Source organism: Saccopteryx bilineata, chromosome 11 (assembly GCF_036850765.1).
Source record: "Saccopteryx bilineata isolate mSacBil1 chromosome 11, mSacBil1_pri_phased_curated, whole genome shotgun sequence".
Lineage (NCBI taxonomy): Eukaryota > Metazoa > Chordata > Mammalia > Chiroptera > Emballonuridae > Saccopteryx > Saccopteryx bilineata.
In genome coordinates, this window is record NC_089500.1 from 46876395 (window position 1) to 47453110 (window position 576716).

Genomic DNA, 576716 nt, shown 5'->3' on the forward strand with positions numbered 1-576716 from the left:
GCTGCTTTTTCTCTGCTTTTCCTCCTTCTTCCCCTTCTTCTTCCTTCTCTTTTCTTTTCTTCTTCTTCTTCTTCTTCTTCTTCTTCTTCTTCTTCTTCTTCTTCTTCTTCCTCTTCCTCTTCTTCTTCGAGACAGACAGGGACAGAGACATAGAAACAGAGAGAGATGAGAAGTAGCGATTCTTCATTGTGGGCCCCTTAGTTGTTCATTGATAGCTTTCTCATACATGCCTTGACTGGAGGGCTCCAGCTGAACCGGTGACGTCTTGTTCAAGCCAGTGATCCCACGCTCAAGCTGGCAACCTCAGGGTTTCTGCCTGGGCCATCAGCATCCCAGGCCAATGCTCTCTCCACTGCACCACCATCTGCTCAGGCTGTCCTGGCTTCTTTTCTTTCACTAATAAACTCCCTTGGCTCAACCTGCTTCCATTTTGTACAGTGTCCTTCTAGTTGCTGGATAGGATGCTGCCCAATTCATGAATAGCTTAATAAAGTGAATTAGATCTTCAAATTTACTTGACTGAATTTTTAAAATTTTATTTTAGAGAGAGGAGAAAGAGAGAGAATGGCAGGTAGTTGTTTCTCGTATGTGCCTTGAACAGGGAAGCCCAGGGTTTCCAACTGGCCACCTCAGTGTTCCAGGTGAACACTTTATCCACTGCACAACCACAGGTAATACAGTTAAATTTTTTTTCTAACACTCACAAGCCTTCAGTTGTTGAAAATGCCCCTAGTCCATGGGCCACAATTGATTAGCAAAACTATAATGAACATTTGTGTGCCTCCTTATCAACACCTATCCCCTTCTCTTCACACGTTTCCAATAATCTCCTGGTGATTCACATGGTCCTGAGGAAGCTGACTCTACCCTTATGCCAATATTCACACTCCATTACTTGTCCACAGTCGGCTTGGAATGTAAACTGATCAATCACACCTTTGCAGGGAATACTTTTCCATTTAAATGTGAATGGAGAGGTAGTTATTGGAAACTCCCTAAGAGAAGAACCAGTCTTAAGAGTTTTAAAAAAACAAAACCCATGATGATATTAATGAGCCCCTGGATTAAAAATAGTGCCTAGCCCTGACCAGATAGCTTGGTTGGTTAGAGTGTCATCCCAAAACACAGAGGTTGTGGGTTTGACCCCCGGTAACGGTATATACAGGAACAGATCCATATTCCTGTCTCTGTCTCTCCCTTTGTCTCTCTCTGAAATTAAAAAAAAAAAAAAAGTCCCTAAATGTGGCCATTTAAATTTAAATTAAGTAAAAATTCAGTTCCTCAGTTACAATAATCCCATTTTTAAGTGCTCAATAGCCATATGAGGTGATGGTTATCTTTTTGGACAGCACAGATATAGAACATTTCTATCCTCACAGAAAGTTTGGTTAGACAGTGCTGCTCTGTAAATCACTGTATTTAATTTTTTTATTTATGTATTGTCTGACACAAGAATGTAAACTGCTTGAAAGCAGAGATTTTCATCTGTTGTGTTCACTTGTGCATTCCCATCATTTAAAATAGTGCCTTGCACACAATATGCCCTCAAATATTTGTGAAAAAACTGAGTGTCTCCTCCATTAGAATGCATGCTGCATGAGGAAAAAGACCTTGTGTTGATTACAGTATCCCTAGCACTGAGGATAGGGCAATCCTACTCCAGGCTCTTCCTAATTTGAGCTCTGCCTATCTCTTAATTCCTATTCCCATCAATAAAATCGGAATATTTGAGTTCCAGGAACTCAGCAAGCTCACTTTCCTCTCCAGACTTTTGTACCTTGAGATTTTTTTTTTTTGTATTTTTCTGAAGTTGGAAACGAGAGGCAGTCAGACAGACTCCCGCATGCGCCCAACCTGGATCCACCCGGCATGCTCACCAGGGGGCGATGTTCTGCCCATCTTGGGCATTGATCTGTTGCAACCAGGGCCATTCTAGCATCTGCGGCAGAGGCCACAGAGCCATCCTCAGCACCTGGACCAACTTTGATCCAATGGAACCTCGGCTGCGGGAGGGGAAGAGAGAGACAGAGAGGAAGGAGAGGAGGAGGAGTGGAGAAGTAGATGGGCGCTTCTTTTGTGTGCCCTGGCTGGGAATCGAACCCGGGACTTCCGCATGCCAGGCCGATGCTCTACCACTGAGCCAACCAGCCAGGGCGTAAATATCTTTGATTGTGTTACCTTGAAAGTTTTTTTGTGGCAGAGACAGAGAGAGTCAGAGAGAGGGATAGATAGGGACAGACAGACAGGAAGGGAGAAAGATGAGAAACATCAATTCTTTTTTTTATTTTTTATAATTTTTATTTATTTATTCATTTTAGAGGGGGAGGGAGAGAGAGAAAGAGAGTGAGAGAGAGAGAGAGAGAAGGGGGAGAAGCAGGAAGCATCAACTCCCATATGTGCCTTGACCAGGCAAGCCAGGGTTTTGAACTGGCAACCTCAGTGTTTCCAGGTCTATGCTTTATCCACTGTGCCACCACAGGTCAAGCAAGAAACATCAATTCTTAATTATGGTTTCTTAGTTGTTCATTGATTGATCTCTCATATGTGCCTTGATGGGGGGGGGGGCTAAAGCAGAGCGAGTGACCCCTTGCTCGAGCCAGCAACCTTGGGCTCAAGCTGGTGACCTTGGGATCTCGAACCTGGGTCCTCCACATCTCAGTCTGATGCTCTAGCTACCGCTTGGTCAGGCGTGTTACCTTGAAAGTCTTAATGTTTTTGTGTGTCCCCTAAACAAATGTGGGCTTGTTAACAATTGAGTCATGATGTCATGCTTTCCCAGCCTGTGTGTAATTAAGGGTGTATATAATCAGCCCCTGAGGTGTATTTGGCGTGCACGATTTGGGTCTGCAAATGCCCTGTGTTAGCCAAGTGCAGCTGGCATATTTAATAAATCTCCTCCTTTAATAAAACCCTTCAAAATTCATCTGGACTTGATGTCTCTACGTAAACCTGTGGAAGAGAGGTACGGTGCTTTTCAGCATCTGGGGTATGGTACTTTACAACACAAGGAAGAAAAGGTCTTTATTTCTGTTAGCAGGAGGGGCAGTCTGAAAGTAAGACTGTCCTGTCTTCTGGGAGTTACCAGAGGTTTTGTATGCTGCAAGCATTTAGATTGGTCACTGTTGGGCAAACCAATGTGTTGCAAGTGTGAAACAAATGTTTTTCGGTTTGCAGGCTTGTATTGAGGCAGCTCCCTGTGTGTACGGTCTTTGGAAGGCTGTGGGTGCTTGCCCTCAGGGTGGCAGGTTGCAAATTGCGGATTGCCTGCCTCTAAAGTGGGGAGGGGCTATTGTTTGCTGGAGAAAGTGTTTTTTCCCCAGTCTGTTTTTGCTATAGAGTGTGGAGGCACTTGGGAGCCCTGCTCAGGCTTGTGGAGTGCCTATGACTCCAGTAAACCCGAACAACGAGCTGGGGCTTGGGGCAATGAGTCAGGCATTGGGAACCCTGAGTGATAGGGAAGTAGCCTTCCTTGCCCGTTTGCTTGTCCACCATTATAAGACTCTAATAAATATAAGGTGACCAACATTTTTACAATGAAAAGGACAGAAATAAATGGAAGAAAACAATATCGTAAATAAAAGAAACATTTTATTAATTGCAAGAATAATACACTATAATATGATATGATAAATGCATAATAAAAACATTTGTAATATTTTATATTGTAATTATGCTTACTGTAAAGCCAGTAGCCAGGGCTACCATCATAGCAGCCCGGCCCATGCAGGTTTGCATTGGATTCGGACAGTCGGTAAAAAAACAACGAAGCCAAAAACTGATGGGCCATCATCTTTAATCCTAGCTTGCACCCAGCGGGCAAGTAAAAACACACTCTGGGCTCCAAAACCCACTCATTCAGTGCTCACAAAGCTACTGACTTATCCGAGTTTCCTAGAATCAAAGGTTTCTAGCTCACCAGACTTATTCACCTCTGTTCCCTATCTCCTTCTTTCTCCCTGCACAAACTCTGCACAAACTGGTTTCTCACTCAACACTCTGCCATCTTGGCTGCTTTTTCTGGCCTCCTCCACGTGACCTTTCTCTGCTCTGTCCTCTAATATTAATCTCAGGAACCACGAGAGCAAGCTCCCGTTCTGCCCCCATTTTATAGTGTAGAAATAAAAACCTTTAATCCAATATATAAAATAGGGAAGTCTCTAATACAAAGTCACTTATCTGAGGCATAATGGGATTGCACCACCCCACATCAAAAAGAGTGGGAAAGAGTCCTAAAACCAAGCCCCAGGCTACAAGAATCCTGCCTGCCCACAGCTCGCCCCCAACACACATTAATATCACCTGGGCGATGGGTTTCCACGTGGGCAGTGCCATCTTTCACAAAGTGAGCATAATATATATATATATATATATTTTTTTTTTTTTTTTTTTTTTTTTTTTGCATTTTTTTTTCCTGAAGCTGGAAACAGGGAGAGACAGTCAGACAGACTCCTGCATGCGCCCGACCGGGATCCACCGGGCACGCCCACCATGGGGCGACGCTCTGCCCTCCAGGGGGCGATGTTCTGCCCATCCTGGGCGTCGCCATGTTGCGACCAGAGCCATTCTAGCGCCTGAGGCAGAGGCCACAGAGCCATCCCCAGCGCCCAGGCCATCTTTGCTCCAATGGAGCCTTGGCTGCAGGAGGGGAAGAGAGAGACAGAGAGGAAAGCGTGGCGGAGGGGTGGAGAAGCAAATGGGCGCTTCTCCTGTGTGCCCTGGCCGGGAATCGAACCCGGGTCCTCCGCACGCTAGGCCGACGCTCTACCGCTGAGCCAACCGGCCAGGGCCTATATATTTTTAATAAAAAAAATTTCTGGCCAAGGCTCCATTGGAGCAAAGATGGCCCAGGCGCTGGGGATGGCTCTGTGGCCTCTGCCCCAGGCGCTAGAGTGGCTCTGGTCGCAACATGGCGACACCCAGGAGGGTTGCAACATGGCGACGCCCAGGATGGGCAGAGCATCGCCCCCTGGTGGACAGAGCGTCGCCCCCTGGTGGGCGTGCCAGGTGGATCCCGGTCGGGCGCATGCGGGAGTCTGTCTGACTGTCTCTCCTTGTTTCCAGCTTCAGAAAAATGCAAAAAAAAAAAAAAATTTCTGTTGTGTTTATTGTGGGCAACCGTCTGTGACTAGTCCCTACTATCCAAGGAAAGAGGCCATGGGGTCATCTGGCCTCTGACGCTTCATCCTGTAAGCCTCCATTTCCTCCTCGGTGGGTTCCCGCGTTTCATAGATGCAGTTGTAAGGCCGCTTCCTCTCATCAACCTGCATGAGCTCCTGGACGTGAAGAAGGCGGGCCTCCCCTGCATTCAGCGCCTTTTTCAGTTTCTCGTATTTCTTCTCTTTGTCATCGCTATCTGAGCTGCTCTTTCGATGCTTCCTCTTTTTCTTCTTCTTCTTCTCCTCTTTTAGTTTTTCCTGATGCATCTCCATGAGGGTTTGAGGTTTCTTCATGGCTTCTTCTCCGGTTGTATCATTCACTATACATTCGTCTGAATTAGCACTATCCTTCCCAGCTTCTCCAGTACAATAGGAATACTTGAAGAAAGAGTGACAGCATTTGTATCCCCAATGGCCTTCCTTCCAGTAAGATCCCCAGATATGCGTGTGATTGTGGATCTTCACGTCCTCCTCATACTTAGAGCAGGCGACAGCCCGCTCCTGCCCTTTGATGACCGTCCCATATCTTGAATACACCACATAGTCTTCCGTCTGAGCTAGAAGCAATTCAGCTGGAGGGGCATCCAAATGTTCTTGGCCACCATACTTTTCCAGGATGCTTTCTTTCTGCTGTTCTTTGAAGTCTTCTTTTTTGACTTTGAAGGACTTATACAACAGCTCTAGTTTGGTAGGATCGGCCTGCAGATGCACTTCAGATCCCTTGTCATAGGCTTCCCACGCAAACAACTGTGTCTGAGCCATTGAAATGGTATCTCCCCGTGTATCTAACAAAGTTATCTCTTGCGTAGCTCACTTCATCGGGATTCTTTCCTGCATTGGTGTAGGGATTCTCTCTCATTGCTCTCGTTTTGGGATCATAGTAAGCAGAATTTGGATCTAAATTCCACAAATATTTTGCAATATCTTCTTGAATCCTGAGATTCCGAACAGTAATTCATCTCTTAGAGTCAAAGTTCTGTCCAGGCATGTCAATATCGTTGGCATATTTATCTTCATCCTCATCTTCACTATTATGATCTTTTTCCATCTGAGAATTTGTTTCCTCTTCTCCCCACTGGTGTTTTGGAGAATTAGCCTGTTACACTAATTTTCCTGAGGCTAATTCTTCTTGGGGTTTCTGGGCTTTCAGTGTTCGTTTTGCCAGATCGACTTTGGCATATTCTTCTACAATTTTCATGTGTTCTTCTGGATTGTAGCCATTCCACCGATCCCTCTTCCCGTCATAGTCAAACATCAGCTGAGGTTGGACGTGTTTGTCAGGAGCTATGTTAGTTCCGGTAAATTTTGCTCCAACTCGCCTAGGTCTCTCAAAGCAGTCTTTCTTTTTATGTGTCATGGCCCCACAATTTTCACACGCTCCTTTGCGGTACTTAGTAGTTACAGAATTCTCTTTTACACCCCTGTTGTACCATTCTTCAGACGAGCTGTACTGTTTTTGTTTTTCTGGTTGTGGTCTCTGGTGCTTTAAAGTAGGCCTTTTTGAAGGATCGATATACCATGGCACTGAAGAAATATACTGAGGAATATGAGGGTTGATGTCTTTTCCTTCTTCATCAACTTCGGCAGGAGCACTACCCAGTTTTCGCTGTTTTTCTAGCTCCTTCTTTCGCCAGTCCTCTCTGGTCATATTGTTTGATTCCTCCAAACTCATTTCTTTGGACCCCGACAGGGGGGCAGTATTAACGGTATGTACAGCTGCAGCCGACATTGTTATCCGGCCTCCTCTCAGTCTTGTCTCCAGGGACCACAAAACCACTGGAGAGAAACAAAACCAATCCGTCCAGTTTTGTTTTCTGTTTTAGCGTTCCCGGCAGCCACCGCGGGACACATGCGCACTAACAACTCTTTGGGTCTTGCGAGATCTTGCGAGTTTTGCCAGTCTTCTGACTCTCTGGAAAAGTCTAGCTCTGTTGGGATACTTTTATCAAAACCCTTTTTTTGTTCATGTCATGTCCCACTACCCAAGCTTAAAACCCTCCCATGAAACGCTGTGCAAAGGAAATATAACGCCACATTAAATATAACGCCACATTTCACAGTAAGAAAAAAAACCCTATTTTAAAAATATCATACGGATATTACACTTTTTCAGACTAGCCCCATTTAAAGTGCTTAAGAGCTGTAAGCGGGTAACAGCTATCAAACTGGGCAGTGCAGCTCCAGTGTCAGGTTTTTTACTTTCAAAACCACTGAAGACACAGTCCCGGTCTGATGGCCTCTTATATACCATGACTGAGGCTTACAAGGATGGCTTCCTTCAAGGTCCCGGTTCCCGTTCCCTCCTCAACCTGGCGTTTGTCTGCATATAGCGTTTGGGAGAGCCTGAGGGGATACTGAGGCAAAAGTCCTGGTATGTCCGGAATGCTCCTCCTTGCAGGGCTTCGAGCATGTGGGTGGTGAATCAGAAATCCTGGTATGTCCCAATGCTCCTCCTTGGGGCAGCTTGTCAGCTTTTTGGAATTCCTCTGTCTCAGGGGCGATAGTCCAGTAAGGGTGAGGTCTGACAGATAAGCAGAACATCAAGAGGGCAGTTTGGAATACACATATCTATCATATTCAAGGATTAATAGCTTTACCTCAGGTGGAGAGAATATGCAGATGAGGTAGCCTCTTATGGAGTGTGTCAGCATAATATATTTTATCTGCCCAACACTTACATGCCTATTAATTTTAAATAATAATTGTAAGAAAAAAGTACTCATTTAGTAAAACTAAATATCAAACAAAACCCACTAATTTGGAGTAATATTCAGGTGTATTTATCATTTTCTAATTTAAAAACATCTGTTTTATGCAACTATTTAATCAAAATGCATTATTAAAAGAAATGGTTTGAGGTTAGATTTCCACTTTAAAACTCGAATTTCAGGAAAATACTTGTAAATAAAATTATACGCATCTGGAAATTATTAAATAGATAATTGTATGGATTCGGACAGATGGTAATGAAACAATGGAGCCAAAACTGGTGGGCCATCATCTTTAATCCTAGCTTGCACCTGGCTGGCAAGTAAAAACACACACTGGGCTCCAAAACCCACTCATTCAGCGCTCACAAAGCTACTGACTTATCCAACTTTCCTAGAATCAAAGGTATCTACCTCACCAGCCTCATTCTCCTTTGTTCCCCATTTCCTTCTCTCTGCACAAACTCTGCAAAAACTGGCTTCTCACTCAACACTCCGCCATCTTGACTGCTTCTCCTGGCCTCCTCCACGTGGCCTTCCTCTGCTCTCCTCTCTAAAGCTAATCTCAGGAACCGAGAGAGCAAGCTTACCGTCTACCCCACTTTATAGCGCAGAAATCAAAACCTTTAATCCAATATACAAAATAGGGAAGTCTCTAATACAAAGTCTCTTATCTGAGGCATGATGGGATTGCACCACCCCACATCAAAAAGGGTGGGAAAGGTTTAGTCCTAAAATCAAGTCCCAGGCTACAAAGATCATGCCTGCCCACAGCCCACCCCCAACACACATTAATATCACCTGGGCGATGGGTTTCCACGTGGGCAGCACCATCTTTAACAAAGTGAGCATAATATATTTTATCTGCCCAACAATAATGAATTAATAGAATGTGAATGTGATTACCAGTCTATGATTGAATATTCACTGATAATCGTGAGTCTACAATGTTGTATGTGCCATGTCGTGTTTCAGTAAGAAGGACACAAAGCCATTTGTGCGTTCGGTATATCGCGCACTCTCTCCAGGTCTCCTGTGTGGAGCGCATGCATCTCGCCACACTATACTGATCCTTAACAAATTGTCATGTCAAAAACAAATATGTCACATCACATGCAATGGGTCAACTCTGGACATTTGGGTCATGTTGGGCAGATAAAATGTATTATGCTCACTTTGTTAAAGATGGAGGCCGTCGCCCAAGTGATATTAATGTGTGTTGAGAATCCTTGTAACCTGGGGCTTGGTTTTGGGATTAAGCCTTTCCCACCCTTTTTGATGTGGAGCGGTGCAATCCAATCATGCCTCAGAGAAGTGACTTTGTATTAGAGACTTCCCTATTTTGTATATTGGATTAAAGGTTGTGAAGCTACACTATAAAATGGGGGCAGAAGGGAGCTTGTGCTCTTGGTTCCTGGGATGATTAGAGGAGAGAGCAGAGCAGAGAGCAGAAGGAGGCCACGTGGAGTAGGCCAGGAGAAGCAGCCAAGAAGGCGGAGTGCTGAGTGAGATGCCAGTTTGTGTAGAGTTTGTATTTGGGATAAGGAAGGAGATGGGGAACTGAGGAGAATAAGGCTGGTGAGCTAGAAACCTTTGATTCTAGGAAACTCGGATAAGTCAGTGGCTTTGTGAGCACTGAATGTGAGTGGGTTTTGGAGCCCAGTGTGTATTTTTACTTGCCCGCCGGGTGCAAGCTAGAATTAAAGACTATGGCCCACTAGTTTGTGGCTCCGTTGTTTCTTTACCGACTGTCCGAATCCAATGCGAACCTGCATGGGCCGGGCTGCTCTGATGGTGGCCCTGGCTTCTAGCTTTACAGGTCATCAATGGATCAAATACAGACATTTACAGATTAGTCTTTCAATATCAAAAAGGAGGACACTTTTTTGTTTTGCATTTTTCCAAAGCTGGAAATGGGGAGGCAGTCAGAGAGACTCCCACATGCGCCCGACCGGGATCCACCCGGCATGCCCACCAGGGAGTGATGCTCTGTCCCTCTGGGGCATCGCTCTGTTGCATCCAGAGCCATCCTAGCGCCTGAGGCAGAGGCCACAGAGCCATCCTCAGCGCCGGGCCATCTTTGCTCCAGTGGAGCCTTGGCTGCGGGAGGGGAAGAGAAAGACAGAGAGGAAGGAGAGGGGAAGGGGTGGAGAAACAGATGGGCGCTTCTCCTGTGTGCCCTGGCTGGGAATTGAACCTGGGACTCCTGCATGCCAGGCCGACGCTCTACCACTGAGCCAACCGGCCAGGGCCGGAGGACACTTTTTGAGGGAGGACAAAACTTATGACAGGAGGACTGTCCTAAAGGAGAACAATTGGTCACATTAATAAATAGAATGGTCCACTGTTGGGCAGATAAAATGTATTATGCTCACTTTGTTAAAGAGGCCATTGCCCAGGTGATATTAATGTGTGTTGGGGTGGGCTAAAGGCAGGGAGAATCCTTGTAGCCTGGGGCTTGGTTTTGGGATTAAGCCTTTCCTACCCTTTTTGATGTAGGGCGGTACAATCCAATCATGCCTCAGAGAAGTGACTTTGTATTAGAGACTTCCCTGTTTTGTATATTGGATTAAGAGTTTGGATTGCTACACTATAAAATGGGGACGAAGTGGGAGCTTGGGCTCTTGGTTCCTGAGATAATCATTAGAAGAGAGAGCAGAGGAGAGCAGAGAAAGGCCACGTGGAGGAGGCCAGGAGAAGCAGCCAAGATGGTGGAATGCTGAGTGAGAAGCCAATTTGGGCAGAGTTTGTATCTGGGATAAGGAAAGGAGATGGGGAACAGAGGTGAATAAGTCTGGTGAGCTAGAAACCTTTGATTCTAGGAAACTCGGATAAGTCAGTAGCTTTGTGAGCACTGAATGTGACTGGGTTTTGGAGCCCAGTGTGTATTTTTACTTGCCCGCCGGGTGCAAAGCTAGAATTAAAGACTATGGCCCACCAGTTCTTGGCTCCGCTGTTTCTTTGCCGACTGTCCGAATCCAATGCGAACCTGCAAGGGCTGGGCTGCTCCGATAGTGGCCCTGGCTGTGGCTCCTGGCTTTACATCCACCGTTTTCTGGCTCCACAGTTCCTTTACCATCTTCCCGAATCCAATGAGAACCTGCATGGCCACCATGGCAATGGCCACTTGCCTTACAGAAGGCAAAACAAATTTTGTCAAATATGATATTACAGAGTAATTAATCAAACTACAAATTGAGACCTTTGGCATTATTGAATCAGAAGTAAAAAATATATTTTAAAATGCTAAAGAATAATACTTGAGAAAGTTTCTTTACTTCATAAAAGCAAAGTATTTTTAAAATGTATTTTTTGAGATATAATTGATATTCAAAATGTATAATTTTAAGGTGTACAACATGTTGACTTGGTACATTTACATACTGCAATATGTTTTTGACAGTAACCAACACATCTATTACACCACACAATTATTTCTTTTTTGTGATAGGTACAGTTAAGAGCTAGTGTTGGTCAAATAAGTTTGTAAATATAATATATATGTTTGCTTGCTTATAGTTTGCATTGGGTGTAGGGGACAGGCTGTAAGCAAGCAGGGTCGTTACAGCCTAAGGCTTAGTTTTAAGACTAAGCTTTTCCCCACACCCTTGACTGTTGCATGATAGGGGGTGGTGCACTCTCATGAGAAATCCCATTATGCCTCAGATAAGTGACTTTGTATCAGAGACTTCCTTGTTTGTATATTGGATTAAAGGTTTTGATTTCTACACTATAAAATGGGGCAGAGGAGTCCATGCTGGAGGAGAGCAGAGAAAGGCCACATGGAGGAGAGGAGAAGCAGTCAAGATGGCAGAGTGCTGAAGGAGAAGCCAGTTTGTGTAGAGTTTGTGCAGAGAGAAGGAGATGGGGAACAGAGGTGAATAAGGCTGGTGAGGTACAAACCTTTGATTCTAGAAAACTCGGATAAGTCAGAGTGGCTTTGGGAGCCCTGAATGGAAAGGGAAGGGTTTTCCCACTGTGTATATTTCTTGCCTGCCTGGTGCAAGCTAGGATTAAAGCTAATGGCCCACCAGTTCTTGGCTCCATTGTTTTATTACTGTCTGTCTGAATCAAATGCAAGCCAACATGGGCCAGGTGGCTGTGATGGTGGTCGTGGCTACTGGTTTTACAGCTAGTATCTTAGCAACTTTGAAGTTTATAATACAGTAATGTGAAAGTAAACTATTTTTATATTTTCACAGCATGTTTAGGAAACTGATTATATTGAGTTTTAGAAAAGAAAACCTAGAATAAATTGCCAACACGAATTATACAGTGTGTCCGTAAAGTCATGGTGCACTTTTGACCCGTCACAGGAAAGCAACAAAAGACGACAGAAATGTGAAATCGGCACCAAATAAAAGGAAAACTCTCCTGACCAGGTGGTGGCGCAGTGGATGGAGTGTCGAAATGGGATGCGGAAGACCCAGGTTCGAGACCCTGAGGTTGCCAGCTTGAGCCCAGCTCATCTGGTTTGAGCAGAAGCTTACCAGCTTGAGCCAAAGGTTGCTGGCTCGAGCAATGGGTTACTTGGTCTGCTGAAGGCCCGCGGTCAAGGCACATATGAGAAAGCAATCAATGAACAACTAAGGTGCCATAACAAAAAACTGATGATTGATGCTTCTCATCTCTCTCTGTTCCTGTCTGTCCCTATCTATCCCTTTCTCTGTCTCTAAATAAATAAATAAAATCTTTTTTTTTTTAAAAAAAGGAAAACTCTCCCAGTTTCCGTAGGATGATGTGTCAGCATGTGCACATGCACAGATGATGACGTAACACCATGTATACAGCGGAGCAGCCCATAGCCATGCCAGTCGAGATGTGGATGGTACAGAGGAAAGTTCAGTGTGTTCTGTGGTTCGCTAAATTCGAATCCGTGACCAAAGTGCAACGTGAATATCGGTGCGTTTATTGGCCGGGAATCGAACCCGGGCCTCCCACGTGGCAGGCGAGAATTCTACCACTGAACCGAATATCAGTGCATTTATAATGAAGCGCCACCACATAGGAATAATATTACCCGGTGGGATAAGCATTTGAAGGAAACCGGCAGTTTGGTGGAGAAACCCCATTCTGGTAGGCCATCAGTCAGTGATGAGTCTATAGAGGCTATACAGGATAGCTACCTAAGGAGCCCTAAAAAATCTGTGCATGAGCCCACATCAAATTGCACTAAATAGGTACGAAACTGGGAGAGTTTTCCTTTTATTTGGTGCAGATTTCACATTTCTATCGACTTTTGTTGCTTTCCTATGACTGGTCAAAAATGCACCATGACTTTTTTTTTTTACAGAGACAGAGAGAGAGTCAGAGAGAGGGACAGATAGGGATAGGCAGACAGAAACAGAGAGAGATGAGAAGCATCAATTATTAGTTTTTCATTGCGACACCTTAGCATTGATTGCTTTCTCATATGTGCCTTAACTGTGGGCCTTCAGCAAACTGAGTAACCTCTTGCTCGAGCCAGCGACCTTGGGTTCAAGCTGGTGAGCTTTGCTCAAACCAGATGAGCCTGCACTCAAGGTGGCGACCTCAGGGTCTTGAACCTGGGTCCTCCGCATCCCAGTCCGATGCTCTATCCACTGTGCTACCACCTGGTCAGGCAGTGCACCATGACTTTACGGACACACTGTACATCAACTATAATGTATAAAAAACACATACATGTGGCCCTGGCCGGTTGGCTCAGCGGTAGAGCGTCAGCCTGGCGTGCGGGGGACCTGGGTTTGATTCCCGGCCAGGGCACATAGGAGAAGCGCCCATTTGCTTCTCCACCCCCCCTACTTCCTCTCTGTCTCTCTCTTCCCCTCCTGCAGCCAAGGCTCCATTGGAGCAAAGATGGCCCAGGCGCTGGGGATGGCTCCTTGGCCTTTGCCCCAGGCGCTAGAGTGGCTCTGGTCGCGGCAGAGCGACGCCCCGGAGGGGCAGAGCATCGCTCCTGGTGGGCGTGCCGGGTGGATCCCGGTCGGGCGCATGTGGGAATCTGTCTGACTGTCTCTCCTCGTTTCCAGCTTCAGAAAAATACAAAAAAAAAATACATACATGTGATTTCATATGGTCTGACATTTGTAGGGATTCCACTGCTCATGATTGTGGCCAATACAACAAATAATGTGGAATACCTCACTCAGAAGTAGAGGCCTATTTTGCGGCAATGTTAACTTGTGAATACAGTTTATGTGTCTGTATCAGAGGACCTGAGTTACTAAAGATAAAATCGTTTACACACAAAAAGAAATCCCACTAGTTGTCTGAGAATCTAAAGGTAAATACAAAATAGGCCATATACTCTGGTAGATAACCAGCTTTAACCAGGTCGGCAGTATATTTGGTTTTCTTTTTCTTTAAGATTTTATTTAGCTTAACTGGTGTGGGCAGAATGGATAGAGCATCGACCTGGGATTCTGAGGTCCCAGTTTTTTTTTTTTTAATTTATTTATTCATTTTAGAGAGGAGAGAAGGGGGGGGGAGAGAGAGATAGAGAGAAGGGGGAGGAGCAGGAAGCATCAACTCCCATATGTGCCTTGACCAGGCAAGCCAGGGTTTTGAACCGGCAACCTCAGTGTTTCCAGGTTGACGCTTTATCCACTGCGCCACCACAGGTCAGGCTGAGGTCCCAGTTTTGAAACCCTGAGGTTGTCAGCTTGAGTTTAGGCTCATCAGATTGAGCATGGGGTCGGTGGCTTGAGTCTGGGATCATCGACATGATTCCATCGTGGCTGGCTTGAGCCCAAAGGTCACTGGCTTGAGCAAGGGGTCACTGACTCAGCTAGAGCCCCACAGTCAAGGCACATATGAGAAGCAATCAACGAACAACTAAAGTGATACAACTACAAGTTGATGCTTTTCATCTGTGTGTGTGTGTGTGTGTGTATCTTTCGCAGAAAAAAAAATTTTATATAATGATTTTTTAGAGAGAAGGGGGGAGGAGTGGGAATTATCAACTTGTCATAGTTGCCTTTTTTTTTTTTTTTCTTTTCCAAGTGAGAAGAGGGGAGATAGACAGACTCCTGCATGCACCCAGCCAGGATCCACCCACCAACCCCTATCTGGGCCATGCTCGCAAACTATCTACTTTTACAATAGTATCTGAGGCAGAGGCTTGATGGAGCCATCCTCAGCACCCCAGGCTGATGTGTTGGAACTAATTGAGCAGGAAGGGAAGAGACAGGGAAAGAAATGAATGGAGAAGCAGATGGTTACTTCTGCGTGCCCTGACTGGGAATTGAACCTAGGACATCCATACTCTGGGCCAACGGTTTACCAATGAGCCAAAAGGCCAGGGCAGTAGCTGCTTCTGTTATGTGCCTTGACCCGCAAAGCCTGGGGTTTGACCCAGATTACATGTTGATGCTCTGTCCACTGTGCCACCACAGATCAGGCTATTACTGCATGTTTTCTCCCAATTTAAGCCAATTAGCATATGCCACCATATATAGTATATTTATTAGGGGTATGGATGTGAGTGGGGCAGTAGGCAGGTTTTTCACAAGTAACACAATGTACGGTAATATGGGCAATGGCTTCACCCATCAAAACCAATTTTTGTTTTGGACCCTGGCTGGTTGGCTCAGCGGTAGAGCGTCGGTGTAGCGTGCGGAGGACCCGGGTTCGATTCCCGGCCAGGGCACACAGGAGAAGCGCCCATTTGCTTCTCCACCCCTCCGCCAGGCCTTCCTTTCTGTCTCTCTCTTCCCCTCCCGCAGCCAAGGCTCCATTGGAGCAAAGATGGCCCGAGCGCTGGGGATGGCTCCTTGGCCTCTGCCCCAGGCGCTAGAGTGGCTCTGGTCGCAACATGGCGATGCCCCGGATGGGCAGAGCATCGCCCCCTGGTGGGCAGAGCGTCGCCCCCGGGGCATCCTGGTCTGGCGCATGCAGGAGTCTGTCTGACTGTCTCTCCCTGTTTCCAGCTTCAGAAAAATGCAAAAAAACCCCACCAATTTTTGTTTTGGTTTTTAACCCTATCATCTCTCCAGACCAAATTGACAGGCAGCTTAATAAAGTTTTGTGGAAGATGTATTGTAAGAAAAACATCAGGTTTGACAAACTTAGAGCACTTTTATTGTACTGGGTTTCAAAAGAGGAGCGAAGGGGAGAACTCACATGTGACCCTGTGTTGTCCTCGATGTTCTGCTAATAAAGAGAATAGAAATGAGTGCTTTAAAGCAGTGTGGAAACTAGTTCTAAAACTTTGGATTCTATCTTTAGAGGTTTTGAAAAGCCAAAGCTTTGTTTGAACACCCGCCATGACTAAGCCTAGTGGAATATTTTATAATTTCTTGTGAATTCTTGTGCTCTCTTTCACAAGGAGGAAAGTGTGCAGGGAGGATGGTGAAACCCTTAATTTTCTGGAGGCGCTGGAGTGCAATGCAGGGGAATGAGAGAGAAGGGCCAATTATCTCCCCTTTTCTTCACATTGGCCCATTTAGGGATTAAAGGCATTTGAATTAGAGATCGCAGAGAACGGTACCTGCAACAAGCACAAGAACCTACGCGACGGATTACCAAGACAAACCACCACCACTGGGGGCGTGGGTGGTTTCTTTCCAAGAGACGACCCCGGGAAGGGCAAGTGGTCACCGCCAGGGGGCAGAGCCGCTTCCCCGCGAGGCGCCCACCCGCGGTGCGCGCACGCGAGGCTTCCCACCGCGCCTGCGCCGACGATGGATGCTGGCTCGCCTTTCCCCGACGCCCCGCCGTCCCGGCCGGGGTGAAAAACTGCGTGACACGCAGCGAGCGTGGCGGCCATCTTCGTCTTCAGGGCACGTCAGCTGAGCCCGTTAGGGCTGAAGAGGAGCGTTGCGCAAGCGCGCCCAAGACAGTCGCAGGTAACTCCCATCTGACGGGTGAGGCGTCGCCGTCGTCGCCGGAAGTTTGGCGTTTGTGCGCCGCGGGGGAGGCGGCGGTCGCGGCAGAAGCAGCTGAGTGTCTCCCCGGTACCCGGATGTGAGGTGGGCGGCCGGCTCGTTTTGGACCCTCGGCCAGGAGTGGGGAAGGTACGCGAGCCTCCCGACCGTCCCCGCTGCGTGTTGTCGCGCCGCCTGCCTCCTCGTTTCCCTTCAGCCTGCCCCTCCGCGAGCTGGACGGCTCCCTCCTTCCTGTCCCACGTCCGTGCCGTTTTGCCTCGCACGCCTCTTCCTACTGCTTCGGTCCCGGCACGCCGTCTCCGGAGGTAGGCGAACCACCCCGAGCGTGCAGCGCCCGGCCGTCGCGCCACCTGCTGCTGCTAGCGGGGCGGTCAGCGGCTGCGGGGGCCGGGGCTGCGGACAGGGTCCCTGGTCCCCACCGCCCCGAGGTGCCTGCCTGCAGCCTCTGCGACCGCGGGGGCGGTGTCCGCGCTGGCCAGCAGGTGGCCCCGGGCCCGGTTCCCGCCCCCCGCCCCGGCCGCTCGCCTGCGCTGCGGTCCCCGCGGCTGGCTCCGTGCCCCCGCCGCCGTCCGCTCGCCCGGCCTGAACCCGGAGGCCTCTGCAGGCTGCGGGCCGGGATGTGGGCGTCTGGGAATCAGTCTTCAGCCGGGAGGGGAGCGGTGGCCCGGGTCCAAGGTCATGGAGTAATTCGGGTTGGATGTGAGGGTCTGGGCAGGTAGAGCTCCTGTGGAGTACGTTGAGGTGCAGTGAGAGGTGCGAGGAAGTTTACAGAGATGCGAGCAGAAGGAAATTGGGTTTTGTCATTATTTATGACTTGATAACGGGGGTTTGTTTTCCTGGGGCAGAAAGTCCAAAAAATAGAGGACTCTCCCACGGCTTGCCCCCCCCCCCCCCCATCCCTCTAAACGTGGAGTTCTGAAAACTCAGCGCATACAGTATATTGGGGAGGGGGGAGAAGGAAGGAGTTAAATCACTGAGATTTGAGAAGTACATGTTTTTTGTAGCACTTAGCTGAAATAGGATACTTTCAGGAGGAAGTGATTGCAGTATACAGTATTTAAATATTATGAAATGATATTTCAATAAATAATTGGCTTTTGCAGGAACGAATAAAATAACGCTACCTAGTAAAATAGTAGGATGTGGGTTTTCCCCACCTAAATATGAATTTTTAAAAAACTGGGTAAAACACTGGTTTCAGTTTAAAATAGTCTGGTTGCAGTGAACTTTGCTGTATTTACTCTTTCTTCTGATTTGGTCCTTAGTTTGTTTTACACAGGGTCCCAACACTAGTGGAACTTTTTTAATTGGAAAAAGCTGAAAATTCTCACCATGGAATTAGATGTGAGAGTAGTAGGGTGAAAGGTGCTTATGCTTAATTTGGAAGCTGCAAATTCAGGCCTTGCAACATGTGAGGAAATAATAAAACAAAATAGGAAAACTAATGGAGGCACTTTATTCTTTTAGGCAGAATGCAGTGTATGGCCTTAGGTCAGATGTGGGACTTTTAAAATCGTACTCTTCTTAACAAAATTTGTCCTGACTCATGAGCTTTTGCCCACCTTAATCATTCCTGGCCAAGGAAATTGTGATGTCGTTCCTCATTCATCAGCATTATAGTTGTGTAGTGAACATCAATTTTTTTTTTTTTAAAAAACCAGCCACATACAAGGTTGTGCACTAGGCATTTAAATCAATAAATTACGTATCCAGAAGAACTGAAAAAGGACCTTAATTAATGAATGCCAATAACCCCCTTTACTAGATGGCCGTTTTTAGCTTGGTAATTTATTACAGGTCAGAGCATATTGTATTTATTCTAATGAGGTGACTAGCATTGCAAAATTCAAAGTAATGGATTCTTAAATAAATACTTTTTCATGACTTTTATAAGCAGGTTTGTTTTCACTGAATTCTTTGAATAACCTGAGATGATCAGAGGTTTAGATGGTTAAAAACCAATTGCAGTAACATTGTTATCAAAATTGTTAATATCCTTTGAAGCCCAGACTGTTTTCTGTGCATCGGGTTTTATTATTATTTTTTTTATTTTGGCACAGTGAAAGTTCTTTGGCTCTCTTTCTGCATTAAGTTCTGTGTTATAGCTACACTAAATTACTCTAAGTTACTTTTGGCAAATGCAACACTCTGTTAAGCCAACTATGCTGTCTTTTCTTTTGTGAGGGGGCTATATCTTATGCTTAACTGGATTACAGTACATCTGAAAAAAAGCAATATTCATGTTTTCTGCACTCTTCAGCTTACTCTAAACACTTAATGTCTGTATGTGAGAGTCACGAAGATACTTCAGGATATAAATAAAAACGGAGCATTAACTATTGCTTTAATGTAGTGGTTCTCAAACTCTTTCATCAGGATCCCTTTTACACTCTTAGAAATTATGTAGGACTCCAAAAAGCTTTGTTTATATGGGTTATATATATTGATAGTTACTGTATTTGAATTGCAATATACTTACTAATTCATTAAAGAATAGTAAACTAATTACAGGTTAATATAAATAACATTTTATTAGGAAAATAACTACTTTCCAAAACAAAAAAATTTAGTTGAAGAATGGCAACTGTTAGAGATTTACATTTTTGAGATTTACATTTTTGTAAATCTCTTAACATTTGGCCTAATAGAATTCAGCTGGATTCTCCTATCAGCTTCTGCATTCTCTATTGTTGTTACCTGTTGTGCTGGTTGAAATATATGAAGAAAATCCAGCATCACTGTTGGGAGGAGTACTTTAATAACTTTTTCAGATAGATTTTGCATCAAAATTCAACAAGTGGTAATCTCTTTCCTTTTTTGAGAGAGATGGGGAAACAGCGAGAGAGATGAGAAAAAGCAACTCATAGTTGCGGCACCCTAGTTATTCATTATTACTTTCTCATATGTGCCTTTACTGGGGGGCTCCAGTGGAGCCAGTGACCCCTTACTCAAAGGGTCAGCAACCTTGGGCTCATGCCAGTGACTTTGGGCTCATGTGTATGTTCCCACGCTCAAGCTGGTGACCCTGTGCTCCAATTGGTCAACCCACACTCAAGCTGGCGACCTTGGGGTTTTGAACCTGAGTCCTAAGCGTCCCAGGTTGATGCTCTATCCACTGTACCATTGCCTGGTCAGGCTAAATGGTAATTTCTTAAAGGTTAGTTGCAATGTGGAATCTGAAACCATATCTATTTCCTTTTCTTACAATATTGCATTAAAATTCATTGGTCTGTTTTGCACTTCTCATTGATCTTTTACCTGGAAGGGTCTCTGAAATCCTCAAGGTCCCTTATCACATTTAGAAAACCACCTTAATGTAAATAATAGAATAGTTTAGAATTAATACGGTATTGTAGCTGAAAGGGATTATGATAATATGGAAATGGAGTTGTCAACTAGTTTAAGTGAAACTAGGAGAACTTGTAAATTTAAAAAAATCTTTTTATCAAAAATGTTATTGTATCTATTAATTATTATATATATTATAGCTAATACTTAATAAGTGCATATGCTGTGGCAGGAGCTGTTTTAAGGACTTGATACTATATTTGGAAATGTTTCTGTTATGTCTGTCATCTTTAATGATGGTTAAGAGAAAGTCAAATATAATTAAACTTATTTATTTTATTTTCTATAGATAGTAAAGTATTTATTTATTTTTTACAGAGACATAGAGTCAAAGAGAGGGATAGATAGAGACAGACAGGAATGGAGAGAGATGAGAAGCATCAATTATCAGTTTTTCGTTGTGACACTTTAGTTGTTCATTGATTGCTTTCATATGTGCCTTGACCGTGGGCCTTCAGTAGACCGAGTAACCCCTTGCTCAAGCCAGCGGCCTTGAGTCCAAGCTGGTGAGCTTTGCACAAGCCAGATGAGCCTGTGCTCAAGCTGGTGACCTCAGGATCTCTAACCTGGATCTTCCACATCCCAGGCTGACGCTCTGTGCACTGCGTCACTGCCTGGTCAGGCTATAAAGTCTTTCTGTCATATTTGAAGATTCTAGCCAGGACAGTTAGGCAAGAAAAAGAAATAAAGGCATCCAGAAAGAAAAGGAATAAACTATTTCTATTTATGCTTTTATATAGAATGACATGCTTTTATATGTAGAAAATCCTAAGGAATCCACAAAATGTTATTAGAACTAATAAATGAATCTAGCAGGGTTATAGGATACAAGGTCAACTTACAAATATCAGTTGTATTTCTGTATATTACCCAGAACCATCCAAAAAGGAAATTAAGAAAACAATTCCTTTTATGCCTGACCTGTGTTGATGCAGTGTATAGAGCATCAACTTAGGACACTGAGATCCCAGGTTAGAAACCCCCAGGGTGGCCTGACCTGTGGTGGCGCAGTGGGATAAAGCGTCGACCTGGAACACTGAGGTCGCCGGTTCGAAACCTTGGGCTTGCCTGGTCAAGGCACATATGGGAGTTGATGCTTCCTGCTCCTTCCCCTTCTCTCTCTCTCTGTCTCTCTCTCTCTCTCCTCTTCTCTAAAAAAAAAAAAAAAAAAAATCAATAAATAAAATATTAAAAAAAAAAAAAAAAAAAAAAGAAACTCCCAGGGTTGCTGATGTGAGTGCAGGCTCACTGACCTGCTGGCTTGAGCTAGGGACCATTGGCTCAGGTGGACCACCCCAGTTAAGGCAAATATAAGGAGCAAACAACTAAAGTGATGCAACTACGATTTGATGCTTCTCATCTCTCACCCTTCCTGTTTGTTTCTCTCTGGCTAAAAAAGAAAAAGAAGAAAATAATTCCTTTTACAATAAAATAAAGAATAAAGTGCAGTAGGTCCTTGATAATATTTTGTTTAATGTAGCTTTGTTGTTATGTTGATGGGGTGCCGCAGTAACTTAACATTTTTTTTTTTTGTGACAGAGAGGAACAAATAGGGACAGACAGGAAAAGAGAGATGAGAAGCATCAATTCTTCGTTGTGGCACCTTAGTTGTTCATTGATTGCTTTCTCATATGTGCCTTGATGGAGGGGCTACAGCAAGACCGAGTGACCCCTTGCTCAAGCCAGTGACCTCGGGGTTTCAAACCTGGGTTTTCTGCATCCCAGTCTGACACTCTGTCCACTGCGCCACTGCCGGGTTAGGCTTAATTCTTGTTTTTTATAAGAGTAAGCCTATATCTGTGATAAAAGAGGTTTCATTTGCATTGTTTTGCTTAATGTCACAGACTCTATTGACGATGTTAAGCAAGGACTTACTGTATTTAGGAATAAATTTAACAAAAGTACAAGGCTTGGCCCTGGCTGGTTGGCCCAGTGTGTGTAAGTCCTGGGTTTGATTCCCGGCCAGGGCACACAAGGAGAAGTACACATCTGCTTCTCCACCCCTCCCCCTCTCCTTCCTCTCTGTCTCTCTCTTCCCCTCCCGCAGCCAAGGCTCCATTGGAGCCAAGTGGGCCAAGGCGCTGAGGATGGCTCCATGGCCTCTGCCTCAGGCTCCAGTTGCAATGGAGCAACACCCCAGATGGGCAGAGCATCGTCCCCTAGTGGGCATGCTGGGTGGATCCTGGTCAGGCATATGTGGGATTTGACTTTCTGTCTCCTCATTTCTCATTTCAGAAAGATAAAAAAAAATACAAAAAAAAAGTGTAAGGCTTGACGCTGAAAATTATAAAACATCACTTAAAATATTAAAGATACCCTAAGTAGATGAAAAGATATTCATTATGTAAGGATTGTAAGACTTACTGTTAATATGGCACTATTCTACACATTGATCTACTGATTCATTGCAATCTATGTCAAAATTCTAGCTGCCTTTTTTTGTAGAAGTTGACATGCTGGTCCTAAAATTCATACAGAATAGTCAAAATAACCTTGAAAAAGAATAACAAAGTTGAGGGACTCACAATTCCTAATTTAAAAGCTTACTACAGCCTGACCTGTGGTGGCACCGTAGACAAGGCATCAAGGCAGGGGTCCCCAAACTACGCCCTGCGGGCCACATGCAGCCCCCTGAGGCCATTTATCCGGCCTCCACCGCACTTCCGGAAAGGGCACCTCTTTCATTGGTGGTCAGTGAGAGGAGCACATTGACCATCTCATTAGCCAAAAGCAGGCCCATAGTTCCCATTGAAATACTTGTCAGTTTGATTTAAATTTACTTGTTCTTTATTTTATTTTTATTTTTATTTATTTTTTTATTTTTTTTATTTTTATTTTTTCATTTTTCTGAAGCTGGAAACAGGGAGAGACAGTCAGACAGACTCCCGCATGCGCCGACCGGGATCCACCCGGCACGCCCACCAGGGGCGGTGCTCTGCCCCCCAGGGGGCGATGCTCTGCCTATCCTGGGCGTCGCCATGTTGTGACCAGAGCCACTCTAGCGCCTGAGGCAGAGGCCACAGAGCCATGCCCAGCGCCCGGGCCATCTCTGCTCCAATGGAGCCTTGGCTGCGGGAGGGGAAGAGAGAGACAGAGAGGAAAGCGCGGCGGAGGGGTGGAGAAGCAAATGGGCGCTTCTCCTGTGTGCCCTGGCCGGGAATCGAACCCGGGTCCTCCGCACGCTAGGCCGACGCTCTACCGCTGAGCCAACCGGCCAGGGCTTGTTCTTTATTTTAAATATTGTATTTGTTCACGTTTTGTTTTTTTACTTTAAAATAAGATATGTGCAGTGTGCATAGAGATTTGTTCATAGTTTTTTTTTATAGTCCGGCCCTCCAACCAATGGTCTGAGGGACAGTGAACTGGCCCCCTGTGTAAAAGTTTGGGGACCTCTGCATCAAGGCATCGACCTAGAATGCTGAGGTCCCCAGTTAAAGACAGCAGGTTGCCTGGTCAAGGCACATACTGAGAAGCAACTGTGAGTTGATGCTTCCTGCTCCTTCCTCCTCTCTGCTTTTCTTTCTCCTTCTCTCACCTCTCTCTAAAAATCAGTAGATAAAATTAAAAAATAAAATGGCAGTTAAAAAAATTTATAAATAAAATAAATACTTACTACAAAAGGATCCAAGGATATGCCTGACCAGGCGGTGGCACAGTGGATAGAGCGTCGGACTGGGATGCAGAGGACCCGGGTTCGAGACCCCGAGGTCGCCAGCTTGAGTGCAGGCTCATCTGGTTTGAGGAAAAGCCCACCAGCTTGAACCCAGGGTTGCTGGCTCCAGCAAGGGGTTACTCAGTCTGCTGAAGGCCCACGGTCAAGGCATATATGAGAAAGCAATCAATGAACAACTAAGGTGTTGCAACGTGCAATGAAAAACTAATGATTGATGCTTCTCATCTCTCTCTGTTCCTGTCTGTCCCTGTCTATCCCTCTCTCTGACTCACTCTCTGTCTCTATAAAAAATAAATAAATAAATTTACTTGTTCTTTTAAAAAAAAAAAGGATCCAAGGATATACAATGGGGAAAGAACAGTTTCTTCAATGAATAATGTTGGGAAAACTGGAAAGCCACATGGAAAAGAATGAAACTGGACCCCATGTATGACAAAAAAATTAACTAAATTTTTTATGTATTACATAAAAGTTAACTAAAAATGGATTAAAGACCTGAAACCATAAAACTCCTAGAAGAAAATATCAGTAGTAAGCTCCTTGATAACACTGGGGAACAATTTTTTTTTTCATTTTCTGTTGCATGAGGTTTTAGAACTGTTTATATATATTTCTGCATCGCTGATTCCAAATCTGAAATCCGTTTTTTGGTGCATGCTCTAGTTTTTATGCAATTTTCTTTTTTCCTTTTTTTCTTTGTACCCCTCTGAAGCTGGAAATGGGGAGAGACAGCCAGACAGACTCCCGCATGTGCCCGACTGGGATCCACCCGGCACGCCCACCAGGGGCGATGCTCTGCCCACCAGGGGGTGATGCTCTGCCCCTCTGGGGCATTGCTCCGCCGCGACCAGAACCACTCCAGCGCCTGGGGCAGAGGCCAAGGAGCCATCCCCAGCGCCCGGGCCATCTTTGCTCCAGTGGAGCCTCGGCTGCGGGAGGGGAAGAGAGAGACAGAGAGGAAGGGGCGGAGTGGAGAAGCAAATGGGCGCCTCTCCCATGCGCCCCGGCCGGGAATCGAACCTGGGTCCCCCGCACGCCAGGCCAACGCTCCACCACTGAGCCAACTGGCCAGGGCCAGTTTTTATGCAATTTTAATTTCTTTTTGTTACAGTTAATGGCATGCATTGTTTTTTTTTGTTTTTTTTTTTCACGGACAGAGAGAGAGATAGATAGGGACAGACAGGAATGGAGAGAGATGAGAAGCATCAATCATCAGTTTTTCGTTGCGACACCTTAGTTCTTTGATTGCTTTCTCATATGTGCCTTGACTGTGGGGCTACAGCAGACCGAGTAACCCCTTGCTTGAGCCAACGACCTTGAGTCCAAGCTGGTGAACTTTTTGCCCAAGCCAGATGAGCCGGCGCTCAAGCTGGCGACATCAGGGTCTCGAACCTGGGTCCCGCATCCCAGTCCGACGCTGTAACCACTGCGCCACCGCCTGGTCAGGCGGCATGCATTGGTTTTTTATTTTTTTGTATTTTTCTGAAGCTGGATGGGGGGAGAGACAGTCAGACAGTCTCCCGCATGCACCCGACCGGGATCCTCCCGGCACGCCCACCAGGGGGCGATGCTCTGCCCCTCCGGGGCGTCGCTCTGCTGGGACCAGAGCCACTCTAGCACCTGGGGCAGAGGCCAAGGAGCCATCCCCAGCGCCCGGGCTATCTTTGCTCCAATGGAGCCTCGCTGTGGGAGGGGAAGAGTGACAGAGAGGAAGGAGAGGGGGAGGGGTGGAGAAGCTGATGGGCGCTTCTCCTGTATGCCCTGGCCGGGAATCGAACCCGGGACTTCTGCACGCCAGGCCGACGCTCTACCACTGAGCCAACCGGTCAGGGCCGCATTGGTTTTTAAATTGAAGTTAAAGGGCAACAACTCTTGGATTGAACATAACCACAAGGCAATTAATGTTTTACAAACATCACTTTTACATAATTGTAGTTGTTTTTAAATGTAAAAAATTATTATCTGATAAAAACACCCTCTTATTTTGTTTTAAGATTGAATCATGGCTTCTTCGAGTAAGTGTAAATGTAAGAATAGTCCTGACACCTTCTGTTATATACGTGGCTGTTACACACTTCAACGTCAAAGTTGACACGTGCATATATAGCCTATTTTCAAGTTCCCCTTGGCGATAAAGACAAGAATTGGGCTCCTCATATTGTGTGTCATAATTGTGAGGAAATGCTTCGTGACTGGACAGAAGGATAACGGAAAGGAATGCCTTTTGGTATTCCCATGGTTTGTCGTGAACCTAAGGACCACAGCAGTGACTGTTATTTCTCTCTGATCCATACAAAGGGCATCGGCAAGAAAAAATGGCATATGTTCGCATATCCTAATATTCCTTCAGCAATAAGGCCTATCATTCCATACTCCGAGACACTCCCGGTTCCAGTTTTCAATGGTTTTATTTCTTCTAAGGACAAAGAAAATGAACATGGTGATCAAGTGTATTTTGATAAGATGCATGAGGAAATGGTTGTAGAATCTTAAGGGTCTTCTTCTGATGCCAAGCAGTCATTAACCCTCAGCAGTTTAGCCAACCAGAATTGAATGACTTAGTAAGAATGACATAAAAAATTGTCCTCGACTTTCTGAAGTATGAGAAGCATAACTGGATCATTTGTGTGGATCTTAAAATGGTAAATTTCCTGCTAGGACAACAGAGGTTTCACGAAGTATCCTTGCTTTCTGTGTATGTGTGATAGCCGAGCTTGGGTGAAACACTGGACACAGAAGGAGTGGCCGAATCGTGAAGCTCTGGAAGTAGGGATGCAAAATATTGTGAATGGACCTGTAGTTAATCGAGACAGGATCATTTTTCCCCCACTTCACATCAAACTTGGCTTAATGAAGCAGTTTGTTCAGGCTTTGAATAGAGAAAGTGAATGCTTCAACATATATTTCTGCTTTTCCTGCCTTATCTTTCGAGAAGATAAAAGCAGGTATATTCTATGGACCTCAAATTAGAATCCTCATACATGACGAAGAATTTGCCAGGAAAATGAATAAGGATGAGAAAGCAGCATGGCAGTCTTTTGTGGCAGTTACAAAAAACTGCCTTGGCAATGAAAAAGCAGAAAACTATGAACTTATGGTTCAAAGGATGCTGTTGGCTTTCCGCGACATTGGATATAACATGAGCGTTAAGATTCACTTCCTGAACAGTCACCTTGATAAGTTTCCCAAAAATCTTGGAGCTGTTAGTGATGAGCAGACTACTGCTGGAGCATCAAACGAGATTGTCCTCAACAAGTATACAAACGCAAGAGCTACAAATGCAAAATTTTGCCTGAATAGAATTTAAATGTTTTGTGCAAATTTTATGATTCAAATATAAGTGTTTTAATATGTTCTATTTTGAAATTGTAGACCAATTCTGATGCAAGCATATCTTTTAGTGTATTTATTGCATTATATAAATTATTATATTTTCACAAAGATGATGCCCAAGAAGACATTCTACTTTATTATGTTAAACTAAATGTTGAAAATTTTACAATAAGATGAAAACCTAAAATCTTGAATTGCAAAAAAAGTGTAGCTTACAGAGAAAAACTAATGTCCGATTTGAGATCAGCACACTCAAATTAGGTAAGAAGAAGTGTTTTTGTGGATGCAACAAAAATTTTGTTCCCCAGTGTAATCAGTCTTATAGATTTTTTGAATCTGACACCAAAAGCAAAAGCAATGAAAAATATAAAAATAAACAAGTGGGACTATGTCAAACTAAACGGCTTTTGCTTAGCAAAAGATACCATCAAGATGAAAAGGCAACCTACTGAATGGGAGGAAATATTTGTAAGTGATGTATCTGATAAGGGGTTAATATCCAAAAAATATAAAGAACTCTTAGAACTCAGTAGCCCTCCCCCCAAAAAAAATTCAATTAAAAATGGGTAGAAGATCTGAGCACTTTTCCAAAGAAGACATACAGTTGGGCAATAAGTACATGAGATGTTCAATATCACTCATCACCAGGGAAATGCAACTCAAAACAACAATGAAATATTTCCCCAAACCTGTTAGAATGTCTAGTATCTTTTTTTTCCTTCAGATTTTATTTATTGATTTTGAGAGAGAGGAAGGGGAGAGAGAAAGAAAGAGGAGGGAGAAGCAGGAAGCATCAGCTTATAGTAGTTGCCTCCTGTATGTGTCTTGACCAGGCAAGCCCATGATTCAAGCTGGTGACCTCAGAGTTCAAGGTCGATGCTTTATGCACTGTACCACCACAGGTCAAGCAGAATGGCTGGTATCAAAAAGACAAATAACAAGTGTTGGTGAGGAAGTGGAGAAAAGGGAACCCTTGCAGACTGTTGGTGGGAATATAAATTGGTGCAGCTACTATGGAAAACAGTGTGGAGATTTCTCAGAAAATTAAAAGTAGAATTACCATATGATCCAGCAATTTCTTTCTGCATATTTATCTGGAGAAAATGAAAAGCACTACCTCACAGTGGTATGTTTACCCCCATGTTCATTACAGTTCATTGCAGCATTATTTACAGTAGCCAAACTGAAGAAACAACAAGTGTCCCTGGTTGGGTGAATAGATAAAGATGTGGTATATATGTAAAAAAAATATGTAAAATACACACTTCACACTTCAGATGCCAGTCAAAAACCCAGGTCACAAGCTTCTGACTGACTAGCTATATAAACTAGAGACTCCAATGACCTCTCTTGACTCAATGCCAGTCACAAAGCCCAGGTTATTAACCTGTACTTCTGTCCAACTGACTTTAGAGTCAGAAATTTTTGAGACCTCTTTCTTCAGTTAATTTGCTAGAGTAGCTTGCAGAACTCTGGGAAACATTTTCCTTAGTAGGTCACTGATGTATTATTACACAAGCATATAACACAGAAACGGCCAGATGGAGGAAAGGTACATAGTGCTTCGGGCCTTTTGTGCTTTCTTTGAGTACCTCACCAAATTGCCAGGTGTTGACCAACCCAGAAGCTCTCTAAACCCTTCCTTTTGGGTTTTTATGGAGGCTTCATTACATATTCACGTTTGACTAAATCATTGCCATTGGTGATTGATTCAACTTCTGCTGTGTTCCCTCCCTGGTGGTCCCTGGAGTGACTGGAAATTATAACCCTCTTACCATGTGATTGGTTCTAGTGGCATCCAGCCCCCATCCTTAGGTGCTTTCCAAATTAACATAACAAGTCTGGTATTACTCTCAATGCTTAGGAAATTCCAAGGGTTTTGAGAGCTATGAGCCCGATCTGTGAGCCCAGATGAAGACCAAATAAATGGGTGCCGCAAAAATGGGTTTACAGTTCATGTGGAAAATAACACAAAAATAAACTGTTTTGCATACTAACAACTGTAAAGCCTACTTTTGCCCCACTATGTATTTTTCTCCTAAATCACAATATCGTACCATATGATCTCATATATGTGGAGTCTTTTTTTTTTTTTTTAAATATTTTATTTATTGATTTTTTAGAGAGAGAGAAGTGAAAGAGAGAGAAGGGGGAGGAGCAGGAAGCATCAACTCCCATATGTGCCTTGACCAGGCAAGCCCAAGGTTTCGAACCGGCAACCTCAGTGTTCCAGGTTGACGCTTTATCCCACTGCACCACCACAGGTCAGGCTCATATATGTGGAGTCTTAATAAAAAAATAAAACAAGCCCTTAGATATAGAGAACAGATTGGTTGCCAGAGTCGAAGGGGGGTGGGTGGGTGAAATGGGTCAAAAACAGGCCCAAATGCATAAGGGAATTTAGTATATATAAAGGTGTAATTAAATTTTAAAAAATTTTTATTCATTTTAGAGAGGTGGTAGAGGGGGACACAGAGAGAGAGAAGGACAGTGGGAGTAGCAGGAAGCATCAACTCCCATATGTGCCTTGATCAGGCAAGCCTAGAGTTTCAAACCAGTGACCTGAGCGTTCCAGGTTGATGCTTTATCCACTGCCCCACTACAGGTCAGGCCAGGTGGTATTAATTTCATTAAGTTCAAATTAATGAAAAGATTATTCAACTAATTGCTGTTAATAGATAATACTGTTGTTTTTTTTTAAAGATTAATTAGCAAACAGGAAGATACTGAAAGCATCATTCATTAGAAGCATCATCAGTCAACTAAAAGAGAAAAGTGATGTGATTTCCATTTCAGTAAGGTAAGTGGCATATACTTTTTCTTTCCAGTGAGAGGAGAGGAGGCAGAGACAGACTCCTGCATGCATGCACCTGACTGGGATCCATTTGGGAAGCTCACTAGGGGGTGATGTTCTGCCCATCTGGGGTGTTTGTTGCTTAGCCACTGAGCTCTTCTTAGCACTAGAAGTGGAGGCCATGGAGCCATGATCAGCGCCCAGGCCAGCTTGCTCCAATCAAGCCATGGCTGCAGGAGGTGAAGAGGTGGGGGAGTGGAGAAGCAGATGGGCACTTCTCCTGTGTTCTCTGACTGGAATGGAACACAGGACATCCACACTCTAGGCCGACGCTCTACCACTGAGCCAACCGGCCAAGGCCTGTGTATACTTTTATAATTTGGTGCCTTCCAAGATTATTAGTTAGTGTGCCAAGTATATTTTATATTTTCAGGGAGAAATATTACTTTTTTGACAAAGTATATGTCTATAGAAGAAAACATTTAAGTGGACATACACTAGTGAAAAATAAGCTTTTTTTCAATTTTTTTTTAAAAATTATTTTTACAAGGACTGAGAGAGAGTCAGATAGAGGGATAGATAGGGACAGACAGACAGGAACGGAGAGAGATGAGAAGCATCAATCATCAGTTTTTCATTGCGACACCGTAGTTGTTCATTGATTGCTTTCTCATATGTGCCATGACTGCGGGCCTTCAGCAGACCGAGTAACCCCACTCGAGCCAGTGACCTTGGGTCCAAGCTGGTGAGCTTTTTTTGCTCAAGCCAGATGAGCCCGCGCTCAAGCTGGCAACCCCGGGGTCTCAAACCTGGGTCCTTCTGCATTCCAGTCTGACGCTTTACCCACTATGCCATTACCTGGTCAGGCAAAATAAGCTTTTTTTTACATGCCTGACACTTGGTCTCATAGTTCTTTATTAAAAGATTTTATTTTTATTTACTTTAGAGAAGGGAGAGAGAGAGAGTGGGAGAGAAAGAGAGAGTGGGAGAGAAAGAGAGAGAAGGAGGAGGAGCAGGGACCATCAACTTCCATATGTGCCTCAACCAGGCAAGCCCAGGGTTTTGAACTGGTGACCTCAGAGTTCCAGGTTGACATTTTATCCACTGTGCCACCACAGGTCAGGTGGTCCTGTAGTTATACATATTATTCTGTTGTTATCACACTAGCCACCTGTGGTTTCTTTCCTGTGAATATAATATGTATTAGTTTTTGCTGTTTTTTGCCAGTATTTTTTCCCTGTTTTTTTCTTTCAAACTTGGCTTCTGAATTTTATCACAAAGGCTTGTGAAAGCCTTTCCCTCTGAAAATAAATATTAAAATCCTCACATTGCCTGACCTGTGGTGGCAGAGTGGGATAAAGCTTCGACCTGGAACACTGAGGTCGCTGGTTCGAAACCTTGGGCTTGCATGGTCAAGGCACATATGGGAGTTGATGCTTCCTGCTCCTCCCCCCTTCTCTCTCTATTTCTCTCTCTCTCACTCCTCTCTCTCTAAAAATCAATAAATAAAATACTTAAAAAAAAAAAAATCCTCACACACTGTTTTTATGGTTTAATTTTTTTTTTTTTTACAGGGACAGAGAGAGTCAGAGCGATAGATAGGGATAGACAGATAGGAATGGAGAAAGATTAGAAGCATCAATCATCAGTTTTTTGTTGCTACACCTTAGTTGTTCATTGATTGCTTTCTCATATGTGCCTTGACCGTGGGCCTTCAGCAGACCGAGTAACCCCTTGCTCAAGCCAGCGACCTTGGGTCCAAGCTGGTGAGCTTTTTGCTCAAACCAGATGAGCCCGTGCTCCAGCTGGCAACCTTGGGGTCTTGAAACTGGGTCCTCCGCATCCCAGTTCGACGCTCTATCCACTGCGCACTGCCTGGTCAGGTGGTTTAAATTTTTTTTTTTTTTTTTTAGATAAGATTTCCTTCTTTTTTTATTAATTTTTTAGAGAGGAGAGAGAGTGAGAGAGAGAGAAGGGGGAGGGAGGAGCAGGAAGCATCAACTCCCATATGTGCCTTGACCAGGCAAGCCCAGGGTTTTGAACCAGCAACCTCAGCATTTCCAGGTCGACACTTTATCCACTGCACCACCGCAGGTCAGGCCAGGTGGTTTAATTTTTAATGAAAAATTTTCCTGGACATCACCTCACTCTTAAACCAGAATTACCCAGATGGTTACCCAGTTGTCCTAACACCAATTGTTGAATAATCTTAACCCTTATTAATTTGAACTTAATGAAATCAATGCCACCTGTATATATACTAAATTTCCTTTTTCATTTGGGCCTCTTTTTGTTCCATTAATGTCTTATCAATATGTTGGAACTAAATTGTTAATTATTACAACTATTAAAAGTATTTTAATATCAGCAAGCACAAATCTACCCCCCCATTTTTTTCTTGATTTATGTATGTGTATATTACTGGAACTGGTATGTGATGCTTTCTATTGTGTATTTCAGCTAATTATTTATTTAAAGCTTTTGAATTTTTAATGTTTATTTTTTACTTATTCATACTGAATTTGCATAGTAATAGTTTTTCTATTGATTGTCTAGGACTTTTTTTTCCTGTAAATAATAATTTTCTATCTTTCATTTTTTAATTATTTCTCTTTGTTTGATTGTATCACCTCTACAACACTGTTAAAAACTATTTGCTTAATTTAGTGGGAGACTTCTTGTGTTACCTTATATAGCATGAAACTAGATTTTTGTTTGTATGCTCCAGAAGTTGATGGTACTGATGTTACAAGGGGAGCAGTGAGACCTCAATTCTTGTCCTGCTTGAGAGAAAGAATTCAATCAAGAGACAAAATGTAGCAACTAAAGGAAGAATTTATTGGCCGAACAGGAAGAAAGAGGAAAGGGGATCTTGGAGATGCTGCCCGCTGCTCCCCTGGTTGGAAGTTTCCTGGGGTCTCTTGAGCTTAGGAGAAAGAGAGGAGCAAGGAAAATTCACCTGAGGAGAAGGAGGAGAGGGAAGGAAAAGGCAGAAGAAAAAGAGGAAAAGGCCCTGGCCCACTTCTGGAAGGGAGAGTATACTGGGACCTTTTCCTAAGGGATTTTAAGGGTGGTGATTTTAGGGGAGGTCCCAAGGGAAAATCTGAATAGAATATTCATTAGTTTTCCAGGTGTGCTCTTTTGGGGTCGTGTCCTTCATTGATTGGTTATCCCCAAGTCAGGGACTCATTAGTCATTGCAGCTGGTCCTGAGGTCAATTATACCTTTCTTTTGTCTGGTTTTGCTGCTTTTCTGGGCCTGGAGCTGAGACATAACTGAGGCCTAGATGCTCTCTCTAGGGGTTAATATTTAAGCACTGTTCTCCAGCTTTCTTGTTTGTTCCTCCTCTAAGGGGGTCTAAAACCACATGACTTGTGATACGCCAGGGAAGGAAAGGTCAGAAGAGGGTCCGAATTCTATGACCAGCGGCATGAAAGTGGGTCTAGACTGCATGACCAGCTAAGGGAGGAAAGGTCACCCTAGGGTGAGTCTCTCATTTTCCATTTGCTAGCCTTATTTTCTTATTTGCTAGCCTTCTGTGCCTGACCTGTAGACCTTGCTTTGCTCATGTCTGTCTAACTGCCTGCCACACTAAGAAATATTTGAAAATATTCTCAGTACTTGAGTTGCCAACATATTCCTTTTATTGGCATGAGGAGAGAATCAGGAGTGTTTATATAAATATGTTAACAATAATTTTTAATTATCTAATTTATTCATATGAACTTCGATAAAGGCACATATATTATCTTTTTGTTTTGCCACTTTTCTCCTTCTATTTCATTTTAATACATTCATTTTTGTGCTGCACTTTCTCTAGTGCTAATAGAATATGTATGGGAGGTAAATTTTTTGAAACTCTAAATGTTTGAAAGTATTCTTATTCTAGAATCTCAATTATGTGGGCATTGAATTCTACTTCGGACTTAAAAATTCCACATTTTGAAGGATTTCCCTATTATGTCTATTCTGTTGCTATTGAGAAGTCTGATATAATTCTGATTCATTTCTTTATTTTTTTAAATTTTTTTTTTATAAGTGAAAAGAGTGGAGATAGTCTCCTGCATGTGCCCCAAACCTGATCGACCCAAAAACCCTTGTCTGGGGCTGATGCTCAAATCAGCTGAGCTATCCTCAGTGCCTGAGTCTGATGTGCTTGAATTGACCGCACTGTTCTCTGCACCCAGGGCCAAGGGTCGGACCAATCTAGCCATTGGCTGAGAGAGGAGAAGAGTGAGAGAAGGGGGAGAGGGAGGAGAAGAGAATTAGATGGTTGCTTCTCATGTGTTCCCTGACTGGGGATTGAACCTGGAACGGCTGCATACTGGTCCGATACTATCCACTGAGCCAACTGGCCAGGGCTATAATTCTGATTCTTAATCTAATGTATGTGGTTGAGATTTTTTTTCCCTCCAGAAGCTTGAGGCTCATCTTTTTGTTTTGTTTTCATGATACGCTTTTTTTTTTTTTTTACAGCGACAGAGAGTGAGTCAGAGAGAGGGATAGACAGGGACAGAGAGGAACGGAGAGAGATGAGAAGCATCAATCATTAGTTTTTTGTTGTGCGTTGCAACACCTTAGTTTTTCATTGATTGCTTTCTCACATGTTTTTTGACCGCGAGCCTTCAGCAGACTGAGTAACCCCTTGCTCGAGCCAGCGACCTTTGGTTCAAGCTGGTGAGCTTTGCTCAAACCAGATGAGCCCACGCTCAAGCTGGCGACCTCGGGGTCTCGAACCTGGTTCCTCTGCATCCCAGTCCGAGGCTCTATCCACTGTGCAACCACCTGGTCAGGCAAGCCCAGGGTTTTGAACCAGCAACCTCAGCATTCCAAGTCAACGCTTTATCCACTGTGCCACCACAGGTCAGGCTCTCTCTCTTTTTATTTTTTTGATATTATTTAATGTTTATTTTATTGATTTTAGAGAGAGGCAAGGAGAGAGAGACACACAGGAACATCAGTCTGTTCCTATATATGCCCTGATTGGCAACCTCTGCGCTTTGGAACGATGCTCTACCCAACCGAGCTATCTGGCCAGAGCCTGCATAGTTTGTTTCTTACAAGCTATTTGTTTTCTGGTTTTTTCTTTTTTTAAAAAATTTATTGATTTTATTGAGAGAGGAAAAGGGGGAGACAGAAAGAGAAAGACAGAGTCAGGAACATCATTCTGTTCTTGTATGTGCCTTGGCCAAGCATCTAACTGGCAGTCTTTGTGCTTCTGGACGACCCTTGAACTAACCAAGCTATTTGATCAGGACTGATTATTTCATTTTAATGTTTCCTCATATATGTGGACATTCTTGTTTATCTGCTTCTGGTTACAGTTAAGACACTAAACAGTGTGTGTTCTCTGTTGGAATAGTGGGTGGGCTGGTAGTTTGATTATAGGATGTGAGTGTGTATATATCTTTTTTTCTTTTTTTGTTTTGTTTTTTTTTGTTGTTTTTTATAAATAAGTTTTTATTTTAATGAGGTGACATCAATAAATCAGGGTATATATATTCAAAGAAAACATTTCCAGGTTATCTTGTCATTTAGTTCTGTTGCATACCCATCACCCAAAGAGAGATCGTCCTCCGTCACCCTCTATCCAGTTTTCTTTGTACCCCTCCCCTCCCCCTCTCCCTCCTCCCCTCCCCCCACCCCTGTAACCACCCCACTCCTGTCCATGTCTCTTAGTCTCGTTTTTATGTCCCACCAATGTATGGAATCCTGCAGTTCTTGTTTTTTTCTGATTCACTTATTTCACTCCGCATAATGTTATCAAGATTCCACCATTCTGCTGTAAGTGATCCAATGTCATTTTTTCTTCTAGCTGAATAGTATACCATGGTTTATATGTGCCACATCTTCTTTATCCAGTCTTCTATTTTTTTTACAGTGATTAAAAGCCTTTAAGCAAACTCTTGGCCAATACAGCAAGAATCCATAAAAGAGTAGTGTCCTTAACATGTTCACCAAGTCCAAGTTGACCCCATCACCATGCCAAATTCCTGAGAAATGCAACCCAACCACAGTTCAGTCTGTTAGGAGCTGTCACAGGGAGCAGGAGTCCAGGTAAAGTCCACATCCAGGAAAAGTCCTCATGGCACTGGAATTGTTGTCACCATTCTATACTTTGCAGCTCACGTCCAAGTCCCAATGACCGCTGCTTCTAGCTGGTAATGATTCAGGTAGACTGGAAAAGCCATTTGCAGCATGCGTGGATATGGAGCTTCTGTTCTCCTCTGCCTGGAGAGATGAGACCAGGTTGCTTTTCCCTGGAGCTCTGTGACTGTGGCCTGGTAAAGAGAACCTTGGGATACACTAAGCAGTCTCGGTGTGGCTTCTTCAGTGTTCCTTGGTTGAAGAGTCCTCTTAGTTTAGTCCAAAGTTGGTTTTTCCAGATGATAGTTCATAAAATTAGTTTGTAATCCACTTTGGTTCTGGGAGGTAGATGTTGGTACGTCCGCCTACTCCAGTGCCATCTTGTCTCTCGTTTTGTTTTAAATCTTTATTTTTCAATTACAATTGACAATGATATAAGTTTCAGGTGTACAACACAGTGATTAGACATTATATAACTTACTAACTGATCATCCTGATATCTAATACCCATCTGACACCAAAGTTAGTTATTACAGTATTATTGACTATATTCCCTGTTCTATACTTAAATCCCCATGACTTTCTTAAATACCAATTTATATTTAATTCCTTCACCTTTTTTACCCATTCCTCCATACCCCCTCCCATCTGGCAACTGCCAAAACATTCTGTGTATCTATCTGTGAGTCTGTTTCTATTTTGCTTATTTCTTCTTATAAGTGAAATCATACGGCATATGTCTTTCTCTGTCTGACTTGTTTCATTCAGCACGGTACCCACTATGTCACTGTTTTTCAATGGCCAGTCCATGATTCAGACACATCTGCCAGAAATTTTGTGTCAGTCTGTGTAAGAGTTAAATACCCTGATTTTGTATGAAGATTATAGTTAAATTTGTTTATGCTTAGGGTGACTTCTGCCTTAGTGGTCCCTAAAATAATTCTCCTATTTTCACTAGTTCCCAAGTGTAACAAGGTTGAAAACACCGCTCTATGCCCATCCATGTCATTGCAGATGGCACTATTTCATCATTTTTGTTTTTAAAGATTTTATTTATTGCTTGACTAGGGGTTGATGCAGTGAATAGAGCATTAGCCTGAGATTCTGAGGACCCAGGTTTGAAGCCCCGAGGTTGCTGGCTTGACTGTAGGCTCATCCAGTTTGAGCATGGGTTTACCAGCTTGATTGTGGGGCTGCGGCTGAGCATGGAATCATAGACATGATGACCCCATGGTTGCTGACTTGAGCTCAGTGTCTGGCTTGAGCAAGGGGTCATTGGCTTGGCTGGAGCCTTGCCCCCTCCCTGGTAAGGCATGAATGAGAAAGAAATCAGTGAACAACTAAGGTGCCGCAACTATGAGTTGATGCTTCTCATCTTTCTCCCTTCCTCTCTATCTGCTCCTGTCTGTCCCTCTCCTCTTCTCTTTTTTTTTTTTTCCTGAAGCTGGAAACGGGGAGAGACAGACAGACTCCCACACGAGCCCGACCGGGATCCACCCGGCACGCCCACCAGGGGGCAATGCTCTGCCCCTCCCGAGAGTCGCTCTGTCGCTACCAGAGCCACTCTAGCGCCTGGGGCAGAGGCCAAGGAGCCATCCCCAGCGCCCGGGCCATCTTTGTTCCAATGGAGCCTCGCTGCGGGAGGGGAAGAGAGAGACAGAGAGGAAGGAGAGGGGGAGGGGTGGAGAAGCAGATGGGTGCTTCTCCTGTGTGCCCTGGCCGGGAATTGAACCTGGGACCCCTTGCATGCCAGGCCGACGCTCTACCACTGAGCCAACCGACCAGGGCCTCTCTCCTCCTTTCTTAAAAAAAAAAAGTTATTTATACAGAGAGGTTGGGGGGGTAAGAAGTATCAACACATAGTTTGCTTTATTTTAGTTGTTCATTGCTTGCTTGTTGTATGTGTCTTGACCAGCTAGCAAGCCCAGGATTTCAAGCTTGCTACCTCAGCATCCCAGGTCAACACTATCCATTGCACCACCACAGGCCAGGCAAGATTTCATCATTTAAAGAAATTGATAGATATCTATTTTTTTGCCATTATTCATATTTCTTATTTATTTTTCTTCTTAAATAAGATACTTTAACATTTCTTATAATACTGGTTTGGTGGTGATGAACTTCTTAAGCTTTTTCATATAGAGTAAAGATTTTATTTACTCTTTATATAGAGTAATCTTGGTTGTAGGTCCTGGCTTTTCCTCACTTTGAAGATTTCTTGACAGTCCTTTCTGGCCTGCAAAATTTCTGTTGAGAAATCAGCTGTTAGTCTTATGGGAGCTCCCTTGTAGAGCTTTTTTCTCTTGCTTCTTTTAAGAATCTTTGTCTTTACCTGTGGATATTTTAATTGTGATGTGTCTTAGCATGTGCCTCTTGGGTTCACCTTGTTTGAAACTCTGTGCTTCCTGAACTGTGTATTCCCTTCACCAAGTTAGGGAAGTTTTCCATCATTACATTGTCACACAGGTTTGCAGTTCCTTGTTCTCCTTCTTATTCTGGAACTTCCCCCTTTACCCCCATGATGTGAATGTTGGTACACTTTATGTTGTCCCTGAGGCTCCTTATACAATATCCTCATTTATTTGAATTTTTTCCTTTTTTCCTGTTACTGGGTCTTTTCTGCCTCCTTATCTTTCAACTTTCTGATCCTCTGCTTCATCTATTCTGTCAATTCCTAGTCATCATTCCAATTAATGTATTCTTTATTTCTGACTGGTTCTTTATGTTTTCTAGTTTCGTTTTTATGTTTCTTCTCTCTCTGTTGAAGTTCTCACTAAGTTTATCTACTCTTCCCCTGACTGTTTTGAGCGTCCTTATACCCAGTGTTTTGAACTCTGCATCTGTAAGATTGCTTGCTTGCTTGCTTCCAGTTTGTTTAGTCCTTTTTCTGGAGTTTTATTCTGTGTTTTCATTTGGGACATGTGTCTTAGACTTTCCATTTTGCAGCTTCCCTTTATTGGTTTCTGTGTATTAGGTGGAACTGCTGTTTCTCCCAGGCTTGGTAGAGTGGCTTTACGGACCAGGGGTTTTGTAGGGTCCAGTGGCACAGCCTCCCCATTACCATAGCTGGGCACTCCAGGGGCACCCCCTGTGGGGCTGTGACTCTCCTGTTATAGTTGAACCCTGATTGCTGTTGGCATCTCAGTGATTACCTCCAGGCCAATCAGCTGCGAAGACTGGCTACGACTACCATGGAGGATCAGTTGTACAGGGGCCCACCCCACAGAACAGGGGTTCAGTGGTGCTCTGATGCCCACTGTGCCTGCTCCATGAGGTGTGTTGCTTGTGGAGGTGGTTGAGTGTTGATTTTGATATCTGAAGCTGTCTCTGGGACCTTCTGGAAGATTCAGACTAATGTCAGCTGCCACCTGCTTGGGGCCACTTGGCATGAACTATAGTGTACAGATGTCTGCTACTTGTGCTGGGCTTGGAGTTGCCCAGGGGAGAACGAGCTGTGAAACAAGGCCGGCTGCTGCTAATGCTTCACCCTGGACCACTTAGTAAGAGGTACAGGGCATGCTGAGACATTTTAGGGAAGTCTGAAGCATAAGCTAAGACAGGCCATTTGTATTGAAAAGCCCCTGGGTTGGGCCTGCAAGTTGGGTCAGTAGGGTGGTGTCTTAGAGCATTACCAAGGTGAGGCTAACAGCTTTAGCAAGGTTGATGAAGACACAGATATGGCACATGGCTGCTGGGTCTATGTGGGGAGGCCCAGAAAAAGAACAAAAACTTCTGCCAGTACTTCTCTTTGGGATAAAGCAGCCCTTTCAGTCCTTGCCTTGATGCCAGACAATTTAGTGCCTCCCTATATGTCCCTGGTGCCTTTAGAGCTGCTGCCCCAGCTGTCTCAGCACTGGAGTTTAGAGTGAGTTGAGTTTAAGTCCCAGTGTGGGCCCTCGAAGAGGAAGGTCTGGGACTCCAGCCACCTTGCCTCTCACTCAGCCACAAACCCTACTGTTTTTGTTTTGTTTTGTTTTTTAAGTGAGAGGAGGGGAGGCAGAGAGAGACTCTGGCTTGCGCCCTGACTGGGATCCACTTGGCAAGCCCACTAGGGGGCGATGTTCTGCCCATCTGGGGCATTGCTCCATTGCAACTAGAGGCATTCTAGCACCTGAGATAAGGCCATGGACCCATCCTCAGAGCCCAGGGGCCACCTCACTCTAATCAAGCCATGGCTGCAGGAGAAGAGAGAGTGAGAGAGGAGCATGAGGGGGAGAGGGGAGAAACAGATGAGCACTTCTGTGTGCACTGACCAGGAATCAAATGCGGCACACCCACATGCCAGGCAGATGCTCTACCACTGAGCCAGTCAGCCAGGGCAAAACCCCTGGATTTTACAGCCAGAAGTTATGGGGACTTTTCTTCCTGGCCTGGAACCCTGGGCTGGGACCCCTCACTTCTCAGAGGGTACCTGGGCAGCTGAGATATCCCTCCTGATTATTATCTGGCACACCTGGATATGGACCTGCTTGTTTGAAGTCTAGTGTCTCCTGCTAGTTTTGATGTGGCTTCTTTATATCTGTAGTTGTAGGATTTCTGTTCAGCTAGATTTCAGGCAGCTCTGAATGGTGGCTGTTCTGTACTTTAGTACTAATTTTGATGTGGTTGTGCGGGATTCAAGTATTGCGTTTACCTTCACTGCCATTTTGACTGATGTGTGTGTGTGTGTTTACTGCCTGTGGGCCTTATCAGTATATGTTAGGTCTTTTCTCTAGATGTGTCCAATTCATCAGAAAATAATCTTTCAGTTTTTGTTTATAGAAGGCATAGGCTTGGCTGCTGTCTTCTAGGAATATCGAGTAGGCAGAGGGGTTTTGGTGTAGGGTGTGGGTTTTAGCAATCAGTATATGTACTCCTATTTTACTTCCTCTGTTGTCTCTTGGAAACTTCTTGTCTCAGCTGTGACTGTTGAGCCCCTAGATGAAAGTCCTTTTGCTTTATGCCTTCCAGAGATTTATACTTTTTATTTTTAAGATTTTTTTTATTGACTTTTAGAGAAGGGAGAGAGCTAGAGAGAGAGAAAGGGCAGGGTGGGGGAAGGAGGTGGAAGCTTTAGCTCATTAGTGGTTGCATCTTGTATGTTCCCTGCCCAGGCAAGCCTGGGGTTTCAAACCAGTGAACTCAGCATTCCACGTCCACACTTTATCCACTGCACCACCACACGTCAGGCCGAGATTTATACTTTCAGTCTTTAGGGAGTGATACAAGGTGGTCCTCTGGGTGCCGGTAATTGGAAAGGCAGTCTGGGAGGGAACTTCTCCGTTTTCTTTTTGAGTCCCATTTTTATCCCCATCTGTGGAGTTTGGTACTACCAGTTCCTGAGTCCTGGGGGTTTAAGTAGAGCTGCTTTTCAATTTTCCCCATTTCCAGCTTGAGATTCAGGTTTTCTTGAGTTTGAGTTTAGTTATTTGTCCTTCTTTGTAGCCTCCATACTTGTTTTTTCATAATTTTCTCTTTTGTTCTTTTCCTTCAGATTTGTGTTTTTATAAGATTTTATTTATTGATTTTAGAGAGAGAGGGAGGGGGGAGGAGTGGGAAGCATCAACTCATAGTAGTTGATTTTGGTATGTACCGTGACCGGGGAAGCTCGGAGTTTTGAACTGGCGACCTCAGCATTCCAGGTCAGTGCTTTATCTACTGCACAACCACAGATCAGGCCATCTGTTTTAATCTGTTGTATTTTTTAGTAGGTTTTAAATGAGAGTAGAGGTTAATATGTGTGTTTAAATTTTCCTTTTTAACTTTCAGTGTATTTCTGTGTATAGAGTTATTTATATAACACTGCTTTTCCTCAAAATAGAATTTTACTGTACCAGTTTAATACATATATGGGCACATACAGTGAATTTTTTTAAGACTTTTTTTCTACAACATAGATGCGTGCTATTCTGTTGGGTGCATGTAACTTCATGTTAGAAATACTGAAATTATGCTGTGTTTAAAGTGAGCTCTGAAGACTGAGGATAGGACAGGGTGAATTTATGGAATGTTGTATTTGATTTGAGGTGAATGAATGATTACATATTTCTTTTGTCCCCTTTAAACATTTAAAATTACTTTTTCTTTTAGGTGCTATGTAATGTGTTGAGATATTTTAAGGAATGATTTTGTCAAATTTTCATGAGTTATGGTGGCTGAAATATCAGTTCTGTCTTGTGGGAAAAGAACTGTAAGTAACCTCAAGTAACAAACTGATTTTCAACTTCTATTTATATAAGACACATTATTGATTATTCATAAGAATATACTTGGGATACTTTATTCTGTTAGCCTTAATTATACAGATTAAATAATTCAAATAGAGAAGTTAGATTTTGTATAAAGATTATTTCTATATAGTATTAGCATCGCCATATTTCTTGTATAAATTTTAATTTTAATTTTTTAATATTTCAGCTATGGCAGCACAAAAGGAAATCTATATTAATAAAATATTTTATTAAACGAAAGACGTTATATAAGAACTTTAAATCAACAGACTCAGCAAACAAGGGAAAAAACGTGTTAGTTGTAAGACATGTTTCAAATGAATCAAAGTCCAGCATCTGTGGATTCCAGAAGAAAAAAGTTTTCAAAAACTTGGTCAAAACAGACAGGTCAGTGATAAATAACTGCTTCAGTAATAGGACTAGGCCTGAAAACCAATATCAATTGAAAAATTAACAAAACAAATTGAATATGAATTAAATTTTATTCACAAAAAGTTCTGAAAATATCAAGTTAAAATATACTTTTTTCAAATTTCTGTTGCCTTGCTCAAAGTAAAGCAGGTATCTTTCAGCCTTCATGCCAACTTTTTTCATGTCCTAGGGATGACAGAAACCTTACTTGAAGCAAACTAGGAATTTTGTTGAAAATGTGTATCAGCATCAAAGTCAATTTTTAAGACCTGCTTCTCAGTAACAATACTGGACATTCAGCATTTGTACCTACCAGGACAAGACAATTCTCTCAGAAGCCAACCAGAAAGGAGGACCTGGCTCAGGAACAATGTCAATTCAGGAGAAATTGAAAGAAAATTCTTCCGATGTTATTAAAAAGAGTGATGATAAAAATTTAGAAGCACAAATTCAAAGTTCTCAAAAGAACCTATCAAAAAAATCAGGTCCAAAGGAAGCTATAAAATCAATGGTTAAATCTTCCAGTGAAAGTAAAATAAATCAGCCTGACTTAGGGACATGTCAGAGTACAAGGTCAGCAAAGGCAGCATCCAATAATGAAAAAGCAAGTAATTCCATGGATAAAAATCTGGTGACTGTGAAGGGACATTCACAAGAATCTACAAAAAAGAAGAAATCTCAAAAAAAATCAATACATGAAACGCTCAAATCAAATGAACAGCTTAACCGGCGATCACAAAGACTGCAACAGCTAACGGTGGTTTCAACAAGGTCTCTGCGTAGTAGAAAAATTCAGGGTCAAGTTCAAGCAGTTAAACAGAGTTTGCCACCAACACGAAAAGAGTACTGTAACAATACTCAAAGTAAATCGAATAAAGTTAAAACAAGTCAAAAACATGTGAAAAGAAAAGTACTGGAAATAAAGTCTGACTCTAAAGAGGATAAAAATTCAGTCATTAATGAAGTAATAAATTCTCCCAAAGCAAAAAAACTCAAAGTAGAGCAGCAGACAGCTTCTGCTTGTAGTTCTCAATGCATAAAAGGATCTGAAAACTGTCTTCAGAAGAATACTAGACAAGAGAAAACAGAATGTTTGCCTGTAACATCTGAGATAAAAAGATCAAAAATGGCTACTACTGTAATCTCTAACAAGAAGGAGATGAAGAAATCAGTTCATTCACAAGAGAGTACTAGTGCAAAACCCCCAACACAGCCATCAGTGCCTGAACAAAGTGGAGATAATGAACAAGCACGAAAGAGCAAACGAGGTAGTATTCTACAGCTCTGTGAAGAAATCGCTGGTGAAATTGAGTCGGATACTGTAGAGGTAAAAAAGGAACCTTCACAAATGGAAAGTGTAAAGGAGGAGAAGCCTACAGAAACAAAATTGGAAGAGGCTGATTCTAAAAGACAAATACTTCATCAGAAGGAAGCAAATCAGGATGTTCAGTGTCATCGTTTCTTCCCCAGTAGAAAAACAAAGCCTGTGAAATGTATACTAAACGGATTAAACAACTCGACTAAAAAGAACTCCAACTGGACTAAAATTAAACTCTCAAAATTTAACTCTGTGCAGCAAAATAAGTTGGACTCTAAAGTTTCCCCTAAATTGGGCTCATTGCAAACTAGTTTTTCACTACCAGCTTTAGAAATGCCTCATCCTGTGACTCAAAGTACATTTTTAGGGATAAAACTACATGATAAAAATATAGCTTGCCAGCAGGAGGAAATGAAAAAAATTAATTCTGAAGATGGTAAAATTAGTGATATTACAGTTGAAATTAATAAAACTGCAAAAAGGGCTCCTGAAAGTTGTCATTTGGATAATCAGATAAAACCACCTCCTGACCCACCATTGGATAACCAGATGAAGGATTCTTTTGAATCAGCACCAGATAAGGTAATCTGTTTTTATTATGCACAATAGAGGTTTCTGAGTACTTTCTAATAAGTGTTTATTAAATATATTTTATCTTAGGAATCATACTGAAGAGTCATTTGTTAAGGTATCCTATCAAGAGGGAGTTTTTTTTTTCTTTTTCCTTTTGGTGAGAGGGTCGGGGAGAGAGAGAGAGACAGTAAGGGGGGAGGGTGAAACACATGAACTTGCAGTTGCGTCACTTAAGTTATTCATTGATTACTTCTTATACATGCCTTGACCAGGGGTTGCAGCTGAGCCAGTGACCCCTGGCTCAAGCCATCACCATGGGATCGTATAGATCAGTGGTAGTCAACCTGGTCCCTACCGCCCACTAGTGGGGTTTCCAGCTTTCATGGTGGGCGGTAGCGAAGCAACCAAAGTATAAATAAAAAGAGATTTAACTATAGTAAGTTGTTTTATAAAGATTTATTCTGCCAAACTTAGCGAACATCCGACATAAAGTACTTGGTAAGTAATTAGTATTATATGCTTTAACTTGCTGTAACTCTGCTTTATAAATTTTATAAAGTAAAGTTACTTCTCTACTTTATAAATCACCATTACTGCCCTGGCCGGTTGGCTCAGCGGTAGAGCGTCGGCCTAGCGTGCGGAGGACCCGGGTTCGATTCCTGGCCAGGGCACACAGGAGAAGCGCCCATTTGCTTCTCCACCCCTCCGCCGTGCTTTCCTCTCTGTCTCTCTCTTCCCCTCCCGCAGCCAAGGCTCCATTGGAGCAAAGATGGCCCGGGCGCTGGGGATGGCTCTGTGGCCTCTGCCTCAGGCGCTAGAGTGGCTCTGGTCGCAATATGGCGACGCCCAGGATGGGCAGAGCATCGCCCCCTGGTGGGCAGAGCGTCGCCCCTGGTGGGCGTGCCGGGTGGATCCCGGTCGGGCGCATGTGGGAGTCTGTCTGTCTCTCCCTGTTTCCAGCTTCCGAAAAATGGAAAAAAAATAAAAAATAAAAAAAAATAAATCACCATTACTGTGGAACCGGTGGGCAATTATAAAATTTTACTACTAACAGAAATACAAAAGTGGGCAGTTGGTATAAAAAGGATGACTATCCCTGGTGTAGATGATCCCATACTTAAGCCAGATGAGCCTGTGCTAAAGCCAACGATCTCAGGGTTTTGAACGTGGGATCTTAGCATCACAGTGTTCTATGTACTGTACCACCATGGGCCAAGCATCAAGAGTTTTATTAATCAAATCTTGTAGTGAGTGATAGAACTTACTGAGTTCTTTGGATGTCTCACATTTACATGACTACTCATTGTTTCCTCATTTTTACCCTTCGTTTTTATTTAATTATTTTTTTTAATTTATTTTTTTATTTATTTTTTACAGGGACAGAGAGAGGGATAGATAGAGACAGACAGACAGGAACGGAGAGAGATGAGAAGCATCAGTCATCAGTTTTTCGTTGCGAGACCTTAGTTGTTCATTGATTGCTTTCTCATATTTGCCTTGTCCGTGGGCCTTCAGCAGAACGAGTAACTCCTTGCTTGAGCCAGCGACCTTGGGTCTAAGCTAGTGAGCTTTTGCTCAAACCAGATGAGCCTGCGCTCAAGCTGGCGACCTCGGGGTCTCGAACCTGGGTCCTCTGCATCCCAGTCCGATGCTCTATCCACTGCGCCACCGCCTGGTCAGGCTCATTTAAAAATTTTTGATTAGCTACTTTAAAAAAGAAAATGGTAAAGTTAATATGTTTTATTTATTCTTTCGTATTAACATGTAATCAATTTTTAAAATTGTGGTATTTTACCTTTTTTTTGTACTAAGTCTTAAAATTCCAGTGTGTGATTTACATTTATAACATCTCAAATCAATCTACTAACCACTTTAGGTGCTCAGTAGTGAGATGTGGCAGTAGCTACTGGGCACTGAAGGTTTAGGGAGATAAAGCTCTGAAAAAGTGTCGAGTCAAGCAAATACAGAATGTATTGTGGGAGAGGTAAAGGGAAGGTTTTTAGTTTATCATGAAGTGGGGTAATGGGAGCTGACGATAAAAGGATAACTTATGGGTAGATCATGACACTTTTAAGGCATAGCTAGGTGAATTACTTCAAATAAAAATATTTATCTTATATATTCTTAGTATGCTAAAATTCCACTGAAAGCTTATTGGGATAAGACCCAAAGATTGATATAAAAGCAAATATTAACATTTTAAATTATGTGTTCAGAATTTCAGCCTATGTTTGGAATCTAAGCTGGAAAACAGTCCAGTGGAAAGTAACACTACTGTTTCAACTCCGCTCAGTCAAGCAAAAATTGATACAGGGGAGAGTAAATTTCCAGGTAACACTTTGAAAATATTATATGGATCTTACAGTGATATTTTTGTCAGTATAATAGAAAACCATGTGGGCTACCAGATAGGTCTGTTAAATTCTTAACTATTGCTTATGTTTTTCAAATGTGAGATTACCACCATTATTTGAAGGAGAATAACTTCTGTTCATTGGCTTGTTGAAAGAATTTAGGTATGATTCTTTGACTCCCTACCAGAGAAGTTTATTTGAAATTTTTTGTTTTGTTTGTGACTTACTCTTCAGAGAAGTGTTACTTAATGAAATGCTTAAGTTGGTGGTAGCAGCTTACTTCTCAAAAATAAATGAGTGTGTTTTACCATTTCAGGTTTTTATCTTTAAACCTGTTAACTCAATTTTCCATTTAGTGATTCTGTCTTTGAATTAAAGATTTAAGAAATGCTGCACTTTTCCACTTCTACCACACAAAAATTTATTTTTTTACAACCTTGCAAAAAACTTCTGACAATATATTATTTGAAGTGTTTGATGTGGATTTGCTCACTTATATCAGATGAAGAACCAGGGGGGATATGACATAGGAATTCTTAATTCTTGTTGTTTCTCTCCGCTAAAGGAGAGAGAAACTGAAGTCATAATTTTTTCCATTGGATTTGGATGTCATTTAACCTTTTCTCTTAGTGGGAAAGGGGGAAGTGTAATATGAACATGAGAAATGCATTTATGTGTTACAAAATAAAATGGATTGATTATTGCATTATTTATTAATGTGATCAATGCTCCAGAGACTGTAATTTCTTTAAACAAAGAAATGTTTTTATTTATTCCCATTTAGAGGTTGTATAATTACACAGACATTTAAGCAATTTCCTTTATTGTTCGGTGCTAGTAATTAGTGGTGAAACTGGAGGCATACTGTTTATCTACCATTAGATCTCTTTGCAGCTCTACGGAGCCTTTCTGCATCTTCTCTCAAGAGTAATTTCTAGGAAGGGGTCTCTAATGCTATCAAATGGTTTTTATTAAAAGTAAAGCATTTAATGTATTGAGCTGTTTTTCTTTAGTAAAATGATTTTCAACTATTAGATGGCTAGTACAAAGCTTAATGCATAACCCATATTGATTAAATTACAGGTTCAGCTGTCAAACAGTATGGTATACTCAATAACCAAACATCTACGACCAGTGATAACAGGTAAGGTTATTAGTTTAAGTATAAACATGACAGCAGCTAAAAGATGAATTGAGGCATATTAAGATTTTTAAGTTTATTTGACCAAATTCAATTAGAATTGAGCAGCATTCAATCTAACAGACTGAAAGGAATTTTGAGGAGCTATACAGAATGAAAGACTTTTACAGGCAGAAGGGAGTGGGAACAAGGAAGTTACACTGCAAGAAGATGAGTTGGTAATTATGGAGTTACTTTCCTTAGGGGATGGCAGGGATCTATCAGGCAGACTAACTAGTGCTAATCAGATGTTACTGATTGACTGGTTTACGATTCTATTTCTGGGAAAGCCAACTGTGTTTAAGTTTCAGTTTTATGACTTGGGGCTTAGCATAAGTTACTCCATTTTGGGTCTGCCATCCTGTTTTTATAGACTTTAAGGATTTTAACCTGTAAGTTTTGAGTTTGGGAGATTTTTCCTTAAAAAGTTGTGCTTATAACCCTCAGTTTTTCACATAGATAGTAATATTTACATATTCATTTTTTTCCTATACCTATATATGCTGTTTTATAGCTTTTTTTTTTTTTTTTTTTTTACTTAATGTATTAGGGGCATTTTTTTTCTTTTTTAACCATCTTACCTCATTGTTTTAAAATCTGCATTGGATTTCATTCCTTATTTAACAGTTCACTTTATAGACATATTGCTTGTTCCTTGTTTATTTCTATCAAAGAAAGGTCCTGTAAGAATTACATATATCTTTGCCCACTGTGTGACTCATATTTAGGATAAATTTCATAGTTACAGGACTTAACCTGCATTGCCAATTTTCCCTCCAAAGCAGTTTTTATCTTTTTATTCTTGGAGCAAGTGTTTGAGAATGCTTCTTTCCTCAAACCTCTTGAAATACTGGATATTATTAACATGCTTTAAGTGTTTTTGTATGTGTAGGTTTTTTTTTAAAGATTTTATTTATTAATCTTTAGAGAGAGGGGAGGCTGGAATCATCCACTTGTAGTAGTTGCTTCTCCTGTGTGCCTTAACTGGGTAAGCCCTGGAATTTTTTTTTTTTTTTTTTTTTTTTTTACAGAGGCAGAGATAGACAGGGACAGACAGACAGGAACAGAGAGAGATGAGAAGCATCAATCATCAGTTTCTCGTTGTGCGTTGCGACTTCTTAGTTGTTCATTGATTGCTTTCTCACATGTGCCTTGACCGTGGGCCTTCAGCAGACCGAGTAACCCCTTGCTGGAGCCAGTGACCTTGGGTCCAAGCTGGCGAGCTCTTTGCTCAAGCCAGATGAGCCCGCGCGGGACCTCGGAGTCTCGAACCTGGGTACTTCCGCATCCCAGTCCGACGCTCTATCCACTGCGCCACTGCCTGGTCAGGCCAGCCCTGGAATTTGAACCAGCAATCTCAACATTCTAGGTCAGGGGTAGTCAACCTTTTTTTTTTTTTTTTACAGAGACAGAGAGAGAGTCAGAGAGAGGGATAGATAGGGACAGACAGGAACGGAGAGAGATAAGAAGCATCAATCATCAGTTTTTCGTTGTGGCACTTTAGTTGTTCATTGATTGCTTTCTCATATGTGCCTTGACCGGGGGCTGCAGCAGACTGAGTAACCCCTTGCTCGAGCCAGCAACCTTGGGTCCAAGCTGGTGAGCTTTGCTCAAACCATATGAGCCCGTGCTCAAGCTGGCGACCTCAGGGTCTTGAACCTGGGTCCTCTGCATCCCAGTCCGATGCTCTATCCACTGCGCCACCACCTGGTCAGGCGGTAGTCAACCTTTTTATACCAACCGCCCACTTTTGTATTTCTGTTAGTAGTAAAATTTTCTAACCACCCACCGTTTCCACAGTAATGGTGATTTATAAAGTAGGGAAGTAACTTTACTTTATAAAATTTATAAAGCAGAGTTACAGCAAGTTAAAGCATGTAATAATAATTACCAAGTACTTTATGTCGGATGTTCGCTAAGTTTGGCAGAATAAATCTTTATAAAACAACTTACTATAGTTAAATCTATCTTTTTATTTATACTTTGGTTGCTTCGCTACCGCCCACCATGAAAGCTGAAACGCCCACTAGTGGGCGGTAGGGACCAGGTTGACTACCATTGTTGTAGGTCAATGTTTAATCCGCTGATCTACCACAGGTTAGGCTTTTTTAAGTGTTTTAAGTAGATAAGAAGCTTTTTGTTTTGTCTTTAATGTCAGAAATGAATTACCTTACAGATTCCTGAAAAAACAGTGTTTAAGACATACTGTAATAACTAAGAAGGCTAAAACTGTAAAACTTATTCAAACTATAGTAGGCACCATAGGGGTAGTCAACCTTTTTATTTGTTGAAACTTAGTAGTTTTTTTTTCCCTGGAAGTTGAAATTTGTCAATGTTGTATAGAAAACAGTTTATTTTTTTCCCTTAAATATAATTTGAAGAGATATAGATCAATAACATTAATTAGATTTTTTATTTTGTTTTTTTTAAAGGGAGACACCACCAAATCATTCTTGGCCTAAATGTAATTCCCATTTGGAGATAACAATTCCAAAGGACTTGAAATTAAAAGAAGCAGAGAAAGCTGATGAAAAACAGTTGATCATAGTAAGTGTACAACTTGATCTTTTTGGTGAAGTTTTGTCATAAGAATTTTATTTATGCATACTGTTAAAGGAATGAATTTTATTCTTTTTATTCTTTTTCTTTTTTTGTGGCAGAGACAGAGTCAGAGAGAGGGACAGATAGGAACAGACAGACAGGAAGGAAGAGAGATGAGAAGCATCAATTCTTCCTTGCGGTTCCTTAGTTGTTCCTTGATTGATTTCTCATATGTGCCTTGATCAGGGGGGCTATAGCAGACCGAGTGACCCCTTGCTCGAGTCAGTGATGTTGGGCTCAAGCTGGTGAGCCTTGCTCAAACCAGGTGAGCCTGTGTTCAAGCTGGCGACCTCGGTGTCTCGAACCTGGGTCCTCCGCATCCTAGTCTGACACTCTGTCCACTGTGCCACCGCCTGGTCAGGCTCATTCTTTTTTTTTCTAAAGAGCCTTTTTTGTCACCATAAATCTTCATTACGGAAACATCCTGATATTATTATAAATTTCTCTCCCTAATGCCTAAGAAGTAAGTACATTGTAACAAATTATAAAAATTCAAATTTATATACATCTAGTTTTTTGTGTGTGTATGTCAGAGAGAGGGACAGATAGGGACAGACAGGAAGGGAGAGAGATGAGAAGCATCAATTCTTCGTTGCAGCACCTTAGTTATTCATTGACTGCTTTCTCATATGTGCCTTGATGGCAGGGGCAGGGTGGGTGCTGCAGCAGAGTGAATGAGCTTTGCTCTATCCAGAGACCTTTGGACTCAAGCCAACAACTTCGGGGTTTCAAATTTGGTTCCTCTGCATTCATCCTATGCTCTATTCAGTGCGCCACTGCCTGGTCAGGCTACAAAACTTATTTTCATCTAAATCCGTAACACTCTGAAAGTACCTGACTTTGCATGATCTCGGAAAACTTTATTTTTTCTAAACTTTAACAAGTATAAATATTGCAGATAAAAGATATATGTTCTCATTTGTAGAGTATATTGTTGTTTGGGGTTTTAGGTCTAAGATTGTAGTTTTAAAGATATTTTTCAGTTCCTTTCAATTGTCACAAAATGCTGTGGAATGAGTGATCTGATTACTAAAATGTAAAGCAGTTCTTGATAAAATTGCACACAGATTTCAAAGATTAATGTCTTCATTTTTTGTAATCAACATTTTATGTTATTTATTGTAGATTAAATACTTCTCACTTTATATTCACCCCATAGCATCAGAGGCTGGTGTTCTAAAATTATTCTTTTGGGAGGGAAAAATCCTTTTGTTTTTTTTTTTTGTAAATAGGATGCTGGACAGAAAAGGTTTGGAGCAGTTTCCTGTAATGTTTGTGGCATGCTTTACACAGCTTCAAATCCAGAAGATGAAACACAGCACCTGCTCTTCCACAACCAGTTTATAAGTGCTGTAAAATATGTGGTAAGTGGAATTCATGACTTCTAAAACGTAAGAATTGAAAGAGATGATCTGCCAAATTTAAGTCATTAAAAAATTTCTGTTTTTAGTAAACAATAATATATACAAGGCCCTTTGTATATATATGTACTGGTTTATTTTAAAACAAAGCCAAACGTAAAAACCAGTTAATTCATCTGTCTGGCTTATGTTGTGGGATTTTTTATTTATATTTTTAAGATTGTTAATGTATCTTTTCTAACAAGTAATGCTGTTCAGCTTGAGTGATTTTAATGCTTTCTTTGATATTAGTAATTGTTAGCTGTTGATTAGTATGTTTAATACTATATGGTTTAACACAACTTTTTATTTGGGGATTGATAGTGATATATATTATACCAAATAGTTGGATTTTAGATTTCCTTTATCTTTTTGTTATCATTAGAGTGTTTATTTATATGGTTATAAAATAAAGACCTCAGAATTTGTAGTATACTAAAAAAAACAAATCCCACAAAGTAAATATGTTTTAGTATATATATATTTTTTTCTTTTTAGTATATATTTTTTAATGTATGTACACTTGAGGCACAGTGGGCATTATTTAATATTTGTTTCTGTAAATAGCAAAGTTTTAATTTTGAACCACTATAGATACCTGATGAAAGTAGTAATTTAATATAATTGCTCTTTATCTGTATCTGAAATGTAATCTATTTTTATTCTATACATGTTACCTTCAGTACTGTACACTCACATTAATAAAGACCTCCAGGATATCTGAACTGAGATCACCAATTCATTTCATGTAGGCTCTATGTGTGTATGTATGTATGTGCACAGATGTTGGATTATTTAAAGATCTTTATTGACTTCAGTTAAATTTGTATCTTTACCTTTGATTGAAGGACTCATATTTATTGTTTCATTTATCCAGTTACTTCTACTCAAAATAGGTGGGATTTTCTTTTTATGGTTCCTTAGTGTGGCTATCTTTTATATTCCTGATTTCATTCGCCTTTTCCACACCCTTCTCCCATACTTAAGTAAATAAAATATAAGTTGTGTGGACATAGACTATTTATAGCTTAAATATTGATTTATCATTTGAAATTTATGTTTTTACAAATTGACTATTTCTTACAACTTGAAAAGAAAAATAGTTGTATCGGTAAATTATAGAATATTTTTCACAAGTGAATTTGATAGAAGTTATTTTAAATAAGTTATGCTCATATTTATATTATTTGTCATCAGTTTCCTAAAATTCTAATAGATTAGGTTTCAAAGACTTAATTCTTCATTTAAGAGAATTTCTTAATTTCTGAGAGAAACATTAAAGAAATCAATTAGGAAATGGGTACTCTGCTCTCCACAGTACCAAGGGAAGTTGGTTTAGGTGGAGTCATCACCTTCTAAACAGATTCTAACTATTATAAACTGTAAAGTAGTGTAGCAATTTAGGGAAATTTGATTTCTGCTCTAGCATCCCTTCTCCTTCCCTCTCCCTTGATGGGACAGAGCTATGGTTTATTTTATTTATTTTTGAAATAAGCTCAAGGGAAGGATTGAGTTTAGCAGTTGGCTATCCTATGCTAAAATCAAGGTCATTATTCTTATCTTTTGCTTTTTTCAGATGTAGGTATACGTAGAGTCTATAAGGTAGAAACTCCTCCAAAACATTGTAGCATTTTTAATGTATGGAGAGAGAATAAAAATATACCAATATTAAAGATGTTTCCTGTAATCACAGCTCTGGATTTTAGGTTGTGTCATTAAGCACTTAATTAGGTACCTAGTATTGTGCTTTAGCTTTTTTTTTTTTTTTTTTTTTTTTTTTTTTTTAATTTTGAAGGAGAGACGGGAAGGAAGAGAGGGTGAGAAGCATCAATTTGTAATTGCTTTCACTTTAGTTGTACATTGAGTTTCTCATACATGTCTTGGCTGGGGTTATGCAAGTGTTCCCTTGCTCAAACCAGTGATCATGGGCTTGTCATGCCAGCAACTTTTGGGCTCAAGCTGATGAGCTTTGGAATCAGGTGGATCAGGCATCCCCAAACTATGGCCCGTGGGCCGCATGTGGCCCCCTCAGGCCATTTATCCGGCCCCCCCGCCGCACTCCCGGAAGGGGCACCTCTTTCATTGGTGGTCAGTGAGAGGAGCACTGTATGTGGCGGCCCTCCAACGGTCTGAGGGACAGTGAACTGGCTCCCTGTGTAAAAAGTTTGGGGACCTCTGGCCCCGCCCCCAACCAGTGACCCTGTGCGGATGAGCCCATGCTCAGAGCCAGCGACCTTGGGGTTTCAAACTGGCAACCTCAGCATTCCAGGTTGATGCTTTATCCTCTGCGCCACCACATGTCAGGCTAAAATAGTAATTAAATTATATAGTAGAAATTGATGCCCATCGAATCCATTTGTAGTTCACTAAAATAATTTCCTTGTTCTCTTTGGTTTGGGGTGGGGAAGAGAGTGATAGTGCTCTCTTGATTTCTTCATTGTACTCCATCTGCCTCAGTGATACAATTTGAGGAAATGTATTTTATCTGACTTATTAGAAATGATTTAGGCATTAGCCTGGACTCAGGTTCAGTCCTGGGAACCTGGACTCGGTTTAGATCTGGGAGCACTTCAGTTTCCCTTCATGAACTAAGGTATTTTCTAAAGGTATGAAGAGAAAGCAGAAAAAACTCACCCTAGATTGAACATTGAGCCATATTGGCAGGCCAGGAAACTATACAGAACTCAGCTGTATTTTGAGCTTTTGGTAATGCAGAAGAGGAATAATGTTTGGGTTATTTTCAGAGGAACTCCTAACTTTTTTCCTCTATTCCTATCTTATTTAACATCTGACTGGTTTTCCGTGGTGGCCCTACTCCTACAGTATATGTTATTCTCTTGTACATGTTATGCTCTTGCCTTCAAATTTAAGAACAAAACCTGGAAGAAATGAAACAATAACAATAAAAGATTTAAGTAACTATTAAAGCAATAAATCAGTATTACCTATTTAGATTAAATGTACATTAGCTTTGCAGTTTAGAAGGGATACCTGTGCTAGAGCAGTGGTCAGAAGAGGGGGACTTATTTCCATGAGTGAAGAAGAATTAAGATTTGATTTTTTTTTTTTTTTGTGAGAAGAGGGAGGGACAGATAGGGATAGACAGACAGGAAGGGAGAGAGATGAGAAGCATCAATCATTAGTTTTTCGTTGCGACACCTTAGTTGTTCATTGATTGCTTTCTCATATGTGCCTTGACCATGGGCCTTCAGCAGACCAAGTAACCCCTTGCTCAAGCCAGCGACCTTGAGTCCAAGCTGGTGAGCTTTGCTCAAACCAGATGAGCCCGCGCTCAAGCCGGTGACCTCTGGGTCCTCTGCATCCCAGTCCGACACTCTATCCACTGTGCTATTGCCTGGTCAGGCTTGATTTTTCTTTTTTTTATTGGTTATAAAGAGGTCATCTATGATTTATAGCATAGTAAAACTAATGAGAAAGCTTAACATCGTTGTGGGGAATAATGCATAGATTTTTTTTTTTTTTTTTTTTTTTTTACCAAACCAGTGATTTTGTAAGTTAATAACACTAGAAAAATGCCTCAAATCAGATTGTGATATTTTGATTTTGAATGCCATGTGGACTTTGTTCTTTCTGTTCTTTTAGATGTTGAAGCAGTTTGAGCATTGTGAATCAGACAGTTAAGTTTAAATGATGTTGAGATAATATTTTGGTGGAGTATAGGGAGGGAAATATAATACTTAAGTGGCATATATAGAGAGAGTAATATGAGGTGTTTGTAGTTTTGCATTATGGTTGGTGGAAGTAGGGAAATATTTATGACAGGAAAACTTTGAATAAAGATTTGACAGGTCCTTGATTGGCCACAGAGCTGCACTATCTAGTGTAATAGCACTAAGCATAAAATTCAATATGCTGTCCCTGTCAGGCTGGTTTAGTGGATAGAGCCACTGGCCCAGCCTGTGGACATCCTGGGTTCAGTTACTGGCCAGGGAATACAGGAGAAGCAGCCGTCTGCTTCTCTCCCTTTCCATTCCCCCTTCTCTCCTTCTTCCCTTCTTCCCCTTCCCTCCCCCTTCTTTCCCTCTCCCTCTCTCCCCTTCTCTCCTTCTGTCCCTCTTCCCTTCTCCCTGTTGCAAGCCAGCACGACTCGTAATTGTGCAGATCTTGCTTAGGAATGGTGGAGGGTTAGAAAATAAACAGAGAAAAAGGATTGGATTGGGAGGTCTCATTGCCAAGACTGATGGTCTACAAGAGCAAGCCTGCATCTACCTCCAAAATACTTTATTTATAGTGCAGAGAGCAAAGCTATTTGCAAAACAGAGAGCTCAGATACAGTCACATTTCTGAGGCAAACCAAGAATTCTCCCAAGTACAGAAAACCCCCCACCATGCATAACATCTTAACTTCACAAAACAAAGGTTAAAAAGAAAACTGCCTCCAGTGTCTTCAAGGCACATGGGGGATGGGATGAGTAGAAACCATCAGCATTACAGCTAACATGGAGGTTTGGAGAAGGGCTTGTAAATTGCCTTTACCAACTTAATCAACCAGAGGCTGTAAGGAGGAGCTTAGCCTTTGGCTTAAGCCTTAAACTGCAAGGACTTTGTCAGCTTGCAGTGTCCCCCATCTCCCTCTTCCCGTCTCCTCCTTCTCTTCCTCTTCTCCTTTCCCTCTTTTCTCCCTTTTCCCCTCTCCCCCCTCTTGCACTCCCTTGGTGGCTTGCATAATGGACCCTGGTCACTGAGGATAGCTTATTGGTGTGAGCTTCAGCCTCAGACTCTAAAAATGGCTCAGTTGTATGCCCAGATGGGGTTTGGCTGCAGGTGAATCCTGGGACGCACGCAGGAGACTGTCTCACTATTTCCCCTCCTCTTACTTGGAAAAAGTGGTAGTAGCTTATTGTATGTGCCTTGGCTGGGCAAGCCCAGGCTTTCGAACAGGCAGCCTCAAAATTCCAGGTCAGGGCTTTATTCGCTGTGCCACCACAGGTCAGTCTGTTTCAGTTGTAATTTGCATTTCCTTGGTGGCATGCGATGTGGAGTATCTTTTAATATGCTTATTTGCCAAATGTCTGTCGTCTTTGGAGAGTTGTCTGTTCAGGTCTGGCCACTTTTATTTTTAATTGCCTGATTAATTTTTTTTATTGTTGAGTTTTCAAAATTCTTTGTATATTTTTGGATAACCATTTATCAGATACCGTATTTCCCCATGTATAAGACGCTCCCATTTATAAGACCGCCTTAATTTTGGGGCCTGAAATTTGAAAAAAAAAATTACATAAAGTTATTGAACTCAAGTTTTATTCATCATAAAATTCATGAAACTCCTCATCACTGTCAAAACTCCCATCCATTGGCTTGTCCTCATCTGTGTCTGATGAGGAATCACTGTCTTCAACAATGAACGCAAAAACAAGCGTGAAAAAGTGGGAAATGCAAGTAAAAAAAAAAACTACAACCACTGTATAAGACGGATTCAGTCTTTAGACCCAAAATTTTTCGAAAAATGGTGTGTCTTATACATGGGGATATAAGATAGTTGTCTCTTATATGTCCCTTGACCTGGCAAGCCTGGGTTTCAAACTGGGGACCTCAACATTCCAGGTTGATGCCGCAGCCACTGTGCCACCACAGGTCAGGCTCAAGTAAAATATTCTTTATCTATTAAATTATTACTACAAGTTGAAAAGTGCTTAACTTATTGATGAATTCTAATAAAGAGATGCTTAGGTTTTCCTTATTTGAGAATAAGAGGAAAAAATCTCATAATTCTTCTTGTTTGACTTTTTATTAGGTCTGACTCAAGTATCTAATGAGATATATTATTCCTGTAGTAATAGAATTTGGAGTAATTACAGAAGTTCTCTCAACTGACATAATTCGGAGAATTACGTCAGCTAATTTTTTTCCCCTTATTTTCCAAGTGAGAGGAGGTGAAGTAGATTCCAGCATGTTCCTCGACTGAAATCCACCCAGCAACCCCCATCTGGGGCTGATGCTCTGTCCATCTGGGTTCATGCTTGCAACCAAGCTATTTTTAGTGCCTGAGGCAGAGGCTCCACAGAGCCATCCTCAGTGCCCGGGGCCAATGCTCTTGAACTAGTTGAGCCATGGCTGCAAGAAAGAAAAAGAGAGAAAGGGAGGGAGAGAGAAAGGGAGGGGTGGAAAAGCAGATGGCTGCTTCTCCAGCGTACTCTGGGAATGAAATCCAGGACATCCACACGCCAGGCTGATGCTCTACCACTGAGCGTTTGGCTGTGGCCCATATAGGATATTTTTATAGTTTTTTAAATTCCCAGAGGAATTTTTGAGGGGGTTAATAAATGATATAAATTAATTCATTTTATAGATAGAATAAAGAATAATAATATAGGACATTAATTAAGGTCTTTCTCCTGTGTACCAGGGGCTGATCTAAGTATTTTACCTATGTTAATAAATACTTCTTAATTCTTTTAATGAATCATGAGGTTGTTACAGTTAACTTATATATGAGGAAATAGAAAGGATATGTATTTTGCCTAAGCTAGTAAGTAGTGAAGCTGGCTCTAGCGCTCTTGAGTAATAAACTAGGGTTTTACTATTTTATTTGAATTTCAGCACTCTTGTGTGTACAATATAATTTAGCTTGTGGAAATAAATTGATCATAGTCACTTTTATGGTTTTTGGTTTTTTTTTGTATTTTTCTGAAGTTGGAAACTGTGAGGCAGTCAGACAGACTCCCACATACGCCCTACTGGGATCCACCCGGCATGCCCACCAGGGGGCGATGCTCTGCTCATCCAGGGCGTTGCTCTGTTGCATCCAGAGCCATTCTAGCACCTGAGGCAGAGGCCATGGAGCCATCCTCAGTGCCCGGGCCAACTTTGCTCCAGTGGAGCCTTGGCTGCGGGAGGGGAAGAGAGAGACAGAGAGGAAGGAGAGGGGGAGGGGTGGAGAAGCAGATGGGCGCTTCTCCTGTGTGCCCTGGCCAGGAATTGAACCTGGAACTCCTGCACGCCAGGCCAACGCTCTACCACTGAGCCAACCGGCCAGGGCTGATCATAGTCACTTTTAAACTAAAGTCCTCTCAGATAAAATTTTTTTGAATTTTTAGTAGTAGTACAAAGGTTTTGATTGACAGCTGACACATTTTAGAATATTATTATATTTATAATTGGAAATTATAAGCCGAGTTCTTATGTATTTTAGCTATTGTACATCTGGCCTAAATACACCTGCCTAATTCATTCTTATTAGGTTCAACTATAGTCATGAAATTTACCTAAAACCTCACTTGATTTCTATTTCACTCAGGCATTCCTGGCCCTCTGCACTATGGTTTTTGTCTGTCCTTCTAAATGTATTTCTCATAATAATAAATTCTATTCTTTATAAGCAGAATCGATCCACTCACCATCTTGTGTGTGGCTCATAATTTTCTGCCTCTGTTTTTTAGCTCATAGCATTTCATCACCCGGAATGCCTTCCCATTCTCTTTTTTTTTTTTTTTTTGCCTTCCCATTCTCATCTGCACTCTTCAAGTTTAGGAGAAACACCGTGTGATCTGAGCAAGTGATTTGGGTTCTTCTTTAATCTCACTGAGGTTTTTATCTCTTCTCTTCTTTAAAAATTTATTTTTTAACTTACTGATTTTAGTGAGAGTGGAAGGAGGAGAGAGAGAGAGAAAAAGGAACATCGATCGATCTGATCCTGTATGTGCCTTGGCCGGGGGTTGAACTGGCAACCTCTGTGTTTTGGGACGATGCTCTAATCAACTATCTGGCCAGGGCTCTCTCTCCTCCTAAAACCGTTGTAACCCTTTGCTTATACTATTATATTTTTACCTTCTCGTGGAGGTTTCTGCTTCAATTTGATAACTGCTCTTTTGACAATTAAGAAGTACATTAAATATATATACAATTTATTATAAAACTAATTCTAGATTCAGAAACAATGAAGTATAAAAAAGCTTAGTTTGAATCAAAACTTCCTTTCTAGCATAGGAGTTTATGGATTGCACCTTGTATTACATTTGTATGCTATTTCTCTATTAGATTTATAGGATTCTTTAGCTCACTGTGGCAAAATATAAAATAATATGAATTTAATTAAACTAAAAATACATGGGTATTTTAGTGAGCTACTTGTTATATGACCATAGCAAGTTATCCAACTTTTATCACTTTAGTTTTTTAAAAAAGCTGTAAAAAAATACTATCTGATGGGCTAATTTTTTTCTAGACTTATGTCTTATTCAAATGTTTATTAGTTATTATGTTCCAGGCTACAGAGTTTTTTAAAAGTTTTATTAAAAGTTTTATTAAAAAAGATACAGTTCTTTCTTTTATGTAAGACCACAGGTCATTGGGAGGGACAAGAGAAGTAGAGGTATTTATTTATTTATTATTTATTATTATTATTTTTTTTGTATTTTTCCGAAGCTGGAAACGGGGAGGCAGTCAGACTCCCGCATGTGCCCGACCGGGATCCACCCGGCATGCCCACCAGTGGGTGATGTTCTGCCCATCTGGGGTGTTGCTCTGTTGCAACCAGAGCTATTCTAGCGCCTGAGGCAGAGGCCACAGAGCCATCCTCAGCGCCCGGGCCAACTTTGCTCCAATGGAGCCTTGGCTGCCGGAGGGTAAGAGAGAGACAGAGAGGAAGGAGAGGGGGAGTGGTGGAGAAGCAGATGGGCGCTTCTCCTGTGTGCCCTGGCCGGGAATTGAACCCGGGACTCCTGCACGCCAGGCCGACACTCTACCACTGAGCTAACCAGCCAGGGCCAAGTAAAGGTATTTAAATTGGATGGAAAATGCTAGTATAGTAATATATATACTGCTTACAAAATAGGGGATATTTTATTGCTTCATACTCATTTTGAAATATCCCCTAGTTTTTGACACACAAAACTGTCTGAACACAGAGCAAGGATATTTGACAAAGATTGGAAAAGTTAGGTTAATACCTGAATAGACCAGAAAGGGAAAGTAGTTTTCTTGTGCCCAGAAAGGTGTAGAGCCACAGGCATATCAGGCCATAGACATATGTACAAAGTTTGTTAATTTTAAGTATTTCATTATGACCTGTGACTGTGTCGTGTTGGGAGAGCTTCAAGAGAGGAAGCTTGAAGAGGTTGGTGGGGCCAGATCATCAATGACCTTGTAAGGCATGAAGATATTAAAAATTTTAAAACCTATAGGAAAATGCTTAGTTATCATAATGAGAATAGTAGCTGTTATTTAATATTTTATAGTGGTTTCTCAGCTCAATAATTTTGTGCTTGGCCTGACCTGTGGTGGCGCAGTGGATAAAGCGTCGACCTGGAAATGCTGAGGTCGCCGGTTCGAAACCCTGGGCTTGCCTGGTCAAGGCACATATGGGAGTTGATGCTTCCAGCTCCTCCCCCCCCTTCTCTCTCTCTGTCTCTTCCTCTCCTCTCTAAAATGAACAAATAAATAAACTCTTAAAAAATTTTTTTTTGTGCTGTAGTTCTTTTTATATATATATATATATATATATATATATATATATATATATTTTTTTTTTTTATAGGTGAGGAAACCAGTGGTTAGAGAAGTTAAGTAATTAGTACAAAGCAACACAGGTAGTAAGAGTCTGGATTTGAATCTAGGTCTTTCTGATTTTTAAAGATTGTTTTACCTTTATGTTATACTGCCTGAATCAGTAGTGTCACACGTGGTAGGTGGTCAGTACATATTTCTTGAATTGACTGAATTTTTCCATCTAATTATTTGACATTTTCAACAACTTTAAAGTTCAATAAAGGTCACACTAACTAGAAACACATCTTTTTTTTTTAGATTTTATTTAATTGATTTTTAAGAAGAGGCGAGAGAGAAACAGAGGTGGGAGAGGTGGGAAGCATCAACTCTTAGTAGTTACTTTCTGTATGTGTCTTGATCAGGCAAGCTCAGGGTTTTGAACTGGCAACCTCAGCATTCTAGGTTGATGCTTTATCTACTACACCACCAGAAGTTGACACACATCTTTATCATTGGTATTTTGTTTTTGTTTTTTTTTAAGAGTGACAGAGACAGATAGACAGTAAGGGAGAGAGATGAGAAGCATCATCTTGTAGCAACACTTTAGTTCATTGATTGCTTTCTCATATGTGCCTTTACCCGAGGCCTCCAGCGAAGCCAGTGACCATTGGGCCATATGTACAATCCCACGCTCAAGCCGGTGACCCTGCAAGCTGTGACATTGGGATTTTGGACCTGGGACCTCAGTGTCTCAGGTCGACACTCAATTCATTGAGCCACCACTTGGTCAGGCTATCATTGTTAATATGAGATTGTTTTGCAAAGAAGTGTCCAAATATATACTTAGTAATGTCTGCTTGGGATAGTTAAAGATAATACTTTCATTATACCATTTTATTGGAGTAGGAAAATAGGACATACAGTATGCTAAAAGGAAAAGAAATTAAATCACTCGGATAAATTAATTTTGATTTATATCCTTGCTGAATTTGTATTTTTTAAATATTTATATGTTTGTTTATTTTTGTGACAGAGACAGACAGACGGACAGATAGGGCCAGACAGACAGGAAGGGAGAGAGATGAGAAGCATCAATTTTTTGTTGCGTCTCCTTAGTTGTTCGTTTATTGCTTTTTCATATGTGCCTTAATGGGGGGCCTACAGCAGAGTGGGAGACCTTGGGCTCAAGCCAGCGACCCCTCCAAGCTGGTGAGCCCGTTCTCAAACCAGATGAGCCTTCACTCAAGCCAGTGACCTCAGGGTTTCGAACCTGGGTCCTCCATGTGCCAGTCCGATGTTCTGTCCACTGTGCCACTGCCTGGTCAGGCTCTTTTAAAAAAACTTATAAATAAAAGTTTATTTCAACAAAATTTCTGTATATTTCAAGAGCATAGTTTCTCTTATGCAGTTTTTCTGCCTTTTTTTAATGCTTTCTCCCTTGGGTGATGTCATATGGAGCTTGTAACTGAATTTTGTATGAGCTCATTTTAATTCACTTTCATTTCTGAATATTTAAGATTTTAAAAAGATGAAACTTTAAAAACATGGAACAGCTGTTAGACTTATTGTATTAAATTGTTTTTTCTTCAAATTTCTTTGTAATTATTTATAAGCAAAATTTTATTGAAATGCCCCATGCAGAGTAGAGCACACAAGTAATTAGCCAACAGCTTAATGGTATGCTTTGACAAAGTGAGCACTCCTGTAACTAGAAACATGATAAGCATCTCAGAAGCACGTTCGTGCCTCCATTGCAGTCACTGCTTTCACCCACCTCACATTTAACTGCTCTGCTGACTAGATTCATTTTGCATTTATTTTTCATTTCTAAATAAATGGTATTTGAGCAAATCTTGGGCCTTTGGTACAGTTTTTTTTTTTTTTTTTTACTACAGAGAGAAGGATAGATAGGGACAGACAGAAACGGAGAGAGATGAGAAGCATCAATCATCAGTTTTTTTCGTTGGGACACCTTAGTTGTTCATTGATTGCTTTCTCATATGTGCCTTGACTGTGGGCCTTCAGCAGACCGAGTAACTCCTTGCTCCAGCCAGCGACTTTGGGTCCAAGCTGGTGAGCTTTGCTCAAACCAGATGAGCCCACGCTCAAGCTGGTGACCTCAGGGTCTCGATCCTGGGTCCTCCACATCCCAGTCCGATGCTCTATCTACTGTGCTACCGCCTGGCCAGGCCCAATTATTTTAAAGTGAAGCTTAGGTATCACATTATCATTTTAGTAGATATTATGAAATAATGTGTTTCTAAAAGATGAAAAGATTACTTTTTCTAATAAAAATGATTTAAATAATATAACCACACCTTTAAAAAAATCAGCTATTTCCTTAATATCAAATATTCCTTTAGTGTTAAAAACACCTTAAAAATACAATTTTCTATACTTTTTGTTTGATTAGGGGTTATATGTTGCATTGGTTGATACGTCTCTTAAGTCTGTTTTAATTTAAAGATTATTACCCTATGTTTTTTTATTTCTTGCCGTATGTGTTGATCATTATTTTTAAAAACTGGTTGTTAGTTTTATTAGTTTATATTTTCATGTTCAACTTTTTATGAAAGTGATTAGTGTGACCTTTTAAAATTGGGATATAATTTACATACAGTTAAACTCACAGATTTTAAATGTTTGGCTAATGGATTGTATACATAAGTGTGCCACCCAGTGTATTTTGCTTTTAATTGTTATTTTTTTTAAATGGAAAAAGATAAATCCCTTCCAGTCTTTAGACTCTAAAACTTAGAGTAACTACAACAGCGTGGAACAAAAAATAATCATTGATTGCTATTAGAACTACAAAGATTTCTGCTTTTCAGCAGCTGGATGAGTGACTTAATAAAATTGGGGTTTGGAAAATACTACTTGCTAGCAGTGGGATGTAACATGTTAGAACTAAAGGTGAGACATGTAATTGCACTGCATTGAATTTATATCTTTACAAAAAAAATCTGTGGCTGTTTGTGGGTATTCCTCTGAATTAATTGCATGTCCCCTTCCCTGCAGCTTCTATCTCTGCTTCAATTTCACGTAGTCTACTTCATGTCTTCTGAATGATTTAATCAGGAGGACCATGTGGTATTGACTCCATGAAAGAGTCAACTGCAATTGAAGTATAAAAATGTCTTGAGTAATGTTATTTTATAGACAATGGCCATCTTGGTTCTTTCATCTTTTCTTTGTCCACGATTTTAATTTATTATTGCATTTAACCATAAGGACTTTATTAACTTGAATTTTCTTAGATTAGTGCATTGACCTTCATTTGATACCAATAGGAAGATATAGAATGGAAGTTAGTAAGATTTACTGAGTGCTACTATGTGAGGAATCATCTTAAATACAAAGTGATGGAGGGAGGTGATTTTTAACTGCTAAGTGTTAGTGTTGGTAGCTGATGACAGCCATTTTTTACACAGTCTAATTCAGAAAACAGAATGAGTTCCAGTTTCCAAGGCTTTGTATTGTAGCTAGTGACTACAAAGAACGGGCTTAAACCCTGAATTTTTACTCCAGAAATCTTAAGTTTTCACAAAAATACGATGTCTTCATGAATATTAGAAGCCTAATAAGCACTAGTAACTCTGCCCTTTGCAGTTCCTGCTTCTTACATATACATGAAAAAAATCATATTTAAAACAAATTATGTCAGATCCAATTGTATAAAATTTTATACTGAAAAGACAGTAAAGCAAAATAATTTGGTATCTGATGCAATGTAATAACATTAAACCAATATATTTGTTTTTAAAGATAATAGGGAAAAAACTTATCAAATTATCTTTAGATAATTCAGTTTAGGAAATACTACTTTTCTTATAAGTTGGGATTATTTAAATTTGTAGTTCTTCATTGAATATGTAGTTTTAATTTTTTAAATGAAAAGTCTCCATTTTCATTTTAGGGGAAATATTTTAAAAGCTTTTCCCAAAATAACCATACTATTAACAAAAAATTTTTTAAAGAGGTTATATTTTTTATGCCTTTTAAAAATTGTTTACTTATATTCGATTTAGGTATGATTTAGATTTAGTTTCTAATTGAAAAATAGGACTTTTAATGACTTCTCTTTTTTAAATTGTGAGAACACGTTTATTTTAAAGATTTTCTTTATTGAGAGAGAGAGGTGGGGGGGAAAGCAGGAAGCATTAACTCATAGTAGTTGCTTCTTGAATATGCCTTCACAGGGCAAGCCCTGGGTTTTGAACCAGTGACCTCAGCATTCCATGTTGATGCTTTATCCAAGGCGCTGCCACAGGACTGGCGAGAACACTTTTAATCCTCTGAATATTTCTTTATCTTTGGGTGTTCTGTTTTTTAAACGAATTCTGGCTTTAAACACTTTAATCCAAGTTGTTACATATATCAAGTTTATTAGGATACTTTTTGTCCTAGCTAAGATTCTGCCCCTCTCAAAAAAATCATTTTGGTTTAAGAAAATCAACCTCTTTCAGACTTGCCATGTATATTTTTTAATGTAGTTGCCTTTTCTTGGTTTCATTGAGCTTTTATATTCTTAAAAGAAACATTTCAGAAAGAAGATGATGGCTCTAATAGAATTACATACTGCTTCTTGAAAGGCTTTTTTATGTAAAGTTGGTTGGGTAAGACAACTGAAACAACCAGTTAAGCTCATTCCTTCTGTGCTTATTATTAACTTCAAAGCTCCTAGTTTTAACCTCTGGTTCAGTCCCATCTTACTAGATTTAAGTGGCTTTTGTTTTGTTTTTCATGCAGGTTCTGCTCATTAATCACCACGAGTGTGGATCTGAAGAAGAGTTTATTACCTCTCTTTTTTTGAGTATGTTTAACTTCAGATACACACAACGTAGCCTCTCCTTCCCTATTAGATTCTTAGAAGGTAGTTATATTTTTACAGTCTCCTTGTGACTTTGATAGTTGTGATCAATAAGAGTAAACACTTATTCCTTACATGTTGGACTACTGCATGCAAATCAGTTCATTTAAAACCTCCTGGAGGTCTTTGGCATGCTAGACATAAACCATGAGTGTTTGTTTGTGGAGGTAACAATGTTCCAGAGAGATTTAAGAGTATCTAGGAGAGTTGTCCTTGAGGTTCTGGGAACCACTGACTTTTAAGGGGCTTGCTTTTGGTGTGTGATTTTCAAAATTAATTTAAATGGGAAATGATAAATTAGAAATACTCTTGTGGTATCTCTGAGTAGTATAAAGATAGTAGTTTGCATTTTATCTATTGTATGCTTAACAAAATAGCTGACTTGTCATTAGTTAAACATTAATGAGCATATATTTTTCATGTTTGTAATTTTTAGACACATTGATATATTTTTCTTCTTGTACATGAGTATAATAAAGGAAATGTACATTAAATTTTTTTTTTCTTTTAATCTAGGGTTGGAAAAAAGAAAGAATTCTGGCTGAATATCCTGATGGCAGGATAATAATGGTTCTTCCTGAAGATCCAAAGTATGCCCTGAAAAAGGTAAATTTCTAGTGAAATTTCATGTAGAATGGATAAAATAATTTTGCAGCTAATTTTAAGAGAATACTGTACTACTAGCATAGCACATTTAAACACCAATTCTGAAAACAAAAAATAAGCATTTGAAGACTACACCTCAACTGAGAAATTGTGCTTAAACTTTGTATTGTGACTAACACATACATATAAAATAAATTTTTAGTGACTTGATTACTGTTCTGTATTATTAGAGTGATAGTATAGAACCGTGATGGCGAACTGTTTTATAAAAACTGCCCACTTTTGTAGTGCTGGTCAACCTGGTCCCTCTCGCCCACTAGTGGGCATTCCAGCTTTCATGGTGGGCCAATCGCGGCATCGTTTGGTTGTTCTGCTACCGCCCACCATGAAAGCTGGAACACCTATTAGTAGGTGGGAGGGACCAGGTTGACCAGCACTGCAAAAGTGGGCGGTTTCTATAAAACGGTTTGCCATCATGGGTATAGAAAGTATGCAGTTAATTAATAATGCCAGATAAATAATTCTGAGAACCAGGATTAAAATTAAAATTTGAGTCATAATTTAGAAAATTAAAATTAATAAATGTAAAGTTTTATTTTGAGACTAGATTTCTAAATAAAAACGTACTGCAGAAGGTGATATAGTAGTAGGTCTTAGTAATCCTGAAACTAAGCATGAGGTAGTCATATAATGTGAAGAGAAAAAAAAGATACATTCTGATTTATAAATACAGGATGGGGCGAATGTAGGTTTATAGTTGTGCATATGCAAAACAAGAGTTTATTCTTATATTATGTATTATTTGCCTATGAAAGATTGTAAACCTATTTTTGCCCCACCTTGTATAATGTAGAAAACTTAAAGAAAATCTTCATACCTAGTGTGAGCCAAGATTTAATCCATCTTAGAATTTTATAAGGATTCGGAGAAATGAACCAAAGAGATAGTGAAATCCGGACCATTTTATTATATAGAGTATCTTGTAAGTCAGGATACTACAGTATAAACTTATTTTTATAAATATTAATTGATTTCAAATAATATATTCAAAGTGGTTTTTATTTTTATTTTTTTATTCAGTGAGAGTGGTGAGGCAGAAAGAGAGACTCCTGCATGTGCCTTGACTAGGATCCTCTGGGCAAGCCTTACTAGAGGGTGATGCTCTGCCCATCTCAGGCATTGCTCCATTGCTCAGCAACTGTGCTCTTCTTAGGGCCTGAGGTGGAGGCCGTGGAGTTAATCCTTAGTGCCTGGGGCCAGCTCACTCCAATAGAGCCATGGTTGCTGGAGGGGAAGAGAGAGAGAGAGAGAGAGAAAGAAAGAAAAGTGATAAGGGGAGGGGTGGAGAAGCAGATGGGCACTACTTCTGTGTGCTCTGACTGGGAATTGAACCAGGGACATCCACAAATTGGGCCAATGCTATACCATTGAGCCAACCGGCCAGGGCCCAAAATGTTTTTTTTCACTCTCCAGATGGTTATACAGAATTGCTTCATAATGTAAAGCAACAAGTCTATTTGTTTAACCAAAACAGTTACACTAGAGTGTGTCCAAAAATGTCTAGAAATGTAAGGAAAATAATATACTTTATTTTAAGTTAACAATTGAATCTCTTTAGCCTGACTAGGCGGTGGCGCAGTAGATAGAGCGTTGGACTGGGATGCGGAGGACTTAGGTTTGAGACCCCGAGGTTGCCAGCGTGAGCGCGGGCTCATCTGGTTTGAGCAAAGCTCACCAGCTTGGACCCAAGGTCGCTGGCTTGAGCAAGGGGTTACTTGGTCTGCTGAAGGCCCACGGTCAAGGCACATATGAGAAAGCAATCAACAACTAAGGTGTTACAACGAAAAACTAATGATTGATGCTTCTCATCTCTCTCTGTTCCTGTCTGTCTGTCCCTTTCTGTCCCTCTCTCTGACTCTTTCTCTGTCTCTGTAAACAAACAAACAAAACAATTGAACCTCTTTAAATTGAAGAATACTTCACCTGAAAAGGAAGTTGAAGGAAAATATATACTTGAACCTATAATTTGAAAATTTAGATAATGTTCTGCATATAGTTTATCCTGTGGTTCCTGACTTTTCAGATAAGACTTTATATATGTCTGGATAGTCCTAGATACCCAAATAGCTTCCATACTACCACTTCCTAACAAATATAGACTAGCATTTAAAATGACATATAAACATGCCAGTCTTATATTTCAAACATTCATCTTTGCACAAAGATGTATACTTGTTGAAGCAATGTTGGATTAGTGATTATCTAAATGAAAATTAAATTAGGGCCTGACCAGGCGGTGGCACAGTGGATAGAGTGTCAGACTGGGATGTGGAGGACCTAGGTTCAAGATCCCAAGGTCGCCAGCTTGAGCGCGGGCTCATCTGGTTTGAGCAGGGCTCACCAACTTGAGCCCAAGGTTGCTGGCTCAAGCAAGAGGTCACTCGGTCTGCTGTAGCCCCCACCCCCCACCCCCCACCCCCCACCCCCGTCAGGGCACATATGAGAAATCAATCAATGAACAACTAAGGAACTGCAACGAAGAATTGATGTTTCTCATCTCTCTCCCTTCCTGTCTGTCTGTCCTTATCTGTCCCTTTCTCTGACTCTTCCTGTCTCTGCCACACACACACACAAAAAAAAAAAAATTAGGAAATTTGGAATTCCATCTATGATAATTTGGAAACACATGGTGGGAAGTTTGCTAAACCATCATATGTAGCATCCAGGCTTTTCTTTTTAGTACGGCTCCTCAGTAAATGCTAATTTCCTCATTTTAGTTTCTCAGGGTGAAATCTCAATAACCTTTAATTCAGTCCGTGACTAGTTAGTAACCCGTAAATAGGTTTAAAATTAAAATCTAGGGTATTGTGAGTCATTTGCTTTTAGGAAACATATCAGGAGTTGTATAATGGGCTACTGTTCCAGGATAGGATTTGAGTTTTTATTACTGAACAAGGGATGTATTACATTGTATTCTGCAGTCAGAGGTATGAATACTTAGCCCTCTTAGGGGGTATTTGTGTTTTAAAAATAGTAACACAAATCCATGTTTATTGGACTGAATATTGCAGATTATTTTGTAACTGGGCAAGGAACTAATGTATAAATGCCTACAAAAATCTTACTTTGAGTGCCTACAAAAGCTTGAGCTTATCATTGACTTTGATCACAGTTCTAAGAAGGTAAAACTAGAAGATGCACATTTTGATGCCACATTAATAACAGGGGTACAAGTTCATCTCCTTCGTTTTCTAGATGCCCAATATCTGACATAGGAAAGTTGCCTAATTTTGAATTTTACTGCTTCCATGTGTAAAATGAGGAACCATAGACCTTCATGAGATGTTGGATTTAAGTGAAATAATATATATTTATAAAGTGCTTTGCCTATGGTTGATAAGGAGTAAATGTGTTTGTTCTGTGCCCACTTTTCATTTTACCAATGAGAGTACCAGTTAAGGCTTGGGAAGAAAAGTGGCTTCCCTGGCTAAAATTCCAGTGAAGTTCTCTCTGTAATGCTTCATAATAGGAAGTTTTAATGTACTTACTGCCTGTTGCAGGACCCCTCTCTCCTCTTGTTCCCTAGACTGCTGGGCTTAGTTAGGGTCATTCTGCAGTTCTTCCCTCATTTTGCAAATTGGTCCGCAGGACTTGAAAAATGGTTACTGGCAATAGAGTCATTCAAAAGAACTCATTAGGGGATGTCCTACTTGGAATGATGTACTCAACTTACTGAGTTGAAACTGTGTATTTTTACATCTGTACAATGCTTTCATTATTATTTTTTAAAAAACTGTTCTTTATTTGGCAGGTTGACGAAATTAGAGAGATGGTTGATAATGATTTAGGTTTCCAGCAAGCTCCACTAATGTGCTATTCCAGAACTAAAACACTTCTCTTTATTTCTAATGACAAAAAAGTAGTTGGTTGCCTAATTGCAGAACATATCCAATGGGTAAGTGAGTTTTAGAGTATTCATGTGTAGTTTGGCATTTAAAGAGTTTACTGTAATCTTAAATAACTTAATCCTAGTAAATTTATCAACATTTTATGTAATAATTGAATGCAGGAATTCCTGTGTGTAATTCTTTACTACAATAGATAATGTGTTTTCAATGGGAATTAGTTTCTCACATCAGTATATAAAAAAAATTCTGTAAATCAAAAGTACTGTTAAATTTTATTTAGAAAGTTTCCATGTTGAACATTAATGTAATGTCTGAAATAAAAAGTTGGCACACTAGAGCTCTAGGTCAATATGCAGCCTGGTTTTGTAAATAAACTTTTATTGTAACACAACCGTGCTCACTTGTTTACATACTCTCTGTAGTATCTTTCACACTACAAAGGTTGAGTTAAGTACTGTAGTTGCAACACAGATGAGGTGGGCTGCAAAGTCTAAAATGCTTATCTGGCCTTGAATTAAAAAGTTGCCCACTTCCAGAGTAGATTACTACTTCTTTGGTTGAGCTCTAGATGAGCAGTTGGCTTGTACTTAGGATCCAAATTGTACAAAAAACAAACGATAGAATCATAGAAAAAGGGGTATGTTCACATGAGAATTAAGTAGTAACATATCAATTTAAGAGAACAGAGGATTCTGAACTTCCTAATCATGATCACTCTGAGGCATACCTCGTTTGAATTGTCTTTTTTCAGCTAAGTTCTTGCTGTTGAATTCAAAGCACATTTGGTTTGACTTCTATTCAGTTGGTATCTTTTAGTATTTTAATAGTTGCCTGCAAATGTGTGCTTCATCATGAAATTTTCTAATAAAGTAAAAAGCCAAAGTAAATCTGTTAATTTCTGTATGTGAAGCAACCTCTTTAAAAAGAAAGTTCAGCCTAAAATTGTGTGGTTTTATAAATCTTGCTTGTTATAATAAAACTTATTTAAATCGGTAGATAATAGAGTAGTTTGGGGATATAAATTTGATATAAAATAATTAACTCATGAAAGTTTGCCATATTGAAATGGAGTTAATTTACGTAAGTATAAAACCCTTGTTTTTTTTTGTTGTTGTTTTGTTTTTTTATCCCCTATCCTGTTTAGTTCCAAAAATGACTTATGGAAGTGTTTGTATTAGAAGATAGCTATGTAATACTTGCTTTTTTGTTTTTACTGTTAATTCTTAATTGTGCTGTCTGATTGTCCTAAGTATTAATACTGTGTACCATCAGAAGGCTGCCTTTGTCGTTTTTTCATCTAGACTGGTGGACAAGATGTATGTTTTCTAAAACTTTTTTTTTTAAGAGATGAGAGTAGAGAAAGGACCTTTCTAAATTCTTGATTACTCTGCCATTTGTATTCCTATTTCCCACATAACTGAACTGTGTCACCAATCACAGAAACAGTTGTTGTGACTGCGGAATTCTTAATATGTACGTTTTCTGGTCCTTAGAATGTGGGAGGTAAGGAAAACTAACTAACATTCAGTTCCTGTTATGGGTCAACCATGATGGCAAGGTGCTTTTGTTATATATTACCTTACTCAATTTCTCAACAGTTCTCTGAAAGAAATGGATATTTCCAATTTATAGGTAGGGAACCCAAAGCTGAATTAACTTCCTCTCGTGGTCATGTAACTAGTAAGTGAATTAGAGCAGAATGTAGATTCAGATCTGTTTTCTAAAATGAGAGTGAAAACAGAAATGGTCCCCAGAAGGTTAAGAAGCCAGACAAATGTACTAGACATTGCTAAGTAATATTCACACTTTAAAATTTTTTTCCAATTTTGGTACCTATAGGGCTACAGAGTTATAGAAGAGAAACTTCCAGTTATCAGATCAGAAGAAGAAAAAGTCAGATTTGAAAGGCAAAAAGCCTGGTGCTGCTCAACATTGCCAGAGCCTGCAATCTGTGGGATCAGTCGAATATGGGTGTTCAGCATGATGCGTCGGAAGAAAATCGCTTCTCGAATGATTGAATGCCTAAGGTAACTTGAATGTATTCCTTCAAATCCTTTTCAGGCCTGACCAGGCAGTGGCGCAGTGGATAGAGCATTAGACTGGGATGTGGAGGACCCAGGTTTGAAACCCCAAGGTCTCCAGCTTGAGCGTGGGCTTACCTGGTTTGAGCAAAGCCCACCAGCTTGAGCCCAAGGTCGCTGGCTTGAGCAAGGGGTCACTGGGTTTGCTGTAACCCCCTGTCAAGGCACATATGAGAAAGCAATCCATGAACATGAACAACTAAGGTGCTGCAACGAAGAATTGATGCTTCTCATCTCTCTCCATTCCTGTCTGTTTCTGTCTCCATCTCTCTCTGCCTGTCACCAAAAAAAAAAAAAAATCATTTTCAATAATTTAGGATTTAAACAGAGTTTTAGTATAAAGAGTGGCATCTAATCTTAAATATATAACCTTTATTTATATTAATTTAAATTTGCATAAAATTGTGTGAGTGTTGAATTTGTACTTTTTATGTGAAGTTTACCCGAGTGGTAAGAAAGCAGTGTTGGTTAAATATTATTAAACCATTTAAAATTACTTATTTGTAACAGTGATTAAGCCAAAATAACCCACTTACTTAAAATTGTGTTTAATATTGGAGAATTTTAAAGACACCCAAATAAATGTGGGAAATTTCTTGGGAATTTAGCTTTTAGAAATATTTATAATTACCTAAGCCTTTTATTAATTTTTCTTTTGCTTTTATTACTTGATTTTTCATTAGAGGTATTGAGGAAAAGACTAATTTCCCTATCTACTATCTGTAGGTATAGTTTTCAAAATAATTCATCATTGTTTTAAATGAGATCCTAAGGCTCTGAAATCTTAGAGCTTTCAAGTTTTTTTTGGTTTCTTCCCCTTATTTTATCACTGAGTAATGATTCAAAAGGGCTCTCATATCTATCTACCATTTTCATGACAAGAAGCAGGTCCAATTTTAGTGAAATGCAGCTGATTAAGTATTAGTCCTAAGTAAGGGCATTGCTCTTTTTTAAATTATTTTATTTTTAAAAAATATTTTATTTATTGATTTTTAGAGGGAGGGGAGAGAGAGAGAGAGAGAGAGAGAGAGAAGGGGGAGGAACAGGAAGCATCAACTCCCATATGTGCCTTGACTGGGCAAGCCGAAGGTTTCGAACTGGCAACCTCAGTGTTCCAGGTCGACGCTTTATCCACTGTGCCACCACAGGTCAGGCCTTGCTCTTTCTTTAAATGTTATAAACTTAGATTTTATGATAGTCGTAAGATTATTCTAGTTTATAAAAACATAAAGTAGTAAAGCTGTTGTATTTGTTCTCTGATAAGATTGACACCATAAGTTTCATGTTAAAGCACATAGAATTTTTATTTATCAATCCTTCTTATGTACCAGCTCACCTTGTTACATTACATTATGAAAATACTGCTAATAATCTATATTATTGAAATGTAATTGCATAGCATAAAATTTGTATTTTAAAAATATACAGTTCAGTGAGTTTTAGTATATTTAGAAGGTTGTAAACTATCACCACCATTTTTAGGAAATTTTTATCATTCCCCTGAAAAACTCATACCCATTAATAGTCACTTCCCATTTCCTTCTCCCCCAGCTTGTGATAACTGCTAGTCTCTTTTCTATGGATTTGCCTGTTTTCAACATTTTATCTGAATGGATATCTATAACGTGACTTTTTGTGACTTATTTTCTTTCACTTAGCATTGTAAAATATATCTGTGTGCATCATTTTTTATTGCCAAGTGATATTCTACTGTGTGGCTATACCACATTACCCATTAATCAATTGAATATTCGGTTTCCACCTTTTGGTGTTATGAATATTAATACTACGAACGTTCATGTACAAATTTTTGCATATTTTTATTTCTTTTGGTAAATAGAGATACACCTTTTCATATTATTATTTCTCTTGGTATACACCTAGGAGAATTGTTGGGCCATATGGTAGCTGTATAGTATTTTGAGAAATTGCTGAACTTTTCCAAAGTGACTGATCTATTCTACAGTCTCACAAGCAATGTATTAGAGTCTGATTTCTCTACATCCTCACCTGTACTTGTTATTGTCTGTCTTTAATTTTCACCATCCTAGACCCTAGCCTGTTGGTTCAGTGGTAGACCGTTGGCCCCGTATGCAGATGTCCAGGGTTCAATTCCCCGTCAGGACACACAGGAGAAGCACCCATCTGCTTCTCTACTCCTCCCCCTCTCGCTTCTCTCTCTTTCGCTCTCTCTCTTTCCCCTCCTGCAGCCATGGCTCAATTAGAGAAAGTTGGCCTTGGGCACTAAAAAAAGCTTGGTTGGAGCAATGGAGCAGTGGTCCCAGATGGGCAGAACATCGCCCCCTAGTGGGCTTGCCAGGTGGATCGCCGTTGGGGCACATGCCAGGAGTCTGCCTCCCCTCCTCTCACTGAATTGGAAAAAAAAATTTTTTTTAACTATCCTAGTGGATGTGAGGTGGCATTTCATTGTGGTTTTGCTTTACATTTCCCTAATGGCTTATGATATTCACCTTTTCATGTGCTTATTGGCCATTTATATATATTCTTTAGAGAAATGCCTATGCAGATCCTATGTCCATTTTTTAAGTTGGTTTCTTTATCTTTTTCTTGTTGAATTTTAATACTTCTTTATATATATATTGAGACAAGCCCCTTATCAGATATTTGATCTACAAATATTATCTACCATTTTTTGGTTATCTTTTCACCTTCTTGGTGTCTTTTAAAGCAGCACAGAAGTTTTAAATTTTGACCTCCAAATTATGTATCATCTGTTGTCACTTGTGTTTCTTTCTTTTTTTTTTTTTTTTTGTCACTTGTGTTTCTGATGTTATATCTAAGAAGTCATTTTCTAATTCAAGGTGACAAAGATTTATTGCCTGTATTTCCTTTCAAGAGTTTTAATTTTAGTTCTTACATTTAGGTCTTTGATTCATTTTAAGTTAATTTTTGTATATGATGTGAGATAGGATCCAATTTCATTCTTTTGCATGTGGATATTCAATTGTTCCAGCACTAGTTTGTTAAAAAGATTTCTTTCCTATTGATTGGCCTTGGTACCCTGTCAAACTCATTGACTATAAATGTGAAGGTTTGTATCTGGACTCTCTCCATCGTATTGGTCTTTTTTTTTTTTTTTTTTTTTTTTTTTTTTTGTATTTTTCTGAAGTTGGAAACTGGGAGGCAGTCAGACAGACTCCCGCATGCACCTGACCGGGATCAACCCATCACACGGATGCCCACCAGGGGGCGATGCTCTGTTGCAACCAGAGCCATTCTAGCGCCTGAGGCAGAGGCCACAGAGCCATCCTCAGCGCCCGGGCCAACTTTGCTCCAATGGAGCCTCAGCTGCGGGAGGGGAAGAGAGAGACAGAGAAGAAGGAGAGGGGGAGTGGTGGAGAAGCAGATGGGCGCTTCTCCTGTGTGCCCTGGCCGGGAATTGAACCCAGGACTCCTGCACGCCAGGCCGACGCTCTACCACTGAGCCAACCAGCCAGGGCTATTGGTCTGTTCTTATACTAGTAGCACACTATTTGGGATACTTGATTGTAGCTTTGTTAGTAGTATGTTTGAAATAAGTGTGAGTCCTCCAGCTTTGTTCTTTTTCAAGTTTCTTTGACTCTTGCATTCCCATATGAATTTTAGGATCAGCTTCTCAATTTCTGCAAAGAAGCTAGCTATAAATCAGTTTGGGGAGTAATGCTATTTAAATACTAAGTCTTCTGATTCATAAACATGAGATGTCTTATTTGAAGTCTCCTTTAATTTCTTTCAGCTGTGCTTTCTAATTTTCATTTTAATTTTTTTTTTATTTTTTAATTTTTTTAATTTTTTTATTTTTTTATTTTGTTTTTATTTATTCATTAGAGAGAGGAGAGGGAGAGACAGAGAGAGAGAGAGAGAGAGAGAGAGAGAGAGAGAGAGGAGAGACAGAGAGAAGTGGGGGAGGAGCTGGAAGCATCAACTCCCATATGTGCCTTGACCAGGCAAGCCCAGGGTTTCGAACCGGCGACTTCAGCATTTCCAGGTCGACGTTTTATTCACTGCGCCACCACAGGTCAGGCTCTAATTTTCATTTTACAGGTCTTGTACTTCTTTTATTAAATTTAATCCTAAATAGCCTGACCTGGGGTGGTGCAGTGGATAAAGTGTCGACCTGGAATGCTGAGGTTGCTGGTTCCAAACCCTGGGCTTGCCTGGTTAAGGCACAAATAGGAGTGATGCTTCCTGCTCCCCCCCTCCATTGTTCTCCCTCTCTCTCTAAAATGAATTAAGTCTTAAGATTTAATCCTAAGTATTCTTTTGATGTTATTGTAAATGGACATGTTTTCTAAATTTTATTTTTGGATTATTCCTTGCAAGTATATAGAAATACAATTTAATTAATTAAATTTTATTTACTTTTATTTTATTTTTAAGAGAGAGACAGGAATGGAGAGAGATGAGAAGCATCAATCATCAGTTTCTCATTGCGCATTACGACTTCTTAGTTGTTCATTGATTGCTTTCTCATATGTGCCTTGACCGCGGGCCTTCAGCAGACCGAGTAACCCCCTGCTGGAGCCAGCGACCTTGGGTCTAAGCTGGTGAGCTCTTTGCTCAAGCCAGATGAGCCTGCGCTCAAGCTGGCGACCTCGGGGTCTCGAACCTGGGTCCTTCTGCATCCCAGTCCGATGCTCTATCCACTGCGCCACCACCTGGTCAGGCTCAGAATTAATTAGATATTTGTGTGTGAATTCCTTAAGATTTTGGAAATGCAAGATTATGTCATCTCCAAAAAGATAGTTTTACTTCTTCCTTTCCAATCTGATTGGTTTTTTCTTTGACTTGTCTAATTGCCCTGGCTAGAATCTGCAGTACATTGTTTTGAATAGTAGAGGTGCATGCAGACATAGCCTTCCCTTGTTCTAATCTCTGGGAACAGCTTTAGCCTTTCACCATTAACTTTGCTGTTTCTTGCTCCTCTTTATCAGTTTGAGAAAGTTTCTTTTACTCAGAGTTGTTGAATATTTTTATCATGAAAAAGTGCTAAATATTTTTAAAACCATTGTTGCTTTCATTAATAATTTTTCTTACCTCAAGTTATACTATTTTATTTTATTTTTTATTTTTTTGAGAGAAGCAGGGAGAGACAGACAGGGACATTGGCTGCTCTTATATGTGCCCTGACTAGGGAATTGAACCTGGCTATCTCCGCGTTCTGGGACTACACTCCTATAAGCCGAGCTCTCCAGCCAGGGCTTAATTTTTAGAGAGACAAAGAAAGGGAGAGAGAAGAAGGGGAATAGAATCATTTGTTGTTCCACTCAGTCATGCAATTTTTGGTTGCTTCCCGTGTGTGCCCTGACTGGGGATCGAACCTGTAACCTTGTTTCAGGAAGACACTCCTAACTGACTAAGCTAACCAGCCAGAGCCTCAAGTTATACTATTTTAGATGAATAATTATTTTCAATAATTTTTAGCACATGCATTACCCAGAAAGTCTTTCTAGCCTTGACTGGAGGTGGCAGCAGTGTATATAGGGTGTCAGCCCAGGACGCTCAGTTTCCCTGGTTTAAAACCCCGAGGTCTTTGGCTTGAGCATGGGATCATTGACATGATCACAAAGTCACTGGTTTGAGCAAGGGGTCACTGGCTCGGCCTGACACCCCCCCCAATCAAGGCACATATGATTAGAAATCAGTGAACAATTAAAGTGAAGCAACTTTGAGTTTATGCTTCTCATCTCTCAAAAAATATTCTAGTCAAATTGTATTTGACAGGTTTTTCTAATTTTAATGATTAAAAATAGTAATTTTATTTTACCTTTCTACTCCCCCACCCTTCTTTTTTTTTTAATAGGAGTAACTTTATATATGGCTCATATTTGAGTAAGGAGGAAATTGCTTTCTCAGATCCCACCCCTGATGGAAAACTGTTTGCAACACAGTACTGTGGCACTGGTCAGTTTCTGGTATATAATTTTATTAATGGACAAAATAGCACCTAAAACAAAATCTTGCCTACAGTACTAGAAGACACCTACTGAAGAGTGGATTGGTTGCTGACTTTAACCAGGAACTAGGGCCATTTTTGTTATATTGAACTCAGGACTGGCAACAACCACAAGGTTGTTCTATTTTCATAAAATTGGAAGCAATGCAGTAATAGCTTATTGTTTTGTTTTTTTAAAGAAGATATTTTATTATCTTTTACAGAAATTTATGATTAATGTATTTTATCTATAGTTATTTAGACATGTTTACATGCAGCAGATAATTGTTCATAGTGGACTGAAAACTAATGCAAGGACTATGGTGTCAGTGATGAGTACATTTTGAAGTTCTTAATATGGAAATATACCAGTGTAGTTTGGTACTGTATTTTTTATATTGAACTGCTGATACCAGTTACAGTTTTAAAGATTGTATTTTCACAGAGTGGAAACCGGTGTTTTTGAGCTTTTATTCAAGGAGGGTGCAATATTACATGTTTGAGAATTCAAAGCTAATTCTTTAAGGGCCTGAAGTTTACTTTGAAGGAACCCCCACCAAAAAGCAAAGCTCCAAACAAGCAGGAGGAATCTGGAATATTGAGCTTTTCCTTCCATTTCTCGCTTTCCTGTTCTTGATGGCAGGAAGAAGTGGAAGGTTGTAGAGAACTGAGTCTTTCCTTCTTGAAGACCTGTAATTGACTAGAATTAGGAAGGTACCTTCTAAAGTTTATTATTTTTTCATTCTGGTGTCTTTTTTAAATGGGAACTGGGCATATTTTGGCTATTAAAATCCCAAGAGGTTTATAAAATGCTGTGAAATAGTTGCTGGCTGAATATTAATGACTGGGTATCTGCTTTGTTATTCCTCAGAAATACTGCACTGAATATATGCCCTCATTACTGAGCTTCATTGTACTTGTCCATCCTTCAGAGTGCCCTCTACTTTTAAAGGGTTTATATGTTGAAAAACTGCTGTGGCCTTTTATGACTTGTATATAATGTAGAATAAAATAATAAAATACTGATAGCCTTTTCTAAGTGATATGTGAATGATGTGTTGTCATGGTTTTTCAGGGAGTTTAAGTTTGAAACTTTGAAACATGATTAAAACACTGGCTTCTTAAGAGGTAGTTTTTACCAGTTTGCCAAAGGATCAGTATGTCAGCAACAATTCCTCTGAACTGTATCTCTAATAAAAGGCAAAATACTCTCATGAGCATATAAAGAGCCAAGCCCAAGCATGAAGTGCCACTATAATAATTTAACACAGATTTTTTTTTATGAGCTAAATTATATATCCATTAAAAAGCTAAAATTTTGGGCCTTACATTAAGATTAACAGACAGACAGACATTTTATCCTCTTATAAATGTATACTTTTTAAATTTGTAGAGTGGGGTGAGGCTCTTTACTTGTAAGGGGTATAACACTAAGGCAGTATAAATATTTCCCTCTAACTCATCATGTGGTTTGATTTTTTTTTTTACAGGGACAGAGCAGGGGGCGGGATAGGTAGGAACAGACAGACAGGAACAGAGAGAGATGAGAAGCATCAATCATCAGTTTTTCGTTGGGACACCTTTGTTGTTCATTGATTGCTTTCTCATATGTGCCTTGACCGTGGGCCTTCAGCAGACCGAGTAACCCCTTGCTCAAGCCAGTGACCTTGGGTCCAAGCTGGTGAACTTTGCTCAAACCAGATGAGCCCGTGCTCAAGCTAGAGACCTCGGGGTCTTGAACCTGGGTCCTCCACATCCCAATCCGATGCTCTATCCACTGTGCCATGGCCTGGTCAGGCGTGGTTTGACTTTTAACACTACCTTTCTCTTTGGGTTTGAGACTGTTGTAGTTATACTTAGTTTCATTTTTTGCCTGTCAGGGGCCATAATTGTTTTAAAACGGGATGAAATTTTTAGATATACTGTAGCTGCTCTAGTTAGTGACTGTTAATCTCATAACAGGTCCAGTTTCCATATAAGCCATAGTATGCTTCTTCAGGGAGCCAAACTTGGTAGTTTCAAGGAGACCAGGGATAAGAGGATATATTAATTGGTTGGTTTAAATGTTACTAGGAAAGCAGTTAATTTTCATGTTTGTATTGAAGATACATTCCCTCAAATAACTTTTACAATCCATGTATTTCTTAAGATAGAATTAATAGCTAACGTTGGAGTGGCAGGATATAAAATTAATACTCAGATATCGGTGGCATTTTTATACACCAACAATAAACAGAAAGAGAAATTAAGGAAACAATTCACTAGTGCAACAAAAAAAAATAAAGTGCCTAGGAATAAATTTAACCAAGGATGTAAAAGACTTGTACTCAGAAAATTAAAAGACATTGAAAAAAGAAATCAAGGAAGATACAAACAAGTGGAAGCCTATACTGTGTTCATGGGTAGGAAGAATAAATATCATTAAACTGCCTATATTACCCAAAACAATCTATAGATTCAATGCAATTCCTATTAAAATACCAATAGCATACTTCATAGATCTAGAACAAATATTCCAAAAATTTATATGGAACCAATAAAGAACCCAAGTAGCCTCAGCAGTCTTGAAAATGAAGAACAAAGTGGGAGGTTTCACACTTCCTGATATCAAGTTATAGTACAAAGTCATTGTAATCAAAATAGCCTGGTACTGGCATAAGAACAGGCATATAGATCAATGGAACAGAACAGAGAACCCAGAAATAAACCCACACCTTTATGGTCGATTGATATTTAAAAAAGGAAGCAAGAGCATACATTGGATTAAAGATAGTCTCTTTAATAAATGGTGTTGGGGAAATTAGGTACATGCAAAAAAATGAAATTAGACCACCACTTACACCATTCACAAAAATAAACTCAAAATGGATAAAAGACTTAAATATAAGTCATGAGACCATAAAAATCTTGAAAGAAAACATAGGCAATAAACTCTTGATAGCTCTCATAGCAATATTTTTGCCAACATATCTCCATGGGCAAGTGAAATAAAGGACAAAATAAACAAATGGGACTAGATCAAACTAAAAATCTTTTGCACAGCAAATGACACCATTAACAAAATAAAAAGACAACCCACACAATGGGAGAACATATTTGCTGATACATTTGATAAGGGGTTAGTAATCAAAATTTATAAAGAACTTCTAAAATTCAACACCAGGAAGATAAACAGTCCAGTTAAAAAATGGGCAAAGGAACTGGATAGATACTTCTCCGAAGAGGACTGCAGATGGCCAGTAGACATGAAAAATATTCAGTGCTACTTCAGAGAAATGCAAATTAAAGCCATAATGTGATACCACCTCACACCTGTTACAATGGCTATCATTAACAAATCAATACAGAACAAATGCTGATGAGGATGTGGAGAAAAGGGAACCCTCTTGCACTGCTGGTGAGAATGCAGACTTGTGCAGCCACTGTGGAAAATAGTATAGCATTTCCTCAAAAAATTAAAAATGGAACTACCTTTTGACCCAGCTATCCCACTTTTAGGAATATATCCTAAGAATCCCAAAACACTGATCCAAAAGAAGATATGTACTCCCCCCTCATGTTTATTGCAGCATTGTTTACAATAGCCAAGATCTGGAAACAGCCCAAGTGTCCATCAGTGGACAAGTGGATTAAAAAGCTATGGTACATATACACTATGGAATACTACACAGCCGTGAAAAAGAAGGAAGTTTTACCTTTTGCAACAGCATGGATGGACCTGGAGATGATTATCCTAAGTGAAATAAGCCAGGCAGAGAAAGAAATATACAGGATCTTACAAGTGGAATCTAATGAACACAGTGAACTGAGGAACAGAATAGAAGCAGAGGTGGAGTCACGTGGAGCAGAGCGACAGCTGTCAGAGGGAAGGGGTTTTGATGGGATCTGAAAAAGTGAAGAGATTAGTGGAATTAAACATACATAACACATACATACAGATTATAGGACAGCAAATCCCAGAGGGAAGAGGGGAAAGGAGTCGGGGGGAGGGGGAGCAAAGAGGTTGTAATAGGGGGCACGTTGTTGGGGGTGGTGAGAGCGTTATATTGAGTGGGACACTTGAATCCATGTTAAAACACTACATTTAAAAAATTTAATTAAAAAAATCCAAGGTCAACCTGATCTTTACCTCACTGTACACAAAAAAATTCCAGATAGACTTTTCATCTCAACATGAAAGATAAACCAATAAAATGCTAGAATATAAAAAAATACCTAATATTTTTTTGCTGTGTCCCGTTCTTTGTATGGTCCTGCATTATTTAATTATCTTGACAGCTCTATGAGGTAGAGTCTATAAGTAAGGGATCTGGAACTTTGAGGGTGATTAAGAGTCTACTTAGCAGTTTGTGAAAAATTTTGAAACACTGAACTAAAGCTGTGATTTATGGATAAAGAAGAGAGGAGATGGATAAATCTTGAGATGATACTATGGAAGAACTGGTGTGTGAGTTGATAACGAACCAGGGAAGAATCATGGCCAAGAATCTAGAGTAATTGGGAATTTTGATTTGGGTAATTGAGTACATGGACTGACTGAGAAGGGAATGCTGGAGGAGTATGTTGGGAGGGTTGGATGGGGAAGGGGGAGCTTAATTTCAGTAAAGATTTAAAGGTGGTTGGATTTTAACAAGTAGAAATAACCAGTTTGGTATTTAATTGGATATGTTGATCTATTCTAGAGTATAGGAGAAGATAGAATTAAGGAAATTTATGAATTTAGTTATTTGAACGTTTAGAAGCACCACCTTGGGGTTTATAAAATGAGAGCATAGGAGAAAGTTGTGAGGAATACCATCATTTCAGAGTCTCAAAGTACTTGAGAAGGCGCGTCCAAGGTAAGAGAACTAGGAGCGACTGAAACCAAGGGAAGTTTCAAGAATCAAAGAATGGTCAACATTGTCATACCACGATTGAAGGCCGAAGAGTGACATGAGAAAGAGTACTCTACAGCCGTGGTCACCAACCTTTTTTGGGCCACGGACCGGTTTAATGTCAGAAAATATATTTTCATGGATCGGCCCTTAGGGTGGGACGGATAAATGTATCACATGACCGAGACAAGCATCAAGAGTGAGTCTTAGACGGATGTAACAGATGGAATCTGGTCATTTTTAAAAAATAAAACATCGTTCAGACTTAAATATAAGTAAAACGGAAATAATGTAAGTTATTTCTCTGCGGACCGGTACCAAATGGTCCGCAGCCCGGGGGTTGGGGACCACTGCTCTACAGAGTGGTGGAAGTGGTTTTAGATATGGTGAATATGCACTAACGGCCACAGTCAAACTTCAAAAGAGTTGATTCTAGAATTGTTGGTTATATAAAGGTTCCTTTAAATTTTGTCAGCTACCTTTGAATAGTTGTTGGTTCATTATAAAAATGTCTAGTATAAAGACATAGGAACCACAAGTATAGAGAGGAACCATGAGATTTTATATGGGGTACGGTCTTGTCTGCATAGACATTCAATGATTTTGTGTGAATTGTGAAAATTACTGTTTTACCAGTTCATAATATAAAATAGTGAACTTGGTGTATCTGCATACCTATCATAAGGACAGTAGGTACAGTAGACATGCAGTGATATTTTAATTATTCTTGCAGACTTTGCATGGCTTCCCAGGTAGGGCATGTGAATAGGAACACAACCATATTCCTGCTTAGCCATAATTTACCCAGGGGTTAAGATTGCTGAGTTAATTTCTGTGGTAGTTACTACATGCAGTCTTCTACCTGTCTCATGACTCTTGAGCCTTCTGGCAGAAAATAGGGAGATTCTGTCTTATAACAACCCCTCGCCTGACCAGGTGGTGGCGCAGTGGATAGAGTGACGGACTGGGATGCGGAGGACCCAGGTTTGAGACCCCGAGGTCGCCAGCTTGAGCGCGGGCTCATCTGGCTTGAGCAAAAGCTCACCAGCTTGGACCCAAGGTCGCAGGCTCGAGCAAGGGGTTACTCGGTCTGCTGAAGGCCCATGGTCAAGGCACATATGAGAAAGCAATCAATGAACAACTAAGGTGTCGCAAGGAAAAACTAATGATTGATGCTTCTCATCTCACTCTGTTCTGTCTGTCTGTCCCTGTCTACCCTTCTCTCTGCCTCTCTCTGTCCCTGTAAAAAAAAACGAAAACCCCCGCCCCCTGTAGTAAAAAAGAAATTTGTTGGATTATTTACAGAGCAAAGATGTGGTCATAAAATTTTTTGTTGTTGCTTTTTTTCCCTTACATAACTTAGTCCTTAGTCCTAGTCACTGAAGTAGATGCTTTCCTTAGTTAAATATTTGACAGTTGAGAACGCAAGGAATATATTGTGAGTGGCTTGTTCTTTGGCCTCAGAGACCCTTCCTGGAATTACCTTTAGTGGTGGTTTTTTTTTTTTCAATGAAGTTAGGGTTTCAGTGTTAACAGCAGTATTCTCTTAGACCCAGAGGAAGTTTAAGGGCTGGTTTCTATGATTAACAAGAGTTCTGGGGAATATTTGTCTCCTGGATGTTGTTCAGGGTTTAGGGAGCTGAATACGAGGGCACGATAGTTTCACAGCTTTCGGTCTTTCCAAGGCAGTTGCTTTGGAATATGCAGTGGAACACTGGCAGTTTCTACCTGCTCCTGAATTCGTCAGCATACTTAGAAATATATATCGCCCCTCCTGAGGTAACAGGGGCCTTTGGCCTAGGAGAGTGTTTTCATGGTTCTATATCAAAGTCTATTATTTTAGCACTCTTCATGGAATAAAACTTGAAAGGCATTTTCCTGGAATAACAGTTATTCTCAAAAGTTGGTAAAATTACAGTTTAGAACTAAATTGGAGGTTAACACCTTATGTAACACTACACAGTTCTCACAACTCAAAGTTCTACTTCTAAGAAGCAATGTGAGTTCAGTTGCATCTGTAAAATAAAAGATTGGGGATATGTGTACAATAACTATTTCTAACATCTCTTTCATAATCATTTCTCGATCTGTCATGATTACATGGAACTCTGCAAACGGGCATGGTGTGTAGATACCACGCGTGTCTTTGTACAGGCTACAGATTTTCACTCATCCAAGACTTATTTAGCATTTTCATGGACTGTTATGCCAGGGTAGTTGAATCTTAGAGTCATCCAACCTGTGATTTGGGGTCTTCAGCCTTTCTCGGACAGTGTCAGAGTCAGTGAGCTCATTCCATTTGTGAATATACTAGAAAATTAGTTTAAAGAAGACAAACTTACTAATTTTGGGTGTGAGAGAATTTTAATACATTTCACCAAATTAAATGGAAGGACAATAGACACAACTTTAGACAATTTAGACTCATAAAAAAAATGTGAGGTAGACTGACTAGTGAAATTCACCAAGTTTTGGTTAAGAAAATTTTACAGTAACAAAATTAACACAGGTGCCTCCTTTTCTAAAAAAAAAAAATCACCAAAAGCAATTGCATAAATTACAGCCCCAAAAATTGAATACAACAATTATTCTAATTTTAGTTTGCATTCAGTATTAACCTGTGTGAACTGTCATACATGGCAAGGTTTAACAGGTCTATAGATTAATAATTACGGAGGCCTAGAGAACACATTCATACCACAATGTTCTACGGAATGGCAAGGCTCGACGCTGAACACACCAAGGTATGTATTAACAAATCATGGTGTCCTGTGCTTGTGCAATTTCATCCTTAAAGGAGAAGGACCTAACATTCTCTAAGGAATTATACTAATGAAGGTGATTTTAAAAGATCCAGACTTGAGTAAGATAGGCATTGTAAAGAATAGGCAGGCCGACTGGAATTGTCTATCATTGGGGTGATGGTCTTTTGGCTTTATTCTGGTATTTCTCTTCCACGGGGTTAAATAGCATTTAAGAGATTATAATCATTTAATTTTTCAGAGTGCAGCCCTAACTAATATGGAGTACCTGCATCTAAAGTAACTACTTTAAAAAGTATTCTTCAGACCATGTAGCCATAAAGCCAGAAGAAACCCTGAGAGGCCATCTGCCCCAGGTACAACTGTTTTAGAATTACTTCAAGTATTTTATTTGCCCTATATAGAATATATTATTGGAATATTGCATAAACTGTGGGTTTCTTGATATCCTTTACATTAGGCCCTTGCAACCAAGCAGGAACAAGTGAAATACATTCATATCTAAGTCAGCCTGCTTCAAAACGTACCTCTGCCGGAAATTCTGCTGTACTAAAATTGAGTAGTTTTAAAGCATATATAAGGCAGATCTTCTTTGAAAGACAATTAAAATGGGATTTAAAAGAATTTTTCATTCAAAATATATTTAAAGCATCATAAGTAGCTATATTAAAACCAAAAGATCTGCAAACCATTTTCAGATTAGTACATTACATCTTCACACTAGCTGTAAACTCCTTGTTATCACAAGCTAATAAAACTGGCTAACACTATTCTAAGTAAATGCAGGGTCAGTAGATCCCCTCAGTAGTTTGAGGCCACAAATAAGATATCAATTCAAGTACAAATGGCCATTTTAAGTGGGGGTAAAATGGTATGTATAGGTTAATGAGAAAAATGTCAAGAAATTGTGTGATGAGAACTGGAGTAATTTAAGATTAAACATCTAATAGCCTTAGTTTCTTCTAGGACATTTTCTAAAAATCTGTTTTTGATTTAAAAATGTAAGAGATTTATAGAAACTTGTGCCTTCTACTATTGATACTGAACAAACACCCCTTGCTGACTTGAATGAGTCAAAGACTTTTTAGTGGACTCTTCCTGATTCCTTACAAAAGAATCCTTGGTAGGATTAAGTAAAAACGTTCTGTCTCTGGCTCCTGGCCCATTTCAGCCATTTCTATGTTGCTGTCAGTATAAAGCCACTAAGATATTCATTGAGTGTATCTTTTAAAGGAAGCTTTGCTTGAGTCCCTGAAAGGAGACAAACCAGTTCCATTCCACACAGAACCTCAACCTGACATTTACCTTTGCTGGTGCCAGCTGCTTAATTCCAACCAAATAGGGTGGGTATGGGGTAACTGCCAAAAGCTTCTTATTTGCTCAACTACTGAATCAGGTTCTCCCTGTGCAAGATTGATCACTGCTGCACATTCTCATAGACTTGGTGTGCTTAGAGACTGGGAACATTGTTCAAGAGTGGAAAAAGCAAACAGGAATTTACGCAAGGAGAAGCTGTTATATACACACGATTCCTACTCTGCATTTACTGATTTGTTTGTTCAGTTTAAATAGTAAACTTTTAACTCCTGTGGAAATTTTGCCAAAAGTTTCAATACATATAAGATTATAAATCTTAAACTAACACTGCACAGAGAAAGACAAAGCTACTTTTTTTTTTTTTAAATACAAATATCTTCTACATTCTATCATTTCAGACCCCTGAGTAATACTGTACCGAAGTACAGATCTGAAGAGAAACTGAGGGTTCAGGCCTCAACGTTAATCTCCAATTAGTTCCTCACCGGTGGTGTCTCATGTAACACATTCCGGCTAGCTAATGCTGAGAGTCAGCTTCCCCCTAACAGTGTAGTAGAAAAACAATGCAAACTCCCTTCATTCTCCAAAGTGGATCTTCCTCAGGCTCCGGGGCAGACTGTGACCTACATTGCATAACTGCCTAGGGTGGAATTAACCTGAATGTAAGGTCCTGAAATGGAAGTGAAAGAGAGTGATGCCCGAAGACCTGGGTCAGATTTGGGATGTTCTTTGGAGAACAAATATGTTGCACTTTGCTCCACAGTGATTGTACTTTAAAGGAAAAAACAAACAAACAACCAAATAATTATTTTTGCCCCACCCCACCAAGGCACCCCTTTGCTATTTTTGGTCTCTTCGAAAGCTCATGCGTGACGTCCAGTAAGAAAGAAGAGGGGCTTGTCTTCACTGCTGTTAGCTGTTTGGAACTCATCCCGGAGGCGGAACTGCCACTCGTCCTCCAGTTCTAAGCGGACGATTGTTTGGCGTAAGGAGCTTCTATCTTGGCAGATGACACACAGGGTAGCACCTTCAAGAAGAAAGCAGAAGTGAGTTTTAGGCTCAGGCATTGAAGTGATAAAGAACTGTACCACCTCTATGACTATATCCCCTTAGCTAACACCTCTGAGAACCAACATACTATTAGGTAATAATACTATCAGAAATGTTCTTTTTAATTGCATTATTTTGAATTAGTATTAGAGTCAAAATTTAAAAGAGTGTAACTCCCAATCACACCCTCCCTGTGGTAACCAGTGTTAAAATCAGTGCTGCAGTGTTTCTCACGGGGCTTCTCTGAAGTTGGGGCTCTCAGCCTCGCACTAGAGGACTGTTCTCGCAGGCTGTTCACCAGCATTCTTGGCTTCTACCCACTAGATTGCCAGCAGCAGCAGTGTGACGACCTAAATGTCTCCAGATATTGCCAATGTCCCCTGCAAGGCATCCCCTCACTCCACGGCTCCAGATGTGTTTTTGGTTTTTTATTTGTGTGTGTGTGTATCAGTGTCACCCACACATAAAAAGAGTAGCATTCTGAACCATACATTTTTCACTGACCTCAGAGGTCATCTTGTTAGGATTATTCAGGATGTCTAATTGATAGCTTATTCTTAAACAAATCTCTTTGTGTAGTGCATATATGGCATCACTCAGTACCCTGATTTTTATTAAAACTAGATTATATGAGAAACATTTCTCTTTCATTGATTCCTTCCTAAAATTAATAGGGGTAAAAACGCTTAATGTCACAAATCTGGCTATTCATCCACATTCAGTCTTAGTATATTAATGACTTCATTCCTCACTTAAAGATACTCAATTTACTGGAAAAAATATGCCTGGCCTTGGGCAGTTGACTTAGTAGTAGAGCATTGGCCTGGCGTGTGCAAGTCCCAGTTTCAGTCCCACCCAGGGCACACAGGAGAAACGACCATCTGCTTCTCCACCCCTCCCCTTCTCCTTTGTCTCTCTCTCTTCCCCTCCTGCAGCCGGGGCTCCATTGGAACAAAATTGGCCCAGGCACTGAGGATGGCTCCATGGCCTCTGCCTCAGGTGCTAGAATGGCTCTGGTTGCAACAGAGCATCACCCCGTAGTGGGCTTGCCGGGTGGATTTCGGTCGGATACATGCGGGAGTCTGTCTCTCTGCCTCCCTGCTTCTCACTTAAAAAAAAAAAGCCTGAAAGTGCCTTTAAAAATATATCTTTTACCTCTGTATATTGTCCAGTGGGAACCAATAACCAATAGCATTCACAAGCAAAATATTAAATTTGATTTACCTTTTAGAAACTTAAATTTCTTAAGAAGATCAGCACCTACAAAAGAGTCACAGAGGTACAAGAGGAGTCCACTGAAAAACACCCCTTCACAGTTGACATTGCTGGAGTGGGGTCTGGAGCTGATGTAGCATATGGCCACCTGGAATAGTCAAGCGGAAGCAGCATGGGCATTTCAAAAGCAAGCAGTATGTCTGCACGTTAGCTGAACAAGTCAGTGTCTTCTTTTTTAGCTATTTCAGGGAAAGGTAAAGGAGGTAAATTTTTTACTGAAAAATAGGTTGGTTATTTAAGTTTTGCACCTCTATTCAGTATGCCAAGTTTTGACCTATTTAAAGCTGCTCTTGTTATTTCTCATAATAAAGGATGGCTATGAAAGAATTAGCAAACAAAATAAGTCCCTCTATTTAAGAGTGTTTATAAAATTAAGGAAACCCACCTTCACAAAAAGGCATACTGAAGAAAGATTCACTGTTTACATGACCTTATTAATGCAAATAAAAGATTTTGATCAGCTTTTCATATAGACTTAAATTTTCAATTAGAAGCTTCAAACTGTAGGAATTAAAATTTTTAACTCTAGAGGCTGACAGGGATTCAAGCTCTACAGGGCGGGGAGTTGGAGAGATTGAGCAAAAAAAAAGAAGAAACTCATGGCACAGAGGACAGTGCCATGGCTAGAGGGCGGGGCGGGGAGGTGGGGGGCAGTGTCATGGCTAGAGGGTGGGGCGGGGAGGTGGGGGGCAGGAAGGAAGTGGTGACGGATGGAGACTTGACTCGGGAGTGAACACACAGTACAGTGTACACAGATGATGAGTTGTGGAATTGTGCACCTGAAACCTGTATCATTTTGTTAACCATTGTCACCCCAATAAATTCAATAAAAACTTTTTAAAAAATGTGTAGGAAAAAAAAACTGCGTAAATTTAAAAATAAGTTTTTAGCTCTATATGGCTTTCCTGTACAGAAGATAACTTCACAGAAATTACAGGTAAGTGAATAAGGTAGTTGGGAGATCTTGAGAACAATGGAATGACTTCAAGTGTGGGCTGGCCGCTTGGTTCCAACACTGACTCCTGTGTTCAGTAGCTGTACGACTGAGCAGACTCCTCCATGGCGCCATACCCCAGCTTCCTTCTCTGTAGAGATGATGGCAGGACCTGGCTCACGGTATTTTGTGAATTAATATATATTAACACTGAGCAGGTGTTCAGTGGGGGTTGCTGCTCTGACTAGTACTGGTATGGAGATTCTCTTGTCCAGCACCTCGAGCTCCGGACCCTGGGCTGGAGGAATCGCAAGACCTGGACAAGTATTGTAACTGCCACAGATAACATGGAAGGCATTGCTACATCTGCTGAAATAATGTAAGGTTTCTTCTACTTCTTAAAAGCTGCTTTTTCTAGTCGACTTTGAGAATATAAAATGTTTTACAGTGTTAGATTTTAAAAATCAGTTTCCAAGATTAAATACGGTTGAGTTTTAGTCTTTAAGACGTTGTTTGGCAATATATGCAAAGAAAACAGCTGAGAAGGAACTAGTACCAAAATGTTGCTGCTCCCGTTGCACGTGACTTTGTTTTCTAACTTATACCTTTCCTTTCAATTCTTTAGAGGGAGGATATGTTACTGAAGAGAATAAAATAGGATATTTAAAAACAATGCTAATCTTAAGGGAAAGTTTAATGGCAGAAGCCCTTAAAGTCCTGAAGGCTATCAGTGGGTAGAACCTAATGGTACAAAAGTTGCAAATTTAAAAAAAAACTAAAATTAATAGGAGAACTTGAGACAGAGAGGAGAAAGAATGAAAAATAAGGAAATCATGAAAAAGAAATAAGTCCAGGAGTGGAAATGATGCTATAAAGGTCTTCCTTGATACCTAAATTGTTAAGGAATCATTGAACTCTTCTCATATGCCTAAAACAGTGGCTGAGGCGTAGCTCACGGTCTTGGGGAGAAACATCTCTTGGGGAGAAACATCACGTGGTTAGGCTAGCGCCTGGTACATGGAATGAAAAGAGGGAGCAAGCAGCTGCTCCGCCCAGCCCAGCGCGGCCTCTCAGCGAGGCTGACCGAGCTCGGCTTGGTGTGTTCACTGGGTGACTGGAGCAATGAAACAGGTATGGGGAAGGTCAGTTACTGCCTCTTGTGTGAGCCTCTGCATACAGTCTGTCGTAGGCTCTTTGGGTCTCCATGTGAGCTTTCAAATGGGAGCTAAAATGGGGAAAAAATGGGCGGAGCGGGGGAGGCACCATACTAGCCCACGCCCCCTTTACCTCGGGTCCGATGTTAAGGTAGCAGTCAACAGCTAACACAGGACTCCTGAAGTTACGGATGGCTTTGGGGAAGAGTTTGTAGGAGGCGTGCTGAAGGAACTTCTCCAGGAGAAACTGCGCAGGGGCTGCCAGTAACGTGTGTTCACTGTCAGGAGCACAGACGTACTGAAGGGGCGAGATGGGCGCTAAGCTCTCTGACACCTGAAATCAGAGCCGAGATGATCATGGGAAATGTGTCCATCACTGGGTGAAACAGGCAAGGAAACACTGCGTTTCCCCCAACAGACCCCAAATCATAGTACAACAGTGACTTGTAAGTCTGTCATTCAGCTAGATTACAGCTTTTCCACTTAGTACAGAGCGGTACTGTCGGATCTAACAATTTGCACACAGCAAGAGGAGGAGACAATGGAAAAGTAGGCTTCTCTGGAAGTTACTGCACTTGGCAAATACGTTGCGAGGACTGCTAAGAGGCCTTGTATAGTGCTCTAGATGTGGATAGGATAAATCCCATCCAACACGACCAGAAAAACGAAAAGCAAACGTTCCTAAGCTCCACTGTGGATCCCATATGTTATAAATGATTACGTACTACTAAATCTCAAGTAGAAAAGGATAGGCCCATGGAATTTATACCCTTAACAGGTCTCGATCTGTTACTTTTTTTTTAAATTCTATTTATTTATTTCTTACAGAGACAGAGAGTGAGCCAGAGAAAGGGATAGACAGGGACAGACAGGAACGGAGAGAGATGAGAAGCATCAATCATTAGTTTTTTTTTTCATTGTGCGTCGCACCAGCTTAGTCGTTCATTGATTGCTTTCTCATATGTGCCTTGACCGCGGGCCTTCAGCAGACCGAGTAACCCCTGCTGGAGCCAGCGACCTTAGGTTCAAGCTAGTGGGCTTTTGCTCAAACCAGATGAGCCCGCGCTCAAGCTGGCGACCTCGGGGTCTCGAACCTGGGTCCTCTGCATCCCAGTCCGACGCTCTATCCACTGCGCCACCGCCTGGTCAGGCTCGATCTGTTACTTTTTTAAAATAAATTTTAAATTTTCAATTACAGTTGACATACAATATTAGATTCAGGTGTAAACCTGCGATTAGACATTATGTAACTTACTAAGTGATCATCCCGATAAATCTCACACACACATGACACTATATACATGTTACTAGAATAGTATTGACTGTATTCCCTGTGCTGTACTTAACATCCTCATGACTATTCTGTAACTACCAATCTGCACTTAATCCTCTCACCTTTTTCACCGGTTCTCTATCTATGAGTCTGTTTCTGTTCTGCTTGTTCATTTATTTTGTTTTTTAGGTTCCATTGTTGATATGTATTTATTGCCATCTTATATTTTTTATCTTCTTTTTCTTCATCTTAAGATCCTTGAACATTACATGTAATACTGGTTTGGTGGTGATGAACTCCTTTAGCTTTTTCTTGTCTTGAAGCTCTTTATCTGTCCTTTGCTTTTTAATGGATAGCCTTGCTGGATAGAGTAATCTTGGTTGTAGGTCCTGTAGGTCCTGGCTTTTCATCACTTTGAGCATTTCTTGCCTGTCCCTTCTGGCCTGCAAAGTTTCTGTTGAGCGATCAATCAGCTGATGGTCTTATGGGTTTTCTCTTTGCTTTTAAGATTTCCTCTTTGGGCCCTGGCCAGGTAGCTCGGTTGGTTAGAGCATTGTCCTGAACCCATACACCAATTGTGGGTTCAGTTTCCATCAGGGCATATACAAGAGTCAATAAATACATAAGTGGAACAACAAATCAATAAAGATTTTTTTGTCTTTAACCTTTTGCATTTTGCTTATTGGTATGGGCCTCTTTGGGTTCACCTTGTTTTAGATTCTGTGCTTCCTAGATTTGTATGTCTTTTTCTTTCATCAGGTTAGGGAAGTATTCCCGTCATTATTTGTTCAAAAAGGTTTTCAGTTTTTTGCTTGTTCCTCTTTCTGACACCTTCATGATGTAAATGTTGGTATTCTTGAAGCTGTCCCAGAGGTTCCTTACACTATCCTCATTTTTTAAATTCTTTTTTCTTTTTGCTGTTCTACTTAGGTGTTTTATGCTTCCTTGTCATCCAAATCCCTGATATGACCCTCTGCTTCACCTACCACACTGTTGAGTTCCTTTAATGTATTTTTCACTTCAGTTAATGTATTCTTCATTTTTGAGTGGTTCCTTTCTCTGTTTTCTAGTTCTGTTTTTATGTTTCCTATATCTGTTGAAGTTCTTTTTTTTTTTTTCTTTTGAGAAAGAGAGAGGGACAGACAGGAAGGGAGAGAGATGAGAAGCATCAACTCATAGTTGTGGCACTTTAGTTGTTCATTGATTGCTTGCTTGTATGTGCCTTGACTGGGGAGCTCCAACTGCGCCAGTGACCCCTTGCTCAAGCCAGCGACCTTGGGCTTCAAGCCAGCGACCATGGGGTCATGTCTGTGATCCCATGCTGAAGCCAGCAAACCCATGCTCAAGGTAGCGACCTTGGGGTTTTGAACATGGGTCCTCACCATTCCAGGCTGTTGCTCTATACTCCGAGCCACTGCTTGGTCAGGCTGTGTTGGAATTCTTCTTCAGATCATTGAGCATCCTTATAATCAGTGTTTTGAACTCTTCATGTGGTCGATTGCTTGTCTCCATTCTGTTTAGTCCTTTTTCTGGAGTTCTGTTCTGTTCTTTCACCTGGGATGTTTCTTGTCCCCTCATTCTGGCAGCATCACTGTGTTGGCTTCGGGGTGTTAGAGCTGCTGTGTCTCCCAGGCTTGGTAGGGTTTCCTTAGGGGTTCTGTAGGGTCCAGGGGCACAGCCTCCCTGATAGCCTAAGCTGGGCACTCCAGGTGTGTACCCCCATGTGGGCTGTGCACTCCCTCTTGTAGTTGACCCTTCATTGCTGTTGGCACATCAATGGGAGGGATTTGCCCCCAGGCTGATTGGCTGCAAGGACTGGCTGCAACCACTGACCACTGTGGAGGATCGGCTGTGCAGGGGCCCACCCCACGGAGCAGGACTTACTTCAGGGGGGCACTGGTGCCCTCTGAGTCTGCCCCTTCAGTGTGTCACTTGTGAGGGCTGCTGGGTTGCTTCAGTGTGGTCTAAAGTAGTCCTATGTGTGTACTGGCTCTGGGACCTCTCAGGAGGTATAGGCCAAAGTCAGCTGCCACCTATGTTCTGCCCAGGGCCACCTGGCCTGAGCTACATAGCATATGGCTTCTAATTGTGCTGGGCTTGGAGGTGCCCAGGTGAAGCCAAGCTGTGAACCAAGGCTGGCGGCTGCCAAGGCGTGGGGTCACTTAGCGAGTGCTACAGGCACACTGACGCCAGATGCTGCTTGTTTGAGAGAATTTAGGAAAGTCTGAAGCATGAGTCAAGTCAAACTGTTCAATGGAAAAGCCACTGAAACAGCTCGGATGGGCCTGCAGGTTGGGTGGGGGTCTCAGGGAATCATGGGAGAGGCATTGAGATCAGACCTGGCTGCCTGCTGGCTTTGTGGGGAGGCAGTCCCAGAAAAGGAACACTGGCCGCTGTCCACACTTCTGTCTGGCAGAAAGCTGCCCCTGCTCTTGCCTTGATGCCAGACAATTCACTTCTCTCCATATGTCCCTGCTTCCTTTCAAGTTGCTGGCCTGGAACTCAGAGGGCATAAGTCTCAGTAAGTCTGTGCCCAGGCCCTTTAAGAGCAACTATCTAGGACTGCAGCCACCCTCCTCACTCAGCCACAGGCCTCACTGGTTTTTATAGTCAGAAGGTAAGGGACTTCTCTTCCTGGCACTGGAACCCTGGGCTGGGGCTTGTGGGGCTGGAGCCCCTTGTTCCTTTGTGGGGACCGCTGCAGCAGAAGCAGTCTGTTCTGCATCTCTGTCTCTCCTACCAGTCTCAGTGTGGCTTCTTTAATTCCCTAGTTGTAGGACTTCCATTCAGCCAGATGTCAGGTGGTTCGGAATGATAGTTGTTTTCTAGTTTAGTTGTAATTTCTATTTGCTTGTGGGAGGATTTGAGTACTGCATTTACCTACGCTGCCATCCTGACTGGAAGTCTCTGAGCTGCTAGTTTATTTTATTTTTTTAAGATTTTATTTATTCATTTTAGAGAGGGGAGAGAGAGAGAAAAATAGAGAGAGAAGGGGTGAGGAGCAGGAAGCATTGACTCCCATATGTGCCTTGACCAGCAAGCCCAGGGTTTCGAACTGGTGACCTCAGCTTTCCAGGTTGACACTTTATCCACTGTGCCACCACAGGTCAGGCTTTTTTTTTTTTAAGTGGGAGGAGAAAAGATAGACTCCCACATGCACCCTGACTGGGACCCACTGGGCAACACTGTCTGGGGTCAATGCTCGAGTACTGAGCTATCCTTAGCACCTAAGGCTGATGCGCTTGGACCAACCAAGGCATCCTCAGTGCCTGGGCCTGAAACTCGAGCTAATTTAGCCATTGGCTATGGGAGAAGAGAGAAGGGGGGGGGGAGAATCACACAGTCGCTTCCCCTGTGTGTCCTGACTGGGAATCAAACATGAGACATCCATATGCTGGCTGACACTCTGTCCTGAGCCAGTCGGCCAGGGCCTGCTACTTTCTTGACAAGCATCTTTTTTCTTTTTTTTTTAAGAAGACTGCAACCTTTTTTAAAAATTTTATTTATTCATTTTAGAGAGAGGAAACAGAGAAAGAGAGACAGAGAGAGAGAACAGGGGGAGGAGCAGAAAGCATCAACTCCCATATGTACCTTGACCAGGCAAGCCCGGGGTTTTGAACCGGTGACCTCAGCATTCCAGGTCAACACTTTACCCACTGCGCCACCACGGGTCAGGCTACAAGCATCTTGATTGACATTTCTTATTTTCTTTTTCAGTTTCTTTTCTTTTTTATTCTTCTTATTGATTTACATTTCCCATGTATTACATAAAGAATGTACAAATGTTAACTTTGCCGATTTAAGAATACAGGACGTTAAGTTTGAAACTGAATCTTTGATGGAGTTGTTAAGCCTTAAAACTAAGAAGAGGTAATTTTGTTAAATTTTTAAATTTTATGTCTGGCTGCAGATGATTCCTCAGGAAGGGAAATCAGACTACAAACCTGGCAGGAAGGACTGACTCCCTGGGTTACCTCATTTTCTAATCAAGCGGCAAGTGCTTGATGCCAGTACATAGTAACTCCGACATGAATAAGAAACCATCTTCATGGCAACAGTAGAATGAAGCTTACAAACTTACCACGATCTTTGGTTTAATGATAAAGTCCCTTTGCCCTCCAACCTGAACACGTTTCTTCATGAAACTGAAGTTATTAAAGCGGCAGATGAGCAGGCCACTGCTGTGTGTTCTTAGGTTAAAGTCAACATCTTCACAGAAATACCTAAATCATAATCATAACGACAGGTTTGTTTGGCTACCTTTCACACCTCAACCATGATAACGACACACAGAGAACTGCGTGTCAGATGTCAAGAGACGGCCTCAAACAGAACCAAGCTTGCCTGCTCGTGGAGCTGGCCCTCAGCACCGGCCCGCCATCCCCACCCCCACTTGGGTATTAGGGTCATTAAACGAAGGATGGGGGCGGTGACTTTGGTCCCGGACATTCCACAGGGCCTTAGGTGTCCCGAATGGAACTGTCGTGTACGTTCTGGACACTCGTGCAAGGCAGGAGTGCACGGTGCTCCGTTTTTAAATCCTGTCTTCAAATAGGATGAAGCATCTAACAAAGTTAAAAGAGGTGAAATAGCTACAGAATGTTCTAGTAGCTACAGGGTTAGGTGTTTACATGCGAGGGACTATATGGTCCCTGGCATGTCTCCTCTTGGCCATCTCAGGTTTCCAGGACATGGACATCATTAATGCAGGAATCACGACCAAGGTGAGCCTGCCCGCTCATCCCCTCTCCCGCTCTCTCCTACAGGGTCCAGGTCTCCGGATCTTACTAACGTTTGGGGAAAGTGATTACTTTCTGCTTTCCGAGAGTGAATGAAGAGTTAACCTTCGGTGGGTTCATGGGTCTACACACTGATTGGTGTTGGTTCAACAATTTTTGTTAAATAACTAAACATTACTTTCCAAAGCATTTTATGTCGTAACACCTGTTAAGGGTTGGGGTCAGCTTGAAGGCAGGTGAAGGGACACTCTGGAGCCTGTGATTCCCCTTTCTCCTTGTCCACTAAAAGAGGTTCTCAGTTTTCAGTTAAAGACGGAAACAGGAATAAAAACCATTGAAGAGGCCAGAGCTGGGCAGAAACAGTGTTTAGGATCGCTTACAGCCAGGAGGCCAGACCTACCTGTTGAAGTCATACTGCACGTTCTGCGTCAAGTCTATGTTGAGCAGAATGAAGTCGTGCACGTGGCATCTGGAGAACGGGGCCTGCAGCGCCTGGGAGGCCAGCCTGCTGCTCCATTTCTGCACTCCCAGGATGGCATAGTGGATAATTTTGGGTGTCGCTTCCATGTGCTGTAAGACACTCTTCAAGGACACGTTCTTACTGGAAACTCCGGCTTCCATGGATTGGCTATGAAATTTATATAAGATAGCAATAAATATTACTGAAGATAGGGTCACCTATGAAGGGTCAGCACTACTATATACGATACTAATATCTGTAAGAAAGAATTAGCTCATTTGCATTCTATCAGCCGGGAATGGATGGGGCATCTGGCCGTTTTCGTGCTGCCCGACACCTAACTTTCAGAGGCCGCCTTCTGGGGGTGGGGCGTGTCACTCTTCACCCGGAGAGAGAAACCCAGCCCGTTTCAAAGTGAATAGAGCAGGGAGTTACCAAAGACTGGGAGCCAGAGGAGAGGAGGATACAAGTACTCTTCCCAGTTCTGGTAATTACAGTAAAATAAAGAAATAGTTGAGAACTTTGCCAGCTTCAAACCCATAGTGGAAACTGGGTCACTAAGTCACAACGTTTGCACTGGAAGGGCCTAGAGATCTATGTGCACAATGTTTCAATGAGGGGTTGGACATTTTGGGGCCATTTTAGGTTGGAGTTTGCCAGTTTTAGTATTTGTAGACCCCTCACCACTATCCCAGGAGGAGAACCACTGATTTTGGCCCAGTTATAATTTTATAGGTGATAGAATCAGGACAGGTGAAGAAACTTTCCTTTTTCATCCATATAACGTAGCTGAGGCTAAAAAGCAGGTTTCCTGATTTAGAAGCCAGTAAACTTTCTAAATAAACCATACTCGCAACAAACTTTTATAGCTAGCGAGAGCCATGGTGCAGAGATGCCCAGGAATTGAATGCCATACTGAAAGTCTAAATTAAAAACGAACTGTCTAGTGACAGTGGTCCCCTGGCTGACTGCTCTGCTCTGCAAAGCTGGACTCTTATTTACTTCCCTGCACAACTGCAGCCAAGGAGACTATCTTCTCAGTCGCGTGGGTCACAGTCCCCGGGAACTGCGTGGAAGGTGCCGCTACCTGGTCTGCTCCTGAACACTGTGAATGTTCCACAGGACACACGAGTCATCCATCACCACGATGAACGGCCAGACGCACTGGCGTTTAATTCCCAGCTCTTCCAGGCGGTTCCTTTCCAGTTCCAGGTTGTGATAGGACAGCTCCTTGATTAGAAACCTGGCAGCACCTGGAAGGGAACATAACCTCGGCTGCACACCCTCCCCTCGGGTGTGGCCGAAGCCCCACAGACGGATCACGCCTGTTCACATGGTGACCACTTCAGGTGGGGGTCAAAGTTCAGAGCACACATTAGTGAAGGTAAGAATCACAGAGGCAGTCGGGTTGTTTTTAGTTTTTATTTATTGATTTGAGAGAGAGAGAGAGAGAGACAGGAGCGTTGAGCTGTTCCTGCCTGCGCCCTGACCGGGGGTGGAAACTAGCTGTGCTTTGGGATGACGCTCTAACCAGCCAGCTATCCCGGTCCAAACAGAGGAAGTCTTTTTAAAATGTAGATTCCTGGAGCCCATCACCAGAGAGTCACCTGAGCCCATGTGATGAGAGGACAGAAACCAGAAATGTATTTGATGATACAGAAGATTCATGAACTACACTGAATATTGAGGAATACCGGAAGAATCCAGTTTAGCTGATGTTACCTGTGGGCTTTTCATATGTGATCATTCTGTTGAGAGTGCAAACTACTACATTCATTAGAAGGTACATTTTCCTAAACCTATTACCCTGGATCTGTTCAAACTATGTTCCTGGTTCCTCCACAGACCTAAGAGCTTTATCAGCCTCGTCATTCCATCATCTACATTTTGTCTTCATGTCACGGTGGCCAACTCAAAAGCTTGGCTGAGGCCTGGCGATAAGCACCTTAATCGCTAAGGTCCCTTGAGTTCTTAGCACACTCTCCCCAGCAGGCACTCTCCTGAGCACCACGCGGCTCAGTGAAGTAGATGTGATCGCTGACTTCTCACAGGTGGAGCGGCCACGGCAGGGGGCAGGGGTGTTCAGTGTCACAGTTAGAAAGTGGGGGAATCAGGATTCAAACCTAGACAGCTTAGCTCCATTCTTTCCTACTACTTACTCTACCACATAACCTCTTGAAAAAAAAAAAAAAAAAAAAAAAAAAAGCCCTGGCCGGTTGGCTCAGCGGTAGAGCATCGGCCTGGCGTGCGGGGGGACCCGGGCTCGATTCCCGGCCAGGGCACATAGGAGAAGCGCCCATTTGCTTCTCCACCCCCCCTCCTTCCTCTCTATCTCTCTCTTCCCCTCCCTCAGCCAAGGCTCCATTGGAGCAAAGATGGCCTGGGCGCTGGGGATGGCTCCTTGGCCTCTGCCCCAGGCACTAGAGTGGCTCTGGTCGCGGCAGAGTGACGCCCCGGAGGGGCAGAGCATCGCCCCCTGGTGGGCAGAGCGTCGCCCCCTGGTGGGCGTGCCGGGTGGATCCCGCTCGGGCGCATGCGGGAGTCTGTCTGTCTCTCCCCGTTTCCAGCTTCAGAAAAATACAAAACAAACAAACAAACAAACAAAAGACTTAGGGAAAGGATGCCAGTTTCCAGAATCATCTTCAGAGAAGATGCTGCTACCAATTTCCTAAAGCCATCTGAGGGCACGCATTTGTGTAAGTGGCATAGCCACTGGCTGCAGCCTGGCTGCTCCTGGGCAGGACTCCGAAGAGGCTGCTCTGAGACCGAGAGCTTCTTGGCGTGGCTTTAAGGGACTAACCAGCGATTAAAAAAATATCCAGTATTCAAGGAACGTTAGCGATTAAGGTGATGAGTGCCAGGCATCAGCCAAGCTTTTGAGTAGGCCACCGTGAAATGAAGACAAAACGTGGAAGATGGAATGAAGAGGCTGATAAAGCTCTTAGGTCTGTGGAGGAATCAGGAACACAGTTTGAACAGATGCAGGGTAACAGGGTTTAGGAAAATGTACCTTCTAAGACCATGAATGTAGTAGTTTCCATTCTCAACATAGTAAGGATCATAAAAAGCTCTCATATTTAGTGGTGAAAGATTAATCCTCTAAGTTCGAGAATAAGACAAAAATGCCCACCACTACCACTTCCATTGAACACGGTCTGGAAATCACAGCCCGAGCAATTAATTAGGCAAGAAGAAATATACCGCACTCCCCATGTATAAGACGCACCTTTTTGGGGAAAAATTTGGGGTCTAAAAACTGGGTGTGTCTTATAAGGTGGTTATAGATTTTTTACATGTATTTCCCACTTTTTCACATGTTTTTGCACTCATTGTTGAACACAGTGATTCATCATCAGACACAGATGAGGACAAGCTAATGGATGGGAGTTTTGACAGTTATAAGGAGTTGTATGAATTTTATGATGAATAAAACTTGAGTTCAATAAATTTATGTAATACAATTTTTTCCAAATTTTGGGCCCCAAAATTAAGGTGCATCTTATACATGGGGATTGTCTTATACATGGGGAAATACAGTAAGGCATCCAAGTTGTAAAGGAAGAAGTAATAGTATCTGTTGGTAGGCAACACGATCTTGTATGTAGAAAATCTTGTATGTAAAGCTTCCACACACATAAAAAACTGTTAGAAGTTATAAAGTGCATCAGCAGATACAAATACTCAAAGTCAGTTAACCTAATGAGTAAGCTAATTTTTTTTTAGTCAGAGACAGAGAGGCAGGAAGGAGAAAGAGGAGAAGCATCACTCATAGTTGTGTCACTTCAGTTGTTCATTGGTTGCTTCTCATACGTGCCTTGATGGGGACTCCAGTTGAGCCAGTGACCCCTTCCTCAAGCCAGCGACCAGGGGATCATGTCAATGATCCCACACTCAAGCCAGCAACCTTGCGCTCAAGCTGGATGAGCCCGTGCTCAAGCCAGCTACTTTGGGGTTTTGAACCTGGGACCTCAGCATCCCAGGTCAAGGCTCTATCCACTGCGCCACCACCAGTCAGGCCTAATAAGGAAATTAAGAAAACAACTCCATTTATAATAGTATCAAAAAGAATAATACTATTAGGAATAAATGTTTAATCAAGGAGGCAAAAGATTTGTACACTGAAAAGCACAGAACACTGCAGGAAGAAATGAAGGAAGACACAAATGTTCATGAATTGGAAGACATAAAATTGTTAAGATGTCAATATTACCCAAAGCAGTCTACAGACAATGCAAGCACTATCAAAACCTCAATAATTTTTTTTTTTCAGAAATAGGAAAGTCCATCTTTAAATTCATGTGGAATCTCAAGGGAGATTTGAGATTGGCCAAAACATTCCTGAAAAAGAACCAAAGTTGGAGGTCTCATGGCTGATTTAAATTTATTACAAAGCTACGGTAATCAAAGCAATGTGGTAGTGGCGTAAGGACACACATATAGACAAATGGAGTGAAAATACTGAGCCCAGCACTAACTCTTGATTATATTAGGTAAAATGGTTTTTGACAAAGAACATTCAATGGGAAACAAGTTTCTTCAACAAACACAGCTGTGAAAACTGGATATCCACATGCAAAAGAATGAAGTTAGACCCTCACCTCACTCTATGTAAAAAAATAAAAATTAAAATTAAAGGTCTAAATGCAAAAACCAAAACTATAAAACTCTTTGAAGAAAACGGGGAAAAGCTTGATGACATTGGAGTTGACAATCATTTCTTGGATATAACACCAAAAGCACAGGTAATGGAAAAAAAAATCCGATTATATAAAAATTTGAAACTTGTGCAAAGGACACAACCGTGAAAAGGCAACCTATCGATCAGGAGAAGTATTTACAGACCATATGTCTGATGAGGGGCTAGTGTTCAGAACACAGAAAAAACAACAATAAAATCAACCTTCTTAAAAGTAGGCAAAACAGCCTGACCATGAGGTGGCACAGTGGATAGAGTGTTGGACTGGGATGCGGAGAACCCAGGTTCGAGACCCCGAGGTCGCCAGCTTGAGCATGGGCTCATCTGGTTTGAGCATGGCTCACTAGCTTCAGTCCAAGGTCGCTGGCTCCAGCAAGAGGTTGCTCGGTCTGCTGAAGGCCCGCGGTCAAGGCACATATGAGAAAGCAATCAATGAACAACTAAGGTGTCACAACGAAAAACTGATGATTGATGCTTCTCATCTCTCTCTTTTTCTGTCTGTCTGTCCCTATCTATCCCTCTCTCTGACTCTCTCTCTGTCTCTGTAAAAAAAAAAAAAAAAAAAGTAGGCAAAACACTTAAATAGACTTTCCCAAGAAAATAAACAAATGTCCGAAATGCACATGAAAAGATGTATCACTAATCATTAGGGAAATGCAAACACATCACAGGAAGACCCACCTCACATCTATTAGGATGGCTACTATCAAAGTCTTGGTGGAAAAACTGGAACCATTTTGCACTGTTGGTAGGAATATAAACTTGTACAGCGATTATGGAAAACAGTATATTAATTCCTCAAAAAATTAAAAATGGAATTAAAATATGATTCAGCAAATTCCTCTTCTGGGTATATCCAAAAGGCATGATATTTGTACACCCAAGTTCACAGTAGCCAAAAGGTGGAGAGCAATCCTAGTGTCCACGGATGGATGAAGAGGTAACGAAAATGGGTAGACATACAACGGAATATTTTTTGGCCTTAAAACGGAGTTAACGGTACTGAGATTCAGTCTTGCCAGATGGAGAGTTCTAGAGATCGGTTGCACAACAACGTGAATATACTGAACACTGCTGATTTGTACAATTACAAATGGCTAAGATTTATGTTATGTTTCTTAGCACAAGTAAAATAGAAAACAATGTAATTTGCATTTATTTTATTTGCATATATGTTGGCTTCTCTCTCTCCAAATTTGCAAAAATGGCAAAACTGGCACTAAACAAATTCAGGCAGATCTGGGATGAGAAAACGTTTTCATCTAAAGGTCAGTAGGCACCGGAGGGGGTAATTTGAGGGACCCAGTCACAGAAAAAAAGATTTTAGTTTGTTTGGGGATATGTGCTTTGGGGGAGGATAAAGGACCAGAAATATGTAAATATTTTAATTCACTTGGTATAAAGTTATTACACATGGAAAATTGCATCAAAATAATAAAGCAGTTTTAAAAAATATTTTAGTTCCATATGAAGGCTGAGGTTTAAAGACATGAAAAGGAGTGGGAAGAACAAGAAGTGACGAAAGGTGAGAGATGCACATACAGAGGGAGAGACCGGGGAGGGAGAGAGGAAGGGCAGAAGAGGGGGAACTCCTCAGGTCGCATCTGCTGGTTACTCCAGCTCTGGGCTTGATGTTATCGCTGCCCTCGAAAGTGTTAGACAGCAGCTCTCGGTCCTCAGCTCTTCGGAGACTCTGCACTAAGTCAAACACACACAGAAGCAGATGGGAAAATGACTAAGGGCTATGATGTGGCCCTGGCTGGTTGGTTCAGTGGTAGAGCGTTGGCCCAGGTTTGAATCCTGGTCAGGGCACACAGGAGAAGTAACCATCTGCTTCTCTCCCCCTCCCTCTTCCCCTTCTCTCCTTCTTCTTCTCCCATAGCCAGTGGCTCAACTAGTTTGAGCATGGCCCCAGGCGCCGAGGATGCTTAGTGGTCTGAGTGCTGTCAGCCTCAGGTGCTAAAAATAGCTTGGTTGATTCAAGCACTAGCCCTAGATGAGGTGCTAGGTGCATCCCAGTCAGGGCACATGCAGAAATCTGTCTATCTCCCTCCTCTCACTTAAAAGAAAAAATAATTCCCTGCAGGAGGGAACTACAATACAAGATGTGACCAGATGGCGCTGCTCCAAACCACTGGACCGAGCTGGAGGTTTCCTGCCTGTGGGAGGGAAATACAGGTGTCCTGGATCCCTTCAGGGCCTCCTGTGCTCTGTCATACATTCAACAACCATGTGCCTTCCCCTGGGAAGCCTCAGCCCACTGCTCTTAAACAGCATGGGGAACAGCAGGAAAGACTTCTTGCAGGCACCCCCCCTCCCCGGCACTTTTAAGATGACTGCTATAGGCAGTAATAATGCTTCCAATTCCTGTTTGAACAGAACCCCCTAAAACTTGCCATGTGCCTTTAAAATGGTTAGCAACATGCCTCCATTTGCCTCCAGACGGAAATGAACTATGACCTCTCCTCCTCCCCAGACGGTTCTTCTCATTGTTCCTGCCCAGCCCAGAAACATCTGTACTTCAAGCTCTTCCCGGAGTGCTCAGCCCACCAGTGACTTTTTTAGTTATTAGTACTCAGAAATGAAGAGGTCTGCAAAACTGCAGATAAAGGAAAAATAAACATTTAAAGAGGAGTCAAAAGCCCTTTGGTCAGGAGGACAGGTCACGTTGCAGAGGCAGGGGAACCTCTGAACGTTTCATGCCCAGGGAATGGGGTTGGTTTCTCTTTCAGCCCGTCCCCCACCCCACCCGGGGCCCTTACCCACGCCAGCATTATTGAACATGCCGGGGAGCACCAGCATGATGTGGTTGGGCCAGCACTTGCGGTACAGTGGCATCTCATACTCTTTGACCACGAGAAGGTGCAGGTGGCTGGTGCCCTCCATGGCGTGAAAAAGGTTTAGGAGTCCATGCTCATGGCGACCACTGGAAGGAGTGAAAATAGGGCTCTTGACAGCATTCAAATTCTGTCGAAAGAAAAAACAAAAACAAAAACCAGAGACCAAAAAAGGGATGTAAGAAGCTTAGCAAACCGGATGTGGTACCTGAGGCCTGTCAGTCCTTGTGTCCAGACGCTATCACCCACCTTGTCCGAAACCAGGGGCAGCCGCATGCTCTCCAGGTGTTTGCCCTGCTTGCTGAAGACAAAGTGACTCTCTTTGGATTTGGGAATGATGAAATAGAGTTGCACCTCTTCTCCCAACATGGAGGAAGAGAATGTGAATGCGTGAAGGGTGGAGTCAGACATCTGCATTTGCAAAGAAGAAAGGGAAGGAAGGTAAGCACACAGCTTGTGAACTTTCAGGCCACTTATTAAAGTTGTTACTAAGAGGCAAAGCAGCCTGAACAGACATCTGCACAGGACAGCTGTATGTGCAACGTGGACAGGGTCAGAAAGGCAAACACTGTACCTTTCAGTAGCTGCGGCCGACAGGAGGCCACGCCTGCAGCCCCCACACAGCCTCCCACGGGCAGCGTGGCACTGTCTCTACAGTCCTCGCGTTCTTAGAACAACTTCTGCTCAGTTTTACACAGAGGTTAAATACACCTATGGAAGCGCTGCTATACAATCTTTCCCAAGGTGCCCAGAGCTAGTGGGAAAATGCTTTTCCACGTGGGTCACAGCAAATGAATAGCATTTTTCTAAGTACAACACTAGGACCGACATCATTAAAATGCCTCTGTGGCCCCATCTTTCCTGGCTACTGTGGAGGCTGAAGCAGTCTGATCAGTCATTTAGCCCAGAAGTGTGGCTTCCAGGAGAAACCATGAGACTCACTGAAGCCAACCATAAACCCAACCTATTTTTTAAAAATCGCCGGGAAATTTGCATGCTTCCCAGTAGCCTACACCAGTAAACAGCTGCTTAAAGCTGAATTATCTGCTTGACAATTCAGACAATTATCAGCTTAATGAAAGGAGAGCATCGATTTTCAGCAGGAACTAGAATCCAGGTCGGTTTCCCAAGAATTTTAACCTAAATGCTACATTCCATAGAAAAACAATATTGGAATTCTTCCCTTAAATTCTAGTTCAATCTGCCCCACAAGTGTAACAATATCCTACGTAGTGAGCACTATAATCACACAGAACCTGTACCAATAGAGCGTTTTCAATAAAGAAAGTCTCTAAAAACCTATGATCTACACAGATCAGGGGACTTTCATTTTCCATATTCTGTAAAGCATAGTGAACTGATTTCAAACGAGACACCAGAAGTTCTCAGTGACACCAAGTGAGCAATCGGGATCTAAAAGGTAACGTATAGTCGGAGGGCGGAATGGCCAGCGCTGCTTGGCAGCATGCACCCTTCCTGCTCCCTGTGGAGAGGGGAAGGCCTGGTCCTCAGAGCAGGAGAAAGTGTGGGCACATCCCACAGCACACCCCAGCGCCGTTTGGTTGCTCCGCTACCACCCACCAGGAAAGATGGAACGCCCACTAGTGGGCGGGAGGGACCAGGTTGACCAGCACTGCAAAAGTGGGCGGTTTCTATAAAAAGGTTCGCCATCATGGTAGAGGATGGAAGAGTTGTTCTAGGTGTTCTGAGCCAAGGAATAAAAATCCAGAGATTAAAGTGGGGGAAAGAGATACGGAACTCCTCCCCCAGCAGGCACTGGGTCCCCCTGCCATTCGCTTCTTTGCCCACCACTTGTGCTCAAGCTGCTCTGGCAGAAAACAAGCCGAATACTCTGAGGTACCACCTTACCTTCTGTGCTCGTCTTTCAGTTCTTTCTAAGTAAAGCAGCAAACGTTGACTCCCGAATGCCTAGTTGTCACAGCCATCCCATGCCAGATGCTAAGGATGTGCCTAGGTTAGTGCAAATCAGCCAACGGGTTTGCAGCTTAAAGGGCACACCCTATGGCCTGACCAGGTGGTGGCGCAATGGATAGAGCGTCAGACTGGGACACAGAGGACCCAGGTTTGAAACTCCAAGGTCGCTGGCTTGAGTGCGGGCTCATCTGGTTTGAGCACAGCTCACCAGCTTGAGCCAGAAGTCACTGGCTTGAGCAAGGGGCCACTTGGTCTGCTGTAGCCCCCTGGTCACATATGAGAAAGCAGACAACAAACAACTAAGGTGCTGCAACAAAAAACTGATGCTTCTCATCTCTCTCTCTTCCTGTCTCTCTGTCCCTATCTGTCCCTCTCTCTGTCTCTGTCACACACACACAAAAAGGCCACACTCTATGGATTTGTTAGATAATAGCACTATTTTCATCAACAACCCAAAGGGGCTTCACTATATATTAAATAGTGGGTTATATACTATAACGTTGGATATAGTATAATATCCAGGGTTTCAGGATTGTCTATTCTCTGCCACGTGTAACCATTTTGATGAAGGGACTTCACACACTCAAACTGACCTTCTTTCCCTCTCCTACCCCCTCCCCACCAGCCTGCAATCCCAAAAAGTCCAAAGTGATTTTAATCCATTACTTCATGCCTCTTGCTCACAAATGAGCGGCTCCACCTCATAAACAAGCTATCCTTTGTCCAGGGCCTGACAGGGCGAGCCTTACTTCTCATCCCTCATCTACATAACCATGCTGGGAGGCGGGGGCAGCACCTGGGTGGCGGAGGTGAAGTCCATGTACTGGTGGCACTGCTCGCAGTGGTGGAAGGTGTTGTAGGCCGCGTATTTGGTCAGCATCATGGACACAGTTTCGCGTTTCCTGGGCTCTTCAGCTTTGGGTTCCTTTAGCGCTTCTGTGTATAAAGGGGCAGAAAACCTTCCCATGATATGCATGAAGTCCTTATGCTGGGGAGAAAGTCTCCAACCCCTTAAAAGGGTTTTTCCAAGGATTCTATAATTTACACTCTGAGAGACAGGTATGAAAATTAAAAGGCAATCTGTGTGTGTGTGTGTGTGTGTGTGTGTGTGTGTGTGTAAGAGAAGAGACGATCAGAGAGTAGAATTACTTAAGCTGCTCTCAAAGATGAAACTGCCCCAGGCCTTCTGCCCCCTTGACCTTCAGAGGGGACGAGCCTGGCTCTGCTTGCACTGACCTTGTTTGACCGCCGCCAGCTTGTCAGTATAGACCAGGCTCATCAGTCTGTACTTGGGATCATGCACACTGATGTCAAAGGGCATCTTGCTGAAGCTCTCGATGTCAGGCCAGGGCTCCCCCTCAGACTGGCTCACTTCGCTGCTTTCTCTCTGATCTAGGACAAGAGGAAGGAAAGTGTGCAGAGCAGGCGATGGGCCAGCCTCCTTCCCACGTGTCAGGGACAGAAGGTTTTACAGAACATAAAGCTAGAGTGGGCGGACAAAGGCATTTCTGGAAAATGAGCGGCCATGTCACAAGGTGGAGGGCACCAGAACTGGCCCTTCATGCCCACACTGGCAAGGACGCCTGCCCTACCCGGGCCCAGCATCAACTTCTACACAACCAGTCCACACACGCCCACATCTATGAGATCAACTGGTCTCCCATCCGAGCTCCTGAAAATGCCTTAAAAGCTTGTTTAATTTTGGATGATCTAAGTTCTTAGAGTTTTAACTGTGGGGTGTTCAGACACTGACAGCCTACGAGACTCGAGTGACATGCTGAGCAAGACTCCCAGTGTCTGCTCCACCTCAGAAGCACGGGGAAGCCTGTAAAATCCTGTGCTCAGCTTACAGCCCCGCCGGCTCCTTTACCACTAGGCACCTGCAGCTCCTCGTGCAGGGCCCAGGTGCAGTGAAGGTTGAGAGCCAGCAGTCCCGGGTTTGATCAAATTCTGTTCCTTACCACTCACACCTGCAGGCACTGACCTTAACTCTCAGGGTTCCCTGATTGTTGTAAGGGTTCCAGATGTGTGTTTAAAGTGCTCAGATGGTGGCAGGCATGCGACAGAAGACATTTATTGTTACTAATAAAACTTGTAAGATCAGTCGGCCTGGGCAGGTGGCTCAGTGGAGAAAGCACCGTGCCAGGGCGCCAGAGGCTGCCGTGTCTACCCCTGGTCAGGGCACACACTAGAAGCAATTAGTGAGTACACAACTAAATAGAACAACTAAGTGAAACCATGAGTTCATGCTTCTTTCTCTCTCCCTTCCCTTCTTTCTCAAATCAATGGAAAAATGAAAAAACAATTCTTGTAGTTAGGCAAAATTCACATAACATTAGCAATTTTAAAGACTTCAATTTCAGTGACATTTGTATGTTCACAATGTTGCACAGTAGTCACATCTAATTCTTAATTTTTTTATTTTTTTTTTTGGTATTTTTCTGAAGTAAGAAGCAGGGAGGCAGAGAGACAGACTCCCGCATGCTCCTGACAGGGACCCATCTGGCATGCCCACTAAGGGGCAATGCTCTGCCCATCTGGGCCGTTGTTCTGCTGCAACCAGAGCCATTCTAGCACCTGAGGTGGAGGCCATGGAGCCATCCTCAGTGTCTGGGCCAACTTTGCTCCAATGGAGCCTCGGCTGCAGGAGGGGAAGAGAAAGACAGAGAGGAAGGAGAGGGGGAGGGGTGGAGAAGCAGATGGGCGCTTCTCCTGTGTGCCCTGGCCGGGAATTGAACCTGGGACTTCCACACGCGGGCCAATGCTCTACCACTGAGCCAACCAGCCAAGGCTCTAGTTCTTAAGCTTTTTAATCAAAGGACATCTTGTACCCATTAAGCAGTAGCTTCCAATTAACAATTCATTTTTAAAGGAGAAAAAAACTTGTAAGATCAAAAAGACTGACAACTTTCAAAGGGAGAAAGATACTTAAAAAAAAGCCTAAAGATGATAAGTTCACTCTTATGTTTTTTTTTTTCACTCTTATGTTTTTAACACAATACTGTTTTTTATATCCCTGAGCTGAAGTTCGCATCTTACATAAAAGCAAAAGCTTATTCTATTTTTTAAAGGTGTCACTGTGCCTCTTCAGAGCACCCTCACATTCATCACACTAAGTGAGGGGAAGGAATAAAGCCAAGCTAACAGCCCTCTCACAAGGCCAGACTTCCTGTCACACCGAGACTGTCTTGTGGCCCATGGCCCAGATTCAGGCTCTTGGGGAGAAATGTGAGGAGAAAATTAAAGGTGTCACTGTTTTGGGGGCCACAGGGCCTGTGCGAAGTCGGCAGGATGAAGGGTCCCTCACTCCTAGCATGCATGGCTCTGTCTTTGCCGGCTTGGTTCCCGGCCCCTCCAGGCGGCCAAGGTGTTTTGAGGCCAACGCGGAGCTCTGGTCCCCTCATGGAGGCCTGTGCAGCTCAGCGGGGGACACACCTGGAGCTCCGGTCCCCTCATGGGGGCCTATGCAGCTCAGTGGGGGACTCACCCGGAGCTCCGGTCCCCTCATGGGGGCCTGTGCAGCTCAGCGGGGACACACCCGGAGCTCCTGTCCCCTCACTGGGGGGGGGGGGGGGCTGTGCAGCTCAGCGGGGGACACACCCGGAGCTCCGGTCTCCTCACTGGGGGGGGGGGGCTGTGCAGCTCAGCGGGGGACACACCCGGAGCTCCGGTCCCCTCATGGGGGGGGCCTATGCAGCTCAGCGGGGAACACACACCAGGAGATATGGATGGGAAGATGGGACTGAGATGGGGCTGTGTGTGTGTGTGTGTCTGTGTATGTGTCCGGAATCATGCATATGAACTGGTAAGGAATAGAAATAGGGCCAAAAGGGATTTAAAAAATGATTAAATGTGACTGATCCCACTTAGTCTTGCTCCAGACTAAACTAGACCCTTGGGTTTGTTGTCACGATCAACTCTTTAGGAAAAGCACGTGAGGTGAGGTCACCAAGGCTAAGGTGAGAGAAGACACCAAGGCCTTTCCCTTTTGCGGCTTGAGAAGCACCTCTGCCTGATCACCTCTACTTACCTCCACTGCCCCCCGCCCCCACCGCTCCCAGCCTCCCTCCAGCCGTCAACTGTTCTGAGATGTGAAGCCATCGATTAGAGGCCACAATGTCCTTAGCCATAGAGCTCATGTTGGCTGACCCCTGCTCACACCTGCTTTCTGACTGAGCCAGAGGGGCCGCAGGGTGGGACTGTCCCACAGGTGATGGGTGGGGAAGGGCTGGGAGGAGCACAGGATGAGAGCCGGAGATGATTTAATGAAAACCAGCCCCACAGCCCTGGGAGGCAATGGCCCCTGCAGATGTGAAAGGGTTTGTTTGTACGGCTCAGGGTTCTATTCTGGACACAGAGGTTTCCATTTCATGAGGATAATCCCTGTACCTTCCCACAGAGCCTGCGGTTAACACGGAAGGTGTGCTGCTCACCTGCAAAGGCCTGGATTCCAGCTGTAAAGTGTGCCCAGGCCGCTGAGCACAGCACCACAGATGAGCTTCAAACCCGAATGATTTAACCTTCTAAGCAAGTCATCAACCACAAAGGGCTTCATAAAGTGACTTTCTGCCCAGTGTTGAGCTGCACCCTGAGGCGGGGGGGGGGGGGCGGGGAGTGCCCAAAGAAGGGGAAGGTTCCGTCCCTGCCCTCAAGAGGCTGGGACACAGCCACAGCTTGCTCTCACCGCCTGCCTTGCCGCGTTACCTGGAGCCTCACAGGATGCCTGTGCTCCGGGTGTTGTAGAAACCCCGGCCGGCAGGGAAACCCGGGCTTGGCATTCCTGTCCCAGGTGTTGCCCTGCCCCCCCGAGGCTCACAGCTCACCTGTATTGATCTCTTCCTCATCATACACGTCCACCTCCAGGAGCCTGATGAGCATGCGGAAGAGGATCCTAAGGAACTGCAAATAGGAGCCAGTCTTGCCCACCTGGTGGAAATATTTTTAATTGGGAGACAGAAAAGGAAGAGACTCACACCTGGGCTCCTCCGTGTCTCCTGCTCCGAGAGCCCGAGCGAGGTTCTCACTGTTCTGGGTCACACGTTCCCCCACCCCCGGGAGTCCCCTGGCTTCTCTCCTTCTGGAGACCCTACCTGAGGGGGCCCAGTCAGCAGCAGCCGTCGCGGGTGGCAGGCCCGGGCCCCGGAGCTGGGGTCTGGCTGGTTGCTGCAGTCGGCGTGGTGCTGCCGGGCCGAGGTCCACTGCCTGTAATAGAGGGACTGCTCCTCGCTGCTCATGTCCTTGTGCAGGAGCGGCCGCAGGGCGCTCACCCAGGCCACGTCGGCGTGGGGCAGCAGGGACGAGGAGGGCGGCAGCTTGCCTCCCCTCTGGGTGCCCAGGAGGCTGTAGGCTGCTTTGGACAGGATGACTACTGGGGGCAGGGTGGCATGCAGGCCCCTGCAGCTGTGAGCAGGCTGACCCGGCCATGGGAGGGCCCGGGGACCCGAGGAGGAGGAGAAGGATGACGAAGGCTTGGAGGTGGTGCTGCTCGCCATCTGGGGACCCAGGGAATCACACTCCTGCTTCAGGGTCTCCCCAGCTCCCGCTGTGCCTGCGGAGCCCTCTTCTTCCAGCCCCACGCTGCTGGCTGGGTTCTGGAAACTGGGGGTCAGGGGCTGCTTCTGGAGCTTGTTCGCCATGCTGGAAGAGCTCACCCCGTTCTCCATGACGGAGCCTGAAAGAGGACGGACAGAGCCCACCTGTGTCCACCCTGTCACTGGCCCTAAGGTGTCCACCCTGTCACTGGTGCTAAGGTGTCCACCCTGTCACTGGCCCTAAGGTGTCCACCCTGTCACTGGTGCTAAGGTGTCCACCCTGTCACTGGTGCTAAGGTATCCACCCTGTCACTGGCCCTAAGGTGTCCACCCTGTCACTGGCCCTAAGGTGTCCACCCTGTCACTGGCCCTAAGGTGTGCTCCGGCCCCTCTGGGAAGGCAGGGAAGGCCAGGAACCAGGCTCCGCACACCTGCTCCAGAACCGGTGCTAGACAGTGCTCCTTAGCCCTCCCTCTCCACGGCTCTCCCGGCTCCCGCCCTGGTCTGCGTGGGGCTGGTCAATGGGAGACACTAGCAGGAAGCCAGCTGTTAGTTCCTGGCTCCCTCCCCGCACGGTCACCAGGGGGGGGCTGCCATTCCCTACGAGGGCTGTGGCCATGTCCTGATGGCTCCCCTGGCTTCTTCAGGCCCGGGGTGGTCCAGGCACCTGGGCTTAACTGTACCCCATCTTTGTAAATAGTTCCGTGATTAAACTTTCCTCAATCACCTCATTTGGATATGTCATGTGATTCATCCCGGAGCCCTGACCACTGCAGACTCCACATTCAAGTCCTGCTCACGTGGCACTAGCCACCTGTGGGGCTGTGGATAACCTCCCCAGGCTGTGCCATTTCTGTGACGACCAAACCAGAGGGGAGTGTCTCCACGTGGAGGAGGAGGGAAGGCAGAACCCGCTCCCAGGGAGGCGCTGCTCTACCCCAGAGTTCCCGGCCCATTTGGCCAAGTCACTGCAAATGAGTTTTCCCCCTAATAAGTCACTGCAACTCTTTGGTTTGATGATAAGCTGAAAGCTCATTACATTCAGGACTGAAGGCCCCTCTGGGCTCAGATCAGTGCTTCCCAGGCACGCAGGTCAAAGCCTAATCTTGGGAGACTAGATGACCAGCTAGTGACTGGAGGTTACTAAAACCAAGTCCCTCCGCTTGCTCATCTGACTGTGTCTCTCCATGGTGTATGACAGCGTGCCTTTCCCTCACGGCCCTGCCCTTCTGAGTCTACATTCTGAGCCGTGAGCCTCCCTGAGGACCCTTGGAGTCGGCCCCAGGCTGAGGGATGTGTGCTCAGCGGGGTGAGCACAGCCCCCACGTCAGGCTGTCTCTGAAGGGAGGGAAACTCCAAATAGCGGAAGGCAAACATTCCCTTTGCGGGAGTTCATCAGAGCAAGGCTAAGACTACGTGAGCCCTGTGGGCGGGTCTGGCCATCAAAGAAAGGAGGTGGTCTGATTCAAGAGCCACAGGAAGGAGGACAAAGTGCTCCCCTCTCCCTGCCTCGCCCTCACTGATGCTGGTGCTCCAAAGCTTCTAGCTGTGACCCTCTCCCTCCCTCCGTTACCCTTTCCAATCCTCCAAAACTCGCACCTTCATTCTGATCAGCACAGGAGTTTTGACCTGCTCCGTTTCCGACCTTGGATAGGTCACCCCTCCTTAGGCAACCTGGCGGTCCCCCAACTCCCGGGAGGTCACCATATTGATGCCGAACTGAGTGTGGACACCTGATTGGCATAGTGCAATGCACTACAGCCCAGAACTCCTGGGCTCAAGGGATCCCCCTGCCTCAGCCTCCGGAGTAGCTGGGACTACAGGCGCGTGCCACCACGCCCGGCATCACCTTTATTCCGAACTGGTCTCAGAGAGATATCTGGGACCCTGTAGCGGAGGACGTGGGGAGGCACAGCCCTGATTCTTGCCTGAGGGGGGCCGCTAGGCCCACAGGTAGGACAGTCCTCAGGCCAAGGGTCACCATAGAAAGACAGAAAACCCCACAGAAAATGACTTCTTCAGTTCCCATAGGGAGCTATCTGCCAAGGGCTGACAAACAGAATGCACAGAGACTAGTGCCACTTTCGGACAGGAGATGGTGTGAGTTTGCACGTCTGTGTCAGAGGGACGGAAGGAGGGGACTGTGGGACAGAAGGACGGTGATCGGTGTTTCCTCTGGTACGGGCTTTTCATTTCTGCTCTCTCCTCCATATTTTGATACATTCTCCAAATTTTCTGTGTTGAGCTTTATTAATTTCATATTCAGAAACAAATGGAAATATGGCTGCATGTGCTATAATACAATTTATCCAAAGAAAATGCACATGGAGCTCTGTCACAGGCCAAACAGTGATGCTACAGGAGAAGGGACCAGCTAGCAGCCAGTGGCCCAGCAGAGCCTCAGGACACAAACACTGGCCGTCAAGTACTTGGAAAAGCCATCCATCCATCCACCCACCCACCCATCCAGACAGACAGACACTTTGTGCCAGATACTGAACCAACTAACACAAACTTACAGCTTCCGGATCTGGAAGGAAGAGAGGGCCCCTGTGCAAATATCAGGTGATTGGGGTAGGAGAGACGAAGGGACATGTGCAGACTAAGGTTGATAAAAGTTATTTACTATCTTTAGCGGATTACCAAACTCTTCATTAAATGTTTACACAGAGAAGTCTTTTGTGACTGATCAACAGTCATGCTTTCTAAGTATTTCTTCTGGGGAACTGAGGTCTGGACCGGAGGTCTGAGTCACCAAAGGCTTCTCTGAAAGCCTGGAGGAGTGTCTGTAGATGCCTCTACCTTCCAAACACCCACCTCCCTCCTCGGTCCCATCCCACACCCCTCAAGAGAGAAAAGCGGGTACTGACCCGAGGTGCCGGTGACAGCACTGCTGTTGCTCTGGGGCCTCTCCAGGTCGATCAGCAGCTCCTCGGAGTCATTCTCACTCACAGTGGCTCTTTCCTGCTCCTTCCCGCTCAGGTCCAGAGCAACAGTGGACCCCCGGATGACCTCTTTTGAGACATAGCAGCACGCCAGACCCACCTCCTGCTCCAGGGCTGTGCGTGTTAAATAGCTTGAGTCAATTAACCGGAGGTCGCAGTACTTCAAAGACCTGCACAAAAGTCACGATGTTTCCGGTGAGTCCGTCTGTTGTGCGTGCAGTGTTGGCGTATGCCTGGACAGCTGGAGGCATTCCAGCAGTTACAATCATGGGTTTCAGTGCCAGGTAATCCTGGATTTAAACCTCAGCTCTGTCACCTCCCAGCTGTTACAACTTCACCCCCCCCCCCCCGTCACTTCTTTTTATCCGGTATAAAACAGAGTAACGGTGCCTGGCTGATATGGCTATTGTAAGGAGTGAATGGCAAGACACACGTGAGGTGTTTACAGAGATGCCTGACAGGGTAAGCATTCAGTTAATGCCATTATTATTGCTGCTGTTGACTTCCACTCTGCAGGCCTTAGATCCTTGAAGGGGTTGGGGACAGCAGAGCAAGAGACTTCATCCAAAAAAAAAAAAAAGATCCTAGTTTTGGGTAGATGCTTTATCTCTCTGCCTCTCTGGCTGCCCTGCTTTAATGAATAAACATTTCTCAACTGTGGTTATCGGTTATCTCCCATTCCCAATGCTGCTAGGTGATCTCTGGGGAGTCAAAAGAGGGAATCAAAGAAGGCTACACATTTCTTATACCCCTGAAAAAAATTCTCTTCTTACTTGCCAAATGAATGAGATGGTTCAGCATCAGCCAAGTTTTAACCATCAGCTCAGCGGGGCAACTTATTAAAAAATGAGCACTAAGCGTCCCCATTTTACCTGGGAAAGGTTTCTCCAAGAGGATCTTTGCCGGTTAATATCACAATACAAGGCAGACCCTCTAAGTCTTGGTACGTCCGAGGGGTCCATTCCTCTGGTTCGTTTCCTCTCCAGGTCTGCAGAAAGGGACCCATACCATAAAATTAAAACCGCTTATTTAAGTTGCTGCTTTTTAAAAGATTCTTAGGTCCATGTTTTTAAATATACATTTCTATTTCTACACGACTTCCAGTAAGTACAACTAACAAGCACACACAAAATGCCCTAGAGGGATGTGGCCTTCAGTTTTACCTCCAGAGGATAAAACAGGATGTCTTGGTATACATTATGCACCGGCCATAAAGGCCAAAGAAACAATGTGAACCATTCCCACACATGTTACAGAAAAGACCTGGTTAAACAACCTGACTCAAGGCTCTTAAATATGCATTCTCCATATCATAGACTTTTGGGACTGATTGAAAAAGACAGTTTCAGGTGTGAAGAACTAATAAAAGAATATCAACAAAAATCTATGCAAACAGACATTTTCACCAAGAATCATGAAGTTAGCCACCCCGATGGTTATTTTTCCTCTTTCTCCTTTTACTGACTTTCAGAGTAACTGACAAGTCATAATTGGCTTACAACCCCAAAAAGACTCTCCCAAGAAGGCTAAAATTACAGCCAAACCTGGGCCAAGAGGAAACCTGGCCCTTCCTTAGAAGAGCAATTAGCTCGTGATTTCACAAAGAATCTATTAAGCATCAACTTCTCATATATATCCACACATATCCACACACACACACACGTTTATCTTTAATAAATGGAATGTCAATCTTGAAAACATGAATATATCAATGAAATGAAAAAAATCTTACTAACTTGAAATATGTTTAAAAGCGAAAAGATCTCACAGATTCTTCTAATTTAGAGCAGAAAAAAGAAACCGTCTCTTAAGTAGATAAGGTTTCTACTTTTTATAAAGTATGTAGCATCTAACTATGTAGCATCTACTAAGCTTTATGTCAGCTTAGTACCATGAGTTATATTATAAGAAGTGAACTGACATTTCTGATAATGCTTGTGAAGCAAGAACTAAGAAGTGAGGTGTTAAGTAATGCATGCAATTTTATTTTAAAACGGATTGGTACTTTCTTTGCTAAACACAACATGGGATAAAAAGAACCCTAAAAGGCAAGAAATAATATGATTGGGTTTGATTAACAATTTGGTGATATCTAGACAACAGCCTTTAGAAATAAATGTACAGTATTTACACTCCTTCAAAGGAAATGTATATACCTTGTAAAAATGGAAGCACCATAACACTGTTGCCAAAATTTTTGGTTGTTGTTAAAGATTTTATTTATTGATTTTAGAGAGAGGAGAGAAAGAGGGAGAGAGGAGAGGTGGGGGGGGGGGGGAGAGCAAGAAGCATCATGTCATTGCTTCTCATATACGCCTTGACCAGGCAAGCCCGGGGCTTCAAACCAGTGACCTTAGCATTCCAGGTCAAAACTTTATCCACTGTGACACCACAGGGCAGGTTTTGTTTTTTGCCAAATATTTTTATCACATGTTTGCATATCAAGGGGAAATCAGTGGGTCTACATCACTGTTCCCAAGTTTGAAAGACTTTTCATGTCTTAAAAATATCCATCTATCAAAAAGACTTTTTTAAATATTAGAAGGTCTCTACAAAGATTCAATTTCCAAGCATTTTCATGTCAAAAGGCACCATGACTTTACCTAATTTGATGCCAACAATTCTGGAAATAGGAATGATTTCACTCAGAGCTGTCACCTTGGACTCAGGATATCCCTGACATTGGGTACTTCCTGAATATATTTTGTTCCCCAGAAACCATCCATAAGCCATAATTCTACCAAGAATAATGAGGGGATAACAGATGTTATGTTTTACTACAAAAGATTTATTTTCAAAAGATTATTAAACAAATCTTGCTTTTACTCTTGAGCAATCAAACTAGCCAAATCACTATAACATGCTTTTCTGTCACATTGCTGCTCCCTATGAATGAAGGCTGCAGTTCTTAAATGTACTGACCGTGCCCAGTATGATGTCACTGCAGAGGCATTTAAGACAATGCAAGACTGGGTGAGCATAGAGCTCAAGGCCAGGGAAATTGAATGAACACTTCACAGGTCTTATGGAGGAACTGATTCAGATTTAAACCTTGTATCCTTCCAAAGTCTTGTCATCACTTCTAAGTTAACCACAACACATAAAGAATAATTGAGGGAAGCGCAAAAAAAAAGACCACCTAGTAGAAGAGACATTGGATTTTACCCAAGGTGAGAGATAAAAGGCACAACTGTGCCATCCTAATGATGGTCAAGGAGATTGGTAACTTAGAAATCAACAGGGAAGGCAGAGAGCACCTGGCAAGTGGCCGTCTTGCTTAGAATGTGAACATTTCAATGGGATTTCACATATATTTTCACTTCCACACAAATAGAGAGTTTGACAGGCTGAATTAAGTGATCCTGTATGGCTGATGTCCAACAGCTACTCATACAAATTGACATATAAGGGCTTGGAGGAGCCCTTTGAGTCTGGCAGCTCTCAGAACAGCAGCTGCACAGACCGGCCATCCTCTCAGAGCCCTGCAGCTGAATTTAATGTGCTGACGGCCAGGTTCAGAACCTCAGGTGTTGAATGTGGATTTCAAACTATGGTCCAGAAGGGCAAATTACTAAGACCCACTGATTTACATTGACTTAGTAACTAACACTTTTGAAGGGTCTGAACAAATGACCTAAGACTCTATTAATAGTTACACATGATCAGTGTCAATGGAGAGCTCCATTGCCCTGAAATAGGTGTGGGGACTTCCTTGAGTGGCTCCAATGACTTGCCTTTCCAATTTCCTCATCATTAGCATTATTCATGTTATCTCAAGACCAACGTTTCAGTGAGTTATGCTGTGAGAAAAGTTTCAGGACTCTTGTTAGTCATCCTAGTAATTTCACTGTAATGTGGTCCATGATTATAATTTTAAATGGTGAACATTGTATCTACATATGAAATAGAAATGTTACAATTTCCACTAAGTGGAGGAGTTTCTATTTTTAGATTTATTTGTTCCTGTCCCTTATCAAGATATTTTGTTTTCATTTTGGATTATTCAATTTGGGTTGGCTAATAGAATGTAATAAGAAGGTTTATATTTGCAAAATGCTTTGTGAACACCAAATAATGATTCTGAAATTAGAGCCCTTAGAGATACTACAGCCTGACTCTCTCATCTTAGAGGTGGGAAACAGTAGCCCAGGGTGAAAATGCAAATCCTCCTAGGCTACATGATTCTTTTCAGAGGATTTGTGCCAAAGTAGACTTTTGTAAACTCAATTTAGTTCCGTATTTAGTGTGCGAGGTACAGACACCATATTGGTCTAAGCCAGAGAATAGAGTACCTCGCTCAGTGCTGTATTGATATGTATGCAGGTAGTTTATTAAATTTCTTTCTTTCTTTCTTTCTTTCTTTCTTTCTTTCTTTCTTTCTTTCTTTCTTTTTTACAGGGACAGAGAGAGAGAGTCAGAGAGAAGGACAGACAGACAGGAATGGAGAGAGATGCGAAGCATCAATTATCAGTCTTTTGTCTTGACACCCTAGTTGTTCATTGATTGCTTTCTCACATGTGCCCTGACTGCAGGCCTTCAGCAGACCAAGTAACCAGCGACTTTGGGTCCAAGCTGGTGAGCTTTTTGCTCAAACCAGATGAACCCGCGCTCAAGGTGGTGACTTCTGGGTCTTGAACCTGGGTCCTTCCGCATCCCAGTCCGACGCTCTATCCACTACACCATCACCTGGTCAGGCTTAAATGTTTTTTAAATGGCTAGGGCACCCTGGACTGTGAAAGTTCCCAGAAAAACCCACGCAGCGCATAAGTTAGTTGATTCAGGAGTTCTGCCCCGGCCCCATGCCACACACCAGGTGCTTAGGAAAAGCAGGCATCCCCTGGCCAGGCAGAGGGGAGTGGATTTGCTCATGCACTAGGTCCGGGTGCAGGATGCTTGGAGAGTCTCGCTCCAGCCCAGGCCTTGGGGCTGAGAGTCAAAGCAAGTTCAAAGAAACAGCAAACTGTTGAAGAATCCACATGCAAGAGGCTGGGGAATAGTTCTACATGAGTACTGAAGATAAAACAGAATACTGACTCTAGACATGAGCTGACAGGCAAGATGGACAGAAAAGAATTAGTGAATTGATGAGACTTAAAGGTGTACCCCACAGAGGTCTGAGAGAACACCTTACCTTTCTATTTCTAAGAACACAGATAGTCCGGGGCTACATGTATCTCAAACAAGGTCAATAAACATGGGATTAAATAGGATCATCTCATTTTCGCAACTGCAGTTGGAGAGCATGGAAGACCAATTTCATGCCCATGCTGAAAAAAGGGGTCGGTGGTGCTTGACAGAATCTTAATACACTGGTTCCAATTAGGAAAGTGAATATGTCCTTTAGTTTAGCCTTAACACTGTCATGAAGATCAGATGGAGGGGCAAAACCCTGTTCAACTCAGGTCTCTGAGCCACCTTTGTGGGATTCTTAGAACAGAGGAACCAACGTAATTGCGAAGGAGACATGTCTGCCCACTGCTAACCTTTAATCGCTCCACGAAGTGAGTTGCCACACTGACTTCGGAGGCAGGGTTCCCAAGGATGATCTCAAAGCGGTACTGCAGTCCAAGCTTGTCGCGCACTTCCTGCAGCCGCTCCTTGGCTAACATCGCCAGCTGCACGGAGGGCACCCTGATAATGAGCATATGACCCCGCCCACTTTTGGTTTTTCCTGGGGAGCTGATGAGGTCGTCCATAATGCTGAGTGTTTCGGGCGTGCTGTGGTCTCGGAGGGACGCCATGGTGGTGAGAGCCATCAGAGCCTCCGAGTACTGCTGGATGAGCAGGTAGCAGCGGACGACCATGCTGTGCAGCCGGGGGTACCTTCAACAGAACACAGGGAGCTGGCACCCCGCGGCAGGGCCGGCGGGGCAGGAAGGCCTGCGCTGCGCTGCTGGAGCGCAGACCAACGCTGGTGGAAAGGGTTCAGGGATCAGTGGTGGGCTTAAGCTTCAGAATGACCTCGGAACCCACACCACTAGAACGAAAAGCTGAGATTCCAATTCTTTGGAGCCAGAACCTGTTAGGATAGGCAAGTCAGTTAAAGAGGTTTAGGCACAGTCTAGTGAGCCCAGCTTCTCCGACTGTGGTTTGTGCACCAGCAGCACCACCACCTGGGTTTGTTGGAGATGCCAAGTCCCCGGACCCTAGATGCACTGAATCCGAACCCGCATCTTGACAAGACCTCCAGGTGATTTGTATGCACATTAAATTTTGAGAAGCACCAGTCTAGTCAGGTTAATTGTACTACTATAGATTATCCTTGGATCCTAACCTCCTGCTGGTGGCACTGAGTTAGAATGGTGGCATGTTGTCATCTTGTTTCTGATACTTATGATTGCACTAAAGGAAACTGAGACTTTAATATCATGTCTGTAGAGAATCAGACATACAAAGAGTAATTAGTTACTAATTTGAGGATAGCAGTAACTGTATCCATAAAATGTGCCCTAGTGCTGGAGAAACCTAAAGCTGACTGGAGAAACAGCACCCCCTAGTGGTGCGGCCTCCTATCATCCTACACCGTGCTCAGTAAAGGGAGCCTGGCAAGGACCAGGGCTGTGTCCCCGCTTCACACTGCCCCCCCCCCCCCCCCCCCCCCCCCCCCCGCCGCACCCCACCACCTACCTGGACTGGCAGGTAAGAGGATCACTTTGTTCAAATTGGCAGTTTTTACAATTACAGAGCAGGCAGAAGATATATCTCTCATTTATGTGCTATTCCTCAGAAAGCCTGGCCTGCTGATAAAATGGGTATAAATGGGCAAAGAGGACCCACTTGCAGGCATGAAGTGGTGTTGGCCAAGAAAGCAAGCGCTGGCAAAGTGAGGTGAGTCTGTGAATGCTCTTTCTGGTAGCCAGCTGGTGGTACACATTGCTGCCAAGCAGCCGGGTAGGCCAGAGAAGGCTATCACCTTTGTCCCACTTTATAATTCTATTTAATAAGTAAAACAAGTGGTTCACTGGCTTGCACTAAAAAGCCCAGCACCAAATACCAACTACAGTGATCAAATGAATTGTGTGAGTTGGAAAGGTTCATAGACGCCCTGGGCTCTGACCATGCCACCTTCTCACAGGAGAATGAGTTAAGGGGCCAACAGAAATTCAGCTACTTGCTCAAGATCATCTAGTCAGAGACACAGCTGGGTCTAGATTTCACTCAGGCCTCTGACAATGTCTTCTTACATTGGAATGATTTAGTAGACTGAGGGAAAGTGAAGAAATCCTTCAGTTCCATCAGTCTTGGACCCATCCCTTCAGAGTATTCAGTAACTTACAGCTGCTATTAGCCTGGGCAACTGCTTTGGAAGAAGTAAGCACAGATGATCCACATTTAAAGCTCAATGTTTTTTGCTGGGCCAAGGAGGAAAGCCAAAGTTAGGACAAATGGCAACTTTGATATACAGCTCATCTGAAGGCAGTATGAGCAACATGGGTTTTCCCAATCTGTTATGTTTGCATTAAACTGTAATTGTAGTTTTGTATTACCAATTTAATATAAGTTGCTGGGACCACCTATTAAACTACCAGATATGGAAATCTGAGTGATATTACTGGAAGGAAAGATACATTCTAATCTAAGTTGGTGGAGGTAATGGGTGGATGGGAAACACTTAAAGGGGAAACTCAAGGGCTGATTTTGGAAATCTAAGATCACATGTGCCATGAAAGGATTAATATCACAGTGTCAGTTAAGTCTTCTCTAATCCAACAGCTGCAAAAGTATAAAATCCTACTCTAAGCCTGCTCCTCTGCCTGGCGCAGCATTTCAACTTGCTGGATAGGATGCACCCACCTGTCCTCGTTTTTATTTCTCTTTCTTAGCAAATATATGGGGCAGGTTGTGAACAGATGGCTTGTGATCAACTGGAGCAAGTTTTAAGAACTGGAGCTACTGCAACTTAGAATGTGCTCATCAAATAGAGCCACTTTCTCCCATCCCTGGATGATCGGACAGAGTATTGTGGAGGGTAGGGAGGGACGCTATTAGGTTAGGTAAATTCTAATGCCTTTGAGTCCATGATTCAAGATCAGAGAGGAAAAAAACCCCAGGAAAACCCTTTACTCTGCCAGAGTTTGACCTGGAACTGGGGAATAAAAAGAAGGCAGAGGACACAGAAGAGTCATGATCCTTCATTCCCAAGGTCGGGGACTGGAGAAGAGGGCACTAGGACCTGAACTCACTTAAATGATCTGTTTGTTCCTTAATTTTCTCTAGTCTACACTCCAAATGTCTCATAATAAAGTTTCGTTTTTTTCCAGGTCATCTCAGGGTACTTGCCTGTGGTGGACAGAGGAGAAAAGAGGGGAAAATGTGAAAGTGGGGGGTGTGCGGTCTGGGAGGGGGGGTGCAGTGTGGGAGGGGGTGTGCGGTGTGGGAGGGGGGTGTGCGGCGTGTGTGTGTGTGGGTGCAGTGTGGGAGGGGGGTGTGCGGCATGTGTGTGTGTGTGTGTGTGTGGGTGCAGTGTGGGAGGGGGGTGTGCGGCGTGTGTGTGTGTGGGTGCGGTGTGGGAGGGGGGTGTGCGGCGTGTGTGTGTGTGTGTGGGTGCGGTGTGGGAGGGGGGTGTGTGGCGTGTGTGTGTGTGTGTGTGTGTGGGTGCGGTGTGGGAGGGGGGTGTGCGGCGTGTGTGTGTGTGTGTGGGTGCAGTGTGGGAGGGGGGTGTGCGGCGTGTGTGTGTGGGTGCGGTGTGGGAGGGGGGTGTGTGGCGTGTGTGTGTGTGGGTGCAGTGTGGGAGGGGTGTGTGCGGCGTGTGTGTGTGGGTGCAGTGTGGGAGGGGGTGTGCAGTGTGGGAGGGGGTGTGCGGTGTGGGAGGGGGGTGTGCGGTGTGGGAGGGGGTTGTGCGGCGTGTGTGGGGGGTGCGGTGTGGGAGGGGGTTGTGCGGCGTGTGTGTGGGGGTGCGGCGTGGGAGGGGGTTGTGCGGCGTGTGTGTGGGGGTGCGGCGTGGGAGGGGGTTGTGCGGCGTGTGTGTGTGGGGGTGCGGCGTGGGAGGGGGTTGTGCGGCGTGTGTGTGGGGGTGCGGCGTGTGTGTGGGGCGGTGCGGCGTGGGAAGGGGTTGTGCGGCGTGTGTGTGGGGGGGTGCGGCGTGGGAGGGGGTTGTGCGGCGTGTGTGTGGGGGGGTGCGGCGTGGGAGGGGGTTGTGCGGCGTGTGTGTGGGGGTGCGGCGTGGGAGGGGGTTGTGCGGCGTGTGTGGGGGGGTGCGGCGTGGGAGGGGGTTGTGCGGCATGTGTGTGTGTGGGGGGGTGCGGCGTGTGTGGGGGGGTGCGGCGTGGGAGGGGGTTGTGCGGCATGTGTGTGTGTGGGGGGGTGCGGCGTGTGTGGGGGGGTGCGGCGTGGGAGGGGTGTGTGTGTGTGTGTGTGTGGGTGCAGTGTGGGAGGCGGTGTGAGGTGTGGGAGGCCAGACCTCAGACGGACAGTCTCTAGTGAGCAAATCCCTCCCTCCCGTGTGAGCTCCGGGTGGTCGCAATGAAGCATGCTTGGGAGATGACTCAGGGCACAGAGAAATGTTCTAAGTCCCACTCTGAGTCGCAAGTTTCCTTTGTTGGCCTTGATGATCACAGAAAACTCATATGAATAGAAGGTCATCTTAGGAAAGGCTATTTTTATTCCGCTGTGGCATGTCAACTGTGCAGCTGGGCTCCACCACACTCCCTGGGACACTGACACAGAAGACTTGGGCTGTTTTAGATATGCAAGGACAGCTAAAGAAAAGGTTGAAGATTTTTATTTACCTCTCCAAGAGCGTGTTCACCATTTTTTCAAAAGTCTCATCACATCTCAGAAGTGGGCTTGTGATCCCCCACTGCAGAGACTTACTGTACTCGTTCAAGCCAAAGTACAGCTTCTCCTCGCAGCTCATGTCCTCCTGATTCAAAATACAGAGCAAAACCCAGTGAGGACAGGATACAACTGTCTTGTTTTCTTAAGGGGGAAGAAGACCCTGTGACAGGTTATTTCCTGGAAGTTTAATAAAAAAAAAAAAACTGTGACTAAACAAATGGGACTACAGCAAACTAAAAACTCTGCACAGCAAAGGGAACCATCAACAAAATGAAAAGGCAATCAACGGAATGAGAGAAAATAATTGCAAGTCATATATCTGATGAGAAAAGGGCTAATACAGAAAGAACTCATACAACTCAATAGTAAAAAAAAATCCAATTAAAAATGGGCAAAGGAATTGAAGAGACATTTTTTTGAAGACCTATAGAAGGTCAGCAGGTACATGAAAAGGTGCTTAACATCACTAATCATCAGGGAAACACAAATTAAAACCACAATGAGAGATCTCCTCAAACCTGTTAGAATGGCTGTCATCACAAAGATGAGATAACAAACATTGGTGAGGATGTGGAGAAAAGGGAACCCTCCTGAACTGCTGGTGGGAATGCAGACTGGTGCAGCCACTGTGCAAATAGTATGGAGATTCCTCAGGAAATTAAAACTAGAACTACCACCTGGTCTAGCAATTCTACTTCTGGGTATATATTCAAAGGAAATAAAAACAGGATGTCAAAGTGATATCTGCACTCCCATCCTCACTACAGCATTATTCACCAGAGCCAAGCTATGGTATCAAGAGTCCATCAGTGGAAGAATGAATACAGATGTGATATATAGGGTGTGGCAAAAGTAGGCTTACAGTTGTTGTATGGAAGATAATACAACAGTGAATATATAATATAAGAGTAAACTGTTTTGTGTACACGTAACTGTAAACCTACTTTTGCCATACCTTGTATATATGTATGCATGTACATATACACATATATACACATATACACATATACATACATATATGTATATATAGGAATATCATTCAGCCATGTAAAAGAAGAACATCCTGACTTTTGCAACATGGATAGACCTTGAGGACACTACACTAAGTGAAACAAGTTAGAGAAAGACAAATAGTGCATTGTATCACCTATATGTGGAATCTAAAAAAACAACAACAATAAACCACCTCAAACTCATAGAAACAAAATAAAACAGTGTTTGCCAGGGGCTGGGGGTAGGGGAAATAGGGGGAGGTTGGTAAAAGGGTACAAACTTTCAGCTATAAGATGAATAATCTCCATCTTGACCAGGCGGTGATGCAGTGGGTAGAGCATTGGCCTGGGATGCTGAGGAGCCAGGTTTGAAATCCGAGGTTGCTGGTTTGAGAGCAGGGTTTCTGGCTTGAGCGTGGGATCATAGACATGCCCCCACGGTTGCTGGCTTGAGTCCAAAGATCATTGGCTTGAAGCCCAATGTCATTGGCTTGAGAAAGGGGTCACTGGCTTGGATATAGCCCCCAGTCAGTGCACATACGAGAAAGCAATCAATGAACAACTAAGGTGCCACAAAAAAGAATTGAGGCTTCTCATCTCTCTCCCTTCCTTCAATTTCTCTCTATCTGTCCCTCTCTCTGTCTCTCTATGTCTCTGCCTCTCTTGTTTTTTTAAAAAAAGATGAATAAGGTCTGAGGATCTAATATATCATATGATGACTATAACTGATAACATCATATAACTGAAATTTGATAAGGAAGTAGAACTTAAATGTTCTTAACAAAATATATACATATAGTGATACATGTGTTAATTAACTTGATGGGAGGAATCTTTTCATTTTATATATATATATCAAATCATCACAATCTACACTTTAAATATCTTACACTTTATTTGTCAATTATACCTCAATAAAGCTGAAAAAACTGTTTCATAATATAATGTGATACAGATTCTATAGCAGGGGTCGAGAACCTTTTTGGCTGAGAGAGCCATGAACACCACATATTTTAAAATGTAATTCCATGAGAGCCATATAAAGACCCATGTACGTTATGCATTATCCAATAAAAATTTGGTGTTGTCCCAGAGGACAGTTGTGATTGGCTCCAGCCACCCGCAACCATGAACATGAGTGGTAGGAAATGAATGGATTGTAATATTGACAATGTTTTACATTTTTAATGTTATTATTTTTTTTATTAAAGATTTGTCTTTGAGCCAGATGCAGCCATCAAAAGAGCCACATCTGGCTCACGAGCCATAGGTTCCTGACCCCTGCTCTATAGTTATCTCTGAGGTATAATCAAAATTTCTTTTATTATGTGATTAGTGGAATGCTGATTTTTTTTTTTTTTTTTTTTTTTTTTTACAGAGACAGAGAGAGAGTCAGAGAGAGGGATAGATAGGGACAGACAGGAACAAAGAGAGATGAGACGCATCAATCATTAGTTTTTCATTGCGATGCCTTAGTTGTTCATTGATTGCTTTCTCATGTGCCTTGACCATGAGGCTACAGCAGACCGAGTAACCCCTTGCTCAAGCCAGCAACCTTGGGTCCAAGCTGGTGAGCCTTGCTCAAACCAGATGAGCCCACGCTCAAGCTGGTGACCTCAGGATCTTGAGCCTGGGTCTTCTGCATCCCAGTCCGACGCTCTATCCACTGCGCCACTGCCTGGTCAGGCTGCTGACGTGCTTTTTTAAGACAGAGGGTAACTATGTACATAGATGGTTTGTCTCTTTTGTTCAGACATTTCAGATTTCCGTCTTCTGGTAGAAGCTCTCTCTGATACATGTGTGATCTATAGAACTCTCTGGAGATTTACAAACTAAAAAACTGCATTATAGAAAACTCTCCTGACAGAATTTAAAGATGGTAATTCTTAAAAGCTTGCCCTCTTACAAACAAAATTTATTTTGAAAGTAGAATGTATACTTTCCTGCCTCCTTAAACTGAACGCACAGTATTTATCCCTCTTCTTGATGACTCAGTCATCACTATGAAAATGAAGAACTATTTTGAGATATGACACAAAGATTCCCTCAAAGGATCCTGAAATGTCTACAAGCTGTTTGTCCTTAAACTAAGTAGCCCAAAATATCCAATGCGCTTTCTGAGTTCATGTATCTGTTTTTTACATAGTTCCCGTCCTCTTTTGTATATTACGTTTTCACTGTCATTTCCTCTTGTCATGTTGCCTGTGCATTTTAGTCTCATTTTTTTTTTTTTTTTTTTTAATTTTTCTGAAGCTGGAAACGGGGAGAGACAGTCAGACAGACTCCCGCATGCGCCCGACCGGGATCCACCCGGTACGCCCACCTGGGGCGACGCTCTGCCCACCAGGGGGCGATGCTCTGCCCCTCCGGGGCGTCGCTCTGCCGCGACCAGAGCCACTCTAGCGCCTGGGGCAGAGGCCAAGGAGCCATCCCCAGCGCCCGGGCCATCTTTGCTCCAATGGAGCCTTGGGTGCGGGAGGGGAAGAGAGAAACAGAGAGGAAGGAGGGGGAGGGGGTAGAGAAGCAAATGGGAGCTTCTCCTATGTGCCCTGGCCGGGAATCGAACCTGGGTCCCCCACACGCCAGGCCGACGCTCTACTGCTGAGCCAACCAGCCAGGGCCTTAGTCTCATTTTTGTTATTTATTATGCATTGACATTTTTCTTTAAACACTCTCCAATTGATTTCATAAAGGTAATACAATAGCTTAAAATGTAAAAGATAAAAAAAATAAATTAGGTGATCAGAGGAAGAAAAAGCAAGGGTAAGAGAAATAAGATTTGGCTAGGGATAGTTAGCTCTTTAGAAAAGGCATTCTGGAAACTTCCACATGCTTCGTTAGAAGTGGACTACAAATCTGGATCTGAGCTTTTGAGTACCCATCTGGAGATGAGCTATTCTATGATTTATAAGGTCCATAAGTAAAAATAAAGCACTATTTAATTGGCAGCTTTTAATTTTTTGAGCCCCTCCCCCCAAAGTTGGAATTGTGCTTGTTGGAATATGGCCTTATTTGTTGAGTACATATGTTTTATGAGAGGACCCGAGTATGTTCTTAGTGGAGCCTCAGAGCAGAAATTAACGTCTGTTGTTTGTTTGCTTGTTTCCCTCTGTGTTCTTGGCTGTGTTCTGGATAGTTGTGTTAAACAGGTAATTTACGATGAAAAAACTCATTCATCTGAATTTCCCTCCATATCAGGACTGCCAGCACAAAGTTTGTGAAAATGATGTCTCTTATATGAATTTGGTCTTCAATTTCCTTCTCATCATTGGTCAGATTCTTTCTTTGGGAAGATAGCCTGCTCTGTTTCCAGATGGAGCATTTAAACTTGCTGGGTAGGATATATTCACCGGTCCTCATTTTTCTTTCTTTCTTTTTTCTTAGCAAAATTATAGGGCAGGTTGTAAAATGGATGGCTGTGATCAATTGGAAACAGCATGGGTTTAAAGAGCCAGAGCCACTAAAAATAAGAATTAGAAGTGAATAGTCTTCCCAGTCTGTTATATTTGTATTAACCTGTAACTGTGGTTTTGCAAGTATTAGTAAAGAAGTTAATGGGACCATCCTTTAAAATATGAGTTACCAAACTCTGAATGATGTTACTCTAAAAAAAAAAATACACCCCCAAATATAACTCATACTATTTATTGAATCCTTATGTCTTTGGGGAAAATGTTCCTTCTCTTAAAAGAAATTTCCCCCTCCCAAAGTCCTGTCCAACCAGCGACCCACCGCTGCAGAGCTCCCTGTCCTGTCACTGCTGTCTCTGCTTTTCCTCCAGCCAAACACTTGGCTGTGTGAACACTGTCCCCTGGAAAATCACCAAGGACTCCGAGGCCACAGCCAGCCTATTAGTCCTGGGTCTGACTGCCCTCTTGGCAGTTTTCTTCATTATTTTCTGCCACGTTTTTATCTACACGAGCTGCGTCAGTGACCACTGTTTTTGAAATATATTCCAAATCCTCATCAGTAAGCCGCAGTCCAAACTCCAGCTCTGCTTTTGCAATGATGCACCCACACCAGGCGTGGCTCATACAAAACCCGTCTCATCTGCCCTCCACCGTCCATCTTCCTCCTGACTTCTTTCCAATTAATGGCATCTGACTCTTCCGTCTTCTCCAATAAGCAAATCCTAGAAAAAGTTACCATTTCTTCCATCCCTTTTTTTATTGTCAGGACCGCTATCCTGATTCAGGTAACTGTTAATACTAACCCAAATTATCAGACAAGCCCGAGGACTCCCCATTTCTCATCATGTTGACTTAGCCTCTATAGCTAACGAACTGCTTTAAAACGCAGTCTCTCAGTATCTCCTACAGCTGAACACATGTGTACTCTAAGACCCAGTAATTTCACTCCCAACAGAAATGCATCTACATGTCTACCAAAAGGCACGTGCTGGCATGTTGATAGCAGCACTATTTGAAGTAAATGAATAGGATGAATAAATAAATTGTGGTGGAGTCACCCAGTGTAATCTATGCACAGCAATAAGAATGAATGTTTTATGATTCATGCAAAGTACAGAAGAATCTCACCAACAACAAGGAGCACAAGCAGCCAGATACAAAAGAGGGTCCACTGAATGGTCCCCTTTACAGAAAGTTCAGCCTGACCTGCGGTGGCGCAGTGGATAAAGTGTCGACCTGCAATGCTGAGGTTGCCCGTTTGAAACCCCGGGCTTACCCAGTGAAGGCACATATGAGAAGCAATTGCCTCTAGCTCCTACTCCCCTGACCCCTTTCTCTCTCTAAAGTCAATCAATAAAAAAATCTTTAAAAATATCCTTTAGAAAGTTCAGACCTGGGCCAACCAAATGTAGGGCCTCCGAGGCCAGAAGAGCGTTTCTCTTTGGTGGGGGAGTGCCTGGCTTCCAGCTCCTCATCTGGGTGCTGGTCCTATGGGTTTGTTCAGTTTGTGAAAATTCATGAAGCTGCACATTTACATTGTTCACATAAAAATAAAAGACGTATATTCTGCTATTTGTAATAATACTATGCCTTTGATAAGAAATCGTTAATGTTTGTATAATAAGTGTAAACTTTGCCAGCCTGGCATTTCAAAGGCACTATATGTATATTTCTAGGTTTCTTTTCACCCCACTAAGTATTCTGTGAGAAAGGCCAGTGTTTTCTCCTCGGTGGCCCTGCCAGAGCTATTTGTTACCGGGGGCCCAGCTCCTGGCCTGTTGGCTCAGCTGGCTCTGTCCTTCATTTGTCCGAGGCCTGTCCCTAGTGCTCTCACCTCCATGTGCCTTTCCTGGTGTTTCTTTTTTTTTTTTTTTTTTTTTTTTTTTGTATTTTTCCGAAGCTGGAAACTGGGAGGCAGTCAGACAGACTCTCACATGCACCCGACCAGGATCCACCTGGCACGCCCACCAGGGGGTGATGCTCTGCCCATCCGGGGCTTCGCTCTGTCCTGACCAGAGCCACTCTAGCGCCTGGGGCAGAAGCCAAGGAGGCATCCCCAGCGCCCGGGCCATCCTTTGCTCCAATGGAGCCTCGGCTGCGGTGGGGGGTGGGGGAGAGAGAGACAGAGAGGAAGGAGAGGGGGAGGGGTGGAGAAACAGATGGGCGCCTCTCCTGTATGCCCTGGCCGGGAACCCGGGACTTCCACATGCCAGGCCGACGCTCTACCACTGAGCCAACCAGCCAGGGCTCCTGGTGTTTCTTAATGGATGCGACTTCTCCCTCCCTTTAACTCTCCCTTTTTAAAAATGATCTTAATTACTTTGTATTATGCTTTTTTTTCCTGACAGATAAAAATTATACAAAAAATTGAGATATAATTGACGTATAACATTAATTTCAAGTGTACAACATAATGATTAAATATATATATATATATCTGTTGTGAAATGATCACCACAGAAAGTCTAGTTAACATCCACCATCTCACACAGTTAAAATGATTTTTCTTGTGATGAGAACTTTTAATTTCCTTTCTCTCTCTCTCTCTTTCTTTTTTCTTTTGAGAGAGAGAGACAAACAAGAAGGAAGGTAGAGAGGTGAGAAGCATCAACTCATTGTTTAATCACTTCACTTGTTCATTGGTTGCTTCTCATACATGCCTTGACTGGGGGGCCTCAAGCCAAGCCAGTGACCCCATGCTCAAGCCAGCGACTTTGGGTTCAAGACAGAGACCATGTCATCACATCAGTGATCCCATGCTTAAGCCAGTGACTCTGCACTCAAGCTGCATGAGCCCACACTCAAGCTAGAAACCTTGAAGTTTTGAACCTGGGACCTCAGTGTCCCAGGTTGACTCTCTATTCACTGCACTACCACTGGTCAGGCTTAATATATACTTTCTCAGCAACTTTCTAGTATACCGTAAGGTATTGGTAACTATAGTTACCATGCTGTACATTACATCCTCGGGACCTGTGAACATTATAACTTCACCCGTTCTGCCTACCCTACAACCACCCAGCTCTGGCAACCGCCAATCTGTTTTCTCTATCTGTGTCTTATTCTACTTCGGACAATAGTGACTTTGATATGTACTTTGCTTTCTTCTATAAACTGTGAGCTCCCTGTGTGTTCTTGGAAAGATCTAAGACAAGTCCACATATGCTCAATTATAATTTTGCTCTGCTTTTGCGCCTTCATTTATCTTGTCCTCTAACTTGCTTATTCGATTCTCAGCTTCATCCATCCTGCTTTTAATTCCTTCCATTGTGTTCTTTATTTCTGATATTGTATTTGTCATTTCTGACTGATTCTTTTTTATTATTTCAATGTCCTTTTTTTATATTTGCTATCTCTTTATTTAGGTGTTTGTAGTGACCGTCAATTGTTGTTCTAAGATCTTTGAGCATCCTAACAATCGTTATTTTAAACTCTGCATCTGGTAATTTGGTTATATCTGACTCATTCAGGTCCTTTTCTGGGGATTTCTCTTGATTCATTTGTGTTGCATTTCTCTGCCTTCTCATTTTGTCTGTGTAAAAGAAGATTTTGGCCACTGGTGTCCACCGGGTGTGGCCTCTGTGTTCCCTAGGTGTGGTCTGTCTGCAGGCCCACCACCCCTTCTGCTGCTGCTGCCTAGGGCTTTTCGGTATGGGCATTGCCCATGCCTGCCCACTGGGGCTGTTGCTGTGGTTTCCGCCTCTCCTTCATGGGAGTGGCTGTGATCAAGTGCTCGGGTGTACAAGCCTCGACCTTTGCCCCGCAGGGGTCCCTGTGGGTGGCGTTATGCTCGGTCCTGAGGGCAGGGGTGAGCACCTTTGCTCAGCTACGGGTCTCCGCCTGATTCCGGGCTTTCGCCCTGCCCCTGCAGGAGGAGCCTGCTTGTGGGACAGCTGCAAGCCTTGGCTCCACAGGCCAGGCGGGACTGTGTGCCCATGCTCAGTAGTGGGACTCCACCTGTTCTGGGCTTTTTACTCCACCCCCGTGGGAGGAGCTGGCTCCTGGTCAGGCCGCAAGCCTCGGTTCCACGGGCGGGCACGGCTGCACTCCTGTGCCCTTGCTCAAGGGCAGGTTATCCCCGCAGTCAATTATATTTTTGGAATTGAATTTCTTTGCATTCCCCAGCCATTCCTTATTTGGGACATTGGCTTCAGAATAACTAAAGGAGGCTCATTGCTAGTTGCTTCTCCCCTAAATGTGTAAAGGTATAGTTGTAAATTAGGTTCAATGATTTTACCTTTTTCTCCATGTTGATCTCAATTTCATAGAAATGATTTTTAAAAACTTTAGCATATAATAACTCCCATCCCTTAATTATTTTGAATACAATCCTGGGTATCATATCTTTATAAATATTTCACTTAGGTATTTCTAGTATAAAACCCCTTAAAAATATAACCACAATACTATTATTAAACCTAAAAATTAACCATGATCCATTGGGATGACTTTTAAGAAAAATTAATTTGAGCCTGTATCTCTTATCATTTCATTCAGGAGAAGATAAAAGGCAGAAGCTGAGTCCTTCTTCCTAGCACTGGTGTGATCTCTCTGGAAAAGACTGAACCAACAAGGTAAATTAGGATAGTTCTCTTCTCCCCCCCCATGCAACAATATATTGAAACTTAATATTTAATAGAAGAACTATCTGTTGGATTAAAACACAATTTTTCCTTCCATCAGTTCTACTGGCAATCCATTCTGTGTCAGGGCAACTGCTGTGGTAGTCCACAGGTGTGTGCTACACTTTAGAGGCAAAGGAACTGTGCCACCCACCAAATGGATGGAGCTTGGGTGGAGAAGAGACCAACAAAGAGAAAGCTCAGAAAAACCCGTATGTGATAGTGAACACACTGAGACAGTTTTCAGAAGGAAGAGACTGTTGGTGCCTTTGTGAGCCAGAGGCTTGAGCATGCTTGACTGCAAAGAACAAACCAACACTCAAAAAGAAGAGTTAAAAAAAAAAAAAGAAGAAGAGTTCTAAGTTAGGGAAAGCTTACTTACTTCAGAATACAATGAAATGTATTGGGTTAATAAATAAAGAGTTATTCTTAGGGAAGACATTTAGAACGTCTTTTACTTATAATGTTTATTTTTAAATACCAATGTGTCAATATTTTTAAACAAAGAACCCATTGCTTTATGGCTAATCTTTATTTATTTATTTATTTATTTATTTATTTATTTATTTATTTAGACAGAGACAGAGAGAAGGACAGATAGGGACAGACAGACAGGAAGAGAGAGAAATGAGAAGCATCAATTCTTTGTTGCAGCTCCTTAGTTGTTCATGAATTGTGTTCTCATGTGTATCTTGACCAGAGGCCTGGGGGGTTACAGCAGAGAGAGTGACTACTTGCTCAAGCCAGTGACCTTGGGCTCAAGCCAGGCGACTATGGGTCATGTTTATGATCCCAAGCTCAATCCAGCAACCCCGCGCTCAAGCCGGTGAGTTTGCACTCAAGCCAGATGAGCTCATGCTCAAGCTGGTGACCTTGGGGTTTCAAACCTGGGTCCTCTGTGTCCCAATCTGACACTCTATATACTGTGCCACTGCCTGATCAGGCTCTTCGTTGTTTTTTTGTTTTTGTTTTTAAATGAAACTCATTTATTTTCTTTGATACTATATTTTGCATACAGTTTGTAGGTGTTTGGTAATAAAGCCAAAAGATATAAAGACCTGGATATGAACAATGTTGAGATGGTTTTTCTCAACACAATTTCAATACATCATTCTGTTTCAACCAGAACTCTGTGAGAACTGATTAAAAGGAAAAATCCATTTGGTGGGGGAGATGAGAGTAATTAAAGTGTGATACAGATGAGTAAGACTGAAATATGACAGAGATGCCACCCAACAGGACAATAAAATTTCCAAGTCTCAGATTGAAATTAATCAGTTAAAGGCACAAAGAAAATCCAATAATACTGATGATGGTATTAGATTACATCAGTTTGGGGATACAAACGATATAGAATAAATAATTTTGTATCTGATGATAACCTAAAAAAGACCCACCTAATCAAATTAATTATGTAGGACACTATTCTCTAGTGTTTAATGTGATGGTAATTGTAATTATTCAAAGGTAAAGCATTATGTTAGTCAGAGTCTAGAACTCGTGTGCTGTATTTTGCAAACCCACGTCCATGTTTTATTTGAAGGCTCTGCCCTGGGGACCTGAGAACATGGCTGTGTGCCGGAGAGCAGACCAGAGACTCACCGTGCTGTCCAGCTGGATCCAGTGGACTTCATTGCCGAAGCTGATTCGGGACTGCTGGGTCTGCAGAGTGTATGGGAAGGAGCTAACCTGGAGCACCAGGAGGTTGAAAGCATCCAGGACTTCTCTGCAATTAATGACTCTATCAGCCAATCCATGACTAGGTTCACCATGGGACAAAGAGCCTGGAATGACACTGTAAAAAAAATACTGGAAGTCACATTAAAACATCCTAATTAAACTCACTAGATGCAGAAGCAGACAACAAAATGGAGGTAACTTTTTAGCTCCTTTTTTTTTTCTAGTTCTTTTTAGTGGGGAGCGGGGATAGAAGCAACAAACAATTGATTTGGAAGGGTGAAAAGTGTACTCCTTGTTACCCTTTCACAAAGATTTCTGGGATTCTTTATTCTTTCTCAGTTTGTCCCTGATCTGTGTACCACAAAACATAAGCCAAGGGTATCTAATTCTGAGGTCGAGATGGATCACTTTCGTTTGAAAGCTCACCTGAACGAGAGCTTCTCCATCAAAATATGGTGCTTATCCTTGTGCAATGATCTGTACCCCCCAGAGAGGCCCCAAAGCTTCAGGGATCCCCATGTGGTAATAGCACTTTCCTCCCCTCTCAAGGTTGCTAGGCCAGTAATTTTCAACCTGTGTGCTGCAAGAATTTTTAAAACATGCAATACCTGACTGTTTAGTCAGGGACACTGACCACTTTTCCCTTAGATTATACAGCACAACAATAGCCATCTGGCACGAATAAATCAATAAATCAAAATTATACCCTTTTTTTTGGTCAGAATGGCAAAAAATATATTATTTGCTGTGCAGCACTTTAAAAAAATTTTTTTCTTTTTTTTTTAAGAAAGGAAGAGACAGGAAGGGAGAGAGATGAGAAGCATCAACTCATAGTTGCAGCTACTTTAGTTGTTCATTGACTGCTTCTCATATGTGCCTTGACCAGAGGGCTCCAGATGAACCAGTGACCCCTTACTCAAGCCTGTGACCTTTGGGCTCAAGCCAGTGACCTTGGTATCACATCGATGATACCACTCAAGCTGGTGAGCCTGTACTTAAGCTGGCAACTTTGGGGTTTCTAACCTGGGACCTCATCATCCCAGATTGATGCTCTATCCACTGCACCACCACCAGTCAGGCAGCGTGCCACTGAATTTTAGTGATTAGTTTATGTGTGTCATGAGAAGGGTTGAAAATCACTTTGCTAGACTGTAGAGGGGTTTTCTCCTACCCCTTCCCCAAGACTATTTTCATATCTCTGAATCATTTTCAGTTGTATTCAGTTTGGATGTACCACTTTGCCCTGAGGAATTAAATACAGAGAGACCTAATACATAATCTTCAAAGCTATTACCCCAAACTGTCAAAGATTAAGTATATAAGGTCAATGAACTATTTCTGTTTATAGAACACTTGCATTAACTAAACAGGATATAGCAAATATCTTTCTTTCATTCCATGACTAGTTTCCTTTCCTTTCTCCCTCCTCCCCCTCCCTCTCTCCCTCCCTCTCTCTCTTTCCCCTCCCTCCCTCCTTCCTTCCTTCCTCCCTTCCTTCCTTCCTTCCTTCCTTCCTTCCTTCCTTCCTTCCTTCCTTCCTTCCTTCCTTCCTTTCCTTCCCTTTCCCCTCCCCTTCCTTTCCCTCCCTCCCTCCCTCCCTCCTTTCTTTCTTTCTTTCTTTCTTTCTTTCTTTCTTTCTTTCTTTCTTTCTTTCTTTCTTTCTTTCTTTCTTTCCCTTCCTTCCTTCCTTCCTTCCTTCCTTCCTTCCTTCCTTCCTTCCTTCCTTCCTTTCTTTTTCTGTCTTTCTTCCTTTCTTTTTCTTTCTTTCTTCTCTCTCTCTCTCTCTCTCTTTCTTCCTGCTAAATCTAACGAGTTATGCAAGATCTTACTTATATCTACACATGGCTCTAAATTTTATGTTATGAAGTGCCAAACACATGCTGGCTTCTGAACACTTCTGCAATTATAATAATTCTATCACAGACCAAAACACTTACAGATTATTAATTTCATTGTGTCATAAAAAAGAAAATCTGCAAAAACTTCATGATATGTAGTACTTGAGGACTATCCCCCCCCTTAAATTATTTGCCTTATTGATCCACAGAAGCAAAGATACCCCTACCAGATCATTACTGTACTTTGACCTGGGTTCAAAACTGGCTCTGAAATGCCACATCCTGTTCTTTCAGTAACATGGCCACCAAGAGACAGGCTATTCTCTTGTTTAAACTGGTAAACTCTGGAAGGTCTCGGATCTGCTCTCAGATCATTCAGGTGCCATCTCTACTGCTGTTAATGGGAAGAGGGAAGAGAGACAGACAAGGAAAGGAGAGAAAGGGCAGGAGAGGAAGGAACAGAAGAGAAGGAAAAAAGAAAACAGGAAAAGAACCAGGGAGGAGAAACAGTGGTGAAGAGAGCACAGGGCCCTTCTGGGAGTTTTATTAAGCTCAGCCTCCTCATTGCCACACTTTCTCTGATGTGGCCAAGTTTCACAATGCTCTTAATTTATTTTTAATAGGAATTTGTAAACTCACCCACAGTATAGTTAAAATAAAATCTACTTTAAAGTGGTAAGAAAAGTTGAAAGAGCATGGAAAAGATAGGCACAGTCATCCATGAGAAGATGCCAGATGCTAGGGTCCCTGGGCTCCATAACCACTGCTGCCTTCGCGGAAAGACCGCATTTACTCACTACAAAGCAATCACCTCGTGAGTTCCACGTGGCAGTGGTCATGCACTAGCACAAACAGTGTGTACGGGTTCTGTTTCACTCTTCTCATGAACACGTCAAACTTGGCTTGAATCTCATTGTCTAGACGAACGACATACTTCTCTGCTCTCTGATAAGCTGTACCATTTTCCTCCAGACCCAAGTCCACAAGGACACCTGCCAAGATGAAAAAAAAAGAGTTGGCACTTTTACATACAGATCTATAAATGAGATAGACTTAAGTTCAGTTTCAGTGGATATACTGGATACTTACTAATCATACAGAGAAGTTTACAGAGCAGATATTTTTCCTTTTTCATAGGCCCCACCACAATTTTGAGAAGGAAATATCAGCTTTCCTTTTCTTGAAAACAGCCCACCACGCCTCCCACACGTACACCTCCCAAACATGACAATAGGAAACGACCTGATACATTAAGTAGAAGCAGTTGAGTGTATGAGCCCTCTAATTAAATTCTATTTATATATGAGGTGCTGCTGTTACCAGCTACTACAGGTCATCTGGAAGTGAAACTGGGCTACAGCTTTTGGCCAAATTAATATAATAAGTCTTCCTTATCCCAAATTTAGCAACAAACATAATGTAAGAAAAAAGGAAAATAACATGAGGTCTAAAGATACTACAACTAGATTATGAACTTTTTTATTTAGTATTTTACTTATTTATTTATTTTTCTTCTTTTCCAAGTGAGAGGAGGGGAGATAGAAAGACAGAATCCTGCATGCACCCAAACCAGGATCCACTCGGCAACACCCATCTGGGGCCAATGCTCTGCTCATCTGGGGCCATGCTCCCAACTGAACTATTTTTAGTGCCTGAGGCAGAGGCTCCACAGAGCCATCCTCAGTGTCCAAGGCCTATGCATCGAACCAATCAAGCTGTGGCTGCAGGAGGGAGAAAGAAAGAATGAGAAAGAGAGAGAGAAGGGGAGGAAGAGGGTGGAGAAGCAGATAGTCGCTTCTCCTGTGTGCCCTGACCAGGAATCGAACTGGGGACAACCACAAGCAGAAATGATGTTCTACCACTGAGCCAACCAGCTGGGGCCCATTTAGTATTTTACTTATTTTTATACAGTGATATTCTGTACAGTATCTAGAGTATGGCAAGCCCTCAATAAATGATGAATTATATACCAAACTAATAAAATGAACCAAATTACCCAAGATTAGTATATTCTCAAAATGTTATAGACATTGTGAAACTTCAGTACTGTATCATTATTCTATGATAAAATTACTTCTACATATAAACATCTAAAATAGTTTTAGGCAAGTGAAACTATTGTAGGGATAATTAAATAAAACACTAAATCCTCCTTTAAAATGAAGAGATAAAAGAATGTGTTAACTAAACTTGGTGTGGTAAACATATCCAAAAATACACATGTATCAAATCATCACATTGTATACCTTTTTTTTTTTTTTTTTAAGTTAGAGGAGGGGAGACAGACTCCTGCATGAGCCCTGACTAGGATCCACTTGTCAAGCCCCATCTGGGGCTGATGTTCAAATCAACTGAGCCATCCTCAGCATCTGAGGATGATGCTGGAACCAACTGAGTTATCCTCAGTGCCTGGGGCCTACATTCTCAAACCAATCAAGTTGCAAGATGGGAAGAGGAAGAGAATGGGGAGAAGGACAAGGAGAGAAGCAGATGGTCGCTCCTCTTGTGTGCTCTGACCAGGGATTGAACCTGGGATGTTTGCAGACTAGGCCGATACTCTATCCATTGTGCCACCAGCCAGGGCCATGTATACCTTAAACTTACACAATGTTATTTGTCAATTACAGCTCAATATAGCTGGGGGAAAAAACAAAGAAAGTAAGGTCACACACACCACCATTCCCCACCAGACACTTAGCTGCATGTGGGGAGGATAACCTTTAAGATGAGAGCCCGGTGACTCAAGCCCATGGACCTACAAGTCGGAGAAGGAACCACAAGATTGATTTGGGGGTTAGATATATTACATTTGAGGGTTAGATATGGTCCCTTGAGGACCAGCCTGGATTTCAGGGGCTGAAGGGTAACTATTTAAAATCTGGTATCAACCACATCTACCAGTCTCAACTGTTTGAAAAGAATTAAGAAAATAAATTTAAAAAAAAAAAGAGAGTTGAATTATTGACTTAGTTTTATTGATCTAGCTTTTCTTTTAATATAAAACCAGCTCAATTAACTACCATGTGCAATTGACTATCTAGATGCTTGTGATACAAATCGCTTTAAATGGCATTTTTTTAAAAAAGGGAAAATGTGTTACTGTAGGAAAAATTCATTCTATAAGAAAAGGTGAACAGAACGTAATTTTGTGTTCAAACATTTTTTGCTAGGAGACTTTCTTCAGAGATTGTTTTCAATTTCCACCCAAGTGTAGTCAAATGTGACTATTTCCAAAAGTAATCAAACATTTGATTTGGCAGGCATTCTGATTTTTTTTTTTGAAAATGGATTGCTTATAAAACTCTTTCAACATTTGATAATGATTTATTGAACATCTACTATGTGTCAGGTATTCTGTCAGGTACTGTGGTAGGTCTGCGAATAGAGAGGACAGCAGGCAAAAGATCTTAGTCTCATGGAGATTATGATGGAGAAGACAGATAATTCTGACAAGTGTCATAATGGGGGACAGAGTGATATGAGGTAGAGGCTAGCAGAGCCCTAGAGGATCTGCTTCATCTCTCAGGGTTTCTGGTCCCTTTTCTATAAAATGGGGAGAGTAGACCAGATGAAAATTAGTCTATATTTCCTAAGTTTACCCTTAGGAAACATAAAAAGAATTCATAAAAAGAAAAAATCTTGTGGACCATTAAGAGTTGAATACATTTCAAAACAAATGAAATAAAGACCTTTGACAGGTCAATTTCATACATGATCTAATGCAGGGGTCCCCAAACTACGGCCCCGCGGGCCCATGCAGCCCCCTGAGGCCATTTATCTGGCCTCCGCCGCACTTCCGGAAGGGGCACCTCTTTCATTGGTGGTCGGTGAGAGGACGCAAAGCACAGCGTCGCTCACGTACAGTACTACTTCCGGTGACGTAGGACGCACACCTCACGGCTCCGGAAGCGCGTCATATCACTTGTTACAGCTAGCAGTGACAAATATGGAACCCGACATTGACCATTTCATTAGCCAAAAGCAGGCCCATAGTTCCCATTGAAATGCTGGTCAGTTTGTTGATTTAAATTTACTTGTTCTTTATTTTAAATATTGTATTTGTTCCCGTTTTGTTTTTTCACTTTAAAATAAGATATGTGCAGTGTACATAGGGATTTGTTCATAGTTTTTTTTATAGTCCGGCCCTCCAACGGTCTGAGGGACAGTGAACTGGCCCCCTGTGTAAAAAGTTTGGGGACCCCTGATCTAATGGAAAGACAAATTCCATGAATCTAACAGGTCATTATCTTAGATACAACAACACAGTGTAGTAGCCTATAACTATGCAGCCAGTTGGTTCTGCAGTGGTGAATTTGGGTTAGGCACAGGCATATCAGAGGTAATTAATTGTTTTATTCCTAACTGGGCATTTTTAGTAGATCATCCTTACCTTTAAATTTTGTTTTAGACTTGCTTTTATTTTTAAGTTTTGTTTCTTTCCTGGTTATGAAAGTGATAGATAATCATCTTGGAAAAACTGAAAAGTATAGAGATATATTAAAAAAGAAAAATGGATCCATAATTCTTTAATTCAAAATAAGCCACTACAAACACTTTTGTGCATTCCTCCTGTGTTTTTTCTTATGAACAATGTGCTACTTAGGTCATATTCTGTTATTGTATATCCTGACTTTTTTTCACTTAAAACTGTAAAATCAGAAACAAAATTGTTATTATTTACTAATATATGACTGTGTAGAAAACACAAAATAATCCAGATAAATTAAATTAATAAGAATTTAGTTAAGTCGATGGACTCAGAGTCAATCTGTAAAAGCTGTTGCATTTCTGCCTAATTTGTGGCAGTGTGGTGGATAAAGTATCAACCTGGAATGCTGAGGTCGCTGGTTCGAAACCCCATGCGAGAAGCAACTACTATGAGTTGATGCTTCCCACTCCTCCTCACTTCTTTCTCTTCTCTAACATCAATAAATAAAATCTTTTTAAAAACTGCCACATTTCGGCCCTGGCCGGTTGGCTCAGCGGTAGAGCATCGGCCTGGCGTGCAGGGGACCCGGGTTCGATTCCCAGCCAGGGCACATAGGAGAAGCGCCCATTTGCTTCTCCACCCCCCTCCTTCCTTCCTCTCTGTCTCTCTCTTCCCCTCCTGCAGCCAAGGCTCCATTGGAGCAAAGATAGCCCGGGTGCTGGGGATGGCTCCTTGGCCTCTGCCCCAGGCGCTAGAGTGGCTCTGGTCGCAGCAGAGTGATGCCCTGGAGGGGCAGAGCATCACCCCCTGGTGGGCAGAGCGTTGCCCCTGGTGGGCGTGCCGGGTGGATCCCGGTCGGGCACATGCAGGAGTCTGTCTGACTGTCTCTCCCAGTTTCCAGCTTCAGAAAAATACAAAAAAAGAAAAAAAAAGAGAAAAACTGCCACATTTCGCTTGACCTGTGGTGGCACAATGGATAAAGCACTGACCTGGAATGCTGAGGTGTCCAGTTCAAAACCCTGGGCTTTGCCTGGTCAAGGCACATATGGGAGTTGATGCTTCCTGCTCCTCCTCCCCCTTCTCTTTCTCTTTCTCTCTTTCTCTCTTTCTCTCTCTCTCTCTCCTTCTCTAAAATGAATAAATAAAATCTTAAAAAAAAAAACCTGCCACATTTCTATATACCAGCAGCAGTGAGGAAATGTATTTGAAGACATTTATAATAATTTTTTTAAAAAATTAGTTGTGTGTAAGAGGACACACAACTAAATGCACTTTGTGATCCTAGATTGGATCCTGGAACAGAAACATTGCTTTAAGGGAAAGATTTAGGAGATCTTCAGATGACAGTATTGTTCCAGGATTGATTTCCTGTTTTTTATTTGTTTGTTTGTTTTTTGAAAGAGACAGAAACATTGAGCTGCTCCTGTCTGTGCCCTGACTGGGGAATTGAACCCGGCAACCTCTGTATTTCAGGATGTAGCTTTAACCAACTGAGCTATACAGCCAGGGTTTAATTTTTATTGATTTTTAGAGAGATAGAAGAAAAGAGAGGGAGGAGGGAGAAGGGAAGCATTTGTTGTTCCACTCAGTCATGTATTTTTTGGTTGCTTTCCATATGTACCCTGACCAGAAATCAAACCCACATCCTTGTTTCCAGGCAACACTCTTAACCAACTGAGCTAACTGACCAGAGCCTTGGTTTTCTGTTTTGATCATTTACTATGGTTATGTAAGTTGTTAACTTTAAGGGTAGCGAGTGAACAGTATACATAAATTCTACAGTGTGTCCATAAAGTCATGGTGCACTTTTGACCAGTCACAGGAAAGCAACAAAAGACGATAGAAATGTGAAATCTGCACCAAGTAAAAGGAAAACCCTCCCAGTTTTCTGTAGGATGATGTGGCAGCATGTGCACATGCACAGATGATGACGTAACACCGTGTATACAGCGGAGCAGCCCACGACCATGCCAGTCAAGATGTGGACAGTACAGAGGAAAGTTCAGTGTGTTCTGTGGCTCGCTAAATTCGAATCTGTGACCAAAGTGCAACGTGAATATCGGCGCGTTTATAACGAAGCGCCACCACATAGGAATAACATTACTTGGTGGGATAAGCAGTTGAAGGAAACCAGCAGTTTGGTGGAGCAACCCCGCTCTGGTAGGCCATCAGTCAGTGACGAGTCTGTAGAGGCTATACGGATAGCTACCTAAGGAGTCCTAAAAAATCTGTGTGTGAGCCCACATCGAACTGCACTGAATAGGTATGAAACTGGGAGAGTTTTCTTTTTATTTGGTGCAGATTTCACATTTCTATCATCTTTGGTTGCTTTCCTGTGACTGGTCAAAAGTGCACCATGACTTTACGAACACACTGTACTTTGTTTTTTAACAAGAGAGAGTGGGATGGATGGACTGACAGACAGGAAGGGGAGTGATGAGAAACATCAACTCATAGTTGCAGTACCTAAGTTGTTCACTGATTGCTTTCTCATACGTGCCTTGACTGGAGGTGGGGGGGCTCCAGCCAAGCCAGTGACCCCTTGCTCTAGCCAGAGACCTTGTACTTCAAACCAGCAACCTGGGCCCTGGCCGGTTGGCTCAGCGGTAGAGCGTCGACCTAGCATGTGGAGGACCCGGGTTCGATTCCCGGCCAGGGCACATAGGAGAAGCGCCCATTTGCTTCTCCACCCCTCCGCCGCGCTTTCCTCTCTGTCTCTCTCTTCCCCTCCCGCAGCCAAGGCTCCATTGGAGCAAAGATGGCCCGGGCGCTGGGGATGGCTCTGTGGCCTCTGCCTCAGGCGCTAGAGTGGCTCTGGTCGCAACATGGCGACGCCCAGAATGGGCAGAGCATCGCCCCCTGGTGGGCAGAGCGTCGCCCCTGGTGGGCGTGCCGGGTGGATCCCGGTCGGGCGCATGCGGGAGTCTGTCTGACTGTCTCTCCCCGTTTCCAGCTTCAGAAAAATGGAAAAAAAACAAAAAACAAAAAACAAAACAAAACAAAGCAAAAAAAAACCCAGCAACCTGGGGTCATATCTATGATCCCAAACCCCAGCCAGTGACACTATGCTCAATTCAGTGACTTTGGGCTTCAAGCCAGTGACCTCTGGGCTCAAGCTAGTGACCTCAGGGTTTCGAACCTGGATCCTCAGCATCCCAGGCTGGCACTCTATCCACTGCTCCACCACCTGGTTAGGCAAATTCTACTATTTTTTAATAACTTTATTTATATATAATTCACATATATAAATATGTGATATATAAATTTACCCATTAATAATGCACAATTTAATGGCTATTAATAAATTGTTTTACAACAATTACCACAATTTTACATTTTCATGACCTCTAAATGAAACCCCATACCTTTTAACCATCACCCTTCAAGTCTCCCCTGGGTCCCCCAGTGTAATCTATTTTTTTTCTCTATAGACTTGCTTATTCTGGACATTTATTATAAATGGACTCACAACAATATGTAATATTTTTAATTACTTTTAATTTATTGTGTTAATATGAACTCAAGTGTCCCACTCAATATAACTCTCTCATCCCCACCTCGTCCCCCTCTGTCCCCCCTCTCCTCTTCCCTTTGGGATTTGCTGCCCTGTTATCTGTATCTCTGTGTTATGTATATATAATTTCACTAATCTCATCACTTTCTCTGATCCCGTCCCCTCATCCCTCTTCCCTCTGACAGCTGTTGCTTTGGTCCCTGTGACCCTGCCTCTGCCTCTATTCCATTCCTCATTCATTTTGTTCATTAGATTCCACAAGTAAGTGAGATCATATGATATTTGTCTTTCTCTGCCTGGTTTATTTCACTTAGCATAATAGTCTCCAGGTCCATCCATACCATTGCAAAAGGTAAGATTTCCTTCTTTTTCACAGCTGCATAGTATTCCATTGTGTATATGTACCACTGCTTTTTAATCCACTTGTCCACTGACGGACACTTGGGCTGTTTCCAGATCTTGGCTATTGTAAACAATGCTGCAATAAACACGGGAATGCAACAATATGCAATCTTTATTTTTTATTTTTTTTAACAGAGACAGAGTCAGAGAGAGGGACAGATAGGGACAGATAGACAGGAACAGAGAGAGACGAGAAGCATCAATCATCAGTTTTTCATTGTGACACCTTAGTTGTTCATTGATTGTTTTCTCATATGTGCCTTGACCGTGGGCCTTCAGTAGACCGAGTAACCCCTTGCTCAAGCCAGCAACCTTGGGTCCAAGCTGGTGAGCTTTGCTTAAACCAGATGAGCTGGCGCTCAAGCTGGCGACCTCGGAGTCTCGAACCTGGGTCCTCTGCATCCCAGTCCGATGCTCTATCCACTGCGCCACCGTCTGGTCAGGCTACAACAATATGCAATCTTATATGTAGCTTCTTTCACTTGGAATAATGTTTTCAAGTTTCATCCATGCATCAATATTTCATTTTTTATTGCTGTGCAATTATTCCACTCTATGGATAGACCACATTTTGTTTATCCATTCATCAGTTAATGGGCATTTGGACTGTTCCCACTTTTTCTCCATTATGAATAATGCTGCTATGAACATTCGCGTACAGGTTTTTGTTTGAGCATGTTTATACTTCTCTCTCATTTCATATCTAAGAGTAGAATTGCTGGATCATATGATAACTATGTTTAACAATTTGAGGAACTGCAAGATTGTTCTCCAAACTGGCTATGCCACTTACATTCCTATCAACAGTGGATGGGATTCTAATTTCTCTACATATTAAACAACACTTATTGTCTGTCTTTTTTATTACAGCCATCCTCGTGGGTGTGTAGTATCTCACTGTGGTTTCGATTGCCATATCTCCCATCAGCTAATAATGCTGAGCATTTTTTCGTGTGCTTATTGGCCATCTATATGAATTCTTTGCATAAGTACTATTTGGATACTTTACCCATCTCTTAATTAGGCCGTTGGTCTTTTTATCACCAAATTGTAACAGGACTTCAAATATTGTAAACATAAGCCCCTTATCAGATATATGATTCACACATAATTTCTCCCATTCTGTACATTCTCTCTTCACTTTCCCAGTAGTATCTTTTGAAGCATAAATATTTTTAATTTTGATGGTGTCTGGTTTATTTTTTTAGTTGTTTGTGCTTTGGAGTAATAGCTACAAAATCATTACTTAATTCAAAATCACAGAGATTTTCACCATTATTTTCTTCTAAGAATTTTATAGTTTTAGCTCTTACGTTAGGCCTTTGATCTATTTTTAGTTACTTTTTGTTTGTGAGGTAGGCGTTCAACTTCATTCTCTTGCAGTGGATATCCAGTTGACCCAGCACCATTTGTTGAAAAGATTATTCTTTCCCTATTGAATGGTCTTTGAACCATGACTGAAATTCAGTTGACCATAAATAGAAGGGTTGACTTCTGGACTTTCTCAATTTTATTCTATTGAGCTATATGTCCGTACTTATGCTAGTACCACAATACTATGATTACTATAGTTTTTTTTTTCTTTCTTAGTTTTAAAATGGGGAGGTGAGAGTTTTACAACGTTGTTCTTCTTTTTCAATATTGCTTTGGGTATTCTGGGTCCTTTCAATTTCCATATGAATTATAGGATCAGCTTGTCAAATTCTGTAAAGTAGCCAACTGGGCTATTGATAGGGAATGCACTGAATCTATAAATTAATTTGAGGAATACTGAAATCTTAAATATTCATTAGTCTTTCAATTCATGAACATAGGATGTCTTTTCATTTATTTAGATCTTTATTTTCAACAATGTTTTCTAGTTTCAGAGTATAAGTTTTATACTTCTTTTGTCAAGTATATTCCTAAATATTTTATTTTTGTTCATACTATTATAGGTGGAAATAGTTTCTTAATTACATTTTTTATTTTAATTTTTTACTTATTGGTTTTAGAAAGAGACAGGGAGGGAGACAGAAAGAGAGGAAGAGAGAGAGAGAGAGAGAGAGGAACATCAATTTATTGTTCTACTTATTTACTCATTCACTGGTTGCTTTCTGTATGTGTCCTAATCAGGAATCTTGGCTTATTGGGATGATGCTTTAATCATCTGAGCTATCTGGCCAGGGCTTAATTACATTTTTGGATCTCTTATACCATTTTTGTGACTTTTCTATAGATTTAAAATAAAAAAAAAAAAATTTAGAGACCTGAAGATGGCAGCGGAGTAGGCAGACGCACAGACTCCCAGCTCACACCACTGAACTGGATTACAAATTAATTTATGAACAATCAGTGTGAAAAACCAAATCTGGACTAAAAAAAATTTAAAAGAAGCATAGCCATATCAAATATTTGCAACTAAAACACATACATTGCTGAAGGGAGTATACATATAACTACCTTAGGGGAAAACATTAGCATTATTTACTAAAGTTGAAAATGTCCATAATCTATGCCCCAACAATTCTACTCTCAGAGAAACTTGTATATGTGTACCAGCATTGTCTGAAATAGTGAAAAACTAGAAACAGCTCAAATGTCTGCCAGTAGTAACTAACATCAATATAATATTGTTTATCCTCCCTCCCTTCCTTCCTTCCTTCCTTCCTTCCTTCCTTCCTTCCTTCCTTCCTTTCATTCAGTGAGAGAAGGGGAGGCAGACACAGACTCTTGCATGCCCCCCAACTGGGATCCACCCAGCAAGCCCACTAGGGGGCGATGCTCTGTGCATCTGGGGTGGTTGCTCCATTGCTCAGCAACTGAGTTCTTTTTGGCTCCAGAGGTGGAGGCTGTGGAGCCATCCTCAGCACCCGGAGCCAACTCTCTTCAATCGAGCCATGGATGCAGGAGGGGAAGAGAAAGAGAGAAGGGGGAGGGGTGGAGAAGCAGATGGTCGTTTCTCCTGTGTGCCCTGACTGGTAATCAAACCCAGGACATCCACATACTGGGATGACACTCTACCACTGAGCCAACCAGCCAGTGTGTGTGTGTGTGTGTGTGTGTGTGTGTGTATGTGTGTGTGTGTGTATAATATTCTCTAAAACACAGCTCACATTTGAATTTCACTAACTGTCCCAGAGTTGTGTTTTTTTAAATTTCTTATTTTTTTATCTTATTTTTATTCATTTTAATGCAGTGACATTGATAAATCAGGGTACATATGTTCCGAGAAAACATCTCCAGATTATTTTGACATTTGATTATGTTGCATACCCCTCACCCAAAGTCAAATTGTCTTCCGTCACCTTCTATCTGGTTTTCTTTGTGCCCCTCCCCTTCCCCCACCCCTTCTCTCTCCTTCCTCCCCCCCTCCCCACCCCCCACTCCACCCCCTATTACCATCACATTCTTGTCCATGTCTCTGAGTCTCATTTTTATGTCCCATCTATGCATGGGTTCATATAGTTCTTAGTTTTTTCTGATTTACTTATTTCACTCCATATAATGTTATCAAGGTCCTTCCATGTTATTTTTAGGTCTAGGATATAATCAATAATTAAACATTATACATAATTGGCTGTCATGTTTCTTTATTTATCCTTAATTAAAACACCTCCCCTACCTTTTTTTTCTTTTTAGTTTTTTTCATTGATATATTTTTTAATGCAGCCTATTTTGTAGAATGCCATGGAATCTGACTTTTTCTGGGGGTGTCCTTGTGATTTGGCCAAGGATAAACATTTTAAGCAAGTATACCTTATACATGACATTGTGTACTTCTCCTTGCCCACGGAGTCAACCTGTTCCATTACTTGAGATAGCAAAGTCTGATGATTGCTTATGGTTGTATCTATTGCCCAATCTCTCCACTGTAAAAATGCCTTTAACTTTTTGTAATTTATAATATGTGGATGATACTTTTGAGACCATGTGATGTTTGTTCCCAAATGACATTTTACCCAGTGGTTTTAGTATCCATTAATAACACTTGTCAGAATCAATAATTCCATTGGTGTTGAAAATAGAGACTCTCTAATTCTATCACTTTCCTACATTTATTAGTACTCTTTTGTAAAGAAAGGTTTGCCCCCACAGCCCTCACATCTCCTGCCCCCTTTGTTTATTTTTTTTAGTATTACTGTGGACTCATGTTTTTTTTTTTAATTCAATAGGTTACAATCTATTGTCATCATTCCTTCTAATACTAAAAATTACCAAATTTTGCCAATAAAATCCCTTCAATCAGGCTGTTATACCCTTTCTAAAAGTCTCTATTAATCTTTGAGTACTTTCACACTTTTTTGGAACAAGATATTCCAGGCTGTTTCCACCTCAGAGCTAGGACAGTAGGGAATGATATTTATAAGCCAAGATCTAGATGCTAAATGTTCACACTGATACTGAGATGTCACTGTTTTTAAGACCTTTCCATGGACAGAGCTAGAAAACATTAAAGTTTTTCCAGTTATGAGTTCATACTTATATCTCCAACATAAGACTAAAAGAAATATTCCTTACTTTTCCCCATTCTATATTTGAGGCTCCTTTTTTTTTCCATATAAAAACCCTTGGTACTCAACAACATTAAAATATTTATACATTTGCTATATCCTGTGAAATAACATAAAATAATTTTAAAATTATTAATACTACTTCCAACAACATAATAATTAAAATTCAAGATTTATTTGTAATTTTTTTTGCCCTTAGGATATATCACATTGAGATTGTACAGTAAGAAAACTGTGTTCACAAAAAATACTTTAATTCTTTTCGGTGTCTGGTTATAAATTTAATATGCAGTTAGGTTAATTTATTTCTGTCTGTATTCAATATTAAATTTTTCCCTATGATTTTAATTTTTTTTGAATATGTAACTCATTCATAAGGATCAAAAGTCAAAACAATATAAAAAATTATACTCATCTCCTCCCGATCTCTTCCATATAGATAAACTTTTTCGTTAGTTTCTGGTTTAGTTTTCATGTTTTATTTTGTCTTTCAAAAATATGCAGAGCCCGCCCTGGCCGGTTGGCTCAGCGGTAGAGCGTCGGCCTAGCGTGCGGAGGACCCGGGTTCGATTCCCGGCCAGGGCACATAGGAGAAGCGCCCATTTGCTTCTCCACCCCTCCGCCGTGCCTTCCTCATGGCCCGGGCGCTGGGGATGGCTCTGTGGCCTCTGCCCCAGGCGCTAGAGTGGCTCTGGTCGCAACATGGCGACACCCAGGAGGGTCGCAACATGGCAACGCCCAGGATGGGCAGAGCATCGCCCCCTGGTGGGCAGAGCGTCTCCCCCTGGTGGGCGTGCCGGGTGGATCCCTGTCGGGCGCATGCGGGAGTCTGTCTGACTATCTCTCCCTGTTTCCAGCTTCAGAAAAATGCAAAAAAAAAAATAAAATGCAGAGCCCTGGCCGGTTGGCTCAGCGGTACAGCGTCGGCCTGGCGTGCGGGGGACCTGGGTTCGATTCCCGGCCAGGGCACATAGGAGAAGCGCCCATTTGCTTCTCCACCCCCCCCTCCTTCCTCTCTGTCTCTCTCTTCCCCTCCCGCAGCCAAGGTTCCATTGGAGCAAAGATGGCCCTGGCGCTGGGGATGACTCCTTGGCCTCTGCCCCAGGCGCTAGAGTGTCTCTGGTCGCGGCAGAGCGACGCCTCGGAGGTGCAGAGCGTCGCCCCCTGGTGGGCAAGAGCATCGCCCCTGGTGGGCGTGCCAGGTGGATCCCGGTCGGGTGCATGCGGGAGTCTGTCTGACTGTTTCTCCCCGTTTCCAGCTTCAGAAAAATACAAAAAAAAAAAAAAAAAAAAAATGCAGAGAGGTGTGGAATTTGAAAATGGTTTAGAAGTGCTGAGAAATAGCTTATCTGAGAAAGGTCATCTTCTGTCTTCTTGATTATTTATCAGAGCTCAATAAAATTAAATTTTATATTCTAATAAATTATGAGAAAAATCTGTCACACTTTCCCAACTCAACAAAAACTGGACATCAGCGGTTTCCACCTGGGGTGCTGATGGTGGCACCAAGAGAGTCAAGGCCGTGTTTTACCTAAATACTAAATCTAACTTTTGACATGGGTGGGAACTTAGGACGCAACAGTAACTCTTCTATGACATTTTGAAACTCTTTGTGTTCTAGAACAGAGCCTGCAGAGGTTAGAGAACACTGCGTTCCCTAAAGATGATTAATCTGAACGTGGGGTGCTGACACAGGTGGCGCCCGGTCATGGACACTGTCCACAGAAATAACTCAAAAGGTCCCTCCAGAGAGCCTGACCTGTGGTGGCGCAGTGGATAAAGCGTCGACCTGGGAACGCTGAGGTCGCCGGTTCAAAACCCTGGGCTTGCCTGGCCAAGGCACATATGAGAGTTGATGCTTCCTGCTCCTCTCCCTTCTCTCTCTCTCTCTCTCTCTCTCTCTCTCTGTGTCTTTAAAAAAAAAAAAAAAACTGAATAAAGTTAAAAGGTCCCTCGAGAGAAACACATATACCAAATCCACCTGGTGAGCACCTGTGTCAAAGGCCTTTCTACAAAGGTTAAAAGGTCCAAATGAGTGGCCAGAACCCCTCACTAGAAGGAGGGATATCTAATAAAACTGATAATAATCAGAGAAGTCCAAAATGCCCAGGCATCATTAAAGGTGACCTAGTAGTCATCTCAAAGCCCCACTCCCCTGCCTATTTGGAGAGAACAATGTATTCTATCTTGTATGTTCTTATCCCTTGATTTTTTAATATAAAGAATTTTATTTCTAAATCTTTTTATTTCCAATTTTTATTTCTTGTTTTTTTTTTTTGTCATCAAGAAGATATCCTGAAGAAAAGTGAAATTGCTCTCACAGTTTTAGCTGTTCATATTTCATGTGGATTGAATTCATTTCTCCAACGGTGTGGTATGCAAAATATTCTCATGCTTAAAAGGATATGAAAATCAAGAAAATATTATATCATTAAAGCATGCTGAGTTTTAAAGTATTATGATAACAATGGCTATTCCTTCACCCGGGCGATCTCTTTTCAGCAAATAAACAACCTAGAATTTGACATAGCTGGTTATGTCAAATAACCAGCTAATCATTTCAGTGCCCATCACATTGGCGGTCCCCTTGTCTTCTGGTGGCTCAGCGGGCCCCTTCTGTCTTTCCAGTGGGGAAGAGTTCTTCATTGGGATTTAGTGAGACCTGTCTGTGTGGATGTATACTCTGGTGCTGTTTGGGTCAAGGAGGCCTGCACAGAACAGCATTCTGAACACACAGATACAACTTCAGAGCCCTGGGTGACTGGCAGATACACATATATATATATCTAAAGCTGCAACTCTAGGGCAAAGCAGATTTCTGGAATATGGTTTTGAGGACTTAATTTATTTTGCCAGAGGACTAACAAATCCTAAATATTACTTCTAGGGTTTCCTTTTTACAGTAAGTAGTCTTTGACTTAAAATTCAATTCAACAAACTGCTATACAAAATTTAATTCAATAAATATTGTGTCTGCTGTGTCTCAGACAAGACAGCGATGTTTCCTGAGTCTTTTACTTTCCAGCTGAAGAGTAAGAGCATAGTAACCGTGCAGCCGCAGCACAGGGCTGAGCGCCACAGAGGGAGCGCCACGCGGGAGAGCCCTGGTGCAGGAGTTGAAGAAAGGCTGAGAAAGATACTGCAGCGAAGGAGAGGGAGCGGAGGTCACCTGCGCTTTCAAGAGTTCAGACGAGGACTGGAAAGGTCGCTAATAACATTGGTGACCCTCCGAGAAGGGTGGGGGTGGGAAGTGGAGGCCAGTTGCCAGGGTGACTGGGAGGTGAGGAAATGGAGGTGAGTAACAACAGGCCACCCTCTCAGTAGGTCTGGCAGTTTACCTAAAGGAGGAGGAGCTGCAGGGTTAGGCAGGACGCACAGGGGCTCGCTCTGTCTTCAAGGGAGTGGGGCAGGGTTAGACGAACAGAATGAGCTGCAGAGAGAAAGAAGTTGCAGGTGGCAATGAGAGAAGAAATAATAGTGTGAGTTCCAGGAGAAGGAGGCGTGGCATTTAGAAGAAGGTGGGAGAATCGGGCTGATGAGGAGGAGGGCTCTTTCACCGATCAAGAGGGAAGGGGCCAAAGATGGATTCAGTTATCTGAAGTCTTCTTCTGTTGAGGGTGGGGGAGGAGAGGATTTGATGGCATGGCCATTTGCTGAGAAAGAAGGATGAAGTCATAAATTTGAGTGAGTGACAGAGCCTGCAATAGCCACTGGGAAGAAGGGGAGAAAGATCCAACTGAAGAAGCAGAAAAGAATTTATAACAGCATCAATTGGAAAGGTTGATTTCCCCGCCCCACAGCGTATGTAGAAAAGGAGTCTGTGGTCTGACATTGGGGATGTCAGTATTAAGGATTCCAGGGTCCAGCAGGGTGACTAGGTAGCAGGTGACTGAGGAGGAATGTAGGTAAAGGTGTTTGAGGATGAAGAGCGTAAGGCACCGAGAAGCCAGGAGATTGGCCAGTTGTCCCTCTGGATGGAACGTACTTCCAGATGAAGGCAGGGTGGGAGGCAGCAGAGAGTATAAGCCACGTGACACATGTTCTATAAACCAGGGGTGGGCACTAGGCAGCTGAGTACTAGTTGGAAACTGACTTTAAGAATGCTAACTTTAGGTACTTGTTCAATTGTATTTGTGCAAAGGAATCTCTGGAGTTTCCCTATTCCATCTCAGGACAGAGCAGTTTAGCAGTACTTTCTTCCCTGGGATCCCCTTCCCTGCCACCCCGGTCCCTGGCCAATAAATACTGTTTTTCTTCTCCTTAAACTTTAGGTGACTGATAAGAAGGTATAAGGTTGATGAGACCAAGAAACATATATTTTAGAATGTGAAAATGCCTTCCTCAACCTTTCAATTTCCCCTTCTAACCTCTACCACCGCCTTGAAACTTCCTTACACCCATTTAGATAGAATAACCTATCTACCTATCAGCAAATGAAGAGGTCTCTCTGGTTCTTTATAATCAGGCACATGCTTAGGCATCAAATTTGTGTCATTCCCCTGAGTATGATAAAGCTTTCTTCACTGGATACTGCCAGATTGACTCCCATTCCCTGGGGGCTCCTGCCTATGCCATTTTAATGTCTAATTTTTAATTTTAAAAGTTTTTAATGATTTGACAGAGAGAGAAGATGGGAGAGAGACAGACAGACAGAAACACTGATCTATGCCTGTATGTGCCCTGACGGGGAATCAAACTGACAACCTTTGCACATAGGGATGATGCTCTAACCAACTGAGCCACCTCCACTATTTTAAAAGCAGGAAGGGGGAAAGTGTGAATAGTACCAATATTTTCTGTTTTCATCCCATGCACCTTGAACTGAAAGTGGCTTGCGTTTTTAATGCGCTGATATCTTAATTTTCTAATTTATAGAATTTAGGGTCTCCCAAATTAGAAGAATTATGCCACAACATCAAATTTTTAAAAATGACACTGAAACAAAAGCATTTCCTATAGTCTAAAAATTCTTTATGCTGCTTCTCCACTGGTTACTCCAGCAGTTACAAATTCATTATGGGCAAACCGACACATTTTAATACATTTCATTTCTTTTTTTTTTCTTTTTCATTTCTTTTTTACCCTCAAATGCTTTCCACAAGATTTTCTTTTCTTCCCTGCCTCCCTTCCTTAATTAGAATGAGTTGAGGTAGCAAATGCTTTGCCTTAGTGCTGGGTTAAGAGCCACGTGATGGTTTCTATTTTCACCTTTTTCTTTCAGCCCCACAAGGGCTGCCAAGGATGTGGCCTTTCTGCATACCCTGGTGGCTTCCCCGCCTGGTGCTTTTTCTGGCAGGCTGGTAATGGCAAAGAGAACCAGACAGCGGAGCACTTGAACATGTGTCTCCCTCTGCCTGTCCCTCCATGTCCTCCCTCTAGCTCTCTATTCAAACATTAATTGAGCACCTACTGTGGCCAGGCCCCAAGAGAGGCACTACATCAGGCAGAGATGAAAAAATGGTTTTTGTCCCCAAGGTATTGTCCTCTGTGACCTTAGGCAAACAAAACTCTCCTTGAGTCATATGGCAAAATATGAGAAAACTAAATCAGTTTTCATAGCTGTGATTTATTTTAAGTGAGGGATGGAGAGAGAGAGAGAGACAGAGAGGAGAGAGAGAGAAAGAAAGAGAGAGGAAGAGAGAGATGAGGAGCATCAACTTGTAGTTGCAGCACTTTAGTTGTTCATGGATAGCTTCTCATATGTGCCTTGATCAGGTGATCCTTTGCTCAAAATAAAGACCTTGCGCTCAAGCCAGCAACCTTTGGGCTTGAGCCAGCGACCATGGGGTCATGTTGATGATCCTACTCTGAAGCCGGCATCCCCATGCTCAAGCTGGTGAGCCTGCGCTCAAGTGGATAAGCCCACATTCAAGCCAGTGACCTCGGAGTTTCAAACCTAGGACCTCAGTGTCCCAGGTTGATACTCTATCCACTAAATCACCACTGATCAGGCTACAGCGGTGATCTTTTTTTGAAAGAGAGAGAGCGAGAAGCATCAACTTGTTGTTTTACTTAGTATTCCACTGATTGTTCCTCATGTGTGCCCTGACCAGGGCTCAAACTGGTAACCTCGGGATTGAACCAGTGACCTTGGCACTTTGGGATGATGCTCTATCCATGGTGCCATGGGCCAGGGCTCATAGCTGTAATTTTTAAGAGTTGTTGCAGTGGATAATCTCTTGCTGACTATTTACTCTGCTCTGGATAATTTCTCTTTACATCTTTTTTTTTTTTTTTTTTTTTCATTTTTCTGAAGCTGGAAACGGGGAGAGACAGTCAGACAGACTCCCGCATGCGCCCGACCGGGATCCACCCGGCACGCCCACCATGGGGCAAAGCTCTGCCCACCAGGGGGCGATGCTCTGCCCATCCTGAGCGTCGCCATGTTGCGACTAGAGCCACTCTAGCGCCTGAGGCAGAGGCCACAGAGCCATCCCCAGCACCCGGGCCATCTTTGCTCCAATGGAGCCTTGGCTGCGGGAGGGGAAGAGAGAGACAGAGAGGAGGGCGCGGCGGAGGGGTGGAGAAGCAAATGGGCGCTTCTTCTGTGTGCCCTGGCCGGGAATCGAACCCGGGTCCTCCGCACGCTAGGCCGACACTCTACCGCTGAGCCAACCGGCCAGGGCCTCTCTTTACATCTTAACATCCCTACGGTCCTTCTTGTTCTACTTATCGATTGTTATGTGTTCCAAGAATGTGAAGGTATTTAAACAGCAAAGTAAATATATTTTGGTGTGTTATGATACGGAATACTCTACGTACATTGAGAATGATGCTTACAAAAGCTTTTAATAACATGGGGAAATGTGTGTACTATAATGTCGTGTGAAGAAACAGAAGACACAGGCAGAGAAGGGAGCTGGGAACACAAGCTCTTAAATCATTTGCTAACACCTGGAGTTTAACAGTGGTTATCCTTGAAAGGTGGGATTATAAATGTTTAAATGATTTTACTTCCTTTTACTTTTCAAAAGAAGGAATACTATAACTATGTTTTACTATAATAAAAATGAATAGTTATTTAAGATATAGAGAAATGATTGTTTTGGCAGCAAAAAATTTAAGTATGTATGCCAAAGCCAGATGTGAATAATTTTTAAAATATATTTTTGCTCTGACTTCTCCAAATCTGTCCATAAAGTCGATTTTTCTAAATTCCAAGATTATGTAACTAGTCAAATTCTGTGCCTTTCTGAGGAGTGATAATCTCAAAATACTCAGTTTAGAAAAAAATCTGAGGGCATTGAGAAGGGAAAAAGAAGGACCTATATAATTTCTTTATCTGTCAAAAATGCATGGTTTTATTTAGAGAGGTGAAAGTATAGGTCAAGAGGTTATTTCAGGAAAAGGCTTTGCAGAGAGCACACTGCTGACCACGGGTGATTTCACCACTTGAAACAGGTGCTAAGAGTTTGTCCAAGCACGATTTGGGATATCAGATCACAAACACAGGAAGGCCACAGATGCCAACCAGTACAACTCAAACACCTATAAGAGAAGACGCTCTCTCCATGCTATGGAAGAGGAAAATCCATAAGAAATAAAAAATCTGGTCAATGTTTTCCCTTAATGGAGCGGGGCAGAAAGAAAATACAGAAATGGCCAGGAGCTGAGGGGGCCTAGAACTCACTCGGGTTTCTGGGAGAGCCACAAGAGAAGGTGTTTGATCTTCTCCGGCTAATCACCCATAAGTCAATCCAACAGGGTTTGTAACAGGGCAATAGGTTTTTTTGTAACTTGACATTTCAAATTTTAGAGGCTAAAAAGAAGACTGCGCTGTTACTCAGGCACCTGAGCCTCCAGAAGGCATGGGCTGTACATGTGTCAGTGTGAAAGAGGGAAAAAGTCTGTTGTCAGCTCCTCCGGCCCATGGAGCCAACAACAAAGGTTTTCTTACGGAGCTGTGCTACTTACTGCAAGTGTGGTCCTCCGACCAGAAGCGCTGGCATCTCCTGGGAGCTTGTTAGAAATGCAGAACCTGGAGTCCACCCAACCCACTGAAGGGGCATCTGCATCTTAACAAGAGTCCCTCCCAGGTGATCTGTACCTACACTCAAGTTTACAGAGCACCTGCAATATGTAACCTGTACTTTAAGTTCTTCTGACTTCCGCTTCCCACTTGTTTTCAAACATATTGAAAACGAAACTTCTTACTGTGGCAAAGATGAATTCTCCAGTAAAGTCTGTGTGTGAGTGCCTCCAGCTAAGGTACTCAGAAGCAACTTGACATTTATCATTTCCTTTTCAAACCTGGTTTACAAAAGCAAGCATTTTCAGCCGTCCCAATCTCCTAAATTCTTTACTTCTCATCACTCTAAGAAAATTTTATGCTTGAAAGGGATATTATTTACCACATAGTTCTAGATTTTTTTCTCTCTACCTTTTTATATTTTCTGGGAAAATACTTTTCCTTTGTATGTATTCTCTTAAAGTCATTAGGAGAAATCTGAACTGTTTTTTTTTTTTTTAATGAGACTTCCCATTGTTGACATGGGGGAATCTAGGTTTGACGTGTTCTGGTTTCTAGGTTGAAAATGTGCTTGTACTGTGCTAAATTACTAGGACTCTGCCTAGGGGTGTATAACCTCTCTGAGCCATAGAAGGAGTTCAGGTGGCATAGACCCCATCATCCCACACAGGGCCATCCTTGCTTTGAGAACATTTCTCTTCATAAATAAGGGACCAGTTTCTAGTCCAGTGATGCCACCATGGACTTCAGAGTATCAGGCAAACTTGTATATCAACTTACCCTTTGACCAAGGAGAGAAAAGGCCAGAATACTTTGAGGGAAACTAACAGACAAATTCGAGTAACATTTAAAGTGCTCTTTTTATTACTGTAGTAAAGAACAGAATTGTCAGGTAAACATTTGGATTAAGCAAAAAGAAAGGGGCAGAATCTAAGGCTGAAGTAGGCAGTTCTTTGGAAGTTCAATCTTACCTGATTGTCGAATTCGTTGAAGAGTTTGCTGGACCAGAACCTCCGATCTTGGGACAATGATGATGAAGTCCACTTTGCTAAAGTGCCCGAGGTCCAGGCTCTGGCTGCCGCTGTCTGCAATCGCACACACCTGGGATAACAGTTTTCTGGCAACTGTAAGCTGTGGTTGATAAATTTGGAAGGTCTCATTATCTAACTCTAAAATAAAAACAGGCATAAGAAGAAGATTAGTTCACTTCTGTGATGGCCACTGCGAGTCCACATGGGGACATGCAGGACACAAACGGGAAAGTCAAAGCTCTGTCACCAAGAGTCTCACTTTCTATTTTCACTCTCTATTGTGCTTTAAAAGATTTGCCTATTTTCCCTAAAAACTTGGCTGAAAGGATGTGTTCAAGCATAGATGTGGTCATTTTAGGAATGTATTGTTTTTTAAATTGATTGTCTCACAAATCATTAACACCCCTCCTTGACCCAGAAATGAGAGGTAGATAGACCACACCCTCTCAGCTGCAGCCAGGACTCATCCCTGGGAAGGGGAGGAAAGAGTTTTTAGTTTTCTTTAGGACTATCAGCACCAGTCAGGTGCCCCAGCCCAGGCCCAGGTCAGGAAGGAGGCAATGTCCTGACCATCATAGTACTGAGCTCTTTTGAGATTTTCTGGATGGCATCGCAGCCAACATTTCCTCTCCAACCCATCCACTGCAACATGATCTAACGCACCCCTCCCTGTGGCTGCGTAACATAGGTCACGGAGACACGGAAAACCTTCACCTTTTTCACACTTGCCTTTGCTAGTGCTTGTGATCTGGCAGGCCTGGGTGATTGTGGTCAACTCCAGTGCTGACACCTGTACTATCTGAAGAGGCCTGACTCATGACAAGGCCAGCTGGCCACTCAATAGGTGACATATTAGAAAAACACTGCCCAGATACTCTAAGTATGTCAGTAGCTTTTTATTACAAGTTATAACCAAGTAATCAATCTTTCTCATATGTGCATGCATGCACGCATGCACTCACAAGAGACAGGCTTAGTCAGCTAAATGCCTAAGCAGGCAACATCCAATACTAAGTCTTTAAAAGGCTGATTTTTAATCAGGAACACATGTGGAAGTCTGACTGGCATGCACAAGGGCCCAACTAACCTGTGCTAATTAATATTAATATTCTCTAAAATCCAACTATGCTATGGCCAAAGCAAAGATGGTAGCCATGATGTTTCAGCCCCCACACATCCCTGACAATAGGAGATTTATATAGGTGGGCCTCCCTACTGCCTAGAGAACACACTAGAAAAGCCCAAAGCTGTCACTTTTAACAGTAACCCCAAAAGTTTCTGATCCACAAAGATTATCAATCAAAATAACTCTATCTTCCAATAATTAAGTTATTACTTTTTTCAGTTCCTAGGTTAGATGGGTGGGGACTTCCACAGATATCGACATTAACTTTTCAGACTTTAACTTCAGCAAATTTTGAAGTTTGAGGAAACCTAAAAATATCTTTAAGCAATGTTTCTTAAATAGGAAATTGATATATATGTAGAAATTGGTAAGTCCTCTGAGAATTCATAAATTCTAACTTTGTTAGTAATTTGAAGCAGTTAGTATAAACACATTTTAGATAATCTGAATGATCACTTTATTACCAAATAATATCCAGAAGTCAAAAGATTTTATTGCCTGTCCTTGCCTCTGGTTTCATGGCCGAACTGATGCCAAGCCATGTGACTTGAACTGAGGCAACCCTGATATGTACATGACGCAGTCCGACTGAGCGGAGGCCAAAGGCTGTCAGCAGCAGCTTATATGGATCTGGTTTGTATCCATGCTTCCTCCTGTACTGTTCTCCCATCCTTTCCTACGGCGTGCCTGTCCAACAGAGACCTGGGCAAAGAGTCTGAACTGAAAGGAAACCAATCTAATGTCTGAATTCCTCACCTCTGGTCCCATCATCTCCATTTGCGTCTTAGAAGCCTACGATAGGGCAGATGATGTTGTGCGATTGCTGCTTCATCGGCCAAGAAGGCCTCCCTCTCCCTGATTCTGAGTGCCGTACACGGCAGAGACTAACTGAAGGCAGTGGAGAGCCGGGAGCCCTGCACAGACTGCCGTCTAGACTCTCTCAAGCAGCTCTTTGAAGGCCTCGCGAGCACTGACAGCTCTCTGGGCACAGCTGGCGGAGCTAAGAAAAAAAAAGTACACCAAGGACCCAGGAATCTTTCCAGGAAAGAAGAGAGAATGCTTAAAGTGTTTGACTTTGATTTAAATTCTAGGAGGTATTTACTAAGAACAAGATGTTTGCTCCAGGCAACTTGGAAAGGCATTTTTAATTTGAGCCAGATTTATCATGTAGATAATGACGAAAAGCTTGACATATTCTGTGATTTGAAGACGAGACCTCAAAACCCTCAGGATGGCTTAGCCTCTATCATGTCTGTGCTGAGGGCCGATCTTCTGCTTTTGGTCTGAAAGGGCATTACCCAGGTTTTGTGTGGGAATCACAGCAGCAGCCTCCTGAGGTGACACATATTCATTAAGGTCTCCGTTGAAAGGGGCAACGACCCTGTCTCCTCTTCTTTGTTGCATTTTTTCTAGCAGCTTGTCCAGGTCATCGCCTATTACAAAGTAAAGTGGAGATAAGAAGATTACGGGGAACGTTTTCATCAGCCTCCGAGCAGGGCAGTGAGGCTGGGTTCTCATCAGATTTGTCAGCCAGCCAGCTCTTCCCGTGCGAGCTGCCACTCGGCAATGCCCACTGCAGGGGCTCCGCAGCCAGAGCTGCCCTCCGCTGCAGCGTGAGGACAGGTGGCCCCCTTTCCCAAGCTGTGGCTCTCCTGACCGCCAGCATACTGAAAGCAGGCAGGGTGGGAGCACTGTATCTCCGCTCGACATATTAAAAAACTGAGATGTGGGGAGAGAGATCCTTGCTCAAGGTCAGACAACAGAGTAATGGCTGAGCTGAGGCCTCCCACTCTAGCACCTTCTTCTGGTGTGTTGGCCACAAAATCCCGAGGAGAAACCATTCCAAATAAAGGGAGGGTGAAGGGGACTCAGCAGGCAAGCCTAAGCTCCCCACTTATCTCCTTGACAGGTGAAGATTTAAGTTCAGAACATCACGCAGCCAGGATTGACCATGTTACTGAATCCAACAGCCACTCACCTAATGATGTGGTTTTGAAATGCGATGCCAGGAAACTGACCTTTCCTGTGATGAGCTCATAACTTATTTCTTTCAAGAACTCACTTGTGGTGAGCATGCTCTCTGCCAGAGCTCTGGACTGATGCTGACCTGCGGAACAGAGGGAGAGAAGCCGGTGTGCCAGCGAACGAGTGTTCCCTGGGACACGATTTGTGGCAGCCCAAACAGGCACCACTCAAGTATGTCACGTTGGGGACGGGGTTAAAAAACTATAGCACGCCAGAAGATGGAAAATGACACAGCATTGGACATGACAATTCTAAACATAAAATGTTTATAATATGATGTTGTACGAGCAAGGGAAACACTGACACATTTTCTGTTTCTAACTGAAAACAGACCATAGTAGGAAGAACTGTGAACAATCTTTAAAAACTGAGTTTGCAAAGTTACGATGAAGGTCTGTCTTAAAAATATAAACTTATGTTAAATTGATTTTACAAATGAAAATGAAAAAGCTGAATGCATTACACTTTCTGAAGGAGACATATATATCCTAGAGAGACGGGCAGGCAGGTTTTTGTCAAAATGAGAGGGTTTGGCCTCTCTGGTGGGAAGAGCTGAGAGCCACTCACTAGAGAAGAAAAGCAGAAGTTAGCCCAAATGGCTACTCAGGATGGTGCCTGATAGAAAATGAGCACAAGAAACAAAAATATTTCCTGTAATGTACTAACTTTGTGAACCTTTTACTAAGGGTCAGCTTTATAACATTAAATATCCTCTTCAATGAGGAGCTGAATACATGAGCTACATTCCTGGCCAATATGATTAACTGGCTTAGGCCACCTGTGGCAGTGACTTTATCACATGCTAGAGTGGAAACATCTCCAACACTTTTTAAGGACAGAAGTTACATGAGACAAGGGTATCTGTTACGAGGGTATGCTTTGAAATAATGCTCCCACAACCAGCTGACAGGGACACCAGCCAAATTAAGGGCTACAAAAAAATCCAATCTGATGAGGAAAAGAAAAGTTAAAATTAGGAGGAAGAATCCAAGTGGGAGCACTTCACCAGAGATTAACTGCACAGATGCCCAAAAACACCCAATGGATATTTTTCAAATGGACAGATGATTGATAAATGACTTAAAAACAAACAAACAAACAAACAGAAACATTACTCACCTAATACTACCACACAAAATTCATTTCCTCTGATCTTTGATGCACAAATTGCCACCACATAATCTGGTAGTCTTTGGTACTGTCTCATTTCATTGAGAGTCCTCAGTGTCTCTGAAATGCCTTCCGCCAAAGAGTTCTGGGTCACAATCACATGCACCAAGTCTTGAGATACACTGGCAATCAATCTGGCAAGCCAGGGGAGCTGCCCCGGCAACACGGGTGTGCACTGAGCGCCCATCTGCAGGGCTCGCTCCCTCAGAGTAAACTCCTGCAGGGCTTTCAGCATAATCTGCTCAAACTCTTCCCTGAGAGGTATCTGATCGGGACCTAAATTGAAGAGAAAATTACAGCTTGAATTTTTTTTTTTTTAAAAAGTCACAGCTAGAAAAGAGAGAAAGACACACATCAGTGGCAGTCCCTTCTAAGCCCAACATGCCTACTCCCTCTGGCATATAATAAGCTTTTCCCTGCAACGGCCATGAGTACAGAGCCCTCACTAACCATTTTCCATTGTGAAATCGGCTTCTCTCTTCTCCACCTGCCTCAGTATTCTTTTAAAATGCAGGCTTCTATTCGCCTTATTCTAATCTTGATATCTTTAAAAGAGGTTGTACTCAGATCTACAATAGTATTAATTCCATTGTACGCCTTAGGAGATGGTCACTGAAAGTGGATATTGCCTGACTTATTAAACTTGGCGTTATGGAAATGACTAATGAAGTAAGAAGCTAACCCACTAGTATACTATAATCAACCTTAGGTTTCACTCATTTCTCATTTTATTCATAGGTACTATTCAAAAACACTTTCAGCCTGACCTGTGGTGGCCCAGTGGATCAAGCATCGACCTGGAATGCTGAGGTCGCTGGTTCAAAACCCCGGGCTTGCTAAATCAAGGCACATACCAGAAGCAACTACTATGAGTTGATGCTTCCCATTCCTCCCTCTCCTTTTCTGTCTCTCACTCTTCTCAAAAATCAACAAGTAAAATCTAAAAACAAAAACAACAAAACACTTTTAGGTATTGCCTCTATACTTAATTTTGAGACTACCGTCCAAAGGAAAATTATTAATTAATTTTTTTAAGTGAGAGGAGAGGAGGTAGATGGACTCCCACAGGCACCTCAACTGGGATCCACCCAGCAACCCCTCTCTGGGCTGATGCTCAAATCAGCTGAGGTATCCTCAGTGCCTAAGGCTGATGCTCGAACGAATGGAGCCACTGGCTATGAGTGGGAAAGAGAGAGAAGGGGGAGAGGGAGGAGAAGAGGAACAGATGGTCACTTCTCATGTGTTCCCTGACCGGGGATCGAACCTGGGACATAGATACACCAGTCTGATGCTCTATCTACTGAGCCAACTGGCCAGGGCCCACAGAAAAATTAAGTGTAATTATTTTCACTCCCGATTTATATTTAGGCAGCCTCATACTTTCCCCACCTAGAGCATGCTCTCGTATCCCCAGGATCCTGGGTTGTTAAGTATGGCATGTAGCCTCTCCCAGCCATGGTTGTGGCTAAGCTTCTATAGATGACCGGTGGCCTCTAGAATTAGGGGGATTTTGTTTCTCTTATTCTCTTTATAAATGCAGCCAGTCTTTAGGACAAAATAAGCAAATCGATGTTGGGCATCCACGAGACACGAATAAATTCCTACGTTTAGTTGATTTTTAAAAAAATTTTTAATTGAATCTACATTTACTTTAAATGGAAACCAATTAGACTATGTTCACTTCCACTGTTCAGAAGTCATTTTCTTTTTTCTTTATGTTTCTTTTTTTTCTGTGCATACTTGAGATTTGAAACTCAGGGTCCAGTAAACAGAAAGACTCCTCAGAGTCTGTGATCTGAGATCAAGCAACAGTCTCAGAACTCAGGGCTAAAAGCCCCTTGTGAAAGAATACCAGGGTAAGGGACTGGTATTGAAAGAATACCAGGGTAAGGGACTGGTATTGAAAGAATACCAGGGTGAGGGACTGGTATTGAAAGAATACTTGGGTAAGGGACTGGTATTGAAAGAATACCCGGGTAAGGGACTGGTATTGAAAGAATACTCGGGTAAGGGACTGGTATTGAAAGAATACCAGGGTAAGGGACTGGTATTGAAAGAATACCTGGGTAAGGGACTGGTATTGAAAGAATACCAGGGTGAGGGGCTGGTATTGAAAGAATACCCGGGTGAGGGACTGGTATTGAAAGAACACCAGGGTGAGGGACTGGTATTGAAAGAATACCAGGGTAAGGGACTGGTATTGAAAGAATACCCGGGTGAGGGACTGGTATTGAAAGAACACCAGGGTAAGGGACTGGTATTGAAAGAATACCAAGGTAAGGGACTGGTATTGAAAGAACACCAGGGTAAGGGACTGGTATTGAAAGAACGCCAGGGTAAGGGACTGGTATTGAAAGAACGCCAGGGTAAGGGACTGGTATTGAAAGAACGCCAGGGTAAGGGACTGGTATTGAAAGAATGCCAGGGTAAGGGACTGGTATTGGAAGAATGCCAGGGTAAGGGACTGGTATTGAAGGAATACCAGGGTAAGGGACTGGTATTGAAAGAATACCAGGGTAAGGTGTCTTCTTTTTTTTTTGTATTTTTCTGAAGCTGGAAACAGGGAGAGACAGTCAGACAGACTCCCGCAAGCGCCCGACCGGGATCCACCCGGCACGCCCACCAGGGACGCTCTGCCCACCAGGGGGTGATGCTCTGCCCCTCCGGGGCGTCGCTCTGCCGTGACCAGAGCCATTCTAGTGCCTGGGGCAGAGGCCAAGGAGCCATCCCCAGCGCCCGGGACATCTTTGCTCCAATGGAGCCTTGGCTGCGGGAGGGGAAGAGAGAGACAGAGAGGAAGGAGGGGGAGAGGGTGGAGAAGCAAATGGGCACTTCTCCTATGTGCCCTGGCCGGGAATCGAACCCGGGTCTTCCGCACGCCAGGCCGACGCTCTACCGCTGAGCCAACCGGCCAGGGCCTGTGGGTGTCTTCTTATCACCTGGGAGCCACCAGGGCATCTGATCTTCATTTGGATTTATCAGATGAGCACCCTGGTTAGTGGTCACTAGGTACCTACTTGGTAGTGCACTCAAAGTGGACAGATTCGCACTGACTGTATGAGATGAAGGAAGAGTGGTTGTCTTTCTAAAGCTTTTTTCCACCAGAAGAAGCAACAACCCTAAAAAGCATGTGGCTCTGACTATCTCAATTTCTCTACTGCGTCTTATAGACAACAGGAAGGCTCAAGGGCCTGGTTAATGGGTGTGTCCATAAGACCCACTCCAAACCACGATTAACTAATATGTTCTATTAGGCAGCATAATTATTCAAATATAAAGGCATTCTGGGAAAACAAAATCACTGAACATGTTCATAGCATCCTCCATGGATCCTTAAAAAACTCACTTTAATAGAGTTTTGACTGAATTACTGTTAGGAATTCAGAAATAAAAAAAAATGTATCAAAGTCTAAACGAGGCAAGAGACATCTTAGAGTAAAATGCTTTGCTTCCAGTCACCTCCCGTCATTTCAGCCTTGGCCTTTACAGCTGAATTGCAGAAGCCTTTTCTGTACTTTTCATAAACTTGATGACAGTAATTTGTTTCTTCAAGTGCAGATCTCCTAACTCAGCTTAGCTCAGGAGTCAGTTCTGATAGCTTTTCAGATATTACTACCTTAATAGGAAAAGACAAGTTTCCAGCAGACTCAGAGCCATCCAAGAATCCCTGGATTTGCTGATTTCATTATCTACTTCAAAAGATTTTCAGATTGTGAAATAACAGAGATTTTTTAAAAAATCTCTGAAAAGGCCTGTTCCCTCTGAGAATCTTGCATTCCTTCTTCTCTTTCCTCCAGATGGCTGGACCATCCAATTTTTAGACCTGTCCTTTTAGAAATTTGGATTTATTTTTTAAAATGTCTACCTATAATCTATAACCAAAGCATATATGAAAATATTCTTGCTCTCTTCTTCCAAAATTTTTGCAGGTGAAACATTTTTTTCAATGACTCAGGATGAGTTAGTTGTTGAGGAGAAGCAATGTCCCAACGTACAAAATTTAGATGAAAAAATTAAAAAAAAAAGAAACAGTTATTCATGTTGCACATTAGAAGGCATAATTATTTGGGTGCAAGTAATAATCCTATAGGGCAGAGAAGAATTTTATCTAATTGAATGGAAAATTTTCTATTTTTTAAGATAAGAGCTTTTAGTTATTTAAGGGAAGACATTTTGATTTGACCATTTAGTTCATTTGATTAACCTGGACTTTGATTCTTAACTGCTATTAAGATGGAAAAAAACACCATACTGATTGGCTTGGTTTGCTATAATAATATTGCTCTATGTCTTGGTTTCACTGATTCTGGATAGATCTAAACTTCACTGTAGACCTTGGAATACAGTCAAAAGTCTGTACATAGAAATTAAAATTATGACATCAAATGAGCAGTGGACATTGGTGGTTTTGATCATTTTATTACCCACAGAGAAGCGTGATTTTCAAGTCCTACAAACGTAGTTCATAAAAGTGGTTCATGAGATATTTGAACCCTTACACATTTCAAAAGCTTGTGTCCAAGCAAAACCCCTGTCAAAGTAGTTCTCTGGGCTCCAAAAATTGAATCCAGCCTGCTGATCCCAGTGTTTTTATTATTCAACATCAAAATATTTTTTATGCAGATAAAAAAGTTTTAGGTGTCATTTTACATCTTGAACTTCTTCCTAAGTAAATCAGTGGCTGGAAGTCCCGGAATGAGTGTATAATTAGGTTGCATATTAGATGGCCTGCTGCAGTTTGCAAAATAAAGGACATTGCAATGTAAATGGTGCCAAATCACTGCAGTATTGTCAAAGCAACCTGCCTACGCCCACTGCAGGGCTCAGAGGAAGCCAAGGGTTCATGACCTATGTATCCCCCCTTACCCAACAGCCTAAAGAGCCTTCTGAGGAGGTCTAGTTACTACCCCCATGAAGGAAGGTATTATGGGACAACATCAAAGAGCTGTGGCTGCAGAAGACAAAAAAAAAAAAAAATAGATGTAAGACAGTGGATAAACAAGATAAAAAGGCTAAGGGCAAAACTAAAAAATAATTGTCAGTGGCTACATTTGCATTCCAGATGGTAGCTGCACTTTCAGAAAGGTGACCTGGCCAAGGAGGACTACCCATGGCACAGCCCTTTGAAGTTCTGTCATTAAATACTTGGGAGATCTTAGGTCCATCGTGAGATGCGACACTAGGTGGAGCAATTTCTCTCTTGTGGGACTCAAAGTGAGGAGCAAGGGAGGCCAGATAGGAGAGAAATTGGGGAAAAAAATAAAAAGGAAATAGGCAAGTGGTGAAAAGGGAATAAAATAAATAAAAAAGAAATGGAGGAGAGGAAAGGGAAAGCCACAGAGAATGGAAAGAAAAGAATGTTAGAAGTGAAGGAGGGAAAGTCAAGAGGCAGATGGATGAATGTGAGAAAAAGTGGAGTAAGAAAGCAAAAAAAGTACATTACAAAAAGAATAAAAATTGTCACCATCAAATGATTCTTGGAAATAACTTACCCAGTCGCACAAGATACTGTATGGTCAGGAGAATCATGTTTTCCACACTCAGGAGGTGGCTGCCAGTCAACCCTAATTGTTCAAAATCTTTGTTTTCCAACTGTGTAATCTTGTAGCAATTCACCAGCAGAGGACTCACAACAATGTCACCAACATTTCCATAGAAATAGGGTAAAGTGCCATAGCCTGCCCCAACAGAAGCAGGTCAATAAAGTTCAATGTTTCATTCTGAGGTCCAATCAGATACACTTGCTCAAATGGATCAAAAATGCTTAGCAAAGTTCACTGCCCTCTGAGATGGCTACTATATCAATCATTCAAATATAGCAATCCTAGGGAATTTACTCAGATGCTCTTAATTTTACCCTTATTTTCAATCGGATGAACAGGAAGCAAAACACTAAAAAAATTATACTATCCTTGTTCCTCTCAGAAAAGACATGTTAATATTACATCTCTGTTATTAAGGATTGATGAGAGTTTGCAAAACATCTCATCTTTTGTATAATAGCAATGATAAAATATTTTCTTTTTTGTTTTGTTTTGTTTTTTTTTTGTATTTTTCTGAAGCTGGAAACGGGGAGGCAGTCAGACAGACTCCCACATGCGCCCGACCAGGATCCACCCAGCATGCCCACCAGGGGGCGATGCTCTGCCCACCAGGGGCGTTGCTCTGATGCCACCAGAGCCACTCTAGCGCCTGAGGAAGAGGCCATGGAGCTATCCCCAGAGCCCGGGCCATCTTTGCTCCAACAGAGCCTTGGCTGTGGGAGAGGAAGAGAGAGACAGAGAGGAAGGAGAGGGGGAGGGGTGGAGAAGCAGATAGGCGCTTCTCCTGTGTGCCCTGGCCGGGAATCGAACCCAGGACTTCTGCATGCCAGGCCGATGCTCTACCACTGAGCCAACCGGCCAGGGCCAAAATATTTTCTGATAAAATTACCAATCAAGTTTCTTCTCAGTTAAGTCAGAAAAGAAAAAGACTAATTATAATAACATGTTGTGTACTTCCTGAGATTTTCTTTAAAAAAAAAAATTTAAGCTAAACTCACTGGTCAACAACAATGGTCCACCAGTAGCAGGTCCTTGGAGGTTCCAGTCTTTCTGCTGTCCTTATTTCTTTTTTTTTTTTTTCTTAAGTGAGAAGCAGGGAGGCAGAGAGACAAACTCCCATATGTGCCTGACTGGGATCCACCCGGTAAGCCCACCAGGGGGCAATGCTCTACCCATTTGGGCTGTTACTCCATTGCAACTAGAGCCATTCTAGCGCCCAAGGCAGAGGCCATGGAGCTATCCTCAGCACCCGGGCCAACTTTACTCCAATGGAGCCTTGGCTGCGGGAGGGGAAGACAGAGACAGAGAGAAAAGATAGGGGGAGAGGTGGAGAAGCAGATGGGTGCTTCTCCTGTGTGCCCTGGCCGGGAATTGAACCCGGGACTTCTACACGCTGTGCTGACGCTCTACGGCTAAGGCAACCGGCCAGGGCCTGTCCTTGCTATTTCTATTATGTTCTCTTCCTAATGTCAATAAACAATCTCAAATTATCTTTGAAGTAGGTAGGATAAAAATATGTTAAAATATACCCTGTTTTGGTGGTGTGGAAGGAAGGACAGTCCCTCTGTGAGATTTTCTAAAAGGCAGACATCAAAGGGTTCCCAAGATCTACACAGCTTTCTAAGGCTTAGCTGCACTATGCATGTAACTCAAATGCTTAAGAAAAACTTCCTGAGATATGGAATTTAAATAACTGGGATCTCCCCCAGTTGCTCCAGGTCGAGGATCAGGAGACAGGGAAACCTGATAAAGCACAGGGCTTGGCAGCAAGATAACACCTGCATAGACATACCCTAAAGACCCAGTGGGCTTACACACCCGCTCCACCCTTGGTAAGTCCCAAGGGTAAAGCAGGCAGAGTCTCCTTCTGGCCTAGGCTGGTCCCCAAATGACAAGACTCTTGAGTGGGTATGAAAGGCACTAAGTTAGTGTTGGAATTTGGGGACCCCATAAATTTCTACGCCCTCACTTACAGAAAGCTTGGAAAGACTCAGACTCCTTAAAGACACCGATTCATAGATGCTTCCCCACAGTTCAGATCTGCACCCCTGGGACCTCTTGGTTATCCTGAGTGGGGCCTGTGAGCTGGCTCAGCTTGCTTCTTTTCACTGTGGTTTGGCTCCCTTTAACTGAAATGTCCCCTTCCCTATCCTGTCCATTCTTGCCCACCATTCAAAATCTAGCTGAAACATCACCTCTGAGAGGTCTTCTCAGACCCCCTTTAGGCAGGGGTAGGCTCCCTCTCCCCTGAGGTATTGTAGTCCTTGGCTGTCAGTCTCTACCAGCTCAGGTGTCCTAGTGTTACAACTGGTATTTACATGGCAGCCTGGCCCACTTAAACAGCCTCCAGGGGCCCAAAGGACTGCCTTATTTTCAGTCATGTTTAGTACAGCATGGCGCTGATCAATAAGAGCTGAAAGGATCAATAATTGGCTAAATAAATATATTCATGAACACATGAATAAACGCACAAACAATGCAATAGAGGAACATTCCTAGATTCCAGCGGACAGGCAATTTGAAATTCCTTTGTCTTACCTATCAGAATTACTGGTCTCACTCCTGAGTTACTCAGCAGGTTTTCAGGAACAATTACAGTTTCCCCTGCAGGAATGGGCCGAGGTTGTAAAATTCCAGTTAGTGGGGTCTGTGGAACTGAGGCAGATAGAAGGGACTCTGGAAAAAAAGTTGTTTGACAAGAATGATTAGACATAAGAGCTGAAAGCAATACAATTGAAATAAATGCAGTGTAATACTTTTGATATGGAAGTTTTAGAAGTCTAATGGTTTTTTTGTTTTTTTTTTGTATTTTTCTGAAGCTGGAAACGGGGAGAGACAGTCAGACAGACTCCCGCATGCGCCCGACCGGGATCCACCCGGCACGCCTACCAGGGGCTAAGCTCTGCCCACCAGGGGGCGATGCTCTGCCCCTCCGGGGCGTCGCTTTGCCGCTACCAGAGCCACTGTAGCGCCTGGGGCAGAGGCCAAGGAGCCATCCCCAGCGCCCGGGCCATCTTTGCTCCAATGGAGCCTTGGCTGCGGGAGGGAAAGAGAGAGACAGAGAGGAAGGAGGGGGTGGGGGGTGGAGAAGCAAATGGGCGCTTCTCCTATGTGCCCTGGCCGGGAATTGAACCCGGGTCCCCCGCACGCCAGGCCGACGCTCTACCGCTGAACCAACCGGCCAGGGCTAATGGTTTTTTTTCATTAAAGTAATTTATGTTTATTGTATAAAATAAGAAGTGAGAAAAACAAAAGGGAAAACATTCAACCACTATCACATCATCTGGAGATAACTACTATTTAGCGGTTTTGGGTAGTTTTCCCTTCTAGTTGTTTTCCACATGCAGGCTTCTGGATTCTGTTTTGTATTTTATCTTCCCCCACTAGAATATCAAGGCATATTTTCTCATTATAAAAAATTTGAAAAATACAGAAAAGTGTAAAGGAGGATCAACTCATCATTAATCAGTACTACAAGAAACCGCAGTAACATATTAGCATAATTCTTTGTATATATATGTATAGCTATACCTCTCTGTATTGTTTAAGATTATTTATTTAAACAAACTTAAATTTTTTTTTTTTTTTTTTTTTTTTTTTACAGAGGCAGAGATAGACAGGGACAGACAGACAGGAACGAAGAGAGATGAGAAGCATCAATCATCAGTTTCTCGTTGCGCGTTGCGACTTGTTAGTTGTTCATTGATTGCTTTGTTCACATGTGCCTTGACCGCGGGCCTTCAGCAGACCGAGTAACCCCCTGCTGGAGCCAGCGACCTTGGGTCCATGCTGGTGAGCTCTTTGCTCAAGCCAGATGAGCCCATGCTCAAGCTGGTGACCTTGGGGTCTCGAACCTGGGTCCTTCCACATCCCAGTCCGATGTTCTATCCACTGCGCCACCGCCTGGTCAGGCACAAACTTAAATTTTAAAAGAACTATACCTGTATCTATGTCTTAGAACTGGTATATTGACATTTGTCTGTATTTAGTATAGCAAAGTAGATGAGCATTTGAACATTGAACTGTAGGCACAGAATGGCTATAGCTTGGGTTATAAAAGAACCAGTTGGTTTTTCAGAATTCTATTCACAGACTAAACCATTCAAGGCAAAAATAATAATTATGGCTCACATAAGGTACCAAAATCACCGGAGGACACATCTAACACCACTACTGGCAAAGCAAGTTCATTTGTGCTCTAGGATGGTGGGTTAGTAGCATCATGCACTATGTAATGAATGGCTTATTAACACAATGGCTAAAACAAAGGCCTTTAAGGTAAATTAAGATCTGTCGTGATAGCACATGTGCTTCTAGTAAAGGCAGATGTGATGGGACAAATATATCAACATCCTTACATAATATTGGACACATGGCTGGTTAAGGAAATTTATCGTTAAGCGTTCAGGGAAAGAACAAAAGTAGAAGATATACCTCTGCTAATTCAATAAAACTTAAAACCCATCATCTGTTGAAATCTTACCAGTTCTTGAAAGAGGGCGAACTGTTGGAACAGGTACAACTAAGCCAGGTTGGGGGACAGGTGACCCAGGGTACCATCCCCGGTGTCGTTTCTTTGGTGGCCCAGAAACAAACATGGCAGCTGAAGGCAAAAAGAGAGATGACCCTTGACCTAAGCAGTGGAGGAAAGGAAAGAAGTTAAAGAAACACACAACCTTTCATTTGATTCTATCAGAAAGCCTAGGTCACTCTAGAATTGAGAGGTAAAGATGAAATTAGAAAAAGCCACACTAACAATACCACTTAACATCTGTATGCTGTTTTACAAGTTACAGTTTTACTCAGAGTATTTAATTTCATTCTATCAGCATCTCTGTGAGGTTTTAGGACAAATATATTGTTGTACTAATTTTTTAGACGATGAAAGCAAGACTCAGATTTTCCCAGGGTCACACAAGAGAGGAACTTGAACTCTGTACTTTGGTCAGCAAAGCCCATGGTTTTCAAGACACTTCCTTATACATAGGTTTCAACATTGCTTCCTAGATAAGTGCTTATCCTGCAGAATCACCAAGATATTTAAATATTACTGCTCATACCAACCATAATCTTTTAAAAACAGTGTATGAGAAGCTAAGGAAAAACTGAAAGTACACTGTCAGATAATTCATCATTTTAACTCTGTAGCACTTCTTTCATAGTTAAGTTGCATTATTTCAGACTCTAAGATGACTATTGTACCTTGGTCTCCTGATGCATAGCTAGGTCTTGGTGACAAGGAGTAATGCCCTGGGCGTGCTGGAGTGGAGCTAGAGGTACTGCTCTTTGCTCCATGGCTACCGTTTCCATTAGCAGCATCTGTAGGAACAAGAGAAACCACTTAGAGCAGAGGCAGGGCAGGCAGGACACTGCTTTCTGTGCTGCCAAAACCATGTGATAAACCTCACACTCTAGGATGGAAAGAGATCACACTGACAGGACAGCCCAGTTAGATACAGCCCATTACAACCATCATAGTCGTACCTTCATTAAATGAAATGTCACTGAAAAATAGTTTTCTAGAACCCCAACAGATCTTTGAGAATCATTTTCAGTAAAATCTTTGGAGATGGCAGGTGGAAGAAAACTATTTTAAAACATTTTTTATTATGTAAATTTTCAAACATATATAAAAGTAGAGAGGATAATATAGTAAATTATGTACCCACAGCCCAACTTCAACATTTATCAACACAAGGCCGATCCTGCTTTCTCTATACTTCATTTTTCTTCTCCCCACTCCACATACACACATATGTAGGATGTGTGGGTTATTTTAAAGCAAACTCATTTATCATATCATTTGATCCATAAATACTTCTATATGTGTTTCGAAAAAAACTCTTAAGAACTGTAATATTGTTATACTTAAAATTAACAATGATGAATAATTTATAAATATAAAATATTCCATCAGTTTTTAAATTGTCCCAATTATCTCATAAATACTTTTTTATAGTTTGCAGACTAAACCATCCAAGCCCGAAATAATAATTATGGGTCACGTAAGGTATGTGACCTTGCTTGTTTGAACTGGGTTCAAAAAGAAATCCACACACTGAATTTAGTTGCTTTGTCCCTTAAACTTCTTTTTTTTAAAAATTTTTTATTACATTTTTTAATTAATTTTAACGGGGTGACACTGATAAATCAGGGTACATATGTTCAGATGTTTAATATATTGGATTTTCCTTCTTTTCCTTTCTCACAATTAATTTGCTAAAAACATGGAGAAATTTATCATTTTGGGAATTTTGCTTATTGGAAATCCATGGTGTCATTTAATGTATCCTCTATTTCTTATAAACTAATGGTTAGATATAGAGGCTTGCTCAGATTCCGCTTTATTTATTTATTTATTTATTATTTGGCAAGAGTATCTCCTAAGTACTCTTGCTGTATAGTTTCATCAGGGGCACAGAATGGCTGGTTTGCTCTCACGTTAAGAACAATCAGTGGGTTCAAGAGTCATTAGCCTTGTTCTTGAATTATAAAATTGTTCATCAGCCTTTCATCCGATGGTTTAGCAACCACAAGATTAATACCAAGACCCATAATTTAATTTAAAAAATTTTTTAAGGTGAGAGGAGGGGAGATAGTGAGGCAGACTGCTACATGCACCTCAACTGGGATTTACCTGCTAACCCTATTGAGGGACAATGCTTGAGTCCCAAGCTATTTTTAGCAGCTGAGGCTGACATCCTGGGACCAATGGAGCTATCTTCAGTGCCTGGGGTCATGCCTGAACCAACTGAGCCACTGGCTGCAAGAGGGGGAGAGGGAGAGGGAGAGGAGAGGGAGAGGAGAGGGAGAGGAGAGGGAGAGAAAGGGGAGAGAGAGGGAGGAGAAGCAGATAGTTACCTCTCCTGTGTGCCCTGACCAGGAATCAAACCTGGGATGTCCATACTCGGGGCCAATGCTCTCTGCACTGAGCCACCAGCCAAGGCCTCATTAAATTTCTAATGCTGCAAAAATTTGGATTCAGTTTGTTTGTCTATAGTCTAATCAGAAAGTAGATCCTTTAAGAATTGTTGGACCAGCCTGACCAGGCAGTGGTGCAGTGGATAGAGTATCCGACTGGGACGCTGAGGACCCAGGTTTGAAACCCCGAAGTCAGCAACTTGAGCAGGGGCTCATCTGGTTTGAGTAAGGCTCACCAGCTTGAGCCCAAGGTTGCTGGCTTGAGCAAAGGGTCACTCGGTCTGCTGTAGCCCCCTGGTCAAGGCATATATGAGAAAGCAATCAGTGAACAACTAAGGTGTCACAACAAAGAATTGATGCTTCTCATCTCCCTCCCTTCCTGTCTGTCTGTCCCTATCTGTTCCTCTCTCTGTCTCTGTCTGTCTCTGTCACACACACACACACACACACACACACACACACACACACACACACAAAAGAACTGTTGGACCAGCATAAAAATAGAAGTGATCTGGATAAATTGTGATGTCTAACTTGGAATGTTTTCAAGAATGATGTGCTCTCTTTCTCCTCATTCTTCCCCTACCTCACTATTTTTTTTCCTTAAACACTGGAATTTTCTAGGATTCTATCCTTATTTCATAGCTTGCCTTACCCTACATTACTCTTGGTCAATACTACTTAGCCCAGAGATTTTAATCACATATTGGTGACTCAATTCTATACTATCCTATCAGTTCTGATTTCACCCATGATAAAATAAATGACTGCTGAACAGCTCTCCACTTAAATAGCTCATGGGTATCTCAAACTCAACATACCCCAAACCGAACTCACAATATTTTCCTGGGGTACCTGCTCCTTTTTCTGTTTTCCTTGTCTCAAGTAATGGCACCACCATTAGCCCAGAAAAATGAATGTAAACCAAACCCCCTTCTGCTTCATACTCACTTTAATGAGTCAAGTCCTACTGGTTTTATTTCCTGAGTAGTTCTCCAATCTGTCTCCTCCTCTCTAACCTATTATTATCCTGGTCAAGGACCTCATCAATTCTCACCTGATTACTGAAATGACCTCCAACTAGTTTTCCTACCCCTTATTTTCTGGGTTGCCAAAATGATCCAACTCCAGTTCAGATAAGACCAAGTCACTACCCTGTTCCGAAGTTACAGAGCAAAATCCATGTTTCTAAGCCTGGCCTCCCATGACCCCTCCCCTGTCTACCACTTGCTCACCCCCTGACGCTCTCTGAGTTTTACATTTTATGGTTCTGACAAGTCCAACTGCTGTAAGTTCCTGCACATATTACACTATTCTTTTCCTTTCCTTTTCAAGCCTTGCGGTGAATATTAAATGTCTTTCCTGAACTCCTTTGTACAGCGAATGTCTTCTCATAGTTCACAGATCAATTTCCTCCAATAACTCATTCTTGATTAGTCCTCAAAATGTGGAGCTAAGTCCCCTTCTCTGGGCTCCCGTAGCATATCGTTGTATTTATTGCTGTACCTTCTTAGGGGTCTATCTCCCCTTTGAGGTTACAAGTACATTAGAGGTCAGAGATTGAGCCTTATTTATCTTTGTATCCCCTGTTCCTCATAATAAAAGGTACCTAAGAAATGTCTCTTGAATGAAATCAACCTGTTCTATCTCCCCTTGGTGCCAAATGTCATTCTTTGACTCTTGATTAGAACACAGAGAACACAAAGATTTGTATAACACTACAGTATTATAGATAGCCCCAGTTCTGTCTTCAATGGGCAAAGAATAGCTTCTCATTTCTTCTACCAAGTAGTTGATTAAATTTCACAAAAGTCTTTTATAGACAACATATTTACCACAGAAACAAAAGTGAGGAAACATCACCTGCAGCAAAAGTCTTCCCTACAACCTGCAAAGACAAAGCCAGTGGCTTCACAACATTCTTATTCCAGGTCAGGTCCTGAGCGCCACTTAAATTGATTGCAGAACTAGCGGGACTGAGAATTGGCGAATCTTTAAAATGAAAGAGGTTGTTCAAATTAGCAACTGTTTAGATGTGCAGAAAGAAAGGTAATTCAACAAGAGTGAGGTGAGAGAAAGCAGATTGTAGAACTTCAGTTTTTTCTCCTTGACCTATTTTAGAAAACTCAAATTACCTGTACTCAGGTTTTATTTTCTTTCTTATGTATTTAACTTTCATTAGGAGTTACTATGTGCTGGGTACTAGTATAAGCACTTTAAATATATCAAGTCATTTAATCCCTACAAAAACTCAATGAGGTGAGTACATTACCTTAAATAGTGGCAGTCATTTAACTTGGTCAAAGGCATATGATGTGACATCAAGGATAGCATTATGTGTCATGTTAAAACTGTCACCACAGTTCCCCTGAAACTCATATTTTAATGAGATATATTTATTTCTATCCACATGAGTTTGTCATTTAAAAGATGTCCCACAAACTAAGTCACTAAAATCCAAGAGAAAGCAGCATTCTAAAGACCAGGATGCTGATGGTGCCATACTAGAAATTATCTTGAAAATTAGTATTAACACCACAACATGATTCCTGATCTAATCATCTAATCAGTGGTTCTCATAAGAATTCAAAAGATTGAAATGGTCCTCTAGACTTAACTCATATCAATTGACCATAACTCAGTGACAGAGCATCCGCCTGGTGTGTGGATGTCCCAGGTTCGATCCCTGGTCAAGACACACAGGAAAAGTGACCATCTGCTTCTCTACCCTTCCCCCTTCTTTCCCCTCCTGCAGCCATGGCTCGAATGGCTCTGGGCGCTGAGGATGGCTCTATGGCCTCGCCTCAGGTGCTAAGATAGCTCAATTGCCAAGCAAGGGGGCTTGCCAGGTGGATCCCCATTGAGACACATGTGAAAGCCTGTCTGCCTGCCTCCCTGTCTCTCATTTAATTAAAAAAAATAACGGAAGAAAATTTGAGAAGTGGAAATTAGACAACACACTCCTAAATAACCAATGAATATAAAAAGAAATTATAAGGGAAATTAGATATCACTTTAACATCAGTGAAAAACACAACATACAAAAACTTGAGATGATGTTAAATAAGTGCTTAAAGGAAAATTTATGGCTGCACATACATAAAAAGAAGATCTCAAATAATAACTTAAACTCCACCTAACTAGGTGAAATAAGCCAGTCAGAAAAGCCAAGTACTGTAGTTCCCCATGTAAAAGACGCGCCTTAATTTCGAGGCCTGAAATTTGAAAAAAAGTGCATTATTTAAAGTTATTGAACTCAAATTTTATTCATCATAAAATTCATATAACTCCTCATCCCTGTCAAGACTCCCCTGTCAAGACAGACCCAGAGAGAGAGAGAGAGCAGGCTGATAGCTGTCAGGGGCGAGGCTGGGAGGGTAGTAGAGGGATAGAATAAAAGAAAACAAAAGAGAAAAAAGGCCCTGGCCGGTTGGCTCAGTGGTAGAGCGTCAGCCTGGCATACAGGAGTCCCGGGTTCGATTCCTGGCCAGGGCACACAGGAGAAGCACCCATCTGCTTCTCCACCCCCCCTTCCTCTCTGTTTCTCTCTTCCCCTCCCGCGGCCAAGGCTCCATTGGAGCAAAGATGGCCCAGGTACTGAGGATGGCTCCATGGCCTCTGCCTCAGATGCTAGAATGGCTCTGGTTGCAACAGAGCAATGCCCCGGATGGGCAGAGCATTGCCCCCTGGGTGGTGTGCCGGGTGGATCCTGGTCGGGTGCATGCAGGAGTCTGTCTGACTGCCTCCCCGTTTCTGGCTTCAGAAAAATACAAAAAAAAAGAAAGAAAGAAAAAGAAAAAAACTCATGGACACAGACAACAGTGTGGTGATTGTACCCCTGGACAACAAGGGGTGGGGTGGAGGGAGGCAGAGGAGTATATAGGGGATAAATGATGATGGATGGAGACTTGGGGTGGTAAATACACAATATAGTGTACAGGCGAGATGTTACAGAATTGTGCACCTGATACCTGTATAATTTTGTTAACTAGTGTTGCCCCAATAAATTCAATAAAAAGGAAAATAAAAAATAAAACCTATCTAAAAAAAAAGAATCTAGAAAAAAAAAACTAAACCCAAAATAAGTAGGAGAAAGGAAATAATAAAAACTAGATAAGAAATGAATGATGTAGGGTATAGAGAAACAATAAAAGTCAACAAAACCTTTTACCTAGGTTGACTAAGAAAAAAGAAGAAAAGAGAATTCAAAGATGGCGATGGAGTAGGCAGATGTTCCAACTGCAATGTCCTGGGACCAAATTGAATTACAATTTAATTTAAGAACAATCATCCTGAGAAACCAACTCTGGACTAAACAAAGAGGAGTTGATAACCAGGGGTCACAGAAGAAGCCACACCGAGACTGGTAGGAAGTGTGGAGATGCGGAAAGGGCTGCCCCGCTCCCAGGAGTGAGCAGCGCCTGAGGGTCCAGAGGAACTCTCACTGTGGAGAGGGTCGCCCTGAGAGGTGTGGGTTCTCAGCCCCAGCCCAGAGCCCCATACTAGAGCCCCAGAGCCTAGAAGAGGCACCCACACAGCATTTGGCAGTGAAAAGAGCAGGATTTCTGTCTGCGAGAAAGAGACGGAAGCTCTCAGAGACGCAGTCTCTGTATTAAAGGGCCGCGCAGAAAATCTTGTTAACAGCCACTTACCCAGGGCTCCGGTGGAGGAAGGGCTGAGAGGACTGGAGTTGCATGAGGAGAGTGTAAAGTTGGAGGCCCAGGGACAGACACTGTGGGGGATGGCCACCGGAACCCCTGTGCTGAGTCATTCTCCAGTACTGCAGTCGCCATCTTTCTTGGGTGGAGCAGTCCCCTCGGAGTGGCACTAGCCTGGGGAGAAGCAACTGCTACACCCTGGGGAGTATCTCCTGCTCAAGTTATGGAGACTGGGTTGTGCTGAGAAGCCAGGAGGCAGACATCAGCGCATGTCAGTGACTCAGTTTTCTGGTGTTTATGATGGAGCCCCCCCTCCCCCAATGCTCCTGAGTCTAAGACTGATAATTACACCTCAAGGGAGACTCAGTGGAAACTGTCCAGAGTGCAGGCAGACCACACCTATGGGTTTCAGAGGCCACACCCACTGGACTCCTGGGGCTACACCATACTGAGGTCTGAAAAAAGTCTGGACAGACTGACACCTGGGGCTGGGCGGGGGGGGGGGGGCAGAACCACACCCACCATCCTTTCTAATCCCTGAATTGCCACAAGCTCTAGACTCTAGACTCTAGCAGAGGTTTTTTCAGTGGCCAAGCCCAACAAGCAGCAAGCAGACAGAGGCTGCAGGAAGAGAGACTCAGGGAACCTTGACCTTTTAAGTGGACCTTCCCCCAGGACCAACCAGTGCAGGTAAAAGCCAGCCTAGGTGTGCAGCTTGGTATTTCCATGTGTTCCTGGGCCCAGCAGAGGCAGCCACAAACTCTGGATTGCTTGTAGCTCCAAGAAGGTTGCTGAGGGTCAGTCACGGGCAGTGTCTCCCACTAGTCTGTGCCAGGTTTCAGCCAGGAATGCCCAGGGCTGGCATATCCAGTGGCCAGCTGTGGAAAGCATCAGTTCAGTACTAAACAACCCTTGCTACAGTGGTATCCTAAGGAAGGGTTCCTCACACCTGGCCCAGCTGAGGCGAATTTTGCTTTTGTGATCAGCACCAGCATAGCAGCTCATGTGCATTGGATAGGGTGGAGCTTCACAGTCATCCAGCCCGGGTGCTGGATATCCTGCCCTACTGGGTTAGATTCCATGAGGGAAAAGGAGAGAGGCTTGGAGCATGAACATTTAAAGTATAGGTCCCTGTGAGCCTATTGTTGGATCTGGTCAAGGGGCTTAGCCACTTTCTGGGAGGACAAAGTCAGCCCCAGGAGAAGACTCTCTCAGTCTTCCTCTCTTAGACCAAGGTCTTACCAGCTGTAAGAACTTCTCCAGAGGAGGCTGTTGGCCCCACTCGATCTGAACCTGCTGTTCACCTTGTTGGAGAGAAATAAAATTTGAGTATCCAGCAGTGGCTGAGGGATTAGGCTCTGGAGTAGGGGCCACATTCCTCATACTGAGCTACTGACTAAGAGATCCCTGAAGTAGGGGGTCCCACTAATGTTGTACTCCCAACCTCAGCTACCCTAACCCAACAAGCTTGCAACCCACAGAGGGTTTGGTATGGTGAGGTCAGTCTGGGCCCACACTACAGTCTTTCTACTGAAGACTCTGTGGGAAGACCAGGCAGCTGCAAGAGGAGGTGGGGCAGCTGAAAAGTGGAGGTCAATCTTACAGAACTTGGGGTTTTTACAGAGTTGCTGTCATCTCTAAACAGGTGGAAGCTGATCCTTATACAAAAGTTGGTCCCTCCCACACTAGCCAGGCACAAAAAACATAGACACAAACAGTGAAAAGAGCAGTAGCTGCAGACAAGTAGCCCACAGTGGGTTACAAACAACAGCTGACACCAACCCAAGAAGATTTAGAACCAATACAACTGGTAGTGGGTGACAAATAGCACTAACCCTAGACTCAGCTAGCTACACATGCAGCACACCAAAAGGAGGAGTCCAGCAGGCACCAGACACTGTGGAGAATAAATACACCCAACAAGACGAACATTGCACAGTGTGTAATACACATGATCAAGGTTGATCTTTACAGCCAGCCAGCCTAAAAAATAACCATACCCATGAAAAGACCAACTGAATTCAGTACTCACAGACAACAGGAGGGAAAACAGCACCCTCAAGAAGCATTCCTGGAACAAGGAAAACAGGTAGCCTGGAGGTCAGTACCACCAAGCCCAGCTTCCTCATAAAGACACACAAAAATTACAAATACAGTGATACCTAATACACAGACAAAATGGGCAGACAAAGAAATGCAACTCAAATCAATGAGAAATCCCCAGAAAAAGAACTAAAGAAATGGAAGTAACCAAACTACCAGATGCAGAGTTTAAAATAATGATTTTTTAGGATGCTCAAGGATCTTAGAGCAACAATGGATGGTCATAATAAACACCTAAATAAAGAGATAGCAAGCATCAAAAAGGACACTGAAATAATAATAAAGAACCAGTCAGAAATGACAAATACAATATCAGAAATGAAGGCAGCACTAGAAGGAATCAACAGCAGGCTGGCTGAAGCAGAGGATCAAATCAGCAATTTAGAAGACAAGATAAACATAAGCACAGAACTAGAGCAGCAAAACAAAAGAGACTCAAAAAGATAGGGAAACTCTGAGAAACCTCTATAACAACATGAAGAGAAACAATATTCGCATCATAGGGCTTCCTGAAGGAGAAGAGAACAAACATGGGATAGAGAACCTGTCTGAAGAAATCATAGCTGAAGATTTCCCTAAATTGATGAAGGATAAAGTCACACAAGTTCAACAAGCACAGAGTCCTATTAAAGGGTAACCCAAGGAAGCCTACACCGAGACACATCATAATTAAAATACCAAAGTTAAGAGACAAAGAAAGAATACTAAAAGCTGCAAGAGAAAAGCAGTTAATTACCTATAGAGGAGCCCCCATAAGGAAGACAACTGACTTCTCAACAGAAACACTTGAGGCCAGAAGGGACTGACAAGAAATAATCAAAGTGATGCAAAACAAGAACCTACAATTAAGACTATCCAGCAAGGCTATCATTTAAAATTGAAGGAGAAATAAAAAACTTCCCAGACCAAAAAAAAAAAAAAACACACACACACACAAAAAAACTTAAAGAATTCATTACAACCAAAACAGTACTGCAAGAAATGTTAAGGGGCCTGCTATAAAAAGAGCAAAGGGAGGAAAAAAAAAGAAATCAAGAAAAAGAAGCCTGACCTGTGGTGGCGCAGTGGATAAAGCGTCGACCTGGAAATGCTGAGGTCGCCGGTTCGAAACCCTGGGCTTGCCTGGTCAAGGCACATATGGGAGTTGATGCTTCCAGCTCCTCCCCCCTCTCTCTCTCCCCTCTCTCTCTCTCTCCCTCTCTCTCTCCTCTCTAAAAATGAATAAATAAAATTAAAAAAAAAAAAAAAAAAAGAAACGAGGATGGCTTTAAAAAAAAAAGAAAAAGAAAAAGAAGAATGTAGATTTAAAGAATAAAATGGCAATAAATAAGTACATGTCAATAATAACCTAACGTAAATGAATTAAATGCTCTAATCAAAAGACATAGGGTAGCTGCACAGATAAGAGAACAGGACCTGTACATATGCTGTCTACAAGAGACCCACATCAGAACAAAAGGTACACATAGACTGAAAGGGAAGCGATGGAAAAAAGTATTTCATGCAAATGCAAATGAAAAAAAAAAAGCTGGGGTAGCAATACTTATATCTGACAAAATAGACTTTAAAACAAAGGCTATCGTAAGGGATAAAGAAGGTCATTATATAATGATAAAGGGAACAATCCAACAGGAGAATATAACCATTGTAAATATTTATGCACCTAATACAGGAGCATCTAAATATAAAGCAGATTTTGATAGATGTAAAGGGCAAGATCAACAGCAACACTATAGTAGTAGGGGATTTTAATACCCTACTAACATCAATAGAGAGATCTTCCAGACAGAAAGTTAACAGAAACAACAGTCTTAAATGACACACTAGATCAACTGAATTTATTTTTATTTATTTATTTTTTTAAATTAATTTGTTTATTTATTCATTATTAAAGAGGAGAAACAGAGAGGGAGAGAGAGGAGAGAGAGACAGAGAGAGAGAAGGGGGGAGGAGCTGGAAGCATCAACTCCCATATGTGCCTTGACCAGGCAAGCCCAGGGTTTTGAACCGGTGATCTCAGCATTTCCAGGTCGATGCTTTATCCACTGCACCACCACAGGTCAGGCTAGATCAACTGGATTTAATTGATATCTTCAGAACCTTTCACCCCAAAGCAGCAGAATATACATTCCTTTCAAGTGCTCATGGTACGTTCTCTATGACAGACCACAAGTTACGACACAAAACAAGTCTCAATAAATTTAAGAAGATTGAAATAAGTATCAAACATCTTCTCTGATCACAATGGTATGAAACTAGAAATCAACTACAATAGAAAAACGGAAAAACATTCAAACACTTGGAGACTAAACAGCATATTAAATAATGAATGGGTTAATAACAAGATCAAGGAAGGGAAGTAGAGAGAAGATGGCAGCGGAGTAGGCAGATGCACAGACACCCAGCTCTCAACACCAAACTGGAATACAAATCAATTTAGAAAAAATCAGCATGAAAAACCAACACTGAACTGCAAGAACAGCTCTCAAAAACCAAGGAGCAAAGAGGAAGCCACAATAATCCTGGTAAGGAGTGCCTGAATCTCCTCTGCTTACAGGAAGGGAAGGAGGGGGGTGAGGCTGAGAGCCCAGAGAGGATTTCACAGAGGAAAAAGAGCAGAAACTACTGCTCACAGCCACTTACCTGGCGACCAGGGAGCAAGGTGGGTTGAAAAGACCAGCTTATCTCCCAAGTGGAAAAGACAGGGAGAGGGACAGACTGTGAGGGGCTAAGATATGCAAGAAACAAAATAAACAAGCTGACTCATTCGTGCTGGAGGCGGCCATAGCTGGGGGAGGGACTGAACCTTTCACAAAACAGAGCTGAAGTGCTTCCGGATCAGAGATCTCCGGACATCTATCCAGCTCCAATCAGCACAACAAGACACAGCTGAAAACAAGAAGTGGGGAGGAGGGGCAGTAACTCAGGTCTCCATGGAGATCTGAGATACACCTCCCCCTACTGAAGCTGAGAGAAAAAACCCTGCCCCCAGTGAGATTAGTTGGAGGAAGAGACCTTCAGCGTCTCAGGTTACACCCACAGCATTCCTGGATACAGTTTCAAGGAAGCCCCCTGCTGAGATCAGTTAACAAGACTATCACCTGTTAAGAAAACAAACAAATCAAGACTTCAAAGCTGCCCAAATCCGAAAGTGGATTACAAATAATAGCTGATACCAACCCACGAAGACCTAAAAATAACACAACTGAAAACTGGAGGCAGACAACACCAAGCCTAGACTCAATCAACTCTATAAATAAAAAAAAAAGAAGAAGAAGATGAGAAAACAAAGGAGTGCAATCCAAATGAAACCACAAGAGACACTTTCAAGAGATGAACTGAGTGATATGGAAATAATCAAACTTCCAGATGCGGAGTTCAAAATAATGATTGTAAGGATGCTTAGGGACCTTAGAACAACAATGGAGGGGGAGTTTGAAAACCTAAATAAAGAAATAGCAAGTATAAAAAAGAATCAGTTGGAGACGACAAATACAATATCAGAAATAAAGACCACAATGGAAGGAATTAAAAACAGGATAGATAGAGCAGAGGATCGAATCAGCGAGTTAGAAGACAACTGGAATGAAGGCATGAAAGCAGAGAAGAAAAGAGAAAAAAGACTCAAAAAGTCAGAGGAAACTCTTAGAGAGCTCTGTGACAACATGAAGAGAAATAACATCCGCATCATAGGGGTTCCTGAAGAAGAAGAAAAAGAACAAGGGATAGAGACTTTGTTCAATCATATCATAGCTGAAAACTTCCCTAAACTAATGCAAGAGAAACTCTCACAAATCCAAGAAGCACAGAGGACTCCATTAAAGAGAAACCCAAAGAAACCTACACCAAGACACATCATAATTAAAATACCAAAGCTAAGCGATAAAGAGAAAATATTAAAAGCTGCAAGAGAAAAAAAAGTTATCACCTACAAAGGAGCCCCCATAAGGATGACATCTGACTTCTCAACAGAAACACTTGAGGCCAGAAGGGAATGGCAAGAAATATTCAAAGTAATGCAGAACAAGAACCTACAACCAAGACTACTTTATCCAGCAAGGCTATCGTTTAAAATTGAAGGAGAAATAAAAAGCTTCCCAGACAAAAAACAACTCAAGGAATTCATTACAACCAAATCAATGCTGCAGGAAATATTAAGGGGCCTGGTGTAAACAGATAAAGTGGGAAAAGAATACAGAAAAAAAAAAAGAAAAAGGAATACACCTTTAAAGAAGAAAATGGCAATAAACAACTACATATCAATAATAACCTTAAATGTAAATGGATTAAATGATCCAATCAAAAGACATAGGGTAGCTGCGTGGATAAGAAAACAGGACCCATACATATGTTGTCTACAAGAGACACACCTTAGAACAAAAGACACACACAGATTGAAGGTAAAAGGATGGAAAAAAATGTTTCATGCAAACGGAAATGAAAAAAAAGCTGGGGTAGCAATACTTATATCAGACAAATTGGACTTTAAAACAAAGGATATAGTAAGAGATAAAGAAGGCCACTACATAATGATAAAGGGAGTAATCCAACAGGAAAATATAACTATTATAAATATCTATGCACCTAATATAGGAGCACCCAAATATATAAAAACAGACTTTGATGGATTTAAAGGGCGAGATCAACAGCAATACTATAATAGTAGGGGATTTCAATACCCCACTAACATCACTAGATAGATCCTCAAGAAAGAAAATTAACAAAGAAACAGCAGACTTATTGGAAACACTAGATCAACTCGATTTAATAGATATCTTCAGAACCTTTCACCCTAAAGCAGCAGAATATACATTCTTTTCAAGTGCTCATGGTACATTCTCTAGGATAGACCACATGTTAGGGCACAAAAGTGCTCTCAACAAATTTAAGAAGACTGAAATCATATCAAGCACTTTCTCCGATCACAACGGCATGAAACTAGAAATGAATCACAGCAGAAAAGCTCAAAAATTCTCAAACACATGGAAACTAAATAGCAGGGTGTTAAATAATGAATGGATTAAGAATGAGATCAAAGAAGAAATAAAGAAATTCCTAGAAACGAATGACAATGAGCATACAACAACTCAAAATTTATGGGACACAGCGAAAGCAGTGCTGAGAGGGAAGTTCATAGCACTACAGGCACACTTGCAGAAGCTAGAAAAAGCTCAAATAAACAACTTAACCCTGCATCTAAAAGAATTAGAAAAAGAACAGCAAGTAAAGCCCAAATGTAGTAGAAGGAAGGAAATAATAAAGATCAGAGCAGAAATAAATGACATAGAGGCTAAAGAAACAATACAGAGGATCAATGAAACTAGGAGCTGGTTCTTTGAAAAGGTAAACAAGATTGATGCACCTTTAAGTAGACTCACCAAGAAAAAGAGAGAGAGGACTCAAATAAATAAAATTAGAAATGAGAGAGGAGAAATAACAACTGACACAACAGAAATACAAAATATTGTAAGAAAATACTATGAAGAACTGTATGCCAAAAAACTAGACAACCTAGATGAAATGGACAAATTCCTTGAAACGTACAATCTTCCAAAAATCAATCTGGAAGAATCAGAAAACTTAAACAAACCAATTACACCAAAGGAGATCAAAAAACTCCCAACAAAGAAAAGTCCGGGGCCCGATGGCTTCACAACGGAATTCTACCAAATATTCAAAGAAGAACTAACTCCTATCCTTCTCAAACTATTTCAAAAAATTCAAGAGGAAGGAAGACTTCCAAACTCCTTTTATGAGGCGAGCATAATTCTGATTCCAAAACCAGGCAAAGACCACACAAAGAAAGAAAATTATAGGCCAATATCTCTGATGAATATAGATGCTAAAATCCTCAACAAAATATTAGCAAACCGGATCCAACAATATATGGAAAAAATCATACACCATGATCAAGTGGGATTTATTCTGGGGAGGCAAGGCTGGTACAATATTCGTAAATCAATCAATGTGATTCATCACATAAACAAAAAGAAGGAGAAAAACCATATGATAATTTCAATAGATGCAGAAAAAGCATTTGATAAAATCCAGCACCCATTCATGATCAAAACTCTCAGCAAAGTGGGAATACAAGGAACATACCTCAACATGATAAAAGCCATCTATGAGAAACCCACAGCCAACATCATACTCAATGGGAAAAAATTAAAAGCAATACCCTTAAGATCAGGAACAAGGCAGGGGTGCCCCCTTTCACCACTCTTATTTAACATAGTCCTGGAAGTCCTAGCCACAGCAATCAGACAAGAAGAAGAAATAAAAGGCATTCAAGTTGGAAAAGAAGAAGTAAAACTATCATTATTTGCAGATGATATGATATTGTATATAGAAAACCCTAAAGTCTCAGTCAAAAAACTACTGGACCTGATAAATAAATTCAACAAAGTGGCAGGATATAAAATCAATACTCAGAAATCAGAAGCATTTTTATACACCAACAATGAACAGTCAGAAAGAGAAATTAAGGAAACAATCCCCTTCACAATTACAACCAAAAAAATAAAGTACCTAGGAGTAAATTTAACCAAGGAGACTAAAGACTTGTACTCGGAAAATTACAAAACATTGATAAAAGAAATCAAGGAAGATACTAACAAGTGCAAGCATATACCGTGCTCATGGTTAGGAAGGATAAACATCATTAAAATGTCTATATTACCCAAAGCAATTTATAAATTCAATGCAATACCAATTAAAATACCAATGACATACTTCAAAGATATAGAACACATATTCCAAAAATTTATATGGAACCAAAAAAGGACATGAATAGCCTCAGCAATCTTAAAAAAGAAGAATAAAGTGGGAGGTATCACACTTCCTGATATCAAGTTATACTACAAGGCCATTGTACTCAAAACAGCCTGGTACTGGCATAAGAACAGGCATATAGATCAATGGAACAGAACAGAGAACCCAGAAATAAACCCACAGTTCTATGGACAACTGATATTTGACAAAGGAGATAAGGAAATACAATGGAGTAAAGACAGCCTCTTTAACAAATGGTGTTGGGAAAATTGGACAGCTACCTGCAAAAAAATGAAACTAGATCACCAGCTTACACCACTCACAAAAATAAACTCAAAATGGATAAAAGACTTAAATGTAGGCCGTGAAACCATAAGCATCTTAGAAGAAAACATAGGCAGTAAGCTCTCCGACATCTCTCGGAGCAATATATTTGCTGATTTATCTCCACGGGGAAGTGAAATAAAAGACAGGATAAACAAATGGGACTATATCAAACTAAAAAGCTTTTGCACAGCTAAAGACAACAAGAACAGAATAAAAAGACAAACTACACAATGGGAGAACGTATTTGACAATACGTCTGATAAGGGGTTAATAACCAAAATTTATAAAGAACTTGTAAAACTCAACACCAGGAAGACAAACAACCCAATCCAAAAATGGGCAAAAGAGATGAATAGACACTTCTCCAAAGAGGACATACAGATGGCCAATAGGCATACGAAAAAATGCTCAACATCACTAATCATTAGAGAAATGCAAATTAAAACCACAATGAGATATCACCTTACACCAGTCAGAATGGCGCTTATCAACAAAACAACACAGAATAAGTGCTGGCGAGGATGTGGAGAAAAGGGGACCCTCCTGCACTGCTGGTGGGAATGCAGACTGGTGCAGCCACTGTGGAAAACAGTATGGAGATTCCTCAAAAAACTGAAAATCGAACTGCCTTTTGACCCAGCTATCCCACTTTTAGGAATATACCCCAAGGACACCATAGAACGGCTCGAAAAGGAGAAATGCACCCGCATGTTTGTGGCAGCATTGTTCACAATAGCGAAGATCTGGAAACAGCCCAAGTGTCCGTCAGAGGACGAGTGGATTAAAAAACTTTGGTACATATATATACTATGGAATACTACTCAGCCATAAGAAATGATGACATCGGATCATTTACAATAACATGGATGGACCTTGATAACATTATACGGAGTGAAATAAGTAAATCAGAAAAAAAAAACTGAGATGAATCCATACATAGAAGGGACATAAAAATGAGACTCAGAGACATGAACAAGAATGTGATGGCAACAGGGGCGGGGGGGTTGGGGGAGGGGGGAGGGGGTGAAGAAGGAGAGAGGGGTTAGGGGAGGGGAGGGGCACAAAGAAAACCAGATAGAAGGTGACAGAAGACAATTTAACTTTGCGGGAGGGGTATACAGCACAATCAAATGTCAAAATAATCTAGAGATATTTACTCTCAACATATGTACCCTGATTTATCAATGTCACTGCATTAAATTTAATAAAAAAATATTAATATTAAAAAAAAAGATCAAGGAAGAAATAAAAAATTTCCTTGAAAGAAATGAAAATGAACATACAACAACTCAAAATTTATGGGACACAGCAAAAGCAGTCCTGAGAGGGAAGTTCATAGCATTACAGGCATACCTTAAAAAGCCAGAAAAAGTTCAAATAAACAATTTAACCATGCATCTAAAAAAACTAGAAAAATAATAAATAAAGCTCAGAGGAAGTAGAAGGAAGAAAATAATAAAGATCAGAGTGGAAATAAATGACATAGAAGCTAAAAAATCAATACAAAAGATCAATGAAACCAAGAGCTGGTTCTCTGAAAAGATAAACAAGATTGACGAACCTTTAACAAGACTCATCAAGAAAAAAAGAGAGAGGACTCAAATAAATAAAATTAGAAATGAAAGTGGAGAAGTAACAATAGACACTGGAGAAATACAAAGGATTGTAAGAAAATAATATGAAGATCTGTATGCCAAAAAATTGGACAACCTAGGTGAAATGGATGAATTCCTAGAGACATACAATCTTCCAAAACTCAATCTGAAAGAATCAGAAAACCTAAACAGACCAATTACAACAAATGAAATTGAAACAGTTATCAAAAAACTCCCAACAAACAAAAGTCCTGGACCAGATGGCTTTACAGGCAAATTTTACTAAATATTCAAACAAGAACTAACACCTATACTTCTTGAGCTATTTCAAAAAATTCAAGAGGAGGGTAGACTTTTAAGCTCCTTTTATGAGGCAAGCATGATCCTCATTCCAAAACCAGGTAAAAACACTACTAAGAAAGAAAACAATAGGCCAATTTGCCTGATGAACTTAGATGCTAAAATTCTCAACAAAATATTAGCAAACTGGATCCAGCAATATATGAAAATAATCATACATCATGATCAAGTGGGATTTATTCTGGGGAGGCAAGGCTGGTACAATATTTGCAACTTAATCAATGTGATTCATCACATAAACATAAGGAAGGATAAAAATCACATGATAATATCAATTGATGCAGAAAAAGCATTTGATAAAATTAAGCACCCATTTATGATCAAAACTCTCAGCAAAGTGGGAATACAGGGAACATACCTCAACATGATAAAGGCCATCTATTACAAACCCACAGCCAACATCATATACTCAATGGGCAAAAATTAAAAGTAATCCCCTTAAGATCAGAAACAAGGCACGGGTGCCCCCTTTCACCACTCTTATTCAACATAGTTCTGGAAGTCTTAGCCACAGCAATCAGACAAGAAGAAGAAATAAAAGGCATCCAAACAAAGAAGTAGAACTATTGTTATTTGCTGATGACATGATACTGTACATAGAAAACCTTAAAGTCTCAGTCAAAAACTTACTAGACCTGATAAATGAATTCAGCAAAGTGGCAGGATATAAAATTAATATTCAGAAATCAGTGGCATTTTTAGAAATCAAAATAAACTGTCTGAAAGAGAAATTAAGGAAACAATCCCCTTCACCAGGGGTCCCCAAACTGCAGCCCCCTGAGGCCAATTATCTGGCCCCGGCCGCACTTCTGAAAGGGGTACCTCTTTCATTGGTGGTCAGTGAGAGGAGCATAGTTTCCATTGAAATACTGGTCAGTTTGTTGATTTAAATTTACTTGTTCTTTATTTTAAATATTGTATTTGTTCCCATTTTATATTTTACTTTAAAATAAGATATGTGTACCACAGGTCAGGCCTCATAGTTTTTTTTATAGTCTGGCCCTCCAACGGTCTGAGGGACAGTGAACTGGCCCCCTGTGTAAAATGTTTGGGGACCCCTGCCCTTCACTATTGCTATCAAAAATAAATAAATAAATAAAGTGCCCAGGAATAAATTTAACCAAAGAGGTAAAAGACTTGTACTTGGAAAATTATAAAACATTGATAAAAGAAATCAAGAAAGATACAAACAGCCTTCAGAGGATAATAAATAATAAATGATACAAACAAGTGGAAGCATATACCGTGTTCATGGATAGAAAGAATAAACACTAAAATGTCTATATTACCCAAGGCAATCTATAAATTCAATGCAATTCCTATCAAAATACGAATGACATACTTCAAAGATATAGAACAAGTATTCCAAAAATTTATATGGAACCAAAAAAGAACACAAAGATTGCCTCAGCAATCTTGAAAATGAAGAACAACGTGGGAGGTATAACACTTCCTGATATCAAGTTATACTACAAAGCCATTGTACTCAAAACAGCTTGGTACTGGCATAAGAACAGACATATAGATCAATGGAACAGAACAGAGATCCCAGAAATAAAGCCACACCTTTATTGTCAATTGATATTTGACAAAGGAGGTAAGGGCATACAATGGAGTGAAGACAGTCTCTTTAATAAATGGTGTTGGGAAAATTGGACAAGTACATGCAAAAATTCGAAACTAGACCACCAACTTACACCATTCACAAAAAATAAACTCAAATTGGATAAAAGACTTAAGTGTAAGTTATGAAACCATAAATATCTTGGAAGAAAACATAGGCAGTAAACTCTCCAATATCTCTCATAGTAAGTGAAATAAAGGCAAGTGAAATAAAGGAGAAAATGAACAAATGGGGCTATATCTAACTAAAAAGTTTTTTGCACAGCAAAAGACACCATTAACAAAATAAAAAGACAACCCACACAATGGGAGACCATATTTGCCAATACGTCTGATAAGGGGTTAATAACCAAAATTTATAAAGAACTTGTAAAACTCAACACCAAGAAGGTAAACAATCCAATTAAAAAATGGGCAAAAGAACTGAATAGACACTTCGCCAAAGAGAACATACAGATGGCCAACAAGCATATGAAAAAATGTTCAATGTCACTAATCATCAGAGAAATGCAAATTAAAACCACAATGAGATACCACCTTATACCCGTCAGAATGGCACTCATTAACAAAACAACACACAATAAGTGCTGGCAAGGGTGTGGAGAAAGGGAACCCTCCTGCATGCAGACTTTTGCATCCACTATAAAAAACAGTATGGTGTTTCCTCAAAAAATTGAAAATGGAACTGCCTTTTGACCCAGCTATCACACTTTTAGGAATATATTCTAAGAATACCAAATCACTGATTCAAAAAAAGATATGCACCCCCACGTTCACTGCAGCATTGTTTGCAATAGCCAAGATCTGGAAACAGCCCAAGTGTCTGTCAGTGGACAAATGGATTAAAAAGCGATGGTACATATATACCATGGAATACTACACGGCCATGAAAAAAAGAAGGAAATCTTACCTTTTGCAATGGCATAGATGGACCTGGAGATTATTATGCTAAATGAAATAAGCCAGGCAGAGAAAGACAAATATACGATCTTGTATGTGGAATGTAATGAACAAAGTGAACTGAGGAACAGAATAGAGCAGTTGTTCTCAAAGTGTGAGCCCTAGAAGATTTCCAGGTGCTCCCTATGGTATTCCAAAGAAATATGTGCCTGTTGGAGACCAAAAACCAACAGGGTTTTTGGAATTTAAACTTTTGGGGGACAGAGGTGTGGAAAATTGGCTGTAAACTGACAGCCCAACCTCCCACCTCACTTGCCTGATTATGTTGCAAAAGACTGTTAAGCTGTGGTGCTGGATTGTTTACACTACCCCCCATGTTCCCTGGAAATACTAGAGGCAAGTTTCTTCTATCCTTTGGTATAAAGTTAAGAAGGTATGTATGGTGGGGGGTTTGGATTGATGATTAAACATAATTGTCTCTTGAAGCCTTTTGGATTTCTATAAAAGAAGAATATGTGGCAATATCTAAAAAAGCTTGAACATTTTACTATAATTTTCAACATCCTATTTATGTGAATTAGAATTTTCTACCCTCAACACAATTAAGACTAAAAAGAGATGAATTCTTGAATGTACTGACAAGGAAATGAGAGTTTGTCTTTCAAATATATGCCCAAACACTGAAGAAATCACTAGGACATATCAGGCTCATATTTCTCATAAACACAAGAATGAAAAAACTTAACACATTTGCCTGACCAGGCGGTGGTGCAGTGGATAGAGCGTCAGACTGGGATGCGGAGGACCCAGGTTCGAGACCCCAAGGTTGCCAGTTTGAGCGCGGGCTCATCTGGCTTGAGCAAAAAGCTCGCCAGCTTAGACCCAAGGTCGCTGGCTCGAGCAGGGGGTTATTCGGTCTGCTGAAGGCCCACAGTCAAGGCACCTATGAGAAAGCAATCGATGAACAACTAAGGTGTCGCAATGCGCAACAAAAAACTAACGATTGATGCTTCTCATCTCTCCATTCCTGTCTGTCTGTCCCTGTCTATCCCCCACTCTGACTCTCTCTCTGTCTCTGTAAAAAAATAAAATAAAATAAATAAAAATAATTAAAAAACAATGAATTAAAAAAAAAACTTAACACATTTGTGCTGAGATGTGCCCAATTTACTAAATCTTACTAAGAATGTATCTATATATATAAAAAGATAACTGTTTTGTCATTTTATTTTTAACCCCCTTTTTTTTTACAAATTCTAAGAAGCATAACTCAAAAAATGTAACATAAAATGTTTTTTAATGTCAGAATAAACTTAATTTTGTCATATTTATTTCATTTAATTACCATAAAAGCACACTTGGACTTTATATATTTTTCTTTAATATTTGACTTATTATAACATATTTCTCAGAAATTTGTATATAGTGTGCCTACAGTTATTTGTAGAATTTTAAATTTACCCCGACTTCAAAAAGTTTTTGAACCACTGGAATAGAGGCAGAAGCAGGGTCACAAGGACCAGAGGGACAGCCGTCAGAGGGAAGGGGGATGAGAGGATGAGATCAGAGAAGGTGAAGGGAGTAGTGAAATTCTATATACATAACACATAGATACAGATAACAGGACAGCAAATCTGAGAGGGAAGGAATTAAGGGGAGGGAGCCTTAGTGGATATAAATAGGGGCACAGGGGTGGGAGGTGAGGGTGTTATATTCAGTGAGACACTTGAATCCATGTAAACATGATAAATTAAAATTAATAAAAATTATAAATAAATAAATATTAAGTGACTGCAGGGGAAAAAAGTAAATAATAGATTTATTAACAAGAATGCTTTTCAAGATTAGAAGTATTTTATATATCTATATATGTATATGTATATCTATATCATTTAAAAATTTTTAGAACTAGTATAAAAACCAAAAGGGGAAAAAAACTAGAAAAAAGAAAGAAATACAAATGAGTTAGAAACTTGGGAAATAATAATAAAAAAAATAATGGCTGAAATTTTCCTAAACATGATGAAAAGTATAAATCCCACAGATTTAATAAGTTTAATAAATACCAAACTGTATGCCAGTTTTTAAAAAACTAAATAAATAAAAAGAAAAACCTGGTAAATTGAGCTCATCAAAATTTACTTTTTTTGTTCTGCAAAAGACCCTGTTATGGATTAAAAAGAGAAATTATTGACTGGGAAAAGATATTTGTAAATCACATATCTGACCAAGGGCTTGTATATAGAATATATCGAGAACTCTCAAAATTCAACATTTAAATAAATCCAATTAGAAAATGGGCAAAACACATAAACATTTCACCAAAGAAGATAACCAAGTGTCAAATAAGCCCATGAAAAGATGATCAACCATTAGGGAAATATGAATTAAAATCATAATAACATATTACCAATCAGAATACCTAAAATAAAAAATAGTGACGATCAAAATGGCTATCATCAATAAATTGACAATAAGTGTTGGCGAGGATGTGGAGAAAAGGGAACCTCCTGCACTGCTGGTGGGAATGCAGACTGGTGCAGCCACTGTGGAAAGCAGTATGGAGTTTCCTCAAAATATCAAAAATGGAACTGCCTTCTGGGAAACTTCATTTCTGGGAATATATCTGAAAGAACCCAAAACACTAATTCAGAAGAATACATGCCTCCCCATGTTCATTGCAGCATTGCTTACAATAGCAAAGATTTGGAAGCAGCTCAAGTGTCCATTAGTAGATGAGTGGATAAAAAGCTGTAGTACATTTACACCATGGAATACTACTCAGCCATCAAAAAGAAGGAAATCTTACCTTTTGCAACAGCAATAGATGGACCTGGAAAGTATTATGCTAAATGAAATAAGCGAGTCAGAGAAAGACAAATATCACATGATTTCACTTATATGTGGAACCTCATGAACAAAGTAAACGAACAAACAAAATAGAAATAGACTCATAGGCTTGGCCTGTTGTGGTGGTGCAGTGGATAAAGCGTTGACATGGAATGTTGAGATTGCTGGTTTGAATCTCTGGGCTTGCTCAATCAAGGCATATATGAGAAGTAAATATATACTACGAGTTAATACTTCCCAGTCTTCCTCCCTTCTCTCTCTCTCTTCCCTCTCTCTCTAAAGTCAATAAATAAAATTTTAATTTAAAAAAAAAAGGAGAGGCCCTGGCCGGTTGGCTCAGTGGTAGAGTGTCAGCCTGGTGTGTAAGAGTCCTGGGTTCGATTCCCGGCCAGGGCACACAGGAGAAGCACCCATCTGCTTCTCCACCCCTCCCCCTTTCCTTCCTCTCTGTCTCTCTCTTCCCCTCCCGCAGCCGAGGCTCCATTGGAGCGAAGTTGGCCCGGGCGCTGAGGATGGCTCCATGGCCTCTGCCTCAGGCGTTAGAATGGCTCTGATTGCAACAGAGCGATGCCCCAGATGGGCAGAACATTGCCCCCTGGTGTGTACGCCAGATGGATCCTGGTTGGGCACATGTGGGAGTCTGTCTGACTGCCTCCCTGTTTCCAACTTTGGAAAAATACAAAAAAAAAAAAAAAAAAAAAAAAAAAAAAAGGGAGAAAAGATGCAATTATTTTTTTAAGTTTAATTTTTAAAAACTTTATTTATTACCCAAAGTCAAATCATTTTCTGGCACTATTTGTCCCTCTTTACTTCACCCCATCTCCTCCACCCCCTCCCCACAACCATCTTCCCCTGGTAACCACTTCAATTTTATTTGTGTCCACGAGTCTCATTTTTATATCCCACCTATGTGTGAAATCATATAGTTTTTAGCTTTCTCTGATTTACTTATTTCATTCGTATAATGTTCTCAAGGTCCATCCATGTTGTTGTAAATGGCAATATGTCATCATTTATCATGGCTGAGTAGTATCCCATTGTATATATGTACCACATCTTCTTATCCATTCCTCTATAGAAGGACATTTTGGTTGTTCCCATGTCTTGATCACTATGAATAATGCTGAGATGAACATGGCAGTGCATGTGTCTTTACATACCAATGTTTTCAAGTTTTGGGGGTAGATACCCGAAAGAGGGATTGCTGGTCATATGGTAGTACTATTCTTAATTTTTTGAGGAACCATCATACTTTCCTCCATAATGGCAGTACCAGTTTGCATTCCCATCAGCAGTGAATGAGGGTTCCTTTTTCTCCACAGCCTCTCTAATAGTTGTTATTACCTGTCTTGTTAGTAATAGCCAATCTAACAGGTATGAAGTGGTATCTCATTGTAGTTTTGATTTGCATTTCTCTAACTGCTAGCAAAGATGAGCATCTTTTTATGTATCTGTTGGCCATTTGTATGTCTTCTAGAGAGAAGTGTCTGTTCAAGTTCTCTATTTTTTAATTGGATTGTTTGTTACTGAGCTTTGTGAGTTCTTTATATGTTTTCTATATTAACCCCTTATCAGAGCAGTTGTTTGTATATCATCTCCCATTTTGTTGGCTGCCTTTTTGTTTTGTTGTCAGTTTCTTTTGCTGTGCAAAAGCTTTTTAGTTCGATACAATCCCATTCATTTATTGTTGTCTTTACTTCCCTTGCCTTTGGGGTCAAATTTATAAAATGCTCTCTATGGCCAAGGTCCATAAATTTAGTACCTATGTTTCCTTGTAAAGATGCAGATTATTAAAATCAAGAATGAAAAAGAGGGCATCACAGAAACATCACAAAAATATAAGAACTATCAAGGAATACTATGAACAATTGTATGTTATTGTTATGGACTGAACTTTGTAACTCCCCCACACACACACTCATGTCGAAGCCCTAATCCCTAGTACCTTAGAATGTGACCTTGAAGATAAAGTCTTTAAAAAAATAATTAAGGTCAAATGAGGTCATAGGGCAGGACACTGAGGTCGCTGGCTTGAGCACCGGCTCATCTGGTTTGAGCACAGGCTCACCAGCTTGAACTCAAGGTTACTGGCTTGAGCAAGGGCTCACTTGGTCTGCTGTAGCCCCCCAGTCAAGGCACATATGAGAAAGCAATGAATGAACAAGTAATCAACGAACAACTAGATGCTGCAATGAAGAATTGATGCTTCTCATCTCTCCCCCTTCCTGTCTGTCTGTCCCTATCTGTCCCTCTCTCTGTCTCTCTCTCTGCCTCAGTAAAACAAAAGCTAAAACAAGATACAAAGAAGAACCCAGCAATTCCACTTCTGGGCACTTACCTAAAGAAAACAAAACACTAATTCAAAAGGTATATGCACCTGTATGTTCACTGCAGCATTATTTATAATAGCCATGATAATGGAACCAACCTAGTTTTTCATCAGTAACTGAATAAATAAAGAAGTGAAAAAAATTATGTATGTATGTATGTGTGTGTGTGTTGTAGGCATGCACACACAGAGAGGAGTATTACTTGGCCATGAAAAGGAATTAAATCTTGCCATTTGTAACAATACGGATAGACCTAGAGGCAGTGGTGGGATTCAGGTGGTTCGCACCGGTTTGATAGAACCGATACCTAATGTTTTGTTGAGTTTGGTGAACTGGTTGTTAAAATGGCACTTGTAATCAAGGTTCTCTCTAAGGTGGGCACCTGGGCAGCTGCTGAATGTGGAAATCACAAATTTACATTCCTTACTCTTTTTTAACGTTCATCTGCACAACAGCGTATTCTAAGCACCTGCAGTAATGTTCATTCCATCCATAGGTGAAAAAATTTCAAGTGAGGATGCCAATCAAGAAGCAATATGGGCAGCATTGTTCACAGTGGCCAGGACATGGAAACAACCAAAAAGCCCATCAATAGATGACTGGATAAAGAAGATGTGGCACATATACACTATGGAATACTACTCAGCCATAAGAAATGATGACATCGGAACATTTACAGCAAAATGGTGGGATCTTGATAACATGATACGAAGCGAAATAAGTAAATCAGAAAAAAAACAGGAACTGTATTATTCCATACGTAGGTGGGACATAATAGTGAAACTAAGAGACATTGATAAGAGTGTGGTGGTTACGGGGGGGAGGGGGGAATAGGGGAGGGAAAGGGGGAGGGGGAGGGGCACAGAGAGAACAAGATAGAGGGTGACGGAGGACAATCTGACTTTGGGTGGTGGGTATGCAACATAATTGAACGACAAGATAACCTGGACTTGTTATCTTTGAATATATGTATCCTGATTTATTGATGTCACCCCATTAAAAAAATAAAATTATAAAAAAAAAAAAAGAAGCAATATGGAACTATCTTAAATAACAGGTTTATTGTTTTCTGTAGGTATTATTTAATATTTTTTCATTATTTTTTAAAACTCTTTCTTACAACAATCTAGTTTTGTGTACCATTTTATTGTTATTGTTTAAGTATTAAATGCATGAAATAATAAACTACCTTTCAGTAGATATATTTTTTATACTTAAAATGGTCATTAGGGCAGAGAATTGGTTGTTAAATTATTTGAATAACACCACTGCCTAGTGGGTATTATCTTAAATGAAATAAGCCAAAGAAAGACAAATACTGTATTATCTCACTAATATATGGAATCTAAGAAGCAAAACAAATGAACAAACAAGATAAACAGATTCATATATACAGAAAAACTGATAGTTGCCAGAAAGGTGAAGGAGATTAAGTGCAAATTTCTAGGTAAAATATAAGCCACAAGGATGTAAAGTACAGCAGAGGCAATACAGTTAATAATATCATAATATCTTTGTGTGGTATTATAATCATATAAATGCCAAATCACTATGTTGTATACTTGAAACTAATATAGTATTGCATATTAACTATACTTTAATTTAAAAAGGAGTTTTACAATCCAGAATGAAAATTAGACATGAAAAAATGTAATAAAATAAAAGAATAAGTGGTCTCTCCATAAAATGGGATGTCATTCAGCAGTAAAAAGGAATGCAGTACTGATAGATGCTATAACATGAATGGACCTTAACATATTATGCCAAATGAAATAAACCAGTTGCAAAGATAATATGTTGTATCATCCCATGTATATGACAGAATAAACAAATCCTAGAAATAGAGAGTAAATTTGTCAATCCCAGGGGCCAGAGGTAGAGGGGTGAAAACGGGGAATGACGAAGAATGGGTACAGGGTTTCCCTTGGAGTGATAGAAATGTCTTGAAACTTACTGTGGTGATGGTTGCACAGATCTGTGACTATACTAAAATCCATTCATTGTACACTTTTAGTAGGTAAATAATGAATTATATCTCAACAAAACTGTTATTTTAAAAACATGATATGCAAAATTATAAACAGGGGAACATATTTATAACTCACAGATAATTAGACTATATGCACCTGTCAAAACGAGTCAATAAGAAAAAGGACTGCTGGTGCATGTGGTTGCCCACATCACATCCCTCTGGCCCATCTTTCATTTCAAAGAGAGCTATGGTGAACAGCTCTGTGTGTGGTCCAGAAGTGCGCGAGAGTGTGTAACGCTTCTGGAAAAGCTGGCAGCTAATGGGGGACACAAAACAATGTCCCAGTCTTCCCTTCTTTTTTCAATTTAGAGAGTATTTTATTAGTTTCTATAATCAAATTCATATGGATAAGACCTTACATTTAAATACAGTGCATTAATTACCCCTGTACATATGGAAAAAAAAACTAAGTTTAATGTTTATAGACCAATATGGCTGTTAATTTCTGTACAGTGCCAGCCCAACGTGGTACAACTGGGCAAGTTTTTCCAACGTTGAAGCACAGCTAGTTGCCAAAAATTCAAATTTTATACACACACACATGCACACATATACATATATACATACACACATATATATATATACACACACATATATACATATATATGTATAAAGACCAATAGTAGTATGTTGTGCATCAATCACAGCAACAGCTATTCCAGGTTCTGCAGCCATCTGAACAAAATTATAATGACGCCAAGTACCTTCCATTCTTTAGAATAATTTTAGGAGGCATTCTGCGTGCTTCTTACAGGACCTGGTTTATAGCAACTACAAAAACACTCTCGTGCTGGCTTACTCCTGTTTGCAGGGGTCACATCTCAAATAAATTACTTATGCCCAAGTCCTTCCTTTAGGCTCTGATTCTAGCAGAACCCAAACTATAACAAATAACGACTCAATAACTAAAGGGTAAAGAACATACATTAGAGTTCATAGAAAGAAAATGTGTAAATAAGTACAAAGATGTTCAACGTTAATGATAAAGGAAACGCAAATTAAAACCATAGTCAGTATTTTTCACTCATCAGATTGACGAAAATCCAAAAGTTCAATAATAAAGTTTGTTATTGAGTCTTTACGGGAATATATACTGACATACATACACTGAGAAAACCTCAATGGAGAGTAATCCAACACCTATGGAAGTTACAAGTGAGTACATGTGTGACCCAGCAAGACCTGAGTGTTGTGGCACATGTGGGAAATGATATATATTCAGGTTACTCATTGCTGCATTGTTTGGACACAATATAAATACCCACCAACAGGGGACTGAGTAATAAATTATGGCACATCTCCACAGTGTAAAACTGTGTGGCAGTAAAACATTAATGATGAAACTGTTGCTTTGGAAAGATCTCTAAGAAATAGTAGTATAAAAAAAATAAGGTGCAGAACAGGATATACAAAATGCTGCCTTTGGAAAAACAAAGGTGTAAAAAAAGAGTCTCTATTTGTGTTTGCCTTAATAGAAGTAAAGAAAATGTAGAAAGATACATAACAGTTCCTTGTTTGGTGGGGGTGTGTAGAAGTGAAATGGGTTGGAAGAGAAACTTTTCACTGTATAGATGAATATATTTATCTGTATGTATACACATGTGTGTATATATTTTTAGAAATGTAAATGTTTCAAAATAGTAAAAAAAATGAAACTTTAAAAAGTAAAGATGAAAAATAGTTACATCCAGATTGATAACTGGCATCAGATGTACTTCTTAAATGCTTAGATAAGTGTTTACTTCAGTACTAGATTACACATAGTGATTTTATAGGGTAATTCCATTATTCCACTCCAATGAAACTGTCTTTGCAAAGTTATCAATGATCTAATTCTCAAATGCAGGAGAAACTTTTCAGTCCCTGTCATATTACTGCATTTATTTATTTATTTATTCAACAATTTTTTATTTTATTTTTTGTATTTTTCTTAAGCTGGAAACGGGGAGAGACAGTCAGACAGACTCCCGCATGCGCCCGACTGGGATCCACCCGGCATGCCCACCAGGGGGCAATGCTCTGCCCCTCCGGGCAGACCAGAGCCACTCAGAGGCCAAGGAGCCATCCCCAGCGCCCGGGCCATCTTTGCTCCAATGGAGCCTCGCTGCGGGAGGGGAAGAGAGAGACAGAGAGGAAGGAGAGGGGGAGGGGTGGAGAGGCAGATGGGCGCCTCTCCTGTGTGCCCTGGCCGGGAATCGAACCCGGGACCTCTGCACGCCAGGCCGACGCTCTACTGCTGAGCCAACCGGCCAGGGCCATATTCAACAATTACTTATCAAGCACTTAACATGCCAAGAACCTTGCTGGGTTCTACCAGTAAAACTGTGATCAAGACAAGCACTGTTCTTGTCTAAGTTTTCCTGTCTATTAAACTACCAGTGTTCTCCAACCATTTTATTTATTTCAAGACAATCTGATCAGACTTTATGGTTTCATTTTTAATTTTTGAAAATTTATTTCATTTATATTGCTTTATTTTATTTCATTAACATAGAAATTATAAAACATATCAATTACAGAATAATCAGAAACAGAGATGAGCATTAGCTAAGGTCAGAGTGAACTTTCCAAAATGGCCATCCTCTTGTGTCATTCCCTAATCTTGACCACCTTGTACATGCTTCTATTCTTTTTTTTTTAATTATTTTTTTAATTTTAATTTTTATTTATTTATTCATTTAGAAAGGAGAGAGGGTGGGGAGAGAGAGAGGGGAGAGAGAAGGGGGGAGGAGCAGGAAGCATCAACTCCCATATGTGCCTTGCTGAGGTCCCAGGGTTTTGAACCGGCGACCTCAGCATTTCCAGGTCGACGCTTTATCCACTGCGCCACCACAGGTCAGGCCATGCTTCTATTCTTGAATTTATCATATGTGATGGCACCGGTGTAACACAAGCGGTTTTGATTATTTAGGAGCAGCCCCAAATGTTCAAAATGTGATAGCCTGTGATCTAACTCAGACATGAATTGGAACTGTGGGCTCTGGTGCAGAAGCTGGTACTCGGATGGTGAGTAAGCAGCTGAGTGCCCACCCAGCATGTGTCTCTCTCCAAGGCCTGATTCTCTATGCTAGTGACTTCACATCAATTTAAAGCACTGGAGGATTCACAGACTTGGAAAGCTTCTATGCTCTCTATGCTGTAGAAGTTTGTTACTTATTGTTTCTCCCACTAGGTATGAGCTCCTTGCAGGCATTCCCAGCTCCTGGCACAATGTCTGTCACATCTTTAACTAAAGAAATAAAATAAAAAATAAAAAGCTAGAACAATCTCCTTATCATCTGTGTGCCAAAGTTCAGTAACTCTCTGTTAGCCCAAAATCCTCTGGGGAAAAAGAAACTTTTTTTTTCCATTTTTTTTCTTCTTTTCCAAGTGAGAGGAGAGGAAATATAGAGACAGACTCCCACATGCTCCCCAACTGGGATCCACCCGGCAACCCTGTCTGGGGCCAATACTCTGCCCATCTGGGGCCACACTTACAACACAGCTATGGGGAAAAAAAGCTTTCTAAAAAAAGGGAGCCATTTAGGAACTGCCTTATGACCCAGCAATTCCACTTCTTGGTATATATCTGAAGAAACCCAAAACACTAATTTGAAAGAATATATGCTTCCTATGTTCACTGAAGCATAATAACCAAGATATGAAAGCAACCTAAGTACCCATCAATAGATAAGTGGATAAAAAAGCGGTGGTACAATGGAGAATATTACTCAGTCATAAAAAAGAATGAAATACTATTACTTGCAACAGTGTGGATGACCTACAGGGTATTTCACTAAGTGAAATAAGTCAGATGGAGAAAAAACAAGTATCTATGATTTCACTTATATGTGAACTCTAAAGAGCAAAATACAAGCAGTCCCTGGGTTACAAACAAGGCAGGCTATGTAGGTTTGTTCTTAAGTTAAATCTGTATGTAAGTTGGAACAGGTACATTTATCTATTAAATGCAATGTATCAATAGAATCAATAGATATTTGTCTGATCATAGTATCTATCTTTACCTTTCTGTGCATATATCTATATACTTAAACATTTTGAACCTACAGAACCTATCTTATTTGTAACATGGGGACTGCCTGTAAACAAATATACAAAATAGAAACAGACTCACAGATACAGATAACAGATTGATAGTTGCCACAGGGAAAGGGTTTGGGGGACTGGGTGAAAAGGATGAAGGGGTTAAGACCTACAGATTGGTAGTCACAAAATATTCCTGGGGACGTGAAGTACAGCATAGCTAATATAGTCAATAATATTGTAATAACTATGTATGGTGCCTAGTGGGTACTGGAAATATTGGGGGTAACACTTTGTAAGTATATGATTATCTAATCACTATGCTGTATACCTGAAACTAATAAAAAATAATATTGAATGTAAACTGCAATTGAAGAATAAAATTAAAAATAATTTTTAAAAGGGAGCCATTTACTTAGTAAGATTTTTTTTTTTTTTTTTTTTTTTTTTTTTTTTTTTTTTTTTTTTTTTTTTTTTTTTTTAGAGGCAGAGATAGACAGGGACAGACAGACAGGAACAGAGAGAGATGAGAAGCATCAATCATCAGTTTCTCGTTGCGCCTTGCGACTTCTTAGTTGTTCATTGATTGCTCTCTCACACGTGCCCTGACCACGGGCCTTCAGCAGACCGAGCAACCCCCTGCTGGAGCCAGCGACCTTGGGTCCAAGCTGGCGAGCTCTTTGCTCAAGCCAGATGAGCCCGCGCGCGACCTCTGGGGTCTCGAACCTGGGTACTTCCGCATCCCAGTCCGACGCTCTATCCACTGCGCCACCGCCTGGTCAGGCTACTTAGTAAGATTTTGAATTCTGATTTTGCCACTTACTCTATTTTTGCCAAATACTAACCTTTTCTGAGCTTGTTTTATGATATACAAAATGGAACTAAAACCTACCTCACAGCAACAATTAGCATGTTTAGCACAGTGCCTAAAACACAGCAGATATTCATAAATATGTGTTCTGCTAAATCTTGTTAAAGGTTTTCCAGATGATAAGAGCTTAAGTCTTTTAGAGGTTCTCTTTGCCCTTGACACCTTAAAACATAGACTACTGCAACTTTGTGATTTATAAAAAATTTGGTCTTCATTCACATTCCTGGCTGCAGGTCCCCAAACCCTGGAAATTTCCTAAGGGCCAAATGATAAAGGTATCTTTTATAATGGGCCTTTTCTAAGGATGGACTAAGATTGAATCAATTGCCAATGGCCAATAATTTAATCAGCCATGACATGTAATGAAGCCTCCAGAAACCCCCCCAAATGACAGGATAAAACTGGGGTTTGTTAGAATCTCCTATCTACAGCCAGTTGGTGAGAAGCACAAGTAATAGTTTGAGCACACACACACACACACACACACACACGGTACATATGTGCAATCTTTTAGGGCTGAAGCCTTAACCTGTGGAATTTGATGCTACTGCTGGGTAAATAATGTTAGAATTGAGTTGAATTCTGCGACACCCTGCTGGTGTCTGAGAATTGTTTGTTGGCATGTGGGGAACTCCCCCGCCATGTAGAAATTGGGTGAAGGCACCCCAATTCATCCACATAATTTGCTTCTTTCCCAAGTAAAATATACTGGACCTATTTTCACTTTTGGTCTACAATTCATGCCCTTCTGGTAAGATATCATATTCCCATTAACGCAATCTGAGACTGTATTGGTTTTTTATACCATCCATAGTTTACTTTTGACTCAATTGAACTAGCATTTAATGAAAACTTGAATATATTCCCTCCCCTAAGATGATCTTTTTTTTTTTGTATTTTTCTGAAGCTGGAAACGGGGAGAGTCAGTCAGACAGACTCCCGCATGCGCCCGACCGGGATGAACCCGGCACGTGGGCGATGCTCTGCCCACCAGGGGTGATGCTCTGCCCCTCCGGGGTATCGCTCTGCCGCGACCAGAGCTACTCTAGCGCCTGGGGCAGAGGCCAAGGAGCCATCCCCAGCGCCCGGGCCATCTTTGCTCCAATGGAGACACAGAGAGGAAGGAGGGGGAGGGGGGTGGAGAAGCAAATGGGCGCTTCTTCTATGTGCCCTGGCCGGGAATCGAACCCGGGTCCCCTGCATGCCAGGCTGACGCTCTACCGCTGAGCCAACCGGCCAGGGCCCCCTAAGATGATCTTAATTACTTCCTTTAGCATTTCTTGTAGTGTGAAACTGTTAGTGGTGAATTCTTTCATTTTTTGCAAGTCTGAAGATATCTCTATTTCACTTTCATTTTTGAAATATATTTTGTCTGAGTTTATAATTCTAGGTTGATAGTTCTTAGCTTTCAGCACTTTAAAGATATTGCACCACTGTCTTATTGTTTCCCACTAGAAATACGTCATGCTTACTTTTGTCCCTCTTGTACATATCTTTTTTTTCTCCTGATGTTTTTAAGATTTTCTCTTTATTGTTGGTATTAAGCAATTTTATTATGATGTGCTTTGATGTAGGTTTCTATATGTTTCTTGTGTTTGGGGTTCATTGAACTTCTTGGATCTGTGGGTTTATAATTTTCATTCGTTTTAAGCAGTTCTGGCCATTATTTCTTCAAATATTCTCTTTCTTCCCCCCTTTCAGGCACTCTAATCACAAGTATACTGCTCATAAAAATTAGGGGATATTTCAAAATGAATATGAAGTGATAAAATCTCCCTTAATTTTTGTGAACTTCTGTGAGCAGTATATATTAAGCTGCTTGTAGTTGTCCCACAGCTCACTGATGCTCTTTTAATTATCTTTTATTTTTTCCCTGTGCTTCATTATGGATAGTTCCTATGATATTACTGTGCCTTCAAGTAACTAATCTTCTCTTCTGCAACAACTAATCTGTTGTTGATCCCAGTCATTGTATCTTTCATTTCAAACAGTGTAGTTGTGATCTTTAGAAGTTTGATATGATTCTTTCTATATCTTCCATGTCTACCTAACGTTTTGGACATACGAGATAGCTATAACTCTTTTGATGTCCTTCCCTGCTAATTCTAACATCTGAGTCAGTTCTAGGTTGGTTTTTTGTTTTGTTTTTTTAAGCTGGAAATGGGGAGAGACAGTCAGACAGACTCCCGCACACGCCCGACCGGGATCCACCCGGCACGCCCACCAGGGGCCACGCTCTGCCCACCAGGGGGCGATGCTCTGCCCCTCCGGGGCGTCACTCTGCCACGACCAGAGCCACTCTAGCGCCTGAGGCAGAGGCCACAGAGCCATCCCCAGCGCCCGGGCCATCCCTGCTCCAATGGAGCCTTGCTGCAGGAGGGGAAGAGAGAGACAGAGAGGAAGGGGGGGGGGGTGGAGAAGCAAATGGGCGCTTCTCCTATGTGCCCTGGCCGGGAATTGAACCCGGGTCCCCCGCACGCCAGGCCGACGCTCTACCGCTGAGCCAAGCAGCCAGGGCCTCTAGGTTGGTTTTGATTGATTTATTAGTTTCCTCATATTAGTTGTATTTTCCTGCCTCTTTGACATGCCTAATAATCTTTGTTTGGATGTCAGGCATTATTAATTTTATCTTGTTGAATTCTGGGTATTTGTGTATTCCTGTAAATAACTTTGAACTTTGTTTTGGATTACAGTTAAATTACTTGCAAACAATTTGGGGTTTGTTTTTTTAAAAATAATTTTTAGACAGATCTGAAGATGTTCTCAATCTAGTACTCTCCCTTACTGAGACATAACCTTTCTTTCTAAGTACTCTATTCAATACTTGATGAACTATAAGGTTTTCCTGTTTACTGGTGGGAATAGTACCTGTTCCTGGCCCTGGCTGGTCACTGTTTCTTCTCATCTTTTTGAATGGTACTTTTTACTTTGAGTAGTTTCCTCACAGGCATGTATCAATCAGTTTTGTGTTGAATATTTGAGTGGAACTTCTGCACATCTCTGGGGTTTTCTCTCTGTTCATTTCTCTCTCTCTTTTTTAGTGAGAGAGAGAGAGAAAGACGCTCAGACAAACAAGGACAGACAGATAGGAAAGGAGAAAGATGAAACTCATAGTTGCAGCATCTTAGTTGTTCATTGATTGCTTTCTCAGATGTGCCTTGACTGCGGGGCTCTCCAGCCGAGCCAGTGATCCCTGCTCAAGCCAGTGACCTTTGGGTTCAAGCCAGTGACCATGGGGTCATGTTCATGATCCCACACTTAAGCCAGCGATCTTGTGGCTCAAGCTGGTGAGCCTACACTCAAGCCAGATGAGCCCATGCTTAAGCCGGTGACCTCAAGGTTTCAAACCTGGGTCCTCAGCATCCCAGGCCAACACTCTACCCATTGTGCCACTGCCTCATCAGGCCATCTCTCTCTCTTCTCATACTTGGCCTTATGAACTTCATACATTTTGGTCTTCCCGCATTCTAAGTCCCTTCTGCTCAATTTAGGGCATCTACTGGGCTCTACCACAGTTCCCCTTACTGTACCATGGTCTGAAAACTCTCAAAACAGTAAGCTTGGGCAATGGAAAGACACACATTATTTGTTTCCCATCTCTCAGGAATCACTATCCTGAATTGCCTGATATACAGTATTTTGAACATTACTTTCCATGTATTTTTGTCAGGTTTTTTTTTTTCAGTTGTTTCAGGTGAGAAGGTAAATTCAGTTTATTTTTATTCATTCTGGCCAGAAGCAGATGTTGAGTTGACCTGCTGTTGATTTTTCAACATTAGTGCTCCCCTCTCCTTTTCCGGCTCCTCCTGCCCCCTACTCTATTCTTGGAATCTGAGACTCATGAGCATTTTACGGAATTCTAGAAAGAGATCAAATCATTTTTGTACCCCTAGATCCTAGATTACAATAACTGTCTAATAAAACTGTTAGCATTGAGCAGAGAATGTTCAAATTCTGGCTTTGTTACCTCTAGCTGTATTTTGGACTTGACTGTATTAGGTACTGGTCCTTCTTCCTATACTTGCAAAGAATGCTGAAGAAAGTTCAGTAAGAAACGGGTATTTTCTGCTGAGCTATCCATTTGGCTTAACCCTGAGATCTTTTAAATGTTTAACTATGACAAATATAACATAAAAGAAAACAAAGAAATAGAAACACACATGCTAAAATCTCACTTCTCCCACAAACCATTGTTTTTTTTTAGTATATGCCATTGTATGTTTACCAATATTATATTTCTTACATGATATAACAAAAATATACAGTTAATATTAATTCTTTTTACTTAATGAAATTATTTCCTATGTGGCTATATAGTGTCATAATTATTTTAACATTGTTATGTGAGTATGCTATGATCTATTCAATTATTTCTATATTAACAGTGCTTCTCCATTTTAGTTACTATAAAGAATAACTCCAGTGAATATCCTGACTTTCCTTCTAGGTTATTTTCTTGGCTAAGCCTCTGCAGTTAGATTACTAGAGTAAAGGATATAAATATTTTTAATATTCTTGTTATATACGGCCAAATTGCTTTCTTAAAGGTTGTCCCACTGCTCAGCTCCACCAGGCTGGCTGAGAGTGTCAGTCTTACCATATCCTTGCCAGCACTGTATATTATCATTTAAAGTGGAATGTAGTAGCTAATATAATAGGTGAAAAATGACTTTTCATTGTTACCACTTACAGTTTCTTCATTCCCACAAAGCGGGCTATTCTTCCTTATAATTGCTAAATAGTGGCACTTTCTCTTTTGCAGGGTAGGAGGAGAAGGTTCACAAGCACATTCATGGCTCTGTCTCAGTAGGGTGTGATCACCAGTTTTCTTCTTCTCCCACCCATGCACGCATTCATCAAAGGTTTATTGAGGCTTTTCAGCAGGTCAGGTACTATTCCAGGCTTCGGGGACAAAATAGGGAGAGAAGGCAGATCCAACTGCTGCCCAAGGTGTTTACAGTATAAAAGAAGAGCTTATCTGTTCTCAATGTCCGGTTGGGAGTGGGCAAATCTGCTAGACAAAGGGTTCCCACCACATTTGGAAAAAAAAAAACAATTTGTGTTTTGGTAAAGGCTTCATTTGAATATTCATGAGGAACTGAGTTTTAAAACACCTGCAGGAGGAGCTTTTGATTATCCAGGAAGGTTAGTGGCTAAGGAAGACAAATCAAGAGGAAAGGAACACTTCCGGTTAGATGATACATTTTAATGAAAACTGCTTTCTAAATGACTGTCACCTGGGACAGAGGAGTTGTACTGGGTGGGGGTGGAGGGAACAGAGACATAAGAAGACTCTGCGAGCTAGGCAGGCCTGGGCTGAACATGGCACCTCCTGAAATATTCTGAACAGACAGAGGGAAGCAGGAGAGGCAAAAGAGAGGAAGCCAAGAGGTTGCAGGGAATGAACAATACCGAGCACTTAGAGATTTCTATTGGGGTTGGCTCTGCCGTTCCTTCTTAGAGACCAAAGTCAGCTGTGAGGCTCCCCACTGCCTCTGTTCTACTGCAGCAACGACTCCACCATAGAATTACTGCAGTAGAAAGTATAACAACTCCAAAGGACCGAAACATTATTATTATACAATAGCATCCCTGGCCTATGACACCACTCGCTCTCAAAGTGTGAGGACTGCAAAGAATACATGGGTAGAGTTCAAATGAGTAAATCCACCCTTTTTTCCCCTATTGAGATAAAAATATGGAAGAGTACACAAAACATTTATGTTTTGTGTTTCAAGGATAATCATAAAGCAAATATCAATACCTACGGAACTAACCATCGTTCAAGTCTAGAAGAAAAAAAACACGGTCAGCAGTTTTCTCTGTGCTCTTTCCCATCCCTTCTCCCACTCTCTCCCCAGACGTAATCACGGGATGATGTATATATTCCAAAATAATTTAGTTTTGTCTACTCTTGAGTATAATAAAAATAAAATCATAATGGATGGGCTTTATTGTGAATGGATTTTCTGCTCAACATGATGTTTGTAAGATTCTTCCATTGTGCTGTACGTAGGTATTATTTGTTCATTTTCAATGCCAAATGATATTTTATTTATTTATTTATTTCAAATGATATTTTGTTATAAAAATATATCACAACTTATTTACCCATTCCATTGCTGATGAACGTTGAATTATATCCAGTCTGAGCAAGCTGTGAAGAACAGTGCTATGAACAGTACTGTACATCTCTCTTCGTGCACACATGCAAGGGAGTGGAATAGCTAGATCATAGGATACACACATTCTCTACTTTAATGTGTTATAAATTACTTGCAAAATGGTAGCTTCAACTAAAGATCCTCCCAGCAATGTACGATAGTTCTTCTTGCTTGAAATCCTTGCCAACATTTACTACTGTCATATAGTGGTTTCTCATGGTATTCTTAAAGTAATTTCCCTAATTACTAAGTGGTTAATCATCTCTCCATGTATTTATTGGCTACTTGCATTTCCTTTTTCATGAATTGCTTGTTGAAGTCTTTGCTCATTTTTTTCTCTTAATGTCTTTTTCATATTGCTTCACACACATTTTATTTATCTTATTTTACTTCATATTTTATTTTATTTTATGGAGAGGAAGGGAGGCAGAGACAGACTCCTGCATGCACCCCCACCGGGATCCACCTAGCAAGCCTACTAGGGGGAAATGCTTTGTCCATCTGGGGCCACCAGAGCCATTTTAGCACCTGAGGTGGAGGCCATGGAGCCATTCTCAGCACCCCAGGCCAACTTGCTCCAATCAAGCCTTGGCTGCAGGAGGAGGGGAGAAGAGAGAGAGAGAAAAGCAAGATGGGGAGATATGGAGAAGCAGATGAGCGCTCCTCCTGTTCACCCTGACCGGGAATCAAACCTGGGACTTCCACATGCTGGGCCAATGCCCTACCACTGAGCCAGCCAGCCAGGGCTTACACATATTCTTTATGTGTTCTTCATACTAGTCTTTCGTTAGTTTTATGTATTACATGTCCTCTAGTTTATGGCTTGATTTTTCACTGTATTTATGATGCCTTCTAAGAATTAGAAATGGTCTCGTTTATGTAGTGAAAAATCAGTCTTTTCTGATCAGCACTTTTTTCTCTACTTTTAAGGTACCAACAATATCTAAGATATTCTAAAATATCTTGTTTAAAGCTCAACAGTTTTCGCCCTGGCCGATTTGCTCAGTGGTAGAGCATTGGCCTGGCGTGCAGGAGTCCCGGGTTCGATTCCAGGCGGGGGCACACAGGAGAAGCACCCATCTGCTTCTCCACCCCTCCCCCTCTCCTTCCTCTCTGTCTCTCTCTTCCCCTCCCACAGCCAAGGCTCCACTGGAGTAAAGTTTGCCCGGGCAATGAGGATGGCTCCATGGCCTCTGCCTCAGGTGCTAGAATGGCTCTGATTGCAGCAGAGCGACACCCCAGATGGGCAGAGCATCGCCCCCTGGTAGGCGTGCCGGGTGGATCCCGGTCGGGCGCATGCGGGAGTCTGTCTGACTGCCTCCCTGTTTCCAACCTCAGAAAAATACACACACACACATAAATAAATAAATAAATAAATAAATACATACCAACAATTTTGCCTTTTACATTTAGATACATGGAATTGATTTTTGTGTATAATGTAAAATAGAGGCCCAGTTTCATTTTTTCCACGTAGAATATGCAATTTCTGAGCACCAGTCATTGAAATGAAAGTGCCCACTGAGCTGCAAGTCGCCTCTGTTAAGTATGAAACACCCTTGCTATGTGAGTCTGTTTTTGGACTTTCTACTCTGTGTCTATTCCTGTGCCAACTCCACCCTGTCTTTACCAGTGAGCTTCATGAGCATGATATATGATAGAGCAAGTCTTTTCCTTTGCTATTGTTTTCACTTCTTTAATACCCAAGCAGAAGACACTATGGGGCTTATGTTACTCTGAGCCAACGTTGGCTCACAAAAAAGAAAAATTCCATTTCATGGACAATACTTTCATCTCTAATAACAGGGCCAACTTCTCCACTAGGCATAGAAGGCACAGTACCTTGGGACCATAATACTTTTAGGGGCTCATGAAAATGTTTTAATTGATTTTAAAATAAGAGGAACACAATTAACTTTTGGTCAAAAATATATTTTAATATATAATACTAAATATTCATTTTTATACCAACACAGTCATAAAAACATTACTTATACTTTGCTAGGGAGAAAGGCCACATAGGCAACCATACCCAAAAAGTCATAAAGTGCCCCTGCCTGAGAAAGTCTTTTTAAAAATTATCCTATTTGTCTCAGGGGCAGAGCTCAGGTAGCTCATCCCCATCCTGCCCTATAGGATCGGGCCCTGGTCGGCAAACTGCAGCTTGTGAGCCACATGCGGCTCTTTGGCCCCTTGAGTGTGGCTCTTCCACAAAATACCACATGCGGGTGCTACCACGATAAGGAATGTACCTACTTATATAGTTTAAGTTTAAAAAATTTGGTTCTCAAGAGAAATTTCAATCGTTGTACCGTTGATATTTGGCTCTGTTGACTAATGAGTTTGCTGACCACCCTAGCCCTAGGGCATAAAAACATGGTTCTTTCTAATGGTAGATGTCTATCATTTTTGTTTGGAAAAATAATACACATCAGTAAATTAATAATTCCCCAAATGCTAACTTCAAATTTAAATGAAAAAAAAAGGGATTAAAATAGAATTTATTTTCAGGCACTGGCCAGGTACTAGGAGGTACAGGGATAAATAAATAAAATGAACATGCTGGCATACAAGAGAATATAGATGGCCAACAATTATGACTGGCAAGAGCGTCACACAGGTGTAGTAGGTATGGTAGCAAAGCTGAGTTAATCCTTAGTTGCAAAATAGGTACAGTTATTTTTGGTTTTACAAATGAGGAAACCAAGGCACAGAACAATTGAGTGGCTTATCCCAAGCTATAGCAAATGTATGTCAGGTGCAGTATTTAAACACCAGGAGTTAGGGCTGGGCGGAGGCAGGCAGAGGTGGGGGAAACGGGATAGAAGACAGGTTGCTAGGGGCAGAGGGTACACATTGTGGTAGGAAGATGGTGGTTTGATGAGTTGTACACTTGAAAGCTGTATGGTTTTGTGAACCAGAGTCATCCCAATAAATTCAATAAAAAATAAAACAAAATAAGAAATATTGCATAAACTGTTATATATGGAAACAACCTGACAATATTTTTTCTCAAATATAGTCCCCTTTACTTTTGATATAAATAAGTAAGTAAATAAATAAATACCAGGACTCTGATTCCAAGTCTGTGTTGTTTACCTTTTATTCTGAAACAGTGCTCATCCCATAGTAGGTGTGCAATAAATTAGATTGTATTGAACAGAAACAGGGCTACTCTAAAGGATTTCACCTTTCTCTCAGAGCAGTTTTTTTTTTTAAGTGAGAGAAGGATATAGTGAGACAGATGACCACATGCACCCCAAACAAGATCTACCTGGCAACCCCATTTGGGTCCTATGCTCACATCAACCAAGCTATCCTCAGCTCCTGGGGCTGACCTCGGACCAACCGAGCTATTCTCAGAGCCCAGGGCCAACACTGAAACCAATCAAGCCACTGGCTGTGGGAGGAGAAGAAAGGGAAAAGGAGGAGAGAAGCAGATGGTTGCTTCTCATGTGTCCCCTGACCAGGAATTGAACCTGGAACTTCCATATGTCAGCCAATGCTCTATCTACTGAGCCAATTGGCCAGGGCTCAAAGCAACTTTTAAATCTTTTTTATACCTTTCTTAAAGTATGTTTTACATATCATAAAGTTTATGCATTTAAAATGTACAGTTCAATGATTTTTAGAATTTACCAAGTGGTGCAAATATCATCATAAATCAATTTTACAGTATTTCGTCTCCTCAGTTAGAACCTTTGTATCCATTTTCAGTTAATTTCCATTCGCACCCATTGTCCCAGGCAACCACTAATATATTTCCCGTCTCCATAAATTTGCCTTTTCTGGATATTTAAAAAAAAATGAAATCGTGTAATGCATGGTCTTTTTGTCTGTTTTTTTTCATTTAGCCTAAAAATGTTTTTGAGGTTCACCCATGATTTAGCATGTGTCAGTAGTTTGTTCCTTATTATTCAAGATACTATAGTGATAAACCACATTTTTGTCTATTTGTTCATGAGCTGACTGACAGTCAAGTTGTTTCTAGTTTTCAACCACAGTGAATAATAATGCTGCTATGAACATTTGTGTGCAAGTTTTTGTGAGGACATGTATCTTCATCTCTCTTGGGTAGATATTTAGAAGTGGAATTGTTGGGTTGTGTAGTAGTTTATGTTTAATTTTTTGTCAATCTGCCATACTGTATTCTAATGTGGATGTTACTTTTTACATTCCTAACAACAATGTTTGGGAGTTCCAATTTCTGCACATCTGTAGACTATTGTTGTCATCTATCTTTTTGATTATAGTCATTACAGTGAGTGTGAAGTGGTATCTCATTATGGTTTTGATTTGCATTTCCCTAATAATGTTAAGTACCTTTCATATTGCTTATTAACTCTTCGTATATATTCCTTGAAGAAATGTCTATTCCATATCCTTTGCCCATGTTTAATTGTCACCCTATTATTGAGTTGTAAGAGTTTTTTTGTAAATTCTAGTACAGGTCCTTTATTAAGTATATGTTTTGCAAATGCTTTTTCCTAGTCTGTCGCTTGTGCTTTCTAATGGTGTCTTTTGAAGTGTAAAAGTTTAGAAGTTTCATGAGGTCCATTTTATCAAATTTTCCAGAAATAAATCCTTACATTTCTAGTCATTTGATTTTTGACAACTGCAATTCACCAGCAAGAAGTTAGTCTGTTCAAAGATGCTGCTGAGATCACTGAATATCCATATGCAAAACAATGAACTTAGATGTGCACCTCATACCATACACAAAAATTAACTCAAATGGCTCATAGACATTAATGCAAGAGATAAAATAATAAAACTTTTGGAAGAAAACATGGAAAAAAATCTTTCAAAATCTTGGGTTAGGCAAAGATTTTTTCATCTATTCTTGAATTCTTCTCTGGATCAAAGACAATACACCTGTGTATGTGTGTTATGTTCATATAATGTAGGTAGGTAACCATATAGTCACCTTCGGTCAAAATAAAAATTTTACTGAAATTGTTGACTAAAATTTGAATTATCAATGACATAAATGTGTTGAAAGAAAATATGCAAGGATAAACAGCAAGCCAGCCAGAATAGAACTTGGCAGGGGGGATTCAAGACAAAGTTATATAAATAGTCAGTAATCCCCTCTTTAAATAACTATGCAACATGTGTGCACTTACATTTCAGGCTAAGAGACATTGATTATAGGCAGTCACTGCTCTCAGCTAAGGAGATGCTGCATACTCTAATGTTTCCAATGATTTCATAATGTTAACAGGAAATTCTTATAGCCTATTACTTTCAGCATATGTAGGAAGAAAGAAATTATTGTTGGAAATTGTATAAACATATTCATTAAAAAGAAAGTTTTAGATGAAAGCCTCCTTTTTTAAAGGCACTATCTTCTATTAAATTCTCTGGATTGCACCTAAAATTGTTAATAGCTAATTTCATGGTCAGACTGCCACTTTCACCACCACATGCGACACACAAGAATATTGGCATAAATCTTGGCTACTTGTGTTGATTGTGAGTCAGTCAGCGACTTGAGGTTCATCCAGGATTTGCCTGTGTCTCTTTATGGCAACTGGTAGAACCTTTTGCTAAAGCCCAAATCTTGGTTTCCTCCATTTCAGAGCAACATTTGTTTTCAGAACGTATCTCCTGATATATAGTCATGTTCTGAGAAACGTGTTGTTAGAAAATTTCATTGTTGTGTGAACATCATAGAGTGCACTTCCACAACCTAGATGGTATAGCCTACACCTAAGGCTATATGCTATAGCCTATGGTTCCTAAGCTACAAACCTGAACAGCATGTCACTGTATTGAATACTGTGGGCAGCTGTAGCACAATGGCATTTAAACACACCTAAATGTATGAAAGCTACAATAAAAATATGGGGTGAAAGAAAAAAGTGTGTGTGTATGTATGCATGCATGCATTGGTGGGGACAGAAGGAAGGATATAGAGGGAGGTGCTATTGGAGAGAGAGTGGTCATCAGGGGGAGGAAGCAGGGAAAGGAGAGAGAAACAAAGAGAAGGGGAGAGTAATAAAGAGCAAAGATCAGAAGAGACCTAGAGAAATAATAAAAAAAGGAGAGGGGGAGAAGGGAGAGTGGGAGGGGACAGGAGCTGGGGGTAGGGGCACACGAGTGAGTGTGTGCATTTGAACAGTATGCAGGAGGGTGAAAGACAAATAGTAAACAGCATGCTGAGCTTCCTCCTCTATTTAAACCACCCAGGGCCAGCAGTAAATTCAACACCAAAGTCAGGGCCAGCCTTTTCTTCCAACATTGCAAACCAACTTTTTGCTTATAACCCATTATCTAATGCAGGGGTCTCAAACTCGCCGCACAAAATTGTTTGGCGGGCCGCGAGTTTGAGACCCCTGATCTAATGGGACCACTGTCATACATGCAGTCCCTCTTAGGAAACGTAACATGTTATATTATTCTTTTTTTTTTTTTTTTTTGACTGAGACAGAGAGAGTCAGAGAGAGGGACAGATAGAGACAGACAGGAAAGGAGAGGGATGAGAAGCATCAATTCTTTGTTGCCGCATCTTAGTTGTTCATTGATTGCTTTCTCATATGTGCCTTGACTGGGGGGGGAGGGGGTCGACAGCAGAGCGAGTGACCCCTTGCTCAAGCTAGTGACCTTGGGCTCAAGCCAGCAACCTTGGGCTCATGTCTATGATCCCATGCTCAAGCTAGCGACCCCACGCTCAAGCTGGATGAACCCATGCTCAAGCCGGTGACCTCGGGGTTTCGAACCTGTGTTCTCCGCATCCCAGTCCGATGCTCTATCCACTGCGCCACTGCCTGGTCAGGCTGTTTTATTGTTCTTTTGTCCCTTATGTGAGTGGAATTTTAAATCATCGGAGCCATCAGACAAGTACTTAAACACTTCCTTACAGCATGTGACAAGGATCTTCTCTTTTTTTTTTAACTGAGAGCAGGGGAGGGCAGAGAGACAGACTCCCACATGTGCCCTGACTGGGATCCTCCTCACAAGCCCCCTACCAGACTATGCTCTGTCCATTTGGGGCTGTTGCTCAGTTGTTTGGCAACCAAACTATTTTTTTTAGCACTTGAAGCAACTCAGTGCCCAGGGTCAACTTGTCCAACTTCGAGCCATGGTTACTGGAGCGGGAGAGGGAGATAGGTGAGAGGGGAGAGGGAGGGAAAGAGAGAGAGAGGAAGAAAGAGAGGGAAAGAGAGCGAGAGCAGGAAGGGGAGGGCTGGAGAAGTAGATGGTCGCTTCTGTGTGCCCTGACCAGGAATCAAACCTGGGACATACACACACCAGGCTGATGCTCTACCCCTGAGCCAACTAGGCAGGGCCTGACAAGGATCTTTGAACATAATAAACACTTGATAAATTTTTGTCAGAATGAAGTAAATATTCATTTTTAATACTGCAGTTTTAAAACTGCATTTCACAGGCCCCAAGGTCTAATGGAAGAAACTCCACCACAGACTCAATCAAATTACTGAAATAATATTCTTGGAGAGACATGAAGGTTTATAATTGTAATGAAGGTCAATCTTTCAACATCAAGAGCCAAATGCCAACTTTTTTCTTTCCTGAATACCAAGTGACATGATGTCCTTTCACTTATTCTAAAGAGAAATGCTCTCTTTTCTTAGATCACAGCCTCTGTTTAAATCTCGCGGGCAGATGAAAGTTAAAGACTTTTTAAACCCAGAATGAAGTGGACTTAGCTGAGTGTGGACCTACTTACTGCAAGAAGTGTCCCTTACAAAGTCAGCCTTACTATCATGGCTTTGCTAACATATTTTAATAATCACTTCTACCTTTAAAATAAATAAAAATAATTTACCAGCTCATCAGAATGTCACATAAATTTGAAAGAGCAATGCTAAGTAGTGAAGTAAATGAATACAGCCTTCTTTACAACTTGAGTGGTTGGATGGACACGGACAAAGCACATATGCTGTGAAGTCTGCATATCAGCTGAGTAAAAGGGAACTTTACAAAATACAAATGAACTAGAAAAAAAATTGCAAATTTTTTAAAGATACTTTCCTTCTTGCCTAGGATATAACCTAGACTGCTTCTGAATAATTTTCTCAAATGCTATCTGAAGTGATCTTTTTAGTTATAGCCTTCCAGCCCCTGAGCTACCTGGAAACATTAATTCTCACCTGGAGCCTTGTTCTGACCTCAGGGCCTGGGCCAGCACAGTCCTCTTTGTACTGAAGGAATTTTTAGAAGCCTTTGAGTAGAAACTTATCTGCTCTGAATCAGATCATCCAATCTGCTGATACTGCTCTGAGACTGTAGCATAGTTTCAGGCACTAAAATTTTACCTGGTTATTCGTATCCACACCAGAACCTGGGTTCTTCTGTTGTGTCTCTCAGTCTCACCCTGGGACCTTACTTTGTCTTCTTTGTTTCTTTCTCCATCCCTGTTCCAATATTGGACAGGATTTGGAGTTCTGGTCACCTACAGACTGACCAATCTCAATGCTGAGTTCTAATTCTAGAGACTCAAGTAATTTAACTGTATTTTAAAAACGTTTGTATTCAAACCAGCCGAAAGTAAGTTTTAAATGCCTCATTAATTATACATCTGTCGCTTGAAAACTCCAAAAGAAAATACATTACCTGTCTGAATGAATCCTGATTTGTATCCATTAGTTGTGCCATTTTCTGGGGTCACAGTTGATGACACTGAAGAGTTTGGTTTAATGGAGTGGCAAGTAGCGGAGGATTGTCGGCTCCTACATTCTGGAAAAGAATAAGCCATCACATTATGTGAGGAGACCCAATAGTCTGTTAAAACAGACGATAGGGACACAATCCGTAAAATCTCTTGCTGCTCCTTAAATGTCAACTGCTTTCCTTATTTGAGGTCCCCCTTATTTTAATTCTGACTCCAAAAGAATGTTCAACATGGGGAACACAATTTGTCTCCCTAGGGCCACACGTTACATTTAAAAGGCAAAGAAATGGTTACAAAGAGCAATCAGACTTTTTTACCCACAGATTATCCAGGGGAAATATTACTCGTAACCAATATAGTCATACTGATTTTATCAGTAAGACTGAAGTTAAACTATCAATAATTTATAAAAATCTAATAAGCTTTTAAATACTAATTTATCTGCTATACAGGACTGATTTAAGTGTGGAACAGTAACCTAAAGCACATCTAGGCTACTTTCAACTTTCTCACCTCAATTTTAATTTACATTCAAAAGTATAAGCAAAGAAAAAATTAGAAATGCTCTAATTATTCTTCTTCTCAGTTCTTATTAAAGGAAATAAGTAGACAATATTCAAGTTGGTTACTGATCATGCAACACCAAGCTTCACTTTAATTAAGCTGTATGGATTTCTGATATATAATAACACACTGTACTGGTTCAGGTAGATAGCAAATACTATGACACCGTGCACGTCTGTAACTCCCAATCAAATTATACTATATGTTATATCATGTGAGTCTTAAAGGTAGCATGAGAAAAAGAGATATAAACAGTTGTAAATGACAAAGTTAATTATAGAGGTTTCTTTATTGGAGACAAAGAAGGGCTGGAGGCAGTTTTCTATCATCTTCTATTTCCTTCCTTGAAGAGCTATTGCCTGGCCACGTAGTAGCACAGTGGATAGAGCTTCGGACTGGGACGTGGAGGACCCAGGTTCGAAACCCTGAGGTCACCGGCTTGAGCGTGGGCTCATCTGGTTTGAGCAAGGCTCACTAGCTTGAGCCCAAGGTCGCTGGCTTGAGCAAGGGGTCACTCACTCTACTGTAGCCCCCCCCTCTAGTCAAGGCACATATGAGAAAGCAATCAAATAACAACTAAGGTGTCACAACAAGGAATTGATGCTTCTCATCTCTCTCCCTTCCTGTCTGTCTGTTCCTATAGGTCCCTCTCTCTGTCTCTGTCACACACACACACACACACACACACAACTACTGTATTTAGTCTAAGAGGATATTTCACATTATCTTTGTGAAAGGATATTATGTCTGTACATATGTATAGACATACATAATTCCAATTCCAAAACAGCAACTGTTACAAATGTAAGGCTTCAGAAGACACCAAGAATCATTGTATCATAAACTATTTTACAGATATTCTTTCCCAGAAAGATGAATTGTCATTAAGCACTAAATAAGAAGTTAAAAGTAATTTATGCAAGCAAAACAAAAGCTTACAAAGACAGTTAAAAGGGAGGGAGGCAATACCTATCCTATTTTTGCTCTAATCCTCTTTTTGCTCTTTTATTAGGGTTCATGACATTTAAAACAATTTTTCTAGAGGAAAATTCTTTAGGTTTCACTAAAGAGTTACTCATAATATACTATGCTTATGATTCAGTAGTGACAATTTTTAAGTTCTGATGATATCTGGTCTGGAACAGTATAGCCATTTCCAAAGGAGTTATATAATGTCATTTCAAATGCAACCAAGAGTATGATGAAAGACTCAGAGGCAAAATCTGCAGTTGTAATTTGGATTTATTATGCTATTTTTCATGGTCAGGTCTAAATATTGCACAGACAACAAATAAACATAAAAGACAATTATTATATTGTCCTTTTTTTTTAGGTGAGAGGAGGGGAGATAGTGAGGCAGACTCCTGCATGCACTCTCACCGTGATTTACCCAGCAACCCCCATCTGGGGCTGATGCTCAAATCAATGAGCTTTCCTCAGCATCTGAGGCTGACTGGCTCAGACCAACTGAGCTATCCTTATTGCCCAGGGCCACTCTCGAACCAACAGAGCCACTGGCTATGGAAGGGGAAGAGGGGGGGGAGAAGCAAATGGTCGCTTCTCCTGTGTGCCCTGTCTGGGAATTGAACCCAGGATGTCCATATGCTGGGCCAATGCTCTATTCACTGAGCCACCGGCCAGGGCCTATATTTTCTTTAAAATAGTAATGTGAGTGAGAAAAAAAACTCAACATCTAAGAAACTGCTCAAAACAATAAGGATTTTTCACTGCGTTAGAATAATGAATAGAGCTTGCATTAAAGTATATCAAACACATGAAGATGCAAAGTTTCAACTGGATTCAATTCTACAAGTAAGTTAAGTTCTTCTTTATTAAAAGAAATAAAACTTTGTCAATTAAACAGTATATTTTCCCAGGTATGATGATTATTATTTACTCTACAGTATGCTTAGTTCTAATTAAAACAGGAAAATATATATGGTTAAAAATTACCAAAGAACCTATTAAATAAAGTAGAATCAATAAACTGATTTTAACTTTATTATTATTATTATTATTTTGGCAAGAGCAAGAGCGAGAGAGAAACAGAGAGAAAAATAGGAATGGAGACAGAAGAGAAGCATCAATTCATAGTTATAGCACTTTAGTTACTCAGTGATTGCTTCTCATATGTGCCTCAACGGGGGCTCCAGCCAAGCCAGTGACCCTTTGCTCAAGCCAGCAATCTTGGGCTCAAGACAGCAACCTTAGACTTCAAGTTGATGATCCCATGCTCAAGGTGGCAACCCCATGCTCAAGCTGGTGAGCCTGCACTCAAGCTGATGAGCCTGCACTCCAGCTGGTGACCTCAGAGTTTCAAACTTGGGACTTCAGCATCCCAGGTCAATGCTCTATCCACTGTGCCATTACCAGTCAGGCAGGAAACTGACCCTTTGAGGTCCCCTCCAAATAACAGAAAAGTCCATCTTGTTCCTCAAGAACTCTACTCCAACTTCCCATATGACAAATAAAGGCATGCTCTTTCCTAAACTAGAATAGCCTCTATTAAAAAATCAAAAGCAAGTCAAATAACCTGTGAGAGAGCTTTTTGGATAGCATTCTGAACTAGGGATGTTTATCTGTATCAGACCTGAATTCTGAACCCTGCATGGGCCACCTGTCACTATGGTAACATTCTCGTTCCCTTCCCTTTCCTTTCCCTTCCAGAATTTGATGTTACCTTTCCAGCAGATAAGAGGTCCCTTTGACAGTACACCCTGGGAACTTCTGACTAGGTAGTACTTTAAGTGCTTCTGCTTCTTTGGCTGCGTGGTGAGCTTCAAGTTAATGTGGTTGGAAAATTCTGTGAAATACCGAAATCCTCTTTCTCCACAGCCAATACAGTTTCCAGAAAACCCTGAAAGGAAGAAAATCCAAGTTACTGGTGGCCTTATATGTTGATACAATACCTTTACATATAACAAGCATAGAAATATTAACAGTCTTTGACTCAACAACTTCCTAATTGCAAGGAAAAAACTTACAGGGAAAAAAACAGGTACAATATTTTAAGAGTTATTTAGTAACAGTGAAAGACTGAAAATAATTTTTTTTAATATTTAATACTCTAAAAATATAATGATTAGGGAAACAGAGTAGATAACATCATGTGATAGAGTTTATATTGACATAAAAATAAGAAAAGGTGCCTGACCAGGCGGTGGTGCAGTGGATGGAGTGCTGGACTGGGATGCGGAAGGACCCAGGTTCGAGACCCCGGGGTTACCAGCTTGAGTGCGGGCTCATCTGGCTTGAGCAAAAAGCTCACTAGCATGGACCCAAGGTCACTGGCTCGAGCGGGGGATTACTCGGTCTGCTGAAGGCCCGCGGTCAAGGCACATATGAAAAAGCAATCAATGAACAACTATGGTGTTGCAACAAAAAACTGATGATTGATGCTTCTCATCTCTCTCCGTTCCAGTCTGTCTGTCCCAATCAATGAACAACTACAGTGTCACAACAAAAAACTGATGATTGATGCTTCTCATCTCTCTCCGTTCCTGTCTGTCTGTCCCTATCTATCCCTCTCTCTGACTCTCTCTCTGTCCCTGTAAAAAAAAAAAAAAAAAAAAAGGTTAGGTCCTAGAGATGTCCACTATTTCTTCTCCACTTACTCCCTTTTTAGAGAACTTACTGTTCCTGGTTCTCTGCCTCGCCCACCATGTGGACGTGGCTCATCAGATTGTGGGCCAATGTCTGACTTGCTCTGGGATAATAAGTGTCTCTCATGAAATTTTGAAATAATTACAAAGAGTCAATCAGATGGCAGTGGGCCCTGAATTTATCAGATGTTGTTGGAACCCAAGTTGGTGAAGTGTCAACCATGTATCAGCTCATGTGTGGGAGAGGAAAAAAGGAATGTGAAGAGGAAGGTGGTCTGCAGATAGAAGACCATGAGCAGTGATGTGTAAACTCAGAGTACTGTACACTTTCCAGTGTCTTTGAGATCTGGCTGTACTTTCTGGCATGTATTCCTTGAGATTCTTAACTCCTTTTTTACTCCAACTAGCTTATGATTTCTTTAGAGCTTACATCCAAGCAATTCTCACTCAGATTAATCAAACAAAATAAATGTTTCAGTGACCTGCTTAGAGCAGAGGACATAGAAAGAAGTGGAGAAGATTTGGAGGAGAGGCCATGCTTTGCTTTATTAGAAATAAATTTTTCAGTCCCCCTTAATATGCAGAGGAAAAAGCAGACAGGAAAAATGAATTTTTCAGTCCCTTTTAATATGCAGAGGAAAAAGCAGACAGGAAGAAAGTGAGCTCTTCTGATTGCAACTATGAGGACAATTATGTCCTCACATGTACTATCATACAGTGAACAAGGACAAAATGGAAATAAGAAAGGGCATTCCAAATTTCATAAATACAGTATATCTATACACAAATAACTAACTAGAAATAAATTCACTGACAAGTGATACATTATTTTTAAACCCCCAAACCAACCTGTTACATAATTAACAGATACAGGTATGGAAAGAAGAGGATTCAAGACAGAATATCTTACAATGTTTCCATCTCCGAATGCTGACAATCAATTCAGAGCATTTCATAGGGCAGTCCAATTTATTATTATTTATTCAACAATTATTTATTGACTACCTACCTACATTCCAAACATTGTGCTAGACACTGGAATAAAAGTGGTGAACAAGATAGTCATACCTGTGATTAGTTACATAAAATTAGTAATTCTATGTAATTAGTTTATTAGTTACTTTATAGAAATATAAACATTAATATAATTTTATAAGTTATTCAGACATGGATTGCATTTGAGAGCATTTGACTAGTTGCTAATACCTTTGAGCTATAAGCCAAAAAGTAATGGTCAATGGTCACCTAATTCACCAAATTCCTAAAGTCATTTATCCATCCGTCCATCCATGCATCCATCCATGCATCCATGCATCCATCCATCCATCCATCCATCCATCCATCCATCCAACAAACAATTGTTGTATTCTATGTGCTAGGAACTGTTTCAGGTGCCAGGTTTTCAGCATGGAACAAGGAAAACAAAACCACTACCTTTGTGTAACTTACATTGTGATGTGACCACATACTTTGATGGAATATTGGCTTGACTTATGAGGCACATATACTACACCCAAAACCCAGTGAAAAGCTATACAAATCTTTCAGCCACAATAACTGAAGACAGTGTCAAAAAAATGAGGCTTGGCCTTGGCCAGGTGGCTCAGTGGATGGAGTGTCATCCTGATGATCCCTGGTCAAGGCACATATGAGAAGCAGCCAATGAACAATGAGCAACTAAATGGAACAACAAAGTGGAACAGTGAGTTGATGCCTCTCTCTCTCCCTTTCTCTGCTGCTTTGTCTCTCTTTCTTTCTCCCTTTGCACCCCTCCTTTCTCTCAAATTGGGGGGGGGAATGCTTTTTAAACAAGGCTTATCTGATAGGCTGCAGTAATTTATAAAAGATTAATGTGAGAATTAGAATTAACAAAGTACTCAGGTCAGGTATTATTTTTTATCTTTTCTTCTGCCTATTTTCTGAGGTGAAAAGCAAAACCAGGGAAGGGGGAAGAAAAGTAATGTATCTTGATAATTGTCAAAAAAGAGAAATTTCATATTATAGTTTATTTTTAAACTCTGTATGGTCTCAGTATTAGCTTTGGTTCAAGAGAGGTTTTTATCTGTGCAAAGTTCTCACTGTCATCATCACAAAAATAACACCTCTTACAGCCAAATTACCTTTCTAGTTTTTCTGGCAATCAAGTCTTCAAATTGCATGGTAGATTTGGAACACACACACTGCCAACTAAATTAATATATTTTAAAATCAATTCCCCCACAACCTCTGGAGTCTGTATAATTTATAAAAATTTTAGACACACTGGCATTGAAGTCAATAGAGTTCTAGAATATCTGAAATTTAAAAATTTTCCCACTGTATTTTAATGTATACTAAAATCATTCATCATAAGTAATAAATGTTGAGTGAATATTAACTTTTGGACAATAGAGTACTAGATATATGAAAAGCTCAACAACATGCTTGTCTAGAAAAAATTCTACCATATGTTGCAATATTCTTTCACTTGGAAAAGTGGTTAATAAAAAATTATGTTGGCCCTAGCCAGTTGACTCAGCAGTAGAGCATTGGCCTGGCATGTGGAAGTCCCGGGTGAGATGCCTGGTCAGGGCAAACAGAAGTGACCATCTGCTTCCTTCTTCCCTTCCTTCTTCTCTCTCTCTTCCCCTCCTGCAGCCATGGCTCAAATCAAGCAAGTGGCCCCTGGCACTTAGGATGGCTGCAGGGTCTTGCTTCAGGCACTAAAGTAGCTTGGTTGCTGAGCAATGGAGCAATGGTCCCAGATGGGCAGAGCCATCCGCTGGTAAGGGGTTTGCCACATAGATCCCAGTGGGGGTGCTTTCAGGAGTCTGTCACTCTGCCTACCCACCTGTCACTTAATTTAAAAAATTATCTCTATCGGCCCTGGCCGGTTGGCTCAGTGGTAGAGCGTCGACCTGGCGTGCGGGAGTCCTGGGTTCAATTCCTGGCCAGGGCACACAGGAGAAGCGCCCATCTGCTTCTCCACCCCTCCCCCTCTCCTTCCTCTCTGTCTCTCTCTCTTCCTTTCCCGCAACCGAGGCTCCATTGGAGCAGAGATGGCCCAGGTGCTAAGAATGGCTCTGTGGCCTCTGCCTTAGGCGCTAGAATGGCTCTGGATGCGACAGAGAAACGCCCCAGAGGGGCAGAGCATTGCCCCCTGGTGGGCATGCTGGGTGGATCCCGGTCGGGCGCATGCGGGAGACTGTCTGACTGCCTCCCTGTTTCCAGCTTTGGAAAAATGAAAAAAAAAAAAAGAAAAAAAAATTATGTCTATCTATAAGACTAGAGAAAGTAATCAAAGTTTTATGTCTATATGGATATTCAGTAAGTATGACAGAATGGCAGAATACCATTTAAAGAGCAAGTACTATGTACCAGGCACTGTGCTGGATGGGTGCCTTATACATATCATATCATTTGATCTTTACAAAGCTGCAAGGTAGGCATTATTGGCCCCTTTATATAGAGGAGGAAACTGAGACTTCAAGATGATAAGTGGATTGCCCATGTGCTTAAAGTAATAAGGCAAATCTGTTATTTAAACTTAGCTCCAATTCAAAGCCCATATTCTTGGTCTCATATTTCTGATTACATAAAATTATAAAATCTATTATTCTGATGGTGTTTTCTGTGTCCTTTCCATAATGTATTCTAGGGGGATTCCTCTAATCATGAAGAATCATCAACCAAAAAACATTAGGAGAGGTATTTTGTCTGTAGTCAGGTCATATGAACTGTTGTTACATTCAGTGAAACTATGAGACTTTTAAAAAGCTAACAATAGGAATCCCCGTCAAGATGGTGGGGTAGGTGGACACTGCACTCACCTCCTCCTCTGATCACATCAAAATTACAACTAAATTATAGAACAATAAGCCTGGAGAACTACCTGAAGGCTACCTGAACAAGAAGTCCTATAACAAAAGATATAAAGAAGCCATGTCAAGACTAGTAGGAGGGGCAGGGAGGAAAAAAGAGGCTGACCCCACAACCACGTGAGGTGGTTGAAAATCTGGAGGGGTATCTCAGCTGTAGAGGTCTCCCTGAGGAGCAAAGGGTCTAAGCCCCACAACTGGCTCCCCAACCTAGAACACTAGTACTGGAAAGAGGAGCCCACATAACATCTGACTGAAAATCAGTGGGATTCCACCTGTGCAGGTGAGATGGAAAGCTGCTGGAAATCCAGGCATCCCCCTGAAGAGTCCGTGCACAAACTCTCATCTGCAGGAACTTTCTCTGGGCTCTAGTGGAGGGACAGTGTCTGAGGGGGTGGACACCTGACACATATAAGGAGAAACTGAGTTGTGTGGCTTCAAGATGAGGGCTGGAAAGACAACTGCCACCGTCCCTGTGTTGAGCCCTCCTACTTCAAAGCCAAATCTAAATCTGAATTAGCCTGGCAAACTCCACAAGCTTTACCCTGACAATCCTGAAGACCTCACTCCACCCAACTCACACATCGACTGAGGCTCTTTCAGGAACAGCCAGCCAGGGTCTTTGCAGTCTTTCTTTTCCTTCTTCCTGTTCTTTCTTTTAAAAAATTTTATTTATTGATTTTACAGAGAGAGGAGAGAAAGGTGGGGGGGGGTGTAGCAAGAAGTATCGACTCATAGTTGCTTTATTTTAGTTGTTCATTGACTGCTTGTCATATGTGCCTTGACCAGGTAAGCCCAGGGTTTTGAACTGGTGACCTCAGCATTCCACATCAACACTTTATCCACTGCACCACCATAGGCCAGGCCCTTTGCAGTCTTTCTTTAAAAGCTCTCCAAAAATTCCAGTCAAGCTCAGGGGGTGCCAGAGACATACAGGGAGAAACGGAGTCATGTGGCTTCAGAGGAAGGGCTAAAGGGACAGCTGCCATTGTTCCCATGTTGAACTCTCCTCCCCACATGGATACAAAATTAATATTCAGAAATCAATTTTATTTTTATACACCAATAACAAACTATGAGAAAGAGAATTTTTTAAAATCTTATTTATAATTGCATCAAAAAATAAAATACCTAGAAATAAATTATACAAGAAGGTAAAAGAGCTATACTCAAGAAATTATAAAACATTGAAGAAAGAAATTGAAGAAGATACAAATAGTTGGAAGCACATGCCATGCTCATGAAGAGAAAGAATTAACACTGTTAAAATGTCCATATTACCCAAACCAATCGATAGGTTTAATGCAATCCCTATCAAAATACCAATGACATTTTGTCACAGAACTAGAACAAATAATTCTAATATTTATACTGAACCACAAAAGATCAGGAATAGCCAGAGAAATCTTAAGAAAGAAGAACAAAGTTAGAGATATCATGCTACCTGATGTCAAACTATACTATAAGGTTACAGTAATTAAAATAGCACGGTACTGGCATAAAAACAGACACATATATCAATGTAACAGAAGAGAAAGCCTACAAATAAAACCACACTTATATGGTCAATTAATATATGCCAAAGAAGACAAGAATATACAATGACATAAAGACAATCTATTCAATAAATAGTGTTAAAAATTAGACAGATACATGTAAAAAAATGAAACTTGACCACCTTATTACATCACATACAAAAATAAACTAAATAAAATGCATTAAAGACTTAAACGTAAGACCCCAAACCATAAAATCCCTAGAAGAAAACATAGACAGTAAATTCTCTGACTTGCTATTAATATTTTTTCTGTTTTCTGATGTATCTCCTCAGGCAAGGAAAACAAAAGAAAAAAATAAACAAATGGGACTACATCAACCTAAAAGGTTTTTGTACAATAAAGGAAACCATCAGCTAAAGAAAAAGACAACCTAGTAAATAGGAGAAGATTATCACATATGAGACATCTGATAAGGTGTTAATATCCAAAATTTATAAAGAACTCATATAATTCAACACCCCAAATTCAAAAAATCCGATTTAAAAATAGGCAGAGGACCTGAATAGAACTTGTCCAAAGAATACATCATATGGCTCACAAACATGAAATGGTGCTCAATGTAACTAATTATCAGAGAAATGCAAATTAAAATCACTGGAGATATCACCTCATAACTGTCAGAAAAGCTATCATCAATAAATCAACAAACAAGTATTAGCGAAGATATGGAGAAAAAGGAACCCTCATGCACTGTTGGTGGAATTGCAAATTGGTACAGGCACTACGGAAAATAGTATAAAGTTTCTTCAAAAAATTAAAAATGGAACTTCCTTATAATCCAGAAATTCTATTTCTGGGTACATTTCTGAAGAAATCCAAAACACCAGTTTGTAAAGATATGTGCACCCCTATATTCATAGCAGTATTATTTACAATAGCCAAGATACTGAAGTAATCCACATGTCCATCAATAGATGATTGGATAAAGCAGATATGGTATATACATAGATACAATGCAATATTAATTGTCCAGAAAAAAAGAATAAAACCTTACTGTTTGTGACAACATAGATGGACCTAGAGGGCATTATGCTAAGTGAAATAAGTCAGACAGAGAAAGACAAACACCATACGATTTCATTTGTATGTGAAATCTAAAGAACAAAATAAATGAACAAATTTAACAGAAATAAACTCATAGATACAGGGAACATTTTGACAGCTGTCAAATGGGAGGTGGTTGGAAGGATGGGTAAAAAGGTGAAGGGATTAAGAATTTCAGTTTATTTGGTGGTTACAAAACAGTCACGAAGACATAAAGTACAGCATACCAGAAAGTAAAACAATTCTGAAATAAAGGTATACATTATTTTACACTATGTATATATATATGTATGTATGCGTGTTCCTAGTTATTTTGGGTGAACTAATGCTAAATATAAAATGAAATCACATCAACCAACTGTAGTTATAAATAATGGGTGGTATGGAAAAACTACAAATAACCATACAAAGTATATAATCCACAGTTGACTAATTGAGAGTTGACTTGACATCAGGTCCAAATCAATGACTATAGAGAGTGAATCCTACTTGGTTTTACAAAATAATTTTTGATAAATCGCATGCTGTCCTTTAATGCCTGCCAGGTTAAAAAACATCTCTTCATTAAAGTGAGTGTTTTGAGAATAAAAAAAAAAAAAAATAAGAGCTAACTTTTAAGAAGAAAAAATGTTTCTAAACTACACAGGTGGGGAAAAAGTAAGTTTACAGGTCTGTTAAAAATAATACAGCCTGACCAGGTGATGGCGCAGTGGATAGAGCGTCAGATTGGGATGCAGAGGACCCAGGTTCGAGACCCCGAGGTCGCCAGCTTGAGCGTGGGTTCATCTGGTTTGAGCAAAAAAGCCCACCAACTTGAACCCAAGGTCGCTGGCTCCAACAAGGTGTTACTCGGTCTGCTGAAGGCCCGCGGTCAAGGCACATATGAGAAAGCAATCAATGAACAACTAGGGTGTTGCAACGCGCAATGAAAAACTAATGATTGATGCTTCTCATCTCTCTCCGTTCCTGTCTGTCTGTCCCTGCCTATCCCTCTCTCTGACTTACTCTCTGTCTCTGTAAAAAATAAATAAAATTAAACAATTCAACCTTAAAAAAATAATAATACAATGATTAATAAATAATAATACAAGAAATAAACTGTTTCAGATACTCACAACTGTAGACCTAGTATTTTGTCACACCCTGTATATTCCTCATTAATTCTGTGATTTTTAAAAAGTTCTGTGATATGTAACATAAACTTATATTTTAAGTCCTTCATCTTGGAATGAATTTTATAGGTGTGAAATACTCACCTAAAAGTGCATTTTTTCCATGATCATCCGGTAGAAATCGTTTGTCTACAGCGCACACTAGGATGTGTTCGGGAAGATTGGGAGATTTTGCCCCCACCAGAAGGAATCCGGCTGGGATGTCGATTTGTTCCATACACAGAGACACCAAACGCAGATCCTTTCCCGCTTGACAAAAACCTAGAAACCGGGAAAAAGGATAAATAGCATACAGAGAAACGTTTAGGTAGGTTAGGATGCTGTATAACTCATAAAAATCCCTATTAAGTATTAAATTTAAAGTTCATATACTCCAACTAGAAGATGAATCTATCATACGTGCCCCTCTGAGCAGAGTTGAGAAAACACTAAAAGGAGGTTTGTTCGTTGCACACGCATGCGCACATGAGAAAGACAAGAAGGGAGATGAGAAGCATCAACTTGTAGTTGTGGCACTTTAGTTGTCCATTGATTGCTTCCCATATGTGCCTTGATAGGGGTGGCTCCAGCTAAGCCAGTGACCCCTTGCTCAAACCAGCAAACTTGGTCTCAAGCCAGAGATCATGGGATCATGTTGATGATCCCACACTCAAGCCAGCAACTGTACACCCAAACTGGTGAGCCTGCGCTCAAGCTGAATGAGCCCAAGCTGAAGGCAGTGGCCTCGGGGTTTGGGGTTAGACTGGCACCTGAGCATCCCAGGTCGATGCTATCCACTGCACTAAAAGGAGTTATTCTGATTGGTGCAGACAACATTGACAACTTTCATATTTTCTGTGCACAAGTAAGGACATGAGAAATAAACAGCAAACTGAAAAAAAGCATATGCAATATTTATGTACACATATTGTAGTATTTTAACTCAGTGCAAATTCACTTCTCTAAACAGGGATGATCAAAGAACTGAGATGCTCTCCCTTTCACAAGGAAGAGACTGAAGCTTGGAGTTTGGTGACTCAAATGAATGGGTCAGAACTAGAACTCAGAAGTTAGGTTATTTTCACTAGTTATGACATGAAATGACAAGATATGACAAAAACCTTATAGAACTGCTTTGGATGCTATAACATATTATAGTAATTCATGATTTGTTAAAAATTATTTGCAACAAATACTGTTCTATGCCTAAGGATATAGACATCTTGCTCTAACTGATAATCACAAAACAATATTATAGGACTATTTTCTGCTACCAATCACTGATGTCCACATCTTTGGGAACATGATCCTTCCTGCACTCTACTCATGTGATTTCCCTAGAGAGTTGTGATATTCCAGGTAGACCACGAGCTGGCCCCTGACCCAAGCTGGGACACTGTAATATCCCTCCTTTCTGACCATAGTTGATCAATCCAGAGATGGGCACTTGACATAAACCAGGTCAATCTAAGCTTTTCCCTTAAGAATTCTGAAGTCTGACCAGGTGGTGGTGCAGTGGATAGAGCATTGGACTGGGACACAGAGGACCCAGGTTTGAAACCCTGAGGCTGCCGGCTTGAGCATGGGCTCATCTGGCACGAGTACCGGCTTACCAGCTTGAGCGTGGGGTCACTCGTTTGAGCATGTGATCATAGACATGACCCCATGGTCGCTGGCTTGAGCCCAAAAGTCACTGGCTTGAAGCCCAAGGTTGCTGGCTTGAGCCCAAGGTTGCTGGCTTGAGCAAGGGGTCACTTGTTCTGCTGTAGCCCCCGGCCAAGGCACATATGAGAAAGCAATCAATGAATAACTAAGGATCCACAACGAATTGATGGTTCTCATCTCTCTCCCTTCCTGTCTGTCTGTCCCTATCTGTTCCTTCCTCTGTCTTTCTGTCTCTGTCACACGCAAAAAAGAATTCTGAACATAGAACCAGAGAGAGCAGGGCTTGGTCAGCTCTGTGGAAGCCCTGTTCCTTGCCCCGTGACAGCAGTCTGGACAGGAAGGACAGGGAAATGTTCTGGCAGAGTTTGGATCCCTAAAGCCCAGCTATATCTGCCTTCCCCATGGTTTGGTCAAGACATCTTTTGCTTTGGAATTCTTCTAATAACATCTTCATTCTACCTAAGTGAGTCTGAGTTTGGTTTCTAACATTTGCACCCAAATGAGGCTGAATAAAAATACGCTAAGTGCTATTTGAGGAAGTAATGAGAACGGGAGGATGGACATCTAACTCTCCACACACAAACCTGAGGTGACCACTGTGATCACTGCCAAATGTAAAGTAGAGAAGAACCATGCTAGACTCTTCCGGCATCAATTCATATTATGATGTTAACCAAATGCCAACAATTGAATGCCATCAGTTAGCATCTGAGAAATGAAAACACCCAAACTTTCCATGAAACTGGTGCATATAAAGCTGCTGCTCTAAGGTTTGATCATCAAACTGCAAAAGCAGACATAATAAAATTGGAAAAAGTCAATAGGAGAAAGACTAAAATGATAAGGACAATGAGGTTCAACTATTTCAAGCTTGTAGATAGCCTTTTAACATAAGAAATTCAAATTTATTTTTTGTGCCCATGAATTGAGAAAAAATATTAAAATGTTTTTGTGAATTCTTCAACAATTTAAAATAAATATGTATTTTATTTATATCGTCTATATTTATTTGAAAAATAGTCATTTGTTTATGTCAGTTATATTATTTATTCAGTTTACAAACATTTTTGAAGCCTATTATTACATAAATCCCTTGAAAAAAAATTCTGCTGCTCCCCCCGCCATCAAGGCACAGGTCTTGCATTTGTTTTGAACTTTGGAAGTCGGAAATTGATAGTGATGATGATGATGAGACAATCATGATATTGATAGCAGCTAAAATTTATGTAGCACTTAATATAAGCCAGGTGCCGTGCTAAACACTGTTTAGACTATGTTATTTAATCCTCTCCTCAATAATTCTGGGTAGGTACTACTATCTCCTTCCTATAGATGGAGTAATTGAAGCTCAGAAAGGTTAGGGAACTTGCTCAAGGTTACATAACGAGTCCAGTAATGTTTAGTGATGTAAAACATGGGAAGTTTATTATATGCAAACAGACAAAAAAGCATCCTATTCAATTTAGCAAAAGATGGGCTACGAACAGTTACAATCCAGAGCTAAAAAACTATGAGGGATGAACACAGACTTTTCCCACCAAATTCTAAAATACTAAATCTAGGAGGTATTTTAAAGGCCTAAAAGGAACACTAATTTTTTTTAATCCAAAGAATTGTTAATTTACATATAGATGATAACCTAGAAACACATTTTCCCTAACAAGTATCACTTTTTATTGTGATTTGCTCCAAAAGACAGAATATATAAAATATCTTCCTAAATCTGGTGACGAGAGGTTCATGGTTGGCTATGGATGGAGAACAGAATGCCTGGGCAGTTGTCTCTGTCATTAAGTAATAATACAACCTTTCTGCTACCTCGATTAACTCTATATTAGAAAGGGTGGATTAGATGGAGCCACAAGTCTATATCAATGTATACCAGTTTGCAAATTATTACAAGCCTTTTAAGACCACCAGAGCTATATGGAAGCTCAAGATCATCAGATACAGCACTCCCCAACAAGTGATCACCAATCTCCCAGGGGTTCAGAGTATTCCAAAATACTTGGGAATTATAAATGAAACTTAAACAGATATCATCACCAATATCTAAAACCTAATAAATAACTATTCTAATATTCTCCTTTAAAACAGAATGTTCTGAGGACTTTTGACCCTACACAGGTAGGTATAGAAACCAGTTAAATGAAATCAGGATTCCCTCAGTTGAACACTGTATCAGTTGTGTGATTCTTACCATAACATAATTATTTAAGTTGTTTTTATTGTAAGTCATATGTATTAATATATTTCTTAATTTACACCCATGATGGTTTGTTGAAAAGCTCAGGGAGCACTGATTCTGTTAATAAACACAAAAAGAGTAGTTTTACAAATGTGCCTAAAGATGCTGCTTCCTAGATATGAAAGATCCCCACTCATCAAATAAGATTATATAAAACACACCAACAGCTTCTAGGATACCAATAAAAGTAAAGTTAAGGTAAACATTTAGTGATTATATTTCAATTTGGCTTTTCACATATGAGACAGAAGTATGTCATTTGTAGAGAAATTCTGCAAACAGCAGCATGAAACTTTTTCATCACATAGAGCAAAAATGCATAAATTATAAAAAAATAAACTAATATACAACCTTTTAATCTTAAAAATGTAGAAATTCTAAAATTTGGGTATTAAAAATAGATTTTGACCTTTTTTTAATGCTGGAAAATATTAAAACGCACTTGGTTACCTTTCTCCACCCCTCCCCAAAAATGCATAACATTTTATATTTGAATTTATCAACAAAATATGCTTTCTCTTTGTGTGTGTGTGTGTATGTGTGTGTATGACAGAGATATAGAGAGACAGAGTGAGAGACAGATAGGGACAGATAGACAGAAAGGGGAAGAGATGAGAAGCATTAATTCTTCATTGCAGCACTTTAGTTGTTTATTGATTGCTTTCTCATATATGACTTGACTGGGGAGCTACAGCAGACTGAGTGATCCCTTGCTCAAGCCAGTGACCTTGGGCTCAAACTGGTGAACCTTGCTCAAACCAGATGAGCCCACTACGCTCAAGCCTGTGACCTTGGGGTTTCGAACCTGGGTCCTCCGCATCCCAGTCCAACACTCTATCCACTGAACCACTGCCTGGTCAGGCAAAATATGCTTTTCCTTACACAACCAATATGAAAAGCAAATTAAACAGCGATTCTTGAATGATAAAATGTAGATGATTTTTTGTATGCATGAATAATATAAAAGTATGTTAATATGTTGATCTAAAATACTTTTTACTTAACAGTTCTTTATCACATGCCGTGTAATGATAGCCTTTAAATCCCTAAGGACTTCAAAAGATCACATATTACTATAAGAAAGAGTTGTGGGTTAAATATTGGGTAACTACTCCAATCTCCTTACTATGTCAATGAAGAAACTAAGACCCATAAAAGAAAATGGCCCAGAGTCAAATAGCCCAGCAAGTAGAAAAGATGGGACTAGAACCCAGGTCTTTTAACTCCAAGTGAGATGCTCCTTTATCCTCATTAATATCTCCCTGATTCAGATAATGCATCACTTTCCCTCAGGCTGAGGTGGGACTTCTCCTATAACTTATTCCTCACCTATTTTTGCTGAGTCCTTTCAGCTAACTTTACAGGCTGCATCCTGGGAGCACCTAATAGACCTGCCCCCACCAGCCACGGGCTATGACAGCATCTACCTATCTCACACTTGCTGATGAATATTAAAATTCATGGTTTTTCAGGCCACAAGGTGACCCATGATTACAGAGTGACAATTTTACAAGATTTCTCAAAGGAATACATTGAAGCAAAGGGAAATTACTGGGAAACAGAACAATTTTGGTTCTGGGATAAAGAGAAATAGAGCTGAGAAGACACACAGTGTGGAAATATCTGAAAAACACAGGATTTTCTGTAGAATAAAGATTATTTTAAAGTAATTTCTGAGTCCACTCAAATTAAGAATCACATAGTTTTTAGTGCTACAGACTGAGGGTTTTCCTATTTATGATATAAGAACACCTAGAGGTCCAAAGTAATCATTATTTAACAAGGACTGGATTCTATGAGAAGCATGTTTTTTAGTCTCCTCCTCCTTAAAATTTTTTTTTTCAAGAAGTGCTTGTGAAAATGAAAAAAATGAAATCTCTTATTTAATGTTAAAACCCCAACAATGATAGGAGTATGTAAAAGGGGCACAGAAATCAACCGAAATTGCTCCCATGGGAAAAATTCGAACAAAATAAAATAAAGTAGCATTGGATCATATAAAATATCCATAAGCACATAATGATATAATTAAATGACTTAACAGATTAATAAGTGGGGAGAGAGAACAAATTCCTATGTAGTAGAATTCCATATAATTTATGTAGATACTCTACCCTCAAGGAGGGGGAGCATAACTCCTCATTCACTATGTGTGGGTTGAGCATACTGACATCCCTGCATGGTTTGGAAAGGGGGTGGGAAAAGAGTGAAGAGAACACTTTCTCAGCCAGGTCATCTAGATCAACACCAACAGTCATAACTCATGTTGATAAAATATGATGAAAACAGCGCTTTACCCTCCGTGATCTTTCTCTTTCAAACCCACCCCAATGTAGTCAAGAGAAAAACACAAGACAAATTCCAATAGAGGATCTCCTACAACGTAATATACCTGACCAATAATTCCTGAAACAACTGTCAGGGTCATCACAAACAGGGAACGTCTGAGAAACCCACAGCCAAGAAGAGTGCAAGGAGACATAACTAACTCTAATGTGGTTTCCCAGATGGGATTCTGGAACAGAAAAAAATATTACGTAAAAACTAAGAAACTCAAATAAACTGAACTTTTAATTATTATAAAAATTAAGATAAGATGTTAAACATAGCTAAAACTGCAGGGATATGTGGAAATTCTTACTATGTTTCTCAATATATTTTGTAATCTAAAACTTCTTTTTTAAAAAAAGTCTATTTATTTGTTTGTTTGTTTATAAGTGAGAGGAGGGGAGATAATGAAACAGACTCCCACATGTGCCCTAGATGGGATCCACCAGGCAACCCCATTTGGCCCAATGCTTGAGTATTGAGCCATTTTTAGCACCTGAGGCTGCCTCTCGGTTGGGACCAACAGAGTTATCCTCAGCATCCAGGGCCACACTCAAACCAATTGAATCACTTGGCTGCAGGAGGGGAAGAGGGAAAGAAGGGAGAGAAGGAGGGGGAGAGAAGCAGATGGCCACTTCTCCTGTGTGCCTTGACTGGGAATTGAACCTGGTCCATACACTAGGCCTACACTCTACCCACTGAACCACCAGCCAGGGCCTAAAATAAGTCTACTTTTAAAATGTCTTGTTTTGCCTGACCAGGCCGTGACACAGTGGATAGAGCATAGAACTGGAATGCAGGGGGCCAGGGTTCAAAACCCTGAGGTCGCTGGCTTGAGCACAGGCTCATCTGGCTTGAGTGCGGGGTTGCTGGCTTGAGTATGGGGTCATGTCTATAATGGTCACTGGCTTAAGCAAGGATTCACTCACTCTGCTGTAGCTGCCCCCCACCCCCATCAAGGTACATATGAAAAAGCAATCAAAGAACAACTAAGGAGCCACAATGAAGAATTGATGCTTTTCATCTCTCTCTCCCTTCCTGTCTGTCCCTATCTGACCGACTCTCTCTCTCTCTCTCTCTCTCTCACACACACACACACTAAATAAATAAATAAATAAAATGTTCTATTTTATCTTTTTACCTTCTAGTTATTTACTAAGCAAGCTGCACAGACAATTTAATTAAGGGAAAAGAGAGTAGGAGAGAAAGAGAAGGTAAGGCCACGTTTCAGAGAAGGGTCAGGAAGAAATCATTTGAAGGTCAAAAATGGTTGCAAAATCAAACAAAACTTCCTAAACTCAGTCCACACAGTTACTCTGAGAACATGCTCACCTGCCAAGGGTCTTTATTGTAATTGTATATCTGTTAACTGACTTTCCTCAAAACCCTTACTCTTGGGATTCAGATCAGCTAATTATATACAAAATATACCATTAAGATCCCCAAACAAGAAAAACATTATGCAAAGAGCAATATTTTTTTTTACAGATTGAAAATAAACTATGTGTCAATAAAGAATGAATAGCTAAAGAATCTATGAAATGTTGTTTGTATTTCAAAACCAAATACCTGATGTAGCAGGTGGTTCTATTTTCCTACTATTAGAAATATGCTAGATTATTCACCTAATAAAGTTAAAATATTAAATCTCAATTAAATTCTCAAACAAAATGAAAAGAAACCTTACTACTCCCCTGTAAAATAACTTTGAATGACCTCTGAACTAATCCTGCGGGAAAGATCTAATCTCTCAGGCTATTGGAAGATCTGGGAAAGCCTACACAAGGAAAGAAAGTCATCCCTGAGGTGGGCCTGCAAATAACAATTTCTTTGACAAATGTGCCCCCTAAATAGTTTCCTTTTCTGATAGTAAAAGTGAAATGTTGCCTAAAACCAAGACTCTTGCAGCAAATTAATTAAAAGGCAACAACAACAACAGTAAAGGGCTTTTCTTTATAAACTTCATCTGCATTTCCTAAGAAAATAGCCAAAGTTTTCGCTTCACAGAACCAGATTTGCATTCTTCAATTATCTTCAACTTGAAGGTTACAAGTAATCTAAATGGGGGGAGGGGAAAGTTTACTGAAACAGCTGTAAACACAAACTAAGGTAATCCAGGCAGTATGTGGAGGCCTAAAATTTGGTTACTCTTCACCCTCTTAGACAATCAACTGCCTCCCAGCAGGGTAGAAACCTACACTACTCCAATAATTTACATAAGAAATTAGCAACCGAAATTTACATCTGAATGGTAACCCCCAGAAGCCCATCAGGTGTTAAGTATATGCTTATCTAAATTGCCTCTAAAAATAGCTTCAGCTTCCTTTAAGCCTTAGGTAAATAAAGGATTTCCCAGAATAGGAAGGTGGTCCACAGAAGCAAGTCCAGCATTGCACTGATATTTTTATAAGAAAAATTTCAGAGCTTTGAATGAGAAGACTCTTAGAATTTACCTTAGAATGAGCCAAACTGAAAGAACCAAGGACGAACTATAAATGATCAAATTACAAGTTATGCTTTTTGTTTTTAATGGACATGCTCAGGTGAATTAGAGGTGGGAAACAAATAATGGACATGTAATTAATAGTAAGAAACCAGAGTAGCTGATGGAATCTAAATGTAGCTAATAATTTTGGGTTGTCTCAGAATATGAATCTTGTGCTTAGGTGAAAGAGTGTTTTTCTTAGAAAAAATGTGCCGCTAAGTTTCTTCCCTTATCTTTAAAATAACTATTGCTCTTCTATTATACTTCACAGAATCACTTGCTACCTGCTAGATCACTGAGTTTATATCTTGGTGAGTCCTAAACAGCTTTTCATACTGGGTTATAGATAATATTAACAGTGCCAGATACCCCAAGGGGCAGTCTGAAAATACACCTAGGACACTGGAAAACACATTTTTGGTATAAAACTAGATATTTTGCAATGATCCTCTCTAAAGCTTTTACTCTGGTTTTATTTCATTCTTACATAAAACAAGATTCTTGAAGACAATCCAACAATATTTTCAGCACCATTTCCACTTCTAGCTGTTATTTGATAAATAGGAGTTGACTGATCAATTAAATAAAAGGCGTGAAAAAGGACTTAAAACAGGTAAGTGGAAATCGAATGCCAGTCATCTCTCACACTTCTACAGGTTTAAAGGCTTATATTACATCGATAATGAGTAAAGAGATATATATTATGCAATATTAAGTCTGGGTTAAAGAAACCAATCATGTGGAACAAAATTCATAAGGAATGATGTGCGAGAAGCAGGCCCAACTCCAGGAGCAGTAATACTGTACTTAATTGCTAGATACCACCTGTAGTGAAGCAGGCCTAGATAAGGAAGATTATTCAGGCCTAGGAAGTTTATCAGATAAGAGGGAAGGATGGATGGAGGGAGGGAGGGAGGGAGAGAGAGACAGAGAGGAAGGGAGGGGATGGGGGGAGGGGGAGAGAGAGGGAAAGGAAGAGGAAGAGGGAGGGGTGAGGGAGAAGATGGGGGAGAGGGAGAGAGAAGGGGGGGAGAGAGAGAGAGAGAGAGAGAGAGAGAGCTATCAAGGAGGAAAGAAAACTTCCAAACAGTGCAAACTTATTCATCCGGCTTTGCATATTTGAATCTGTAGTTCATTCAAATTATTTTCACTTCAAGTTTTGTAGAGGGAATGTCCTAAAATTTTACCCCCTCCTTTTCTTTTTCTTCTCCCTCCACCCTCAAGATTTTCATGCATTAGAATCAGCCCAGGTTCAAGTCAGTTTGCATATGAAAGTTATACTCTGGCGAATATGGATAAAGTAGAACCGACATACTGATTAGGGTGGGAAGGCCAGAAAACAGCACTGTATACCATGAAATGGAGGGAACAAAGTGTAATGAAAAGTGTACAATTTAAATAGCAACATCACCAAAACCATGAAATCTTGAAAATGTTTCATATTAGGATTAGGATTTTTCTCTTTTCTTTCCTCCCCCCCCCCCCCCAGGATTTTCTTTTTAAAAGTGTGGTTATAGCCTAACCAGTGGTGGAACATTAGACTCGAGTGTCGACCTGGGACACTGAGGTGCCAATTTCGAAATCCAAAGGTCACCAGCTTGAGTGCCAGTTTATCTGGCTTGAGCACAGGCTTGCCAGCTTGAGTGCGGGGTTGCTGGCTTGAGCATGGAATCATCAAAATTATCCCATGGTCTCTGGCTTGAGCAAGGGGTCACTGGCTCAACTGGAGCTCCCCCGTCAAGCCATGTATGAGAAGCAATCAGTGAACAACTAAAGTGATGCAACTATGAGTTGGTGCTTCTTCTCTGTCTCTCTCGCTAAACATTTTTTAAAAAATACATAAATAAAAGTATGGTTATAGCCTTGGTAGAAGAGGTGGTTGACAAAATAAAGGAAATGGGATTATCAAAATGTGTACATTTTTTGTCTCCTATAGATAACAATATGCTGGATGAGTGTTCAAAATAAATGGAAAAGGTAAAGATAAAGCATCTGATATCTTTGTTATTGTTTTGAGGGTAGAAAAAAAGTAGGAAAAGAAAACACTAAAATAAGTTCCAGAAGTAATACCATTCTTGTAGTAAGTATCCGGAGTACTGGAAGAACCCCAACCTGGCTTGTCATTGCCACATACCATCTTGAAAAGCCATCATCAACTCCTGGGAATCTTAGTCTCCTTATCTATAAGATGGGGTGATAATGCTTGCTTTTCTTTTTCTTTTTTTTTATACTTGCTTTTCTTATAGACACCTGCTACAAAGTCACGTGAGATAATGTAAGAACACAATTATTCCTCATTCCTTCCTGTAATTACTGGTTTCAAGCCCCGAGCACCACATCTAATGATTGGAAACGAGCCACGCAATAACAAAGGGATTGAAAGAAACACACAAAACAATATTAAAAACCCACCATCTGTAGTGCAAGACCCTTCTGGGGCAGGTTTTTGTGAATAGGGAATTGGTGGGCTATTTGAATCAGACATTTCTTCATCATCTTCTTCATCTTCCATTTCATTAACTGTTAGGTTGTTAGAAAAATCCAGGCTTCCATTTTGAGTGTAGCGGTGTACCAAGTCTTTATCCAGATCCTCCACCTTGGGTTTCACATCTGGGTAAGCAAATAAATCATACTGAACTTAATAAAAAGATGTTTAGGAAGGGTAACCAAAAGAAAAATTCCTAGTTCTAAAAGACATCTAAGGACAGGTAGACTAGTATTTTCTGTTTTTGTTGTTGTTGTTGTTGTTGTTTTTTTCATTTTTCTGAAGCTGGAAACGGGGAGAGACAGTCAGACAGACTCCCGCATGCGCCCGACCGGGATCCACCCGGTACGCCCACCAGGGGGCGACGCTCTGCCCACCAGGGGGCGATGCTCTGCCCAACCTGGGCGTTGCCATGTTGCGACCAGAGCCACTCTAGCACCTGAGGCAGAGGCCACAGAGCCATCCCCAGCGCCCGGGCCATCTTTGCTCCAATGGAGCCTTGGCTGCGGGAGGGGAAGAGAGAGACAGAGAGGAAAGCGTGGCGGAGGGGCGGAGAAGCAAATGGGCGCTTCTCCTGTGTGCCCTGGCCGGGAATCGAACCCAGGTCCTCCGCACGCCAGGCCGATGCTCTACCGCTGAGCCAACCGGCCAGGGCTATTTTCTGACAATTAACCAGTTTATTTCAGAGGTCCCCAATTTGGGAAGGCCCAGTTCTTTTAAAAGAAGTCTAGGAATGTGTGAGACGAAGGAACTTACCTCCAGATGAGAATGGGTGCTGCTCAGGGTCCAAGTACAGTTGGGAAAAAATTGGCCGTGGTACCACACTGCTACATCTTAGAGAGGCTTCTATGGAGTTGTGGAGCGCTTCCTCAAATCGAGCAGATTTCAGTTGCCCGGCATATGAATTCCCCATGGTCTACACCACCACCCCCAAAGAAAAAGAGGAAGAAAGGAGAGAATTGATGTAATTAAAAGACCATGTGTCTGCAAGATACACATATAGCTGATGTAAACTAGATTCATATATCTTGTTAAGATATGAAGTATATGTATATTTCTTGTTATAATAATGTGTATAAATTATCACTTTTGCTTCTTGTGTTTATAGTCCAAACACATTTTTAAAGCCACCTAAAAGGACCACATCTGAGAATCAAACAGTAATAAATGTTTTATGTGAACTGTGAAGTCCAACCCAGTGACAATTGGGCCACACCTCCACCATAAAACTGGTGAGCTACCCCTTATCAACTCTATTAATGGTTTCAGAGTAAATCACTTAGTTACTTCTCTCTCTACTAAGATCTTATTACTCTAGGAAGAAAGAAAATTTCTTCTCTGGAAAATAAAATGAAAGTTTTAGGATCTTATACAAATTTCTAAAAGCAGGATTTGAGCCTTTTAAACTAGAGGACTCATTTATGTATTATGAGCATTTATTGAAAAACACTGTTGTGTCTTTTGCTTCATCTGAATCACTATCTTATTTGAGACTCTTTCAGGAAGAGTTTATAGTAGGAAATTCCGAAGTCATGGCCTTTTTTTTTTCTCCATTAAGTGAGAGGCTGGGGAAACAGAGAGGCAGAAATACAGATTCCCGCCTGACCTGCGGTGGTGCAGTGGGTAAAAGCGTCGACCTGGAACACTGAGGTTGCTGGTTCAAAACCTCGGGCTTCCCTGGTCAAGGTACATATGGGAGTTGATGCTTCCTGCTCCTACCTCCCTTCTCTCTCTCTCTCTCTCTCCTCTCTCTAAAATAAAGATTCCCACATGCACCCCAAATGGGATCCACTCAGCAAGCCCCCTACAGGGCTATTCTCTGCCCATCTGGGGCCGCTGCTCTGTTACTCGGCAACCATTTCAGTGCCTGAGGCAAGGCCATGGAACCATCCTCAGCTCCCAGAGCCAAACTCCTCAAACCATTTGAGCCATGGCTTCAGGAGAAGAGAGAGAAAGAGAGAGAGAGAGAGAGAGAGAGAGAGAAGGGGGAGGGGTGGAGAAGCAGATGGGTGCTTTTCCTGTGTGCCCCGACTGGGAATCGAATCCGGGACTTCCACACGCTGGGTTGACGCTCTACCAACAAGTGAACTGGGCAGAGCCTGAAGTCATAGCCTTTAATTCTCACTACTAATACTTGTATAGAACTTGTTAGTTATAAAATTTTCCATGTATATCAATAATAACTTTGATTTATTGGGTGCTAACTATTGGCTACAATTCTCAAAGTATGGTCTGAGGTCCCTAAGACCTTTTCTGGGGTCCATGAGGTCAAAACTCTTCAAACTACTACTAGAATATTATTTGCCCGTTTCACTGTCATTGTCTCATGTGGGTACAGTGAAATTTTTCAGAGGCTGCATGATGTGTGACATTGCAACTAATTGAATGCAGATAGCCTACTTCTCTCACGAACATATATTTTATAAAATATGTTATTTACATTGATACATAGTGGATTTATTATTTATTTTATATTTTAAATTTCTTAGTTTTAATTTCTTTTTTTAATTAAAAATGATTTTATTTATTGATTTTACAGAGAGAAGGGGGGAGCAAGAAGCATCCACTCAGTTGCTTCACTTGAGTTGTTCTTTGATTGCTTGTCCTATGTGCCTTGACCAGGCAAACCCAGAGTTTTGAACAGGCAACCTCAGCATTGTGGGTTGACACTCTATCCACTATCCTACCACAGGTCAGGTTCTTAGTTTTAATTTCTAATAAATATAATCCACATAAATAAAACTCAATTTTTCAGAGTATCAAGGGGTTCTGAGATGAAAAGTTTAAGAACTGTTGGGCTAGGCAGTATATAAATGCATCATAAAGATTCTAATATTCAGTATTCTGAAGTAGGTATGACCTCTTCCCACTTCAAAGATAAGCAAAAAACCTAAAGCTTGGAGAAGCCAAGTGACTTGCCCATTATCACCCAACTGGTAAGGGTTGAAAGAAGGACTGAATATCTAACCATGTGATGATAAATCCTATACTCCTAGAGTACTGAATAGTCTCAACTTGGGTAAATATTTTAAGAAAGGCAATTTTGAGACTATCTTAGCCTCACTTTCCTCAATAAAATGAGGGATAAATATGAAATTTCACCTGAAACTCCAACTCTGATTGTCTCCCTGGAGAAAGTCCCTGGAGGACTGCTGAGAAGAATACTGAGTATGCATCTGGACTCAGCAGGAAAGGGAGCCACGACCAAGTATGATGACTCGTAGAAGACATACATAATCTTACAAGAGCATCAGCAATACTCAGATGAAGACAAAGAGAAGCAACCATGAAGAAAGAGACTTGGCGGAGAAAGGATCTGACCAAGCTTATTGCAAGAGAAAGCATTACTGGGCATTGTTAATGATAGCATGAAGAATTACAGAACTGACCCTAGACTCTTTTAGTGCTTAGGATGAAGTTCTGTTCCTTCACATTAATATGTAGTTCAATGCTATTCTTGAACATGGAGGGCTTTTTTTTTGTTCTTTATTTTATTAATTTTTTTTTTTTCTGAAGCAGGAAATGGGGAGAGACAGACAGACTCCCGCATGCGCCCGACCGGGATCCACCCCGCACGCCCACCAGGGGCGACGCTCTGCCCACCAGGGGGCGATGCTCTGCCCCTCCGGGGCATCGCTCTGCTGCGACCAGAGCCACTCTAGCGCCTGGGGCAGAGGCCAAGGAGCCATCCCCAGCGCCTGGGCCATCTTTGCTCAATGGAGCCTTGGCTGCGGGAGGGGAAGAGAGAGACAGAGAGGAAGGAGGGGGTGGGGGGGTGGAGAAGCAAATGGGTGCTTCTCCTATGTGCCCTGGCCGGGAATCGAACCTGGGTCCCCCCGCACGCCAGGCCGACGCTCTACCGCTGAGCAAACCGGCCAGGGCTTTATTAATTTTTTTTATAGATTTAGTGGGATGACACTGGTTAATAAAATTACATAGGTTTCAAGTGTATAATTCTACATCAGCTATATTTTGTATGGTGAGTTCACCACCCCAAGTCAAGTTTCCTTCCATCACCATTTATCCCCCTCTATCTCTTCTACCTCCCTCATCCCTTTCCCCAAGCTGCTAGCTATGTATATAAGGTGAGTTTTTTAAACTTTTTTTTTAAATTTATTTATTCATTTTTTTAGAGAGGAGAGAGAGAGCAAGGAGAGAGAGACAGAGAGAGAGAAGGGGGAAGGAGCTCAACTCCCATATGAGCCTTAACCAGGCAAGCCCAGGGTTTTGAACCAGTGACCTCAGCATTCCAGGTCGAGGCTTTATCCACTGAGCCACCACAGGTCAGGCTTAAGGTGGGCTTTTTTTCTTTGCTTTATCCCTTCACATTTTCCACCCATCTCCACAACCCCCCTCCCCTCTGACAACTGTCAGTCTATTCTTTATATATGAGTCTGTTTCTATTTTATTAATTTGTAGTTTTTAAAAATAGACTTATTACTCAAAAAGATGGGAAGAACAAATGAATATGTAAAGTGAACACCCCTCCACCCCTTCCTAGTTCTTCAGGATTCCAGGGAAAATAAAATTTATTCCAGTGCTTGGACTCAGAACCTCTCATTAAGAGTTGGAATTCTACTACAGCCTTCTAAGTACAATTCTCTAAACTATTTCCCTCAGTTATGGTACATCTGTACTAACTAAACAAGTTTCTCTTTTGACCAAATATAAACATTTTCAAGGTATTGCACTTAGGCTATTTGTTAAAGTTAACTTTAAATAACAATTATCTGGAGGAGATAAACATTAATTTTTAAAAGTATTTTAAAAAGAATTATCACAGTTAGTGACAAGAAAAACACTAATTTAAAAAGGCATGTACATGCTAAAAAAAGAACTGCATCTACAACAAGTACTTTAGGGTTGTCTGATTTAACAGCTAGTTAGGCTATGGAGCAGGTAGATGGAGATATATACATTAAGCAATAATTCATTTTTAAAAAAGATTTCAAATTCATATTTCCAAGCTTTGGCTACTAAAAAGTCCAAGAAACAATGACAATTCAATAACATTAAGCACTACCAAGTACCCTGGTTATGGTTTCCCACTGGAAAGAATCAAGGATCCTTAAAGGCATGGCCTCTTCCAGATCTGGGGCAGGAAATACACAAGATGAGCCTTGAACATCTTGTGAGAAAAAGCAAAGAAGTGATCAAGAACTAAGGTCATGTCAGAAGACATAGGAGTCAACAGGAAATGTTCCCATGGGCCCAAGGTTAGAGAAATTCAACATAAAAGAGAATAAATGCAATGGACTGAAGCATATTTAAAATGTAAAAATGCACAAATTAATTTTGATATTCAGGGAGAAAGGGAAAGCACTCCTTTTGGAAAACATAACTAAAACAAAGCACCTCTTTAAGCCGTACTACAAGGAAAAGGAAAGAATAAAGTATTTATCCTGCTCTTCCTGTACTTCAAAGTAACCAAACAATCTTGATTATTGAGAAAGAGTTGGTTTCTTTTTTTGTTGTTGTTTTTTAGCGGGCATGCAAGAGAGAGAGAGGGAGGGAGGGAGATGAGAAGCATCAACTCATAGTTGTGGCCCCTTTGTTTTTTTTGGTTATTCATTGATTGCTTCTCATACATGCCTTGACTGGGGATTCCAGCCGAGCCAGCAACCTTGGGCTCAAGCCAGCGACCCTTGGGCTCAAGCCAGCAACCCTTGAGCTCAGGCCAGCAACCATGGGGTCATGTTCATGATCCTGTGTTCATGCTGGTGACTCAGCACTCAAGCTAGTGACTTCAGGGTTTTGAACCTGGGACCTCAGTGTCCCAGGCCAATGCACTATCCACTGCGCCACCACTTGTCAGGCGGAGTTGGTTTCTTTTTAGTGAATAATTCCACCAAATTTTAACAATCATCCAACCAGCCAGGCAGCGCTTATAGAAATTCTACAATCAAAGTGGTTAAGCACACAGGCTCTGGAGTCAGATGACCCTAATCAAAATCCTGCACCCACTAGCCTGTATGATATTGGGCAATTTGCTTAGTCTTTCATCTGTAAAATGGGGCAATACAACCAATGTCATAGGTTTTTGTGAGACTACATGACATTTTATACACAAAGAAAGTTTTTTGAATAGTGCCTGGCACAAAATAAATGTGCAAGAAATGGTAGAAATAATATGTTTTTTTAAAAAAACTAATATTGTGCTACACTGAGGACACTAAGAAAAGTAAGATACATTTCTTCCCTTGTATGTGTTAGGGTACGACAGTAGATTCTGGGGTATTGTTCTAAGAACAAATGACCATCAACATCAAAATTTCAAAAGTTGCTCTTTGGTATTACATATAATTTATTTATTAGGAAAATTTGCAATTATATATATATATAAAACATTATTGTCCCTTATAGCCAGCAAATTCTTTGACTCTGTATAAGAAAATTACTTGATATAGGCATCACTGCTTACATGCCCTTTCTCTTAAAAATATACTGAGGCCCTGGCCGGTTGGCTCAGTGGTAGAGCGTCGGCCTGGCATGCAGGAGTCCTGGGTTCGATTCCCAGCCAGGGCACACAGGAGAAGCACCCGTCTGCTTCTCCACCCCTTCCCCTCTCCTTCCTCTCTGTCTCTCTCTTCCCCTCCCGCAGCTAAGGCTCCATTGAAGCAAAATTGGCCCGGGCACTGAGGATGGTTCTGTGGCCTCTGCCTCAGGCGCTAGAATGGCTCTGGTTGCAACAGAGCAATGCCCCAGATGGGCAGAGCATTGCCCCCTGGTGGGCGTGCCGGGTGGATCCCAGTCGGGCGCATGTGGGCGTCTGTCTGACTGCCTCCCTGTTTCCAACTTTGGAAAAATACAAAAAATATATATATATGTATATATATAATATATATATATATATATACACACACACACACTAACTGAGATGAGTGATAATGTGTAACTACTAGACAAAGAAATCAAACAAGTTCTTATAGAAGCTATAATCCAAAATTAAAAACAAGCATATAATCACAGTTCTCTTTTGGGCTGTTTTTGCATTTCATTTATTCTTTAAACGGACATTTGTCACTTTTAATAATTGGGTCTAGTATTTGTCTGACTCCCCTATTGGACTGTGATTTTTTGGGGGGCATATTTTTTGTTAAAAACAGGAAATGAATTTTTTAAAAAATGAACACATTAAGCTCTTTTGTGTGTCTTATTCAATTATACATTAAGTGGGTTTGAAGAGATATTATCTCTTCACAAGCACATTCTAAAAAGCACAAAACTAACCATGCATTCAAAACTAAAGAGTTTTATTTTTTTAAATTTATTTTTAGAGAGAGGAGAGAGCGCGAGAGAGAGAAAGGAGGAAGGAGCAGGAAGCATCAACTCCCATGTGTGCCTTGACCAGGCAAGCCCAGGGTTTTGAACCGGCGACCTCAGCATTCCAGGTCGACGTTTTATCCTCTGTGCCACCACACATCAGGCCCCAAAGAGTTTTATTTTTATTCATCCTCTTTGCCAAAAATCTTGAGAAAAATACAAACAAATTAAAATAAAACTTCCAATCTTTTAATAGTTCTGTACATTTAAATATGGATGAATCTCTTTTAGCCATTTCTGAAGGCAAACATATTTTTGGTATGCAAATAAAGCCCCAGCCCTAATAACTTAATTCTATAATTAGCCATTTTTACCAATATACTTATAGATATGCAATGTATCAGTTGTAATATGCCAACTAATATAATAATTATTAAAAATTGTTATAATTAAAAAATCAAGTACAATGCTATTTTTCTGTTGTAACGAAGAATAACATGTTATTACTGGAAATCATCACTTGCTTTCTCCTTGAAATACCAGAAATTCTTCTGTAAAATAAAAACATCTCGTCAAGGCTCTCTGGAACTAGTATAATTACCAGCGGCAATCCCTATGTAAGATGAAAGAAGCAAACAATAATAGGCAATGTGTGACCTCTACCATGTCACCAGAGACCAATTTTTCAACAGGGAGAAGAGTCAATAATCCAGAACAGAAAACATTAAATAACGAGAAATGCTTCCAAAGTGTGGCTTACCACATCCATCAAGGCTGCCACATTCAGAGAGTTCCCAGTCTCTATGGTTTCAGAGAATAAGCTTCTGGGCATTTATCACAACAATAATTAAAATCTGCATAAAACACCACAGGCAAAAGCCAGTTTCCCAAATGAATGGGAGAATTTCAAAAGATACTATAATAATTCCCCACATCTTCCTGGATGCTTTAAAAGTGTCATAGTAAGGGACCTGATGACTAAATACTTTTCATATGCTATTTATCTGATTTCTTTTATTTACCTATCCCCATTGTCCTAAGAACTTGTTTGGAAAGTGAGCGTTGAATATTAATCAGATAAATATAATTAGTAATAATACATTAAAGACTGCAGGTTTTGTTTTGGTAACACTGGGTCACTAAATCCAGAAACAAGGTTTTGGTCTTTCTTTTGTAATGTATTTGGATAACTAGTAAGAATTATAAGGGTACAAAGAAGGGTCAAGGAATTTCCACTCACAGTAATTACAGTCAAATAGAAATACCTTTAAAGTTGACTTTAAAAAGCACCACAAATAAAATTGTGCCTTAGAATCAGCAAAATCTGATTGTTTTTCTTAGATACTACAGCAAAACAGCAGTCATCTTTCAAAATCAGATCTGAGTTAGGGACTGAACAAATGTATCTGAATTATTTAAGTTGCAAAAATAAAACATTAAAAAAATTACCACCCACTCTGCTGGTAATTCAGAGAGTAGTAAAACAGGACTAAGTTGAAAAGAAAAAAGCACTGGAAATTCAAAGCAACCTGAACCTTCTGTTCTTATATGGATTTGTTACCTCTACTACCTTAATCTTTCCACTTTGTCATCTGCCCCTGTCTTTCCATCTTATTATTAACATTGCTAATTGTATTTGTCAGTTTTGCCACAATTTCAATGCTACTTAAACAGCTGTGGGTTTTCTCTAGGCAATTATCAGTCACTACACTTATCCTTCTAAATTAGTTGTTGAAAGGCACTTTAACCTTGAGAAAATAGACACAGAACACACTGCACATTAGGCCTTATATTTAAGTACATGTTGCTTTAAAATGAGTAATTATTAATAAAGAACTGAAAAAAAACCAGACAAGTAATTCACATATTGTAAATTTATAAATTAGTAAGAAAATGCTAAACAAAACCTATTGTATATTTCTTCATCATTTTATCTTTTTCTCTTATGAATACATATTGTAATACACACTCTACTTGGGTATATGTAAGTGTATATAGTATATAAATTGGAACAGCTGCTAAATTCCTCTCACAGACCCCTTTACTAGCTAGCTACCAGTGGCTAACACCTTTCAAAGGTATCTACAATCATATAGGTGGTATACTGAGGTCACAGGCTGTGGGAATGAAAGCTCTAACATGCAGATTCCCTCCCCTCTTCTTCATTTCCCTTCGAAGAGAAAAATATTGTATTTGCTCTTGACTCTAGTATTTACTCTCTTCTTAAACTACAAAATGTGCAAGAAACACATTCAGGGAGAAACACAAGGTTTAATGCTATTTATCAACTCATATCCACTTCTATGAAATACACCTAAATTTAAAAAAATCTTCTATAATCCAGAAAAATTAAACCTCATGTGCCATTTATACCTTTTATATATTAAAATGAATTCAAATATAACTTCTAAGAGTTTTAAAATGTTGGTGTTTTTAAAGGTTTATAATATCCTGTGTGTGGGTCAGTCAAAAGCTTGTTAGAATAATTTCCAAATTAATGTAGGCTTGTTTTTTTTACCCCTCTCTCCCCTACTTTCTGCTCCAAGGAAAGAAAAAGGTGCTATTTCAACAGTGCAAAATTCTTCACTGAAAGACAAACATGAAAATGATAAACATTTTGGAAAGTAAAGTACACTTCAAACCCTAACTGTTTTTTCAGACCTATATTGACTCTTATAGTAGTTGCCAACATTTGGTAAGGATTATCCTTCCATTAGACAAAAGCAAGCATTCCTTAGATAAATCAGGAGTTTTTGCAGTGTGACTCATAAAACCTTTCCACAACACAGATTTTCAAGAGAATCCTTTAAGGTTTTAGGAGGCTGCTCCTTTTACTAAGTAACAAAATACACCCCATGGTGTCTCACTGACCCCACTCAGCTGTCCTTTGACCTCTTCAATTGTTGAAGCCTAACTCCAGGGCCCACAGAATTTGCCTCCCATATCAAAAAGGCAAATGTTGCTTCCTCCTAGCACCTGGTGTAACAAAATGCAACAGTTCTGTCTCTTCTGTCTCTTCAGCTCCCTCTCTGACCATTTTCCAGATGTTCCAGGCCCAAATGTTAAGCCAATAGTAGGTTTCAGGATCTGCATGGTCACCGTGAAGGAACAAACAGGGACCAGGCTGAAGTGGCAATGACCCTCTTGTTCTTTCTGGCCTCAAAAGGATACGACAGGTCATAAAAGAGGAAAAGATCTTTGGCCTCTCTTGGAAATGTCAGGCTATTTAAGCACATTGTAACTTCCAAAAGGAGAAAGACAGTCTTGGGTTATGCCCTGACAGCGGGGTTAGCTAAAACAGTACTCACAAGCTAAGTAAACTTTTTATTTTCCCTGGCATAAGAGGAAAAGAGCAGTATCATTTTTTTTTCTTTTCTATATCACGAGCCATCTAAAAATACAAAACACACCTTTATAAGAAGTTTAAAAACACATCTCAGGATAGTGTAGCATGATAAAAATTTTAAATGTATGTGGTCATTAGATATAGTTGGGGATTTCCTGCAGAGGATAATAATCTAGATAATTAATAATCATCTCTCATTAGATAATTTGAAAAATAAAACCAGAACTAACAAAGGGGAATACAAAACTGAATTCTTAATAATTCAGGCACGTAGGAAATATAACAAGAGGGTGTTGCAGGAGGAAAAACTTATCGCTGAATTTTTTTTTTCTTTTCTTTTTTTTTGGGGGGGAGAGGATGGGGAAGTGGAGAGGAAGTAGAGAGGGAGGAAGAGGAAGGAGAGTTCATAGAATAGCTGGTTAATCAGTTTAAGGACAAAATATAGTAGCTTTATTTAAATTCTAAATATACCTTCATAAAACAAATTTGATCTTGCAAATTTGGGGGGGCATATTTATAATGGTACAATACCTTGGTTTATTTATTAACATTTTTGTGTCACGTTCATGATTAAGTTGGGATTTCAACACTTCAGGGAGTCTGTTGCCTAGAGTTTACTTGTTTAAAGCTTTTTTGCACCTGCAAAAACATAGAAAATAAAAACATACACATAAAGATGAGTTAAATTTCCAAGTGTATTATATTCCAGAATACAATAATTTAAATATTCACAATTCTACAAAAATTACAATGAGAAATAAATTATCAAAATCTTACACAACTCCACATATATAATAACTGGCAAATACAGATATTCTTCCTTCTTAAATACTTAAATACTCCCAAAATAATCATTCATAATTATATATATTCAATTTCTGTTGTTCCTAAATTTTTCCCCCTACTAAGTATAAAGTGAATAAATCTGTCAAAGTCTGCATTTTTGGCAGGTGTTATCATAATGCTAAAAGCTCACAGACTTCTTTTTTTATTTTTAGGAATAAAATGAGTGGAAGATAATTTTCTTATTCTAAGTATAAATTTTATAATCTCTGATGTGTCTCAAAATTTACCTCACAAAGAACTATCAAAAATTTTAAAATAGCTAATATTGATTAAAATTAAACCCTACTTTTTGAAACTAATGTCTTAATAATTATTTCCAAGAGAAAAGGCATGCCAGAAGAAAAAGAGCTACTGTTTTTGAGTGGAATGATAATACCCTTTTGAGTGGTATAATTTTAGTAGAAATTAGGAGAAATAATTATGGGTGAAAATTACAGTTTGTATATTATTCTGTTCCTTAGGTAGACTATGGTCAATATAAACAACTACACGGAAATACAGCCATAAAGCATCAAGTGAAATAAAAACTATTTGTATTGATTTTTATACATAACTTAGAAGTTTTTCTATTCCTTTGTTACTGTGTCTAAAGAGAAAATAAAAGATTTTCCTAAGAATGTACTAATTTCAATATGAATATTTATAGCACTAAAATATTTAAAGTGATATTAACTTATGCTTTCTTAAAAATGCTTTCATTTTACTTTCCGTTTATGTCAACTTGAAAGGGAGGAAAGAGAAAAGCACCATTTCAGATTCTGAAATAAAAATCTTTATCTTACCTTTCACACTGTCAGAAGAATGTCTTCAGGCAAAAACAACAATTAAAAATGCAAGACCCAGATTTTCAAACTCATGTATTTCCCACCTACCCACACACAAGTAGACATCCTTTTGTTAAGTCAGGAGTTTTGCTACCTACATCCAAACCCAAGATTACCCCATATGGTCAACAAGGTCAAACTGCATTACTTACTGCCAATGAAACTACATGACTCCACAAGGACCTTAATGATTTTTAAAAAAGGTCAGTAATCCAATTCTAATAGCTTCAGAGTCTAAAATTGCTGATTTTTTGGCCACGTGCTGCACACTTCACCTGCTAGTAATGACATTTTTGTATTTTCTTCTAATTACACTCAAAGCTAAGACCTTTGGCCTTGGGCCACAGACCCCTATTCAGTCTGCACACATTCTCTTAAATGACCTGATCCTTTGTTGTCACTCTTACTCTTTCATCTATTATTTACATCCATAGAGAAGGAAGATACTCTACCATTTGTATAGCTTAAAGCTTCTAATCATCTTAATTTCTTTACCTTTCAACCTATGGTCTTTTTCATAGATGAGTGCCAAAAAGTTTGACAAAATAATTTTTTTCAACCACATTGTCCTCCTCCCCCAAGCCCTTCTTCCCCCTTTCTAGTCTCTGACCAAGCTCTTTCCTGTTCCTTTGCTCACACAGGAGGGAACCTGTATCAGTCAGGATTTACAATTGGGACTTTCGCCAACAAAACAAATTTCTAAATATATAGAAAATTTCCACCTTCTTCTGACAAATCAATAACAATATGTTTTTTTTTTATCAAAGAGTCCACTAAATTAAATAAAAGGTTGCTTAAAATAATAACTTAAACTTTGCCCCCAGCCTGCCTAAGACACGGGCATAGAATTTCTAGAGTCCTCTTGCAAAAATGTCAAAGAAGTTTCAGTATAAACAGTAAGGATATTAGTAATGTGGCTTAAACTCTTTAAACATTTTCATATCTATAGTTGCTTACAAGAAAACATAGAGGAAGGAAATAGAAAAGAGAAAATAAAATGTAAAGAAATATTTTAAAGATGAAAAAATATTTAAATCTTTACATCTTAAAAGACTACTAATTCTCCAAACAGGAAACACCCTCACATAAAACATTCCATAGCATTGTAATTTCTCGACATTTTTCCCAGACTTTTTTGTTAATGTCCAAACACATTTTGCAAATTCAAAGCACAGAATTGTTTACCATGATGCAGATGTCCTCCTCAGATCACAATAGCCACCAAAAGACTGATTTCCAAGTTGTTTATAAACTGACATCTGATCCATCTTTGCTCTCTCTTCCTCTATTGCTCAGCTTACTCTTGATTTCTAACGAACAGTATTTCCTTGTTGCCTGTCCTCTCTGCAGACCCTGAAGCCCCTTGTCTTTTCTTATTTTTCACCATTTGCTTCAACCAGCAGTTCACTGGAGACCAATCCATCTTGTAATGCCTAAAGTGACAGATGCTCTCAGGAACCACCACACTGCTGAGTGAACAAAAGATAACATCACCTCTGGGAACTCCAGAGAGAAATACAACTGCAACCTCAAGACAGGGACTGACTTGACAGACATTGGACCATAAACCTCTTCTAAGCGAAAAAGAAAACAATTGCCACACACACACACACAAAAATCTGACACAATCAAAGGCAGAAAAGAGTGATTATTTGTGGATTGCCTTTTCACTCTGTGGCTCACTTTTTCCCCCTCAATGCTTTTATATTGGGGCAATTCACTTGCCAAGAGGAAAGAGAAGTTCTTGGGGGTAAAGAAAAGCCTTTCTCAAGTATCTTATTCAACAATATTCAAAGTGAAATTCATTCACATGTGTGTTCCAGTTATTCTAAGGTTTAGGATACAGCATTCTTAAGCCTGACCTTCTTGTTTGCATAAAACAATATCTGGACTCAGAAATGCTGACTCAACTCTACTGCTGTGAAAGGCATATGCATGCTTCGCAAATTAAAAATACATTAGAAATGAAAAAAGCAATGTGTGACACAATGTCAACAATATGTGTAGCTCATTAAAAAAGCTCACCATTCATTCATCAGACAGCCTCCAACTTAGGTTAAAAAGACAGTTAACAAGAGGATTCTGGGAAGGACCACAGATCTCTTTCCTAACAAAGGAAAGGTCATTTTAACATCTCCCAGCAACAAATTAATGACAGAGATGCTGTAGATGTTGAGGACTCTGCCTGATGCTATCTAATGTTCTTTGTTTTTTGGGTTTTTAAAAAAGTATCTTATTTACAATCTTCATTCAGCAATAGGAAAATTTAAACTAACAATTAATTTTAATTTTAACCCTAACATTCATATGATTTATTTTTGAAGAACAGAAAACAAAAACTGACTTGGAAGGCAACTAAGAATATTGTGTGATCAATGTCAATTATGGAGATTAACAACCCGATTTCACAAAGGGTATCAAGTACCATAGAGGGAAATCTCCGATGCAGCTAAATATGATACATTATCATTTTGAAACAGGATAAATTATACAAATACCTGTTAAATCTAAAATAAAGAGCCAAATGCTCAAAAAACGTTATGTCAACTATATTTCTAAGAAGAAAATAAGGCTTAACAATGACATTTAAGACAAATATTTATAATTTTCTTTTAAATTTTTGCACAAAGAGCCTTTAAGTTGTAATACACACACACACACACACACACACACATAAACACACACATACACATCACTTAACGATCCCTCTCATCCCCGTTTACTGGAAAAAAAAAACAAATAAAACTTAAAAGATATTTTATCTCTTGGTTGAATTATTTGTGGAGTAAAAGAAAAATGTACAATATGATCTTATTCTTTCTTAGTATTTTTTATGCCTCCCTCATTTCTTTAAATACTTTAGTGTATCTGAACAAATAGGATAGTAGAAATATTTCACAATCTCAGAGTTTTCTGGGTTTTATTTTATGCTGGCAAAACAGAATGCATATTAAACAATTAAATGAATATGTAGAATTACATAACTCAAAGGGGAAAAGATTAAATAATTATAGACTGTTTAACAATATATAAAGGACTTGTTCTAATGTGGACTTGATCTTTAACTAGACAACTTTAACACATTGAACCTAAGTAACCTCCCAAACTCCTGATTCCAAAGTACTATATCCTTCAACACTCTCAAACTTTGACATTAATACCAAGTAAGAGTGGTGACTTTGGAATGACAGTTACATTTCGGAAGGCTCAAAAGAGACCCAGTTAAATGACCTACTTTTAAACACAATGGGATCGATATGCATGCAAGAAAAGTACATCCTAATGGAAAGTTCTTATTGCCTGATTGATCAAAAACAAAACAAAACTTTTCCTTTTCAAGGGCCCCTTCCAGATCACAGTCAGTGCCAGAAATCCACACAGGAAAAAAATCCATCAAAATGAAACCCTAAAAGGGTTCACCCTTCACCATCCTATTTGCACTTCAAAAACCTGTAAGTCCTTCAGTTAAACCCCAGGGCTGAACCATTTCAATAATAAGAGAGGTGGCCAGCGGTGATTTATCTCCCATTTGGCCTCTGGACAGAGCTGTAATGTCTATGAGGCTTGCCTTCACTGACTCGAGCCCTCCCCCAGGTCTCAACCTTCATTTGTGCAGCTTTAGATCTGCAATACCTTAAAAACAACTCATATTCCCCTTCCAATCAGATGCAAGAACAATCTGTAACTCAAGATTTGGGTACATTTTCTTGGCAATGCTTTCACTGCTGAGTAATCAGAGCAGGTTGAAAGTACTAGGTTAAATTTCAAGTTCTTTGTTACATGTTGAAGAAGAAACTTCCCTAACTTTAGAGTCCCTCTTCTCACATGTTAATTGTTGTCAGAACTTCTTAAGTGGTTTCCAATTTATACCTTGCTTTCCTTTACATTTTGGACCATATCAGGCAACTTTCTGCAGTGTTGTTTACCTAAATTTAAACACTTACATTGTAAAATTTCTTAACAAATCCAAATTGTAGAGATTTCACAGATCACAGAATCCTGGGTCAAAAAGACCTTAACAACAGATAACAGACCACTATGACTCAACTGATTTATTAAAACCTTGTTATCGCCTGACCTGTGGTGGCGCAGTGGATAAAGTGTCAACCTGGAAATGCTGAGGTTGCCGGTTCAAAACCCTGGGCTTGCCTGGTCAAGGCACATATGGGAGTTGATGCTTCCAGCTCCTCCCCCCTCCCCTCTCTCTGTCTCTCCTCTCTCTCTGTCTCTCCCTCTCCTGTCTAAAATGAATAAATAAAAAATTAAAAAAAAAACACCTTGTTATCAAATATGTACTATAACTGTCATCACATATACTTATACAATTTTTCTCTAGTAAAATAAACAGCAAACAAATGTCAACAGTTACTTAAACTGAAATATAGGTTCCAAAAATGATTAAATGTGCTGACCTGTAGTAGTGCAGTGGATAAAGCATTGACCTAGAATGCTGACGTTGCTGGTTCAAACCCGAGGCTTGCCTGGTCAAAGCATATATGAGAAGCAGCTACTACAAGTTAATGCTTCCCACTCATCCCCTCTTCTCTTTCTCTCATCTCACTAAAATCAATAAATAAAATCTTAAATATATATATTAAGAAATATATTTTATGCTGGCAAAACAGAATGCATATTAAACAATTAAATGAATATGTAGAATTACATAACTAATTCCCAGAAATTATCAAATGTAAAACAAAGAGAAATAAATTATTCCTTAAAAACCAAGGATATTTTGTCACAAGGCATGAATTCTCTCTTTCAAAATTATGTTCAGGCCCTGGCTGGTTGGCTCAGTGGTAGAGCATCGGCCTGGCGTGCAGGAGTCCTGGGTTTGATTCCCGGCCAGGGCACACAGGAGAAGCACCCATCTGCTTCTCCACCACTCCCCCTCTCCTTCCTCTCTGTCTCTCTCTTCCCCTCCCGTAGCCGAGGCTCCATTGGAGCAAAGTTGGCCCGGGCGCTGAGGATGGCTCTGTGGCCTCTGCCTCAGGCGCTAGAATGGCTCTGGTTGCAACAGAGCAACACCCCACATGGGCAGAGCATCGCCCCCTGGTGGGCGTGCCGGGTGGATCCCGGTCGGGCGCATGCGGGAGTCTGTCTGACTGCCTCCCCGTTTCCAGCTTCGGAAAAATACAAAAAAGAGATTATGTTCACATGCCTCCTAGTATAGAAAGAAAATGAAAAATATATGCATTTTCCCCAAGATGTTAATTGTTTTCCATCTTCATTTAAATGAGAGTTTTCTAATTGATTCTTGATACAGTCCCCCTGAATGCCACATTAACAACTTGCTCTATATGATTCCACTATATTGATTATAGTTCAAAAGTTGAAATTTGTCAAGCTATTTCACTAACTTCATAAATTAGAGACTCTACAGGCAACTATATATGTATTTCATTTAAACCTAATACAGGTATCAGTTAAGTTTATGAGAATAAAATGAAATATATAGCTGATAAAATACAAGAAGTACAAATTTTGTCAATTAAAAGAAAAAATTATTTATGTTTTTGGAAATATTTACCAACAAAATTATATTTCTTCATTAAAAAATACACCACTAACTTTCTTATACTTCTTTTAGCTAAGATTTTCCATTTTCAGAGCTCAAACACTACAAATCTTAAAAAAAAACAAACCCTCCCAGCAAATGACTATTGCCTCGTACTAGGTTGATGAATCTCAGATTTGTATTTGAGATAAAATAAAAATTCAAACTGTTTATATAAGCCAGGAAAAATAGCTGAAAAAACCTAAAGTACATGAATTTTTATATCACTGGAACAAACTTTGGCAATAATAACTATATTCAGGAAAACAAATTTCTTACTACATGACATTTTAAAAGGAAGCTATCCTTGAATAATCGACAGGAATAATTGATTTACCACAGAGGAAATATTCAATCTTCATTAAGTATTTATTCAGTACAATTGCTTGTTAGGTCTATTTAGACTTCAAAGAAGAAATAGTTCCTGTCTGGTAGGAATCAGGTCTTGAGAGAATTGAATGGAGATGAGAAGCACTTCCTCAAGTCATAAGACTGTCTTTCAAAATGACATTGCTAAAAACTGAACATGTACTATAAAATGTATATCACTACTTTGAAATCTGACACAAAAAATGTGATACTTAAGATAGTATTAAGGTTTGATAGGGTAAGCAACTTGATTTTCTATTAATGTAGCATAATAAAATTTAGATATTAAAGATCTGCAGTTACCGACTCTTCTACTTTGTAACCATACTGGTCACCTATGTTTTCTGGGCCTGTTTCCTTACCCATAAAATGGGAGATAAAAATGAATACAATTCTAGATTGAAAATACTATAGTGGTAATGGGGACGGGGAAGAGGTCCCATTCACAATAGCAACAAAAATAATATCCAGGAATCATCTTAATGGCATATATGTGATCACATCATTTTCTAAATTGCCAAACTTTATGTAGGCGATTTCAGTGGAAATTTATACACTCAAAAAAAAATATGCTAGGTTTCTTAAAGAGAATCCTAATCATTGTAAAAAACAAAACAAAACCACCCTTCTCAAACAAAATAATAAAGAATACAATTCCAATCAAACTATCAGTAGAAGTTTTAGGGAGCATTATGAAAACATCTATAAATTCTTAAGAAATATCAAGGAGGCCCTGGCCAGCTGGCTCCGTGGTAGAGTGTTGGCCCGGCATGAGCATGTCCTGGGTTAAATTCTCAGTCAGGGCACACAGAAGAGCACATCTGCTTCTTCACCCCTCCCCTCCCCTCCCCTCCCCCCTCCCCTCTCTATTCTCTCTCTTTTCCTCCCCTCCTGTAGCCATGGCTCGATTAGGGCAAGCTAGCCCCAGGCGCTGAGGATGGCTCCATGGCCTCCGCCTCAGGTGTTAAAAAACAGCTCCAGTTGCAACAGAGCAAGGGCCCCAAGTGGGCAGAGCATCACCCCCTAGTGGTCTTGCTGGGTGGATCCCGGTGGGGGCGCATGCGGGAGTCTGTCTCTGCCTCCCCTCCTCTCACTAAAAAAGAAAGAAAGAAATATAAAAGAAAAGATGGAAAATAACTTTTCAGACAAGGTTATAAGAAGAGGTGAATCAAAATGAAGGTTAAATCATGTTATAGAGGGTGTTATATTGGGTGGGACACTTGAATCCATGTTAACCCAATAAATTAAAATTTTAATAAAATGAAACAATAAAAAAATCATGTTATGAAGAAAGAGCTATTGGCAATTTGACAATCCATACCACTAAATCCAAAGAACATTTTTCAATTCTCATCTAACATGCTTTCTTGGTAGATTTCTTGAAACTGTCTTTTCTTCTGTTGAATTTCATCTCACAAATTCTCTGGTTTTCCTCCTCCTCCTATGCTGCTTCTCAATTTCCTCTACCACCAAGCCAACCGGCCAGGGCTTAATCATTTCAACTCTTTCTTAAAACCCTTCCTGGTTTTACATTGCTTTGAGAAAAAATACCATACGTATCGCTGCCTATCTCTCCAGCCTTAGTGTTCTCTTCCCAAACGCTATACTCCAGCAACAATGACCAACCTTTAAACACTTATGGTCCCTCTGCCTGTAATACCATCCATCGTATCCTTTACTTTTACCTAGTTAAATTCCCTTTGTTTTTTAGATCACAACTCAAGCACTGCTACCTGATTCCCTTAGCCCTTTGCTAAAAGCTCTCATAGAACCTTATTCATCTCCTTCCTAACAATTCACTCACTTTTTTTTTAAGCAAGAAGAGGGGAGATGGAGAGACAGACTCCTCCATGTGCCCGGACCAGGATCCACCTGGCAACTCTGGTCTAGGCCAATGATTGAATCAAGCAAGCAAGCTATCCTCAGCACCTGAGGCAGATGCTCAGACCAACTAAGCTATCCTCAGCTCCCAGGCTGATGATCGAACCAAGTGAGCTACCTACCAGCTATGGGAGGGGAAGAGGGAGAGAAAGAGAAGGGGGAGAGGAGAGAAGCAGACGGTTGCTTCTCTTGTGTGCCCTGACTGGGAATCGAACCTGGGATATCCATATGCCAAGCCAACGCTCTATCCACTGAGTAACTGGCCAGGGCACAATTCACTCATTTTTTTTTTTTTTTTTTTTTCATTTTTCTGAAGCTGGAAACAGGGAGAGACAGTCAGACAGACTCCCGCATGCGCCCGACCGGGATTCACCCGGCACGCCCACCAGGGGGCGACGCTCTGCCCACCAGGGGGCGATGCTCTGCCCATCCTGGGCGTTGCCATGTTGCGACCCTCCTGGGTGTCGCCATATTGCGACCAGAGCCACTTTAGCGCCTGGGGCAGAGGCCACAGAGCCATCCCCAGTGCCCGGGCCATCTTTTGCTCCAATGGAGCCTTGACTGCGGGAGGGGAAGAGAGAGACAGACAGGAAGGCGCGGCGGAGGGGTGGAGATGCAAATGGGCGCTTCTCCTATGTGCCCTGGCCGGGAATCGAACCCGGGTCCTCCGCACGCTAGGCCGACGCTCTACCGCTGAGCCAACCGTCCAGGGCTTCACTCATTTTTGAGCTATATAATTTGTATCAATTGACTGTCTTTCCTATTAAATTCTAAGCTACATGAAGGTAGGGACTGCTTTTCTGTTTTGCCTGTTACAAAATCACAGAACCTATTTGTGTGTCTACACAGGAGACATTCAAAAATATTGTTTGAATTATTTTATAATTTAAAATGTAGGGATGGAACAAGAATGAGAAGGTCTTTGGCGACTGTCCAAAAACATTATATTAGCTATAAGAATTATTATATGATAATTGAGGCATTATAAAATAAAGGGGAAAAGAAATTATTCATTTGATAGTAAAATAATGGTCAACAATTTAAAAATAGCTAATAAAAAACTTATAGTAAACACTAGAAATAAATTCCAGAGAGAAAAAAGATTAAATATTCATTTACATGCCCACCCATACCAAACCACATAAAAACTAAGAGGAAACAATTAAAATTTTATTATACTGATACTTACCATATATATATAAAGATTTATTATGATATCATAGTGAGAAATTATCTTTCTAAGCCTAGAAATCACAAAGAATGAGACTGAGAGATTTGATTGGTAAAAATATAAAACTTCTATATATTTTATACCTAAAACAAATAAAAAGAAGTAATAATAAACTGAGAAAAATGTTTCTAGCCAATAAAGAGTTAATGGCTATTATGATTATAATGAAGCAAAACATTAATTCCCCCACCCTGAGAACAACCTAATATCCCATAAATAGAGTTAAGTACATTATAGTAACAGTAATAACCACTACTATTTAATGAGTACCTACCAAGTACATTATATACATTGTCTCATTTAACCCTCACAAATTTATCCATAATGGACTATTATATATCTATAAAAAGTATTTTTGACATAGAATAAATACATAATATATGAAATGAAAAATGTTATAAAACTCATGATTTATATGATTTTACACATAAAACAATATCTAATGTGTAGCATGATGACTATAATTAGTAACACTGTATTGTGTATTTGAAAGTTTCTATGACAGTAAACAAAAGTTTTCATTACAAAAAAGACAAAATTTATGGCCCTGGCTGATTGGCTCAGTGGTAGAGCATCAGCCCGGCATGTGGATGTTCCTCATTCAATTCTTAGCCAGTGCACACAGGAGAAGTGCCCAGTTGCTTCTTCACCCCTCCTGCCTCTCACCTCCCTCTCTCTCTCTCTCTCTCTCTCCTTCCCTCCTGTAGCCATGGCTCAATTGGAGCAAGTTGGCCCCGGGCGCTAAGGATGACTCCACCTCAGGCGTTAAAAAACAGCTCCAGTTGCAATGGAGCAAGGACCCTAGATAGGCAGAGCATAGCCCCTTAGTGGGCTTGCTGGGTGGACCCTGGTTGGGGCACATGTGGGAGTCTGTCTCTGCCTCCCTGCTTCTCACTAAAAAAATATGACAAAATTTATAACTATGCATTTTGATGAATGTTACCTAGATTTCTTATGGTAATCATTTCGCAATTAGTTTCTAAAACATATATCCTTAAGATTTTTTGAATGCATGTATGAGCAAAGACAAATACATTCACTCTTTTCGATATTGCTTACTTAAGTTAAAAAATATTTTGTAGAGCTCTCTGTTAAAGTACATAAAGATCTTCCTCATTCTTTTTTGTGGCTTCAGAAAAGTCTCTGGCATGTATAGACCATAAAGAGAGGAGAGGATGGAGAAGGAGAACGACAAGGTGGGTCTGAAGAAGCCGGAAGAGGCTGGGGATGAAGCTTTTGATTTAGGAACATCTACTCCTAGAAGAAATAGAAAGAACATCTTTTCAGCCATTCTTTTCTCTGGATTTTGGACTTTAAATTAGTGAAGGAGCCACATACTTCCAGTAAAAAGAAGAGGACCTCAAGCAAAAATATCAAATATGTATTTTTTCTTTCTTTATTTTTTCTTTACGGAGACAGAGAGAGTCAGAGAGAGGGATAGATAGGGACAGACAGACAGGAATGGAGAGAGATGAGAAGCATCAATCATCAGCTTTTCATTGCGACATCTTAGTTGTTCATTGATTGCTTTCTCATATGTGCCTTGACCATAGAGCTACAGCAGACCGAGTAACCCCTTGCTCAAGCCAGCAACCTTGGGTCCAAACTGGTGAGCTTTGCTCAAACCAGATGAGCCCGCGCTCAAGCTGGTGACCTTGGGGTCTCGAACCGGGTCCTCCACAGCATCCCAGTCTGACACTCTATCCATTGTGCCACTGCCTGGTCAGGCTGTATTTTTTTCCAACAAGGATATTAATTGGTTTTTCTCCCTCCATACCCCAAACTCCCACTCCCAACCCTTGCCCACTTTCTACAGATGTTCTACCTTTCTTTAATCATTACCTGAAAAAAAAAAAATCAAATCCAATCAGTTGTATATTATTGTCTTTGCTGATGACTCCTACTGTGATTGGCTATAAAGTCTTTTTTCTAAGTTGCTGCTGTCCCCTCGACCTCAATATGTCAACTTAGTATGTCCAAAATTAATATGTTCAAAACAAAACTTATTATTCTTTGAGCAAAAGCTGTCCCTGTTTCCTGATTTCATTATTTTCATTGATTCACCTGGAAAGTACTGTGAACTGTCTAGGAAGGATGACAAAGACAATTCCTAATCCCAAAGAGAGATCCCAATCTAGAGGTGAAGACAGATCTGTAAATGTATAAATACCCACTAAAGGTACAAACAAAGTACTATAAAAGCACAGAGAATGTAGTAATTCTGACTGGAGAAATAAAGAAAATATCAGAGAAGATATGACATCTAGGTGGCTTTAAAGCAGGGGTCCCCAAACTTTTTACACAGGGGGCCAGTTCACTGTCCCTCAGACCATTGGAGGGCCAGACTATAAAAAAAACTATGAACAAATCCCTATGCACACTGCACATATCTTATTTTAAAGTAAAAAAAAAAAAAAAAAGGGAACAAATACAATATTTAAAATAAAGAACAAGTAAATTTAAATCAACAAACTGACCAGTATTTCAATGGGAACTATGCTCCTCCTCTCACTGACCACCAATGAAAGAGGTGCCCCTTCTAGAAGTGCAGCGGGGGCCGGATAAATGGCCTCAGGGGGCTGCATGTGGCCCACGGGCTGTAGTTTGGGGACCCCTGCTTTAAAGGATACATCAAACAGAACAGGGAGGATTCACATCAATAAAACAATGTTAAAGGCATGGTGTATCTTAGAAATACTAAGTTCACTGTTGGGGACAGTGGGTTGAGTTGCCAGAGAATAGAAAGGTAGGTCGGGGCCACTCTGTAAGGGATTAAATTCAAATCAAAAACTTGAATTTAATCCTAAAAGCAAGAGAAAGCCAATGGGAGTTTTTAAAAAATGAATGAGCATAATCAGTTTTTCTAAAAATAGAAGGTAACTCTGAGGCGACTGTGAAAATTGAATTAGAAGGGTTCTGCAAGAGTCTAGATAGAGGTGAGGGGACTGTGCATCCTTGGGGGTGAAAGGAACAGAGAAGCCGTTGGGTAGGCAGTTAGGCACTCAGGATTGAGCTCAGGAGTGGGGGCTGAGCAAGCAGACCCTGCAGACAGATAGATGGCTGCCACACAGATAGTTGCTATCTGTAGTGGTGAGGTTACAAAGGAACTGCCTCTGCAGACAAAGGATGTGGAGGAAGAGGGTCCAGCAGGGAAGCCTGTGAACAGTTTCAACAGGTAAGAGCAGTCAGGTAGGATCAAGAGTGAAAGCGTGCCATGGCATGTGGCAACTATTCCTTCAAGAAGTGTGGGGAACGAGGGATAAACTGGTAGTTGTAAGAAAAAGAGTACTTAGAAGGAAGGGTGCTCACAGGACAAAGTTCTTCCCTCAAAGAAAAGGGATGGTACAGAAGAGAGACGATTACTAGGATAAGGTTCAAGAGTGGATAAAGAAGGAGAGAGGGCAAAGAGCCACCCATGGAAGGCAGAACTCCAGGCCTGAGCCTGGATCCCCGAGGACAGCAGAGTTAACCTGCTGATCAAGCCATCAGCCTTAGAAATCTGCCTCCCAACTTTGTTTATGTGGGAAAAGAATAAACTTCTACCTTGTCGTTTGGTGTTTCCTGTCGTGCGCAGACAAATGTAATCCTAACTGATACAGGAGAGAAGGGTGCTGAAAAAATAAGCAAGCACCTCTCTGAAGCAGCGCAGGGTATCCAGAAGGCAAGAGCAATCTGGTCTTACTAGACTACCACGAATGAGAGAGGAAGCGTTAGGAAAAGAGGATGGAAATGTAGGCCCAGGTGTGAGGAGTCAAGACTGAACCCTGTAGATGAAAGTAGCTACATAAAAAGGTATTATTAAGCAAAGGAATGACATGTTCCCAGTTCAGATTTGAAGATTCCTCTGGTGGCAGGCTGGACGGGGGTCATTAGTAATTGGTGACTAATGACATGGGCAAGTAATTCACAATGAAGCCTAGGTCTCTACTATGCATTGCTTTTCTCTCCCCCCACAGTTAGCGTGCCGTTACCTATGCATCCATTCAGCAAATACTTATCGAGTGCCTCTTCTGTGCCAGGTCCTGCAGATACAATGGTGAACAAGCAAGAAATGGTCTTTGCCCTGAAAGATCTTTGTTTGGGATACCAGGGCTAAAAACTTCAAATCTTATATCTCATTTAATCCTCAGAACACCCTATGATATAAGTATGATATAATTATTATCCTGATTTTGCAGGTGAGGTCTTAAAAAGTTCAATAATTTGCTCGGTCACACAGCTAACTAGCTGATAAGTGGTGATCCCAGGAATTAGACACAGAACCATCTTTATTTCAAAGCATGTTTTTATTTGTTTGTTTGTTTGTTTGTTTGTTTTTTGTATTTTTCTGAAGCTGGAAACGGGGAGGCAGCCAGACAGACTCCCGCATGCGCCTGACTGGGATCCACCCGGCACGCTCACCAGGGGGCGATGCTCTGCCCATCTGGGGCGTCACTCTGTCGCGACCAGAGCCACTCTAATGCCTGAGGCAGAGGCCACAGAGCCATCCTCAGGGCCTGGGCCATCTTTTGCTCCAATGGAACCTTGGCTGCAGGAGGGGAATAGAGAGACAGAGAGGAAGGAGAGGGGGAGGGGTGGAGAAGCAGATGGGCGCCTCTCCTGTGTGCCCTGGTCGGGAATCGAACCCAGGACTTCCGCACGCCAGGCCGACACTCTACCACTGAGCCAACCGGCCAGGGCCCAAAGCATGTTTTTAATCACTTGACTATGCCTATGTTATGTCTCATGCAATTACATATAATGTGTTAAGTACTACAACAAGGAGTACAAGCAGTTTGGATTATTGCAGCTTCCTAAATGGACACTCTTTCTGCCTTTGGCATGTTCTAGCCAGATGGTTTTTCTAAAATGCTCACTGGAGAGAATAGTGGCCCATTTTCAGATTAAGAGCACTCGAAGGAGGAAGATGGGTTCTGAATGGAAAGTGACGTATTCCGGGCTCAGATATACTGATTTTGAGATGGCTGTGACATATCCAAACGAACACACCCAGCAGCAGCTTCACAGATAGATCCGAAGTTGAGGGGGAGGCAGGGTTGAAGGTAAAGCACGGGGCACCACTAGCTTTTAGAGGCCAGCTGAATTCAAGGCAATCACTGTGACTCCTTAGGGACTTCTATAAATGAGAGGAGCACCCTGCTGAGAAAAGGGCAGTGGGTACCGGCTTGAAGAGGAGGGAGCAGATTCGGAATAACTGATCAGAGGAAAAGGAGAGGGATTCAGCCAAGAACAGTACAAATACAATTAAGTTGTATTTAGGGCTAGGGACAATGAATTTATAGTGATGTTCTCCAGTTGCACTCGCTAACTCAAGAATAGGACAACCTGCCAGGATTTTATTATTTCACTAGATCTTTTCTCCCAGTCTGATCTAAGGCCTTGCCTGTGACTTCCCAGAGCATGCTGCACTCACCTTGGACCTGCTAACGAACACTTCATCTACTGGGTTCCATGTAAGTCCATCTCCCTTTGGACTTTGAAATCCTCAAAAAGTCGTTTAAGACTTTGAAAAAACGAGTCTTTTAAATCATTTTTATTCCCAGAAACTGCCACAGCACTATGTGGACACTTGTTTTATCTCCGGGTGAAACTGGGAGTCTCCAAGGGGCAGAAACTGTAGCTCTGCGCCATTTCTGCAGCAGCATCTCCGTTCCAGGTCCTCTCACACCCCGTGTCCTCCTTAGACATTTGTGCGATTAAACTGGAAGCTAAAATGTAGAAATCAACCAACTGTCTAATACTGTCAAGCAGTGATTTTGAAGCCTCAGACTTGGAATAAACAATCCCTCCTCGAATCTTTCACCCTGCTTTCCATTAAGAGGAATTTGGGGCTGCACTGCCCTGCCAGGGGCCGTTCTGTCCTTGGGGTTTGGGACTCACCAGCAGCTCTATGGGCTCTGTTACCATGAATGAACTACTGAGCATTTTGGGGCCTTCTGAGTCCTTGTTAGTAAAACTCAAGTGATTGGATATGACAATTGCTGCTGTCCCTTCTCATTCTAAAATCCATAGAGTCCATGACCTCTGGAAGACCTCTAAACCACAAGTGAGAACTACTGCCTTCTAAAGAGCAATTAAAACCTGGGCTCCCTGCTCCATCATTGGGAAAATGGGCACATAATTCTCTATAAAACTGAGTTATAATCTACAAAGCATATCAATTAAAAAATGACGATACAAACGCTGTATATTTAATTATTACTTTGACTGTTGGTTAAAACATTTTGTCAGACTCAATTTCGTTTTTTTCCATGGTAGGTTTACCCAAAAGTCAAATGGCAGGGCACCACAGTTCGCCTTGGCGGCAAAAAGATCTGAAAGCCCGAAGAATACGGACCATCATCTTGGATCTCGTATATATCTTGGTAACACTTTCCTTTGTTTTTTTTTTTTTTTCTTTCAGATGAGAAATCATAGAGTGTAAGTGACTTACTGAAGATTACAGGACAAAGTAGCGGGGCTGGTGCTAGCGTCCAAGGCTCCCAGGCATAGACTTTCTTTTGTTAGAACAACCAAATTGGCCAAAAATCTCCTGAAAGACAAAAAACAGATGAAGGTAAAATGCCCATTGGTTGAGGTTAAACAGAGACCCTACTTTGTTCTTTCCAGGTTCAATAATAAACAATCCTAATGATTGGCATGAAGGGCTGGCAGGTGACACATTCTGACTCCTAAACAAAAAAATATTTGTATTTTTTTGCACCACAGTTAGTAAATCTATTGTAAAAATTAAGTACACGGCAAGCAAGGAGAATTAGCAACCCTAGCAAACAATTTCCCTTCACTCTTTTGGAAGACAGACTGAAAAAAAAACAAAAATGTCTATGCCTCCCTTCATTAGCAGCCAGGGTGGTGAAGCCCATTGTAAATCCCACTTAGAAAGGCTCATGGCTACCTGCAGAGCCCAGAAGGACCAATCACATTAGTAAAGACACCAGATGACCAAAGGAAGCTATGAAGGTCTGGGAAAGCTAGTAAACAAAAGGCCGCATTCCAAACGAAAGCCTTTGCTTGAGCTTGCATTGTAAAGTGCCCGAATTTCAGAACTCTAAAGCAGATTAGCTGAAGGCAACAAAAGAGTCAAATAAAATACAAAGAACTCATTTTGACACATTAAGAAATTGTCTTCATTAGACCATCAGGTACTTAAGTGTAATTATTTTTTTTAAAGTCCACCTTTAAGTTTTAGTGTTTGAAGTAGTGAGGCCTAGAAGAACAGGCACCTAAAAATGGTTCTGGAATATATACTGTGTTCAGGACCAAAATTCACAAACCAGCCTTTTTTCCCTTTTAATCTTCCTGACATCTTAAAGGCCTGTAATGACGTTAAAATTTGTTATACAAATTATTTGAATTGTACCACCTTGTGCACAACTGCTACTTTAAATACCAGCCAGAAAAACTCAGATCTCTCCAGCTGCATGTGATTTTTCTTCTACATTGTTGCATCATTTACAAAGAAAATATGTAACACCTTTGGGTATGAATTGCCAAAATAGAAAGAAGCAAAACATTAGGCTCTGGTATCATTTCCATCTTGCAAAGCTTAAATTCAAATACCATTTAGATGCTTAAGAAAATGTGGAAGAAAAATTTTTATTTTCGTGTAGAGTAAGCTGAGATTTGTTGTTTTGTTTTCTTTTGGGGGGGAGGGGGTGGTGGTGGTTAGGGAATTATGTTAAATAAGTTTAATAATTTCCAATATTGTTTGCCAGTTTTATTCACTAACATATCCATATTGCTAAGTCTAATAACACTGATGTAAAATATAAATGATTACTTATTGAAAGTCCTATAAGAAGATATGGGCACTGACACATGTCATATTAGATCAAATGGCCTTCCAATTAACATTTTCAGGTGTACAAGCCATCAATCATTCTGAAATTTTACAAATGTATGTAGAGACCCCCTTATCAGTAGCAGGTAAGCAGATAGACAAGAATGATTTTGATAATGTAAATAGTCCTAAACTGAGGTATAATAATGAGAACCTTTCCTTATAATTTCTACCTTTGAAAACACTGGGGAACAATTTCTTTTTTCATTTTCTGTTGCATGAGGTTTTAGAACTGTTTCGACATATTTCTGCATTGCTGGTTCCAAATCTGAAATCTGTTTTTTGGTGTATGCTCTAGTTTTTATGCAATTTTAATTTCTTTTTGTTACAGTTAACGGCATGCATTGGTTTTTAAATTGGAGTTAAAGGGCAACGACTCTTGGATTGAACATAACCACAAAGCAATTAATGTTTACAAACATCACTTTTACGTAATTGTAGTTGTTTTTAAATCTAAAAAATTATTATCTGATAAAAACACCCTCTTATTTTGTTTTAAGATTGAATCATGGCTTCTTTGAGTAAGTAAATGACTCAAATGTAATGACTTAGTAAATGTAAGAATAGTCCTGACATCTTCTGTTATATATGTGGCTGTTACACGATTCAACATCAAAGGGGCAATATTTCATCATTTGTGACACGTGCATATATTGCCTATTTTCAAGTTTTCCTTGGCGATCAAGACAAGAATTGGGCTCGTCCGTCATATTGTGTGTCATAATTGTGAGGAAATGCTTCATAATTGGACAAAAGGAAAATGCAAAGGAATGCCTTTTGGTATTCCCATGGTTTGGCGTGAATCTAAGGACCACAGCAATGACTGTTATTTCTCTCTGATCCATACAAAGGGCATCGGCAAGAAAAAATGGCATATTCTAATATTCCTTCAGCAATACGACCTATCATCCCACACTCTGAAACACTCCCGGTTCCAGGTTTCAATGGTTTTATTTCTTCTAAGGACAAAGAAAATGAACATGGTGATCAAGTGTATTTTGATAAGATGCATGAGGAAATGGTTGTAGAATCTGAAGAGTCTTCTTCTGATGCCAAGTAGTCATTAACCCCTCAGCAGTTTAGCCAGCCCAAATTGAATGACTTAGTAAGAATGACATAAAAATTTTCCTCGACTTTCTGAAGTATGAGGAGCATAACTGGATCATTTGTGTGGATCTTAAAATGGTAAATATCCTGTTAGGACAACAGAGAGGTTTCACGAAGTATCCTTGCTTTCTGTGTTGGTGGGACAGCTGAGCTCGGGAGAAACACTGGACACAGAAGGAGTGGCCGAAACGTGAAGCTCTGGAAGTAGGGATGCAAAATATTGTGAATGAACCTGTAGTTAATTGAGACAGGATCATTTTCCCCTCACTTCACATCAAACTTGATTTAATGAAGCAGTTTGTTCAGGTTTTGAATAGAGAAAGTTAATTCTTTCAACATATTGTTTCTGCTTTTCCTGACTTGTCTTTCAAGAAGATAAAAGCAGGTGTATTTGATGGACCCCATATTTGAACCCTCATATGTGACGAAGAGTCTGCCAGAAAGGTGAATAAGGAGGAGAAAGTATCATGGCTGTCTTTTGTAGCAGTTACAAAGAACTCCCTTGGCAACAAAAAAACAGAAAACTAAACTTCTGGTTCAAAGGATGCTGTTGGCTTTCCAGGACATTGGATGTAACATGAGCGTTAAGATTCACTTCCTGAACAGTCACCTTGTTAAGTTTCCCCAAAATCTTGGAGCTGTTAGTGATGAGCAGACTACTTCTGGAGCATCAAACGAGATTGTCCTCAACAAGTACACAAACACAAGAGCTACAAATGCAAATTTTTACCTGAATAGAATTTAAATAAGTTTTGTGCAAATTTTATGATTAAAGTAAGTGTTTTAATATGTTTCATTTCAAAATTGTAGACAAATTCTGATGCAATCATATCTTTTAGTGTGTTAGTGTATTTACTGCATTATATAAATTATTATATTTTCACAAAGATGATGCCTAAGAAGACATTCTACTTCATTATGTTAAACTAAATGTTGAAATTATACAATAAGATGAAAACCTAAAATCTTGAATTGCAAAAAAACTGTAGCTTACAGAGAAAAACTAATGCCAGATTTGAGATCAGCATACTCGAATTAGGTAAGAACAAGTGTTTTTGTGGATGCAACAACAATTTTGTTCCCCAGGGAAATTAATTTCTCTTCATACCTCCTCAGTGTTGTTTGATTATAGTAATCACCCCTCACCAAGAACAAAAGTAACTTAGCTCCCACTTTCCCTTTAAGAGATGCTCACATTGTTTTGTCAAATCCAAACAGGGTCATAAGCAAGGCAGCACTATTACAGAAGAAAAGAGTTTACATCTCAATGGGTTGACGTCAAAGGGACCTTCAGGCCAGGTGATAACTTTGATTTCACTTGTGTGCAAGTAGAGAACATTGGAAAAGTTCAATAAGTCTGAACTCTGAAAAGGTTTTTGCTTTACCACTCCTCTAGCTTTAAAATGATATAATAGCCCTGACCGGTTGGCTCAGAGGTAGAGCTTTGGCCCAGTATGTGGAACTCCCAGGTTCGATTCCTGGCCAGGGCACACAGGAGAAATGCCCATCTGCTTCTCCACCCCTCCCCCTCTCCTTCCTCTCTGTCTCTCTCTTCCCCTCCCATAGCCAAGGCTCCACTGGAGCAAAGTTGGCCTGGGTGCTGAGGATGGCTCCCAGGCCTCCACCTCAGACACTAGAATGGCTCCGCTTGCAGCAGAGCAATGGCCCAGATGGGCAGAGCATCGCCCCCTATTGGGCGTGCTGGGTGGATCCCAGTTGGGCGCATGTGGTAGTCTGTCTGCTGTTCCTGCTTCTCACTTTGGAAAAATTAAAAAAAAAAAAGATATAACAATAAGATTAAAAATTCTTAAATATTTATTTTAAAAATATAAGCCGTTCTTTCTTGTTTGAGAAAGGAAAAAGGAAGTATGGCGATAAAGGGATATGTGGCTGAGGCACATTTCAAATTGGCTGCAGGAAAGCAAACCCTCCCCCTGCCACCACCCAACGAACTCTCAACTGAAGAAACCCTCTTCAGTGCTGTGAGCTCTCCGCCTTTTGAGTTTTGTCGCATAGACAGTGGCAGAAATATGCCGTATCAAGTCTGTAGCACTCCATTTGCTCAGCTCCTTATTTGCTGACTACCTACGAGCAATGTTTCCTTTCATTGTCTTATTTAGTCCTTCCCTCTCTCCCCTGCATAGCCAAGAGTCAGGGCTAAGAATGGCTTTGCTGCTCAAATGAAAACATAGACAGTGTGGTGAGTAATAAATCTGATTACAACCATGTTCTACCACTTTATAGTCCTGTGGCTTGGCGCTAGCTATCTGTAAAATGGGAATAATGTCTTCTGCCTCATAGAGTTATAGAGAAGATAATGTATGTGGAACACCTGGCATATAGTGGGCAGACAATAAATGTTATATACTCTCCCGTATATAAATCCTCAACCACAGGAAAAACAATGCTTTTATTTTTTATAGAGTTCTTTCATGCAAATTATCTCAGTTAATTTTCATAAGATACCACATTTACAAGTAGCCAACTATTCAAATGCATTTCTCTAACTCCAGAACCAATGTGTTTTTTTTTTTTTTTTATTGTGCTGCTATGCGACGGTGGAGACCACATTATATTCCTTTATCATAAGCGCCTGTGGGTGGGGGGTGGGGAGCATGAGCTGAACTGGCTGGGATTTGAGAAGCATGCAAAGGGAGCAAAAAAAATATATATACAATCAAATGAACCCATACTACTTACTCAGTAGGGCAAAAGCTGCCCTTGGGGCTCATCAATAAAGTATCTTTTACTGATCAAAAAAAAAAAAAAAAAGGCGGCCCTAGCCGGTTGGCTCAATGGTAGAGTGTCGGCCTGGCGTGCAGGAGTCCCAGGTTCGATTCCCGGCCGGGGCACATAGGAGAAGCGCCCATTTGCTTCTCCACTCCCCCCCCCTCCTTCCTCTCTGTCTCTCTCTTCCCCTCCCGCAGCCAAGGCTCCATTGGAGCAAAGATGGCCCGGGCGCTGAGGATGGCTCCTTGGCCTCTGCCCCAGGCGCTAGAGTGGCTCTGGTCGCGGGAGAGCGAAGCCCCGGAGGGGCAGAGCGTCGCCCCTGGTGGGCGTGCCGGGTGGATCCCGGTCGGGTGCATGCGGGAGTCTGTCTGACTGTCTTTCCCCGTTTCCAGCTTCAGAAAAATACAAAAAAAAAAAAAAGCAATGAGAATAAAAAAGGAAAATTATAATGTCTTAGGGCCAAGTTCTCTATAGGAATGTGATCATTTTAGGTCAAAAAAACTTATGAAAATTACAGACCTACAAAATATTATCTTTAAGGTTGAGAAAGGTTTCCTGTCATTAGGATTAACATTTAAATTTTCTAACCACCAAAATTTTCTAACCACCAGCTCAGAACTATACTGGGTGTTCTGATACACTTTATTTCATTTAATCCTTGCAATATTATTCTGAGATACATACTATATTCATTGCATGAGAATACAGACTCCAGAGACTGAGTGACTTGTTGACAAAGCTTGCACTGCTGAGGTTCAAACCTACTTCCTTTAAACCCTGTATATTGTGTTCTTCAAGCTAAGTGACACTATATTCTTTTTTTTTTTTTTTTTTTTTTTTTTTACAGAGACAGATAGTCAGAGAGAGGGATAGACAGGGAAAGACAGACAGGAACAGAGAGAGATGAGAAACATCAATCATTAGTTTTTTGTTGCAACACCTTAGTTGTTCATTGATTGCTTTCTCATATGTGCCTTGACCGTGGGCCTTCAGCAGACCGAGTAACCCCCTGCTTGAGTCAGCGACCTTGGGTCCAAACTGGTGAGCTTTGCTCAAGCCAGATGAGCCCGCGCTCAAGCTGGTGACCTTGAGGTCTCGAACCTGGGTCCTCCGCATCCCAGTCCGATGCTCTATCCACTGCGCCACCGCCTGGTAAGGCAACACTATATTCTTTACAACAGAAAAGAATATGGGAAATGGTCCAAATTATAATCATAATTTTATTTAAAAGTCAAGAGACAACCAATGAATATTAGGTTGGTTAAACATGAGTTTACATACACAAATTGTGAGAATGCCTAAATAGAGGTTTCTAAGGTCAGAATGACATCCAAAAAGGATTGGTTTAGATTTGAAAACAATTTTAAAGTTATTTATGGTCTATTACAGAAGTCAAACTAAAAGAAACTAGTATTTTTACCTCACTTTTATATGAGTCTAAATAACTAAATAAAATTTGATTTTACTATTAGCATTTTTCTAAACTCTAAATTTTCTAATAAGATAGATTTAAAACTTAACCCAGAATGACAAAATTTCATCCAGGAATAATATCTTCACTTTCTGTTGTAACCTTTCATTCTATTACCTACCCTGGGAAAGTTTTTGTTGAGAAGCAAAGTTTAAGGAACCTTCTAATGGAGCTGAGGTCTGTGGATGGATAGCATGGGTTGGAAGACAAAGTGCTCTTTATTTCTGGATAAAAAGTGAAGAAACCAAGGAGAATCCTAGGAAGAAACAGCGTGGAGAAACAAGTAATCTGAACTATGGATAGAGACAATCTATAGTCAAATGAGGTGGAGTCCTGCTGACTTGGGTGCCCAGAGAGGCTCTGAAAGTCACTCTGCTGGCCAGATGGTGATGATGGGGGTGGTAGGAAGTGCGGGTTAATAGATCAGGAATTGGCCTGACCTGTGGTGGCGCAGTGGATAAAGCGTCGACCTGGAAATGCTGAGGTTGCCGGTTCGAAACCCTGGGCTTGCCTGGTCATGGCACATATAGGAGTTGATGCTTCCAGCTCCTCCCCCCTTCTCTCTCTCTGTCTCTTCTCTCTCTCTCTCTCTCTTTCTCTCTCTGTCTCTCCCTCTCCTCTCTAAAAAATGAATAAATAAAAAATAAAAAAATCAATCAATAAAATCTTTTTTAAAAAATAAATAAATAATCAGGAATTATAGTGAGGAAGAATAGAATGCGTGTTCCCATTTGTTTCAGCAACTGCTACAGCATTTGCTATATTTGACCTGAATGCAACAAAATTAAAAATCTGGTGCCATTACTACTGATTTTTCCTGATGAAGCCAGTGTGGACACTGAGACTCCCTCTATGCTTGGACTCATTTACATGAGTGTTGCTCACAAAGGCTAGTTAGTGTGAATGCTGAGTCAGAATCATCTGCAGAGCACTTTACAGTGTAGATTCCTCCCCCTCTCTTTCAGAGGGTTATGAGTCCCTGGTTCTAGGGATGGGCTCAGGAATTTGCATTTGGCGTACCATAGCAAGGGTTGCCAGATTTAGCAACCCTAATCCCAGATGATTCCATGGCAGGAGAGTTTGAAACCCCAGTTATTTGGATTTAAAAAAGAGAAGTATTAAAATAGTGTACGGTTGTTAAACAGGATGCTTTTTTTGTAACAATTAGCCAAACACATTAAAAAGAAAGGCAAAGGTTTTGTAGTCTGAGTTTGGGACTAGATATTTGTCTGCTTTGTGCTTCAATCTCTTCCTTCAGAAAATGGAAATAAACCATTCTGTGATTCTGTCCATGGAGGTACCTCAGAGCACAAGAGGGTTAGGAAAGGACACTTTGCCATGACAACAGCAACCTGTTCCTGGGACGAGCATCATGCCCACCTCCCACCACTTCTTGGGCGCCTGTGGCACTTGACCTTTACCTGTTCCTTTCAGGCTGGGCCTATAGAGAAACTAAAGCATTAAAAAAAAATTAAAGTGTTTAGCAACCAGGTTTTAACTGTAAAACCTCAAAAAATCAATTATTTGGAGCACTAAAAAGAAAAAATTCCAATGAGGTTTCTCCAACACTTTCTATTGTCTTACTGATAACAGCCATTGCAAACATTGTGAGGTGGTATCTCAATGTAGTTTTGATTTGCATTTCCCTAATAGCTAGTGAAGTTGAGCATCTTTTCATATCTCTTGGCCATTTGTATGTCTTCCTGGGAGAAGAGGGAAAGGTGCAGGGCGAGTGAAGGGTAGAGGGGTTCAAGTGTATGGTGGCGGAAGAAGATTCGACTTTTGGTGGTGGGCACACAATGCAATATACAGGTGATGTATCATAGAAATGTACACTTGCAATCTATATAATTTTATTAACTGTCATGCCAATAAATTTAATAAAAACAAAGAAAAAGACAAAGAATTCCAACAACTTCCTGAGAAATATTGTTCTCATAAAAATCACTGGGATGACATTATGCTTAGGATGCAGAGAAAAACACCCAATTTCTCGAGGTTTTCTATTCTACTTTCCCCTCAAAAATGGCTTCTAATTAAGTTGTTTTTTTGTTGTTGTTTTTTTGTTTTGGTTTTTTTTTTTTTTTTACAGAGACAGAGAGAGAGTCAGAGAGAGGGAAGACAAGGACAGACAGACAGGAATGGAGAGATGAGAGGCATCAATCATTAGTTTTTCGTTGCGCATTGCAACACCTTAATTGTTCATTGATTGCTCTCCCATATGTGCCTTGACCGCGGGCCTTCAGCAGACCAAGTGACCTTGCTCGAGCCAGCTACCTTGGGTTCAAGCTGGTGAGCTTTTGCTCAAACCAGATGAGCCCACGCTCAAGCTGGTGACCTCGGGGTCTCGAACCTGGGTCTTCCGCATCCCAGCCCGATGCTCTATCCACTGTGCCACCACCCGGTCAGGCAGCTTCTAATTAAGTTTTAAGTAATGATAGCTGGATCTCATGATACATGAAGGGCCTGTTTCTTTACATTGATATTGTGCAACTTCCAACTATATAATAAGAGGCAGCTGGTCTGTGAAATTCTGAGGTGAAGGTGGCTACAAATGAGACTCATACTTCACAGGAGAGTTAGACAAAAAAATTGCAATATTATATTATTAAGTACCAGTTAGTAAAGTATTTCATTAGAGAATGGATGCCAGAAGGAAGGGGAGTTCTGAGAAGTCTGCAAAGGTAAATTTTGATGACTAGCAGCATTTAGGTGGTTAGTAATTAGCAATGTGTCTCAACCACAGCACTGCTACTTGAAACATCCTGCTCTGGGTTGTCAAAGTCAGTGTATGCCATAAAGAGAACTATATTTAAAAATCAGTCACATTAAGGAGAGCTCATGCACACAAATAAGTATAATATAACTTGATGCAAGGGGTTTGTTTGCTTCAGTTTTTTGGCTGCATCGCTGTCATTAGGTCCTCTTGCTTCCTACTAACAGGTACACAGAAGGCTGGATTGAACTTCATCTGATGTCATTCCCAATACAAGGGCTTTATAATGGTGTTCTTGGACTATTAAAGCAGCCAGGGTTTTTCTTTATTGTAGCTGCACAAGTGACTTTACAGAAGGAAGGAAGATACCTGATTCACACAACCAGGCACAGCAAAGGGAGCATGTGAACTTGCAACAAAAGAGGAAGCTTTGTGCCAGATGTGAAGGAGAAAAGTTTATTTTTCCATTTAGCTTGTTTATTTAAGTAAGAAGGAAGGAGACTGCAGCTGCTTCCCATTCCAAACTGCTCAGGGAATGACCTTTTTTCCTTTCTTTATAAATGAACGAAGTTGGCGATTGCAGCTTCCAGAGGGATCTGGAGAGGAACCAAGTCACTAATGATTACATCGCCTCCATAGTTTAACCTTTGAAACCTATGAATCAACAGAGAAGACCAGGAGGGGATGTCGGTTCAGCCCTGCCCATCCAGCATTCTCTCACTGCTTAGATAGAAAACAATTTAGTGAGGAAATTATTTTAAGAAATGCAAAGCAATTATAGAGACTATCATCAAGGTCTTCCTAAAATTCATATAACAGCCAAGAAACTCTCAAGTCTTAGGTTAGTTTATTTTCCCTTTTAATCACTGTGTACAAGAAGCAGAGTGATACAGCTTTTACTTTTAAAACAACATTGCCAAAGAAACACATCTTTTGTCCTTAATTCATCTATCTTCTCACATTTTTTTTTGGTCTGACACATCATTGTTTCTAGACTGAAGATCTTCTTGGTATATATCCAAAGACACACATTATCTTTTCCACAAATTGTTGAAACATTCCTCTCAATGCTGAAACTATTATATGCTACTAGTAAGTGATATAAAATACACCACAAAACAATTATTGGTATTTTGATCATATATTCATTATCAAAAAGGCCAGACTACCAAACATTAAATGACCTTCCCCTATTATTCATTCACACATCCATTTTTTATTTTATTTTTTATTTTTATTTTTATTTTTTTTACAGGGACAGAGAGAGAGAGTCAGATAGGGACAGACAGACAGGAATGGAGAGAGATGAGAAGCATCAATCATCAGTTTTTTGTTGTGACACCTTAGTTGTTCATTGATTGCTTTCTCATATGTGCCTTCAGCAGACTGAGTAACACCTTGCTCGAGCCAGTGACCTTGGGTCCAAGCTGGTGAGCTTTTTGCTCAAGCCAGATGAGCCCGTGCTCAAGCTGGCAACCTCGGGGTCTCGAACCTGGGTCCTTCCGTATCCCAGTCCGACACTCTATCCACTGTGCCACCGCCTAGTCAGGCCACACATCCATTTTTAAAACACATACATTCTCTTTTTCCCTCATAATAGCCCCTTATCCCGCTTCTTGCAGGAAAAGAGAGAACACCATCACTAAGATTAATGGAGCGCTGGGTACATATTTTAGGTACAAATGACCCACTTTTGTGTAATGCCAGACCAACTCACCAAGAGTTTAGGAAGAAGAAACCCTGAAGTTAGTTTCCCTTGTGTTCATGCAGCTGGTGATGATAAATTGTATGTTCTCCTTTAATGGCAGGGTCAGAAAGACAAAGAGAGAAGCATTTTCTATAACTGGCTATATATTCTTTATTAATTAGTAAACAGTCTTCATGTTATGTCATCGAGATGAATCACTTCCAGTTTTAATTAAAGCTCTCTCAAAAGTTAACTCACTCTGCTAAGAGTGCAAGAGTGGCATAATGAGATGATTATCCTTTCAGAAAGACAAAATGCGAAATGTTCCCTCTTTATAAAGGAAGGAGAAAAGGGAATGAATCTACTCCCAGACTTTCGTTTCCTGGAATTATTTCTTAAACATTTGGTGTGTTTTGTGAAAATTATCCCTTTGTCATCTTCAAAACTCAAATTAACATTGGAATTGGTAATATATCAAATTTTAGTTCCTGCTTGAAATCCAAGAATCCTAGATTTTGAACAAAAATTTATTCATCTGACTATCATGATAAAGTGTGAATTAAAATAAGACTCACTCACTCATTTGGCCTTGGCTATGACTTTCAAAAAAGTCTGAATCCTGCCTGCAATTACGACATTTACTGCAAAACTTACAATTACTAGCATCAGCTAATACTTAATGCTCAGGTTAAAGATTTTTTCCCCATGTAATCTAGTACTGTAGTTGATTTGTATTTAGTGAAGCTACCACTTCACAGCTGTAGTGTTAGCCGCCCGGCAAAAATAGGGAAGGAGTATCATAGCACAGTTTTCTAGAGTAGGATGGTCACTGCAAATCTATTCTTCAGGTTCGAATGTAAAAGTGTGCCCTAATGATACATATTCACAGAGCCGCTAAATATTTCATTCAATTAATAAATGAACAAATGCATTTACATGTGCATGTATGTGTGTACATGCACACATGTACACAGTAATGCACCCTTCCAGATATCACACTCTGGGAAATCTCAACTACCTAGCTTAGAACCAGTAAAGTGCCTTGAAATAAGAGAAAAATACATTTTTACCATGACTTAATGAAAGAAATGGGATTGATTTGTTTTGTTTTTTTTGTTTGTTTTTTTTTGCATTTTTCTGAAGCTGGAAACAGGGAGAGACAGTCAGACAGACTCCCGCATGCGCCCGACCGGGATTCACCCGGCACACCCACCAGGGGCGATGCTCTGCCCACCAGGGGGCGATGCTCTGCCCATCCTGGGCATCGCCATGTTGCGACCAGAGCCACTCTAGCGCCTGAGGCAGAGGCCACAGAGCCATCCCCAGCACCCGGGCCATCTTTGCTCCAATGGAGCCTCGGCTGCGGGAGGGGAAGAGAGAGACAGAGAGGAAGGTGCGGCGGAGGGGTGGAGAAGCAAATGGGCGCTTCTCCTGTGTGCCCTGGCCGGGAATCGAACCCGATTGATTTGTTTTTTAAGTACAGGTTCACTCATATGCTGTATGAGCAGTTTACCAGCAACATGACACACACATTCTGGGGAAAAGTGGTAAGTCATCTGAAGAAAATAGTCTCCATATCTACAATAAAGGAGGCCATAAATGTAAAAATATGGCTGCTCAGTCCATGTAGTGTAGAAGCAAAGAGCCCTCCACTCATTACTTCAACAGAGGACACCGAGGACATCACTGTATTTCAGTGTAGCCCAATAGCAGATATTTATAGTTAGGACCCTGGGTCAGTTAATGTGCATTATTTAAAAGACAGTATTAAGTAATGTATTATAGAAAGATCTTTCACTGAAATCATTTTTTTAAGTTTTAAGGGTTCAATTATTTGGAAAATAAAGTTATTTGAAACAGCTTCACTACTGTTAATGTTTTATGCACTGTATTTAACTTTCACTGGCTTTTCTGAATGCTGTTTTGTTATGCTTGGAGAGGTTATACAGAATGTACCTTAAATATTATTGCTATTTACATCTAGATTAAATTATACTATAAAGAGTTGAATTTTTTAAGGCTACCTTTTCAGATTATAGTGTTATTTACCTTGTTAAAAATTGCGTTTACTAATCTATTGTACAAGTTTTGTGTTGTAATGCAGTATCTCTTCTACATTATTATTATATTATATTATATTATATTATATTATATTCCTGACTCATAATAAGTTTCATCTATACTATTATTATGTTATTTTTAAATCTGATGTACTAATTCAGGTATTAAGGCCCCTGAAGAGGAACAGAAGGAGTAGTTGCTTGAAACAAAAATTCCCAAATCATTAATTACTGGTTGAATGTCACAATGTCATGGATGTAATCCACTGTCCTTGGAGAGTGCTGAGAAAGCAACAGAATAAGAAGATTTCAGAGTGACTGAAATCTTTAACTCTCTTTCTTTGAAAATCTTCTGTCACAAGTCAGAAGGATAATGTCTCTTTTCACCCAATGAGAAAGCTGATCTCACACGAGCATAATTAATCTTCTGACAACATGACAAAGAAATTCCTTAAAAGGATTTCTCTGATTTCCTCTCAAGACAGAAGATTGTCTTTATCCATCATCTGTTCTTCCTGATCCCTTCTTTTTGAATATCCACATCAGCAGAATTGTCCATCGGAAGAGACAGCAGGAGGGAAATCTCTGAATGATTGATAGGGCTCCAATGCTCTGCAGGCCTATTTAAGTGCAAGCATCTATTGTTGCAAACTTACTTTACAGCAGTTAAACAAACATAATAGTCACCAATTCAACCATTGTGCAGCTTAGACTTGACTAAAACTAGTAAGTGAAGTTTGCTAATGACAAGGCATTGATTTTGAAGCCGGATAAAAAACTCTACGGGAAAATTAACCTGATGTTTACTTTGAAAAAAGAAAATTCTCAAAGCCGCGAAACAGTGATATATACTGTTAAAAGTGTTATATACTATATTGTATGTAGATGTACATTCCCTTTAAAAACTAAAAACAAACAGAAAAAAAAACCTGCAAGAAAAGTATGGTATGTTTTATCCTAATAGTCATTCGGTATTTAACTACATCATGCTATCTGGGGAAATGAAACAAAACAAAACCAAAAAACCCCTGTATATGTCACCATTTAAAAAATTCAGGTGTTTTAAAGAAGAAAATGCTCCCAAGACTCCCTTACAGTTTCATTTTTCAGATGCATCATGGTAAAGTTTTCTCAAGGAGAGATTTAGGTTTGTCTTGGTGTTGTTACCCCCATCTGTGAAAACAAACAAAACAAAGCCCACTTGAGACTCCTGGGAACCTGGCTCTTCCAAAAGCAATCTACATGAAATGGAAACAGCCTAGAAATCTCACCAAGCTCGGTAAGAGCACTCCCAGTATCAACAGAGGTTACAGCATGCTCTATGTTCTTTATAGATGCTGCCAAAAAAGGCCACTAGAGCCCAGACACCGGGACATATTGACACTGAGTTCTGTTTGCACCACAGTGACCTTGACTACTCAGTCTGGACATGCCCTGTGAAAATACTTGTTTATCCTTCCAATCCCCAAACAGAGAGGCCAGCCCTCACACTGGTGTTCCAGCCTACCGGTACTGCCCTTGGCATAGTTATTAGGATAGACTACCACTGCCTGACCCGCAGTGGGGCTTCTCCTCCAACTGACCTGCATCTTCCAGCTAAAAAGAGCAGCTGACAGCTGGCCCCTAGCCAAGACCAACATGTTTTGCAAGAAGTGGCTTAATTTTGGTTTTCCTTAAATTATAGAGCTATATTCAGGATTGATCACCACTTTGAAGACCTAGAAAAAATAAATAAAAAGAATTATATTCAGTGTAAAGACCTAGGAAAATCTTTGTGGATAAAGAGGGATACTAAGTATTCTGAATGTAGAATATAACACAGAATTTACATACAGAGAAGCTGGAAACCAACAGAGAATGAGCTGGATATGAAAGTAACACAGAAGAGAGAGCCAGATGGGGGATGTAGGCTGACATTCCAAGTGGGGCTCCAAAGAGTTCCCTTACTAGCCCAGGACCTAGAAATCTCTCAAGGGCTCACATCACCAACTGCTCCACATTGTTCTTAACAGTGCTTTTGTCACAGTGTGTGTGTGTGTGTGTGTGTGTGTATGTGTGTGTGTTGGGCAGTCAGAGGGGGCAAGAACCGATTCTTGTCATTTTTGTATGCCTATTATATAGTGCATACAGCATCTTGTCAAGGTCAGTAAACACTAACTGGTTAGAATGGAACTTCAGTAAGAAGCTATATTGATAGCTGCCTAAGGCCAACTGTGTAAAAGAAGAATCAGGTGAGTGTTCCTCTCTCCCCCCAAGGCTGGGGGGAAAAGCAATGAGGTCTGTGAGATTCAAGGCTAAGTTCAAGAGGAATATCCTCTTGCCTATAATAATCTTTGATGAGAAAAATCCACCAGTGTGTATAGGAAATCTCTGTACCTTCATCTTAATATTGCTATAAATCTATAACTGCTATAAAAATTAAGTCTTTAACAAAAAAGCCAAAAGGAAAACAAAATAAAAACCCACTAGTGTTCACAGAAACTCAGGGAAAAACAAACATTTAATTATTTTGCCCTTCAGAGATATCTTTGTAAGAAAAGGATTGGTTGTAATGTGGTCCAGTACAAATATTTATAGTTGTGTTCACAGAACTGACTTTGGACATGCATTGACCAGATCTCAGCTCCCCCACCTGCAAGGGTGCACATAATTCAGTCTCTTTTTGCCTCAGTTACCTCCTCTGTAAAGTAGAGATAATAATCACGCCTGTACCTTGCAGGATATTATAAGGATTAAATGTAAATCCTGGCATTTGGCAAACACTTGGAGCATAACAGTGGATTATTATTCAAATTCTCTGTTGCCCCTCCCTTCGTTCAGCCCTTTAAGTGGGCATATCTATTTCTGGGAGTTTATCTTGACACACACACACACACACACACACACACATACACACGCCATATGGGAGTCTTCGGTGCTGAGAAAGTAGCAGGTCCAATAGACTGAACTAAATGGACACTTCTGAGTGATTGAACAAAAAAGAATGAGGAAATTAGGCAGAACAAGCAAAGAAGAACAGAGCAGGTCATGGTGACAAAGAAATGAAAGCAGACAATTTCTCAGGCCTCTATTTGAACTACTGCAGGCTTCTGTGTATCTCATTCTGCCTCCTCTTCTGTCTCTGCTTTACCACCTGGATTCTGGGCTGTCTTGGCCCTGTTTGCAGGCTGGGGTCTTACTGGGATACAAAAGGCACATTCTGTACTTATTTTCATTTCCATTGAATTCAACAAATACTTATTTTGTTCCTGCAGGTACCAAGCATTGAAAGATATCAAAGATACATTTGTGAAGAAGGCCGTATTGTCCTGAAGTTCAGAGCTCAGAAGGACTGATACGAAAACTGCATACATAGCTTGACCAGGTGGTGGTGCAGTGAATAGAGCATCAACCTGGAACACTGAGGACCCAGGTTCGAAACCCTGAGGTTATCAGTTTGAATGTGGGATCATAGATGTGACCCCATGATCTCTGGCTTGACATCAAGGTCGCTAGCTTGAGCAAGAGGTCACTGACTTGACTGGAGACCCCAGTCAAGGCACGAATGAGAAGTAATCAATGAACAACTAAGGTGCCACAACTATGAGTTGATGCTTCTCATCTCTCTCTCTTCCTGTCTCTGTCTCTCACTCTCTCTCAAATGAAAAATAAAAAACAACACAAACAAAAACAAACAAAAAAACCCCTGCATACCATGTAACCAAGAACATACTCAGTGTAATAGAGAACACCGAAGAAACCTGGGAGTGAGGAGTGGGGTGGGGGTGGCAGTTAGGACTTCAAAGACGAGCAGCAGTATGTACGACAGAGAAAGCATGGGGTTGAAGACATTCCACATAAAGGAATTGTGGGGCAAAAGGAGTAGATGTCACTTTGTGTGTCTGAGTCCTAGAGTACATGAAAGCAGAATAGTAGAATTAGGCCAAAGAGTGAAGCTAGGTTAAGAAAGGCAATAAGGCTGAATTTTTTTTTTTTTTAAGATAATGGGGGGAGGTCCTTAAAGATTGTTATCAAAAGAGTAACATGATCAAATTTGTTTTTCAAAAATGTAATTCGGCCCTGGCCAGTTGGCTCAGTGGTAGAGCGTCGGCCTGGCGTGCAGAAGTCCCGGGTTCGATTCCTGGCCAGGGCACACAGGAGAAGCACCCATCTGCTTCTCCACCCCCCCTCTCCTTCCTCTCTGTCTCTCTCTTCCCTTCCCGCAGCTAAGGCTCCATTGGAGCAAAGATGGCCTGGGCACTGGGGAAGGCTCTGTGGCCTCTGCCTCAGGTGCTAGAGTGGCTCTGGTCGCAACATAGCGACGCCCAGGATGGGCAGAGCATCGCCCCCTGGTGGGCAGAGCGTCACCCCCTGGTGGGTGTGCCGGGTGGATCCCGGTCGGGCGCATGTGGGAGTCTGTCTGACTGTCTCTCCCCATTTCCAGCTTCAGAAAAATGCAAAAAAACAAAAAAATGTAATTCATTGGACCAAATGGAAGACACTGGAACGGGAACAGGAAGAGGAATAGTACAAAAATTAGAAAGCTTGGGAAAGAGATGATTTGAATGGCTTGGCAAAAGACAATGGAAGACTATTTCTTCAAGACTTATGTACAATGTTGTTTTGATGGAATTTAGTGACCCACTAAACATAAGATGTAAGAAGGGGAGGAGTAGCCTAGGGTAACTGGCAAGTTTCTAGTTTGAGTGCCTGAGTAAATGCCATGCTATTTGTCTGAATGTGCAGGGAAGAAAGTGTTGCTCTGCTGCTGTGCGTGCAATTCTGTAGGATCATTGGCAAATGTTTTTTTGTTTTGTTTTGTTTTGTTTTATCTTTACCCTCGGTCACTAACCCTTGGTCCCCACAGGAAGGAATTGAAGAATAGATTGAAACCTTAAGAATAAGATCTTCAATTTGTTTTTAATAAGGTATTCCTTTTCTGTAAGTACAAGACAGCTAGGTGAGAAAAGAAAAAAAGAGCACACATCTACCATAAGGCTACATGTGCCACATGGGAACTGAGAGCACGGTTAGAGAAAGAGTTAGAAGGAACAATAGGCTGTTGTTAATGCCACTCTTACTGTGACGGAAGTTTCTAACTGTGAAGAACTTGTTTAGTGATCAGGTTCATATATTAGAGGTCCAGGTCAAATAGAATGCAAATCCTTTCTAGAACCTAGCATATAATATGAGACTAATAACCTTAGTCTCATATTATTGTTTTATTGGCATCTATTATATCAGGTTATAAGCTGATTTGTATTAACAATTAACTAAAGTGTTACAAATATAAATAAAATCAATATGAAATTTTAATGAAAAGCAACATGGTTTATTCACTAAACTACATGATTACCCATCACATTAAATTTTTAAAAATTTTTCTTAATTTAAAAAATTTTTATTTTAAAGAGAGAAGAGAGAGAGAGAGAAAAGAAAAGACAGAAACATTAATCTGTTCCTGTATGTGCCCTGAACCAGGGATCAAACCAGCAACCTTTGTGTATCCTGATGATGCTCTAACCCAGTGATCCCCAACCTTTTTTGGGCCACGTACTGGTTTAATGTCAGAAAATATTTTCACGGACCGGCCTTTAGGGTGGGACAGATAAATGTATCACGTGACCGAGACAAGCGTCAAGAGTGAGACTTAGACGGATGTAACAGAGGGAAACTGGTCATTTTTTAAAAATAAAACATCATTCAGACTTAAATATAAATAAAACGAAAATAATGTAAGTTATTTATTCTTTCTCTGCGGACTGGTACCAAATGGCCCACGGACCGGTAGCGGTCCGCGGCCCGGGGGGTTGGGGACCACTGCTCTAACCAACCGAACTATTTGGCCACAGCTACACTGACTTTTATAAAAAGAATATAAAACAACTACTGAGAACATGGAAGGACTGTGAACAAGATGATTGGACTCAATCAGTCTTGGACCATGAGGTGTATGTATTTCAGAATGGATGCCAAGCATAGCAGAGCAAAACACTGGAAAGAGCCAGGGACCATCTCAGGCCTAGATAGTCTCCCCTGGGATTTTCTAAAATAAGAGAAAACTAAGATCTTTTTTATTTAACCCACTATATCTTACCTGTTTGTTACTCATTGCCAAACCTAATTCTAACAAAAACCATGCCTTTTAACATTTTTCATAGATTATCTTAGTTTTTGTGTGCGTGCAATTTCACAAAAGTAGAAATTATATTGTATACACTGTTGTTCTTTATTTTCCAATTTACACTTTCTTATGCTAGAAAAAAATCTGTGACAATCTTTGAAGACTGTTACAGAATTCAGCCATATAAAAAATTGTACCATAATTTATAACCATTTCTCTGTTTGGGGACATTCATTAAGTAGCTCTACTTATCAATGGACTCTCCCAATTTATTATAATTTACTAGCTAATATTACACCAAAATTATACAGCTATACCTTCACAACAAGCCAACATCATAAATATTCTCTACCATAGAATGTTGAGCAGCATGGTCGTGATTTCACTCAATTCAATTTCTAGGCTGCATTTGAGCATAGAAGAGAGGTACAAGAAGGAATCTAGCAGATATTTGGTTATCTGTCCACCAAAGATGAATAGTAGATAATGTTGCCATTTGTAGAAACTTAGTATAATTAACACTCCCCCCCCCCAGTGAACCCAGTCTCTATATTTCACTTGTTTTGACCAGTATATGATATAGCATAAGTATTTGAGAGGTACAGTTCTAGAGTTGGATAACCAAAGTTCAAATTCTAGGTATGGAACTCACTGTTTATATAAACTTGGGAAATTCCTTAATCTCTCTAACATTCCATTTTCATCTTACAAAAGAAAATATTAACATTCATCTTGCAATATTGTTATATGCTAATATTTTACCAAAAAGCTTCAGACTAGAAAGAAGGTTCACCTCCATGAAAACACTCTTTATAAGCTCTATGGCAACTTCTTTAGCCTAATTGGGCAGAAATAGATAAGACATATAGAATTTCTCTACTAAAGAGACTTTGGTGACATTAGGAAGGTCAAAAGTTATAAAATTATGTCTAAACCTGACATAAAATAAAGATCAATAAAACAAACTCTTACTAATATTTTAACTTAAGGATTGTTCTCAACTTCCAGTGAATGTCCTAAGAGTGATGGAAAGTCAGTACTGTGTATCAAGTCACCAGAATCTACAACTATATCATGATGCAGTGAGAAGTGCTGTTGAGAACTGTAACCTGAGGACCCAAGATGAGACCTCATACACAGCAGTTAGCTTATCCCAGATGTGGTCTCCTTCTAGAGCAGAAAAGTGTAGTAATTCCCTTTAGGCATATTTGCGATAATAAGGGTTAAAATAAAATTTGTTTTCTGGTTGATTTTTAGAAACACAAAAATTGCCAATTGTCCAGACTTTCCAGTTACCTGTTATTTTACCAGGTGAATAATACCTTTTATATTTAATCAAGATATATGTAACTTTTCCCTATAGCCAAATGATACAGTAGAAGTAAAGATACATCTGCACTCAACCTCTGAAAAACTAAGCTCTCTAATGCAGCTTTCACTCTTAACCAGAATAATAGGATAATAGAGTGCTTCTTCAGTTAGGTTCAGTAAACATGAATTAAACATCTATGAGCTGAGTGTACAGTCCTTTCATTAAAAGTATTTATAAGAAACATAAGTACGTACATGACCAATTTTTCCAACAATTCAAATACAGTAACAACTTCTCTCTCTAGGGGTCATTGATCTAGTATTCTCAACTACTGGAAACACAGTCCATTATCTAAAGGTAAGCAAATAAGTACGCAAACAGACATCACAAAGTTCATTCTAAATGTATTGGCACTTAACTCAAGAGAAGCCACTCAGGTACTCATCCAAACTTTTTTCCTCTTATTTTACTCAGTTTGAAGAAATCTACCTATACAATTCTTAGCTTTTGACGGATTAAAAGGAGTCAGATGCCAAGGGCAAGAGCAATGACAGTAAAAAAAAGGGAGGGGGAGGCTTTAAATCTGACACTGACGATAAAGAAATAAAAGTAATTTTAAAAAAGGAGGCAAGAGAACTTAAAATATACAACAATCTGGAACCATTTTACTCTAGGAGTATGTGGTTCTAGTTTATAGCTTGGCCTAAAACTAAGATGTCAAAAATAACCAAAACAATCCAGATAAAGTTATACTTATTAAGTAACTAATAATCTATAATAAACTTTAGAAATATTTCTATAAAATTTGTTACTTTTTAAAATCTAAGCATCTCAGAGAATAATTCTAAAGGTCCTATACAACTAAAAAATACTATGCATTTATGAAACAGGAAAAATAATTTTCCAATAATGTAGGTTATGTATTTTCCTCTGAAAAAAATTTTTTAAATTTACATTTTAGTAGACAGTATACACCCACAGCTTATATACAATAAAAGATAACTTTTTTTTGCATTAACTAACCTTCCCTAGGAAAAACCATTATTACCAGTTTCTTGTTTATTCTTCTGATAAAAGATGAAATATAATCTATATAAATAAAAATGTAAACGTTTGTTTGTTCAAAATCTTAAATCTCTGAAAGTTCTTCACTGATTTCTTTGACATTTTGACACAATGTTGCATTTGAATATGTGCGTTTTTATATACATACTATTTATTATATAGCTGTCACACCTGTGACAGGTGAAAACATGTTTTTGAAAAACAGCGCCATCTGTTGGACATAAAAACAACACACTCTATACTAAATATTTTATGATTCCATTTCAATGTTTCCGATTACATTGTTAATTGAATTTTCATAGATTTTGATTTATTTTCATTTTGATTTATTTCATGTGACATTGTGTTGGAATTGAGCTGTGTTGTTTACCATAGCATTCATTTTGTGAGTATAGTTTATTTCACAGCTGCAAATGTGCAACAAATAGCCCTGAATCCACCGGCTACAACGTTATGTCAAAATGACGCGTTTGCGAAAACATTGCTGTATTTGGAAGTGCCTACATATTACAGATGGAATGCGAGTAGAAAATCATTGAACGACGCAAACGAGGAGAGCGCATCGACGGACAACCTGGCATATTCAAAGAAACTACCATAGGCAGACTGTACACTGTGCATCCCAATCAAGATGAATGCTTCTTTCTTCGCATGCTGTTGGTAAATGTGTCCAACGTCTTTTCAGCAATTGAGAATTGTCAACGGCATTACACACGCCACTTTCGAGTGCATGTCAAGCTCTGAATTTATTGTAGAACGATTGACATTGGGATGTATGAATTAATGACGCGTGCATTCGTGCATTGTTTGCAATCATATTGACTGCCTGCTCTCCTTCAGCTCCAACAGAGTTATAAGAGAAATAGAAATCGCACATGGCTGAAGACATTTTCCATCAAATATGCAAGGAAAATTCAAATATGAACATGGATTTCACAGCAGAAATCTACAACGAAGCATTGATAATGATTGAAGATTTGTGCTTAGAAATTGCGAACAAAGTTCTCAATCAATTGAAAATGCCATCACTGAATCAATCTGCTGCTGCTTCGTTCGATGTAGAATTGCGTCATGAAAAAATTACAACACGGGTGATCTTTTGTCGTATGTGCAATCAAATATCCCTAAGTTAATGCTTGAGCAAAAAGGCATTAATGATCAAATAATGCAAACTGTCAATAATGGGATTGGAGAAATCTTCTTCTTAGATGTGCCAGGAGGAACTGGTAAAATGTTCCTAATTAGATTGATTCTGGCAGCAATTTGATCCCAAAATGACAAAGCCTTAGTTCTTGTGTCATCCGGAATAGCTGCGACATTGCTACCAGGTGGAAAAACTGCTCATTCCGCTTTGAAATTGCCACTGAACATGCAATTCATTGGAACTCCCACGTGCAACATTTCCAAAGCATCTGGCATGGGAAAAATATTGCAGAAATGCAATTTACTGTTTGGGATGAATGCAAAATGGTGCACAAAAAATTGCTCAAGGCTCTTGATCGATCATTGCAAGATTTGCGTGGAAACATCAGACCATTTAGGAATGCATTAATATTACTTGCAGGAGATTTCAGGCAAACATTACCTGTAATTCCTCAATCGACACCAGCGGATGAAATAAATGCTTGCCTGAAATACTCTACTTTGTGGCGACATGTAAAGATGTTAAAATTAACTACAAATATGCATGTCCAGTTGCAAAACGATCGATCAGCTGAGATATCCTCACATCAATTGCTGGAAATTGGGAACGGAAAGGTGCCAGTTGATCTGACCTCAGGACGAATTTCATTGCTTCATAACTTCTGCAATTTAGTGACATCAAAAGAAGAATTGGTTGAAAAACTATTTCCCAATATTCAAACCAATTATAAGAATCACAAGTGCCTGAGTGAACGAGCTATTCTTGCGGCCAAGAACAAAGATGTCTACGAACTTAATATTATTCAGTCCAACATTCAAAGCGAGGCAGTCACATACAAGTCCATTGACACTGTTGTGGAAGCAGATGAAGATGTTAATTATCCAACAGAATTTTTGAATTCACTCGATCTGCCAGGGATGCCACCGCACATACTACAATTGAAAATTGGCATGCCAATTATCATGTTGCAAAATATCAACCAGCCAAAGCTTTGCAACAACACAAGCTTGCAATAAAAAAATTAAAGAGCAACGTCGTAGAAGCAACAATCTTGACAGGACCTTTCAAAGGTGAAGATGTCCTCATTCCTTGCATTTCTATGACTCCAACAGATATGCCATTTCAATTTAAGAGATTGCAATTCCCAATTCAATTGGCATTTGCAATCACCATCAACAAAGCTCACGGCCAATCTTTAGAATTGTGCGCTTTAGATCTACACACGGATTGCTTCTCACATGGACAATTATATGTTGTGTGTTCTAGACTTGGCAAACCAGACAATCTCTATATCTGCACAGACAATGGAACAACAAAAAATATTGTATACCCACAAGCATTGTGAAATTAAACATATTAGAAATGTGCGCTTTCTCTTTTCTCTTTTTTCCATTTAACCAGACTGAGCCACAGCAACGTGTGGCCGGGTACAGCTAATTGTAATATAAATATATATATGTATCTATGTATTGATACAAATGGTAGCATACTACAAGCCTCTTCTATCTCTTATACCTTTTTTTTTTTTACAGTGACACAGAGATAGTCAGAGAGAGAGAGATAGATAGGGACAGACAGACAGGAACAGAGAGAGATGAGAAGCATCATTAGGTTTTCGTGGCAACACTTTAGTTGTTCATTGATTGCTTTCTCATATGTGCCTTGATCGTGGGCCTTCAGCAGACCGAGTCACCCCTTGCTCGGGTCAGCAACCTTGTGTCCAAGCTGGTGAGCTTTGCTCAAACCAGATGAGCCCTTGCTCAAGCTGGCGACCTCAGGGTCTCGAACCTGGGTCCTCCGCATCCCAGTCCGACGCTCTATCCACTGCGCCACCGCCCGGTCAGGCTATCTCTTATACTTTTTACTTCACAATAAATCTTGGAGATCTTTACATATACAGGGCTTCCAGATTCTTTTTCTTATGGCTATGTTTTTTTTTTTTTGTTTGTTTTTTGTATTTTTCTGAAGCTGGAAATGGAGAGGCAGTCAGACAGACTCCCGCATGCACCCGACTGGGATCCACCCGGCACGCCCACCAGGGGGCGATGCTCTGCCCACCCGGGGCATCGCTCTGTTGCGACCAGAGCTACTCTAGCGCCTGAGGCAGAGGCCACAGAGCCATCCCCAGCGCCTGGGCCAACTTGGATCCAATGGAGCCTTGGCTGCGGGAGGGGAAGAGAGAGACAGAGAGGAAGGAGAGGGGGAGGGGTGGAGAAGCAGATGGGCGCTTCTCCTGTGTGCCCTGGCCGGGAATTGAACCTGGGACTTCCACCTGCCAGGCCGACGCTCTACCATTGAGCCAACTGGCCAGGGCCCGGCTATGATTTTTAAACAGTCACTAGTGACTGTCCTATCTTTGGCTATTACCAAGTATATTGCAATGATTAACTATATATACAACCATTTCAAACATGTATACTTCAGTAGGATAAACTCCTATAAGTGGAATTGGTGGGTATGTGCAGTTAAAATTTTGGTAGATATTGTAAATTTGCTCTTCGTTGAAATTAATTTCCACCAACAATGTAAAGAGAAAGCCTTTTTCACTATACCTTTACCCAGTGATTTATACCTTTTAAATCTTTAATAATTTAATTAGAAGTTGAATTGAAAAAAAACCCTTACTATTTCATTGGAAATTGAATAGGACACTACAGTTTTCCCACTGAAGTTTTGTTGTTGTTTTTTTTTTTTTTTTTTTTTCCACTGAAGTTTTAATTTGTACTCTTCTGCCCTGGCCAGTTGGCTCAGTGGTAGAGCATCGGCCCAGCATGTGGATGTCCTGGGTTTGATTCCTGGTCAGGGCACACAGGAGAAGCGACCATCTGCTTCTCCACTACTCCCCCTCTCCTTTTTTTCCTCTTTGTCTCTCTCTTCCTCTCCTGCAACCATAGCTCAGTTGGAGTGAGTTGGCTCCAGGTGTTGAGGATAGCACCATGGTACTCCTCCTCACACCTAAGAAGAGCTCGGATGATGAGCAATAGAGCAACGCTCCAGATGGGCAGAGCATTGCCCCATAGTAGGCTTGCCAGTTGGATCCTGGCCAGGGTGCATGCAAGAGTCTGTCTCTCTGCCTCCCCTCCACTCACTGAATAAAAATAATGTGCTCTTATTATTTGTGAGGTTAAGCATCCTCTCAAGTTTAAGAACCATTTAAGCTCCTTCCTATCAAATGTCTATGTTCTTTACCCATTTCTTTATTTTTTGTTAATGTAGAGGCACCCTTCATAAATTAAAAGAACTAGAGATTTTGTCTGTGATATGGAAAAAATATTTTTCCCAGTTTATCATCTGCCTTCTGACTTTCAACTATATTGTTATGTAATTTTTATTTCTATGTACAAGCAGTACACAGAAATAGGTTTGTTCTTAATTTGAATTTGTATGTAATTTGGAACAGGTGCATTTAACTATTAAATGTGACTTGGACAAATGTTTGTCTTAATGTATTTATTTTTACCTTTCTGTGTATATAAACATTTAAACATTTTCAAACCTACAGAATCTATCTCATTCATAACCAGGGACTGCCTGTAGTTGAATTTATCAATCTTTTCTTTTATTTTCAAATTTTGAAAGTCCTTCCTAACTTAGATTTTAAAAAAAATCCCTTATTTACTACTATATTTTTATACTGAGATATTTAATTCATTTGTAATTTATTTGGGCATGATATGGGACATAAATAATTTTCTTTTTTCCAATTGCATCCAGTTAACGTAAGTTCATTTACTAAACACTAGAGCTTTCTCCTTCTGAGTTGAAAGGTCTTCTTTATGATATCCTCACTTCCAGTATGTATTTCTGTCTCTTTATAATGACTTCAATGTTCTATTTGTCATAGCTTCATGTTTTAATATTTGACAGAGATTGTCTTTCACACAACTACTATTCTTATTTAGAAGTTTTCTTGAATTTCTTTTTTTTTTATATTTTTCCAAAGTGAGAAATGGGGGGAGAGGGGGACAAACAGACAGATTCCCACATGCACCTGACCAGGATCCACCCCGTATGCCCACCAGGGGGCGATGCTCGGCCCATCTGGAGGCTTTCTAGGGCCTGAGGTGGAGGCCATGGTGGGATCCTCAGTGCCAGGGCCAACTTTGCTCCAATGGAGCCTTGGCTGCAGGAGGGGAAGAGAGAGAGAGAGAAAGGAGAGGGGGAGGGTGGAGAAGCAGATGGGCGCTTCTCCTCTGTGCCCTGGCTGAGAATCAAACCTGGGACTTCCACATGCCGGGCAGATGCTCTACTGCTGAGCCAACCGGCCAGGGCCCTGAATTTCTTAATTAATTTTTTATATGAACTTTCAAATCAGCTTTTCTTGTTCAAAATTTTTTATTGAGATCTCATTAAATTTATATATTAATTTAGGAAAATTTATGTATTTTTCCATTTTGAGGTTTTTTATTCAAGAACTTGAATTAGGTTTCCCTTATAGTTCTAAGTAGCATTTTAAAGTTGTCTTCCCTAGATCAGGTCTTTGCAACCTCAACACTACTGACACTGGGCAATCAAAACTTCTTCTAGATATTATTGCCAGGTGTCCCCTGGGGGAAAAATTAGCCCCAGTTGAGAACCACTGGTCTAGATCAAGCATACTTCTCTTTAAGTTTAATACCAAGGTGGCTTTTTTTTTCCTGTTCTTGCTAATCTAAAAGTTATCTTTTCTTCTAAATATATCACCTAGTTGTTTGTATATATAAACACTACTTAACTTTCACATTTAAATTATATATCCAGCCACTTTCTGAATTTTTTTTTTTTTTTTTTTTTTACAGAGACAGAGAGTCAGAGAGAGGGACAGATAGGGACAGACAGGCAGGAACGGAGAGAAATGAGAAGCATCATCAGTTTTTTGTTGCAACACCTTAGTTGTTCATTGATTGCTTTCTCATATGTGCCTTAACTGTGGGCCTTCAGCAGACCGAGTAACCCCTCTCTCAAGCCAGCAACCCTGGGTCCAAGCTGGTAAGCTTTGCTCAAACCAGATGAGCCCGTGCTCAAACTGGCAACCTCGGGGTCTTGAACCTAGGTCCTCCGCATCCCAGTCCAACGCTTTATCTACTGCGCTACCGCCTAGTCAGGTGATTTCTCTTATTTTTTAACAGCTTTTTAGTTGATTCTCATGAGTTTATGAGGAAGATAATCACATCACTTGCAAAATAGTCATCTCACCTTCTCTTTCTCTATTTAAAAAATTTTAATCTCTTTCTCTTAACTGCATTGTCTAATAGCCCACAGTGATGATACATCGAGTTGGTAAGAATGAACCTCCCTATTCTGAATGCTACTATTATTTCCACATTAAGCATGATGCTGCTTTGGGCCTGGATACATATTGTATCATGCAATGGAGTAGTGTATCATGCAAAGGAAATAACCACCCCTTGCTATTTTTTAGGAGTTTTTAACCAAAGGCAAGTGTTGAATTTACAAAAGTGACTTTCAACATCTATGAAGATCATCTTATGCTTTTTCATTCATGCAGAAAATTATCCAAGCCTTCTAGAATTCCTAGAATAAACCCCACTTGGTAAGAATATATCACTGTTTCAGAATGCTTTTCAATCATCTGTAGTTGTCTATTGCATGCTACATTTGTTGAGTTTTGATAATACTGCAATGATAGCATCATAAAAAAATTTTTAAGGACTTCCTTCCTTCATTAGTTTAAATAAAACTGTAAATTTTATTTATAAAAGTTTAATAGAGGCCCTAGTCAGTTGGCTCAGTGGTAGAGTGTTGGCCCAATGTGTGGAAGTTCTGGGGTCGATTCCCAGTCAGGGCACACAGGAGAAGTGCCCATCAGCTTCTCCACCTTTCCCCCTCTCCTTCCTCTCTCTCTCTTCCTCTCCCACAGCCAAAGGCCCCATTGGAACAAAGTTTGCCCAGATGCTGAGGATGGCTCCATGGCCTCCACCTCAGGCACTAGAATGGCTCCGGCTGCAATGGAACAACGCCCCCGATGGGCAGAGCAACACCCTCTGGTGGGCATGCTGGGTGGATCCCGGTCAGGTGCATGTGGGAGTCTCTCTGACTGCCTCCCTGCTTCTAACTTTAGAAAAATACAAAAAAAAGTTTATATATAAATAAAAGAAAAGAAAAAAAGAAGTTTAATAGAATTGCCTCATGAAAACATTTAGGATTGTTGCTGCAGTTAGAAACACTGACATGGCCCTGGCCGGTGGCTCAGTGCATAGAGCATTGGCCCTGTGTATGGACGTCCTGGGTTCGATCCCTAGACAGGAAACACAGGAGAAGTGGCCATTTGCTTCTTTCCCTCTCTTTTTCTTTGCCTCCTGCACCCACTGGCTCAGTTGGTCCAACTGTGTCAGTATCAGGCACTAAAAATAGCTTGGTTGTGAGCATAGCCGCAGATAAGCAGAGCATCAGCCCCAGATGGAGGCTGCCCAGTGGATCCTGGTCTGGGTACATACAGGAGTCTGTCTCTATCTCTCCTTCTCTCACTTGGAAGAAGAAGAAAAAAATCAAACACCATGAGCCTCTGACTCCCCTTTTCAGAACTTCATTTCCCAAATCCTTCCCTATTTGTGTAATTTTTTTTCCTTAAGTGAGAAGTGAGAAGGCAGAGAGACAGACTTCTGCATGCACCTTGACTGGGACCCACCTGGCAAGTCTTCTATGGGGTGATGCTATACCCATCTGGGGCCACTGCTCAGCAACTGAGCTATTTTAGTGCCCGAGGAGAGGCCATGGAGCCATCCTCAGTGCCCAGGGCCAACTTGCTCCAATAGAGCTATGGTTGCAGGAGAGGAAGAGAGAGAGAGAGAGAGAGAAGGAGTGAAGGGAGAGGGTGGGGGTGGAGAAACAGATGGTTGCTTCTCCTGTGTGCCTTGACTGGGAATGGAACCTGGGACATCCACACACCAGGCCGGAACTCTACTGTTGAGCCAACCAGCAAGGGACACATTTGTGTAATTTCTAATTCCTAAAATAAATTCTTTATTCCTAAAATATTTATAGTGGCTCTGTTTCCTTGATTGAATACTGACTGATTAAAATGGGGACACACACACACACACACACACACAAAGATCCATTTATATATTTAAATTAAAACATATAAATGTGAATTCAGTTGCTAATCTTTGAATGAAGGATGAGGGCTTTTGCTTTAGATATGAGTCAATTGCTTCAAGGTTCCTTTGATGAACCAATCTATAATGCATTATCTATAATTTCCAAAATTTGTTTAGAGTGAAATTAGAATTTAAGTACACTTATGTTGTAGACTGCAAGTGGCAAAAAGCCTTTGTAAATTCGAGCCTTAGCAAAAGGCTAAGTTCTCCCCCCTCCACCTCCATATTGGCTATGATGCTGAGTATTTGCACCCATTTCACTTGCTTGCTTAAGTTTCTGGAAGCAATTTACATGCCCTTCCTTTTACCCTTTGTTTAGATGTTGATTTTATTTATGCATGGTGGGGGGATTCCTGTTTATGCCTTGGGAGAGTTCCTGTTTTAGCCTCAGATGTGTAACTTTGTATCAAGGACTTCCTTGATTTGTATATGGCTATATAGTAAAGCAAACTGGGGCTACGGGGCACTCAGATACTGCCATCAGCATTGAAGAGGCCTCCTGATCCAATCCTTTCTTCTTTTTAATTATTTTATTTATTTATTTTTTACAGAGGCAGAGATAGACGGGGACAGACAAAAAGGAATGGAGAGAGATGAGAAGCATCAATAATTAGTTTTCTGTTGCGCGTTGCAACTTCTTAGTTGTTCATTGATTGCTTTCTCATATGTGCCTTGACCGCGGGCCTTCAGCAAACTGAGTAACCCCTTGCTGGAGTCAGCAACCTTGGGTCCAAGCTGGTGAGCTTTTGCTCAAACCAGATGAGCCCATGCTCAAGCTGGCGACCTCAGGGTCTTGAACCTGGGTCCTCCGCATCCCAGTCCGACGCTCTATCCACTGCGCCACCTCCTGGTCAGGCCCATCCTTTTTTCTTAATGAGTCTGTTTTCTTAATTCCGCACTGTTCTCACTCAACACCCAGAATTATGAGCTGTGCTGGTCCGTGGCACACTTATATAACGAGTTCAAAATACTTGTAGATTTTTATAATTCTTCCTATCAATAACTTTTACAGTACTTTCACCACACCTAATTCAATAAAAATTATTTTTATCTAATTACCTTTATCAGTCTTTTTCAAATTGTTAACCTAGTTCTCACTGAAACAATTATCAGCCTTGGCTGGCGACTCAGTGGATAGAGCGTTGGCCTGGTGTATGGACATTTCAGGTTTGATTCCCAGTCAGGGCATACAGAAGTGATCATCTGTTTCTATACCCCACTTCTCTCCCTCTTTCCTTCCCACAGCCAGTAGCTCGACTGGTTCCAGCATAGCCCGGGACACTGAGGATAGATTCATTGGAGTGCATCAGCCTCAGGCACTAAAAGTAACTTGATACTTGAGCACTGGCCCCAAATGTGGTTGCCAGGATGGATCCCAATCAGGGCACACGTGGGAGTCTGCTTCACCATCTCCCTACCTCTCACCAAAGAAAAAGAAACAATAACTATCTTTCTCATAAATTTACATTTCACTGGTTATTTAATGTCTAATTAAATTGTGCATTTATAATAACAAACAGTAAATACATGATGGGAAACAAACATAACTAACTCCTGGGACAAATCTGCCTGTGCTACTAGATAATGGCCATTATCATTCAGTCATCAGTGTTCAGTCCATCTGGTGAGCATGTTTTACATGTGGAATGGAGAGCCTTGGTTACGCTCAGGAGGTTAAAAGAGTTATCACTATAATCTGAATCTGACACATCCCACAAGTTGTTTCGGAATAAATCTCTGACATTGACATGTTTACTTATCATTTATTCTTTCTTCATGAAGGTAAAAAACAGAATATGCAAAAAAAAAAAAAAGCATTTGAATTTCATACTAATTAGACATATTATTTTGAGTTTTCTAAATGTTAGATATTGAAAGGTAGAAATTAATTCTGACTGGGTTTCCACCCACAGATATGGGCCTTATCAAGGTTACACTAGTTCTCTGGAAGAATCTAGACCATTTAAGAGGCATATAATTAAAAGAATCTAGAAAGGATAAAGTAGATCCTTTAAGTTCAGTATGCTGTCTATATTTGGGGAAAAACAAAAGCAAAAAGACCAATAAGACATCCTAAAAATCATGGGGACTCCATCTGAATTTAGTCACTAGTTCACTATTACTTACAGTTTTTAGCCTTAACTACTTTCTTTAGCCTGTTCAAACAGATTTAGTTTCTCTAGACATTTGTTGAATACTTACTACATACTAAGTCTGCAGTGTCTATTTTCACAGGTATCATTCCATTTAACTATTACACCAATCCTGAGGGACATAATTTATCTCCAATTTCTGATTGAGGAAACAGGTAAGTGGGGTTGGAACCTTAACTAAGGTTACCTAGAAATAGCAGCAGAGCAAAAACTGACCCAATGTTATCCCAATAGCTTTTCACTTCAGAGCTAAAAGGAATATGAGTGGATCACACTTCTTAGTTAAATGAAAAACACTTGATAAACTGATATTTGTTTTACAATTACAAAAGTATTGTGTGATGAATTTAGAATTATTTAAAAATATTATACAACACAGGATAGGGAAATTAAAAAAATATATATTCACAAAAATGTTGCTAAGAAACAGTAATGACAAGATCAATTTCTAAAAAAGTCATAGTAGTCCCTGGCTGGGTAGCTCAGTTGGTTAGAGCATTGTCCTGCATGCGCAGGTTGTGGGTTCAGTTTCCAGTCAGGGCACCCTATAAGAATCAACCAATGACAATATGACTGAGTGAAACAACAAATCGATGTTTCTCTCTCTGTCTTGTCTCTCTCCTTTCCTTTCTCTCTAAAAATCAATTTTTAAAAAAGTCATAATAACAAGATCAAATTTTCAAAAAGTCGTATTAATAAGTAATGGTAACAATAATGGCAGTTTAACTTTGTATTTCTATAGATACTCTCTTTTCAACAACTCTGGAAACATTACCTACTATTTTTTTACAAGAGCCCTGTAGCAAGAGGTAGTTGTTGCTGCCAGTTAGAATGAGAGTGAGGAAGCTCAGAAAGTCCCAAGAACACAGCAGCATGTGTTGTTCTAGCCAATAATCCTGACTTCATTTCTTCAGCCAGTATCAAAATGAATCACTGTCATTTGGCAGCAAAAAGAAGATCTGGGAGAGAAATTTCAGCTGTAGTCTTAAGAGTATTCTAAACATAACATTGTACCTTTTCTGGTTTTCTGTAATTGCAGCCAGATAGAGCTCTTCCATCACTTAGACAAAGACTGGAACAAAAGAAAATTGCTCATGCCCTAGTTTTGCTGATGTCCTCAATAACACCAGAGTAAAGATGATTCTTTTTTTTTTTGCTTGTCACAAACATATTTCCCTCATTTACTACAATAAGTAAACTATAGCTAGGAACTTCCTCTACAGTGCAATGAATAGCTTACACTCCCTACTCAAGTCTCTTAAGTGAACTGCAGAAAGATCTGTCTATAGTGTGTGCCTTTCTATCCAGGTACTGAATGTTTCCAAGATCATAAAAACTCCAGTTATGGCCCTGGCCGGTTGGCTCAGTGATAGAGCATCAGCCCTGCGTGTGGATGTCCCAGGTTCAATTCCCAGTCAGGGCACACATGAGAAGCAACCATCTGCTTCTCTAACCCTCTCCCTTTTCTCTCTCTCTCTTCCCCTCCTGAAGCCATGGCCCAAATGGTTGGAGCACATTGGACTTAGACACTGAGGATACCTCTGTGGAGCCTCTGCCTAGGCTCTAAAAACAGCTCGGTCACAAGCACGGCCCCAGATGGGCAGAGCTCTGGCCCCAGATGGAGGTTGCTGGAGGATCCTGGTTGGGGAGCATATGGGAGTCTGTCTCTTTATCTCCCCTCCTCTTGCTTGGAAAAAGATGAAGAAAAATACCCAGTTACAACCTCTGGGGAGTTCTGGATTGAGTTAATGTTTTGGTTTGAGATATTTTAATACACATGCTTAAACATTGTTTATTTGGGTGAAACTCTCAACCAGACTCAAGAAATAAAGAGCCAATGCTCCCCAAACCACGGATACATCCACTTAGTCTCACTCCTTGTACTCGGTTTAACTACTGTTCTCTATTCATCATTATCTGTTATACATGTCTTCTACTAATGTGCAAACATCTCGAGACAAAGCACTTCTATCTCTGTTCTACTTGTGGCTCAGAAGTCACAGAATGGGGGAGGAGCTGGTAGAGGGAAAAGTAGCATTGGATGCCCTATTGCACAATTTCTCTTCATATGCTGTTACTATGACTCCCCACAAGCATCTAAGAGGTAACTATTTTATCCCCATTAAAAAAAAAAACTTGAGGTTCAGAAAAGTTGAAAGATTTGCCCAATGTTAAACAGCTAGTAAACAGTCAGGGTGAGATCCAAACCAGTATCTGCCCTCACTGTCCCACACTGACCTCTTCTGCTGATATTTAGGGTGTTATTCATTGTATTTTCATCATAAGAAAGGCAATAAGTGCTATTTTAATGATCTAAAGGAGAGTAAAAAAATCTTTTTTTCAGCCTTGTGAGAACTATGTTAAACCCAACCAATTAGTGTAGTATTATGCTGCACTTATTAAAACTCTTGGTCAAAATTTTAGAAGGTATTTTATATTATTTTTCTCCTGATTATAAATGTAACACATGCCTATTGTGGGAAATGTGGTGATTAGAAAATAATTCAAGTATATATATTTTTTACTGAATTTATTGGAGCGACAAAGGTTAACAAAATTATATAGGTTTTAGGTGTACAATTATATAATACATCATCTGTATATTTTATTGTGTGTTCACTACCCCAAGTCAAGCCTCCATTCATCCCTACTTCACCCTCTTTGACCTCCCCCACCCCCATTCCCTCTGATAATAACCATTCTGTTGTTTGTGTCTATGAGACTTATTTTTTGCTAATCCCTTCACCTTTTTCACCCAGCCTCCCAATCCCCTCGCTCACTTTTCTTTTGAAAGAGAGAGAGAGACAGGAAGGGAGAAAGACGAGAGGAATCAATTTGTAGTTGCTTCACTTTAGTTGTTCATTGATTGCTTCTCATATGTGCCTTGACCAGGGGGGCTACAGCAGACTGAGTGATCCCTTGCTCAAGCCAGTGACCTTGGGCTCAAGCCAGTGATCCTGTGCTCAAGCCAACGACCCCGATCCAGCCAAAAGCACACACTCAAGCTGATGATGCCAGGGCTCTGAACCAGGGACCTCAGCATCCCAAGTCAAAGCTCTATTCACTGTGGCACTGCCAGTCAGCCCCACCCCTCCCTTGACAGCTGTCAGTCTGTTCTCTATACCTATGAATCTGCTTCTACTTTGTTAGTTTATTTTGTTCATTTGTCCATTTGGAATCTAGTAAACAAAATAAACTAACAAACAAAATGGTACTTGTCTTTCTTTGACTTCCTTATTTCACTTAGCATAATACTCTCCAGGACCATCCATGCTGTCACAAAGGATAAGATTTCCTTCTTTTTTTTATTACCAAGTAGTATTCCATTCTGTAAATGTGTATCATGCTTTTTTATCTACTCATCTACTGATGCACATTTGGGCTGCTTCCAAATCTTGGCTATGGTAAATAACACTACAATAAACAAAGAAGTTCATATATTCTTTCAAATTAGTGTTTTGGTTTTCTTTGGATATATTCCCAGAAGTGGAATCATTAGGTCATAAGGCAGTTCCATTTTTAATTTTTTGAGATAACTCTGTACTGCTTTCCACAGTGGCTGCACCAATCTGCATTCCCACAAACAGCATACCAGGGTTCCTTTTCTCCACCCCCTTGCCAACACTGGTTTGTTGATTTGTTGATGACAGTCATTCTAACAGGTGATATTTCATTATAGTTTTAATTTGCATTTCTCTAATGATCAATGATACTGAGTATTTTTTCATATGTCGATTGGCCAGCTGTATATCCTCTTTGGAGAAGTGTCTATTTAGATTTTTGCCCATTTTTTACTTGGCTTTTTGTTCTTTCAGTGTTGAGTTTTATAAATTTTTAAATAAGTTTTGAATATTAACTCATCAGATATACCATTGCTGAATATATTCTCCCATTCAATGGACTGTCTTTTTGTTTTGTTGATGATTCCCTTTGCTGTACAAACACTTTTTAGTTTGATGTAGTCCCATTTGTTTATTTTTCTTATGTTTTCCTTGCCTGAGAAGATATATCAGAAAAAAATATTACTACGAAAAACATCCATGATTTACTACCTATGTTTTATTCCAGGATTTTTATGGTTTTGAGTCTTCCATTTAAGTCTTTAATCCATTTTGAGTTTATTCTTGTGTATGATGTAAGAAGATGGTCTAGTTCAGGGGTCCCCAAACTTTTTACACAGGGGGCCAGTTCACTGTCCCTCAGACCGTTGGAGGGCTGGACTATAAAAAAAAATTATGAACAAATCCCTATGCACACTGCACATATCTTATTTTAAAGTAAAAAAATAAAACGGGAACAAATACAATATTTAAAATAAAGAACAAGTAAATTTAAATCAACAAACTAACCAGTATTTCGATGGGAAATATGCTCCTCTCACTGACCACCAATGAAAGAGGTACCCCTTCCAGAAGTGCAGCAGGAGCTGGGTAAATGGCCTTAGGGGGCCACATGTGGCCCGCGGGCCGTAGTTTGGGGACTCCTGGTCTAGTTTCATTTTTTTGGTACAAATCTCTCCAATATTCCCGACACCACTTACTAAATAGACTGTCTTTACCCCATTGTATGTTTTTCCTTTTTTGTCAAATAGTAATTAAACATAAAGATGTGGGTTTATTCCTGGGTTGTTGTTTTTCTTTAACAATTATTAATATAAACGGGATTATTTTCCTTTCTGATAGTTCATTATCTATATAAATAAAAATGTAAGTGTTCGTTTGTTCAAAATCTTAAATCTCTGAAAATTTTTCACTGATTGCTTTGAAATTTTGAAATAATGTTGCATTTGAATACACACTCTTTTTTATATACCTACTATTATATAGATATAGATGTTACACCTGTGACAGGTAAAAACATGCCTTTTTTGAAAAACAGTGCCATCTGTTGGACGTACCAGCAACACACGCTATACTAAATATTTTACGATTCCGTTTCAATGTTTCCAATTTTTGATCCATTTACATGCAGCCAGATTTGAAGATGCATGGTTGCGAGCACGGTGATCGCGTTCTGCAGCTTCAGATCTGCTTCGTTCTCAACAGAATGAACATGACAGGCTGAGAGTGGCTGAAAGACGTCAATGAGAAACAGCAGATCAGCATCAAACACGATTCCATGCTCAGCAATCATGTGATTACAATCGCCTTGCATTTCGGTACAACCCAGCTGATGATTATAGTTTGAGCCAGCATGTTCTCATTGGTACTATGACTGAAGTGTGGCCTTATTGCAAGGCTCTGAAATTTAATGGAGAAATGAAAGGAATGTGTTGCACCGCTGGAAAAATTAAACAGCCTCGACTTGGAGAACCGCCAGAGCCATTAAAAACTTTGCTTGCCGGATATACCGCCGAATCAAAGCATTTCCTATCTAACATCAGGAAATAGAACTCATGCTTCCAAATGATGTCGTTCGGCGCAGAAATCGTAACAGCTCAATTCATGCCAACTTTCAAGGTGTAAGGACAAATTTATCATAAAGCCGGCTCCCTGGTTCCATTCCCAGATGGTCAACAGAAATTCCTAACAAATGTATTTCATCAGTGATGGCAATGATGAATTGAATGCACGCTGTGGAATTTCTACCAGCATATAAAGGTCCATGGTTTCCCAACTGCAAGAGCTTCTTCGCGGAAAAAAAAGAATTTAGTGCGTTTGTTCAAAATAGCAATTGACATGATGCCATCTGATATACACAAGATTGTTATCCATGCTGACAAAACGGCTGCTGGAGAACATGTGCGAAGATTCAATGCTCCAACTATAGACGAAGTGGTAATTGTTAAAGTCGTCGGAGATCAATTTCAACCTAGAGATATTGTTCTTCATTGGAGAAACAATCAATTGACAAAAGTTGCAGAAACTCATATGCTCTGCAATATCCTATCATTTTTTGGAATGGTGCTGATGGATATCACTTCAACGTTAAAATGATAAATCCAGCCAGTGGCAAAGAAACAAATATGAAATGCAGCTCAATGAACTATTACTTATACCGATTAATGATTCAAGAGAATGAAGACAATCACACTTTAAAATGCCATCAATTGTTTCACCAATACATCGTAGATATGTATGCAAAAATTGAAACAGGTTTGATATTCATCTGTTTGAATCAGACCAAGCTTCGCTCTGAAGAATACATTCAGTTGAGAGATGCAGTTGTAAATGATGGTAATACAACCAACGTTGGAACACTAACAATTTTGTCATCTTCATATACAAGCAGTCCACGTCATATGCATGAGTATGCTCAAGATGCAATTGTGTATGTTCATCACTACGGACATCCAGACCTATTCATTACATTCACATGCAATCCAGCTTGGGATGATATACAACAGCTCTTACTTCCTGGGCAATCGCCAGTGGATAGGCATGACATCACAGCACGTGTTTTCAGACAGAAGCTGAAATCACTGATGGATTTCATAGTAAAATATGAAGTGTTTGGGTCTGTGTGCTGTAAAAAGTTAATGAGCAACATCGTAGAAGCAACAATATTGACAGCACCTTTCAAAGGTGAAGATGTCCTCATCCTCATTCCTTGCATTCCTATGATTCCAACGGATATGCCATTTCAATTTAAGAGATTGCAATTCCCAATTCAATTGGCATTTGCAATCACCATCAACAAAGCTCAGGGCCAATCTTTAGAATTGTGCGCTTTAGATCTACACACGGATTGCTTCTTACATGGACAATTATATGTTGTGTGTTCTAGACTCGGCAAACCAGACAATCTCTATATCTGCACAGACAATGGAACAACAAAAAATATTGTATACCCACAAGCATTGTGAAATTAAACATATTAGAAACATGCACTTTCTCTTTTCTTTCTTTTTCATTTAACCAGACAAGCCACAGCAACGCATGAAGTGATATCCGTCGGCACCATCGCAAAAAATGATAGGATATTGTAGGGCATCATAGCATCAATGAGTTTCTGCAACTTTTGTCAATTGATTGTTTCTCCAATGAAGAACAATATCTCTAGGTTGAAATTGATCTCCGACTATAACAATTGCCACTTCGTCTATAGTTGGAGCATTGAATCTTCACACATGTTCTCCAGCAGCCATTTTGTCAGCATGAATAACAATCTTGTATATATCAGATGGCATCAAGTCAATTGCTATTTTGAACAAACGCACTAAATTCTATTTTTTCCGCGAAGAAGCTCTTGCAGTTGGGAAACCATGGACCTTTATATGCCGGTAGAAATTCCACAGCGTGCATTCAATTCATCATTGCCATCACTGATGAAATACATTTGTTAGGAATTTCTGTTGACCATCTGGGAATGAAACCAGGGAGCCAGCTTTATGATAAATTTGTCCTTACACCTTGAAAGTTGGCATGAATTGAGCTATTACGATTTCTGCACTGAACGACATCATTTGGAAGCATGAGTTCTATTTCCTGATGTTAGATAGGAAATGCTTTGATTCAGCGGTATATCTGGCAAGCAAAGTTTTTAATGGCTCTGGCGGTTCTCCAAGTCGAGGCTGTTTAATTTTTCCAGCGGTGCAACACATTCCTTTCATTTCTCCATTAAATTTCAGAGCCTTGCAATAAGGCCACACTTCAGTCATAGTGCCGATGAGAACATGCCGGCTCAAACTATAATCATCAGCTGGGTTGTACCGAAATGCAAGGCGATTGTAATCTCATGATTGCTGAGCATGGAGTCGTGTTTGACGCTGATCTGCTGTTTCTCATTGACGTCTTTCAGCCACTCTCAGCCTGTTACGTTCATTCTGTTGAGATCGAAGCAGATCTGAAGCTGCAGAACGCGATCACCGTGCTCGCAACCATGCCTTCTCAAGTCTGGCTGCGCGTAAATGGATCGTAAATCAGAAACATTGAAATAGAATTGTAAAATATGTAGTATAGCGTGTGTTGCTTTTATGTCCAACAGATGGCGCTGTTTTTCAAAAAGGCATGTTTCTACCTGTCACAGGTGTAACATCTATATCTATATAATAGTAGGTGTATTAAAAAAAAGAGCGACGTTGTGTCAAAAATTCAAAGCAATTGGTGAAGAACTTTCAGAGATTTAATATTTTGAACAAATGAACATTTACATTTTTATTTATATAGATTCTACTACTTTACTGAATTCATTTTTCAGTTCCAGAATTTTTTGTGGAATATTTAGAATTCTCTAAATACAGTATCATGTCATCTGCAAACAGTGACCATTTTATTTCTTCCTTTCCAATTAGGGTTTCTTTTGCTGCTTCTTCTTGTCTAATTACTGTGGCTAGAACATTCAGTACTATGGTGAATAAGATTGGTGAAAGCAGACATTCCTGTCTTGCTCTTGATCTTTAGGAAAACACTTGCAGTTTTTGCCCTTTGAGAATGATGCTGGCCTTTACTACATTCAGATATGTTCTCTCTATTTCAACATTGCTGAGAGTTTTTATCATAAATAGGTGTTGGATTTTATCAAATGTTTTTTTCTGTATGATCATGTGGTTTTTATTCTTCATTTTGCTTGTGTGGTGCATAATGTTTACTGATTTGTGGATATTGTACCAACCTTACATTCCTGGAATAAATTCCACTTGATCATGGTATATGTTCTTTTCAATTTATTGGTGGATTCAGCTTGCTACTAATACATATATATAATTTTTTTATTTTGGTGTGAGGAGGAGAAATAGTGAGACAGACTCCCGCATGTGCCCCAACTGGGATCCACCCAGCAACCCATCTGGGGTCAATGCTCAAATCAACTGAGCCATCCTCAGCACCCAGGCCAATGCTCTAACCAATCATGCATATGGCTGTGGGAGAAGAGGGAATAAAAGAGGAATACGAAGGGGGAGAGAAGCAGACGGTCACTTCTCTTGTGTGCCTTGACTGGGAATCAAACCCAGGACATCCATACTCCAGGCGGACACTCTAGTAACTAAACCAACTGGCCATGGCTGATAATATTTTGTTGAGGATTTTAGCAGTTATGGTTATCAGGTATATTGGCCTATAATTTTCTTTCTTTGTAGTCTTTATCTGGTTTTGGAATTAGGATAATAATGGTATAAAATGAGCTTGGGAGTTCTTTCTCTTGAATTTCTTGGAATAGTTTGAGAAAGACAGTTGTTAATTCTTCTTCGAATGTTTGGTAAAATTCATCTGTGAAGCCATTTAATCCAGGATATTTATTTGTTGGGGTTTTTTTTTATTATTGCTTCAATTTCATTAGTTGTAATCTGCTATTCACATTCTCCAATTCTACCAGATTCATTTTTGAAAGACTGTATATTTCTAGAAATTGATTCATTTAGCCCAAAGGCAGTCAACCTTTTTATACCTACCGCCCACTTTTGTGTCTCTGTTAGTAGTAAAATTTTCTAACCGCCCACCGGTTCCACAGTAATGGTGATTTATAAAGTAGGGAAGTAACTTTACTTTATAAAATTTATAAAGCAGAGTTACAGCAAGTTAAAGCATATAATAATAATTACTTACCAAGTACTTTATGTCGTATTTTCGCTGTTTGGTGGAATAAATCTTTATAAAACAACTTACTATAGTTAAATCTATCTTTTTATTTATACTTTGGTTGCTCCACTACCACCCACCATGAAAGCTGGAATGCCCACTAGTGGGGTAGGGATCAGATTGACTACCATTAGCCTAGATTATCCAATTTGTTGGAATATAGTTGTTCAACTGTTACTTTTGTTCTATCATTTCTGATTTTATTTATTTAGGTTCTCTTTTTTTCTTGCTGAATCTGGTTCAAAGTTTGCCAACTTATTTATCTTTTCAAAGAAAAAGCTCTTGGTTTCATTAATCTTTTGCATTGTTTTTTATAGACTTTATTTCTTTTATTTTGGCTCTGATCTTTATTATTTCCTTTATTCTACATTTTGGGCTTTGTTTATTGAAAAAGTTCAAGTATTTTTAAAATATCATTCCAATCTCAGCACTCAGAGACAATTACATTTAACATTTTGGCATGTTTCCTTCCAGTTTTTAAAATCTGTTACTAGACACTGTAACCAGGCTCAAACATCCTTGCCAAGAACCAGTATTTTATAGCAGCCTTCTCTGTCCCACCTCTTACTACACCCCTCTCCCCAGGAGGAGACAGGTTCACCGGGAAAGGACAATGTATTCTCTGTCATCCTTCAAGGCCATTCTCGAGTAATGTGGAATTCTGAAATCCCATGACCAAAAGGCCCTGCTCAGACCTCTTCTGCAGGTCTATCCCTTAAGGCCAACTGTGCAGCACTGTACACTCCAGGTCCAAGGACGGTCAAGTCGTCAGAGAGTGCCGGTGGATTTCAAATGTGAGGGTTGAGTAAGGCTCAACAAGTGTGTGTAAGGCTTCTCTTGGTGTGGGACTGAAACAGAGCTGGGAGGTGTAGGGGGCTGGCTCTCCCCATGCCACCACAGTCTAGCATGGAAATCCAAGAATTCTAAATTTAAACCTCGCTTTCCAGGTCATTTTGAAGGTCTGTTTGTCAAAGTAGGAAGATGAAACATACTCTACAAGTTTGGTAGTTTCAGTTACAACTTTTAAATAGTTAGACATGTTATGTGAGCCCCCATTTGTCCTCATGCCCTGGGATCTGAAAATGTTATGACAGGAGGCTATAATAGATTTTTTTTCATAGTATAGTATAATATACCTAACCATTCTTCTAATGTTGAACATTTTAATGTTTCCTAAATTTTTACTTAAAATGACATATGCTAAATATCCATACATAAATATTTGCCTTCATTACTAATTACTTCTTAAGATACACTCCGAGAAGAAAAATTACTGGGTCAAAGGCTATAAACTCTTAATAACCAACATCTTAAACCAACAGGTACATAAGCGAGAGACCTCACTGAATGCAACCCCCATCTCTCTACTCTATACCTACATGCCAGATCCACTGGCCTACATTAATGGTCACAGAAGCCATGTCCATTTTTAAAGACTTTTATATATAATCATTTTGTTTCCAGATAGGAGGCTGACTCATAGAATATCTTTTTTTTTTTTTTTTTTTTTAGGTATAATTGACATAAAACATTAGTTTCAGGTATACAACATAATTATTCACTATACATAATGCAAAATGATCATACCACAGTAAATTTAGTTAACATCCACAAAGTATCTTTTAATATGCTTTAGAAATCCATTAAATTTCAACCCCTAAAATCAGAAATGGGCAACCATGGCCCTTGGGCCAAATCTAGGCTGCAGCCTGTTTTTATAGCGAAAGTTTCATTGGAAGACAGCTATGCTTACTCATTTCTATATTGTGTGCATCCACCTTCACACTACAAAGACAGAGTTCAGTAATTGCCCCTGAGACAATATATGGCTGGCCTAGTATGCCTAAAATATTTACTATCTGACCCTTTAGGAGAAAAGTTTGATCCTGATCTATTTCCAACCCTGATCTATAATTATCACAGAATACAAACCATGGATCAGGAAATTAGGGAATACTGAGTAGTCATAAATCTACAATACATTCTTTCTCATTTCACAAATCAGATGGCCTAGCCTCAGAATGCTTGGCTTTTTTTAAAATTTTTTGTATTTTTTCTGAAGTTAGAAGTAGGGAAGCAGTCAACAGACTCCCGCATGAGCCCACTGGGATCCACCCAGCATGCCCACAAGGAGGCGATACTCTGCCCATCTGGGGCATTGCTTCATTGCAGCTGAAGCCATTCTAGTGCCTGAGGCGGAGGCCATGGAGCGTCCTCAGTACCCAGATCAACTTTGCTCCAAGGGAGCCTTGGCTGTGGGTGGGGAAAAGAGAGACAAAGAGAAAAAAGAGAGGGAAGTGTGGAGAAGCAGATGGGCACTTCTCCTATATGCCTTGGCCTGCCCTGGTTGGGAATCGAACCCAGGACTTCCACATGCTGGGCCGATGCTCTATCGCTAAGCAAACCGGCCAGGGCCAGCTTGGCATTTTGGTTTTGGTGTTTCTGTGAAAATCTTGATGAAGCTGCTGTAACTTCCTTGGTTTAACAAACATTTAGCAAGTGCCTACCATGTGTTAAGCAGATTTTGTACTAGGTACAGAGGACTTAGGAGAGAATAATTGATCATTCTTGGCCTCAGGGAGTTGATAATGTACCTACCCTATGTTTCAAGCAGTTCTTGTGCCACGTTCATGGGAAAATCATTCATCATTTTTGGCCTCAGGAAAATTACTGGTTTTCCAAGCATTTGGGTTCAAGCTTTTCCAAAGCCAAAGAGATCATTCACCTCTGAGATTCTAAGAATGGGTTGTGTAAAGAGCAAATGTTATAAAGAAAGTGTGGCAAAGAGTAGAAGCACCTTTACCATAGCAACTTGGAGTCTGAACCACAACAATTAGGCCATTCTAGTGAAAAATCACTGATAGCAGATGCAGGGAAAGCTGGCAAACAAGCAAAACAAACAATTCATGCAATTCCTAGGCACAAGTAATCCCTCACACAGAAATTCCCTTGATGTTTCTATGTTAGCCAGTCAGGGAAAAGAATTGCCCATATTTTGACATCAGAATGACCAAGAGGTTGGTAAATGGTTATTTTGTTTACTTAAAAAATTAAAAATCGTATTTATCAGGAAAAAAAAAAGCCCGTATGTGTATAGTGAGGAAAGGAAGAAATCAAAGAAGCCATTGCTATTACTTCACTCTCCATAAAGATGGGGCAGTAACAGAGTAATTTGGCTTTGGGAGAGGACATAAACCTAAGCCAAATATTTCAGAGGATTCTAAGATATGTGGTTTGAATCCAAGTTTGAGAGATTTTGTTTTGTTTTGTTTTGTTTTAGTGGAAAGATAAAAGGGAGAAGAAATTATTTACAACCCAGATACTTTCTCACTTTTTGTTGGCACAATTAGTCTGTTACCAAATTGCCTTAGGAGACTACAAACCCAAAGCAAATGTCTTGAATGCTCTGTTGTCTTGGATCATTGTGGGTGCGGCTATCCTATTTTCTGTATCTGCAGGTTTACACTCCTCTTCTTAGCTGAACAGCCCTGTGTATGTTTCCTCACTACTCAGAGCCTTCTTCTCTACAATATGTTGGTAATTCCCCTTACCTTGCTGTGTCCTTTCAGGGACTAAGTAAGGCAACATCACTCATCAATAACAAAGATATTGGCATTTAGTTGATTACTGAATAAAATATATTTTTGTTGCTATTCTCATAAAATATAATATATGTTTAAGACCCCAAACAGCCCTGAAACTGGCAGGGTAGACACCTGCCTCCAAGGTTTGTTTCACAGACACTAAAACTCGAACAGAGATGTCATCCTTTGGCTTCTGAAAGCTTCTCACCCACTGAGAGTTGAGAATGGCCAGCAAAAATGCATATATGCCTTCTCATGCTTGACATCTGAACATGTTATCAGCTGAGCCCTATCTGGGGATTAGGAGGTATTTAGCTGAGCATGTCTTTAGAAAAGTTCCTGTGTTGAGCAGTAATGTGCCTGTAGGAGGGAAAGCAGGTGAGTGGGTGCCACTTAGGGCACAATTTATCATTTTGCTGAGGATTATCTCCAAAGGCTCATTTGTGGAAATATGTCATTTGTGAAGAGTAGTGCCTATCTGCAAAAGGAGAGGCCAGTTCTGACTGTTCATGCCAATTCAAAACCACTAGAATGACTTGTTCTGACCTACTTCAAATGAACAAAGCTCCATACAATTATATGCATTGTCTGACTATGTCATAAAAAGAAAAGAAAAAAAAACAAAACAGTTTTCAAAAAATCTCCAAACTATCTGCCAAGGACTTTGTTTTGTTTATTTTCCTCTTGTGAGAGAAGTCCATGACAATTCATGCTTGCATTGCTAATTGGCTTCTTTAAATTCTTTTCCAAGGGCTGCAAATGTAGAAGTTCCTAGTCTTTGCCTGGCCAAGAAAATCACTTATTGTCCTGTCCCTCACCCTGTGCCTCGCCCTCCACCACTCCCCTTGTTCCTTGTAAATGCTACATTTCACTACTTCATGGATATTGCTTTCTTCAAGTTTGACAACACAGGCCCTCTACTCACCAACCTCTTCTTATGTCCATCTTCACCCTCTACAACAATGGGTTTCTAACAAGATGTGTTCTATGCAAGACAATATTTGGGGGAGGGGTGCAGGAAGAAAAAAAAATTAAACTTTTATCAATGTTTTTCTTTTTAACTTAAAAAAATTTTATTTTGTGTATTTTTTACAATGCATACAACATATCCATACAGTGGAGGGTAATTACTCAAACTCTTATTAACAGCATATGTAATCAATAAAATGTTGGGGTTCACTCCTATTTAGCAGTAGTTATCAAAGAATGGCATAGGGGCTCCTAGGGGTATCTGAGATCCTTTCAGGGCCTCTGCAAAGTCAAAACTGTTTTCATAATAATACTAAGATGGAATGAATCTTTTTCACTCATTCTCTCATGATTATACAGTGGAGTTTCCAGATACTACATGACATGTGATACTGCAAAAGATTGAATGCAGAAGCAGCTATGAGAACCCAGCTGTTGTCTATTAAGCCAGGCATTAAAAGGACTTGTAGAAAAAATGTAAAACAATGTTCTCGTCACTAAATTTCTTCTTGTATATGAAAAGTTGGTTTTCATAAAAATGTTATTTATATTAACATGTAATAAATAATTATTGTTTTAAAATGAAAACATATTCTTAAATCTTAGTTTTAAATATCATTGTGGTAAATTCAGCAGATACACACACATTGATGTGTTGGATCTGGCTCTTACCAGTTTGCAAGAGAGCTGTTTATGGCTTGAAATAGTTCATGGTAGTGTACATCACAGGTATCAACAAATGCCACAAACCTAAGCTTTTGTTCTTGGAGAACTGCTTTACCAGGACACCACTGGACAGAACACACTTAAAAACTATTTGGGATCCTCAATAATTTTTAAGACTGTAAAGAAACCCTGGCTGGTTGGCTCAATGGTAGAGCATTGGCCTAGATTGTGGATGTCCTGGGTTTGATTTCTGGTCAGGGCACATAGGAGAAGCAACCATCTGCTCTCCCCCACTCCCTCACTTTTCTTTCCTCCTGCACTCATTCTTCCCCTCTTGCAGCCATGGCTTGATTGGAGCGAGTTGGCCCAGGTGCTAAGGATGGCTCCATGACCTCCACCTCAGGTGCTAAGAATAAATCAGTTGATGAGCAATGCCCCAGATGGGCAGAGCATCACTGGGTGGATGCCAGTTGGGATGTTAGTGGAAGTCTGTCTCTGCCTCCTCTCCTCTCATGTAATAAAAAAATAGAAAGAAAAATAAATAAAAATAAAAAGAATGTAAAGAGTTCATAAGATTAAAAAAGTAAGAACTTCTGCTTTTCAGCATTCAACACCATTAACTGCTACATTCTTGATACTCCTTCCCCACCTATCTCTTCATCCCCACACTCTGCCTACTTTCAGTTTGGCTAACACAGCACAAGACAGAATCACCTTCTACTTGCTGCATCCTTATTCTTCCCTCCCCTCATTTTCCCTTTAACCTGATAGAGTGCCACTCTTCCAATTCAGTCTCTGAAACTTCTCTCTGCTAAAATAGCATGCTTCTCAAAGTGCATCAGAATCATTCAGGATACTCATTAAAAATGAATACTCCTAGGAAAAATGTATTCCCCTAAACCTACTGAATCACAAGTCTCTAAAGAAGGTTGTCATTTAATATTCAGGGGGGATTCCTATGATAAGCTTAAGTTTGAGAAGCCTCTAATCTCTCCTTTGGGAATCTCGCCAATCTCTATATCCTAAACACCTTTTCTTTGTTTCTCTAGCTTCAGCTGCTCTCTAGAGCTCCAGATAAACATCTTTAAATATTCCTATGACATCTTCATAGACTGTCCTGCCACCACTTCAAGCTCAACATGCCCTAACCATAACTCCTCAACTTCCTAAGATTTCTGCTACTTGTTCTGCTGTCTTTCCTTAGTTAATGATATCACAGTTGTCTCGATTGCTCAGATTTGGACTACCGAGTGATCTTTACCTTTCACTTCTTCCCCAATGCTCCAATGTCTAACCAGTTCCCGGGCCTATACATTCCATTTCTGAAACATCACTTGTTTCTCTCCTATCCATTTCCAAACTGTTTTGGCCTTCTTACTTCTGCCCTAGGTAATTAAATCCATTCTCTTTGTCAAGAAGTTCAAGTTCGGGAGTGATGTCAGAGAAATGGTGCCATGAGGGGTGCTCCCACTACCTCTCCCTGAAATTTCAACAAATTCAACAACTAGAGACAAAAACAATCCCAGGAGCATCTGAAATACACACACATCAAACAAAGGTACGATTGGGCAAAAAGGTGGCTGAATATATAATCCACTCTAAAGGAAATAAGACGGAGAACGGAGTATTCCGCTTTCCTCACTGATCTGAGGAAGGGCTGCTTTCACTTGGAACCGAGAGAAAGGGAGGTCTGGGGGCAGAGGAAAAAAGCTGGGCTAGGGCAGAGACGTTCAAGCCGAGGACAGAGTGTGCCCACGGCTCAGCCCATGTGGAGCTAACACCAGTGGCTGACCCCAGTAGAGGTGGGCAAGCAGCTGCCTTGTTTATTCCTGGTCTCCCAGTCTGTGAGCGAGGGCAGGGTGCGAGTGGATCCACCTGGCACTTTGAGCGTGGGAGCCTGCATTCCTGAACAGAGGGGCTGTGTCATAGACTGTCAGCAGTGGCCCTCTGTGTGGGCAGTGACCAGAGTTTCTGTATAATCCCGGCTTCCCAAATAACAGTGCATGGGAAGTGCACCAGAGCTGGCTTCCCTAAGCCTGGACCTGTCCGGGCATGGCACCTCTGGCAGCCATACAGGCTAACAAAGCACATTCCCAGGAAAGAGAACTGTGGAAGCACTGGGGGGAACGGCACGCAGGAATCTTGCAGGCAACCTCTAGAGAGCAGCCCCGCAGAATGCTGAAAGGAGCCTAATTCACAGTCTGCTCACTGCCCAGCCAGCTTACACTAGCGGCTCTGGCTGACAAAGCCTTCTTTCCCAGGGCTGCGATTTAAACGGACCCAGAGGAGGGACTTGATAGTTCTTAGGGCCTCTTGCTCTTCAGGCAGTGGCTGGGACAACCTCCTGCCAGCCGATACAGGTTAAAAAGTACAGTCCCACGGAATAGACCTCAGAGAACACTGTGGAAGTTGGGAGGGCTAAGCTGTAGGCTTCCCAACAATGGAGAAGCCTGTGGAGAGCAGACCTGCAGCGCATTAAGGCAAATTTAACTAGACATACCCGGGGAACCTTAGAAAGGAGGCTGACCAAGAATCAGCTCATTCCCCTGCCTGCTTGAGTTGGTGGCTCTGGTTGACAAAGCTTTCATACACAGAGCTGTGCTTTGAACGAACTGAAGGAGGGACTTGGCAGTTTTTAGGACCTCTTGCCCTGCAGGCAGTGACTGGGGCATCTTCCTGCCAGCCAATACAGGTTACAAAGTGCAAAAAGCCTGGGGAGAGTAGACCCACAGAATGCAGAGGCACACTAGACATGCCCAGAGGCTCGTAGAAAAACACCTGAAAAGCAATCGACTCTAAGCGCTCCCTGATTATGCTGGTGGCTCTGGCTGGCAAAGCCTTATCAAGAACCCTGCTATGAGCAGGGATAGAGGGGGGATTTGGCAGTTCTTAGAGCCTCTTGCTCTCCAGGCAGTAGCTGGGGCAACTTCACAGCTGGGTACCCAGGCTGCTGGTTCAGGAAGGAGAGATTTAGGAGGAGGCTCAGGGAAAATGGATAATCTCATTGTCGGAGCCTGCAAACGCTGACAAGCCCCACCTACCAGCGGGACTGAGGCCTAGTTTATGTTATCACCATAGCGACACATCAACTGCAAATCTCTGCCTAAGAATGCAATGGGGCAGAACCTGGGGAACAGCGCCACCGGCCAGAAAGAGAGAGAAGAAGGAAAAGGAAACAGATAACCTCTCAAAACCAGGAAAAATCTAAAGTCTTTATAACTTTTCCATTTTTTTTCTTGTATTTTTTCTTTTTTTTTCTTCCACCTTGGTCATTTTATCCTCTTTCCATTTCATTCTTTTCTTTTCATTTTGAACTTTATTACCCATAGGTGTTACATTTTCCATTCTTTTTTTTCCTCCATGAGTGTTACACTCCAAAGAACTGAACTCAATTTTTTTTCTCTCTCTTTTTGTTTCTTCTTTTCTCTTTCATCTTTTCTCTCATTTGAAACTCATCCACAAAAAAATTATTTTATTCTGGATTCAAACTTTTTCTTTCTGGCATTTTGTGTGCTTTTCACTTCGCTTTTTATCTCCTTAGCATTTCCCTCAACTCTGGCTCTCTATTCTATGTAGTTTTTGTTCCACTTGATACACTAGAATTTTCATTTTTCACTGTTTTTTTTCTTTTTCTTTTATTCTTCTCTTCTCATACATTATTTCTCTCATTCGACTGTCATTTACAAATTATTTTATTGATCCAAATTTTTTCCACATGGCATTTTGTGGGTTCTTGTCTTGTTTTTGGCCTCTCTGTCACTTCCCCCAACTCAGGCCCTCCATCTACATATTTTTGTTCCAGTTAGCACAATAGAATTTTCATTTTTTCACTGCATTTTCTCAAAAAAATTTATTTTAATCAACTCTTATTAGTGTTATTAACAATACCACTCTCAAATGCCACTAAGGAAAAAGAAATCGAGTATCATGAATACAAAAGACAGAGATGTAGCTCAGATAAATGAGGAAAAATCTACAGAAAAAAATTTCAATAGTTTGGAAACCTTGGAGTTAAATGACAGGGAATTTAAAATTGAAGTGCTAAAAATGCTCAGGGATATATAAGAAAGCACAGAAAGGCAATTTAGGGAGCTCAAAAAACAATTCACTGAACAGAAAGAATATATCACCAAGGAAATTGAAACTATGAAAATGAATCAAATGGAGATGAAAAACAACTCATGAACTGAGAAATGAGGTAACAAATTTACCCAATAGAACAGGCCAGATAGACGAGAGAATTAGTGACATAGAAGACAGGCAACTAGAGACACTACAAAGAGAAGAGGAGAGAAACTCACAAATTAAAAAAAAAATGAGAAAGCCCTACAGGAATTGTCTGACTCCATCAGAAAGAGCAACATAAGAATAATGGGTATATCAGAAAAAGAAGAGAGAGGAAATGAAATGGAGAACATATTCAAACAAATAATAGATGAGAACTTCCCAAGCCTGTGGAAAGAACTAAAGCCTCAAATTCAAGAAGCAAACAGAACACTGTGTTATCTTAACCCTAACAAACCTATTCCAAGGCACATCATAATGAAACTGGCACAAACCAATGACAAAAAAAAAATTCTCAAGGCAACCAAGGAAAAGAAGAATACAACATATAAAGGAAGGCCCATCAGCTTATCAACAGATTTCTTAGCAGAAACTCTACAAGCTAGAAGAGAGAGGGACTCCAATATTTAAAGTTCTAAAAGAGAGGAATTTCCAGCCAAGAATACCCATCAAAGCTATCCTTCAAATATGAAGAAGAAATAAAAACATTCACAGATACAGAAAAGATTAGAAAATTTATCACCAGAAAACCCCCACTTCAGGAATACTAAAGGGGGTTATCCAACCAGATACAAAGAACAAAACAAAACTACAAGTAAAAGCTCCAAGATCACAATAAAAACAAGATTAATCTGTGACAACAAAAACAATAAAGGGGAGAGGACAAAAATTAACAGTAGCAAAGGAGGATGGAGTGCAGAAGCAAGCATGAGATAATGTACTACAATGAACATGATATGTATCCTTTCCATTACTTAATAGTAACCACCCCTAAAAAAACCACCACAGAAGCAAATGGCTTGAAAAAAGAAGTAACAGAGGAAAGAAATATGGATTACAACCAAACAAAAAAAATGATAGAAAAACAAAAGAGAAGAACCAAACAAGATACAAAACTATCAGAAAGCAATATATAAAATGGCAATAGGAAACCCTCAAATATCAGTAATTACACTAAACGTAAATGGATTGAACTCACTAATAAAAAGACACAGAGTAGCAGAATGAATTTTAAAAAATCCAACTGTATGCTTCCTAAGAAACATATCTAAGCTATAAGGATAAAAACAAATTCAAAGTGAAAGGTTGGAAAACAACACTCCAAGCAAATAACATCCAAAAAAAAAGCAGGTGCAGCAATACTCATATCTAACAATGCTGACAACAAGACAGCAAAGGTAATCAGAGACAAAAATGGTCATTTCATAATGATAAAGGGGACACTGAATCAAGAAGACATAATACTTCTTAACATATATGCACCAAACCAAGGAGCACCAAAATATATAAGACAGCTACTGACTGATCTAAAAACAAATACCAACAAAAATACAATCATACTTGGAGACCTCAATACACGGCTGACAGCTTTAGATTATTCATAAAAACAGAAAATCAATAAAGAAATACTGGCCTTAAATGAAACACTAGAACAATTGGGTATGATAGACATCTACAGGACATTTCACCCAAAGTGTCAGAGTATACATTTTTTTTCAGTGTACGTGGAACATTCTCAAGAATAGACCATATGTTGGGCCACAAAATAACATCAACAAATTCAGAAAGATTGATATTATACCAAGCATATTTTCTGATCATAAAGCCTTGAAACTAGAATTCAGCTGCAAAAAAAGAGGGAAAAAAACCCCACAAAAATGTGGAAACTAAACAACATACTTTTTAAAAATGACTGGGTCAAAGAAGAAATAAAAGCAGAGATTAAAAGATACATACAGACAAACGAAAATAACAATATGACATATCAGAATCTCTGGGATGCAGCAAAAACAGTAATAAGAGGGAAGTTCATATCACTACAGGCCTATATGAACAAACAAGAGAGAGTCCAAGTAAACCACTTAACTTTACATCTTAAGGAACTAGAAAAAGAACAACAAAGACAACCCAAAACCAGCAGGAGAAAGGAAATAATAAAAATCAGAGCAGAGATAAATAAAACAGAGAACAGAAAAACTATAGAAAAAATTAATAAAACAAGGAGCTGGTTCTTTGAAAAGATCAACAAAATTGACAAACCCTTGCCAAGATTCACTAAGGAAAAAAGAGAAAAGACTCATATAAACAAAATCCAAAATAAAAGAGGAGAAATCACCACAGATATAATAGATATACAAAGAATTACTGTAGAATACTATGAAAAACTATATACATTCAAATTTAACAATCTAGAAGAAATAGATAAATTCCTAGAACAACACAATCTTCCTAGACTGTCATGAAGAAGCAGAAAGCCAAAACAGACCCATACACAGGGAGGAAATAGAAACAACTATCAAAAATCTCCCCAAAAATAACAGTCCAGGGCCAGACGGCTATACTAGTAAATTCTATCAAACATTCAAAGAAGACTTGGTTCCTATTCTACTCAAAGTCTTCCAAAATATTGAAGAAGAAGCAATACTTCCAAACACATTTTATAAAGGCAACATAACCCTCATACCAAAACCTGGCAAAGATAATACAAAAAAAGAAAACTACAGACCAATATCTCTAATGAATACAGATGCTAAAATACTAGCAAATCAAATACAACACATTAAAAAAATAATTCATTATGATCAAGTGGGATTCATCCCAGAATCACAAGGATGGTTCAACATATATAAAATGGTTAACGTAATACACCATATCAGCAAAACAAAGAACAAAAACCGTATGATCTTATCAATAGATGCAGAAAAGGCATTTGATAAAATACAATATCATTTTATGTTAAAACATTTAACAAAATGGGTACAGAAGGAAAATATCTCAACATAATAAATGCCACTTATGATAAACCATCAGCTAACATCATATTAAATGGCATAAAACTGAGGATTTTTCCCCTAAAATCAGGAACAAGACAAGGTTGTCCACTCTCTCCACTCTTATTCAATGTAGTGCTGGAAGTTCTAGCCAGAGCAATCAGACAAGAGAAAGAAATAAAAGGCATTCATATTGGAAAAAAAGAAGTAAAGGTTTCACTTTTTGCAGATGATATGATCCTATACATTGAAAACCCCAAAGACTCCACAAAAAGACTACTAGAAACAATAAACCAATACAGTAAGGTCGCAGGATACAAAATTAATATACAAATGTCCATTGCTTTCCTATATGTCAACAATAAAACATCAGCAAACGAGCTCAAAAAAATAATCCCCTTCATGGTTGCAACAACAAAAAAAATACCTAGGAATAAACATAACAAAGAATGTATCAGACCTATATAATGAAAACTACAACGCATTGTTAAAGGAAATTGAAAAAGATATAATGAAATGGAAAAATATTCCTTGTTCTTGGATAGAAAGAATATAGTCAAAATGACTATATTACCCAAAGTGATATACAAATTTAATGCAATTCCCATCAAAATTCCAATGTCATTTTTTAAGGAAATGGAACATAAAATCACCAGGTTTATATGGAACTATAAAAAGCCCCAAATAGCCAAAGCAATCCTAAGGAAAAAGAACAAAGCTGGGGGGCATTACAATACCTGACTTCAAATTATATTATAGAGCCACAATAATCAAAACAGCATGGTATTGGCAGAAAAATATACACTCAGACCAATGGAACAGAATAGAAAGCCCAGAAATAAAACCACATGTATATGGTCAAATAATTTTTGATAAAGGGGCCAACAACACACAATGGAGAAAAGAAAGTCTCTTCAACAATTGGTACTGGGAAAACTGGAAAGCCGCATGCAAAAGAATGAAACTCGACTACAATTTGTCCCCTTGTACTAAAATTAATTCAAAATGGACCAAAGACCTAAATATAAGACCTGAAACAATAAATTACATAGAAGAAAACATAGGTACTAAACTCATGGACCTTGGTTATAAAGAGCACTTTATGAATTTGACTCCAAAGGCAAGGGAAGTGAAGGCAAAGATAAATGAATGGGACCACATCAGACTAAGAAGTTTTTGAACAACAAGAGAAACTGACAACAAAACAGACAGGCCCTGGCCGGTTGGCTCAGCGGTAGAGCGTCGGCCTGGCGTGCGGGGGACCCAGGTTCAATTCCCGGCCAGGGCACATAGGAGAAGCACCCATTTGCTTCTCCACCCCCCCCCTCCTTCCTCTCTGTCTCTCTCTTCTCCTCCCGCAGCCAAGGCTCCATTGGAGCAAAGATGGCCTGGGTGCTGGGGATGGCTCCTTGGCCTCTGCCCCAGGCGCTAGAGTGGCTCTGGTCGCGGCAGAGCGACGCCCCGGAGGGGCAGAGCATCGCCCCCTGGTGGGCAGAGCATCGCCCCTGGTGGGCGTGCCAGGTGGATCCCGGTCGGGCGCATGAGGGAGTCTGTCTGACTGTCTCTACCCGTTTCCAGCTTCAGAAAAATACAAACAAACAAAAAACAGACAGACAGCCAACTAAATGGGAGATGATATTTTCAAACACAGCTCAGATAAGGGCCTACTATCCAAAATATACAAAGAAATCATAAAACTCAACAACAAACAAGCAAACAATCAATAAAAAAAATGGGAAGAGGACATGAACAGACACTTCTCCCAGGAAGAAATACAAATGGCCAACAGATATTATATATGAAAAGATGCTCATCTTCATTAGCTATTAGAGAAATGCAAATCAAAACTACAATGAGAGGCCCTGGCTGGTTGGCTCAGCGGTAGAGCGTCAGCCCGGCATGCAGGAGTCCCGGGTTCGATTCCCGGCCAGGGCACACAGGAGAGGCACCCATTTGCTTCTCCACCTCTCCCCTTCTCCTTCCTCTCTGTCTCTCTCTTCCCCTCCTGCAGCGAGGCTCCACTGGAGCAAAGATGGCCCGGGTGCTGGGGATGGCTCTGTGGCCTCTGCCTCAGGCGCTAGAATGGCTCTGGATGCAACAGAGCGACGCCCTGGAGGGGCAAAGCATCGCCCCCTGGTGGGCATGCCATGTGGATCCTGGTTGGGCGCATGTGGGAGTCTGTCTGACTGCCTCCCCGTTTCCAGCTTCGGAAAAATGAAAAAAAAAAAAACAAACTACAATGAGATACCACCTCACACCTGTCAGATTAGCTATTATCAACAAGACAGGTAATAAGAAGTATTGGAGAGGCTGTGGAGAAAAAGGAACCTTCATCCACTGTTGATGGGAATGTAAAGTAGTAACAACCATTATGGAAGAAAGTATGATGGTTCCTCAAAAAATTAAGAATAGAACTACCATATGACCCAGCAATCCCTCTACTGGAAATATACCCCCATAACTCAAAAACACTGGTACATAAAGACACATGCATCCCCACTTTCGCTGCAGCATTGTTCACAGTGGCCAAGACATGAAAACAAACAAAAAGCCCTTCAATAGATGATTGGATAAAGAAGATGTGGTACATATACACTCTATGGAATACTACTCAGCCTTAAGAAATGATGACATCGGATCATTTACAACATGATGGACCTTGATAACATTATACTGAGTGAAATAAGTAAATCAGAAAAAACTAAGAACTATATGATTCCATACATAGGTGGGATATAAAAATGAGACTCAGGGACATGGATAAAAGTGTATAGGTTATGGGGGGGGGAGGGAAGGGGGGAGGGAGGGGAGGGGCACAAAGAAAACCAGATAGAAGGTGACGGAAGACAATTTGACTTTGTGTGATGGGTACGCAACATAATCAAATGTCAAAATAACATGGAGATGTTTTCTCTGAACCTATGTACCCTGATTGATCAATGTCATCCAATTAAAATTAATTAAAAATTTTAAAAAAAGAAGTTTAAGTTCTCAGAGATTCAAAAACCACTGTAAATGCCCCTATGACTTCTAATGCCACCTACCCGCAGGCAAGTATTACATAACACTCTTGGAAAGTTCTTTTGGAGACTGTTGTGAGGTCATTCGTCATTCGTCATGGATACAGGTGCAGGGTCCGGCACAGAAAACTGAGCTTGGGACAGGCAGAAGAAGCCAGGCCTTGGTATGCAGGAGAGCCTAGGCAAGCAGAGCAGAGATACTGAAAAATCATCCCAATGCGTTATAACACCAATCTCCACCTATACTTGTTGGAGTTAAAATAGTCTTAGCTAGAGCCTGACCAGCAGTGGCACAGTGGATAGAGTATTAACTTGGGACACTGAGGACCCAGGTTTGAAACTCCAAGGTCCTCAGCTTGAGCACAGGTTCATCTGGCTTGAATGTCAGCTCACCAACCTGAGCACAGGGTTGCCACCTTGAGTGTGGAATCATCGACATGATCCCATTATCACTTACTTGAGCCCAAGGTCACTAGCTTGAGCAGGGGGTCATTGGTTCAGCTGGAGCCTCCAGTCAAGGCACGTATGAGAAGCAATCAATTAGAGACAACTAAAGTGCCACAACTACAAGTTGATGTTTGTCATCTCTCTCCCTTCCTGTCTTCCTGTCTGTCTGTTTCTCTCTCTGTCTCTCTTGCTTAAAAAATGTCTTAACTGGGCCCGGGCCGGTTGGCTCAGTGGTAGAGCGTTGGCCTGGCAAGCAGAAGTCCCAGGTTCGATTCCCGGCCAGGGCACACAGGAGAAGCGCCCATCTGCTTCTCCACCCCTCCCCCTCTCCTTCCTCTCTGTCTCTCTCTTCCCCTCCTGCAGCGAGGCTCCATTGGAGCAAAGATGGCCCAGGCGCTGGGGATGGCTCCTTGGCCTCTGCCCCAGGCACTAGAGTGACTCTGGTCGCAACAGAGCGATGCCCCGGAGGGGCAGAGCATTGCCCCCTGGTGGGCAGAGCGTCGCCCCCTGGTGGGAGTGCCGGGTGGATCCCGGTCGGGCGCATGCGGGAGTCTGACTGTCTCTCCCGGTTTCCAGCTTCAGAAAAATACAAAAAAAAAAAATGTCTTAACTGAAAAGAACAGATTGGGGTTGACAAAGGGAGGCTGAGTTACAGCAGGAGAAAAAAGTTACATGAAGGGCCAGTGAGAAGGGAAGAAGACTGAAGGAAAAAGAGGGTAAGCAAGGTATGCTGGATATTTCTGTTTGTTCTTTGATCCTATCTATACCCACCTCTGCACTGCTCTGTGCTAAACGGTTGACCTGTGTGTACCGCATCCACCAAGGTTACTTGTGCTCTGGCTTCTGCTTGGGGTTAGCCTAAGGGAGTCCTGGGGAGAGGGCGATTGATTGTAAGGAGAAAGTGGGAGAGTGAAGTCCGAGTATTTTCCTACCAGCTAGATCTCCTATGAATGCCAAAACCCTCCAGTGAAGGTTACAGCTCCTGTCAAGTGGCCCCATCCTCAGTTCTCCATGGTGCTGGAACCCCTCCATAGCACCTTGGGCCAAGGGCAAGTAAGCACACCCCACTGTTACCAGTCCTGAGGTCCTGCACTCCCCCTGGGCTGCTCTACCTCCTCCTCCATCTTTGTACATAATCACTTTATGAACTATTCATACCATTCCAATTTGAGTGTATCATGTATTTCCTGTTGGGACCATGATTGATATACATGGGTACAGAAGAAGAAAAAAAGTCAATGAAACTAAATAAAGAGGAGAAAAAAGAGGAGGAGGAGGTGGCAGAGGGGGAGATAACTAATTTTCCTCCACGAAACACGCTTTCACTTATCTTGGCCACACGCTTCCTCCAGCCCCCTTTTTATCTTGTTACCTTCTTCTCCTTCCACGTTTATCTACTTTCCTTATCATTTTACTTTATCCACCATCATCTCTTCCTTCCACATCTATTCCTTTTAATTTACAAACTTAAGATTCTCCTTCCTCCAACTCTTTGTCCATTCTGAAATAAACAAGAGCTTCATCTTCAACCCAAGGCATCAATCACATGGCTTTCTGGGCTCTGCCCATATACACTTCCTGGTGATGGACCCTCTGCAAACCTTCTGTATTCTCCATGGGAGACCAACACTGCCTTCAGTCCATGGCTTCTTTGAACACACTCCCACTATAGCGTCCTCTAACTTTCCTCACTCCTCTCCCTCCTGCACCATTTCTGCCTATCATCTGTTCTTCAAGGGGGAGGGGACCTATGGTCTAGTTTGTATTGTCTAGTCTGGTAGCCTCTAACTTACAGTGTACCCATTTACCTTAAAATTAAATTAAAAATTAAGTTCCATAATTATACTAGCTATATTTTTTAATATGCAATAGCTACATATAGTAATGAGTACTGTATAGAACATTTCAATCATCATAGAAAGTTCTGTTGGACAGATTAGGGTCTATATTAGGGTTTTTGTTTTGTTTTGTTTTTGTTTTTGTATTTTTCTGAAGCTGGAAACGGGGAGAGACAGTCAGACAGACTCCCGCATGCGCCCCACCGGGATCCACCCGGCACGCCCACCAGGGGGCGATGCTCTGCCCCTCCGGGGCGTCGCTCTGCCGCGACCAGAGCCACTCTGGCGCTTGGGGCAGAGGCCAAGGAGCCATCCCCAGCGCCCGGGCCATCTTTGCTCCAATGGAGCCTTGGCTGCGGGAGGGGAAGAGAGAGAAAGAGAGGAAGGGTGGGGGTGGAGAAGCAAATGGGCGCTTCTCCTATGTGCCCTGGCCGGGAATTGAACCTGGGTCCCCCGCACGCCAGGCCGACACTCTATCGCTGAGCCAACCGGCCAGGGGCCTATATTAGGGTTTTTAAACCTTAGAACTATTTATATTCGGGCCAGATAAGTCTTCATTTGGGGGGAAGGGAGCTATCTTGTGCACTGCAGGATTCTTAGCACTATCTCTGTCCTCTACCCACTGATGCCAGTAGCACTCTCCAAGCTCTGACAACTAAAAATGTCTCCAGATGTTCCCAGAGTCTAGTTTAGATGAAACCATTCAGCCATGGATTGTATTTTTCTCACCCACAGAGGAGGGGCAAGATTAGTCCAGAAAAAAAAAAAGTTGAGATGCACTTGGAGCAAGATTTGACATATATTCTGAGTAGGAGATAGGATAAGAGAGTAAAGAAAAACAAACCACAAAACCTTTCTGCAGCTTATTGCAACTTTTCAATAACAAGTCCTCATCTTTCAGTGAGATGCAGGGAATTTTCTTCTGGCTGCCTCATGGCACTGGGAACACTCAAACAGGGTTATTATAAGGTGTGATGCTCCAGCCCCATGTCTTGAAAATATCACGAGAGTTCTGGCTATTGCGTAGTTTGCTGATGTCCCCCAATAGAAGCATGAAGTGCAGGGCTGCCAAAATATCAACACGTAATGATGTTAAAGATAATCAGGAGGCCTTCATAACTGGACAGGGTCATTCACACACATTCTTCCCCTAACACAGGATAGGAAGTCTCAGATCTTTCTTGATCTGCCTAATTTCTTTTAATTCAGTGAGAGGAGTGGAGGCAGAGACAGACTCCTGCATGTACCCTGACTGAGATCCACCCAGCAAACCCATTGGAGGGTGATGCTCTGCCCTTCTGGGGCACTGCTTCATTGCTTGGCAACCGAGCTCTCTTCTTAGCACCTGAGGCTGAGGCTATGGACCCATCCTCAGCACTTGGGGCCAACTTGCTCCAATTGAACCATGGCTTCAGGAAGGGAATAGACAGGGGGCGGGGGGGAGTGAGAGGGGGCGGGGTGGAAAAGCAGATGGTCGCTTCTCCTGTGTGCCCTGACTGGGAATTGAACCCAGGACACCACATGCTGGGCCAATGCTTTACCACTGAGTGAACCGGCCAGGACCTGACCTGCCTAATATCTGTGTCCTCTGACTTTTACAGCTCGTCAGGGTTAGCAGGCATTGAGAGCCAAGTAGGGAAATATTACTACAGCTTGAGGTTCTAGTGAATACAACTTGATTATACAAAGCAGGTTTCTCCCAAATGTAACCACCAACGCTAAGAGATGTCCTACAGCAAAGAAAAACATTTTAAGAACAATTGTACAAATTTATTTAACCATAGGCCCCTTCTCCTGAAGTACACCCACTGAATATGTCTTACCCAATGCTAACATAAAGAAAGAAGATTTGTACTCAACGAATATCTTCTATTTGCCCAGAAGAATTTCACTGACACTCTACAAGACTCCCATACAGAAAGATGAAAGCACAAAAGAGGTCCTGTTATGGGCTCAGGAAAGTCATGCTTGAGAATCACAGAGGTCACTGTACAGAACTAGGAGCTGGGAATGAAGAACAGAACGGGCCAGGACCAGGCATCAAACACCACCAGACAGGCTGGCAGTTTTCTGCTCTCTTTGCAAGCTCTCACGGTAGGCGACTACTGAGGACTAGTGAGGGTATCATGAGCTGTAGGGACACAAAAATCAGGCTGACATCTCCTTACTCAGTTCAGGCCCACAAAGAATGATGGCAGGGATTCTGGGCACTAGAGAGGTTTATAAAACTAGTGGTATGACCCAATAAAACAAAACAAACCACAGGATGAAAGTCTCCTGCAGGCTCAAGCAAGGCACTGTGTAGTGCTAACACTCTAGAGACGAGTAAGGCAAAGCCCATGCCTTTAGTGAGCTCACAGTCAGCTCCCTACGGACCAATGATGATTATGGTGGTGTTGGTGGTAGTCGTGTTAACCTACTGTTTATTACTGGCAAGTGTGTGATGCTGGGATGAAGACTTCATCCTTGCCTGGTCGATGACTATGAATTATAATTACCTGAAAAATGAGAATGTTCTTCAAATACACAGATAAAGCTATATAGTGGCAGAGACCAAACAGCGCTCCCCTTTCTATCTGCCCGAGACCCATATATCAGTCTATAAATGTTGACTAAATATTGAATAAGGTAAAGGAGAGGCTTGTCTATCTCACACAGTAGATCTCTCAGAAGGCAGTAACTTTTTATTTTGTGCCCACTCCATTGCCTATCCAGGTGAAATCAGTGTCTTATTAAAAATAGGTGACATGATCCAAAATTCAAGAAATGATAATATCTGCATCAGACAAGATCCCAACAGGAAGCAAATGGTACATTCAAACCAGGTTAATCGGCAGAGACTTATGGATGTAGTGTAGGGGAGCTATAAAGATACTGCTATAATTTGAGATCGGTAGCAGCAGCGCTGTTACCATTCCTCAGGGAAAGAGATGAGAGGAAGGATTGATTACAGAAACCCAGGAGGAGAAAGTCTGATAGTGATGCACCATGACCTTAGGTCGAGGGGCACAGGCAGCCCAGGGCAACCCCACAAGGAGGGAGCCAGGAGAATAATTAGCCTGACCGTACTCTCTCCCTCCCTCAGATCCCCTGCTGGGACTCTGCCATTGGCGGAAGTCAGAGGGCACAAGAGCTTTTGTGTAGTTCTCATAGGCAGCCTCCAGGGTAGATTGAGCCTAGACAGGGGCAGAGAGTAGATCAGAGGGGTAAAAGAAAGATAATCCTTAACAATCAGTGATCTCTATCCCTGCACTGGTGGTGTTTGAAAATCTTGAAGATGCCAATTCATGATCAATTTATCCATGATCTAATGAGAAAGGATCATTTTTAAACTCTTTTTCTGTATTGGCTGAAATCTGAGTGTTAGGACCACCACTCTAATTTTAAAAGATAATTTCACCCAGGCCAAAAACCAAAACCCAATTAATAGGAAGTTAAGGTCAAATAACAGAGAAATTGTGAACCTTCATTCTGCCAGGCCGAAGGTCAACCACAAATACACAAGCTCTGGACTTCTGGCTACAGGTGAAGGAGATGATTCTATCAGGGGAATTTATCAAAGAATTAGTGTACTACTGCATATAACTAAAGCCTCTAGTGTTAGAGACTATTGTAGAACTTAGCACCTGGGGGTCTGACAGATGAACAGGCGGTAGGAAAGGTAATTTTTACCAAACTTCCAAGGTAAAAATTACTACCATGTAGTAACACAAACCATTGAAGGCTGGGAAATTTACAGAGAAAGTCAGTGATAAAATCTCTTAACTTTGAAGGTTGTACTTCCCCTAAGAAAGTCGAAAGGAAAACAGTATCTAGCAAATAACAGAAAATAATACAATAGAATGCTAGAAGTAAGAGGCTAGGAAGAATTCTGAAGTGGCTTCAGAAACAAAACATCTTTATATCTTTTAATTTGGGTGAGTCTAAGGCCTGTGCTCTATTGACATTAATTACAATATCACAGTAAGAGAAAGAAAAAGAACTTTCGGTTTTCTCCTCTCTTATGTCTTAATAATAGGCCTATATCCAACTCACTATACTTCATTTGCAGAGATTTCCAGTTGCAAAATACATATGTAAGTATTCATTATCTGTATGTTTATCAGTTCCTTGGAAAATCATTATATATTTATACTTGAAATCTTTACAATTAAATTAATTGCTGTTTACTACACTCAGTCTGGAATTGGATGTTTTCTTTCTTGAGAGATGTATGCATGGTTACTGCCTGTTCAGTGCAAGCTGTTCTCATCATAATGAGAACCTACCACAATTTCAGACTCTTATCTCCAAGGTGAACACTTTGTACTGTTGTTCAAGCATGTAGTACTTGCAATTTGAAAGTAAAAGATATACACAGTTGGTAAGTGATGGACAGTTTATATGCACAGATATTGCAAAAGCTAACTGACTACAATTGCCAATCTCTTTTGCCAGGTCACAAATTAGTGGGCTGAACAGAAGACAAAGAGCCACGTTCTTGCCTTTGGACCACTTAATTGTCATGAAAAACTGACAGAAATATTCTCATTAAAATATAACTTATACTGATTCAGTAGTTTATATTCTTCTTGGGTCTACATATTTTTATTCACTAATTCAACCACAAACATTTAGTGAGCATCTACTGCACATACCAATGACAGAGGCACTGTGGATACACCAGTGAACAAGATAGACAAGGTCTCTGCCTCTTGGAGCTTACATTCTAGGGTAGATGGTGAATTTAAATAAGTGGGTAACTAACAACTTTTATAAAGATAGTGATCTTCACTAGGAATAAAATACAATAAAATGGAATAAAGAGTAACAGGGGAGGGAGGGACACATTCAGATGATATGTTCAGGGAAGGCCTCTCCGAGTCACTGACATTTTAGGGAAGCCTTAAGCAATAAGAAGTCAGCCACGTGAAGATCTGGGAAAGAAAAGAGCCAAGGGAAAAGCCCTGAGGTGGGAACGAGCTGGGGATGCTTGAGAAAATTCAGGTGATCGGTAACTGAGAAGAAAATGATAGAGGAGATAATACAGCAGAGCTAGCCAGACACCGGACCATGCGGGGCCTTTTAGGGCAAGGAATTTGGATTTTGCTTCATGTGTGATGGAGAACTGCTGTGAGGTTTTGAGATGGAGAGGATCTGATCTCTACTTTCCAGGATCACTCTGGCTCTGAATGGAGCAGAGACTATAGGAGGAAAGAGGCCATTGCACACATTCAATAGAAGATGATGGGCTGGGACTGCGGTGGGAAAATGAATGTGGGAAGAAGTGGACAGATTTGGGGACCTCTTCTGGAGATAGGCCTGCTGACAGATAGAGTGTGTATGAGGGATATGTCCAGGAAAAGAAAAAAATAAAAAATCACTCCTAGGTTTCTGATCTAAGCAACTAGGTCTTGTCACTGACTGAAAGAGAAGAGAAATATAGAAAAGCAGGTCTGAGGTAGGTGGAGATGTCATATAGAGAACTAAAGATTACATTCTGTTCAGATGACATCTGAGATACCTAGTAGATATACAAATGGAGATATAAAGTAGACAGTAGGCCTGACCTGTGGTGGCGCAGTGGATAAAGCGTCGACCTGGAAATGCTGAGGTCGCAGGTTCGAAACGCTGGGCTTGCCTGGTCAAGGCTCATATGGGAGTTGATACTTCCAGCTCCTCCCCCCTTCTCTCTCTCTCTGTCTCTCTCCCCCCCCCCTCTCTCCTCTCTAAAAATGAATAAATAAAAAAAAATTTTTTAATGAAAAAAAAAGCAAAAAAAATAAATAGACAGTAGTATGGAGTTCTGGGGAGAGGTCAGATACATGTTGTTTAAAAGCAAAATGAAAAATATTATTAGAAAAATATGCTACAGAGAGGTGGGAACTGTCTTTAAATATACCCTGTGAGCTACTATGCCTCCTGTACTGAAATGCTGAAAAAACACAGGACAATGTGAAGTAGTAATCATAAAACCCAACACTGAAATATCATCTTTGATTTGTTTGCTTGCTGCTCCTACCAACTTAGCTCACATATTCTTCCACCAAAAACCATAAAACTGACAATTACTTGTAGCAGAGAATTACCACAGTCAGGAAAACAATAATGCCACCTTAGCTAATAAAGATGTGAAATTCAGAACCACATGCATTGGTTTGTTAACTCAACCCTGAACAAAATAGTGACCCACAGATTATGTCTCTGAAGCGGGCATGGCAACTGCAGGAAAGATCTGTCAGTACTGCTACATCAAAAGAGCAAATTCTACAAGGGCAACTGACTAACAGGTGTTAATCCCTTTTTTTTTGGTGGGGGGGAGTGTAGGTCAACAGAATTTCATAGAAATGTAAACACCTTCTGACTGGTTGTTCCCCAACACAGTCTCAGCTCCTGGTTGACTGGCTGGCTCTCTTACTCAACTACAGTATGTATCATCAATTTGTGAAAGAAAAAGGAGGTAAAGGCATTTCAGTCCTCATAAGAGGAACTCTGATATACCAGTAAGTATTATCTTATAATTATACAATTAAGGTTCAAATAAAAAGCAAACATGTTGAATTTAATAGACATGCAAATATCAAGAATTTTTAATTAGGCTGATTTCTTTACAGTAAGGACTAAACCCACAATACCCGCGTGTAAGGACAATAGGACAGGAAGTGCCAATGTCATAATCAGTGATCTAACTTAGATCTCTTTGAAGTGCAAAGAAGCAAAGTAACAGCCTACAGGGTAAAACTAACATCACACCTTTGAATCAGTAAATGAAGAGAGAAAATCATTAACAGCTAACCTATTCTTTAGTGAGAATTTCAAAACCAATTTGAAAGTCCTTGAAAAATGTTATATTTATGCTTAATAGTTTAGTCCATCTAAAAAATTATTTCCAATAAAGTTCAGAATAAAAAACTCCCAAAGGACAATATTTTTCTATTTGGGAACCTCTTTTTCTACTTTCAGTTTAATACTGAGGTATTATTTAGTGGTTTCTCTCCAAGTCTAATAGATGGACAATAACTGCACCCAGGGGGTGAGAATGCTGTGTATGAACACTTCAAGGTGTACCTTAAAGGTATCCATGCGAAGACCTAGACTTCAAGAACATGTTGCATCCAAAAGGTTTGGCAGCTAGACTAAAAGTGACAATTCAAGCCCTTGAATACAGAAGACCACCCCCCTCCTTTAAAAGAGTGTAATACTACAATTCATTCCTACAACATCCTTTGGGTGGTAAGGTATGTTTCTTCCAACCTTTCACCTTCTGCTCCCAGAAAACCTGTGCATCTTGGATCTTAGTCCTCCTGTACATGGAGGAGAGGGGGTTAAAAGGAGGAGAAGAAAAAGAAAAAGGAAGGAAGAAAGTAAAAGGTCATCAGTGTTCACTTTAATATGCCAGAGTCAAGAAGTGGTAAATGCTGTCAGAAGTTTGTCTGCCAGTGCATCCATCCTCAGTCTCTTCCTGCAGTTTCCTCCTCCTATTATTTCCTGTCTTCTGTTCTCCTCCCTTTAACAATCTCCTCCCAGCTCCAGCCTCTATGCCACCAATGGCCACACCATGCAAAAACAGACCAAAAATTAAATTATGGATGGATATGTTTCAACAGTCTTAATAGATGAGTGCTGCACATTAGAATTGGTCATTTTTAAGATTTGGTAATTGGTTTGAGCCAAGCTACATAAATATTCAAGATTAGTGATTGCTCATTAAAAAAATTATTTTTTGTTCTTTGCCGTCAGATATACAACCAGCTAAAAAAGACTGATAGAACTTGTCTAAGGCCCTGTAATTAAACTATGTCTCATGAGGTATTTATTTAAAAAGTGACCATAAGAGATCTAATTAATATTTTAGTTTTACTATTTCTAGGTTTTCTCCCAAATTTTCACTAATGTCTAGGGTTTGAAAGCATGAAAATAAGTCAGATAATTCAAATGCTTTCAATTCTTTGGGCTAAAGTGTGTGAACAAGGTGTACAAAGATACCATTTGCCAAAAGGGGTAGGTAGGATCTCATGGGAAATGACCAGAATCTAAAACCTGTATCAAAGGGAAGTGTCTGCAAGGGCGTTTCCCAGGCTTCTCCTCCAAGATACCAGCCCTCAAGTAAACCCAAGGGTATGTTTCCTCCTCCTAAGTTCTACAAAGCAAACAAAAGAACCTGTTGTCTCCCTCACTCTAACAATGCCCATATATACAGGAGGTCAAAATTCCTTTAAGAACCAATGAAATAAATGGCAAATTATCTCAGTTACACTAAATGATTCTAAGAGCATTTACATTTCTTTTCTGAATAGCCAATGTCAGCAACATGAAGAGTATTCTGTGCGCTGAATTCAACACAGGCCCTACATTCCAAATGTGGAGACAGCACAGGAAAGACTCAAACTTCCTTCAGGCACACGTTGGGCATGATTGGGGTAACCCTTACAGCATCATCAAGGCCTTCCTGAAAATAAGTTGGAGGATAATTTTCTAAAAGCAAGGAGCCTAATTATAGGATAATGTGACTTTATTCAAATAGGCAGCCTTTTTTTCTCCCTACTCAGGACTGGCATGTATTCTGGAGGGAAAGAGAGTTAGGAGACAATGTTTCAAGAAAAGATGATGAGAAGGAGGAAGATAGGATAATAGCCAAGAACACAACAGTAAAAGAAAATTTCCATACTGGTTTTGTATAATGCCTGGCATGTAGGGAGACACGTCCATTGAAACTGCATTCCATTCTTTCTGCTTATTTGGGGTTGATTTTATAACAAAACAACATAATTACATCAGAGCATCTGTAAAGATAAAATCTAAAACATTCTCAAAACTAGAGAATGTCTGGAGAGGGGGCGGGGAAGAGGCAACGCAAGTCAGAGCAAGGGGAGATGGCTTTTGAAGAAAACGAGAGCATAAAACATTTATAAACGTTCTCATTCATACAGTGTCTTCCTAACTCAATTAAAACATTGGCTTATGATGGAGTAACACCGCAGTAAAACTCCTGACAACTTCAAAATCAACTTCATGTTTGGGTTCCATTCTTTCAGGTGATGAATAGTGGGAAACCAGTAAAGGAATGTCACTTGAAGTCAGTCATTTATCACTAACCAAAATGGCTAAGTGCCCCATAAACTGCAATGATCCATTTCCTATTAGCATCACACAACAGAAGGCAGCCTCATCTGCATTAACAAGTTTTATGACCTCCGTGGGCACAGAGGCTAATGTTAGGAAATGGCTTATTTTGTTCTGTTATGTAGGTTCATTATTATACCATAAAAAATTCTCTAAGAATACAAACTACTGATTGAATAATTAAGAAATTCTTTAGAAAGGTTTTCCCATCTTAGGCTTTATTATTATTATTATTATTTTAATTTAATGTTGGTAAAAAGCTGCACTCTCTTCGGTCAAGATCTAGCTGATTTTCCCCTGACCAGGTGGTGGAGCAGTGGATAGAGCATTGGACTGGGATGCGGAAGGACCCAGGTTTGAGACCCCGAGGTCGCCAGCTTGAGCGCGGGCTCATCTGGTTTGAGCAAAGCTCACCAGCTTGGACCCAAGGTCGCTGGCTTGAGCAAGGGGTCACTCGGTCTGTTGAAAGCCCATGGTCAAGGCACATAAGAGAAATCAATCAATGAACAACTAAGGTGTTACAACGAAAGATTGATGATTGATGCTTCTCATCTCTCTCTATTCCTGTCCCTATCTATCCCTCTCTTCTGGCTCTCTCTCTCTGTCTCTGTAAAAAAAAGAAAGAAAGAAAAAAAAGGTCTAGCTGGTTTTCTATATGTAATACATATTTCCTTTGCCATAATGTCAAATATACTGCTCACATAAATTAGGAAATATTTCCAAATGAATATGAAGCAATAAAATATACCCTAATTTCTATGAGCAGTATATTATGGCAGACTACAATTAAAATAATTCCTCACTCTTCTCTTAAATTTAGGTGACACTGACCCATTTTTAAGCATCTCAAGTTTCAAAATGTAAGTACTTGTATGTCTTTTGAATTTGAACACACTCTAGGTTTCCTAATTCTAAGAAAAGGCATAAAAATAGTAAGTCATGATGTGAAACTAAGTAAAAATGTTAAAATATTTCAGTTCCATAAATTTCCCATCGAGTATAATCTAATGATTTAAAATGTGTTTAGTGGATCACAGCCAAATGACTAGTGACACTCTTGGCTACAAACATGGCCAGGAGTTACCTTCCTACAACAAATGGTATCACTACCAAACGGGGGGGGGGGGAGACAAAAAAAGCCAAATGGCAAGATAAGAGGAGCCCCTAAGGAAAATCGGACCATAGGAAAAGACCAGAAAAACAGAAACTATTCTTCTATAATTTTTTTTAAAACCTTCTCTTTTGAAATGAATCACTGAATGTACAAAAAAAAATCCAAAATTTATCTGATAGTATTGTTTTGGCTTAATTTTTAACTAGAGAATGTAATTTCAAAATGCACGCTGTATTTTCGAAGATTCTTCAGTCTTCCCTCAGCCCCTCCACTTTTCTTTTGCTGAAAAACATCAACAAATTTGTAAAGAAAAAAATGCACATGGCAAATTATATTATTTAATTGTTTTTATTCAATTATGAGCACTCCTAAAAACAGCTATTTCGTAAAGTCACAAATTCCCAAGGAGACAAAGAATTAGATGAGGTCCATGTCCTGCAGGAGCTTTTATTCATTCTATTTAGGGAGACAGGATACATTCATTAATAAGTAAAATGAACCTTAAGTGAGCTATTAAAAAATAAGTATATACCCACAGTACTTTCCAAATATCAGGACTAAAAATATATATGTACAATATATATTGACTTAAAGAGAATTTTAGGGTACAGAAAGATAGAAGGAAAAAACAGACTATGAAGTAAAGAATCATGGACAGGGGCGACTTAAGTTTGGCCTTAAATAATAAACAATTTAACATTCTCATAATTTCAACTTTTTTTTTTTTCAAAACAAAATAATCTCCTGGAACACACAGGTTCCTTTCCCAATAAGTGTTGTCCCAACTAGAATGCCGAGTCCCCCAAAACAGCAAGCCTTTCATGCTTGGACTTTTAACCTCTCTGTTTCCTGAAATTCTAACTAGATGCCTATTCACCAAATGATGACCATCGTTTTCCTTTCTCCTTTGAAATCACTAATAACCCTCAAGTCAGATAATCCCACCCACCAAGAACTAGAGAATCCTGCAGAGTGAAGGCTGACTGTTTATGACCTTATTTACGCCAAGTAGATTTTAATCATCAGAAATTTTCCTGATACTTTGAGAGAATGCCACACAAGGATAAACTAAAACAAAACACAAAGTTACAAGGTGTCTCCAAAAAGGTACAAAGGAATCTTTTTAAATTTCTTCCAAGCTTTGACCTGAAGATTTGGATATGGGTATTTAAGCGTCATTTAGATTCGTAAGCATAACCAAGCTCTTTACTATTGGTCTCTCTCACCTTGTGTGTGAATGATTGCAACCATTCTCTAACATGTCTCACAGACCCTAGAATAATCCCCCACCTGGTCCATCCTATATGACTTTGTCTGGACAGTCTTCCTCAACCACAACATGGTACACATAACATCCTTTGATCAAGAATCTTCGAGGGGATCTCCACCTCTGACAGTACAGTCCAACCCTAGCTGGTGCTACCCAAAAGATAACGCAAGAATATTGGTGGAGTACATACAGACAACCAGAGAGGACTTCTTGCCGTAAAGTACAGAAAAAGCATCCCTAATGGCTTGAGGGGACAGTAATACCACTGCCTACCTGTAATTCATTCCTAGCCCAGCACAAGGGCTGGGAAATACTGGTTAAGGAACCTGCCCTCTGCAACCATATTTCTCATTTTTTCTCTATTGCAGTACTTACCAAACTTTATTGTGCATACGGACCAATTGGGATCTGGTGAAAAGGCAAATTTTGATTCTTGAGATTCAGCATTTCCAACAAGCTTCCAGGTGGGGCTGGCTCTGCTCATTCAGGGACCACACTAGGAGCAAAGACTTTATTGCAATGATCCTCAACTGCAGCTGTACATTAAAATCCCCTGTGAAACATAAAAAGTCTAGATGCCCAGGCTATACCTTAGTTCAACCAGAATCTTTAGGGAAGTTGTTTTCAAAGGTCCCTGGGTGACTTCAATGGGCAGTCCAAGCAGTTTCTATTTCAGCCAAATCATTCTCTCATTACTCTCCCTACCTAGTATTTTCCACACATACACTGCCTCTTCTCTGCTCTGCTGCCAGATCTCCCTCTGTGACAAGTCTCCAATGCTGGATACTGGCAACATCCTCTCGAACCCTTCAGAACGGGCTGTCCCCTTCCTGATTCTCTGTCCTGCATTAATAGTGGAGTGTACAACTCTTGAAGCAGTTACTGTTTAGTATACTTCATACTCTCAAGGCAAGTATGTGCAAATGTTAGAAGTACCTTGTTATGACTTTGAGATGAACATTTAAGGAAATTCAGCAAATAACAGCAAGTTCTTTTGAGTCTGAAAAGAAACAAAATAAAACAAAAACATCCTCACAGAGCACAAGTACTTTCTCAGCCCGGAAGGGATATTTCAGAACTTGACCATGCCTGTCAAACAGGTGCAGAGATCTAGTTCCTCTCGGTTAGAAAAGCAAAGCTTTTATCCAGTCACTAAGATTTGCTCTTGGGGAAAGAGCCAAAAGGAAGAAAGAAGTCAGAGTCTGGGGTCATGACCTTTAGTGTAAGATGTGGAGAGGCTCAAATAAATAACAAGCCATTCCCCCACCACATGGAAAGAAGAATTCTCTGGGCATGATAGTCACAGGAACCCACTCAAATCTGGGAATGAGTGGGTCGGGTACTCCAATTTAACTAATTCCCCAACCATTTCATTTTAGGATATAAAAGGCTCCTAGTGCCATAAAAATACAAAAAAATAAAAATAAAAAGGGAAAAACTGTCAACATAGCTATTTTCATGAGTTCATGAAATGTTTAGTTAATAGAATAGACTATCTTCTAACATCAGTCTCTTAGCCAGAAACCATTTTCAATAAGAAATCAGAAGACTAAAAAGAAAAAAAAAACCCAAAACTAGAAGACTTCCAGTGGTCAGAACCAATCATGGAAGACACACCTGGGGAAATACATCACAACTCCAAACTAAGGAAGCTTTGTATTGGAGATGTAGGCTCATTGATGAAAAACTGATTGCTGAAGTCAAACAGGTCTGGCCTCAAATCCAAGTTCTCTCCATTCACTATGTTCTCAGGCAAATTCCTCTCTCTTTCTAAGCCTTGGGGTTTTTTCCTTCGAAATGGGAATTATATTACAATTTATTTATCTGTTTCAAATGATAAACGTGTACCGCAATGTACATCATACAGCAAATGCTAAATATGTTAAATTTGTTTTTAATCTATTCAATTAGGTTTTTTACCATAAAAGCCATGTCATATGATGGCACTACTACAGTAACCTATACTTTGACCCTACCAAGCCACACACCTTTTCCTGAACTTACACACTTGTTTTTAAATGCCTGAATGTTTCTGTATACTATGCCTTTTGTCTGGAATGAACCCTCTCAACTCCCCTCCCTCTTATTTTGTTTTTTTTTTTTAATTTTATTTATTCATTTTTAGAGAGGAGAGAGAGAGAGAGAGAGAGAGAGAGAGAGAAACAGAGAGACAGAGAGACAGAGAGAGAGAAGGGGGAGGAGCTGGAAGCATCAACTCCCATATGTGCCTTGACCAGGCAAGCCCAGGGTTTCGAACCGGCGACCTCAGCATTTCCAGGTCAACGCTTTATCCACTGCGCCACCACAGGTCAGGCGTTATTTTGTTTTTAGATCTCACTTCCATGCCACCTCTGCTCCTCTGGGTGTTTTCTTGGTCACATCCCTCACCAGAGGCTGTCTCCCGAGCTTCCAGAGCATTTTATAGGGATCTGTCTTGGAGTACACCTCGTCTTCTGAATTGTGAGCACCTGTGTTACTTTCTCTCATTTGTCAACTTACAGAGCCGAGCTGTTCAACATGATAACCATTGACCTCATGTGCCACTCTCAACATTTAAGTTAATAACAAATATATAAAAATTAAAATTCAGTTCTTCAGCCCCATGAGTCACATTTCAAGTGCTCAAGAGGTACATCCGGCTATAACTATTGTATTGGGCCACACAAAATATTGCTGTCATCACAGAGTATTCTCTTAAACAGTACATTCCAATCTTTTAGGAAAGGTCCTCATTTTATTCATTCCTAGAGCCTAGCATTCACTATTGTGATTTTGTAAATTAATGACAGTATTGAAAAATACAAGCATGTTTACATATACTATCATTTAAACCTACAAGAAAGGAACACTAAAAATAAACCTAAGAATATGTTGCATGAAAAGATCAGATTTATATTCCAACCTTGGGAAAAATTCATTTGAGTATTCAATGGAATATGAAATGTATATTTTAATAATTAAAATTGTATAAACAACAACTTATATGCACACCAGAAACCTACAAGAGAAAAAGGAAAATATATGCAAACTACGTAGCATGAAGGCCATCACAATAAAGGGTGCTTAATCATATGAATGAGTTGAGAAGTCCAACTCTTTGTCTTCTTCTAATTCATAGAGTTATTCTGCCAGAAGATTATTAAGATTTTATGCTAAGGGACGTCATTACAATGGGTGAATAGTCAATCCTACTTGGTAGTTTGGGTGTGTTTTACTTGCCTAGTTTCACCAAGGCTACTTGCCCCTTACTGTCAGAACAAGAGGGTATCCCTCTCATGTGAAAGCAGGAAAATCAGCTCTGTATGTCTCTTAACAGACTCAGGCCAGTGGCACAGCCAACAGAAAACATTTCTCCCAAGGCCAAACCAGAGTTGCAAAACCACTTCTTTTGTGAATCCTGCTTTCTTCCCAATGACTTCTCTAGCCTGTCTCTGTGCCTCTCCTGTCCTGAACAAAGATTGCTGGTACACCCAATTACTAAACTGCGTTTCTTCATGATGCTTCCCAGTCCAGTGTCTTCCCCAGTCCCTCCTTAGAATCATTCAGCACAAGTCCAAACACTGCATCTTGCCAGATGTCCCGCAGTGCCCCTGCTGTGCTCTCTCCTTTGCTGCATCAAGTTAATAAATCTTACTATTATTACAGTAGCATTCTCACAATCTTTCCCTGCGACCAAACTTCAGGACCTATCTATAATGGCATTCATTTCACTCTATAAAATTTTCCAAGGCAGAAAGTAATAGAATGTTTCTCAATTCCGCTATATAAAAGAATTAGGTACCAATATATGTTCCAACATAGATGAACCTTGAAAACGTTATGCTCAGTGAACAAAGCCAGATGCAAAAGGCTACATACTGTATAATTCGTTTATATGGAATGTCCAGAATAGGCAAATCTATAGAGACATAAGATTCACATGATAGCCAGAGGTTGTTGGGCAGCAGGAATGGAGAGTGACTGCTTGTGCATAAGGGGTTTCTTTTTGGAGTGATGAAAATGTCCTGTCATTATATTGTGGTAATGACTACAGAACTTGTGAATGAATATATGGAAGACCACTAAACTGTACATTTTAAAAGGATGAACTTTATGGTAAGTAAATTACATCTCAAGTTAAAAAAGAACTGAGTTGCAGCCTGACCAGGTGGTGGCGCAGTAGATAGAGCGTCGGACTGGGATGCCGAGGACCCAGGTTCGAGACCCAAGATCGCCAGCTTGAGCGTGGGCTCATCTGGCTTGAGCAAAGCTCACCAGCTTGGACCCAAGGTCACTGGCTCAAGCAAGGAGTTACTCGGTCTGCTGAAGGCCCACGGTCAAGGCACATATGAGAAAGCAATCAATGAACAACTAAGGTGTCGCAACGGCAACGGAAAACTGATGATTGATGCTTCTCATCTCTCTTTGTTCCTGTCTGTCTGTCCCTATCTCTGACTCTCTCTCTCTCTGTCCCTGTAAAAATAAAATAAAATAACTAAGTTTCTGCCTTATCCCGTCATGGCATTTTGGCTAAAATCAAGTGCAGTTTCTGCCTTTAACCGGTAGTACAATTCTCTGTACAAGTTTCAGAGCCATGGAAGGTAAACAGGATCTTTAAGGAAACTTGTTGAACTGCTTTGAACAGAATAACTTAATTGACCCCAGTAGCACCTAACAAGGTTTCCCAAGTAAATCATTCTTCCTTGTCTTTATTTATATTAATCAGTTTGTTTCCTTCTCCCTCTGTTGCTTTCCCTTTTTCTTCTAAAGCCCATCATTTCTGTGTCTTTTGAAATTTTACCGTAAAACTGGCTTGGCAAATAATTTAACTCTTCAAATGTTGTTCTAATGTTAAAAACCAGTGTATATCCTTAAAAAGGCTGATCCAAGGAATGACATTTATTTTTGTACATTCAAATAAAGCCCACACATTTTTAAATATACAACTTTACTGAAAAGACTTTTATCAACTGCAAGCACATGGATGTGTCTAAGCACCTACAATGAATATAACTTTATACTAGGAATTAACTTAAACCTCAAGATCCATGAAAAAGATGTTTCTAAGCTCCAATCTCTCAACTTTTTTTTATTATATTTGCAATAAAGTTGTTATCCCTTTCAAATTGTAATAATTGCTATGAGATATATACTTCATAACTGGTCTTGAAAAATTAAGGGGAAATAAACTACTATAGGACACTTCAGAGTTTAAAAAATATATACTTTCACTTATCAACTTGTGTCTACCTTACCAAAAAATACATACATTATCACAAGATGGTGTTGAGTATAAAAGAGTTAAACAGGGATGCCCAGGAGCTACTGGTATTGGAATAGGACTAATAGTGCCAGACAGGACATATTAAGATTCTATGCAATGGGGGATCCACTTTCACTTGAATTACACATAGGAAATGGCCCTGTCCTCAGAAATGGTTTAGAACACCCCTCCTGTGCAGTGCACAAAGCACATTCATTCCTACAGAAAAGAAAGGCACTTCACCAAGAGACTACTGAAAAGAGAGAGGCACAGTATGGCAGTCCCACTGAATAATGACGGGGACAACTAGCACTGGGCAAAGCATTTCATGAGAAGGACAGTCTTCTCTAGAAATCTAGTGTGGGGGAATGGCATTTAATACCTCTCTGGGCAAATGAATCGGTAAAAAACAAGGACTTTTCTCCTTTTTTACAACTTGTAATTAAGATTCTCAAGCAAGGCGTAGACATCCCCCACACAGAAGACTTGTGAGTCAGCAATGTGGATGCAAAGAGGAGTCAACCCAGAACATGACAGAATGTTCCCTGGCTATTTGGTAAGGGCTATTTATTACCAGCTTTTCAGAGAAGAAAGTGAAAGAAACATCAAAACCCAACAGTTTATATTATACAGATATTCAGAGTAAACTATGTAGACCAGCGATTCTTACTTCACAGGGTGGGTTATGTTATTCTTTTTTTTTTTTTTTAAGTGATAGGAGGGGAGATAGTGAGACAGACTGTCACATGTGCCCTGACCAGCATCCACCCGGCAACCCTGTCAGGGCTGATATCTAATCAACCAAGCTATCTTTACTGCCTGAGGCTGACGGTGGGACCAATGGACCAATAAGCTATCCTCATTGCCTGGGCCGATGCTCAAACCAATGGAACCTCTGGCTGTGGGAGGGAAAGGCAGAGAGAAGGAGGAGCAGGCGGAGGACAGAAGCAGATGGTCGACTCTCTTGTGTACCCTGACCAGAATCAAACCCAGGACACCCATACGCCAGACCAACACTTTATCCACCGAGCCAACCAGCCAGGGCTGGAGTCTGTTATTCTAAGTGAAACTGCTAACCTTCTGGTGTCATAACATAGACATACTGGCATGCACGGGCTGTGGTAGTGATTTCAGGGCCCCCAGCAATCGCACATTTCACCATCCCCCCGAAAGTAGTCCATACTGAATGTATTCTCTTTCTTTAAGGTTTTAGTCCCTAGTGAAGCCTGAATTCAGCCTTATAAGGGAAACCTTGGAGACCAGCCATTTCACCTCCTTCAGTTTCATACAACTTTGGCCGAGTCACGATTTCAGCATGTCGTTTAATAATTCAACACCATCATATTCACACTATCCTCAAGTAACATGGATCTTCCCTCCCTCTTTCCTTTAGCAATATAGAGGAATAAAAAAGAATAAAAACAATATCAGCTATCTCTCACTCTGTATTCATTCACCCAAATACTTTGAGTAGCAGGTACAGCACCAGGTGTTGGAACATAAAACAGAAAAAGCACTTCCTCTGTCATGGTGAAACAGACATGTGCCCCACTGTCCCTAACATGAGGGTGACAGTGAGTCAGAGAAGGCTTCACCACTGAAGGTAATGCCAAAGCTGAACTGAGCCAGGCTGTCCTCAGGCAAACGGGTCAGTGAGAGCAGGGCGGGGAGCACATTCCGGGTCAGCAGAGGGGACAGTGTGTGTGTGAAGTCACTCAAATGTGAGAAGGCTTGAGATGCAGGAACAATGGGGCAAGTACTCAGTGTAGCTAGGCACAGCCCGGGGAGGTTGGAGAGGGGATGAAACAGGGCCAGATTATAATGTGTGATCACATGAAGGAAGAACATTGGCCCAGAAATCGCTTTTAGTTAATGACATCAGTGGAATGAATTAAAAAAAAAAAAAAAAAAAAAAAAAAAAAAAGCACTTGTTTAGAGAATAAATTGCTTGGATGAAAAAATAAATCCTACAATGGAACAAATATTGCTTGTTATAAAATGCTTTTAAAAGGGAAAGAAAGTCTCTATAAAAATGACAGCTGCTAATGTTGCCTGTACAGGTCCACTAAGTGCTACACGCCCTGAACCTGCAGGAAAGCTTCGCGATCAACTTGAGATGTTCTACTTTAAATCAACTTTATGCTTGACCTGTGGTGGCACAGTGGATAAAGTGTCGACCTGGAACGCTGAGGTCGCCGGTTTGAAACCCTGGGCTTGCCTGGTCAAGGCACATATGGGAGTTGATGCTTCCTGCTCCTCCCTCCCCCTTCTCTCCTCTCTCTCTCTCTCTCTCTCTCCCTCCTCTCTAAAAATTAATAAAAGTTAAAAAAAAATTAACTTTATTTTTTTTTAATCGAAATCATGTTTTAGAAAAAGGAAATAGAGCTATCTGCCTGTAGTTAGGAATTAGATGAGCACTCACATAAGCTATAATTAAGTAACAACGTCTGTATTAGCTGGTGCTGTGATATCAAAATAAAACAAACTGAGTGATTTAAATACCAAAAGATGATTCATTCATTTCATACAAAATACAAGCAATCTATATGAAAAAAAAACAAAAAACTACTTACTTTATCCTTGTATGGTACTACAGTTAGCATTGACTGAAACCTCTCCACTCTCATTTTTGGCTGGAAGGTAATTAAAACGATCCATTTGGTTGTTAATTGAAGAAGGAGGATAGGACACCAAATGTTCATGCTATTATATTTTCCACAGAAACATTCCAAGGCCAAAACCCACTTTACCACTTCCATTGCCCAGAGGCTGGGCTTTGGTCAGCAATCATAAAACAAGACAGTAAGTTACTAGTAAACTCTCTCAACCCATCTGTTTCAGTCACTGTCTTCAGTAAGTTGTTGGTTCTAAACAAAGTAGCTCAGATACAGAACTTTTGCATTTTCTACAAACACTATGCATTGTCAAAAGGAAAACCGCCATGCCTTCATAAGTTTGGAGGCAATTAGTAGCAACTAAGAATGTAACTTGTTGCTACAGCACTGGCACACCACTATCAACAATCACCCATAGACTAATATACAGTGTGACCGTAAAGTCACGGTGCACTTTTGACCGGTCACAGGAAAGCAACAAAAGACGATAGAAATGTGAAATCTGCACCAAATAAAAGGAAAACTCTCCCAGTTTCATACCTATTCAGTGCAGGTCGATGCGGGCTCATGCACAGATGTTTTAGGGCTCCTTAGGTAGCTATCCCGTATAGCCTCTACAGACTCGTCACTGACTGATGGCCTACCAGAACGGGGTTTCTCCACCAAACTGCCGGTTTCCTTCAACTGCTTATCCCACCGAGTAATGTTATTCCTATGTGGTGGTGTTTCGTTATAAACACACTGATATTCAAGTTGCACTTTGGTCACGGATTCAAATTTAGTGAGCCACAGAACACACTGAACTTTCCTCTGTACCGTCCACATCTCGACTGGCATGGCTGTGGGCTGCTCCACCGTATACATGGTGTTACGTCATCATCTGCGCATGCACACATGCTGTCACATCATCCTACAGAAACTGGGAGGGTTTTCCTTTTATTTGGTGCAGATTTCACATTTCTATCGTCTTTTGTTGCTTTCCTGTGACCAGTCAGAAGTACACCATGACTTTATGGACACACTGTATATTCAATTCTCCTTTAACAGTCTAGATCCAGGGTAGTCAACTTTTTTATACCTACCGCCCACTTTTGTATCTCTGTTTGTAGTAAAATTTTCTAACCACCCACCAGTTCCACAGTAATGATGATTTATAAAGTAGGGAAGTAACTTTATTTTATAAAATTCATAAAGCAGAGTTACAGCAAGTTAAAGCATATAATCATAATTACTTACCAAGTACTTTATGTCAGATTTTCGCTGTTTGGCAGAATAAATCTTTATAAAACAACTTACTATAGTTAAATCTATCTTTTCATTTATATTTTGGTTGCTCTGCTACTGCCCACCATGAAAGCTGGAATGCCCACTAGTGGGCGGTAGGGACCAGGTTGACTACCACTGGTCTAGATAAAGCAGAAGATAATCCAGATTATCACAGTGACTACTTTTATCCGGATAAACATGGATTATTCCCCTTTCTATACAAAATCAAGGGCAAGACTGAACGTAAACTGGAATCAACCTGCACAAAATAATTATTTAAGCCAGTATCAGCAAAATGGTCATTTACATTCTATTCAAATAGGCATATGTATTAAAAACAAGACTAAAAAACATATTTTGGCCCTGGTTGGTTGGTTCAGTGGTACAGTATCGGCTCAGCATGTGGATATACTGGGTTCAATTCCTAGTCAGGGCACACAGGAGAAGCATCCATCTGCTTCTCCAGCACTCCCCCTTTTACTTCTTTCTTTCTCTCTCTCTCTCTCTCTCTCTCTCTCTCTCTCTCTCTCATTCTTCTCCTCGTGCAGCCATGGCTCAACTGGAGCAAGTTGGCCCTGGGCGCTGAGGATGGCTCCATGGCCTCTGTCTCAGGCGCTAAGAAAAGTTCAGTTGCTGAGCAATGGAGCAGCAACACCTGAGATGGGCAGAGCATCACCCCCTAGTGGGCTTGCAGGGTGGATCCTGATCGGGGCACATGTGGGAGTCTGTCTCTCTGCCTCCCCTCCTCTCACTGAATTTTTCTTAAAGCATATTTTCCTGAAACTCCCTTGTGAGAAATCTTGACCATTGTAGTTTAGGGAAACAGAAGAAAAGAGAGATGTTTGTTAGTAGTTTTCTTTCAATAATTTAGAGTCCCTTCAATGTACAGCTAGGTGGATCAATCTCTAACTGAAGGGTTTGATACACAATATTCATCTTCTTGTCCTCAGCCTTGGCAGAGTGAACAAGAAAGGCAAAGAAAGCACGGTGGTTTTACAAAAGTCTAGACCACCATCTCAACTCCTCCATCAAAAAGTCATCATAAGCTAAGTCTACACAGATCAGTTATGGTGACTCATGAATGAAGTGATAAAATGAATAACTTCTAAAATAAAGACAAGCTGCTTAAATCCAGGGCTGTCTCAAAAATCCTTGCCAGATATGAAGTTGGGAGTGGGAGGAAGAAATCTAGGAATAAAGGTGCCCACATCCATCGCCTCCTGAAAGAAGGAAGACAAGATAAGTGGGAGTGAGTACCTTCTATTTGATAAATATGTCACTCTTCTGGTATATCTCCAACTTGATGTATCTATGCTGCCACATGACCCTCACTATCCCCATTACTCAAGTCAAGTTTTGGGACAAAGAGTATATGGGTATGGGTATGTACTCTCTTTAATTAGAACCTGCTTGCCTGACCAGTTGGTGGCACAGTGGATAGAGCATCAGCCTGGGACACTAAAGATCCAGGTTCAAAACCCTGAGGTCGCTGGCTTGACTGAGAGCTCACCAGCTCGAGCATGGGGTCGCCAGCATGAGTGTGAGATCATAGACATGACCCCATGGTAGCTGACTTGAGCCCAAGTTCACTGGCTTGCGCAAGGGGTCACTGCCTCAGCTGAAGCCCCCTAGTCAAGGCATCTGTGAGAAAGCAATCGATGAACAACTAAGGTGCTAAAACTATGAATTGATACTTCTCATCTCTCTCCTTTCCTGTCTGTCCCTGTCTATCTCTCTCTCACTCACAAGAAAAAAAAAAGTACCTGTTTGACATGACTATCGTTGTTACAGATAAGCTCAGTTTGACTCTGCTTCCTCATTAAAATGGGAATAGTAATATCCACCTCCGTATATTGCTATGAGAAATAGCTTAAAGTAAAAACAACTATATGAACTGTAAGGCATTGCCACAACTGTTATTTATGAGTATAACAATGCCTTGAAGCAGGTATTTCATCATTATTGGCATTATATTTTATCAATCTTCAAAAGTATATATTACAAAGTTAGAACATTTCTGTATCCACAGCTATTTTTGACTGTTGAGAAGCAACTGTACGGTACTTATTATTGTTAACTTACATAGGTGCTACAATATTTACTGGCCAAAAAGCAGCCTCTTAAATACTACCCAAAGTTCTATTTTACAATATAATTCTCTCTGCTGAAGTCAAGACAGGTAAAATATCATTCAGAGAATTCCAGAAAAGTAGAGGAAAGCTGCTTTTCTTAAATAGAACTTCTCACATGTCTTCAGAGTTTATCTAAAAAATTGAACCTATACAAAAACTCTTAGGCTTACAGAAAAGGGTTATTTTTGGCTCAGCTCTCAAAAACCTCCTAGAACTATGTTGAGAAACAAACAATGAAAACAATCATATTCAATTCAGATGAAAAACAGCCTTTTCATTTTTACTTAATGTTGAAGAGGAAGAAATAATCTCACTGGCATTCTTCAAAGCAGAGCTCACCACCGTTCATATGCAATGCTGACTGGTCAGCTCAGAGGAGTGGCTCCAAAACACCAGTCTGACCAAAGGCCTACAGCGCCACAAATATGTTCACTGGACAGATAAGGGATCACAGAACTCCCTTCTACAGACAGACACACACTCATTTCCCCCAAGTGGAGGAAAGACCACAGCTCCTTTTTTTTTTTTTTTTTTTTTTTTTTTTTTTCATGGATAGTCTTTTTTGTTCATCTGGGGAGAAAATCCTTATGGACCATTTTCAGCTAACACATTCCAAAACATATTATGCACCAGACAAACAAACAAACAACCAAAGAAGGCAATGATATTAATCTGACTTTTAATAAGTTAAATTTTATCATATTTCATGCAGATAGGTTTAAGTTGATTTTCATAATCTTTTCCTCTTATCCAAAGGCTGCTAAAACTCATTATAGACTTTTCCTTCACTTTACTTGACCAATAACTACCCAAAAGAAAAAAATGGTAACTTTTGACTTTTCAGCTTGGTGTAGAAATATACCTAGGGCAGTTCCTTATTAAACGTAGGAGTGGGTGAGAAGATATTTGCTGCAGGAAACAAAAATATTGGGTCTATGTTTTAAATTAAAATTATTTTTAGTAATGTAAGAATAACTGATCATTTCAATGAAGAACAGATAGAAGAGAGTATAGGGGAGATCAATGGTGACGGAAGGAGACTTGATTTGGGGTGGTGAACACAGTATAATATACATGTCATGTATTATAGAGTAGTACACCTGAAGCCTAGATAGTTTTATTAACTGATGTCACCCCAATAAGTTCAAAAATATTTTAAAAAGAACAAATGACAAGGCTAAATCTCAATGTGTGGTAACAGATAATTACAAATATCTGGGTCATCTACTAGGTAAAATGTATTTCAGATGGCAATGTTCATTGACCTCCATTTTAACAAAAGACCTCCCTGAAGAGTTACTATCTAGCATTTACAAAATCCCCACAGTGCAGCCGAGTATACAGTGTTTCAGAACAAATGTGTTTAAGTTCTTGTTCCAAATTCTGGTGTGGGGGTAAAAAACTGCATGCATGATTAATTACATGCTCTATTCTGTTTCTTTTCTAGTTCTTAAACAAACAAAAAAAAACCTCACACCAAACAAAAAGTTTCATATTATTAATCTTTTAAAGGCTCAATTCGTTTGGAAAACTATGACACCAACAGGGCTTAAAGCAACCCAGATAAAATACTTTATCACATGCAATGGAGATATTACAGAACTACATGGTTAGAATCAGCTTTATGAAGGCCCTGGCCTGCCCGGTTGGCTCAGTGGATAGATCATCAGTCCAGCATATGGATGTCTCAAGTTTTTTTGTTTTTTGTTTTTGTATTTTTCTGAAGCTAGAAACGGGGAGAGACAGTCAGACAGACTCCCGCATGTGCCCGACCGGGATCCACCCGGCACGCCCACCAGGGGGCGACGCTCTGCCCACCAGGGGGCAATGCTCTGCCCCTCCGGGGCGTCACTCTGCCGCGACCAGAGCCACTCTAGAGCCTGGGGCAGAGGCCAAGGAGCCATCCCCAGTGCCCAGGCCATCTTTGCTCCAATGGAACCTCGGCTGCAGGAGAGGAAGAGAGAGACAGAGAGGAAGGAGAGGGGGAGGGGTGGAGAAGCAGATGGGCGCTTCTCCTGTGTGCCCTGGCCTGGAATCGAATCTGGGACTTCTGCACGCCAGGCCGACGCTCTACCACTGAGCCAACTGGCCAGGGCCTGGATGTCTCAGGTTTGATTCCCAGTCAGGTCACACATAAGAGGCAGCCATCTGCTTCTCTCCTCTTCCCTCTACCCCTTCTCTCCTTCTTCCCCTTCCGCAGCTAGTGGTTCAATTAGTTCGAGCGTTGGCCCCAGGCGCTGAGGATAGCTCAGCTGGTCCAAGCATCAGCCTCAAGCACTAAAATAGCTTGGCTGATTTGAGCATTGGTCTTAGGCGGGAGTTGTTGGGTGGATTCTGGTTGGGACACATTCAGGAATCTGTCTTACTATCTCCCATTCTCTCACTTAAAAAAAAAAAGGAAAAATGAAAAAAAAATTAGATTTATAAAATGTTACTTAGAAACTGAAATTGAGAATCTTTGGCCCAGTGTTAAATTAACATCCACCTAGGTTTCATCAACTTCATGTGGTTATGTTGCTTCAGCTCTGACTACAACCCTCAGAATTGTCTCCCATTAAATCATTTCATCTCTTTTCTTCAAGGCCAAATCTCTTTTAAAATTTTGAAAAACAGCATTGGAGGACTGAGAAAGCATGGTTAACAGGTTACTTGGTATCCAAAGACAGTGACAATTCTCAAGTCCACGGCCCAAAATTCTATGCAAAAACTGCTGTATTTAGAGACACATTTAGGAGCCAAAAAATCTGGATTCTGAGTTACACAGTCCACCCATCTGAAAATCGTGTGACCTTAAGGCAGGTTGTTCAACTTCTTGGAGCCTGTTTCCTCATCTGAAAAAAACGAGGTTAATAATACCACCACATAGTAGTGTTACAAAGATTAAGTGATACAGCATTGCAAAGGGCTTAGTACTACTATATTTACGACATAATAGGGGCTCAGTAAATATTTTTTACTGACATTCCATTTTCAGTGACATAGCCTGAGATTTGACCAGGTATTTACTATCTATCTTTTGCCTGAACTCACATATCTTACTTCTTGAAAGTGACTGACTGTTGTACCCTTACAGTCAACCTTAAACATGAAAATTTCTTCCTAAGGTACTATTTCAACTACATTACAGACTTCTCCTTTCTACTCAAATGTGAAATTTTCACTCTATGGTTTAAAGAATAATATTAATTTTGGACCTGGTCTTACTTCAAGATATAAATATCTTCTCCCATTACCCCGCAAAATTCATTCTAGTCCAACAGATATCCTAATGAAGTCCAGATGATGCAAGCTCCTATGTGGGCATCTCCTGACAATGCACCCTCTAAACCCAGTGCTACTCAAACTGTGGTCCATGGACTGAAGATGGTGCCTGATCAAGTAAGTACAGAATAACAAATTGACAAAGTAATGTTAGTCTGTTGAATCAAACATTTGAATATTGAGGGATTATATTTTATATCTTTTAAATTTCATTGTTCTAGTTATTTATGCTTACTGTGTTTTACAAAATTATTAATCCATCTGAATTGGAAAAAAAAATAAACTACTGCTTCACCCTAGACAGTTTGAGAAGCATGACTCTAACATACTGTCTTGTTCTATCAAGTGCTATCTTCCTAGGCTCCTAGAACACAGCTAGTATCCCCTACCTAAATGGAGGGTTCCATGTAATCTGACCCACTGAAGGCAATAAATACTAAGCTGTCAAGAACTCACTCTACCTCAGGAACAAACATAGTCATTTCTTAAATACACATGTTAGTTGTAATTTTGAGCACTGGAATCTTGCTAGATGACAGATTGCCATGGCATGGAATTTAATATAGCGTTAATCCATTTGGGGCCCCTTCTAGGTACTAGAGATTCTTGATGAGCTACCCCAGTCAAATGCACAAAAATGGCTGTCCATCAAAGTGGGTGGCTGTCCAAGTTCCTTCTATCTTGACCCAGAAATTTAATGTAATAAACATATTGAAACATCCAATATGTCCAAAGAATTATATGAGGAGGTAAGGATATACCAAGATCAGTAACACACAATACCTGGAGAGCTTATAACTTAGATAGGGAACCATATAAGTACACAAGTAACTAATATATAAAGTGACATCTAGCAGGTTTTGTGAGAGATTTCTAACTCTCTGTTTATATATATATATATATGGATCTGGACAGGTTTTATGGAATCTGGTGAATTTAAGGGAAGTTTAAGGGCAGATATGACATTTAAAGCTAATAATAGGATAAGCTGGAAAATGAAGAAATAAGCCTTAGATTAGTCACACACACACACATGCATATGCACACACAAATTCATCAGTTTACTGCTCATTAAGTTGTCCCACAAAGACTGTGGGGAAATTATATCATTTATAAAAGTTGTAAAACTGGCTAAGAAAATCCATTCCCTCATCACTGGATTATATTGTATTTTATCATTGTTAACTCAAAACGTGAATGTAAGAAATCACACTTCAATGTTAGAAAAAGGACAGTCTACTCAAAGAAAATTTCAGTGTACATTTATAATATTAAGAAGGTACTTTCGTTGTAAAATATTCACGCCAACTCCTTTAGGTTGTTCAGGGTGCAGAAGCCCAGAGGTATATCCCTGAGTGAGAGCTAACAAGTCAGAAGAGAACGTGTAAGTGTCACCTAGGAATGCTTAGGCACTTGGGAGGCGCCTGGACTGGGGCACAGACTTAGCTGGGCATTAAAAAGAGGATGCTCTTCCTGCTAGTTGAAGAACATGTGAACATTCATACCACAATAAGATACACCTACACAACATTGTTTCTACCTGACAGTTCATCTCAGCAGACCTTCCAGGTTTCCCTGTATCTGTTAGCTGCTGCCTAGCTGCAAGTTATGTGCATCCCAGTCAACCAAGAGCAGAAAACTGAATTTTTAAAGGATTAAAAAAAATCCTACAGCTGTTTCTTCACCTTCCATTCCCTTAGAAACTAGAAATGATACATTTTTCCACTAAAGTTTTATTTATGAAAAATGTCTTTTTTGCCACATATTGTAAATATTCCTCTTTTTCCCTATGTTTTAATCTATCATTGTAGTTGGAAAATCATGGATTTTTCAGAATCAGATAGATGCAAGTTTTCCTGGAGTACAGATCGTACCCAAGAGAGTCGTGGGTAAGGAGGCCAGTGCATGAAGGACTTGTAGAATCAGTCTAGATGCAAAGAGGCTTTGGAGAATAATTGTTATTATCATGAGTAAAATTTATTGAGTGCTTGCTGCATGGTTCACAAAGATTCTCTCATTTAACCTTCACAACATCCTCATGACATGAATACACTTATTAACCCCACCTTACATAAGAGGAAACCGAGGCAGAGAAAAAACACAATCACTAACATTCATATAAATAGGTTTCTCCTGTTCTCTCAGGACTAAGGGCAATGGGAACTGTGTTCTCTCAGAGAAGAATAAGAAAGGCAGATACCATTTCAGTGTCCAAAGCAAGCACACAAAACAAGACCTTGAAATGTACAAATTCAATGCAATCCCTATCAAAATTCCAGTTTCCCTGTTGGCAGAAATTGACATACTGGTCCTAACATTCTTACAGAAATTCAAGGGATCAAAACAATCTTCAAAAAGAAGAATAAAGTTGGAGGACTCATACTTCCAATTTCAAATCTTAATCCAAAACTACAGTAATCAAGACTGTATGCTACTGGCATAAAAATAGATATATAAGGTCAGTAGAATACAATGGAGGGTCCAAGAATTACCTTTATGGTCAATTAATTTTTGATAAGGATACCTGGGTAATTCAATTGAGAAAGAAGAATCTTTTTAACAAATGGTGCTAAAACAACTTGATATCAAAGACAGACCTCTACCTTATACTACACATAAAAATTAACTCAAAATAGATCATAGCCCTGGCCGGTTGGCTCAGTGGTAGAGCGTCAGCCTGGCGTGTAGAGGTCCCGGGTTCGATTCCCGGCCAGGGCACATAGGAGAAGCGCCCATCTGCTTCTCCACCCTTCCCCTCTCCTTCCTCTCTGTCTCTCTCTTCCCCTCCTGCAGCCAAGGCTCCATTGGAGCAAAGATGGCCCGGGCGCTGGGGATGGCTCCTTGGCCTCTGCCCCAAGCGCTAGAGTGGCTCTGGTCGCAGCAGAGCAACGCCCCGGAGGGGCAGAGCATTGCCCCCTGGTGGGCAGAGCGTCTCCCCCTGGTGGGCGTGCCGGGTGGATCCCAGTTGGGCGCATGCAGGAGTCTGTCTGACTGTCTCTCTCCATTTCCAGCTTCAGAAAAATACAAAAAAAAAAAAAAATAGATCATAGATCTAAATGTAAGAGCGGAAACTAGAAAACGCCTAGAGGAAAACATGTATGTAAATTACTGTGATTTGGATTAGGCAATGGTTTCTTAGTCAGGATACCTAAAGTACATCTGACAAAATAAAAAAATTAAAGTTTTATACTTCAAATGAAACCATCAAGAAAATTAAAAGACAACACACAAAATGGGAGAAAACATTTGTAAATCATATATGTGATAAATGCCTTGTATCTAGAATATGTAAAGAATTCTTACAAGTCAACAATTAAAAGTCAAATAACCCAATCAAAAAATAAGCAAAAAATTTGAACAGATATTTCTTCCAAGAAGACAGACAAATAATCAATAAGCACATGAAAAAGAGTGCTTGGCATCACAGCTATAAGAGAAATGCAAATCAAAACCACAATGAGATACTACATCATATCCAGTAGGATGGCTAAAATAAAAAAGACAGATAATAACAAGTGCTGGAGAAATTCTAACCCTCATACATGGCTGGTGGAAACATAAAATGTTACAACCACTTAGAAAAACAGCTTGGCAGTTCCTTAAAATGTTAAACATAGAGTTAGCATATGGTTCAGCAAAACCAGTCATAGGTATATACCCAAGAGAAATGAAAACATATATTCACTCAAAAATTTGTATATGAATGTTCACAGCCCCATTAAGCATTACTTATAATAGGCAAAAAAAAAGGGAACAATCCAAATATAAGGTAAAGAAGGGATAAGGAAAAGTGGTATATCCATACAAAACTATAGTATTTGGAAATAAAAATTTTAAAAAGCATGAATGAATCTTGAAAACATAAAACTGAAATAAAAACTGCCTATAATAGGCAAATCTATAATGATGGAAAGTAGATTAGTGAGTACTCAAGGAATGGAGGATTTGGGAAGAAATTGGAGTAACTTAATAAATATGGGTTTCTTTTTTTGAGTGATGAAATATTCTAAAATTGACAGTGGTGACATTGCACAATTCTGTATACTAAAAACAATGAATGGTACATTTTGAATGAGTGAATTTTATGGTATGTAAATTATACTGCAATAAAGCTTTTTTTTTTTTTTTTTTTTTTTTAAAAAGAAGCTTGAGTTGACCTGGGGGGTTAAAAAAGCTGACAGGTACCACACACACAAAGGGATAGGAAATGGAGTGCTCACTGCTCTTAATATTGGGTTTTCCTGGCTGCCCAAGGACTGAAGAGGGGAGAGAAAGGGAAATTGCTGTCAAGGAAGGGAGCTAACTTTAAATGTGGGTAATTTTTTTAATTACCTTTTAAAGTGTTGGTGACAAGGTCTCAGTTGCCATGCCCTGGTTAGAGCACAAAGAGAAGTATAAGGAAGGTTGTAGGAAGCATGTATTGTTTCTCAGGAACTAACTTGACCTCAGTCTTCCTGAAAACCTACCATCTAACTTCTCCATTGAATATGGAGTCCTAAAGACAATTAATTCAGCCTACAGGTGACTGGTCTTTCAGAAGAACAAAACCTTCTGACTCCCTGCCTCTGGTGACCTGAGTACCTGCTCGTGTAAAGAGTGAGGTGTACTTCCAGGATGCTAAGAACTCCCAGAAACTTCTCCAGGACAGTCATTTCCCTACTTGGCCAAGTAGTAATCCATTAATGCTAATTTTAAAACCTTTTAACTAACTTTTTGATTGAAAAGGCTTGTCAGCATGCATCCAGTAAAGCTATAAATCAGTGATGAGATATCCCAATACAATTATTGATGATATACAGGCAATAGAAATCTGAGGCTACCCAACCTGAGGTGGGTACTGCACCACTCTATTTGGAATATTTAAGTGAAGTAAAAACATTGTGAAGTTGTTGATGCCTATCTACACACACACACACACACACACACGCACCAGTATCTAGGGTTTCTTTCCCATAGAATTCTTGCCTTTCTTGACTTTTTCAAGTCATTATATCTTATTTTTTTAAAAAGTACATTCAGCAAATATCAAAAGCCATAATGCAGAATGACTTAAAAGATAATAGTATAGGTTCTTCATATATGGAATCTTCTGAAATACATTAAAAGGAAATTATATAAAGGCCAATTCGTTTTGCTCTTAAGTCACTTGTGCTTGTTTAAGTTCAAGAGCAGTAGATGCTTTCTAGAAATTTATCCTAATAATAAAAAAGGAAAAAAGCTATATGCATAAAGTAATAATACATCAATCACATCATTATTTTAACAGTATAAATTTTAAAAAAGCCTAAGTGTTTTAACATAAGGATATCATAATTAGTGTATGACACATGTACCCTACAAAGTATTATATAATTGCCAACAATAATTATATAGCATATAGAAAAATGATTAGGATGATGTTTTATAATCACAGTGCTTAAACAACATGCTATCGTGTATCTGGAAGTGTAACTTTCATATGGACAATTTTACTTTCTGAATTTACAATATGAAAAAAGTACAACAAACAACATTATGCCAGAAAATTAGACAGTCTAGATAAAATTAATCCATTCCCCCCAAAATGATTAGGGTAATGTTGTATAATCATGTGCCAAGTGTAATAATTACAACTAAACATCAACATATAAGTATATAAACAAGAATGGAAAAAGGCAAGCAAAAAATGTATTATAAAATGGGTATTTTACATGATATTTTGCAAGATGACTGGAAAAGAGCTGGGAAAAATACAGTTTGTTAATTACACACTTATCATTTCTATTTTAGAGGTATAAATTTGCAAAATAAAAGGTATTCACAATAAATGTTTAAGTGAACAGAATGCATGATATATAGGGTATGATAAAATCAAGTTTTGAGGAGATTTGATGGTCAGTAGGTCACTTTTAAAGCAAAAATGGTTTTTATAATTTATATACCATAAAATACACTCATCAGTAGTTTGTAGTAAATTTTTAGAGTTATGCAATTATTACCCCAGTCCAGCTTCAGAACATCTCCATCACCCCAAAAAGCTCCCTCAAGCCTGTTTCCAGCCATATCCCCACCCCCATCCCCATTGACCTACTTTCTATCTCTGTAGACAAAATTGTCTTTTTGACACAAACAAAAAATAAAAATGTATCACGTTTATATACTCATACAGAAGAGTCAAAAGTAAAGAAAATAGCAAAAAGAAATTTTTTTTTCAAAGCCAGAAAGCATATGGATAAAGAGATGACCTCATAGAATTGAGAAAACTGAGTTCCAAGTCAAGTTTAGACACAATCAGTTTACACTGTAAACTCCATAGTCCACAAAGGCAACTCTAGGTTATGTTCTAGACGTGGATAAAGGTAAGGCTAAAAATAGGATTAACTTAAATTCTCTTTTAAGCATCAGATAAATACCCAGATCCCTTCCCCAAGTCCAAGCAGGCAACTATACCTTCCCCATTCTGCAGAAAGCTGGACAGGCACAGTTAAGAGTGAGGGTACCATTACAGAAACAGGGGATTAGGTGAACATTTATTTCATGTACTAAAAGCTGAGTCCACCCACCTCCAGATCTCTTCTCTAACTCAGTTTCCAGAAAGATAATAACCAGTCCGAAACCATCAAGGCAGGAAGTCAGAGGATTTTTCTCGGGAGAGTCTAACCAGACCAAGAGAAAAGACTTAATATACCAACAGCGAGCATTTCTTAGTGAAATGACCCACAGGTGACAAGCCTGACCATGGGATCAGAGCTTCTTATTAGCTTTAAGAGGCACTGCTCTTCAGTAAGAGCAGACAACCAAGATCACCAGACAACTAAGGGACATCTAGACACAGAAAATAGAGAGCAAAACAAACAAAATACAGCAATATGGAGAAAGCAAAGACCATGAATGAAGAAAAAAGTATTTAAATATTTATTTCATTAACAAAACTTACAATTTTCTAAAACTGAATGAGGAAGAATCAGAGAATCTGAATAGACCAAGGGTTGGGAACCTATGGCTTGCGAGCCAGATGTGGCTCTTCTGATGGCTGCATCTGGCTAGCAGACAAATCTTTAATAAAAAAAATAATGTCAAAAATATAAAACATTCTCATGTATTACAATCCATTCATTTCCTACTGCTCATGTTCATGGTTGCGGGTGGCTAGAACCAATCACAGCTGTCCTCCGGGACAACACCAAATTTTTATTGGATAATGTGTAACGTACACAGGTCGTTGTATGGCTCTCATGGAATTACATTTTAAAATATGTGGTGTTCATGGCTCTCTCAGCCAAAAAATTTCCCGACCCCTGGAATAGCCAGATTACAACTAGTGAAGTTGAAGCAGGAATCAAAAAGCTCCCAAAAAACAAAGTCCTGGACTGGATGGCTTCACAGGTGAATTTTACCAAACGTTCAAAGAAGAACTAATACCTATCCTTCTAAACTACTCCAAAAAATTGAAAAGGAAGGAAGACACCCAAGCTCATTTTATTGAGCCAGCATTATCCTAATCCCAAACCCAGATAAAGACACTATGAATCTGGCCAATATTACTAATAAACACAGATGCTAAAATAGCAAACCACACCCAGCAATTCATTAAAAAGATGATAGACCATGGTTAAGTGGGATTTATTCCAGGGTTTGAAGGTTGGTAGAATATTTGCAAATCAATAAATGTGATACACCACATAAACAAAATGAAGGATAAAAACCACATAATCCTATCAATATACACACACAAAAGTGACTGTTTGATAAAATCCAGCTCCCATTTATGATAACTCTCAGCCCTGGTTGGTTGGCTTAGTAGTAGAGCATCAGCCTGGTGTGTGGTAGTCCCAAATTCAATTCCTGGTCAGGGAACACAGGAGAAGTGACCGTCTGCTTCTCCACCCCACCCCTTTCTCTCTCTCTCTCTCTCTCTCTCTCTCTCTCTCTCTCTCCTCTCTTTCTCTCTTCCCCTCCCCCAGCCATGGCTCAAAAGGTTTGAGCAAGTTGGCCCCAGGCACTGAGGATGGCTCTGTGGCCTCACCTCAGGCATTAAAATAGCTCAGTTGCCAAGCAACAAAGCAGCACCCCCCAGACGGGCAGTACATCACCCTGTAGGGGGCTTGCCAGGTGGATCAACAACTGGGCACATGCAGGAGTTTGTCTCTGCCTCCCCACCTCTCACTTAATTTATATATATATATATATATATATATATATATATATATACACACACACACACACATATATACACACACACACACATATATACACACACACACACACACACACACATACACACACATATATGAGCTCTCAGCAAAGTGAGAACAGAGGGAATAAATCTTAACATAATAAAGGTCATGTTACAAACCTACAGCCAACATTATACTCACTGGGAAAAATTGTAAGCATTTTCCTTAAGATTAGGAACAAGACAGTGATGTCCACTTTCAACACTCTTATTCAATATAGTACTAGAAGTCCTAGCCACAGCTATCAGACAAGAAGATAAAAGGCATCAAATTGGAAAGGAAGAAGTAACACTGTCATTATATGTGGTTGACATGACACTGTATATAGAGAATCTTAAAGATTCCACCAAAATACTACTAGACTGACAAATGTATTCAGTAAAGTAGCAGGATATAAAATTAATGTCCAAGAGTTAGTTGCATTTTTATACACCAATAATGATCTATCAGAAAGAGAAACTAAGAAAAGAATCCCATTCACAGTTTCTTCAAGAGAAAAAAATACCTAGGAATAAATTTAACCAAGAATGTAAATACTTTTACTCAGAAAACTATAAAATGCTGAAGAAAGAAACTGAAGAAGATATAAACAAGTGGAAGCATAAACACCATGTTCATGGACAGGAAGAATTAACATCATCAAAATGTCCATACTACCCAAAGCAATCTATAGATTCAACACAATTTCTATCAAGATAATAACAGCATATTTCACAGAACTAGAACAAATATTTAAAAATTTATATAAAATCACAAAAGACCCTGAATAGTAACAGCAATCTTGAGAAAGAAGAACAAAGTTGGAGAAATCATGTTATTTGGTATCAAATTATATTACAAAGCCAGTAATCAAAACAGTAAGGTACTGGCATAAAAACAGACATATAGATCAATGGAACAGAATAGAAAGCCTAAAAATAAACCCATGCTTTTATAGTCAATTAACATATAACAAAAGTCAGAAACATACAATAACATAAAGACAGTCTACTCAATTCATGGTATTGGGAAACTGAACAAATACATGGAAAAATAAATGAAACTAGACTACCTTTTTACACCATACACAAGAAAACACTCAAAATGGTTTGAAGACTTAAATGGAAGACTCGAGACCATAATACTCTTAGAAGAAAACATAGGCAGTAAACTCTTAGACATTTCTTGTAGCAATATTTTTTCTGATATATCTCCTCGAGCAAGGGTACAAAACAAAAAATAAATAAATGGGACTACATCAAGCTAAAAAGTTTTTGCATAGCAAAAGAAACTATCAACAAAACAAAAAGACAACCTGCTTAATGGAAGAAGACATTTGCCAGTGAGATATCTAACAAAGGGTTAATATCCAAAATTTATAAAGAACTCATACAACTCAATACAAACAAACCACCCAAAAAAAATGGGCAAAGGACCTAAATAGACACTTCTCCAAAGAGACATACAGATGGCCAATAGATATATGAAAAGAAGCATAACGTCACTAATCATCAGAGAAATGCAAATTAAAACCACAATGAGCTACCACCTTACACCTCTCAGAATGGCTATCATCAACAAATCAACAAACAAGTATTGGCAGAATGTAGAGAAAAGGGCACACTCTTGCCCTGTTGGTGGTTTGAAGACTGGTGCAGCCATTGTGGAAAGCAGTGTAGGGTTACCTCAAAAAAATTTTAAATGGAACTGCCCAATGACCCAGTGATTCCACTTCTGGGAATATACCTATATATCCAAAGCAACCCGAAACACTAATTCAAAAGAATATATGCACCCCTATATTCACTGCAGCATTACTTACAATAGCCAAGACTTGTTAGCAGCAGCCCACGTGCCCACCAGTAGATGAGAAAGCTTTGGTACATTTATATAATAGAATACTACTTAGCCATAAAAATAAGAAGGAAATCTTACTGTTTATGACAGCATGGATGGGCCTGGACAATAATATGCTCAGTGAAATAAGCCAGTCAGAGAAGACAAGTACAATATGATTTCACTCGTAGTGGACAAAATGAACTAATAAAAATTAGAGACAGACTCATACAGAGCAGGCTGACAGCTGTTGGGGCGGACTGGGTGGGAGAGTGGAAAGATTGAGCAAAAACAGGAAAAGAGTTAAAAGAAAAAGTACAAAGTATGGAAGGGAGGGGCCTATAAACACAAAGTAAAAAAGTGGATCTCATCTAAATTATTCGTGGGTAAATTGTTAAATAAATTGATATATTAGATGGTATTAAGCTACTACAAAAATTATAAACATTATTATTTACTAACATCACAGAAAAATAGCCAAGAGAAATACTAATTTTAAAAGCAGAATAAAAAATTACAATTACAAAAAAAATACATTTCTGTAAAAAAGCTGTGAATTTAGTAAGATTATAGATATCCTCTTTCTCTATTTCCCAAACTTTCTAAAATGTTGCTTTTATTTAAATAGAAAAACAGGGTTTGAAGTGATGAGGCAAACCGCATTGTTAGTATTACTTTAATATAAATATTGAATTTTATCTTATGGAAGATTTGAACCTTGAATACTTATTTTTACAATAAAATACTTGTCTGACAAATTAGAGAAACATAGAATTAGTTGTAGATAATGTTACTTTATCAGACATGTGTTCAGTTGTATTACTACAACTATTATATTTTGACTATTAGGATATTCCAGTGTTTATTAATTTCAAATTTCCAAAAGTCTCAAGTTGGCTTTTTCTTTAATTTCATTATTATTGACAATTTGAGTTTTAAGTATATAATTGATCAGTTTCTGGACTGAGCATGGCATGTGATTTTGGATTGCCACTTTGTCAATTGAAATCTGTGCTCAGATTTTTTTTTTAATACAACGTGACTGCTGTTTTCTCTCCCACTTATTTTTTATAGTTGGTGTTATGAATTGCTTGAGAATCAGTATTCTGACTTGAACATTCTAAGAACACTTGATATCAGAACACTTTACACTCAGAACATTCTACTCTAAGTGTTCTTAGTGCTGCTGAGAACTAAGAATTCAGGTACTAAGGGAAATTGCACGAAGTGCTAAATGTGGAATTTGCAATGTTTACTACTAGATTTCATGTTTTGAGGAGAATGCTGTGGTAGCTTCAGTAACCTATAATTTGAAAACCTAAATGGCTTCAATATTAATAAAAAGTTATCTGTCATACTTATTTTATCAGTTTCAACAAACCTCATGAGTTTTTGTGTGTGTGTGAGAGAGAGAGGGAGTATGTGAGTGTGTGTGTGTGTGTGTGTGTGTGTTACCAACAAGCCCTACAGTAAGAACATTCCTATTTTTCAACTGAAGTGGGTGCGGGGGGAGCTGGCTGTAAAGGGAGAGAGATATCCAGAGACATTGCCAAGACGTGGAGTATAGGGTCCAAATAATTACCAGAGCTTCCTTTCTTTCTTTCTTCCCTTTCTTCTTTTTCTTTCTTTCTTTCTCTCTTTCTCTCTTTCTTTCTCCCTCCCTCCATCCCCTACTCTGTCTTTATTATTTTTTGTTATTCATACATATTAATATTTTAATTTATATGCTTTTAATGAGATCATTGCCAATTATACATTCTTTTCCTTAACTTTATTTTTTACATTAAACCAATGCCTGTCATGAATCCATCAAAATCTTTACAGTGTATTACACAGGTTTGTAGTCCAATTTTGACTCCAGCTTCTTAGAATCAGCCACTTTGCTGACTGCTTTCATGAAGTCTTTCTGTACCACAAAATCATAATCAGCACAAATTGCAAACATACCTGCTTCATTACAAACATCTCTCAGGCCTGCTTCATTCAAGCCATCTGAAAGCTTCACGTTGCTAAAAATAATCTATTTCAACATGTTTTGTAATGAGACCTGCATTGATTTTCAGTATATCTAACCTTGTCTGTTCATTTGATAAATCAATATGTATTTTTCTATCTAACATTCCTGGATGGAACAAAGCAGGATCTAGTGCATCTGGTTGGTTTATAGCCATTATCATTTTAAGTCTATGCAGAGTATCAAAATATCCCTTAGATTCAGTAACTCCATTAAAGTTCTCTGACTCTATCAGCTCAAGTACCTTCAGAAAACTGAGAACAACCACTGATAGCATCTATTTCATCCATAAAAATGATGCATGGTTGACGGTCTCTGGCATAATTAAACATTTCTCTGATCAAACGAGCACTCTCACCAATGTATTTTTCTACAATATAACTAGATACAGTCTTTAAGAAATTGCAATCCACCTGGCTAGCAACAGTTCCTGCCCAAGAGTGTTTTTCCTATACCTGGTGGTCCACATAGAAAACAGACTTTTGGAACTCATAAAACTCAACAACAAACAAACAATCCAATAAAAAAATGGGAAGAGGACATGAACAGACACTTCTCCCAGGAAGAAATACAAATGGCCAACAGATATATGAAAAGATGCTCATCTTCTTTAGTTATTAGAGAAATGCAAATCAAAACTGCAATGAGATACCACCTCACACCCGTTAGATTAGCTATTATTAGCAAGTCAGGTAATAGCAAATGTTGGAGAGGTTGTGGAGAAAAAGGAACCCTCATCCACTGTTGGTGGGAATGTAAAGTAATACAACCATTATGGAAGAAACTATGGTGGTTCCTCAAAAAACTGAAAATAGAACTACCTTATGACCCAGCAATCCCTCTACTGGGCATATACCCCAAAAACTCAGAAACATTGATACGCAAAGACACATGCAGCCCCATGTTCATTGCAGCATTGTTCACAGTGGCCAGGACATGGAAACAACCAAAAAGCCCATCAATAGATGACTGGATAAAGAAGATGTGGCACATATACACTATGGAATACTACTCAGCCATAAGAAATGATGACATCGGATCATTTATAGCAAAATGGTGGGATCTTGATAACATTATATGAAGTGAAATAAGTAAATCAGAAAAAACCAGGAACTGCATTATTCCATACGTAGGTGGGACATAAAAGTGAGACTAAGAGACATTGATAAGAGTGTGGTGGTTACGGGGGGAGGGGGGAGAGGGATAGGGAAAGGGGGAGGGGGAGGGGCACAAAGAAAACTAGATAGAAGGTGACAGAGGACAATCTGACTTTGGGTGATGGGTATGCAACATAATTGAATGACAAGATAACCTGGACATGTTATCTTTGAATATATGTATCCTGATTTATTGATGTCACCCCATTAAAAAAATAAAATTATAATTTAAAAAAAACAGACTTTTGGAGGTATTATTCCTACACCCTGGACTAAATTCTGGGTTTGTGAGTAGTAATTCTATCACCTCTCTTAATTTCCAAATCTGTTCTGATCGCGCTCCGATTTCAGAATAGGAAACGTTCCCAGGGTCTTCATGAGACATGTTGTAAACCAATGGATCCACCTCTCTTGGCAAATATCTCATGATGGTTAGTGTAGTCATTTCAAAGCAACTCTTGTTCCTGGCTTCAACTTACTTTTGTCAAACTGTCAACAACAATCCACAACATATCTTGGTCCATTTGTAGCTTTAACAATGAATTTTTCTTCAGCTAATTTCTTAAATACCTCACTCACAATCTGCCCAACACTTTGTAGGGCCTTCAGATCATTTTTAGACTTTTCATAGTGCTTGGTAAGTTCTTTTCATTGTTCCTTTAACTCCTTAAGACAATCATCAATTCCTTGTGCACCAGCAGCTTCCTGTGATAGTCCTAAAGTGCCTTATCTCTAGAGCAGGGGCAGTCAACCTTTTTATACCTACCGCCCACTTCTGTATCTCTGTTAGTAGTAAAATTTTCTAACTGCCCACCGGTTCCACAGTAATGGTGATTTATAAAGTAAAGAAGTAACTTTATTTTATAAAATTTATAAAGCAGAGTTACAGCAAATTAAAGCATATAATAATAATTACTTACCAAGTACTTTATGTTGGATTTTCACTAAGTTTGGCAGAATAAATCTTTATAAAACAACTTACTATAGTTAAATCTATCTTTTCATTTATACTTTGGTTGCTCCACTATTGCCCACCATGAAAGCTGGAATGCCCACCCACCACTAGTGGGTGGTAGGGACTAGGTTGACTACTACTGCTCTAGAGGGTCCACCAAGATGTGAAGCCATCACTCATTCCACTCTCTGTCTTTATATCTTCTTTCTCTCTCTCTTCTTTGTCTCTTCCTTCCTTTTATCTTGTTGTTGTTGTTGTTGCAGAAATAATAGAGATAAAGTAGCTTATAAATTATAGAAATGAAAATAGTTTAGAGGAAAAAAGGTAGAAAATAAAGGTATCACAAATGAATTCCTCACCCTGAAGAATCAGAAGGGGTTGGGATTCCATATATACCTCATGAAGCCCTCCTTTTTCTCCATGAAATAGAAGGCAAGTTCTTTTTTAGAGATTGAGAAAGGAAACAGGGCTGCCAAAGTAAGAGAAGAAAGGTTGAAGATAAAACAGGATGAAGGTAAGGGAGGGGCCGTTAGAGGTCAACTGATCCATTCTTCCGCCACCAAGCAGGGCCATCCAAAGCCTTATAAAGGAAAAAGACTCCATATTATATTTTAAGACCACCAGAAGTAGAAATGATATGTTGTGGCTCAAACGTACCCACAGACAGTATGCAAACAAATGAGCATGGCTGTACTCCAATAAAAATTTATTTTCAACAGTAGATGGTGGACTGGATTTCGTCCAGGACCAGTTTGTTGACCTCTGCCCTAGACCATTTTCTTTTGGAAGAATTTGCGTGTGTGTATGTGTTTTATTGATTGCAAGAATTCTTTATATACAAAGAATATTAACACAATGTCTATTAAATACATTGCCAATATTTCTTCTTGTTTTTTATTTGGATATTTGGGGAAAATATAAAGGTTTAAATAAATATGTTCATGTAGTCAAATCTACCAATCTTCTCCCTTGTTTTTTTGGCTTTATAATCATGGTTAGAATGATCCTAACTGTACTAATTTTATATAAATATTTATCTTTTCCCCTTAGAACTTTTAGAGACAGTTTGTGTGTGATGCCACATACTCTGGAGCCAGAATGCCTAAGGTTTATAACACCTGTAGCCACTCATTCTCTTTCTAAGTGTCCACTGCCCCAAATAGGAGCAAATAGCTACTAAAATTATAAGTCTGCTCCAAAGATTTAATGAGTAAAATATGGGCACCAGAATAAAAAATACTTAAATCAGGGCTTGACATATATACAAGCTAAATAAATATCAACTATTATTATTTTAGTATCTTTAATTCATCTGGAAATTATTGATTTAAAAACTGAGATTGACAAGTTCCAGTCCAGATGGCAAACTTCCCATGACCATATCACAATTACCACTAAATTATAGAACAATCACTGGAGTATCATCTGAAGACTAGCTGAGTAGAGTCCTATAACTAAGAATATGAAGAAGAAGCCATGCTGAGGCTGGTAAGAGAGGTGGAGATGTGTAACAGGCTGGCCCCTACCCACATGTGCTGGTTGAGAACTGGGAGGTCAATCTCAGCTGTAAAGGTCCCCCTGAGGAATGAGAGGTCCCAGTCCTATACAAGGCTTTGCAGCCCAGAGCACCAGTACTGGAAAGAGGACACCCCATATCGGGCTGTGAAAATCAGCCATGTTGGTCCTTCTGGGTAAGACAGAAGGCTACTGGAAATCCAGATGTTCTCTTAAAGGGCCCATGCTCTTTTGCTCACAGAGCACTCACCTTGGGCTCCAATGGAGAGACAGCACCTCAGAGAACACTAGAGACATACAGGGAGAAACTGAGAGGTGTGGCTTCACAGTGAGGGCTGGAGAGACACCTGCAATTGTCCCTGTGTTGAGCCCTCCTCCCACACAGCCTGTAGGCAGATGCCATCTTTTGTATGTGAGGTCTCCCCTGACATGGCCAAACCTGAGTCTGCATTAACCAGGTGAACACCACTTTCTCCACCCAGATGACAACCAGAGACCCCATTTCATCCAACTCAACTACTTCCCAAAGCTGTTGCAGTGGTTGAGCCTTAAAGACAGCCAGCAGGCAGCAGCAGGCCTTGGAATGCCCTTTTGCTAAGTAGTCCCAGGCCTGGTACTGGTTACAGCCAGCCTCTATTCACAATATGGCCTTTCCCACCACACCTGAACCCAGTACAGGTGGCAGCCAACTACAGTTCACTTTGTGGTTCCTAGCAAGTAATGCTGGGTCAATCACAGGCAGCAGCTGACTGTGGCCTGTACTAGAGCCCCTACCAAAAAGATCCGAAACCAACACACCCAATGGCAAGCTTCAGACCACACCAAAGCATCACCCAACTGTCTATAAGCAGTACCAAAGGATGGTCTTGGCAGGCACCAGAGCCCACTGGGGAAAATCCCACTCCATGGATTAAGCCCCTCATAGCAGCTCAAACTCTGTGGTTGTGGTCAACATTCACAGCCAGTCAGGTTGAGGATCAACCCCACTCATGGACCTGCCAACAGCAATCAGGCTCAACTACAGCAGGAGGGCACACACAATCCATACAAAGGACACACCTAGAGCACCAGCTTAGGTGATCAGGGAGACTGAACCACTGGACCCCACAGGACACCTACTACCTAAGGCCACTCTACCAGAACTGGAAGATATAGCAGGTATATATAATAAATAAAAACAAAAATAGAGAAGCAGTCAAAATGAAGCAGCAAAGAAACATGACCCAAATGAAGAAACAGGAAAAACTCCTATAAAAGAACTAAACAAAATTAAGTCAAGCAATCTATCAGATACAGTGTTAAAAACACTGGTTATAGCCTGACCTGTGGTAGTACAATGGATAAAGCATCAACCTGGAATGCTGAGGTCACTGGTTTGAATCCCTGGGCTTGCCTGGTCAAGATACATACAGGAAGCAATTACTATGAGTAGATGCTTCCCACTTCTCCTCTCTCTTTCCCTGCCGGCCCTCTAAATATCAATCAATAAAAATTTTAAAAATTGCACCTGACCAGGCGGTGGCGCAATGAATAGAGCATCGGACTGGGATGCAAAGGAACCAGGTTCGAGACCCCAACGTCGCCAGCTTGAGCGCGGGCTCATCTGGTTTGAGCAAAAGCTCACCAGCTTGGACCCAAGGTTGCTGGCTCAAGCAAGGGGTTACTCGATCTGCTGTAGCCCCACGGTTAAGGCACATATGAGAAAGCAATCAATGAACAACTAAGGTGTCGCAAGGAAAAACTGATGATTGATGCTTCTCATCTCTCTCCATTCCTGTCTGTCTGTCCCAATCTATCCCTCTCTCTGAATCTCTCTCAGTCCCTGTAAAAAATAAAAATAAAATAAAAATAAAAATTTTAAAAATTGCAAAAGAAAAAAAACTGTTATAAGGATGTTCAGAAAACTTAGTGAGAACTTCAACAAAGAGATAATAAACATAAAAAAGAACATAGATATCACAAAAAAGAACCAGTCAGAAATGAAAAAGTATAATAACTGAAATGAAGAATATACTAGAAGGAATCAACAACAGACTAGATGAAGTAGAGGATCAAATGAGCTATTTGGAAGACAATTTGCACAAAACACCCAATTGAAACAACAAAAATAAAAAAGAATTATAAAAATGAGGATATTTTAAGGGACCTCTGGGTCAACATTAATTGTAACAACATTCACATTATATGGGGTACCAGAAGAAAAAGAGAGAAAACGATTGAGAACCTATTTGAAGAAATACTAACTGAAAACTTCCCTAACTCGGTGAGGGGAAAAGATACACAATCAAGATAGTAAACAGTCCCAAACAAGATAAACCCAAAAAGGTCCACAACAAATCAAATCATAATCAAAATATCAAAGATTAAAAACAAAGAGAGAATCTTTTCTTTTTTTTTTTTTTTTTTTTGTATTTTTCTGAAGCTGGAAACAGAGAGAGACAGTCAGACAGACTCCTCCTGCATGCGCCCGACTGGATCCACCCGGCATGCCTACCAGGGGGCGACGCTCTGTCCACCAGGGGGCAATGCTCTGCCCCTCCGGGGTGTCGCTCTGTTGCAACCAGAGCCACTCTAGCGCCTGGGGCAGAGGCCAAGGAGCCATCCCCAGCGCCCGGGCCATCTTTGCTCCAGTGGAGCCTCAGCTGCGGGAAGGGAAGAGAGAGACAGAGAGGAAGGAGAGGGGGAGGGGTGGAGAAGCAGATGGGCACTTCTCCTGTGTGCCCTGGCCAGGAATCAAACCCGGGACTTCTGCATGCCAGGCCGACGCTCTACCACTGAGCCAACCGGCCAGGGCCCAAAGAGAGAATCTTAAAGAAAGATTTAAAAAGCAGGGAATTCCCATAATACTGTTAGCTAATTTCTCAACAGAATTTTACAGGCCAGAAGGAGTTGGCAAAAAATATTCAAAGTAGAGTGATGTCAGAGAAATGGCGCCATGAAGAGCACTACCGATAAATTTCCCCAAACTTTCAACAAGTTCTTCAACCAGAGACAGAAAAATCTATCCTTGGAGCATCTAGAAGTCCCATACACTGAAAATGAAGGTATGAACGAGCGAAAAATTGACTAAATATATAATCAACCCTGTAGGAAATAAGATGGAGAAAGGAACACTCTGCCTTCCTCACTAACCTGAGCAAAGGCTGCTTTCACTTGGATCTGAGATAGAGGGCTAAGGGTGTGGAGGGAGCCAGGCTGTGGCACAGATGTTCAAGCCAAGGAAAGAGTGTGCCTGCGGTGACTCAGCCAATGCCAGCTAACGCCTGCACCAGACCCCAGCAAAGACGGGTGAGCAGAAGCCGCCATTAGCCCCAATATCCTGATCGGCAAGCGCGGATAGTGTGCGAGAAGTTCCTCCTAGTGCCCGGGAGTGGGCGCCCGTGTTCCCAGACAGAGGGGCAGGGTCAGAGGCCTTTGCATGGGCTGTGACCAGAGTTTCGGTGTGGTCCCTGCATCCTGAACAGCGGTGTGCAGGGAGTGCGTGAAAGCAAACTTCCCTATGCCCGAACTTCTCTGGGTGGCTGGGGCGCCTCACCCAGCCATTCAAGCTAACATCCCCGGGAAGAAAAAATACGAAAGCATTAGGGGGAGGGGCGGGCAAGCAGCTTGCAGTCTGTCTCGGGAGCAGATCTGCTGATCCAATCGCTGAAATTAGCTTAACCCACAGTCTGCTCACCTCTCAACTGACCTACGTGGCTCTAACTGATAAGATCTCTCTCAGTTCAGCGATCTAAGACAAAAGACGTGATATGTTTGAGTGCCTCTTGCTGTATGCACGTAGGGGTGGGGGCAACTTCTAATTGGCAGAGCTTTCATTCTCAGGGCTATATGTTAAAAAGAGGGACTTGGCAGTTTTTAAGACCTCCTGTTCTGCAGGCAGCAACTAGGGCATCTTCTTCCCAGCCAAAACAGGTTACAAAGTGCAAAACTGGGAGAGTGGTCCCACAGAGTGCTGAGGCATACTGGAAATGCCTAGAGAATCATAAAAAGGCACCTTGATATGCCACCAAATACAACAATCTAGAAGAAATGGATAAATTCCTAGAACAATACAACCTTCCTAGACTGAGTCATGAAGAAGCAGAAAGCCTAAACAGACCAATCAGCAGGGAGGAAATAGAAAAAACTATTAAAAACCTCCCCAAAAATAAAAGTCCAGGCCCAGACGGTTATACTAGTGAATTCTATCAAACATTCAAAGAAGACTTGGTTCCTATTCTACTCAAAGTCTTCCAAAAAATTGAAGAAGAAGCAATACTTCCAAACACATTTTATGAGGCCAACATAACCCTCATACCAAAACCTGGCAAGGATGGCACAAAGAAAGAAAACTACAGACCAATATCTCTAATGAATACAGATGCTAAAATACTAAACAAAATACTGGCAAACCGAATACAACAACATATTAAAAAAATAATACATCATGATCAAGTGGGATTCATCCCAGAATCTCAAGGATGGTTCAACATACGCAAAACGGTTAACGTAATACACCATATCAACAAAACAAAGAACAAAAACCACATGATCTTATCAATAGATGCAGAAAAGGCTTTTGATAAAATACAACACAATTTTATGTTTAAGACTCTCAACAAAATGGGTATAGAAGGAAAATATCTCAACATGATAAAGGCCATATATGATAAACCATCAGCCAACATCCTATTAAACGGCATAAAACTGAGGACTTTCCCCCTTAAATCAGGAACAAGACAGGGTTGTCCACTCTCTCCACTCTTATTCAACGTGGTGCTAGAAGTTCTGGCCAGAGCAATCAGACAAGACAAAGAAATAAAAGGCATCCATATCGGAAAAGAAGAAGTAAAGCTATCACTTTTTGCTGATGATATGATCCTATACATCGAAAACCCGAAGGACTCCACAAAAAGATTATTAGAAACAATAAACCAATACAGTAAGGTCGCAGGATACAAAATTAACATACAAAAGTCCATAGCCTTTCTATATGCCAACAATGAAATATTAGAAAACGAACTCAAAAAAATAATCCCCTTCACGATTGCAAAAAATAAAATAAAATACCTAGGAATAAACATAACAAAGAACGTAAAGGACCTATATAATGAAAATTACAAAGCATTGTTAAGGGAAATCGAAAAAGATACAATGAGATGGAAAAATATTCCTTGTTCTTGGATAGGAAGAATAAATATAATCAAAATGGCCATATTACCCAAAGCAATATACAAATTTAATGCAATTCCCATCAAAATCCCTATGAGATTTTTTAAAGAAATGGAACAAAAAATCATCAGATTTATATGGAACTATAAAAAACCCCGAATAGCCAAAACAATCCTAAGGAAAAAGAATGAAGCTGGGGGCATTACAATACCTGACTTTAAACTATATTATAGGGCCACGATAATCAAAACAGCATGGTATTGGCAAAAAAATAGACACTCAGACCAATGGAACAGAATAGAAAGTCCAGAAATAAAACCACATATATATGGTCAAATAATCTTTGATAAAGGGGCCAACAACACACAATGGAGAAAAGAAAGCCTCTTCAACAAATGGTGTTGGGAAAACTGGAAAGCCACATGCAAAAGAATGAAACTCGACTACAGCCTGTCCCCGTGTACTAAAATTAATTCAAAATGGATCAAAGACCTAAATATAAGACCTGAAACAATAAAGTACATAGAAGAAGACATAGGTACTAAAATCATGGACCTGGGTTTTAAAGAACATTTTATGAACTTGACTCCAATGGCAAGAGAAGTGAAGGCAAAGGTAAATGAATGGGACTACATCAGAATTAAAAGTTTTTGCTCAGCAAGAGAAACTGATATCAAAATAAACAGACAGCCAACTATATGGGAACTGATATTTTCAAACGACAGCTCAGATAAGGGCCTAATATCCAAAATTTACAAAGAACTCATAAAACTCAACAACAAACAAACAAACAATCCAATAAAAAAATGGGAAGAGGACATGAACAGACACTGTTCATGTGTCTGTTCACACTCCCAGGAAGAGATACAAATGGCCAACAGATATATGAAAAGATGCTCAGCTTCATTAGTTATTAGAGAAATGCAAATCAAAACTACAATGAGATACCACCTCACTCCTGTTAGATTAGCTATTATCAACAAGACGGGTAATAGCAAATGTTGGAGAGGCTGTGGAGAAAAAGGAACCCTCATTCACTGTTGGTGGGACTGTAAAGTAGTACAACCATTATGGAGGAAAGTATGGTGGTTCCTCAAAAAACTGCAAATAGAACTACCTTATGACCCAGCAATCCCTCTACTGGGTATATACCCCAAAACCTCAGAAACATTGATACGTGAAGACACATGTAGCCCCATGTTCATTGCAGCACTGTTCACAGTGGCCAAGACATGGAAACAACCAAAAAGCCCTTCAATAGAAGACTGGATAAAGAAGATGTGGCACATATACACTATGGAATACTACTCAGCCATAAGAAATGATGACATCAGATCATTTACAGCAAAATGGTGGGATCTTGATAACATTATAAGGAGTGAAATAAGTAAATCAGAAAAAAACAAGAACTACATGATTCCATACATTGGTGGAACATAAAAATGAGACTGAGAGACATGGACAAGAGTGTGGTGGTTACCAAGGGTGGGGGGGGGGGGGAGGACATGGGAGGGAGGGAGGGAGAGAGTTAGGGGGAGGGGGAGAGGCACAGAGAACTAGATAGAGGGTGACAGAGGACAATCTGACTTTGGGCGAGGGGTTTGCAACATAATTTGATGACAAAATAACCTAGACATGTTTTCTTTGAATATATGTACCCTGATTTATTAATGTCATCCCATTACCATTAATAAAAATTTATTAAAAAAAAAAAAAAAGGGCACCTTGAGAGCAATTGGTTCCCAGCCTGCCTGATTATGCTGGCGGCTCTGACTGACAGAGCCTTACCCAGAGCCTTGCGCAGAGTGGGGATAGAGTGGGGATTTGCCAGCTCTTTGAGCCTCTTACTCTCCAGGAAGAGGCAGCGGCAACCTTATAGCTGGATCATCAGGCTGCTAATTCAGGAAGGAGAGACTAGGAGAGAGGCTCCGAGAAAATGGACTCTCTCATTGTCGGAGCCTGCAAATGCTAACAAGCCTCAACTACCAACGAGACTGAAGCCTAATATATGGCATCGCCATAGAGACTTATCAACTGCAAATCTCTACTTAAGCATGCCACAGGGGCAGAGCCTGGGGTACAGAGTCACTGACCAGAAAGAGGGAGAGGAAAGAAAAAGCAAGATGATAACCTCTCAAAATCAAGAAAAATTCACAGACTTTATAACTTTTTCCTTTTTTTTTTTGTTTCTTTCATCTTCTTGTCTTTATTTTTTTTTCTCCTCCACCTTGGTCCATTTATTCTCTGCCCATCTTATTCTTTCTCTTTCTTGAACTACACTACCCATAACTGTTACATCTCTCATTTTCTTTCTTTTCTTCTTCCTTTCTCTCTATGAGGGTTACACTCCAAAACCCTTAACTCTCTTTTTGTTCTTTTCCTTTTTCCCTTTTTCTTTTTTCTCCCTTTCTATTAGTTTCTTATTTTCTCCTTTACTTTTCCTCTCATTCAATCCTCAATCACGAACAAATTATTTTATTTGGAACTCAAATTTTTTTCTTTGTGGCATTTTGGGTGCTTTTGACTTCGCTTTTTAACTCATTAGCATTCCCCCCAACCCCGGCTCTCCATTCTACCTAGTTTTTGCTCCACTTAATACAATAGTAATTTTTTTTCCTTTTTCCTGTTTCCCTCTTATCCCTCTCATTATATCTCTTAGTCAACCATCACTTAGAAACAAATCATTTTATTCTTGACCCAAATTTTTTCCTTTTTTGCATTTTGTGGGTCCCTACCTCCTTTTTTGCCCCTTTATCACTTCTCCCCAACTCAGATCCTCCATTATAGGTAGTTTTTGTTCCATTTAGCACAACATAATTAACAGTTCATCACAATATTTTCTCAAGGAGGAGGGGAGAGGAAAAGAAAAAAAGAGGGAAATAATAAATTTTCTTTTTTTTTCTTTCCATTTTTTTTTTACTTTTTATTCTTTATTAATTCTCATTAGTGCTATCAACAAAGCCACTCTCAGATGCCATTACAGAAAAGGAAATCGAATATCATGGATACAAAAGACAGAGATGTAGCACAGAAAGATGAGAAAAAAATCTATGGACAAAAAAATTTAATATATTGGAAACCTTGGAGCTAAATGACAGAGAATTTAAAATAGAAATCCTAAAAATACTCAGAGATATACAAGAAAACAGAAAGGCAATTTAGGGAGCTCAGAAAACAACTCAATGAACACAAAGAATATATTACCAAGGAAATTGAAACTATAAAAACAAATCAAACAGAGATGAAAAACTCAATTCATGAACTGAAAAACAAGGTAACAAGCTTAGCTAATTGAACAGGCCAGATAGAAGGTAGGATTAGTGACATAGAAGACAAGCAACTTGAGGCACAACAGAGAGAAGAAGAGAGAGACTCAAAAATTTTTTAAAAAATGAGAAAGCCCTATAGGAACTGTCTGATTCCATCAAAAAGACTAACATAAGAATAATAGGTATATCAGAGGGAGAAGAGAGAGAAAATGGAATGGAGAACATATTCAAACAAATAGTAGATGAGAACTTCCCAAGCCTGTGGAAAGAACTAAAGCCTCAAATTCAAGAAGCAAACAGAACACCGAGTTTTCTTAACCACAACAAACCTACTCCAAGGCACATCATAATGAAATTGGCACAAACCAACAGCAAAGAAAAAATTCTGAAGGCAGCCAGGGAAAAGAAGAATACAACATATAAAGGAACGCCTATTAGATTATCACCAGATTTCTCAGCAGAAACTCTATAAGCTAGAAGAGAGTGGACCCCAATATTTAAAGTCCTGAAAAAGAGGAACTTCCACCCAAGAATACTATACCCATCAAAGCTATCCTTCAATATGAAGGAGAAATAAAAACATTCACAGATACAGAAAAGATGAGGAAATTTATCATCAGAAAACCCCCACTCTAGGAAATACTAAAGGGGGCTTTCCAACCAGATACAAAGAAAACAAAACAAAACCACAAGTAAAAGCTCCACCAAGAACACAATAAAACCAAATTTAAACTGTGACAACAAAAACAAAAAAAAGGGGGGGAGCGAACAGAGATTAATAGTAGCAAAGGATGATGGAGTACAGAAGCACTCATAAGATAAGGTACTACAATGAACATGGTAGGTACCCCTTTCATTACTTAATGGTAACCACCCTTGAAAAAACCACCACAGAAGCACATGACTTAAAAAAGGTAGCAACAGAGGAAAGAAGTATGGAATACAGCCAAACAAAAACAAATGAAAGAAAAACAAAAGAGAAGAGTCAAACAAGATACAAAACTAAGAGAAAGCAATTTATAAAATGGCAATAGGGAAACCACAAGTGTCAATAATTACACTCAATGTAAATGGATTAAACTCACCAATAAAAAGACACAGAGTAGCAGAATGGATTAAAAAAGAAAATCCAACTGTATGCTGCCTACAAGAAACACATCTAAGCAACAAGGATTAAAAACAAATTCAAAGTGAAAGGCTGGAAAACAATACTCCAAGCAAATAACATCCAAAGAAAAGTAGGTGCAGCAATACTCATATCTAATAATGCTGACTCCAAGACAGCAAAAGTACTGAGAGACAAAAATGGTCATTTCATAATGATTAAGGGGACACTGAATCAAGAAGACATAACAATTCTTAATATATATGCACCAAGCCAAGGAGCACCAAAATATATAAGACAGCTACTTATTGACCTAAAAACAAAAACTGACAAAAATACAATCATACTTGGAGACCTCAATATACCACTGACGGCTCTAGATCATTCATCCAAACAAAAAATCAATAAAGATATATTGGCCTTAAACAATACACTAGAACACCTGGATATGATAGACATCTACAGGACATTTCATCCTAAAGCAACAGAGTATACATTTTTCTCTAGTGTACATGGAACAGTCTCAAGAACTGACCATATGTTGGGCCACAAAAATAACATCAACAAATTCAGAAAAATTGAAATTGTACCAAGCATATTTTCTGATCATAAAGCCTTGAAACTAGAATTCAACTGCAAAAAAGAGGGGAAAAAACCCACAAAAATGTGGAAACTAAACAACATATTTTTAAAAAACAAATGGGTCAAAGAAAAAATAAGCACAGAGATCAAAAGATATATACAGACAAATGAAAATGACAATACGACATATCATAATCTCTGGAATGCAGTAAAAGCAGTAATAAGAGGGAAGTTCATATCACTTCAGGCGTATATGAACAAACAAGAGAGAAGCCAAGTAAACCACTTAACTTCACACCTTAAGGAACTAGAAAAAGAAGAACAAAGAAAACCCAAAACCAGCCAAAGAAAGGAAATAGTAAAAATCAGAGCAGAAATAAATGAAATAGAGAACAGAAAAACTATAGAAAAAAATTAATAAAACAAGGTTCTTTGAAAAGATCAACAAAATTGACAAACCCTTGGCAAGACTCACCAAGGAAAAAAGAAAAAGGAGTCATATAAACAAAATCTAAAATGAAAGAGGAGAAATCACCACAGACATCATAGATATACAAAGAATTATTGTAGAATACTATGAAAAACTATATGCCACCAAATTCAACAATCTAGAAGAAATGAATAAATTCCTAGAACAATACACCTTCCTAGACTGAGTCATGAAGAAGCAGAAAGCCTAAACAGACCAATTAGCAGGGAGGAAATAGAAAAAAACTATTAAAAACCTCCCCCAAAATAAAAGTCCAGGCCCAGACGGTTATACTAGTGAATTCTATCTAACATTCAAAGAAGACTTGGTTCCTATTCTACTCAAAGTCTTCCAAAAAATTGAAGAAGAAGCAAAACTTCCAAACACATTTTATGAGGCCAACATAACCCTCATACCAAAACCTGGCAAGAACGACACACACAAAAAAAACTACAGACCAATATCTCTAATGAATACAGATGCTAAAATACTAAACAAAATACTAGCAAATCGAATACAACAACATATTAAAAAATAATACATCATGATCAAGTGGGATTCATCCCAGAATCTCAAGGATGGTTCAACATACATAAAACAGTTAACGTAATACACCATATCAACAAAACAAAGAATAAAAACCACATGATCTTATCAATAGATGCTGAAAGGCATTCGATAAAATACAACACAACTTTATGTTTAAGACAGTCAACAAAATGGGTATAGAAGGAAAGTATCTCAACATAATAAAGGCAATATATGATTAACCATCAGCTAACATCATATTAAATGGCATAAAACTGAGGACTTTCCCCCTTAAATCAGGAACAAGACAGGGTTGTCCGCTCTCTCCACTATTATTTAACGTGGTGCTAGAAGTTCTAGCCAAAGCAATCAGACGAGATAAAGAAATAAAAGGCATCCATATCAGAAAATAAGAAGTAAAGGTATCACTTTTTGCAGATGATATGATCCTATACATCAAAAACCCCAAAGACTCCACAAAAAGATTACTATTAGAAACAATAAACCAATACAGTAAGGTCACAGGATACAGAATTAATATACAAAAGTCCATAGCTTTTCTATATGCCAACAATGAAACATTAGAAACCAAACTCAAAAAATAATCCCCTTTACAAATGCAACAAAAAAAATAAAATACCTAAGAATAAACATAACAAAGAATGTGAAGGACCTATATAACGAAAACTACAAAGCATTGTTAAGGGAAATCGAAAAAGATGCAATGAGATGGAAAAATATTTCTTGTTCTTGGATAGGAAGAATAAATATAATCAAAATGGCCATATTACTCAAAGCAATATACAAATTTAATGCAATTCCCATCAAAATTGCAATGACATTTTTTAAAGAAATGGAACAAAAAATCATCAGATTTATATGGAACTATAAAAAACCCCAAAAGCCAAAGCAATCTTAAGGAAAAAGAATGAAGCTGGGGCCATTACAATACCTGACTTCAAACTATATTATAGGGCCATGACAATCAAAACAGCATGGTACTGGCAGAAAAATAGACACTCAGACTGATGGAACAGAATAGAAAGTCCAGAAATAAAACCACATATATATGATCAAATAATTTTCGATAAAGGGGCCAACAACACATAGTGGAGAAAAGAAAGCCTCTTCAACAATTGGTGCTGGAAAAACTAGAAAGCCACATGCAAAAGAATGAAACTCAACTACAGTTTGTCCCCTTGTACTAAAATTAATTCAAAATGGATCAAAGACCTAAATATAAGACCTGAAACAATAAAGTACAAAGAAGAAGACATAGGTACTAAACTCATGGACCTTGGTTTTAAAAAGCATTTTATGAATTTGACTCCAAAGGCAAGAGAAGTGAAGGCAAAGGTAAATGAATGGGATCACATCAGACTAAGAAGTTTTTGCTCAGCAAGAGAAACTGACAAGCCTGACCAGGCGGTGGCGCAGTGGATAGAGCGTCAGACTGGGATGCGGAGGACCCAGGTTCGAGACCCTGAGGTCTCCAGCTGGAGCGTGGGCTCATCTGATTTGAGCAAAAAGCTCACCAGCTTGGACCCAAGGTCTCTGGCTAGAGCAAGGGGTTACTTGGTCTGCTGAAGGCCCGCGGTCAAGGCACATATGAGAGGGCAATCAATGAACAACTAAGGTGTCGCAATGCGCAACGGAAAACTAATGATTGATGCTTCTCATCTCTCCATTCCTGTCTGTCTGTTCCTGTCTATCCCTCTCTCTGTCTCTGTAAAAAAAAAAAAAAAAAAAAAAAAAAAAAAGAGAAACTGACAACAAAATAGACAGCCAACTAAATGGGAGATGATATTTTCAAACAACAGCTTGGATAAGGGCCTAATATCCAAAATATACAAAGAACTCATAAAACTCAACAATAAACAAACAACCCAATGAAAAAAATGGGATGAGGACATGAACAGACACTTCTCCCAGGAAGAAATACAAATGACCAACAGATATATGAAAAGATGCTCATCTTCATTAGTTATTAGAGAAATGCAAATCAAAACTGCAATGAGATACCACCTCACACCTGTTAGATGAGCTATTATCAACAAGACAGGTAATAGCAAATGTTGGAGAGGCTGTGGGGAAAAAGGAACCCTCATTCACTGTTGGTGGGAATGTAAAATAGTACAACCATTATGGAAGGAAGTATGGTGGCTCCTCAAAAAACTGAAAATAGTTTTGGGTATATACCCCCAAAACTCAGAAATATTGATACGTAAAGACACAATCAGCCCCTTGTTCACTGTAGCATTGTTCACAGTGGCCAAGACATGGAAACAACCAAAAAGCCCTTCAATAGCTGACTGAATAAAGAAGATGTGGCACATATACACTATGGAATACTACTCAGCCATAAGAAATGATGACATCGGATCATTTACTACAAAATGGTTGGATCTTGATAACATTATACAGAGTGAAATAAGTAAATCAGAAAAAAACAAGAATTGCATGATTCCATACATAGGTGGGACATAAAAACGAGACTAAGAGACATGGACAAGAGTGTGGTGGTTACTGGGGAGGAGGGGGGAGAGGGAGGGGCACAAAGAAAACTAGATAGAAGATGACGAAGGACAATCTGACTTTGGGTGATGGGTATGCAACATAATTGAATGACAAGATAACCTGGGCATGTTTTCTTTGAACATATGTATCCTGATTTATTGATGTCACCCCATTAAGATTAATAAAAATTTATAAAAAAAATTACCCAACAAAGCTATCATTTATTTTTTTACACTTTATGAAACAAAATGTTATTAATTTTATTTTTAATTTTATTAAATGAGAAAAGGGAAGGCAGATAGACTCCCATATGTGTCCCAACCAGGATCCACCCAGTAAGCCCCCTATGGGGCAGTGTTCTGCCCATCTGCGGCCATTCTCCATTGCTCGGCAACTGAGCTATTTTTAGCCCCTGAGGCAGAGAACACAGTCATCCTCAGCACCCAGGGCCAACCTGCTTGAACCAATGGAACCATGGCTGCAGGAGAGGTCGAGAGAGAGAAGGAGGAGGGGTGGGGGAGAAGTGCAGAAGCAGATGATGGCTTCTTCTGTGTGCTCTGACCAGGAATTGAACCTGGGACATCCACATGCCAGCCAACACTCTACCATTGAGCCAACAGGCCAGGGCCACAAAATTTTATTTCTAAAAAGGCAAAGTTTTACTGCCAATGAATAATAGTATTTTCTCTCTCTTAATATCTTTTTCTTAAATTTATTGGGGTGACATTGTTAAATAAGATTATAATAAAGGTTTCAAGTGTACATTTCTATGACACATGAGTATATTACATTGTGTGCCCACCACTCAAAGTCAAATCATCTTCCACCACCATATATTTGGCCCCCTTTGCCTTTTATTAACCTCCCAAACTTCCCTCTGGTAATCACCATCCTGTTGTCTGTGTCTATGAGTTTCAGTTTTATAACCCACATTTGAGTGAAATCATATGGTTCACAGCTTTTTCTGACTGACTTATTTCACTTGGCTTGATATTCGCAAGGTCCATATGTTGTCACAAATGGCATTATTTCATCTTTCCTTATGGCTGAGTAGTATTTCATTGTATATATGTACCACACCTTCTTTATTCAATCATCTATTGAAGGACATTTTGGTTGTTGCTATGTCTTAGGCATTGTGAAAAATGCTGCAATGAACATAGGGGTACATATATCTTTGTGAATAAATACTTTCAAATTTTTCAGGTAGATACCCATAATAAAGATTATTGGCTCATATGGCAACTCTATTTTTAATTTTTTTAAGAACCTCCATACTGTTTTCCATAGTGGCTGTAACACCAATAATGAATGAGGGTTCCTTTTTTCTTTCACACCCTCTCCAACACTTATTACTTGTCTAGTTGATAATAGCCATTCAAACAGTTGTGAGGTGGTATCTCATTGTAGTTTTTATTTGTATTTCCCTAAAAGCTAGTGAAGTTGAACCTCTTTTCATATATCTGTTGAACATTTGTATGTCTTCTTGGGAGAAGTGTCTGTCCATGGCCTCTGCCTTTTTTTTTTTAATATTATCAAATATATAGACTGTATTCAAATTTCAACCATGTCCACAATATTGCTTATAACATTTTTTTTTTCTGGTCTAGGATCCAATTCAGAGTCATTCATTGCACCTTATTGTCCTATCATTTATTTTTATTATTAAATTTAATGCAGTGACATTGATAAATCAGGCTACATATGTTGAGAGAAAACTTCTCCAGATTATTTTGACATTTGATTATACTGCATACCCCTCACCCAAAGTCAAATTGCCTTCCGTCACCTTCTATCTGGTTTTCTTTGTGCCCCTCCCCTCCCCCCACTCCCTCTCTCTCCTTCCTCACCCCATCCCCCCCACACACACCCCTGCTCACTTTTTTATTGGATTGTTTGTTTGGTATTGAATTGCATGAGTTCTTTATATATACATTTTGGATATTAACCCCTTATCAGAACTGTTGTTTACAAATATTAATATCTTCTCCCATTCAGCTGGTTGCCTTTCTGTTTTGCTGGTGGTTACTTTTGTTGTGCAGAAACATTTTAGTTTGATATAGTGCCATTCATTTATTTTTGCCTTTAATTTCCTTGCCTTTGGGGTCAATTTCATAAAAATCTCCTCTAAGATCAGGAGTTTAATACTTATGTTTCCTTCTGTGTAATTTATTGTTTCAGATCTGATATTTAGTTTAGGTCTTTGATCCATTTTGAATTAATTTTTGTATGTGGGGTCAAATTGTAATCTAGTCTCATTCTTTTGCATGTGGCTTTCCAATTTTTCCAGCACCATTTATTAAAATGCTTTGTTTTTCCACTGTATGTCTTTGGTGGCTTTGTCAAAAATTATTTGCGCCTGACCTGCAGTGGCACAGTGAATAAAGCATCGACCCGCAATGCTGAGGTCACCGGTTTGAAACCCTGGGTTTGTCTGGTCAAGGCACATATGGGAGTTGATGCTTCCTGCTCCTCCTCCCCCCTTCTCTCTCTCTCTCTCTCTCTCCCTCTCTCTCTCTGTAAAATGAATGAATAAAATATTTTTAAAAAATTATTTGCCCACATACGTGTGGTTTTATCTCTGGGGTCTCAATTCTATTACATTGTTTTGTGTATCTGTTTTTCTGCCAATACCATTCTGTTTTCATTATTATCGTTCTGTAGTATAATTTGAAATCAGGTAGTTGGATATCTCCAGCTTCATTCCTTTTTCTCAGGATGGCTTTGGCTATTCAGGGTCTTTTGTGGTTCCATACAAATCTGATTTTCTTTTTGTTCTATTTCTTTTAAAAATGTCATTGAGATTTTTATGAGGATTGCATTAAATCTGTATACTGCTTTGGCCATTTTAACTATATTGATTCTTCCAATCCATGAACATGGAATATCTTTCCATTTCACTGTATCTTTTTCAATCTATTTTAATAATGCTTTATAATTTTCAGTAGATAGGTCCTTCACATCCTTTGTTAAGTTTACTCCTAAGTATTTTATTCTTTTTGTAACAATTTCAAAAGGAATTGTCTTTTTCATTTTTCTAAAATTTCATTTTTAGTATATAGGAATGCAGTGAATTTTTCCATGTTGATTTTGTATCCTGCAACTTTACTGTATTTTTTATTGTTTCTAATTATGTGTGTGTGTGATCTTCAGGGTTTTCTATCTGAAGAATCCTGTCATCTGCAAAAAGTAATACTTACTCTATTCCCAATTTGGATGCTTTTTATTTCTTTCTCTTGCCTGATTCCTCTGGCTTGGACTTCCAGTACTATGTTAAATGAGAGTGGTGAGAAGAGACCTCCTTGTCTTGTTCCTTATCTTAAAAGAAAAGCTTTCAGTTTTTTACCACTGAGCATAATATTAGCTGAGGGCTTATGATATATGGCCTTTATTATGTTAAGGTACTTTCCTTTAATACCATTTTATTGAGTGTTTTAATCATAAATGTATGTTGTTATTGTCAAATGCTGTTTCTGCATCTATTGATAAGCTCATATGATTTTTATCCTTTGTTAATGCAGTGTATTACGTTGACCAATTTGCATATATTGAACCATCCTTGTGCCTCTAAAATGAGCCCCACTTAACCATGATGTATTATTTTTTTAATGTACTGTTGTATTCAGTTTGCTGATATATTGTTTAGGATTTTTGCATCTGCATTCATCAAAGATATTAGTCTACAGATTTCCTCTTTTGTGTTATCCTTGCCAGGTTTTGGTATCAGGGTTATGTTGGCTTCATAAAATGTGTTAGGAAGTATTGCATCTTCTTCAATTTTTTTGGAAGAGTTTAAGATGGCTAGGTATCAAGTCTTTTTTGAATGTTTGGCAGAATTTACTAGCAAAGACACCTGGTCCTAGGCTTTTATTTGGGGGGAGGTTGTTGATGGTTGTTTCAATTTCCTCACTGTTGATGTCTACTTATATTGTCCAATTCTTCATGATTCAGTCTAGAAAAGTTATATATTTCTAGAAACTCATCCATTGCTTCTAGGTTATTGAAATAGGTGGCATATAATCTCTCACAGTATTCTAGCATGAGCCTTTGTATTTCTGTGATACCTGTTGTAATTTCTCTTTCATTTTTGATTGAGTCTTTTTTTTTTTGCTAGTGAGTCTAGCCAAAGGTTTGTCAATTTTATTAATCTTTTTAAAAAGCCAGCTCTTAGTTGTATTATTTGTATAGTCCTTTTGTTCCCTATTTTGTTCAATTCTGCTCTTTTTATTATTTCTCTTCTTCTGCTGACTTTGGGTTGCTTTTGTTTTTCCTTCTCCAATTCTTTAAGATGTAATGCTAGATTGTTTACTTGAGATTTTTCTTGTTTCTTGAGCTAGACCTACCATGATATAAACTTCCCTCTTACTACTACTTTCACTGCATACCAGAAGTTTTGATATGTCCTACTGTCAGTCTCATTTGTCTCTATATATCTTTTAATCTCACTTTTTATTTCTTCTTTGACCCAGTCACTTTTTAGTAGTTTTTTGTTTTGAATTCTTTTTTTTGAGAGAGAGAAAGAAAGAGAGAGAGGGACAGACAGGCAAGAAGGAAGAGAGATGAGAAGCATTAACTCGTAGTTGTGGCACCTTAGTTGTTCATTGATTGCTTTCTCACACATGCCTTGACCAGGGAGCTCCAGCTGAGCTAGTGACCCCTTGTTCAAGCCAGCAACTGCACACTTAAGCTGGTGAGCCCACACCCAAGCTGGTGATCTCGGGCTTTTGAACCTGGATCCTCAGCATCCCAGGTTGGTGCTCAATCCAGTGCACCACTGCCTGGTCAGGTGTAGTATGTTGTTTAATCTCCACATACTTATGAAATTTTTAATTCCATTTTGCAGTTGATTTGTAATTTGAAAGGTTAGTATTGTGCCCCAACAGATAGTCTATCCTTCAGAATGTTCCATGTGCAATGAAAAAGAAAGTATAATCTGATGTTCTGACATGAAAGGTTCTATAAATGTCAATTATGTCCATTTGGTCTAAAGCCGTGATGGTGAACCTTTTTATAAAAACTGTCCACTTTTGCAGTGCTGGTCAACCTGGTCCCTCCTGCCCACTAGTGGGCAGTCCAGTTTTCATGGTGGGTGGTAGCAGAGCAACCAAATGGTGCCATGATTGGCCCACCATGAAAGCTGGAACACCCACTAGTAGGTAGGACAGACCAGGTTGACCAGCACTGCAAAAGTGGGCAGCTTTTATAAAAAGGTTCGCCATCACGGGTCTAATGTGTCATTTAAAGAGGGTATTTCTTTATTGTTTTGTGTTTGAATGACCTACCTAGAGCTGTCAATAGAGACTTTAGATCCCCTATGATTGTGTTTTTGTCAGTTTCTTCCTTTAGTTCTGTTAGTAGTTGCTTTATATACTTCAGTGCTCCCAAATTGGGTGCATATATATACTCGTGATGTAGTGTCCCCTTTATCATTATAAAATATCCATCTTTGTCTTTTGTAACACTTGTTATATGGAAAGCTGTTTGATCAGCTATAAGTATGGCTACACCTGATTTTTTTGTGTGCATGCTAGTTGATTGGAAAATCACTTTCCAACCCTTTCACTTTGAGCCTATCTTTGTTTTTACAGCTTAGATGTGTTTCCTAAAGGGAACCTATGGTTGGCTTTTAATTGTTTTTAATCCAATCTGCTACTTTGTGCCTTTTTATTGGTGAATTCAGTCCATTTACACTTAGGATAATTATTGATATATGAGGATTTCCTATAGTCATTTCATCTTTTGTTTCTGGTAGCTCTGTGCCTTCATTGGTTCTTTGTGTTTCTGTCTGTTGTTATTGCTCACTTATATTCCATACTTTTTCCATGGTTTCCTCTTTTTTAAAGTTATGTGTCTGGTTTGTTTGGTTTTTTTTTTTTCTGTGTAGTTACCATTAGGCTTATGAAAAAAAAAAGTTTCATATATATAGCAGTCCTTTTTCTTTTGAATGAATCTATTGTCCATCCCCCTATGCAAATATAGATCTTTAGCTCCTCCCCTTTTGTTTTTCTTGTCACAAATTATCCCTATTTATGCTGTGAGTTTGTTGGTGATCTTTTTCCCCTTCTTTTCCAAGTGAGAGGACGGGAGATAGAGAGACAGACTCCCGCATGTGCCCCACATAGGATTCACCTGGCAACCCCCATCTGAAGCTGATGCTCTGCCCATCTGGGGCTGCTCGCAACCAAGCTGTTTTTAGCGACTGAGGCAGAGGCTTGATGGAGTCATCCTCAGTGCCTGGGGTCGTGGTGCTTGAATCAATCCAGCCATGGCTGCTGGAGGGGGAGAGAGAGAGAAAGAGAGAGAAGGAGGGAGAAGTGGAGAAGCAGATGGTTGCTTCTCCTGTGTGCCCTGACTAGGAATTGAACCTGAGACATCTACACACCAGGCCAACACTCTATCACTGAACCAACTGGCCAGGGCAGTTTGTTGGTGATTTTACTTGTAGTTTTATGACTTTTTGATCTTTTTTCAGGTAGAATAATCCTCTTGAGTATTTCCTGAAATAGAGGTCTAATGGTGATAAATTCCTTCACCTACTGTATGTCTGGAAAAGGCTTTATGTCTCCTTCATATCTAAAGGATAACTTTGCTGGATATATTATTCTTGGCTGGTAATTTCTCTCTTTCAATAGTTTGAATATTTGATTCCAGTCTCTTCTAGCTTGTATAGGTTCTACTGAGAAGTCCAATAATAACCTAATGGGCTTTCCCTTAAGGTTACTTTCTTCTTTTCCCTGGTTGCCTTGAAAGTTCTTTCTTTGTCATTATTTTTGAGAATTTTAATACAATATTATCTTGGAGAAGGTCTTTTTTTTTTAAGTGACAGAGACAAAGAGAAGCAGAGAAAAGGACAGACAGGGAGGGAGAGAGATGAGAAGCATCAATTCTTCATTGCAGCACCTTACTTATTCATTGATTACTTTCTCATATGTGCCTTAACCAGGGGGCTCCAACCAAGCTGGTGCCCCCCTGCTCAAGGAAGTGACCTTGGGCTCAAGCCAGCAACCTTTGGGCTCAAGCCAGCAACCTTGGGCCTCAAGCCAGCAACCATGGGGCTCAAGCTAGCAACCATGAGGTCATGTCTATGATCCCATGCTCAAGCCAGTGACCCCATGCTCATGCTGGTGAGCCCACGCCCAAGCCAGATGAGCCTGTACTTGATTCAGCAACCTTGGGGTTTCAAACCTGGGTCCTCTGCATCCCAGGCCAATGCTTTATCCACTGCACCACCACCTGGTTAGGCAAAGGCCTTTTGAATTAAGGTGATTAGGTGTTGTTTCCTTTTTGGAATTGAGGATCCAGCTCTTTCCATAGGTTTGGGAAGTTTTTGACAACTATTTGTTTCAATAGGTTATACAGTCCCTTTGCCCTCTCTTCTGGTATGTCTATTAATCCAATATAGCTCTTTCTGATGGAGTCAGATAGTTCTTGTCAAGTTTCCTTTTTCTTTTTCTTTTTAATACTCGTTTCTCTCTTCTTTCTTCTGTGCTATTTCTAGATTTCTATATTTGATATCACTAATTCTTTCCTCCTTTAGGTAAGCTGTAGTTCATATGCTCTTTTATTGAGTTTCTCATATCCAGAATGTCTTTTTTCTTTACCACTGAATTTATTGGGGTGACACAGATTAATAAATTTATAAAGTTCAAGTATATAATTCTATATACTACATCAACTGTATATTGTATTGCGTGTTCATCACCCTAAGTCAAGTCTCCTTCCATTACCATTTACCCCACACCCCTTATACCCTCTTCAACCTCTTCCCAACCTCCTTTCCGTCTGGTAATCACCATACTGCTGACTGTGTCTATGAGGGGATTTTTAATCAATCCCTTCACTTTTTTCACCCAGCCTTGCAACACCCTCTCTTTTGACAACTGTAATTCTGTTCTTTATTTATGAGTCTGTCTCTATTTTGTTTGTTAGTTTACCTTACTCATTAGATTCCACATATATGTGAAATCATATCGTACTTATCTTCCTCTGACTGGCTTATTTCACTGAGCATAATGCTCACCAGGCCCATTAATACTGTTGCAACTGGTAAGGTATCCTTTGTTTTTTATGGCCAACTAGTACAGTACTCCATTCTGTAAATGTACCACAGTTTTTTTTTATCCACTCATCTACTAATGGACTTGGGTTGCTTCCAAGTCTTGTCTATTGTAAATAACACCACAATGAACATAGGGATATCTATATAAAAGTCTTTCAAATTAGTGTTTTGGGCTCCTTCAGATATATTCCCAGAAGTGGAATCACTGGGTCATAAGGCAGTTCCATTTTTAATTTGATGAGGTAACTTCATACTGCTTTCCACAATGGCTTTAGTAACTGCATTTCCATCAATAGTGAATGAGGATTCCCTTTTCTCCACACCCTGATAATACTTGTTGTTCATTGATTTATTATAATAGCCATTCTGACAGGTGTGAGGTGATATCTCATTGTGGTTTCAATTTCCATTTCTCTGATGATTAGTGATGTTAAATATCTTTTCATATGTTTTTTGGGCATCTGTATGTCCTATTTGGAAAAGTATCTATTCAAATCCTTTGCTCATTTTTTAATTGGTTTGGTTTTCTTTTTAATGTAGGCTTGTATTAAGTTCTTTATAAATTTTGGACATTAAACCCAAATCAGATGTATCATTGGCAAATATGTTCTCCCAATCAATGGGTTGTATTTTTATTTTTTTGATGGTTTCCTTTGCTGTCAATAACTTTTTACTTTGATGTAATCCCATTTGTTTAGTTTTTCTTTTACTTCCCTCTCCCAAGGAGATATATCAGAAAAAAGTATTGCTATAAAAAATTCCCGGCCCTGGCCGGTTGGCTCAGTGGTAGAGCATTGGCCTGGCGTGAAGTCCTGGGTTCGATTCTCAGCCAAAGCACATAGGAGAGGCGTCCATCTTCTTCTCCACCCCTCCCCCTCTCCTTCCTCTCTGTCTCTCTCTTCCCCTCCCGCAGCCAAGGCTCCATTGGAGCAAGAGATGGCCCGGGCGCTGGGGATGGCTCCTTGGCCTCTGCCCCAGGCACTATAGTGGCTCTGGTCGTGACAGAGTGACGCCCCGGATGGGCAGAGCGTCGCTCCCTGGTGGGTGTGCCAGGTGGATCCCGGTCGGACGCATGCGGGAGTCTGTCTGACTGCCTCCCGTTTCCAGCTTCAGAAAAATACAAACAAAAAAAATTCCCGCCCCACCAGGCGGTGGCACAGTGGCTAGAGCGTCGGACTGGGATGCGAAAGGACCCAGGTTCGAGACCCTGCTTGAGCCAGCTTGAGCACGAGCTCATTTGGCTTGAGCAAAAAGCTCACTAGCATGGACCCAAGGTCACTGGCTCGAGCAGGGGGTTGCTCGGTCTGCTGAAGGTCCATGGTCAAGGCACATATGAGAAAGCAATCAGTGAACAACTACGGTGTCACAACGAAAAACTGATGATGCATCTCATCTCTATCTGTTCCTGTCTGTCTTTCCCTATCTATTCCTCTGACTCTCTGTCCCTGTAAAAACAAAAACAAATTCCCAAGTGTTTACTGCCTATATTTTCTTCTAGGATTTATATGGATTCAAGTCTAACATTAAGTCTTTAATCCTTTTTGAGATGATTCTTGTGTGTGGTGTAAGGTAGTCTAGTTTCTTTCTTTCTTTTTCTCTTTCTTTTTTCCATCCTTTTCTTTTCTCTCTCTCTGAATGTATCTATTCACTATTCCCAACCCCATTTATTGAATAGACTATTTTTATCCCATTGTATGTTTTTGCCTCCTTTGTCAAATATTAATTGATAAAGGCAAGGGTTTATTTCTGGGCTCTCTATTCTGTTCCATTGATCTACATATCTGTTTTGATGCCAGTATCATACTGTTTTGACTACTATGTCCTTGCAATATAGTTTGATATCAAGTAACATGATTCCTCCAACTTTTTTCTTTTTTTAAGATCACGGTTGCTATTCAGGGACTTTTGTGGTTCTATGTAAATTTTTGAAATATTTGTTCTACTTCTCCAATATGCCATTGATACCTTGATAGGAACTGTGTTGAATCTGTGGATTGTTTTGGGTAGCATGAACAATTATTTTTTTAAGCAATAGAGACAGACAGACATGAAGGGAAAGAGATAAGAAACAGCAACTCACAGTTGTGTCACTTTAGTTTCCCATATGTGTCTGGACCAGGGCACTCCAGCCGAGCTAGTGACCCCTTGTTCAAGTCAGCAAACTTGGGTTCAAGCCAGTAACCTTGGGCTTCAAGCCAGAGACCTTTGGGCTCAAGCCAAGTGATCATTTCAACAATCCTATGCTCAAGCCAGTGAACCCATGCTTAGGCTGGTAAGTCTGCACGTAAGTTGAAAGTGCCCATGCTCAAGCTGGTGACCTCAGGATTTTGAATCTGGGACTTCAGCAACCCAGACTGATGCTCTATCCACTGAGCCACCACTAATCAGGCAGTATGATCATTTTAATGATGTTAATTCTGCCTATCCATGAATATGGTATATGCTTCCACTTATTTGTATCTTCTTCGATTTCTTTCTTCCATGTCTTATAATTTTCTAAGTATGGATCTTTTACATCCTAGGTTAGATTTATTTCTAGGTATTATTATTTCTGAAGCAACTGTGAATGGGACTTTCTTAATTTCATCTTCTGACAATTCATTACTGTTATATAAAAATGTAACTAATTTCTGGCCCTGGCCAGTTGGCTCAGTGGTAGAGCGTCAGCCTGGCGTGCAGGAGTCCCAGATTCGATTCCTGGCCAGGGCACACAGGAGAAGGCCCATCTGCTTTTCCACCCCTCCCCCTCTCCTTCCTCTCTGTCTCTCTCTTCCCCTCCCATAGCCAAGGCTGCACTGGAGCAAAAGTTGGCCCAGGCGCTGAGGATGGCTCCATGGCCTCTGCCTCAGGTGCTAGAATGGCTCCGGTTGCGACAGAGCAACGCCCCAGATGGGCAGAGCATCGCCCCCTGGTGGGCATGCCAGGTGGATCCCGGTCGGGCACATGCGGGAGTCTGTCTGACTGCCTCCCCGTTTCCAGCTTCAGAAAAATACAAAAAAAAAGTAACTAATTTCTAAATATTTATTCTGTATCTTGCCACTTTAATAAATTCATTGTTCAGTTCTAGTAGTTTTTTGGTAGAATCTTTAGGGTTCTTTATATACAGTATTATGTCATCTGCAAATAATGACAGTTTTACTTCTTCCTTTCCAATTTGGATGCCTTTTACTGTTTCTTTTTTTTGTCTGATTGCTGTGGCTAGGACTTCCAGGACTATGTTAAATGAGAGTGCTGAAAGTAGACATCCCTGTTGTGTTCCTGATCTTAAATATTTTAATTTTTGCCTAATGGGAATAATGTTGGCTGTGGATTTGTCACATATGGCCTTTATTATGTTGAGATATATTCCCTCTATTTTCACTTTGCTGAGTTTTTTAATCATAAATGGGTGCTGGATTTTATTAAATGCTTTCTCTGCATCTATTGATATGATCATGTGGTTTTATCTTCCTCTTATGTGGTGTATCACATTTGTTGACTTGTCGATATTGTACTAACCTTGCACCACCAAAAGAAACCCCACTCAATCATAGTGTATAATCTGTTTATTATTATAAACAATAATAATGTTATTCAAGATGATTTTTCTATAATTTTGTTGTAATTTCAGTTTGGTCCTGAGAGTTATTGAGTGTAGCCTCCACCTATTTCATTGCTGTATTCTTCCCTCCAGAATTTCTATCTGGTTCTTTTTTGAAGCTTCAATCTCTTTGGTAAAGTACTTGTCTAGTTTGTTAATTTTTATTCTGAGTTCATTTAACTGCCTGTGTTTTCTTGCATCTCATTTAATTTTTCAGAACTGTAATCTTGAATCCTCTGTCATTTAAATCATATATTTCTCTGTCTTTAAGTTTATTTTCTGGAGATTATTCTTTTTTTCTGAGTTGCCTCATTACCTTGGTTATTCATGATATTTGATGGATTCCTTCTTGGTCTAGGCATCTATGTATCAGTGGCATTTCTCTAGTAAATTGTTAAGAACATGGGCATAGATAAAAAGTGAAGTGGTTACCGGGGTGGGGGGGGAATGGGTGAGGGGTAGGGGATGAAAAGAGGAGAGTCAAGAGGGATAAACACATGGTGACAGAAAATGATTTGACTTTGGGTAATGGGCACACAACACAATCAACAGTTCAAACTTTATAGAGATGTTTATCTGAAGATGTTTATCTGAAACCTATGTAGTCTTATTGATCAATGTCACTCCATTAAGTTTCATCTTCTAAATTTAAAAAAAAAAGCCATTTTTCTGCTTTTATTTCTAGTAGGTGGCACTAAATCACAAATTTTTTTGTTTGTTTGTTTTGGTTTGGGGTTTAGCTCTCTTGCATTTCTCTGGCTTTTTAGGTCTCTGTAGGGTGGTGGAAAGGAGGCTGTGTTTCCTAAGAAGGTGAGAGCCACCCCTGTGATCCAGTCACTGTGGTCCCAGGGAGCCAGCCCTACAGGGGAATGTGATGAGCAATGGAGCTCCAAATCTATGAAATCCCAGTAATCCTGACAGTATAGCTGCAATGTGTGAGGGTAGGGTGAACTAACTGAAGCTGGCCACTTTCTTTGTTGCTTTGTCCTCCCAGCAATGGCAACCCCAGACATCTGCAGTCTCCCCACACCTCTACTTGACCCAGGGATTAGTTGCTTGGAGTGTAGTCTTCACTCAGAGAAAAAGTGTTTCTGTAGTACCAGTTCTTGGTTTTGGAGAACCCAACAAAAAGGATGAGGGGAGGGGAGCTCTGGGAGGATCAGACAAGATGGCCAAGCTCCATGGCTTTGTTTCTCTGTCTGAAATGCCGACTTCCAGACAACTGTGGTCTCACCTTTGTGCTTCATCCCTGCCCAGGTCATTTGGCTCAGACTCAGCTAGTCCTGCCCACTGCTGCAGGAATGCTCACTGAATCTTTTTTCTCCTCCCAGCTGAAGGGAGTGCCAGCCACAACCTGATCCCTCCCCTCTCCTGGCTAAGTCCCACAATGAGCTCTGGGCTACAAGGCTGCATCTTTACCCCCTTTTTACCTCCCCACTTCACTCCCATTTGCTCACCTTTAGATGATTCAATGTGCAGACCTCTCAGACACACTTATGCATTGAACAGGGAATCCGTTGTTGAATTATAGCTGCTCAAATTGTTGAAACTTCAAGAGGAGACAACAAGGGGATCTCTCACACTACCAGTCCTCTGATGTCACCCAAAGCTATCATTTAGAAGGAAGGACCAATAAAGTGTTTCTCAGACAAGAAAAAGCTAAAGGAGTTCATCACCACCAAACCAGTATTACAAGAAATGTTAAAGGGTCTTCTTTAAGATGAAAGGGAGAGTTGGGGTATAAGTAAAAAAGATGAAGGGATTAAGAAGTACAAATTGATAGTTACAGAATAATTACAGGGATGTAAAGTACAGCATAGGGAACAGAGTCGATAATGTTGTAAAAATTATGTATGGTTTCAGATGGATACTAGATTTATCTGGGTGATCACTTAATAAGTTATATAATGTCTAATCACTGGGTTGTAAGCCTGAAAATAATATAAGATTGTATGTCAACTCTAATTGAAAAATAAAATACTTAAAGTAAAAAAAATTAAGGAAGATATCAATATACAGAAGACATTCTATATTCATTAATTGGAAGTTGTAATAATAAAATAGCATTAACTATGTACCTTTTAATAATCACTTTACATGTAAATGGATTAAAATGCTCTCCAATCAAAAGACAGAGTAGCTGAATGGATAAGAAACAAGATCCATACATGTGCTGTCTACAAAAGACCCACTTCAGATCAAAAGACATAACACAGACTGAAAGTTAAGGGATGGAAAAACGTATTTCATGCAAACAGAAAGAAAAATAGCCGGTGTAGAAATACTTAGATAAAATAGACTTTAAAACAGAGGGCATACCAGGCAGAGGAGAACAGAAGCTCCAACTCCACACATGCTGCAGATGGCTTTTCCAGTCTACCTGAATCATTACCAGCTAGAAGCAGCAGTCATTGGGACTTGGATGTGAGCTGCAAAGTATAGAATTGTGACAACAATTCCAGTGCCATGCGGACTTTTCCTGGACTCCTGCTCCTTGGGACAGCTCCTAACAAACTGAACTGGGGTTGGGCTGCATTTATCAGGGACTTGGCATGGTGTTGGGGCCAACTTGGACTTGGTGAACTTGTTAAGGACACTACTCTTTTATGGATTCTTGTTGTATGGGCCAAGAGTTTGCTTAAAGGCTTTAATCACTGTAAAAAAAAAAATAGAAGACTGGATAAAGAAGATGTGGCACATATATACCATGGTATACTATTCAGCCATAAGAAATGATGACATCGGATCACTTACAACAAAATGGTGGGATCTTGATAACATTATACAGAGTGAAATAAGTAAATCAGAAAAAAACAAGAACTGCAGGATTCCACACATTAGTGGGACATAAAAATGAGACTAAGAGACATGGACAAGAGTGTAGTGGTTATGGGGGACAGAGGGAGGAGCGGGAGGGGAAGGGGCACAAAGAAAACTAGATAGAAGGTGACGGAGGACAATCTGACTTTGGGTGATGGGTATGCAACATAATTGAATGACAAGATAACCTGGACATGTTTTCTTTGAATATATGTACCCTGATTTATTGATGTCACCCCATTAAAATTAATAAAAATTTATTTATTAAAAAAAGAGGGCATACAAATGGTTAACAGATATATGAAAAGATACTCAACAAATCACCAGAGAAATGCACATTAAAACCACAGTGACCTATCACATCACACCTGTCAGAATGCTATCATCAATAAATCAACAAACAAGTGTTGACAAGGATGTTGAGAAAAGGGAAACCATGGTGTATTGTTGGTGAAACAGCAAATTGGTACAGCCACTATGGAAAACAGGATGGAAGTTTTTCAAAAATTAAAAATAGAACTACATTATGACCCAACAATTCCACTTCTGGGTATTTATCTGAAGAAATTCAAAACAGTTAATTCGAAAAGATATATGTGACCCTGGCCAGTTTGCTCAGTGGTAGAGTGTCAGCCCAGTATATGAATGTCCTGGGTTCGATTCCCAATCAGAGCCCACAGGAGAAGCACTCATCTGCTTTCCCACCCCTCCCTCTCTTCTCTCTCTCTCTCTCTCTCCCCCCCCCTCCTGCAGCCAGGGCTTGATTGAAGCAAGTTGGCCCCATGTGCTGAGGATGGCTCCATGGCCTCTGCCTCAAGTGCTAAGAAGAGCTCAGTTGCTGAGCAATGGAGCACTGCCCCCTAGTGGGTTTGCCAGATGGACCCCAGTCAGGGCGCATGTTAGAGTCTATTTCTGCCTCCCTTCATCCTACTAAATTAAAAAAAGATATATGCACCCCCATGTTCATTGCAGCATTATTTACAATAGTCAAAATATGGATGCAACCAACTTGCCTATCAATAGACTATTAGAATAAGAAATTGTGGTCATAAAATGGAATATCACTTGGTCATAAAAATGAAGTCTTACCATTTGTGACACTTAAATTGGATGAACTTAAATTATGTTAAGTGAAATAAGTCAGACAGAGAAAGACAAATACCATAGGATTTAACTTATATGCAGAAGGTAAAAAACAAGCCCTGGCTGGTGGTTCAGTGGATAGAGCATTGGCCTAGCATATGGACTTCCTGAGTTTGATTCCTGGTCAGGGTACACAAGAGAAGTGACCATCTGCCAACCCCTTCCTCTCTCCCATCTCTCCTTCTTCCCCTCCCACAGCCAGTGGCTTGATTGTTTTCAAGTGTGGCCCAGGTGCTAAGGATAGCTCAGTTTATCCCAGTACATTAGCCTCAGGTGTTAAAAATAGCTCAGTACCCAAACATTGGCCCTAGATAAGGTTGCTGGGTGGATCTCAGTCAGGGCACATGCAGGAGTCTGCTTCACTATGTCCCCTCCTCTTGCCTAATAAATAGATGGATAGATAGATAGATAGATAAATTTTAAAACAAAGCAAAATAGCCTGACCAGGCAGGGGCACAGTAGATAAGTGTTGGACTAGGACGTGGAGGACCCAGGTTCAAAATCCTGAGGTTGCCGGCTTGAGCGTGGGCTCATCTGGCTGGAGCATGGGCTCACCAGCTTGAGTGCCAGTCACTGGCTTGAGCCCAAAGGTAGCTGGCTTGAAGCCCAAGGTCACTGGCTTGAGCCCAAGGTCACTGGCTTGAGCAAAGTTCCCTCACTCTGCTGTAGCCCCTCAGTCAAGGCACATATGAGAAAGCAATCATTGAACAACTAAGGTGCAGCAACAAAGCATTGATGCTTCTCATCTCTTTCCCATCCTGCCTGTTTGTCCCTATCTGTCCTTCTCTCTGACTCTATCTCTCTGTCTCAGTCAAAACATAAGTAAATAAAAATAAAAATAAATGAACAAACAAAATAGAAACAGACTCATAGATACAGAGAACAAACTGATGATTGCCAGAGGGGAGGGAGGTTGGGAGGCTAGGTGAAAAAGAGATTAAAGAAGTACAAATTAGTAGTTACTGAGATATAAATTACAGCATAGGAAATATAGTCAGTCAATAATTTTATAGTAAATAGGTATAATGTCCAGTGGATAACTAGACTTATCAGGGGATCACTCTGAGTTATATAAATGTCTAGTCATTATGTTGTACATCTGAAATTACTTTAAAATAATATTGAATGTCTACTGTAATTGAAAAATAAGAACAAAATTTTTAAGATGTTTTATAAAAAGTGAGATTGAGATCCAGTTCTGTCCCCCTCCATTTATTTAAATCCATCTCTCACTACATTTCTCTCAATCCTAGATTCCTTCCTTCCTTTAGGAAACATGACCAACATCTTTAGATTTTCAAGTATACTGGTTTTTATTTAAAAACAAAAATTGTAGAGTGGCCTGTGATGGCACAGTGGATGGAGCATTGACCTGGAACCCTGGGGTTGCCCGTTCAAAAACCTGAGCTTGCCCGGTCAAGACACATACAAGCATCCAATGAACAACTAAAGTGAAGCAACTATTAGTTGATACTTCTCAATTCCCCCCCCATAAAATCAATAAATAAAATCTTTGAAATAAATAAAAACAAAAACTTCCAACTGCAGATGAAAATTAGTACAGGTATTTAGCGAAGAAAATCTGTGTATAACTGGACCCATGATGTTCAAACCCATGTTGTTCAAGAACCAGCTGTACTTGGTATTTATATAGTTTATTATAAAACATTTCAGTGGCTATCAGGCTAAAGAGCTGATATGTGCCATCTAAAACACTAAGTTTATTTTTCTTGTTTTGAATTATATAAGCTAATGCACAAAGCAAGGGTCCAATGCCTTAACGTGGCTTATAATTCATGAGACCTGGTCTCTTCGCAGTCTCCACCTGATGACCCTGGTCTCCTTTCTCAGCTCCTCCCATGTGTCAAGAGTTTCTCCTCAGAGCCTACACACATTCTAAAGTGCTCTTTTCCCAACTCTCCTCTACCTCTGCCTCTCTCTTCCTTTTCATCTCAACACAGTACCTGCTCAAAAATTTCCTTGTATCTACAATATAAATTATGTTCTTCCTGTTACTCTGTGCCTTTCTAGCCCTCATCCCAATATAAAGTAATACAGTTGCCCTGGCCGGTTGGCTCAGTGGTAGAGCGTCGGCCTGGCGTGCAGAAGTCCTGGGTTTGATTCCCGGCCAGGGCACACAGGAGAAGCGCCCATCTGCTTCTCCACCCCTCCCCCTCTCCTTCCTCTCTGTCTCTCTCTTCCCCTCCCGCAGTGAGGCTCCATTGGAGCAAAGATGGCCCGGGCGCTGGGGATGGCTCCTTGGCCTCTACCCCAGGTGCTAGAGTGGCTCTGGTCACAACAGAACGACTCCAGGAGGGGCAAAGCATCGCCCTCTGGTGGGCGTGCCAGGTGGATCCCGGTCGGGCACATGCGGGAGTCTGTCTGACTGTCTCTCCCCGTTTCCAGCTTCAGAAAAATACCAAAATAAAATAAAATAAAATAAAATAATAAAAATAAAATAAAGTAATACAGTTATATAATTAGACTATTGTGTTTATAACTATCTTCTGAATAGAAATTCACTGAATTTTGGCTGAATTAATGAACAGAAAATTAAAATGGTAAGTATTACAAATATTACTAGTGAAATAAAGATCTCACTAACTTGTTCTCCACAAGAAATATAAGGCCACTTATATTGAACCATATTATTAATCCACTTAAAAAAATTTAAGATCTTTACCTCATAAGTGCTTTATGCAACTAGATGCTACTCCTACATATGTTAATCATTTATGGGCAGCAAGTCAAATGATCAATTATTCTGTAGAGAAAAAAATACTTTTATGAAAATTCCATAAATCAAAATTTTTGTGAGTTCACAACTAGCCTTCTCTCTGAAACGAACTTTTACTCACATCAATATATTTATTCATACATTTACCTATTCAATCATTCATTTAATTACATGGTTATTGGTTACATTCCAGACATTAAGGCCTGGTAATTGAAAGATGAATGCTACATGGTCTGTGCCCTCTGAGAGTGTACATGCCAACCAGTTATTACAGCCAAGGCGCAGCACACACAGTAAGTACAGCGGGCTGCCTGCCATCTAGAGAGGTCAGGGAAGGCTTTCTGGAAATGATGTGCTTGAGACTTTACTATCCATATTTTAACTGTCTGTGAAGAGAAATATTACATGAAATACCTTTAAGAAAGTACAAAAGATAGTAAATCTCCTTTATTTATAACTTCTTACAAAATTCACTTTGCACATTTGTAAAGAACACATTTATCCACTTTGTCAGCCCACTTCAATGACAACTAGATTTCACTCAACTGCAGCATGGCAGAGGCCAAGTAGGTGCTCACCACACCCACTTTCTCTCCCTAGAGACACAGCCAACAGTATCTATCTCCTAGTTCTCACAATGGAATGTGCCTGATTTGATGACCGAGACAGTTAAGTGTTGTGTGCCTTCCCTGTACTTTCTCCTCCTTCCAGAACAATCCTGGAGGCTGGAACTCAAAGACAACAGCAGAACAAGGTGAAAGGCGCTTGGATCCCTGAGACACTGCAAAAAGAAGCTCCTCACCAAGATACAGACTGCAAGGTGAGCGAGGAATTAACGAAGCTCCTGAGATTTTGAGAATGTTTGTTACAGGAGTTAGTTTATTCTAATGAATCATTCCATTGTGAAGGCAGTATGTAGTCACTCAGAATTTTAAAGAACACAGTGATGATGGATATTTTTAGTGTCTTTTCTAACACCCATACCCTCTTCTTTGTTAATAGCACCCTGATTTTGTTTGTGGGAGCTAATGCACACAGCTCCAGGAAGAGGATTTTGATTCATGAAAATTCTGCTCCCCACCTTCCTAGCCTTCCCGCAGTGAAGGATAGTCAAGCAGCCCCATTCTAGCTAAGAAGATGTAAGGGGTTCCTGGAAAAGGTTTTCCTTCCCTGATAAAAGGAAACCCTCACAGGTGGCATCATTCTTTCTTTCCTCTCCTTGACTCAAACCTACATAACCAGGGCTGCATTCTGAACTGATATATTCGTCAATACCATAGATCTGTGGGGTGATATGGGATATGCATGAAAAGAAAAGTACATGCCCCACCTAAAGGCATTCAAGGGTAATTTTTAATTTATACAATGACATGACAAAATAAAGGTCTCAATAGGCCCACAGTCACTCAGAAAAAATTGAAATATTAACACTACCTTTTAATTTTTTGTCATCTTCTATTACTTATCTCTCATACTTCCTTTTTTATGTTTGTTTGTTTTTTGGATTTTTTTTTGTATTTTTCCAAAGTTGGAAACGGGGAGGCAGACAGACTCCCGAATGCGCCCAACCGGGATCCACCCGGCACGCCCACCAGGGGGCAATGCTCTGCCCATCTTGGGGCCTCGTTCTGCCGCTATCAGAGCCGTTGCCGTTCTAACGCCTGAGGCAGAGGCCACAGAGCCATCCTCAGTGCCCAGGCAAACTTTGCTCCAATGGAACCTTGGCTGCGGGAGGGGAAGAGAGACAGAGAAGAAGGAGAGGGGGAGGGGTGGAGAAGCAGATGGGCGCTTCTCCTGTGTGCCCTGGCCGGGAATCGAACCTGGGACTCCTGCACGCCAGGCCGACGCTCTACCACTGAGCAAACCGGCCAGGGCCTTCTCTCATACTTTCTTAATGTGCTTCTTTAAACCAGTCAAATGTACTGGCTAAAAGCTCAGGCTTTGGAGTCTGAATGCCTGGATTCAGATCCCAGCTCTGGCACTTACTCTGTGAGTATAAATGATACTAAGGTTCTGGGTTTTTTTCCCCCATTACTAAAATAAAGCCAATAATAGCAAATACTAAGGATGGTGATAAGGATTAAAAGACACAATCATTATAAAGTACTTAGAGTAGCCAGCACACAATGCTTAATAAATATAATTCATATATATAATAAATATAAGATTTATTTTTATTACCTTCAAATTTTAGCCAGCTTCAAATAATGAAATAATCCATAGTGTGTGTGTGTGTAGGGGGGGGGGATCTTAGCTTTCTATGGTATAAGTGTGCTTTATGTCCAGGGCTTCCTGGTGAGTAAACTAAAGAATAATTAAGGTTGCCTGACAGTCTTTGGACTCCTTGGTTTTAAACAGGGTTAAAATAACATCACGCCTAAATTGTTTTAAGTAAAGGATTAGAGTCATTGACTAGGAGTCAAGGGCGGGACGAGAGGAGACACTAGAAGAGCAGGCTGTGTGCCCTCTGCTGTCTCTGTGAACTCTCGTGCTTGTGGACTCTGGAGCCTCACCCCAGACAAGACAATAGACAAGAGCAAGTAAAGCCCCAGATGATACAGGCTCCCCCTCCCACCACTCCATTCACCTTCCCGTGCTTCTCTAAAATGGATTAGTCACCTTTACAAGAACACGGCCCACATTTTTCTGCCTCCACATCACTGCTCATGTGATTACCTTCTCTACAAAAACTCACCAGCCTATCAAAACCCTGTTATTTTCTCAATCTAGCATGAATACCTCCTCTTTCAAGATAGCATCTCTAGTTTACCCTCTCTCAAGTAGTCTGCCTGACTTTTTCTGAACTTTTGTTGAGCTTCATTCATTCAAAAAACATGTTTTGAGTACCTACTATGACCTTGGAATTATCCCCATGTACTACGGAGATATAGTCTTGACTTTTGGGGAATAGTTTAATGGTTACAATAAATCAAAATCATTTGTACCTTCTCTCTTCCCTAACAGGATGTGCACTGGCTTACAATAACTGATATATACTGTGTAATCCTAAAATAAAGTTCAGGGCTAGAAGACGGAAGGTATCAAATATATTAACCAGTAAATATATAGTTCAGCATGAAATGTAGTTCCTGGTGAACTAGGATAATAAAAGGGGGAACACAATGATCTTTTACCAGTACATTCTCATATCAACAGATGAGATGCATACCAGTTCCTCAGGGCAAATAAAAGCATCACATATTTTCTCCTTTGGCGTGTTATATAAGTAGTACATTTATTAAGAACAATAAAGACGATAATACTATATTAGAGAGAAAGTCACTCTAGATCTCTTTTTCTGAATTAAACAAGCCAAAACACTATGCAAGGATTTAAATGAATGTCACTCACAGTACAATAAAACACACATCCCATAGAGATGAAATGTAATGCTTGAGTCAAATAATAAAGGTATATTCATTTTTACATCTCCCTACAGTGGGCATTACATTGTTACTAGTAAACAACTCCCTCCCACTGAAACTGATTCTGACAGGAGCTTGGTTAAAGGAAAACAGCTTGTCTTCTCTGGTCAGAAGATGGAGCACTTGGGGCAATCTGGGTCTAAAGAGAGTGTGGATAGTGTCATCCACAGTTCTACTTTCTTCAGAGAGCTTTTGTTTAGTCCCACTCTTTCAACTACACACCTTTATCTGAACATCTCCCATCATGTCAACCTTAATCTAAAATCAAATTCATCAACTCTTACCCCAAAACACCAATTTCTATTTCTTTCTTTTTTTAATTTATTGAGGAAGGGAGGTAGAGACAGACTCCCACACACACTCCAACCAGGATCCACCTGGCAAGCCCCCCTATTGGGAGATGCTCTGCCCATCTGGGGCATTGTTCCATTGCTCAGCAACCAAGCTATTCTTAGTGCCTGAGGCAGAGGCCACCGAGCCATCCTCAGCATCTGGGGCCAACTCCAACGGAGCCATGACTGCAGGAGGGAGAGGTAGGAGGAGGAGTGAGAGAAGGAGGAGAGAGAGAGAAGTGAAGGGAGAAAAGGTGGAGAAGAAGATGGTTGTTTCTCCTGTGTGCCCTGGCAGGGAATCAAACTCAGATAATCCACACACTGGCCCTGGCCGGTTGGCTCAGCGGTAGAGCATCAGCCTAGCGTGCGGAGGACCTGGGTTCGATTCCCGGCCAGGGCACACAGGAGAAGTGCCCATTTGCTTCTCCACCCCTCCGCCGCGCTTTCCTCTCTGTCTCTCTCTTCCCCTCCCGCAGCCAAGGCTCCATTGGAGCAAAGATGGCCCGGGCGCTGGGGATGGCTCTGTGGCCTCTGCCTCAGGCGCTAGAGTGGCTCTGGTCGCAACATGGCGATGCCCAGGATGGGCAGAGCATCGCCCCCTGGTGGGCAGAGCAGCGCCCCTGGTGGGCGTGCCAGGTGGATCCCGGTCGGGCGCATGCGGGAGTCTGTCTGACTGTCTCTCCCTGTTTCCAGCTTCAGAAAAATGAAAAAAAAAAAAAAAATCCACACACTGGGCTGATTCTCTACTACTGAGCAAACTGGCCAGGGCCCAGAACACCAATTTCTATTTTCTCTATTTCTGTTAATGGCTCCATTTTCCTCTGGGGCAACTGGGCTTGAAAATACAGAGTTACTAGTCTTTTCATTCCATTCCCTTGACTGCAAAATTCAATCAGCAGTCACATATATCTTTTCATTTTATTTTTTGAGCCTCTTTCTCTTTTATTGCCAATACTCCTATCCAGGTCCATTTTACCTTGATCTCATATTTATACAATAGCTTAGATTCATCTTTTTAAAATGCAACAGTGTCACATTCCTGTTCGGAAACTTTCAGTGGGCCCTTATTACTATACTTCAGAGCCTGGAATTCACCTGCTCTATACCGTGGTCTCAACCCAGTGCTTCATTCACTCCCTTTCCACTTTCTACGTCCACCACTTTACACTGTCCTACCTGTATCCACACTCATTATCCCTCGGTGCCAAGCCTCTCTCCTTACCTCTTCCCTATGAATCTAAATTCAGTTCTTCAAGGATTAGTCTCACCTCCTAAGCAAAGTTGCCACAGTCTTCTCTACCCTTTCCTTCCTCAGTACTACTGTCATCTATCTGGCTCATTCAATAACTATTTGTATATTGCTATAGGACATCATTAATTGTCTTACACAATTCTCCACATTTACACTAACAGTACATACATGAGCTTTATCTTGTCTTCCCAACTAAAATGTAAGTTCTTTATACTTCTTCGCCCCACAGGGCTTAGCACCTAGTAGGCAATTAAATATATCATAGATTTTAAGAAGGGGAGTTCTAGAAGTCACCTATCACCAACTCCTGCCCAGGATGGTTATCCCTTTGATATTCCTTAGAGCCAATCCACAACCTTTACTGAACACGTGAATGACACTTTGCAGCTACAGCATAAGACAGTGTGGCCTGACCAGGTGGTGGCACAGTGGATAGAGCACTGACCTGGGATGCTGAGGACCCAGGTGGGAAACCCTGAGGTCGTCAGCTTGAAGACAGGGTTGCTGGCTTGAGCATGAAATCACAGACATGACCCCATGGTTGCTGGATTAAGCCCAAAGGTCACTGGCTCAGCTGGAGCCCCACCCCCACCCCCCATCAAGGCACATATGAGAAAGCAATCAATGAACAACTAAAGCACCACAACTACTAGTTGATGCTTCTCATCTCTCTCCCTGCCTGCCTGGGCTTGTCTGTTCCTTTCTCTCTGTCTTTCTGTCTGTCTCTGTCTCTCTCTCACTAAAAGAAAAAAAAAGAAAGAAAAAGAAAAAGACAGTGTGTTCCACTACTAAAGAGCACTAGTCGGCCCTGGCCAGTTGGCTCAGCAGTAGAGCGTCGGCCTGGCGTGCAGGAGTCCCGGGTTCGATTCCTGGCCAGGGCACACAGGAGAAGCGCCCATCTGCTTCTCCACCCCTCCCCCTCTCCTTCCTCTCTGTCTTTCTCTTCCCCTCCCTCAGCCAAGGCTCCATTGGAGCAAAGATGGCTCGGGCGCTGCGGATGGCTCTGTGGCCTCTGCCTCAGGTGCTAGAATGGCTCTGGTCGCAACAGAGCGAGGCCCCAGAGGGGCAGAACATCGCCCCCTGGTGGGCATGCCGGGTGGATCCCGGTCAGGCACATGCGGGAGTCTGTCTGACTGCCTCCCCGTTTCCAGCTTCAGGAAAATTAATAAATAAATAAATAAATAAATAAATAGAGCACTAGTCAACAGAAAGGTTTACCTCAATCTCAAAAATACAGCTGAGTGAAAATGCAAAGTAGCAAACAGTGTGTTTAGTATGTTTCCCTATTTGCATGCACATGCCCAGACCATCCAAGGAGCTGGGATTACCTCCGGATGGGGGATTTGGGTGGAAGAAAGACAGAGGTGGAAAAAGACCTAATTTTCACTACTTGACTCTTTGCTTTATTTAATAATTCAACAAGTAAAATATATTTTAAGTTCTTTTTTGCTATATACTTAAATCCTCCATGAAACTTTTATCCCAATCCTATTTCTGATTTCTAGAGCTGCCCAATGTTCCTCAACTATGTTGATAGATAGACTGACATATTAATGAACTGTTGCTAAGAATTGTGTAAATATACACATTCAACTGAAGTTTATTAAAAGTAACACAGTACTTAAAAGTAACATATTCTCTAAAATGGGTTAAAACTGGGGCAAATATGCTTTAATATGCTTAAACAATATTTATTTTTATATACACTTTCCAAATTAGTTGTCTTAACTGTCTTAAATTATTTTACGTAGGCCTCCTGCTATATTTTCATCTGTCTAATCATAAGATACCTGTGGCTCAAGGCCTTTAGATGTTATCTTGTGCATTACATGAGCAACTTTGGGATGATCTTCACACCTGCAGGTCCTCGCTATAACCTAAAGACTAAGACACGTTTAGCAGCTTTAAGGATGTATAAACACTTTTAGAATTATGCACAATCCCCACATTTCAAAAGAAAGGCCATTTCTGGCCCTGGCCGGTTGGCTCAGAGGTAGAGCATTGGCCTGGCATGTGGAAGTCCCAGGTTCAATTCCTGGCCAGGGCACATAGGAGAAGTGCCCATCTGCTTCTCCACCCTTCCCCCTCTCCTTTCTCTCTATCTTTCTCTTCCTCTCCCACAGCCAAGGCTCCACTGGAGCAAAGTTGGCCCGGCCGCTGAGTATGGCTCCATGGCCTCAGCCTCAGGTGCTTGAATGGCGCCAGCTGCAATGGAGCAACGGCCCAGATGGGCAGAGCATCGCCCCCTGGTGGGCATGCTGGGTGGATCCTGGTCAGCACATGCAGGTGTCTGACTGCCTCCCTGCTTCTAACTTCAGAAAAAATTAAAAAAAAAGAAAAAGAAAAAAGAAAGGCTATTTCTAGATATTTTCAAAAATTGGCAGAGTGAATAAAGATAGTCTCTCACCATTATGAATAAGCACCTATTTCAGGAATCAAATAACCTATGTTCTAGTCATGGCTCTTTAAATATCTTTGGGTCCCGAATTTCTTCTCCCTCAGTAACACAGGCATAGGTATTAGACTCATTTCAAGAACCCTTCCCCATCTAGCTTTCTATCTGTTTATGACATCTTTACTCTAGCAGGTGTCCAAGTATTTCAGCACACATAGTTAGGATTTATAACTACTCACCTAATGAAAGCATCCCTCTTCCTGGGGGCACGGCAAGGATTCCTTAATGATGGAATCATTACTGGCTCCAGGCATCTCCCTTGTCATTAACAGCAACAAACAACTTGGACAGAGATCTTTCACAAGCCTGTTTATATTTCATGTCACCAACTATCCCATTTGAACTCTAAGATATTGATACCATGAAACCTGTCATCCTTAAACTCTCCTGAGGTTGTACAAGTATAGTGTAGACTTCAAGCAATGATGACTTCCATCACCGGCTACCATGTGTCCTATAATTGGTAATTGGCTCTAAAAAAGTCCCATTAATAAAATCCAGCTCAATTAAATAAGCACTTCTTGAGTGTGTACTAGACACAAGGCAATGTACCAAGAGCTGGGGGAAACACTTTGCTCTTTTCTACCCAGTACAAGAGAGGAAGTATAAAAGGTGTCCTATGAGTGAAAGGTCTGCTTGAGATTACACTGTGCTCACCAAGCACCTGTGTGCCCCTATCAGTTCTATCACAATTACTAGATTCCCACTTTGCATTTGGAAATTTTTCCTTTAATTCACACCCTATAGTTCCAGTTCTCCATAGCATTAGAACCAATTGAATCCTGAGGCAAAGCATACCCCACACTCCCCGAAGTCCAGGCTGGTGATGTGATCCTTTTGTAATGCATTTTTCTGTCTGCACTTTGGATACCTGGAAACCTCACTTTGTCCTTCTACTGTGTCTTGGTTTCTCAATATATATAGAGAGAGTCATGATTTCCACATCCGAGGTTGCACCTATCAAGCACTCCGGGAGTTGAGGGGTTGGTGTGGAATAAAATTGGGGAGAGGTCATGTTCACTTTTGCAGACACAGTAGCATTCTGATCTTTTGGCCAGAAAAAAGTAATAAAAGCTTATCTTAAATCTCCTTTGTTGTTTTTGCTACTCCTGGAGGGCAGAAAGCAATAGTGGAAGAAAATTCCTGCAAATACCTTCCCTTATCACCCTTTATAACTGGAAGAGGTCGTACACAATCAAGCATGTGCTTCTTGCAATTATTTCTTATATCAACAGGTATTTACTAAACTCCTACATCTATGCTGAGATCTGAAGAATCTAAAAGCAGCGAAGACCTAGTTTCTACTCTCCAGATCCTCATGATTGAATGCAGAGGTAGGGTTTACCCCAAACCCAGCTGAAAACAGCTACATGACAAGTCACCTAATACTAATATTAAAATAAATCAATACACAGTCTTAGAACTATAAGAAACCTGGGGGTGAGGGATGAGGGAGGATCCAATCCAACCTCTCTCCATAAGCCAAAAACCTTCCAACATCTCGTCAGGGTCATTAAACTTCTGATTTAATGTGGAACTTACATTTCACAAAGTCCATTTAATTTTTCATAGTCTCTTATTGATAAAGCATTTCATCCTATGCTGAATCAAAACTCACCTATCATTCTGTAAAGCAATGATTTTCAAAACTTTATTTTTTAAGAAGTACAATGTGTCTTTAAAAGAAATATTAGGCACAAACCAACATATAAAGCTGTTAACAGTGGAACTCTACTGTTGGGAGCTGCAGGGGGCCCTCAGCATGTCCATTAGTACCAGTTCTCAACCTCCTAGCAGCAGAAAACACACCTCAGAAAGCCTGCAACTCTGCAAAGAAAATTTTGAAAACCACTGTTTTAAGAATATATTAGCAGTTTTAAAAGCTTTAAGGTAAGTGGAGTAAATCTGATTCCAATTGCACATTTCAGCCCTTGAAGACAGCTATCTTGTCTCTAAATCTTCTTGAATTAAATTTGCCCCTTTCAAATTGTCTATTCCCTTACAGTAAAAAATATTGTAATAACATAAATATATGGTCTCAGATGGGTAACTAAACTTATTTGGGTGATCACTGTGTAAGTTATATAAATGTCTAATCATGATGTTGTACACCTGAAACTAATAAAATATTGTATGTCAGCTGTAATTGAAAAAAATTAATTATTTTTAAAAACAAATAAACTTTAAGCTAAGGGAAAAAAATGCCTATTGCTTTGATGTCATTTTCTGCCATATTGTCCAATCATAATCATTCTCCTAAAAAAATGTAAAATCTGTATCTGAACACAATTCTTTAGATACTGTGAGCAGCTAAAGATATTGTGTGTATCTTAGTCTCTGAACAGCACTAGAAGTTGGAGAGAGCTCAGTGAATGAAGAAGGACTGGAGCTGGATGGACCTCGAGAAATGCAGTATTTAGATAGATGGAGAGAAGAAAAAATCCCAAGCTGGGAAGCCAGCATGAACAAAGAAATTAAAACAAGGGCCACTTGACACGCTTTGAACACTTCTCTTCCAGACCCTTATTGGTTCTTTTTCATTCAGCCGGCTGCCCACTCTCTTATATTTCTCAGAAGAAATTTAAGCCAGATCTTATCTCCATGAATGTAGACTTCTATTGTCTTGACACCAAATGAGGGACACGATCTGATCTAAAAGTAGATCATTTCAATATTACAGTTATTGTCACACAGGAAAAGTATACTTGATGAAGATGTTTGATAACTCTGTGTGTGGGGGGGAGAAACTGTCACCTTAGAATGAGTCAACATCTTGACAAGAAGATTCATGAAGGTTATAACACTACTGAGGAGTATTCCTGGGGATTCTAAAATCTAAAGCATACCTAAAGAACACCTTGCCTCTAAAAACTATCTTTTGTTTATCACTTATCAAACCACTCACAATATGTACCTCAATGGTCTCCTGGCTGTAAAAACAACAGCATTTTCTGATACATGAGTGTTAATTCACTAAGGTAAAACATCCTGTGGAAAAAATATATAAAAAGACTGATTTGGGGGATAAATATGTTCATCCAAGTTCAACTTCTCATGTTATTTAATTTTCCCATTTACAGATAAGAATTCAAGCACAGTGATGTTTCATACAATTTGGTTTATTATTCAAGAAGGAAAATCTTAAAGACAGGGTATTTCATTATATATCTTTTTCCCTTAAAATGTATTGGTTAGTGATTATATAAATACTTCCTAATTTACATTACAAGAAAAATGGGACTTTCAAACACACACAGAGCACTCAAAAACCTGGGGAAATTAAACTTGTTCTAAATTTTAATATATGTTACGAATTCACAGAATTTTAGGGTATTGGGGGAAAAACTAATCTTAACTAGCATTCAAGGTAATTGATTTAAACATTTTATTTCCATTGTTTTCTCTTTTCCTTCATCTCAAAAGGAGAAAATTTGAATTGCTCTAATCTGAAAAACAACAATAAGTGTAGCAAATACTTGACAATGAAGATGAAAAGCTTCTAAAAATCTGTTACCCTAGAAACGGCAAGAATGTGGAAGAATAAGAATACACTGTCAGGACATCATTTCAGATTCCACAGATTTGAGGCCTAAATACAGTCAGCTTTCATTAGCTTTTTGTTTTTCCCAGCAGGTCCTTGGACTTTGAAACAAAACCTGAATGACAGCTATGAGCAATTCCAGCCTGGCTCCTGATTAGCTATGCCAAACAAAACAACTCTCTGCAGTGTAAACTTTCCAGGCATCTGCAACCAAGCCTCTGTAGAGACTATAATTCCTCAGTGAGATTTGCAGGAGAGTCAGAGGCTGGGGGGGTAAAGGGTGAACAGGAGGGTGGGGGGGGGAGAATAAGACCTTCCCCTCTACCTCAAACTAGTTCCCTGAACTAGTCTCTGATTAAATCAGGGAGGAAAGTAAAGTAGAACTTGTCTTGGTGGTGGCATTGTCATTGTCATTTCTACCTCTGTCTATTCTACAAATTAACCAGTTCTCTGTATTTAAGTATTTGATTCCAATTAATACCCATAACATCCTCATATTCCAAACCACCTATGTATTTAAACCATACAAGTAATTCCGAGGCCCTATAACCATCAAATAGAACAAGCAGTTGATTAAAGAAATCTAACGAGAAAGGGAGAAACATATATGAATAGACTGTGCCCCGTATGGATGCCAACTAATATTTTGTGTCATTCGTTGTCATTCACTTTCTTTGCGTTCTTACTTAAAATTAATTACTTCAAATGACAGTACACTGAGCTGTGTGGTCCCATCTGCTACATAAGTAGATCTTCATGGAACTAACTATAAGAAGCTTTTTTCTTATTAGTTCCCTTGATTCTACCTAAACGACATTCCTTTATCTACAAAAAAGCATTACAATAGTAGATCCCAAAGCAGTCCATTGTGAGCAGATGCTTGCTTTCAAAGTTACAAGTAGTTTCAAAAAAAGATTTCTGGAAAAAAAAATCTGTATAGGAGTGTGAGATGGTAATCCAGCTGTAAAAAAAAAAAAAAAAAAAAAAAAAAAAAAAAAAAAAGGCTGACTTAAACTGTCAGCATTCCTACTAAAACTTCAGAAAAAATAATTATTTTTCTATTTCTTGGCCACATAATAGTAAGATGGCAGTACTGAAGCTATCTCTTTTCTTCTAGAAAAGTGACACTCTACCACACTCTGATCTCTAATGTTTCTGAGGTATAACCTACAAAAACTGATGGTTGGTTTATTAGAATGGTGGGCAACAAAGGTCCCTGCTTCTGATTAATAATCTTTTTCTTTTTTTAACGTCTCATGATGAATATGTAGCAGTTAAAGTAAGGAAAATATCTAAGAGGTAATTTTCTGGGATGCAGAGGACCCAGGTTCGAGACCCCGAGGTCGCCAGCTTGAGTGCGGGCTCATCTGGCTTGAGTAAAAAAAAGCTCACCAGCTTGGACCCAAGGTCGCTGGCTCGAGCAAGGGGTTACTCGGTTTGCTGAAGGCCCGCAGTCAAGGCACATATGAGAAAGCAATCAATGAACAACAAGGTGTCGTAACAAAAAACTGATGATTGATGCTTCTCATCTCTCTCTGTTCCTGTCTGTCCCTATCTATCCCTGTCTCTGACTCTCTCTCTGTTCCTGTTAAAAAAAAAAAATCACAATTGGGGAGATATTAATTTTGGAAACTAAGGACAAAGAAAATATCAGTGTTTGAGATATGTAATATCAAATCAAGAAGCTACATTCCCCATTATTTTATTTGACTTGTCTGCAACCCTACTACACTATTAGACAATAGAAAAGAACCTTCCGATATTTTGTATATTAGATGAAGATAAGGATAGTGATGTTAGAACTGCTTGAAATCCCAAACCAAACCTGCTAGTTCAGCACAAAGTCATCCACAGAGTTCTTATCTGTAAAGGGAAGAATCCATTGTCTGGCTGAAACAAAGGGCAGTGCAAAGGAAATCAGCCAAATCTGGGCCAGATGGCCATTGATTCAAGTTTCATTCTCCCCACCCCCACCCTCCCCGGCTCTAAGAAAATGGATTCAGACAGCATTTTCAGTTACCAGGTAATAACCCTGAGTGTGAGATTTAAACCTTTTACAGTTACTTATACCACACCCCACCTCAACACTGTCCAATTTACCAAAACAGAATGTTCTCATCAAAAGTTAAATGAAAAAGTTGCTATGCAGCAGTTATTAAAAGAAAAATAACTCTAAATACCCAATATCTGTTTTTTAGGCATAACACGGAGTGTTACCAGGTGGAATGACTTAAAATATTAATTTGTTCTCATCTATTGCTTTTCTTCACACTATGACACAAAATGGAATGAACTCAGAGAAACCCGATTTATTACACTCATTTTCTACATGTTAACTACTGGGCCATCAGCTTACAAAGAGTCTTGTGGGTTTTTTAACCCAAAAACTCTTTTTACCAATGATAAGCTACCAACAAAAGAAATCACTGATTTCGATTATAAACCAATGTGTCTGACCTCAAATCACAGAATCTGTGAATCAGGATACTGCTTTAAATATATACCTACTGCACACCACTTACTGGCTAGTATAAAACTCAGTTTTAAATTCTAAACAGCAACTATAAATTAAAGCAAAACATGCAGAATTATCTTAAAATCGATAAGCACTCTATCGAAACATACATATTAAAGAATGTCATAAATAAAATGTCTCAATAAATTTATTTAGAAAACACTCCTTTACCTATCGTAACTTTGTATAAAAGAAAGATATTTAGATTAAGTAAAAGTCTTTTCTTTGAAGACAACCCTTGATTCTATAGCAGCTGCTTGGAAAATATTTGCCTTTTATTGACCAAAGTAAATTTTATCAAACAACAAACAGCAATTCCTTTACTAAATTTTATAATCCTTTTAATAATTAGTTGGAAATCTCAATGCAGGAGTATACATTTTATTGGCATGCTACAGGGCCACTTTTCCAAAATTTACATATAGAAAGGTTAGGGTAGATCAAAGAGATTTTTGTCTATTTGTTTGTTTATTTTACGTGAGATAATCACAGGCTGGTAATTCAAAGGCTAAAGAGGAAAATGACTTCAAAATATGCAATTAACAGCAGCTCACACAAATGGCCTGTTTTATTGTAGGGAAGTAGAAAAGGCTGCTAAATCCAACACAGGTAACCTTCCTTAAGAGAACATGCATGGAAGCTTCCACAACTGCCAACGAGTGAGTATAAAATAAAGTCAAATTATAGAGCTTTGAATCTTAACCTTCTGCCTCAAAAGAAATAGTGATAAGTGAAAATTTTTTCAAAAACTTTTCCTCAGAAATTGTTCCTGGAAGTTGATTTACAGGATCAGACTAACTTTTAAGCACTGGTTTAAAATATAGTCTAAATATATACATACACAGTAGATAATGTGCATGTGGGGAGATACATATGTCAGTGTGCTTCTGATAACTTCAATATTTTTTCAACATCTCAGATTTAATTATTTAAAATGTATTTCTACAACCTCATTTCTACTACTGATTCCCTTTGTATAGTACCACAAAATAATAATACTCAGTATCATACTGGAAATTAGTGAACTGTTATTATAGCATCTACATTTTCTTTTAATATAATTATATCACAGAAAAACGGCTAATGAGAAAAAAAATTAATAATCCAGTAAGAACCTTTAAAACAAGGTAGTTGAATACTGGCTGTTTAACATGGGTGTTTTTTTTATTCTTTAGTGTAAAATAGGGTTTTATTTCAATGTTCATGAAAAAGAAGAAAATGACTATTCAAATTAAAATTCTCTACCTTCTGAGTTCATCTTTAGAGTCTCTAAGATAAATTTACATTTGAATGAAACACACACAAAGGCAGCTGGACTATCATAACCATCCCACACACATTAGTGTTTCCAGAGATTAAAATTTCTAATTCTGAGGAGAAAGAAAATTGTTACTACACTATTTAATCAGTCAGTTTTATTTATACATCATTGAATAGGATTTCTATGCTAATAATTTAACTTAACATACGAGTTACGGGAATCCTATCTCTAAACAGTTAGATCAAAATAGAATTTTACTAAAAGTCAACTCAGAATAGACTTCTCACGCACATAATTTAAAGAACAGCTTTTAAATAAGATAAAAACAGAAACCACATCAACAACAATAAATTACATAAATCAATGAGTTAGCATTTAGCAGATTAATTTATGATCTTATTCTTTATAAAGGAGTAACAGACTTTAAAGCTAATTTTTTTCTCTCTCTGAAGTGAGAAGCAGGGAAACAGAGAGACAGGCTCCCGCATGTGCCCTACCAGGATCCACCCAGCATGCCCACCAGGGGGCGATGCTCTGCCCATCTGGGGCATTGCTTCATTGTAACCGAAGCCATTCTAGCACCTGAGGCAGAGGCCATGGAGCCATCCTCAGCATCCAGTCCAACTTTGCTCCAATGGAGCCTTGGCTGCAGGAGGGGAAGAGAGAAAGGAGGGGAGAAGGGTGGAGAAGCAGATGGAAGCTTCCCCTGTGTTCCCCAGCCAGGAATCGAACCCGGGACTTCCACATGCTGAGCCAATGCTCTACCACTAAGCCAACCGGCCAGAGCCACTAAAATATTGTTTTATAAGGTACTGTAGTTCTAGTTATCCTTCTGGACTTTTCTCTTTTTATTTTTCTTTCCTGAACATGTATTTTCCTTTCTCTGGTGTCCACAAATCAGGCAGAAAATGTAATTCCATTCAATTAAAGAAAAAATTGAAACAAAACATTTATGATAAATATGGCACTGATTAGTCTTTTTTTTTTTTTATTAACTGTACATAATGAAAAACATATCAAGGGCTAAATGAGAGTATGCATACCTTTCACTGATGAAAAACTGATGAAAATTCAAATGTCTAAAGAGTGAATGAACTGCATTTATAAGAAAATGCTTTATGATCTATGCTTCAAGTGTTTATTTCCTACTATAATTTATATACATTAGTAAGATAGTAATGCATTAAATTAAGTAATCTCATACAACTATAAACATACTTTAAATACACTAAAGGTCTAAATAAGATTTCATTCATTTTCTGTATAAGTGATATTTTCTCATACCTTAAATTTACCAAATAAAGAATGACTCTCCTTGGCTGGTGGTTCAGTGGCTAAAGTGTAGACCTGGCATGCCAGAGGTCACGGGTTTGACCCCTGGTACGAGAGGCAATCTAAACAGAACTGAGTGAAGCAATAAGCTGATACTTCCCTCTCTTCTCTCTCTCACACACAATGGAAAAATAAATTTTAATGTTGAAAAGGAGCTTATTTACTATAATTAGTCTCTGCTCTAAGACACAAAAAAAGAATGAGTTGAATTGTGATAAATTTCATATGCCCTTCTCAAAATATACATGCCACAATAGAGTTATCTTAATGTACAGTAAGTGTTACTAACAAACTTAAGGCTCATACAATAATTCCCGTAACATCACCAACACTGTTTCAAATTTTATTTCAATGCCTCATGAACGAAGTTAAAAGTATCTTCTAGCTTGAAAAGTGAAATGGACATTAAATCTCCATTAGATATCAGTTCAACTGAATTCTTTAATAATTTTGGTATTTGGAACAAATGATGTCTTTATAAATATATTATGTTATTATGACATCTTTACATACTATGTTAGAATCTTTAACTACGTTAGTAATGATTTGAGGAACACGGTTAAAATAAAATCAGATCTAAATCTACAAAACCACAAACCACATAACTGTGTTTCAACTAGACTTCAGGCTTCCCCAAGATCAAGGAGAGTTCTTTATTTTCTGTTCTCCTTCTCCACAGCACCATTCCAATTATAGGTACTTGATAAAGACTTATTAAATTGACTTTTATTCTTAATTTTCTGCCCAGTGGAGAATTCTATTATCTCCGCTGGATGTAAAACTTCTTGCTCAGTAGGAAAACTATGAAGAGAAAAATTATTTCTAAGAAATGACAAATATATTTGATGCAGTAATTACTTTTTATCCAAATGAAAACTGAGCAGTTTGATATTGTTATTGCTGTTGTTAATTACTACTTCAAAGCCTTAAAAAAAATTAGTGCAGGTTAAACACAAACTTTATTCTAGTTTAGAATTATGGTGTCTGTTTGCAATACATGAACTTTAGTTTCCCAAGGGTAAACAACCTGCAGATGTCTGGTAACCTCTCTTGTAACAGTATCTAAAGTAAGCCCACACTGTTCTGATTTTGGATGTCTTATCAATTTAAAATCTTATGAACAAAATGAGTTGTAACATTTTACAGTACAAGAAATTTATTACATTTCTCAAAACACTTTTTCCAGATTATCTATTCCATGATTCTATCCCACTTTGCAGTATTATCCTAGAAATATGTGGCATTTAATTATTTTTTAACTAAGATATATTTATTGGTAAACTTAAAGCCCATATTACCTAAATTATGCAAGTAAACTTGTAAATAAGTAAATCTGATGATAACCTAAACATCCATGAAGGATTACAAAAACATCATTTCGTAAACCTCAAAAAGAAGGAAATAAAATGCATCTCATTTCATCTCTGTCACAGAATTGTTTGGGATTTATTCTTCCTTGTTAGCATCTTTTATTCAAAAGATAATGCTACTGATCTAGCTTCCAAAAGACCTGAGCCTCGTCTTGGTATCTCCAGTAGAGGTGATAAGCTTATGCTGTTCCATTTACCCTCCATTCTCCCAGCTCCCTTGAAATCAGTAGTTTCTGTCTGAAAGAAGTTTGGCCCAGGTTAAGGATGAATTCCAAAGGCATGGAAGAAAGCTAACATGTCCCTACAGGTACAGAGGTCATTCAGTTAGTCACTGAAAATTATTTATTGAAGGGCAACTATGTACTTGTTCTAGGTGTGAAGCTAGAGTAGTGAGCAAAAAAGACAAAGCACCTATCTACACTGCCTTCAGCAAGAGCAGCAAGATTTGCCACAAGGTGTTTCGCCAGATAATATAAAGAATAAGATACAATTCCTGACATTCAGATCTTGCCATCCACTTGAGTTACAAGACAAGTACCCAACAGTATGACACAAAGGAAAGGACAAAGGCTTTGGAGTCAGCCAGCAAGTACACTTGAATTCTGCCTTCTCCATTTACTGCCTGTGGGCTCTTGTGAAATTTACTTAGACCTTTCTGAGGCTTAGTTTTCTTAGCTGTAAAAATGAAAATCATAATGATTATTTTACAAAAATGTGGTGAGCATTAGAATGATGTATGTACAATGCCTAAAACAGTGTACATTAATTTTTATTAATTTATTAAATTAAATTATTAATTTCTACTATAACAAAGCATTAAATAGCAAGAAAGGACTAGGCATAGAAGCATATATAAGTCATAAAGAACTTTATAATTGTTTTTATTAAAAGCTATGTTTTGTGCATACACACATTCTCTGACATACACATACACATTCTTCTGAAATTCCAGATATGCAACTATACCATGTATTATTACGTGGTTCCATCACAGTTTCTGGTCTAGAGGCAGAAGTTGAGATAAGGCATATCACTGACTCAGGAGTCTTTATGATGGCAAAAAACCTCAAGCATTTAGGATATCTGAAATACCACAACCCAGACACTACAGTTCCAGCCTCCAACAGAGCTTCAAGTAGATTGTGCAGATGGTCCATTTAATACCTACCAAGATCAAACAATTCTTTTTACATCTCTTGACTAAGAATAATATGAAAACATCATACCTAATATTAGATTCTTCCAGTTACATGAACAAGGGGATGAAGGGTGAATTTTTAATATATATTCAGTGAGACAGGGGAGGCAGAGACAGACTCCCGCCTGCACCTCAACCAGGATTCACCCAGCAAACTCAGTAGGGGGAAATGCTCTGCCCATCTAGGGCACTGCTCTGTTGGCTCAGCAACCGAGCTCTTCTTAGCACCTGAGGTGGAGGCCATGGAGCCATCCTCAGCACCCAGGGCCAACTCGCTCCAAAGCGAGCCATGGCTGCAGGAGGAGAAGAGGAGAGAGAGGGGAAGAAAAAGGGGAAGAGAGAGGGGGAGAAAGAACTGAGGGGGGAAGGATGGAGAAGCAGATGGTCACTTCTGTGTGCCCTGACCAGGAATCGAACCTGGGACAGCCACACGCAGGGCTGACGCTCTACCACTGAGCCAACTGGCCAGGGCCATAAAAGGTCATTTTTACATGGTCCAACTTTCCTAGAAAAAGAACTTGGTAAAATTAGTTGAGGCAAAAATTTAATACTAATTGCTACTGTCTAGTGAAGCCTGAAGGCTGTTATTTCACAAGTCTGATGAGGAAAAATAATTAACATTTCCTTAGAGTCTATTTTGTACTCTGCATGGGCTTGGTGCATTTACCCATTATCTCAGTAATGTGACTGTTTTGGAATCAAATTATGAATCAACCATCTAAGAGTAAAAATATATATCAAGAACCTCAGAGGAAAATAGTTATTTGTTCAATAGATATTTTATTTCTTAAATAATAAATTAGACTTATTTTGTACTATAAGGTAATAAATGTACCAGAGAAGGTAGTTGTTTGTTTTCAAATCAACCCATGGAATGATACAATTTGTGAAATCATGCAAAAGAGAATAAATATTCCTTACTTTAGCCCTAAATGAGATGCTAATGCTCACATTACCATTTATACTATAATTATTATTATTGGTAATTTATATTACCACATTACTATTATTAGTAATAGTAATATTATTAGTCTACCTTGATCCTTCACTGTGTTCCAACTTGTTATGATAAAGCTCTAGCCATTCTATAACATGCCAAGACCTTAATTTACCGCTCCGAAAATTCTCAGGTGATTATTAAATCATCAAAGGAGTAGAACAGTGACCTGGTAATAAATCCTTATTCATATGGGTAGTTCAGTTGCAACAGGAAGTTTCTCGATCAGCTAAGGTTCCAGAGGATGGATTAGTTTATGTTCCACAAGAGAATCAAGAGATCAGAGCACTTTTAAAATACCCATTTAACATAATTTCAAAAACAGATAAAGACAACACAAAGAAAAGAAAATTATAGGTCAGTATCCCTGATAAACATAGATGCTAAAATCCTCAACAAAATATTAGCAAGTTGGATCTAGCAATACATTAAAAAGATCATATACCATGATCAAGTGGGATAAAGGATAAAACTACATAATCATATTAATAGATGCAAAAAGAGCATTTTGATAAATCTATCACCCATTCATGATAAAACTCTCAGCAAAGTGAGAATTGAGGGATCATACCTCAACTTAATAAAGACCATATATAACAAACCCACAGCAACATCACCCTCAATGCACAAAAACTAAAAGCATTTCCCTTAAGATCAGGTACAAGACAGTGATATCTGCTTTGACCATTCTTACTCAACATAGTACTGGAAGTCCTAGCTACAGCAATCAGACAAGAAGAAGAAATAAAAGACACTCAAATTGGAAAGAAAGAAGTAAAACTCTCATTACTTGCAGATGACATCATACTGTATATAGAGAATTCTAAAGATTCCACCAAAAAACTACTAGAACTGACAAATGAATTTAGTACAAAGTAGCAGGGTATAAAATAAATATCCAGATATCAGTTGTGTTTTTATACAGCAATAACTAACTAACTATCAGAACAGCAAACTAAAAGCACAATCCCATTCACAGTTGCTTCAAAAAGAATAAAATACCTGGGAATAAATCTAACTAAGGATAGAAAGACCTGCACTCAGAAAAGTATACGACACTGAAAAAAGAATTGAAGACACAAATAAGTAGAAGCATATGCCATGATCATGGATAGGAAGATTTAACATTAAAATGTTCATACTGCCCAAAGCAACCTATTGATTCAACCCAATTTCTATCAAGATACCAATGGCATCTTTCACAGAACTAAAACAAATATTCCAAAAATTTATATGGGAACTCAAAAGACCCTAAATGTAGGGGAAAAGTAATCTTGAGAAAAAAGAACAAGGTAGTTGGAATCACACTACCTAATAAAGGCCACAGTAATCAAAACAGCACGGCACTGGCATGAAAACAAACATATACATCAATGGAACAGAATAGAGAGCCGAGAAATAAATCCATACCTTTATGGTCAATTACTATTTGACACAGGAGGCAAAAACACAGCATAGGTTAAGATAGTCAATTCAATAAATGGTGCTGGGAAAACTGGAAATGTACATGCAAAAAAGTAAATCCAGACCACCTTCTTACACCATACACAAGAATAAAATCTTGTGCAGTAAAATCTCAAGCATTTCTCACAGCAATGCTTTTTCTGATACATCTCCTTGGACAAGGAAACAAGAAAAAAATGAACAAATGAGACTACATCAAACTAAAAGTTTTCACATAGCAAAAGAAACCATCAACAAAATGAAAAGACAAGCCACTGAAAGGAAGAATATACTTGTCAATGATTCATTTAATTGGGGGTTAATATCCAAAATTTATTTTAAAACTTATACAACTGAACAACAAAAAAACCCAAACCATCCAATAAAAAAATGACCAAAGACCTGAATAGACACTTCTCCAAAGAGGACATATGAAAAATGGCCATTAGACATATGAAAAAATGCTCAACATCACTAATCATCAGATAAATGCAAATTAAAAGCACAATGAAATATCACCTCATACCTGTCAGAATGGCCATCATCAAGAAATCAACAAACAAGCATTGGCAAAGATGTTGAGAAAAGGGAATCTTTGTGTACTGTTGGTGGGAATGCAGATTGGTGCAGCCACTACAGAAAGCAGTATGAAGTTACCTCAAAAATTTTTAAGAGAAACTACCTTATAACCCAGTGGTTCCACTTTGGGGAATTTATCCAAAGAGACCTAAAACACTAATTCAAAAGAACATATAAACCACTATGTTCATTTGCAGCATTATTTACACTAGCCAAGATCTGGAAGCAGACCAGGTGCCAACCAGCTGGTGAATAAAAAAAACTGTAGTGAAAAAGCATTTGATAAAATCCAGTGGACCTGGCTGGTAGTTTAATGGATAAAGCATCAGCTGGTGTACGGACACCCCAGGTTCAATTCCCAGTCAGGGCATCCAAGAGAAGCAACCATCTGCTTCTCTCCATTTCCCTATTCACCTTCTCTCCGTTTTCCCCTCCTACAGCCAGTGGCTCAACTGGTTCGAGCGTGGCTCTGAATGCTGATGGTAGCATGGTTGATCTGAGAGCATCAGCCTCAGGCACTAAAAATAGCTTAGTACTCAAGCATCAACCCCAGATGGGGTTGCCACTTGGATCCTAGTCAGGGAATATATGGGAGTCTGTCTCACTATCTCCCCTCCTCTCACTTAAAAAAGAAAATCCAACACCCATTTATGATCAAAACCCTCAGCAAAGTGGGAATACCTAAAAAAGGCCACATATCACAAACTGACAGCCAACATTAGACTCAATGGGCAAAAATTAAAAGCAATCTCCTTAAGATCAGGAACCAGAAAGACAGAGGTGTTCCTTTTCACCACTCTTATTCAATGTAGAACTAGAAGTCCTAGCACAGCAATCAGACAAGAAGAAATAAAAAGCACCTAAACTGGAAAAGAAAAAGTAAAACTGTCATTATTTGCTGACAACATGATACTGCACATAGAAAACCCTAAAGTCTCAGCCAAAAAACTACTAGACCAGATAAATGAATTTGGCAACATGGTAGGATATAAAATTAATATTCAGAAATCAGTGGCATTTTTATACACCAATAATGAACTGTAAGAAAAAGAAATTAAGGAAACAATTCCATTCACTATTGCAAAAAATAATAATAATAAGCCTGACCAGGCAGTGGCACAGTGGATAGAGCATTGCACTGGGACACAGAGGACCCAGGTTCAAAACCTCAAGGTCACCAGCTTGAGTGCAGGCTCATCTGGTTTGAGCAAGGCTCACCAGCTTGAGCCCAAGGTCGCTGGCTTGAGCAAGGGGTCACTTGGTCTGCTGTCACCCCCCAGTCAAGGCAATATGAGAAAGCAATCAATGAACAACTAAGATGACACAACAAAGAATTGATGCTTCGCATCTCCCTCCCTTCTTGTGTGTCCCTATCTGTCCCTCTCTCTCTCTCTCTCTCTCTCTGTCACACAAAAGTAATAATAATAATAATAAAGTATCTAGGAATAAATTTAACCAAGTACAGTATTCAGAAAATTATAAGACACTGAAAAAAGAAATCAAGAAAGATAAAAGCAAGTGGAAGCATATACTGTTTTCATGAATAGGAAGAAGTACATCATTAAAATGTCTATACTTCCAAAGCAATCTATATATTCAATGAAAATTCCTATTAAAATACCAATGGCATACTTCACAGATCTAGAGCAAGTATTCCAAAGTGTATTTGGAACCTAAAAAGAACCCAAATAGCCTCAGCAATCTTGAAAATGAAGAACAAAGTGGGACATATTACACTTCCTGATATCAAGCTATACTACAAAGCCATTGTAAGCAAAACAGCTTGGTACTGGCATAAAAACAGGCATACAGATCAATAGAACAGAACAGAGAACCTAGAAATAAACCCACACCTTTACAATCAATTACTATTTGACAGAGAAGGCAAGAGTATATAATGGAGTAAAGACAGCCTCTTCAATAAATGGTGTTGGGAAAACTGGACAGGTACATGCAAAAAAATGAAACTAGACTACCAATTTACACCACTCACAAAAATAAACCCAAAATGGATAAAAGACTTAAATGTAAGCTGAAAAACCATAAAAATCCTAAGAGAAAATATAGGCAGTAGACTCTCAGACATCTCTCGAAGCAATATTGTTGCCAGGCAAATGAAATAAAGGACAAAGTAAACAAATGGGACTATATCAAACTAAAATGTTTTTGCACAGCAAAAAAAAATAAAATAAAATAAAAAGACAACCTTCTCTATGGGAGAACATATTCACTGATATATCTGATAACGGGTTAATAACTAAAATTTATTTTAAAAAACTTAGAAAACTCAACACCAAGAAGGTAAAAAATTAAAAATTAAAAAAAAAGAAGGTACACAATCTAATTTAAAAATAGGCAAAGGACATGGCCTGACCTGTGGTGGCGCAGTGGATCAAGCATCGACCTGGAATGCTGAGGTCACTGGTTCAAAACTTTGGGCTTGCCTGGTCAAGGCACATATGGGAGTTGATGCTTCCTGCTCCTCCCTCTCTTCTCTCTCTCTCTCTCTATCTCTCTCTCTCTCTTCTCTAAAATGAATAAATAAATAAAAATAATTTTAAAATAAAAATGGCAAAGGACATGAATAGACATTTCTCCAGAGATGACATACAGATGGTCAAAAGGCATATGAAAGAATGCTCAAAGTCAGTAATCATTAGAGAAATGTTATAATTAGAGAAATGAAAATTAAACCACAATGAGCCTGACCAGGCAGTGGCACAGTAGATAGAGTGTTGTTCTGGGACACAGAGGACCCTGTTTAAAACCCTGAGGTCACTGGCTTAAGCACAGGAGTCACTGACTTGTGCATGGGATCATAGACATTACCTGATGGTTGCTAGCTTAAGCCCAAGGTTGTTGGTTTGACCTCAAGGTCACTGGCTTGAGCAAGGGGTCACTGGCTCAGCTGGAGCTCCCTCCACCCCGCCCCAGTCTAGGCATATATGAGAAAGCAATCAATGCACAACTAAGGTGCTGCAATGAAGAATTGATGCTTGTCATCTCTCTCCCTTCCTGTCTGCTGTCCCTGTCTCTCTCTCTCTCTAAAAAAACAAACATAAAAATCCACACACACACAATGAAATATCACCTCCCACCTGCTGGAATGGCTTTCATTAACAAATCAACACAAAACAAATGTTCGTAAGGATGTGGAGAAAAGGGAACCCTTTGCACGCTGGTAGAAATGCAGACTTGTGCAGCCACAGTGGAAAACAGTATGGCATTTCCTCAAAATGATGGAACTGCCTTATGACCCAGCTATCCTACTTGTAGGAATATATCCTAAGAATATGAAAACACTAATTCAAAAAAGGGGAAGATATGCACCCCCATATTCACTGCAGTATTGTTTATAATAGCCAAGATCTGTAAACAGCCCTAGTGTCCTTCTGCGGAGAGGTAGATAAAAAAGCTATGGTACATTTACACAATGGAATACTATGTAGCCGTGAAAAAGAAGGAAATCTTGCCTTTAGTGATGGCATGGATGGACCTGGAGATTATTACACTAAGTGAAATAAGCCAGGCAGAGAAAGACAAATATATGATCTCACTTATTTTATTACTTTTTAAGTGAGAGGTGGGTAGATAGTGTAATAGGCTCCTGCATGTACCCCAACCAGGATCCACACAGGAACCCTTGTCTAGCTGGGGCCCACACTCAAATCAAAATAGCTATTTTTAGCACCTGAGGCTGACGCTTGAATCAATCGAGCCACTGGCTGTGGGAAAGGAAGAGGAAGAGAAGGGGGAGAGGAACAAGCAGATAGTTGCTTGTCCTGTGTGCCCTGACTGGAGTCAAACCTGGGAGATCCATATGCTGGCCGATGTTCTATCCACTGAGCCAACTGGCCAGGCCCTGATCTCACTTATATGTGGAATCTAATGAACATAATAAACTGAAGAACAAAATAGAAACAGAGGCAGGGTCACAGGGAACAGACAGAAAGCTGTCAGAAGGAAGGAGGACAAGGAAATGGGATCAAGGAAGGTGAAGGGATTAGTCAAAATATATATATAACAACAGAAAACAGTGTAGCAATTCCCAGAGGGAAGGGGAGGATGAAGGTAGGGGGTGGGGGAACAAAGGGTGTGAAATGAGGGGGAGAGACTTTGCATGGGGAGCATGACACGGTGGGTAGAGGGAGTTATATTCAGTGGGACACTTGAATATAACTTGAATATGACATGTGAACCATGTCAACACAATCAATTAAAAATTAAAATTAGAAAAAAAAGAATGCAGATGATACCTTTTCATATACAGATATGCCCTAATAATCATCTTTAAAAACTCTAATCAACAGGTTTAACTCCTATTCTTTTCCCTATTGCTAAGAGATTTTTATTTAATCAGCAAGTGTTTGAATTTTATGGTACAATTACCATAATAAACTAATTCAGGGACAATTAGTTTTTGAGGACAATTCAGTTGGCCTTGTACTTCACAAGATCCAATCAGATTGTACCAATAGATATGTTATTGATGGGAGAACTAAAAACATGACCCCCACCCCCCAAAAAGAAAGCTGTGGTACATTTACACAGTGGAATACTATATATTTGGCTGTAAAAAAGAAGGAAGTATTACCTTTTGTGACAGCATGGATGGACCAGAGAGCATTGTGCTAAGTGAAATAAGCCAGTCAGAGAAAGACAAGAGCTATATCATTTCACTTATATGTGAAATTTGAAAGCCCAGCAGTCATACGAAATGACCGCTGTTCTAGATATTATAAATTGTAATTAAAATGATTTGTGCAAAGGTGTCTGCTAATTCAAACTGAATTACCCAGGGCAGGTGGCGAGGATGCCCCTTTGCTTAGTGCCCCACGGGGTTTCCCCCTTCTACTTGCTTAATTGCTTAAAGTAGAGTGCAATGAAGGAAACCACTGGCGGTACATTTCTTAAGAGCCACTGCTAGCTCAATAAATAAAGGTGATTTAAATAATAAAATGTTAATTCACATGTCAAAGATCTCTTTGTACACAACATTTCTTGTGTAGATCTTTCCATCATTTTTAAGCTCGCCTTGCAGAGGACCATCAATTATTTTTAATTTTACATCCGTTCTTTCACGAACTCTTGAACAGGCAACATAAAGTTGACCATGTCCAAATGCAGGCTCAGGTAAAAAAATGCCAACACGCTTAAGCGTTTGGCCCTGAGACTTATTGATGGTCATAGCAAAGGTAAGTTTTACAGGAAATTGTCTACGTCTCAACTGAAATGGCAACCTTGTTTGAGATGGAGCCAAATCATTTCTTGGAATGACATGTATTTCACCTTTAGAGGAGCCAAAGACTTAGCTATTATGACATTATTTTTCAATTGTCACATTTAATATTCATGCCACCAGAGGAATGCTCAAAAATTAAAGTTTCTCTGTTTGAAACTGTTTTAATCCTTTTTGCGTTTCGGTCAGCATTACTCTGTCGCTTTTTTGCATTTCTCTCCTGCCTTTGTTCAAGGGGCTCATTTTGTCGAGACAGGCTTTTTTGCCTTGCATCTGAGGCAAGCCTTGTTTCTCTTTGCTCATCAGTCTCATTTGCCAAGAAAGACGCATTTGCTCTGCGACTGAAGCAAGCCTTGTCTTTCTCTGCTCAGTGGTTTCTTTTTGTCCAGAAAGCCGTTTTTATGCAGCTTTAGCTCCTTTTCTCTCCTCTTCAGTGCTGTATTTTCTAGGAGGCATTCTTAAAAGAAATTACATTAAGACGTAGTTTTTATGTAAAACAGATAATTGCCAATGCAAACAAATGTTCACCTTCCCCCTGACCCGCTCAATTTGCATTCAGCTGTGGCAACTTTACCCCATTGGCTAGTACAGTTACGCAAGCAACCAATAAGCTATCGGCGACAAACAGACACTTAAGCCGCATAGAACAAAGATATAATGAATAAAATAAACTAACAAACAAAATAGAAACAGCTGTCAGAGGGGAGGAAAGCGGGGGTGGGGCTGGGTGAAAAAGGTGAAGGAAATAAGCAAAAAACAACAACAGAAAAAACCCTCATAGACATAGACAACAGTATGGTGGTTACAAGAAGGAATGGGGGGTGCAGGGAGGTAGAAGAGGTGATGGAAGGAGACTTGACTTGGGGTGATGAACACATAATATACAAATGAGGTATTATAGAACTGTACACCTGAAACACACATTTTATTAACCAATGTTACCCCAATAAATTCAATTTTAAAAAGTAAAAAAGAAACACTTTAAAAATGCTGCAAATCTAAACCTTATAGGGAACATCTTCATGTAATATTTGCTAGAACTCTAACCAGAATTTTTCTGGTTTATTTCCAACAAATGAAACTGAGAAAAAATATTGTGGAAACACTCTTACTATCAGCCACATTCCATCTCCAGTTTGCACACTGTATTATGATTTTTTTTTTCAAAGAACTGCCAACGAAATATAGACTGTCACTTCTGTTAAATGTAATTGATCAGTCAATACTTTGTATTTACTAGGCACTCAACATTCTATTAGACACTTTGGAAAATACAGGCTATAAAATGCTATAGTACCTCCTCTCAAAGGTCTTACACTCTAATATTCAGAAAAAAAAAAACACTTTCTGAAATAATTAGAGAATATAAATTTCTATAATAAATTCTAAAACTGTAATAAATAAACTATAAATGCTATGGAAGTTTAGAATAGCAGAAAATTAACAAAAACTCCATTATTTAGTTTATATCCTTTATGGAAATAAACTAAAACTAGACCTCAGAGCAGTAGTTCTTCAACTTTTTTAGGCATAAAAATGGTCTGGGAACTATTCCTAGTGCTCAAAACCTGCATTTAAACAGCACTTCCAATTGATTCTAATATACGTGGCCCATAGTTTGGCAAAAACTGGTTAAACAGTAAGTATAATTTGCAAGAGTCCCTAGCACAGTGCTGTTCAACAGAACTTTCTGCAATGGTAGAAATATTCTATACCTGTGTGGTCTAATACAGTAACCACATGTGGCCATTACGCTCTTTAAATGCAATCAGTTTACCTGAGGAACTGAACTTTTTTATTTTATTTAATTAGTTTTAATTTAAACAGCCAGAGCCAGCTCTAAAGAATATGAAAAGATTTCTAAGAGAAACATGAGACAAGCCATAGACAGAAATGCACATGAATAGGAGACTGAGGCAGGAGAGACAACTGATTGGCTTGTCTAGAATAGAGGTTTTGTATTAGATTATCATGAGGTCAGATGAAGAGCCTTGAAGAGGAACGAAGGAAACTAGATTTCCTGACACACACCACTGGTTGCCTAATCAAGCCATTTCCTTCTCTTCTTCAATGGTAATAACTCCAGAGCTTTTGCGTGCTCACCTAAGAGTGTGGATGGACCTTAATGATTCTATGTCACTTATGGTATATCCATTTTTCTTGTCAGTGACTGGCTTCCGCCATTGTGTTAAATTCTAGCCAATAAGATTTGGAACATCTAAAAAGTGTTTATCCTGAATAAAAAGAAGCTTTTTCTGACGCTAGTCAAAACTTTCTGAGGTTTGGGAGTGCTGACAAGTTGGGATAATGGACAGACAAGATCAAAGACAAACACCAACAAGCTGAAATGGCAGAGAATGACCAAAAGAACTTGGGTCCTTGGGGACACTTGAATTCACTCAGGAATTGCCCTCCCCCATTTCCCTTCAGTCATTTTGGGGATATAATTACACTGCTCACAAAAATTAGGGGGTCAGGGAACGTACTCCAGTACTTTCTTTCAGCCTTTTGTATAGTGCATTTTCACCAATAAAATAAAAGTTGGATTTACATCTCATTTACATAATCGAACAACTTTCTTTGACGTGTCATTTGCTTTTCTGATGTTCTTGTTTAATAAAAAAAAATCAAATGCTTCATTTTTTATCACTTCATATTCATTTTGAAATATCCCCTAATTTTTGTGAGCAGTATAATTCATAACTGTTTAACATATTTAGCTTTTTGTTCTATTCCATACAGCTGACAGCATTAGACCAGGATACTACTGTTTAGGTGACACCCTCTGGGAAATGCTGAAGTAGGCATTTTATAAAGGTTGGAGACTCATATGAAGCAATGTCCAAGGCTTAAAAATTACAAAAAAAATGACAAAAAAAAGTAGGCCTGACCTGTGGTGGCGCAGTGGGATAAAGTGTCGACCTGGAACACTGAGGTCGCCGGTTCGAAACCTTGGGCTTGCCTGGTCAAGGCACATATGGGAGTTGATGCTTCCTGCTCCTCCCCCTTCTCTCTCTCTCACTCCTCTCTCTCTAAAAAATCAATAAATAAAATATAAAAAAAAAAAGTAGACCTTGACCAGTTGGCTTAATGGTAGAGCAACAGCCCAGCCTGTGGATGACCCAGGTTCGATTCCCAATCAGGGCAAACAGGAGAAGCGACCATCTGCTTCTCCACCCCTCCCCCTCTCGCTTCTCTCTCTCTCTCTCTCTCTCTCTCTCTCTCTCTCTCTCTCTCTCTCTCCCCTTCCTGCAGCCATGGCTTGATTGGAGCAAACTGGCCCCAGGCACTGAGGATGGCTCCATGGCCTCCACCTCCAGCACTAAGAACAGTTCTGTTGCTGAGAAAGGAGCAACGCCCCAGATAGGGGCTTGCCTGGTGGATCCTGGCTGGGGCTCATGCAGGAGTCTGTCTCTGCTTCCCCTCTTCTCACAAAAGAAAGAAAAGAAGGAAAGAAAGGGAGGAAGGGAGAAAGGCAGAGAGGAAGGGAGGAAGGAGGAGAAAAGGAACGAAGGAGGAAAGTGAAGGGAAAAAAGAAAGAAAAGGTCAAGTTAAGCAGACCAGCTTTATTAAGAGGCCTGAAAGTCAAAGTTCCCAAAAGATTTTGGAAAAATTAGGGAAACATTACTGTTATGTAAAATCATTAATGCATAGAGATAAATATGTGAAGCAAAATTGGGGAAACAGCTCATTTTGTAAAGATAATAGGATTGTATGTGATGTTTCTTCTCTGATTCTATATATTGTTTTCATATGTTATTTCTACTTAAAATTAAACAAATTACAGAATGCATAGTTTCTCCAAATATGGTATATTCAATCCCTTTTTGAAAACTGAAAAATTATTGAAATATTTTTTCTCTGTATTAGCTGCCATGAAAGGTATTAGAAGACACTGAGGAACAATATGGTAAACCAGAAATCATGCAGGACTACCTGGGTGACCTTGGAAAGTCAAGTAAACCCTGTGGTACACTGCTTTCCTCTCAGGGTGGATTGTTCTACAGCCCTAATAGTCAACAATCTCTGGTTCCAAATGGAAGGAAATGCTGTGGAATTTTTTAAAATGTCATGCAATTGATATCAAAATTTAATTTTCTAAGCTCTGTTCTCACCTTGGTCATGTGAGCAGAGTCTGAAAGGCAATGAAAGCCAAGCTCCCTCAACTACTCTGAGCAAACTAGAGACCTTGGGAAATAATTATGTTTTGTAGCTTTAACACAACTTTCTAAAAAGTTTCTGCATAGATTTTCAGAAAATAAACAAACTATTCTGAAAATTTTAATATGCATTAAAATTCTATATTAACATCAAGTAGGTGTTAAGAGATAGCTGATTATTATTTTTAACTTGCATTTCCAAACAACTAATAAGGCTAAGCATGTTTAATATTTATTGACCTTTTGGAATTGTGCTTTTGTGAATGACCTAGTCATATCATTTGCCAAATATTTTTAAATTGTTTTATAAAATATATTATATTATTTTGTTAGGAGTTCCATATATGCCAGAAATGACCATCTTTTTTCTGCATATGCAGGTTTTTTTCCAATTCATCATTGTCTATATATAGTATATGTTTATGGTTCTCTTTTGCTTTGGAAAAATGCTTTGAGTTATATAATCAGATATGTCTGTCTTTTGATATATAGCTCTCTTTTCTTGATTAGTTCAAATGAATGCCCTTTGATGAAGTAATAAATTACTTAACTGTGGAGTATATATACTACAGAATATTACATAGTCAAAGAGAATAAGAGCTATACCAGTTTACTTAGAGGTATATCCCTTGTGTTTTAAGTGTTAAATAAAGAAAATAAAGATGATTTTACTTATATGTGTATCACATTTTACATATATACATATATAAAAGATAGTATATATCATATATGTAAGGTGCTGAAAATATAATTATATATAAGGTTACATGATCATGGAAAAAGTTATAACAAAATAAATAAACTGGGCACATTGTTGGCATAACAAGGGAGAGTAAAGAAAAAATTTAGGCTTTCTAAATTTTTTCAAAGATTAAAAAGTTAGTTTTTAAAGTAACATATATGATGCCATTATGTAAAATTATTTGTGCTAGCGAATATACAGTGTGTCCGTAAAGTCATGGTGCACTTTTGACCGGTCACAGGAAAGCAACAAAAGATGATAGAAATGTGAAATCTGCACCAAATAAAAGGAAAACTCTCCCAGTTTCATACCTATTCAGTGCAGGTCGATGTGGGCTCATGCATAGATTTTTTAGAGCTCCTTAGGTAGCTATCCTGTATAGCCTCTACAGACTCGTCACTGATTGATGGCCTACCAGAACGGGGTTTCTCCACCAAACTGCCAGTTTCCTTCAACTGCTTATCCCACCGAGTAATGTTATTCCTATGTGGTGGCACTTCGTTATAAACGTGCTGATATTCACGTTGCACTTTGGTCACGAATTCAAAGTTAGTGAGCCACAGAACACACCGAACTTTCCTCTGTACCGTCCACATCTTGACTGGCATGGCCATGGGCTGCTCCACCGTATACATGGTGTTACGTCATCATCTGCGCATGCGCACATGCTGCCACATCATCCTACAGAAACTGGGAGGGTTTTCCTTTTACTTGGTAAAGATTTCACATTTCTATCGTCTTTTATTGCTTTCCTGTGACCGTTCAAAAGTGCACCATGACTTTACGGACACACTGTATATAAACCTGCATAGAAATAAATGCATAAAAGAATGGCCATCAACAAGTGAACAGTGTTTAACTTAGGATGCTTAGATTTCAAAAAGAAGAGAAGATGAAGAAGAAAAAAAAGAGGTAAAAAGAAATAGAAAGAAAGAAAAAGAAAACATGATTAAAAAAACAAATAAATTTAAAGTTCTCCTTTTTTAAAAATAGAACAGACTATAAAATAGGTGGTATCACACTTCCGGATATCAAGTTATACTACAAGGCCATTGTACTCAAAACAGCTTGGTACTGGCATAAGAACAGGAATATAGATCAATGGAACAGAACAGAGAACCCAGAAATAAACCCACACCTTTATGGTCAATTGATATTTGACAAAGGAAGTAAGAGCATACAATGGAGTAAAGACAGTCTCTTTAACAAATGGTGTTGGGAAAATTGGACAGGTACTTGCAAGAAAATGAAACTAGACCACCAATTTACACCATACACGAAAATAAACTCAAAATGGATAAAAGATTTAAATGTAAGTCGTGAAACCATAATCATCTTGGAAGAAAACATAGGCAGTAAGCTCTCCGACATCTCTCACAGCAATATATTTGCTGATTTATCTCCAAGGGCAAGTGAAATAAAGGACAGGATGAACACATGGGACTATATCAAGCTAAAAAGCTTTTGCACAGCTAAAGACAATATGAACAAAATAAAGACAAACCACACAATGGGAGAACATATTCTACAATATGTCTGATAAGCAGTTAATAACCAAAATTTATAAAGAACTTGTAAAACTCAATACCAGGAAAGTAAACAACCCAATCAAAAAAAATAGGCAAAGGAGGCCTGACCTGTGGTGGCGCAGTGGATAAAGTGTCGGCCTGGAAATGCTGAGGTCGCCAGTTCGAAACCCTGGGCTTGCCTGGTCAAGGCACATATGGAAGTTGATGCTTCCAGCTCCTCCCCCCCTTCTCTCTCTCTCTGTCTCCTCTCTCTCTCTCTCTCTCTCTCTCTCCTCTCTAAAATGAATAAATTAAAAAAAAAACTAAGCTTTAAAAAAAAATAGGCAAAGGAACTGAACAGACACTTCTCCAAAGAGGACATACAGATTCAATAGGCATATGGAAAAAATGTTCAACATCACTAATCATTAGAGAAATGCAAATTAAACCACAATGAGATATCACCTCACATCTGTCAGAATGGCGCTCATTAACAAAACAACACAGAATAAGTGTTGGAGAGGGTGCAGAGAAAAGGGAACCCTCCTGCACTGGATTGCAGACTGGTGCAGCCACTGTGGAAAACAATATGGGGATTCCTCAAAAAATTAAAAATGGAACTGCCTTTTGACCCAGCAATCCCACTTTTAGGAATATATCCTAAGAATACCTAACCACTGATATAAAAGAAGAAATGCACCCCCATGTTTATGGCAGCATTGTTTTTACAATAACCAAGATCTGGAAACAGCCCAGTGTCCATCAGTGGATGAGTGGATTAAAAAGCTGTGGTATAGCGTGACCAGGCAGTGGTGCAGTGGATAGAGCGTTGGACTGGGATGCGGAGGACCCAGGTTTGAGACCCCAAGGTCGCCAGCTTGAGCACGGGCTCATCTAGTTTGAGCAAAAGCTCACCAGCTTGGACCCAAGGTCACTGACTTGGGCAAGGGGTTACTCAGTCTGCTGAAGGCCCACAGTCAAGGAACATATGAGAAAGCAATCAATGAACAACTAAGGTGTTACACCAAAAAGCTGATGATTGATGCTTCTCATCTCTCTCCATTCCTGTCTGTCCCTATCTATTCCTCTCTCTGACTCTCTCTCTGTCTCTGTAAAAAAAAAAAAAAAAAGCTATGGTACATACACAAAATGGAATACTATGGGGCCATGAAAAAGAAGGAAATCTTACCTTTTGTGACAACATGGATGGACCTGGAGACTATTATGCTAAGTGAAATAAGCCAGACAAAGAAAGAAAAATATCATATGACCTCACTCATATGAGGAATTTAATGAACAATGTGAACTGAGGAACAGAATAGAGAGAGAAGCAGGATCAAAGGGACCAGAGGGAAAGGGGAGGAAAGGATGGAATTAGAGAAGGGAAAGAGATTAGTGAAATTATATTTATATGTACATAACACAGCATTATAGAGAGCAGAAAAGCAAATCCTGAAGGGAAGGGGGGAGGGTGGTGGGGGAGGGATCAAAGGGGGTATCAAGGGGAACACACGGGTGGGGGAAGGGAGATATATTCAGTGGGACACTTGAATCTATGTAAGCACAATAAATTAAAATCAATAAAAAATTAAAGAAAAATAGAACAGACTAGATGAAGGGGAGACAGAACTCTCAAGTGAAAAGTTTTCCCCATCATCTGGGTAAAAATTATAACAGTCTTCCAGTTCCCTGAATATTCCAATAGAGATATATACATAAACTTACTATAAGTAATGTCAATTTAATCAATTTAAAATGCAAGGATAAAATGAGACACTACATCAATTATATCTTCTCTTCACATCATGACTTCTATAAGCAGTGGTGACAATTTTTGGCACACCTGCTCTATAAAAACTAAATTTGCAGAATGATAAACGCAAAGAGTGGTTCTAAGATTTTTGTGTCCATAAAAACCATGTGGATAGATTGTTAAAATGCACATTCCAGCCACCACCACCCCCAGAAACCTATTCAGCAGGTCCACAGACCAATAATGTGCATTTAACAAGCACCTCAGGCAAAGAAGGCAGGTGTTGAAAGATCACACTGAAAAACAGTAAATTTAAGGCTGTCTGATCTATTTACAAATTGATTAACCAAAGAATTCTAGGAGTGTGGTACACTAGAGAGTACAAAGAATTCTGCAGTCAAAAGATCTAGATTACCTCTCTGACCTAATCCCCCACTGAGCCTCACTGGCCTGTTCTCTTCAGCTGTGGCACTGGCCTCCTAATTACCCCCCCCCCTCACAAAAGCCAGGAACGCTCCTTCTCTAACCTCCTCTAAACTGCCAGTGGTTCAAGTCCCTTGCAGCCCTCAGCTCTTCACTCAGATGTCACACATCAGTGACACTTTGTAGAGAATCTCAACTCCAACTTCACTTTCAGATTCCCCTTGCTGCTTCATTTTCCTCTCTATCTCATTTCTCACTTTTCACTTCACTTGTCACTATGCAACATATTTTACTTCGTTTTGTTTTTGTTTTTTCTTTTTTGGCTTACTGTTTGATTTCCATAAGGACAGGAATATGTGTTAGCTTTCTTCACTGAAGCATCTGAAACACCTAGAATGGCACCTGGACAGAGTTTAAGGGGATTTAACTTGGCCAAGAAAAAACAAATGAAGCTTGAGAGATTCAGTGATAGAAGGAAAATACAGTCAGTAAGAGAGTTTGAGCCGCCCCTCCCCCATCAAGGCATGTATTAGAAGCAATCAATGAATGACTACAATGATGCAACTATGAGTTGATGCTTCTCATCTCTCTCTTTCTAAAAAAAATAATTCAAAAGTAGGGATATTTTCACTTAATAATATAGCAATATACCAAAGTCACCCCAATAGTTTTTTAAAAAAAACAATATATCATGAATATTTACTAAAATCCATTTTTAAATAAAAAACATGATGTTTAGCTTCTAATTTTTCTACTCTTATAATGTTTCAGGTGATCTTTTTATTATATGTCTTTGTGCTTTGTCTAATTATTTCTAACAAATCCTAGAAGGGAAATTTCTATGTCAAAGAGTTTGGACCACTGCTGTCCAATAAAACTCTCTCCAATAATGGAAATGTTCTGTATCCACAGGCCAATATGGTGGCTACCAGCCAACACAGCTACTGAGCGCCTGAAACATTACTGTGTGCAACTGAGAAACTTAATCTTTAGTTGCATAAAATGTTAATTTAAATTAAATAGCACAGCCCTGGCTAGGTGGTTCAGTGGATAAAGTGTTGACCAGGCATGCCAGAGGTCACGGGGGTACAATCCCTGGTCAGAACACATAGGAGAAGCAACAATGAGTACACAACTACATGGAACAAGTAAGTGAAACAAGTTGATGCTTCTCTTTTTCTCTCTCTCAAATCAATCAAATTTTTCAACTTAAATTAAATAGCACTTGTGGCAAGGGACTAACATATTGAACAGGGCAGGTATTAACATTTAAAGATTTGATTAATGATGTCAAATTGCTCTCTAGGAAAGCTGTAATAATTTGCCTGCACTCAATAGTGTAAAACAATAACCATTTCTTTACCCCGCTGCCAACACTAGATATTATCAATCTATTAAGTCTTTAACACCTAAAAAGTGAAAGATGTCTGCGTGGTTTCCATATGAATTTCTCTATTAATAATGTTCAGTAAGATTGTCTGTCATACTCATTCAAATGCAAATATTCTCACCTATGTAAATTAAATGAGAGGTTGGAAAGTACCTGGCTTCCAGATATGTTTTGTTGGGTCTATATGTTTTCTTTAAAATGTATTGTCAACATTTATATTTCCTGCTCCAGTTGAAAAATCAAGTGCAACCTGGAAACACTGAGGTTGCCGGTTCAAAACCCTGGCTTGCCTGGTCAAGGCACATATGGGAGTTGATGCTTCCTGCTCCTCCCCCCTTCTCTCCCTCTCTCTCTCTCTCCCCCCCCTCTAAAATGAATTTTTAAAAAAAGCTGTGGTACATTTACACAATGGAATACTACATGACAATAAAAAATAAGAAAATCTTACAAGCGAAAAAATAAAAAATAAAAATAAATAAATAAATAAATAAATAAAAAGAAAAATCAAGTGATCTGGCGATAGTAATCCATACTGCCACCATGCAAAAATTAGTGGAGCCTTAGAAATTCTGCCACCTTCAGCCTTTCTTGTCCACCTATTATCCCCTATTGTTTTACAGTGTGCCTGCTTCACTCATGCAGATAACCTGTTTGGCCTCTGCAAGCAACTGAGTTTACAATTCCTGCTCTGAATTAAATGTTGAGAGATTAAAAGACAAACAGCAGCTAATAAGAATAGTTGGCTTTCATTGCATTACTTAGCATTCAAAAGTGATATTATATGCCTGGATTATTTTATAACTAACATTCAACTAGGAGAATACTTTTCTAGTGGTTGCTGATATTTCCTACCCTCTCAAGCAGTGGTTCAGTATCGAAAGGGTTGTTAAAACACAAACCAGTAGACCCCAACCCCAAAGTTTCTGACTGAAGAGGTTGGGTTGGGCCCCGAGAATGTTCACCTAACCCCATGCTCCACGTGCAGCTCCACAACGAGGTGAGATTTTCTGAAGGAGATGGACACTGATACTGTGTACAGTGTAATGTGTAATTTTGACAAAATAATATAATTTTGTACACCTTTTTCCCCAAAATATGTGCACATTTATTATATCACTTTATTTTCACAACACTCCTATGCAGAAGGTTGATAATTAGAGCAATAATTGATAATCCCATTTTTACAAAGGAAAATTAAGGTATCAGAGTTAAGAATCTTCTCTAAACACAAAAGAAGTTAAATGAGCCAAAACAAACATGTTTCCTCACTCCTAACCTTGCTAATATAGGCAAACACAGCAATCCAGGACACAAGTGAGGCTTGCTTCTCCAAACTGGTACCACAAAAGTAGAACCATGCCCAGGAACAGAGAATATACCATGTAAGATATGATACACAAAAACAAGCATTTATCAAGTGCTGATTAAATGTTAACCTATGCTAATCGTGCCTCTAGTCTCTACTGTAGGGATAATTCATCCAACATTGAAAAAGATTAAAAATAAAACCTGAAACCACAACCTTGAAAAGATAATGAATTCTCTATACATAGGACAAAAGCAAATATGCTGAAGGGGCGGGTGGTAGGGGTAAATACAGAGTTGGGTAGAAGAGAGGAGTCTCTGTGGGAGCTTCACATCTGGACTTGGAGGAGTTGCTATCGCCAGTTAGTCAAGAATGGGAGGGAAGGAAGAGTACACAATAGGGAGCCCTCCTGGGGCTCAGCAGCACAAAGAGCTGCTGTTACCCACGTTGGGTGTGTGTTTGCCAGAAATATCAGCGCTGCTGGAACTCCAGAAGTTACAAGGGCATGCTTTTCTGTAGTCTAAATTGCCTTGACTATTTAAGAACTCAAGTCAGAGGGCATAACTTCATTATCCATTTCTAGCCAAAAGATAACACGATTAGGAATCATAAAATTTTCTGATTTTCCCCAAAGTTTTGAGAAGCATTCCTAGTAAAAAATCTACTAGATAATGATCACAATAATGCTAATTAGAAATCAGCCCTTCAAAAGAAAAAAGAGAGGGTTGCATCTCCACTTAAATAGTATTATATATTATGTATTAATTTTACTTTTCTAAGATTAAAAACTAATAAAAATTACTATAGACTGAGAATACAAGAAAACTACAATTAATTTAAAAGAACCTGGTGAAGTTTTTGTTCTGTAACTGACTTGTCCTATATGTTCATCTTCTAATTTAATTCAAAATGACTGAGGTGATGAAACTTCCACCAGTCCATGTAGAAAACTATAGCAATACTGCTGAAAAAAATTCTTCTCACATCTCACAAGACCAAAGAAATACAAATCAAAGCAAAAAGGGATACAATTTTATACTAATTATACAAATTATTCACAATATAAATGTTTTAAAATAACAAGCTCACAGATAGATTGTTAATTAAGAATAAATTTATAGAATCCTTTTGGAAAGTACTTTGGTTATTACCAGAAACCAGAAAAGTTCCTAATAAAAACAAGAGCTAACATTTACATGTTTTCATATGTTGCGATTTTTTTATCTTAACAACGTTGTAGAGAATTATTACTACAGCCATTTTATAGATTAGGAAGCTCTGAGAACATAAACTACTGACCCAATATTGCCAATAAGTGATGGAGCTAGGTTTTGGACCCTGTACCTTTATTTTAGAGCCCACCAAACTACAACTACACTATACTGCCTCTCTAGTAACAATCCTAAGGAAGTTTTTGAAAATAAAAGAATGTTACATTCTGAGGATGGTCATTACATATTTTTAAGATACTAGAAAAAAATCTCAAAACAGAGGAAGGATTAAGTAAATTATGGTATAATAAACTAGTTACAAATAATAGGAAATAAATTAGAGCAAAATGTGTATGAACAATCAGAATGAAAATGTATCTGCATTATGATAAGACATCTGTAAAAATATATGTTTCATATGGCAAGACTGGGAAGAAAACTGGAAAAAAAAAAAGCATTTCATTTTAGAATAATTTCACTACTAGTACTTAATTTTCTTTAGTTTCTATCAGTTTTGTCAATCAAGATTACTCTAAGCACCCTACAAACATTTCCATCTAGTTCATATTCTAATTATCCCCATAACACTTTCTAAAACTTCACTATAATTTATTTATATTACTGACATTCAAAATAATTATGTAATAATCTATCGGAGATTCTAAAGATTTAAAGTATGAAGGTCTCCTTCTTTAAGATTTACTAAGATGAAGATCAATTAGAGTGCTAAAAATCTTGGAGCAAGTATTCAGTAGAAAGCACTGTAAGAACACTTACAGTGTTCTTTTGAAATCCCTTAATTGAGGATCATATATTGTGACTAAAATAAGCTAATTCTTTTTACTGTGTTAACCTTGCAATGACTCCTTAGGTCCCTGCACCCATCCAGGAATCATTAGCCCAGAGGCTGCAGGTGTTTTAGAGATTAGAAAGTTTTCTACTAATAATATGATCTGTTAAGTGAATATGTATAAAGTAACTAAAATAGCTATAAGGGATACTCACAGTCTAAATACTTCTGAGTGTTACTAATTAAGTCACATCAAGGCCCTTTGAGGTAGGTAAATGAACTTTATTACCATTTTACCAAAAAGAAAAGTAAGATTTTGGTAAGAGTAACTTCCCCAAAGATGGTTACCTTGAGCTGTGAAGAAAATTCACTCTCCTTAGCCATAGAAGGTGATGCATAGAGGCCCATTCAATCTAGGATTTGGCCTCTTTCAGTCACATAAACAGACATTTTGTAAAAAAGTAAACTAGCTGTTCTCTAATGATATCAATCCCATAAGAGCAGGAATATAGTTTTAACACCTGTAACTTCTTTAAGAATCTACTATTCAGGGATTTATTTTGTCACTCTACTGTCACATAGCCACAGGTCCAACTAAGTTATTCTTAGCTAGTCTTAGGACACTTACAGAAACTAATATTTTAATTATAGAATTTTAGAGTTAGAAGGACCCTTAGAAGCTCTGTAGTTCAATTACTTTAACTGAGAGGGGAACAGAACCATTTCTAAGAAAGTGATTTCATTTAGCTAGAGCAAATCTAGGCCTGGAGCTAAGAGATGTGAACAAATGTCTTAAACTTGCCTTTCATATTTCTTCTATACCATTAGAAATTTTATATTATGTTAACAGAAGTATACATATCCTTTTAATGTCTTCAGATATATACCACAGTGGACAGAATAAACAATAGTTCTCATTCTCTACTTCATTAAGAGTTCCAAAATGGAGGAAAATTTCAAAAAACGATGCTAAAAACCGAGTGTAGAGAAAAATTGGTGATGGGGTGGAATAATATTTTAACAGTTCTGCTTTCTACTGAAGACTTGCTCCAAGATTTTTAGCACTCTAATTGATCTTCATCTTAGTAAGTCTGCCTTAGACCAAATAAATGGTTTTAATGTCATGACTGGAGGTCAAATGAATAGCTATCACTATTGATATATAGTTCCTTCTTTACCTACATTCAGCTCCTTTCTTCTTTTATCTATATAATGTAATTCTACTTGAATAGAAAGTTTATGGAAGAATACACTAGAAACTGACAACAGTAGTTACCTCTGGGGAGGATGCAGGCACTGGGAGTGTAGGGTGGGAGAGTGGGCTCACTTGACACAATTAGAAAGCGTTACTCTGTGCATATTACTTTACAATATACATTCATTTAAAATCTCCCTTTAAAACATGCCTACAAGTGTACAATTCTATTACTAAATATTTTCAACAAAACAATTATATTTCATTTTTTCTGTTTCAAATAAGTTTCCAGTTATTGCAATTTGCAAGACCACATAGATATATTCAATAAGAAAAAGAACCAGTCACAAAATTCAAAGCAGGATTCCAAGATTTAAAGTATAACAAAATGTGCAGAGGAGCCATTTAATTCAAAAACCTTTTTCGGAAAATCTTCTCCCCGTGTTTTAGAGAGAGTTATGTAAGACTTCCTATCTTAAGGCGCGGAAAGGGGGCTTTAAAGGTGTGGAAAATGTAACTTAAAGTCAGGTTTCTATCTTCTCAACAGGGGACAGATTGCTGTGGAGGGGTGCACAAGGACCTTGTAGCAACCACATCCACAGAGGAAAGGACCAGATTGAGTTTCTCCAGGACCCATCTGCCTCAGCAGCAGTTCCCGCGCAGACGATCGTGTTCCGGACCTTGACTGGGTTCGATATAACTGGGAAAGTACACTAACTGAATCTATACCGAATTTCTTTCCGCAGAGCTCGGAAGAGGCTGAAGAAATTGATACACTTCAGCGACCGCCTGATCATCACACCCTCGCCCGGCCTGGCCACACACCTCACTTCGCAGTCTACTTGTGTCAGGGTCAGCTGTCAACACAACCCTTTGTGTCTCATCAGAGTAAGAGTGAGTGGTCCTTGGCCACTCACCGAAAAATGGAAATGATGGCCGGAAGGCACACGCGCGCGCTCGCGACGAAGTGACATTTGGTGTGGAGCAAAGAAACCCAGGAACACTGAGCAAACGCCCAGCCACCGCTGGACGATCTCAACTTTCCCCAACTGAGCTCTCTCTGTCCTCTCGGAGCCACCTCTGCGCCCGCCTACCTGACGCCCACCAGCCCCGCGAGCCCCTGCAGGCACTCGGGCTCCCGGACACCGGCCCCAGGCGCGCCCCCCGCCACCTCCGCCTCGGCGAGCGCCGCAGCCTCCTTCATCCCACGCCCGGGTTCCCTCGCTCCCGCCACAAAGGCAGCGAGGAGACTCGAGGTGACAGGCCTTTGGCCTCTGGGCGCGGACCGCACGGGCTGGATCCGCCCAGGGAGCAGCGCGAGGCGGCGGGGGAACGGGTCCGGACCGGGGCTGGCGCCCGCGCATACCTCCACCGCACAAACACGCTCGCGCCCTCCTCCCGGCTCCGCCTTCCCAGCCCTCCTGCCCGGCGCAAGTCCGGCGCAGCGCTTCCCGGCGCGGGCTGGGGGTCCGCAGCCCGCCAAAGGGCAGCGCCGACCGGACGGAGGCGTGCGCTCGCCCCCGGCTCGCGCCCCTCACCTCCCGCCTGCCCGCGCCCCGGCGTCCCCGCAGCCGCTCACCTGGCCCTGCAGTGGCGCGAGGGCAGGGGACCAGGAGGTGGCCCTCGCCGCGGCCGGGGCTCGTCTCCCCAGCCCCGGTCCGGGTCCCAGCGCTGCGCCTCCGCTCGCCGAGGCCGCCCTCCGCCGAAGTGCGAGCGCCGCCGGTGGTGGCGTCTCTGTGGCAGGCGCGCGGGCCGCGCGCTCAGTTCCCCGGGGCGGAGCGAGGCGGCGGCCGCCGCGGCCGGAGGCGGATTCCTCAGGTGCTGCCCCTCCCGCTGCCCCAGCGCCTCCGCCGCGGGGACCCCCGCACCTCCCACTGCGCCCGGCCCTCGACCTCCTGCAGCCTCCGCCCCCCGCAAGGGGCCTTCAGGGCGCCCTCGCCCCCGAGGGTCCTGGGCGCACGCTGTCTCCCCCCGGGCCCAGGACGCCCCCACCCAGACTGTGGCGCCTTCTGTGCACGGTTGTCAAGCCTCCATTTCCAAACTCCCCGGCACAAATGATGGGTGTGGTCACGGCGGGATGTGGAGGGTAGTGGTGCGGAGAGGGGTGGTCTTTGGGGGGGAACACTGCCCCCCGCCCCGGTGCGGCTCACACGCGCAGCCAAGAAAAAAAAAAAGATTTTCTCGCTGATTTCGCGTTGATTCTGAGTGCTGTCGCCTCGTTGCGCGGTTGCTTTCTCTGCCCTGGGGTCGGCGGCTAAAGGGCCGTAAGCGTGAACTCCGTCTGGGCAATGGTGGGTCAAAACCCCTTGGCCTTTTGCATGAATGGGGGGTAGGGCCGGGGCAGGACGCGAATAAAACCGAGCACCCCGGGAGCTCCGCCGGAGCCGACTTGTGCACCTCCTGGCTGAGCACGCGGGCCCAGCGCTCAGGGCGGCTGCTGGCTCGCCACCGCCCGTCCCGAACCTCACGGGCCGAAAGGGATCCTCCGCCCCAAGGGACTTAACGGGTGCTGCGGCCCTACAGTGATAACTTAGCTCCACTTTCCACAGCTGGCGTTTTTTCTTATTAGAGATGTAGCTCCATTTTTTTTTTTTTTTTAACCTGTCATTGTCGCCAGAGATAGGCGACCACACTCCTTCATTGGATTCCCCACACTCTGGAAGAGGCAGCTCCATGCTGGGTGTGGCGGGGAAATCTAGGTAAAGAAAAGTTTGTCTATTTTTAGTGCCTTTGGGGCAAGTAGAGCCCCAGGTAGCTCACTCAGCATGTTCTTGAAAGTGAGAAAGCTATTATACACCTCGATGCCCAGGCCCCAGCGTGTTGGTTATCATTCTGTGGTTACCGTATAGTTATCAATTATAGTTTAAAAACAGCTTTAATGACAATAGGTTTAATATGATCTCTCAGTCAGTACGTTTTGTTTGCTTGTCTTGCTTGTTTTCTTTCTTTCTTCCCTTCTTTCTTTTTTCTTTCTTTTAAGAACCAGAATGCATTTCTTCCTTTTCTCTTTTGGTAAGTATAGAGGAAATTCGATTGGAAGTATGGATTCTCCAGAAAATAACCAAAGGCATTGTTCAGTTGTGACTAGCAAGAAAGGAAGCAATTTTTGTGTGCGTGTGGTTTGAATTGTCTTCTCTCCCACCTCCGCTGGGAAGATACGCTCAAGTGCAATTAAATATAATAATAATCGGTTTGTTCCTTGTGAGGATAAGGGCAGAAATGTTCTTTGTTTTGTTTTACAGTTGAATTCCTACTGTCCAGTCTTTTAAAACACATAGAAACACTTTTATGGGGCACGGGAGTAGGAAACGTGGCTTTCTCAGTCGTTGCTGTATCCTCACAATTCTGGATCTTGCTCACAATACAAATTTAGTAAATGAAATCAGTATGAGTTTTCAATAACTACAGCATGCAAAGGCGCAGATGATTAGCGGTGTAGCTGTACATATGGAAAAGGAATCCAATATCAGTTAGCAAACTCACCATGGGAACTGGCCTTATATGTGGAAAAGACAATGAGTAGAAACCTGAGATTTGAAGTTCACCGGGTAAATATAAACCAAGCTCACCAGAGGTTAAAGCAGGTGAGAATCTTTTGGAAAACTGTATCCTTCCCGAGGTCTGTATAGTTAGAGAGGACAACACCTTCCATTTAAAGATAAGAAAATGATAACAATGAACAGCCCTAAAGTAAAACCACACCGCAGTTTGTTGAGTGTCAAGGCACTAAACCAGGGGTCCCAAACTTTTTACACAGGGGGCCAGTTCACTGTCCCTCAGACCATCGGAGTGCCGGACTATAAAAAAACTATGAACAAATCCCTATGCACACTGCACATATCTTATTTTAAAGTAGAAAAACAAAATGGGAACAAATACAATATTTAAAATAAAGAACAAGTAAATTTAAATCAACAAACTGACCAGTATTTCAATGGGAACTATGCTCCTCTCACTGACCACCAATGAAAGAGGTGTCCCTTCCGGAAGTGCGGCGGGGGCCGGATAAATGGCCTCAGGGGACCACATGCGGCCTGCGGGCCATAGTTTGGGGACCTCTGCACTAAACTCTGGAGATATAAAGGCATATTTGGCACAGTTGCTCAAGGACCTTAGACTAATATTACAGGACTCTGGTATTCATTCTTTATTCACTCAACAAATATTTATTGAGCACCTATTGTGAACCAGATGGTGTAGTGGGAGCTGGTAAACAAGACAAGTCCCTACCAAGGTTAAAAGCTAGTGATAGCCTAACCTGTGGTGGCGCAGTGGATAAAGCGTCAACCTGGAAATGCTGAGGTCGCCGGTTCGAAACCCTGGGCTTGCCTGGTCAAGGCACATATGGGAGTTGATGCTTCCTGCTCCTCCCCCCTTCTATCTCTCTGTCTCTCTCTCCTCTCTCTCCACTTTCTAAAATGAATAAATAAAATAAAAATTTTAAAAAAAGCTAGTGATAGTAATCTATCTGTATTCTGGTAGATTGAAAGCATTTAGATGTCTCCTTTGTTAGATAACACACCCCCTTGCCCTGAATTTATTTGTGATGCCTTGTGTGGCCTTCAGATTTACATAATCCTTCATCATGCCCAACACATTTTTGTGATTATCAAATTTGATAGGGTTAAGAGTAAACAATGTGGCCTGACCAGGCGGTGGCGCAGTGGATAGAGCGTCGGACTGGGATGCGGAAGTACCCAGGTTCGAGACTCCGAGGTCGCGCGCAGGCTCATCCGGCTTGAGCAAAGAGCTCGCCAGCTTGGACCCAAGGTCGCTGGCTCCAGCAAGGGGTTACTCGGTCTGCTGAAGGCCCACGGTCAAGGCACATGTGAGAAAGCAATCAATGAACAAACTAAGAAGTCGCAATGCGCAACAAGAAACTGATGATTGATGCTTCTCATCTCTCTCTGTTCCTGTCTGTCTGTCCCTGTCTATCTCTGCCTCTGTAAAAAAAAAAAAAAAAAAAAAAAAGAGTAAACAATGTGGAATTAGGTCCCACAGTTTTGAATTCTGTTCCGAGACTTATTTATTATGTAACCTTCACCAAGTTATTTGACCCCATTTTAGTGTCCCCATCTGTCAAATAAGATTATAATAGTAAATGCCTCAAAGAGTAAGTATGTGAATTAAGACGATACATGGTCCTAGAGTACTATGAAATGTTAACTGCTATCATTGTCTGTGAATCCCTCCACTCTTCCCTATAACAATAATTTCTGAGTGCTTCTCCATAGATACCCTGTATTAGAACCCAAGTTCAGTGAAAAATGTGAGACTCATAGCAGTTAAGGTCTCTATAAATTACAGAATCTTTCTGAATGGTTATTCTAATGATCATCTGCCAGGGGCTCAGTGGATAGAGTGTTGCCCTGCATATGGGCATCCCAGGTTTGATTTCTGGTCAGGGCACACAGAAGAAGCAACCATCTGCTTCTCCCTCCGCACACACACTCTTCTTTTCCAATTTCCCTCCAGCAGCCAGCGGTTCAATTGGTTGGAGCATGGCTCCTGGTGCCAAGGATAGCTCTTTTGGAGTGTATCAGTATTAGGTGCTAAAAATAGGTTGGTACTCTAGCATCAACCATTGATGGGGTTTCTGCGTGGATCCTGGTCAAGGTGCATGCGGGAATCACTATCTCCCCTCCTCTCACCTAAAAGAGGTTTTTTTGCCTGACCAGGTGGTGGAGCAGTGGATAGAGTGTCGGACTGGGATGCCGAGGACCCAGGTTCGAGACCCCGAGGTTGCCAGCTTGAGCGCAAGCTCATCTAGCATGAGCAAAAAAGCTCACCAGCTTGAACCTAAGGTCGCTGGCTCAAGCAAGGGGTTACTCGGTCTGCTGAAGGCCCACGGTCAAGGCACATATGGGAGAGCAATCAATGAACAACTAAGGTGTCGCAACAAAAAAACTGATGATTGATGCTTCTCATCTCTCTCCGTTCCTGTCTGTCTGTCCCTATCTATCCCTCTCTCTGACTCTCTCTCTGTCCCTGTAAAAAAAAAAAATTGTTGATGTTCTTAGTAAAATGTAAAGAGTGAAAATGAAGCAATCTGAGAATTTCAGTATCCTTGGAAATTAAAAGATATATGAATATGTAAGTTAAAAAGACTACAGAAACAGTTAATAGAAAAACACACTGCTAAAAACTGAATTCATGAATTATAAGACCATCTCAAAAAATCCTTTCAGAATTAAAAGCAAAAAGAGAAATAAGTAGAATTTATATAAGAAAAGGTAAAAGATTTTTTAAATAAAGAGTTTCAATATATATTGGATGTTTTAGAAACAAAACAGAATAGATATTGCATATCAATATAATTATAATATACAATATCTTTTTGTAGTCTACAAATATGTATTTGTATACTATAACACATCATTGAAAGATGTTAAAAGAAGTCCTAAATAAATGGAAACACATCCTGTGTTATTGGAGTTGAAGACTTAATATTGTTAAGGTGGCAATACTTCCCAAATTGATCAATATATTCAATGTAACTCCTATCAAAGTTCCAGCTGCTTTCTTCCCCAGAAATTGATAAGCTGACTCTATAATTTATATGGCAATGCAAAAGGACTCAGAATAGACAAAACTCTGTTAAAAAGAATAAGAAGAAAGTCAGAAAACTGCACTTCCCAATTTTAAACTTCATTACAAAACTACAGTAATCAAGACAGCACATTATAAAATGTTAACTGCTATCATTGTCTTTGAATCCCTCCACTCTTTATTACAAAGCTACCTGCATAAGAATAACATATAGTCTGACCTGTGGTGGCGCAGTGGGTAAAGTGTCAACCTGGAACACTGAGGTCGCCAGTTTGAAACCTTGGGCTTGCCTGATCAAAGCATACATGAGAGTTGATGCTTCCTGCTCTTCCTTCCCTTCTCACTCTCTCCCTCTTCTCTCTCTAAAACTGAATAAATAAAACCTAAAAAAAATTTAAAGAATAGACATATAGATCAATGGAATAGAATTAAAAATCTATGGTCAATTGATTTCAACAAGGGTGCCAAAATAATACAATGGGGAAAGAATAGTCTGGATAACTGGATATCCACAAGCTAGCGAATGAATTTGGACATCCACCTTACAGAGGATATAAGAATTAACTCAAAATAGATCTGAGATATACAGTCATTCCCCCTTATCTGTGGGATATACATTCCAAGACACATTCCCCCATGGATGCCTGAAACCACTGATAGTACTGAACTGTATATATATGATGGGGTTTTTTTCCTGTACATACATACCTATGATAAAGTTTAATTTATAAATTAAGCACAGTAAGAGATTAACAACTACTAATAAAAAGAACAATTATAATAATATACTGTAATAAAAGTTATGTAAATGGCTTTGGGTAATTATTAAGTAAAAGAAGAGTTACTACTGTACTTGAACACAGCACTGTAATTCTGCAACAGTCAATCTGATAAGTTAGATGACTAATAAGTGACTAATGTGTGGGGAGTGTATACAGCACGCATATGCTGGACAACGGAATGATTTACATCTCTGGTAGGAAGGAGCAGAAAGGAGTGAGATTTCATCACACTCCTCAGAATAGCACACAATTTAAAATTTTATGAATTATATATTTCTGGAATTCTCCATTTAATATTCAGACTGTGGTTGACTGCAGGTAACTGAGACCCTGGAAAGTGAAACCACAGATGAGGGGAGGGACTATTGTAATGTAAGAGCTGAAACTATAAAACTATAAAACTTATTTTATAAAGTTGTTTGACATGGGGTTAGGCAATTATTTCTTAACATGACACCAAAAGTATAAGCAACAAAGGAAAAACTAGATAAATTGACTCATAAAAATCTTTGTGCATCAAAGGACAGTATCAAGAAAGTGAAAAGACAATCGAGAAAATATTTGTAAATCATGTATCTGATAAGGATCTATTATCCAGAATATATAAAGAATTTTTATGACTCAACAATTAATGGCCCTGCCCAGTTGGCTCCGCAATAGAGTGTTGGCCTGGCATGCGGAAGTCCCAGGTTCGATTCCCGGTCAGGGAGCACAGGGGAACTATCTGCTTCTCCACCCCTCCCCCATCCCCCTCCCACAGCCATGGCTTGAATAGTTTGAGCAGAGTTGGCCCCAGGCACTGAGAATGGCTCCATGGCCTCAACTTCAGGTGCTTATTAAATAGCTCGATTGCCGAGCAACAGAGCTGGGCAGAGCATTGCCTGGTAGGGGCTTGCCAGGTGGATCCCAGTCAAGGCGCATGTGGGAATCTATCTCTGCCTCCCCACCTCTCACTTAATAAAAAATAAAAAAAAATAAAAAAAAAAACAAGACAAATAATCCAAATGAAAGGTGGACAAAGGATTTGAACAGATATTTCTCCAGTGAAAATATACTAATGGCTAATAAGCACACCATAAAATGCTCAGCATAATTAGCCACTAGGGAAATCTAAATCAAAACCATAATATACATGTTGCATGCATTAGTATGGCAATTATAAAAACTAACAAAGAAACCAAAAAATAAAAAATAAAACCCTAGGATATATGCAGTAAAATATCATTCAGCCTCAAAAAGGAAGGAAATTCTGACACTATATAATAGCTATCATGAATCTTGAATACAATATGCTAAGTAAAATAAACCAGTCACAAAAGGACAAATAGTGTTTGATTTCACTTATTTGAGGTATCTAGAGTGGTTAAATCCATAGAGAAAAAATGGTGGTTGATCTGGTGCAAAGATAAAGAGGCAGAGGTGATGGGGAGTTATTGTTTAATGGTTATGGGGTTTTTTGTTTGTTTGTTTTTGTATTTTTCTGAAGTTGGAAACGGGTAGGCAGTCAGACAGACTCCCGCATGCGCCTGACCGGGATCCACCCGGCACGCCCACCAGGGGGCGATGCTCTGCCCATCTGGGGCGTCGCTCTGTTGCAACCAGAGCCATTCTAGTGCTTGAGGCAGAGGCCATGGGGCCATCCTCAGCGCCTGGGCCAACTTTGCTCCAATGGAGCCTTGGCTGTGGGAGGGGAAGAGAGAGACAGAGAGGAAGGAGAGGGGGAGGGGTGGAGAAGCAGATCGGTGCTTCTCCTGTGTGCCCTGGCCGGAAATCGAACCCAGGACTCCTGAATGCCAGCCTGACACTCTACCACTGAGCTAACCGGCCAGGGCCTAATGGTTATGTTTATTAAGGTTAGAGTTTCATGTTGGAAACATGAAAAAGTTCTAGAGATGGAAGGTGGTAATGGATGGACAACAATGAGAATATACTTGATGCCGTGGAACTGTACTTATAAAAATTATTAAAATGGTAAATTTTTTGTTGTATAGCTCACCATAATTTTTTAAAGGCTCTAGATTTTTAAAATATATATAACAAATGTTAGCCAAGATGTGGAGAAATTGAATCCTTACTTGTCGCTGGTAGGAATATAAATGTAAAATGGTGTAGCCACTTTTATGGAAAACAGTCTGGCAGTTCCTCAAAAAGTTAAACAGAGCTATAATATAACCCAATAATTCCACTCCTAGGTATGTACCCAAGACAATTTAAAACATATTCATACATAAACTTGTACATGAATGTCCATAGTAGCATTATTCATAGTAGTCAAAAAATTAACACGACCCAAATGTTCATCAACAGATGAATGGATACACAAAATGTGGTATAGACATACAATCGAATATTACTCAGCCTTAAAAAGGAAGAAAATTCTGACACATACTGCGATATAGTTGAATCTGGAGATTATGCTATAATTTGCTTTTAACCTCTTTAGGTTATCTTATAATAGCATCTTTAAATGCCTGCATTACTTTGTAGATACTTTTAGTAGAAAGATCATGAAATCTGTGATTTCTTTGATCCTATGCAAAACTAGTTGGAATTTTTTACTTGTTTTCTTTGATAGGTTTTCTGAGAAGTTGGGTTTTTCTTTTTACCTTTTTTTATGTTTATTTCCTCCATTTATTTATTTATTTATTACTTTCCATCTTTTTGTTTGTTTGTTTGTTTGTTAGATTTTATTTATTCATTTTTATTAGAGAGAGAGGGGAGAGAGAGAGAGAGGGATAGATAGAGAACAGGGGAAGGAGCAGGAAGCATCAACTCCCACATGTGCCTTGACCAGGCAAGCCCAGGGTTTCGAACCAGCGACCTCAGCATTCCAGGTCGACGCTTTATCCACTGCGCCACCACAGGTCAGGCTACTTTCCATCTTTTTAATACACACACACTTCACAGTGATATTTTGTGATCATTACTTACCTTTGTTTGAAGTTACCTATGTTTGCTGAAGAATAGTGTGGGGTGGGGGGAAAGGAAAGGTAAAAGGAAAAAAAAATGCACTTTGGCGGTCCCAGCTGAGATTTGAGTTATTCTGTTGTTAATGCACTCTCACCAAGTTTGACGTATTCTTTCCTCACAAGCATGTCTCCTTTAAGTTTTTGACATTCAAGAAAATAGTGTTGCCTGACCAGGCGGTGGTGCAGTGGATAAAGCGTCGGACTGGAATGTGGAGGACCCAGGTTCGAGACCCTAAGGTCGCCAGCTTGAGCGCAGGCTCATCTGGTTTGAGCAAAGCTCACCAGCTTGGTTGGACCCAAGGTTGCTGGTTCGAGCAAGGGGTTCCTCGGTCTACTGAAGGCCCACGGTCAAGGCACATAGGAGAAAGCAATCAATGAACAACTGAGGTGTCGCAATGAAAAACTAATGATTGATGCTTCTCATCTCTCTCCATTCCTGTCTGTCTGTCCCTATCTGTCTCTCTCTGTCTCTGTAAAAATAAAATTAAATAAAAATTAAATAAAAAGCTTTGAGCTTTAAAAAAAAAAAAAAGAAGAGAAAAGAAAAGAAAATAGTGTTATGCTCAGTAAAGCTTCTATGTCACAGGCTATTATTCCTGTGATCCAGCAATCGTTTCTCTGCTCCTTCCATCTTACCTCTGACAGAGGCTATATGTTAGGCTTATATGTTAAAGGAGAAGAGATTTGATGATCTACCTTCAGGAATAAAAAAAAAAAAAAAAAAAGAACCACAAAGAAATGTTGTTATGGGTTTAATTATGTCCTCCCAAAATTCACTGGTTGAAGTCCTGACCCCTAATACCTCCTTATGTGACCTTATTTAGGAATAGGGTTGTTGCAGATGTAATTAGTTAAGTTAGGATAAGGTCAGAATGGAGTTGGAAGGCCCTCTAGTTGAATATGACTAAAGTTTTCAAAAAAGGGAAATTTGGACACAGACATGCATGCAGGTAGAGCGCCATGTAAAGATAAAGACTGAGATTGGGGAATACATCTATAAACCAAAGAACACAAAAACTTCCTAACAAACTACCAGAAGCTAGGAGAGAAGCATGGAACAGATTTTCCCCAACATTCCTAAGAAAGAACCAGCCGCACTGACACCATGAAGTCTCCAGAATGGTGAAACAATACATATCTGTTGTTTAAGCCACTCAGTTTATGGTACTTTGTTATGGCAACCTGTGCAAGCTAACATACAGGTTTCTCAAGAGGCTTCATATCTATGACCATATCAGGCATGGAGTCATAGTTAAGAGTTAAAAACTTTAAGGAATTTTTGCCAGTACATTTTTTTAAGTGAGATATAATTGACATACAATATTATATTAGTTTTAGGTGTACAACATAATGATTCTATATTTGTATTTGTTCTGAAATGATCACCACAAGTCTAATTAACAACCATCACTATACGCAGTTACACAATTTTTTTTTCTTGTGATAACTTTTAAGATCTACTTTCTTAGCAACTTTCAAACATGTAATATAGTATTATTAACAATAGTCACCATGCTATACATTATACCTTCTAACTGGAAGTTTGTTCCTTTGGATTCCATTCACTCATTTTGCCCACCCCACCACCTGCTTTTAGCAACTACCAATCTATTCTTTGTATGTATGAGATTGATTTTTTTTTAGATTTCATACATACAGTATTTGCCTTTCTCTGTTTGACTTATTTCACTTAGCATAATGCCATTAAAGTCCATTCATATTGTCACAGATGGCAAGATTACATTCCTTTTGATAGCTGAATAATATCCCATTTTATGTATATTTAGATATAGACAGATAGATGTAGGTATATGTATGTATATATGGCACATTTTCTTTATCAATTAAACCATCAATGGACACCCAGTTTGTATACATATCTTGGCTATTATAAATAATGCTGCAGCAAACATAGAGATGTATATTTTTTTTTTTTTTTTTTTTTTTTTACAGAGAAAGAGAGAGAGTCAGAGAGGGATAGTTAGGGACAGACAGACAGGAATGTAGAGAGATGAGAAGCATCAATCATCAGTTTTTCGTTGCGTCACATCAGTTGTTCATTGATTGTTTTCTCATATGTGCCTTGACTGCGAGCCTTCAGCAGACCGAGTAACCCCTTGCTCGAGCCAGCAACCTTGGGTCCAAGCTGGTGAGCTCTGCTTAAACCAGATGAGCCCACACTCAAGCTGGTGACCTCGGGGGGTCTCAAACCTGGGTCCTCAGCATCCCAGTCCGACGCTCCATCCACTGCACCACCGCCTGGTCAGGCTCTATTATTAATTTTTTGAGGAGCTTTCATACTGTTTTCCATAGTGGCTGCACTAATATAAATTCCCATCAATGGTTTCTTTTTCTCCAAATCTTCACCTACATTTGTTGTCTCTTATCGTTTTGATAATAGCTGTTCTAACAGGTGGAGGTGATACCTCATCTTGGTTTTGACTTGCATTTCCCTGATTAGAGATGTTGGACATCTTGTGATATACCCGTTGGCCATATTATGTCCTCTTGGAAAATTGTTAAGAACTTCTGCCCATTTTCTATTTGGATTATTTGGGGGATTTTTTTTTTGCCATGAAGTTGTACAAGTATTCTGTATATTTTGGATATTAAAAATTTCTTAACATAGTTTTTTTATGTTTATGAGATTCTTTAGTGATTAATGGTTAACACCATAAAATATAAGGGCTAGGTTGTTTCCTTTCAGACATCTGAAGAAGAAGGAATGTATGAAAAACATGCTTCTCCTTACAGCCAATCTTTTCCGGGTGGAAAGTGGCAGAAGGATGTAAAGAAATGGCAATATTAAAAAAAAAAAGGCAAGAAGGCTACTCCTGGGGCCTGTCCATTAATTAATTAATTAATTAATTAATTAATAGCAAGCAGCTAGGGAGCTGCTTGAGCCTAAAAGCCCAGAAGCAGCCTCTCTGGTTTCCCACACCTTTAACTTCTCCAGAGAATCAGAGCAATCTTTTAGGGGGCCTCCTATATGTCCTGTCTTTGTTCCTGCCATGTCTTTAGCTTAAATGCTATACCTTTTCTTTGGGTAGCAGAGCTAGTACTAAGGGCGAAGCAAACAAGACCCATAGGGTCTTGTAAAATGTAAGGAAGTACTCACTCTGCAATGAGTTTCCACCACCCTGAGAATGAGGGCCTCCCTAAATTTTGTACCCTAGATGCCCATTAAGTGCAACCTTCATGCTTGTCTATTCTCTCTTGATTACCTCAGTCAACAGTAATTGCTTTTCCAATGTGCTGCTGTTAACACTTTACTCATTTCTCTATTTTTTTTTTTTTTCATTTTTCTGAAGCTGGAAACAGGGAGAGACAGTCAGACTCCCGCATGCGCCCGACCGGGATCCACCCGGCACGCCCACCAGGGGGCGACGCTCTGCCCACCAGGGGGCGATGCTCTGCCCATCCTGGGTGTCGCCATATTGCGACCAGAGCCACTCTAGCGCCTGGGGCAGAGGCCACAGAGCCATCCCCAGCGCCCGGGCCATCTTTTGCTCCAATGGAGCCTTGGCTGCGGGAGGGGAAGAGAGAGACAGAGAGGAAGGCGCGGAGGAGGGGTGGAGAAGCAAATGGGCGCTTCTTCTATGTGCCCTGGCCGGGAATCGAACCCGGGTCCTCTGCACGCTAGGCCGACGCTCTACCGCTGAGCCAACCGGCCAGGGCCTACTCATTTCTCTATTAATTAAAACACTCGCCTGACCAGGCAGTGGTGCAGTGGATGGAGCGTGGACTGGGATGCAGAAGATCCAGGTTTGAGACCCCGAGGTCGCCAGCTTGAGCGCGGGTTCATCCGGTTTGAGCAAAGCTCACCAGCTTGGACCCAAGGTCGCTGGCTCCAGCAAGGGGTTACTCGGTCTGCTGAAGGCCCGAGGTCAAGGCACATATGAGAAGGCAATCAATGAACAACTAAGGTGTTGCAACGCACAATGAAAAACTAATCATTGATGCTTCTCATCTTTCTCCGTTCCTGTCTGTCTGTCCCTGTCAAAATCTGGATCAATCTCTGGTTCTACTTATTCTTTTACACTCCACATTCAATCCATCAAGAAATCTTGACTCTGCCTTAACAATACATCTAAGTCAGACCACTTCTAACTCCTGTACTGTTACCATCCTGTTCTGAGACTCTGGACAATGGCAGTAGCCTCATGGTTTCTGCTCACTAGCCTCCCCTCCAAACTACACCCTCCACTCTCCCCACCTGTGCCCATCTGTACTTCAGAAAGTGGTAAAGGCTGTCATGTTTTAAAATTTGAGGTGTATCACATCACTCGCCCAGCAAAAAAAACACAAACAACCCAGTTGTCTCTCCTGTGTTACTCAGAATAAAAGCCAGTCTTCTTGGTAGGACCAAAGCCTAAATGGTCCTACCTGAGTCCAGCCTATCTCTCCTTCTTGATTTCCTACCATCTTCCTTCTTTCTCCCTTAGCTCCAATCACATTCTCCAATTGATTCTCCTCTCTAGTGTTCCTTCAATCCCACTCCTCAGGATCTTTGCCATTCCAGGTGACTCTACCTGGTGATCTGCTCACTCAGAAAGCAACACACTTCTTTTTTTTATTTTTATTAATTTTAATGGGGAGACATTGATAAATTAGGGTACATATGTTCAGAGAAAACATCTCCAGGTTATTTTGACATTTGATTATACTGCATTCCCATCACCCAAAGTCCAATTGTCTTCTGTCACCTTATAACTGGTTTTCTTTGTGCCCCTCCCCTCCCCCAACCCCCTCCCTCCCCCCCCCCCGTAACCACCACACTCTTGTTCATGTCTCTGAGTCTCATTTTTATGTCCCACCTATGTATGGAATCTTATAGTTCTTAGTTTTCTCTGATTTACTTATTTCACTCAGTCTAACGTTATCAAGGTCCATCCATGTTGTTGTAAATGATCCGATGTTCCAGGCAAAACACTTCTTAATCTTTATCAGTTCCCTGCTTAAACAGCACTTTTTAAGAGAAGCTATCTAAAATAACACCCTTGGGGGCCCTCTCTATAGAGCAGGAGGCCTTTCCCCACCCCTTCCCCCAGGCACTTTTCCTTGTCTCTCTCGCCCTCTTTCCTAAGCTTAAGGATCTTTCTTTTGCCTCTGTAACTTGTTCCCAGAGCCCATTTCTTCTACAGATCACTTCTTCTACTTCTGTGACTTTCTAAATAAACTTTATTGATAAATAATAAATAAATAAACAAATAATACCCTTATCACTGGTTTACATTGCTTTATTTATTTTTTTACATTGCTTTATTTTTTTTTTCAAGGTACTTATTACTATCTGTATTTTATTATTTATTTATTTATTTGTATCTTATCTGTATTCTCCACTAGAATATGTGCTACATGAGGGCAAGATCTTTTGTCTTTATTTCCATGCTTTATCTTCAGCACCTAAAACTGTGACTGGCATAAAGAAGTAACAAAATAAATATTCAGTTGGATAGATAGATGAGTTCTACTCAGTTTCATAGCTCTTTTACATTATTGTTTTACCCACTACCAGTCTTTGTGGTAATTGCCAAGATCTCCCTACTCTGTATTCCCAAAGCATCTAGCATAGTACTTTGCGGTTCATATATACTCAGTTAATGTTAAATTGAGTCAAACCTCCTTCTTTCTGACTTTTTCTCCCTTACTCTTATCCACCACACATATTTCTATAAGATTAAGCCAGTTAAAATCCAGGTCTGAGCATGTCTCTCCCTACTGAGAATTCTCCAAGAGATTTATTTTTCCTGAATTTTTAAATAAAACTATTGTTTTGGGAAATCTATTTATAAAATGCAGATAGATTGCATACATGCTATTTAATTCTCCTAATTACCTTATAAGACATGTAATACTCTCTTCACTTGACAGATGAGGAGACAGTCTTAAAGAGGTCTAATACTTTTCTGGGGTCAGTTGCCTAATAATTATCTAGTTTATCTGATTTGAAAAATGCAGGCTGTTTACACTATGCTTTACTTCTTATGCTTCAAATGTTTTATAATAAAATCTTAGAAAGGTTATTTAATAGGGAAAATCCTCAAATTAAGTAACATATTTTTAAAGCATGAGAAAATTGTATTTAAAAATTAGTACAAATATATAAAAAGAGACTCTGTCCTCACCCCCACAAAATCTAAAATATAGTTCTAAATTATTAGTAGTAGCTGTATTTGGATAATATGGGTCATTTTTTTTTTACCTTTTTGTACTTCTTTTAAACTGAATTTAGTGGGGTGACATTGGTTCACAAAATCATACAGGTTTCAAATATACAACTCAATAAAACATAACCTGCTCACTGCACTGTGTGCCCTTTATCCCAAGCAAAGTCTCTTTCCGTCCCCATTTCCCCCCTTGGGCCCCCCTCCACCGACCCTACACCTGCCTTTCCCTCTGGCTGTCACCACACTGTTGTCCATGTCTATGTGTTATGGATATATTTTTCTTGTTGTTGTTCTTAACAATTTTTAGTACAAATCTCAATCCTATGAGTCAATTTATAGCATTCACTCAAACATCACTAGTCACGGCTTTTTAGGGCAGAGAAACTGTGTTTTCAGTCATTCATCAAAGTAGTAGGCATCCCTTCCACCGCTTTCTTCCTCAAGTATAGTAGGACTTTCAACAGAAGCTTTTCCTAATCTTTAACAGTTTTCTGGAGCAAAACAGTCTCTATTCTACATTTCTGTTTTCTTTGGAGAAACTATTTAGTTGTTTTGTTTTGTATTGTATTGTATTGTAGATGTGTGTCGAATTACCATTTGGGGATCCACAGTCTAATCATACATAGCCAGATGCAAAGAGTTTATTGTAAAATGCTGGAAAAAGAGGAGAGAAGATACAGAAAAGAAAGAGCATGAGACCTGATTTGAAAGGGTTCATATAGCTTTTTGTCCTCTGTACTTCTAATTTTTTATAACAATATGAGCATTTTCTCAGGTCATTAAATCATCTTTGAATGCTCACTTTAATGCTCAGACTCACTGTCTCTGAGTTCCAGCCCTGGGGCAGCGGCTCCGAAAGGCCCAGGAACATACCGGGAGGAACTGAACAGTCTGGCATCAGGATGAAACTGGAGGGCAGCCTTCTCCCAGACAGAAGTGTTAGCAGAGGCCACTTTTCCTTTGGTGAGCCCTTCGCCCGCAGAGCTGGACTATGTTTTTTGGTTAATCCCTTACAAATGTTTAAATAGCATATTATCCAATTCAAATTAAAAGATAACATTTTTTAAAGTAAAAATGCATAGTAAATTGCACTTTACAATCCTATAGTAAAATTAATAGGATTCGTGACAGAGAATGGGAATTAACAAATAGAAGCAGGCAGATCAAATGGTGAGCTGACCCTGAGATTGTCTTCCTGCTTTGATAACTATTACCTGAATTAATTATAGGTCCTCCCCTCTTTTACCAAAAGATCTCTCCTATAAGATATGCCTATTTTCGGCCCTGGCTGGTTGGCTCAGTGGTAGAGCGTCGGCCTGGCGTGCAGGAGTCCCAGGTTCGATTCCCAGCACACAGGAGAAGCGCCCATCTGCTTCTCCACCCCTCCCCCTCTCCTTCCTCTCTGTCTCTCTCTTCCCCTCCCGCAGCAGAGGCTCCATTGGAGCAAAAGATGGCCCGGGCGCTGGGGATGGCTCCTTGGCCTTTGCCCCAGGCGCTAGAGTGGCTCTGGTCGCGACAGAGCGACGCCCCGGATAGGCAGAGCATCGCCCCCTGGTGGGCGTGCCGGGTGGATCCCAGTCCGGCGCATCCGGGAGTCTGTCTGACTGCCTCCCCGATTCCAGCTTCAGAAAAATACAAAAAAAAAAAAAAAAAAAAAAAAAAGATATGCCTATTTTCATTTTATCCTTGATGATCAAAATGGCCATTTCTTTTTTTTTTCTTTTCTTTTACAAGTTAAATTTAATGGAGTGACATTGATCAAAAAAAGCACATAGGTTTCAGTTGAACATCTATATCATTTGAATTGTTGATTGTGTTGTGTGCTATCACCCAAAGTTAAATCATTTTCTGTTGCCATATATTTGTCCTTCTTTACTCTGCTCCCTGATCCCCCTCCTCCTGGTAACCACTTCACTTTTATCTATGTCCATGAGTCTCAGTTTTATATCCCACCTCTGTGGAATATATAGTGAAGTCCATTTCTAACAAAACTCTTCACACCAATCTAGGTCATATACTTAAAGCTGACCTATATCTATGGAGCCTTTGACAGCAACCATTTACTGTTATCCACTTTGTGTGTTAGTAGAGGCCTCCCAGTAATGTGGAGTTGAAGATTTAGTAAATACATCATGGGGCTTTTTGTAAGAATATTCCTGGAATTCTGGCTCCCTACTGTTAAAGTAAATAAATTCTCTACACCAGCATGCCAGAATGGAATTGGGCTTTGGAGCTGAGGTCAAGGGTAGGGTCAATCAGCAGGGGTCTTTCAAAATCTCAGAGGCTATCACATCGCAGTGCAGGGTAAGTTTTTTCTAAAGTAATATTGAATGTTTTCATATATTTGAAACAAACAAATGTGACTTGGAATCCCCCTACCCCCCATCAGTCTCTCTTTTTTTAAATCCAGTAGTTATCAGATGGCAAAATCATAATTAAATAAAACTCCAGGACTTATTTAATAAAAAGTAATTTTTTTAGATTTAACTATTATTTTAATCTGATAATTTCCCACCATATATCAAACAGAACCCATTTAATGAAGAAATTTAAAGACAAAAAGTTGTCTTTAAGGCAATATCTTGTTTGGAGAAAACACTAAAGAGTCAAACTATAAAATTAAAACCAAAAGAAAAATTACTGAGCTTGAATTATGTACTTGGCACCATTTTAGTGCCTTCATGTTATACAGTTTTAGTCATAACTGTAATTTGGTGTGGGTTATCTGAGGGAAAAAAATGAATTTGTTCCTTAAGTTTGCAGTGTATTAGAATCATATGAATCTTATAAATTCGAAGTGAAATTAGCACTAGCAAGATAATTAGGTTTCATATAGATCTACAAATAACATTTAAGGCAAAAACGCAGAATTATAGCTTTTTTTTTTTTGCCAGAAAAGGCATTCTTTTTATTTTATTTTATTTTATTTTATTTTATTTATTTTTTTAGTAAGAAGGAGAGAGATACAGGAAGGGAGAGAGATGAGAAACATCAACTCGTAGTTGCAGCTCCTCAGTTGTTCCATTGATTGCTTCTCATATGTGCCTTGACCAGGGGGCTACAGTCAAGCCAGTAGCCTCTTGATCAAACCAGTGACCTTGGGTTCAAGCTAGGGGCCATGGGGTCATGTCCATGATTCCATGCTCAAGCCAGCAACCCCATGCTAAAGCCAAATGAACCCACATTCAAGCTGGTGACCTCAGAGTTTCGAACCTGAGACCTCAGAATCCCAGGTCAATGTTCTATCCACTGTACCACCACTGGTCAGGCAAAAAAGGCACTCTTGGTTCCCAGATTTAGCTTTCAGAATACAGTGTTTCCTACATGATGTTTCATAAAAAAGATATTCAATAGTTAGTAAGTTTGGAAAATTATATATACTCTACCTTTATCTTGAAAACTCATAATCCAAATAATCATATTAAAGGCTGCAAGAGTTCTATGATAAGAACCCCAACTAACTTTGTCTAACCCAATGTTTCTGAAACTTACATGATCACGGTGCCCATTTTTGCATAATATCTATTAACATTTTGCAGAACCTCTTTCAGAAACACTGTCTAGAGTCTAGAGTCTAGTAGACCAATCCCTTCATTTTTATAGAAAGCAAGGGCCCAGACGTAAACTGATTTGCTTAAGAAAACAGTCCTTTATTTACTTAGTGAGACTCATAGGTAGGTAAGCTGCTTCATTGTTTCTTCCTATTGAAACTGTGCTTTGAACTATCAGTGATTATAGGCAAAAACAATCTAGACTTGCCTTGGTTTCTGCAGCTAGACTCTTGGTGACAAATACAACATATTCCACTCTTCCCTGACTCTTAAATTGATTTATGTAAATCAAGTAACTAGGCATCTGACGTAAATTAAATTATTTATTTGAGGAAGGGTAAGTTACCTGTGAATGACCTGGCTATGAAAAATATCAGTGTAAAGAGGTTTTTCAAGGTTCAACAGGATTTCCATTATTACCCTACAAAGTCTTCCCTGAAAACTGCCATTCAGTGATTTTGCCCTTCTCTGATCCATGTGTAATCAAATTCTGTCTTCTATTGTTACTTGCATGCCCTGTGTATCTTATCTCCCTAAACAGATTGCAAGCTCCTAGAATGGTAGAACCAATTCTTACTTTCTTTTGAGACACCTTAGATACATGATTGATTCGCAAGAAATACTTTTGAATGACTCACAAATGATCAGTACAGCAGCTTTTTTGATCCTTATTTAAATTGTCTTTCCAAAGAAAAGCTGATCTCAGAGTAAAAATAATTCTGTGTTTTAGCCTGTTTTGTGGCAAGACCTTAGAGATGTTGAGAAGGAATAAAGGAAACTTCCTATCCCTCCCTGTCACTGATGATCAGGGCTGACTTTGGTTAGAGTATCAATGCTGTACTAAAGAGATTTAAGCAAACCTCGTATCCACAAAGTGCAATATTCCAATGATCCTACAATTACAACTTTTGTTATATGTACATCTTGATTTGATATGAACCAATATAGTCAGATTAACTCATTGTTTTTGCCCACAAAAAAAATCAGTGTGTGTTCATTATGTAGGTACCATGTTCTCAGCACTGCTATAGAAACTATGGGATTATAGAAGATGTGTAAAGGTGTGTAAGGTTCCTCCCTTCAAGGGATTTACAATCTAAAGAAGGTGAGATAAATCTAACATTGAAAGCAACTATGAACAATACAAGGCTGTACGTATATATGATCAAGTGCTGACTTGAAGACCTTGGACTTTAACTGAAACAGAAATTTGTTGAAGGGGGGAAGAACTACGAGTTTCAGTCATAAGAGAAAACTTCATAAAGAAAATGGAACAGGAGGTGAATATTGAAAAAGGGACAAGATTTGAAGCAAAGGAGGTAAGCTGTCCATTCCAGTTTCAGGAAACATCATTTTATTAATTCTTTGAGATGCCCCAATTCTAGATTGCTATAGGGCAGTAGTCAACCTGGTCCCTACTGCCCACTAGTGGGCGTTCCAGCTTTCATGGTGGGCAGTAGCAGAGCAACCAAAGTATAAATAAAAAGATAGATTTAACTATAGTAAGTTGTTTTATAAAGATTTATTCTGCCAAACTTAGCGAAAATCCCACATAAAGTACTTGGTAAGTAATTATTATTATATGCTTTAATTTGCTGTAACTCTGCTTTATAAATTTTATAAAGTAAAGTTACTTTCCTACTTTATAAATCACCATTACTGTGGAACCGGTGGGTGGTTAGAAAATTTTACTACTAACAGAGATACAAAAGTGGGCGGTAGGTATAAAAAGGTTGACTACCCCTGCTGTAGGGCATAACAAAAATAAGACATAACACACTTTAGCCTGACCAGTCAGTGGTACAGTGGATAGAACATCAGACTGGGATGTGGAAGACTCAGGTTTGAAACCCCAAGGTCACTGGCTTGAGCGCAGCTCATCCAGCTTGAGCATGCGCTCACCAGCTTGAACAAGGGTTCGCTGGCTTGAGCGTGGGATCATGGATATGACCCCATGGTCGCTGGCTTGAGCCCAAAGGTCTCTGGCTTGAGCAAGGGGTCACTCACTCAAGGTAGCTCCCCCAGTCAGGGCACATATGAGAAAGCAATCAATGAAAAACTAAGGAGACTAAGATCTGCAATGAAGAACTGATGCTTCTCATCTCTCTCCCTTCCTGCCTGTCTGTCCCTATCCATCCCTCTCTCTGTGTTTCTCTTTCTGTCTCTGTCAGAAGGCAATTAATGTGATTGGAGGGTAGAAGTAGATATGGCTGTACAAGTAAATCTGAGTCATGCTTATTGCCCATTTATATTACAAACACATTATAAATTATAGTAAGATTAACTATTCAGCAGTGGTGTCATTTAATTTTACTCTTTTATTATTAGCCATGATGAGAATTAAGTTGTTCTTATGGTAAAAAAAACAATTTGAAGAGATAAACTTATAACAAGAATGCCCTGTTACTTCTTCATTGTTGCCTGCCACACAGCATACATCTATATGATACAAATGTAACTTTAGAATTCTAGTTAAAGGGGTTACTTCTAAAATTATAAAATAAACTTGGAGAAATCAGACTCTTGCCAAGAGGAAACATGGTGAGGTAGATGCATAGAACTTTGGAACCAGATTTTCTGTTTGAACCCCATCTCTCCTACTTACTCATTTTATATGACATTAAGCAAATCTGAGTCTCAGTTTTCCCACCTTTAAAGTGAATATAGATTACATCAAAAACATGAGCAAAAAGCAAAAAAAAAAAAATAGATAAATCTGAATTCACCAAATTTAAAATATTTGTATTTCAAAGGACAAAACTAAGAAAGTGAAAAGACAACCCACAAAATGGGAGCAAATGTGTACAAATCATGTATTGTTAAGGAACTTGTCTCCAAAATAGATAAAGAATCCATACAACCAATAATGAAAAAATAAATAACCCACTGAAAAGTAAGCTAATGGTCTAAACAGACATTTCTTCAAACAAGATAAATGGCCAACGAGCACATAAAATGTTGTTCAAAAATAAATAAATAACCGAAAAAACAAACAAACAAAAAATGTTGTTCAACATCATTAGCCACCAAGAAACTAGAAATCAGAACCACAGTATGATACTACTTCACATCCACTAACATGGCTACAATAAAAAAGTGGACAATAACGAATGTTGGTGAAAATGTGAGGAAATTGGAATCTTCATACACTGCTGGAGGGGAATGTAAAATGGTGCAGCCACTTTGGAAAATAGTTTGGTAGTAGTTCTTGAAACAATTAAACATAGAGTTACCATATGACCCAGCAATTCTACTTCCAGTAATATACCAAAGAGAAATAAAAATATACATCTACATAAAAACTTTCACATGAATGTTCATAGCAGCATTATTCATAGTAGCCAAAAATAGAAACAAAAAAAATGTCCATCAACTGATGAATGGATAAACAAAATGAGTTACAGCAACACAATAGAATATCGTTTGGCAATAAAAAAGAATAGAGTACTGATATATGCTACAACATGGATAAATCTTGAAAACATACCAAGTGAAAGGAGCCAGTCACAAAGAATCACATATTGTATGATTTCTTTTATGTGCTGTGTCCAGAACAGGTAAATCTATAGAGACAGAGAGTATATATATGATTGCTTAGAACTGGGGGTATAAGGAAACTAGACAGTGACAGCTAAGGGGTATGGAGCTTCTTCATGGAGTGACGAAAATATTCTAAAATTGATTGTGGTGATGGCTACACGACTGTATAAACACATTAAAAGCCATTAAATTGTACACTTTCAGTGGGTGGAATTTTATGTATGTTAATTATAACTTAGTAAAGCTGTTTAAAAATGGAGATGATTAATAAAAATACTGTTTAAATGACTAGAATAGTGACTGACTCATAATTAGTGCCACGTAAGTGTTTGCTATCCACTAAAATTCAAGCTTCCCATTGGAATAAGATCCCATCTGTTTTATCCCCCAAGTTCCTGGCACATAGCTTGCCATAAAAAAAATTTTTTTAATGAATAAATGGTCTGTAAAAACTGTAATTTATATTTGTAAATTCAATATATACATATAGCAAAAAAGCATATAAGGGATGTGAAATGCGAAGTAAATGCCTCTCCCCAACTTTCTAATCTCATTCTTTAGGTATCACCGGCTCTAACTATAGCAAAACTGAAGTCCAAACTATCAGCTTCTTATTTGAAACAGCTAGAGCCACACCTGAACATATCATCTTGTTCTCAGAGGCAGCCTATAATTTGAAGGCTAAAGAAGTTTAGAAAGATATGACTAGGACCAGAGCCAGATGTGTGTTCCTGTCTATGTTGGAGTTTGCATCCCAAATTTCTGACTAAACCCAAACTAAAGTCATAGTGGTAGACCAATGGTTTATCTAATACCATAAAATGAAGCATGGTCACTGGTGGAAAATTCCAAATTTGACATCTAGTTGTGTACAAAAACAGAACAACAAAATCATAGTTTTAAGGAGAATAGAATATTTCAAACAAAGTCTATTTATGGGTAAAAATGACAAATTCAACTGAATTATTTATTTTTGTAATAGCACAACTTATATATTTCAAGTGGACAATAAAAGATAGTATCATTTAAAGTATCTTAAGATAAATTACCTTTGAATGGGAGTTTTTTTTCTAGTACTTTGAGGTCTACAAATTTACTACTGTGGAAAATAAAGACTGCTTAAATTGGATGGGGGGAAGTGGATAGCCTGTGGTTTGTTTGTTTTGTTGTTGTTGTTTTTATTATTAATTGCTATAACACTGTCCTTCACATGGCTGATGGAGCTTTATATTTTCTCTAAACATCATTAGGTGCCAAAGCTCCTGCAGGACAATTTTGATGCTATATACATCTGCCATTTTGCTAGCAGTGATATGGCTCTTGGATCCACCACTCTATCAGAACTATTAACTATTATATTAATTTTTGTTGCAGATGTTACAAAGGAGGGTGTTTCTGGGTATTGAGGTCCATATTTTATTTAAAGACTGTATATACGGCCTGACCAGGCTGTGGCACAGTTGAGAGAGTGTCTACTTGGGATGCTGAGGACCCGGATCAAAAACCTCAAGGCTGCTGGTTTGAGCACAGGCTCATCCAGCTTGAGCACGGGCTCACCAGATTGAGCACAGTTGCTGGCTTGAGCATGGGATCATACACATGACCCCATGGTCACTGGCTTGAGCCCAAAGGTTGCTGGTTTGAAACCCAAGGTCACTGGCTTGAGCAAGGGGTCATTGGCTCGCTGGAGTGTCCCACTCAAGGCACGTATGAGAAGGCAATTAATGAACAACTAAGGTGCTGCAACTATGAATTGATGCTTCTCATCTCTCTCCCTTCCTGTCTGTTCCCCCCACCTCTTTCTCTAGCTAGTAAAAATAAAAAAGACTGTATATTTGATTTTCATCATTTGTATGAGCCTGTGGTGACTGCCATCTTGCATCGCTGTCACTTGAAAGCTGGACCCTTCTTTCATTCATTTACTTTTGCATCCTGTTGAAACCCTATAAAAGAACAATAAAGGAATTATTTTTCTAAAGACAGAAATCCATAGGGACATAAAGTACCAGAGAGGAGACAACAGGAACAAAACTTCAAAATCTAGAAAGAGATGGATGTATGGCAACTGATCTAGCAGATCTGAGGAACCTAATATCTAAACCAGCACTGGGGAGACCCAGAAGGTATTTGTAATTTACAAATACCTTCTGAAAGACTTGGGAATTGATGGCATCAGGTATGGTTAGAAGTTGGGACTCTAAACAGGAAGCTAAGTTGAAACTGAAACTCTGTAAACCAGTTAAAATACTAGATCTCCTCCTCAATTTCACATAGCTGGATGACTGTCTTCTCTTACCTGGCAAAATAATGGGGGTTTATTCTTTGAAGAGGGTGAATTAGAGAGTCCTAGGTTTGAGGCACACCAGGCACAGCTATGGTGGAGGTATTATTCTGAAGACAGAGGTATTAAGTGAATATTTGTAAAATGTATACAGAATCCTGTAAGTCCTCTTTCCCCATTAAGCTCAACGAATACTAGCATGTGGACATTAATACCCTCTAGGAAGGTGGTCGGAAGTTATTCTCTGAGGAAAGCTAATCATTCCGAGAAGAAAGACCTAAAGATACTGCTGGAAAGATTCCTCAAATAATTGTACTAGGCAAATCAACCTATGTTAAAGCCTTACCATGTCCTCAAAGACTTCTATAAGCTTCTTAGTGCTATTCTCTTAAATGTGAACTAATAACTTAATGATCACTAGATATTGGAGAAAAGTCTTTGAGATGAAAGATAAAACCAAGGCTCTGGCCAGTTGGCTCAATGGTAGAGTGTTGGCCCTGCATGTGGATGTCCTGGGTTCAATTCCCAGTCATAGCACACAGGAGAAGTGCCCATCTGCTTCTCCATTCCTCCCCTTCTCACTTCTCTCTCTCTCTCTCTCTCTCTTCTCCTTCCTGCAGCATGGCTCGATTGGAGCGAGTTGGCCTGGGGCACTAAGGAGGACTCTATGGCCTCTGCCTCAGGTGCTTAAAAAAAATGGCTCCAGTGGCAACGGAGCAAGAACCTCAGATGGGCAGAACATCGCCCCCTAGTGGGCTTGCCTGGTGGATTCTGGTGGGTTGCATGCAGGAATCTGTCTTTACCTCCCCTCCTCTCACTAAAAAATTTAAAAAAAGAAAAGAAAAAGAAAAGATAAAAACCAAAACAAATAAATGGGAAAAGAAACTTAGAGAAAAATGTCTATATATAGAGCTGAAAATGTCAAAGAATTACCTTCAGAGAGATAGGAGAAGATATAAAAAATATTTTTAAAAGAATGATTAAAGAAAATTCTTAAAATTAAAAATGTGGTGGTATAAATAAAAATCTAAATTAAAAAACTGGAAAATAAAATTTGGAAACTCTTCCAGAAAGTAGAACAAAAAGGCAGAAATGAAAAATTAGAAAGAAAAGTTAGGAAAATTAGAAGACCAGTCCTAAATATCCAATATACAATCTAATAGAAAGAGAATAAAGAAAATAAAAGGAAGAAAATCATTAAAGAAATAATTTTAAAACTTTTTCTAGAAGTGATAGATACAAAAGTGTTAATTAAAGAGTCCCAGCATTATAAGAAAACACACCATAAAGCATATTATTGTGAAATTTATTCAAATTAAGGATAAAGAGAATTCTACAAGCTATTAGACAGAGAGAGAAAAAAAAACAGGTCATATGCAAAGGATTAAAAACCAGAATAAATTTAAACTTTTTAAAAGCAATACTGAAATCTAGAAGATAATGAAAAAATGGCTTCAAATTTTAAAAGGAAAACTATTTTTCTAAGTGATAGTCCAGACCTAGGTAAACTATCACTCAAATGGGAAGATCAAATAAAGATTTTTTCATTCATGCTAGGTCTCAAAGATTTACCTTTCATGTATTTTTTCCTGAGAAAACTACCAGAGGACGTACTTCGTTAAAACATAGGGGTAAACCACAAACAAGCAAGAAAAAGGCTATAGGAAACAATAGACCCAATACAATAGAGAGGCCATTAGAATCCTCAGTGATGATGAAAAAATATACCAAGATAATGCCTACTTACCAAGGATAGATGGCAATTGGTCCAAATTGGAACAAGCCAGAAAGCCCAAAGAAGGCTTCTTAAGAAAATTAAATTAATGGAATGCCTGGTGCATGTGATATGTGAAGAGATTTAGACAATTAGTGAAGACACAGGGGCTGAATTAGTGAAAATATAGAAAAGAAAGCAAACAAAAGAAAGTATATACAATGATTAGTCCTAAAGAAACTAAAGAGTTATACAGAAAAGGAAAAGTAATAGTAGTTTCCTATATGACTCTGCTATGAATAGTATTTGTGCAATATATATTTATTATATATAAGGATATGTATGTTTACCATGGATATAACAAAAATTACAATATAACTGAATTGGGAGGATGGGGATGGGAAGGATGCAAGTATTATGTTATAGGAACATGGGGCAGGGTGATAGTTAAATCTTTTTCATTCATAATGGAGTTCAAGTCATGATGTCTACAACTGAAAAATCATAAAATAGCAGTATAAGTATATTACTTAGATAAAAGGAGATAAGTAGCAAAATTATTAGGTAAGAGGGGAAGTAATGGGGAGGGGTAAGCTATTTTTCCTAATAAGCCTTAATAGAACTCTTTGGCTCTTCAAACTACATGCATGTAAATATTGACTAAAGTAAAAGCAAAGTTTATAGTAGTGCTATACTGTCTAGTTGGAGGAAGAGAGATACTCAAGTATCACGTATGAGACCGGATGTGACATGTGCTCTAAAAGGTTAAAACAGAAAACTCTGGGAACCCTGAGGAGAGAGAAGATACAGACTTTAGAGCTAAAACAATTTTCTTCATAAAGGTTTTATGTTAAGTCTGGAAGGAAATGAGGGAGTTTAGCAGGTAGAGACAAATCTACCTGGAGGTGAGCCTCCCAGGGGAAGGGACTGTGTGAGGAAGGCAGACAGAGCAGAATAGCTGTGACCTTGTCAGAGGAGAAAAGCGTGATCTGATGTGATGGAGTGCTCAGTGCTAGCAGGATGGGCTGAGAAATAAGGCTGGGGAGGGAAGTTGAGGACAGACCTCTGGATGACCTAGAATACCCTCTGAAAGCTTTTGGAAGGCAATGGGAAATGAAGTTTTTTGAGCAGGGAATTGATACGATCTGAGCTGTAATTTAGGAAGATTATCTGGCAGCAATACACGGGTTGCACTGGAAAGAGAAAAAACAAGAAGACAAGGAAATAAGAAGGAACTCAATTCAGTGACACAGGGCAAAGGTATGAGGGTCTGAACTAAAAAAGGATTGATGGAAATTGAAAGGCAACGATGAATGAGAGATATTTCAAAGACAATTAAACCTGCTTTTAAAAAATATATTAATTTGCTTTTGCTTTTTTCTGTTGGAAATTCTTTATGGAGACTGTGGCTTTAACTGGTTTATGTAGGCAGATTGGGAGCCAAGTAAATCATGTTGATTTGTGGCTTATATATAAAAAAAACCCAACTAGTTAATAAGCTTCAGAACATTCTGATCTTGGTACAAATGCTTAATGTGCTCATGTTCTCTGACATTATATTTCATTTCAGCTGGCTTTTCAATGTGTATTCGCTATATCATTGACTAAGGACTTCAAAAATAACTTAACTATGCTCTAATTTTCATCATCTCATCATTCTTGTGAGCCAAAATTATTTAAAAACAAATTTTAAAATAATAATAAATTGGCAAATCTATTATGTTTAACCACTACAGTGGTGACCTAACTAGTCACACTGACTTTAGTCTCTCCCATATTCCTAATCTACCCATTATTCACAACATTGTCGGATAAATCCTCCTGTTTAATATTCAATCATTGATTTCAGTTTGTATAGTAGTTCCTTAATGCCTGTCCCCAAAGCTGCAAATTTTCTGCTGGACATTCAAGGCCTCCAAGACCAGGTCTCATTTACTTCTTTATCTTTATTTTCAGTGACCTCTAACATGATACGTCCTCTCCAGTCTAACTGATCTCTTTATTATCCCCTACTCTCAACATGCACATTTGCACGTCAGTATTTTGCTTTCAGGCTTTTTCTACCTGGAATTCCCTCCCTTGACCTTTTCCCTTATTTGAATTATTACCTGGGCTTTAAGGATGACTCACTACTACCCCTTCTCCCAGGTACTTCAGAGAAAGTTGATCTCTCCATTTACACAAGTTATATAGCATTTAGGATCTGCACCACAAAATTTGCCACTTAATTATCTGCTTTATTTTTATATGTGCTGGCTGTGTCTCCTTTCCAAAGCAGACTATTATTCCTTGAAAACAGATTAACTCTATAATGTAGTTCTCTTGATTCTCTCTACCTTTACTTTCAGCATTAGTTAGAAATACTTTGGTTACAAGCGACAAAACCCCAATTCAAATTAGCTTAAAAAAAAAAGAGAACTATGTTACCTATTGTAAAGAGTCCATGGATAGAGGGGGTTTAGAAGCCTATTTGAACCTAGGTGCTTAAATAACGTCATCACAAATGTTGTTACTATCTCTCCATTTCTTGGCCCTGATTTCATCTGAAAGAATGAGTTCAGGCAAAGTATGATGAGTATTAGCAAATGTGACCAATAGCAACTTGGGTACTTACATCTAAATAACTGAGTAAATTCAGTAGGGAGAATACGTATTTTTCTACATTCTTCTGGAAAAAAACCCAAGGTTAACTCTCACTGGCCTGGAGAAGGGCACATACCTCTGAACCAATCACAAAAACCTTTTTTTCATTTATTTTATTTTTATTTTTTATTTTATTTTTCAATTACAGTTTACATTCAATATAATTTTTTTCTTTGCTTAATCCCTTCACCTTTTCCACCCAGCTCTCCAGCCTCCCTCTCCTCTGACAGCTGTCAGTCTGTTCTCTGTATCTGTGAGTCAGTTTCTATTTTGTTTGTCAGTTTATTTCATTTACTAGATTCCACATATAAGTGAAATCATATGATAAGTGTCTTTCCCTGACTGGCTTATTTCACTTAGCATAATACTTCCATGTCTACCATGCTGTTGCAAAAGGTGAGATTTCATTTTTTTAAGGTCGAATAGTGTTCCATTGGGTAAATATATCACAGCTTTTTTTATCTACTCATCTACTGATGGTCACTTGGGCTGTTTCCAAATCTCGGCTATCATAAAAAACATGGCAATTGACATAGGGATGCATATATTCTTTCAAATTAGTGTTTTCAGATTTCTTTGGATAAATTCCTATAGTAAAACCACTGGGTCATAAAACAATTCCATTTTTAAATTCTGAGGTAGCTCCATACTGCTTTTCATAGTGATTGCACCAATCTGCATTCCCACCAACAGTGCACAAGAGTTCTCTTTTGTCCATATCCTGCCAACACTTGTTTATTAATTTATTGATGTAGCCATTCTGACAGGTGTGAGGGGGTATCTCATTGTGGAAATTTGCATTTCCCTGATGATTAGTGATATTGAGCATCTTTTCATATGACTATTGGCCATCCATATGTCCTCTTTGGAGAAGTACCTATCAGGTTCTGTCCATTGTTAAATTGGATTTTTTTTTGGGGGGGGTGCTGACTTGTATGAGTTCTTTATAAATTGTGGATATTAACCCTTTATCAGATGTATCATTGGCAAATACCATCTTTCATTAAGAAGGTTGTCCTTCTGTTTTGTTGATAGTTTCTTTTGCTGTGAAAAAAGTTTTTAGTTTGATATAGTTTTATTTGTTTATCTTTTCTTTTACTTCCCTTGCCAGAGGAGATGTATCAGAAAAAAATATTGTTATAAGAAATGTCCAAGAGTTTATTGTCTATATTTTCTTCTAGGAGTTTTATGGTCTTGAGTCCTACATTTAAATCTTTAATTCATTTTGCATTTATTTTTGTATATCTTGTAAAAATGTGGTCTAGTTTTGTTTTTTCAGGTTTTTTTTGCATGTTTCTATTCAATTTTCCCAACATCATTTATTGACTAGACTATCTTTACCCCATTGTGTGTTCTTGCTTCCTTTGTCATATATTAATTGACCATATAAGTATGTGTTTATTTTGGGGGCTTTCTATTCTGTTCCATTGATCTATACATCTTTTTTTATGCCAGTACCATGCTGTTTTGATTACTATAGCCTTATAGTATAGTTTGATATCAGCTAGCTTGGTACCTTTGATTTTGTTCTTCTTAAGATTACAGTGGCTATTTGGGGCCTTTTGTAGAACCATAAAATTTTTGGACTAGTTCTGTGAAAATAGCCATTGATATTTTGATAAGAATTGCATTTTAACTATAGATTGCTTTGGGTAGTATGGACATTTTAATGATGTTTATTCTTCCTATCCATGATCATGGTTCATGCTTTCTCTTATTTATATCTTCAATTTTTTTTAATTTTTATTCAGTGTCTTCTAATTATCGGAATACAGGTCTTTTGCCTCTTTGGTTACATTTATTCCTAGGTATTTTATTTTTTGATGCAATTGTAAATGGGATTGTGAGGTTGTAAATGAGATTGTAAATGGGATTAGTTCCCTTCTGATAGTTGATTACTGGTGTATAAAAATGCAACTGATTTCTGTCCCTGGTCGGTTGGCTCAGTGGTAGAGCGTTGGCCTGGCGTGCAGGAGTCCTGGGCTCGATTCCCAGCCAGGGCACACAGGAGAGGTGCCTATTGGCTTCTCCATCCCTCCCCCTCTCCTTCCTCTCTGTCTCTCTCTTCCCCTCCTGCAGCCAAGGTTCCATTGGAGCGAAGTTGGCCCGGGCACTGAAGATGGCTCTGTGGCCTCTGCCTCAGGTGCTAGAATGGCTCTGGTTGCAACAGAGCGACACCCCAGATGGGCAGAGCATCGCCCCCTGGTGGGCATGCTGGGTGGATCCCAGTCGGGTGGATCCCGGTCGGGTGCATGCGAGAGTCTGTCTGACTGCCTCATTGTTTCCAACTTCAGAAAAATACAAAAAAAAAAAAAAAAGGCAACTGATTTCTAGATATTTAGCTTGTATCCTGCTACTATACTGAATTCATTTAACAGTTCTAGTAATTTTTTGGTGGAATCTTTAGGGTTCTTTACATATAAGTATCATGTCATCTGTAAATCATGCCAGTTTTACTTCTTATATTCCAATTCGTTTGCTTTCCCCCCCCTTTTTATTGTCTGATTGCTGTGGCTAGGACTTCAATACTATGTTCAATAAGAGTGGTGAAAGTTGATATCCCTGCCTTGCTCCTGATGATAAGAGAAACACTTTTAATTTTTGCCCATTGAGCATAATGTTGACTGTGGGTTTGTCATATATTGCCTTTATTATGTTGAAGTATGGTCCCTTATTTATACTTTGCTAAAATCTTTTTATCTTAAATAGGTGCAGGATTTTGTCAAATGCTTTTCCTGCATCTATTGATATGATTATGTTATTTTAATCTTTCATTTTGTTTATGTGGTATATCACATTAATTGATTTGTGGATATTGTACCAACCTTGTATCCCCAGAATAAATACCACTTGATCATGGTGCACAATATGTTTAATATATTGCTGGATCCAGTTTGCTAACATTTTTTGTGGATTTTTGCATCTATGTTCATCAGGGATATTGGCCTATAATTTTCTTTCTTTGTAGTGTCTTTATTTGGTTTTGGAATTAAGATACTGCTGGCCTCATTGCTTGGGAGTCTTCTCTTAAATTTTTTGGAATAGTTTGAAAAGGACAGGTGTTAGTTTTTCTTTGAATGTTTAGTAAAATTTACCTGTGAAGCCACTTGGTTCAGGACTTTTGCTTGTTGGAAGTTTATAGATTACTGCTTCAATTTTATTAGTTGTAATTGGTCTGTTCAGATTTTCTGTTTCTTCTTGATTCAGTCTTGGAAGATTATGTTTCCAGAAATTTATCCACTTTGTTCAAATTGTCCAAATTTGTTGGCATATAGTTGTTCATAATATTTTATATAATCTTTTGTATTTCTGTGGTGTCAATTTTCACTTCTTTTTCATTTCTGATTTTATTCAATTGGGTTCTTTCTCTTTTTCCCTTGATATGTCTGGTTAAAGGTTTATTAATCTTATTTATATCTTCAAAGAACCAGTTCTTTATTTCATTGATTTATTTTTTTGTATTGTTTTTATACTTTATTTTGTTTATTGGCACTCTGATCTATATTATTTCCTTCTTCCTAATAACTTTGGGATTTGTTTATTGTTCTTTTTCTTGTTCATTTAGGTGTAAATTTAGATTGTTTAATTGAAATTTATCTTGTTTCTTAATGTAGGCCTATAATGCTATGAATTTCCCTCTAAGGACTGCTTTCTTTATGTCCCATAGATTTTAGGTTGTTGTGTTCTCATTTTCATTTGTTCAAAGGCATTTTTTGATTTGTTCTTAGATCTCATTGTTAACTCATTCATTGTTTTGTAACATGTTATTTAACCTCCATGTGTTTGTGTGTTTTTCAAATTTCTTATAATTTCTTTCTAGTTTTATACTATTGGGGTTGGAGAAAGTGCTTGATCAAATTTTAGTCTTTTCAAATTTATCAAGACTTGTTTTGAGGCCTAATATGTGGTCTAGCCTGGAAAATGTCTCATGTGCTTATAGAAAAAATATATACTCTGCTACTTTGGGGTGAAATGCTCTGAAAATATCAATTAAATCTGTCTGGTCTAGTTGTCATTTAAGGCCACTGTTTCCTTGTTGATCTTCTGTCTGAAATATCTATCCATTTATGTCACAAGGATGTTAAAGTCCCTTACTATGACTATATTACTGTATCCCCTTTTGTACATCAGTATTTGCTTTATATATTTAGGTGCTTTTATATTGGATGCATAAATGTTTACAAAGTTTATATCCTATTCTTGGACTGATCTTTTTATGTAATGTCCTTCTTTGTCTTTTATTATATTCTTTGTTTTAAAGTTTATTTTGTCTGTTATGAATATTAGTACCCAGCTTTTTAAAATTTCCATTTAAATTTAAAATTTAATTCCATTTAAAATTTCCATGGAATATCTTTTTCTATTTCTTTACTTTCAGTCTCTGTGTGTCTTTCGATCTGAAGTGGTCTCTTGTAAACAGCATATATATGGGTCATGTTTTCTTATCCATTCAACAACCCTATCATATGTCTGTTGATTAGAGCATTTAATTGAACTACATTTAAAGTGATTGTAGATAGGTATGAATTTTTAATCATTTTATTACACATATATATATGCTCCTCTTTTATTCTTTCTTTCTTCTTTTTAAAGAATTCCTTTTAACATGTCTTGTACTACTGGTAATACTGTTTTGGTTGTGATGAACTCTCTTAGCTTTTTGTTTTTTCTTGGAAGCTCTTTATTTCTCCTTCAAGTTTAAATGATAGCACTGCTGGCTAGAGTAGTCTTGGTTGTAGGTCTTTGTTTTCCACCACTTTGAATATTTTTGTGCCAGTCCTTTTTTGACCTTAAATGTTTCCATTGAGAAATAAATCGATAGTGTTGTGCAAGCTCCCTTGTAGGTAATTAACAGTCTTTCTCTTTGTACTTTTAAGATTCTCTCTTTGTCTTAACCTTTGCCATTTTAATTATTATGTGTCTTGATGTGAACCATCTTGTTTGGAACTCTGTGCTTCCTGGATTGGAGTGTCCTTTTCCTTTACTAGGTAGGGAAGCTTTCAGTCATTATTTCTTCAAATGGATTCTCAATCCTTTGCTCTCTCTCTTCTCCTCTGGTACCCCTATGATGCAGATGTTTTTACACTTGATGGACATCAAGTGTCCCTTAAACTATCCTCATTTTAAAATATTTTTTCTTAAGGCTTTCGATAAAATACAACACAATTTTATGTTTAAGACTCTCAACAAAATGGGTATAGAAGGAAAATATCTCAACATGATAAAGGCCATATATGATAAACCATCAGCTAACATCATATTAAATGGCACTAAACTGAAGGCTTTCCCCCTTAAATCAGGAACAAGACAGGGTTGTCCACTCTCTCCACTCTTATTTAATGTGGTACTAGAGGTTCTAGCCAGAGCAATCAGACAAGACAAAGAAATAAAAGGCATCCATATCGGAAAAGAAGAAGTAAAGGTATCACTTTTTGCAGATGATATGATCCTATACATCGAAAACCCCAAAGAATCCACAAAAAGACTACTAGAAACAATAAGCCAATACAGTAAGGTCGCAGGATACAAAATTAACATACAGAAGTCAATAGCCTTTCTATATGCCAACAATGAAACAACTGAGAAGGAACTCAAAAGAATAATCCCCTTCACGATTGCAACAAAAAAAATAAAATACTTAGGAATAAACATAACAAAGAATGTAAAGGACTTATATAATGAAAACTATAAACCATTGTTAAGGGAAATCGAAAAAGATATAATGAGATGGAAGAATATACCTTGTTCTTGGCTAGGAAGAATAAATATAATCAAGATGGCTATATTACCCAAAGCAATATACAAATTTAATGCAATTCCCATCAAAATTCCAATGACATTTTTTAAAGAAATAGAGCAAAAAATCATCAGATTTATATGGAACTATAAAAAACCCCGAATAGCCAAAGCAATCCTAAAGAAAAAGAATGAAGCTGGGGGCATAACAATACCTGACTTCAAACTCTATTATAGGGCCACGACAATCAAAACAGCATGGTATTGGCAGAAAAATAGACACTCAGACCAATGGAACAGAATAGAAAACCCAGAAATAAAACCACATATATATAGTCAAATAATTTTTGATAAAGGGGCCAACAACACACAATGGAGAAAAGAAAGCCTCTTCAATAAATGGTGCTGGGAAAACTGGAAAGCCACATGCAAAAGAATGAAACTGGACTACAGTCTCTCTCCCTGTACAAAAATTAACTCAAAATGGATCAAAGATCTAAACATAAGACCTGAAACAATTAAGTACATAGAAGAAGACATAGGTACTCAACTCATGGACCTGGGTTTTAAAGAGCATTTTATGAATTTGACTCCAATGGCAAGAGAAGTGAAGGCAAAAATTAATGAATGGGACTACATCAGACTAAGAAGTTTTTGCTCAGCAAGAGAAACTGATAACAAAATAAACAGAAAGCCAACTAAATGGGAAATGATATTTTCAAACAACAGCTCAGATAAGGGCCTAATATCCAAAATATACAAAGAACTCATAAAACTCAACAACAAACAAACAAACAATCCAATAAAAAAATGGGAAGAGGATATGAATAGACACTTCTCCCAGGAAGAAATACAAATGGCCAACAGATATATGAAAAGATGCTCATCTTCTTTAGCTATTAGAGAAATGCAAATCAAAACGGCAATGAGATACCACCTCACACCTGTTCGATTAGCTGTTATTAGCAAGTCAGGTAATAGCAAATGTTGGAGAGGTTGTGGAGAAAAAGGAACCCTCATACACTGTTGGTGGGAATGTAAAGTAGTACAACCATTATGGAAGAAAGTATGGTGGTTCCTCAAAAAACTGAAAATAGAACTACCTTATGACCCAGCAATCCCTCTACTGGGTATATATCCCCAAAACTCAGAAACATTGATACGTAAAGACACATGCAGCCCCATGTTTATTGCAGCATTGTTCACAGTGGCCAGGACATGGAAACAACCAAAAAGCCCATCAATAGATGACTGGGTAAAGAAGATGTGGCACATATACACTATGGAATACTACTCAGCCATAAGAAATGATGACATCGGAACATTTACAGCAAAATGGTGGGATCTTGATAACATGATACGAAGCGAAATAAGTAAATCAGAAAAAAACAGGAACTGTATTATTCCATACGTAGGTGGGACATAATAGTGAAACTAAGAGACATTGATAAGAGTGTGGTGGTTACGGGGGGGAGGGGGGAATGGGAGAGGGATAGGGGGTGGGAGGGGCACAAAGAAAACAAGATAGAAGGTGACAGAGGACAATCTGACTTTGGGTGGTGGGTATGCAACATAATTGAAAGACAAGATAACCTGGACTTGTTATCTTTGAATATATGTATCCTGATTTATTGATGTCACCCCATTTAAAAAATAAAATTATAAAATTTAAAAAAAAAAATATTTTTTCTTTTACTGCTCTGATTGTTTTCTGCTACCTTTTCTTCCAAATCATTAATTTGATCCTCTACTTTATCTAGTCAGCTGTTGATTCCACTAGTCTATTGGTTTTTAATGGTTTATGTCTCTTTTTATTTAAATTTTTTAGATTTTATTTATTCATTTTGAGAGAGAGAGGAGAGAGAGAGGAGAGAGAGAGAGAGAGAGAGAGAGGAGAGGTGGGAGGAGCAGGAAGCATCAACTCCCATATGTGCCTTGACCAGGCAAGCCCAGGGTTTTGAACCGGCAACCTCAGAGTTCCAGGTTGACACTTTATCCACTGCTTGCGCCACTGCAGGTCAGGCCTCTAGTCTATCCTTTATTTCAGATATTGTATTTGTCATTTCTTACTGGTATTTTTTAGGGTTTCTACGTCCTTTTTTTAATATGTGCTACCTCTTTGTTGAAGTTCTCACTATGTTTATTTACTTTCCCCTACATTTTCTAAGCATCCATTGTTTTGAGTTCTGTCTCTGATAGATTGCTTGCCTCCATTTTATTTAGTTCTTTTTCTAGGGCTGTCTCCTGGTCTTTCAGTTGGGAAATGGTTTTTGTCTCCTCATTTTGACTGATTTTCTCTACATTTTTATCTGTGTATTAACTAGATCTGCTATATCTCCCTGTCTTAGTAGGTTGGTTTATATAGTAGGTATCCTGTGGAACTCAGTGGGGTAGACTTCCTGATCACCTGAGCTAGGCGCTCCAGGAATTTCCCTTATGTGGACTATGTGAGCCTTTCTGTTAAACCTGAATCTTGATTGCTGTTGGCCTGTTTGTGATTGGGGTTGACCCTTAGGCTGGCTGACTGTGAGGATTGAGCCCAACCATGGTGTATGACCTGCTTTCAGGGTCGACCTCACAAAGCAAAATTCACCCCAGCAGGGATTGTGTCTGTCAGAATCTCCCTTTGGGTGTGCTACTTGTAGAGCTAATCAGGTTATGCTCTGATGTGGTCTGCAGACAACCACCAGGTGTCCTGGTTCTGGAGCCTCTTAGAGGGACTCTGGTCCAGGTCAGTGTTAGCTACTGTCTGTGACCAGCCCTTAGGCTACCTATTAGGAGCTAAAAAGTGATCCACAGTCAGTGGTTGCCTTTCCTTGGCCTTGGTGTGAATGGGAGGGTCCAAGCTGCATACTAAGACCAGCTTTCATTAGTACTGAGCCTGGGACAGGTCAGCAGAAGGCCCAAGATCCCTGTGATCTGGCTCTGCTCCCAGCTGCCTATTAGGCTCAGCCACTGAAAGAGCCTCTGGTGGTATGTGAATTGTGTGAGATAAGTTCTCAGTGACTCACCAGGTAGGGCAACTAGTATTCACCGGATTGATATAGATTTAAACTGGGTGCCAGTGCTGTGTCTGCAGCCACTCAGCAAAAGTCTCATGGTATCCCAAGGCCAGCTACCATTCTCCTGGGGCCTGTAGACTTTTGTGTGGTGGTGTGGGATCTCAGGGAGTTCTCAGGGTGAGGCCAGTAGATTTCATCAGACAAAATTAAGATTTGGCCATGTAGAAGGAGGGCTCAGCACTGGAATGGTGACACTGGCCAGGGCATGCAGGGTAAAAAATGACCCTCATCCCAGAGCTACACAACTCAGTCTTTCCTTGTGTATCTCTGACACCACAAGTCTGCCTGGACCTCCTCAAGACCCTTCTAAGAAAGTCTGCAACATGGGCCCAGGCTTCCCATAACTAGCTGAATCCTTGGCAGAGCATAAGCTTTGCAGAGCAGGGCCACATTGAGTCAATAGAGTGGAGCTAATACAATTCCTCAGACTGATTCTCTACAGAGGGGAATACTTGACCCAGGGAAGATGGCATTTGTGGGGGGTGTGGGAGAGGAACTCAGCACAGGTCCAATGGCTGCTGTCCCTCTAACCCTCTCCCTAAAGCCACACAGCCCAATCTCTTCCTGTATGACTCCAGTTTTCTCTGAGCCATAGTCCCTCTACCAGAGCTCATGATGAGTGCCCACAAACAAGAGTTTGTGTATTGCCCTTTTAACCTGGGTTTCTGGGGATCTACCATCTCACCCTGCAGATGGAATCACCACTGATTTTCATAGCCTGCTATTCTGCGGACCTCTCTTCCTGGTTCCAGTTCTCTAGGACAAAGAGCTTGGCATGTAATTATGAACCATTGTTCCTCAGGTGGGACCTTTGCAGCTGAGATGTCCCTCTGGATTCTCAGCTGCAGTCTGTGGATGCAAAGCCAGTCCTTTCTTCATCTTGGTCCTTCCTACCAGTCTCAACATGGCTTCTTCTGTATGTTCTTAGTTATAAGACTTCTGTTTAGTTAACCTTCAGTTGATTGTTGTATAATAGTTGTAATTCTGATTTGGTTCTAGGATGAGATGAGTATAACTTCCACCTACTTTGTTGCCATCTTGGGTCTCCCCTAGAAATTCTTATTAATTAGGCTTGGATGACATGATCAAGCCTTGAACTGGCAAGATGGGGTCAGTCTCATGGTCTCACATAGAGACCACAGAGACTGAGAATATACAGGGACACATTTCCAAAGGAAAATCCAGATACCATTACTCAGAGAAGGGGAAATGATTCAAGGCAGGCAAAAATTAGCCAATGTCTACCACACATGCCTCATTCCTCATGTCATTTAGAACATTATAAAATCTCTTTCAAATATCCAAATAAGGTAAACTTTCTTAACCTGTTATATTGTATTTATTTATTTATATTGGTTTATTTTAAAGAGACAGAGTAAGGGAAAGAGTTGGGGAAGGCATTTCATTCATTATTCCACTAGTTGTATGAACACTGATTATTTCCCAGATGTGCCCTGACCAGGGATAAAACCCACAACTTTGTTGTTTCGGGATGATGCTCTGATTGAGCTAACCATTTAAGGCTAAATTTCATTTATTTTTGACACATTATCATAAAGCTGTAGATAGGCAAAATGTGCCATCCAAAGAGTAAAGAGTTGTTTTATTTTCCAGTAAACACTGGAAATTATGGCAAGCATAATTTGTGGTAAAAGAATGTCACCAAATAAATTCTCTTCAGTCTTTAATTCAGGCAGATTTGAAAGGGCTAATTAACATGGTGTAAATCATCTCAAATAAATTTAGTATTTTGTTCTTGTTTTTTGTGCTGTTAAACACTGATGAAGTTCAAGAATAAATACATTCACATTATGGAGAGTTTGAAATAGAAAACAAATTTAGTTATAAGTCATAATGACCTAATTATAAAAAGTAACAATAATTTAGCTTTAATGTTTAGTGACAATCATAGAAGTAAACAGTATTTTATTTTATTTCTTTTCAGATGTCTGAATCCCTTTCCCCACTCCTGCCTGAAGAGATTACCAAAAAACTGAACAGTAGCTTTGGTGGCCATCACCGGGGGAAAAGTGAGGACATGCATTGTGAAGGAGAATCTGGCCCTCTGGATGGTAAAATGTATGCAGTTGTACAGATACGTCATTAACAGGTCAGATGTCAGTTTGTTGAGAACTGCCTTATTAACTGGAGAGAAACCAGAATCAAAAATTTATTTTGGATAAATTCATCACTTACTTCAAAAAGAATATATAGTGGGGGGAAGCATAAAGTTGTATTTCAGTGGAAGATGGAAACCATATGATATGATAGGTGGGTGACTCAAAGATCACAGAAAATGTAGCACATTAATTGAGAAGATAAACAACTGAAGGTGTCTATTAAAATCAACCAACAAATTTGGTCAATTTGGCAGGTGATGAGGCTAGCAATGAAAGAGATATCCCTCAGAAGTTTATGTTTTAAATGCTAGATTAAATAGTTGTGTTCAGGCCCTGGCCGGTTGGCTCAGCAGTAGAATGTCGGCCTGGCGTGCAGGGGACCTGGGTTCGATTCCCGGCCAGGGCACATAGGAGAAGCGCCCATTTGCTTCTCCACCCCCCCCACCCCCCTCCTTCCTCTCTGTCTCTCTCTTCCCCTCCCGCAGCCAAGGCTCCATTGGAGCAAAGATGGCCCGGGCGCTGGGGATGGCTCCACGGCCTCTGCCCCAGGCGCTAGAGTGGCTCTGGTCATGGCAGAGCGACGCCCTGGAGGGGCAGAGCATTGCCCCCTGGTGGGCAGAGCGTCGCCCCTGGTGGGCGTGCCGGGTGGATCCCGGTTGGGCGCATGCGGGAGTCTGTCTGACTGTCTCTCCCCGTTTCCAGCTTCAGAAAAATACAAAAAAAAAAAAAAAAAAAAAGTTGTGTTCATGATTCATATGATGGGGGAAAAAACATCTGTATCAGTTTTTAATTAGAGCACAGAATGGGAAATAGGAAAAGGAGAATTGGCATGTTGAAGTCAAACAGATCCAAGTTCAATTTTTGATCACTTACTCAGCATGACCTTGGCAAAGTTTTGCAGTCTCTCTAAGCCTCAGTTTCCCTATTTGTATAATAGATGCTAACAATAACAGTACATCCGTTATATAGATTGTTTTAAGGATCAAGTGAGAAAATACATGTCAGACACTTTGCTCAATACTTGAAATACATAGTAAATGCGAATTAATTATTGGCTACTATTATATTACATGATTATTGTTATTAATGGTTAAGGTGAGTTTTTGTAAGGAGAGAATGAATCCCAAAATGACTCTTTTGTGGAAGCAGGACTGGAAACAACCTGAATGGGTTCAAAGGCTTCAAACTCTTTCCAGTACATTTGCAAGCATAACTCAAGATGGTTCTAGCTGGATTCTCTAGCAGAAAAATGATCAGAGTCCCTTGTGGATGTTAAGCAGGTGAGTGTCAGAATGAATCCTTTTGTGAAATCAGGGACTGTGGTGTCTTGTTCACATCTGTATCACGTGTACCTGTATCTCAAGACACACTAGTGGAGTGAATGGAAGAACGATTCTAGGACACACTACTGGGGACATGTGTCCACTCAAATCATAAAATGATTCTCTCAGTATCAAAACGTTATAAATAATCTGTAGTTTCTAGAAAAGGAGAGATCATGAGAATAATACCTATGTCTGCAAGGGGATGTTGTGCCTGAAGGAAACTTTCTAGCAGCACAATGAACCCTAGAAATTGTGAGATAAACTTTAACCTTGGTTTTTATGTTGTCACTTCCAGAATACTCGGGCCTCATATAAGGATGAGGCAGAATGGACTATGAGGCTGGGTTCAGGTTCAAAGTATAACCCATTTTCAAATTCAGATCGACAAAATATATACTAAAACTCCAGAAATCAAAGTTCCTTCAGGTAGTTTTACATATTTAGGTTTGTTTTCCTTGTTGCTCTTATTTTTAAGTGTTACTGCCATGTGTATTCTCTTATTGGCTTGCGTGTTCGCTGAGGCAGATTTCAAATAAAACAGTGAAAAAAAACTTTTAATCAACAAACCTCAACATTAAAAAATCATATACACTGGAGATGATTGCCAGGGGTGGGGAGATGTGAAAGAGGGTAAAGGGGGGGGGATAAATTGTGATGAACAAAGACTTGACTTTAGGGGGTGAACACACAATATGCTATAAATTTATGCATTGTAGAATTGGGCACCTGAAACCTGTATAATTATGTTAACCAATAAATTCAATTTTTAACCAATAAATTCAGCCCAATAAATTCAATTTTTAATAAATGAAAAAATTGTTTAAATAAAATAAAATAAAAAATCATATACACTAGAAAAGCAATGTCTTTGTATTAAAAAAGTAAAATAGCTTTTAACAAATAGCTGAGTGCTGTCCAAATAAGGTTTAAAAGTAGTTAGTGACTGAGACTGAGCTATAATATTTAATAGGTTCCTATGATATAAGTATTACAAAAGTAATATGCATGAGAAATGACTTATTCTCTTTTAAATGCAAGGCATAGTCTATAACTACTAAACAATGAAACGCTGGCTACAAATGATTGGGAAACAAGAGTAAAAGAGAACATGGGTAAAGGAGACTAATAATGTAAAGAATAAAATAGATTGCAAATGTAGAAGAATGAAATTGGAAGAAACAAAGTTGATGAAAGGAAAGAGTAAGTAAAAAGTTTAATGGGGTTTTGCTGACCCTGAATTGTGGAAGAGGAATGTTGAGATGAAGGGTTTGGGGAAAGGGAAGAGGTTTCTCAAGATCTCCATTATCAAAGAGAAACCAAGATGTTAAGCCCAGAGCCTGAAATTCTCTTGAGACTTGCTTGGTACAGACCAGCATCTGCCACCCTAATTACCAAAGGTGTCATCTGACTGACCTCATGCTGCAATGTTAGGCTAGCCGTGTGAAACAAAACAAAATTTTACTTTCTTAACATCCTTTAAATAGGTGTTACTTCCCTTAATAGCACTGCTGTGCTTGGTCAGAGAAGGAAGGGAAAGTTAAATCCTCATTCAACGCCTTTAATAATGTTCCAACTATTATTTTTAAGCCTATCTATTTTCCCTTCTTAAATCTTCTAACTTCTTAAAGGCCTATAGTTTTACACGTTCTTTTTTTCTTTTTCCTTCTTACTTAAACGGTTTCGGAGTGTTTTTAATTTGCTCTTATTAGAAATACAAAATAGTTGTTACTGTTTCTTTAAACCTTGGCTTTAGAAAGCATAATTTAAATCCTAAGTTTAAGTTATTATCAGGACAAAATTAATTTTCATTTAAATTATGTGGCACCTAGCTTTCAAGTGTTTGGTGGTGGGTTTTTATTTTTATTTTTTTTATGTTTGTGGGGTTTTTTTGGAGGGGCGTGGGTTATGACTGATTATCACAGCTAAAATAGTGAAGATATTTTTGGTGATCAGACCTAAATATAATTTTAACATTTTCCCTGGAGATAAAACAATGGATGAAAAATTAAGTTTTACGTGCCCATAACTCTGGTCACAGTTTAAATGAACAATAGTTCATTCTTCAGTGAAATTTTCATCTAACACACAACATTTCTTAAATAAATAAAGCAAAGCTCCTAGAGAATAACAGAAATTAAGAGGAAAGTCCTGCAAGCAAAATAATGAATTAACTATTACTAACATGTTTATGTTTGTATTCTTTTTTTTTTTTTTAAGATAATAGCCACAGTCATAAATTGACCTGATCATCAAACAGTATAGCACCTTCTTGGGCTTTAACACATGGTACACCTACTTTCCTGGTGGTCATCTGTCCTTTAGCATTTAGTCTATGTTGGGGTTTGAAGTGCTATTTCTACAGAGTATCTTTCAATATAAACTTCCAGAGTTTTCTTTGGTATAGAAGACTAACAAAACTCAAGGCTTGTTAGACTCATAGAGATTTACAGAATCCTTTTCTACCTCACAATGAAAATGAAATGCTTTACCAGATTTTAGCTTTTGTATCAGCTATGAGGGGTACAGAATGTGGATAATGGGTAAGGACATTTTTATTACTAAAAAGGGTACCTAGTTCACCAGGGTAATTTTGAGAAATGTTGTATATGTCTTGTTTTGTTTTGTATTTTAAAAGGCAATCTAGTAAACATTTTCTAAAACCATCCACTTGATTCAGATGAGTCTCGTTTTACTGCATTTTAGACTAGCTCGTTGAAAGTGACAGAAAATGCCTAGTATTCAAAATCTCCCAAACACTTGAAGCTTGTAAATTATTTGTGTAATTATCTACTTGGGAATCTTTTGGGTAAAAGGCATTAAAGGAAGTACAAGGTGGTTAGAAACAAACAAACTTACTTGGGGTTCAGTTACCGAACATCACTGACCTCAGTTTTCTCAGCTGTAAAACAGGATAGTAATACCTTCCTCATCGGGGCTTAATAAGCTAATAAATAAGTTAAATAAGAAAACACAAAAAGTGCCCAGTTCAGCAACTAACACATAGAATATGTTTAATAAATATTAGTAACCAATATTATTAAAAACATATTACAACAGGGAAGAAGTATCTAAGGCAAGACTCCTATTTATAATGTAGGCTATCCAATCTTAGAAAAACTATTTTTGGTATAAGGGTAAAAACTTTTTTAAAATAATGTTTTTATTTCTCAATTACAGTTGACATACAATATTATATTACTTTCAGGTGTACAACATAGTGATAAGACATTTATATAACTTACAAAGTGGTCATTCTGATAAATCTAGTACCCATTTGACTCCATAGATAGTTATTGCAATAATTGACTATATACCTTATGCTGTAATTTATTATACATTCCTGTGACTGTTTTTTGTTTTGTTTTGTGTGTGTTTTTTTTAACAGAGACAGAGAGAGAGTCAGAGAGAGGGATAGACAGGGACAGACAGACAGGAGTGGAGAGATGAGAAGCATCAATCATCAGTTTTTTTGTTGTTGTTGCGCATTGCGACACCTTAGTTGTTCGTTGATTGCTTTCTCATATGTGCCTTGACCTCAGGCCTTCAGCAGACCGAGTAACCCCTTGCTCGAGCCAGTGACCTTGGGTCCAATCCGGTGAGCTTTTGCTCAAACCAGATGAGCCTGCACTCAAGCTGGCGACCTCGGGGTTTCGAACCTGGGTCCTTCCGCATCCCAGTCCGAGGCTCTATCCACTGCGCCACCGCCCGGTCAGGCCCTTGACTTTTTATAACTGGCAATTTGCACATCTTAATCCCTTCCCCATTTTCACCTCTCTCCACCCCCCCCCCGAATCTGGCAATCATCAAAACGTTCTCTATATCTTTGAGTTTACTTCTGTTTTGTTTGTTCATTTATTTTGTTTTTTAGATTCCACACATAAGTTAAATCAAATGGTGTTTGTCTTTCTTCATCTTGTTGAGCATAATTCCTTCTCGATCAATCCATGTTGTTGCAAATGCGCAAATGGCAAGATTTCATTCTTTTTTATGGCTGAGTAATATTCCATTGTATATATGTACCATTTTTTTTTCTTTTGCGAGAGAGATACAGAAAGGGGAGAGATGAGAAGCATCAACTCATAGTTACAGCACTTTAGTTGTCCATTGATTATTTCTCATATATGCCTTGACTTGGAGGCTACAGCTGAGCAGTGACCCATTGCTCAAGCTAGCAACCTTGAGCTTCAAGCCAGCAATCTTTGGGCTCAATCCAGGAACAATGGAATAATGTCAATGGTCCCACACTCAAGCCAGTGACCCCACACTCAAGCTGGTAAGCCTGTGCTCGAGCTGGATGAGCCTGCGCTCAGACCAGCAACCTCAGGGTTTCAAACATGGGCTCCATCCACTGTGCCACCACTGGCTAGGCTGTACCACCTTCTCTTTATTCATTTGTCTATTGATGGCCACTTAGGTTGCTTCCATATCTTGCCTATTGTAAATAATGATACAGTGAACATAGGGATGCATCTGTTTTTTCAAATTAGTGTGTTGGGCTTCTTTGGTTAAATATCCTGAAGTGGTATTGTTGAGTTCTTCTTTATTTCTTGTTTTAACATCTGGTGCTATCCCAGGTTTTTTTGTTTGTTTGCATTTGTATGAAATATCTTTTCCCATCTCTTTACTAGAATAAATGGTTTCGTAAAATAGTTTTACACAAATACTAGAAAACAAGCTAGTTTTAATTCAGAAACAAAACATTTTATGCATTAAAAGTAGTGCTTAAATATTATTTTCAGGTAGTTATATGTATTTAATGTCCTTCCTGTGTTAAGCTGAGAATGAAAGAAGATATTGAATCAAAGAACTTGGTAAAAAAGGAAAAGTAACTAAGATTAGAAGACTCTGAGAGACAAAGGAAAATTGAAGACAATAGGAAAAGTTCATTCCAATGACTTAAAATATGATTCTTGGTTTCTCTGTTAGGTTAGGCAACAAAATACCAATGTTATTCAATTCAGGCCCAAGGTTGATCTGCTAAATGAAGCTAAAAATAAGTGTCCAGGAAAATTTAATAGATTTGCCTAGTCTAGATTGTACCTTGTAAAATTTATGGGAGAAGTTACCCCTCTTTTTTCTTCTTTCCAAGTGAGAGGAGGGAAGATAGAAAGACAGACTCCCACATGCACCTTTATTGGATCCTGGCAACCCCTGTCTGGGGCTGATGCTCTGCCCATCTGGGGCCATGCATGTAATCGAGCTATTTTTAGCACCTGAGGTAGAGACTCCAGAGAGCCATCCTCAGAGCCCTGGCCAATACCCTTGAACCAACTGAGCCATGGCTGTGGGAGGGGAAGAAGAGAGAGAGAGAAAGGGAGGGGGAAGTGGAGAAGCAGACGGTTGCTTGTCCTGTGTGCCTTGACCAGGAATTGAACCCAGGACATTCACACGTCGGACAGACACTCTACCATTGAGCCAGCCGGCCAGGACTGAAATTACTCCTCTGTAAGCAAAGGAGTGAAATGTTGCTCTGTTTCTAACTCAATCACTATACATCACCGTGGAAGCAGAGGCTTGTCAAGTGGATGTTCTCCAACAAAATGAATTGCAAATAAATTGAACTGTTTGATTGAAATAAGAAGATGAAATGTTTAATTATGTGCAGAAGCTGCATTCACAGTGTAACAAAAAGCATTATTGCCACAAGAGAAACACTTTTAAGACTCAGTGTTCTTTCACTAATATAAATAAACCTATTTTGGCAATTCTGATCATTTATAATCCAACAAAAAAACAGAACATTTTTAGTAACACCTGCTGTGATAGAAAGATAGCAATATCAAATTCTCTTCTTGAAGCACTGACTTAAATGGCTATGAGATGTTCCTAGGATTAGTCACCTACAGTGTCTCACAGTTCTGTTCAGCAAGTGAACTGACTTAGATTAGTTCAAATTTACAAAGAGTTTCTACTGGGGGTTGTTCCTCAGGGGGCTATGCAGAGTAGATTTAGAATGGAATTGGTCTTTTTTCCCCCAAATAGTTGAGGGATACAGGGCTTGGACAGCTTGGGCAGGGGGACCAGTAAGACCACTATGTGGTCATGACAGGACGTGGGCTGGACTAGGGTAGTGGCAAAGGTGATAGAGTAGTATAGATTAAAGGTATATATATTTTTTTATTTTTTATTTTTTTTTTTCATTTTTCTGAAGCTGGAAACGGGGAGAGACAGTCAGACAGACTCCCGCATGCACCCCACCGGGATCCACCCGGCACGCCCACCAGGGGCGACGCTCTGCCCACCAGGGGGCGATGCTCTGCCCATCCTGGGCGTCGCCATGTTGCGACCAGAGCCACTCTAGCGCCTGAGGCAGAGGCCACAGAGCCATCCCCAGCGCCCGGGCCATCTTTGCTCCAATGGAGCCTTGGCTGCGGGAGGGGAAGAGAGAGACAGAGAGGAAAGCGCGGCGGAGGGGTGGAGAAGCAAATGGGCGCTTCTCCCGTGTGCCCTGGCCGGGAATAGAACCCGGGTCCTCCGCACGCTAGGCCGACGCTCTACCGCTGAGCCAACCGGCCAGGGCCTAAAGGTATATTTTGGAGGCATAACCAATAGACCTTGTTAAATGTAAAGATCAAGAATGACCTTTCAATTTTAGGTTAGAATAATTAGATAGGAATGAAGTCATATATAAATACAAAGCTGGTAAACTGAGAGGTCTGAAAAGTAAAATGGAAGTTAAGATTATGTGATTTTCTTTTCTTTATAAATGAACTGACAATTGGTAAAAAAAAAAAAAAAAAAAAAAAAGTTGACAGTCAAGTCCCTGGTGGCAAGCATCTCATTGCTAAGCACCTAGTGCCACCTTGTGGTTGCTCTCATCTCAACAACCCCAGCCTCCACTTAGTTCACTTCCTCACTCACCATTCAAGACTCACTGAGAATTTCTTTCTTTTTGGGGTAGGTGGAGGGTTACATGAGAGCTACTTTAATATGATGTGGTCTTATTTTATGACAAGATTATGTGATTTCTTGTGTATAAGAAATGTTTTAAAATTTTTTAAATGAAAGCACCACCAAGCCTTTGCATGTTCTAATTTTTTTCCTTGGTATAGTATCATTTTGATGTATTCTTCACACCTGTTATATTATTTAATGCTTTAAAAGGTCTACAAATAATTATAATAAGTGATAAAATATTTACTACTAACTGCAAAATACTATCTTTTGTGAAAATTAAAAAAAAATTAAGATAATTTTTTCAGTCTTTCCCCAATACTGTAATTTTTCAAATAAATACAATTAATTATAGGCTTTTAAAATCAAATTTTTTTAGATAGTCAGCAATTATTAGCTGAGTTGGCAGTACTAAGCTAACTCATGCCACATTTTTTTGGCAGATCCCTATAATAGTTTTTGTTTGGAAATTTAACCATTGTTGAACTTCCATAAGTCTAAAAAATTGTTTTTGTTTATAAAAAAAATACCACCTCAAGACAAGAACATTTTTTTTTCTTAATCCCAAAATCTAACCAGAAAAAAAGACGGTACAGTATTTTAGAACTGAGTTTTAGTGTTAATTTGTTCAAACAAAAGATAACAGTGACCTCTAGTGTTCATTGAATTGAGTATCTGTAACTTTGACTATGTTCATCGATTTTACCCTATGTACAGATATTGAATGTAGCCTACAAATGAATGAGAGGGAGACAAATGAAAGAAGTCACTGTAGTAACTATAGTAATGATTGAAAATAGGTGCATAATTTCTAAGAGCCCTTAATCTGGTTTCATAAACTGAGGAGTAGAACCCTGAAGTAACTACCTCCTGAACTGATACAAAAAGGGAGAAAAAAAATCACAGGTAACAGGGTGGAAAGAGCATTGCTGTAAAAAAAAAAAAAAAAAAAAAAAAAAAAAAAAAAAAAGGGCAACATGAACCAAAGTAGAAAAACAAATAATGAATAATTTCAACTGCACTGGCATAAAACAATGGTCAGTAAGTATGTAGAAGGGAAGCAGGACAAGGAGCCAAAGCTGAGATCAAGCACAGTTTGTACTTTCTACATAATGGGAAGCCACCCTAGAGACAGCCTTATGATTCAGATAGAGCAGTACATGACAAGGAGTAGAGATTAAAATGAGATGTTATTGTAGTATATGATGGTAATTGTAAGGAGAAGACAGATTTAATGAATTGGAAGACAAAAATCAATAATTGGGTTTGATGGCTCGATTGTATATAGAAGCTGAATGGCAAAGAAAGTCAAGAATGCCACCTTCTTTGAGAAGTCAGAAAGATTGTACATTCATCAATTAATATTTTAAAGTATAAGAAAAAGAATATGGCCTGACCAGGTGGTGGCACAATGGATGAGGCGTTGGACTAGGATGTGGAGGACCCAGGTTTGAAAACCCAAGGTCACCAGCTTGAGCGCAGGATCACTGGCTTGAGTGTGGGATCACAGACATGACCTCATGGTCACTGGCTTGAGCCCAGAGGTCGCTGGCTTGAAGCCTAAGGTCACTGGTTTAAGCCTAATGTTTCTGGCTTGAGCAAGGGATCAGTTGCTGTGCTGGAGGCCATCCCCCACTCCCCGTCAGGGCACATATGAGAAAGCTATCAATGAACAACTAAGGTGTCGCAATGAAGAATTGATGCTTCTCATCTCTCTCCTTCCTGTCTGTCCCTCTCTGTCCCTATCTCTGTCTCTCTCTGTCTCTGTCACCAAAAAAAGAAAAAAGAATATGGTTAGTAGGAAAGATGACATGTTAACTTTTATGTGCATGGGAAATAGTAATGTGTCAATGCCAACAGGAAATTGAATTTCCTGTTCTTGATCCTTAGAGGAAAAAATTAAAAGATGTAAATTTACTTTTATCAGCTTAGAGGTGATTGCTGAAACAATGAGAGCAGGTAGTATTTCCCAGGAAGGGTATACAGCAGTGGTTCTCAAAGTGTGCACCAGGGCACACTGGTGTGCCCTAGAAGATTTCCAGGTGCACCCTATGTATGGTATTCCAGAGAAATATGTGCCTGTTGGGGATCAAAGAACCAACAGGGTTTTTGGAGTTCAGATTTTTTGGGAACAGAGGTGTGGGGAATTGGCTGTAAGCTGACAGTCTGCCCAACCCCCACCTCACTTGCCTGATTAGGTTGCAAAAGGCCGTTAAGCTGTGGTGCTGTATTGTTTACACTACCCCCATGTTCCCTGGAAAGACTGGAGGCAAGTTTCTTCTATCCTTTGTTTGGTGTAAAGTTAAAATGATATGAACGTCAGAGAAATGGCTCCGTGAGGGGTACTCCCAATATCTCCCCCTGAAATTTCAACAAATTCAACAACTAGAGACAGAAAAACAATCTCAGGAGCATCTGAAATACACATATACCAAACAAAGTTACGACTGGGTGAAAAGGTGGCTGAATATATAACCCACTCTGAAGGAAATTAGATGGAGAATGGAGTAGTCCGCTTTCCTCACTGATCTGAGGAAGGGCTGCTTTCGCTTGGAACTGAGAGGAGAGGAGGGATGGGGGTGAAGGAAGAAGCTGGGCTAGGGCAGACGATCAAGCCCAGGAGACAGTGTGCTTGTAACTCAGCCTGAGATCGTGGACAGAGAGCTAATGCAAGCAGCAGACTCCGGCAGAGGTGGCTGAGCGGGTTGCCTGCAGAGGCCAGCACCAAATTAGCTTTGGGCTCTGTTCACTCCCGGTCTGTGATTGCGGGTGGTGTGCAAGTGGCTCCACCTGGCACCTCTGGCATGGACACGTGCTTTCGTGGATGGAGGGGCTAGGCCGGAGACTGTCAGCAGAGGACTTCTGTGTGGGCTGTAGCCAGAGTTTCTGTGTGGTCCCTGCTCCCCACCAACAGCATGGGAAATGTGCAAGGGCTGGGATCCCTAGGCCTGGACCTATCTGGGTGGGGTGCCTCCACCAGCCGATACAGGTTACAAAGCACACTCCCACGGAGCAGACCTCAGAGAGCACTGCAGAAGTGGTAGGGGCTGGATTGCAGGCTTCCAAACAGGGCACAAGGGAGAAGCCTGTGGATATCAGACCCGCAGAGTGCTGAGACAAACTATATATACCTGGGGACCCTTAGAAAGGAGCCTGACCAGCAATTGGCTCCCTGCCCTGCCTGCTTACACTGGTGGTTCTGGTTGGCAAAGCCTTACCCAGAACTGTGCTTTGAGCAGATCTGGAGGAGGGACTTGGCAGCTCTTAGAGCCTCTTGCTCTGCAAGCAGTGGCTGGGGCAACTTCACTGCTGGGTCCTCAGGCTGTGGTTCAGGAAGGAGAGACATGGGGAGAGGCACCAGGAAAACTGACTCTCCTATTGTTGGAGCCTGAAAATGCTAACAAACCCTGCCTACCAATAGGACTGAGGCCTAGCTTATGTCATTACCATAGCGACACATCAATTGCAAATCTCTACTCAAGAGTGCCGCCTGACCAGGCGATGGTGCAGTGGATGGAGAGTCGAACTGGGATGCCGAAGACCCAGGTTCAAGACCCTGAGGTGCCTGACCAGGTGGTGGCGCAGTGGATAGAGCGTCGGACTGGGATGCGGAAGGACCCAGGTTCGAGACCCCGAGGTCGCCAGCTTGAGCGCAGGCTCATCTGGCTTGAGCAGGGAGCTCACCAGCTTGGACCCAAGGTCGCTGGCTCCAGCGGGGGGTTACTCGGTCTGCTGAAGGCCTGTGGTCAAGGCACATGTGAGAAAGCAATCAATGAACAACTAAGAAGTCGCAATGCGCAACGAGAAACTGATGATTGATGCTTCTCATCTCTCTCCATTCCTGTCTGTCTGTCCCTGTCTATCTCTGCCTCTGTAAAAAAAAAAAAAAAAAAAAAAAAAAAAAAAAAAAAAAAGACCCTGAGGTGCCAGCTTGAATGTGGGCTCATCTGGTTTGAGCAAAAAGCTCACCAACTTGGACCCAAAGTTGCTGGCTTAAGCAAGGGGTTACTTGGTCTGCTGAAGGCCCACAGTCAAGGCACATATGAGAAAGCAATCAATGAACAACTATGTGTCACAATGCACAATGAAAAAACTAATGATTGATGCTTCTCATCTCTCCATTCCTGTCTGTCTGTCCCTGTCTATCTCTCTCTCTGACTCGCTCTCTAGAAAAAAAAAAAAAAAGAGTGCCACAGGGGCAAAACTTGTGGTACAGCGCCACTGGCCAAATAGAAAATGAAAAAAGAAGATAACCTCTCAAAACCAGGAAAAAATCACATTTTTTATAACTTTTTTCCATTTTTATTGTATTTTTCATCTTTTGTTCCCACTTTTGTCATTTTATCCTTTTTCGATCTTATTCTTTCCTTTTCATTTTGAACTTCATTACCCATAGGTGTTACATTTTCCAATCTTGGTTTTTTGGGTTTTTTTTGTGAAGGTTACATTCCAAAACCTTAGCTCTTTTTTAAAATTCTTTTTTCTTTTCTCTTTTACTTTTTCTCTCATTCAATCATCATTTACAAACAAATTATGTTATTCTGGATTCAATTTTTTTTGTGGCATTTTGTGTGTTTTTTCACTTCATTTTTTATCTCTTTATCATTTCTCCCCAACTCTGGTTCTCCATTCTATGTAATTTATGTTCTACTTAGCACAATAGAATTTTCATTTTTTTCACTGTATTTTTTCAATTTTCTTCTTTTTTTAATATCATCTCTTATTGATGTTCTTAACAATACCACTCTCAAATGCTATTAAGGAAAAATAAATCAAATATCATGTATACAAAAGACAGAGATGTAGCTCAGATAGATGAGGAAAAATCTATAGAAAAAAATTTGAATTGCTTGGAAACCTTGGAGTTAAATGACAGAAAATTTAAAAATAAAATTCTAAAAATACTCAGAGAAATACAAGAAAGTGTGGAAAGGCAATTTAGAGAGCTCAAAAAACAACAAAAAGAATACATCACCAAGGAAATTGAAACTATGAAAATGAATCAAACAGAGATGAAAGACTCAATTCATGAACTGAAAAATGACATAACAAGCTAAGCTAATAGAACAGGCCAGATAGAGGAGAGAATTAGTGACATAGAAAACAAGCAACTAGAGACACTACAGAGAGAAGAGGAGAGAGACTCATGAATTAAAAAAAGAGAGAGAGAGAAAGAAAGCCCTACAGGAATTGTCTGACTCCACTAGAAAGAGCAACATAAGAATAATAGGTATATCAGGAGAAGAGAGAGAAAATGGAATGGAGAACATATTAAAACAAATAATAGACAAGAACTTCCCAAGCTTATGGAAAGAATTAGAGCCTCGAATTCAAGAAGCAAACAGAACATTGAGTTATCTTAACCTAAACAAACCTACTCCAAGGCACATCATAATGCAACTGGCACAAACCAATGACAAAGAAAAAATCCTCAAGGCAGCCAGGGAAAAGAAGAATACAACATATAAAGGAAAGCCCATTAGGTTATCATCAGATTTCTCAGCAGAAATTCTACAAGCCAGAAGAGAGTAGACCCCAATATTTAAAGTTCTGAAAGAGAGGAACTTCCAGCCAAGAATACTATATCCATCAAAGCTATCCTTCAAATACAAAGGAGAAATAAAAACATTCACAGATATAGAAAAGATGAGGGAATTTATCACCAGAAAACCCCAACTTTAGGAAATACTAAAGGGGGTTATCTGATCAGATACAAAACAAAACAAAACTACAAGTAAAAGCTCCATCAAGATCACAATAAAAACAAGATTAATCTGTAACAACAAAAACAGTAAAGGGGAGAGGACAAAGAATACAATAGTAAAGGAGGATGGAGTGCAGAAGCACTCATGAGATAGTATCCTGATATGAACATGATATGTATTCTTTCTATTACTCAGTGGTAACCACCCCTGAAAATATCACCACAGAAACACATGGCTTAAGAAAAGAAGAAACAGAGGAAGAAGTACAGAGTACAACTAAACAAAAGCAAATGATAGAAAAACAAAAGAGAAGAATCAAACAAGATACAAAGCTATCAGAAAGCAATATATAAAATGGCAATAGGAAACCCTCAAGTGTCAATAATTACACTAAATGTAAATAGATTGAACTCACCAATAAAAAGACACAGAGTAGCAGAATGGATTAAAAAAGAAAATTCAACTGTATGCTGCCTTCAAGAAACACATTCAAGCTACCAGGATAAAAACAAGTTCAAAGTGAAAGGTTGGAAAACAATTCTCCAAGCAAATAATATCCAAAGAAAAGCAGGTATAGCCATACTCATATCTAACAATGCTGACTACAAGACAGCAAAGGTAATCAGAGACAAAGATGGTCATTTCATAATGATAAAGGGGACATTGAATCAAGAAGACATAACACTTCTTAATATAAATGTACCAAACCAAGGAGCACCAAAATTTTTAAGACATCTACTAACTGACCGAAAAATAAAAACTGACAAAAATACAATCATACTTGGAGACCTCAATACACTGCTGAACAGAAAACACTGGGGAACAAAATTTTTGTTGCATTCACAAAAATACTTGTTCTTACCTAATTCGAGAGTGCTGATCTCAAATCTGACATTAGTTTTTCTCTAAGCTACAGGTTTTTTTTTTTTTTTTTTGTATTTTTCTGAAGCTGGAAATGGGGAGAGACAGTCAGACAGACTACTGCATGCGCCCGACCGGGATCCACCTGGCACGTCCACCAGGGGCGATGCTCTGCCCACCGGGGGCGATGCTCTGCCCCTCCGGGGCGTCGCTCTGCCGCGACCAGAGCCACTCTAGCACCTGGGGCAGAGGCCAAGGAGCCATACCCAGTGCCCAGGCCATCTTTGCTCCAATGGAGCCTTGGCTGCGGGAGGGGAAGAGAGAGACAGAGAGGAAGGAGGGGGTGGGGGTGGAGAAGTAAATGGGCGCTTCTCCCATGTGCCCTGGCCGGGAATCGAACCTGGGTCCCCCGCACACCAGGCCGACGCTCTACCGCTGAGCCAACTGGCCAGGGCCTACAGTTTTTATGCAATTCAAGATTTTAGGTTTTCATCTTATTGTAAAATTTCAACATTTAGTTTAACATAATGAAGTAGAATGTCTTCTTGGGCATCATCTCTGTGAAAATATAATAATTTCTATAATGCAGTAAATACTAATACACTAAAAGATATGATTGCATCAGAATTTATCTACAATTTCAAAATAGAGCATATTAAAATATTTTAATTACAAAATTTGTGCAAAACTTATTTAAATTCTATTCAGGCAAAAATTTGAGTTTGTAGCTCTTGCATTTGTGTACTTGTTGAGGATAATCTTGTTTGATGTTCCAGAAGTAGTCTGCTCATCACTAACAGCTCCAAGATTTTCGGGAAACTTATCAAGGTGATTGTTCAGGAAGTGAATCATTTTTTTTTTAACATTTATTTATTTATTTGTTTATTTATTTATTTTTGTATTTTTCTGAAGGTGGAAACGGGGAGAGACAGTCAGACAGACTCCCACATGCGCCTGACTGGGATCCACCCGGCATGCCCACCAGGGGGCGATGCTCTGCCCACCAGGGGGCGATGCTCTACCCCTCTGGGGCGTCGCTCTGCTGCGACCAGAGCCACTCTAGCGCCTGGGGCAGAGGCCAAGGAGCCATCCCCAGCGCCCAGGCCATCTTTGCTCCAATGGAGCCTTGGCTGCGGGAGGGGAAGAGAGAGACAGAGAGGAAGGAGGGGGGGGTGGAGAAGCAAATGGGCGCTTCTCCTATGTGCCCTGGCCAGGAATCGAACCTGGGTCCCCCGCATGCCAGGCCGACGCTCTACCGCTGAGCCAACCGGTCAGGGCCAGGAAGTGAATCTTAACGCTCATGTTACATCCAATGTTGCGGAAAGCCAACAGCATCCTTTGAACCAGAAGTTCATAGTTTTCTGCTTTCTTGTTGCCAAGGAAGTTCTTTGTAACTGCCACAAAAGACTGCCATGCTGCTTTCTCCTCCTTATTCATCTTCCTGGCAAATTCTTCGTCATGTATGAGGGTTCAAATTTGAGGTTCATCAAATACACCTGTTTTTATCTTCTCAAAAGACAAGGCAGGAAAAGCAGAAATAATATGTTGAAAGCATTCACTTTCTCAATTCAAAGCCTGAACAAACTGCTTCATTAAGCCAAGTTTGACGTGAAGTGGGGGAAAATAATTCTGTCTCGATTAACTACAGGTTCATTCACAACATTTTGCATCCCTACTTCTAGAGTTCACATTTCGGCCACTCCTTCTGTGTCCAGTGTTTCTCCCGAGATCAGCTGTCCCACAAACACAAAAAGCAAGAATATTTTGTGAAACCTCTCTGTTGTCCTAGCAGGAAATGTACCATTTTAAGATCCACACAAATGATCTAGTTATGCTCCTCATACTTCAGAAAAGGCCAATTTTTATGTCATTCCTACTAAGTCATTCAATTCAGATTGGCTAAACTGCTGAGGGGTTAATGACTGCTTGGCATCAAAAGAAGACCCTTCAGATTCTACAACCACTTCCTCACGCATCTTACGAAAATACACTTGATCACCATGTTCACTTTCTTCATCCTTAGAAGAAATAAAACCATTGAAAACTGGAACCGAGAGTGTCTCAGAATGTGTGATAGGTTGTATAGCTGAAGGAATATTAGGATATGTGATCATATGCTGTTTTTTCTTGCTGATGCCCTTTGTATGGATCAGACAGAAATAACAGTCACTGCTGTGGTCCTTAGGTTCACGCCAAACCATGGGAATACCAAAAGGCATTCCTTTGCATTTTCCTTTTGTCCAGTCATGAAGCATTTCCTCACAATTATGACACACAATATGATGAGCCCAATTCTTGTCTTAATTGCCAAGGGGAACTTGAAAATAGGCAATATATGCACATATCACAAATGATGAAATATTGTGCCTTTGATGTTGAAGTGTGTAACAGCCACATATATAACAGAAGGTGTCAGGACTATTCTTACATGTACGCCTACTCAAAGAAGCCATGATTCAATCTTAAAACAAAATAAGAGGGTGTTTTTATCAGATAATAATTTTTTACATTTAAAAACAACTAGAATTATGTAAAAGTGATGTTTGTAAAACATTAATTGCCTTGTGGTTATGTTCAATCCAAGAGTCATGGCCTTTTAACTCCAATTTAAAAACCAATGCATGCCATTAACTGTAACAAAAAATTAAAATTGCATAAAAACTAGAGCATGCACCACAAAACAGATTTCAGATTTGGAATCAGCGATGCAGAAATATATAGAAACAATTCTAAAACCTCATGCAACAGAAAATGAAAAAAATTGTTCCCCAGTGAAATCAATAAAGATATATCAGCCTTAAATGAAACACTAGAACAACTGGATGTGATAGACATCTACAGGACATCTCATCCCAAAACGCCAGAGTATACATTTTCCTCCAGTGTACATGGAACATTTTCAAGAATTGACCATATGTTGGGCCACAAAACTAACATCAACAAATTCAGAAAGTTGAAATTATACCAAGCATATTTTCTGACCATAAAGCTTTGAAACTAGAATTCAACTGCAAAAGAGGAGTAAACAAACCCACAAAAATGTAGAAATTAAACAACATACGTCTAAAAAAGGAGTGGGTCAAAGAAGAAATAAAAGCAGAGATCAAAAGATATATACAGACAAATGAAAATGACAATATGACATATCAGAATCTCTGGGATGCAGCAAAAGCAGTAATAAGAAGGAAGTTCATATCACTACAGGCCTATATGAACAGAGAGAGACCAAGTAAACAACTTAACTTCACATCTTAAGTAACTAGAAAAAGAAGAACAAAGGCAACCCAAAACCAGCAGAGCAAAGGAAATAATAAAAATCAGAGCAGAAATAAATGAAATAGAAAACAGAAAAACTATAGAAAAAAATCAATAAAACAAGGAGCTGGTTCTTTGAAAAAATCAACAAAATTGACAAACCCTTGGTAAGACTCACTAAGGAAAAAAGAGAAAGAACTCATATAAACAAAATCCAAAATAAAAGAGGAGAAATCACCACAGATATCATAGATATACAAAGAGTTATTGTAGAATACTATGAAAAACTATATGCCACCATATTTAATAATCTAGAAGAAATGGATAAATTCCTAGAACAACACAATCTTCCTAGATTGAGTTAGGAAGAGGTATAAAGCCTAAACAGACCCATAAGCAGGGAGGAAACAGAAACAACTATCAAAAATCTCCCCCAAAATAAAAGTCCAGGGCCAGACAGCTATACTAGTGAATTCTATCAAACATTCAAAGAAGACTTGATTCCTGTTTTACTCAAAAAATTGAAGAAGAAGCAGTACTTCCAAACACATTTTATGAGACCAACATAACCCTCACACCAAAATCTGGCAAGGACAACATAAAGAAAGAAAACTACAGACCAATATCTTTAATAAATACAGATGCTAAAATACTAAACAAAATACTAGCAAATCGAATACAACAATATATTAAAAAATAATTCATCATAATCAAGTGGGATTCATCCCAGAATCACAAAGATGGCTCAACATATGTAAAACAGTTAACTTAATACACTATATCAACAAAACAAACGACAAACACCATATAATCTGATTAATAGATGCAGAAAAGGCATTCGATAAAATACAACACCATTTTATGTTTCGAATACTCAACAAAATAGGTATAGAAGGAAAGTATCTCAACATAATAAAGGCCATTTATGATAAACCATCAGCTAACATCATATTAAATGGCATAAAACTGAGGACTTTTTCTCTAAAATCAGGAACAAGACAAGGTTGTCCATTCTCTCCACTCTTATTCAATGTAGTGCTGGAAGTTCTAGCCAGAGCAATAAGACAAGAGAAAGAAATGAAGGGCATTCATATTGGGAAAGAAGAAGTACAGGTTTCACTTTCGGCAGATGATATGATCCTGTACATCGAAAACCCCAAAGACTCCACAAAAAGACTATTAGAAACAATGAACCAATACAGTAAGGTTGCAGGATACAAAATTAATATACAAAAGTCTACTACCTTCCTATATGCCAACAATGAAACATCAGAAAACAAACAAAAAAATAATCCCCTTCATGGTTGCAACAAAAAAAATAAAGTACCTAGGAATAAACATAACAAAGAATGTAAAGTACCTATATAATGAAAACTACAAAGCATTGTTAAGGGAAATAAAATGGAATAATATTCCTTATTCTTGGATAGGAAGAATAACTATATTCAAAATGACCATATTACCCAAAGCTATATACAAATTTAATGCAATTCTCATCAAAATTCCAATGTCATTTTTTAAAGAAATAGAACAAAAAATTATTAGGTTTATATGGAACTATAAAAAAACCCAAATAGCCAAAGTAATCCTAAGGAAAAAGAACAAAGCTAGGGGCATTACAATACCTGACTTCAAATTATATTATAGAGCCACGATAATCAAAACAGCATGGTATTAAAAAAAAACACAAAAAACAAAAAAACCCAGCATGGTATGGGCAGAAAAGTAGACACTGAGACCAATGGAACAGAATAGAGAGCCCAGAAATAAAACCACATATATATGGTCAAATAATCTTTGATAAAGGGGCCAACAACACACAGTGGAGAAAAGAAAGCCTCTTCAGTAAATGGTGCTGTGAAAACTGGAAAGCCACATGCAAAAGAATGAAACTTGACTACAGTTTGTCCCCGTGTACTAAAATTAATTCAAAATGGATCAAAGGCCTAAATATAAGACCTGAAACAATAAATTACATAGAGGAAAACATAGGTACTAAACTCATGGACCTTGGCCATAAAGAGCACTTTATGAATTTGACTCCAAAGGCAAGGGACGTAAAGGCAAAGATAAATGAATGGAACTACATCAGACTAAGAAGCTTTTGAACAACAAGAGAAACTGACAACAAAACAAACAGACAGCCAACTAAATGGGAGATGATATTTTCAAACAACAGTTCAGATAAGGACCTAATATCCAACATACAAAGGACTCATAAAACTCAACAACAAACAAGCAAACAATCCAATAAAAAATGGGAAGAGATACATAGGTGGGACATAAAAGTGAAACTAAGAGACATTGATGAGAGTGTGGTGGTTACGGGGGAAGGGGGGAATGGGAGAGGGAAAGGGGGAGGGGGAGGGGCACAAAGAAAACTAGATAGAAGGTGACAGAGGACAATCTGACTTTGGGTGATGGGTATTCAACATAATTGAATGACAAGATAACCTGGACTTGTTATCTTTGAATATATGTATCCTGATTTATTGATATCACCCCATTAAAAAAATAAAATTATTTAAAAAAAATGGGAAGAGGACATGAACAGACACTTCTCCCAGGAAGAAATACAAATGGCCAACAGATATATGAAAAGATGCTCATCTTTTTTAGTTATTAGAGAATTGCAAATCAAAACTGCAATGAGATACCACCTCACACCTGTTAGATTAGCTATTATTAATAAGACAGGTAATAGCAAATGTTGGAGAGGCTGTGGAGAAAAAGGAACCCTCATACACTGTTGGTGGGAATATAAAGTAGTACAACCATTATGAAAGAAAGTATGGTGGTTCCTCAAAAAACTGAAAATAGAACTACCTTATGACCCAGCAATCCCTCTACTGAGTATATACCCCCAAAACTCAGAAACATTGATACGTAAAGACACATGCAGCCCCATGTTCATTGCAGCATTGTTCACAGTGGCCAGGACATGGAAACAACCAAAAAGCCCATCAATAGATAACTGGATAAAGAAGATGTGGCACATATATATTATGGAATACTACTCAGCCATAAGAAATGATGACATCGGATCATTTACAGCAAAATGGTGGGATCTTGATAACATTATACGAAGTGAAATAAGTAAATCAGAAAAAAACAGGAACTGCATTATTCCATACGTAGATGGGACATAAAAGTGAGACTAAGAGACATTGATAAGAGTGTGGTGGTTACAGGGGGAGGGGGGAATGGGAGAGGGAAAGGGGGAGGGGGAGGGGCACAAAGAAAACTAGATAGAAGGTGACAGAGGACAACCTGACTTTGGGTGGTGGGTATGCAACATAATTGAACAACAAGATAACCTGGACATGTTATCTTTGAATATATGGATCCTGATTTATTGATGTCGCCCCATTAAAAAAATAAAATTATTAAAAATTAAAATTAAAAAAAAAGATTAATAGCCTTCCAAATCTTGTTAAGATTAATAGTCTTCCAAAAATGATCTGTAAATTCAACATAATTCCAAACAAAATCATAACGAACTTCTAGAAATTGACAAGCTGACCCTAAAATTTTTCTGGAATTGCAAAAGATCTAAAGTAACAATCTTGGAAAACAACAAAGCTAGAAGCTGTATACTACGTTATCACAAGACTGTTTAAAGTGGTAATAATTAAGATAGTGTGATAATGATACAATGATTGATAAATAAAGGGAACTAAAACTGAAAGTTGAGAAATAAAGCCACACTTATATATAGTTGATTTGTGACAAAGTGGCCAAGATACTTTGATAAGGAAAGTGAAGTCTTTTAAAAAAAATTGTGCTCCACAAACTCTAGCTATTTTGGCCTCCCCAATTGCACATCTCTGTCTGTGCCATTCAGTAGACGTCTGGGATCTGTTTGGGTTTGTGCCTGCATCAAGCCTGGAAACTACCAGGTAAACTGGAACAATCATAACGTTCACCCTACTGTTTCCTGTCTCAGAGATAGCAGTCCTGTGCTGCCGGTTGTCTAATGTCTGAAGACAGTTGTTAAATATATTCAGCCCAGTTTTCCGGGTATGGAAAAAGGTCGATCTAGGCCAGGGGTCCCCAAACTATGGCCCGTGGGCCGCATGTGGCCCCCTGAGGCCATTTATCCGGCCCCCGCCGCACTTCCGGAAGGGGCACCTCTTTTATTGGTGGTCAGTGAGAGGAGCATAGTTCCCATTGAAATACTGGTCAGTTTGTTGATTTAAATTTAGTTGTTCTTTATTTTAAATATTGTATTTGTTGCCATTTTGGTTTTTTTACTTTAAAATAAGATATGTGCAGTGTGCATAAGGATTTCTTCATAGTTTTTTTTTATAGTCCGGCTCTCCAACGGTCTGAGGGACAGTGAACTGGCCCCCTGTGTAAAAAGTTTGGGGACGCCTGATCTAGGCCCTGTTACTCCATTATGGCTGAAGCAGAAGCCAGTGTGCACCTTTAAAGGAGCTCTGACTGTCCTGTGAGGAACAGATTATCACTGAGCAAAAGTGGAAGAAATGAAAGCAGAGTCCATTCAGGAAGCATTGCAGCAGTCTAAGTGCGAAATACTGTGCTTACATTGGTTTAGTAGCAGTCAGAAAGGGGGACCGGTGGGCTGCTGAATGCATTTTGGAGTTAGAACTGGCAGCACCTGCTGATAGATTGGATTTGGGGCAGGGAGAAAGAGACAGACGTGGACAGTAAGAGAAACAGCAGCAGTTTTTGGCCTGAAAATGTGCCTGAATGTCATTTACTAAGAAGAGAAGATGAGACTATGAGAAGATTTAGGGGTTTTTGTTTTGTTGGGGTGGGCAGGGTGCATAAAAAGTCTGAAACTTCCATTCTTTGTCTGGAATTAGAAAAGAAAAAATTCATATTCTTCTCCTTATCAGAAAGGATTTTAAAAATATTTCTTCTCATATATTTATTGTACATTGTATGTCTCTCTTCTCTAGACCATGAGCTCTTTGAAGAGAATGTCATTTTTATGTTATATACATAGTAGTCCTTTAATGTGTTTGTGTGTGTGTGTGTGTGTGTGTGTGTGTGTGGCGTAAAGTGAGGAATCTGTAGAACTTGGTGTTAGAGGACAAATAATACTGATTCTCTGGAGAAGTTCTAGAAAATATTTTGCTATTCTTTCTTAGAAAGCAATTTAGCCTAGTAAGGATAAAAAGTATGTATTAAATATAAATAGTGCGTTTATATAACCTTAGATGGAAATAATCAGGGAAGAGGCCTTGTGATTTTGATATGATTTGTTTTCTTGAAGAATAAAAATCCTTCTTTCAACTGGAAAGCACAGTGGTGAAATGGAGAATGGGCTCAAGAATGTGTCCAGTAACACGTCAACATGTCTAAATACACTGCTTGAAAACAAGTCTTCCTCGGCCGAGTGCAGTAGTTTATAACATAGCTCTCACAGAGCTTTTCGTGGTCATAGTTGGCTTTATTTTTGTAGTCTTTAGCTACAATGTTAAAAATGCCAAATCAAAGCTGCTTTCTGTTGGGGTGGATGGGAGGAAAAAGGTAACCCTAAATGGCAGTGAAAGGCCCCATTGCCTAAAACTTGTTGTATTTGAAAATTTCACTATTAGACTAGGTTAAAGTATTGTCTTAGAAGTAGCCCTTTAAAAGTTTTTATGTCTTATTATGTGAGTTAGCACAGTAAATTATTTCCTAGTACACAAAGATGGCATTCAGGGGTGAAAAGCTGTTGTGCTACATACCTTCTTTGACTTACCAGTCTAGTAATCTTAACAAGAGAGGCTTAACCTTTCTAACTTCACTTTATTCATCTATGAAATGGGACTAATAATATCTATCACAGTTCTGGGTACTTTTTGTTAGCCAGGAGAGAGCGGAGTACAACATAAGACCCTGGAGGGATGGGTTTTGATGGAATGGAGGGAATTGGGAAAGGCCTGCACACAGGGAGCTACCGTGGGAGGAGAGAGAAGTCCTGGGCTGAGCACGCATGCCATGAGAGGGGTTCTGAAAGGCACTGAGGACACTCCATAAGGAGGGGTAGGACATCATCACCACCAGAAGATTGGGAGCCGGTGCCAAAAATACAAACCCTTGGCCGCTTGGCAATTTTACTTAGAACAGATCTAAGTAAATATTTACCCAAGCTTAACATAAGAAAAAGACTATTAAGTTTGGAAAAAATGAAAAAAATCATACACACAAAGTTAATGTTTCACTAGCCAAAAAACCCACACACACAAAAAAAAGCACTCAACATCTGTACTTTAACAATATTTAAGTGAATAGAAACTTCATAAACAGAAATTATTTTTGAAAGGCCTCCCATGGAAGGCCTTTAAGAGAATGATGAGTTACACGTGGGCATCCACTTTGGCTCCTTCTCACCCCCCTCCACCAAAACAATAGCAAACTGGTTGTCATAAAGGCACAAACCCACAGGGATGAAAGAAAAGGGAAAGAAGCAATAGATGGTAGATTTTGAAGCTAGAAAACATATGGGGGACAAAGAGCTTAGCAAACCACCCAAAGAATCTTGAGTTAGCAGCAGGGAAAGCCAGCACCCATTCCAGCTTACTCTGTAGTCTCCAGCGGGCTCAGGGGGTGGCGGCATGTGTAAGTACGAAAGCAGAGTGACCAGAGGCTGAAAATAGGACGACTGGTTGAGAGTCTGTTAAAGTAAATAGACCCCAGGTGTCTCCCTCACTCCGCAGCTGGGCTGCTGGTCGGAACATGCTGAGACTGTGGAGGTTTACTCTCAGGCAAGATTAAAACAGAGGACACCAGGTATGCCTGGAAGTGGGGCTTATAATACTTACTGAAAACAGAGATTAAAGAAACATCTACATTTATATTCTGAGACCCCTTGGATTCTTCTCCAAATCAGCAACCAGAAGCCCTGTCTTTAAGAAAGGAAATCAGAAGGGTTTTCTTTGAGGAATTCGACCAGCTCAGTAAAACAGATCTAATCATACTGACAGTGGTGGCTCCCACCTGCTCAATATGACCAGCTCTCACCCCACTGTGAAGGTCACGGTCAACATGTGTCCCTTTCCCCTCCCCCCTTGGTGTGCCAGTAACTTTTTAGTTCCCCACTCTTGAGAATATAAACACAACCAAGAAATACCATACATCTGAGAGAATTCTCCAATATAAAAGATAGAAACAAAGAAATAAACAGAAAAAAGCAACTTGTAGGATACAAACCTTGCAAGAGGAAAAGATACATTCTCAAAAGAGAAATGTTGCTATTAATATCCTGAGAGAGATAAGGAAAATATTGCCACATGAAACAAGAACAGGATACTATTTTAAAAAAAGGGAAGATAAAATTCAATTTAATAAAGGGGGGAAGAGGTCTCTCAAGGAAAAAAATTCTAGAAACTAAAAATATGATAGCAAAAATGAAAACTTAATAAAAAGGTTGAAAGAAAGATTAAGGAAGGCTTCCAGAAAACAATGTAAAAGACAAGCAGATGAAAAACAAAAAAGCAGGCAGAAACATTGAAGGTCCAGCTAGAAGGTCTAAAATTCTAATAATGGGAGCTCCAGAAATACAGAACAAAGAAAATGTGTAAGAGAGTGTTCAAAGAAAAGATACAATAAAATTTCTTAGGTCTGAAGCACATGTGTCTACAAATTTAAGAATGTGTTGAGGCACACAGGAGAAGCGCCCATTTGCTTCTCCACCCCTCCACCGCGCTTTCCTCTCTGTCTCTCTCTTCCCCTCCCGCAGCCAAGGCTCCATTGGAGCAGAGATGGCCCGGGCGCTGGGGATGGCTCTGTGGCCTCTGCCTCAGGCGCTAGAGTGGCTCTGGTCGCAACATGGCGACGCCCAGGATGGGCAGAGCATCGCCCCCTGGTGGGCAGAGCGTCGCCCCTGGTGGGCATGCCGGGTGGATCCCGGTCGGGCGCATGCGGGAGTCTGTCTGTCTCTCCCCGTTTCCAGCTTCAGAAAAATGAAAAAAAAAAGAAAGAAAAAAAAAAAAAAAAAAAAAAGAATGTGTTGAGGGTCTGGACAGTTAGCTCTGTCGGTTAGAGCATTCTCCCAAAATGCCAAGTTTGCGTGTTCAATCTCTGGTCAAGGCACAAAGGGGAAGCAACGAATGAATGCTTCTCTCCCTTACCCTATCTCTGTAAAAGCAGCCAATAGGTTGCCGGATGTTTCAATAGGATACTTGATCAAACATTATTCTCGATGTTTTTGTGAGGATATTTTGGGTCAGATTAACACTTAATATGATAGACTTGACATAAAGCAGGTTGTCTTTAAAATGTGAGTGGGCCTCATCTAATCAGTTGAAGTCCTGAGCAGATTGATGCAAAGCCTGGCCCACCCTCCAGACTTCTTTAGCACTCGTGAGGATTCCCCTAGGAGCTTTTCCCTTCTTCATGATCTGGCTCCTGGGACATTTCTCTCCCCACCTCTGAGTCCATCAGACTTATCCCATTGTGAAGAGAGTTGAACTCTTTTTCCAGAGGACTGTTGTGCCTCATTCAAATATAGAAATATGCCTGGGCATACGTTTGACCGCCCCCAGGCATACCACTGGAAGTAAACATAAGGTCTTTGAGAGGGGTATTTCCTAACATCTCAGGCTATCTTGGCTCCACCTCAAATCCCTTAAGCCAAGATAACTTTATAATACAATGTAGTCTATTATTACATAAGGTTCTTATTTTATACTCATGGTTTCCTAAACTTAGCAGTCGTTTTATTTTATTTTTACATAATAATATTGTTTGCACAGGAAAAATAATATGTTCTTTAGGAGAGTCATCAAATTGAAACGAAAGCAATAAAATTATTATCATGCTTTCTCTTAAAAACAGCTGGTTATCACATGGTTTTTAAAAATCATGAGCCTGTTGATGGTCTCAAAATACACACAGACCTTTTTTTTTTTTACAATTATACCAAACATATTTAATCATACCAAATAACAACAATTTCTTATAATCAAAATATCCAGTTAGTTTTTTTTGTTGTTGGTTTTTTAGTTTTTTTCTTTCATTATTAAATTTAATGCAGTGACATTAATAAATCAGGGTACATATGTTGAGAGAAAACATCTCCAGATTATTTTTTATTTTTTTTTTTGTATTTTTCTGAAGCTAGAAACGGGGAGGCAGTCAGACAGACTCCCACATGCGCCCAACCGGGATCCACCCGGCACGCCCAGCAGGGGGCGATGCTCTGCCCATCGGGGCGACGCTCTGTCGCGACCAGAGCCACTCTAGCGCCTGGGGCAGAGGCCAGGGAGCCATCCCCAGCGCCCGGGCCATCTTTGCTCCAATGGAGCCTTGGCTGCGGGAGGGGAAGAGAGAGACAGAGAGGAAGGCGAGGGGGAGGGGTGGAGAAGCAGATGGGCGCCTTTCCTGTGTGCCCTGGCCAGGAATCGAACCCGGGACTTCCGCACACCAGGCCGACGCTCTACCACTGAGCCAATGGCCAGGGCCTACACACAGACCTTTGACATTTACTGTACATAAGAGGACCTACTCCACTATTATATGGTGCCTGAGCTAGTGACATCTATTTATATAACCCTGTGAATGTACTCTGTACATGTGTTAAACAATCAAGGTGAAATGCTGTTACTACCAAAGATAGCCAAATAAGGAGAAGCAGTCGTAAGCAGCTGGAACCAGAAAAAGAAATGTGATCCTCACTTGGATTTTGCATTCAAGTTGTTTTTCTGCAAGTACTTAACTTGCATATAGATCAAACCACCACTAGATGGCAGCACAGTGGTGTTTTGGTGGTCTTTAAACTGCAAGTCAGAGTCGAAAAACTGGTGTGGGGACTCCCCAATAGACAGACTGAAACTTAAAACTGAGACTCACTTACATTGCTTTTATCCTTTCTTCCTTCCTTCCACCCATCCACTCATCCATCAATCCACTCATCCCTCCATCCTTCCATTTATCTGTCCACCTATCCAAAACTTTATTCACCCAACAAATACTCATTTCCTTTAAAAAGAACTTTTGATAATGGAACAGTTGAGTTTAAAACAATATTATCAAAACCACATCTAAAAAATAACTAAAGGAAACAAGACAAGAAAGAAACAGATTGAAGTACATTGTTCCTGCACCATTAGTGTAAATGGAGAAATCCAACAGTAGGCACTGCCATGTTTTTATTTATTTTTTATTTATTTTATTTTATTTTTTTATTTTTTGACAGAGAGAGTCAGAGAGAGGGAGAGATAGGGACAGACAGACAGGAAGGGAGAGAGCTGAGAAGCATTAATTCTTCGTTGCAGCATCTTAGTTGTTCAGTAATTGCTTTCTCATATGTTCCTTGACCGGGGGGCTACAGCAGAGCAAGTGACCCCTTGCTCAAGCCAGAGACCCCTCACTCAAACTGGTGAGCCTTGCTCAAACGGGATGAGCCCATGCTCAAGCAGGCAACCTTGAGATTTTGAACCTGGGTCCTCCGCATCCCAGTCTGACGTTCTATCCACTGTGTTACTGCCTGGTCAGGCACTGCCATGTTTTTAAACACAAGGGATCAAGCATCAGGTTTGCTTCAATGAGGAAGTGTTGAAAACCATTTCTTGGGATCAGAAATCCCAAATGATTCTAGATCAAAGCTTTGGAACTAGAGTAAATCATCATCAGAGTCAGGAATAAGGTGGTGTTACTGAATTTTGGTAGCTGTTCCTTGTAGATCCAGGCAATCTTATAGAGCTGTCAAACAAATAGCTGCTGACAAGCAATTTAATACCCACCTTATCAATTTTTAGCTGCAGTTATTTTTCTTTCAGGCTATCAGTGAGAAGCATTTTGTTCTTTTGCTTATTATATATTTGCTACTTGTATACTTCCTTCCTGCTTTGTAGTTTCCAGCCTAAGTTCCACTTACATCTGCTAGAAGTTTTCTCTTCTCTACTAGGAGACTATTGTATGACTATTTCAAAATTAATGAGAGAAGTAGGTTGGTGGCTCTTCCTTATCCCTTTGTTCAAATTGCACATTTGTGTACAAGCACATCAAATAGGGAAAAATTTGGTATCCTCTAGTGGTCAAGAGTATGATTTTTATTCTTTTTGTATATAGACAGAATGCCATAGCTTAAAATAGAGAGTAGTTTTGCCCTCTCAAGCAATGACTTTTAAACCTTTTAGAGTCTGACCCTCAATAAGAAATAGGTTTTACTTCACAGCTATGCCAGCCCCTAGCTTGTTGACCCTCAAATTCTTTTCCTGCTCTTCGTCTTCAGATCCCAAGAGGCTTTGTTTCTAAGGATCCCAGGTTCTATGAACTGACTTCTAGCTAAGTCCTACCCATGCATGACCTTGCTATGACTGTGAAGATTTGAGGAATGAAAAAGCTAAGGTGATTCTCCCCAGCTTTCTCTGTCTGTAGTGCATCTTCGACAGTGACTGAGTCTCCTCTCCGGCTCCAGCTCCAGCTAAAAGCTCCCCCTGTAATCTTCTGCTGGATGATTCCAGCCCTGGGACCCAGCAACACTGCCGCTTCCCTTTGTCCCTCCATTCTAAAGATATTAGTGGTTTCTGCGATTGCTGACCCCTGGGTTGCCTCCCTCTCCATCTCCCCCTTTGGCTCCTCAACTTTTTCAGCATTTATGTAACCAGTTCCTGTATTAAATTCCCTCTGTTAAAAACACACTGATAGGGTTGTTTTCCTGATACACTGATTTCCTGAAGGCAATGTTTCATTAACAATATTTCTTCTACTGTTTGCAGTGACTTTGATATTACCTCTTCTATTCCATTTCATTTTTTAAAATGCCAGCCACAGCCCACTAAATGGAATTCACAACTCACGGATGGTTTATGTTTCACTCACGGGGATTTGAAAAACACTGCTTTAGAGACTGTATTTACTCATTTATTGCTTCACGTTGGGTTTACTGGGTTTATGCACAGGAAATTCACCCTTTTAGGTGCACATCATTATAACTTTGACACATGTAAATAGAATATTTTCATCATCCCCCAAAGCTCCCTGTTCTCTTTTGGAATTAAGCACTTCCTCTATTCCTAGTCATGAGCTAACCACGGATGTATCTTTTAGTCCCTATAGTTGTTGTTTTTTTTTTCTCTCCAGAATGTTATATAAATAAAACAATATAGTATGGAGTCTTCTGAATCTGGTTTCTTTCATTTAATGTAATAATGATATTTTTAAGACTTATTTGTGCTGTTGCATGTGTCAATAGTCGATTCTTTTTTTTTTTTTTTTTTTTTCTGAAGCTGGAAACGGGGAGAGACAGTCAGACAGACTCCCGTATGCACCTGACCGGGATCCACCAGGCACGCTCACCAGGAGGCGACGCTCTGCCCACCAGGGGGCAATGCTCTGCCCCTCCGGGGCATTGCTCTGTTGCGACCAGAGCCACTCTAGCGCCTGGGGCAGAGGCCAAGGAGCCATTCCCAGCGCCCGGGCCATCTTTGCTCCAATGGAGCCTCGCTGCGGGAGGGGAAGAGAGAGACAGAGAGGAAGGAGAGGGGGAGGGGTGGAGAAGCAGATGGGCGCTTCTCCTGTGTGCCCTGGCCAAGAATCGAACCCGGGACCTCTGCACACCAGGCCGATGCTCTACCGCTGAGCCAACTGGCCAGGGCCTAGTCCATTCTTTTTATTATTGTTATTATTGATTTTTAGAGGGAGAGAATGGTGTGAATTTAGCCAGTCTAAAAAGTCAAGAGGAACAACTGTTTTCTACACAGCCACCCTTTAAGCCCATTATCTCTCATTTCTGAGTGTGTGGGAACAGCACCATTGCCAGCCTGACCTCATTCCACGAGGTTGGGAAGAAATGTATGAGAAATTCAAATATGGGGACTGCTCATTTATTCTGGCATCAGTAAGAGTTAGGTGGCCATCGGACTCTAAACAACAGATGTGAGGTGGGGGTGGGGTGTCTACATCTCCTTTTCATAATCTCGTCAATTCACATGACTTAGGATGTCCAGTGCATGTCTTGAAAAGATGCAGGCAGCATAGTATTTTGAGACCAGGTAGAAGTCCCTGGATTTAAGGCCAGATCACTTTGGTACCAGCTTGGACTTTGCAACTTTTTACTAATGTGTCTTTAAGCAAGTCACCTAGCATTTCTGTGCCCTGGTTTCCTCATCTGTAAATGGATATGTAATATGATTATTTCCCATAGTCTTTCTGAATCAACTATCCTTGCAATGCTTTCAAATTTAACATTTTATTATTATCTCATATAGAAAACACATTCAATCATTCAAATGCGGACATTCAGATTAGAATTATATGAATTCTCTGTGATGTGATAAGAATAAAGATTATTTCTGTGGAAGTATTTGTTATTACTTTGTAATAAAGACTGATTGAGTTTATAAAACACTATTGTACCCGATCCCTGAATGGCAGTGCTTAAAACTCACCAGGCATGCACATTCTAACAGCCTTTGTGTTAGTATAATGGACCAGTGAATTCTATTTGCTGCTGGGGATTTGATCATATTCTACGAACAAAGACAGATTGTTCTGAATTAGTGTCTGTTGGGCAAAGATGTCCAATTGTTAAGTTACTTGAACTATGTGTGAATTTTAATCAACTTGAACCTATTATTTTACAAATTATATTTCTCTGTAGAATAAAATTTTTTATATAAATTAAACTAAATTATCAGTATATTTCTATATACAGTCACTTGTTTATTTGTTTGTTTGTTTTGTATTTTTCTGAAGTGAGAAGTAAGGAGGCAGAGAGACAGACTCCTGTATGTGCCTGACCATGATTCACCTAGCATGCCCACCAGGTGACGATGCTCTGCCCATCTGGGGCATTGCTCCATTGCAACCAGTGCCATTCTAGTTCCTGAAGCAGAGGCCATAGAGCCATCCTCAGCGCCCGGGCCAACTTTGCTCCAATGGAGCCTTGGCTGCAGGAGGGGAAGAGAGAGATAGAAAGAAAGGAGAGAGGAAAGGGTGGAGAAGCAGATGGGTGCTTCTCCTGTGTGCCCTAGCCAGGAATCGAACCTAGGACTTACACATGCAGGGCTGACACTCTGCCACTGAGCCAACCAGCCAGGGCTACAGTCATTTTTTTAACAAAGCAAAAGATTACCATTGCTAAGGCTTAACAATTTTCTGGGTAGTCACATCTGATAAATTTGTTAAGATGCCTAAAAATGACTATGTATCATATCCATTCATCCATTCTATTATAAAGTATCTGTTACATACTTGGGATTGTGTTGTCCAATTCATTCATTCACAAAAATGAATAAGAATGAAACAGTCGCAGTCTATAGAAAAGATATGATAAAAACAAATAACTTTTAATACAATACAGGGAATAGTATATATTATTGAGATATTACTTTATTAATAAATATTTTTGAATGAATTTATTGCCAGCAGGTGCCAGACCCTATACTAGCTATTGAGAATAAGACACAGATGATAAGAGTTTATAGTCTAATAGAGGACACTGACAAATACAGAAGAAATTACCAAAAGATACCTAACCCAGCGGTGTGAGATGATACAGGAAGAACTCCTTGTAGGTGAAATTTAAACTGAGTTCTGAAAAACTAACAGGAGTAAGAAGAAGAAAAGGGATTAGGGTGTTTTAGGCAGAAAATCAGCTTTTGCAAAGGTACAAAGATCAGGAAAACTGCAAATCCTTTAGCTTTTCTGGATCCTCGGGTACACATTGGAAAGTGGCAAGAGATGTGGCGAGGATAAATCGAGGCCAGATCATGAAGGGCTGCGTGCTGTTCTAAGCATTTGTATATTAATCAAACCACTGAAGGGTTTTCATCATAGAATACATACACACATGTAATATATTTTCATACAACTATATGAATATATGTACTTTATTAAGATATAATTTGCATACCATTATAGTTTTTAGTAGATCCACTGAATTATGCTACCATCATCACAATCAATTTTAAAACATTTCATCACTCCAAAAAGAAACTCTGTAAATTTTACACCCCACCTCAGTTTACACAACCACTAGTCTTTCTTTTTCTTTAGATTTGCCTATTCTGAATATTTCATATAAATAGAATCATAAAATATATGGGACTTTGTGACTAGATTCATTCACTTTTTTTTCTTTTTTAGGTGAGAGGAGGGGAGATAGTGAGGCAGACTCCCGCTTGCGCCCTGACAGGGATCTACCTGGCAATCCCGTCTTGAGCAGATGCTAGAGTACCTAGCTATTTTTAGCACCTGAGGTTGTCATGCTCCTACAAGCTATCCTCAGTGCCCAAGGCCATGCTCCAATGAGCTACTGGCTGTGAGAGGGGAAGAGGAAGAGAAGGGGAAGAGAAAATGGGGAAGAAGCACATGGTCGCTTCTCCTTTGTGTCAGGACAGGGAATCAAACCCAGGATGTCCATACACCAGGCCAATGCTCTATTCACTGAGCTACCAGCCAGGGCCTAGAGTCAATCAACATAAACTTAATGTTTTTAAAGTTTATCCATGCTGTATCTTTTATTAGTAAACATTCCTTTTATTGTTGAATAATTTTCTACTTGTTTTTGTTTTCTATTGCTGCTGTAACAATTTAATACATATTCAGTGGCTTAAAACAATGCAAATTTATTTTCTTACAATTCTATAGGTCAAAAGTCTGGTGTCACTGGCCTAAAACCAAGGTGTTGTCAAGGATGTATTCTTTTCTGGAAGTTCTAGAGGAGAATCAGTTTCTTTGCTTTTTTTAACTTCTAGAGGTTACCTATATTCCTTGGCTAGTGGTTTCCTTCCTCTGTCTTCAAAGCCAATGACAGCAGGCTGTCCTTATCACATTGCACAACTTCACTGTTTTCTTCTGCCTTCCTCTTCTACTTTTAAGGACACTTGTGTTTACATTGAAGCCACATGGATAATTCAAAATAATCTCTCTTTTTTAAGGTCAGCTGATTAATAATCCTAATTCTATTTGCTGTTTTCATTCCCTACTTGCTATGTAATATAATATACTCACAGATTTGAAGAATTAGGATGTATATATACAATAGTTTATTTACCACCCATTGTAAGAATATACTTTATCTGTTCATCAGTTGATGGATATTTGAGTTACATCCACATTTAGCTATTATAAACAAATGCTGCTATGAACAAGGTTTTGCATAGTAATATGTTGTTATTTCTCTTAGGTATATACCTAGGAGTGGAATTGCTGGGTCATAAGACTTACTCTTTTGGAAGATCATTTTGGCTAAGAAAGGAGAATGGTTGGGGGTGATATATACTGAGTATTATGTGAACTTGGAGAAAGAACACATAATACCTGTTGGTGAAGACCTCAGAGAAGAAACATTTGAGCTGGATTCTTAAAAAGTTGTATCATTTGCTTTCTTTTTTATTGTTAAAGTAACAATTCATTGTGGAGAATTTTTAAAATAAATAAAAATCACTTCATACCCCCACACACTGCGAAAACCACTGTTAACTTTCTGCAGTATTTTCTTTGTGTATAAGTGTATTAATTGAGTTCATATAGTATATATAGTTTTCTTAATTGAATTTATTGGGGTGGCACTGGTTAACATAATTATACTGGTTTCAGGTGCCCAATTCTACAACACATCTCTGCACATCATATTATATGCTCAACCCTCCCATAGTATATATAGCTTTGTGGTTGTCTATTTTTTTAATCAGCATTATATCAAGAGCATTTCCCATATCATTAACTATCAAAAACAATAAAAATAGCTATATAGTATTCCAGAATAAGAAAATACCATCTCTTATTTAATTAGTCCTGTACTATAAAATATTTAAAGTTTTTTAAAAAAATATTTTTAATAAGTGAGAGGCAGGGAAGCAGAGAGACAAACTTTCATGTGCTCCCTGACTGGGGATCCACCCAGCAAGCCCCCTGTGGGCTAATGCTCTACCCATCTGGGGCTGCTGCTCCGTTGCTCCACAACTGAGTTATTTTAGTGCCTGAGGCAAAGCCATGGAGCCATCCTCAGCTCCCAGGGCCAACTTGCTCAAACCATTTGAGCCATGGCTGTGGGGAAGGGGTAGAGAGAGAAGGGGAGGGGGTGGAGTAGAGAAGCAGCTGGTCACTTTTCCTGTGTGCCCTGACTGGGAATCAAACCCAGTACTTCCACACTCCAGGCAGATACTCTACTGCTGAGCCAACCAGCCAGGGTGAATATTTAGGTTTATTTCCAACTTTCTAATATGATAGGTAATACAGGGGATCCTCAGGTTACAACACAGTTCTGTTCCTACGACTGTGATGTAACCCGAATTTTGGTGTAAGTCGAAATACACCCTAGCCTAAGTCACTTACCTTTCTTAACACAGTTGTAAAACCATAATCTAGAACATAAAAACACAACTAAGCCACAAAAAAGGAAAAGGACATAAATATATTATACTGTACACTGTACTGTAGTAACAGAAAAACATAACAGAAAATGAATGTAAAAAAAATTTTCTTATCTTTATTCCTGTGGTTGGCTTGCATACTGGAAGAGGCATTGCAAGGTGGGAGAAAGTGACCTATTGGGAGGAGGAAGCTGGAGAGACAGGAGAACCTGCAGAAGGTGCTGGAGATACTGGGTCAGGTGAATCGAACATGCAGGAGACACTAAAGATGATTCTACCTTTAGATGTGTTATATGTGTTTCATCTCGAGAAGCAGCTGATGTAGAGGGTACAGGATCTGTTGTAGGCCTCTCTACCTTCTTAAAGAATTGTTCCAGGCTAGTCTGGAAGGTTGATGACTTCTTCTCTTTCCAAATCTGCCTGTAGCATTGCAAAGCATGCATAACAGCTCTGTAGACCTTACTGAATCAGTCATCACGTAGGTAAGCGTACTGGGAAATACCAACTCCTTCACTCATATTCTGCGTTACTGTGTATCCTTCCACGTGCGCAACCAAATTAGTTTGTCCGTGTAGTCTGTAAGTATGACGCTAATGGCATAAGCCAAAACACTACCAACTCAATTTTTTAAAGTTTTTATGGGAGTGAGCATCATAAACTCGAAACGTTGTATGTCGAGATGGTCATAACCCGAGAACCCTATGTAATACCAAGAGAAGAATTCTTGTACCTACATGTTTTCTTTGATTTGAATTTTGAAGAATGAGTTTACTGGGTATCATGTCATCTAGCAAGATAGTGGTCACGGAAGAACATGCCAACAGATGTCTTTGTGAAGGATATAAGAATTAAAGTGTTCAAAAATAAGAAATTATAGTTTGCCTTTCTATATGTAAAATAAAATTCTTAATGATGCAAAATTTTATTTTGGCCATGATAAAAATGTATCGTTGTTATTCTGGATGTAAAACTATCAGTCTGACCAAACTTCACCTTTTCTCTCCCGACTTGTTTTTTCTAAACCAGATATTACAAGATTTTTTTAAAAAAAAAGTTATTATATAACCATGCCAATTGATAGATACTAGTTTATATTTCCAAACTACAAAATTAAATCTTTATTTAAAAATAAATTTAATTCTTCAAGAAAATTATTTTGTAAATAAGTTTGGTGTTATTATTATTAACCAACCTGGCACTTCAGTACTGGCTACCCTGGTTTCAAACAGTGCCTGCCCCAATACGGTGGTGACTTCTGCCACATAAAAAGTTCCTGCAGTGCTGGTAATTCAAAATGCTCTGTTGTACCCTTAAATATTGTTTTATCACTAATGAGATATGCGTGACAATTTAGCCACTGAGTCAAGAGAGGCAATGGAGATGATGATGACTGTGATATGCATACCGAGTATAGCTAGCCTTGATGAATTTCAGTGGTAGAAGTGGTTATAAGTCCAGTATGCTGGAACAGAATGTTGGATCTTCTCCAGGTACATGAAAGAAAATTTCAGTGTAGCCACATGCTTTTTATTTCAGATTTTAAAAGCAGATCGCCTTAGTAAAATTAAATTAGAAGTGGTTTTTTTTTCATTATGATTCAAGTATAAAAAGCAAAATGACTGTTTCTTTAGAGGTTTGAGAAGCAATCTTCCACTTTTTTTTTTTTTTTTTTGTATTTTTCTGAAGCTGGAAACGGGGAGAGACAGTCAGACAGACTCCCGCATGCGCCCGACCGGGATCCACCCGGCACGCCCACCAGGGGCGACGTTCTGCCCACCAGGGGGCGATGCTCTGCCCTCCGGGGCGTCGCTCTGCCGCGACCAGAGCCACTCTAGCGCCTGGGGCAGAGGCCAAGGAGCCATCCCCAGCGCCCGGGCCATCTTTGCTCCAATGGGGCCTTGGCTGTGGGAGGGGAAGAGAGAGACAGAGAGGAATGAGAGGGGGAGGGGTGGAGAAGCAGATGGGCGCTTCTCCTATGTGCCCTGGCCGGGAATCGAACCCGGGACTTCTGCACGCCAGGCCGATGCTCTACCACTGAGCCAACCGGCCAGGGCAATCTTCCACTTTTTATCCCAGACCCTAAGTTATAGATCCTAAGTCTGATAAGTAACTATTATAGTATTTAGCAGCATAATTTCTAAAACTGTGATTAAATATTACTTTAATGTGAAGTAACCAGTCACTTTTACTGCCACAAAGTTCATAGGCCAAGTATCTCAAGCAAGAAATCTTTTGTAGAAAGAACTTCTAATTATAGTGACTATTTATTTTGAAATCACCTCAATTGCCTTTAGGTATTCCCTAACATTCCATCTCCTCAACCTTTTTTTAAAATCCTATTTATTGCCTGACCTGTGGTGGCGCAGTGGATAAAGCCTCGACCTGGAAATGCTGAGGTTGCCAGTTCGAAACCCTGGGCTTGCCTGGTCAAGGCACATATGGGAGTTGATGCTTCCAGCTCCTCCCCCCTTCTCCCTCTCTGTCTCTCTCTCTCTCCTCTCTAAAAATGAATAAATAAAATTTAAAAATTATAAAATAAAATAAAATCCTATTTGTTTAGCTTTTACTTTATACTCCATACTTTCAAGTTTCTCCCTATTCCTTCTAAATTGTGAAACCCCAAACTGAGGAAATTAGAATAGAATTCCTGATAATGTAGTCTAATGTTTTCAGAAAACCTGTCCTAGATACTCTATGCACCTAATGTTCTGTGAGAAATCTGTTTTCTTTCCTTCTATTACATGCCCATATATTTTGATTAACGCTTGATCCACCCCTCCCCAGTGATAACACAGCTCAGCTCATTTTTCTAGTGTGTTGATGAGGCTGTCATGTGGAATGGAATCAAAGCCTCAGAGAGCAAATTATATTGACTTTCCCTTCCATTCAAGATCCTGATGGAAATTAAACTGCTTTCATGTGGCTTGCCTTCAGCTGCACTATGGCATACTAGGCTATGCTGCCAACAGTTTTCTCTTTCCCATTTCAATGCCTCTGAAAATCTTACTGAGGAAGATAGACAAACTTTGAAAACATAAAAACCAAAACAGACCTCAACCTTCTAAGCAGTAAATTCAACTTTCACAACATTTTTAAGACCAGAAATAATCGTATTGAGGATATGTAGCAAGAATCCTCAAAATTTAATGCAAGTATTTTTCTCTTTTTGGATGATGACCTGAGAAAAATAGTGCAGTGCCAAGAAAAAATGTCTTATGGTTAAGGTTTTGTGTTTGTTTTTTTTTTAAATAATATGTTAGAAAAAAAAAGTGGTACAGATTTTGGAAAAAAACAGGACAAGTAAATATTGTAAGTATACTTCATCTCTACCAGGCTAATATTGTTAAGAGAGGAAATGGTCATTACTGTGCTGGGGAGGGGGCAGGGCAGGTAACATGGTAAAATGCAAAAGGACAGCCAGATTCCATGTCAGGAGACTGGGGTCTCGTTCTGGCTCTTATCACTTACCAGCTGTCTTATCTGAGACAAGTTACCTCACTCTCTGAAATTTGTTTTCCTCGTCTGAGATATGGGAGTAATAATGTCTACCTGCCTACTTTCGGGATTGTTGTGAGAACCAAATTAATTGAGCTATGAAACAGAAAGTGCATTCAAATTCTAAAGTGATGTATAAATGTAAGGAATTGTTACTAATGTAATACTTGAAGATTATTAGTGATATATGTGAGGAAGAGTTACAGGCACGGCTACATCAGGAGTGGGCAGTTGGCACAGGAGCTCTGCGCATGGGCTGTCACAGAAAAGTGGTTTCACCTCTCTCAACAAGAGAAATGCTCTTCCTTGCACAGATTTGTGTAGGAGACAGTCTATACTTGACATCAAGAATTTCTCCTTCACTTAGTTCTTGCCTTCTTCCTTTCCACTTGTTAATTCCAATAGTCTATTCCTTTCTGTTCTCAGTAATATATCAGATATATTCTCAATAAAATACAAATGGCTAATATTGCTTGATATGTCCTTTCACAGAGGTTATTAGGGGATTCAAGCCTTAAACCAAGAGCAGTGGTAATCAAATCAAACACCACAGGGGCTAAATAGGTGGTGTAAATGAATAAAGCAGGTGGCAGTTAAGGAAAATAGGGAGATGCTGGGATTGAGACAAAGGAAAGCACAAGCGTCTCTCAGAGAAAGTACCCAGCTCCTGCCCACTGTTCCCAAGTGTTGTGTGGAATCCAGTATTCTCAGATTTTCTGACATTTCATTTACAATGCAGATTTTTGTGAGAAATATCCCAGTTTAAAAATTCAACTCTAGCCTGACCAGGCGGTGGCACAGTGGATAGAGCGTCCGACTGGGATGCGGAGGACCCAGGTTCAAGACCCCGAGGTCACCAGCTTGAGCGCAGGCTCATCTGGTTTGAACAAAAAAAGCTCACCAGCTTGAGCCCAAGCAAGGGGTTACTCGATCTGCTGAAGTCCCGCGGTCAAGACGCATATGAGAAAGCAATCAATGAACAACTAAGGTGTTGCAACCCGCAACGAAAAACTAATGATTGATGCTTCTCATCCCTCCGTTCCTGTCTATCCCTGTCTATCACTTTCTCTGTAAAAACACACACACACAAACAAACAAACAAAAAATTGGACTCTACTGTTTGAGGGCTAAGCTTAACACACCTGCAAGTTACAGTCATCTGCAAGCTATCTGTTTGTATTTTTAGATGACAGACATTCTAACCATTGTAAGGCTATATGAATCAGTGGAAAGAGTTTTGGAGTGCCACCTACCTGCTGAAATCCCAGTTTGTACCCCGTATCTGAGTAAGCTAGAGCAAGTTATTTAACATCCTTGAGCTTAACTTCCCTTGTTCGTAAATTGGGGAAAATAAGTTCTGTCTTGCAAGAATTTTAGGTTAAATTGTGAAACATATAAAGAGCATCAGTTGGCCCTGACCGGTGGCTCAGTGGATAGACCATAAGCCTGGCGTATGGCAGTCCCAGGTTCGACTCCTGGTCATGGCACAGAAGAGAAGCAACCATCTGCTTCTCCCCTCCTTCCTCTCCCCCTTCTTTCTGTCTTTTCAAATTGGTTTGAGAGGGGCCCTGGGACCTGAGGATAGCTCTGTTGGAGCACATCAGCCTTAGGCACTAAAAATAGTTTGGTACTCAAGCATCAGCTCCAGGGGGGTTGCTGAGTGAATCCTGGTCAGGGCACATGAGAGAGTCTGCTTCACTATCTCTCCTTCTCTCACCTAAAAAAAAAAAGTGCATCAGCCCTGGCCGGTTGGCTCAGCGGTAGAGCGCCGGCCTAGCGTGCGGAGGACCTGGGTTCGATTCCCGGCCAGGGCACATAGGAGAAGCGCCCATTTGCTTCTCCACCCCTCCGCCGCGCCTTCCTCTCTGTCTCTCTCTTCCCCTCCCGCAGCCAAGGCTCCATTGGAGCAAAAGATGGCCCGGGCGCTGGGGATGGCTCTGTGGCCTCTGCCCCAGGCGCTAGGGTGGCTCTGGTCGCAATATGGCGACACCCAGGAGGGTCGCAACATGGCAACGCCCAGGATGGGCAGAGCATCGCCCCCTGGTGGGCAGAGCGTCGCCCCCTGGTGGGCGTGCCAGGTGGATCCCGGTCGGGCGCATGCGGGAGTCTGTCTGACTGTCTCTCCCTGTTTCCAGCTTCAGAAAAATGAAAAAAAAAAAAAAAAAGTGCATCAGTCTAGCACACAGCAGTTGCATAATATGTGATCACTACTTCTACTACTACAGTTATTGCTCCTACTAGTACTACCACTACTTTCTGTAGGGTAGTGGGATCTCCGGCACAAATCAACATATGGAGAAGGTACTCAAAAAGGGCTACATTTCTTGGAGGGTTGCCTATCTGCATATAAGATTATACCTGACTGTAGGTCTGTTGTGGATATAGTCAAACCATAGATATATCAAAGAATTACATGATTGTAGTTCATTGGGTACTTGACACAAGATGTCAAAATATATAACTACATATATGCCAAGAGGCTAAGTTGCTAAATATTTATATATTGGGATCAACAGAGCAACATTAAAATAGTTTTTATTTTAAACCTAAGTTTTAGTTAAAAAAAACTGATACTGTTAGCTTTTATTTCAATGTATAATACACAAAAATTATAGAAAAATATACTTAATAACTTTATAGAACAAGAGAGAAGACAAAAAAGATTGCATAAAGGCAAACTGATGTGAAAGTGAATTATAGCCTATTCCTTATCTCATTCTAAGTCACAGACCATAGCATAATTAAACTCTTGTAAGTAAATAAGAATGTTGATTAAGTCCTTATAAGGAAAATAGAATTCAAACTAACTTAATTAAAATGATCTAGAATAGTCCTAGTTGTTCCCCCCCTAATTTTAATCTGAATCTTACTAAAACTTTAGCAACTTTACCATGAATTTTTCCCTTAAAAAAAAAAAAAAGCATAAGGGAGAAAAAGACCAGAAAGGTACAGGATAAAATAAGGCAAGGGAGACTGATGTCAGCCATGTTTATTCTGCTAGTGCAGGGGTCCCCAAACTTTTTACACAGGGGGCCAGTTCACTGTCCCTCAGACCATTGGAGAGCCGGACTATAAAAAAAACTATGAAAAAATCCCTATGCACACTGCACATATCTTATTTTAAAGTAAAAAAACAAAAACGGGAACAAATACAATATTTAAGATAAAGAACAAGTAAATTTAAATCAACAAACTGACCAGTATTTCTTTTTTTTTTTTTTTTTGTATTTTTCTGAAGCTGGAAACGGGGAGAGACAGACAGACTCCCGCATGCGCCCAACCGGGATCCACCCGGCACGCCCACCAGGGGCGACGCTCTGCCCACCAGGGGCCGATGCTCTGCCCACCAGGGGCCGATGCTCTGCCCCTCCAGGGTGTCGCCCTGTTGCGACCAGAGCCACTCTAGCACCTGGGGCAGAGGCCACAGAGCCATCCCCAGCACCTGGGCCATCTTTGCTCCAATGGAGCCTTGGCTGCGGGAGGGGAAGAGAGAGACAGAGAGGAAGGAGGGGGGTGGTGGAGAAGCAGATGGGCGCTTCTCCTGTGTGCCCTGGCCAGGAATCAAACCCGGGTCCCCCGCACGCCAGGCCGACGCTCTACCGCTGAGCCAACCGTCCAGGGCCCAAACTGGCCAGTATTTCAATGGGAACTATGCTCCTCTCACTGACCACCATGAAAGAGGTGCCCCTTCTGGAAGTGCTGCGGGGCCAGATAAATGGCGTCAGGGAGCTGCATGTGACCCGCCAGGCCGTAGTTTGGGGACCCCTGTGCTGAAGGGTAAGGGACTGGTAATAAATGTGTGTGAAGTCAGAATAAGGAGAACACTAATGCAGAGGTGCTGGAAGTATGATTCCTGGCACACGTGGGTTGAATAGGTAGCATTCCTAAGGAGTAATGCGATATATCAATGTTTGTGAAATGGATCATCCCAATTTCTTTTTCTAACCTTCCTTTCAATTCTTCCCTCCAGCTTTATTGGATGACATTATTAAAAGTTCTGATAATTTTTTAGTAGCCTGGGTTTGTTTATCCCTGAATAGAGGAAAACGGGAAGAGGGGGTATAGAGAAAGTATTGTATCAGAAGTTGTTCTGAGTTAAAACAAAAGAGAAGGTGACTATCAAAGAATTCATGACTATGATATCAAGATAGGTGATTGGTATTCTATATAAATATCAGACACTATTAGCACAATTAGTCATCATTTATTACTTCAGGACAAGATTAGTTTGTTTTTAGTGGCAGAAGTAATTCCATCTGTTTCAAAAGATTTTTGCCCACAATTATGCCCTATTTGTTATTTAGTTTACATAGAACAGTTTCTTGGTTTTATTTTTCCCCCAATAACCTAGGGTCAGAACAATGCTATATTTAAAGAGATTTTTTTTATGCATCTGTGTGTGTTTTGATAGCTGGTTATGACAAGGTGAGTCCTTTTGGTAGACCTTTTGGTTTCTCGGGGGGAAAAATTTTTTTTCTATGCTATAAACTGGATGTTTAAATATGTCCCTTATTCTTCTTTCCTTTAGAGTGAAAATATTCTATAGGAAAGGGGAGGGAATACTTTGGGTAAATATAACATGTTCTAAAATGCCACCATCCTCCTCTCTCCTCCCCCTTTTCTGCACTGCATTCATTACTTTTGATGCAATGAGACACAAATGGGTCCTGTCTCTTGCTCAATGTGTCTGCCTTTGTAGGCTCTGCTGCCCAATGACCTCTAACAAGCCATGACTGTGTTCATGGGCAAATAATGTTTTTATATTTCTAGTATTGGTGGTAGTAGAATATGGGATGCAATAAAGTTGGGCTAGCAAGGAAGAGCCACAGGTAGAAATCTCAAGAAATCCCAACAAATCACTTAATGAACACTTTTTTACATGCAGGGAACCCAGTTGAGCACTATAGCAGTTATAGTGTTGTTTAAAATACATTTAATAAACTTAACAGTCAACTGGAAGAGACAGTCAGATAACCAAATCACAGCCCAAATAATAGAAGATATTTAAAGATGACCTCAGTGTTATAAGCGTATCCACACAGTGTGTGTTTGCTTGCCTGCTAACATCTTTATTGAGATATAATTTATATGTGATAAAATATACCTATTGGCCATGCACATTAAAATGATTTTTAGTAAATTTATACAATTGTGTGATCATCACTACAATCCAGTTTTAGAATATTTCCATTATTCCAAAAATTTTCCTCATGTGCCCATTTGCAATAAATCTACTTCTACCCCCAGCCTAAGGCATCCATTGATTTGCTTTGTCAGAACAGCCTAGAGTCTAGAGCTAATTGACCTGCTTCTGAGACCGTGCCCTTCTGAGGACTTGACCCAGCGCCTCTGGGAACATGAACTAGTCTCAGCCTGGTGCAAATAACCCTCTAGGGAATTTTCCTCCTAGCCTTATCCTGTGGTTCTTTCCTCAGCCTCACAGTTCCTTACATTCAGCCTAAAATGCAAGAGGACTTCTCTGCAAATCTCTGAGAGTGACGATTCTGCGCAGCTCTCTCTCCTCTGATGCTCTGTCTCCTCCGTGGTGGTGGCTTTGGCCTCCTCAAGCTCTTAGCTCTGGCTCCTCAAGCCAATGAAACTACTGGGCTTGATTTTTGTTCCTCTTCCCTGCACTGTGGCCAGTGATCTAGAGTTCTCTTTGGGCTCTCACCTCATTTGTTCCTTTATCTCAGGGGCTATCTTAGTGACAGAAACCCCACCCAAACTAGTTAATCAGAAAAGGGAATTAAATTATGCTGTATGCTGTACATCTGAAACTAATACAGAATAATATTGAAAAAAGGGAATTAAATAGCTAGCTAAACTTAATGTCTATAGTTAGGTCTAGTTTCACATGTGGCTTGATAAAAATGTTATCAGCTTTCTGTTTTTCTCTCTAATTGTGGCTCTACTTCCTTTATTCTGACTTTGTTGTGGGAAGGTGATTGCCCTGGGGCTGCATATTTCCATATTTATAATGTCAAATACTTCAAGTAAAGATCCCAAGATTCAGCCTGACCAGGTGGTGGCGCAGTAGATAGAGCATCTGACTGGGATGCGGAGGACCCAGGTTCAAGACCCCGAGGTCGCCAGCTTGAACACAGGCTCATCTGGTTTGAGCAAAGCTCACCAGCTTGGACCCAAGATCACTGGCTTGAACAAGGGGTTACTCAGTCTGCTGAAGGCCCACGGTCAAGGTACATATGAGAAAGCAATCAATGAACAACTAAGGTGTCGCAACAAAAAACTGATGATTGATGCTTCTCATCTCTCTCCATTCCTGTCTGTCCCTATCTATCCCTCTCTCTGTCCCTGTAAAAAAAAAAAAAAAAAAAAAATCCCAAGTTTCACTCTGGATCAGCTTAGGTCATATAACCACCTTGACCACTTTGGCAAAGTGTAAAGCCAGTAGCCACGGCCACCATCACTGCTGCCTGGCCCATGCAGGTTCACATTTGATTCAGACCAACAGTAATGAAACAATGGAGCCAAGAACTAGTGGACCATCATCTTTATCCTAGCTTGCACCCGGTGGGCAAGAAATACACACAGTGGGAAAACACTTCTCATTCTATTCAGGGTTCCCAAAACCACTGACTTATCTGAGTTCCTAGAATCAAAGTTTTCTACCTCACCAGCCTTATTCACCTCTGTTCCCCATCTTCTTCTCTCTGCACAAACTGGCTTCTCCTTCAGCACTCCGCCCTCTTAGCTGCTTCTCCTCTTCTCCACGTGGCCTTTCTCTGCTCTCTTCCAGCATGGGCTTCTCTGCCCCATTTTATAGTGTAGAAATCAAAACCTTTAATCCAATATACAAATGACAAGTCTCTGATACAAAGTCACTTATCTGAGGCACAATGGGATTCTTCATGAGAGTGCACCACCCCACATAATGCAAGAGTCAAGGGTGTGGGGAAAAGCTTAGTCTTAAAACTAAGCCTTAGGCTATAACGACCCTGCCTGCTTACAGCCTGTCCCCCACACCCAATGTAAACTATAAGTGAGCAAACATATGCATCATATTTGCAAACTTATTTGACCCACAAAAAGGATATGTGAATGCTGATTGGCTTAGCCAAGGTCATGTAGTTTACCTTAGACCAAGGGGAAAGCTCTTCTCAGATCATGTGTCCTGAGACTGGAAGTCAGACTGTGGTTAGAAGATGGGCAAATGGCTGCTGGAAAGGCGAATAGTAAATGTGCTCTCTGTACACCAGATGTGATAGTAGCCAAATAAGTTTACACTAAATTTATCTCAAACCATATTTTGACTGTGACAAACTGTTTTATCTCCTCAACTCTTGCCCTGAGCACACATATAGTGTTATTACCCTAATTAACCAAGGACTGACTATAATTGAGGTAGATTATGCAATAGAACAGATAAGGAGATAATATAACAGTGGAAACTGTGGGAAACCTCATAGAATAGGAAGGACTTCGGTATCAAGAGATAGAAGAGGAAGGACATTCAGGAAAAGAGAATAGCAAAAGAAAACAGGCAGGAACATGTAGAATAATAAATAGATCCGTAAAAGTACAGGTTGAGGTCAAGGGTGAGACTGTAAAGAGGCAGAGGAAAGGTTAGACAGGTTCTCAAACCTCAGGTTAAAGGATAGGAATTTACTCTGAATGTGCTAAAGCATGGGTCTGAAAACTTTTTCTGTAAATATCCAGACAGCAAATGTTTTAGGCTTTGCAGGCCAAGAGGTAAAAATCAAGGATATTCTGTAAGTAGTACTTATAAAACAAAAGAGAAAACAAATTTTCATAATGGAATTCAAAATATAATAATAATAGAGCTTATTTTGTGATATAGGCCTACTGTATGACATTTTGGGGGGGATCAAAGTTTACTTAATTGGGGCTCAAAGTTAGTGTGCCTACCAACAACTGCATTACAAATGCTTATGTGTAAAAACCATTCATAGTTCATAAGCAGTGCAAACACAGGAAGCTGGATTTGCTCCACTGGCGGTAGTTTGTTGACCTCTGCACTAGAGAATCGCTTCATGTTTTTGAAAAGAGGAGGTGATCTGATCATGTTAATTACATCAGAATGAAACAAACTGGAAGCAATATAGAATTGACAAGAGATAATAAAAAACTACATTAAATTGTCATAGGGTTGGGTTGTCATGTAAATGGAGCAAGTATAAATCTTGGGTCAAGTCAAAGTCAGGTGGAGCAGCATTAACTACTCAGATGGATCAACCCTTCTAGTAAGGAAAGAGTTCCTTCCTTTTTATATACTTCCTTGACAGGCTCAGGGCCTCTTGTTGGTATTGGGAAAGGAGCCCAGATGCCTGTAGGCAAGTCTCGTCCCTGATTGAAGTAGAAAAAAAAACTAAGGGAACCTCCAGAATAAAACGTGTGAAAAATGAACCTACTGAGTAAAAGACGGGAAGCTCTTTGCGCTCTATTTTAAGGTACTGCAGAAACCCTCTGAAAAGAAGAGAATTACTTCTCCCTGAAGTAGTTTTGTAGCTACAGCGAATCATCATATCTTTGCCGTCTCTTCTGTTTGATTATATAATCTCGTCAACTGGGTCAAACTCTCATTTATCTAATCAATGTCCTAATAATCAATCGTTATGAATGCCCCATTAGATACATACTGTATAAGTGAAGCTGCTTTCCAAAAAGTGAAAATTATGTGCTGGTGAAGTTTCATCTTGACACTGAATATTATTCATCTAGAATCCAAGACAAATGAATATGTGAGCATGTTTTAAGAAACAGTGTCCAGGCCATAGAAGTTTGTTTCCATTGAGGACCAAGGGTCCTGATTGGACTATCAATGTTGGGGGTGAGGGATGGTTCTGAATAAGGCAGTGTCAGTCAATTAAATTGTGCTCCAGCCCAGACTTCTGCTTTAATTTTTTTTTCTTCCTTTCCAAGTGAGAGGAGAGGAGATAGAAAGACAGACTCCCACATGTGCCCCAACCAGGATCCACCCAGCAACCCTGTCAGGGGTTGTCCATCAGGGGCCATGCTCACAACTGAGCTATTTTTAGTGCCTGATGCAGAGGCTCCACAGAGCCATTCTCAGTGCCCGAGGCCAATGCACTCAAACCAATTGAACCATGGCTGTAAGAGGGGAAGAGAGAGGTGAGAGAGAAAGGGGAGGGGTGGAGAAGCAGATGGTTGCTTGTCCTGTGTGCCCTGATGGGGAATTGAACCCAGGACATTCACACACTGGGCCAATGCTCTACCACTGAGCCAGTTGGCCAGGGCCTGCTTTAGTCTTAAGGTACTGGGACACAATGAAGGAGGGAGTTAAACTGTGTTGAGAGATTAAGGACCTTTGAAATTAGTGATTTCATCAGTAACAAGAGACTTTTCTTGATCGTAGCATCCTTGACTTAAGTATTTACCACCTTTGGGTAAATGTTGGCAGCAGGCCACTTGCATGACCCTGAAAGTGAGAGCCTCCTTAACTTTTGTGCCTAGGCACCCTGGTTAGCAGTCAAAGACAGTGATGGGATTCAAATAATTTAACAACTGGTTCTCTGCCCTAATGACCATTTTAAATATAAAAAAAATGATATACTGAAAGGTAATTTATTATTTCATGCCATTAATACTTAAATAAGAACAATAAAAGAGGTATGCAAAACTAGATTATGTTATAAGAAAGATTTTAAAGTATTAATGAAAAAATATTAAATAATACCTGAAAAATCAATAAAAGTGTTATTTAAGATATTTCCATATTGCTTCTTTTTTTAAATTTTATTTATTTATTTATTTATTTATTCATTTTTTAGACAGGAGACAGAGTGAGAGAGAGAGAGAGAAAGGGAGGAGGAGCAGGAAGCATCAACTTCCATATGTGCCTTGACCAGGCAGGCCCAGGTTTTGAACCGGTGACCTCAGCATTCCAGGCCGACACTTTACCCAGTGAGCCACCACAGGTCAGGCAAGTGCAGAGTTTTGAACCAGCGACCTCAGTGTTCCAGGTCAATGCTTTATCCACTGCGCCACCACAGGTCAGGCTCCATATTGCTTCTTGATTTGTGTCCTCAGTTGCAATTTTTTTCACCTATGGACCCAATGAATATTACTGTGGGTGCTTAGAATAGGGTGTAGCACAGATTAATGTTAAAAAAAAAAAGTAAGGAATGTAAGTTGGTGATTTCCACATTGGGTAGCTGCCCAGGCACCCACCATAGAGAGAATCCTGAATACAAGTGCCATTCTAACAACTGGTTCGCTAAACTCAACAAAAAATTAGGTATTGGTTCTGCTGAACTGGTGCAAACCATCTGAATACCACCACTGGTCATAGACAGCCATGAGGGCAATTTTGGTGGTGACAACTAAATGCTAACAGGAGGGAAAAGAGGGGGAGTTTCATACGAAGCCATCACGTGTAGTCTTTGAAAACCTCATAAAATGATAGTTACCTCATAAGCACATGTAGGACAAATCTTAGGGTGGCATCAAAAGAATATGCTTTATTGCCTCACATCCTCTGTGGCACAGGGTGGTTTATAAATATAACAATGACCCAAACAATCATATAAACATGTTATTATCAATACTTTTGAAGACTTCGTTGTTGTATGGATATGTGAATTCCCCTTCCATAAATCAAATTGTATTTGGTATATTATATTCCTCCTGGAAAGCTACAGAGAAGTTGCAGCCAAGCAGATACGTTATTTCCCATTAACTGTTTGCTTTATAATGAAAAAAAACCCACAACCATATTTCTTAAGGACCAGGTGTAGTGCTAGTAGTCAGGAAAATAGCAAATAGCAATGGCCTGCTGTCCTGGAAACAACCTGGTATCCCAGCAACAAGCACATTCATTTGCCTGACCCGCCCTGAGGAGTTCTGTCAACACAGGTAAACGTCTTACCCACAGAGCTAAAGTGACAGCCTTTCTGTTCCAGAGAAAAGTGGAGAAAAAAACTGAATCATACTGCCAAGCAGCTAGAGTTTGGAGGCTAAAAGAATAGCAATGTGCCCTGGCCGGTTGGCTCAGCGGTAGAGCGTCGGCCTAGCGTGCGGAGGACCCGGGTTCGATTCCCAGCCAGGGCACATAGGAGAAGCGCCCATTTGCTTCTCCACCCCTCCGCCGCGCTTTCCTCTCTGTCTCTCTCTTCCCCTCCCGCAGCCAAGGCTCCATTGGAGCAAAAGATGGCCCGGGCGCTGGGGATGGCTCTGTGGCCTCTGCCCCAGGCGCTAGAGTGGCTCTGGTCGCAATATGGCGACACCCAGGAGGGTCGCAACATGGCGACGCCCAGGATGGGCAGAGCATCGCCCCCTGGTGGGCAGAGCGTCGCCCCCTGGTGGGCGTGCCGGGTGGATCCCGGTCCGGCGCATGCGGGAGTCTGACTGTCTCTCCCTGTTTCCAGCTTCAGAAAAATGAAAAAAAAAAAAAAAAAGAGAGAGAATAGCAATGTAAGAGATAAACTTATGTACATTTACTCTTTGTCTAGATGGGCTAGACATAAGTTTCTTTTTTTTTTTTTTTTTTTTAATTTTTGGCTCTCCTAAAAGAAGCATTAAAAATGTGGTGGCTGGCCCGGGCCGGTTGGCTCAGTGGTGGAGCGTCGGCCTGGCGTGCAGAGGTCCCGGGTTCGATTCCCGGCCAGGGCACACAGGAGAAGCGCCAGTCTGCTTCTCCACCCCTCCCCCTCTCCTTCCTCTCTGTCTCTCTCTTCCCCTCCTGCAGCCGAGGCTCCATTGGAGCAGGGATGGCCCGGGCGCTGGGGATGGCTCCTTGGCCTCTGCCCCAGGCGCTAGAGTGACTCTGGTCGCAGCTGAGCGGACCCCTCCCCCTCCCCCCCCCCCCGGAGGGGCAGAGCATCGCCCCTGGTGGGCATGCCGGGTGGATCCTGGTCGGGAGCATGCGGGAGTCTGTCTGACTGTCTCTCCCCGTTTCCAGCTTCAGAAAAATACAAAAAAAAATAAAAAATAAAATAAAAATGTGGTGGCTGAAGCCATAACTTAGGGCTCTGTTGCCCTTGCCTTCTTCGGTTTAAGAAGTGCAGTATTGTCCCCAAACTTAATTTGATCTTTGCCTCTGTGTTTTAAGCCATAAAGACTAGTAAAAAGAGGTCAGGACATATGCTGGTAGTAATTTGAATGTTGTAGCTTTCTTCTTACACATATTTTCATTGCAATTCCTAAATTCTACAAGAATGGTTAAGAATTTTCATCTAAAAAAATGTTCAAAATATCTCATGAGACACAAAGGAAATCTCAAATGGTTGGAGCTAGTTAAGGCATACACATAGGACAAGGTTTCTGAGGCCAGGTCAGAAACTACATGAGTGTGTGTGTATATAATATATATATATAATTTAATACTATATATAATTTTAATGCTATACATAATTTTAATACTATATGTATAATTTTAATAATTGCATAAAAGAAATTAAATAAATAACTTTTTTGTAATTAGAAATATTTATTTAAAATATTATTTGCTTTTTGACATGAAATGCTGGGTGTGAAGCCTAGAATTAATTTATTTTTAATTCCATGTTAAAATGGTCCCTATAAAACTGTGTCCAATTAGGGTTTTTTGTATATTCCTAATTTTTATTAATTTTAATTTATTGTGTTAATATGGATTCAAGTGTCCCACTCAATATAACACCCTCATGACCACTCCCATTGAATAAGAGTTTTATTACTTTAGAATGGCTTAACTTTTTTTATTAGTTAGTATGATACTCTCATAAGTCATATTCATGCATACACAAAATGTTCAAAAGTTTTTCAATTAAATCATCAGAAGCCAAAAAGAAAACAAAATCACTTTAACAATGACTCTCAGCTCTTAGTTTCTAAAGAAGATTCAGTATCTAGCCTGACCAGGCGTTGGTGCAGTGAATAGAGTGTCAGCCTGGGATTCTGAGGACTCAGGTTCAAAACCCCAAGGTCACCAGCTTGAGCACGAGGTCACTGGCTTGCATGTGGGATCATTGACATGACCCAATGATTGCTGGCTTGAGCCCAAAGGTCACTGGCTTGAAGCCCAAGGTCACTGGTTTGAGCAACGGATCACTGACTTGGCTAGAAAGCCCCCTGGTCACGGCACATATGAGAAAGCAATCAATGAACAACTAAGGTGCTGCAACAAAGAATTGATGCTTCTCATCTCTCTCCCTTCCTGTCTGTTCCTGTCTGTCCCTTTCTCTGTATCTCTCTCTCGCTAAAAATAAAGAAGATTCAGTCTTGCATTTTGACTCAAAATGATATCATAAAATTCTAGCAAGTTAGCATTTAAAAAAACTAACAAAAAAGTATTAAAACAAATTATAAAATTAGTTTAAAAATTCAAGTGGCTGCCTGAAAAAATGTCTGTGGTAATTGGGGAGACAATTGTTTATAACAAAGAACATGATGAGTAACTATATTATTGTCATTATGACAACTTAGGCTTTTAGAATGAAGTCTTACACAGAAGGAAATAATTTCTTACCTCCAAGTTGGTAACCAACCAATCAATTTAGAGAAAAGCACCATAAATCAATTGTATTATATTTCAGCTGAGTATATGTAATTAATTAGTAAGAAAAAACACAAATGAGAGACATTTTGGAATACAATTGACAAGGAAAGAAACAAATGATGCTGAGTGATGGCATGAGGCTAATCTCAGCAAAACATAAGGAGAAACTAGAAGATAATCACAGAAAAGCCAATCAATATAAAGACAGATTCTTGAAGGAGATAGTGAAAGAAAAACTTTGTTAAAAGTGAATGTATAGGAAGTAACACATGTGTATGATGCTGGTAGCTTAATAAACATCTAAATGTTTTATTTTATTTTATTTTATTTTATTTTATTTTATTTTAAGCAATGCCTTTAATTAAATGTAAACAGCAAACACAGTAGTTATGTCAACTTCTATTTTAATAACATGTTTAAAGCAGATTATAAATCTCCTACTGAGGATGTAGCCCCAGTTCTTGAAAAAAAAATTGTTTCTCTTCAGCACTTGCTTCTGAAACATGTATTTGTATAATAGAACCAAAGAAGTATTATTTTGTTGGCAAAGTGAAATTTGACTTGCAGTAAGCTCACTGAAATTTAATTTTCCAAAGGACAGGTCTATACCAGATTAAACATGAGGTTTAACAGAAGTTTTAAAGTCCTGTAAAACATTTCCTAAGAGTTCCCATCTTACTTCCATCTGACTTCTGCTTCTCTGTGGTCACTACTACTGCGCAAGAAGCAATTTTGCAAGCATTTAAATGGCTGTAAGCCATGTATGAGTCAATTAGATTGCCTATTTTTTAAATCTCCCTAACAGTTTATAGAACAGACTAACCCCTTCTCTCTTACTGCATCAAGCCTGCATTCTGCCCTTTTGAGGAAGAATAGACTAAAAATAAAAAAAAGGCATCTCAGTAAGATCCAGGCAGAGAATATCAAAACTCCTCTCCCTCTCCTCTTTTCCTTCTTTTAAAAATGACATACAAATTTCTCTTGAGATCTATTTGAAACAACATGTAATACTTAGGAAACAGTAATTCTTTATACCAGGGTCTGACAGATTACCCTATCCCTAAAACCACCCCCAGCCCCTTAGTATTTTAGGTTTGTTTGTGTTAGATTGACTAAACCTTGTTTCTACCAAAATTGCAGATAACTTCTAGTGAGAAAGCTACTCTCCATGATATAGGTCTCTACAACTAGAAGAGAAAGTCAGCAATGTGAAACATAGCCTGTTCAGTATCACTCTAAGCCAGTATTTAACAAAAACTAAATACATATAAAAGGCTAATGAAAGAGTAGCATGAAGAATACAAAAAACAGGAGGTAGAAAAAAATAGTTTTTCATTGCCTTTGGGGGCAGCAGACTTGCCTTCCTTCCTCTTTTCTTCCTTCCTCTGCCCTTCATTCCTGTGTGCTGATGGAACTACTATTTAGCATTAGTTTGTATTCTTTGAATGCAGGGCAGATGCCTAGGCTATTAGTGATGAAAAGTGTACTAATAGTATGGTGAATAAAAATTCAATCTGATATTCCTGCTTAACTTTTAGCATCATAAAAACTTCCTGGTATAACTTGATAAGATCATTGAATACTATTTTATTCAACATGTACTTCTGTATTAGACAATGTAGCAATTGATACTGGCTATTAGCTACATAGGAACAGGGTTGGACCACTTTTTGCACAGCATTATAGCTCTAGAATCTAGCAGAGCATGGCGTAGAATAGGCATTCAACAACAAATATGGAGGGATGAAATAGCTTTAGTTTACTTTTTCTGATCATGTACAAATGTAAATAAGTAAAGAAAACAGCATTGAGCCTGACCAGGCAGTGACGCAGTGGATAGAGCATTGGACTGGGACACGGAGGACCCAGGTTTGAAACCTCGAGATTGCCGGCTTGAGCACTGGCTAATCAGCTTGAGTGCAGGGTTGCTGGCTTGAGCGTGGAATGATAGACATGACCCCAAGGTCGCTGGCTGAAGTCCGAGGTCGCTGACTTGAGCAAGGGGTCACTCATTCTGCTGTAGCCCCCCAGGTCAAGGCACATATGAGAAAGTAATCACTGAACAACTAAAGTGCCACGAAGAATTGATGCTTCTCATCTCTCTCCCTGTCTGTCTGTTCCTATCTGTCCCTCTCTCTGTCTCTGTCACAAAAATAAAGAAAAGAAAATGGCATTGATATACCCATGCTAAAAACTATTCACCCTTAACCAAACACAGTATGTTCTCTATCTACATCTCTCTGTATTTTGATTCATTGTTACTCAGTGTAGAGTTTCTTTTAACACTTTTACCTGTAGTTTCCTATCTAGCCTTCAGGCTCAGGTAGAGGAAAATGCTCTTATAATGTTTGGACAGACTCCTATTTTGTAATGTTTCTTTCTTCCTGTACACAGTTCACAGCATTCTGTATATACTGTTTTCTTATAGCATTGTGAATGCTGGTTGACCCAAATTCCTTAATAGTACAAAACATATCTCTTCATCTTTATAGCCCCAATTCTAGCATGGGTCTGATTTGTTGGGGTTTATCCAATGTCTACTGAATGAAAATCATTTCCTTTCACATCTCAAAAGAAAAGCCAGTCATCTAAATGAGCAATTAAGATATAATGTGAGCCCTGGTCGGTTGGCTCAGTGGTAGAGCGTCGGCCTGGCGTGCAGAAGTCCCAGGTTCGATTCCTGGCCAGGGCACACAGGAGAAGCGCCCATCTGCTTCTCCACCCCTCCCCCTCTCCTTCTTCTCTGTCTCTCTCTTCCCCTCCCGCAGCCGAGGCTCCATTGGAGCAAAGATGGCCCGGGCGCTGGGGATGGCTCCTTGGCCTCTGCCCCAGGCGCTAGAGTGGCTCTGGTCTCAACAGAGCGACACCCCAGAGGGGCAGAGCATCGCCCCCTGGTGGGCAGAGCGTCGCCTCTGGTGGGCGTGCCGGGTGGATCCCGGTCGGGCGCATGCGGGAGTCTGTCTGACTGTCTCTCCCCGTTTCCAGCTTCAGAAAAATACAAAAAAAAAAAAAAAAGATAGATGTGAGCCTGACCCGGCGGTGGCGCAGTGGATAGAGCGTCGGACTGGGATGCAGAGGACCCAGGTTCGAGACCCCAAGGTCGCCAGCTTGAGCGCGGGCTCATCTGGTTTGAGCAAAAAGCCCACCAGCTTGAATTCAAGGTCGCTGGCTCCAGCAAGGGGTTATTTGATCTGCTGAAGGCCCGCAGTCAAGGCACATATGAGAAAGCAATCAATGAACAACTAAGATGTTGCAACGCGCAATGAAAAACTAATGATTGATGCTTCTCATCTCTTTCCATTCCTGTCTATCCCTCTCTCTGACTCATTCTCTGTAAAAAAATAAAAAAAAATTAAAAAAAGATATAATGTGATACATCTTATAGTAGAAATATGATGCAATGAGGCCCATGGGAGTACAAAGGAAGGAATGGTTTTTTCTTCTCGGAGGTTGAGATTAGGTCATATAGAGAGGTAACTTTTGACTTGTCCTTGCGGCATAAGGAGTTCTCCAAGTTGATTATCAAGAGGTGAGAAAATGATGAGCAAAAATAAGATATAAAAGTATAAATGGCCCTGGTGGGTGGCTCAGTGGTAGAGCATCGACCCAGCGAGTGGATGTCCCACGTTCGATTCCCAATCAGGGGACACAGGAGAAGCAACTCTCTGATTCTCCCCCCAACTCCTCCACTTATCTCTCTTTCGTCTCTCTTCCCATCCTGAAGCCATGGCTCAATTGGTTCTATCACGTAGGCCCCAGGCACTGAGAATGGCTCAGTGGAGCCTTCACCTCATGCACTAAAAAAATAGCTCGGTAGCAAGCGGCCCCAGATGAGCAGAGCATTGGCCCCAGACAGGGGTTACCAGGTGGATCCCAGTTGGGGCACATGCAGGAGTCTGTCTCTCTCCTCTCACTTAAAAAAAACAAATAAACAAAAAAGTAGACAGTGTGGCACTGGAGTTCTTCTTCCAGCCAAACTAGAATGATGGGAACCAGATTTATCCTCACCTGAACCAACTGGAAAACCATACAAAATATATGAAATGAGGGTTTAAAGATATTATATACAGCCTGACCAGGCAGTGGCACAGTGGATAGAGCGTTGGACTGGGATGTGGAAGGACCCAGGTTCAAGACCCCGGGTTTGCCAGCTTGAGCGCGGGCTCATCTGGCTTGAGCAAAACATGCTCACTAGCATGGACCCAAGGTCACTGGCTCGAGCGGGGGTTACTCGGTCTGCTGAAGGCCCGTGGTCATGGCACATATGAGAAAGCAATCAATGAACAACTACAGTGTCGCAACGAAAAACTGATGATTGATGCTTCTCATCTCTGTTCCTGTCTGTCTGTCCCTATCTATCCCTCTATCTGACTCTTTCTCTGTCCCTGTAAAAAAATTATAAAAAAAAAAAGATATTATATACAAATAACAAAGGACAGTGATGGATGAAAGATGGGGAACAAATAAGATGCACCCTGTGGTTGTCCCAACTTACCTAGAGAGAGACTTCAGGCCATGGGTCAGGAAGAAGGAATCCAGACAGGGCCTACTGGTCTCCCTCACTTGAGAAGATGGAGCTTGAAGACTCAAGAGGCAATGGTGCTTGTTGTATACAAGAAAAAGTACTGGAGCTGCTTGAAGAACTCCAGAGACCTGAGGAGATTCTCTCTGGAGCCGTCAGCTGAACACTGATTAGCATATGTCTGTGAAGAAACTACCTGAGATAAGAGAATAATCCTTGGAGTTAATCCATTGGTGAAAATGGTTCCTATCCCCATAGCCAGAGTAGAAAATCTCTTTTATTTTTATTTTTTTGTATTTTTCTGAAGTGAGAAGCAAGGAGGCAGAGCGAGACAGACAGAGAGAGACAGACTCCTGCATGCGCCAGACCAGAATCCACCCAGTATACCCACTAGGGGGCGATGCTCTGCCCATCTGGGGCATTGTTCCACTGCAACCGGAGCCATTCTAGCACCTGAGGCAGAGGCCATGGAGCCATCCTCAGTGTCCGGGCACACCTTGCTCCAATGGAGCCTTGGCTGTGGGAGGGGAAGAAAGAGATGGAGAGAGAAAGGTGGAGAAGCAGATGGGCGCTCCCCTGTGTGCCCTGGCTGGGTATTGAACCGAGGACTTCCACACGCCGGGCTGATGCTCTACCACTGAGCCAACCAACCAGGGCCAAGAAAACCTCTTAATTCAGAGTATTGGGCAGGAAGGGTTTGTCCCAATAGTAGGACAAAATTAGCCCCAGACTCAAAGTTGCTGTAGTCCCAACTAATAAATAATAAAAATATTTAACTAACAAAAATAAAGATATTTAATTTTCCATGTATACTTTTAATAGTATTTCCTATGGCTTCTAAAGAAGAACAGTAATGTTCGTGTCAATACATAATGTTCAAAATGATAATTGCTGAAGCACACTAAAATCTTAAATTATTCTGAATAATGTGAAACAATTCAGTATAATTTGTGCTAAATTACTTAAAATATAACTTATTGTATTTAATTATTTTTGTCAACCTCATATATTTCAAAAAACACATACTTGGTGTGCAGAGACATTAAAACTATACTTTGCATATTCTAAAGAGCTGAATTATACAGTAAGACTATATTTCTACTGACCTTCTCTGAAACAAAATATATATGTATTTTGAGATGTAGTGATGACTGGTTATGAATTCTGAGAACCTGAAGACTGGTATTTAGGGGCAATATATTTTAGAAATAGACGAGGAAAGATTTTTAGCTTTTCAAAATTAGTCTTTAAAAGATAAGATGTACTATGTACATTTGTGGAAAATTTTTGTATTTTTAAAATACTTTTAAATGAACATGGCTTCACTGAAAATAATGTGGACTGATTAAATCACCTTGTTGAATTAATTTAAAGGATAAAAAAATTTATATAATTTGCTCACAATATATATATGTAGGTCAAATCACTATGCTGTACTCCTTAAACTTACACAGTACTATATGTCAAAATGTCTAAGTAAAATTGAAAGAAAAAATTGCTGATATGCCAACTGCCTTTTTTCATAAAGAAAAAAAGGAATTTGAAAGAAATATAAGCTAAATAAAAGCATCAAATTTTCTAATGAAAACTAAATCATTAAGGTGATAAATCTTATTGGTTCATATAAAAGGCAATATTAATACCTAACATTTAGAGTTTTACAGCTTATTAAATTATTGTTATCAATTATCTTACTTGTTTTTCAACAACAAAAATCTGAAGCAGGCATCCTCATAATCCTCCTATTCCAGATGAGAAATTTGAGACCAAGAAAGAATACTTCCCGTTTTCATGATTTAACTTTTCTGCCAAATCACATCAAAGATAGTTTTCCCTTTCTTTAGGCAGTAAGAGTTCTTTTCTGGTTTGTAGTTGTTATTTTTAAGTCACGTGCCCAGGAAATACATCAAAAATAGATAGTGAAGGTATACTATTTCCTCTACCATTGACACAGCAAGCCGTGGTGGCTGATGCTGCCTTGTTAGGACTTAAAACAACCTAACAAAATGCCCCGCTACTCTGAGATCCAGAAATAGATATCGAGTCTATCTCAGCTCCCTCAGGAATTTAGGTTGGCATTTAGGGAGTGGGAGTGTGTGTACTCTGGCATTAGGAGTCACTCTGATGCTCAGTCCCACTGAGCAATAGTTTGGGGGAAATACCGGACAAGGAAATGGGCTACAGAACCCAAATGTAAGAAAAAAAAAACAATAGAATCTGACCAGTGGTGATGCAGTTGATAGAGCATTGGCCTGGAATGCTGAGGTCCCAGATTCAAAACCCCGAGGTTACCGGCTTACCCGTGAGGTTGCTGGCTTGAGTGTGGGATCATCGAAATGATCCTATGATCACTGGCTTGAACATAAAGGTTGCTGGCTTGAAGCACAAGGTCACTGGTTTGAGCCCAAAGTCCCTGGTTTGAGCAGGGGGGTCACTGGCTTGATTGGAGCCTGCCCCACTTCTTATCAACAAGGCTCATATAAGAAGCAGTCAATGAACATCTAAAGTGATGCAACAACAAGTTGATGTTTCTCATCTCTCTCCTTTCCTGTCTCTCTCTCCCTCTCTCTAAAAACAGAAAAGAAAAGAAAAAATACAGTAGAGGGTTTTCATACAATATTTCAAATTTCATTCAATTACTATTTCTTCTAACCACCATAAAAGGCTTTCTAAAAATTTCTCTCTTTGCTAATGTGATATTGCCTTGTTTTAGTCATTACACAGTTCTTGACTTGTTTTGTAAGCCAAATACTTCTGTTTTTAGAAACATGTAAACTACTGCAGTTATCTGACAAAATTAAATTAAGGTATGTGACTGGGGAGTGTGAGATGGAGTACTTCCAGTTCATAACTCCGAAGGGCTTTTACTGAAAATTTGAAAGAAGAAGTATTAGGATGGATAAAGAGAAACATTACACAATTATAAATGGGTAATTTGTCAAAAAGATATAATAATTCTAAATGTGTATGTATCTAACAATAGGGCTTCAAAATATACAAAACAGAAACTAATAGAACTAAAAAGAAAATCCAAATTTATGCATAGAAACATCAACACTTCTTTCTCGGAAATCAATAGAACAATTTAGTAAAAAATTCATAGGGTATGAAAGAATAATATCATACTATCAATCAACTTACCTGTATTTACATTTATAGAATATTCCACCATCAGCAGAATACACAAATTTTTTAAAATGCACATGAAACATTTACCAAGATAAGCCATTGACTGGACCATAAAACAAATCTTAACAAAGTTAAAATATTAAAAGTATACACAGAATAGGCAAATTCATAGAGACAGAAAGTCAAATAGAGGTTACAAGGAGCTGAGGAAAAGGAAAATTATTATTTAATGAGTGAAGAGTTTCTATTCAGGATGAAGAAAAAGTTCTAGAAATAACTAGTGGTGATAGTCATACAACATTGTAATGTGCTTAAAGCCACTGAATTGTACACTTTAAAATGTTTAAAATGATCAATTTCATGTTATGTATATTTCCCCACAATAAAAATTGAGAAAAACCCACATACACAATATATTATCTGACCAAAACAGAATTAAACAGCAAAACAAAAGAAGATATCAGGATAATTCTCAAGTATTTGGAAATTAAACAATGCTTTTCTAAATAAACCATGTGCCAAAGAGGAACTCAGAAGGCAAATTAGAAAATATGTTGAACTGGGCCCCGGGCTGGTTGGCTCAGTGGATAGATCATTGGCCTGGCATATGGATGCTCTGGATTTGATTCCTGGTCAGGACATACAAGAGAACTAACCATCTGCTTCTCTCCCCCTTCTCTCCCTCTTCCCCTCCTGCAGCCAGAGGCTCAGTTGGTTCCAGCATCAGCCCTGGGTGCTGAGGATAGTTCAGTTGATTCAAGCATTGGTCCCAGATGAGGGTTGCTGGATGTATCCCTGTCAGGGCGCGTGTGGAGTCTGTCTTACTATCTCCCCTTCTCAAAAAGGAAAGAAAATATGTTGAACTAAATGAAAATACAACATATAAGAAATCTGTGACCTAACCAGGCAGTGGCACAGTGGATAGAGCATAGGACTGGGACACAGAAGACCCAGGTTCAAAACCCTGAGGTCGCCGGTTTGAGTGTGGGCTCATCAGGCTTGAGCACAAGCTTACCAAGCTAGAGCATGGGGTTGCCGGCTTGGGCATGTGATCATACACATGACCCCATGGTCACTGGCTTGAAGCTCAAGGTCGCTGGCTTGGGCTTAAAGTCACTGGCTTGAGCAAGGAGTCACTGGCTTTGCTGGAGCCCCCCAGTCAAGGCACATTTGAGAAGTAATCAATGAACAATTAAAGTGCTACAACTATGAGTTGGTGCTCCTTGTTTCTCTCCCTTCCTATCTATCTCTCTTTCACACACAAAAAAAATCTGGAAAGAGAGAAGCAAATTAAATGTAAAGCAAGTAAAAGAAAATCATAAAGAAAGGAAATCAATAAATTTGAAAACAGAAAAATAATAGGTAAAACAATGAAACCCAAAGGTGATTCTTTAAAAAGATCAGTAAAATTTATAAACATCTAGCCAAACTGACTAAGAAAAGTGACGGAAGATAAAACTATCAATATTAAGACTGAAAGATGGCCCTGGCCGGTTGGCTCAGTGGTAGAGCGTTGGCCTGGCGTGCAGAAGTCCCGGGTTCGATTCCCGGCCAGGGCACACAGGAGAAGCACCCATTTGCTTCTCCACCCATCCCCCTCTCCTGCCTCTCTTTCTCACTCTTCCCCTCCCGCAGCCGAGGCTCCATTGGAGCAAAGATGGCCCGGGCGCTGGGGATGGCTCCTTGGCCTCTGCCCCAGGTGCTAGAGTGGCTTGGTCGCAACAGAGCGACACCCCGGAGGGGCAGAGCATCGCCCCCTGGTGGGCAGAGCATCGCCCCTGGTGGGCATGCCAGATGGATCCCGGTCGGGCGCATGCGGGAGTCTGTCTGACTGTCTCTCCCCGTTTCCAGCTTCAGAAAAATAAAAAAATAATAAAATAAAAATAAAAAAAAGGTTGAAAGAGGGACCCTCATCGAAACACTACAAACATAACAAGGACAATAGGGTACTGTAGGGTGGGGCAAAAGTACGTTTACAGTTGTGAGTATGGGAAACACAGTTTATTATTATTTATTTACTATTGCATTATTTTCTATAAGAAAAACTAATTCCTAGAAATACAATAACTTAGATGAAATAGACCAATTCTTTAAAAGACACAAATTAACAAAACTATCTCAAGAAGAAATAGATAACCTGAATATGTACAAAAGAAGTGAAATATATAGCTTAAAACTGCCAACAAAGAAAACTCAAGGTTTCACTAGCAAGTCATAGCAAACATGTAAAAATATTATAACAATTCTACACAAAGTCTACCAGAAAACGGTAGCAGCAAAAAACCCTTCCCAACTTATTTATGAGGCTAGCATTACTATGATAGTAAAACAAACAAAAAAGAAAAAGAGAACATAAATGTAAACTCACACAAAAAAAAAACCTTTAAAAATGTTAGTAAAGTGAATCTAAGAATATATAAAAAGCATAATACTCCATAATTGGTTGGGGGTTTATTCAAGGAATGAAATGTTGGTTTAACAGTTTAAAATCTATGTAATGTCTCTCCTTCTCCTCTCTAAAATGAATAAATAAAAAAATAAAATAAAATAAATAAAAAATTTAAAAGGCCTGACCTGTGGTGGCGCAGTGGATAAAGCATCGACCTGGAAATGCTGAGGTCGCCGGTTTGAAACCCTGGGCTTGCCTGGTCAAGGCACATATGGGAGTTGATGCTTCCAGCTCCTCCCCCCCTTCTCTCTCTCTGTCTCTCCCTCTCCTCTCTAAAATGAATAAATGAAATAAATAAATAAATAAATAAAAATTTAAAATCTATGTAATGCCTGACCAGGCGGTGGCGCAGTGGACAGAGCATCAGACTGAGATGCAGAGGACCCAGGTTTGAGACCCCGAGGTCGCCAGCTTGAGCGCGGGCTCATCTGGTTTGAGCAAAGCTCACCAGCTTGGACCCAAGGTCGCTGGTTTGAGCAAGGGGTTACTTGGTCTGCTGTGGCTCCACGGTCAGGGCACATATGAGAAAGCAATCAATGAACAACTAAGGTGTCACAACCAAAAGCTGATGATTGATGCTTCTCATCTCTCTTCATTCCAGTCTGTCTGTCCCTGTCTATCCCTCCCTCTGACTCTGTAAAAAATAAAAAAAATAATAAAATAAAATAAAATCTATGTAATTTACCACATCAACAGAGTTTTAAAATAACATACAAACACACACAATCATCGTAACAAATACAAAAAACAAACATCTTTATTTGAATTTTTAAAAAGCTCATTGAACCAAGAACAGAATTTAATAGAGGGCACCTGTAACTAACATAATGATGAAAGACTGAATGCTTTCCCCTCTGACCCGGTACAAGCGAAGGCTGTCCACCCATATTGCTTCTATCCAACACTGTACTGAAGGGCCAACCCACTGCAATAACACAATAAGAAAAAATAAAATAAATACAGATGGAATATAAATAAATGAATCTGTCTCTATTGGCTGACAACACATAGAACAATCCAAAGAATAAATAAAACAGCTACTAGGACTAATAATTGAATTGAGGAAAATCACAAGATTCAAGATCAATATATAAATATCAGGTATACTCCTATAAACTTGCAAAAGCTATTAGAAGTTGAAGTTTGTGCCTGACCTGTGGTGGTGCAGTAGATAAAACATCAACTTGGAATGTTGATTAGAAACCCTGGGCTTGCCTGACCAGGCGGTGGCGCAGTGGATAGAGCATCAGACTGGGATGTGGAGGACCCAGGTTCGAGACCCCAAGGTCGCCAGCTTGAGCATGGGCTCAACTGGTTTGAGCAAAAGCTCACCAGCTTGGACTCAAGGTCTCTGGCTCAAGCAAGGGGTTTCTCGGTCTGCTGAAGGCCCACGGTCAAGGCATATATGAGAAAGCAATCAATGAACAACTAAGGTGTCGCAACAAAAAAACTGATGATTGCTACTTCTCATCTCTCTCCGTTCCTGTCTGTCTGTCCCTATATATCCCTCTCTCTGACTCTCTATCTCTGTAAAAAAAAGAAAAAAAGAAAGAAACCCTGGGCTTATCTGGTCAAAGAACATATGAGAAGCAACTGCTTCTCTCTCCCCCACTTTCTCTCTCTCTCTCTCCTCTCTCTAAAATCAACAAAGTCTTAAAAAGAAGAAATTGAAATTTGAAAATAATACTTTATACAATAGATAAAATATGAAATATTTAGGTATAATCTAGCAAAATATGTGCTAAAATTATGAATTATTGTTGTAAAAAATAATTGAAGAGCATAGTGTTCATGGATTTGAAGGCTTAATATTATTAGTATATCAATTCTCCCCAAATTGATCTATAGATTTAATGTAATCTCAATCAAATTTTCAGCAGTGTTATGTAGACATTAGCAAGCTGATTCTAAAATTTCCATAAACAAGAACTTACAATAGCCAAAACAACTTTGAGATAGAATGCTTAGGATACTTAATTCAAACTTGTTATAAAGTTATAAGGATCAAGACAGTGTAGTATTGTTAAAAATAAACATCTACATCAATTCAATAAAATAGAGTTCAAAAACAGCCAATTGATTTTCAACAAAGGTGACAAAGAAATTCAATAGTGAAAGAATAGTTTGTTTTTAGCAACTGGTGATCAAACAACTTGACATCTACATGCTGAACTAAAAAAAGAACTATCTTGCTGTTGTTAATTTATAATATAATGTTATTATGGTCAATTAACATACTTTATATGATATTCATTTATTTAAATATGTCAAGGTTTGTTTTGCTTCATGTGCTTTATTTAAAGCTTGTTATTTAGTTACATACCCATTTAGGTTTGTTATGTCTTCTTGGTAAAATGACCATTTTATAAATCTGTATTGTCCTTTGTATTGCTAATAATATTCCTTGTCTTAAAGTCCATTCTGTCTGATATTAAAATAGCTACTCCAGGCTTTGTTTGGATGGTACATATTTTTCCATTCTTTTACTTTTAACCCAACTCTTTATATTTAAATTGGGTTTCTTGAGACCAGCATGTAGATTTTAAAATTCAATATCACTTTGATAGTCTATTATTTTGCTATATGTTTTGTGTTTGTTCTGTCTGCACTTTTGTTCCCCTGTTCCCCTTTTCTGCCTTCTTTTGGATAGTTTGTTCTACTTTATTTATTGCTTTTTGGTTCTCTTCCCTCACTCCCTGCCTCGTTGTTCTAGGGAAGTTTCTCAACTTCAATACTACTGATATTTTGGACCAGATAATTCTTTGTTCTGGACAGCTGCCCTGTATATTGTAGAATGTTTACCAAGATTTCTGACCCGTACCCACTAAATGCTAGTTGCACCTCTCCCGCAATTATGACAGTCAAAATTGTCTCCAGAAATTGTCAATTGTCCCCGTTGGGCAAAATCACTCCAAGTTGAAAACCTCTGCTTTAGATATTCCAATAGAAATATTTAACATGTCCAAGTCTACTAGAGTAAGGTTTAACTATCACATAAAAGCTTTACAACCATTTAAATCTCTTAATCTCACTCATCTATGTTATAATTGTCACATGTAGTCAATCAACATGCATTAAAAACCCATCAGACACAATGTTAAATTTTTTCTCAATAATTTTGTTTTAAAGAACCTTAAACAAAAAACAGTCCTTTATATTTACCTAGATATTATTGCTTTTGTTCTTTTTTTCATTCTTAAAGTTCCAAGTTTCACCCAGTATTATTTCCTTTAGTCTGAAGAACTTCTTTGGCATTTCTATTAATTAGCTGTTTTCTCTTCATCTACCTTCATCTGAGAATTTCTTTTCTGTTGTTGTTTTTTAATTTTTGTAATAGATTATTTGAGCCAAACTGATGAAATATACCAGGGAGCAAGATCTCAAATGTTCCCCCAAAATTTCCTTATTTCTTCTTCATTCCTGAAGGATGTTTTTTGCTGAATATAGAATGCTGGGTTGACAATTCTTTCCTATTATCTTAAAGATGTTCTACTGTCTTCTGGCTTCCATGGTTTCTGGTGAGAAGTCCATCATCATTATTAACATTGCTATTCTCCCATATGTAATGTGTCAATTTTCCTTAGCTATTTTTAACAATTTTTTTTTCTTAAAAAAATGGTATTGAGGTATATATAGTTGATATACAATATCTATTAGTTTCAGGTGTATATCACAGTGATTCAATATTTACATACATTACAAAATGTTTTCCACAGTAAGTCTATTTACTATCTATCATCATACAAAGTTATTACAATATTATTGACTATCTTCCTTATGCTGTACATTACATTTCCATGACTTAATTTGCGAATGGACTTTTTTACCTATTAATCCCCTTCACCTATAATGCCTATCTCATAATCTTTTTAGTAACCAGTAGACGTCTAGTTAGGAAATTTTTTAGCCATTATTTCTTCATATAAGCTTCCTGCCTCTTTCTTTCTGTTTTCTTTTGGGAACCCTATAATGCAAATGTTAGTATGTTTGATGTTGTCCTAAAGGTCCCTTAAATTATCCTCATATTTTAAACACTTTCCTTTTGCTGTTCTAATTGGGTGATTTCCACTATTCTGTCTTCTCAACTACTGATGTGTTATTCTGTGTCATTTAATCTATTGATTTCTTTTTTTTTTTTTTTTTTTTTTTTAGATTTTATTTGTTGATTTTAGAGAAAGAGAGAGCTAGACTGTAGTTGTTCATTGACTGCTTCTCATATATGCCTTGACCGGGCAAGCCCGGGGTTTCAAACCAGCAACCTCAGCATTCCAGGTCAGTGCTTTATCCACTGTGCCACCACAGGCCAGGCTATTAATTTCTTATAGTGTATTTTATTTGTTTGTTTCAGTTATGGTGTTTCTTGGCTCTGTTTGGTTCTTTTTATATTTTATGTCTTTGATGAACCTCTCACTGTGTTCTTCTATTTCTCTCCTGCATTCGGTACGTTTATAACCATTACTCTGAACTCTTTATCAGGTAAATTATTTATGTTTGTTTCATTAGGGTTCCTTATGGGGTTTTATCTTGTTCTTTGGTTTAGAATATATTCCATTGTCTCCTCAGTTTGTTTGACTTTATGTGTTTGTTTCTATGAATAAGTTAAAACAGTTTCCTCTCCCCATCTTAAAGGAGTGACCCCTTCATAGACTATTTGACAAGCCAACTAGAAATGGAGCAAATGGTGGTCAGAGAATCCAAGGATGCTCTGCCCTGGGGCTGCCCTGGTGGGGTGGCCAGAGCTGAGGCAGGTATAGTCAAGGGGTTTTAGAGCACTCTACACTAAGGTCATCCTGGCAGGATGGCTGGAACTAGAGTGGGCACAGGCCAGGGGGTCCTGGGACATGCCATGCTGGAGCCACCTTTGGGAAAACTGCTCAATCTGGTGTGGGCCAGGGGCCTGAGATGCACTGGGGCAGCCTTGGCAAGCTAGCTCAAGCGCTGGACAGTGTTCCTGCCCATGTTATCAAGGTGGTAGAAGAATGTAAAGCATAGTGTTTGCCAGCATCTCTGATCCTGGAGAGAATTCCAGCAGTTTCCCATTCATTTGGAAGATACTGTATTAAATCAATATCCTTTATGTATATTCTAGGTGCCCTTTAAGGTGCTGTTTTTACCTGTGCCTCAGGGCTGGTGAGCCTGTGCATGGGTCCCTCAGTGATTTCCTTCTGGCTACAGAACTCAGCTTGGGGATGGGGCTCCCACTGTTACCTTGTCTCCATCTCTCCTACCTTTCTTTATGTGTTAACCTCTGTCATTTGTTGTGCAGTAGCTGTTCAATCAGCCTTTAATTGTTCTTCAGGAGGAATTTCTTTATATATAAGTGTATATTTGCTGTGTCCATGGTAGGAGGTGAATTCAAGGTGTTACTATGCCACCAACTAGGATCTTGCCCAAAACTTTTTTTCTTCACATTTAATTTTCAGTAGTTTGATTATAATGTTTCTGGGTGTGGTTTTATTCTGTTTTATTCTCATTGAACTTCTCGAATCTTCAAGTTAATGTCTTTCACCAAATTTGGAAAGTTTTCAGCAACTGTTTTCCCAAATATCTTTTTCTTTTTCTTTATTTTTATTTTGTATGTGTGTGTGTGACAGAGACAGAGAGAGAGAGAGGGACAGATAGGGACAGAGGACAGACAGACAGGGAGGGAGAGAGATGAGAAGCATCAATTCTTTGTTGCAGCACCTTAGTTGTTCACTGATTGCTTTCTCATATGTGCCTTGACAGGTGGGGGGGGGCTACAGCAGAGCAAGTGACCCCTTGCTCAATCCAGCGACCTTGGGTCTAAGCTGGTGAGCTTTGCTCAAACCAGATGAGCCCATGCTCTAGCTGGTGACCTCGGAATTTCGAACCTGGGTCCTCTGCATCCCAGTCCAGCACTCTATCCACTGCACCACTGCCTGGTCAGGCTCAAATATCTTTTGAGCAATTATTTTCTGCACCAATTTTTTTTTGTATTTTTATAAAGTGAGAAGTGGGGAGGCAGATTGACAGACTCCCACATGTGCCCAACTGGGATCTACCCGGCATGCCCACTAGGGAGCGATGCTCTGCCCATCTGGGGCATTGTTTTGTTACAACCAGTGCCATTCTAGCACCTGAGGCTGAGGCCATGGAGCCATCTTCAGTGCCCTTGCTCCAATGGAGCCTTGGCTGTGGGAGAGGTAGGCAGAGATAGACAAAAAGGAGAGAGGGGAGAGTGGAGAAGCAGATGGGCACTTCTCCTGTGCGCCCTGGCCAGGAATCGAACCCAGGACTTCCACATGCTGGGCCAATGCTCTACCACTGAGCCAGCCAACCAGGGCTGCAACAATTTCTTTAGTGTTCAATTTTTCATGTGGTCTCATGACTCCCTAAAGTTCTATTCAGTTTTTCTAATCTTTTTTCTCTTGTTCTCAAATTGAATAATTTCTATTAATCTCTCCAAGTTCATTGACTCTTTTCTCTGATAGCTTCATTCTGCTATTGAACTCATCCAGGAGAGTGTACATTTTAGTATGATTTTGTTCTTTTTAAAAATTTAATTTCTTTGCTAAGAACTTTCATCTTTCTATTTATTTTATTTCATGTCTGTTTATCTTTATCTCACAGAACTTATTTAACATCTGCTATAAAGTCTTTGTCTTATAATTTCAACACCTATATCATCTTGGGCTCGCCATTTGTTGATTATCTTTTCCCCTGATAATTGGTCACATTTTCCTTGTCTTTTGCTTATTAAGTAATTTTAGATTGTCTTCTAAACATTTTCATTTTTAATTTTGTAGACATGAATCCTGTTAAAACATCCTAATGGATGTAATTATTATTATCATTATTATTATTTTATTACTGTTTTAGCAAGTAATCAACCCCAAAAAACTTTAGACTGCAATTTTTCTTTTTTTCTTTTTCTTTTTGTATTTTTCTGAAGCTGGAAACGGGGAGAGACAGTCAGACAGACTCCCGCATGCACCCGACCGGGATCCACCCGGCACGCCCACCAGGAGCGATGCTCTGCCCACCAGGGGGCGATGCTCTGCCCCTCCGGGGGGTCGCTCTGCCACGACCAGAGCCACTCTAGCGCCTGGGGCAGAGGCCAAGGAGCCATCCCCAGCGCCCGGGCCATCTTTGCTCCAATGGAGCCTTGGCTGCGGGAGGGGAAGAGAGAGACAGAGAGGAAGGAGAGGGTGGGGATGGAGAAGCAAATGGGCGCTTCTCCTATGTGCCCTGGCCCGGAATCGAACCCGGGTCCCCCGCACGCCAGGCCGACGCTCTACCGCTGAGCCAACCGGCCAGGGCCAGACTGCAAGTTTTTATAATCACTTTCTATACAGCAGGCAAGACATCAGAGTGTGCAGCATCTTCAAACCTGCCAGCAAGTGAGCAGATCCTCTGTGCCCCCCTAGGGACTCTGGTTGTCACCATGGTGGATTCCCAGCACATCTCAGCTCTCAGCTTCTGGGCCACCTGCACCAACTTCCCGTGCACCAAAAAGGGAATTCTTCTGTTTGCTGAGATTATATTCTGCTTGGTGATTATGATCTGCTTCAGTGCCTAACACCTAAATACTCCTCCCTGTTGGAGGCTGAGCTGACCCTTGCTGTTTTCTTCTTTTTTCATCTACTTGAGTGGCCTGCATACCAAGATAAAATTCATCAACTGGCCATGGTGTGATTTCTTCTGCTTTCACAACAGCGATCCTCTACATAACCACCTCCATACTTGTCCTTGTTGAGAAAAGATACTACTCCAAAATCCTCCAAGTGGTACTGGAGGCCTATGTCTCCCTCCCCTTAACACAGCAAAGACAGACAGCAGCCCCTACTGACACGGCAGATGGCCCAGTATAGTGAATTCTCTTCATTTCTCTCTGTGACCTGCAAATAAATCATCCATTGACGTAATTCCTCCCACCCTTATAACATTTCTCACCAACTCACAGCTCCCTATTGAGGTAAAAATGCCTTATGGAAAGAATTTGTCTTACAGTCTGCCAATCAACCCTTCTGGCTGTGGCCATCTTTAAGGATGTGCCTAGGTCCCCATTCTGCAATATCCAAAAGGAGACACTAATTTTACGTGGACTATGCCCCAACCTAAGCCATAGAATGAGTGAGGAGTCACCTCTGATTTTAGTTTCCTGGCTCCAGCTTATAACCCCACTCCAAATAACCTCCTTAGGGTGGAACGGTAGTTCCATGGAGATATAAATAAATAATAAACAGATTGTTAGAACAAAATATCACTCTCAGTGGGAAGTGGTTCCAATCTCGATTCAGTTTTAAACCTTGTTGATGATGCTTTGGGTATGTTCAACACATATATATCTAAGAGGTTAGTTTGAGATCTAGTTGATGGTTTAACACTTAGTTCAATTCTCAAAACTTCTGCTGTGCAGCTTTGGGTCTGTCCCAGGCATATGCAGTTCAAAGGTAAACTAGGGACTTGTCTAGTTTTTTACAAAGTATTGAGACATCTTCTCCAACTCACTGCTCTCCAGGATTCCTCCTACACTCTCTGTCCCACAGAGTACCTATTTCTCAGTTTTTTGGTATAAAAATATGACCTTTTTTTTTTAGTCGTGACTCCGTTCCACAATTTGCCTGATTTTATCTATTTATTATTATTATTATTATGTTTTATGTTTTATTTTATTATTAAGTGAGAGGTGGGGAGGCAGGAAGGCAGGGAGACAGACTCCCTCATGTACCCCTACCAGGATTCACCCAGCGAGCCCCATACAGGGTGATGCTCTGCCCATCTGAGGCCACTGCTCCATTGCTCGGCAACTGAACTATTTCAGTGCCTGAGGTGAGGCCACGGAGCCATCTCAGTGCCCAGGGCCAAATTGCTCAAACCATTCAAGCCATGGTTGTGGGAGGGTAAGAGTGAGGGGGAAGAGTGGGGGAGGAGTGGAGAAGTAGATGGTCGCTTCTCCTGTGTGCTCCAACCGGAAATCAAACCCAGGACTTCCACACACTGGGCTGACACTCTATCACTGAGCCAACCAACCAGGGCCTAATTTTATTTATTTTTAACAGTCCTCAGGTAATTGTTTTTATACATCTTTCCCTGAGATTTTTGTATAATTAGGAAGAGAGATAGGTCATAGTGGATATACTCTATCTTGGCCACAACTAGAAGCCATATCTTGATATTTGAAATAAGGAAAATTTTTTATAAAGTTATGAAAAATTAACACTATAGAAGACAGAGGTCTTAGAGATCACACAGTCTAATGGAACTCTCTCAGTCATTGCCTGGGGTGGGACTGCATAAGAGTGCTAAGTATAGACAACAACAATCAAGTGCATCCTTAAAATAACTGCCCGGAGTCAGAACTCAAATATCCTAGTTATGCCGAGATATCTCAATGCCCTTTCTCATACTCTTCTTCAGCCTTGCACAGAAGCCCTTTCTTGATGTCTAAGATAGTAATTTAGAAATTATGCTACTCCAAGCTCTAGGGATTTTATAAAGCCCTTTCAGGGCCAAAAGTAGTGGGAAGTGGCTGGGCTTTCTGGTGCTACTCCCTTTTTCCAATTACAGCAATCCACTTTCGCTGCTCATATTGGACTATATCATTAGATCTCATAACAACTAAGATTTACATTGGTTAAAAAAAAGTTATAGAAAGCTACCAGTTTACAGTAAAGAGCCTGGGATTGATGAGCAATAGCCATATGTGATGATGCTTTCCAACTCCTCTCCTTTGATGTTTGTAAAATAGCTGAGATATTCTAGATAAGAAATACTGAGGACTTCTTAGGGACTGTTTGGGGCCCTAGGGAAGGCTCAGAGCAGTAAAAGTATTTCTTTTCCCCTAATTTAAAATGCTTGTCAGAATACTGGTAAAATGCAACATTAGCAATCATCAAAGTTTTCAAACCCAGATGATAGTCACCTATTTTACCCCTTTGGAGAATATTGGCCTTTCATGAAGCTTCTGAGAATGGCAAGTACTTAACATTTCAAGTATTAGGCTAGTGGGGAAAGAGACTTTTCCTTGGATGTCTTATAACACCCTGCTTATTCAAAGTAAGTTACATGATCTTAGACCCACACTTTAGGGTTAGATGGCGGCACAATAATAGCACTTAATAGTTCTCTCAACCTTCATTGCATATTCTGAAGTAGTAAAAAAGATTAAAATGCACAACAATCCTGAAATAAAGGACAAAAGTCAATTATAAAGTAGATTTCTGTTAGTATTTCTATTATTAAATTTTTGGCTCTGGCCAGTTGGCTCAATGGTAGAGCAACGATCGGCCCAGTGTGTGGATGTCCCAGGTTTAACTCCCAGTCAGGGCACACAGGAGAAGCACTGATTTGCTTCTCTACCCTTCCCCTCTCGCTTCTCTCTCTCTCTTTCTCTCTGCCCCTCCTGCAGTCATGGCTTGATTGGAGCTGGAGCAAGTTGGCCCAGGGTGCTGAGGATGGCTCCGTGGCCTCCACCTCAGGTGCTAAGAAGAGCTCAGTTGCTGAGCAACAGAGCAATGCCCTAGATGAGCAGAGCATCGCCCTGTAGGGGGCTTTCAGGGTGGATCCCAGTCAGTTAGGTGCATGTGGTAGTCTGTCTCTGCCTCCCCTCCTCTCACTGAATTAAAAAAAAAAAATTTTTTTTTGCAATAGTGCCAAATTAAAAAACAGGATTGATATCTGAAACATACGGCATCTTTCCAATTATGAAAGAACAGCTGGAAAATACATAGGAAGAACTCTGTATCACACCTTCCCTCCAATTCCCCTCACTGACTGCCCATAGTTTGGGGACACAGGGCTTCACAAATGAGAAAGCAAGGCAGCTGTAGCCTTCACTGTATAGAAGTAGACTTCTGAACGGTCGGAGTCAGAGTGCATCCTTTTGTTATAATGGTCCCTCTTAACCAATTCAGCTTCTACAATTCTGAGTACACAATAAAGCTAAGACAAGGAGCATGAGACTTTGAGATATGTAGTCCTCTAAAAGATAAAAATTTTCAGGTTAGGTTGAAAGAAAGACCTCCTAAAAGTGGTGAAAACCAGGGAAACGGTTGTCATGCACCACTTAATGTCATTAAATAAGAGTAAATGCAGTTAAATTCTCTAGGTTTAAACATCCTCTATTAAATAAAGAATCGGGAAATTATTCTATTTCAAGGGAACTACACAAGATAAATGTTGGTTGAACAATAAAAACTAGAATAAGGTCTGTGCATATCAAATCACAGAGTATTAAAGGAGAGTCTATCAGTACATAAGTTAAATGGTGAGGGAACTAAATAGCAAAACTCTGAACTTCTCTGTTTTCAAAATCTGGGCCTAGATTTTTTTCTCTCAACCCAAAGTTGAGATAATAAGGGGAGCGGGGAGAAAGTAGGAACTATAGAATAAATGTCTGCAGTATAAGAAAAAGAAAATAATCTCCTGAGAACTTTAAAAGCACTTCATCTCATACTGATTTAATACAAAAACAGGAGGAAATTATAAAAAAACTTTTTTTTAAATCTACATTATTTTCATAGATGAATAGATGAATAATATGTGGTATATATGTCCAACGAAATATTATTTAGCCTTAAAAAGAAATAAAACTCTTACACATATTGCAACAGGGATGTGGTGAAGACATTATGCTAAGTGAAATAAGCTAAACACAAAAGAACAAGGATTGGATGATTTCACTTATATCCAGTATCTAGAAGAGTCAAATTCATAGAGCTAAAACATACAATAGTGGTTTCCAGGGACTGACCAGAGCAGGCAATGGTAAGTTGGTGTTTAATGGGTATAAAATTTCAGTTTGAGAAGTTGTCAAGTTTTGGAGATAGATGGTGGTGATGGTTGCATAACAATGTGAGTATACTTAATGATAATTTACTGTAAATTTAGAATGGATAACATGGTAAAATTATATTATGTATATTTACAAGGTAAAATGCCCCCAAAATCTATAAAAACCAAAGAAGTCAGTCACAAAGTAGTACACACTGTGTGATTCCATTTCTATAAAATTCTAAAACACACAGAACTGCTCTGGCTGGTTGGGCAGTGGATAGAGTGTTATTCTGGAGCAGCAAGGTTGGTGGCCCAAGCCCAGGGTTGCTGGTTCGACCCCCAACATACAGCCATGTTGCCATTTCCAGCCATGGTTAGGGCACATATGAGAAGCAATCAATGGCACAACTAAGTGGAACAACTAGTTGATGCTTCTCTTTCTCTCTTTCTATCTCCTTCTTCTCTCTCAAAACAAATAAACAAACATACAACTACTGGTAATCTATGGTGATAGAAATCGGAATATATTTTTAAATTTTTTTTGTGTGTAACAGAGACAGAGAGAGGGACAGACAGGGACAGATAGACAGGAAGGAAGAGAGATAAGAAGCACTAATTCTTTGTTGCAGCTCCTTGGTTGTTCATTGATTGCTTTCTCATATGTGCCTTGACTGGGGTGCTACAGCAAAGCGAGTGACCCCTGCGCTCCAGCCAGCAATCTTGGGCTCAAGCCAGCGACCATTGGGTCCTATCTATGATCCCACACTCAAGCCACTGACCCCATGCTCAAGCTAGTGAGCCCACACTCAAGCCAGATAAGCCTGTGCTCAAGCTGGCAACCTCAGGGTTTTGAACCTGGGTCTTCTGCGTCTCAGTCCAAAACTCTGTCCACTCCGCCACTGCCTAGTCAGGCTATTTTTAATATTTTCAATGTTTACTTAATTGATTTTTAGAGAGAGGAAGAGAGAGAGCAGGAGAGAGACAGGAACACTTGTTCCTGTATGTGCCCTGACAGGGGATCAAACTGGCAACCTTTGTGCTTTGTGACAATGCTCTAACCAATGGAGCTATCCAGCCAGGCAGAAATCAGAATATTGATTATAGTGAGGAATTTACAGGGAGAGGGAATGAGGAAATATTTGGAAGTGTTGATGAAAGTGTTCTATAATTGATTTGGTTAGTATTCACATGGGTGTATACATATGTAAAACTCAATTGAGTTATATATTTAAGATTTGTGCATTTTACTAAATACAAGATAAATATATTTTAAAATATGTGCCTATCACAATGTATGGGCTATTAAAAAATAAAGCAGGCTAAATTGAAATGAAAACAGATTGAGATTAAAAACAGGCTAGGAATGTCTTTAAGAAAACCAAAATTTTTAAATGCAGTAACTCAAATAAAATCCATTCTTGAAGCAGGATACACTGTCAAATCAGTGTTTCTGAAGACAAAATAGAGAAGTTTCCCAAAATGTAGAAGAAAAGAACAATGAAAAATAGAGATAAAGAAGACAAAGATGAGAGTCTAAGTATTGAGAATAGATGTTCCCAAAGAAAAAAATGAGATAAATGAGCATAGACAATAAATTAATACATTACAGGAAAATTTTCCTGAGGTGAAAAAGACCTGAATCTTTTAAAAAAGTACCCTCTTCCAGCCTGACCAGGCGGTGGCGCAGTGGATAAAGCATTGACCTGGGATGCTGAGGACCCAAGTTCAAAACCCCAAGGTCGCTGGCTTGAGAGTGGGCTTACCTGCTTGAGCATGGGGTTGCCAACCTGAGCATGGGATCATGGACATGACGCCTTAGTCGCTGGCTGGAGCCCAAAGGTCACTGGCTTGAAGCCCAAGGTCACTGGCTTGAGCAAGGAGTTACTGGTTCAGCTGGAGTTTCCAGGTCAGGGCACATATGAGAAAGCAATCAATGAACAACTAAAGTGCTGCAACTACGAGTTGATGCTTCTCATCTCTCTCCCTTCCTGTCTGTCTCTCTCTCCCCCCCCAAAAAAACCAAACAAACAAAAAAGTCCCTTCTTCCAGAAAAAAAAAATATGACAAGAGATCTACCAGTAGAATGATCTATCCCAGTGAAGTTTTTGAAATTCAGAAATACACAGAGAATCTTACAAGAGTTATTAAAAAATATATTGCCTATAAAGTGGCAAAACACAGGTTGGTCTTTTACTTTTCCCCAGTAGCACCAAGTATAAAAAATCCATTAAATTTTTAGGGCAAATTTTGTGAATCAAAAATCTATATCTTGGCCCTGGCCGATTGGCTCAGCAGTAGAGCATCTGCCCAGCATGTGGAATTTCTGGGTTACATTCTCAGTCAGGACACACAGAAGAAGCACCCATATGCTTCTCAACCCCTCCCCCTCTTGTCTCTCTCTCTGTACTCCCTTCCCACAGCATGGCTCAAATGGTTTGGTTCAAGCAATTTGGTCCTGGGGGCTGAGGATGACTCCATGGCCTCACCTCAGGCACTGAAATAGCTTGATTGCTGAGCAATGGAACAGTGGCCCCAGATGGGCAGGGCATCACCCTGTAGGGGGCTTACCAGGTGGATCCTGGTAAGGGTGCATACAGGAATCTCTCTCTCTGCCTCCCTGCCCCCTGCAACCCCACCTCCCTGCCTCCCGCCTCTCACTTAATAAAAAAAAAATCTATATCTTTCTGTGTTGTCATTGATGTGTGAGGACAAGAGACATTCTTAGAGCTATGTTAGATCTCACCTAAGTATTCTTCATTTTAATATTATTTAAGGTTTTACTTTAGACCACTCAAAAATAAGTAAAAATTAAAATTCAAGAAAACAAATTCTCTACAAAAAGCTGGAAGCAAATACAGAAATTAAACACACAGATGGAAGTGCCTAAAAAATTTTTAAATGGAACTGCCTTATAACCCAGTTTAATTCTGGGTAAATAGCTGAAGAAACCCAAAACACTAATTCAAAAGAATATAGCCTGACTGATGGTGGTGCAGTGGACAAAGCATTGACCTGAAACGCTGAGGTTGCTGGATCAAAACCCCGAGATCGCTGGCTCTGAGCGCAGGCTCATCAGCTTGGTGTACCTGCTTTGAGTGGGGGTATCATCCACACCATCCCAAAGCTCACCCGCTTAAGCCCAAAGGTTGCAGGCATGAAAAGCCCAAGATTTCTGACTTAAGTAAGGGGACACTGGAAAGCCCCGGTCAAGGCACATGTAAGAGGCTCAACGTACAACTAAAGTTAAAGCAACGATTTGTTGATGCTTCTCACTCTCTCTTCTTCTCTTGGAAGCAATCAATGTAAAACTAAAGTGAAAGCAACTACAAGTTGATGCTTCTCATCCTCTCTTCCTTCCGGTCTCTCACTCTTTTTCTCTTCCCTCTCAAAAACAAACAAACAAACAACCCCAAAGAATATATGCACCCTTATGTTTATTGCAGCATTATTTACAATAGCCACGTCGATCAATAGACAAGTGGATAAAAAAGTGGTGGCACATATATACAATGGAATATTACTCAGCTATAAAAAGAATGAAATCTTATCATTTGTGACAACATAGATGGACCTTGAAAGTATTATGCTAAGTGAAATAAGTCAGATAGATATTAATACCATATGATTTTACTTTTATGTGGAATCTAAAGACAAAATAAATGAACAAATATAACAGAAACAGACTCATAAATACAGAGAACAGACGAATGGTTGCCACAGGGAAGGGGGAGTGAGGCTGGGTGGAAAAGGTGAAGGAATTAAGAAGTACTAATTGGTAGATAAAAAAAATAGTCTTGAGAATATAAAGTACAGAATAGAGAATATAGTCAATAATATTGTAATAACTATGTATGGTGCCAGATGGGTACAGTACTTGAAATATCAGAGGAAATTACTTTGTAAATAAAATTTAAAAAGAAATTAAACATACAGAAATAAATATAAAATATTATTTATAATTTAGTTATAAACCAGAAGATAATATTAGAAAACTTCAAAAAAAAGATTATAGTGTTTTTTAAAAAGAAGGAAAAAGATAAAGACATGCTAAGGTTCTCATTCAAATAGAAAATTTTCAAAAGTTATAGTTTTATCTTAATTTTATAATCATAAAAATATATATTTAACATTGTTTGTTTAAGGTGACTATTAGTAGACTAAAAACAAGAATTCTTTGTTCCAAATCTAAATCATTACAGAAACAAAAGGAAAAATAAACTCAAGATTATAATATAGTAAAATATAGAAAGCAAAGACATGAATAACTAGAAATTTTAAAAAGAAAGAATGAACAAAAACCATATTACTGATGAGCCCCTTATTTTTTTAAAATAAAAGTATTGAATAAAAAACCATTCAACAAAGATAAGAATAAAAATAACTAACTCAGGAGGAACTTATGCACAAAAGTAATTATTGCAGCATTGTTTGTAACAGCAAAGATTGGAACCAACTTAACTTATTGTCCATTAGTAGGGTACTGGTTAAATTGTTGTGCATGCAAAAAATTGAACTATTCTGTAGCTATTAAAATAATGAGACATCTATACATACTGACACAAAACAATCTTCAAGAAATATTGTTAAGACTGGGTGAAAAGGGCATTTCTGAGAAAAATCTACATAGTAAATATGAATGCTTGTGTACTTATGGAAAGAATACAAGAAACTGAACAGCCTTTGCCTTCTAAGTGGCCTGGCCCTGGCCAGTTGGCTTAGTGGTAGAGCGTCAGCCAGGATTGTGGATGTCCTGTGTTCGATTCCCAGCCAGGGCACACAGGAGAAGTGACCATCAGCTTTTCCACCCTTCCCCTCTCTTTTCTCTGTCTCTCTCTTCCCCTCCCACAGCAAAGTATCCATTGGAGCAAAGTTGGCCCGGGTGCTGAGGATGGCTCTGTGGCCTCCACCTCAGGTGCTAGAATGGCTCTGTTTGTAATGGAGCAATGCCCTAGATGGGCAGAGCATCACCCCCTCGTGGGCATGCCAGATGGATTGTGGTCAGGCGCATGCGCGAGTCTGTCTCTGCCTCCCCGCTTCTCACTTCAGAAAAATAAAAAATTAAAAAATTAAAAAGAAAGAAAGAAAGAAAGAAACTAAGTGGCCTAAGACAAAGATGGAGGGAGGAATTACTTTTCATTGTACACACCATATTGTATCTTTTGGATTTATATATCCTACACATGTATTAACCATTCAAAAATAACTATGTAAAATTCACAGACTACGGATTGGAACAAAATATGCCTCACAACCTCTTTGTTGGTACTTAAATTCTTTTTATGTGTATGTGTACGATGCCAAAGTTGCTATAGTTGACTTATGTGCAAGGAGTTGAAAAAAATCTGTTCACGAACATAAGGAAAAGAATAAAGTAGACTTACAAAGAAGCAGAGATGAAGAACATTTAGGCCTGTTTAGACTAAGAAAGTATCATTGGTTCAACAGAGTTTCTCACCTCTTGCTTTCAGTCTCTGTGTTGATGCTTAGTTAGACTTTCTGCTCTTGCTTAACTTGGCTTAACTTGGCTTTTGTTTCCTGTAACAACCATAACAAAATTCCTAAAGCCTTGGCAATACAATTATAAATACAAATAGAAAAATCCTAAATAAACTATTAGAAAAAAGAATTTCACTGTATATTAAATGACTGTCTGTGTGTGCATGTTTTTATCTCCAGCACTACAGGGTAACATAATATTAGAAATTTTATTTATATGATATAAATCATTATGATTCAATCATTAGCTTAAGTAAAATAAAAGCTACAAAATAACCTTAACATATACTAAAAGAAGCACTTCATAATCTACTAAATACATTCCTATACTGATTTTTTTTTCCTATACTAATTTTTGATTGGGAAGATGGAATATCATAATCATTTCTTCCCAAAATAAGGTATAAATTTAAAACATTTTCAGTTTTAACATCAATGGAATGGAGGGGTGTGGGAGGTTCTTGAAAAGTTATTCTAAAAAGTCATACGTAAGAATGGTTAAAATAGCTTAGGAACTTATTTTAAAAGAAAACTAACAAAGGAGGAATAGCTTTTCTGGTATTAAATCATACTACATAACTATAGTTATATTATTATTCTAGCATAATAAATATATTTACAATTGAATACACAAGTTCAGGGATAAATACAATTATGTATTTAATTAATATAGGATAATAGAAGTAGCATAACCAACAAGGAAGATAAGCTTATTTAATAAATGGTGTTGATAGAATTATTTAGCAATTTGAAAAAATACCTTTAGATTCTTACCCTATACAATATATCAAAATACATTGTAATGAAATTTTATAAAAAGAAAATCCAGCCATGGTGGGGGTAGGGGATAGGGGTAAAAAAATAGAAATATATATAAAACTTTTGGAAGGTGAGACAACTTTTTAAACATAAAAATAGTAAAAGAAATTCTTTAAAAAGTTACAAATTGCCCTGGCTAGTTTGCTCAGTGAGGAGAGCGTAGGCCCAGCATATGGACTTCCCGGGTTTGATTCCCAGCTAGAGCACACATGAGAAGCAACCATCTGCTTTTATCCTCCTCCCTCTCCTCCTTCTCTCCTTCTGTTCCAACAGCCAGTGGCTTGACTGGTTTTAGCGTTGGCCCCAGGCACTGAGGATAGCTTGGTTGGTCTAGCAACAGCCTCTGGGGCTAAAAATAACCTCAGTTGACTCGAGCATCACCCCAGACGGGGGTTTCCAGGTGAATTATGGTCGAGGTGAATGTAGAAGTGGGTTTCACTCTCTCCCCTCTTCTCATGTAAAAAATAAATAAAATAAATTCATAAATAAAAAGTTACAAATTTATTAGAATTTTTAAATAACAGTTGATTATCAAAAAAACACTCAATTTTTAAAATAAAAAAATGGTAAAATGTTCAATAATAGGCCCTGGCCGATTGGCTGAGCGGTAGAGCGTCGGCCTGGCGTGCAGGTGTCCTGGGTTCGATTCCCGGCCAGGGCACACAGGAGAAGCGCCCATCTGCTTCTCCACCCCTCCCCCTCTCCTTCCTCTCTGTCTCTCTCTTCCTCTCCCACAGCCGAAGCTCCATTGGAGCAAAGATGACCCGGGCGCTGGGGATGGCTCTGTGGCCTCTGCCTCAGGCGCTAAAATGGCTCTGGATGCAACAGAGCAACGCCCCAGAGGGGCAGAACATTGCCCCCTGGTGGGCATGCCGGGTGGATCCTGGTCGGGCACATGCGGGAGTCTGTCTGACTGCCTCCCTGTTTCCAGCTTCGGAAAAATGAAAAAAAAAAAAGTTCAATTATAAAAGGTGTCTTTAAGATATCTTATATATATATGCATAAATATATATACCCATAAATATATACTTATATATACACTCTTACAAATCAATAAGAAAGTTTTTAAGGCCCCGTTGATGAATAGGCACAGATCATAAAATAATTCATAGAAAAAGGAAAACAACTAGTTAACAAACATATAGTAAAACATTTAACTTTGTAGTAATAAAAAATATGCACTTTACTGCAACAATGATCTAAGATGTTAATAATGACACAACCAGTGCTGGGGAGAGGATGATAAAAAAGGATATAAACATTCATAGTGGAATGTAAACTTGCATTGCATTTTGAAAAACAAGTAGACAAAAGATATCAAAAGTGTTTAAAATGCTTTGACCCACTTCTGAGAATCATTTCTAAGGAAATAAATCTCAATTTTTAAAAACAAATTAACTTAAACAATTCTCAATTTAAAAAAACATTTATAAAAATGTTTATAGTAGCACTATTTATAGGATGAACATTCATGGTTAAATAAACTGGTGAGCAACTGGAATCGAATATTCTGCAGGTATTAAAAGTTACATTTTAGGAAAAATGGTTCTATGAATGAGAGCTGAAAAAAACAGTATGCAAGAATTGTACACACAGCATGTAAAAAAATTCTTTGTAGGGGAAAAAATAAAAGAGTAATGGAGTTTTTAAAAGAGTGAGTTGTGGAATATAGGTGATTTTAGTCTCTGTTTACTTTACTTTCTAAAACTTAAAAATATAAGCATGTACTATTTTTATAGTAAAAAGAAAAATATAATTATTGTTTTTAAAGTCCTAACCTATAGGACTTGTATGAAGCAACAACGACAAGAACAGAAACAGAAACACAAACAAATGCAAATTCAACTAGCAGAATACAATGTCTGCAAACAAAAAGGGACAAAGTGTATAAAATGTTATGGTCGTTAACAAGAATATGTAGAGTGTATATGGGTATATTTATATGTTGATGGATGGGTATGAGGGGTTGTTAGAGAAGAACAAGTTCCCCCTCCCTCATTCAAAGCTGTGGGGTGGCTGGGGACCAGGCAGGTCCCGGTGAGAGAGCTTGCTTTCTGCATCTACAAGCAGGACAAGTTGCTTCTAAGCTTCCACTGTGTCCCTCCTAGGGGAGAGGCCCCCACTCAGCCTGGGCACAGGCCCCCATGGTTTGAGGAGTCCGCCGACTGGCAGTGGGATGGGCTGACCTGGGCACTTGTCCTTCTATGGAAGCAGCAAGGTGGAACAGCGCAGTGTTCTGTCACAGGCAGAGGCAGCCGTGGAACTTTAGGTACAGAATACTGCACTGCTAAGGTGTGAGCTGGAAGCGAGACAGGTGCAGGTAGGCCATACCACCCAGAACCTTCTTCTTTGTAGATTGGGTCCGAATTATGTCATGTGAGCCAAGCTGTTGGCATCCTGAGTCTGTCTTCTGCCTCTCACAGTCTCACATGTCTAGGAAATGGGAGCAAGCCCTGAGGAGACCTTCTCAGTGCATCCTTCCTGAGGGCTGAGAGGAGCCAGGACCTGTAACTACAGTAGGAGGTGACCCTGCTACTGTGGGCATCTGTGCTCAGGGAGCAGAGATGAGGCTGGATGGTGTCTCTTATGAGCAGCACCTCAAGCATCACTGACTCTCCTTACTTTTCTTTCCTGTTTCATTACCACTTGTACCTGCAGCTGTTTCCTATCTTCACTTTCAGTCTTAAGCTCCTGTTGTTTCCAAACTGGGGACAGAGGTGGAGGAGCCATAGTCTATGAAAGATGGAAACTGTGGATTATATAGACCTCATATGATCTGCTCATCTCAAAGCTCATTCCAGTGCCTCCTGGGAAGTGGGTCTGAAGGACAAAGAGGTTGTGAGTGAGTGGTGCTTTCTCCCTTTATCCTGATTTTTAGAAGGGCTTTAGTCTCTGAATTGCAGCTGTGTAGCTGGCTAACTAGGAGATGATGTCGAACAGGATGTGTAATCATAGAGGGCCTTGTGCTGTGTGGGTCTAAACTGCGTGGCCTCACGTTTGGCCGCACCCTCCTCTTATGTGTGTTGATGTGTGTGATGTATACACACACACACACACACACACACACGCACACGCACACCGTTTGTGTTGCCTGGGAGTGCATCCTGCCGTCACGGTGGGGCGGGGGGTGTTTCTCTGGTGCACTGTCCCAACACAGCGGATGCAGAGAGGGCCATGTCAGGACTTCCTTCTGTGCTGTCCCCCTCACCCCCACCCCCCAGGCTAAGATGCCTTATGAGGTGTAGCTCTTTACTTGGCCACATGGCAAGCATCACTGTGCCTGAGAAACCATGGGACACTGACTAGACACTGTGCAGAGCGCTCTATCTGGTATCTCTTTAGCATTGCTGTGCTTCATCCGTTGGACTTGCCCTTAAAGCTGCAATGTCACTTCCTGCCCAGATCCTACCTGTCCTTTCAGGTCCTGGATAGACCTATCAGCTCAATAAGTGATTCTAAATGAAAAACATAGCTTGGTGTCCTGGATCATATGGGAAGAAGATTCAGATATGAAAGCACGTTCCACTTTCTCTTCCTTGCTAGCATCTTTGTCGTTAGGGAGGCTGTCACCATGCTCCACCTTGTTCATTAGATCCCCAGAAGAGTGTGAATTTATGAGTGGCAGAGTGTCCGTCTCCTTGACTTTCCCCTACTTCTGCTTCACCTCTTATGGCACATGGCTCCTATTTTAGAGTAGTGCTCTCTTTATACCCTTCTGTTCTTAGGAATCCCAGAACCAGGAGGACTCAAGACTTTCATAAGTCAGGCAGCCAGAGAATTTCACTCCTCTAACCCAAAGACGTACTCCGTCCATTTTCAGCACGAAGCAGTTACAGAAGTATGACTCTTGTTCCAATTCCCTCAAGAATGAGTGAAAAAATCTCAGAGAGTGGGGGGAACTGTTAGATAGGACAAGGGTCTCAAAGTTTGGGCAATTCTTACTGGATGCTGTTCTTGCTAACTGTTAAAATGCAGCACAATATTTTGCAGACAAGTTGTAAACAGGATAAGCTTGACAGGAATGCAACCCAATAAGTATACCTAAATGCCTCCTTTTGGGGACGCAAAGCTTTGGATATGAGTCCCCTGCCCCCTTTATTTGCTGCAAGTAAATAAACCTACCTTGTGACAACCATGGCTCATTCTTGACTAGAGTACCCCAAGCAGCAAACCCCTTGAATTTGGTAGCAGGATCAGTGCCTCTCTTCCAGATATAGAAAGTTTAAAGATGTTATACTTCAGGAGGTGTTTGAATAATGGAAGGGAGGGGGAAATAGTGAAATATCAGGGGCAGATATTTTACTGTTTCCAGGTATTTGGTATGGAAGTCTTTAGGTTGGGACTGAAGTACATGATAAAAGTTGTAATGAATTTAAAAAAAAAAAAGAGAAGTAGATATTGGGTGAACAGTCAGGCACTGCCAAAAAAGGCAATTCACCAGTTTAAGGGCCCTAAAGAGGAAGGCGTAAGAACCTAAAAAGCAATGGGTCAGAAAGCACACTTAGCCTTGAGACTCACTGGAGGTGGTACTGGGTAGGAGGGGAAAGTTTGGATAGGAGGCTATTGCAAAAAATGAGAGAGTATGTGACCAACTTTGTGTATCTGTCATTATGTCCTTGATCAGCACTTCCCTCTCTTACTGTGGTCATGCACCCACCATCTGGGGTAGGGGATCATAAACATAACAGTCCTACCCTAGGAATAAATTGTAATATCAGTCATTTGCATTCTTGGCTATGTAAGTCCCCAAGATGACAATGGCATAGAGCAGGGAAGTAGTTGTTGCATAGAAATCTGTTCCTCTGTTCTGTTTTTAGGGTCAGTGCAAGTATTTTTGTAGTTGAATGGAACAGCAGCTTCTGAGAAATAAAAAACAGATGTTAGAGGAAGGCAGTCCAGGCTGAGTCAGGAGAAGCCCTTAAGGGCACTCTGCTCACAGCTTGCCTTACACTTTTCCTTGCTATAATACTGACAGATGCCCACATCCTCAACTCTCCCTGAGTGGCACCAAGGCTGTAGTAGATCTAAAAATGTCAAAATAGACTGACTCCCAAGCTTGACTAGCCTTCAAAAGAGGTACACTTATGTAAAGGAACATATTCTACCTGATTTACTTCTCAGATATAGGGAAATAAGTACATATACATTAATTTGGAGTAAATATTCATCATATAAAACCAACCTCTTAAAACAGAAATGAATTTAAATTTTCACAACTTTCTGTTTACTAAAGTTGTTCAGAATCAAGTAAAAAAGTTCTATATTTTTAAAAAAGTGATGCCCTTTTGTAACATTATATTACAATTAATAATTATCATATTTTCTTGGAAATGTTAGCTAAAGTTTCTATAGGAACTTAGCCACATTACATTCTTATCACATTTGTGGTATGTATTTTTGAAATTACAGGCAATTTATGGCCCTGAATTACAACTGATATGCAATTTACAATATGTACCTGAATTTCTGGTATATCCTTTAAAGAGAATAGACATGGTCATACAGTATACTGAAAAAATATAAAATACAGGTAAAATGTTTATTTGCGAGTATAATAACTTTATAGAAGTTTTAAAATCTGGAAGCATTTCTTAATTTGTTTAAAAGATTTACATTTATTTTGTATAAAGGTTCTGTGGAAGTAAAAACAATAAACATGAGTTAATTTGTCATTCTTTTACAATGCTCCATTGTAGGCAGCTTTCTTATATACAGGTCAATATTAAAAAGTATATAAAAGGCCCTGGCCGGTTGGCTCAGCGGTGGAGCGTCGGCCTGGCGTGTGGAAGTCCTGGGTTCGATTCCCGGCCAGGGCACACAGGAGAAGCGCCCATCTGCTTCTCCACCCCTCCCCCTCTCCTTCCTCTCTCTCTCTTCCCCTCCCACAGCCGAGGCTCCATTGGAGCAAGGATGGCCCGGGCGCTGGGGATGGCTCCTTGGCCTCTGCCCCAGGCGCTAGAGTGGCTCTGGTCGCATCAGAGCGACACCCCGGAGGGGCAGAGCATCGCCCCCTGGTGGGCAGAGCATCGCCCCCTGGTGGGCGTGCCGGGTGGATCCCGGTTGGGCACATGCGGGAGTCTGTCTGTCTCTTCCCGTTTCCAGCTTCAGAAAAATACAAAATATATATATATATATATATATATATATATATATATATATATATTACTCCCTATATATATTAATATACTTAACTATCAATAATTCTTTTTATGAAATCCAACTGCCTTGGTTATCTAGTATTGAGAAACTACCCCAAAACTTGTTGGCTCAAAGTAGCAGCCATTTTATCATTTGTTCATGAGCCTGCTGCGTGGACAGTGCTTGGAGGGATTAGCTTGTTTCTACTCCACATGGCATCATATGGTGTGTTTCAAACGGCTAGGGGTTGCTGGAATGGCTCAACTTGGGTAACAAATCTGGAGTCTCTGTTTTGAAGGCCTGATGGATTCCTCAGGTGTCTTTCATGTGACCTGTCCATGTGGTTAGCTAGCTTGGGTTTCCTCACACCAGGGTGATCTCAGTTTAGTTGGACTTCCCAGAGCACTAAACTGTTAGCTGCCAGGCAGTCTCTCAAAGTTTAGTCCTGACAAGGGAACAGTGCCATTTTTGCTGCATTCTATTGGTTAAAGCAGGTCTTTCAGCCTCAGCCCAGATTCAGTGTAGGAGGAAATTTCACAAGGGAATGAATACTGGGAGACATGGTTCATTGGGGGCCATCTTTGGATGGCTAGCTACCACACCAATATTTATAAAAGAAATTCCATAAACATTGAACTGAGTCTATTTCCTACCAAATAACCAAAAGCAAAGGCACACTCAACTAAATTGTCTTTCACTATACACAAGTCTACACCCAAATTTTATTTTTCCATTATTTCTTCCAAATATGCCTCATTCAAATTCTGCAGTCTCTTCAGTAGGTCTAGAATGAGTCTCATCTAAATTAAACATTTCCAGATGTTTGAATTCCAAATATCAGAAAAATTAAGGCATGACTGACTTAACCTATTTCCTGTATTTTCAAAGAGTTGTCAACTTTGTAATTTTAAAATTTATATGAACAATAAAAATGGTACCATTTACTATTACTCTTGCTTCTTAAAGGAAAGGACACTTAATTTTTTTTAAAAAAGTAATAAAGAGAATTTCAGACTGAAGGACAGTCTTTTATTTTTTTCTTAAGTGAGAAGCAGAGAGGCAGAGAGACAGACTCCTGCATGTGCCCGACTGGGATCCACCCGGCAAGCCCACTCGGGAGTGATGCTCTGTCCATCTGGGGCTGTTTCTCCCTTGCAACCAGAGCCATTTTAGCGCCTGAGGTGAGGCCATAGTGCCACCTTCAGTGCCCAGGCCAACTTGCTGTAGTGGAGCCTTGGCTGCAGGAGAGG

General features: G+C 40.2%; 2 protein-coding genes and 3 pseudogenes across 12 annotated transcripts; 2 read left to right on the top strand and 3 right to left on the bottom strand.

The window, feature by feature from the left end:
* Positions 1-5135: 5135 nt before the first annotated feature.
* LOC136315281 (pre-mRNA-splicing factor SLU7 pseudogene) lies at positions 5136-6885 on the bottom strand (annotated as a pseudogene).
* A 9073-nt stretch (positions 6886-15958) lies between these two features.
* On the top strand, positions 15959-98368 carry ESCO1 (establishment of sister chromatid cohesion N-acetyltransferase 1). Of its 8 annotated transcripts, none has more exons than XM_066247413.1 (13): positions 16699-17036; positions 29209-29349; positions 29789-29885; positions 42036-42135; positions 42363-44486; positions 46694-46808; positions 47915-47975; positions 50444-50558; positions 51845-51976; positions 66846-66935; positions 70747-70890; positions 72683-72870; positions 78728-79902. In XM_066247413.1, the coding sequence occupies exons 5-13, from the start codon at positions 42957-42959 to the stop codon at positions 78873-78875; spliced, it is 2523 nt and encodes an 840-aa protein (XP_066103510.1). In that variant the 5' UTR covers positions 16699-17036; positions 29209-29349; positions 29789-29885; positions 42036-42135; positions 42363-42956; the 3' UTR covers positions 78876-79902. The 8 variants fall into 8 exon arrangements, 7 of the variants coding, with proteins under 7 accessions (XP_066103512.1, XP_066103510.1, XP_066103508.1 ...); XM_066247411.1 differs by lacking the exon at positions 29209-29349 and adding an exon at positions 33232-33363; XM_066247410.1 differs by lacking the exon at positions 29209-29349 and having other exon boundaries at positions 42363-42562; positions 42777-44486.
* Positions 86099-449471, bottom strand: GREB1L (GREB1 like retinoic acid receptor coactivator). Of its 4 annotated transcripts, XM_066247405.1 has the most exons (35): positions 449349-449471; positions 273567-273665; positions 256957-257064; positions 246573-246732; positions 245744-245941; positions 234711-234887; positions 226073-226249; positions 222771-222893; positions 179447-179575; positions 175865-175981; positions 175146-175295; positions 173201-173338; positions 170612-170797; positions 165069-165395; positions 163903-164031; positions 163223-163357; positions 160739-160936; positions 139772-139952; positions 137045-137237; positions 126370-126503; positions 122125-122464; positions 117514-117629; positions 116567-116811; positions 113256-113836; positions 112989-113091; positions 109402-109557; positions 108962-109101; positions 106480-106641; positions 106156-106360; positions 99785-99950; positions 98638-98865; positions 97580-97721; positions 92359-92559; positions 90087-90225; positions 86099-88839 (listed from the first exon to the last, which is right to left on the bottom strand). In XM_066247405.1, exons 4-35 carry the CDS (start codon positions 246727-246729, stop codon positions 88676-88678), a joined length of 5937 nt encoding a protein of 1978 aa, XP_066103502.1. In that variant the 5' UTR covers positions 246730-246732; positions 256957-257064; positions 273567-273665; positions 449349-449471; the 3' UTR covers positions 86099-88675. The 4 variants fall into 4 exon arrangements, with proteins under 4 accessions (XP_066103502.1, XP_066103503.1, XP_066103505.1 ...); XM_066247406.1 differs by lacking the exon at positions 179447-179575; XM_066247408.1 differs by lacking the exons at positions 179447-179575; positions 222771-222893; positions 226073-226249; ... (4 more) ...; positions 273567-273665; positions 449349-449471 and adding an exon at positions 186988-187093.
* Positions 370580-372588, bottom strand: LOC136315375 (26S proteasome regulatory subunit 10B-like; annotated as a pseudogene).
* Positions 449472-558679: 109208 nt separating the features above from the next.
* On the top strand, positions 558680-559106 carry LOC136315679 (proteolipid protein 2 pseudogene; annotated as a pseudogene).
* Positions 559107-576716: the final 17610 nt, after the last annotated feature.

Coding starts and splice junctions, on each gene's coding strand:
- ESCO1 (XM_066247415.1), top strand. CDS start 42,957: ATGTCAATTCAGGAGAAATTGAAAGAAAATTCTTCCGATGTTATTAAA. Junction 50,559..51,844: donor ATGAAAAACAGTTGATCATA/GTAAGTGTACAA, acceptor TTTTGTAAATAG/GATGCTGGACAGAAAAGGTT. Junction 51,977..66,845: donor TAAGTGCTGTAAAATATGTG/GTAAGTGGAATT, acceptor CTTTTAATCTAG/GGTTGGAAAAAAGAAAGAAT.
- GREB1L (XM_066247405.1), bottom strand. CDS start 246,729: ATGGGGAATTCATATGCCGGGCAACTGAAATCTGCTCGATTTGAGGAA. Junction 165,396..170,611: donor ACAGTATCTTGTGCGACTGG/GTAAGTTATTTC, acceptor TCTTCAATTTAG/GTCCCGATCAGATACCTCTC. Junction 109,102..109,401: donor GCTGGCGGCGGTCAAACAAG/GTCAGTGCAAGC, acceptor CTTTATACACAG/AAGCGCTAAAGGAACCCAAA.